Below are 426435 nucleotides of genomic sequence, written 5' to 3' on the forward strand. Positions count from 1 at the left end.
GATGTTGTCAAAGTCATTTGTGTTATGTAAATCATGAGAAAGCAGAATGTGTCTGTTGGAAAGAGTTATGTTTGTTTATTCATTTAAAATATCTGCCTGCTTAATGGTTTTTTTATGCCAAATTCCTTGCATTTCACTGTAGAACTTAATTATCTTTAGAAGGGAGTTGTTAAAAGTACTTAATCAGGCTGGCTACCTACAGCAATTCCTTATTAAAGTGAAAATAAACATCAACAATAAGCACTCTAATTTTTATACGTGGGCTGTCAGACAGTTAATTAGTACTTAGTGAAAGATAGGTTCCAGTTTGCTTCACAGTCTTTCAGACCTGCTTTTTTTAAACAATTCTATCCAGTCAAAACCAGCTGTGCAGGTGGCCTTAGAGGATTTTCATAGTCAGAGGGGATGTGGAAAAGGCAGCAGGTCCATCATGTCCTCAGCCCAGCCAGGTTCACACAAACACCGAGACAGACAACGTTTGGAAAACTGTTTGCTCTTTATTTTTGTGTGGACAAAAATCCTCCCAAGCTGGACTTCCACACGTCAGAATATCACATATGATTTTTTTTCCCCCAACTCTTTGGCTTGGACTCCACTTTGATGTTTGCTTTACCCGTGATGCAATTGTTTTTGCCTTCTGTCTCCTGTTGCTACAATGAGCCATTTCCCATCCATGTCATCTCCAAAGGGGAAAAGACCGCATGGAAACAGAACAAAGAGCACAGAACAAAAGAAAATCAGGGATTTTTCCAAAGGCCCATTTGATGTACAAGTATAAACAGGAAAAAGATGCCTGAGGAGGTAGGAGGCAGGAACTGTACCAGCAGACAGCTGTTAGCTTGTGCAGTGAGCAGCGCTCTGGGATCCTGAATGGTAAATAAATAAATGTCTCCAATGCACACAGTGAGGAAAAACTGCACTACCTTTCCTGTAATGTTTAAGTGTATTGCAAATGCTAACCCCAGAAAAGGCACAATCTCAAGGCAGAAGAAAACCCATTGTTTGCTGTGCTGAAGCAAGAGGGTCACGTTTTGTTTCCTGTAACGGAGCTCGGGGTAGAGGAATTGATGCACAGGGGAGCCTGATTTAGTGCCCTGGCCAGAGTAGGGGCAGGCAAGGCAGGATCGACATCCCAGAGCAGAAGGCAAAAGGCATGAGAGACAGGGAGATAATACACAACTGCAAAACAAATAGCATGGAAGTACATTCTCTCAAGAAGAGTAAATAAATGTACAAACTTTGATTTCCCTGCTGTTCCCTAGTCTACTTTTTTCATCCTAATTTCTGATATTTTCCTTCAGATTTTTGTTCCTTTTGTCGGAGCCCTTATTCCGTGTGTCTCCTCTCTTAGAACACCCCTTGCTGCATTCATGGAGCAGGTGTAGGACTTCTCCTGTCCCTGCCAGGGATGTGTTGTGTGCAGTCAGAGGCAGCTTTGGATTGTGTGCTCCTTGCTCACCCATCCCTGCAGCTCCTCCCTGCTCCTCCCAGCCCTGTTCTGTCACGCTGTGCCCTCTCTTCCTGCAGAGAAAACAGCCTCTTACTTACACCCCTGTGTAATGCTACACATTCCCCTGTGGAAATTGCCTGTACTCTATCAACTTGATACCTCCTGTTCATTTCTGCCCATTAAAAATTCAGATCAGGCCTAGCTGACATTTATTTTGTGTGCAAATCCTGCGTGAAGTGAGCAAGAAGTGATTTGGCAGAAGTTCTCAATAACAGCTGTATTAAACACATTATACAGACAGGAACAAGGCCTCCAGAAGTTAATACTGTAATTAGATTTGTGAACCATATTCAATGAATAATATTAAATTCTGTAGGATATCCTTTATTAGCTGTGTTTTTAACTAGCAGGAGGAGATGGAGAGTTAGTGTGTGGAGTGTGTTAGAGCCGAACAGTGTTTTGATTCCAATATGATATAGTGAAATGGGAGTGATTCAGGAGAGAGGCTAACAAGAATTCTGAATTTTAGATAGATTGATTTCAGCTCATTTAGCCACCCAGTTTTATCTAATTGTCTTTTCATTGGGAACCTTCCTGAATTATGCAGAGAATTTGGGTTATGTGATTTTGTGTTGGATTTAAAAATGTCACAGCTTAACTTTCTTCAAAATAGCGCAGAACTTTGTTCACAGTCAACGAAGTTCATTATTTTTTTGTTCAAAGCCCAGCTGCAGGCCTGGAGCATTTCTCATAAATATCAGGAAGTACCTGAAGCCACAGTCAGGATTAAAGACTTGATCTGAACCTCAGATCTCAGCTTTAAAGCTGTAATGTACAGTGAATTTGGTTTCATGGTGAAGGAAGTGGTAATTGCTGAAGTATGTTTTCTTAACTTGCAGAATCATTTTTGAAATGTTTTCATGGAAGCCTCTGTCAGTGCCGTGCGTGACAATGAGCGGCCCGGTGGTACTGGGGCTGTGCCTGGCCACAGGGCTGGGGTGTTGGTGACACTGACACTGACACAACACTGACACAACACTGTCACAACACTGTCACAACACTGACGCTAACACTGACACTGACACTGACACTGACACTGACACTGACACTGACAACACTGACACAACACTGTCACAACACTGACACTGACACTGACACTGACACAACACTGACACTGTCACTGACACTGACACTGTCACAACACTGCCACAACACTGTCACAACACTGTCACAACACTGACACTGACACAACACTGACACTGACACTGACACTGACACTGACACTGACACAACACTGACACAACACTGACACTGACACTGTCACAACACTGACACTGACAACACTGCCACAACACTGTCACAACACTGACACTGACACTGACACAACACTGACACAACACTGACACTGACACTGACAACACTGTCACAACACTGACACTGACACTGACACTGTCACAACACTGCCACAACACTGCCACAACACTGACACTGACACTGTCACTGACACTGACACTGACACTGACACAACACTGACACAACACTGACACAACACTGACACTGACACTGACACTGACACTGACACTGACACTGACACAACACTGACACAACACTGTCACAACACTGTCACAACACTGACACTGACACAACACTGACACAACACTGCCACAACACTGACACTGACACTGTCACTGACACTGACACAACACTGTCACAACACTGTCACAACACTGTCACAACACTGTCACTGACACTGTCACTGACACTGACACTGACACTGACACAACACTGACACAACACTGTCACAACACTGTCACAACACTGACACTGTCACTGACAACACTGACACTCACTGACAACACTGACACTGACACTGACACTGTCACTGACACTGACAACACTGACACAACACTGTCACAACACTGACACTGACACTGACACTGACACTGACAACACTGACACTGACACTGACACTGACACTGACAACACTGACACTGTCACTGACACTGACACTGACACTGACAACACTGACACTGACACTGACACTGTCACTGACACTGACAACACTGACACTGACACTGACACTGTCACTGACACTGACAACACTGACACTGACGCTGACACTGTCACTGACACTGTCACTGACACTGACAACACTGACACTGACACTGACACTGACACTGCTGCAGTGTCTCAAAGGCATTTAAAAGTTTCTTATTTCTTCCTCCTATATTTGTCTGTCAAGACTTGAAGTCATGTTTGTCACCTTGTACTGCCCTGAGCTGAGAACCAAGCTGCTGCTGGAATCTCCTGCTCAGATGCTCTCTGTTCTTGAAGGTGTTTAATTTCAAATGCCCTGAGCTGTTGGATTACAGATTTCCCCAGGCATGCCAAGGAACTCTTCTGTACTTTTCCTGCACAAAAACTGTCCTGACAAAACTCCTCAGGTCCTTTGCACCAGAGGCTGCTTAGGAGTCAGTCAGTCTGTCCAAGCTGGATGCATGTGGTCTCTGGGAACATCCAGGACAATGTGGGCAAGGTATGGAAAGAGCCATAAAGAGACAGAGTAACCAGGAATGAGTGGCAGCCACAATAAGCTGGAGTCATGGTTAAAATATTTGCCTGCAAGTTTTTGTACACTCTCAGATTTAGCCTAAGCAAAAGGTACGTGGACTACACATTATTCCAATAGGGGCAGTCTGATCTCAGCTATTCCTCATCTTGGACATCTTTTGAGTATGCAGTGCCTTATTTGCATGAATGACTTGTGCACTGAATGCACAGTGAGTCCAGTCAAGAAATCAGAAAGCAGGAGAGGGGCCGTGAGCATCAGCTCTGCCTTTGAAAAATCTGCATGACTTGGATGATCAAAAAGGATGGGCACCAGCGTTTGAAGACAAGAGCTGCAGGGCATTCGCTTGAGAGAGGGTTCAAGTGCAGTCCAAGTGGATGACAGCAGGCTCTTGATGCCCTGAATAAGGGCAGGAAATCATTTTGAGAGTGGTGGGGATGGGTCTGCAGCCTCCTGCAGGCTCAGGAGCTGCTGCTGCTCTGCTGAGCCTCCCTGGCAGTACCAGCCTGGATCCATCCAGGAGTGGGATGGGGCCAGAGGGATTCCAGTCCTGCAGGGTGTTCCACTGGCCAGTCTGGGACTCCTCCTGAGCCTCATTCCCTGTGCAGGGGAGCTCTGTGCAGTACCATGGTGTCTTTATTCCACTGACACCCTAAATTCGGCTGCAAAGTTTGCAGTACTTGGCTCCTTTCTGCTGCTAAGTGGGTTTCCTAAGCTGCTGGAAGTGGGTTTTTCTGTGACAGAAGAGTTGGACAGCAGCCAGAGCTGCAGGACCATCTCTGGGATGCTGTGGGAACCTGTGTAAGCAGCTCTGGAGGGCGCTGGGAATGCAGAAATCCCTCCCCCAGCTGGGAGAACAGAGACAGTTTTGCTGTGAGTTATGTACACACAGACAGGCAGTGCTCAGCTCCCAAAATGTAGGTCAGAAATGCCCACTGCATTCAGGCTTCTGTCTGATCACACCTCCTGAGCTGCAGCCGAGATTGCTGATGTTAAACTGTTTGTTCTCTGGGACCCATGAACAAAATCACACTGAAAAAAAATACAGACAGACAAAATTCCATTTTTCTTCCATTTTTCCTCTCTCCTGGCCTCTCTTTCCACCCTTCATCCCACGAAGGGACTGCCCAGGCCCTTGCTTTTGGAGCAGAGCTTACCTGGATGCTCCCTGGCCAATCCAAGCTGTATTGTTTGTTTCCCCAAGCTGTTTTGGCAGGTTGGTTTTGATGGCTGTATTGCCATGGCCTGACACCCTGTGTCATCACAGCCTGAACAAATGCTAATGCTCCATCTGATCCGGGACATCCATGGATTAGGGCAGATGCAATGGCTTTTTGGAACAAAGGACCTGCCCGGTGCTTTTGGAAGCAGACAGAGAAATAAGACATGTCACATTTCAGCCAAATAAAAAAACGCAAGTAGGGCATTAGTCCAACACTTCTGTATTGTGCATTTCAAAGTTTGCACCCAGTGGGTGGGGCGAAAATAAATCAGGGCCTCCTATAGTGAAAATGTATTTGGGATTCAAGCATCTAAAATGTGACCCCATCTTCTGCTCCCCCGGATTGTCAGCTGCCTCAGGGGTCATCTGATATAAACCTCCTTTTCTCACTTCTGAGAGTTTTGAGCTTGAAGCGTGTTTGAAAACACTTCAGAAAAAGGGTGGAAAACACAGAGTGCCTGCTTTGAAATACACTCCTTTGTTAAATTCCTTTCCCAAGGGTAAAGAGACTCTCAAACACCTGAGGGCAACAAATGACTCTATTCAGACCTCTTACAAATGACCTAATAAACTCCCAAAGGGTTACAATAGCTTATTTGTCATCATTTCTTGTCACCTATTTATAGCATCGATGTAAATTGAAGCAAAACAATAAATACCTGAGTTATTTTCTTTATTTTGAACATTCTGTAAAGCCCAAATGGTGCTTTACAATTCTAAACCTCCAATAATTAATTTTGCCATTGAGTTTAAATCATTCTCACACATTTTACATCGTGTTAAAGTTTGCTTTTGCCTACATGCAAAACATCTGTCATCTTTTCACTTGCTTCCCTTGGAATATTTGTGGTTACTGATTTAAAAAATCTGTTTTGTTTAACTTCCAAAACCCCCAATGCCTGGTGGCCCATGCTGCAGACGATGCTGCTGCCTGGGTTTGCAGCCCTGTCAGAAAGGGCCGTGGTTCCTGGTGCCAGTAACAGTGAGCTCAAGGTGTAAAAGCTGCATTTTATTTAGAATCTGTTCTGGCCTGAGTGCTGAGCCTGCTGCTCCCCTGGCATGTCCCAGGTGTGCTCTCAGGTGTGTGGAACATTGCAGGATATTTCTCCCCTCGAACACAGGATGTGCGTGGCTGCACTGACAGGACCCGTGAGGATGAGCCTGGCACCGGTGGCTTGGCCCCTGTCCCCAGGGCTCTGGGCAAAGCCTCTGCAGTGTCCCCGTGCTCTGCCACAGCTCAGTGACATCCCTGAGGGCTCCTCAGCTTCTCCCTGCATCTCCTGCAGGTCCCTTGCTCAGCCCCACTCGCTCAGGGACACACCGGGCTGCATTCAATACTGCCTGCTGCTGATTTGTGTTCTGCACAAAGACATCCCCTCTGCACGGCTCTGAATCATCATCATCATCATCATCATCTCATCATCATCATCCTCATCAACATCATCATCCTCATCATCATCATCCTCGTCATCAGCATCATCATCACCATCATCACCATCATCTCATCATCCTCATCATCATCATCATCATCATCCTCATCATCAGCATCAGCAGCAGCAGCAACATCCTCATCATCCTCAGCATCCTGACAGTAACAGCGAGCACACAGCACAGCCAGGCCCAGGAGCAGTGCCCAGGAGTGGTGCCCAGGAGCGGTGCCCAGGAGTGATGCCCAGGAGCAATGCCCAGGAGCGGTGCCCAGGAGTGATGCCCAGGAGCGATGCCCAGAAGCAATGCCCAGGAGCGGTGCCCAGGAGTGGTGCCCAGGAGCAGCTTTGCAGGACTCTGCTCAGAGCTGCTTTGGAGCCGGTGTTCCAAAGGCTGGGAGCAGTCCCGGTGGATGTTCCTGCAGTGCTGGGAACACAGACACAGCCCTGAATAAAGACGAGGCATCAGCACACCAGGGCAGCAGGAGGGGAGGGGATGGCACAATTGGGGCGTGCTGATAGAGCCAAGTGCCTCTGCAGGTGCCCCTTTAGGTGCTTCAATGATCTTTGCTTCAGACAATGCTGGGAGCGGGCAGGTACTGAGGTGGGATGGGCTGGGATGGGCTGGGATGGACAGGGATGAACAGGGATGGACAGGGATGGACAGGGATGGGCAGGGATGGGCTGGGATGGACAGGGATGGACAGGGACGGGCTGGGATGGACAGGACAGGGATGGACAGGGATGGACAGGGATGGACAGGGACGGACAGGACAGGGATGGACAGGGATGGGCTGGGATGGGCAGGACAGGGATGGACAGGGATGGACAGGGATGGACAGGGATGGGCTGGGATGGACAGGGACAGGACAGGGATGGACAGGGATGGGCTGGGATGGACAGGGATGGACAGGGATGGACAGGGATAGGCTGGGATGGACAGGGATGGACAGGACAGGGATGGACAGGGATGGACAGGGATGGACAGGGATGCTGGGAGCAGCGATGGGATGCTGGGAGCAGCGATTCGCTACTGGGAACGCTCAGGTTACCCCTTCAGGGGGGAAAAAGGAAAAGAAGAGGGGGAAAAAAAAGGGGGGAAAAGAAAGAAGTTGGTGAAAAGGAGAAATGAAAGCTGCTAAAAGCAGAGCTGCAGACTCTGGGGCTGAGCGGGAGAGGGGCAGGCTCCCCCCTGCCGGGGAAGTTGATGAATAATCCGCAGGGCTCAAGCTGAGCCCGGCGCTCCCAGCGCCTGCTATCCCACACCAACACTAATCAAGCGCTAGGAAACTGCCATTTTAAACGCAAATCAGGGGGGCCTTTTCAAAGGAGACCCAGCCAGGGGAGGGAGGGGGAGTTCAAAGCTCAAAATGGTTCTTTCTTTCTCTCTCTCTCTCTTTTTTCCTCCTCTAAAGAAGACAGAAATATGGTTGGTTATTATCTAAGTTATTGCTACAAAGAATTTTGAAATTAAAAGATAAGCTTTCAGAGGAAGCTCAGTAATTTTCATAAAGAAGGACTTAAAACAGATGTGCCCTCTTTAATCGGGGTGTGCTTGAAAAAATATAAATGCATTTTTAACATAGCAGGGGGAAAAATCATATGGTTACACATTTGTCTCCTGGGCAAAAATAATTTCTAAAAAGTCTCTGTGTGTTAAGTGTCTCACAAAGAGCCACCACTGGATCTTTCTTATCTAGCAAAAACTCAGCTGATTGATTAGTTAGTGTTTAGAAAGCAGAAAAATATCTTACGTTGTTTCCTCTTTTTTTCCCTTATTTTCCACTGTGCTTTTTTCCTATAACCACTGAAGTGAATTAACATCTTCACCAGGGTCAGTACATGGCTGTCAGTAAACCCCTAGAATTTACTGATTTAGTGATCTCCTTTCTTTTCAGTTCAATTTTTTAATATCATTTCTGTGTCCAATAGAGTGACGCAGCAAATAAACTTCCTCTCAAAACCTTGGGTTTTTTACTCTTTTTCTGACAATGTGGGACCGCCCTCACAGGGCAGAAAAAAGGTGTCACTTCCCCCAGAGAAGGTTTCACAGACTAAAGGTTAGGGAGGGAGATGTTAAGGTTCTGTGTTTTCTCCCTGTTCCTCCTGACCCCCCTGGCTTGGAGCGAGCTCTTCTGCCTTGTTTTCCCCAGCACCTGCTGCAGGAGGATGCTCCTGCAGGAGGGAGCTCTTGCTAGGATATGGGGTAGTGAGGAGCTAATTTGATTTTCTGGAATAAAGCAGCACAGCAATCCTCAGAACAATCCTCTCCCCCAGAAATGCAATGTCCTGAGTGTTTGCTGAGCAAGTGAGGCAGCTGCCACGGGAGAGGGTCAGTGCAGACACAAAGAGCTCCCAGCACCCAGCAGAGCCTGCAGCTGGGCTGGAGTGGCACGGAGCTGCAACCTCTTCCTTTCCTTTCCAAGGACACCTTTGGAGAGGCTGATCCCGAGATGCCAGCCTTCCCTTCCAGCCCTGGCTAGCACAGCACAGAGGTGTGCCACTGCAGCAGCTCCTGCAGCTGTGCTTTCCTCTGCCTGCTCTCCAGCTGGGCTCCCAACAGCCTTTGCAGATAACTTTTTCCAGTTTTTCTCGCTTTTTGGCAAGCTGTTCAGTTTTTCTGTGGGTTGCTGCATCAAATGCCTGCTGTGGTGGCTGGGAACCACAGAGGTCTCCTTTCCATGGGGCTTCTTTCTGATTCCGTGGATGGGGGAGGAAAAGGCAAGGCCCACTCCTGGCACTCAAATCCAAGCATTGAAGAGTGCACAGAGGCTGAGGTATTATTTTGCTGTGCACAGCTATGGCCTGAAACCTGATCCTGCAAACCTGAGGGCTGTAAATATGCCATGGATTTTGAAGGGAGTTGTCTGGTTATGAGGAATGTGGTCCTTCCATTCCGAGTTATGGCAGCTGGCAGCTGGACTCACCACTCAGTCACACAACAATAAACCAGCACCTAATTATCAGGGGGAGTCAGGCACAGAGGAGACCTGCTTTGACATTTGCCCATTTATGACTTAAATATTATGGCTCTCCAGCAGCAGGAGACATAAAAAGCACCTATTATCCCCTTTTCCTTTTCTATAAGCAAAATAATATTCTTGATACACAGTACAGCTCTTCTGATGAAAGAGTCACAGGAAATAAATTTGCTGAAGAAAAATGAGATGCCAAATGCAAATGTTTCTGTGTGTAGCACACAGGAATCACGAGGCTTGAGGTGAGTGGAGCCTTGAGAACTGCATTCATTTCTCCATGAACATGAATATTTCGGTTTGGATTTTTACTTGAATTTAATAGTAGCAGAAAAGCAATGTGAAGTTCCTTCTGTATTCGAAGGCCATTTTCCAGGCTGAGTGATGACTCTGAATCTCCAACACTTTGTGTGTTTACACAAACCCAGCCCACAAACTGTGTGTGGATCATCAGCTCCGGCTCCTCATGTCCCACATGAGAGCTCATTCATGAGCAGCAGCCTAAGGATGGAGCCAAATGAAAGATCCTGCACAGAAAGGGCAGGACTATTGATATTTGACTGTGCTCACCCTTTGGGTAAGCCAGGCAGAGAGGGGGAACTCTCTGAGTGCCACAAATGGGCTCTTGGCACTTCCCAGCCCCCTGCTTCTCTGCCCTGTCTGTACTTCCCTCACTAATAAAACATTAAAATGGTTCGAAATTGTGATGATAAATGCAAAGTCAGGGATTTTTTTTTGTTTTCTTTTTGGTTCAGGAGGCTTCCAGGTGTTTCTTTGAGCTTTGCACAACATTTCAGTGCACACCTTGCCTTGCTGCTGCAGTTGTGCTGCTCCTCACATTGAACATAAACACAGCTGCCCACGAGCCACAGCTGAGCCCTGGAACCTGCAAGAGCTCAGTTACTGATGGGCCTCCCCAGCAAGAATTACAGTGATGTTCTTGGATCATTTTAGTTATGCAAATTTATCATGTATAGACAGGAATTTACTACAGCTTTGCCCTCGCAGCCCATTGCAATATTTACTTTTTACCCTTGTGGAAGAAAGGCCAAGTCTCATTGCCACACTCCCATGGGATGAGTCAGAAAGTGAAGAGCATTTGGGCCAAAATCCAACGTACTTCAAAACCATCTGCTGTTATTGGTGTACCTGTCACATGTCTCTGCAATTCCTTTAATTGAAAATTCTTTTGGCTTCTTCAGCTTCTTCACAGTTAATCCTATAATAGGACAACATTCATTAAAATTAAGAAAATATTAGTTACACTGAAGCCGTAATTAAAACCAGTCCTTGATGTTATAAGAGCTGTACACTATTTTTAAGATGTAATTGATACCCATGATGATTTATTCAATCTATGCACAGATTTTGCTAAATCTTTTAAACACTTTACATTTCTCTTTTTAGGGAATAGATCATTAGAGTGGAGGGATTTCTGCAGCTTAGATTACACACATTTTATGATCAACTTCATTTCAAGTTCTATTATGCAGCACATTAAATGTCTCTTGATTGTGTTTATGCAGTAGTTGGAGCTGATATGAGCTGGAGGTTCGGAAGAGCCACAACAATAGTCTGGTACTTGCATGTCCTACATTTGTAAAATAAATCAGTGCTAAATTTAAATTTCAGCTGTTTGGGTTCCAGTCAGTGCAGTACTTGTAGTGTTAGCATTTTTGATCTGTCACATCAGTTGTAAAACAAAACAAGGATGAAGTCTCCTTCATGATTTGCTTTTAAAACATAATTGATTCCTACAGCCAAGTGCATTAATCATGGTTGGTTACTTAACAGAAGTTTCAGATTTGTGAAATACTTTTTGAAGTGAGTGTTACCCCCGTGTTTCCCCTAAGAATGATTATTTACAGCCAGCCTGGATGGGGCTACTGAAGCCCTGGGGTTTTATCCTCAAGCTAGAGAGAAGTGGCTCAGCTGGGCTCCTGATTCCTGCAGCCTCTGACACGCAGTCCCTGGAGAGGCCGAGCCACATCACAGCTCCCAGTCCTTACAGAAATTAATATATTACTTAAGGGTTGCTTACACCGAGTATTTTGCAATATCTCTGCACAAAAGCACGTCCTTTGGAATTTTACCCCTTCACAAATGATGCCACTGTAAAATCTTAGTTTAGACAGGGAAAAAGTAGTTTCTTTTTTTTTGTGTGTTTCAGCACTCAAGGAGAACCTCCTACTCCTGAGCCCAGGCTCATCTTATTCCCCTTGCCAACTCCACTGGAGATGTCACTGCTTCTGAGGTCTTCACTCCTTCCCCAGAGGGAAAACTCTCTCCTGGGTTAGGATTTAGCTGCAGAGAAGAAGTGTAAAGTGAAGGAACTAAGGAAAGGAATGGCAGCTTCATTTTAGTTGGATAAAAGGCTGAGACATACCTATCTCTCACATCAAGCAGAGATTAAACACAAAAGGCAACACGAAATAGGGATGAAATAATTTTTCACAGAGTGCTCTCTCAGCATAAAGGCATTGGAAGGAAATGATGTCTGTAGGATGCCATGGGACAGTGTCAGAGCTGTGCAGCTGTGGCAGAGGAAAGGCAGGGCTGGGTTCAGGGGAAGATTTGGGGGTACAGGGACAGAGTGGGGACACAGAGCTGTCTCCTCTGTGGCACAGGGCTGTGGGGGGGCAGGAGGAGCTCTGCAATGACCACAGCAGTGGCCAAACACACTCAGGTCAGGCTCATCAGGGTGGGGAACATCTGCAGCACTGCCGAGGGGAAGGACGGCTCTGCAACATTATCAACCTCAGCTCTGCCTAATGATGAAAACATTTGTTACTTAGAAATGCATTTTTACCTCTTGCATCAATGCTAATTTTTTTCAAGGAAACAAAACTCACTCACAACAAGCTTCTAAACACGGAAGGAATGATGATCATTTCCAAAAACATTCTTGTATTGCCGATTTTCCGAGCCCTGGGTCCCCTAGTGCCAAAACCCTGCACTGCTGTGTGCCTGTGGCCCTGATGCTTTATGTATGAGTAGGTAATGGAATGTGCTTCTAAAAGGAAAAAAAGGAACAATATTAAATTATTCTCCCACTTAATTAAAAGCAGAATTATTAAAGGAACGACTAGATGGAGAATCTAGACCGTGTGAGAAGAAAAGTTGCCGATGTTTTGCGTGTGCTCTGCTGGCTCAGACACGGGATCCTCGCTGAGCAGCGCTGCTGCTGCCCTGGAACCTGCGCCAGGTTACAGCAATAATTGCGAGCCCCCAGGAGCCCAGCTCAGAAATTTTTGTATGTTCTCAGGAGACAAAGATGAGTGATCATCAAAGGCAGAGGAACACAGCATGACTGTCATAAGCCTGAAGTTACAACTTAGACATGCAATAGAAAATATCACTGGTACCTCTCCAGTGCATAGCCTGTAGTAATTAAAAACTTGATCCCTGCTGTTTTATCATCTCATTAGCAATGGGGGCACAAGACTTTTATCCTTGTTTGTCAGGAATCAAACATACCAGAGGAACTCTGATTATAAATTGATGAAAGTAAAGTTAAACTTTTAAATAAGAGCAGTTTCAGTTCACAATGTTTTGAAAGCTGATTAAAGAGCTCTCATTTAGTAAAAAATAATAATACCCAAGTCCAGCACAGACAGTAGAGGTCAGTGCTGGGAACAGGACATGCAAGGACATTTGAAAAGGGTATGCACATGTCAAATGCACTGGGTGAGAGGGAAATACAAGCCCTTTCTGATAGTTTTGATAGAACAAGTTTGAAACTTTTGATGAATATTAACTCTTCAAGCATTTTACAATGTTCAGGCCTGTGCCAGTTTTCCTTGCACAGAGTTCCTGGGCAGAGGGAGCTCTTCCTGTGCCAGAGAATGCAGTGCTGCTGTGTTCCTGTCCATGATAAACTGTGTTAGAGTAGTGCTGCTGTGCTCCTGTCCATGATAAACTGTGTACAGCAGTGCTGCTGTGTTCCTGTCCATGATAAACTCTGTTAGAGCAGTGCTGCTGTGTTCCTGTCCATGATAAACTCAGTACAGCAGTGCTGCTGTGTTCCTGTCCATGATAAACTCAGTACAGCAGTGCTGCTGTGTTCCTGTCCATGATAAACTGTGTACAGCAGTGCTGCTGTGTTCCTGTCCATGATAAACTGTGTACAGCAGTGCTGCTGTGTTCCTGTCCATGATAAACTGTGTACAGCAGTGCTGCTGTGCTCCTGTCCATGACAAACTGTGTACAGCAGTGCTGCTGTGTTCCTGTCCATGATAAACTGTGTTAGAGCAGTGCTGCTGTGTTCCTGTCCATGATAAACTGTGTTAGAGCAGTGCTGCTGTGTTCCTGTCCATGATAAACTGTGTACAGCAGTGCTGCTGTGTTCCTGTCCATGATAAACTGTGTTAGAGCAGTGCTGCTGTGTTCCTGTCCATGACAAACTGTGTTAGAGCAGTGCTGCTGTGTTCCTGTCCATGATAAACTGTGTTAGAGCAGTGCTGGTGTGTTCCTGTCCATGATAAACTGTGTACAGCAGTGCTGCTGTGTTCCTGTCCATGATAAACTGTGTACAGCAGTGCTGCTGTGTTCCTGTCCATGATAAACTCTGTACAGCAGTGCTGCTGTGTTCCTGTCCATGACAAACTGTGTTAGAGCAGTGCTGCTGTGTTCCTGTCCATGATAAACTGTGTTAGAGCAGTGCTGGTGTGTTCCTGTCCATGATAAACTGTGTACAGCAGTGCTGCTGTGCTCCTGTCCATGACAAACTGTGTACAGCAGTGCTGCTGTGTTCCTGTCCATGATAAACTGTGTTAGAGCAGTGCTGCTGTGTTCCTGTCCATGATAAACTGTGTTAGAGCAGTGCTGCTGTGTTCCTGTCCATGATAAACTGTGTTAGAGCAGTGCTGCTGTGCTCCTGTCCATGATAAACTCTGTACAGCAGTGCTGCTGTGCTCCTGTCCATGACAAACTGTGTACAGCAGTGCTGCTGTGCTCCTGTCCATGACAAACTCTTTTCAGAGCAGCAGAACTGTTGGCTTCCCTCACACACCTTGCCACCAACCTGCTCAGCATTTGTTTCAACCCTGCATGGTTCTGGTGTAATTGAAAGCCTCTTGAAATCAATGCAGAAGATCCTGTTGGGTTTGAATCGGTCCCTTTAAGGAGAATTCTTCAAGTAGCTCCATGATGGCTCCATGTTTTCAGAAATATTTTCACTTTATTGCATTTTAATGAATCCCTGACCTGAGCAGTGCCCAGTATTGAACTGGGCAGAGGCAAATTTGGTGGGAGAGGACTGACGGTAACATTCTTTTCTTTTGCCTGATCCCATCTGAAATCACATTTCCCCCCCTTTTTTCCTCCCATAAATCTCTGTTTCTCCTTCCCTTTCTTCTTCTTCTTAAGATCTGTGACTCTGCTGTCGGAGGTCTAGCAGGGGAAGGCGTCTGAGCCACTGTGCTGATTTTATTAACAAGTTTTTTATCCCAATGAAAAAGCTGGACCTGTGTCTTTTCTTGGAGAGTGGGAAGCCACCCTTGATGTTTTGGGTCATTATAAGGAAGGCACCATTCATTATTCCAGAGCAATGGTGAATCAAAAGTAAAGAATCTGAATAATTTTTCAGCCTGGCAGAAGACAGGTCCTTTAAGCCAAGAGACTAATCAAGAACTCAAGGACTTTTTACAGGTGTAAAAGGCAAGCAATGAGAAACAAAGCAAAAATGGTGATATCATGAGCAATAAAGTTCATCAGATCCAGCAGAATTCATTATGTCTGAGCAAATGATCCATAAAATACAGAAGAGAGTTACATTTTCAACCAGCTTCTTTCACAGAAAATTGCATCTTTAAAATATTGTTTTTACAGCAGATAAATGAGATGCTTGCTTAAACAATCTCTCAGGAGTGTAAAAACTCAGACAAAGACCTAGCTAGACAATTTGCTGAAAAGCTGCAATGAAGGATTTATTTTTCTAGATGGAAAAAAATATACTTTAAATTTTGACCACTTAATTAAATCAAAATGGATCAAACAGAAAAGCAACAGAAATCTATTTCAGAACTGAGCAAAACTGACTTATTGAGGAAATTGCCACCATGCAAACCACAGGCAAGAACTCGATTGTTCTTTATGAAGAGACAGATAATTCACAAAAAGTTTGGTGAAATCACAATAGTTCTATTTTTTTTTATTTTTTTTTTCCAGGTTTTGAAGGGATGTGAAGCTTTCTACTTGAGGGCATAACTCAGGCTCCAGGTGGCTGGGGCAGAAATGTCTCTGTGGGCAGGTTCCCCTGGGTTGGGACGTGCAGAATTCCTTTCTCTTCCATCAGCATCTGCTGCCAGCGCTGCTGAGACAGCCCCAGCCTGTGAGAGTGGAACTCTGGCTAAATGGAAACAGAGCTCTGTGGAGAACACATCTCTGGGCAGTGGGAAATCCGTGCTCTGGAGGGAGCTTTAGTGAGAACTGCAGCCCCCAAATGGACAAACAAATAAGAGGAAACATATTATGAGAAAAAGAAAGCACTTCCACTGCTTCTGCACACACAGTGCCAGTGTGGGAACAGAGCTGGTGGCTGAGCTGCTGCAGGACCAGGCCAGGGCTGCTGTGGGAGGATTGGCACACTGTGAGTTTCTCTGCCTGTACCAGGGCTGCTATGTGAGGATTGGCACACTGTGAGTTTCTCTGCCTGTACCAGGGCTGCTGTGTGAAGTTTGGCACACTGTGAGTTTCTCTGCCTGTACCAGGGCTGCTGTTGAGGTTTGGCACACTGTGAGTTTCTCTGCCTGTACCAATGCTGCTGTTGAGGTTTGGCACACTGTGAGTTTCTCTGCCTGTACCAGGGCTGCTGTGTGAAGTTTGGCACACTGTGAGTTTCTCTGCCTGTACCAGGGCTGCCCACCCTGGCAGGGCCCAGCTCCTGTGGGCACAGGAGCCAGGGATGCTCCGAGGCACCCCCAGAACCCGGAGCAGCACCAGCCCCTGCCCATGGCAGAGCTGCTGCCCGAGGATTCAGTGAGAGCAGGGGTTCAGGGGCTCATTCTCTCTCCTGGGGAGATGCTGTGGGGCTCCAGGAGCCAGCACTTCCCAGGGCTCTTGCCCTTCCCAGCAGTTCTGTTTCTGCAGGGCCGCAGGAGGAGGCAGGAGCGGGATGTGAGGGTCTGGGCACGGGGATGCTGAGCTCCCCCCAGACATCAGCCCCAAACCCCAAACCCCAAACCCCAAACCCTGCAGGCTGCCAAGCTCTACCAAAACCCCGAAACCAGACAGATCTCCAAGAACACTGATCCCAAAGTTGGGTTTTGCCTTTCACTACTGGACAAGTGGTCCAGATTAAGGCTTGAGTGCTTCCTGCAACTACGGAATGCCTGCAAAAATAAAACCCATCTTAAACAGGGTGAAGGCTGGGTCAGGTCTATCTGCTGTAAGAACTGTTTGAGCTGAGCAGAAGGTAGAACAAAGTCTGGAGCACAGATCTCTTTCTATAAACAAACTATAAACATTGTCACAGAGAAACTGAAGCAGTCTCTTAAAATCATGTATGTACCAGCAACATATAAATCAGGTCTACTCTGCAGCAGGTAAAACAAATTCTATTATTACCTTTTATTTTCTTTTTTGGCACCACTATTATTTAAAATACATCTCTTCCTTCTGAGATGAGGAGAAACCCTTCATTCCCAGGCACAGAAGGAGAATTTCAGAGATAAATATGTTTCTGACTCACCCAAATCAAAGCTGACCCTGTGGTTGGTGATAAAAAAACGTAAAAAAGAGAAAAGAAAGTAAAAGAAAACTGTTCCCCTTCTCTATAAGCGGAAAAGAAACTTCAGCAGAGATAGAGTAAGAAAGGAAAGCAAGATTGCTCACCCCTGAGCAGCTCTTTTAGGATCTTATCATTAATGGAACATTTAACAGGCAGCTGTCTCTAGCTGAACCAGCCATTCCCCTCCTGAAAAGTCTTTTTGCTTTGCCAAGCTTAAACCCCTTCTTTTCAAGATAAACATTCCACAAAGTGAAGCATGAATGGAGTGAAAGTGACAGAGAAGCAGCCAGACACCAGAGGATGCTGAAATGCTCCGGCCAAGGGCTGATCCCGGAGCCAGCTGGGTGCTCCAGCCATCCCTCTGCGAGGGAAGTTTAACAAAGATTAAAATCAGAATAAATTCCCTGCTGATGGGGCTGGACAAACCCCACGTCCAGGAAGGACACCCAGGGCATGTCCTTATTTCTGCACCCTGCTCGGGGTCTGGCACAGACACTGCTGCAGAATTTGTTCCCTGTCCAGCTGGGAACTCCACCAGAAAGTTTGAGAGATGGAGCAAATCAACTTTTCAGGGAAGGAATTCCTTTTGTTATGTAGGAGCCATTCCACCTGAAACAGATGCAATTCACACAGCTGCTCAAATGAAAGAATTGCATTTTGGATTAGTTGCCATTTTTTATTACACACACAGAGGAACACATTAAAAGAAAATTATTCAGGTTGAACTCAGGCACTTAAAAGCAAGACAGTGGCAGGAGTTGGGATGCTGGTGGAGCAGCATTAGCTTCCTGCTGTTCATACATTATGGCATATTAATTACATAATTGCATTTTTTCCCAGAGAAGCCAGGCCTCCCTCAGTGGTTCAGGGCCTCCCAGTATCTCCAGTGCTCCCCGTGCTCCCCCCAGTTCTGGGACACACTGATGGGCTTTGAGGCAGGACCATCCCTCCCTGCAGCACTCACTCAAAGCAGAGCTCGAGCTCTCAGGCTCTGGGAACACAAATAACAGCATTTTTTGGATCATCTGAGTGGCAGAGATGCCTGAAGCAGTCAGCTGAGCTCGCCCATTCCAGGACACACAGACACAGCTGGGAGCAGCTCAAAGGTGGCTCGTAGCAGGGGGCACTGGGCAAGCTGCCTTGCCAACAGCACAACTGGCTCCAGTTGATGTTTTGTCAGGAAATGTGTGCTTCCTCTTGAAAAACACCCAAAAAGGAAAATGGTTGTGCCCTTTTCTCCTGCCCCAGAAATATATGGACTAGTTCAGACAAATAAAATACAGAGTTTTTTAGAAGTCAGGGGGACATTATCCATCACAGCAACAGTGTAATAGACTTCTCCTGAAAAGGGTTTTACAGGAGGAATTTAAGACATCTGTCATATTTGGCATATGCAAGAATGTATATACACCTTATGCAAACACTGGTGGATTACATGTAAATTTTGTGATGGATGTTGAATTTGGCCCAGGGGGAATAGTTGGGAGAGATAATGGATAGAAGCGTGACAGGGAGATGTTGGGTGAAATACACTCTGGGGAATGTAGCCAAATTTATTTGCAGTTGTTATGCCTGATGTAAGAAGGAAAAAAATCTTCCCAGGGACAAGTGGGATGTCTGTGTTTTATTTGGTAATACGGATTGGAAAGGGCAGATCCAGTAGTGCTGCCTCAGGGGACTAAATGACAAGGGATCAAATGAAGCAGATACCTCCAACTACCCCACTACTGTGTTTGTACAGTTTGCATTTTAAATATACCTGCTCTTTGTAGATGCACTCAGTGGTTCCCTGACAGAACTCCAGCTGCTCCTTTCTCCCAGCTAGGGCAGGGCCAGCAGGTGCAGGAGCTGCAGCCTGCGCTGGGAGCTGCAGGCAGCACCAGAGGCACTGCTGGGAAGGGCTGGGGCTGCAGGGCTCTGCCTGAGCAGGATCACAGCCCTGTGGGCCTGCAGCTCCTGCAGCTCCTGCAGCTCCTGCAGCTCCTGCAGAATGGAACCCTGCAGCATGGAACCATGCAGAATGGAACCCTGCAGTCCCTGCATCCCCTGCATCCCCTGCAGCCCAGAGCCCTGTGCAGCCCCTGCATCCCCTGCATCCCAGAGCCCTGTGCATCCCCTGCATCCCCTGCATCCCAGAGCCCTGTGCATCCCCTGCATCCCCTGCATCCCAGAGCCCTGTGCATCCCCTGCAGCCCAGAGCCCTGTGCATCCCCTGCAGCCCAGAGCCCTGTGCATCCCCTGCATCCCCTGCAGCCCAGAGCCCTGTGCATCCCCTGCATCCCCTGCAGCCCAGAGCCCTGTGCATCCCCTGCAGCCCAGAGCCCTGTGCAGCCCCTGCAGCCCCTGCAGCCCCTGCATCCCAGAGCCCTGTGCATCCCCTGCAGCCCCTGCATCCCAGAGCCCTGTGCATCCCCTGCAGCCCCTGCAGCCCCTGGCTGTCAGGGCACTGCCCAGCCCTGCCCAGCCCCAAGCACAGAGCGATGGCAGGCAGCAGCAGTTGGCTCTGTTTGCAATATTCACAGGCAGCGATGCAGACGGAGCAGCAGTAGCGCAGGGAGGCAGGGGAGGTGCTCTGTGCCCTGTGGGGCAGCTGGTATTTCTCTAGGGATGCATGAAGCCCATATTTCAGCAGGGCTATTGCAGGTCTGGCACATGGGCACAGGCAGAGATTTGTGTCTGAGCTGAGAGCACGGAGCACACAGGAGCAGTGTTGCACACTCCAGCCCCTGTGCACACACTGACACCATCTCCTGAGCAGCTTTTGCACGTCTGAAAATTGACACATTACTGGGAGCAGCACAAAAGGCCCCCCTTTCAATAGCTGCTCCTCAGCAATCAGTGTCCAACCCTTAATGTTTTCTTTTGTTGAAAAAAATTCAGAAAAACTAAAATAAACCACAATCTGGTTCTGTGCCAACAATATTAACCAGCTTCTCCTAGAGCCTTTGAAGCTAGCAGGGGGCATCCAATCTTGTGGTGCAAGTAAAGAATGATACTTTAAGCGATTCCTTTTCATCCCTTTAACTTAATGAAAGATTAATAGCCTTGTTATTTTTGTTTCTGCTTTATTTTTATATTCGAGGAGGGGGGAGAGTTTTTGGCACTTGTTGAAACTGAAATGTTGCCTATAATGATTTTATGGATCAGTGAAGCGCTGAGATTTTTGGGTGCTGGGTTTTTTCCCCCTGTCTGTGAATCCTGTTTAACAATGCAGGGCACAAACAAAGTTAGGTACTGTAAGTTAAAAAAACCAGCCCTGCATTTACTTTTGGGAAGAGGCTGGAAGGAAGATTTTGGAGAGCACAGACCTAAAGGAAAAAGCAGGGAGGGGGGGTTTAGCAAATCTCTTCAGCCAAAGAGCTGTGGATTAGCTATAAAATGTAATCCACTTGCTAGCTGGAGCAAGCAGCTCTGTGTGGCTGCTGCCTGTGCAGACACAATGTGAGCTTCAGCAGCAGCAGCGTTTGTGGGATCCCAGGCAGAGCCAGAGAGCAGCAAATCCTACATTCAGGTGTAGGACAGAAGCTTTTATTTTCTCTTTCTGTCTCCATGGCATGTCCCCTGGGGGCTGCAGGGGGACAGCAGGGCTCCCCAGTGTCCCTAAAGATGTGCCTGCAGGTCAGCTGAGCCTCTGACACATCCCAGAGCCTGCTCAGCATCAAATGTGCAAGGGCAGCTGCTGGGTTTGTGTTAGAGCTCAGAATTTGATTTTGAGCATGGGCAGGATGAACGCAGTGAGGACCATGACAACTGAGCATCATCTTAATAATAACAATAACAACAATAATAATAATAATTTTCTAGATAAAGCCATTCTATTCACCACGTACGGTGTGGTTGATAACTTAGGATCCCTCTACACACAATAAACCAAGGGCAGATTTTCACTTCCAGCTTCAGCAAACCAGAAGAAGAAAAGGAAAATGTATCTTTACTTTCATTTTATGAAAGCAAAGTCAATGGTGTTTCACCACCAGGGCTGAGGCAGATTTACCCTGAGTACACCTTTACCATTTTATATATATTTATATTATATAATATATATTTATATTTTATATATAAACACACACATATACACACACATATGTAAAATATAAATTGTAGCCAAAATGATAGGATATATATGCTTATGATATATTAAATGACTGCATTCAATAAATTACTCTCTCAGAACCACACAGAGCTTGGTGAGAGAGCCAAATCCCTGTCCCAGATTTCTCATCTCTGTAACCAGGATTTTATCCATTTATCTAGAATAAAGTCTCAGAATTTCAGAAAGTTAATGAGATCCCTGCAGCACCTTTTAGCCAACATTTACAACATTCCCAAGTTTTTGGTGATCTGCTTTTCTTCAGGTTTTGTGTTGAAGCTGACAGTAAATTTTGCAGCTGATGTCCCCTTGGGTTGTGGCAGCCCAGGTGGCAGTGCCAGCCCCTCCCTGGCACGGAGCCCTCTGCCAGGCACAGCCTGACACACTTCACAAGCTGTCTTCATCAGAATTCAGAGCAAAGATGGTCCCAATGTAGGGAATAAAACACATCACTGCTCTTGATAACTCGTCTGTTTCAAATGAGAAATCACAGTAGTGTAATGCTGGAAAAATTAGACAGAATTTTTCTGCTATTATACCAAACAGCCTGCTTAATAAATGGGTAATGAAAAAGAATAATTTATTACAGCTTGTGAATTTTGACAGTTCTAAAAAGATGTTCTTAGAGTTTCCCCAAAGGGAGAAGAAGAATGTTTCTTCCTTAACACACTGGTGTTAGATGTAATTTCTCTGTCTGTAGAATTTTGCTCCTGCCTGGTAGAAGGGATTAGATTTTTTTCTTACATCATAACCTATTTTAAGCAATTATAATCTATGGGTAATAAATCATTTTCATTCACCTCTCATGGGGAGAGAAAAGATGTGAGAAAGCGTTCTGGAGTTTTAATTTATATCAATGTTTGCATTACTATTAAATGAATTAAATGGGTTCTACAAGTGTTCTCTCATAGAACTGCAATAAATTATGGAGCATCTCAACCTAAGCCATTTAATTGTCTCTTTTACCAGCTTTTTGTTTTGTTTTGTTAATTTCCTAGCTGGGTAGCACAAACAGTTATAAAACACACTGAAAAGCTCTGAAGACTCCTGGGCATTGCAATATAGGACACAAGTTCTGCAAGCACAGCCCATCCCTGGAGCTGCAGGAGCTGCACAGGAGCTGCAGGAGCTGCACAGGAGCTGCACAGGAGCTGCAGGAGCTGCACAGGAGCTGCACACGAGCTCTGCAATCTCTGACGCCCCTGAGCCCTTCCCAGAGCCCATTCCCAAAGGAAACACCAGCCCTGCCAAAGGAACTGGCATTTTTCACCCAAGGATCGTTCCTGTTTTGTCTTCTGGCAGCATGGCATAATTATTGTGGTGGGAGACCTCTTAAATGGCAGGAGAGGAGAACTAAATTAATCAGACTAAACATGTGAAGGCAGAGCTGGGGCAAAACATACATTAATGGGAATAAATATTTGGATTTATGTTCCACACTTTCTTGCTGGGCCTTTGAAGGACCCTGGAGAGGCACCCACAGCCATGACTGCAAGAACTGTAGCAATTCTTGCTCCATGCCAGAATTTCTGTTTTCAATCTTTAATTGTATAGAACTTAAAGGTATAAATGCTATCACAGGAGTAAGGAAGACCTACACAAAATTCCCCAGGTTTAGGATGATTTTCAGAGCTGCAGTTGGCACACTGGGATGCAGCTGGTTTAGCAGGTTTACCTGAGGAAAGCCTGGGCACAGCTTTACCTGTGCCACAGCTCATGAAACAGCCTGGGGTGCCAGGAGGAGCCCCCCTCCAGGCCACAGCCCCTCCCTGCTTTGGGTCTCCTTCCAGCTTTTCTTTCCTACATCCCGCTCAGGGGGCCTGGATTTGTGAATGAGAGCTGGGAGCACAGCACAGAGGAGTAGCAGTGGATGGAGGACACAGGGACACAGCAGTGGATGGAGGACACAGCAGTGGATGGAGGACACAGGGACACAGCAGTGGATGGAGGACACAGGGACACAGCAGTGGATGAGGACACAGGGACACAGCAGTGGATGGAGGACACGGGGACACAGCAGTGGATGGAGGACACAGGGACACAGCAGTGGATGGAGGACACGGGGACACAGCAGTGGATGGAGGACACAGCAGTGGATGGAGGACACAGCAGTGGATGGAGGACACAGGGACACAGCAGTGGATGAGGACACAGGGACACAGCAGTGGATGGAGGACACGGGGACACAGCAGTGGATGGAGGACACAGCAGTGGATGGAGGACACAGCAGTGGATGGAGGACACAGGGACACAGCAGTGGATGGAGGACACAGGGACACAGCAGTGGATGGAGGACACAGGGACACAGCAGTGGATTGAGGACACAGGGACACAGCAGTGGATGAGGACACAGGGACACAGCAGTGGATGGAGGACACAGGGACACAGCAGTGGATGGAGGACACAGCAGTGGATGAGGACACAGCAGTGGATGAGGACACGGGGACACAGCAGTGGATGGAGGACACAGCAGTGGATGAGGACACAGCAGTGGATGAGGACACGGGGACACAGCAGTGGATGAGGACACAGGGACACAGCAGATCCTGAGCTCCACACCCAGCAGAGCCATGGAGCTGCCATCGGTGCTCTCTGTAACGCAGCTCCATCCAGGCTGGGCTGTTCCTGCAGCAGAGACTGCCCCCAGAGCATCTGCACGCCTTCATCTGCGTCCAGGGAATCGCCTAACAGCAGGGAAATGTGAACAGCTGAACGGGAACTGTGTGTTGTGTCATCTCTTCCTGAGTGGGGAGTCAGGCACAGGACGAGGCAGTGCTGGGGGTGACCCCGGGCTGGGGAGGAGAACACCTCGAGATCTCTGAGCTGGCCTGCCTGGCTCAAAACAAAGTTGGTTTTGTTTTTTGAGATGCTCATAGTGCTTCGGTTTTTATGATAAATGTTTGAAGGAGCAATTATGTTTTTGAAGGAAGGACATCCTTTTTCATTAAGAATAGAAATTTGACAATTCAATGGAAATTTTGCTCAAAAAGCCTGTCATATAAAGCACTGACAGTTCATTTGGAAATGAGGATCTGTACAGAGCTCATGGATGCCTACACTGTATTGTCAGAGAAAGCGAGAAGGATCTTTTGGGGCTGAGCTTTGCTGGTTAGCAGGAGCACTGTGGTGGCAGGAGCCAGGAATCAACACAGACACAAGAATTTCTGTAAGCTCAGCGCTGCTCCAGAGCCCTGCCTGAACTCCAAGGAACAGAACGAGGGGAAAACACCATTTGAAGCAATGCAGTGGTACTGGGAACTATTGATGAGGGCTGTGTTTGGCCACTCTGAGTCTTGCCTGTGGCAGGAGGATGCAGGAAGAGGAAAAATTGCAGCTCCTCGTTTGCTTGTCCCTGGCATTGATAGGAAAATTCTACACTCTGCATTCTGTATTCTGTCCTGCTGCCTACATTTCTGCCATGTGTCTTCAATTAGCACTAATTATGTATTCAAAGGAAGAGTAAGGATGTTCCTGTTTTTCTAGAGGGAGTGAAAATCATGTTTCTCTGAGCTTAGCTTTAATATCTCTGCATCCTCATTCTCTATTTCAAAAGCAAAGCTGATGCCATGAGGCACTGCAGGAATTTGGAAAATATGCTTTGCTTTTGAAACAGAAGCTTCAAATCCACTTTAAGTCCCATATAAAAGTTAGTCCAAGAAAGTCAATGAATGGATCATGATCAAAGTCTCTTTATTGAATTTTCTAACAACTTCCAACAAAATATATTTTAAAAGGAACTGGCTGCATCAAGTGCTTTCCAGTGAGCTGAAATGATAACTCAGCTCAGGATAGCTGAGAGAAGTGAGAGATGAAACATCAGTGTGGGTTGTTTTCTGTGAGCTGCCTGACAGTTCTGAATTCCAAAATATTTGGTGGGAATTTTATCACTTTAACTGTCACCTGTTGAATTTTGCAGATCCGGGTACAGTGACAGAATATCAGTTCCATGCTGTTTTTTCAGGCCTTGTTAGCAGGAAAAAAAATATTATTCCTGAAATTTTCCATGCAGAGAATTATCAGTTTGAACCAGTATCCAGGTCATGAAAGGCTCGTGGAGTCAAAGGCTTGTTTCCATTATTGTAGCTCCATGAGATTTATTTATTTAGTAGGCGACTTGCACCTGGCTGATTATACCAAAATTTCATTTTTACCTTTGCATTGCCAGAAGGGCCACAGTTCTGCACTTTGCAGAGAGCTTTGTTCCTGGCAGGAACAAGGCCAAACCCTTCTGTCTGCTGAGGGGTTTGTGCTGATGAGTGGAACTGGGGAAACAGAAACCCCAAAGGTGCTGTGAGCACAGCACAGGCAGCAGTTCCTCTTCTCTGAGCTGTACCACCCTCCTGAAGGTGTTTGGAGCATCCAACAGGCTGCTCCAGACCCTCACCAACAACAGCAGGGAGCTGTACCACCCTCCTGAAGGTGTTTGGAGCATCCAACAGGCTGCTCCAGACTCTCACCAACAACAGCAAGGCTGCCAGGACCCAGCTTTAATCTCCTGCTGAGTCACTGCTGGCTCAATAATTTACTACAGGGACAGAAAGCTGAGCAGTGATAGAAGGAATTTGCTGAATTATGATTTCTTGTCCCTTTCTGCAAGTCTCTGCCAATAAAATTTCTAATTGCTGAGTTAGACAAAGTTATGCTGAGTTTATTGTTTCAAGCCTGTTGTGCCCACAGCATTTTCTGCATTCAAATCTCAGTCTAGGAATGGTGCTGCACAACAAATCTCACAGTAAATGTTCACAAAAAGATCCACCATTATTCACCACTACATGTGAAACTCCCAGGTGTTTAAACCGTGGCTGTGGCTTCCCAGGGAGCTGAAAACATTCCTCAGCTCCTAACAGGCACTTGACATTTCTTGGTGTTCCCCAGTGGTGCCTCAGTTTCTCCGTTGCCTCTCTCTGCCTACAGACATCCCAAAGCCAGGTAATTCTATTTGTGAACTTCAGAATTGTGCTAAAATGGAAGATAGTGTGGAAATCTGAAATGCCTATGGAGAATTCAAGAGAGCTTGGTGTCAGTGCACAAGCAGGAGATCATGGCAGGGAGCAGAGAGAGAGGGAAAGGGACTGGTGTGGGGCAGGAATGGTGTTCCAGTGTAAATTCCACCCAGTATGGATATTCTTGACCACACTTCAAGCAAGTTTTAATTTGAGATTGTTTCAGCACTCCAGTTTACATTCCATTTAATTTTCTGTTTTCCCTTGATTTATATCCTCTCCTGTGTACAAGCATCTGTCCCTTGGATTTTGGAACTGCAACAAAATGTGATATAAAAAAATAATGTTTACTTTTAAAGCCTTTTCCATGCAGCCTCTTTTCTTCTGTGTATTTTGTGTCAGCTTCAATAGCTGGGCGCCCTGCGTTTTCAGCTATCACCTCACAGCCCTGACCTGCAGCTTTCCCCACATTGTGTGGAACCACAGAGAGGGCTGTGATGTTAAACACAAAAGAGGAATAGGAGTGTTGTAAGGTCATATGCTTCTTGCATAAGGGATTTCAAAGGCAGCAATTGTTTAAAGGACTTGAAGATGACAGAAAATAATCTGTGTAATCCAACAATCAAAACCTGTATTCATTAGCAGAGGGAACTTTGTTGGGTGCCTCAGAAAATGGAAAGGTGAGTAGTCAAACTGAGAGCAGGTCTTTAATTTTCCACATTTCAAGGTGCAAAGAATAGGCTCTGTGTGTTTGGACTATTGTAGTTTTGACTTTCATATTTCTAAACCTCAGGATTTAGATGTGAATCTTGAAAGCGATTCAGACTTTGGCCAGTTCTCCTGTCCTCAGCTGAAACACAATGTGGAGTTTTTCTGAAATAATTGTGCTGCTATGACCATTCCTTCAATCAGGCATTTCTACACGAGCAGGACGCTTTGAAGCGCGGAGCCGTGAGGATGGCGAGGCCAGAGGTGAAAGCTGTGCCACAGAAGTGAACATTGCAGTCAGAGGCAGGCTTGGAGGGGTGAAGGAATCAGTGCATTGATATTCAGAGCTTTGACCCGCTCACAATGGCCGTGGCACGGGGTGACAGCAGCGGCACATCCCCGCATTGTGGGGCACCCAGCGCCTCTGCCCCGCTCCCCTCTGCCTGTGCCATGGGGGGCAATGCTGGAACACAGCCCCAGTTCCCCAGCCTGCCCTCTGCTCCAGACACACACAGCCCCAGTTCCCCAGCCTGCCCTCTGCTCCAAACACACACAGCCCCAGTTCCCCAACCTGCCCTCTGCTCCAGACACAGCCCCAATTCCCCAGCCTGCCCTCTGCTCCAGACACAGCCCCAGTTCCCCAGCCTGCCCTCTGCTCCAAACACACACAGCCCCAGTTCCCCATCCTGCCCTCTGCTCCAGACACACACAGCCCCAGTTCCCCAGCCTGCCCTCTGCTCCAAACACACACAGCCCCAGTTCCCCATCCTGCCCTCTGCTCCAGACACACACAGCCCCAGTTCCCCAGCCTGCCCTCTGCTCCAGACACAGCCCCAGTTCCCCAGCCTGCCTTCTGCTCCAAACACAGCCCCAGTTCCCCATCCTGCCCTCTGCTCCAGACACAGCCCCAGTTCCCCATCCTGCCCTCTGCTCCAAACACACACAGCCCCAGTTCCCCAGCCTGCCCTCTGCTCCAGACACACACAGCCCCAGTTCCCCATCCTGCCCTCTGCTCCAAACACACACAGCCCCAGTTCCCCAGCCTGCCCTCTGCTCCAAACACACACAGCCCCAGTTCCCCAGCCTGCCCTCTGCTCCAGACACACACAGCCCCAGTTCCCCATCCTGCCCTCTGCTCCAAACACACACAGAGCCCCAGTTCCCCAGCCTGCTCTCTGCTCCAAACACACACAGCCCCAGTTCCCCAGCCTGCCTTCTGCTCCAGACACAGCCCCAGTTCCCCAGCCTGCCCTCTGCTCCAAACACACACAGCCCCAGTTCCCCATCCTGCCCTCTGCTCCAGACACACACAGCCCCAGTTCCCCAGCCTGCCCTCTGCTCCAGACACAGCCCCAGTTCCCCAGCCTGCCCTCTGCTCTAATCATCAGTGGGCTGCAGTGTGACGGGCATTTTTCAAGCCCTGGTGCTGGGAAGGAGAAAATAAATTAATGGGGTATTCTGTGCTGGATTTTAAAGGGCATATAGACTAAGGAAAGCAACTCCCTGCTGCTTTTTATCCCTTTAAGATAAAAAAAAAAAAAAATCTTCTTTTTCACTTTGAAAGTATTTTTTAAAAAAAATAATCAAAGCAACACCAACAATTTTTTTGACACCAGAGAATACTTTTCCCTTGGTATACAGCACATTTATAACACAGCTCAGCTAGCCCTGCGGGTAAAATTTTGTGCTGGGGATCTGCAATTTTCCCAACACAAACCCAACAAGATTTAGTCCATACAATGGCAAAGGCAGTTGACATTTAGCTGGCGAGGCACGCTGGGCTCTCCTCTGCCTCCAGCCTCCACCTCCACAAACGCCTCCCAAAGCTCTGCTCTTGTCTGCTGCTGTTTGTCACTGCCTTGGCAAGCACAGCCAGCCACCAGCACCGTGCACAGGGTGAAACAGTAAAATATTGTGTAAAATGAGGCGCAGTGAAGAGTTCAGGTTCTGTTTGTTCTTAGGCTGGCAAAATCCGGACACTTGGGGAACTTCATTACATCACCTCTCTGCTTCTGGCCAGTCTAGGACTGGTTTCAGGCTCTGGTCTGGCTTCTTTTTTATGAACTCAGACTGGAAACTTCCCTCCCCACAGCAGATGAGATGAATCTCGAGCTCAGAACCTGCCTCAGCTGCTGACCCCTCCTGCAGACCCCCAGTGCCCCAAGCCCGAGGTCAGTGGGGTGTGAGCTCCTCTCCTGCTCCTGCCCAGGGTGCCAGGAGTGCCAGCAGATCCCTGCCCTCTCATTCAGCCATGCTCTGCTGGATGCAAACCATACTCCAGCCCCAGGATTTCCAGAAGGACAGGAAAAAGGGCTTTCCACTTGGAAAAAAAGATGCCAACCATTTGGAAAACAAGGTTTAGCTCTGTGCTAGCTCCCGAGGAACGCTGGGGAGGTGAAGGCCTGCTGTTCCTGAAGAATAACAAGGCTCCTTTCTCTCCAGGAGCTGGCCAGAGATGAAGCAGGGACTCAGAGACCTGGTCAGTACTTTATCTGTGGACTCCATCTGCACTTTTTAAACTTGCTTCTCAACAAATATCTCAAAACTCCAGGCCAGAAAACTGTGCAGATTTCTGCCTAAAACATTCAAGAAGCAGCCTCATATTGGAGACACAAAGGACAGAGAGATCATTTTCATTTTCCACCACTGCTGTCAGAAGGTGTTTGAGCAGGAGCAGCCTTTGGTGTGGCTGCAGTTGCAGCTGAGGTGCCACCTGGGCAGGAACCTGCCTCATCTCTAACCCAAATCTCTCTGCAAAGCTCCTGTGAAGCCTCCTGCCAAGCAAACAGGAACCAATTACAGGTTTTCATTCCGAAAAGAGATTTGAATCCTGCCAGTGTTGACTTGAACCGTGCATTAAAATAAAGCAAGCCTTACAAGCCCCTCATTAATAATTCCTAAACATAACAGTGAGCAGAGCAATGTGCTGAGGCAGCAAAGTGTGAGCTGCTGGCATGGCTGGAGCGTTCAGCCCTGCTGTACGAGTGCTTTCCTTCAGCAGGGCACAAACCCTCCTTTCCATACCCACTCAGGGCACAAACCTCCCTTTCCATGCCCACTCAGGGCACAAACCCTCCTTTCCATACCCACTCAGGGCACAAACCTCCCTTTCCATGCCCACCCTGACATCACTGCCATCCCTTTCCATGCCCACCCTGACATCACTGCCATCCCTTTCCATGCCCACCCTGACATCACTGCCATCCCTTTCCATGCCCACCCTGACATCACTGCCATCCCTTTCCATACCCATCCTGACACTGCCTCTGTCCTTGCAGGGCTGCTGGCAGAGGGAGGCACCACAGGCTCCTCTCAGCCTGGCAGCTGTGGGAGCACTCACACACACCACAGGCCTTGCCCAGCGGAGCTTTTGGGTACTTTCCCCTGAGGTGAACTTCAGACAGGTAATTCAGGAGCAGAAACACTCCCCAGTTGTTTGGTTAGGACTCTGATGTGCCAAAGGCTATCTCCAGTCACTTAGGTAACCCTGCTTTACAAGAGACTAGAGCTGATTCAATTCAGGGTATCATTTTAAATGTCAAGCCTAATTACAGTTTTTTAATAGTTTTAATAATATATATGTATATATAATTATTATTTTAATAAACCCAAAGTAGACATTGTGGTCAGTATATTAGTTCTGGGTTTGTAGAAGCTGTATTCAAATTTCTTCTCTGCTCAAACCTCATGTGTAACCCTGGTAAGTCGTTTCACACCGCTCTGCCTCAGTTTCCCATTGGTGTAATGGCGATAAAATCAGTTCTAACTCCTGGGAGGGAGTGGAACAAGTCCATGAAGATGTGATGTCAGAATTCCACAGAGGGAGGGTTTATACAAAACATAAGAAAATGAGGGGCTTGGTCTCAGAGAGCGTCCATTTGAAATAAGAAATGGATGCAGACAGATGGGAGAGTCCAGCTAAATAATGAAACTATATTAATCATAATGGCAGGTTATAATCCTCAAAAACCAGCAGCCAAATAGTTAAAAATGAAAGTTTTCAGCAGTGCAAGGCTCTCCATGAACATTTAAGACATGCCTCTTTCAAGAATGAAGGCCAGTGTGGGAGGTAACAGAAAGGTGTTTGAAATTAAACAAATAGGTTGATTAGGTAAAGTGTAGATTTTTTTTTACATATGCAGAATAAAAAAGTAGCACAAGGTGGGAGCCAGTGAATGGAGCACTCCAGGTAAACGTGGCTCAGTGTGCAGGTAAATGTTCAGCTCTGCTCTCTCCCTTTCACTAAAGCTCGTGGCAGAGCTTTGGTGCAGAGCTGCTGTGGTGACACTGCCAGCACAGGCAGCTGATGGTGGCAGTCACATCTTTCTCTCAGCTGCCCCTCTTTTATTTCCCCCTCCCAAGCCTATACTGAATTTCTAGTGGTTTTCTTTAATTTCACATGTTGAAAAGACTGAGTGATCCTTTTCCTCAGATGGTCTTTCTAGAACCCCCAACAGAGTGTGAATAATTATTCCCACTCTGTTGGGGCTTTGATAAGACTCTTAGAGCTGCCTTTTGCTCAGCCTCTCAGCCTTTGTTCCTGCTAAAGTTATTTTCTTTCTTAGGGAATGAAAAAACAAGGTAAAAACTGTAACAAGATCAAGCAAAACTGCAATTTTAATAATAGTAATAAGAATTGAAATATTGACTGGAAAACTATAAATGCTTGGTCAAATCCCTCTGGTAAGTGCATAATCACCATGAGTCTTCCCCCAGTTTCCAAGGCAGGACAATTTACAAGAGGAATTGGCCAGAAAGGAGTTTGAGAGGTGTTTGAAGATGAGCTCTGCTCCTGTCTGGGAGCAGTGGCCTGGCCACCTCTTCCAGAGTGAATCCATCTGTGATATTCCATGGATGGCACAGCTTGCAAAGGTTCTGTGGCCTCGCAGGGAATACTGAGACAGCAGCATCCTGAGAGCTGTGGGTGACAGGGAGCCCCAGAGCCATGGAATCAAAGCCACCCTGACCCTGTGGGTGACAGGGAGCCCCAGAGCCATGGAATCAAAGCCACCCTGACCCTGTGGGTGACAGGGAGCCCCAGAGCCATGGAATCAAAGCCACCCTGGCCCTGTTCCTGACCTGTCCCTGCCCCTGTCCCTGTCCCTGTCCCTGTCCCTGGCCCTGGCCCTGTCCCTGGCCCTGGCCCTGGCCCTGGCCCTGGCCCTGGCCCTGGCCCTGTCCCTGTCCCTGTTTCTGTCCCTGTCCCTGTCCCTGTCCCTGTCCCTGTCCCTGTCCCTCTCCTGTCCCTGTCCCTGTCCCTGCCCTGTCCCTGTCCCTCTCCTGTCCCTGTCCCTCTCCTGTCCCTGTCCCTGCCCTGCCCCTGTCCCTGTCCTTGTCCCTGTCCCTGCCCTGCCCTGTCCCTGTCCCTCTCCTGTCCCTGCCCTGTCACCTGTGGCTCGTGCAGGTGTGATGTGAGCCCACAGCAGCAGCAGCAGAGCGAGAGGAGGGCAGCTCAAGAGCAGAGTTTATCCCAGTTCATCCCAAATCAGCCTGTCCCTGCTGCTGGGGTGCTGCTCAGGGAGCTGTACCTGCAGCCCCTGGGCTCCCACAGCCCCCTCATTCCGGGCACTGCAGAGCTGGGGAGCAGCAGGAGATCAAAGTAATGGCACACACAGATATATTGGCGTTTGGAGATTGGGAGATAAATAATTCATACATTGGAAATAGGGTTGGGTTGGGGATATTATAGATTAATTCCATCTCGCACTCTTTTTCCTCACTCCCACCTCCCCCTTTTTTTTTTTGCTAGTGGGAGACCTACTGCCCTTGTCCCTTTCTTCTGATTCCTGAATCTGCCACAGGCGCTGTTAGAATTACAGCAGTGATAAGAAAATATCAGGCGTGGGATTTGAATTAATGCTTTTAGACAAATCTCCATTCCATCTCTAATTCTAATGCTAATTACATTTGCAGATCAAAGCCTGTTCGTTAAAGTTTTGCTTTTGAATACATGTAAAGATTTTACTTTTTTGTTTGATTTTTTTCCCATTTTTTGAGAAATGTTTCTTCCAGTAGAGACCAGATGTTCCTAAAATATCCCTTTGGAGCAGCACAGCTTTGGTGCTCTGTTTTCCTTTCTTTGAGTCTTTTGTCTGCACTGGGTGCAGCATTGTTCTGTTACTGTATAGGCAATCCATCTTTCTGACTTACTTGGTTTCTGTTTAGAAAGTCAGTGATAACTTAATAAGTGAGTGCAAATAATCACAAACATGTTCAACTGCATGCTCAGCATTGCCAACTGCAGGTATGCAAAATTTGGATCAGCTTCAAGAAGATTATGAGATTATGGGGAAGAGATTTGAAATATATAGACAACTGAGTTATTTTTATTTTTCCCTCTGACTCTCAGATTTATATGATTTATACTTCCTCTCTGCTTCCACAACTAGGAGGACTCAAAACTATTGCTTGTCTTTTTGATTTTTTCCCCTGTGTGAAGCAGAATCTTTCTAACACGGGCTCCTTAAACTGGGATTTTCAGATTTTCAGAAACAGAAATATAAATATCGTGCAACTGTTGCTAAAGCCATAAAAACTGGCAGCACAGGCACGATCTCACTGCATCCAGCCTCAGCTTGGCGTGTCCATACACATCCCCAGGATCAGAGCCTATTTTACAAGTGTCAGGTAATGAAAGTCAGGGAAAGTCAGAAATTCTTAACTCCAAAAACACAAGTCAGAGATTTTTAGCACCAGAGCCTCAGGGGATGAAGCAAAAGAGTAGGAGCTCATTTGGGGAGGAAATAAAAAGAAGGGAAAAGAGAACAGTGGGATTGAAGTGTGGAAAGAGGGGATTAGGTGGTGAAAGGGGCTGGGGTACATGCAGGAGGCAGCAGAAAGGGTTCAGAAAAATCCAATTAGTGGAGTATAAATCTAAAAAAGTCAATTTCTGAAATAAAGAGGTGTTAACTTAAGGCAGCTAAGGAGAGGATTAGTCAAGGAAGTGACAGGGAGCAGTTTGGAAAGAGTGGGATTCCTAAAGCTGATCAGGGCTGAAAACAACATCAGATCCCCAAAGCATTCCCCAAAGGAGGCTGGGGCTGCTGAGGAGAGCAGGTCCCTGTGGGGCAGGCACAGGATGCTGACCCAGGGGCTGCTGACCCAGGGGCTGCTGAGGAGAGCAGGTCCCTGTGGGGCAGGCACAGGATGCTCTCCCAGCCCAGCTGCAGACCCAGGGGCTGCTGAGGGTCCCTGTGGGGCACACACCCCTCCCAGCCCAGCTGCAGACCCAGGAGCCGCTGCTGGAGCTCCAGCCAGGGCTCAGTGCAGAACTCTGTGGTCTCTGCAGCCACAGGGGAACAGTCACAGACAGGAATCATCACCTGGGCCAGGACAGAGCTGCACATCTGACAGCCACAGAGCACAGAGGTCCCTGCTCAGCCTCTGCTCCTTCCCCAAACCCCTGTGAGGGTTTCAGGCTCCATCCTGCTGCAGCAGCTAAAGCCCTCCTGCACGCAGCACAGGAACAGCATTTGAAATGCTTCGTGCCCCTCCAAAAAGCTTTGTGCTGCCAGCACTGAGAATCTTTCCTTGGGTGATTTTCTCCAGTGTGTATAAAGTTGAGCCCCTCGGTTCTGTGCCCTTGGCTGCCTCCCTGCTGCCTCTGCAGAAACCTGCAGCTCTCCACTCAGCCAGGGATGCTGCTCTTACACACCTGTGCAAGGGAAAGGAACAGTAACAAACAAACAAACAAACACTGCTCTCTGCTCATTTGATATGGTGCTTTTTTTGATTTCTGTTTTCAACTGAAAAATCAAATTCTGCTCACAGGCACCCACATGTATTTGCAACCAAGTCAGTAACTTCCAATGTTAGTCAATGCATGCAGAGAATTTTGGATATAAATTGGCATCCCTGAAAAAGTCTTTAGCAGAAGACTGTGTATTTGGCAGGAAGCTTGAGATTACCTGGGTGTCTAAGTGCTATCAGAAAAAGCTGCTTCCAGTACACACCTGGGTCTGCTGGAACTCAGTCCCCAGGAATTACAGTATTTATTTTTGAGCAGCATTTGCTGCTCTCTCATCTATTCCCTGGAAGTTCATACACACAGACCTAGAGATCCATCTTGCAGCTGTAGGGATTTCCTGCTGTCACAAGATTATTAGGAAATATCTAACTAGAAGAAATCCTCTTTCCTTTTGTCTTCTAAAATGCTGCAGGATGGAAGAAGACACATCAGGCAGATACAGAAAAGCTGCCATCCCAAAGCTGAGGGTTAGGAAGCATCTCCATGCAGTTGGGAATGCAGCTCCACATGGAAGAGAGAATAAAAATAAAAACACTGAATGTATCAGGCCAAGCTTTTGGCTGGGTAAATCAGCATTTCTCCCTTCAGCTCATGGAACTGTGCCTGTTTATATTGTCTAAGAATCTAGACAGTTATCTGCTCACTGTAGGGATAATCAAAGCTTTAGCCAATTAAATGTTCATTAGGGGCAAGACAGAAAGGAGACCAGGAGCCAAAACTCAGCACCAGTCAGCACTTCTGCTCCTGTTCTTCTATCACAGCAAACATTCCTGTCCTGTGGAACATCTCGTTCTGCACGGGTGACAGGAGCCCACGGAAAACACCGCTTGAGATCTGCTGGCAGCTCCTTATCTCAGAGCCTGGGGCTCCTTCCTGCTCCTGGTGTGTCAGGCTGCTGAGCACAGCACACTCCTCTCAGCACAGGAGCTGCTCACACTAATCACCGACTCACAGGAGCCAGAGCTGGGCTCTGGATACCTTCATGTGGAAAACCACTTCAGAATGGTCTCACAAAATCTCTACAGAATCACACGGCACGAGACCCAGCCTGCAGCCTACCTCTACCATTAATGCAGTGAACAGCTGGAAATCAGGACAGGAGCAGCTAGCCCAAAATGCCATTTCCCCAGAGACTGTCACTGACCCTGGTGCACAGAAATACCAAACACTCCCCTAGCAGGGATGCTCATTTCAGCCACTGCCAGACTCAGCCACCCCTGACTCATGCCCTGCATTAATGGGGGATCCCAGCCACAAGGAATACAAACCAACCCAGGCACCAAGTGGCAGCAACCCCCAGCATTCCCCCTTTGGTTGGATTTATCACTTGAGGGGACTCAAGGGTACAGGCTGTTCTTTCAGTGAGGGTGAGAGGGATCTCATCATCCTGAAGAAAACTCTTTCAAAAGGTGCAGCCAGAATGTGCTGCCTGGGCTGCACAAAGGTTTTAGGAAAGGTGACTGAGTAGTAAAAGGTAAGAACTGGACAAATGTCTTAAAAACAACCCCCTTTTAAGGCTGCTGCTATTTTTATTCATATTATGTCTGTTTTAGTGGTTGCTCAGCTTCTCCCGTGGCTGTGGCTCTGAAGTCTGGGGTTTTTTACATACAACCTTGTCTCCTGTGAGGATGGATATGGCAGGCTGCTCGTAACCCTGTGACTATTGTAGTCATCACCCTTAGGGGCCATGGCTCTCGTATTTACAATGTCTGTCCTAAAACATTTTTCACTTTCCTGGTACAAAGCTATTTTCACGATTTTCAACTGTTTCTGAGGAAGAGAGGAAGATTGTTTTTGTGAGCATCATTCTGCTAAAAGCAGGAAGGAGCTGAGCCAAAGGAAAAGCTATTCCAGCACTCTCAGAAGAGCTGTGAGCTGAGGAGAAGTTCTCTGCCTGAGGACTGAAGAAGGAAACCCAAGAGAACATGTCAGGCCTTTAAGTGGTTAACGTGTGTGGGTTCTCAGCCAACACTGCTCACGATCAGCACATTTGGGTCCAGCTCTGCAGTGTCCCAGCAGTGGTGACACAGGCTTGTGGAGCATTGCTGTGGTGATCCCAGCCCTGCTGCCCCACAGCAGGAGGTGCAGAACATCCTCCTGCCAGCTTTGCAGTCCTCACTCCAAAGAGCACAGTGTGGAGCGTTTCAAAGTGAAGATGAGCAGATTTCCCAGCAGGGATCACATCGGGGCCCATGTTGATCACCTTTCCAGTGGGTTGCAGTGCCCACGGTGCTGCCCTTGGATCCAGGGGGAATTGCATTCCTGGGAGCAGATCTGCAGCCTCCATCTGCACCTGGGCCTGCCACATCTTTGCATCTAGAGACCTTCTTCCCCTTTCAGTTTGCTGTCCCTTGACTTTGTAACCTGGCTGCAGCTTCCCTGAGCAACACCTGCCCCTTCCTCAGTGAGCTCTGATTAGCTCACGGCAGCTGTGGCAGAGAAAATCTTTGTCTTTTGAAGTGTCCATCCTTTGTGCTTTGCTCATTTTCCGCTGGCAGTAACTTCCTGCACCATTCGAGCTCCGAGTGACAAATGGCACAGCAAATCTGGCTCTGCACAAGGAGATTTCTCAAACACTGACCTGGGCGTTGGCAGCCGCTTGCAGAGACAGGCCAGGTGAGTCTCTGATCACGTATTAAACAAAAGCAATTATTTTAATCCACAGTGGTTTAAAGGAGAGAGGAAAAAAAGACTCCCTAATGAAGATTAAATAGCAGAATTCATATTAGAGGATTTCAGTGTGGACTTACGTTCACTAAGATGGAAAATGATTACATAAAATGTGCATGACAATTGAAGCTGCTCACAAACAAGGACAATTTACTGCTAACTTTCTGACTTTCAGCAATTAAGAAACAGTTTAAATGTTTGGGTATTCAGGAGAAGTGCCAGTTTATAAAGACTAGAAAAACAGGCCAAGGTGTAGTTCACAGCTGTAAAATGTGTTTGTATCTCCTAAAATAAAGCCAGGTTTATTGTTATTTATTATTATGCAGATTTGTGTGGGACTCTACACAATCACCAGCTTCTCTTTCAGGGAGGTTTGGAAGCGAAACCTGCAGCAGAATAAATACCAGTATATCTGCTGCAGATTTCCTCTATTTTCATGACTCCTTTCAACCTGCTACTCATTCAAAATACTGTAAAATCCAGAATGAAGTCTAAGTACATTCGTTTATAACATCATTGCAAAAGCACTGATTTCTGCAATATCAAAAATACGTACTGACCTCTACTGTCTTCTAAGCAAAATCCCATTTTCCTCATTGACCATTCTAATTCATAAAGTTCAGTGCTGCAAATGTGAGAATCTCTCAGCAGCCAAGTGCCTGCTTCTGTCTTTTCTAGCAGTGACATTTTGAACATTTTGAACCCGGACCAGGTTTCATCTCCATCCCTGCATTCCTGTAGGAGCAGGAGCTCTGTGGTGCAGGGGACAGAGCTGTTGCAGGGTGCAGGGATGGGGCAGCAGAGCTTGCAGGGAGCCCAGGGAGGGATGGGGCAGGGAGCCCAGGGAGGGATCCTTGCAGGGAGCCCAGGGAGGGATGTCTGCAGGGAGCCCAGGGAGGGATGGGGCAGGGAGCCCAGGGAGGGATGTCTGCAGGGAGCCCAGGGAGGGATGCTTGCAGGGAGCCCAGGGAGGGATGCTTGCAGGGAGCCCAGGGAGGGATCCTTGCAGGGAGCCCAGGGAGGGATGGGGCAGGGAGCCCAGGGAGGGATGGGGCAGGGAGCCCAGGGAGGGATGCTTGCAGGGAGCCCAGGGAGGGATGGGGCAGGGAGCCCAGGGAGGGATGCTTGCAGGGAGCCCAGGGAGGGATGCTTGCAGGGAGCCCAGGGAGGGATCCTTGCAGGGAGCCCAGGGAGGGATGTCTGCAGGGAGCCCAGGGAGGGATGGGGCAGGGAGCCCAGGGAGGGATCCTTGCAGGGAGCCCAGGGAGGGATGGGGCAGGGAGCCCAGGGAGGGATCCTTGCAGGGAGCCCAGGGAGGGATGCTTGCAGAGCTCCATCAGCAGTGCAAGTTCTGCACGTGTAGAGCAGGGACACAAACTCCAATTAATGTGTTTACAGAGGAAGAGGCTGCTTCCAGCGTGCTGCTCCAGCTGAGCTGAGAGTGACTTCCCAAGATAAGCCCCTGCTGTTCCTCAGCTCTGAAATCAGGTGAGTCAGGTGGGGCGGTGGGAGCTCAGGCAGCACAGGGAATTTGCCGTGGTGAATTTGAAGTGCTTACATTGCAGTCTGCAGTGCAGCCTTCACCTGCTTGCTGCCTGCTTTGTTATTTACTGTAAATTCCACAAACCTTGCCCTGTGTTGATAAGGAGTTTTAGTGCTCAGCTTAGTCCCCCAATTTCCCCTTTTCCCAAAAGCTCCTGTTATAAATGCAAAGGCAATTTCGGGTTATATAAAAGAGAAAATTTATTATCAAACAATAATAAATTCGAACAAAGAGAAAAAACCACAATAAAATAAGCAGCGCAGCGCTGGGTGGACAGGGTCTATACGCAAGGTATAGGTGCTCCCAAATCCACGCCTGAGAGTCCTTTGGCCTGGGTTTTTATAGGAAGTTTGTGTCCCGAGGCCAAATTCCAAGCAGGCACCCTTTGCTAAGAGGTTCTTGATTGTTCGAAGAATAGATTTCCTGGCACCGGAGAATAGAGTCAATAGACGTTGGGCAGAGGCTCCTCATATGTAAAGAGGTCCAGGATGTCTTTTTGATATCATTTTGGTCCGGGCCATTAGGGTGGAGCGGTGGCACCCATCCTGGAGCCGATGGCTATCTCGGCTGGCTCTTCTTCCTTTGTCTAGTTTCTCCATTTCTCCAGCACAGGTGGGCAGGGCGGAGATGCTCGGGCTCGGCGATATCTCGTCCGGGCCCGTTCTTTTGTTCGTTTGATGGCCCGTGTCCTGCCCATTCTTTCGGGGCTGATGTGCCTGCTTGCGATTGTTATCTGGGTGCTTGGCTGCAATCTGTTGCTTTGGAAGAGAAATCCTGCCTCGACTTGGAGGAGGATTTCTCATTCCATATTTTCATCATTTACAATCACATATACTTTATTTAAACCTTTTCTTTCGAATTTTTATTCATCCAATTCTTTATTACAGTCCCCCACTTAATAATTTGACTACATTAAAAATTCGTATTATTTTATTCAATCTTACAGAGGGATGAGTGTGAGATTAACCACATTCACTTTTCTCTCAGTCTGATATTTTGCTTTTAGGATTTAACTCGTCTTCATCTCTGGAGAAACAGAATACTTGGTCAAATTGTAAACATACTCGGTTAACTTCACTTTTTAACAAATCTAAAATTATTGGTTCATTATTGAAGGAAGCTTTTGTTTCATGTTTTAAATTTCTATCTTCTTAATACATTTTTTCACTTATAGTACACGTTTTCAAGTTCGCTTTATTGTAACATAGGATTGATTTTGAAATATGCTACAAAGGTGGATTGTCTTTTCCTTCTGATCTAGATGGTCTTATTACATTGACTATAAATTGAAATCGGAGGAATCCCTCCCACTTCTCTCTTGTACCTGAAGTGGGTAGTTTTGATCTTTTGTCTTTCAGGAGTTTGAAACTGCCCGTCTTTAAAACTTGCCTCTGAGCGGTAACATCAGACCTCCCCCTTTAATTTACAGATCTTATACTGAGTGCTGTTGGAAAAACACATCCCCTTTTGCAGTTCTGGAGGACAGTCAATCTTTCGTCCGGTTTCTGTGGCAATCTGACACTGCTCACACTTCTCTAGGGGACTCTCCCCCTGGAGGTACCTTGGGACTCATTCCCTCGGCTAAGCACACGGCTAGGTTCAGGACTATCAGGATTCCCCACCATTGCATCCCTCTGCCTTGCCCTTCGCCCGTATAGGAACATACGGCAGGGATTATCATCTTCTCGGCAGCAGGGACTGTCTTCAGGGGCCCTGGTAGTCCTTAAGGCGTGCCTTTTTTTTTTTTTTTTTTTTTTTTGAAAGTAGCTCACCGAGACGATTTAGTTGGGTCTGTCCTACACAGTACTTTAAACTTTAATTGTTTTTCGGCCCTCGATTTCTAAAGCCTTGGCTTTGGAATCTAACTGGCCTCTTAACCCCTTTTGGAACAATAGGAACCACTCAGGAGAGTTTAGTTCCAAGGACCCCGCCCGGGTGGCAAGTGTTAAGAAACGGCTAGTCTCCTCCTGTTCTTTCTCTAGACACTTTGTGCACAATCCTTTAGGTTTGTACCCTCTTAAACAGTGGGCTACCCAAATCTGTTTACAATAAGCACACTCGAAGTGGATAAATGGAAAACAATTACAATCAGGATTAATACAACTTATCTGGTCGTCACTTGTCATTTGTGATGACGCCGGCGTTTGATTTTCAGCTCTCTCGGAGGTGTGGTGACTTTCCTCTCGGAGGAGTTGTAATCTGTTACTTTTTTTCACTCGAGGTGAGTGTGTCCAGCTCCTTTCTGCAGTCCGGACAGCTGTGTCTGTGGTCAGGAGGACGAGAAACGGTCCTTCCTAGTGAGGGTTGAGGGGGAGCTCTTTCTAAGCTTTGATCAGGACTTTATCCCCAGGCTGCATTTGGTGTATGGCAAATCCCAGTGTTGTGCTTTGGGGAATCAGTCTTCTTTTCTGCAGATTGGTTAACAAAGCCGCTCGTTTTGCCTTTTTGTCTGCCAGGTTGTTACCTCGGGTGTGGAACTGCCATCCTGTTTGGTGTCCTTTTACATGGACAACTGATATTTCTTTTGGTTCTCTGACAGCCTGTAGAATTTGTCGAATGATTTCTCTATGGATTAACTCTTTTCTTTTCGTATTTATCAGACTTCTTTTTCTCAAATTTTCTTAAAAGTATGTACTACTTTAAAAGCATACCGCGAATTTGTATAGATGATCCCCCTCTTTCTTTTTAACCCCTGGAGGGCTCTCAGGAGAGCATAAAGCTCGCAAGCTTGTGCAGACCAGCTTGCTTTCAGGGGGCCTGATTTCACAATGCTTCCTGATATGCCATTCACTATAGCATATCCTGACTTTCTTTTTCTTTCAACAACTTTTGAGGATCCATCTATAAATTACTTTTCTCTTCTTTCTAACTCCTGATTTTCTAAATCTGGTCTAACTTTAGTTTGCAATTCCACAGTTCCAATGCAATTGTGTAATAGTTTCTCTGTTGGTTCTCCAAACAGGAACTGCGCAGGATTCTGCACAGTAGTGGTTCTTAATTCTAAACCAGGCGAGCTGATTAAGATGGCTTTATATTTCAGAAGCCTCAAATCAGTCAACCACTTTTCCGCTTTTTGTTGTAAGATATTTCTTACATCATGTAGACTATCAAGGGAGCTCCGAAAGTTACCCTTTTTTTTTTTTTTTTTTTTTTTTTTTTTTTTTCTTTTTCTTACTAATAAATCCACTGTCACAATTGCTTGCAAACAAGTAGGCCAACCCCAACTAACCGGGTCTAAAAATTTTGAGAGAAACCTTATGGGCTTCTTTTTTCTGCCCACTCTTGGGTCAGAACTCTTTGTGCTGCTTGTCTATTCACATCTACGAATAATTGAAATTCTTATTGGTATCCGGTAAAGTTAGTACGGGGGCAGTTATGAGTGCATCCTTTAATTTCTGAAAATTAAATTCATTTTGCTCAGTCTATTTCAACTTATCAGTGTTTAACCTTTCATACAGAAATTTTACTTTTTCACTAAATCCTTCAATTCATTGTTTGCAATATCCCAGGAGCCCCAAAAATTGTCTTATCTGTCTTTTTTGTTTTTGGGGCAGGGAGTGCAAGAATCCCTGCTACTCTCTCAGGGTCTAATTTCTTTTTCCCTTGAGATATCCAATGACCAAGGTATTTTACTTCGGGCTCTGTGAATTGCAATTTGGATTTAGATACTTTTAACCCCTTCTGTCTCAAGAAATTCAGTAAGGAAATCGTGCTTTTCTTCACCTTTTCTTCCGTCGTTCCGGCAATTAACAAGTCATCTACATATTGTAACAATTTTGTCCCCTCCTCTGGAATGAATTGGGTGAGTAGTTGTTCCAGAGCCTGTCCGAACAGATTTGGGGATTCTACAAACCCCTGTGGGAGGACGGTCCATCTCAGCTGTTGCTTTCGGTTTGTGTCCGGGTCCTCCCACTGAAAGGCGAAGAAATTTCTACTCTTTTCATCTACAGGGCAAGTTCAAAAGCATCTTTTAAATCGATTACACTATACCATACATCTTTAGGTGAGAGCCTGTTCAGTAAAGTGTAAGGACTGGCCACCACCGGGAATCTGGTTCGGGTTCTAACATTTACAGCTCTGAGGTCCTGAACTAATCGTAAACTGCTATCTGTTTTTCTTACAGCCAGGATGGGGGTGTTATGCTGAGACATACAGGGTTCCAGGGTACCCCCTTTAAGGAGGTCGTCAATTACTTGTTTTAATCCCCTTTTCCCTCCCATCGGGATGGGATATTGTTTGATCCTTATAGGGTCTTCAGGGTCCTCGTTTTCTATTTTAATAGGCTTGATATCTAATTTCCCTATTTTTCCTTTTGAGTGCCACACTCTAGGGTTAATTTCTTCTTCGTCTTTGGGAGTCAGTTTGAATATTTTACTACTAATTCAGAGTTTTTAACAACGATATTAATTCTTAATGCAACAATCATGTCTCTTCTTAATAAATTATAATCTGCTTTTTCTACAAGCAATAAATTTCTTAAACAAATTTTATTTTCCGATTCTATTCCTACATCTCTATTACAGATACTTTGAAAGGATCCCCCTTGATTCTAATTACAAAAACTTTTTCCTTGCTTGTCACACACCCCTCTGGCAATTTCTGCAGAGTACCTCTCTCTGTTCCAGTGTCCACTAAAAAGCTTACTTCCTGCCATTGGGGACTCACTTTTAATTTTATCAAGGGCTCCTTGGATGTTCTTGTCCTCAAATTAAAGAGCCTCTGACAGCCCTAATCTTCTTGAAAAATCTTTTCATTTTTTTTTTTTTTCTTTGCCTGCAATCCTGCTGAATGTGTCTTACTTTCTTACAGTAGTAACATTTGGGGAGCTCTCTCTGTGGGGTAGGGGCTGCCTTGTGAGTGCTTTTCTGTTTTCTAGGTAGTGTTTTAAACTTACCTTGTGTTTGTTCTTGCTTTTGGACTTCTTTGACCGCAGCTACCAAAACCTTAGCTTACAGTCTCTGTTTTTCATCTTCCTTTCTCATATATACTTTTTGAGCTTCCCTCAGAAGCTCTTGGAGGCTTTTATCTTGTTACCTGTCAATATTTTCTAATTTCTTCCTAATGTCTTCTCAGGATTTGGCAACAAATTGTGTTTTTAGTAAGACCTCTCCCACGGGAGAGTTCGGGTCAGTTCCAGAGTAGATCTGAAAACTTCGCCGTAACCTCTCTACTCATTCCGTGGGCGATTTCTCCCTCCCTTGGCATTCCCCGAACACTTTACTAATGTTTTTGACCTCGGGGAACTGCCTCTCTTATTCCCTGAACAATCATGTTTCTTAAATCCACCATGCTCTGCCTGCCCTCCTCCCTGGGCATTCCAGCTCGGGCTTACGCTAGGCCATTTCTGGTCACCTGGTGTCCCCTGTGGACTGCGTCGGTCCCAGTCTCTGATACCGGCTTGTTTAATCCTTTCTCTTTCCTCTTGATTAAAACAGGCGATCTCAGGATGGCCATAAGATCATCGTATGTGTAAATACTACTTCCTAAAAAGTTATCCAGCTTTTCAGCCACACCAAAGGATCGTCTAACAATCGCCCCATCTCCTTTTTAAACGCTCGCACATCCCCGGAGTTAAGAGGAACATTCACAAATCTAATCACTCCCGGGGCTGTCGGTACTTCCCTGAGAGGGAACAACCGGTGCTCATTCTCACTACTCTCTCCCCCCCTCCTCGCCCATCATTTTTGCTTTCAAACGAGTTCTACTTGCAGGAGGGGAACTGAGGTTTGTGGGGGTTTTCCCTTTTGTTGATTGTGGGAACTCCCCTGCCACCCGGTTACCGGTAGGGACCCCTTCAGTTAAGTGTGAGGGTCCCGGCTGTGGCGGCCGGACCGGCAAGGACGGATAGAGCTGTCTCCAGCCTTGTGCCGGAGAAACCTCTGAAGAGACTCCTGTGGCTGCGGTGTTTGCAGGCGGGGAAAGGGGAAGGGCTGCTGGCATCGCTGCCAGCACCGAGTCTCCCGCTTGAGACACATGCATCTCAGTGGGTTGGTCTCGGGGGCCCGAAGGTGCTGAAGGCACCACTTGATCTGGGGACGACGGCCCAGCCAGTCCATGGTACGGGGGAGGTAAGTGGTCAAGGGGTTCTCAAGATTCAGTTTTCGACTCACGTTTTTCTTTTTGTTTCATTGGGAACAGCTCTACTCTGGCGTTTAACCAGAGCTTAGCATATTCCTTCTCCTCGGGGTCCGAGGGGTCCTTGTTCTCCACATAGGAGAACAACTTATTACAGGTCTATTTTTTCAGATGTGCCTAACACTGGCTAAGTAAGGTGACTTCTCAACTCCTGTCTTCCCCAAACTTCTATACAATAATGTATTAATTTTTCTTTCGATTTCCCTTTCCTCAGGGGACAATCTTCCCAGTGTTTTAACATTTACTTCAAGGGACTTTCCAGCGGGATGTCTGGTGATCTCTCCTCCGGATTGGAGGGATTTTTCCCTGTGCTCTTCCTTTGTAGCTTACTTTTTCTCTGCTCTATACTTCGCAAATATACTCGTTACACGTCCACCTTTCAAATGTGCTCACCACAGGCTAAGTGAGGTGGTTTCTCAGTTCTTGCCCTCCCCAGACCTCGGCACAATACCAGATCATTTTTGCTTTAGATTTCTTTTTTTCTCTCAGGGCAATTTTCCCAATATTTTAACATCCATCCTAAGGGACTTTCCGGTGGGATGTCTAGTGATCCCTTCTCTCTCTCAGAGGGACCCTTTTCAATACCCTTTTTCTGTATCTTACTTTTTCTTTGTCTCATATTGAAAAATATCTTACTTTTCTTGCGTTGTGTTCGTTCCGCCTTTACCAGATGAATCAAAGTCTTTGCTAATACTCACCTCGCAGTTAGCTGTACTGGAGTCTCTTGTATTCAGCACTTCGATTCTCTCTTGGACTTTTGCCTAGGCCCGTTGACTGAAAGGGTTTACTAATTCCCGAGCTCGACAGGACGTCCTCTTCCCCTTTCAGCCTCCTGTGATCGGTCCCCCAGGACCTCCTTCGTCCCAGGTTTTTACAATCGTGTAAAGAGAGAACTTTCTCACACCGAATCGCTTCCTTCTTGGCCGGCCAATTCCCTCGCGGGAGGATGGAACCGCGACCTTGAAGTCCGCACTCGCTTCGTGATCAGATCACGTCTCACACAATCGCCCAATCACCAGCTCAACCTCACAATACTTACAGCTATTTTCCTGCGAGGGTGTCTTCGTGCACAGATGACTTTTTACGAGCTACCAAGCCGCGGCTTTCTCGAAGGCTCCTTGCCTTCCCGAGCTCTCTGGATCCTTTCTCCCTTTTTATTGTGGTTTTTCCTTAGCCTAAATTTGGTTCGGATATAGGAATGTGCTGCGGAGGTTCTCGGCTCACCAGGCCGCTAAAATCAGCGGGGGTACCCGTCCTGGGTAGCGAGATTCTCCTGCAATTTCTCCTATCCGAGTCACGGCACCAATCTGTTATAAATGCAAAGGCAATTTCGGGTTATATAAAAGAGAAAATTTATTATCAAACAATAATAAATTCGAACAAAGAGAAAAAACCACAATAAAATAAGCAGCGCAGCGCTGGGTGGACAGGGTCTATACACAAGGTATAGGTGCTCCCAAATCCACGCCTGAGAGTCCTTTGGCCTGGGTTTTTATAGGAAGTTTGTGTCCCGAGGCCAAATTCCAAGCAGGCACCCTTTGCTAAGAGGTTCTTGATTGTTCGAAGAATAGATTTCCTGGCACCGGAGAATAGAGTCAATAGACGTTGGGCAGAGGCTCCTCATATGTAAAGAGGTCCAGGATGTCTTTTTGATATCATTTTGGTCCGGGCCATTAGGGTGGAGCGGTGGCACCCATCCTGGAGCCGATGGCTATCTCGGCTGGCTCCTCTTCCTTTGTCTAGTTTCTCCATTTCTCCAGCACAGGTGGGCAGGGCGGAGATGCTCGGGCTCGGCGATATCTCGTCCGGGCCCGTTCTTTTGTTCGTTTGATGGCCCGTGTCCTGCCCATTCTTTCGGGGCTGATGTGCCTGCTTGCGATTGTTATCTGGGTGCTTGGCTGCAATCTGTTGCTTTGGAAGAGAAATCCTGCCTCGACTTGGAGGAGGATTTCTCATTCCATATTTTCATCATTTACAATCACATATACTTTATTTAAACCTTTTCTTTCGAATTTTTATTCATCCAATTCTTTATTACACTCCCCAGCTTTTCTAATGACACGTTTATTTTGGTGACTGCAGTGTTTTTGTGTGCCCTCACCCCGGCAGCAGCACACGTTAATTCATCATAAAATTACAACACAACAAAAAGAGTGCTGGCCCTGTACTGGTGTGTAATTAAAGCATGGTCATCCAGGGAAACCTGAGTTCCCTTTTGCAGGGAAACCTGTTGTAATTCAGAGCAGTTAAAGGCAGCAGTTATTCAGGCAGGGTGATTCTCTCTCCGTATCTCCTCTTAGATGGGAATCTTGGGGAGGATCTGTGATGTGGGCACACAGGAGGAGCTGCATCTATTCCACCTCAGGCTCTGATTTCACAAGCTTAACAAAACCGGATTGACTCCAGAACGGATCAACAGACTTCTAGCAAAAGCAACTTGTGCTACAGGAAATGTGGGGACATAACAGGTTCAGCTTGGTGCTGATCACACACCCTCACCAGAGGATTCACTGGTGCTTTCAGCAGGAAAGGCTGCTGCACTCTCTTCTGACTGGAGCTGTTTTGGGTTCTCCTCACCAAAATGGGTGAATTGATGCTGTGCCTGCTTTAAGCTTCCTTTGGCTGCCTTCAGGTGAACTCTCTCATTTCCCCCCTGGCTGCTGAATTTATTCAGCCATTGTGCCTCATCTGAAGCACAGAACAAGAGGTACATGAAATGGAATAAAGACTAAGAAGTTTAAGAACAAATTGAAATTTGTCTCCTTCTCTATTTCTAAAAGCAAATCTCATCATTCACCACAACAACAGAGAGGGACAGAGCCCTTCTTCCAGATGACAGTGAGCTGTGGGTGAAGGTGTTTGCAGCCAGCTCAGCTTGTTTATGAGATTCCCTTCATGTGCACAAGAGGCACAAAGGATGGATCCTGCTGAAATTCCAACATCCACGGTGTACGTGAAGGGCTTGTCCCAGCACGCTGCAAGAGAGGGAAAAGTCTGCAGGAGCTCTGTGCTGACAAGGCTCAGGAATTGAATGACTGATTAGAAATGGCTACTTGTTAATTCCATTTTTTCCAGGAACAAAAGCTCAGTTTTAACCTGATGGCAAGAGAATCCCATGGTATAAGGACTCTGCTGCTGCCAGCCTCTGCCCACCACCGTTCTGGCCCTATTCTCACAGGTCTGTGTTTGCTGACCACACTTACTGCTCTGCACAGGCCCCTACCAAGCTGTGCAGGCAAACAGAAGTGGTGCAATGCCACAAATCCTCCTTTGAGATGTGCCTGGAGACTGGGAAACAAATCAGACAAGGGAAAAACACTCCTTCCATTGCATTTCTCTTTTTTATATCTTAGTATGGCCTTTAATTGCTCAGTCACCTGGCTGGAGAGTTCACCTGGAAGGAATGCAGTGACTTGGGCTCACACCGGTGGAGCACCAGGTTGTAACAGTGAAGTTTCAAGGAGTAAAGAAAGGGGAGAATAGTTCATGGTGTATCAGATATTTTAGAAAAACAGGAACTTCCAAGAATGTCAGCACTGTTCCCTTTTCATTGCTCTGACTCTTCAAATTTTTCCTCTTGCACCAAAATAGACTATTTGTTTATTACAGCAGGAACTAATATTTTCCCTGTAGCCAGTTAAAAGAAATACATCCTCTTTGTGGCTTTGAAAATCCCTACAGGATTATGAATGAATACTTCAAGAGTGTATTATAAATTCAGACATGTCTATTGGGCTTTCAAGTATCACAGCGGGAGCTTCTTACTGAGGCAACCTGAGGGTAAAGGCTTTCCCACCTTTCCAAAGTGACTCCTCCCACAAAATTTTCTTGGGCTGAAGTTAAAAAAAAAAAACCACCACCCTACCTAGTTCAGCTTCTTAGAGCTACTTCATTCTGAGCAGAACTGAATGTAGATCTAATTTAGTAGAGTCCCGTCCCCAGCCGTCGCTCGCTTTTCCTGCCGCTCGCAGTACCTGCACACTCTTTAATGCAGCTTGTTGCTGGAAACCAGAGCTCTTCTCATTCCAAAGTCTGAGCAGGCTGGCTGAGGAGCTTGCCTGGCATCCCAGGCTGTCCTGGATGTGCCCTGAGCACCTGTCATTACCTGGCCCAAATTCTGCGAGCTCCGTTTGTTTTCCAGCCGGCAGAGCAGCATTAGCCACAGCCCATCCTGCATCCCCTGCTGTGAGTGCTGAAGCAGCAACTTTGCCATGTTTTGATCAGATGCACTCAGCACTGACATATAAATCAGGGACAGCGCTGAAGGGAGCGGGGAGGAATCGGCAACAAAGAGGCAAAATCAAGGGCAACTTGGAAGGGAAGGATGGGACTAAAGAGAGTTTTAAAAGCACATGGCTTTGAATCTATATGTACTTACTTCTAAGGGGGATGAGGGCTGTTGCTGCTTTTAAAAGAATTCACATTTTTTCAGGCTTTTGAATGCACATCGCCCCCAGAAAAAACCTGCAGTGGGCTGAGCCTCGGAATGAGCTCCAAGATGAAAATGAGTTTTAGCTGGAAACTGAAGGGCAGTTGTTAAAAACTCCTGTCAGGCCGTCTTTGAAATTAAAGAACCACCTGCAGCAACTGGTGTAGGTGGTACTTGTAACACTGTGCATGATGCTGACTCCATGGCTCAGCAGATGTGCATGGGTGTAGCTCCCTCAGACAGAAAGGCTCAGACATAAAAACACCTCTTTAGGGGTATCAGCGCAAAGGACAGCACCTTAGCAAGAAAAGCTCACAGAGGATGGGGATCTTCCGAGGATTTTACCTCACCTGTGAAACATCAGAGAAAAGCTGGTGCCAAGGTGCTCCAATATTGCAGCAATGGAGAATTAAACTGTTCTTAAAATATGCAGGACACAGAGCAAGGAGATGAGGAGAGCTGTGCTGTGTCTGGTCATGTCTAGTGCCCAGGTGTGTGCTCCTAACACTTGAGCAGCAGCTCTGTGGAAGTCACAGCCACTAAGGAAATCGTCTTTCAAAGAAAACTTCCAGAACAAGACGTACTTGTTCCTGCATTATGCTGCAATTACAGCGAAATCCAAGGATCTGTAGAAATTCTGACTGTCTGAACTCTCACTTTAAAACATAAAAGCCATTGGGTGCAGAAGCAAAACGTGCATGTGACAATACACACACACTTCCAAATTCTTGCACATACATTCTGTTTTAAACATGGACAGAATTCTCTCCAGTCTCTTCAAATACTGTTTAAATATTAAATGAATAATGTACAGGCACTTTGGCAGGACAGGGATCTGAGACAGCCTCTCCTCAAGCACTTCTCAGCACAATCTGGGCTGAACTTTGAGAAGGTGTAAGAGGGGGAACCTGCAAATCAATGACACGAGTCTATTTAAAATCAGCACAACAAATGACAAGAAAACCCTACAATTTCATCCAAGCTTGACTAGAAGGCAAAAGCCCGCTCTTAGTTCTTCCATTTTATAGTGAACTTCTTGGTCTGAGTCCAAGATTTCTGCATTTCCATTGATAAAACTGAAGACCAGCTTTGTCTGATGCTCTCTGTCTGGCTTATTAAACCTGCTAATTTGTACTTCTAACTATAAATATAGAGATCATAACCCAGGTCGAGCACTTTCTAAAATCCCCTGATGCAGACTCACACAGGACAATATAACCACTAGTTTTAGTTGGCAGAAACAAGGATGGAAGCAATAAGATCTTAAGCACTGGAAAAAACAAGATTGTTATCTCGGTTTTTCAATGCTATTAGGAGAGAAGTAGCCAGCAATATGTAGGTCATCGTCAGTAGCTGCTTTGGCAGTCTGTGAACAATTTAAAGGAAGGAAGAGGTTTCCCTTTGTGGCGGAATAAGTTACTCTATATCCATGGAGGAGCTGTGTCTCAGCCCAAAGGGAGCAGCATTATCAGCAGATGAATGAACAGGGCATTCTGTGTTATGCCAGGAGCGCTGTCTTTGGAAACAAGGGAGACAAGGAAAGTGGATTCAGGGTGGCTTTTATTTCCCTGTCTGCCATTGTAAGGCGGCTCCTCCATTAACTCATTCTTGTCAGGCTGAATGGAAAGTGACAGCGAATAGCTCAGCAGCATCTGCTCGCAGTCCTGCGGCAGCCCCGGGGCTCCGAGTGCCCGTGGGCACAGCCAGGGCTGGCAGCTCATCCCACGGAGCCACTCGGGACAGCTGGGGGAAGCAGGGATGTGCTCGGGGCCAGCTCCTCTTTGGGACACCTGGAATCTCCAGTTCCTACCCCTGCCCTGGTGAAGAATATGCTGAATAGAAATGTTCTGTTTCTGGCCAGCCTCAGCATCTGTTCACATCTGCACACCCCTGTAACACCCAAACAGCAGAAGCAAACCAGGCTGGGTCCTGCAGGTCGGGTTTGGTCCTGCCATCAGTTTTGGGGGACTCACTTTGCTCCCTCTGCCAGGCAGGACAAATCCTGCCTTCAATCACCCCAATGACCACTTCTGGCTGATGTGTCCCAGCATTGCCACAGTGATGCTCTCACAAACCTCCTGGATGAGTTTTCTTGTGTTGTCCTGGTGCCATTTTTTGTGCTGTGGCTCATCCTCACCTGTGCCCTTTTCTGAAAGGAGTACAAGGAAGAAAACCCTCAAAAGTGGGACATATTTTCCCAGTTATAATCTTCACTGTTTCCTTCCTTTTCTATCCCTCCCCTTTTTTCACTAGATTCTTTTGCAGTGGCCTAGATTTAACATCCTTTTACAGCTGATTCTTGTGGCTGCAAAGCCCTGCTAATATCACATTGTACTAGTCAGAAAAAAATATTTAGGGCAGGGAGAGTCTTTTGGTCTGTGTTAGCACACAGATGTCTCAAGACAGGACTGAAACTCAGAGGTGCTGCTACAACGTGAATGGCAGCAGGAGATTAAACATATTTATATCTGTGTATAGAGAATGGGGAAGGTAAATATGTCTAGAATGTCAAAGGGAAACTGCTTACTGCCTTTATTTCTGAGCCATAATCACCCCACTCCCCTTTATTTTTTCAGACATCACCTATTTCTTTACCTTCCCTTCTGTAACCCCTTTCCTCAGCCTTTCTGTACCCTTGATATTCCTCCTGCTGACTTATTGGTGCATTGTTCACAGCCACTCACCGGAGCAGAAGGTAACAATGGGAATGATCTCCCGAAACAATTCTTAAAATCATCACCGGAAAATTCTGCTGCTCCAAAGCAGCTGAAAGAGGACAATTCCCAAACAGGGCAGCACAAGGCCATGCATGCATCTGTATTTCTGTATTTCCACCGGCCACAAGTCCAGAGAGGTTCCTGGTTTCCCTTGAGCAGCCACTAATTTCTGTGTGCTCGTCACGGATCACCATCTGCTCCCTTCTGCTGATTCAGTGTTTGCATGGCTGAGCTCTGTTCCAGACCTTGCAGCAATTTGGAAAGCAAAACCCATGAAAAACAAACCTTGCTTCTACTTTTTTTCCCCCAGTTGCTATTTTTAAACCAGAAAATGTCACAGTTCTGCTTTGGGACACAACCAAAATAAAGCAGTGATTCAGAGGAAAATAATAAAAGGGCCAAGAATAAGGGAATGAGGATTTCTGCAATCTGTTCTAGCAGGACACAGAACCACAGGGTAAACCTTGCTTTGGAGAACTTGCAAGTGACTCAAGAGCTGCGGTTCCCTTCCCTCAGTGCAGGGACTGCAGAATCAAAGGGCTGTTTGCATCCACAGCATCCAACAAACCAGCGTGAGGGTCCCGGGAATTCAGAGAGCATCCTCCCCCAGGGCTTTGAGTGGGCCTGCTGCATGTGATGCTTTGTTCCCTGGCAGAGATCCTTGCTCTGCTCCAGAGGGGCTGTGTCAGGATGGGTGAGCTCAGCTCCCTGAGTGCCCTGCATTGTGTGGGCTGCTCATCCTCACAGGCTGATTGCATTTCTTCTGCTCTGCCACAGGCAGCCTGCAAGCAGCACGAACCAAACCAGAATGTGTTCTCAGGGCGACACAGGAACACACAGAGCTGCTCACAGCAAGGCTGAAGAGTTCACAGGTCCTGCTGTGGTGACACCAGGATCTGCCGACTTTTCCTGATTTAACTGGGAGGTTGAAGCACTGAGGTGTCTTTGCATTGATAACCTCATTTTAACTCCAGGGAAAGAACGAAATGAAGTCACACGTGCTAAGCCAGGCAGTAAAAGCAGCAGTTCTTACCTACAGGACTTGAGAAAGAGCTTGTTTCAACAGAGCTTGGCTCAGAACTGCCAGTGCACATCAGTGGCTCCACAAAGGCAGGGAAAGTTTCCTATGAATTGTCTCCTTGAACTGTTCCCTGCTCTGGTAAGTCAGTGGCTCTCCCTTGCCTATGGAGCTCTTTATTCAGGATGCTTCTCCTGCCACCCTGGAGGCTGCAGTGGCCACTCTCTGTCACAAGTTTATACCTTGAGAAATAAAATGCACCTGACTGTTAGTGCAGCTCTAGGTAAGTAAACAAAATCCTTTCTTTTGCTAAAGAGGTTTGGCTGTGCAATCAAAAGTAATTCAGTACCTGCTCAGCCTCAGCGCTGGCTAACAAAAGGCAGATTCCACGCCCCCATGGAAGAAAGATCAAAGGCTTTTTTTGGCATTAATGAATGTTAAGCAAAAACCCCAAATATTTAATCAAGAGGGAACAAAACCTTAAGACTCACACAGCTGTGAGCTTTTTTACAGGTTTTCATAGTTGATATTTGAATCATATCTAAGGGTTTGTTACCGTGTACGTGAGCAGGGTTAAAGTCCCGTGGCAAAGGGTAGGATTTTCAAAGGGTTTTTAAAACTCAGATTCCAATGGGGCCCAGGTTGGGACAATAGGGGAAGAGCTATTACAGGCTGTCACTTCTGAAAAAGCTTTTAATGTGATGGAGTGTGGTTATGACTCAGAAACACAACCAGTACTTTAGAGGGAGCCAAAAAGGAAAGGATGCACCTGACTGGTTTTGTAATGCTGGGTACAAGTGATACAATAATTCTTTCACAACCAAAGGGCAGACAGCTGATATCCTGAACCTGAAGATTTGATTGCCCAGCTTAAAAAACACAATGCACTTGTCACACAATCACACTAAAGAATTATAATGATGTATTCTTCTCACTGCAGTTGTGCTCGTGAGCCTTGGTGATGGATCAGAACCCACTTTGCAGTGAGCCAGCACATGAGAAACCCCGGGGGTTCTTTCCCCAGGGACTTTATGGAAGGTGATGGGCAGGAAAACCACACGAAGCCTGGCCACTGATACCAGCAGCAATCCCATTGCAGCAGGTGTTAAACTGAGGCTGCCTCTGTGCAGACACATGGGCACAGGAGAGGTTTTCCGAGTATTGCAGGGATCACACTGCAATTACTTAGGAGATGTTTCAGAGATGCTCCACCTGCTCACCCAGCTAACACAAACAAAGCCAAAGGGGCTTAGCTGAAAAATAATAATTAAGTGATAAAGGTGCCATCAAAAGGAGCAGTTGTGGATATGGCACCAGCTGGTGCATGAGAGGTGTTGGGTAACAGAACCCACAGGGCCTGGGGAGTGTTTGGAGCGGGGGAGAGGGGGCACCTGGCAAAGGAAGGACACAATCCAGCCCAGAAACAGGGAGATAATCCCTGCAGGAACGTGGTGCTGAGGAAACTGAGATAAAATGGAACTTGCTGGTGTGGGCACAAAGAGGTTTTACCCACCAAGACACAACATGAGGAGCCCACATTTCACCCCTGACCCAGGGCAGAAAAGAAGGATTTTAGCTGTGCTCTGTAAGCAGGGGAAGCTGTCACATTCAATTTGGATGTGATGATCCATGGAGAAAAACAAGGCAAAAATAAAATTCAGGTTTTTCACCCAAAGGTGAGGATGAAAGAAAAAGAAGCATCATCAAAGTTTCTAGGCAATCATCAGAAACCAATGTGGAGATTTCAGCTTGGATAGGAGGGGACCTTCCTTTTTAAGAGCTGAAAAGAAAAACCAACTGGAAAATTAACATTCTGGAAAAAGAAAGCAAAAACAGAAATGGAACCTGGTGATGATTTCTGTTTTAGCCACCCAGCCTAAGCAATACCAGAGCTGCCATCTTCCTGTCCATCACAGGACAATTATTTATGCTTATGCAAAATCATTAATTGCAAAAGAACCTTTCAAGTGCTGATGAGATCAAGTAATCCAGGGCTATGGCTGAAAGTACAATCTTGCACTGAGGCTTTAATTACAGTGATGATGCACGAAGTGGAGACAATTGTCCTGCTCACCTCTCACAGTCCCAGCTGCATGTGGAGAACTGGCAGCTAAAAAAACATTATTTATTTAACTGTGCAACTGCTGCATTTACTGTGGAAATCAGAGAGCCAGGGAAAAAACCCCAAAAGATTCTGTGCAATTTGTAAATGTCTACTTTCAAAGTAAACCACATGAAAAATTCATTTAAATGTTCTGGAGTGAAATGTTCAGGTGATGAAAACTGGGGAATCTCCTATAAAATCAATGAAGCTTTTCATCTGTTGAATATGCTTTGGTTACCTCTTTACCTTTCTCTCTTCTTTTTTTTTTTTCTCAATATAGTTGAAACCCAGTATTATTTATGTGGACTGCATAATGTCCCATTAATTGAGAAATCACCTGGCAGATGAAATATTAATGTAGATAAAACCAACAAAAAATTACCTGCTAGAAAAATCCTGTTTAACAAATACTTGTGTGAAGTGCTCAGCTTCTTAGAACATAGATGATGATGTTGAGAATTTTTATTATTCATTATTAAGAATGATGAAAAGAAAAGATATCGCTCTCTTAATCCATCAAAGCCCAAAAGGAATCTGTGTTTTACAGAAAGGGAATAGAAAACCGTCAGTCATGTTCCCTAGACTGAGGTCAATGTTCATTCTTGATCCAGAAACAGCACTTTGAAGCAGAATTGTGGGTGCAGAAGGAGGGAAAGTGTCAGGGAAGACAGGACATGTGCCAAGGTGTCAGCAGCACCTCAGGTGTCTGTGGGGCTGAACTCTGAGTGCAGCATTTTCAAAGAAAACAAACGGAAACATTCTCCCATCATCTCCAGAAGCTCCCATCTGAATTTGGAATTGCCCCAGTTACCAGCTAAATGATCTGCCTGCATAAGGAATCAGGGGATCTTTGTACCAAAGCTTGCATTTCTGTGGTGCTCTCCTGGTGGTGCAGCCCAGCCAGGAAATCTGAGCACAGAGGACCTGGAGCTTTCCTTGTGTTGGCTGGGTCACCTTTGGTGTCACCTTTGGTGTCACCTTTGGTGTCACAGAGGGGCAGGAAGGGAATTACAGATCCCACCTGGAAACTGCTCGTGAAGGGACAGACATTGCCACGTCTGCAGGTATCAGAGAGGAATCCTGGAGGTTTCTGCTGAAGGACAGAGCTCAGTGCTGCCTCAGCATCTCCACCCTCCCCATTACATTCTGTATCAGCTGAGTTTAAAGCCAGCAGATCCTATCTGCAAATCACCTCTTTGTAATCCAAGGAGAAACAGATCAATTGTTTGGTTTCATAGCAGTGAAATGATCAGTATTTGGCTCCAACAGCTGTCTCACAGGAGCTTTTCACTAGAAAAGAGTGTCAGAGGCACCAAATCCAAGGAGACCCCACAAAATTGCCATTCCCTACGTTCCCAGACACTTCCCAGTGCCACACAGGGAAGTTTGGGCCTGAGGGACACATGAGAGGGAATAGAAAAGATGAAGTCTGTTAGGAGTAATTTCTGCCTTTCCCAATCACTGTGTGTTGGATGACTCCAGCAAGTGTGTTGAACACACAGAGGGGAAAAATAAATCTAAAGAACTCTGCCAGTTTAACCAGAGAAAATTCCTGCTTTCCTGACCCCAAATCAGGCAATCAGCCTAACTCTGGGTGTGGGAGCAAGACTCATCAGCCAGGCATGTGCACATGCCAAATCCACCCTTGAGCTGTGGCCAACCTCCAGGGCTTCAGAAAGAGACAGAAAAGGGGGTTTAGAAAGATGCAAAAAGAAATTCTGGGCTTTCCATGGGGCTTAGTTGTGATGAACTAGAGACAGAGAAAGAAAATAAAAAGTAGAGTTCACCTTGTACACCCTGAGGATGACAATATTTGCACTCCACTCTGTCCTCAGAAAAAGGAAGGACCAGAGGTTTTAGGCAAACTGCTGTCAGAGAAATGTGATGAGATTTTAGTTTGGATAGGAGGGGAATTTCTTTTATAAGAGCTAAAAATCCCACCCAAAATAAAACAAAAAAAAACTAAAACAAAACAAAAAATACTTGTGGGTTTAAAATAGTCCAAATCAAAAAGTAATAATAACCAAACAATGTGTTTTTCAGTGAGTTTTGGAGCAAAGAAGTAGTCAAATTGTACATCAAAATGGAAAACATCCTTTCTGTCTCTTACAGCCAGTGAGAATCCACACACCATGATGTTTGTAAAAAATAAACTTTAAGTGAAGAAGAGTTCAAGCAGCTTTCCAAGCCCATTGGGGAGAGCTGTAAATCATAAAGCACCAGGTGAAAAGCCCACCTCAAGGTCCTGTCCTAAGCCATGGTCTCCTCCACACACCTACTGAACTTGTTTCATGTTACCTCTTCTTTTCTTCAGGATGGAAAACGCTCCCTGCTTCCAACTCAGCCCAGAGCAGCTGCCCCAGCTTTCCTCCCTGCACACACACCCAGCTCTCCTGGCTTTGCTCACCTGGGGCCTGCCCTCTATCCTCCCTACACAGCCAGCTGCTAACAGATCAGAATATCCATTAGAGCTGATAGTGATTAATTCAGGCACGTTTGATTAATGGACAGAGCAGTTATTACTGGGAGGAAAGTGGGAGGCTGTTTGAGCCACCATGGAAAGACAGCACAGGAGCCATGAGTGGGTGCAGGAAACCGAAGCTTGGGTGGAGCAAAAAGCAAGGGGAAGGGTGTGAGCTGAGCTGATGGTGAAGCTGCAGGCAAGGCTGACACATTCTGAACAGTTATTACAATGCTTTAATCACCCTCCAGCACTGCTGCCATGGGCGGGGGCTGCTGGGGGAAAGGGGCATCGCTCCCTCCTGCCCTTGTGCAATTCCATCACAGCAATAACTGAATCCTGGAGATGAGATCCTCTACTTATCCATTCTGAGCTGAGCTTTCTCTGGGTGTTCTGCACTGCCTGTGTCTATGAGAGCTCCTCAGACACTCTGGTTTCTGTAGTTATTCACATCACTGAGCCCAGCCTTTCTTGTCCATACTGTGCTCACCAAGGGTGTGTGGCCCAGTTCATAGGTGGAGCAGTTGAAAGGAAAAATAGAAACATGGGCCATTTTTTCCTTTTTCTCACTGACAGATTTCCTAACTGACAGGAAAAGATGATTTCCCAGTAATTGCATCAGCCCCATTTCTGCCTGGCACAGGCGCTCTCAAAGCACGGTGGCCAATCACAGACTGTGCCAAGGTCACAAACAAAAAGAGGGATTTTCTTTAAATCCCTCAAATAACCCACAGCATCTCAATAAAATAAACTGTGCTCACCCCATTTCCAATTGTTTTAAAGATTCCCTCTTGGGGAACAAGAGATAGAATAGAATTTGTAAAGTTTTCTTATAGTTTATTATTTTCTTTACGAGAATAATTTACTGTGCTGATGGTATCAGCTGCCTCAAATCTCTTTTGTAGTTGTCTGATTTTTAAGAGCTGGGCAGAGCACAGACTTAAATTCCTGAGGAAGATTTCTTAGATAACCTAAGGAAAATGCTAGATTTTGGCAGATGAATCAAACTCCTCCAGCAAAAAGGTGTGACTGTAATGCAGAATCTCTGGACTGTAGAGTAACTATACATTAGCAGAAGAAATGATTGACAAAGAGACGTTGCTCTGTAACATCTGAGGTGCAATAACTGTTCCATGAAATGCAAAACTGGGGTGTATGTTGCAATCCTATTGTCCCAGACAATATCTGTTATTTTTATTACCCATGATTTTGATTGCTCCCAAACCTCATCAAGACAGTTTTATGAATGATTATAAAGCAGAAAATAAAATTCTTATCACCCACTGACATGTTGTATTGTATAAAATATGAGAAGTCCATAAGTCACCAGGTATTCCCACATATTAAATATCTCAAGCTCCAGTCTCTTCCAGCACCTTCCATTCAACCTCCCCTCCAAAAGCCATGTCCCTCTGTTGCTCTGCCTTAGTTTTACTGCTCCATTTTAGACTGGTTATTCAAGGTTTTGCTCTCACCAGCTTTATGAAGATGAAAGAGCCAGCCCAGAGGTGAGATACAGTCTTGCTCTTTTACAAAAAAAGCTGGTTCCTCCAGCCACAGGAATCCAGGAAGATGTGGGAGCCCTGGTGAGATATCAGCTCTCTCCACGAGCACCAACGAGTCCAGCAGCTTCATGAATGTTCTGGCACTGGAGCACCCAGATCTGTCAGAGAGCTCCAGCTGCCTGCTGAGAGACAGGGACCAACCTCTCCTGCTGTGTGCCCAAAGCTCCTGAGGAACCTGGGCTCCTGCAGATCTGAGCTGCTGCTGCTGTCCCAGAGCTGTGCTGTATCCCAAATCCAGAGCTGTGCTGTATCCCAGAGCTGTGCTGTATCCCAAATCCCAGATCTGTGCTGTATCCCAAATCCCAGATCTGTGCTGTATCCCAAATCCCAGAGCTGTGCTGTATCCCAAATCCAGAGCTGTGCTGTATCCCAGAGCTGTGCTGTATCCCAAATCCAGAGCTGTGCTGTATCCCAAATCCCAGAGCTGTGCTGTATCCCAAATCCCAGAGCTGTGCTGTATCCCAAATCCCAGAGCTGTGCTGTATCCCAAATCCCAGAGCTGTGCTGTATCCCAAATCCCAGAGCTGTGCTGTATCCCAGATCTGTGCTGTATCCCAAATCCCAGAGCTGTGCTGTATCCCAGAGCTGTGCTGTATTCCAAATCCCAGAGCTGTGCTGTATCCCAGAGCTGTGCTGTATTCCAAATCCCAGAGCTGTGCTGTATCCCAAATCCAGAGCTGTGCTGTATCCCAGAGCTGTGCTGTATCCCAAATCCCAAATCTGTGGTGTATCCACACCTTCCTGTCTCCCCAGCTGGGAAGGGTTCTCCCCACCCTGGTGCCTTTCAGGTCTCCATCTGTGACAGGCTGGTAGAGCTGTGGTGCCAATATTTGGATTAACAATCCCACAGTTCCAGGGGATCAGGTATTGCACTGCCTGGAGCCATACAAAGGTCTAGGACAGCACACTCAAACCCATGAAACTGAGGGTTATTTGATTTCCTGATCCAGGGTTCTGTTCTGCTCTAGAGTGCCACAATATATTTTAAGGGATCACTCTACCACTTTCACTGTACTCAATTTATTTTTCATCAGAGGTCTGAGATACACCACTAACACATTAATCATGTGTCACTTGTCCCATGGGAACACAGAGAACAGACACCAGCCATTCCTCTCCTAACATGAACAGCTCTAATTAACACGGGAATTTGTTTTACTGGTTGTTTTTGTTGTCTTCAGACATTACTTCTGCAAATAACCAAAATGAAAAGGAGAGATCTTCCTTGTAAAAAAAAAAAAAACAAACACAAAACCCCCACCAAAACCTGACTACACAGTTTCTTGAAGTGCTGCTTGTACATTTAAAGTACAAATCTAAAAGATTAAGCGTGCCTTGAAATATGATTTACTGTTTGAAATATCAACGTGCTCAACATTCACACGGTGAGAGTTTCATGTATTGCCAGATTGTGATGATAGAAAAGGATACTTGTCATTTACATTTACACTACTCCCAGACTACAGCTCTTTGAGTCCTGTGTGCTTTTGAATAGATAAAATGAGAAAACAAGCCATGAAGCACTCATTGCAGTGACCCAGGGTTACTGTGGAGCTGTGGTGTGAATTGTACACTTCTACTTCAGTCACAAGCAGATTCTGTACTTGTTAAAATCAGCTGCAAAGCTGGCACTAGTGCTTCAAAAAGACTACTTTAGGAAAAAACAGATAATAGTGGAGCGCCTGCAGCTTGGGCTTTGGTTTTGGTCTGGTTTTTCAGACGTTGTGGAAGGAAGAAATCTCATTTACCGAAATGTTGCCTTTTGGTGTGTGTGTGGAACAAGAGGCTGAGCTCCAGAGCAGGCAGATCCTCTCCATCAGTGCCAGGAACAATCGGACATTTCAAAGGAGCCTCCTGCAAGGCCAAGGAGCTTTTTGTTATGTAAACGACCCCAACTTGTTTGTTTTTGTTGCTGTTTTTAAATGCCAAGTTGTAGATATGTCTGTTGTGTTAAAGACATCAAACGGGGAAGCAGAACATCAGTCTCCTGCATCCTGAGCTCTGCTGCAGACACGGGGAGTTTGCTTGGGGTTGCATTTCAAACAGCAGCTCTTGGATGTGTTAAATGCACATCCATGGAGTCCCCATGAACACGGGGGTCCTGCAGGACAGGGACATCCACAGCGGCTGCTGCACCTCTGAGACAGCTTCTGCCTCCAGGATCACTTCCAGAACACTGCCAGCACCTCTGAGACAGCTCCTGCCTCCAGGATCACTTCCAGAACACTGCCAGCACCTCTGAGACAGCTTCTGCCTCCAGGATCACTTCCAGAACACTGCCAGCACCTCTGAGACAGCTTCTGCCTCCAGGATCACTTCCAGAACACTGCCAGCACCTCTGAGAAAGCTTCTGCCTCCAGGATCACTTCCAGAACACTGCCAGCCCCAAAAACTCTCTGCCACCATAGATCTGTGAACCCTCCACTGCTTCTGGGTGTCAGCCCGTGTGAAGCCAAACTTGGGAGTTAAAATAAAGAGTAAAGGATGTGCCTTCTTCTGCCTTAAATCTGGTTTTATCATATCCTGCAAATGAAGGGCTTTGAGCTTTTAAAGCTGATCAAAGAGGTGTGTAATACACCCTTCACAGTCCAGACTCTGCGGGCTCCAAGGGTGGATTTTTCAAAGAAATATGCAGAAGAACCTGTTGCCCCAGATAAGCTAATTAACAAAACCAGTAATGGCTGGAATTCTGAATTTGATTATTCTTCAAACCTTCTCTTGCCACTGCATTGTGATTTGTTTCCAAAACCATACAGTGGCAACTTCAGTTTATCAAAAGTTGTCACACTGTGGTACTCTTCTAATTGTGTAAGATATTGTGCATAGATAATCAGATAATCAGATTCCACCCCAAATATTGATGCAGTTAGCCAGGATAACCAGGGAAGCGTGGAATCAAAACCCTGAATGCTTTTCTGTATCTGTGAGGAGAGCAGGGGTCAGAGCAGTGCAATGGAAACCAAACTGCTGGGCACCAGATCAGATTAATGTGCAAACATGAGCAGTTGAGTTTGTGCATCTCTGGCCTCGGGACTTAAACAAAGCCAACTCCCCTGAGGCCTTTTCTCCTTCCCCTCTCCTATGGCTCTGGTCCCAGTGTCTTTAGCCTGTTTACTACCTGTGCTCAATTTCCCTTCTCCCCTCTTTTCTGGAGGAGCTCACAGGTCGCAAAGTTTCCCCTCTCTCCATACAGACACAGTCAGTGTTTACTTTCCTGTGAAATTTTCTATCAAAGACAGCCCTACAGCATTCACGATTCAGGATTCTCTTTCCCACAGTTCTCCTTGTTAGATATGCAAAGGAGGTCCTTGAAGAGCTATTACAGAGTGTGAAAAGAAACATAAAATTTGGTGCACTCTTGGTGCTCCTGTGTCAGCACAGAGGAAAACAAAGCTCCCCTGCAGCAGTGGCCCCTGCTCTGGAGGCAGCTCCCAAGGGCTGAGCAGCAGAGCACTCTGCAGCATCCCTGGGGATGCTGGCAGCAGCAGCCACTGCACTTGTCAAGTCCTCTTGGTGAGTTTCAGAGATTTCAAGCATTGCAGGAGCTGCTCCAGATGAGCTAGGCTGAAACACAGGCTCACCCTGGCTGATGAAATGTGCTGGATGATTCTTTGGCTGTGACAGGACAAGATGTAACAAAACAGATCTGCTGCTCTGTTCCACAGCCCTGGAATGCAGAGCTCAGCTCTGAATGGCCTCATGTAAAGATTTAAAAGCAACAGGGGAAAGACAAGATAAATTCTAGAGAGACAAAAAACCCTGCCAGGAGCTGACTTCAAGTTGTGGGAGAAGGTTTTTGTCTGTTCCTTCTTAGCCATGATGGTGTTGGAAACAGCCACTCTGTTCAGAGTAACCTCACCCCACCGTAAGGAAGGCACAAAGCTGAGATAACCTGGGATTGGGTTGGGAATGAAACTCCAGCCTGAGCAGAAGTGCTGTTCCATAAATTGGCTGCACCTCTTGCCTGGGATTGCCATGAAGATCCACAATGGTCCTGCTGCACCCTGCTCATGGGGCTCGTGCTATGCTGCAACTCACCTGCAAATTGCTAACAGGGAAATTATTAAAAACACCTAAAAAGATTTGCAAGTGTAAAACAATCTAGAGTGATAATTGATCTTTCAAATCCCACAATTCAGATTTATTTGGTGCAGTGTTCCATCCTTAAAATTACCTTTGTAGTTATCACCATGCCTATACTTAACTAAATGGCATTTTTTGCCTGGTTTCAGATTGAATACATGAATTTAGCATAAAAAGTGTATGTAGATATGTAGCTTGGTTTTTATTCTCTACTAATTGTCAATGAATAACTTATGAAAATGTGACTAACATGCCTTATGTCAAACAAGAAAGGCTCACTGAAGAAACAAAAAGGCTGCATCAAGACTGTTGTAAAAGGATGAGAGGCCTAAGGAAACTGTCATATCTCATAGTTCAAATCAGGATCCTGAAGAACAGAAAGTTTTTTTATGTAATTTTAAAAAGAAAAAAAAGATGACATGATTAAAACCACCCCCAATACCTACAGGAATTAAAGGTGTAAAACCTCAATAGAAACCTGTCCTTTTAAAAATCCACTTACAAGACAAAACGCTGGCAATATGAAATAAAAATATTTTGACCGCTAAAATCTTAGAAAGAAGAGAAATGGCACAAGTGAGAGAGTACCCAAGGTCTGGATGTCAATGCCATGAATCCAGTGTTATTAAATGAGTGTGGGGATCACAGGCCAGGTTTGAGATCTGCTCCCAGAAGCAGAGCAGTCAGGATGATCTGGGGCTGGAGCAGGGCAGGAGATGAGGATCAGGCTCAGGACACCTGGAATGTTCTGTCACAGCAGCTGCCTAGAGCTGGGCAAAGCTCAGCAGCTTTCAGGTGAAAAGCTCTCCTCAGGCTGAAAGCTTTGGAGTGAAAGGTGGGGGCTTCTTTCCCCCTGTTTTATCAACTGATCAAATGTTCTTTGTCCCTTTCCTGTTTTTTATTTCTCACAGACATTAGTCTCAGATAAAGGAACTATAAAATAACAAATATACAAGACAGAACCAAACAATGGCTGTCTTCCACAAAAGAGCATTTTCAGGTTTAAGGCACCTGGCAGTCTCTTCTCGACAGTCTCCTGTGTTCCTCAGCACCTTTGGTAGCCCAGAACTTTGAACCTCTGCTTCTTAACACAGTCGTTACCCAAAAAAAGAAAGATAAAACACAAGTTTGAAATCTCTTTTGGTTTCTGTGGAACAAAAAGAGCTGAAAGCAGCGGCAGGTCCTGGCCAGTAGCACAGAGCTGTGTGTGGGCAGATTAGAGAGCGTGGGGAGGCATCACTCGAGAGGAGGGGAAGGGGAGCCAGGCACATGCAGATGATGAAAGGATGATGAGCAGCGGAGGAGAGGGGAAGGGGAATGGAGGTGCTGATCACTGAGGGGAGGAGGAACCCAGGGCCAGGGCTCCAGTCCAGATCTGCTCCTCGCTGGGAGCTGCAGCTCCGAGCCCCTCGGGAGAGGCACAGGCTGCAGCAGAGCTGGGAACTGCCTGCAGCATCCCTGGGGAGCTGCCTCAACCGCAGGAAATGCAGATTTATTCATGCTGAGCATTCTGCAATAAATGTGGGTGCTCAGAAAGCCAAAATGTACTAAAAAGATTTTTAAAAAGACAAAAATAATTCTTCATTCCAACATTATCGACATCCAGTATTTCTGAATTTCATTTTGAGATGTCAGGTGCTTTTGCAACATCCTGGGCTTTGTCCATTCTAACATAGCAGCACATTTTGAAAATATAATTGAAATGGCTTCATTCACTTCATTCACTTCGTTTTCCTATATAATGAGTTTATGTCACATCAGGATTTTCAAAAGATGCTCTGATGTGGGAAAAAGACCCCAAAATAATGACTTTTCCTGTAGCTCATGCTTTCCCTGAGATAGGAAGTTCGATTCAAAACATACACTGAATTTAGCTTGGCACCCATTGACTTCAGTGGAGCAGATCTGTGAGGAGATCTTGAAGAATGGAAGGAAAAAACTAATGACAACAAACTGAAGGAATTCCTCTTTAAACAATGCCCTAGAAACACACAGAAGGATCACTCCGTCCTGCCTTTGATGTACAACTCCCCAAAGCTTGCACTTTGCTGGCACAGGAAAAGCAGAGCTGGGCCCCCAGAGCAGCTGGGGGGGCCCAGAGTGTTCCCAGAGCCCTGGGACTGCCCCATCCCACCCTGCTGCCTGCAGGGAATTCACATCTGCCCTGCCAGGACCCTGCCCAGTCCTGCCTTACAACAGCGAATAACCACGGCACTCACTTCTGGCACTTGTCAGCCCTTGGTGGAGTGAAAGCCTGGCTGTGCTGTTTTCTGGAAATATCCATTGCACTTCCCAAGCAAGACCTACTTGGAGCTCAAACTGGAGCAATTTCCTGAGCTGCAAGTCGGTTCTGCACAGAGCTGATCCTGTGTCTCTGCTGGACAAACGTGGGAAGATACAGCAGGCTAGAGCTGAACACATCCAAGGGCAGCATGTACCATTGTCTGGACAGAAAAATAATGGGAACCAGGTTCATATTAGCACTCAGGCTGATTGTAACTTGTGGCTCCCTGAAAACAAAGCTTCTGTAGTGGGGATGCTGATACTTCCTTAACTGTTACACAAACACTGCCACTGAAACAGTTCAGAGCCAGCTCCATCAAGGAGTGTTTTGTAAATGAATAATGACTTTGCTTAAAGCTAATCAACATCAAGTGTGTTAAAAAAGATGAAATAGTGCTGGAAGGCAGTGGGAGGTAGAGGAGCCTCAAAGTGCAAACAGGTGCTGATCTCCCTTCAGGGGGGATTGAGTGGCACAGACCTTACAGGGCTGTCACTTCTGATCAAAGCAAGCTCCAAGACCACATAATCACCATCACCCACCTTTTAAAGGATGCCCTGATTTATCATCTGTCACTGTTAATAACTTGGCTACTCTGTCTGAAATACTTAAAAACATTACACGAGGATAACATTTCCAATTTTTTTTTTTAAGAAACGTGTAAATGTTTTAAACTCAAACGCACTGGAGCTCGTCCTTTGAGGCCATCTGTTGCTGGAGACCACCTGCCATCAAAAGCCCACCTGAGCAGGAATAGCCCATCATTACAGAGCCATCCCCTTGCAGCCAGCGGTGTCCAGGGCTGGGGGGAGCAGGGTGTGTGTCAGACACGGCTGTTCCTGGGCTGTTCCTGCTCTCTGCAGCCACAGGATGACAGCCAGATGTGAATAATGGCTGCATAATAACAGCCACATGAAATTCTGTTTGGGCAAAACCCGATAAGGGATCTGAACATTCCTGGGCTGAGCCCCTCACATCCTCTGAGCCGCGGTGCCTGCACTGCGCTGCTCGGAGTGTCCCAACACGTCAGCTCCAAACCCTGAACTGCTCAGCTTCATAGTTTTGCTGTTTATGAGAAGCATCAGCATTTCACTGAGAAACAAGACTGTTACCACCGTAATTAGAATTTTGTGGGGTTTTGCCCTGAGTCGCATTTTCCCCTGCTGATCTCATACTCTTACCTCATTAATCTCTCCTCAGTAAATCACCCTGTTCTACCAAGCTACCTTTGCCAGAAAAAGGAACTTTCTGCCTTTCTTTTACCTGTTCACAGGCCTGTGGCAAACATCTGGTTCTTGATTTAGTGCATGTACACACCAACAGAATGCATTTCTTGTAGAATTTTTATCTGATAAATGCCACTGGACATTTCTTCCTCAGCAACCTTCCTATGGAGTGCCTGGGTTGTTAAAATAACCACACACAGACACTTTTCCTAAAAAGTCTGAGATAAGCAAATACCTATTGGGCCTTGGAAGTAAAGAAAAATCCTATAAAATTCAACAAATAAAAATACAAACATGTTTTCACTGAAATTTAAAATCATTGTGAAAAATAAAGAAGTGCAATAATTTTGAGATATTGCCTTAATGACTTTTAGTATTATTATCATTTAACTAGTATGAAGCCTTCTAAGACAAGAATACAAATCTCTGCTAATTATTAATAACTATATTAAATTGTTTTGAAAATAAGTGTATCACTTTCCTTTAACAGTAATAAGCTTCCGATTCCTTAAGTAGCAACTTCAGTATTAAACTGTTAAGACTGTTAGGAGTTATGGGACATCCAGAAGTACAATTTCTGAGTTAATTAATTCTTAAGGTGTCCTCAAAGCCAGTCATTACATTCTGCTGCATTTACAGGGTGCTGGTCCTGATATAAAGAATTAGCATCATTATGTACTAGAGGAATCTCATTTGCTTACCAGTAACCCCCCCAAATAATTCCTGAATAACTGCAAGCATGAAATAAAATCTGAATACTTGGTTTACAGTTTAGCAAGGATCTGCTTGTGACACGAGGCCTCCAGCCAGGCATTATTTGTGGTTTTCATAGGAAAAGGTGCAGTTCTGCTCTGGTGGCAATGAAGGGCCCAAGCTGACAGGCAATAAATGCAGAATGGCAGCAGGAACTCAGCCACTGCTGAACATCTACCTTCACTCTTTTCCAGAATCCTGGCAGCAGGCTGTAAGAGCTCATCACCAACAATGAAAGCAAATCATGTTCTGAGCCCACAAAGATGGTGAGATGTTCACTTCAGTGACTGATGCACGTTGGAACGAGGCCTGGGACCCTTCTCTGAACAAACCTGTCCTGGGAAAGCCAGCACTGACCCTTCTGCCAGAAGGAATTCAGTGTGGGATGGAATCTCCACCAGAAGGATTCTCCACCATAAGCACGCACCTTCCTGGGAAGGTGACACACACACAGAACACTGAACAGACTGTGCTGCACTGCCTGCAGCAGTCTGCAACACACAGGTTATTTTCAAACTCTCTCAGGATGGAATGCCATCGATGCAGCCAGAGCCTGCACAGGTGCACAGGCATTAACTGAGCAGTTGCAGAAGTGCAATGTCCAGTGCAATGTCCAGTGCAATGTCCAGTGCAATGTCCAGTGCAATGTTCAGTGCAATGTCCAGTGCAATGTCCAGTGCAATGTCCAGTGCAATGTCCAGTGCAATGTTCAGTGCAATGTTCGGTGCAATGTTCAGTGCAATGTTCAGTGCAATGTCCAGTGCAATGTCCAGTGCAATGTCCTGCTCTGTGTCCCCTGACAGGATCAGCTCCCAGGGCACCTCAAAGCCCTGTGTCAAACAGTGGCACACTGGCACAAAAGAGCAAAGAGAGATTTTCCTCAAAAGATAAATTGGATATCAAAAGGTGCTTTATCTATGTGCACTTTAGACATGAAGATTATTGATAATACTGCAAGATCATTTCTGTCACTCAAGTTCCTCGTCACTGCTGGGAACACTTCAAGAGTACAAAAGGCAAGAATTTATCTGTCACACTGATAAAAAACCAGACCACCACTAAAGAAGCTTTTGTTGGAAAATTCCCAGCCACAACCTGACTGTCACGAGGATCCCCACTCTCCTGGAGTCCACTGAGACCTGTTCTTTCTGTGCTGAGATCCCTGACAAAGGCATTTCTGGAGCAGCCTGGGTGAGAGGGAGTTCTGTCCCTGCCTCAGCAGCCGAGCACCCTGCCCAGCCAGCGCCTGGAAAAGCTCAGGGAGAACTTCAGCTTCCAACAAAACCACACTCCACTGCAAACTTCACGGAAATGTACTGACAATTGGAGCTTCATCAGGGAGCCTCCCTGAAGCAGCATTCAAAGCCTGCATTGGCACTTCCCCCAAATGGTGATGCTCTGGGTGGCGTTGGAAAGGGGAGATCCCTGGAGGGTAGAGACTGAGCTGTGTTCCAGCTGTGAGAAGTGAGGCAGGATGTTTAACATGCTGAGCACAGCCCATGCAGGTTGGGAAGGGGTGTTAACCGAGGATCACTGCTGTAATCTCAGTGCTTTGTAAACACGGTCCTGCTCCACATCGCTGCAGCTTTTTGCATCGCTAAAGCCCATTCTGTTTTCCCAGTTGCAGAGGCTCGCAGAAGTGCTTCAAAATCCATTTATTTCACTGCACCTCGCAATTTCTTTCGAGTAAAGGACTGTTCTATTCATACTTGCAGGCAAGTATAACAACCATTATATTCAAAGTGTGCTTTTACCAAATGATCCAAGAAACAAGTTTATTAACTGCAAAGCACATCAGAGAAAGTTTAGAACACACATAATTATCAAACTAAAGAACATATTTTATTTTTAATAAAATAGTGGAGCATGAAAAATAATTGTATATTACAAATATATACAGCACAAAACTGTGCACCCCCAGCACAGTAAAGAGTATCACTCTATACAAAGCTTCCCTTTGCAGAATCTAGTGCTTCTTGATCTATTCATAGTGAGAATTTGTTTAACAATAGAAAGAGTCAATAAGCCCTTTGGGTCTCTTTGAATTGATCCCCCCCTTTTTTTTTTGCACAAATCAGTCCAAACGTGTATAACATTGGCTTGATTTCCATTAAAAAGCCACAAAATGTAACACTAAAGGGTTTCTGAGGACTAGACCTCTTAGTTCTTTTGTTAAGAGATTTCTTTTGTTGTCTTTATGTACAGCAAAATACTTGTTTCTCTTTTCACGTCACGGTAAGAAAAAAAAATGTATTGCACATTATTCTTATTCACAAAGTTTGTGTCTGGTGCAGGAAGTTTCTCTTTTGGTGAAAGAATATTGGTGAGCATTACAGATGGAGCCTGTTTTTAGGCACTCCAAAGCCTGGGCTGAGAGGAGTTGTGGAGGGTTTGAAAGTTAGCACAGGGGCTGTTTCCCAGAGAGCATCCTCGCTCAGGACAGGACCCCGTGTTCCTGCAGAGACAGCGCTCACTCGGGCACTCCTGAAATCAAACCATAGCTCCATAAAGCTCGGCTATACCTTGTTACTCACACAGCTGATGGAAACCCAGCACTGCTACATGAAAAAGTTAAAGAAGTGTTGGTTGTTGTGTTTGGTTTTGTTTTTATGTTGTTTTTTTTTAATCTGAGGGATGGATGTAATTCTTAACTACGCATTAGTAACAGAACAGACTTTTAATTCACAATATTTCACTGAAAACTTTTCCATGAGTACGTTTACCTTTTGTTTTTCACCAGGTCCTGAATTCAGCATGATACATTTTTGTGCCTTGAGATATTAAACTGTTCTGACAAAAAAAAAAAAAAAAAAAAAAAAAAGCACCATTCATTTTTTAATTTCTGACTGCTACTGTGGACATTTGTAAGTCTGTGAGGTGAGAGACAGTCTCTTCTAAAACCTGGTCACACGCACGTGGGTGGCTGTAATGCTGATTCGTATTTTGCCAGGTGAGCTTTCTGTGGATGTTGAGGTTTTTTGTAGATTCCACTACTCGTAATAACACTCGCGGGTTTTCTCCTGCTTCTCTTCTTTAATCTCCGACTACAAACATTTTGCCAGGACTGAAGAGTCTTGGAAGTCCAGATCCACATGCCGCTAGTAATGCCCACAACTAATAACATAAAAATTTTGACCATAAAAATTTCTACTGCTGGTATAGAGTTATTCATCATGCAGTCTAAATTTTTAGTCTGATTGTTCATCTTGCATTTCTGTTGAGTTGCCACAATCTTCCAATAATCCATGTTCAGCCTCTCGTAAAAATAGCAAGCTATCACACAAGTTGCAGGCACTGTATACAAGACTGAGAAGACACCAATCCTGACCATAAGCTTCTCCAGCTTGTCGGTGTTCTCTCCACCTGTTTTCATCACCCTCCTGATATGAAAAAGGGCCACAAACCCAGAAAGGATAAAGGAAGTGCCAATGATTAGATAACAGGCCAAAGGAATGAGCACAAAGCCCGTCAAGGCGTTCACATCCATGCTGCCAACGTAGCACAGCCCCGTCAGCTCGTCCCCAGCCACCCTCCTCATCACCAGGATCATGATGGTCTTCACGGCAGGGATGGCCCACGCTGCCAGGTGGAAGTAGCTGCTGTTGGCCTCGATGGCCTCGTGCCCCCACTTCTTCCCAGCCGCGAGAAACCACGTCAAGGTCAGGATCACCCACCACAGGGAGCTGGCCATGCCAAAGTAGTAGAGAACCAGGAAGACGATGGTGCAGCCAGTGCTCTCCAGCCCCTCCTGGATGACATAGAGCTGGCCGCTGTCCCTGTCGCAGGCAATGCTTTCGGCACCCGAGAAGAGGCGGATGATGTACCCCACCGAGTAGACACAGTAGCACATGGAGAGGAAGATAATGGGCCTCTCGGGGTACTTGAAACGCTGAGGATCTATGAGAAAAGTGAGCACAGTGAAAGCGCTGGAGAAGAAGCACAGGATGGACCAGATGGCAATCCAAATGACAGCGAACTGTTTGTCATCCCTGCTCCAGTAAACATCAACCCCTGGCGTGCAGAGCGGCGCGCAGGAAGCGCTCTTTTCCACATGGTGGAACTTGCCAGGGTTTTCACAGGACGCTCTGCTCAGGCTGTCCTTGTGCTGCTGCAGCTCGTGGCCGCTGCTGGGCCGCTGGGGACGGAACATGGGCGGCAGCATGCTGGAGCCCCTGGGCGGCTCATCCGAGCCGTTGTTGGGGGCTTCCATGCACAGGTAATTGGGGTCGTTCTTGTTGGGCAGTTTGCTGCAGTCCAAGGAGTCCGGCCACTTGAAATTGAACTGCTCCATAATCGGGGAGCACTTCAGCCTCGCCTGCTCGCACATCACCCTGCAGGCTGGGATCGGGGTAGAAACCTGCTCCGTGCACATCGGGGCATAGAGGGAGCACAGGAAAAATTTCAGATGGCTGTGGCACCCGTACTCCACCAAGGGGGCAAACTCGTGCAGCTGAATGGCAGCTTCCCTTTGGTTTTCGTGCCCCATCAGGTTCGGCATCCTCGTCATGTTGTAGCCGATATCCTTGCACATGGGGATCTCGATGGGCTGGCACCTCCCGTCGCCGGGGCGGTCGATGTCCATGGAGCTGATGGCAGCGCAGCAGGCGCTGAGCCAGCAGAGCAGCAGCGCGGTGCTGCCGGCCGCCGGCCCCATGCTGGCGGCTGCAGCGCGGCCGGGGCGCGCCCGGGGCCCGGGGCCGCTCCCCGCGGGGCTCAGAGCGGCGGCCGCCCGGGCCGTGCCCGCCGCAGCAGCGGCCCCGAGCGCGGCGGGGCCGCGGGGCCGGCCCGGCGGGGCAGCATCGCCCGGGCCCCGCGGGGAGCGCCCGCCCGGCGGCCGGCGGAAGGGAAAGCGGCCCAACTTACTGCGGGCGGCCCGGCAACTTTCCGCTCGCCGGGCTTCCACTTTGGCGATCCTGCCCGGTTCCCTTCCCCGCGCTCCCCGCAGCCGCTGCCCGCTGCCCGGGGCTCGCTGCCGGGGATGGCCGCGGCCCCTCGCACGCGTCCCGGGCGGCGATGGTGGCTCCGGGGATCCTCCTCGCTCCGGCGCCTCGCGGCTCCTCACTTTCTTGCCGAGAGCTGGGGATTGGTTTATCCGAGCGCGGAATAAAGGAGGAGGAGGGGGAGGAAATATCTAAGGCATTGAAGAGGGGGGCCTGGCAAGTGCCCCCTGGTCGCCTCGCTGTGCTCCGGGTCTGCGATAGGCCGGCTGTGCCGAGCGGGGCTGCAGTGTGCGAGCTGCCTGTGCCGGCCGCGCTGCCCCCGCCCCGCCGCCGCCGGGGGCCGCAGCAGCAGCTGCCGCTTCTGGGGGCGGCTGAATCCCAGGGTAAAATCAAGTAAAAAAAAAAAAAAAAAAAAAAAGCTAAACCCAAGAAGAAGAAGAAAAAAAACCTGTGCAGGATCCGCCTCGCATACGACATCCACTTTGCATGAGAAAGGTGAAGCTGACACGGTGATTACTTTCCAATCACTCGGAACGCCTTGAAACCTCCTTAAGGACCCCTACAGGTTCTCCTTGATCGGCACAGATTAGAAAAAAGCCCCATTTGTTTCTCTCTCCTTCTCTTTTTCCTTCCTTTCTGCTTTCCCTCCCGTTGCCCTCTCTTGAAAGTTTAACAAGATCTTTTCTGTAGAAGGCGTCAGCCTGCCCTCCCCGCTCAGGTAGGAAGCCAGGGAGAGCCAAGGCTTCAGACTTCGTGTCTCCTAATAAGAGGGTTGAAGGTGGTGCCTCCTTGACTGCCTTGATTGGAGGGGGGGCAAAGCTTTAGCAGGGAGGATGTGGGGAGGAGGATGCATTTTATGGCGAGTGCTGTAAACTCTTCGCTGCCAGGGTCATAAAATATGGTTGTTTTCAGCCTGGAGTCTCAGCTTTTTTCTAATGCGTGCTTTGTCTCGAATTCCTAAATGAACAGGACAGGCAGGATCGCTGGAAAAGTACCTGATTATGGTTTTAATCACAGTACGGCATCACTCGAAAAGTAGCTCGCTTTCTTTTTCCCTCTTCCTTAAATAAGAAATGCTTAGAGGACGAGAGACATACCCTTGGGGAAGTTTCTTCATCCACTAAAGACAAGATACTTAGAGATTTTTGGAGACGGGAATCTTTGTAAACCGAGTTGTGTTTACTTTCAAAGTTGGGCTTTGAGCTTTATTTTGGTTACTGGTCTCTCAGAGCTAGAGAAGGAGGGAGTTTAATCCCCAGCCAAACTACAGCTCGCACTTTCACAGACGGAAAAGGAGCGCAGCGAGCAGAAGTCAAAGACTAGCTCTGCTCCCCGCCCCCCTTCGAGCTCAGTTTTAGCGAACATATTAATGAAGAAGGAAAATCTCTCTTTCATTTCATTCATGCTCCTCTCCATTAGTGCCTGTTTCTTATCGAAAAGAGCACGGATTCTCCTGGAAACTCCCAAATCCCGCAGGGTCAGAGTTAATACCCCACCGGCTCTAGAAAGGAAACTGTTGGCTTCCTCAGCTGTGATAAGGGTGAAATGGATCCAAGCAAGGACAACAAACCAGGGCTAATGTTTGTCTCTGCAAGCCCCGAAGATGAGGCCAGCTCTTGCCAAGGAGTGAAAGGCATCATAAAAAGGTGCCTTGGAAAGCCAGGTCCTTTTTGTGGCTGTCCAGTGCACGGAGCAGATGATATTTATAAAGCACTGGTCTTGGGCACCGAGCTCCCCTTGGACACTTGCAGATTCCTCAGGGAATGTTTCAAAAGCCGGCAGTGTTATGAGCAGAAAAAGAGCTTTATTTATTTTAGTGTCTGTGTGTGTGAGAGAGAGGGTGTGCTGGGGCATTTCCATTCTTCATTAATCTAAGCCTGTTTTCTTAGTATTTGTATTCATCCTGATTCCTCTTCTGGAGAGCTCAGCTGGGGGTGGCAGGGAAGTGTGGGGAAAGCTTTTTCAGGGGACAAGTAAATTCTACTTTAAAAAGTAGAATTTAAATAATAATAAAAAAGTAGAATTTAAATAATGCATAACAGGCACATATTCAATGTTTGTTTTATCCAACTGGATTGTTTGGGAACTTGTTTTTCTTTCTTTTTTTTTTTTTTTCCAACAAGTATTTTTGTAAAGCATATTCTATCACTATTGACATTAAAGTAATCTAGAAAAAATACATGATATAAAACGTGGCCTTTTTCTTCTGTAACACTGATAGCAACCTTTTTCTTCTAAGAGGCAGAAAAGAAACACAAATGAAAGTGAGAAAAAAAAAAAACAAAACGGGGGGAACTTCCAACCTTTGTGGTTGTGTCTCTGTTAATTGATCTTTCATGTGCCAATTTAAATCAGCCTTGTTTTTCTAGCTATTATTTTAGCCAGTGCATCCTGCTTTAGATCATTTATTTTACTTTCTATATTTTTAAAGAGCTATCTACAAGTATCACCCGTTCAACGAGCCTGAGTCAGTGAGAGTAACAAACAGAACATTATTACAGAAAAACGAGAGCGCTGAGAAATCAGCAACTGGAAGATACCTCTGTAACTAATAAATGAAAAGAACCTTTTGAAGGCTCCAGCTGAAAAGATATTTTATTTTATTTTTTTCTCCTGTGTGTGGGATTTGAGATGTGTGATTCTATGGAGCAGCCAGGCACCCCTGCTGCTAGGCCCTGGCTAGGAGTTGGCCCCCCTCTGGCAAATGTTATGGAGAATTGGGAGGAATTTTATGGCTGTCTTTTCCCTCAGCTCTTTTTTCTTTTGTCTTCTTTGAAGAATGACTTTAGACATTTTATTTACATATTTAACCATGGATGAAAGAGGAAAAAGAAAGCATTTGGGCCGTTGTGGGAATAGTGATATGTTTAAATTAATGGAAATCTTATTAGGCTTCTAAAATTTTAAGCAAAAGATTTTTAATGAAACTTTATAATTAAACATGATTTCAAATAATGTGCCAACTCACAGGAAGGATGCATTTCTCCCTCTAGCTATCCATCTCCCCACCTCCCAAAAATGTGCAGAGGAATAATCTCTATCTTGAAGTCCAGCTCTTCTTCTGTCCCGTGAGGAAAATATTTTAAAACTGGAATATTTAATAAGGCACGCGATAATTCAAACCATAACTAAATATTTTGTAGGTAAAGCAAACCATAAACGAGCCAGGAAAAGAAACCCCACCAGCCCTCGTCCCTGCAATGGCAAAGTTTCATGCTGGATAATCTATTACAGTGGCAGTGGAATAAAACACTTTGATATGGCTGATGGTGAAAATCAAAGTTGCATCCATTCTATCCATGTTAGAGTCGTTGGAAATTACAGAGCCAGGCAAGGCTTTCTGAGATGGGATTAAAGAAGACCCAAATAATCCATTTGAGAGAAAATGTTCTGACACTTCAGCAGTAAAGAGAAATGAAACGAGCAGCTCGGGGAGTTGAAGAGTTAATTAGTACATTAAAGATTTTTAGTCTAAATGACTAATGAGGAACAATGGTGTGTCACGACAGAACGTGTACCGATACTGACAATCCTATATTTGAGAAGTTTGTAGCTATAACTGATTTTCAGGTTTAATATTTCTGGCCAGCCATTTATTACACAAAAAAATAGAGACCAGTTTAAGGTTAATCCCATTCAATAATCCTATTTTCATCTATATTTTTACACATTCATTCACTTTTTAACTCACACGTTTCATTCCAGCAATGAATTCTATTTATGTATTAAAAACACAGATATTAAATCATCTATATTAAAAAGCTGTTAGCCATACAGATAACAACTGTGAAAGCAAAGGATGCCACACACAAAAAGAAAGCTGATAGCTATTCTAGCTATGTTAGAAGCCTGTGTTTCTTACTGAATTTCCACTAGATATTAATAAAATTAAATGGCATGCAGAGAAATGTTTATTTTCTAAACCAAAAGGGTTTATTTTTTCCTAGCTACAGAATCTTTGTAGCGGTTTTCCTCCAAAATTTAAGTAAACACGTCTGCCTAATAGGACAGGCACACTGAGGAATATTCCCATGCAAGTGCGAATCTGCACAATGCACAAAAGTTTTAATTGCCTTAGAAAGCCACCACCACCAAGAGTTAAAAGAATTAAAAACAAAAACAAATCATAAATGGATGAGTGGGTTGTATAGTATTGCTCTAATACAATTTAGCTGGCTATTTTAAGGGCACTTCCCTTGAAATGTGGTTTGAAATATTACCAAAGGTTCGACGGGGTGCATTAGTGTGAATTGCAAATCAGAACATTTCTTTAATCCCCTTTTCATGGCCTGGCTTCGGATCAGTGGCATCTAAGGGACTCCCCACTGCTTCTGGCTCAGGAGGAACCATTCACTGGGGCAGCTTCCCTCCTCTATTCCCACAGTCCAGAAAACAACACCACAGACAGACACCCTCCAACTAAATTAGATTAAACTCCTTCTCTTCCACAGCACATTAGCCTTTTCACTGCCCAAGACTCATTATTCAGCTACTCCTAATTTAAAGATACAGTATTTTTCTGCTCTTAGGAACAAAAACAACGAACAAAAATAAAACCAAAGCAGGGAAAAAAGGGAAAATTCCTTGTCAGAAATAAACCTGATAATGCTAAAATTACGTAAAGGCAGGAGAATATCCTTTTCACTTATACTCTAATTTCTAGGAATATTATCATTTTAAAGCACAGGTCGCTGCAGAAAGTTCTACAGACATTAAAAACAAGAACAGGCTCAGTAGAAAAAGGAAATGAACTCAGATTTTTTCTTATAAACACCATTTGATAACCTTCATTCACCAGTCTTTCTGCATGTGCTGTTTGCAGCCTTGCAAGGGCATAAACACAGTGAAAACTGCAGATGATAGCAAGGATTAATTTGTTCTCTTGTCACTTCCTCCCTTATTTCCATCCACAACTTCTCCACTCCTCCTTGTCAAGGTAAAACCGGTGTTTTAAAGGCAGTGTCACTGGTGTCACTGGTGTCACTGGTGTCACTGGTGTCACTGGTGTCACTGGTGTCTGGGTCTGCAGGCGCTCAGCAGCACAAACCCCAGCAGCCGGGAGCTCTGCTGGCATCTCCGGCTGCCCTGGCAGCAAGTCCCACTGCTGGGCACCACTGCACACAGCCCACAGCACCTGGAGGAGCAAAAGGAGAGCCCTGATGCTCCCTGACCAGTCATGTTCTCTGATTTAGGAAGAAATGGCCCACTCTGCTACAGGAGAGTCTCTCCTCCTGCCAGCCGTGGGTGCCAGGAGGCCGAGGCACCGCGGTTTGTGCCAGCAGCAGGGCAGGGACTGTCCCTCGCTGCCACAGCCCAGAGCCCAGGCTCAGCTTTGGGCTCCTCAGCACAGGGAACACCCCGAGGGGCTGGAGCCTCACAGAGAGCACAAAGCTGGTGAGGAGCTCCTGTTGTGCCTCATCAGCTGCTCAGCACCATCACTTGGCATGCAGTAGATGTGTCAGTTCCCTTTATCCTTCCACACCCATTCCTTGCTTTGCTGACATTTCTGTGGTCTTTGTCACTTCAGAAGAATATTTACACTTCTACAGTGCCTCACTTGGTACTGTCTGTGGGTGTGTCCCATGAAGAAGAGAACAATTTGAGTTTTATCAGTAACTCCTAAGTCTCATGCAGGGAAAGCTGACAGAGTGGTGATTCTGCATTTGTTGGAATCATAGAATCCTGGATCATTGAGGTTGGCAAAGGCCTCTAAGATCATCAAGCCCAACCAATGGGTTTAAGATGATTTGGAACACAAACTAAAATTCCAGACCTGTCCACATGAAGCCTCATGTCTTCACACCCACACTAATTTATACTGCTGTCTTGAGGTAATTTTGATTTGTGTGGATTAATAATAGTTTCAATTTAAACCGTTAAGAATCCTTGACACAGTTAGATCTGAGCCAAAACGTAGCAGTTCAAAGATTCCCATATGTATATGACATCCCCCAGAGGAATATGTTCTTCCCCCATTATTTAGGGATATATTGAGGAAGTACCAATCCCACCAAGGCTTTATGTTCTACCCTCTGCCAGGGGGCCCTGGCAGAGACAGGATCTCCTGCTGGATGGGCTTCTGGCCTGACCTGCTGCCCCTTTTTACATTCTCAGGTAGCAGGAATGGATGATATGGGTTAATCATTGCAGTGAGGTGCCCTTGCACATTCTCCATCTGGCATTTGAATTTTAAGAGTGTGATGGCAATCACACGTTGTCTGAAGGAAGCATGAAAAGTGAGAAATTGAAATGCCGTTGTTTGGAATGCTATTTATTATTTCCAGATATGAAAAGGAGATGCTCTGTGTACGCTGCATGTGAGAGGCACAGGAGGGACTGAGGCAGCAGTGAAGGCAGGCATGGCACGTTCCTCAAAACCAGCACAAAGGTCACATATAAAAGTCAATTCTGTGGAAAAGTGGCTGGAGTGTTTCTAGTGCAGTCCTTCCCTCCCCTGATGACACAAAACCAAATTGCAGCCGGTGGCAGAACCTCCAAGCTCGGTGGCAGGCTGCAGGACAGGGACAGGCCCAGGCTGAGTCTGGGGCTGCTGGAGCCCCACATTCACTCACAGCCTAAACCACAACCCATGCCAATGTCCCCAAATGCAATCTCTTCTTTTATCCTGGACATCACCAGGCTGTACTTCCCACTCCAGAGCAGGAGTTTGATAGAAATGTTAAAGCCTTTGACAGAGAAACCATCTGGCTCCAACCCACAAACTGCCAGCGTGGGACAGAGTAAGGCACAGAAAATTTCCCTGAACAGAGGAGTTACACCAGTATGAAATATGGGGAGGAAGTGTTACATCTAGATCACTCTTAGATGTTCAGAGGTCTTTTTTCCTGTTTAAATTATTATTATATGGCAGTGATTAAAACACAGTGGGAGGAAAGACCTGCTCAGTCTGAAATACTTGTATCAGATAGGGAATGCACAGACAGCAGCATGGTAAAGAATAATGAGATATTAGTGCTGGAAATGTCTCTATGTCCTCTTGTCTAACTTTGTGTTTTCCCTGTCTTTAAATGATGAAGGTGAACGGGAAGTGCCTGGACCCAGCAGTGCTGGAATGCCCCATTACTCCACGAGGGAGTGATCAGAAAACTCAGACGTTTGGGAAGATACTGCCAGACCTTTCTGGATTCACTGCCAGTTCAGTACACATATATTTGAGTTTGGCAATCTCCCGTTCAAGAGCACAGGAACACTGTTACATGCTGCACACATTAGGCAACCATGTATACAGAATCAATTCAAAGCAGCTGTTGGAGACCAGAAATTTTAGGGGAGCTATAGGGTGAATTCCTCCATCCATGCATCTTTTTTTTTTTTTTGAAAGTGGGAATGCAAAGGAGGAGGGAATGAAAAATTGATACTGCTCTGTGCTCCAGATGAAAGAACAAACATAATTTTATTTTCTTTAATGACTGTACTGGATTCTGAAATTAAACCCAGCGGGTAAAAAGATCCTGTGCAGATTTCAAAAGAGATCATGTAGTCTGTCCATGTGCTAAGGCAGGCACATTTTTTAAGCCCTGCCATGTTCTGTAAAACTGAAAAAGAGTTATCCCTGTAAGCATTCTGCTTTTCAAAGCCATCTCTCTCCCTCCACCTACCCCAAGTCAGTGGATATTCCAAAGAAATGTCATCCTAACTTTAAATGTCATTTTGTGGTTCCTGCCTCTAAGTTTAGAGGGCGAATTGCTGTATACTCTGCATTAAATGTTATTAGACCTCAACATACAGACAGCACGCCCTTTTTTTTTATCCTCTCAGCAGAACCAGACAGAAAAAGAAGCCAAAAAAACAAACAAAAAACCCCCCAGCCATATAAATAACTGAATATAATCCCCAGTACAGATTTCAAACCAACTGAACTGAGAATAGCTCTGAACTCTCTCCAGCTGCAGGTTAATGCAGTTAATTGCAGAGCACCTGGTCTAAGCCTCAGGTGTATGAATCATCCCCGCAGCACCTCTCAATCCTTCATTCTCCTGTCGCGGCCCGGGCCGCAGCAAGCGCCCGTTCCTGGCCCCAGGGCTCCGGAGCATCCCCACTGTGTCCCTGCTGTGTCCCTGCTGTGTCCCCGCTGTGTCCCCGCTGTGTCCCTGCTCTGTCCCTGCTCTGTCCCCGCTGTGTCCCCGCTGTGTCCCTGCTGTGTCCCTGCTGTGTCCCTGCTGTGTCCCTGCTCTGTCCCTGCTCTGTCCCAGCTCTGGCCCTGCTCTGTCCCCGCTGTGTCCCTGTTGTGTCCCTGCTGTGTCCCTGCTGTGTCCCTGTTGTGTCCCTGCTGTGTCCCTGCTGTGTCCCTGCTCTGTCCCTGCTCTGTCCCAGCTCTGTCCCTGCTCTGTCCCCGCTGTGTCCCTGTTGTGTCCCTGTTGTGTCCCTGCTGTGTCCCTGCTGTGTCCCTGTTGTGTCCCTGCTGTGTCCCTGCTCTGTCCCTGCTCTGTCCCAGCTCTGTCCCAGCTCTGTCCCTGCTCTGTCCCTGCTCTGTCCCCGAAGGTTCTGCCTGCCCAGTTCACCGAGCCCGGCTCTGCCAAGTTCCGCAGGAGCCTCTGCCAGCTGTGCCAGCTGTGCCAGTCTATGCCAGCTGTGCCAGGTGAGCCAGCTGTGCCGGGCTGTCCCAGGTGAGCTGGGCTGTACCAGCTGTGCCAGCTGTACCGGCTGTGCCAGCTGTGCTGGTCTATGCCAGCTGTCCTGGGCTGTGCCAGCTGTGCCAGCTGTGCTGGTCTATGCCAGCTGTTTTGGGCTGTACCGGCTGTGCCAGCTGTGCTGGTCGATGCCAGCTGTTCTGGGCTGTGCCAGCTGTGCCAGCTGTGCTGGTCTATGCCAGCTGTTCTGGGCTGTGCCAGCTGTGCTGGTCTATGCCAGCTGTTCTGGGCTGTGCCAGCTGTGCCAGCTGTGCTGGTCTATGCCAGCTGTTCTGGGCTGTGCCAGCTGTGCCAGCTGTGCAGGGTGAGCCAGGCTGAGCAGGCCGGGTTGGCTCCCTCAGCTGCTCCGGGCCCTGCAGGCACTGAGCAATGGCCCGAGCGCTGTTGGCAGCCTCAGCACTGGGGGCAGAGCCAGGGCTGGTGCTGCTCCAAACGGGCCAGTGGGGATGCACAGGACAGCGTGTGACACCTGGGACAGCGTGTGACACCTGGGACAGCGTGTGACACCCAGACAGCGTGTGACACCTGGGACAGCATGTGACACCCGGACAGCGTGTGACACCTGGACAGCGTGTGACACCTGCACAGCGTGTGACACCCGGACAGTGTGTGACACCTGGACAGCGTGTGACACCTGCACAGTGTGTGACACCTGGGACAGCGTGTGACACCTGGACAGTGTGTGACACCTGCACAGCGTGTGACACCTGCACAGCGTGTGACACCTGGACAGCGTGTGACACCTGCACAGCGTGTGACACCCGGACAGCGTGTGACACCTGGACAGTGTGTGACACCTGGGACAGCGTGTGACACCTGGACAACGTGTGACACCCGCACAGCGTGTGACACCCGCACAGTGTGTGACACCTGGACAGCGTGTGACACCTGGGACAGCGTGTGACACCTGCACAGTGTGTGACACCCGGACAGTGTGTGACACCCGCACAGCGTGTGACACCTGGACAGCGTGTGACACCTGCACAGTGTGTGACACCTGGACAGTGTGTGACACCTGGACAGCGTGTGACACCTGGACAGTGTGTGACACCTGGGACAGCGTGTGACACCTGGACAGCGTGTGACACCTGGACAGCGCGTGACACCCGGACAGTGTGTGACACCCGGACAGTGTGTGACACCTGGACAGCGTGTGACACCTGGACAGTGTGTGACACCCGCACAGTGTGTGACACCCGGACAGTGTGTGACACCCGCACAGCGTGTGACACCCGGACAGTGTGTGACACCTGGGACAGCGTGTGACACCTGGACAGCGTGTGACACCTGCACAACGTGTGACACCCGGAGTGTGTGTGACACCTGGACAGCGTGTGACACCTGGACAGTGTGTGACACCCGCACAGTGTGTGACACCCGGACAGTGTGTGACACCTGGACAGCGTGTGACACCTGGACAGCGTGTGACACCTGCACAACGTGTGACACCCGGAGTGTGTGTGACACCTGGACAGCGTGTGACACCTGGACAGTGTGTGACACCCGCACAGTGTGTGACACCCGGACAGTGTGTGACACCTGGACAGCGTGTGACACCTGGACAGCGTGTGACACCTGCACAACGTGTGACACCCGGAGTGTGTGTGACACCTGGACAGCGTGTGACACCTGGACAGTGTGTGACACCCGCACAGTGTGTGACACCCGCACAGCGTGTGACACCTGCACAACGTGTGACACCCGGACAGTGTGTGACACCTGGACAGTGTGTGACACCCGCACAGCGTGTGACACCTGGACAGTGTGTGACACCCGCACAGGTGTGCTCAGGAACACTGCCCGTGTCTGTGCACACACTGCTCAGCCCTGCAAACACACGGCCTGGCCTCTCCAGCTCCTCTTTAACTCCCCAGGCGAGCTGCTCAGCTTTTGTCCATGGAAAGCCTGTTCTTGGATGCGGATTTGTTTATACATCAACAGCAAAAAGGCTAACTGAATGAACTGTTTACCTAAACACTGTAATGCAGATGCCTATAACATATGTACAGCCATGTGTGTTTTATAAATAAATACCTATGTGCACATGTGTCAGGCACAGAAATGCCTACGGGGCCTTTTGGTAAGGGTGAACTACTTGTAGATACTTGAAGTTCTTGCCAGTCTGGGATTGATTATATTGCGCTTATTAAAGTGGTTTGCAGCTTTAAACTGGTAAATATAAGTTTAAAAAAAGCAGGACAATGTTTTGAAAATAGTTGGTCACTACTTTGCACAGCCATGGCTCTGAAAGTGCAGTTTCATTTATCTCACCAAGCATTAACAGAGCTCCCTCTCTGTACAGGGGTGTGATAAATTGTGTCACATGGCATCCTTCAACTCCTGGTCATACACAGATAAAGAACATGAAACTAATGGATATCCAGGTTAGTGGAGAAAAGCTGTGAAGAGAAGGCAAATGGGCTGTATTGAACCTGTACTTTATACACAGAATTAATGGCTGTTTGTACAAAAATTGTGCTGTGAGAAGGACAGTCTGGAAATTAGAACCCTGCCCTCTTTGGCAACGCTGATTCCCTGTTCCTTTAATGCGTGTTAGCACACAAGATTAGGTTACTCCTCCAATTACACACAAATAACAATCAGACATTGTCACAACAATCTTGATGTTGTCATCTTTTCCATTGTAACATTCCAATGCACTGGGTGGCAAACTCAAAGCACTCACTCCCAATGAGTGATTTCAAGCTACTTATTTCCAGTCTGCCTGTGACTCTTGCTTTTTGCCTCTTGCTTCATTAAGTGTTCCCATATATAATGAGAAGGTTACGAGTGTAAAATACTCAATCTCTGATTTCATAGCATTTGATGTTTTCTTTGTCCAAGCATAATAAAGGAGCAGACCCAAGGGAAGTGTGAACTGAGCACTGCAAGCCCCATGAGCAGGAGCCCTCTGAGGAACTGGGATGCCTTTCAGAGAGAAAAGGCCAAATCTGCTGCCATGGCAGCCAGCATCAGAACTCTTGCTGACTTACACAGTCAGCACTTTGTAGCTGAGGTCATGTTCAAATGCAGCTTTGGAGCCTACAGTGTCACCACAGCTCAAGGGTGAGTGACAGATCCAGAAAAGCAGGGCATGCAGCTCCCCTGCCAGGCCACAGAAGAGTTCTAGACAGAAACAAGAATCTCTGTCTGTGATGCTTGGGTTAGGAGAGATGATTATCTCTGATAACCTGTAGGAAAAGTGGTGTCTCTACCCCAATCTATGGATAAGATATAAGGAATCCAAATAGTTCCCATAGTTGCTATCAGCCAGTAACCTGATCAATATTGAGATCAATAGCTGAGGTCATTAGGGTGTATCCTCCTCCTGTGTAACCAGTGTTGGTTGGTTCAGTTGGGTGGGACAGTTCAGGCTGTGCTGCAGTGACACAGATGTGCACCCATCCTAATGGGACACGGGAACCCAAGGCACAAAATTACCTAAAACTGTGTGCTGGAGGCCAGGCCTGACTCCTCCACTGTGAACTCACATCATCTCTCTGGAAAGGGCTTTTAAGTAATGCTAAAGTGATGCACAGTGGAGAATGTCACCTTAAGAAAAAAGGTCCCTGTTAATTTCTGCCTGTAAAACAGAATATCTTAAGGAGCAGCTATTCAAAGTCCATGACATAAATGGGAAGTTGCTCCAGCATTCCCAATTTTGTTCAGTTATGGACTTTAGAATTTGCTTTTAATGTTTTCAATATCCTTGGCTTTGGGTTTATTAAAAATTCAAGTTGAAATTCAATTAGATGATAGTTTATGTTATTGGAGTAAATACAGATTTAGCATCAGATTGGTTACTTAATTTCAGTTTTACTTTACCATGTCCAAGCAGTGAAATAATAATTACCATCACCTCCTCATTTCTACTTGCCCCAGGTCCTCCTGCAGAGTCTTTCTTTCAATTCTAGATCAAATGTTTATAAAATGCTCTGTCAAAGGTAAAGCAGAGGACAGACACATCCCTTCTTCACTCTTATGATGAATGTTTGCTGACATAGGTCATAAACTTTATAGCATTCATTCCAAACCAAAGCCTGCTATTACATACTGGGGGGTAACAGGGGAAGGAGGAATACTTGCTCTTGTTTCTACAGTTCACTTTGATTTCATTACTATTATATTACAGTCTTTGGGTTCTTTGGGGCTTCTTCTAGAGGGAAACAGAAGAAGCGTGGACTTAATTTTGTTTAGCTTCTAATCTCTTGCCAAATGAATGAGCTGGAAGCATTTTATCCCGACAAAATATGGTCTAAGCTGGCAGAGTTCTGACTCATCTGCTGCTGTCCGGTCTCCCTTGAGAAAGTTTTGTGTAGCCAGGGAAAGTTTCGGTCCGTGGAGTATCTTTAATCAGTTTCATTAGTGGGGATACTTTGAGGCTGGGATCCCCCTGCCCTGTGAAATGGTAGCACAGGAGAGCCCCGAGTTTCTGGGTGAGTCAGGTAATCAGTCAGTGCAAACAACAGGGCCCTGAGACAAGATTTAATAAGAGGAATGAATGGAGCCAGCTAAGCCCCCAGGGACAGATGAGCCCACTTCTCATTTTCTGTTTATTAAAGCCATTCATATCAATTTGTCATGTGGAAGCATTTAGTTCATTCAAGCACAAGTGTAATTTAAAAGTCTTATTAATAATACTTTAAATACAGATTGTCAGATTCCTTCCACACAGGTGATAAGAGAACCAGAGTGGCAGCTTAAGATGCCACTGCAGGATGTACTAAACAATGGCTCAAACTTACTTTTTCTGTAAATTCTCTGAAGCCAGAGTAGTTGCAGAAGGCATGAGTTTAGGAAAGCACTCCAAAGGCCACATATGAACCTCTCTGAAGTTGCCCTTTTTATATTTTTTATTAGTTTTCTGAGATTATTCCTTCTATGCCCTAATTGGCTGTGAACTGATTTCAAAACTTGTAAGAATTCCTGGAAAACCTGAAAAGTTTGTTGGATTTTTTCCTCAGCACCTTGCAAGCTCTTGCACTCGTGAAAGCAGAGGATAACTCCTGGCTAAGTGCACTCCAGGCTGTATTTCACACCCTCATGGCCAAGAGAAGGTCTCATATCCCTGGAGCTGCTGGGAGCCGGAGCACAGCCCTGCTTCTCCAGGCAGGACTGGGTCAGACACCGACAGCTGTGGGCATTGCTCGCGGGAGAATGCTCTTTTTGAGACATTTAACAGCAAAATTTATCCAAAAACAGGCAGTTGCTAGTCCTGTCAGGCTGGTTATCTGCACATGTTCTTGTGCAAATGTTATATCTTATGAAATTTGACTCAGTGTCCAACCTGTCTCTGTACTGGATCGTGCCTTTGGGCTTTGTCCAAAGCCTGCTGAAACAAGGGTCTTCCATTTCCTCGAACTGTCCACAGCTGAGAGCCTCTAAATGCCCCATTCAGGGTGTGACAAATGTCTGTTTGTGAGCTCTGGGAGTACAATTGCCAAAGAACAAGTTGGGATGCAGAAGGGAAGCTTTCCTGGTGTGGCCTTGGCTTTGCCTTGCCCTCTCTCATTCATCACCAGTAATCCAGACACTTAGCCCTGGCATAACATCCATCTTCACATATGTAATTAGTATCACACCTACAGGCTCTGTTTCTTTTAAATAATCCTTTGATGAATGCTGGAGATATTAAGCATGTTATTAGAAGGAGATGGTGCTTAGAAGAAGGAAAAAATTCTGTGCTTCCTGACTGCTTTGTTCTTTTGAATTATTACATGGTAGAAAAAGAAAACAAAACCTTTTCTCTCTTCCAAAAGAATATACAAAATGCTACTGTGGATTCATTGAACTTTTTCAGGTTCCAGTAGTTGCTAAAAATCTAAGGCAGAAAGGAAAGATAACCTCAAACTGTCCAGATCTTCATTAAACTCGTGGTCCAGGACTAGCTCAATACACAACAGCCTATAAACCTCAAGGCTGGGAATTGAAACAACCTCTTGGTATGAATGGCCAGACCAGACCTCCCTCCTTAAACTGAGCAACAACAGTACCTGGTAAAGTTTTATAGCCCTAACAAGATCTTAAACAAATTAAAGCCACTGGAACCAGGACTTTGTTCTTTCTTTTCAAGCTGCCCACTTTCCCATTCCTATCCAGAAATGGCACAGCCCAGCGGATGGTTTTAATTCAGGTCCCAGAATGGTACAAAGCTTAGTGTTCATACAATAAACCTTTCAAAGAAGAATTTAGGTTTACTGGAGCTGTTTAATTGTTGTAGAAGCTCTGTGGGAATAAATAAAGACTTCTGTCATTTTTGTATCTTTGTTATAATTGACTAAATCTATTAGAATATATTCATAACTGAGGGAAGACTGGGATCCCTGTGACTGCATTTATATTTGCATTATTTATGTAGCAACAAGAACTAGATAAGGCAGAGAAATAAGATCCTTGATCATCATCTCCTTTGATCATCCCCTTCCCCCGCTGCATGCACAGAGCACACCATGGAGGTATTCTGGTTCAGAGCTGGGGTTCCACAGGGCACTTCCAGGAACACCAAAATGCTGCGTTTGAGCTTTCCTGCGGGGTGATTTGTGGGCAGTGCCAGTGCCAGGTATGGGGTGATTTGTGGGCAGTGCCAGGTATCAGCCTGAGGGTGCAGTGTGAACCCTCCTGGGCTGCCCTCCAGCAGGCCCCCAGCCTGCAGTGCAAGCAGAAGGAAGCACAAATGATCACTCCAAGGTCACTCTAATCTGCTCAGGCAGAGGAGCTGAGGACCTGCCTCAGTTTCCCCTCACAGACAGCAGCTCTCAGCAGAGTCCAGCTTCTGTCTGCTCCTGCTCCCCCGAGGCAGAGATTCCTGGGCGGTGCTCCCCATAGTGCTGTGAGTGTTCAGGCATTTTGTCTCTTTCTTTGCTCTAAGAACCCTCTGTTTTCTGTAGATTTTCACTGTTTAAATTCAAAGAGAGATGCCCCCCAGAACAGCAGCAATGATCCAAGGGAGCCCCTTTGCACAGAACTGTGAGAAACACACAGCAAGGATTCTGCTTCCCTCTCAGTTTAGGTTTCAGCTGAAAATCACATTCCCCAAACTGCTTTCCCAGTCTGTTCAAGAAAGCTCTTGGGTTTAGTATGAAGCTACCAAAAAGTAGGAAATTGCTACCAAGACTTTGCATGCTTAAAGGAAAGGAAAAGCACATTCCCACCCATGTTAGGATGTAAACCATGGCAGTGAGCAGAAGGAAAATGCTGGGAAAATCCCTTCCCATTACATATACGGGATTTGGGTTTAGTTCTAGATAGTTTTTTGATTTCACTGTCAGGTTTGGCATGTGCCCTTCTGCTGCTTACACAAGAGCCTAAGAATCAAACAGGAATTCTGAGGATGTTGTGCTGGAAATCAGCCCCTGTTTGTCAGGGAGCTTTCATGGTCCAGGTGTAAAATCTCCAATAAACACTAGACATAGCTCAGATAGACAAAACCACCCTGCTCTGACAAGCTGTGAACCACAAGGCCACAAAGAACAAAGAAGCAGCTTCTGACATTGAGACACATGGTATTCTTAACTGACACCCATAAAACTGAAATTAGTTAAAACACATTCTTCACCAAGGCTTGGAGCTTGGAGCATTTAATGCACACTGAATAAAAATCCCCACAAAAGAGAAAACTTCAGCTGATGAGACTAAACTTTTGGTCTCCAGATCCAAAAGAATTGAATTCCTATCTTTAACATCTGTACCTCTTTGTCATAGGGAACAGACAGAATCTTGTAAAATAATTTTGTACAAGTACTTGGGCTTGGTTATTTTTAGCTCTGTAAAGCTGCAGTTGTACAGAAAAATCCCTATAAATATCTATTCCTGTATTCAGGGACCTGTTGATAATCAAGCCTCAGACAGTCCCAGAGCAGAACAATCCCATCAGGCTGGCTCTGTGTTCCTCACTGGCTGAGCAGAGGGGCAGGCATGGGCTGTGCACTCAGAACCACCTGAGCTTTGGGCTTGGTGCTCGTGCACGAGCTGCAAGGGCCAGGATGTGCCCACCCTGCACTGAGCAGCTGCTGCAGAGCCCAGAGCTGAGGTTCAAACAGAGCTGCTGATGCTCAGAGCCACCGCTCGCCTCGGTGCCTCGCACTGAGATCAAACCTTGTGACAGCAGCACGAGCTTTACAGCACTGAGAAAAAGGTATTCATTTTCCTACAAGCTCCCCTGATAGCAAATGTGGTCAGGCAGAAGCTGGAGGGGTGCAGCAGTGTGCCAGTAAAAGTTTGTTTTCTTCTGCCAAGCAAAGTGCTGTTTCCAAGGCAGAGCCAATTAAAGGCGGAGGATGTTACCTTGAGGAGCCACTTTGTTTACATTTCAAAGGCCCGGTCCTCTTGTTAGACTGATCCTGTATCATGCAGCTCCTTAATGAAAAGCATTTCTTTGGTATTATACCTCAACAGCAAATTAGATTCTCCCAGGCCCGTTTGGCTGTGTGAGAAAGCTTTTGTGACTGCCCAGACTTCTGTGGTGTCATCAGACAACGACCCTCACATCTGCTCTTCTCAGGGAAAACACAAAAATAACCACATCTATTACAAACTTACAGGATTTATCACCTCAGCTTGATTTACATAACTTATTTTCCCTCTAAGTTCCTGAACTCAACCTAGTACAGTACAGTACTGAACATTTTGGTAATTCTTCTTACCAATCTCTTTCTTTAAGCAATGTCCCTTCCAGCCACTGACAGTGTCTGACTGACCAACAGCTGTGGCAGCTTTTTTCAGAGGGCTTTGGAAGGGTTCTCACTACACCAAGAAAAGAATGGAAAAGTGACAAGGAAAATGACTGCAATCATGTTACATATTTCCTGTCTCTTGCTTCTCTTGTTTGATCATTTTTAAAAAAGGCACTCTCTGCCTCTACTGAATGGCTAGAAATTAAACTGACAAACCCCCTGTAAGTTACATTCAAAGAATTTTTGTGATAAGATCCAGAGAAAGCTACAAGAACTCCACTTACTTAGAGGAGCAAACTCCCCTGCAATGTAAAATAGCTATAAAATTGTTTTATATATAGATATAAAAGCTAGTGAGAAAGCATTTTAGTACCCATCACTTTGATGCCTAGAAAATAACTGTAATTTATTTGTTGAGAGATCTATACAGTCACTACTGCTCTGGAGTACAACCAATCAAAAACCCCTCCACCTAAACACTCTCTGGAATCTAAAAGCCATGCTGTTGTTGTTTTATTCCTGGCATGCTGCTGCAGCCTGGTTTGGAGTGCTTCCTGAGTGAAACGTGGAAGATCCATCCCAATACACCAAATGCATTTAGAAGGAAACCAAATAATTTAGATTTCTCTGTATTCCCATCTCAAACCCCTTCAGAAGTGTTTGTGACACGCAGAAACAGAGCCCTTGTGGGTCAGTTGCCAGCTCTACACTCGGTGGCTGGGCTGGCTGAACAGGGTGATTTTGGCTGTGCCAAACTAAGCTGGAAATGCTGTATCCTCAACCAGAAGAGCTTGAATGACAAGTGACTCATATTAGGAATTCCTTGTGCTCAATCAGCTCCCCTTGATGTGAGATAAAGAGACTTGATGGAAACAGACAGAACCCAGTTTCAGTCTCCTCTTGGGAGGAGTGAAGGCCTTTTTTACACAGGGACAGATTCATTGCTGGCATAAGGCTTTTTACTCCAGTGGCATTACAGCAGGGATGAAAACAGGTCATCTTGTTTTGTACTACATGCTTCACATCAGTGATGAAATCAACTGGGTCTCAAAGGAGAGGTGATAAAAAATCAGCCCGTGTGCTCTTCGTGATTTCTTTTAAACTATAAAACCTCCTAATGCTTGGTTTTTAAAATATCTTAGTTTGATTTATCATTGACTTATGCAACACCCTGTGCAATGACAACCAAAAGCTTTTTGTGGAAAATAAAACATGCTCTGAAATCATCCAGACCCAGCAAAGCATTTGCATCGTAGCTCTCACAAAGAAATCCAAAATCACCTGTTTTAAGCAGCCAACTGGAAGGAGAAAAAAAACCCAAAACAACAAACTCCAGCAAAGGCTTCTGATCATTCTTTGTCTCTCCCTTTTTGTGTGCTTGATTTGGGATGCTTTAATGAATCCTCATTCTCAAAGGAGTGCTGGGTACCTGTTCAGGGGGAATCAGGCACATCACAGCAGCCACCCAAAGGTGTTTAGGGGAATATTCAAGGACCTCAAGCACAGCTGAATATTTATTTTGTGATTCTATCCCGGTCTGAACTGTACTTTTGTAACCTGAATATCTCTTTTGTACTACTCTGAATATATTTACAGTACTCCATAGTAATGGTTGCAAATGCTGCAGTCACACTCTGATGCAGAGCGGCTGCATTGCTTTGATCATCCCATTATTTGGGTTATTTTACGACAGTTTTCAATGGCTGAGAACTGCACAGAGACGACTCAATTGTATCATTAGCCATGAACAGCAAGTCCATGTTAACAAGCCCTAACTACCCCTGAACAATGTAAACAGGAAGCCTGGTGCTGGAAATCCATTCTGATGATTTCCACTCTTCTTGCAGGTCACAAAGAGAGTCACAAATTAAAAAATGTCTTCACAAAGTGCCAGCTAGGAGTTTTAACTGTTGCTGGACCTAAAGGATAGATGTTTTCAGACATTCTGAAAGGTATTTTATGTCACCATTCACAACAGAATTATGTGAAAAGTGTCCCAGCATTTTAATTTAGTTATTGCACAAAAAGCTCCTGGTGATATGTCTGACATAATGCACAAGAATAAATAAATAAATATCAAAAAACCACTTCAAAATCTTTAGTACTTTCTTGAATGTGGTTATAAGCACAACAGCCTCGGTTCTACATTTCCATGAGTTCAGAGAGAAGTGACTGTGACTGAAATGCTGCCAGGAGATTCCTCTCCACTACCCAGTTTATTCAGCAGAGTAATTATGTGGCCTAAACTTCTATAATAAGGATATTCTGGAAAAAACCTAAATCTCAAATTCTGGCTATACATGCAGTGTTGTAAAATGCCATGTGTTTGCAGGGTTTGGGTGTTTGATTAATTTGGGGATTTTTTGTTTGTTTCTCTTGTTGCTGTTCTGATTAATCCCAAAAATCTTCCCAATAAGTTCCTGGGACAGGGACCTAAGGCAACATGAAAAACCCAATTTTCTACTGTACACCCCAGGCAGATGGATATAATCTATAGTGCAGAACAAATTGTGTCAATAATTATACTGGATTTTATGTAAAAGCAACCTCTGTAGAAACAACAAACCAAATGAAAACACGGTAACTGAACAAATGTTTTCAGTGCTACAAAGTGTAAGGTGAGCAAATCTCTGCCCTCAGGAGAAGGTGAAAATCCCCTTTCCAAAGCAAACTTGCTGCTCCTTTCCACCAAGGGGAAACATTTTGTCAGCACCTTTTTCTCTGAGGTTGCCTTGACGTTGTTTCCTTGCAGTGGGATCCTCTCAGGAGCTCTCAGCCCGTGCTGGGGCTCAGTTCTCCTGTGCCCATCAAAGGTGCTCAAACCACTCGGTAAATACTGATTTATTTTGCATATGGATCAAATGGGCTGTTTCTCAAAGGCACCAGTTCCAAACCCAGCAAGGTGGTCGGTCTTTAGGAGCCCCACAGAAGCTGCAGGTTTGCAGAAAGTGAAGGTTTTTCTCCCCAGGTAACTCATGCTTCGAAGCAGCAGAATTTGAGGACTTTTAAAAGAGCTTGGCATAATTGATTTCTTGAAGCTCACATTCAAATCAATAATGTAACTAGAAACACAATCCAGAAAATGTAAAATGCAGTGCTTTGTACCATGCAGGTTAACAGTGGCCAGCTGAGACAGACTGCAGATTTGTGTGTTGAGGACTGGCTCTGGTCTGGGTTTGTTAAGTGGGCTGAAAAACACAGCAAAGCACCACCAAAGCTTGTACCAAAGCTGTAGTTAGAATTTTTTTTTTGCTTTGATGAAGAAACTATTTCACTTTGATTTTAGACTTTCTTTATAGCTTTTGAGTGGCAGGCAGTCCTTTACATTATTAATAAATGTTTTGAATTTTAAGTCTTTAAACTAAAAAGTTTATTTCTGGGGGAGGAGCTTTGAAAAACCAAGAAATAAAGGAGCTCATCATAACACTTATGAGATAAAGCTGCTTTTTTCACACTGAACTTTGGTTTAATGTGTCAGAGTCATGATTTTAATCACAAATTCTATCTAATGTTGAAATAAATGCCAGGGATGATGACTAGAGGAGCTCTGTCTTTATAAATCTCCCATCAAATAAAGTGGGAAGGTGAAAGTCAGAAGTGTGTAAAGGAGGGATCTCCTCATCAGCACAGAACAAAACTCAGTCCTGTAGAGAGGCCAAGAGCAGACAGAGCCTGTGCCCTGGGCAGTGGAGAGGAAAAACCTGGTCCAGGGTCCTGCACCAGTGGAGAGGCTCTTCTGGAAGTGCACAGAAACAAATCAGTGTACAAGGATGTGGGATGCTCTTACTGGAGGTTTTACTCCTACAGCTAAAAGTCGGGGCTGGCAACAGTTGCTGCTGCTGCAGAGATCTCTCCTGCTCACTCTCTTCCCCAAATCAGCTCCTCCAGATCCACCTCGCCTAGCAGCTCCTTCGGTTGCAGCAAAAGAAATGGAAAGGAGGGAACAAATGGTGGTGGAGCAGCTGCTGTCCTCGTGCCCAGGGGAGCCAATCTGTCACCTGCATGTTCTGAATCTGCCTAGAGCACCCCCTGCACCCAGACAAGGATTCACTGGTGCATCATGCTGCATACCAGCATGATTTAAAGGTCAGGAGGGAGAGATTTTCAATAACTGTATGACAATAAAAACAGGGGTTATATCACCCATCAAACCTGCAGTGGACTTTGGAAGAGGACCTATATTTCCCAAATGCTCCAGGCCCACAGGAAAGGAATTCCCCATCACCCCTGCTCGTCACCTGCTGTGGCATCATACACCGTGAACTCATCAGTGAAGCACACTTCCAGTTTTCAGGGATTTCTACTTGAAAAACACCTGCCAGCTGTCATTCCCACTCGTGGGTTCCCTGGAAACCTCTTAGGGATGTGCAGCAAAGTTTTTAAGTCACTTGCATGGCAGCAGAATGTGAGCAGCAGCCAGAGGTCCCAGCCCACTGCAGAGCCCTTCAGGACTGCCAGTAAATGTCATGTTTCCTGATTTCACTCAAGCAACACGTGGCAGGAGCAGCACCATTCCTGTTAGAACCAGGGCTGGTGCTGGACACGCAGGAAGTTCACACTGTGGTAACATAAAATCTTAATGCATGGTAATAAATACCCTGGAAAGAATTTAATAATATGTTTTGTATCATCATAAATTGACAGGAAGCAGTGAATTATACAGCCCTCTCTAGGTCTTTTCACATGATAACTCTCTTAATAATTGCAGAGTATTTCACCTTTCACAACATAAGGGTTTTGTAAAGTACATTTTAACTTGAAAGAGCCTCAGTGTTTATGCAGGGTTTATACAGATTGATCTGCAGTAATCTATCTAGAGTTCTTTGCCTTGATGAGAGATATTTGAAGTGGTCCTTACTGTATTCTGAAGCTTCACCCATTGCATAAAGAGCTACTTCTGAAAAAGCCCATGATGTGCTGGGTAAAACATCAAGAGCAATTAGATTTAGCGAAATTATTCAGAAGAGGGCCAAGATCAAATAAACATTGCTTTTCCACAGCAGAGGGGAGCAGTCTCTCCCTTTTTGCCTAACAACAAGGTACTGAGAGCGGTGTTGGGAGCAGGATGGGGCCAGGCTTTGATCTCCACAGGGGGCTGGTGTTAACCAGCACTGCGAGCTGCCTGAAAGCCCACAGGTCAAGCAGGTATTTTTAGTTCTGTTTTCAAGACGTAGAAACATACTTTCTCCCATTTCAACAGCAGGGCTATTCATTTTGGGCTGGGGAAGGAGGGGGAACTGCAGACAGATATATTGTTGAGATAAATCAAAACAAAGGAGACATTTGATATTTATCCATCAAGAAAATGCAGAATACTTCCTGTGTGACAGAATGCCTCCCCCGCCCGTTTCAATGGCTATATCCCTCATAAAAGTTAACAGGGAAGAATTAAGGAACAACATTCCACACCGACAGTCCTAAACACCACGATAACACTTTAAATTAAACATTTTGGATGATTGTTGCAGGTCATTTCAGTGATCATTGAAAGAAATTAAACAGAATAATTCAAAATTTATAATACTGCCAGGATCAGAACAAGCTATTGTTTAATCCAGCATATAAAGATAAAATAAAAACATTAACAGACACATTAATTCTTGGTTTTTACTGTAGCTAAGTATGATTTGAGTTCATCAAGGCAACCTTAATGACCAAGCAGGAATGAATCCCAGCTCGTGTTCCCTGCTGCCTTTTCCCCACGGACACTGAGCAGGGGAGACTGAGGCTCCACCTGTTTCCTCCTTTCCGCCCGTGCAAAGGTCTGGGTTCAGGGGTTCTGGTGAAAGCTCTGCTGGAAATAGCCTGCCTGTGGTTGTGCCCCCAAGCCTGCAAAACTTGCAGACATGAGATTCCCACAGACTTGGATGGGAATTTTGTGCATAATCATTTCATTGTCTGACCACAAAAACCATAATTGGAATTAAAACATCAACTGAATTGTTAAAAATCCAGAACCTTGGCACCAAGATAATATGGTTTAACTTTAGACTGAATATATGACATTTGCATCTATACACTATTGTATGTGATCCCGGGCATTTTAGTAGATTTCATTTACTTCACAGAAAGAATAAATTAAAAGTTGCCCTAAATTATGTAGGAAGGATATTACAAACACATACCTTGAATCAAAGCAAATTGCCCCCCCAACACCCACTCACCCATGAAAATTATTTCTAAAAGTACAGTGCAAGCCACAACTCTTTCCTTGTATTTATTATAAAAGCTTTCTTTCCCTTAGTGTTTGATCTAACTATAAAAGACAAAAATGTTTTGCTAGTAAAGCTCAACCTTTGGCAGCCAGCAAAGTGACTGAATTTCCTACAAACAATTTCAGTTTCTCTTGTGTTTACCAGTGTTCTTGTTTCCCACAATCCCCCCGGGAGGAGATAATGTCCCTGTGCAGATGTTCAATGTTATAATTGGGCAGCATTCAGCAGAAATGTCATCAGTGACACAACACTTTAACAATAAAAGAAAATGAAACAGACATCACAGGGGACTCCCATTTCAAAGCAAACCTTCAAGGATCTGAACAGGAAGCATATTTTCCATATTACAAGTTCTCATTTAAATTACAAAAGTACATTGGCATTTATTTCCTTAACGGATGAGTTTATCACCAGTTTAGCAATGAGTATCAATGGCAACTGAAATTACAGCTCCTTTCATACTGAGCTTCTTTTGATAAGTCCTTTCCTTTGCTCACAGCCTCATACAGATTTCTTTTATTCTGACTGTAACATCCAACGTTTTGCATAAATATAAATGTTCATTTTATTAAGAAGAGATGCTGCCATAACACTTTTTATCCTTTGCAGGACAGCAAGAACAATCCATTTCAGGCTGGCCTTGTGCCAAGTGCCACTTTCCAGTCAGCTGTAGCTGAGTGCCTGCTCTCGTGGCCCAAGAGAGCAGAGGGGAAGGGCAGAAGTGGCTGCACAATTCCTGTGTTTGCTCCTGGCTACAGAAGCTGAGGTGACAATGTGACAAGTCCCAGGGCTGCAGCCCAGGCTCAGGGAACCTGTGCTGAGATGTCTTTCTGTGCCTGAATGGTTCTGTTCACTCAGCTAATAACAGTTGTTTCTTTCTAACCACTGTGAGCACCCCTCAGAAACCTCAGGCTCCCCAGCAATGACTGCTCTGAATCCTCTCACTGATAACCAGCCCTGTGGAGACCTGATGTGCTGGAAAAGCTGGGAAAAGCAATCCCACAAACTAATACTGGGGAGAAAGTCTAGAGGTATGTCTAAAACATCATGAATCCATGTTTTGTTCTCAGATACACATTGGGTAACTCTCACTACGTTCATTCACCTAAGAATTCCAAGAAATTCAGAAGCTGAGCAAAATTCAGCTCTATCCCATCAGCTTCATCCAGAAGACAAGTGAAAGTGATTTTTCTGTGTTCTTTCCCAGGACTGCAGTGGTGTTTATTACCAGGAGTGCATTTAGGTGGGCACCACGGGCAGGCTGCAGGGAAGCTCTGGGGCACACACTGCAGCTGAGGATGCTCCCACCATGGCCAGCATAATCCTGGGCCATTGGAGACTGGCAGGCTGCACTGATGAACTCGATATTGGTACAGTAATGCCCAGGTTTTGTCAGGTGCCAAGCAAACCCCGTGTATAACAACATCTACTGTGACTCACCTCTTATCCCCGTGTACAGCAGGGCACAATGTCAGAGTCCCAGCTCCAGAAGGATGAGCCTCAGTTCAACTTACCTCAGCTGGAGAAGGTTTTGCATTTGGCTGCAGAACAAACAAACAAATCTAGTTCAGTTCACAAAAGAAAACTTTGAAGTAACTTTCTAATGCAGTCTGAGGTACAATGTGCTAAAGGCTCAAATGAAGAATTGCAGGAGTCTGTACCTGAGGGGGAAAGGAGGGAACATAAACTGGAGCAAGGAATTCACACAGTACATTTCCCTTCAAAGCATCGTGTACATTTGCAAGCCTTGCAGCTGTCATTTGCATTTTTGTCATAAACATTTTGGTAACACAGTGGAGAAACTCTGGAGTATCCAGAGTGCATCCCAGGCTTGCTGCACCGTGTCTGTCACAGGGCCAGAGCCTGGTACCCTCCACAAGCCTCCAGCACAGCAAGGAGGGGTTTGGAGAATACTCTCACTAACTCAGTGCACCCCACAGTCACCACCACTCTGTGGGACTTTCAGCTGCTGTAACAATTTTCTCCAGAATCAGAAGAATTTTCTTAGAATTTCCCTGTTTTCCTGGCCCTGTCTATGCTTTGCCCCCCTGGAAGGGCACAACCAAGCAAATGCTGATAAAAATTACAAATTTATCAGACGATCAACATACATAGGAGGAAGAGCTCTTTCCATCTCCAGAACTACAATCACCAAACTGACAGCCTTCATGCTGCTGCACTCCTACAGAGTAACAACAGAACAAGGAAAATCGCTAAAGCAAACTCCTATCCTGTCTTTTCTGAGCAGAGTTTCGACCCTTCCAAAGGAGACATCCCTGAGATTTTATCAAGTCCAGCAAGAACTTGGTTTTGTTATTGATCTTATGTGGAAGTTGCACAAATGCTACCAGCCAAGGATGATGGTTTGAAAAAGCTGTGAGAGAAATGCCATCACATGCACACACATGACCTGTAATGACAGGGAAGGAATAAATACAGTGCTGCAGCCACCTCCTCTGCCCTCCTCAGCTCAAACCACCTGCAGACTGAGCTGCTTTCTTAAGCTCCTGCTGTTCTCACTGTGTCTTTGCCCACCTTCTCCAGTCCTTTCATTCAATTGCATTTTCCCCTGCACTAAAATCAAATACTTGTTCAAGGCTCTGTGTAGGTGAGGGCAAAATTCCATCTCTTACTTCATTTTTTCTTTGCTTCTGCAGTCTCTCTCCTGAAGGTTCCCTTAATCTCAGCTCAGGCTCCATGCCTTCTCTCCTGCTAAGTTCTTACACTGACAGTAAGGTCCGAGTTTTGTCATCCCTGATCCTCCTGCCTGTACAAAACCAATCTGCAGACTCTGCACTCATCTCCATATGCTGTGCCCGTATTTTCCCTTCCTTTTAACCACTGGCATAATTGTCATAATGTGCTTTAGTGCCACAGCCTGGTTCAGCACCAGCTGCAGGGTTCTGGCTCCTCCTGTTCAGACCAAACCCCACTAATTCAGTCCCTCTGGTGTGTGACATGTGTGTGACACTGGGACAGAGCTGGTGGCTCTGTGGATCCAAAATAAATCATACAAATCCTGAGAGAACAGGAAAGGGGGAAGAAAGGAAAATGGCAGTGGGAAAAGGTGAGAAATAATAAACAGGAGAAATTTTGTGTGGAGGTTCTGATCATAAGCAGATCCTACATCCTTTACCTACTCCTAAAAGAGCTGACCCTGACACTGAAAATCTTCACATTTTGAAATATAAAGTGATGGGAAGAGGGTAGGATAGGATAGGATAGGATAGGATAGGATAGGATAGGATAGGATAGGATAGGATAGGATAGGATAGGATAACACTTTCAGGAAAGCAGCTATAAATCAGTATTTTTCCCTGGATAGCACTATGAGATCCTGAGCTATACTCTGGATTTAACAGTGGAATTTCCATAATCAGTGAACACTTTCTAGAAGTTACATTGCAGTGCTTATATAATGAATCAGATCTCAGATTGCTGATACACTTCAGTATCTCAACAGCAACACAGCAGCTGGAAATAAGGAATTCAAGAGCCTCCCTGTCTGATTCTTCTGTCATGATCCACAAACTAAGATTTGGCATTTAGATCCTTTCAAATAAAACATCAAGGGCAGTGAAAGGGGTTGGGAACAGCTTCAGAAATGTGCCTTAAATCCTCTACCATACTACTATGCATGTACATCTGTGCTGGCTCCAACAGATCTTGGAAAGTTTGATTTTTTTTTTTTTTAAACTGAAAAAGAGACAACCAGGTCTCAAAGAGACCCTTTTTGATCTCACCTGGAAGGAAAGTTCTAATCTGGCCCTGAGAATCTCCACAGTTCAGGCTTAAAAGACAAAAGAGAGGAGAATGTGAAAAGAGCAGGAAGCAGCACATAAAGCAAATGGGCTTAGAAACGCAGCCTGGTTCCTGGGAATGGCACTGAGTGGAGTTATGTCCTTGGAAGGTTGGTTTTGGAAAAAAAAGCTGTCTCAGAGTTGTGCCAAAGCCTCTGCTTTTGCTTTGGGTGGCAGCAAATGGGACACGACAAGTGGAGCAGAGCAGAGCTGCTGCACTGCCCAGAGCAAAGGAAGTTCCACTTAGGGGAGAGCAGGAAAGGGAAAGGTTTGACCCCTGAAATTGCCCACCCACAACAGAGGATTTACAGAAAACAGTGCCTGGGAAGCTGCATTTTAGAGCACTTTAAGAACATTTATCCAAACACACACACACACACACACAATATATAAAAATTAGTGTCTCTCTGACTCTGTGTTTTTGTTTTTCTGCACACACAACAGAATTTTTTACATATTTATTGTAGTTTGTAGTCCTTGAATTGCAGTCAAAGGAAAATGTAAGAAATTAAGAGGTAGTGAAAGTCTGTAGTAGAAAATGACAGTAGCTGCTCTGCACTGGAATCTGTCCATAAATTCGATTGCTGTGTATAGAATGTTATCAACAGAACTTGTACTTGATGAATGAAATATGGAGTGACAGGGACTGTTTTCAGGTGGATATTTGCAATAGATTCGTGCAGTTAGCAGAAGTTCCTGTATTTACTTTTCGGTTTCCCCAAGCTCCTGTTAATGTTCCCTCTCCTCAGCAGGTCAGGAGCTGGGAGATGCCCTCAGGTGATGCCCAGAGGTCCCTGCTGAGCAGAACCCACGGCAGCTCCTCACACAGAACCGTCCTGCTCTGCCCTGGAGCAGCCTGTCAGGAAAGGACAGTGACACTGGCACAGTGAGCCTGTGCCCTGTGCAGGGGCACAGCAAAACAGACATTTGGGGTGTGTGGCCCAAAGGAAACGTTGCCAGCCCTGGCGTTGCACTGGTGCTGCTGGAACTGCGGCACCGCTCCTGCACACCCAGCCTGAAAGCATCCTCCTCAGCCCATGGATCAGGGAAGGAACTCCAAAAAGTGATCTTTTTTGAAGCTTTTTAGTCCTTTCTTCCTTTTTATTGAGGAGCTGATGGCCGTGGTACAGCAGTAAATCTCTCCACCTTTCAAAAGTAGGTTAGCAGCCTGAGCAGGAGTGGTTCCTCTCCAGCAATCCTGCCTCCTCCCCCAGCACACACCCTTTTTAATTGCACATTTTCTAAAATAGTCTGAGATCAAGATCAGTAAATGGTCTTTTTGGTGCCAGCACAGAAACAGGAATATGTCAAAATGCCCTGCACAAACTCGCATATCTGTGTGTATCACAGACGGCGTGTTTCTCTGCCTGCTTTTCAACAAACGTCTTTCCAAGCACACTTCCATGGCACAGCAAGCTGCTGAAGTCTTTACCACACAATGTTTTTTTTCTTTCTTTACTTTTTTTTTGAGGTGGGGTTTTTTGGGAGTTTCTTTTTTTGTGTGTCTGGTTTTGCTTTTGGATTGAAGTTACTTGGGTTTTTTTTCGCTCCTTATTAACAAAACAAATCCTGTTTTACTTGTTTACCCTCGAGGAATTCTGCTGTTATGGTGATTTTCATAATTTTAATTGTAGTGCAAATGTATGAAAGTTGTCTTTCTAAAAGACAAGCTGTCTCACAATAGCACAGTGGTCCATGCTGGGGACCTGTTGTATTATTATTTGCACAGTAGTTGGATTTCTCCTTGTGGAGTACTTGGATTACTCCATGTAAAATAAGCACTGCCAGAATATACAGTAAGTTTCATCTCAGAGGAGTCTGCCAGCTAAGTAAAACGTTAAAAAATTAAAATTAAAAAATTTCCTTGTTGTTCTGAGTGGTTCTGATACTCCAGGCACTGGATTGTCCTCCCAGCAGCTCGGTGCCTGTGATTCCCTCCTGGGCAATGGGGCTGCACGTGGACAGGCTGAATGCAGGGAATGTGGATTATGGCATGTGAAGGTACAGAGAAGAACTTCAGCAGTTTGCCAGGCTTTCCACAGCTTGCTTGTGGAAATTTTTGACACTTTTTCAGATCACAATCAAGATCCTTAAGCTTATTTAAAAAAATTAAATATATCTAACATATCAGTCTTAAATTATTGCTTCTGGCTACACTGAAAATTTAAGTTATGGAGTCATTAACTAAAGAAAGGCCTATCAGTTACATCAACATACATCGTATTTTTCTCACTAGAGGGAAAAGCTTTGTCATAAAAATATAAATCTTGCCATTTCACATGTGAAACAGAAGGCAAATTAAACTAGCAATACATGGAAGGTTTGCTATATGAATGAACTGAGAGGCATTAAATAAACAGTCTCTTGTTTGCCAAAATATTGTTTCAGTTAGTCAGATGTCAACACGAACCTTTGAACCACCTCTACACTGACCCCCTGTAGACAGGAAGAGAAATCTAATTTGCATCAGGATAGTAAACATTAAACTAATCTTTATTTCCAGAGACCAAATTTATATTTTTATTTTGATTTATTGGATATCAAGTGTCAGTGCAAAGTGAATGTCAAAGAACATGAGTTTTCAGACTCCTGAAAAGATGAAGAAAGGCCCTAGAGCAGTGAGCAGAACAGATCATGTTTCCTGTTCCAAGAGACTCTTGTTATAGAACTTTGATGGTAAAATAAAACTCTTTAATCTGGGGCATAATCCTGAAGATAGCATGCTAAAACTTGAAGGACACCAGCATGCAGATGTTCTGATGTTTTAAACCCTGGGCTACCTTGCTTGCCAAGAAAATTTAATCTCCTGACATGTACCTTCATGAAGAGTCTGCTGCTAATGGTGTCTGGGGGACAGCAAGGCTCCCTGCTGGCAGAGTCTGATCCCGGAGCTGCTGCTCAGAGATGGTGGAGAGGAGAGAACTGTGAATTTCACTGGGGATTTGCAAAGATTGGAACCTGGCTTGTGGAAGTTTTCTTAAAAACCTTTACTGAAAAACCTGCAGTCTCTCGTATGTTGAATAAACAAGCGAAGGAAATGTTTTAATTTGTGCACCTGCCATGCACTGAGCAGCTCTGAAACCAAGAGATGCCACTTGTAGAAGGATTTACAGAGCTGAAGCATATTAATAAAATCCTCACTTTTACCAAAACCTCCTGGGCTGTATGCAATCCTTCCTTTAAAACAAGTAAAAAATGTGAAAATGGGCTGTTAAGCAGAAAGCAAGTTATCATTAAATTAAGCAAACGTGCTTTTTAGAGTGATCATAGCACACATAAGCACGCCTGAAAACCCCACAGGAGGGGTGAACTGGGGAAGGATTTGTGCTGGCCACTGTGCTGAAGTTAGAAATAAAGAGTTTGTGTTTTCAGCTGGGTAAGAGCCACTGAGCCTTGCTCTCAGTGAGGCTGACTGGATCCTGGCAGGAAGGACAGGCAGCTCCAGGTCTGCACTGTCATTCCCTGGAGACATCAGAGCAGCTCTGAGCAGCCAGGAGCTGCGTGCAGGGCTGAGCTCAGCGTGGGAGAGCTGGAGGGATTCTCCACACAGCTCATTCCACAGGAGAGGATGGAGAGCCCAAGGAAAGCGAGGACAGCGATCCCATCAGCTGCACTTGCAGGCAGCTCATTTGATTAAAATCTCAGTTAAGCAAATGTAGTTTCCAGCATAATCCATAAATCCATCCATGGAGTTTTCAAACACCCAGAGAGAACGGAAGCAAAGCCAGTAAAAGGCTCTTACTCCATTCTAAAACGCTGGGAGGTGGCCACAGGACTCAGTCTGGATCCCACCCATTAGATCTGTACAGCCTGTCAGACCCAGCAGAGAATTTCCTGTAAAAGCCCAGCTTCCAGGGTTTCACCGTTTTCTGCTGGGGTGGTTTCCACTGTCCGTTGGAAGTTTCCTTTGGAAGGCCGTATTTCAGATTATTCCATACAGAGTGAGAAAGAGATGGGCTTTCTATGGATTTTTGGGAGGTAAATCTTCCAATGGTTACAGATCATAGCTACAACAATGAAGTCGGTCAGAAAGCCGAGCGCCGGAGATGCTCGAATTCCTCTGTAATTAGCACATCGGGAACATCCAGATGCCAAACCCTAGCAACCTCGAGGAGCGTGCAAAGAAGCTGAGGAACACAGCAAAGATGTGACATCAACGTGACCCTGGCTTTTTACACAATATCGGGCAGCTGGAAGACTGCTCCTCCTGGAGGGGGAGGAGTGGGGGAAAGGGAGCAAGAATAGCTCAAGTTATTGCTTGGGAATTTTAGTATTTTTATAACTGGGAATTTCTCAGGGTATTTTCACTTTTCACTTATTCTATACTCCAACAAAAAGTGGGCGTAAAATGCAGCCCATCAAGCGGTGTTACTCTCCTAGCTGATTTTCTGCTTCTGTGTTGTTCTAGGAAATTTAAAAGTAAGAACTATGTAAACTGCATAAATCCTTGTGGAATGCCAAATTAGAGAGGATGAGGAACACAAGAAGGATGCTGTACTCAAAGAAAAGTAAAAAATCGAGAACGTAGTAAAGTTGGGGTCAGGAATTGAGTTGGCCCGATTCTCTTCACAGGTATTTCTCTGTGTGTGTGTGTGTCTCTTGTCCTTCCACAATGGAGCAGCAATAATGTAACCCCTGCTTTGGCTCTGCAGAGCACCGAGGGATGCTCAGTAAATCAAACAGGTGTGAAGGGGGGGAAATCAGCCTAACCCTTGCTTTCCACATACAGAGGTTTTGTACAAAGAAACTGTGGCTGAAAAGAAATGTAGGTGTTTAAAATTAGATTTATTTTAGATACTGAAGGTAAAAAGCCCTCAAAGGATGTGAAGTATTTTCTACTAAGTCTAGATGTCACTGTCAGATTTCTCTGAATTAGAGGATTTCTTGAGGAATGTAGATACTGCTGTAAGAGTGCAGAAAAGCCAAACATGTATCTACACCATTCACAAGGCAGCCTCTGATTCCAATCAAAGCAAGCCAGGACCAACATAAATGGATGATATATAACAAATGGAGAAATCAAAAGGTGGCAAAGCTTCTTGCTCCTTCCCCTGGCTCTGTGTGGCTTGCCACAGGCATTGTGACACCTTAATGCCATTCAGCAGCTAGAGGTAAGTGATCTTCCTTTCCTGCAGGCTTGCTGTGCTCTGTGGTTCTGTAGTTTCTTCTCCATCTTTCACATATTATTGCAGTCTGGGGTTTTTTTTCCTCAAAAATACCATTTGATTTCTCTTTTGGTTGACCTTGTCTCAAATTAGATTCTGCAACTGTACTTTAGAAAACCACCTACTGCAAGGTGTCTAATCAGCAGTGTGTGCTGATCCCCAGCGAGGAGCTGCTGGGATTGATATCGGCACTGTGCATTGGCAGTAATCACTGAGCTGTGCCAGGGAGGCTGCATTAATCCAGGAGCATTCCTGAGCCCCAGTCTTATCAGTGCTAACTAGACACAGCTCAGTGACTGCCATTCAGCTTTGCAAATCAGAACCCTAATGCAGGTTCTGATTCATTCTACGCCTAAGTCTGGACTGATTTCCTGGTTTCAATTGTTCCTAGGGTTCTGAAAGATTTATACTTTAAAAGGGAAATGTTCTTACTGCAGATAAGCAGGGAGATTGTTCCCTGTTTGATATAATAGGATATAATTCCTAAATGCAGGGAAGATGGAGCTTGTGTTTTATAAGGAGAGAACACTTGTTTGTGTGTGGCTGAAACTGTTATTACACATCATTAGGACTTAGTGAAGCACAGATGCTGAATGGATGTGGGAGGATATTCTTATTAAAAATGGTTTCACATGCCCCAACCACAATAGCTGCAGCTCTGCCCGTGCTCTGAATTTCTGGCCCTCCTTTCTGCGCTAACAGCAGCCCAGGATCCATGTCCCTGCATTCCCTGACTCCTTTCCCTGCAGGGTTAGGGGCCCTGGCTCTGGCTGCTCCCAAACCGTGGGGCAGCCTGCTTGACAGGCAGGACAGAGCAGTGAGCTGCTGGGGCTGTTTGTACCATCAACGTGCAAACAAACATTAAAATACAGAGCAGCAAAACAGAGATAACATAAATGGATACTTGTAAACAGGCAGTGGTGTATCATGGCTTTCTCACAGACAAGTTCTTGCTGATTTGTTCCTGATTCTGCCCGAGCTGTAATCCCCAGGAGCCAGCACTGAACACAGGCTTTGCAGGGAGCAAATATCTGTGATTGGATCTGCTGACTAGAAAATACTATGGGCCCTGGTCCTTTCATCACTTCTGACAACAAAGCTGCTAAAACAGGTTTAACCTAATTATGATAATCAACCAGACAATTTAAAAGAAAAAAAGTAAGTCAGTGTGGAACAGAGAAAATGTCAGCAAAGAAAGAGGTGAAAGTTAAAGAAACTTTAAAAATCTGTCTAAAAAAAGCCAAACCATACCAAGTTCCTGTGTTCTTAAGAATGCCTGCCAACATTTCCATTAATTTTGCCATACCACATCTTCATTAAAGAGTAAAAAACCAACTTCAACTAAAAATCACCGATAAACCTTTCTCTTCAATTTGTCTCCCTCCTTTGTCTTTAGACTCACTGGTAAGTGCAATTGAACAAAAATAAAGTGTTATGATTTGTAGAACCCCCTCCTCCAGTTGATTTGCAGATACTTTTGTGGTGGAACCAACAAAAAAAGTACTCCCCTGCTATCATTTATTTTTTTAACAAAGCCAGTGGAAAATAACCTTTGATCTAAAATAATCATCACTGGAGGAACATTTGGCATAGAGGCTGTAGACAACAAAATGAGCTCCATCAAAGAAAGGACAGCAGGAAAAGGAACACGGGATGAGGGCAGGGAGCATCATTATAAATACAATTACATTAAACTCCACACTTTAGGGCAGAAGGGCTGATACAGCCGTGAGAGAACCAGCTGAACATGATAAGAACGTACCTTTTTAAAAGATCGTGCTATTAGTTTCTAAAAAGACAAGTGCTCCTAATCTGTGAGCTGGTCTATCAACACAAAATATGGATTAAAGACAGGCTTGGCTGGATTATTAAAAATCTAATTTACATCAGCTTTATCTGAAATCGTGTCCCTGACACCCCACAGGAGAGAAGAGTATTTGCAAATTCACGGATAGGAGATGGAGCTTTCACTTTTTAATTTATGCTGTACATTTTCACTTCCTGGGCTCTGCTTGGCATTTATATCCCTCAGTGCTGCGGCTTCGGGGTGCTGAGTGCTCTTGGATGGAATTCTCCAAGGAATGTTTAGCTCCTATAGATAGCAAGAAATGCAAGGAAAGGAAAAATTTTATATACATCTTTTAGTACTTGTTTTTAAATCAACCTTGCAAAAATCATCCGTGTGCCAGGAGCCAGGACGGGAGAAATGCTTCAGGGAATTGTGGGGATGCTCACAGTGCCCCTCCGAGGCCACAGCACGAGAAAAAGATGTTTGCACCAGCCCGGCTTCCTTCATTCCCAGCAAGGCAACAGCGAGTGAAAATCACTCGTTTACAGGTGATCACTGGAAACTAAAAGTAAACACTTCTAAAATACGTTCCTCTGTCTTCTCAAAAACATCGCAGGCCTTTTTAAAATCCTATTTCTCTGTTGAAACACTGAATACAAGGAAATACAGTCTCCATACAAATTTCTGAAAAGAAACACTTAATTTTGCAGCTTTCATATATACAGATGGAAGACTGGGAATATAGAGAAAATTACGACAAAACTCCTGGGTACAAAGAATGTTCAGTGCTCACGGAACATCAATTCCATCACTTCTGCAGATAAACGGCAAATAATTGCTGCTAATTCAGTATTTGTACTGGCAATGTATAAGCTTGTGGAACATCTCAAATTCACAAATGGCCACTGGAATGAGCAGAGAAATGTCTGTATTGTGCAGGATTGACCTGCAAATGCAAGTTTGATTATATCAGGAATGTTTAAAGACCTGAAAAGAATATGCACATTTGCAGAGGCTCTTCAGCTACAAGAATCCAAAGGGGTTTCTGGCAGTTTTGGAAATGCAAAGCTTTGGGTGTGTAACCCCTTTTCAGCTGATTGTACAATTTGCAGAGTGATTTTATTTACTCCCATTTCCCCGGCCGTTTTGAGGATTAAGGTTTTCCAGAGAAAGATAGCCAGTAGCAGATAGAAGGCTTTATTCTTCCGGAGAGTTCAGTGAGCTGGGCATTTCACTTGTCTCAAAATTTACCCTTCTTAGTTGCAACTTCAAAAAAAATCTTAATCTGCAGAAAAGGAATAATGGAAGTGCTCGACTTGAAAGAGGCACTGGGAAGATCTCTCCTCTGGGGACACGCTCGTGCTGCCTGACAAGAGCAAAGGAATAAAAATGAAGAGAGCAAAGCAGTGGAAATCCCCAGTGTTTGTGACATCCCTGACACGAGGCAGGGCAGGAGCACATTGCCCATGGCTCTGGTTGTTAGGGCAGGACACGGCAAGACGTGGACACCACCTGGACTGTATCTGATCTCAATTTCGGTGCAGGGGAGGCCAAAGGCTCCCACCCATGGCCAGAGGTGTTCTTGGGGGAAATATCCCCTTTGTGAATCCCAGACCTGCGGCCAGGAGCGTTTCCCCAGCGCAGCCTGCACCGAGGGGATGGAGGGGCAGGGAAAGGAGGAAGCTGACACATGTATCTGAGCTCCATGGAACAAATGAACGGCACAATGGGCTTCATGTGCTACAGCTAATTTACATTTCAATATCCCACAGATATCCCCTCTGCTGATTGTGCCCAAAGGATGTGCTTTCAACTTAGTTACAATCTCTTCTATTCTGCTACAGATTCAATTTCTATTAGTTTTTATATCTGCAGACTCCTATGTAACTTTCAGAATCAGGGAGGATTACCGCACTGCCGGGGGGTGCTCAGCTGAAATGGAGCATATGGCTATTAATATAATTATGAATCTGTTGCTTTAGGCTACGTTAGATTGCCTTTGGGTTCTGATTCTTGAGAAGAAAGGATTGAACTATAGTCACCCTTCTTTAGTGCGAAAGATCTGGAATAAATAATCACTTTTTCACTTTTTTTAAACAAAACTATTATTTGCATGCTTCATTGAGGTAACCTTCAACATAGCAAAAATTTAGACAGGGTCTTGACTCATCACATTATCTGTGGCACATTTAGCTTTAAGCATTTGTTTTTGTTTGCTTTTTTTTGTTAAATGGAAGTTCATAATACCTTTCTAAGGCTCAGTACGTTTAACTCATAATAATAAAATTCATATTTATCTCTAGAATTGCCTGCTTTTCTTCAGTTCTGTGTCTGGATGCATTAATGCCCTTTTGTGTCCTGTTACAGCAAAGGTGAATTACTTTCTTGAAATAACATATTTCAAACTATTGTATCTTGGGTAAGAACAAACTGAGAAGCACTGGTCTGCAAAGAGAAGCTAAATTAACATTTTATAAGCTGGGTAACTTGAATTGCTGAGAGCCAATTACATCAAGCATCAGTTGAAATCAAAGCTTCAACTTCTCTCTCCAACACACTAACTAGCCTGAATGTAAAGCATCAGATAAACGGGGCTGGAGATTTGCATGTGTGAATAAGAGCTGAATTAGAAACGAATCTGAAGGGTTCCAATGTACCGAAGATAAGCCCCAGATTTCCACCTGACACCTCCTGCGAGCTGGGGAACAGGACACAGAGTAACAAAATTGTGTCGGGGGTCTGGAAAGTGTCAAAGGGTTTTTAGGGCAAATGGAAAAGTGGTATTTAGAGGGGTAGATTTACACAGAACTACAGAACTGGGTTTTCTAACTTTTGTCTCCACTGACAATCCCCCTTTCTCTTCTCAGTAAAATGAGAATAAAGGAATTTTCAGGGAAAGGGGGAGAACTGAGATTGCTTAGTACTTTAAGTCCCACAGCATGAAAAAACAAACCCTGCTTTACAAGCGAGAGAGAAAAAGAGTATGAATGGAAAGATAGATTTACTAGAAGAAGAGCATGTAAGCAGATACTGAAGTTCTGGAGTGGTTCTGATTTACAAGGAATTAAAAAGATCTAAAAGGAAGAAGCTTTGGAGCTATTTTTTATTTAAGACTTCACATTATGATGATTACTCGATATCTTTCCTCAGATTAGAAAAACAACCTCGTGTGACTGAGCCTAATTGAGAGCCAGGAAGGGAAGGTGAGTGATGGTGTTGGAGTACGTAGTCACCTGAAAATGAACTGTCAGCAGATCCAGCTGACAAGAGAGAGATTAAAATCAAGCCTTATCTCGTACCTGGCCCTGTCCTCAGGGAACGGTGCTCCCATATGTGGGGTTTTTTTACAGTTTGGCAGTGCTCAGCATGGACTGAAACAACTGTGATATTATATAAACAACCCATTGACTCACACAGGGCTGAACATCCCAGGCAATAATACCCACTGAAAGTACAGAAGTCATCAGCTAATTGCAAACTGCAGAGCTGCGTGTCTGAGCAGGCCCTGCAGAGTGCTAATGTTAATCTGCAAGTACAGGGAATAATTCTGTACAATGAACTGGGCTGTCTCCTAAGGCAAGCTGTACATTTTGCAGGTACCAGTTTGCAAACTGAGAATCCAGGCACTACTATTTATAAATATCTCAGGTGTAACCTCATTGCAGAAGACCTGCAGAGAACCTTAGGTAGTTTATGGCACATCTTGCACAATATTTCACTCACATTTCTAAGGTCTCCTTCGAGCTGCCACAGCCTGAGCATCTTGCCCCACATACAGCAGATTTTAAAAGAAACGTTGATTCAAACCCATGATTTCCCCTCCCTCCCTCCCTCCTGAAACCAGAGGCACATTTTCCCTGGAAGCAACTCTTTCTCATAGAGATTTTATTTTGATATGTCTTTTTGTCCTGCAATGTTTCACCACCCAGCAGCGCTCTGCTCATCTGCACTTCAATGGCAGAATTCACCAGAGGTCCAGGTTTAAATAGCACATCTTGAGATGGGAACAATGAAGGCGGGGGAATGGCTCTGCAATAAATAAATAAATAAATAAAGTCCTATCACACACTTAAAGCCAAATGCCTGCTGGGACTTGGGTTCAAAAGCACATTTGGAAACTGATCCCTTGAGAAGATATGTTTGTTACGGTGTTTGGCCTCAGGATTTAAAAGGATTTGCTTTTAAGCTGTTACTTTGCTCCAAGTATGTGACTGGAGGCCTCAGGTGTGAAAGCCCTTTGATAAAAGGGACCCGTGTGTGCCAGATAGAGCAAGTGAAAAGCATTAACGGGAAGGGGAAGGATGGGACAAAGTACATCGAGTTTAAGGCAAGCAAATGCTTGGAATGCAAGAGGGATGAGAAATCACAAAAGCCCTTGAACTTCTTGCTTTGCATATGAAAGTGATTATGGAACAAACTCTCAAGGAACTGAACACCAAAGTTGCAAAAAGGGTCACTTCCAGTTAATCAGGTGAAACCCATCTGGAACCTGAGCACAAAACCCTCCATAAAATATGGCTGGAAGGAACCCCAGGGGTCATCCAGGCCCTTTGCTCCAGTGCAGGATCAGCCCTGCTTAGGTCACTCCAGACAGACAAATGTTTCTCTACCTGCACTTAAAGACCTTTAGCGGTGGAGACACTGCGGTCTCACCACAGGAAATGTGTTCCGGTGCTTATTCTATTTCCATCAGAAAGTGTTTCTTAATGTCTGACTTGGATGCTTTGTGCTGCAACCCACGCCTGTTGCTGCTCATGCTGTCTGTAGGGGATAGAGAGGAGCCTAATCCCTTTCTCTTTGCCAATCTTTCATGTATTTGATGATCCTCTGGTGTCTGAGCTATGTGGCCTCATCACGCTGCTCTGGTTCCACGGCAAAACTGCATCTGCTCTCTTATCAGAGAATCTGCAGCATTTGCATTTGAGAAGTCAGGTGCACCATTTTTCACTAGCCTCAAGATAATTCCACATTGTTCCTCAACCACTCCTATGTGTTCCCGGTAAGGTTTGGGGTGTCCCAGGCTGTGTTCCCTGTTAGGTTTGGGATGCTGTCCCAGGCTGTGTTCCCTGTTAGGTTTGGGATGCTGTCCCAGGCTGTGTTCCCTGTTAGGTTTGGGATGCTGTTCCAGGCTGTGTTCCCTGTTATGTTTGGGGTGTCCCAGGCTGTGATCCCGGTTAGGTTTGGGGTGTCCCAGGCTGTGATCCCGGTTAGGTTTGGGATGTTCCAGGCTGTGATCCCTGTTAGGTTTGGGATGCTGTTCCCGGCTGTGATCCCTGTTAGGTTTGGGATGTTCCAGGCTGTGATCCCTGTTAGGTTTGGGATGTTCCAGGCTGTGATCCCTGTTAGGTTTGGGATGCTGTTCCAGGCTGTGATCCCTGTTAGGTTTGGGATGCTGTTCCAGGCTGTGATCCCGGTTAGGTTTGGGATGCTGTTCCAGGCTGTGATCCCGGCTGGGTTTGGGATGCTGTTCCAGGCTGTGATCCCTGTTAGGTTTGGGATGTTCCAGGCTGTGATCCCTGTTAGGTTTGGGATGCTGTTCCAGGCTGTGATCCCGGTTAGGTTTGGGATGCTGTTCCAGGCTGTGTTCCCTGTTAGGTTTGGGATGTTCCAGGCTGTGATCCCTGTTAGGTTTGGGATGCTGTTCCAGGCTGTGATCCCGGTTAGGTTTGGGATGTTCCAGGCTGTGATCCCTGTTAGGTCTGGGATGCTGTTCCAGGCTGTGATCCCTGTTAGGTTTGGGATGTTCCAGGCTGTGATCCCTGCTAGGTTTGGGATGCTGTTCCAGGCTGTGTTCCCGGCTGGGTTTGGGATGCTGTTCCAGGCTGTGATCCCTGTTAGGTTTGGGATGCTGTTCCAGGCTGTGTTCCCTGTTAGGTCTGGGATGCTGTTTCAGGCTGTGTTCCCTGTTAGGTTTGGGATGCTGTTCCAGGCTGTGATCCCGGCTGGGTTTGGGATGCTGTTCCAGGCTGTGATCCCTGTTAGGTTTGGGATGCTGTTCCAGGCTGTGTTCCCTGTTAGGTCTGGGATGCTGTTCCAGGCTGTGATCCCGGCTGGGTTTGGGATGCTGTTCCAGGCTGTGATCCCTGTTAGGTTTGGGATGTTCCAGGCTGTGATCCCTGTTAGGTTTGGGATGCTGTTCCAGGCTGTGTTCCCTGTTAGGTTTGGGATGCTGTTCCAGGCTGTGTTCCCTGTTAGGTTTGGGATGCTGTTCCAGGCTGTGATCCCTGTTAGGTTTGGGATGTTCCAGGCTGTGATCCCTGTTAGGTTTGGGATGCTGTTCCAGGCTGTGTTCCCTGTTAGGTTTGGGATGCTGTTCCAGGCTGTGATCCCTGTTAGGTTTGGGATGCTGTTCCAGGCTGTGATCCCTGTTAGGTTTGGGATGCTGTTCCAGGCTGTGTTCCCTGTTAGGTTTGGGATGCTGTTCCATGCTGTGATCCCGGTTAGGTTTGGGATGTCCCAGGCTGTGTTCCCGGCTGGGTTTGGGATGTTCCAGGCTGTGATCCCTGTTAGGTTTGGGATGCTGTTCCAGGCTGTGTTCCCTGTTAGGTTTGGGATGCTGTTCCAGGCTGTGTTCCCTGTTAGGTTTGGGATGCTGTTCCAGGCTGTGTTCCCTGTTAGGTTTGGGATGCTGTTCCAGGCTGTGATCCCTGTTAGGTTTGGGATGCTGTTCCAGGCTGTGTTCCCTGTTAGGTTTGGGATGTTCCAGGCTGTGTTCCCTGTTAGGTTTGGGATGCTGTTCCAGGCTGTGTTCCCGGCTGGGTTTGGGATGCTGTTCCAGGCTGTGATCCCTGTTAGGTTTGGGATGCTGTTCCAGGCTGTGATCCCTGTTAGGTTTGGGATGCTGTTCCAGGCTGTGATCCCTGTTAGGTTTGGGATGCTGTTCCAGGCTGTGTTCCCGGCTGGGTTTGGGATGCTGTTCCAGGCTGTGTTCCCGGCTGGGTTTGGGATGCTGTTCCAGGCTGTGTTCCCGGCTGGGTTTGGGATGCTGTTCCAGGCTGTGATCCCTGTTAGGTTTGCGATGCTGTTCCCGCTCCAGCCGTTGTTTTAGCGCCGCCCTGTGGCCGCAGCCGCGCACTGCAGCGCTCTGGAAAGCCCTGGATCGATCCAAGTGTTCATCATCGATACTCGAGGGCTGCGCTTGGTTCTCAACCACCCCAAAAACACCCCAAAAGTATCAAACATCGATACTCGAGGGCCGGCTTTTTTGTCCTTACTTATCTCACTGCCTCATTTCACAGTCACTGCCAAACCCCAGGTTTTTATTGCAGCAGCAAGTTACTCCATTTATAGCAGGGAACAGGAGCACATACAGATCTCGCTGCTCAGAAACTGTCAGATTCCCATTAGGGTCTCAGACAATTCCCTGATGTCTGATATGGACTGTGCTGAACTTCATGGGGAAAAATGTAATGGGAACTTTCTTTTCAGTTCAAGAGAATGCTCCCACATCTGATCACTGACTGACTGTAATTGTGTAAAGCAGCTGCAGATCTTACTTGTTAGACAATTTGAATTCGATATTAGAGAACTGAAATAGCATTGAGCTACAGAGAAGACAGAGTTCATTTAGAAAACTTTTATGAATGCTGAAAATCCTGAACCACAAAATTTTCAGACCATCCTATTCCAACAATACAACATCATGGAGTATTTTGGAATTTCCAGACCTAGATTATTCACTATAACCAGTTTTAAATAAAAATGCAGTGCAGTTGCAGCTGGGATCCAAGCTGGAAAATCTGAAGTGATCTATGTAATCACACCAACAGAAACCATGACTCATTTTGCTTGAAGACAACACAGCAAACACTGCTCAAAGCTGGCAAACACAGGATCGCTGTAAGATGATGTGTCCCTGCTCTGAAACAGGGCACGGCAGAGCTGACTAAATTCTTTAAACATCAAGGAATACAGGTGGCTGATATCCCTTCAGACAGAGCAGCAACAGATCTAAAATCCTGGAAAAATTATATGATGAAAACTGAGGTAGAGGTGAAGTGCCTGATTTTTGTCACCTTTTGATCCTAAAACATTGAAGTATTTAATATTGAGAAAAGCAAGAGGTTTTTTCAGTTTTAGCTAGCTGAAGTCTTGCACACAACAACATTAAATGCAAAAGGGGGAATCTCAGCATTCTCAGTATTTCTTTTTTCCATTGATCTCTTTTCAAATAAGGAAATTAAACAGAGATAACACAAGTGATAGAATACAGATGAAGAAAACGCTTAATCACATCAGAAACAATTTTGAAATCAGCAGCCCATGCATGCCAGGAAACACAGGTTTATGTGGCATTTCAAATGCAGCACAATCTTTTGCCTTTCTCTATTTTAGGACACTTTTTAGATTTTTATTCATTAGATAGAAGTGCAAAGTACATCTCTAAAATGTGATTCAAATCAAATCAGCTCACTAAAACAACAAAATGGGGAAAGATAGTTGTGATATTTAGTTAGGGATGCTGCAACATAGAAAACCCTAAAGCATGATTCAATAGCTCACACCGAAGGTGCAGTAGCCCTGTCTGCTCACAGCCCCAGCAAAAGCACGAGGACAAGGCACGGAGATGTTGATGCTCCTCAGTCATCACCAGCTTCCACAGTTTTCTGACTCAGGATCTTTGAAAGCAGTGAAAGTGCTTGAATGGAACCGTTCTCGGCAGTTGTTCCCTGCATGATTTTGTACAGTTGCTTTTCAAGTGTAATCACTATTGGCTGCTAAAACACCAAATTCATATACTGCCAGGATTGCTTTTCAAAGGCACGGGCGTTCTCAGCATCCTTCTCTGAACTGGATTTCAAGGTTTTGCCTCAGTATCTTTAAACACAAGATCCAACAACTGGTCAGGGCTGACAGCTTTTAACGTGGTCTCTGTAGCACCATTCTGATTCTGCATAAAACAATTCAATGACCATTTACAGACTTTTCTACTGCATTCAGTTCAGATAGACAGCACATTAACGCTGCGAACTGACACGAAGGGGGAAGTATTTTCTTTTGCCGAGTGTTTAGATCACACGCTGTTAAGGTGAGTTACAAAGAGAAACGAGAATTATTGCACAAGCGGGCAGTACAGAGCTGCTGCAAGTGAGGAGTGGGCGCTGAAGGAGCAGCACTTTCAAAAGCAGGGCTTATTCCTGCTGAGACGCCGAAATCCTGGCTCCCCCCGACCAGCACTGCTGGAGCAGAGCTCAGGTGCCCAGTGCCGGTAGATGTCAGCAGCCGCCTCTCCGGCTCCCCCATCCCCTGCCCCGCTCTCCATCCCCTCTCCGGCTCTCCCATCCCCTCTCCGGCTCTCCCATCCCCTCTCCAGCTCTCCCATCCCCTCTCCAGCTCTCCCATCCCCTGCCCCGCTCTCCATCCCCTCTCCGGCTCCCCCATCCCCTCTCCCGGCTCCCCCATCCCCTCTCCGGCTCCCCCATCCCCTCTCCGGCTCCTCCATCCCCTCTCCGGCTCTCCCATCCCCTGCCCCGCTCTCCATCCCCTCTCCGGCTCCCCCATCCCCTCTCCCGGCTCCCCCATCCCCTCTCCGGCTCCTCCATCCCCTCTCCCGGCTCCCCCATCCCCTGCCCCGCTCTCCATCCCCTGCCCCGCTCTCCATCCCCTCTTCAGCTCTCCCATCCCCTCTCCAGCTCTCCCATCCCCTCTTCAGCTCCCCCATCCCCTCTCCAGCTCTCCCATCCCCTCTCCGGCTCCTCCATCCCCTCTCCCGGCTCCCCCATCCCCTGCCCCGCTCTCCCATCCCCTCTCCCGCTCTCCATCCCCTCTCCGGCTCTCCCATCCCCTGCCCCGCTCTCCATCCCCTCTCCAGCTCCCCCATCCCCTCTCCAGCTCTCCCATCCCCTCTCCGGCTCTCCCATCCCCTCTCCAGCTCTCCCATCCCCTCTCCAGCTCTCCCATCCCCTCTCCGGCTCTCCCATCCCCTCTCCGGCTCTCCCATCCCCTCTCCAGCTCTCCCATCCCCTCTCCGGCTCTCCCATTCCTCTTTCCGTCACCGGGACAGGGTGAGGATGCCACTCTGGAACGCTCTGGCTTTGCCCCAGTCCTGCCATCTCCACATCACCCTGTCCTAGCGAGGTATCAGTTTTGTTTGTGTGGGGAGCAGCTGTGCTCAGCTCGAGCCTTTGGGACAGGGAGATTAAACAGCTGCATTCTCACGAGGGGACAGGGCTGATTTAAGCAGTGCTTTCTCCTGGTGCTAACACCTTCAGCACTGTCCTGACACATTGTGACTCTCCTGAGAATGCCAGAGTTGGAAATATTTTTATATCTAGACTTCTTCTCATTTTTATTGAGAAAAATTCTGTAAAATTCAAGTCCCCTTGCTTCATCAGAGAAGAGGGAAACAGACAAACTGAATTAATGTGTGGTTTACATATTGACACTGTTCAGGCATCTCTGGCAGTGGCCAGAATTGAATTTCAGAGGGAATATACGGAACAGGATCTCTTCTCCAGCCTCCAAACTAACCTTCTGTTGTTCAAAGCATGAAGACTGACTTAAATGTGACACCCCTGGATATTATTATTACTCACAGAGATATCCAGTTCCTCAAAGTCTTTCCTTGCTATATTCCTTAACAAGGAAGCAGGATCCCTGTCCTAATTTTGACTCATTGCTGGACATCTGGGATTGTGTGCAACACAGGAGGGCTCTCAGATTTATTAACAATATTTCATGTGATCCCACACTAACGAGGCTATGGGAGCATTTGCCATTTTCATCAGAGCAAAGCTGTATTACTCCAACCTCTAACTGCCTTCCATAGGCAGCAGGTCAGGCCCCAAGACCTCAGGTTCTGTGGCAGAAACACACTCAGCTCAGCCAATGCCAAATGAGAAATTATCTCTGCAATTTGCACGAAAAGTGCTCCAGCCAGATATATCCTTTGCTGTTACGTTGTTCTATGTGGTATTTCAGAAATCATATTCATAGATCAATGAATTCTGTTACTTTAATTCTCTGGATTTTACACTGAGGCTGAACTCAAAATAGATAGGCAGATCGAGGCAAAACAAATTCCTGTATTCGACAAGCTATGAACATTATATCACATCACTTCATCATCAAAGGGCTGATTAATGATCCTGGCATTTCTGAACTTAGCAATTCCTCCTTGTTCAGATATCAGGCATTGCAGAAGCTGTGACAAGTGTCCAAAGTTCTGTCCATTTAATCTCATTAAATTATGGCCCATTCATTTATCTTTCAGCTGTGTTATTTAAGAAGGGCTGCATTTTCAGGCAGGAACCTGAGCAGTGACATCTTGGTAGGCTGGTGGGACATGCCTGAGTTATGGAGCATTTCCTCCCCAGATGACTGCAAGATAACCTTGCAGAAGGTGCCATCGCTTTTCCTGGTGCCACAGCTCTGCCAGTGCTGATTCTCGTTGTCCCCAGGGTCACCAAAGGGGCCTGGGAGGAATTGTGAGCCTTGTTTACATTGGATTTCCTGTTCCCATCCTGTTCTCCAGCACCAGAGCACTCCTGCAGCTCAGCCAGAGGCACTCCTGCATTACACAGGCCACTGGCACTCCACAGAAAGTTTTTGAATTTGGGCCATCTGCCATGTCCCATTAACTTCCACAAAGCCTAACTCCACCACGAGGCTTTGAAAACCCAAATCCTAACACTTGTTTCTTCTTGACCTCTTTTGGTCTCTTTTGTCCTGCCATTAGCTGTGAGTTCAGAACCACAGCCAGAACAATCATAGTTAAAATGACGGCAGTACTTCCTGAAAACGTAACAGAAAAGGGGTAAACATGGAAATTTCATTTGGCTGGCTTGAGTACAGCACAAACCCTCTGATACCCAGACATTTGGGCATTAGGATCTACACCTACATCCAGAACAAACAATTCTTATCAGAAATCGTGGGACAAAAAATTAAACTGGAAATTAAGTAATTCTTCTGCTGAACAAGTACAATTTGCTCAGAAAAGAAAAGCAGGATATAAGCATCAAGTTCTGTCTGGTGTTTTACACCCTGTAAAATCATTTTGTGCATATTGCTTTACAGGCAGATATTTAGAAAAAAAAATACTCTATTGTAACATTTACATCCTCAAAAGTGTCATGTTCAAAAACACAAAGTAAATGTACTTTGAAATGCCCTATCAAAAGGAAATACTCTTTTGCTTTTAATTAAAATCCAGTAATTAGACAAGATTTTACAGCATGTATGCTTTAAATTACAACCCATGTTGATTTCAGGCATGAAAATCTGAGTGATGGTGTGCATGTACATGTGCTTAGTGGATAGAATATTTGCTATTGAAGGTGGTAAAATAAGTGACGTACACAGGAGGTTCACCTTTCAAACTTAGGTGAATAAGTTTCATCTTTCAAACTTAGGTAACTTATTAGGTGTAATATCACATTACATACCTAAAAAAGGTAATGCTGCAAATGATAGCACGTGCATGGAAAACTCTGATTGCTACTGTTAAAATTCTCCATCTTCTTCACCTAACCTATCATAGCTTTTTGCTTCCATTCTGCCCATCCTTGTGATTTTTTTTTTTCATAGGGAAATTCTCACTGATTTTTATCAGTTCAGTACAGGTTTCCTCATGGCCAAGGCTGCAGTCATTCAGAAGGAATTACTCAGACACCAGAACAGCACTGTCCATAATGCTGCCACATTTGAATAGAGCCTGTAACATTTGAAAATATCCTGACCACAGAAACAATGATCTACAGCTCCTTTTTATTCTTTTTTTCCCAACTCACTGGTTTATTTGTTTCTACATCCCATAATCCTTTCACTCTTCCTTGGTATGTCCAATTTAGAGAAACCATCACTCTTCCTCTTCTCATTAAATATGCTCAGAACACTTTGTATAAAATAAATAAAAATACTGACTAGTTTGAAAAATGTATATTTTTGATGGGAGGAGGTTTAAAGCCAAGGCACTAATTAGCCAGCACAGATGCAGGAAGTTAGATTTTGATGATGTGATCAGATGTAAAAGAAGATAATACACAGTCAAAGAGGGGAAAATGATGCATTATACCCTCAAGAAAAGGATTTGATTTGTTTGGCTTTTAAAGTCAAGTGCTGAAGCCGAATGAGCTGAAACCCGATTTTAATGCATGGAAAGAAACATCTGTGATGGGGATGGTCCAGAATACGCAACATATGGAATGATCAGACAAAACCCCATCTCAACTTCAGAGAGAAAAACTCAACCCTCCCCTGCAAGTGCAGATCCTCCAGAAGATGCCGTGCAGGGAGGGTCAGTGGCAGGCAGCACACGGCGAGGTTTCAGATGTCAGGAACACACCTGGGGAACATCTGGAATCTCGGCCGGGGCCTGTGCTGAAGCTGCTCTTTTCCCTCTCAGCAGCAAAGCAGCCTCGTTTCCCCAGAGGAGCAGGGAAGGAGAAAGCCATAACTCCCCCCAGCAGAGCTGTGAAGGGACTCCTGACCTCTGCAATTCAGCCCTTTGCTGCCCAAGGCCTTTCTGCTGATGATGCTTTGTGTCACCAAGCTCTTGTAAGGCCCCATAATGGCAGGAGCCACTCGGGGGTTAGGCACTGCATCACCGCTCTGCAGACTCACCACACAGCTCTCAATCTTCTCACTTGCCCTTTTTACCTTTATTCCAGGAATTTATGTACTCAACACTACTCAAAGCCCTTCCATAATAACTTTGTTTTTAGCAAATATTCACCATAATCGTTCTATTTGTCTAGATTCTGTTAGGACTGAGAGACAGGCAAAAAGCAAATATCTGCTTCAGTCTTTTTCTCCTTTGCCTCCTCTGCTGCTGGACTTTGAAACTGCAAATCTCAGTGATGGCAGAAGTTTGCTAGAATCCATCTCTATATAAACTGATAAAGTGCAAGGCAACTTCATTTTTAGCAAGGATTTAGGGTGCTGCCAAAGCTTTGTGCTTCCCAGCAAAACGAGTGACAAATGTTGCATGCATAGTTGTTTGCTAATAATACAGTGTTCAAGCTTTTATCATGAATAGAAAAGAAAGCAGATATTTATTAGAAATCTAGAAGATTTTAAAGAGAATTAAATTTGTTTATTCAACCACCCAGCTGGTTTGGTAGAAAAAGCAAACATTTCTTGGAATTTCCAAAATATTGTTTACCATTAACAAGTTACTTCTGAAAGCACCATTAACAGGATTTTTACAAGGAGAAGAAGTGATAGGCAACATGATAGAGCCCAGATTTGTTTATTCTCTCTCCCAAAAGACCTCCTTAGGCTGAAGGTGAGAAATATCAGATTGCATTGGTTTTAGGCAAAGAGTTGGCAATCCAAATTCTGGTTTCCTGCATGTGGCATTTAAGCATGTGAAAAACATAAGACCATCTCCAAAAACTGTTAAATGAATATGTAAAGATTCTTTTGGTAAAAGAAACTCTTACCTTTCCACAGAAGTTTGTAAACATTTTTCCTTCACTTGTCTTGTACTTCTAAAAGTGGTTCTATGACAGAAAGAAGTTAAATATTAATACCTTCTTATGTTTCTAAGGTGATATTCAAGTAAATTTAATTTTCAGATCAGAGGAAGTAAATCTCCCATCATTCTTTTTTTTCCCCATGGTTTTTGAGGGACAGTTCTTTGGTTTCAGGGAGGTATCCTAGCTCCATATCTGGTTGATATTAAGAAATCTTTCAAAGCCTTGAATAGCACCCCTGCAAGGCAGGCCAGTATCATTACACCAGGTTTCCAGGTGCAGACTGACAAAACCCAAACTCCTGCTGGTTTTTTACCGTGTATATGTATACTCAGAATTTTTAAACACTGCCTCTTATGGGTCCTGCTCAAGGCTGCCCAGTATCAGGCACAAATTGAGTCTGGTTATTCTGATTTCCCAGTTTGTGATTAGGATTTTCCCCTTGGCAATAACACATTAATATAGCTATTTACTCCATTATGCTTTTTGGATACTGAAGCGACAAATATTTACTTTAGTGAACAGCTACCATTTGTTAATACTCCTTGTAAAGCAGTGCAAAACACTTGGAATTAGATGTCAGAGGCATCTTAAACCAGGGTGAGAGGCCTGCCAGGAGCTGGGAGGAGGCTCCCAGCCAGCAGGATTTACAGTTGCCATTTCCCACCACTAAGTGTGGAGCTCCCCTGCATTCCTGCCTTTCCTCAGCCTCTGATTCAGGAATATCCGGCTGTGGATGCAGCACGGTAAATCCGTGTCAGTCACTAATGCATGCACGTCTCCTCCCGTCCAAATGACACAGCAGCACTTAAGGCAGCTCTCACATGAAATATCCTTTCAAAGCTCTGAATATAGAACCAGGCAGTGCTGTAATGGCTGGAGTGGAAAATCATATCCCTGCATGTCAAAAACCAAAATAATTGCACCAGAAATGAAGGCAGACTCGGAAGGGCTATTAAGGAAAACAGAAAAGAAGCTTTCTTTTAATTACTGAAGTGAGATAGCCAAATTAATACAAGACTACATCTGTATAATTGAAAACTTTACCACATAATATAATGTCTGCTAAAATAAAAGGCAATAAAGCATTTAAGTTCGTGTGACATTTTAATCAGAAAGCCAAATAAATGCATTTGCATTAGTAATCAGAATTGACTTAGGCAATTGTTTTAGGTTTTAAAAATTAATTTGTTTACCATTACTTCATCCTTGAACTTGTACCATTAATATCAAACAGTGTTTTCCAGCATGTCCATGAGAATATTCCCAGGGTATTTGAAAGCAGCTGAGAGGTAAGTGCTTAGGAGATACACACTTATGAGAAATAAACTGCAACACTGCAGCATCAACTTGCACATGCAGTGAACAGGAGGGTATAAGAGCAGATTTTACAGCCTCTCTGTAGCACCCCAAGGTCTGTACCTTGTACTGGAACCTGAATTCCAGCTGTTGGAACCCCCAGAGAGCCATCCCAGCCCTCTCCTCACAGAGGGGAGGCTCCAGCTCCTCTCCTTGTGCAGCTGATGTTTGGATGGGAGGCAGGAGGGGCAGGGAACAGCAAGGTTTGCCTGACCCCCTTGCTGAGCTGTCATCTGCTGTTTGACACCCAGAGACCCTCACTTTCGGGTGACCCCAGATATCAGCTCAAAAGAACAGGTGCCACGTGGCTCTGACATCTCAAACATTGGATCTCTGCAGAAATTGGACAGAGCTTCTCCAGAGGGAAATCCCAGAGTAACTTTCTCTAAGTCCACTAAGCCCTCAGCTTTCCATACCAAGGAAATCAACTTAAGCTTTTGATTTACCAGACTTTGCTCTTCGGTGTAACTACTTACACCCACATAAATCCAATATAATGGGAGCATTTACCCCAAATTGTACAGTTCTGGTTTCTACAGAGCCTTTAGTGCTACTGTGAGAAGACTTGAGTTCTTACTTGAGTGCAGTTTATTAAAAATGAAAACATACATGCACACAAAAAGCAGAATGATGGATCACAAGTTTTATAGATCCTGCTCTGCAGGATGCAGCCAATTGTGAAAAATTCCATTATTTCCTGAAAGTTGCATGTGGGTATTTATCATTAATATCCCAACTATTTGTTTTCATCTGGAACTGCCTATTTGCAAGTTGGGACATACAAAAAATTGGTTCCTGACAACTGAGACTTAAAATTCTTGAAAAAAGTTGCTTGAATTTTATTAAATACAAAAAAATCATGGTCCATCTTGTGTGTTATGCAGGAGGCTCTCACTGCTCATATTCTATATGCTGATAACCTTGTATGTGAATTCAGCTTCCTCCTGTGCCTTGCACTGCTCAGTGATCACAGGGCAGCCCCAGCACTGCTTCCATTCATGTCCAAACAAAGGAAACTAAGATTGTATTTATTGCTTTCAGTGTTCCTCCTCCACTGGTCACACTACTCTTAGTTAATCAAGCAGTGTGCATCAACTTGCTTCCTGAAAAAACTGGAAAAACCTGCTGGAAACATTCCATTCCCTCACCAAATCCTTGCACTGCTCATATACTGATTAATTATTTATCCATTTTGAAATACACTATTGAGATAATCAATACTTACTAACTTGTAGTATTTGAAAGAAAGTGCACAGCTATTCTTAGGACATGAAGAACAAAACATTTACTGTTCCTGTATTTTTTTTCCCCTGGAGTCTTGTATGTCAAAAAATATTTCTTCAGACAAAGGAAAGCATTATTCTTAGAAGACATCTCTAGGAAAAGAAAAATTCCTGTTCTCAGACTTGGAGCTAAATTCCAAAAAGCCAGAATAGCTTAAAATGTCTGTTTTCATTATTTATTGAAGGGAAATTAGATCTCTAAATTCACCTACTGCCTGTCTTAGAGGTGCAGAGTAGGCAAGGTAAGAATACTTAATTTTCCTTTTAAAGATGATGTTAAACCTACTCCATGCAGATCTAGCAGGACTAAGCACAGGGCAAGAGCAAGAGGAGATAAATGCTTCATCTGTCCTACCCTAGAACAATACAATATTTCAGAACTGAGAGGTCAGTTAAGGAACAGATCTATTCTTTCTCTAAACAACTTTAAATCCCAAGATTTACGCTGACAGTCACCTTCCAAAACTACATGGACAAAAAATGAAGTCTCAGAAGCCAGGTCTATTTCTGGAAACCTTTGGTCAGTAAGAAAAAAATCCCCTTTTGTTCTGATCCAACAGAACCTGTTCTACAGCTGTTGTTCATCAGCTCAAGCACACTTTCATGACCCAAAATGCAGTATCAAAGTGTTTCATGGGTTTTAGAGAATGAGGCATTATTGACACTCCCATCTATTAGAAGCTGAGGGAAAACTGCATATTGATGATAGCAGAGTTGTTCCAGAAAAGAAGGAGTAAGAAACCATTTAAAGTTTTATTAGACATCTTCTGGATGTTGGATTACCCAACTTAAACACTGGCATAAGGAAAGCATTCCCTAGCTTTGGTATTTTCTGCCTTCCATTTACTGCAGGTGCACGTTTTACCAGACAAGATGGTTTGGCTGCTTTTACAGATGGTCAGCCACTTTCAAAACCTCTCCTGATGAAATCTTAAGCCCAAACAGATGAACAGCAAATCGTATCTCAGTTTCAATACAGATGGATTTAATTTTTGTTAACCTACTAGTCCTTTATTACCAAGCAGATATATAAAAATACATAAAGTAAACAAATCATCATAGGACTATAGAATTGTTTGGGTTGGAAGGGTTAAAGATCATCCAGTGCCACCCCTGTCATGGCAGGGACCCTTTCCATCGTCCCAGGCTGCTCCAAGCCCCGTCCTTGGGCACTGCCAGGGATCCAGGGACAGCCACAGCTGCTCTGGGCACCCTGTGCCAGGGCCTGCCCACTCTCACAGTAAAAATTCTTCCTAATATCTAATTTAAATCTACTCTCTTTCATGTTCTGTGTGATTTATTTCCCCAAAAGATAACTTTGCATTAACAAAATTAAAGCTGCTTTCCAATCACTACTGCTTCTTTTAAAATCAGGATTAAATGGCAATTACTTAGGAAGAAGCACTATGCTTAATTTGCTCATTTGCAGTGCTGCCAAGCAGCACACTAACTAGATAGTTATCAGCTGTAAAAACCTTATTGAGCAGAAATAGGAATTAATTAAGGTTGCAACTCTAGAATCAGAGGGTCAGCATCCCAAGGCTGTCTGAGGACTTTTGTTTGACCTACAGGTGATTGCACTCAGGGTGCTCTCAGGAGGTTCTCTCAGCAGGGAATGTTTTATTTACCACTTACAGACACCATATGACTAAATAGCACGATTGCAAATCAGGTTAAAATTGCTTATTTATTAGAAGACCTTAAGTTTTGAGTCCAGACTTTCCTGTTGTGTAATACATAAAAACTGTCTGTGATGCCAGCAGTCTAAAAACAAACACTAGGACAGCTGGAGCTTTTTATTTCTATTGTACTTGCACGTGCAGTACCAAGCTGGATCTGTAAGGGTTGTCTGTTAAGAGATCTCACAGAGTAGTAGTTACTCGCTTGAAGAAAAGAGAACAGCTTTGAAGTTTCACACCATTTTGACATCATCCACTCAAGTACAGACTTCTCTTCAAGAATGCTTACATTGTACCTTCTTACAAATATATTTCAGAACTTGCTAATTACCCAGCTACTCAGGAAGAAAGCCTTGCCATACCAGTAAGAAATGCTCATACCAGCAAGAACTACTCTTGCAATGTGAAAGTAGAAGGAAAACCACAGAAATCATAATTTAATTCCCATTTGAACTGAAATCTACTTTGGCAAAGAAGAAGTAGAACCAGTACCATAAAATGTGACTCTACCAACAGGCCAGAAGGATATTTTAAAGATAAACGAAGCCCACCCCTGACGGAGCCGTGAGCCGATTGCAATGTTTGGCCTCGCGGGGCAAGGTCAGACATGACCGGCCAATGGGCGCCATGTTGGGCTGTGCCTTCCCCGTCTCTCCTGTTCACTTGGCAGGCAAAACGTGACAGAAAACATTCCTTCCTGCTGCCCCCCCAGCACAGCAGAGCCATGGTTACCTGGTGAAGGTGAACTGGAGGGTCCTTCCCGCCATCCGGGGGTGCCTCGGCCGTGACCCCTCACACCCGTCAGGCCCTGGCTGGGCGTGGCTGCTGCCCCGGCCCCTCACGGCCCCTCACGGCTCCTCACGGCCCCTCATAGCCCCCCATCACGGCCCCTCACGGCCCCTCACAGCCCCTCACAGCCCCTCACGGCCCCTCACGGCTCCTCACAGCCCCTCACGGCCCCTCACGGCCCCTCACAGCCCCTCACGGCCCCTCGCGGCTCCTCACGGCCCCTCACGGCCCCTCACAGCCCCTCATAGCCCCCCGTCACGGCCCCTCACGGCCCCTCACAGCCTGTCACGGCCCCTCACGGCCCCTCACAGCCCCTCATGGCCCCTCACAGCCCCTCACAGCCCCTCACAGCCCCTCACAGCCCCTCACGGCTCCTCACGGCTCCTCATGGCCCCTCATAGCCCCCCGTCACAACCCGTCATGGCCTGTCACGGCCCCTCATAGCCCCTCACGGTCCGTCATGGCCCATCATGGCCCCTCACAGCCCCCCATCACGGCCCCTCATGGCTCCTCACGGACCTGGGCACCCAAGGGCAGTGCCAGGGGCTCGGGCAGGGCTGAGGAACCGTGCCAGGTGTGAGCTGAGCTCCCTGAGGGCCCTGCTCTCCTGGTGTACCTGGGCTGAGCCGCGGATCCATGAGGGGAGGCAGGAACATGGCGGGCTGCACAAGGACTTGGGCAGAGGCGTGAGGTGAGTTGGGATCTCCAGCAGGACGCTGGGCTGGGAGCTGCACACATCCCATTCCCTTGGGAGGAGCGGTGCAGGTGGGGCTGCCCCTCACACCTGTGTGGGAAGAGGGAGGGGGTCCTGGAGCAGGGATGGGGGTACCCCTGGGGCTACCTGTGCGTACCTGCCCACCTTGGCATTGGCATTTCCATCTATTAGAAGCTGAGGGAAAATTGAATATTGATGATAGCGGAGATGTTCCAGAAAAGAAGGAGTAAGAAACCATTTAAGATTTTATTAGATATGTTCTGGATGTTGAACTACCCGACTTTAACAATGACATAAGGAAAGCATTTCCTAGCTTTGGTATTTTCTGCCTGGCAGAAGAGGCTGCCAAGGTGAGTGACTGCGGGGCTGGGCAAGGAGCAGAGCTCAGAACAGTGAGCAGGCTTTGTAGAGAAGGAAAACAACACCAGGCTGCCAGAATCATCTGCTCTTTACAATGCTGAGCAAATTCCTCCACTCCTTCTGCGTGTGTATGGCTGTGCTTGCACTGGGGTTTGAACCTACACTGGGTTTGTTTGGGGCACATCCCTGAAAGCAACCAGCATTATACTGAATATCAGATTTATACCAATTCTGATTTTGTAGAGTTGTTTCTGTTTGCTGTTGGAGTAGTGTGCTAAAGAATAGCCATAGCACAACCTAAATGTATATTTCACTTACCTGTTTAACAGACCATGAAATAACACAGGCCACACCACGTAAGAATTTTGCTCATATTAGGCTAGACCTTTTGTGTCCTCATTACATGCTGTGGTAGATTTATCTATGGTGAAATACAAACTGTAATTTATTATAAATTTGTGAGGAAGTCTGTGAGGAGGATCCAACTCTATCACAAGGAAAGGGATGAAAGCAAGGGAGCCAATGCCTTGTGCTGAGGTGACGGAGGCTGAAAGGTACGAGTGCACACCAGCACTGCTGCCTTGTACACAGAGATCAGGAATGGCACATCTGTGCCTCACCCGTGGCACTGCTGGCCTCTCAAAAAGCCCTGCAGAGCTTAAAGGAAGGGGAGAGAGCTGGCTACAAGCCTTTGTTTCTTCATGGCCTTTTCTTCTGTTAGTTTGCCTATTATAGAATACTCTGTCCCACCCCTGGATTTTCTCTCTGCCTTCTTTCTTTTCATTTTAGTGCTTTTGCTGAAGTTAGCATTCACTTCAAATATCACACACAAAACTGACATTGATTTCTGACCAGCAGTGCATTAAAATTTAAATGAAGGTGAAAGAGCCTTGACTGGGAAGAGAAACCATGACATTTATCATGGATGCATAGAATAGTTTGGGCTGGAAGGGACCTCAAAGCCCATCCAGTGCCACCCCTGCCATGGCAGGGACACCTCCCACTGTCCCAGGCTGCTCCAAACCCATCCAGCCTGGCCTTGGGCACTGCCAGGGATCCAGGGGCAGCCACAGCTGCTTTGGGCACCTGTGCCAGGGCCTCACCTCCCTGCCAGGGAAGGATTTCTTCCTAACATCTAATTTAAATCTACCCTCTTTCAGTTTAAAACCATTACTCCTCACTTTGTCATTACCCCCATATTCTGAAAGACTGATTAGCTCCTCAGCCACAGTGGTTCTGATCCCTAGAAATCTATGATGTATTCTTCTGACACAAGGAATTAGATTTATCTGATCTCTGTTACAAAAATGTATGGGAAATTGGTTTTCTTTCAGCATGGTATTTTTTAGAAGTGTAACTGTTGACTGAGGCAAACCTTGCACCATAAAGAGAAAGATAAGAATTTGACTTCTTGGAGAGTAACAGACTTTTTTCACACCCCTAAACTGAACTATTTTACTGTTAAAATGAACTGTTTTGCTAATAATTTTTCTCCTAAAAATTCCAAGCACATTCAAAAAGGAGCAAATCCTCCACAGTGCATCAACTGTTGATCCTGCTTTTGTACTGGGGGATAGATTTGGAATATTTTTTTCTCCAGAAATTCATTGTGCTGGAATAGACTTCTGAGACGTAATTAAAGGTAATAACTTCAAATGCACTGAAACTCCTGAGTGTTTGCTGCCCACTCTCAGTTATCCATAATTGAATACGCAGTTAAGATTTTAGTCAATTTGTCTGGAAGTATTTCAGTTCATTGGCTTTACAAAATCTCCTGGGCTCATCAGGAAGTGCTGCACTCCTCCCCTCATCCCTTGCATTTTCTGGTTAATGCTCCAGCCTGTTTCCATGCAAAGGGCTGCTGCTTGAGACAGGAACAAAGTGCATCTTTGTTTACTTGCATACATTTACATCCCAATGAAAACCATCACGTTGGAAACATCTGAGTTAATTTTAGGCATCAAATTCAGCAGGAATATTCATATGAGTAAATATTTTCACAATTGCTTCTGTCCCAGAGGATAGACACAAATGAAATTTGAAGTTTAATATACTATTTTTTTTCTGTGAGTGTAAATTTCATAGGAGAACATTGGTTTTTTCACTCTTTGCTTTTAAAAGAATAGGTCAAATGATCAGATTTATTAAAGGGACTCTATCAAGGCTTAATTAAGGAACTGATGCAGTAACAATATAAAAAATAAAAATAGTAAAAAAATGAATCCATGCTTCCTTAGTGCTGTTAATCTATGGTTTTTTGTAAGACTGAAGTTGAGCCTGTGTAAAATATAGTTTTGCATTTGGATTTTTTTTCTTCTAATGAGCTGGAAAATTTAGCAATATTCTTTCTTACATGCCTCTAGTTTTTTTCTTCTAGCCCATAAGAGTTTTTTTGCATGTCTTGGGCTGAATGAATGTGTAGGTATTTCAAGTGAAAAAATATTGAATATTGGAGTATGCATATGGAGTAATACAAGTATTTGTGTTGATGCCTACTGTCTGTATTTTAAAAAACCAAAAATAACATTACAATAACTATATAACGTTAAAACCTGGCCTTGCAGCCCAGCCCCCTTCCCAGGCCTTTGTTACTTTGCCATCATGAGGGGGGAGTCACCTGCTTTCTGCAGCTTTTTGGTTGAAACGATCCTTTCATGTTAAATCAAATCAAAAGTATTCAACACTTAACTGTCGCTGCTGTTTTGTTACCTGAAGCATTTACCTGACAAAAAAAATAATCACTGCAATATCCCATAAGGTTTCCTCCATTATCAGATTGACAGTGGCGTGCTGTTTTCATTTAGATTAGTGGCTCATGATGGCTGCTCTTAAAACTTTTGCCTTCCCTAAAAACTCTTTTCCAACTAGTATTTTTTCTGAGAAGGTGAAGGAGCTGTTCCTTCACAGAAGTTACCCAATAACTTTGCAGTGAAGAACTCCTGTGTTTCAAAGACAGAATAATTCAAGAGAGCTGAATAAACCTTGCAAAATTAGGATGTATTTATTGACCTAAGAGGTTTCCTTCACTTGGCATAAAGCAACACAAGTGAAAAAGTGGTTCTGAAGCTGTCTGTGCTGCCAGCTGCAGGGAGTGTCCCCAGCACTGCTCCTGAGCTGGCTGTGCTCCTGCTGAGCTCTCTCCATCCTCCCCTGCACACATCCCATGGTGTGGAGTGTCCCCAGCACTGCTCCTGAGCTGGCTGTGCTCCTGCTGAGCTCCCTCCATCCTCCCCTGCACACATCCCACGGTGTGGAGTGTCCCCAGCACTGCTCCTGAGCTGGCTGTGCTCCTGCTGAGCACCATGCTCTGGCAGGCTTCCACCAAGGGAAGGGACAGCAACTGGGCAGAGCAGAGCTAAGCAGAAATGTGAATTATCACCTGCTTTTAGAGCTGAACGGAACAGAAATGTTCCCTGTTTCCGCTGTACTAGTAGGATTTGTTTCATACAATTAATGGAGCTGTGCTGATTTAGCACCCTGCTTATAGTGCAGCTATAATCTCAGAGCTTGATCGATTTCTCCAAACATTAAACAAAACAGAGGTGAAAACACTGCTTCAACTCTTACCTCAATTTATCATACTTTCAGCAAACATCAATTAAAAGAAATAAATTACACAGCATGGACTGAAATCATTGGCACAAAGATAAAATGGAAGCAAACACAAAGAAGTTGAGTGTCTTTTTCTGGTGACCAACATGGCAGTAGGGATAACACCCTGGAATTATTGTCCTGGGAGGCCACATGGCACTCTCCAAAGGCTCCAGCACTAGAGGACAACAAGAACATCTGCCAGGAATGACCTGTACGTCTTTCCTTGGAGAAGGTAGATATATTAGCCAACTTCTTTATCCTTATAATTTTAATATCCAGTAAGATCCTTGAGATTAATTAATAACAGATGTCAAGAAAGGGTTTATCTATGTGTTGAATTAATGGGGAAAACAACAGGAGAAAAATAGTTAATTTTTGTTTTATTCTTTATATTCTAACCAGCAACCATCTCCCCAGGCTAACCTAGAGCTCTTCAAAACAAAAGATTATCATATTACTTTTCAACAAAGTAGTTTCCCCATAGGCTTTTTATAAAATTCAGATCAGTCAAACTGCTGGAGCCTCCCCTTTGTTTAGTGCAGGTCTGAAGCCACTGCTCTGAGCATCCCCAGGGCAAGAACTGCAGCCATGTGTGTGCTCTAGTGCAGGTTTCGGTGTGAGGAGAGGGGAGCAGGGCTGGCTGCTGCAGCTCAGCAGAAATTCGCTGTGTGGGCTGACATCTGGGCTGCATTTTTGCTAAATGAGTGCTTTGGTAGGGTGATTGACAACAAAGGCAGCGGCTCTCTGGGTGCAGGAAGTGCTTGGGAAAGGATGCTCAGGTATTATGTGGCAGCAGGAGGACAACTAATTCCATCCAGTTACCTAATGGATCCCGGGACATGAGAACCAGGCTCTAAAAATTACTTAATAGGAATAAAATATTTATTTTTTCCTTGTATAATGGATGAGCTGCCTTAAAATAGTGCCATGTGAATAAACCCCTCTAGCTCAACAGCAAAATGCTCAAGTTGTCATCACGTCTGTGTGTATGAGACATGACTGAATCAGTCCTGCTTAATTCAACTGTGAAAACAAAATCATGAGGCCTGGGGATTTCAGGTACCCCCAGGAAGGGCAGCCCAGCATGTGTAGAACTATTCTCTGTGCAGGACACTCCACTTAGGCTGGAATTATTGCAGAGGTGTGATTTGGGCTGCAAAGACAGCCTCGAAATGCTTTTCTGGAGGATGTTTTTAGATGCTTTGTGTGAATAAATGAAAGGGACATTATATATTAGCACCTGGCAGTGGAACTGAGCAGCACCAAGTCTGGATGCTGTATTAATGTAAATAGTAATCAAAGATATGGCCTGAGCAATATTTCTAGTTACTCTTTTCAGTGAATATTTTGGCACCAAGATTAGAGAGGAAATTACTTCTTTTTAACTGTCCAGCAAGCTGAACAATTGAACAAAGAAGCAGTAAATTGTTATCAGCAACTCCCACTTAAAAAGATTTCTGATTTGCTAATTCTGAGGCCAAGGCCATCTCCTAATTTTTTTTTTCAATAAGCATTTCTAGTCAGGTTTTAGTCATCAAGAACTCAGTTCAGTTTAAGTTTATACCTGTCTTGCTTCCACAGTTTCCTTGACTTCTACTCAACTTGTGGGAATTCTGATTTAGAGACCAGTCCAAGAACTAAATATCAACAGTTGATGGGAAAATGCTTCCCTGTGCACTACATAAAGGCATCATAACTTACACCCCCTCATTCTTCATTAATATGCAGTTATAAAATTTATATACCACTTTAGTCATTAGCATATAAATTGCCACCAATATACTGCATTCCCAGAGCAAAAATAAACCAGTGTGAGGAAAGGAAAAGCTACCACAAAATGCCTGATATTTTTATATCTATAGCTGCTTCAGTGAATAATAACCCCAGAGAGTCAAACTGTTACACTTTGCTTCATTATGTGGAAATGTTGCTGTGATCACTTCCTCACCAGTCTCAATGCCTTACAATTTGAAATATCAAAATATTTTCCTGTTTGGAAAGCAAACAAGTATTTTTGTAGAATATTCTAAATAAAAATCTAAAATCAGGTTGATGTTGTTTTACAATGTCACTCAGGCTCCAGACTGGAAACCATTTTTTTCCCCACTCAGGGGAATGTGAAGTTTGTGACTGTCTTTATTAATGACCTGCTTGCTGATCTTGATGACTTGGGTTAACACAAAAGCAGCTTTGAGGGCAGGAGCCAGAAGTTGTGGCAACAGGACTGAAGGAAGAACCCTTTTGAGATGGTTTTCTGCAGAGACATCTGTGTGTGCAGGGAAGGCAGCTCCAGCAGGACAGGTTGAAATAGGTGGCAACTTTCTGTTAAAGTTTTGGGGTTTTAATCAGAGCAGGAGATGTTCCTGTGATTTGGGGATTCACAGTGGAAGATAATAGTGGAAATTCATGAATTTTATTTGACACTTTATTTGAATTGCAATGGACACCAGCTTGCATCCGTTTCTGGTTTAGAGATGCATTATCAGCTTCTCAAGATCACAGTTTCAGGTAGTTCAATTGTTCCTCAAGAACACTTTTTGTTTTACAAGAACAGAGCATTTTGACAGTCTTGTTCAAGACATAATTAGAACAATTAAGTCATTTTAGGTTAACTTCAGCAGCAAAGAACCCCATAGACTTTAACAGAAGGAAGACTGGCTTTGAACTAAGCTTAGGCATGATTTTTTTCTTACGCCTTTGAAGACACAAATAAAATAATCTCTCTCACATGGCTGGATTTGCTGGTTAATTATCCACAGCATCTGCAGCACAGAATCCAGTCTTGGGCCATTTTAGGTTTAGCAAGACAAATGTACATCTCTGCAGTCAGAAAACTGCATCCCTGCTAAAGGCATTGCCATCTGGAATTGCTGAGAGCCAGGGGCTGGCTGGAGTTAGTGGCTCTGCATGTAGGTAAAAATGTACTGCAAGGTGACTGCCCATTCATCACCATCCATGGCTGGGCTTCCCATTGCATTCTGGTTTTGAACACATCAAAAGTCTTTTATTTCTTGCCAGAGGTGGCATCCAATATCGTGAGAAAATGTGGAGGCTTTCCTACAATAAAATAGCAAAAATTCTTGTGCTTTTTATGGAGTGTGAATGGCAAAGTTCTCATTTGGAAATGTAACTCACCACAGTTTTAGGAGTGCTCAGAAATAAAATCAGTCTGTCCTGTAATAGAGGCTGTCACAATGTCTGTGTTAGATGAAGTGCAAAATGTAGGTATTTGTAACTGTGGTTATTTCCCTCTCTATGGACAGATCTTTTTTCACAATTACTTATGAATATACATAAAAGTGACAAGAACTTCTCGCTTCTGATCATCTCTGAGAGCTGGAAGGAAAACTCTGAGCATACCAAGTAATATCCCAGCCATGGTTTCCTTCTGAAATGGCTAAAATGAGCAATGCTTCTCTCTGATGAAATTTCTGTCTCATTTCCAGTATAAATATTGTCAACGATTGTTTGCCAGTCTCTAAATACTGTGAGTATTTTTCCCCCTGAAACTTTCTGATTCCTTGCCATCATTCCGAGTTGGAGCAGTGCTGCTGTGGCTGGGAACGCTGGGAGTGCAACAGGCGCCACTTTGCCAGAGTTATCTCTGCACTCCCGGTTTTGAGATGGAGGCTACTTGGAAAAGGAGGATATTTCTCACCATTTTGGGAAGTGTTACTGATCCCTGAGGAAATGCAAACATCCCACACTCAGTTACTTTATTCAAGTGTAATTTAAAACCAGCTCTCAAGCATAATGGGATGTTACAGCCAATATTTATTTTTCTTTCATTAGATAAATAGTATTAAATTGCAATCCTTGAGAAAATTGTACAGACTGTATCACATTTGAATGTGTTTGAGCTTGAGTCTCGCTCAGGCAAATTCTCATCACATTCAAATAACCATCATTATGCAAATAAGAACATCCTCATTGCCAAGCAAGTTTAAAATGGATGGTTGTTTTTTATCATGATGGATTATCTTCCTCCTGGTAGCAGCCACATGCACTTCAGAAGAGCTGTACAGGTCCTGGTTATTCTTCAGATTTCTTTTGCCAGTTGCAAGCTGCGTTTTTTTGCCAGCAAGGATGGATTTTGATTGTTCCTCTTCCCTTCTATGCTGCTTGAAAAACAGCAGAACCAAGCTTTTCTTACCACCAGGGGTTTTGGCTTCTTGGTTGGAATGAATTTTCATGTAACAAATAAAGTTATTCTGTGAGAGCCATTTTACTACATCAGTGCTGCCTCAAGGTAAAAGTTAATTATAATTCTGAAAACTGTAAATATAAGGCTGCAAAAGCCATCTTCGTCTTTTGTCTCTGATGTACGTGTTGTGCAAAAGGAACAGTAGCAGCAATAAGTTACAGAATTTAGCCCAAACATAGGCTCTCTGTTATCAAAGTCATTTTAAATACTCAAAAAGAAATGGATTGTTATGGAGATGACAGTGTCACACAGATCTATTACTCAATTTGTTAGACTTTTACCAGGTTCCTCTACAAGCTGTGCAGAAAATGGCTAATTTTCAGTCCAATTACAGACACTGCAGATGAAATGCACTGCATCAGTTTTTCATGACAAACAGAGGAGCACAGTGAAACATGACTCTACAACTAATATCTGTTGCAGGACAATTTTTGCAGATGATGTTCCATTTAATTTAAGAAACATGAGTTCTATGAAATCAAAGAAATAAATTCATTAGAGTGCCAACTTTTTCACATGCTACAGGAATCTCTACAAATTTACCAGTGCCATCTATATCTAAGCCTATAAACCTTGAATTCTCCACTCAAAGAAAATGTCTACAATCTACCACATGTTAAATTATTTTTCATTTTTGCTTCTATAATATTTAGAAGACAAAAGGTCTGCAGAAGAAATAATTCTTTCTGTCCCAACCTTACAAAGTTTGATTAATGCAATGAACAATAAATAACAAAACCAATTCCTCTCATATTTGGATTAACTGCAACCTTCCAGGCCCTTTCTGTTCTGTTCTCTTGGTTTTTCTGCCAAGCATACTGAGGATTAAGAATTCAAAATAAATATCTGGAAAATAAATGCTCCATGCTCTGCAGAGCCATGAGAGAATGTGTGAGTTACAGGCCAGGCAGGCTTGTTATGATAATAACATTGCTCTTATTTCTATTTACAGTTAATGTTATAACTTCTGTAAATTAAAAATGCCACCAAACGCCTTGAAAAGGAATTCAAATCTATAAATAGCTGCTTTATGCACACTGTAGAGTTTCCAGTTCTATTAAGCAAAAACATTTGCATCCTCTAGTCCAGCAGCTCATCCTGAGCGGTGATGTCTGCATGCAAGCATGTGCCACAGGCCAAAATCTGCTTCCATTTATGTCTTTCCTTTTAAGATCGCTATCTTAAAGAAGTGGAACAGGATATTTTCTATGACCAGATTCTATCCCTGGCCATTTGTGTGTAACCCTGAAATAACAATCAGTTCCTAATCATGGCTGATCATAAGCAGTTGTCAGTGTGGATTATTTATTAAAAGATTGATTTTTGTGCATTCTCTCAAGTACATTTTGATTTTTTGAAACTCATTCTTTCAGTAAAGTTAAATGCCCCTCAGATTTCTAAATGAATGGAAAGTTTGTTTTAGAGTAGGTCTTCAGAGACACATGAAATCATGAGATTGAAACTACTTTTCTAAGTGCTACGGGATAGGAGTTGACATTTTAGGCTTTTCATCTTTAAAATTAGAACAAAATACCTGTGATAGGAGGATTCTTGTAGATACCTACTGCCCGAGGGGAAGGCCTTGGCAAGGAATATTACATTTGTTGTAGCCTTTCCCAACAGCACCGACTTGGAGCTCCCATCAGCCATGGAGCAGATAATCAAATTTGTACTTGTAGTCTTCAGTCAGAGCTAAATCCTGGGGTGCTGAAAGTTGCTGTGTTTGAGAAGGATCAAAGACGTGATGTGTTTCTGTGTGCTGCACTTTGACTCAATCAGGAAAGAGGTGATCAGCCTTTACAGCACTCCAGGGGTCCTTGGATGGAGTTAATGAAGAGACAGAAGGGGCAATAAGCAGAACTCTGCTCTGAGTCACTGCTGTGACAGGGGCACGAGGGGAAGGAAAACACCTCCAGTCTGCCCCAAACCTTTATTGACATGCAGAGGGGAAAAGCCTCAGCAAATGCTCGCTGGGATGAAAATACACAGACTTAAAATTCATAATTCCTTGTCCCGGGCTGGAAAAAAGAACTTAATGACAACAAATTGTCGCAGTCTACATTTTCTTTTAAAAAGCACAGTTGTATTTTAAAAACATAAACAGAGTAGGATGCTGAGCAGTTGTGCTATAACTCCTGTTTATATCAAAGGAAACTTTCCATGAAACCAGGCACATCTAGCCCATCTTGCAGGAGAGGGGATGTGCATGTCATCATATTTCACATAAGGCAAGAATGTATTGGTACATTTAAAAAGGCAAAATGCCCCATATTGGGTAAATAATTTGGTTTTTTTTTTTTTTTTTTTAAGGAAGGAACATGGTATGGTATTGCAAGAACCCTCTGACAGTTTGGATTTTTTATTTGGTTGGTTTTTTAAGGCGCTGGCAATTATAGAAGCTTTGGGGTATTTTCTAAACACTAAGGAAGCTACACTGAAAAGCAATCCAGTTTTGTTTCCACAGCTGATGCTATTGGGGAATTGGTGGTGTTAAGGGAAAAAACCAACTGTTTTAGAAAATGTGGCTGCACCCCTTAGATGAAATAAATGAGCTATAGCCTCTTTGTCATTACAGAGTTGAATTCAGTTGGAAAATTCTGCATATTTCCCCTCTTTTACCAGCGTGTTGTATTTCACCAATAACTTTTTACAAAACAGGAATTGAGACACCTCTCATGCCATCATCTTTACCTCTAAAACAACTTCCTTGCACAGCCTGGGATTAAAATTATTTTTCCTTTGGCTAATACAAAGGTTGTTAATTCCTATAATGCAAGTGTTGTTTATCTAACACAGGCAAATAATTTACTTATTAACAATTAATTGAATGGCTTTGCTGCTCAGTGTGTGCAGAGCGAGTCGTTTGTGTCATTCTTAAATGACAAATAATTCCTTCTCTGCTGTCGATTTCCCTGGCTGGAATGGACGTGTCCTTAACTGCTTGTGCTGTTTGCTTTGTTTCATTTTTGGATAGGCCAATAACCCCCTTTGCTGAGAAGTGCATGGCTTTCTTTTCTACCACTAACTAGAGAGAAATCACTTTTTTCCCCCTGATCAGACCATCTGCAAAGCTTAGCTTAATCTAAACCACTCTGTTGTGCTCTAAAATTGAACCCAGTGATGTTTCTCCCAGTCCTGGTCCCCCAGGCTGTAATTTTGGCTGAGCACAGTGACTCTTCCTGTCCTGTTACAACAGCACCACAGAGCATTCTTCAGTTCAAATGTTGTGCCAAGCTTGCACAACAAATAAATGAAAATGAAATCAGCTGCTCTTAAATAAAATAAGAATTGCAGAAGGATGTAGCTTACCTTGTGAGCTCCATTTCATAATGACAGCCGGTTTATTACACCTTTTACACACCATGTGTTTAATCAATATAAAACTCTAATAATGTAACAAGATCCTGCAATGTTTTCTGACAAGTACTTGTAAATTTTTCTGGAATACTTCTTGTTAAACAAAGATTAAATGTGGCTATTAAAAGTGGGCAATAATGTTCCAGGAAGAGCTTTATTTCTATACATGAAATGGGTACTGGGAAAGGATTGTTAGGCTCTGTAAACTTTAAAAAATGAGGTAGTGAGAGAATAGCTATTACTTTATATAAATAGTCCCATAAGCAAAGCTGCACTTGCCTTGGACTACAAGTCTGTGAGATTCTCAGCAGTACAGAAAGCAACAAAAATTATGTTCATTCCTATATATCAGCACTTCAGGTAAAATAGTCTGAATTTCATCAATTCCATGGTATTAATTGATACTGTTTAATTAAATACCTCAACATGCATTGCTGAGGGTATGACTCACTCAGTAATGGCATCACTAACCTGGCAACCATCACTTTAATTTTCTGAGTACAACTTGATATGGTGCTGGACAAAAAAACTTGAAATGATACCGAACATAACAACTTGAAATGCTGCCGAACATAACTGAGGTTTTAATTTGCTGTCTGAATCAATGAGTGCCAGATCATGAACATCCTCACTCCCAGTGATGATCAGCGACACACGGAAAGTGCTGACCTGTTGTAACCCACGGTATGTGCCGATGTTCATCATAGAAGAAATCACAAGTTTCTGACCTTCCAACCACAGTTAGAAGGTTTCAGTGCTGCAGAATAACTCTTTAATCCTTAAATGCTAAAATTAAAATTTAATTTAATTTAATTTAATAAAATAATTAATTTAATAAAATAAAATTAAATTAAAATTAAAAAAATGCTAAGAGCATGCCCAAAGCTTTGATTTCTTTTAGGAAAGGAAGTGAAGCTGATGCCCATGAACAAGATCATCTGCGTGATAGAAATTGAGCATGTCAGCAGTTTGCAGTCAGCTGTTAACCTTGTGGGTGAAAAAGAATTCTGTGGGATAGAAAAAGCATTTCCCAGGTTTACCCAGACAGGTTTTATGGCTCAGGCCCCATAAAACCCATTTTGCTGAGCTTTGAGGGGTCTGACACCCACATCTGCTGCTTTTCCCCTTGAAGCTGAGTCATAACACAACAAAGAATGGAAAGCATTTGGGTCTGGAAGAAGGGAAAATAGAGCTGAACTGTCCTGTAGTGTTTGGACAACCTGAGAATCCTGCTTGTCTAGTTCTGGTGAGTGTTGAATATAAAATTGAGCTGGGAAAATCACTCCCTGTTCCCTCTCAGATGAATGTCTTCACCACTAGGTTCAGATGTCACTGCAGTGTCATACTCCTGACAGAGACCCCAACAGAAAAATGTAATTTTGCATTGCCATTGAAGATCATTCCTGATGTGCTCAGGAGAGAGCTGGATGTTTACTGCACTTTGCCAGTTATGTAATTCAGTGTTAAATCTACATTTATGTGACTCTGAGATAAAGATTGCATTTGCACTAATCCTGGGATAATCCTTGCTTATTTTTGGAAATCCTTGAAAACGAACTCTGCGACAAGATCTATCCATAGGTATTTTTAAAAACTTAAGATGATCAATTAACAGCAACTCTCTTTTTTGGCAATTCTCCTGGCCAAATAAAGTCTTTTGATGCTCATCCAAAGATGTAAGAGATAGCATTTTTCTCCTTGTGCAAATCACAAGCCAGACTTTTGAAGTTAATCATGGTTTAATGATATGTACCAATATGAGCTAGATGAGAATCAGGTGAAGTGCTTAAAACCAAGTAATAAAAGAATTCTCTCATAAAACCCCAATAACTAATTTCTTCATAATACTATTGAATAATGACTTTGGAAAATACAGTACTTCAGAAAGACAATATTTAATTTCTACTTCTTAGACTTTTCATCTAAAAATATTTGTAACAACTCCTAATGCCTCTCTTCCAAGTGTTCAGAGCTAGTGGCAAAAATTTTTAGGGTTTTTTTTTGTAGTTAGCATGACAGCAAAGGATACAGTTTTCAGACATCTGGAACAGCAGCCAAGTGTCAGAAGGGAATGTCAGAGCTGAGTCTGGGGCTGCATGAGCACTGCTCAGCCCAGGGAAGGAATATTCCCTGCTCTCTCTAATGCACTGCAGCTCAGTGGCTGCTGTGCAAGGCTTCTCCTTACAAACAACAGATCCATGGATTGATGTTTAACTGATCATTTGGAAGCATCGTGCTTCCATAGGAACAATTGTCTCTGGAACCTTTGTCCCGTGTGGTTTTGTGTCCTGGGGAATGCTGCAGGCAGACTGTTTCAGAGGACAGAGGTCGAGCTCCTTCCCTGACGCTGTGGTGTCACATTAATGTGTGTTCTTATTATCTCCCTTTATTTTTTCTTCCAGTTTTGCTAATGTACATTCACTGCAGGTTCTAATCCCTCAGCTTTCCAATTTTGCATGCAAATTTGTTTCTTTTTCACAGGCTCTTGTTTTCAGAGTTGTTGGTTTGGGGATTTTTTGGTCACACATTCACAGAGCTGGTGTAACTTTCCCCTGCCCCTTTCTTCTCCAGCAGCTCCAACTGCAAGGACAGCCAATGTTTATAGTGAGAAGGTTAAAATATTCTGGATATCTTCCGTTGCTTCCTCCCGTTTACTGACGCTGCAGTTTCAATATGAAATCTACTATAGTGTGGAAGCTGTTTGCAATATAGTGTAAGGGCTTCCTACCATATGCTCTCCCATCTGTGATAAGAATGAGGGCTTTGGAAAAAAAGCAAAATTTTCAGTGTGACTAGAGTTGAACTGCATGCAATTTCTGCCTGCTTTGAGGAAATCTTGAAAAGTAAATATGTGCATTATACATATCATGAATTCTTCTGCCTCCTGTTCATTTCCCATTGCTGATCAAGCATTTTCTGTGTAAAAACCAGTGGCTAGGATCCCTGGAGAACGAGTGGAAGTGGATAAAGCTCAGGAGCTTAGTTCAGTAATCAGTTTGCAGACGCTTTAATTGCTCTCAGTGACTTTAAGCCCTTGAGTGCTGATGGACACTTTGGAGAGGGCAGGTGTAGTTTTGCTGTACAGATGTTGAACTTACACACGAGTGTCCCTGTAACTCCTTTAAGACCTTTTGTGGAACCTGCCTGCCTTGGTTACCTCTGGTGTTTCCAATGTAAGTGAGGCCAGACAGGAAGAGCTCTATGGGCTGTACTAGACAGCTTAAACACCTCCCAAACAACCAAGAAACCCACAGAAGAAGGCAGAAAGATGAACTATGTAATTCAAAATGTCTTTATAGAAATTGCAAGCTTCTGTATTGCAAAGATCTTTCCTTTTAACATGTCTGATATCTCATCCCCCTGCCATGGAGTTTGCAAGTCTGGATTTGGAGGTAAAAGGATCACTGTCTTCTAGAGTAGGTTTGAATTTGGCTCTGTGTAACTACTCATTTTGCAATACTGGATCTTCCATTAATAAATATTTTATAAAGAGTCAATAAATTATTAATCTCTAATAGCATTACAACATGGATATAATAGCAAAAAATGTAATAATCACTTTACTGTTGGGTATTACCTATAAGCAAATAACAAATTTCATTAGACATAACAATCATTTATCCTCCATTAAAAATCGATTAGACTTACACTTTACTGACCAACCCTAAATACACAGTGTGATCTAAAACACACAGAATTTGGTATGCAGACAAAATATTGCAGAAAAACATTGCCAATATTTTTGGCAACAACAGTTCAGCAGCCAACAGAGATCCAAGAAGGCAATCAGATAAATATTTTCTGTATGGCTCCCTAATTTAAGTAAGCCCATTCTTCTGAAACCATATTAAGCAAGAGAATCAGTCAGCGTGCTCTAAGGGACTCAGCCAACTATCCTCTGATAGCTAGAAATGGAAAACTTTAAAAACGAAAAGTTTTGCTTTTTCTTCTAATGCTCTTGTTTTAGCGTTTCCTCAGGTCCTTTATTTCCCCGTATTTTGTACATTTATGAGCGCTGTGCAGTTCAGACAGCAATTGCTGTGTGATTTTGAGAGCCGATGGGCTGTCAGGGTGTCAGGAGCCTCAGTGAGTGCCTGCAGCACTAGGGGTCACTGGCGCTCCATCAGCAGCGAGTCTGGCGACAAGCGAGGCTGGCTCTTGTCGCAGCCACGAGCCCGCTTTCCTGGCCATTGCCGCACTTTGCTGTAAGGTCTAACGCGTGCACGGCAGTCGGCAATAAACGTGTTTATTCCCTGGCTCTTTGGGTTTCTCGTTCCTGTGAATTCTCGGGCTGCGCTGTTTCCGTGCGTTTGAGCCGAAGGCGCAGCCAGCTCTGAGCTGCTCCACCCGTGTTCCCCGCTCGGGAAACTCCAAACCTCTGGATCCAGGCACAGGAATCAGCCTGGAGCACTAAAATGCTCTCACTGCGATGTTTGTGCAGCACTGGCTCCTTTTTTCCGAGAGATCCTGAGCACAGAACATCAACTGGTTCTCAGAAAAAAAAAATCTAATCACTGAGGATTGGCCCTCACTCACGATACTGTGTTATAAATTATAATTAGTGTATATAATGACCCTTCCACTAAAAAATGTCACTTGATTAAGCATAAAAGTTACATTGTTAATCCTGTTAATAGAATTGCTGTATTTTCAGTATTTTTTCATATTGAAAAGGGAGGTCCAAGTGATGGATCTCTGTCTTGGTTTTCCAGAAGAGGAAGCTGGCAGTACACGCAGACAAATGTTTTCATATCTCCAGAGTAATTTTAAATTGGCTTTGCCTTCCTTGCTTGCATCACATCAGCTTGTCTTTGGCTACATCTCAGGTCAGGCAGGGTAACATCTTCTGTTCTGCTGTTCCACGTTACCTGCTCCTGCAAAGCAGTGAGTTTCCAACTGCTCCGCTGGGAATGTTATCACATTTCCAATTGGACACGCTGCCTGTGAGCACTGACATTCCATAGCTCTGCCCTGGTAACTTGGCACGTGTTGCTGCTTTTGTACCTGCTCATTTTCTCACAACATATAGATATTTCTTCTCATATTGACTTTTCCCTGAGGTGCACACATATTTTTTTGTTTATTTACTGAGTTTTCTCTGAGCTGGCCTCTGCATTTTATGTGATTTGGTCTTTATAAATCATTGCACTTTATTGTGATATGAGTACAGTAACTTGCAGCCAGAGCAGCTTTTAAAATCCTACTGCCAGATGAAGCAGGTTAATATATTAGTTCATTAATTCAAATCAAAATGCCTCCTTAGATAACACCTTTGCCTGTTAGGGTGCTGCTGGTTTGGCTGAGAAGAGCCTAGCTATGTTGTGATAAGGTCCCTTGTCACTTTTAGAATGACAAAGGAAATCATTTGGAGCCGAGATATTTCTGATTTTCATTGGAAACAAGTAAAGGAGAGTGGAAATGCTGGCATCATCTCCTTTGCCAGCGGTTGTGGACTGACTGCAAGGCCAGCAGCACAAAGCAGAGCTGTAGGAATGCTGCTCCCCACTGAGGCTGGTGCTTGATCACTCAGGGGATGGCACTCAAGGGGCACTGCCACGGACAGCAGAAATCCAGCTGGCAAAGAGCTCTTGCTTTCAGCCTGGCCAAGGCTTTCCAGTGACTCTGCTTTTCTCATAAAACAGAAGCGGTACAAGGAAACCGAGTGACTTCATCTTTTATTTCCCTATGTGGTTTGAGTGAACAGATGAAAATTAACAAAGATTTAATGCTTCATCCTGCTGTCACTGAAACAAAAATCTAAGCGCTAGTTAATGTCAAAAAAGCGTAAAATGCAGAAATTAAGAGGCAACTAAAGCGTGTGACTCAGTGTGGTCTTTGTGGCATTTCCCATTAAGCTGTTCTGATTTCCAGAGCATTTCTGTGGGAGCATCACAAAGACACTCAGCTGTGACTGTGGCACAGCTGGCCAAGATGTGGCATGCACGAGCACCCAAAGGAAGTCCCTTCCCCAAAGACTCTGTACCACACAAACAGGAGAGACCACAGGGAGATGTGATGAGGAAATATGAGATAGGAACATGAAATAATAATGGAACAACTTAGGCTGTGCAGTCACAGTACACCTGCTGCCTCATGGCTGCTAACGGTTTTGAAGACAACACATGAAATTGTATAAAATTGCTGGGAGGTCAAGCTGATCATGCTGATGCCTTTTCATCTTCTGAATCTCTGACTCTAATTGCTCCTCTCTTTGCATGTGGTGCTGTTGCAACCCAGACAATCCATCTCAATGCCCTCTGTGCAATCCCATGCAAAGGAGAAAAAAAATAGGAGTAAAAATCTGTCTCTGTAAAAATCAATGGCAAGACATGCACTGACTTCAGCTGCACCAGGATTTTCCCCTCAGAGTTTAATTGAAAGTGAAAAATATTTTTGGAGAAAAATATCTAGCTGCTCAAGTTAAAAGACCCAATAACATGCCCAGCTCTTCCAGGTCTGTGGGCACTGAGAGACAATTTTTAAATGCAACTGGCTTTTGGAATAAATTATTTGCTTTCAGATCACTAGGCATATTCTGTATTTCCATGTCTTTTTATCTATCTCTATAGATTTATTTATTGAGATATCTGTCTATCTATCTGTCTATCTAGATGTGAAATACTGAGCAGAGGAACATTTTTGCTCATGTACCTAGTTCCAGTTTTCCCTTGTGTGCAGTTCTTTGCCTTCTCAGTGGGCCTTTCCCCAGACCTGTGCTTTTAGAGTGTCAAAGAGGGAACATTACTGCTTAAAAAAACCCAACCTCAAACAAAAATGGGAATTGATAAACTGATCAGAACAATTAGCAATTTTAATGACGTTAAGTTAATGTATCTCACTGCAGATGAACCAAGAAGTCTCAGGGTGAGGATGGATCTTTTCATTACCTTGTTGGGTCTGAATTAATCAGTTTTTTACCTTTTCCATTAGGTTGTGGGTTTTCAGGTCTCCCCACTCTCTCCCTTGATTTCCTAGTGCCAGTTCTTCCTTCACAATTAGTGCTGTTAATCACCCAGAAAAGATGAGGCATTCTTGCCAAAATAACATATTGCTAATGAAACAGGAAGATGTTTTCTCATTCTGAGTTGTCTGAATTGCTGTGATTTCCATGAGCAGTGCTCAGGAAAGGTTTTCATCCCAGAAGCCGTGGCCTGGACAGAGTTTGCACAGCTGATGTGCTGTCACCTGCACTGGTGGGCACAAACTGCAACTGGAACACCCACTCTGCAGGGGGAACTTTGAGTGGCCTGACCTTCTGCTGGCACTTCAGCAAAATTCCCACCAAACCAAAAGTGACATTATTTCTGGGCAGGGCAAGAAACGGGTGCACTTGTCATCTCTGAAGGGACTGAACACAACAGTTCATTCAAAAGTCACTTGGCTTTGAGAGAGACTCGAGACCCAAATCTGGTTTGTGGGGATAATGGGATGGTGGAAGATGAGGAGGAGGATGTTGACAAAATATTAAGTGTCCATTACGACTTACTAAAAGTAAAAGTCTGCATAGTGCTCTGGAGGGGAAGGGTATTGATGCATAAAAGTTAATAATTAGTTAGTGACCTTTCAGAATTACTTTAAAAAACATTAAGGAAAAAGTAATAGATTAATTATTTTTTTTCTTCCCACAAGACCAAATTAAAAAATTAATCTATTCAGTGAGTAGCAGCATCCCAGATGAAGGATCCTAGGTTCCCTAGTTTCCATATTTGGGCTGAAAAATGAAATAAGTGCTTCCAAGTCTGTTGTTTCAACAATGATGTTGCATGTCCAGTATCTTTTTTTCTTTAATTACTTTGGTAACTAAACTGCCCACTACCTGTATCTGGAGAGAAAGCTCTTCCTTTGCACTTTTCATTCTTTGCAGAGACTTCTTTTTGAAGCTTGTTCACCAGAGCACAGATTAACTGGAATATTACCCTGGCACATTCCACCCTGACACTGAAGGAAGCTGGACACTGACTTCCTCCTCCAGAGCATGGCTGCTGTGTCTGGAATAGTGTTGTTAAAAATAATTCTTTTATGTTGTACAACACTGCAAGGTTTGGCCACCACATCTGTCAATAACAGTTATTTATCCTCTCTCAGGTAGAGGATATTCTGAGCTGGTACATTTCTGTTTGCAGCGCAGTGCCAGTTCTAGAGATGCGCTTCATTTCAGCTCTGGGGAGCCTCTCAGGAGCTGGGAATCCTTCCAAAGCTGACATGAACTTCTGAAATGAATTCACACCACCACACAAAATGCAGCCTTTTCTCACTGCATGGGTAATCGTGTACTTCTCAGTGTTGGCAAACAGAAAGTGTGCAAAGTTTATTTTGATAGACTATTTACAGCTTCAGTGTTGTGGATGTTGATATACAGACGTATGTTTTTATTGTTCCCAAACATGTACTCCAGGAAGGAAGAAAATGACTATAAATTCTTGTAGCTACTTTTTGGGGTTTTTTTTGTCTTGTTTTGTTTTGTTTTGGCTGCGGTAAATTGTATTTTACTGTAATTCTATCTGCCAAGGATAATATAAATCCCATTATTAAGCTTGACTAAATGTTTGGGTTAGTGTTGATACCTTCTGCAATGGAAAACCTGAGGTCAGTTATCTTCCCGCAGCATTTTTGGAGACTGTTTTAGACTTAATGTCAGTATTTTTGCTGCTGGTTTTGAACATGTATGAAGTATTCCATTACACACCCTTCACATTATTTCCCTATTCCACCTGTACCGCACTGGGTTTGGCTCACGACTGTTGCAGTGGCTTGGGGAGAGCTGAAAACACAACAAATTGGGATGAGGGAAGGAGCCAAAGCCTCACCACGTGCAGCAGCACGCTCAGGCCAGTGCGTCCCTCTTGGCAGCCACAGGGATGCGGTGTTTGGATGTGTGTCCGTGTCCCTGTCCATGTCCGTGTCCCTGTCCGTGTCCGTGTCCGTGTCCGTGTCCGTGTCCCTGTCCCTGTCCGTGTCCCTGTCCCTGTCCGTGTCCCTGTCCGTGTCCGTGTCCCTGTCCGTGTCCGTGTCCGTGTCCCTGTCCCTGTCCGTGTCCGTGTCCCTGTCCCTGTCCCTGTCCGTGTCCCTGTCCGTGTCCGTGTCCGTGTCCCTGTCCCTGTCCGTGTCCCTGTCCCTGTCCGTGTCCCTGTCCGTGTCCGTGTCCGTGTCCCTGTCCCTGTCCGTGTCCCTGTCCCTGTCCGTGTCCCTGTCCCTGTCCGTGTCCGTGTCCGTGTCCCTGTCCCTGTCCGTGTCCCTGTCCCTGTCCGTGTCCCTGTCCCTGTCCGTGTCCCTGTCCGTGTCCCTGTCCCTGTCCGTGTCCGTGTCCCTGTCCCTGTCCGTGTCCCTGTCCGTGTCCGTGTCCCTGTCCGTGTCCCTGTCCGTGTCCGTGTCCCTGTCCCTGTCCGTGTCCCTGTCCCTGTCCGTGTCCGTGTCCCTGTCCCTGTCCCTGTCCGTGTCCCTGTCCCTGTCCGTGTCCGTGTCCCTGTCCGTGTCCCTGTCCCTGTCCGTGTCCGTGTCCCTGTCCCTGTCCATGTCCCTGTCCCTGTCCGTGTCCCTGTCCCTGTCCGTGTCCCTGTCCGTGTCCGTGTCCGTGTCCGTGTCCGTGTCCGTGTCCCTGTCCGTGTCCGTGTCCCTGTCCGTGTCCGTGTCCGTGTCCGTGTCCCTGTCCCTGTCCCTGTCGGTGTCCGTGTCCCTGTCCGTGTCCCTGTCCGTGTCCGTGTCCGTGTCCGTGTCCGTGTCCCTGTCCCTGTCCGTGTCCGTGTCCCTGTCCGTGTCCCTGTCCCTGTCCGTGTCCGTGTCCGTGTCCGTGTCCGTGTCCGTGTCCCTGTCCCTGTCCGTGTCCGTGTCCCTGTCCGTGTCCCTGTCCGTGTCCCTGTCCCTGTCCGTGTCCCTGTCCCTGTCCGTGTCCGTGTCCCTGTCCGTGTCCGTGTCCCTGTCCGTGTCCCTGTCCGTGTCCGTGTCCCTGTCCGTGTCCGTGTCCGTGTCCCTGTCCGTGTCCGTGTCCGTGTCCCTGTCCCTGTCCGTGTCCCTGTCCGTGTCCCTGTCCCTGTCCGTGTCCGTGTCCGTGTCCGTGTCCCTGTCCCTGTCCGTGTCCCTGTCCGTGTCCCTGTCCCTGTCCGTGTCCGTGTCCGTGTCCGTGTCCGTGTCCGTGTCCGTGTCCGTCCGTGCGGGAGGCTCAGGGATGCTGCTGGAGCGGCCGCAGGGATGCTCTGCCTGCCCGTGCTCCCGGAGCCACCTCTGCCCTGTCCTGTGCCCTGTGTCCTGCCCTGTGTCCTGTCCCTGTGTCCTGCCCTGTGTCCTGTGCCCTGTGTCCTGTCCTGTGCCCTGTGTCCTGCCCTGTGTCCTGTCCCTGTGTCCTGCCCTGTCCCTGCCCTGTGCCCTGTGTCCTGCCCTGTGTCCTGTCCCTGTGTCCTGCCCTGTGTCCTGTCCCTGTGCCCTGTGTCCTGCCCTGTGTCCTGCCCTGTGTCCTGTCCCTGTGTCCTGTCCCTGTGCCCTGTGTCCTGTCCCTGTGCCTTGTGTCCTGTCCCTGTGTCCTGTCCCTGTGTCCTGCCCTGTGCCCTGCCCTGTGCCCTGCCCTGTGTCCTGTCCCTGTGTCCTGCCCTGTGTCCTGTCCCTGTGTCCTGTCCCTGTGTCCTGTCCCTGTGTCCTGTGTCCTGCCCTGTGTCCTGTCCCTGTGCCCTGTCCCTGTGTCCTGCCCTGTGTCCTGCCCTGTGCCCTGCCCTGTGCCCTGCCCTGTGTCCTGTCCCTGTGCCCTGTGTCCTGTCCCTGTGTCCTGTCCCTGTGTCCTGTCCCTGTGTCCTGTGTCCTGCCCTGTGTCCTGTCCCTGTGCCCTGTCCCTGTGTCCTGCCCTGTGTCCTGCCCTGTGCCCTGCCCTGTGTCCTGTCCCTGTGTCCTGTCCCTGTGTCCTGTGTCCTGCCCTGTGTCCTGCCCTGTGTCCTGTCCCTGTGTCCTGCCCTGTGTCCTGTCCCTGTGTCCTGCCCTGTGTCCTGCCCTGTGTCCTGCCCTGTTTCCTGTCCCTGTGTCCTGCCCTGTGTCCTGCCCTGTGTCCTGCCCTGTGTCCTGTCCCTGTGTCCTGCCCTGTGCCCTGCCCTGTGTCCTGCCCTGTGTCCTGTCCCTGTGTCCTGTCCCTGTGTCCTGTGTCCTGCCCTGTGTCCTGCCCTGTGTCCTGTCCCTGTGTCCTGCCCTGTGTCCTGCCCTGTGTCCTGTCCCTGTGTCCTGCCCTGTGTCCTGTCCCTGTGTCCTGTCCCTGTGTCCTGTCCCTGTGTCCTGCCCTGTGCCCTGCCCTGTGTCCTGTCCCTGTGTCCTGCCCTGTGTCCTGTCCCTGTGTCCTGTCCCTGTGTCCTGTGTCCTGCCCTGTGTCCTGCCCTGTGTCCTGTCCCTGTGTCCTGTCCCTGTGTCCTGCCCTGTGCCCTGCCCTGTGTCCTGTCCCTGTGTCCTGTCCCTGTGTCCTGTGTCCTGCCCTGTGTCCTGCCCTGTGTCCTGCCCTGTGTCCTGTCCCTGTGTCCTGCCCTGTGTCCTGTCCCTGTGTCCTGTCCCTGTGTCCTGTCCCTGTGTCCTGCCCTGTGTCCTGTGCCCTGTCCCTGTGTCCTGTCCCTGTGTCCTGCCCTGTGTCCTGTCCCTGTGTCCTGTCCCTGTGTCCTGCCCTGTGTCCTGCCCTGTGTCCTGTGCCCTGTCCCTGTGTCCTGCCCTGTGTCCTGCCCTGTGTCCTGTGCCCTGTCCCTGTGTCCTGCCCTGTGTCCTGTCCCTGTGTCCTGCCCTGTGTCCTGTGCCCTGCCCTGTGCCCTGCCCTGTGTCCTGTCCCTGTGTCCTGCCCTGTGTCCTGTCCCTGTGTCCTGTCCCTGTGTCCTGTCCCTGTGTCCTGCCCTGTGTCCTGTGCCCTGTCCCTGTGTCCTGTCCCTGTGTCCTGCCCTGTGTCCTGTCCCTGTGTCCTGTCCCTGTGTCCTGTCCCTGTGTCCTGCCCTGTGTCCTGCCCTGTGTCCTGTGCCCTGTCCCTGTGTCCTGCCCTGTGTCCTGCCCTGTGTCCTGCCCTGTGTCCTGTCCCTGTGTCCTGTCCCTGTGTCCTGTCCCTGTGTCCTGCCCTGTGTCCTGTCCCTGTGTCCTGCCCTGTGTCCTGTCCCTGTGTCCTGCCCTGTGTCCTGTGTCCTGCCCTGTGCCCTGCCCTGCCCGCAGAGGATGAGCCGGGTTCCAGCCCGGGGATCGGCGCCGCTGCCGCCACGCCCGGGGGGAGCGGGCAGGGGCTGGGCAGGGGCAGCGGGGGAAGCAGGCAGGAACCGGGCAGCAGGAACCGGGCAGAAGGAACCGGGCAGCGGGAACCGGGCAGGGGGGGGCCGGGCAGGGGGGGCCGGGCAGCAGGAACCGGGCAGCAGGAACCGGGCAGCGGGAACCGGGCAGCAGGAACCGGGCAGCGGGAACCGGGCAGCAGGAACCGGGCAGCGGGAACCGGGCAGCAGGAACCGGGCAGCGGGAACCGGGCAGCGGGAACCGGGCAGCAGGAACCGGGCAGGGGGTGCCGGGCAGCAGGAACCGGGCAGAAGGAACCGGGCAGGGGGGGCCGGGCAGCAGGAACCGGGCAGGGGGAACCGGGCAGCGGGAACCGGGCAGCGGGAACCGGGCAGCGGGAACCGGGCAGGGGGGGCCGGGCAGCAGGAACCGGGCAGGGGGAACCGGGCAGCAGGAACCGGGCAGCGGGAACCGGGCAGAAGGAACCGGGCAGCGGGAACCGGGCAGCAGGAACCGGGCAGAAGGAACCGGGCAGCGGGAACCGGGCAGCGGGAACCGGGCAGCAGGAACCGGGCAGAAGGAACCGGGCAGAAGGAACCGGGCAGCAGGAACCGGGCAGAAGGAACCGGGCAGCGGGAACCGGGCAGCGGGAACCGGGCAGCAGGAACCGGGCAGAAGGAACCGGGCAGGGGGAACCGGGCAGGGGGAACCGGGCAGCGGGGCCGTTCCGCGCATCCCCGGCCCGCCCCGCTCCGCCCGCTCCGCGCCCCGCTGCCCGGGGATTGGGGCTGCGGGGCCGGCGGGGCGAGGCGGGGCTTGGCTCGGCGGTGTGTATTTATTTGTTTGGCGGTGCTGGCGGGGCCGGGCAGCCCGCGGGATGCGGCGGGGCCGGCGCGGGCGGGCGGGCCGCGCCGCGGGGCGGGAGGTGCGCTCCGACCGCCGCCGGCCCCGGCAGCCCTGAGCGCCTCCCCGGCCGCTGCTGCCAGCTGCCTCCCGCGCGGAAAGTCGGGCAGGTCAATGAGGAAATCGAGGACTTGAGAGAAAACGAAAGAAAGAAAGAGCGCGCAGCACCGAGCCCCGCGTGTGTGGATGGTTTCGGGGCCGATCAGCATCACCTAGAGGGAAACTCGGGTGCCGGCCGGGGAGCGGCCGCTGGCCGTGTGAAGCGCATCCCGGCGGCTGCCCCCAGCCCTGCCCAGCGCCCCGCACCGACACCGCCCGCCTCGGGCAGCCGCGGCCCCGCGCCCGCATCTCAGTCCGAACTGACTCCTTTTCATTTCTGGCGAGGAGAGGGGTGTTCTTCCACAGCATCGTCTGTTTTGAAGAAAGGAGGGAGGAAAGGGGAGGGTTAATGCTAAAGAAGTAAATCTTCTCTGCGAAGGAGATGCCTTTTGCTCTTTCCAGACGATCGTTTCTGAAAATGTAGCCTCTCCAGCTGACCGCTTCTGATTTTGACTGCAAAGTGTGTGAAACTGATCCCTAAGTGCTCCACAAAGCGTAGGATGTCTGCTTCCGGGATTAGCAATATGGGGCATCTGTTGTCGCCTCTCCTCTTGAGCCTGGCAGCAGTTTTTTCCAAAGGTAAGTCTCCATCGCTTCTGTTTCCTCCCCTCTCTCTGTAATGCCTTGAGTGCCGATACCCACAGCTCCAGACGGAAGGACTTGGGGGAACCGTGTGCTAGTCAGAAACACAGAGGATGTGATGGGGAAGCCTGAGTGGAAGGATCTTCCCTTGGCTGACCGTGACAAACAGCCTGGCAGTTTCCTGGGGCATGTGTTCCTCCTTACTGTGCTTTCCATCGGGCAGAAGATGCTGCTGCTGAGCTTAGCTGGTAGCTCTGCTTTGGATTACGAAGGGTTTGTGATACAGAAATCTGAAATCCCCAGAGGTACAAGCTGTTGGAGTTGGCTGCCCCACCGTTATCTTCTGTGGCGTTTTCCAGATTAAAAATCCTGTATCTCAGACTGACTGCCAGTGTTTTACTGGACCAGAGAAACAGGTACATAGTGGAACATTTAAAGGCTTTGATGAGATGCTGTAGCAGGTGTCTGATATCTTGCATGCAGAATAGAGTTTGACTGTCCTGATGGCATCACTTCAGACAACTCAGTGATCTCTTCTTGGAGCCCTCGAGCTTGTTTACAGTTTGAATTCTGAAAAGCAGCATACAGACAGTGCACATAATTTGTATGCATTTAAAGCTTCCTCAGAACTTGAAAGTTTTCATCGATGGCCTCAGCCAAAAGGTGAATGCACTTTTGCAATACTTGATTTAGATGATTCTGAGCATTCCTGTGAAATACAAATTAGGAGATGTATACATTTCTTCGGAGCAGATACTGTGCACCAACAGTTACATTTTGGCAGGAGACAGAGTTTTCACGTGGTTAAATCTTCAGAGGGGAATCAGAGCATATGCATTTAATCTGTGATTTTGCAAACATACTGGCAAAGAGTTCTTCTTATAAATATCCCTGTTAAAAAATGGTATTAGTTATTCTTAACACCCTTTTACACTTCCCGAGATCAGCACTTTTCTTTTTCATGAAGTGAGTTATTTTTACTCACTGGATACAGTTTGTATCCAGACCTGAATTTACTGACAGAAGGCAGAATACATAGCTGTGTATTTCTGTGGTGGTTCCCTGTATCAAATTCCATTCTTCTCCTTTTTCCCTCAGAACAGGTAAAGAAAGAAAGGAACAAAATTGTAAATCTTCTCAAATGTTCCCTAAATGCAGTGCCTACATAAATCCTGTTCTAAAGTTGCAATTGGAAATGCATTAGCAGCAGGGATTAGAAGTCAGAATCTTTTCAAGAGATTGCTTCATTCACATTGCACACCAGTGGCTTGTGATTGCCCAGCTAGGTTGTAAATGATGTATTTTATTACAAGCAATAGCATCAGTACTTTGGATAGGCTCACAGGGCAGTGAAAGTATGAACTTCTTCATTCCCTGGCTTTTGCTGCGTTTCAGTTTGCTGCCCTACCACTGCATTAACATAGTGTTGGACTGAGATTGCAGTTTATTCCAGAACTGGAATAAATGGCATTTCAGTTTTACAGAATACAGCGTTTCTTTTATTGCCAACTCAGCAATTATAGCGTTCATGTGTGATTTCATTCTGAAATGTTATTTACATCTCTTCTGAAAGATGTGTTAGGAAAAATTGCTTCCTCAAAGGGGTGTCAAGCCCTGGCACAGCTGCCCAGGGAAGTGGTGGAGTCCCCATGGCTGGAGGGGATGCAGATGTGGTGCAGATGTGGTGCAGATGAGGTGCAGATGATGTGGTGCAGATGTGGTGCAGATGATGTGGTGCAGGTGTGGTGCAGATGTGGTGCAGATGATGTGGTGCAGATGATGTGGTGCAGATGATGTGGTGCAGGTGTGGTGCAGATGTGGTGCAGATGGTGGTGCAGATGATGCAGATGTGGTGCCTGGGGATGTGGTTGGGGTGAACAGGGCAGTGCTGGGTTAGAAGTGGCATTCGATGGTCTCGGGGTCTTTCCAGCCTGAAGAATCCTGGGATTCCATGAAAGCAGACACAAGAGATGCCAGCAGAATCCCTGGTGGTGGCTGTGCTGTTGATCTTGCACTTGAGGTATCCCAGAGCTGACTGCTGTGTGCGTGCCAGGGCTCTGCTGTTCACTAACACAGATATCTGTCTTTAATGCAATCGTGTATTTTTCCTTTGCTAGCAGACTCCATCTGCACTGTTACACCTTAATGCAGTGGAAAGCCCAGAGTGTTCCAGAGATTCATAGTATGAACTTCACAGTGCAAGAGGTTGATTCCCACCCCCCTCCACGTAGTAAGATGAGCGCACAAAAAATAAATCAGGCGTGATTACTACTACAGGGCATGTTTCTTTGATGCTTTTCTGTTGCTAATAGAAAAAGTCTCTCATTTATGACATGAAGACAAAGTTTTCCTAAAGAGATACAAAAGCTTTTAACATGCATCAGCAATCAGCTGTCTATTGTGTGTAGGGCTGCTGCTTATTACTCAGAACCATGGCAACACACCTTGTACTGCGCATTTTCCAAATCTTCCAGGTAATCATGTTGAAGACTTGAGAATACTATTGTGATTTTGCTTTGCTTTTATCTTGTAAAATGCAGAGCTCCAGCCTGAGAAATGAAATGCTGTTTTCAGTAATGAGCTAAAGATCCTACCAGGCCAGCTTGTCAGGGATGATATAATTCACGTGTCAGTCCATTGGACTGTCAGTCCATCCATAGATGGATGTGTAAGGGCAGGGGTGATTTGGTTCTGGAGCTGTAGTTCTGGGGCAGTTCCATCCCACTTCTGTCTTCAGCAGATTTTCCTTGAGTAAGTCCTAGGAGGCCAATGCTTGCCCTCAGATCAGCACTTTGCTGTTTGTTATCGGAGGCAAGAAGAAGTTCTAGGGAAATTTTCAGTCAGAAAATAAGCAGGTGCAGCTGATGTTATTGGAAACAGACTCTGCAACAGGCACAATAATGTGGGTGTTTTATTCTCTTGTTTAAATGGCAAGTCACCAGCTCCACTGGAGTACCATAAAAACTTCAATACTTTATTTGAGCTCCAGGTTCCATGCACAAGTCCAGGGGTAAGTCTGGAATGAAAACAGCATCTCCTATAAGATGCCAAACACTTTTGAGATCTATGTTGTGAGACTAAAGATTGAGGAGCCTTTTTCATTATGAATGTCTCCAGATAAAACCAGATTTCATTGATTCCAAATTTGAAGTTTAAACTGACTGTAAAAAAACAAGTGAATGTTTTAGTGACTTGTTCTGCTTATGTTCAGCTGAGCATTTTGTGTTCTTCTGTGTCATCCTGGGCAGAAATCTTCCTGCAGGTTGTTCTCTAATGATATCTCAGGCCATAGAGCTGCTGGCTTGATTTTCTCTCAATTTTATTGAAATGGAGGCTTGGCAAGTGTACTAGGCAGGATTTCCTTGTATCCCCTCAGGGTATTCCTCATAGCTAGAGATGTGCAGAGCACATGTGCAGTGATGCAAATCTCCTGCTACAGCAAGGTGAGCGTGGGGAAACAAGGAAAGCAAACCCCCAAATGTCTCCAGGAAAGTGGTTAGTAATATATTAGTAATGGAATATAATTCTGTTTGTGGGATTAAAATCAAAGATTGTTTTATTTGATTTATAAGATGTATTTTTTCCCTCTCCCTCTTGGTGGCAACTAGACAGGAGTTCAGGGTTGAATTACAGTTCATGTTGGCAGATTGTGATTGTGATGATGAGGGACAATCCTTTTTCTCCAAGTAACAGTGCTGGTGTTGCTTGTGACAGAGCCATCCCTGGCATCTGTTGCTCCAGCTGTGCACTTGATCTGCATGGCAAATGTGCTTGCTGCTTTCACGTGAGCATAAAGTACACGTGTGGCCAGTAGGAGCTTTTCCTGTGAGCTCTGCCAATGGGCAAAAAACCCAGAAGTTTTCTATAAAACCCCCAAAATAAATTAAATCTTTCCAGCTTTAGGTTCAAGCAGTTTCCTCAAACCCAAAGTTTTTGTGCTTTGTCCCAGCTGCATTGAACTTGAAGTTGTTTGAGACACTATAAAAGGGAACTTCCACTTTTTCACTCTTGCTGTGTTTCTTTCCACAGAGTACTTTTGGGAAAAGCCCCATTATGATTCCTTTTCTTTCAGTAAAAATAATAAATTCAGACTAAACAAAAAAATCCACAGCTAGACCCATGTTTTATTTGTCAGCTGCAATACTGGCTTAATGTGATTTGGTTTCTAATATTTCCCTGTAATGTTCTCATTTTTTACTTCAGTCTTTTCTTTTATTAGTTCCTTAGGACTGGCAGGCTCTGTGACACCAACCAATGTTTTAGATATTAATAAAAGCAGCTTTATTCAATAAAGATCAGTTTTATTTAATAAAGGAGAGAATCAAAAGATAATCTGATTTTTCATGCTGCATTCACATTAAATCAAGCTCCTGAGGTGGTTGTGGATGCCAAGTCTGGTGGCAGTCTGTCACGGGTCCTAGGATACATAAACATGACTGCAGACAGATTGATTGCAGGGAAGCTGAAGAGGCAGCTGAGATTCATCACAAGTTTGGTTTATAAAGTGGTACATTAAATTACTTGATTTTCACCAGTCTCTGTATTATTGTCTGCTGCATTATTAATGGCAGCTCCAAATGAAGTGGATTTTAAGTAGTTCCGAGACCCGTAGATAACACTAATTATCATGAGCAGTTTAAAGTACATATTTGAGGATGTTAGGCTACTTCACCCCGGGCTTGAAATGTGGGCACAGTTATTGTAGAATGAGATTGGCCTCTTCATGTCCCTGATTTCTTCTTTTATTGAATAGATTTAATTCCGGTGTAAGGAGTTGGTCTGATGGGGATTGAAAGGCTTCATCTTCCCAAGCACAGCCTGTGTGGTATCAGTGCAAACTTCCATAACTTCCTCCAGGAGTGTGGCTCTGGGATAGAGGGAGATACAGGCATCTATTGCTGCTGCAGTCAGGAGAGGGGATTTCAGTGCCTTCAGCAGGCTTCAATTCCGAGCAGACAGAGTTTTCTGGAGTGGTGTTTTTCAGCCGTAGCCCACACACCAGTGGTGATTCATAGAACATCTGAGCAGTGTTGTGAAACCAGTGCCAGAAACCTTCTGCGTGCAGGCGAGAAAAAACCGAGGGGAGGAAATGGAAGTAACAAGGCTGCTTTCAGGCTGCATCCCAATTTGTGTCTGCTTGTAAACAAAGACCTTTGTCACAATACCAAAACCAGGGCTCTGTGTGAGATGCTCTGGATCTCTTTCAGAAGGTCCCATGGCCCTTTTCCTTGAAAGGGCTGAGAAAAACCACTGTAGTGAGACTGGCTGTGGTAGTTGGAAGTGTTGGCTGTGAGCTGTTTGGTGTTGCCTCGCCGCTTCAGCCACAGCAGGCTCTGCTGCTGTGAGTGTTTGTGATCCTCTGCAGCAGAGGGTGGTTTAAATCACCACTGAGCAGGAGAACCCTGCCAGTCACTTATGGCATCTGCACTCTGGGGTCAATTAACTGCCTCAGAGCTTCTGCTCTGCACACAGAGGATGCTTGCTTGTGCTCTCACCCTCACTGCCAGGAGTTCTTAATCAAGGTTCCCAGAAAGGTTCCTTGAGGGAGTTTTCTGTGCTGCAGACAACTGTCTCCCTGGAAGTGGCTCAGCAAAATGCACTTGTTTCTCGTGTGAGCAGTGGATAAAAGGTTGGTAGTGGTCTCATCACCATTACCACATTTCCCCAGATTTACAAAACAGAAGGCTTCTTTCCTCCTCCTGTAGTCACTTCACCTTCTCACAGGCCCCTCTGGCTCTGTTTTTAAAGTTACCTTCAATTGGTTTGGTTTGTTTAGCTATTTGGGGTTTTATTTGCAAACAAAGACTTTGCCACAGGGATATTTTGGCTAAAGTGTTTCAGAAATTCGCTATGGTAATGGTTTGTAAGCAAAACAGACCCACATCTGAAAGTGACCATGTGGATTCTGAACTGTGGGAAGGGGAAGGATATTGAATAATGTAGGTATCACAAAAACAACAAAAGAAATCAGCTGGGTATGTATAAAAAATCTGCAGGGGTGATAACAGCAAGCACCACAAGCAGAGGTGGGGAAATATGTCAACACTCTTTACCCTGGAGGGACACAGCTTGGAGGTGGGCTAAGGAGCAACAGGAGCTCCTCTCCAGGTGAACCAGGATGCTCCACATCTTGTCTTGTGATGTGTTTGCTTTCAAGAGAGGCAGACTGTTGAGCAGACAGTCTGCAGATCTCTTGCTGAGGAGCAAGGCAGATGTCCAGATAATCACACAGATGACTCTGCATGTCCTGCATGCAAAAAAAATCCTCCAAGTCACGGAGTGTAGTCTCATCTAACACTGAATGGTCTCAAAACCCTGAATTTTGTGGGACCTCAACATCACTTGCTTTTTATTTATATTTTTTAAAAATGTAGTTTTAAGTCTTCAGTATGCATTATGTAAATTCACAGTGCAAGAGGAGGAACCCAAAGCTGGCAGAGGTAACTAATCTAATGGTGTCTCTCAATATTGATCTAACCCACAGTACAGGAAAGGAAACAATTCCAATTAGTCTTCAATCCACACATTTACCAAAGATTCTGGATTAACACATAATTGTATCCTCCATTTTCTGCTGAGCCATGGTGACTCATTCTGCTTGTCTTCATGAAAATAATGGTGACTTGCATCTGCTTATATTTGAAATATCTGTATCCTTTAGTGTTGCATCTCTGTCCTAATGTAATCAGCCTTGCTTGGTTAATTTTGATTTGCTGGTACACATGGGGTAGTTATCTTTCTTGTCTGTGTGTGTCAGATTCCTACATTTAACTTTCTGCTTTGCTGCTGGCAGAGGCGTACACTGCCAGCTTTTCCTGCCCTGAAGGAGGGCTTGGTGTTGTTTCTGTATTGTGTTTTGAGCTGCTGTTGGAAGAACTATGCAGCTCTGCAAAACTTCCCAGTGTGATAAATCTGTAAATACACCATGTACCTGCAGTTACACTCCTGTCATCCATACTTTGTTCTCAGAAATAAAAATAGCATTTAGTTTGCTGAGGGTCACAAGTCTGCAGCTCTAAGGATGAAGAAGGATCTCTTTATGTGGTCCACAATCCAGGACTTGGGGCAGAGCTGGGCAGCTGATTGTGCCCAGCAGAGCAAAGAGGTGCACACACACTGCAAGTTCACTGCCACACGTGCTGCAGAGTACAAGGAATACTTGTACACTCATTTTCCCAGTGTTTGTTCTGTTTAGGATCTGTTTAACCCAGAGTTAGGGGCTTTGTTATGTGCTGTGCCCACCTGCAGAATTAGCCCGTCATCTCAAAACACTGAACACACTTGTCCTTCCTTCTGTGGAAGAGTGGGAAAGGAACATGTGCAAAAGGAGCCTTGCAATGATCTGCTGTGTTAGTGCAGCCTGGTGTATGACTTACAAGTTTTGTCATGTTCCAGGACTGTCATGGCAAGGCCATTTCCAGATGTCACTGAAGAGTTTCTTTGTACCCACTCCCAGAATTCTACTGAGATTCCAACTGCCCAGCAACCCTGTGAGTCAGGGTGTGAAAGATGGGGGTCCAAAATGTAGTGGTCACTTCTCGAAATCTTATTTTAGTCTTTGAGTTGTGCTGTCCCTGCTAATGACAAAGGCTGGTTACCCCTCCAGTCAATAAAAGCAGTGTGCTGTTTTTAGAGCTGGAGCTGGCACAGATGTGCCCTTGCTCACGTGGGGTTCCCCGTTCCTGCTCCCTTGTTCCATCTCCTTTTCCAGATTGCTGGGTTCCTGACTTTGCAGAGCTGTGCTCTGTGCTCGGTGCCTGCCCGTGTCCCCTGCAGCACTGTCTGATAGGAGATGATTTCTTGCATACTGAACACTTGTGCACAGTGGGATTCTGTTCTCTGCTCCTGACTCTTTGACACCATCTGCCCAGCAAAGTGGTTTTAATGGGTTTCCACTGAGCCAGGCTGTACTACAGCTTGGATTTTAAAAAATAAACACAATCTCTTCAGACAAGGCTCACATGAACATTGGCATCTCCAGCAAAATTGAGGATTTCATACTGTTTGATATTTTGTGGAGCAGAAATATCTCTGTTTGATAGGCTCTAAAGTGGGAAAATGACTGATAGCTTGGAATGGCCTTCTAATAGTACTGGTTTATTTTTTTAAATGACCTTACAAAGCATTATTTTCCATCCCATTTTTTAAGTCAGGTATTATTATCCTTTTGCAAAAATGCAATCGTTTTACCTTGTTAAGAGTTCTTTTCTTTATGAGAGCAGGGGAATGTAGAGGTTCATGATGGTGATTTAGGAGTGAGGGTACCCATTGGCTTTCTGTAACCTTTGAAAAATCACTCCTGTTCCCTGCTTTCCCTTTTTTCAAACTGTCTTGTCTTCTCAGAATACAAGATATTCAGAGCAGGATCTGGTTTACTTGCAGCTATGCAGCATCTGCTGTACATTTTACCACATGAAAATAATTAATTCCTAGCATCTGTGTTAAACATGGCAATGTGACATTCTGATTGCTGGACACCATGAACTGCTCAGAGGCCTGTAAGAACAGAAAAAAAAAGAGTGGGGTAAGGAAAAAAATAAAGATATCATGAAAGCATCTGTGTGATTAAAATATTCAAAGAGATTGAGTAGATGTTCCCAAAGGGAACATAAAAAGCTTTTTTTTTTTTTTTGTAGATGTTATAAAGATGTTTTTGTATTTATTTCTATTGTAATCCATGTTAATAAGCTATTAAAGAAAATATTTTCAATGTCTGTATTAACAGTGCAACAAACCACTTATGAAAAAATAGGTTTTTTGACAGATGGTACAGATCTTAGAAATATTTCATCCCTTCTTTGCCCCTTCAAGTCTTTGAGGTTTATTTTAAGCTCCTTAGTTTGGTAAGTTGTGCACATAGTGGGCAGGGGTGGTAATGAGATGGTGAAAGAAACTGTTGGCTGGTCCCTGCGTTACTGATGGCACATGGAAATTGAAAGAGTCAAAATAAATGGATTCTTCTGACCTTCTGAGCTAACTTGTATGAACAGTCAGGGAATCAGACACAATCCTCTTTGTCTGCCTTTAGGTTCTTTTATTCTAAATCACGTGCAGTCTGACCTGGATCCAGTGTCAGGTTAGCAAAGATATAAAGAAATTCTCACTGTGAATTCCCTTGACAAAGAAGGTGGCATTTCCCAAACACTGTCCACCAGGCTGATGTTTTGAGTGGTATCTCAGTGCTCCTTTATTGTTGTTAATTATTCATTTGTGTCAAAATAACTAAGGTAAATACTTGAGATCTGTGATTTTCCACAGGTGTTTGCTGCTGCTGTTACCTTTTTCCCCATTTGTCCTGTCATAACTTTGGCTATTGCTGAAGATGTTCCCTGCTGTTTCAGCTGCAGCACTTTACAATACAAATATCAGCATCAACTGGGTCTTTGCTTGCCTTTTTATTTAGCCTCTTTATCTGAGCAGCAGTAGATCAGAGTAATGGTCCAATAATCACTGGTGAAGCATGTATTTGTTTGTTTGCGTTCTGTTTCTGTGCAGTCATGTGCTCCTTTCATCCTTCCATCTATTCCTATCAGAACTATGAGTTTGGTTTGGATCAGACCCTGAAGAAAGAGAAATGCTTGTAAGAGGAGAATACTAAATATAGCAGCCCTTTGTTCCTGTATTTATGGTTTGGTGCTTAGAATGTCTGTGTGTGCATTATAGGTTGTCATCAAATAATCAAATTGCATCAATAATAATAAAATGATGGTTCTTGAAGAGATTCTTTTCAACTGTTCTCCTTTCAGCAGCTGCAGAGAAGAAGGATGGCTCTGGCAGGCTGTGTGCACTGCTGCCAGCTCTGGGCTTCGGCAGCCCAAGTGAGGAGCCCTGAATCCACGTTAGGTGCAGAGGGGAGCATTCCCTTGTAGGATTTTAGCTGTTGCAGTAGGTCAGATGATCATTTCTCAGGTCATTAACTCTCCCAACCCTTAGGTAATTATGGCCTACAGCTTGTCTGGAAAATTTTGGGAGACAGTGCAGATCAAGGGATGAAGGAAAGTGCCCCCAAATGCTAGAGGAGTGCTGCAGGATGTTATTTGGTGTAACAGGGCTTTTCCAGTGCCTCAGTTCATCCTGAGAAGAGCTAAAGGCATCCTTTTGTTCATAACAAGTACACTCTCATTTGTTTTCTGCCTGAGAGGAGCAGCCCTCTAATCCTCACATCTGTGGTGACTGCACAGTTCCCTCGGCCCCTTCTGGGCCTCTCTTTGACTTGCTGCAGGTGTTTGCTGCCACTTTCATCAATTTGTCACAAGAAATACATGTTCTCCCCCTTGTTCCATCTTCTTCCTACAAACAGGCACTATCAAAATCTCCTCTGGAGCCTGTGCCATTGTTGTGGCACTTTCAGTTATCTTTTGTCCTCCTTTGACATCTGTATTAGGAAGAGCTGATGGTTGTATTCCTTCTAAATCTGACCGGGCCTCAGCAAATGGTATTCCCAGTACCTCGTCATTTTCTTCTCCAATTTCTGAATAAATGTTTCTTTCAGACACTCAGCAAGTGAAGCCCTCCATAATTCCTGCACTTTCTCTTGCCCCCCTATTTATAGGTCAGTGTTCTCCTTCCAATACCGAGTCTTGTTTGCAGCAATGGGTGAACAGAAGGAATCTCAGAGGAAAACAGACCACGTGTAATCTTAGATTTAGAGATGACATTGAACTTTAGAACTGACCTATACGAGTTACCAGAAAATAATTGAAACTCTAGGCTGGGAGCCCAGAAAATGAAGATTGAGGGCAGGTAAGAAGAAATTTATGGAAGTTGGAAGACAAGAAGAAATAAAGATCGAACCCTGTGTTGTGCAGAGTAAGAATTGAGAGTGAAGATGGGATTGTGAAAGTTGCATGCTAAGGAAAATCAGAATCAGTGCAGGGTGTGCACAGCCCCTCGCCAGAGCCATCCCGGGGGTCTGATGGCTTCAGTTACACAAACACTTATCCTATGAAACTTGTATTCCACCAAACTGCACTCACCCTCACATTAATTAAAGCAATTTAAATTAAGAAGACACAGTCCCTTCTCTACACTTCAGTTTCAGACTTAAGACAAATACTAAACTACCATAAATTTTCATGGAATATACAAATCTTAATTTTCCTGATGCTGAATGCAAGTTGCAGCAGCCAAGATCGAGTTTTGCTTATTTTCTCAATAATCTCATGTGAATTGATTTGTACTCTATTTCTCCTGCCTGAAAGGAAAATCACAATGTTCATTTATTCCTTTGCATTCAGTGGTTGAAAATAACTCCTTTTGCTTTTGCAGTAGAATATTCTCACATGCATGCAAGCTTCATCATTCTCACCTCTTTTTTCCAGCAGTAGTAAGAAGTGTCTCTGCACATTCCAGCCTTTGCACAATGGAAGCTCTCACACTTTCCAAATACTCTCAGTGTCTTCCCTTGACCTGCTGGCCAAGGATAATACCAGGAAGGTTTTTGTTTCATTCTCAGCTCATGGAACTTGCCTCCTGCCATGCACGAGTAGGCATCAGCTGGGAGCAGAGGAACGCTGCACTGTGTGCTCCTGGAGATGGCACACAGTGATGAAACCACACAGCATTGCTGGGAAAACCCTGCCAAGTGCTGGGCAAACACTGCTGGAAACAATGAGCCTTCAGGAGTCAAGGTCTAGCTTCACAGGAACAATGTTCAGAAGTTTTGTAATTTGGCTGCAGAAAATGGTTCTGCCAGACCTTTCCTGGAAATTAAAAACCCCACTTTGCAGGGATAGTGCAGGTGCAGTAGTTGACCAGTGGTGCTTTCCTGTGTTTTGTTGGATTTTGTTCACTTAACTCTAGACTGTAAGCTGTAAATAGAAAAAAAAAGATAATAATTCTTTACTGGATCTGATCTGAGAAGGAGCGTGGATGGTGGAGCTGCTCTGTAGCAGAGTCAGCCTCAGCCAGGGCTGCTGCAGTCTCTTTCCTGTGTGGCACTGGCATTTCTGCAGTTGAGTGATGAGCCATGCAGAGAGCTCGCAGGGAGAGCTGAAAACTAATATTTTTTCCTCATTTCTGGAGGTTGGGGTTTTTCTTTGCAGGCACCAGCTCCAGTAATGCTGCAGTTGCCTACTGAGGTGGTTGAGCTCCTTGCTCTGATGGAAAACTAACAGACCAAAAAGAAAAGCTTTCCAACAGAGATGTGACTGTGAATAATCTCACCCCGAGGCCACACACTCACCAGACCTCAGATGAGGAAGGGCTGAGTGCCTTTGTAGGCTGCAATTAATGCTTTCTTTTTGTAGCATCGAACTGTACATCCAGTAATCTGTTCTCAGGCCTCTTCATTCTCATTCCCTTGCAGAAAACATCATGGTTATAGAACCAGGTGGTGTTCAAGCACAGAAACCAGCCAAAATGGAAAAAAGCTTGACAGTGATCACTTGGTGTATTTATATTTGCCACTTTCAGCTGATAGGCCTCAGCAAACTGACATCCCATTGCAGCTATGAAACAGACACGTTTTAAACAAGAGAATGGTAATAATTTTAATAATAAGATAAAGCCATGAAAGGTAATTCTATATAACAAATGTTAATCAGTCCCATCTTCCTCATTAATTGCTTTTCATGGTATTGTTGAAGTTTTGATGGGGAGGGAGAGCCTCCCTCTGTCGCTGGTACTGTGGTGATCACTACACTTTATAGCTTTGGATGCAGCTGCAGTATTCCAAAGCCAAGTGGAATAACCCTACTGCTTACTGTAGTAGCACTACAGACTTGCTGTATGCTGAGCATTTTGGTGGGTGAGGTGAAAGATTTTGGAAATGATCTTTATATTCTTAATCCAGCCAAACTAATTCAGAGGAGCTGAATTCTGTAGCAGTGATGACAGAGGCTGCAGGGTGGAAGTGAAGATGGGAGACACAGGAGTTTCCTTCAGGTTTGTGTCCTTGGAGACACCGGAGTTTCCTTCAGGTTTGTGTCCTTGCCCCAGTCACAGAGCTGTGGTCACTTTCTGCCATCACCTGTGGCTGATGTTGCAACCATTTCCAAAAAGCTGAGCCTCCCTCTTTCATGGGGTTTGTGATTCCATGGTCGTGGATTCCATTCCAACCCTCTGTAAGATTCCCTAGCCATGGACCTGGCTCAGACTGGTGTTCTCTGCTTGGCTCTCAGCGCTGTGCCCAGCACTGCAGGCTGCCTGCACCCAGACACTTCCCAGTTCTTCATCACTGCCTTGTTTCCTCCTCGTGAGCTGGTGCTGTGTTAACTCCTAACTCATCATATCCTGTGTGGGCTTCCTGCTCCTCTCCAGCCCTGAACCACTCACTCACGAGCAGAGAATTCCAGGTGGAAATGCAGATCTGCCCCAGGCACCGCTGCTGTTCAGCACGGGTGCTGCAAGATGCAAGGACTCACACAAATGCTCACTGATCTGCATCAGAGTTACCTTTCTTGTCCATCTGGATTCTCAAACATTCAGCCTTCAGGTCAAACTGGGAGCTCACAGGAGGGTTTTATTCCATTACAGCGGAATGGTGAGACCAGCATGAGGGCAAGTGGCTGTTTGAGTCATGGCCCAACTCCTAATTACACCTGTGTGCTTCCTAATGGAATTCAAATAAATGATGTTGTTGTGTGAAAGCAGTGATATTGTATTTATTTCTAAATTCATTCGAAGATGTCAGCGTGTAGCCCTGGGGATGTGAAAGAAAGGCAGAGCTTGTCAGCCTCCCTGGCTGCTCTGAATTACCCCGAACCTATTGGAAATGAAAGGTTCAGAGAGCACAGATGGAATAGATTGAGGCTTTGAGTGAATTGAAAGGGCAAGTTTGCTGGCTAATCGTGATCTCTGTGGAGAGAAGGATAGCTAATAGATTGAAATTGTCAGACATTGTGAAGTCCTCCAAAAAACTGCTCAAGGCATTTCGCTTTCCAGTTCTGGCTTGTGTAGCTGCCTTCTCTTTAATTAAAAGAGCTTTTGTTTCCACATAATTAAAATAAAACATGGAAGCATATCATACTTCGTGAATAGGTGATGTAGGAATGTCCTTATCTTGGTTGGTTATTTTCCTGCTTTTAAGAGAACATTGCATTAATACATCTGTTTAGCAACACACTTCTTCCCTCTGTAGATGAGGGCTAGATTTTTAGAAGCATCTGGTTTGAAATTTAAGAACCAAAAGGCTCCCAGCTGAGTGGATAGAATCCTGTCTGGAGTTCAGGGATGCTGATGTGGTGTTAAAAACTGTTATTATTACAACAGAAATGGATTAAATTGATGAATTCAGAATTTCTGATCCCCTGTATATATTCAATTTCCCTGTGTTATCTTCTGATGCCTGAACTTCTTTGTCTTGAAATTCAAATTCAGTCACAAGTATCTGAAAGTTCATCGTTCACTCCAAACCCATGTCCACGATGCAGAATTTAAGATTCCTTTAAAACTATTTTGAAATAGTTTTACAGAGATCAGGTTCTTTTACATTTTTGTATGTTAGAGCCAAGCCTGAATATTGTTAAAAGAGCAAAGAAGCCCCATAAAATCCTAGGAAATCGTGGGAGTCCTGTGTGCAGCTGGAGTTTTGTGTCAGAAGGCTGAAACTGGCTTGGAGCATCAGGAATTTCAGGGCTCTGTGGAGAAGCAGCCAAAGCAGCCTAGCCTTTCCCTGAGGCAAATGAACATCAGCAGTCCTGATGTGCTTTCCAGAGATTCACATTGATTGGATTGTTGGTAAGATTTTTATTGATCACAGCATTGAGCTGCATTCTCCCTTCCCCAGGACTGCACAAAGGAGTGCTGTCTTGCAAGACAGTTTTTATCATTCCCAAATAATGCTTTCATGCTTCCTGTATGCACAGAACAATCCATACCTGCCTTCCAAAATTAAATTCCCCTTCCATTGTTTCAGAGTTGGATAATAACACAATATTCACTCTCCACAGCTGTTGGCCCCAGAAGATGATAGGCAGGGCATTCTGTTAAATCAGACATATTCCAAGCAGAACAAACTTCAGTTATTTTAGAAAACAATCCCTTTTCCCATACTAAGAAGTTTACATGCAGCTGGTTTTTCACATGTTCTCACAAGCTTCAGGCAGGTGAGCTGACACAGAGACATTGGCTACTGAGACTTGAGTTAAAGCATTGGAGTAATTCAATATTTATTTCCCTGGAGACTTCCCTTGGAATATCTGGTGGGCATTTTGTTCAGAGGCAGTTCTCCTTGGGAGGCTGCCTGTGTGAGGAGCTCCACAGTTACCATGACAAAGACCTCTTTTATTTACTCACCTGGGAGGAGAAGGCAGGAGCAGCCAAAGAGTAGAGAAGAATAATCCTGAGAGGTGAACTTGGCCATTGCTTTTGCAATAAACAGGAGCCCCTGGCAGGGTGTGCCTGGAGCTGGCTCTGCCTTCGCTGCTTCCTGCCTCAGTTTCCTGCCCTGGACACACACAGGGACCTGTCCAGAGTTCAGCTCTTAAAGCCACTAACCAAATTTACTGTTTTTACAGCCTGCAAGGGCCTCTAGCCTCTCCATTTGTAATGTCAAACATGCATTTAGACTTTATTCATCATTTCACCTTTGTAGTGAGTCTAGTATTGCACATTTAAAAAGGAGAATTCTCCTTATTTTGCTCACCTTTAAAAGGGCAAAGCTTGTTCCTATTGATTGTCACCTTGGTAATTAAAAGTTGTTGCTTTCCAATTTGAGTTTTCTGGTTTTCTGTTAAGCAGGTTCTATTTTACCTTGATAAGGGTCCCTCTCTGTTCAGGTTAAGGACATCTTTAGTGCCCACTACTGGGGCCTTTTTAATGTGCTGGAATCTGCTCCTGTCCCAGCCCTTGTGTGACACAGAAAAAAGGATTTGATAACCCTGTACAGCCCAGTGCCTCTTCTGGCCAGAGGCAGCTCTGCTGGAAACAGCTGTAACGTTGGTGGCTTTCCAATCACAGGGAAAAGTCAGATCTCAAGCCCTGGCTTTGGGGTTATGCAGCCACAGTCAAAGGCATAACGTGGCCCTCAGTTTGAGGGAACAGCAAATGTCTGGTTTTGTGTGGTTCCTGGGATCCTTTGGAATGGTATCCAGGTATCACAGCCTCAGCATCCTCCTGGTGCTCATCTGCTGAAAATGTCTCTGTGAGTAAGAGATGAGAGAGGTCTTGGCATAAAGGAGAATATTTAAAGGATCAGAAATTAAGTGCTTTAATAAAGCTTAGGTGAGACATTGGGATACTATTAGATTTTTGTTATTATTAATTCAAGGTGGGGGAAATACTGTAAAATTACCACAACCTCAGCTGAGGTTTATGGCTTTTTCAGAAAATGGTGTCTCAGAGGAGTAGTAGGACTCAGGCTTGATTAAACTGGGATTTCAGAAATTCTCTGCACTGAACAAAATAAAAAGGCATTCAATCAAATTAGATAGAATTGCGGAGGGAGAGGAGGAAGAGAGGTATTTCTGACCTATTGGCTTTTTATATGACCTTTAATCCATGGGATGTGTTTGTAGCTATTTTGGTAGATTTGCTTTTCTTCTCAAGGGAATTTGGCCTCGATTTGTAACCTTTTGATAACTTTGCTTAGAAAATCTGAGGAGAAAACCTTCTCATGGTCCTGCTAATATATGCAGACTTTCAGGAGGCCTGGTCTGTATTTTTTCCTGATGAAGATTCACATTTTGGCCTGTTCTGTTTCTGTTGGGTTAAATGGCTTTCCTGCATTTCCTGCATTTCTGGACTATGCATCTACTTTAAGGACTGTTAATCCTTATATACTTTTGAGGAGCTAATTGGTGCTCATTTGCAGTTGCTTATTAAGGCATGAGTATAAAAAGATGTAGAGATATGTTTAGAGATCGCTAACATAATGCTTTTTAAAATACATTACAGGCGCAGTTTTAGAAGTGCCAGATAATATTTTTGGAAAATCTCTACTACATTGTGAATGTCCTCAAGAAACAGAGGAAGATTGTAATTATGTGCTTTGAAATGGAATTAATCCTTGACCCTTTGGAGAAGCAAAATGCTGTTTGTGCTTAAAGACTGACACAGATTAATTTTGATCATTTACCAGTCATTTCAGTCTTTCCATCTGCTCATTTACTTCAAGTTATCAGGCTTCAAAATTCCCCCTGAACTCTGTGATAAACAGACCTACCAGGGAAATACTGTTCCCAGGGGAGAGATCAGGAGTGACCCAGTGACATTGCAGAACAGTTTCCAGTGCCAGTGTTCTTTGCCATTTCAGTGTAAATCTGTGTTCATGTAATCCCTGAAAGGCTGAGAAGCCAAAGATGTGCCTTTACTATCAAATTGCAATTTGTATGGACAGCTTGGCAATCAGTGAAAATACCAACTAATTAATAAATTAAATACTGCACTTTTGAGGTGAAACCTGCAGGGAAAGCGTTCTATAAAACATTGCCTAGGCAAGGAATTCCTGGTGCCGTGGTGTGTCACAGGTTAAACAAGTGTGAGTTCTGGGTCCTTTTCACAGCATTTTATTTCCAATATCCTTAAATTAGGACAGTTTCAGATCTGCAGCCTACAACAAAGCCAAAGTTCAAGACTGGAGTTGGATTTATGATTTATGATGGTTGCAGCTCGTGTTAAAGCTCATTTGCTGGTCTCATGTTTGCTGTTGTTCCATGGATGCTCGTGCTGAGCAGAGTTGTTGGAGAACACATCACAGCTCTTTGTGCTTCACTGCTTTGGTGTCTGGGAGAACCTGGAAGGAAGAAGTGAGTGCCCAGCTCATGCAGTGACTCTGGATTTACATCTTAGCCCTGGGGGCAGAATTTGCCTCTCTCAGAGGAATTCCACCATTCTTTTGCTCCTGAGGAGCCTGACCAAACCCCATTCAGTATGGATTCTTTTATTTCCAAAAGCGTGGAGGCTTATTTGAAAGTAAAAAGTCATGGTTGGGACTGCTTCCTGTTTTATTTGTGATCAGTTTGTGTGTACTAAGGATGGATAACAATTAAAACAATGAAATAATTGTCAAACTGCTCAAAAGCTTTGTGATTAATATGGAAACATGATGTTTTCCAGTATATAAAGCTTCCAGTTCTATTTGTTTCTTTTAAAATACTTGATTCTTTTATGTCTAAATATTTAGTTCCATCTATGTAACCAGTTACAGAAACCACAGCAGAACATTTAAAAATAAATATATTGTATTAATAAAAGAAGCATCTGTATCCCTGCATTAATAACAGCCCACGTAGTTCCTCCAAAATCCAATCCCTGCAGTGGCTTACACTGAGGATTTGGCCATAGCAATTTGTGTAATGGAGAAAACACCTGCTGCTGAGAAGTGGTGAATGACTGGATTTTATTGGTTCATAACAGAACTTGGAGGTTAATATCTTTGTTTTGTGGAACAGATGTTTAATTCTGAGCCTGGGCAATTGGCTCTTCGCTGTCTGAAGAGGGAAAAACACGGGATGTGTTGGATTACTGCAGACTCTGTAATTGAGTGTGACAGATGTATTAAATCAGCCTTTCCCAGAGCTTTTGGTGTTTGCCTCTCTGAACTGTAAATCTTACTCGTCTTTCTCCCTGCAGGTGGCATGGGAACATTCAGGGCATGTTTCATCTTCCTCTGACAGGACAAAACCTTCCAGGTTTGCTGCAAAGCCCCAGCCCCTTCCATGTGGGTAAAGACAAATTCCCTGGGATTTGTGCCTCAGACTGTGACGTGAGGATGAAGGGGAAGAGCCCTCAAAGGAAATCCTGCATGTGCTTTTTGTTTTCCCAAATGCAGACACAGAACCGTGTCCAGCCACACGTCCCAGGCTGTGCCCTGCCAGCACAGGGCACTCGGGGGGGTTCAGACTCTTGGAAAGGCTCATTAACATTATCATGTTATCATTATCATATCCCAGCCTTCATCCCAGCCCCTCCTCATCCTCTGCTGCCTAGAGCATGACCAACCTGTCATGCCAATGGCTCTGGCTGTAGGTAGCACTTGCAGGGCTTCATTTTAATCTCATTTTCAAGAACCCTGGCTAAATTCAGCTACTTGTTACCTTGATATAACAGTGGAGCAGTTTCTGGGGGATTACTCTGGATTTACTTTGCTTTACAGGCAACAGAATTTATCTCTTTAGATTTCAGCAGGAGAAGAAACTTTCTAATTAGAGTGATTTCTGCTTTCCCAGCACATATATTTGATACCTGTGCTTTCTCTGATCTTACTCCCTAATATAGCAAGCTGTTACGGGATCTTTAAAAATCAACATCTGTTTTGTTTTAAAAATAACCTTAAGAAAACTTTGCATTTGAACTCCTTGCTTCATGATTTACCTTTTTGGTGTATCAAAAAAGAGAAAGAATTTGAAATTTCTATTTGTGGGAAACTAGCTTTGTTGAGATAATGTATCTATGACTCATTAAAAAAAGCAAATATTAGAAAACTTGATTTTCAGGATATATATATATATATGAAGTAAATAACTGTGGCAGGTAACAAGCAGTTTAACTTGTACAGGTATCTTGTAACAGGAATATTCATTTTGTACTGTTCACTCAGCTGCCCTGTAAGCTGGCACAGTGTTCAAAGCAGAATTTTCTTTTGTGTGATCTTCTTACTCTTTAGAAAAGTTGAGATCAATTTGGATGCGTTTATTAATGGTTCCTTTAATTAGTTAGCTAATGGCTCTATTTACAAGACTGGCTGCTTAAGTCCTATTACCTGCTGATTAGAGTATAATACTTATTGATCTCTTCACATTGTACTGGGAAATGCATTGAGATCCCCCCTGAGCAGGGGCCAGCAGTCACTGTGAATTTTGGAAGGTGTTTGTGTGTTGCTGTTGGTGCTCTGGGGGTCCCAGCTGGAGCTGCAGGCAGAGTGAGGCAGAGCGAGGTTTGGGGTGCTGGGAAGCCTCCCTGGCTGTGCTGCAGGACCGAGCTCCTGTGGATGCCACAGCTGAGACAGCACACACAGCAGGGACTGTGGGGATGGGAATTCCTGGAGCTGGGGAAGGGATGGAGACACTCCCGGGGAGCCTGGCAGCAAGGACTGCTGAGCTGGACACTCAGGCCATTCTGAAATGGGATTTACTCTGCCACACTGAGCTTGCTCTGCTCTGTGGGGCTCAGAGACCCAGCAGAGCTCCGTGGGAGCTGGGATAATTTCCAGAGAGCTTCAGTGTGTGTGTGAGCTGCTCTGGTGGTGCAGTTTCTATTCCAGTGCCAGCCTCACACAGGGAAATGGTGACTTCCACAAGACCTTCCACTGGCTTCTTACATTTTGAATTGCCTAGGACATAATTTTAGAGTAAAGTCCTTTGTTTTTTTCATATAGGCTGGAGCCAGCAGCTGAAAATTACTCCTGGAAACTATTTTGAACTCAGTTCCACCAGAAGAAAAGTTTCAGTGTTCCTTTTTTGTTGTTGTTTTTTTTCCCCATGGACTCAACTGAGTTTTACAAGTGGCTGGGATTTCTCCCTAACTTTTATGAATTCTCTGTGTCACAGCACACACACAGCCCTGAGACCATTACTGAGTCCCAGCTCAGTGGGATCCATCCAGTGGGATGCTGGCTGTCCTTTGATAAATGCCTCGAGTCAGAGTGCCTGGCTTTCCTGGCAGCAGCTGAGCACAGGGCAGTGCCCTCTGGGGCACACAGCGCTCAGACACCACGGGGGGATGCTGGAGGATAGACTTTGGGAAACTGCAGAAATAACTCTGCACTTCTCAGACTGCAGAGACAGGAGAAAGGGAACACCTGTCTTTGTTTATAGGAATGGCATCCAGCTGCTCTCTGGGAGATGAAGGAAAAACCTTCCCCAAAGACATTTGATTAATCTCTTGTGGTTTTAAGAGTACGAGATACTCTGGAGAGAGTGGAGGTGGCAGTTTGGCTGTGTACTCTGACCCTTCTGACAAAGCAGCATTTCCTAAATGTTGGTGAATAATGCTCCTTTGAACTTCCTGATATGATGAACCTTCCTTAGCTGCCTTTCCTTCACAGGACAAGATAAATGTAAATTCCTCCTAGAGCCCCTCTGTACTTGTAGCAAGTGAGTGTTGTTGTATTGATCACTTAGTCCGAGGACAATGAGAAATTGAGCTCATGACTTTGATTAATACACAACACATCTTTTCTCTTCTCTAGATTAGCATAATCATTACAGGCTGGGAGTGTGTTTGCACTCACAGTATCCTTGGGTAGCGGTCAAGGAATTAATTACACCAAGAGAATTCTTTGCTAAGAATTTTGTAAGTTTGGTTGTTAAAGGAGCTCCAGCTGAGTCTTCACTAAAGCCTGGCCAAGTGGCAGGAGTAGATTTATGGATCAGTGACCTGAGCCCTGAAGAATGGTGCTCTTCCCCATTCTGACCTGGATTTCAGCTCTTTAAGGTGGAGGGGGCGCGGGAAGTGCAGGAGGGAACAGCCACGCTCTGTCCTGGCTCCTGGAAGTCTGTGCCTGGGCAGATTTGCTTCTTCCAAAGCACATTAAGGAACATCAGGACATGAGGAAACAGCCTCAGGCTGTGCCAGGGGAGGTTTAGGTTGGATATTAGGGAAATTCTCATCACCCAAATGTTGTCAAGCTCAGAGCAGGCTGCCCTGTACTTGCATGGTGACATCGGTGTCTCAGCAGTGACAAATACTCCCAGAACACAATAACAGCCAGAGAGGGGAAGCCAGGGATGAGCAAGAAGATACTTTTGAGCTCCTGACTCTGGGAGGTGAGGAACACCCTGGCCATGGTCACTCACCCTCTTGTGGGGGTCTCGTCACCTTCTATTGACCTCCTGCACTGCACAGAGCCTTGAAGCATAATGCTTTCAGAAAATACACCATGAAAAGCATGTTTGCTAAGAAAGGGAGAAATAACTGTCTGGTTTGCATCTGTAGGCTTCAGTCACAGGGAGGTGTCAGATTTTAGGGCTTGAGCAGCATTGGGGTAACGCTGTGATCCTGTGTGTCCCTCAGCCTGCTGTGCCATCGCTGCAGTCAGTGCCCACCACCATCGTGTGTCTGCTCTGAGCCTGGCTGGGACCCAGCCCTGCTCTGCCCTGCATCTTGCTGAGAGCAGATTGTCACACATTGATCATCAGCTAGCAGTTAACAAATGTGGCACACTTCTCCGTGACGATTGCCGTGGAGTCACGGAGGGATGTGGCGAACACCCGTACACACGTTTGTCTTTGTAGAAGTGTTCTGTTCCCATGTGTGTGTTTGTAAGGGAGGAGAAATTCCCTGTGACTCTCCTCTGGTAACTGCAGATCTGTTAGGAGAGGATTGTGAGGCAAAACCACAGCATTTCTTCCTTTCCAAAGGCTGTCATGAATCCCCCCTCTCGAAGCCCAGAAACTGCTGTGCATCGATAGCAGGAGTGAGGTTCAATGGATTCTGCATTGGAAGGGTTGCTGAGGGAGATTAATCACTCCCGTGGCATTTGATGCTTTTGAGAAGTTTGGAGGATTTAGCTATAAACCTCTCATTTATTACAAAAACTTCACATTTCTGTGGTTTTGGAGGAAACCTTGAACGTATTTAAGTCTTTAAGGTTTATATCTGAAGACAAATAAAAAGAAATCCATAAAATTTCTGTGCAAGTTATTGCAATTACTTCTTCCTGAGACACCAGAAAAACAGACTGAGACTACAGTTATGAGAAGCATTAACTCTTAATCCTGTAAGTGCAGGCTGAAAGATTAGAACTGCAATTGTTTTGTGTGTTGTTTTTTTCCTTTGGTGATTTGAGTGGAAGGAGAAATTCAAGCAGGGCAATGAAAATCTATGTTGTTTGTTTAAATCCTTGTTATTTATATTTTTGCAAAGTTTATTTGAATGATAATATTTACCATAATGCCTTCAGCATCCTTAAATAAGGAGTGTTACAAGAACACAAAGTCAGGTTACACTGGTTAGTTACTGACTTTATTTCTGGTCTGTGTAGAGAAGAAAACAGGTGAAATATAGCTGCAAACTTGAAATTACAGACATGTATGCATTTCCAGCTCAAGCTCAACTAATAAAGCTTCCCAGTATTTTTAGAATGCTCTGCTGCTGGTAAAGTCAACAAAATCTCTGGAGTCATGCTGGGGACTTGACCCTAATATCTTCCCTTCTGCTGCTTCCCTGAATTGGGGCTTTAGCTGCATTTGGATCGTTCCTCCATGGCTGCTGCAGATCTGAATAAACTGCATGACTCAAGTGAGCTGGGGGAGAATCGAGACCCACAGCTCTCATATTTCATATAGGTCTGGCACAAATGTGGCTCTCTCCTTCCTCCACAGAGCTTCAGTGGGAGGCCAGCCTGTCTCTGAAAAGCAGGCAGTGAATGCCCAAATCCATTGCATAAATGGATTTTAGACACAGCCTCCAAGTGCACTGCGTTGCAGTTGCTCAGTTACACTCACTGAAGTTTTCACTTCAGGCTCATTTCTTAATTCCACTCGTAGTTTTTAGCCTTTCTAAATGCAAAAGCATTTTATGACAGAATGGGGAAAATGTATTCTCTTGGTACCCATTTTTTTCCAAGGTTATGAAAAAATGATAAAACTGGAGTTTTCCCTCCTGAGAAAAGAGCTCCTGCACAGGGCTGATGGATGCTGGCTGGAGATGAGCTCTACAGCATTTCTGCAATGAACCTATTTTGCTCTTGAGTAACTTTATCTGGAAGACATCTTTCTCCAGAGCAAGGCATGGTTGGAGGAGTGATCTCTGAGACAGAAAGGCTGTTCCAGTCCTGCTGTGTTTTTTCTTACTTCATCTGAAGCACTGAGGCAATTTACCCAGCCTTCTTCAATGCATGTTGTTATAATCCATGGTTTCTGTGGAGTAAACCTCACCACAGATCTCTGTTCTCCTTTATAAGGCTGAGCCAAAAAATGCAGTATTGAAGAAGTCTGTAGAAGCCCAACACAAAAAGTAATTTTTCCATACCTGTGACTACTGAAAAACTGTTTTTTCTTTCTTTTTCCTTGAAATTATCCTCCACTCTTAATGGCAGTATATTCACCTTTGGGGAGAACTAGGGCAGGCACAAGTTCTTTATATTAACTGGAACTTAGAATGTTTCCCTTAGTCACCAAACTGAGTGCTCCAACATCACCTGGGCGGTGTGAGGAGTGATGAAGGGAAAAGTAACAACACATGAACCTGGCTGTACAAACAAAGCTGTGACATTGTGCCTGGAAAACAGGAAGGGAGGGAAGGTGCTCTAGTTTTCTCTGTTTCTCACTGTCCAAATCTATTTAAACTGCCAAGAAATTAAATTGTTTTCTCCCAACTGGAGTCTGTTTTCCTGGAGATGCTAATGAGAAAATGACCTCCCTGTGTTTATCTGAATCCATCTCGTTTTTTCCCCCATCCTGTTGAGAGGGTGTCTGGCAGCTGGTGGTGGTCAGCCCACCAGAGTCTGCAAGGCTATTTCTGTATCCTGGGGGAGATATCCATCATCCCAGAGCTGGGAGCAGGCTGGGATTTCATCTGGACCAAAGCTCTGCTCCTGTGAAGAGCCTGAGCTGATTTGCAGGCACAGGGGTCCTTGAGTGAACCCATGGGATTCTGGTAAAGCAGCAGGACTTGTCCAGAGCTGAATGTTGTCTCTGAGCTTGTGCTCGTCTGGGTAAATATTAACTGTTGTTAGCTCTCCATACATAACACTGCTAATTCAGGCTGAGCTTTGCAAACACAGATGAGGCATCTTCGGGAACTTGAGGGAGCTGCGGTTGGAATGAAACACGCAGGGTTAAAAACGAGTGCAGAAATTACGGGAGCACTGGCAAAAGGAAAGGGAGATGCTGAGGAGGAGTCAGAAGAAGAGTGGGAGTTGTGGCTAACAGCCTGTCAGCCCAGATTTGTGTGCAGAGTGGGAACAGCAGGATCAGCCCCCTGCTCTCAGCAGGTACAGAACGTCAGGGGAGAAGCTCTTGGAGAGAAAGGGAGAAATTACAGGGGTGCAAAAGAGCGATGGTGCTTCTGAATATCAGAGACAAACAGGGGTGTGCTCTCCTCTGAGTGCTCAGTGTTAATTTAGCTGTGCAAATGATGGCTGGGGCTTTGGGAAAAACACTTCAGGTACTTGGTTTTTGCTGTTGCTGTCTGGGTGAAGACACGTGAAACTTCAGTGTCATTCTGCAGCCTGTTTTCCCTCGTGCTTCCTGGAGGCCATACCTTGGCTTTCCAGATTTTTTTCATTCAATTTATTACTAATCCAGTTGTGATTTCAGCTTTTTAAGTGCTATAAATAAATGCAAAAATATCATCCTTTGTGGAGGGGGAGAATAAAAGGTTCTTTTCATTTACATGCTTATTTTTCATTCATTTTTTGACACGTCTCTCTTCTCTGTGTTTCTGGAGCACAGTGATTATGTACATGTCTGCACTGAGGCTGAAATTACTGATTTCTTTTACAGCTTCTCTGCAGTAGGTCCTGCAGACAGTTGGAGCTAATTTGATTGTGTCTTGCTGAGGACTCTCTCCAACGGCAGAGTGAAACGTAAAAGACATGAATGTCATCTGTATTAGGGGTGTAAAACATCCAGCTGGGAATGGGGATGGGAAAGCTGGAGTGAAACAGATACACTGAAGATTGTTAAAATGGAATCTGTGGCCTGGAAGTGACAGCTAACACAGAATCACTCCTCCAGACTTCCCCATGGGCTGGGCTTGCTCCAGGGCAGATGAAGGGATTGAGGGGCACAGAAAACTCTCCTTGGAAACAGCCTCGGGTCACGAGGCCGAGCAAGGTTTGACCCTTGCATTAGACAGAGATCTGCTCTGAGCCCCAGGAATTACCACACCCCATTCCTGGTTCATAACAGAGGTCCCTGCTTTGCCTCCTCATCTTAGAATGGATCTAAAACCTGCTGGTTTTGAGGAAACTGCTCCTGCCACAGCCTCTCAAATGCTTGATGTTAAGTGTTGTAATTCTGCAGAGTAACACCGTTGTACAGATCATTTCTGTGTTCTTTACTCCATCCGCTTCCTTAAGGCACTGAGTCTTCTTGTTAATAGTCTTGGTCAGGTGAAATATGGAGGAAATGCTGGATGTGACCCTTAATATTCAGTTCTCCAACGTTTTTATTGGCAAACTGAATTTCTAAAGGCTTGGAGCTACAATATTTTCTATACCTGAAGCAGCAATTTCCCTTCTACTGTATATTAACAGCCACATAGTAACTTTTTTTATTCTGTGCTAGGGGATAAAATGACTTGGACATTTTAATAACATCTGGCAAATCATTTTCATTTTTCCTCTTATATGATTAATAATGGTCTAGATAGATATGTAGATATACTCTTTACTTACTGTGTAGGTTCATGCATATATAATGTAATATGGAGATGGGATGGATATAGAAAATAAGCAACAGTATAATGGGTTATAGTCAAAAACTCTAATCTGGGCACTTAAAAAACTTTGAATGAAATATTCTGGGGTTGGAATGTGAGAACAGTTCTGACTGTTAGAGTTTCAGTTAATCACAGCACCAGGTCAGCTGAAGCACAGTCCCAGTGCCATGTCCAGGGCTTTCCTGAACACCCCAGGGGTGGGGGCTCCAGTCCTTGACAACCCTTCCACTGAAGGAATTCCTCCTCAGGTCCACCCTGGACCAGTGTGAGTCTTTTGAGACACAGGGCTGGGGCTTACAAAGGGTCACTGAATACTCACTTGACCAAGGGGAATTGATGTTTGTGCTCAATCAGATCTCTCCTGGGAATTTATACCCATCACATAAATACCCATCAGCAGAGCTGTAAAGCTGTGGTGGTTCAGGTTTGTGTAGTGCTCAGTGCCTCTGTACAGAATGCAGCCTGTTTTATGATGTGCTGATTTGTCTTGAAAATCTCCTTCAATAGATTTGCCTTACAGCACATTTCAGCATGGGATGATTTCCAGTGGTAATAACAGAATTATTACAGGTTTGTACGTCTGCATTTGGACCTTTTCATTCATTCCTGCTCCCACCTTTGCTCCTGTTTTTCCCAATGGCAACAGAACCTGTTTCACTTAATAGGATTTTTCTTAGAGCATGATTGCATGACTTGAAGCTACTTGTGTAGCAGTGGCTGATGGTTTGTCCCTAGACTGGAGCAGTTCAGTAACGAGTTCTCAGATGCTCCCACTCTCCTCTGACATTTGCATCTTGTTTTCCTCTCCTTCTTGGTGGTAGCTTTGTCCATAGTTCTTTGTCAAACTGCACCATTGTGATAAAATGGGGATCTCTGCTTCCACGTGGCAACAAGAGCAGCTCACAAAATGCTCTCCCCCTGGCCTGTGAAGGATTGTTTTCCAGTGCCAGTCTGCAAGAACAGCATTCCAAATGTACCCTGAGTCTCTGTTCATCACAGGTCTGCCAAATCCAAGATTTGAAATCAACTTGGTAAATATCAGTGCTTTGTTTTTACTCCTGACTGTGTTCCAAAGGCCAGCTGAGGAGTTCAGACTGCCTGCCTTCCCAGGCAGCCCTTCTCCAGTATTTATTTAGTGAAAGCTGCAGCCTGTACAGAGTAATCCCAGTGCAATATCAACTCGCAAACAATTTTCTAAAGCATCTTTAATGTACGGTGTTACTGTACCCAGAGGTGCAGGGGAGCAGTATTAATGCAGGCATGATAGTTCTGAGTGTTCATATGAGTCCTCCAGGAATAATAAACAGCTTGAAATAACAACCAACAAATTCTCCAGATGCTTTTTATCCATGTGTTGGCAACTGTGTTGATTCCAGATCAATGCAGGGTATTAAGACATTTATATGATTGAGCTAAAAAGCTGCCAGGTTGTACAAGCATCGGGCTCGTAAAAAATAGGAGAGCTGAGTAAAGGCAGTGCTGTTGTGCTGATAAACTGCAGGAATGGAGCTTCCTGATAACAGAACAGAGAGTGGCACTGGGAAGGTGTGGGGTTTCATTCAGCAGCTGTACAGGGAAACTCGGGCTGGGTGTAAATCACTTGATTACCTGATCCCAGTATTTGAATTGGTTGCTTTTATAAAATGAGGCTCCTGGTAGTCAGGCCCCAGCCACTCCTTAGGCAAAGCCACACAAAGCCTTTATTTCAGATGGAATCCCAGCAGAGCTCAGAGCTGGGGTTGTCTCTCTGGTTCCTGGAGCAGCAGAGCTCTGGGATTCTGATGGATGGCACAGCTGGGCACCACAGAACACCTCTGGGAATCAGAGAACACCCAGAGTGCTCCTGTGGCAGGGAGCTGCTGCCTGGGCTGGTGCCATGGCCCAAAATCTGCACAAATCAGCTGATCTGAAGATGATGAAGGCCTTGGGAGCCCTGAGTAATTGGCTGTGTGGAGATTTGGATCAAACTATCTTCTTTGATTGCATGAGTCAAAACCACATATGGTTGGATAAAATGAAAATACACCCAGTTTTCCTTTGAAGTCATTTGAGAATATGAAATTGCCATGGCAGTGTAAACCCAGAGAAGATGCTGATGCAAATTCCTGTGAAGTGAAATGGGTTCTGTTCAGCTCTTGTACCAACTTTTAATGCAATAAACTTTACACAGAAATGTTTTTGAAATGTTCCAGATACTGTTTTCCTGCAGATGGGTCTGTAGCTATGGGGCTTTAGAAGCTGAAAATCTTGGCTTTGGACCATTTGTTTTGGAAAATGTTTGTATTTATTTCATGGGCAGAACATCATGAACAACTGCAGGGGTTTTTTTTCTTTCTATTTGTATTTAGTCTTGCATGTATTCCAGAATATTCCAGAAACTCACACAAGTGCTGTCAGGTGTTTGAATTTCCTGTGTTTTGCTTCAAGGACTGCTTTGTCATCTATTCCACTTTTTAAAAAGTTTGTCAGCAAGTTAGGAGATCTAAAAGTATTTCTTTGATTTTATTGACCTAATTTCATTTTTAATTGCTTTTTCAATTGATATCCAAATGAGGTAATATTCATCAAATAGACAGAAAAACAAGCAAAAGAATAGAGACTCTACTTTTTGGCTTTTATGCTCGAATCATGATCAATATAAAATATTTTAAAAGTGGATATTAACTTCTTCAGAGCTCCCAGGCTTTCATGTCGTGTCAAACCATTTCTTCACAGAAATGCATTGCACAGTTTTAGCTGGATACTGCACAAAGAAAAGCTTTCTAAACATCATCACCTTTATGTCCCAGGGCTTATTTCTGCAGCCTTATTCCTGTGACAGATTTACTCACATGAGAAATCTCATTGGCTTAAATGGAATCCTGTCAGGAGTAACAACTGGGTGAGTAAACTAGTGATTAGTTTTATCCCTTCTTTTGAAAACTGTATTAGAATTCTTCCCTCTTAAATACCTTCCCAGTGTCTCTCGCATCTTTCAAGTCACAGAGCACTACATAAAATTCATTACAACTCAATTATAAGGCTCATTAGGTAGGTAGTGGCATTTTGCCTATCTTACCAAGTTGTGAAACACTCATTTATTATCCATGGTATTGTTAGAATCAGAATGGAACAATGAAACCAAACATAACATAAAAGATGGTTCAGAGCATAAAACCATGGATCTTTGCCAAGAAAAGGTTTTATGTAACCTGCTTTGAAATCTCCCTGTAGGACGTTCATGGCTGGAGCACCAGGGAGAGCTGTCCTTTGGAGGTGATAATGAACTCCGAGCACCTTTGACAGTGCCACTGCATGCTGGCTTGTGCTGGCTTTTGTCCTTTTCATCTCCTCAATTTATCCAGCAGGTAGAAAGTATATTTATCTACCTGTACATCTTTAAATACGATCCAGCTCTTGCTTTCTGTGTTAATTGGCCCTGGTTTCCACGGCAGAGTGCTAGCAACAGCAGAATCTGTGACAGGGACTCAAACTTCCTCAGCACCACACACAGCCAGCAGAGTAATTTGTCCTGTTTCAAGCAGCCAGGGACAGTGTCCCCAGCCAGGCTGGCATTTCCCAGCATCCAGGAGCTTTTTACTCACTGACTCATTAATGCCAGGGGCTGCTGATGGTTTTCAGCACTGAATCTACTGCTGCAAGGATGCTTCCAGGTGTGAGCTTCAACAGCCACCTTAGCTTCTGGATTGAGGTGTTCCTGTCTAGAAGTGGGTATTTCTCTTGGGTCTGTGGCTGCATGTGCTTGGGAACGTTCTGTGTGGTAGCACTGTGCAGATTTGTGCAGCTGACACGGACTCTGGCTTACCCTGGGGTGCCCATTTCATTGTGGTGTCACAGAACCGTGGAATGGGAGCTTAAAGATCACCCAGTTCAGGGAACCTTCCACTAGACAGGCTGCTCAGAGCCCCATCCAACCCGCCCTTGGTATCCCTTTGTAACCAGAAGAAACCTCACTTAAAGCTCTTTCCTTATCCTGGTGTTTCTTGAGTCAGGTTGGCCTGAATCCCACCCTTTAATTCAATGAAATTCAGTTATTTTATACCTCACTGTTATTTATTGAGTCCCAACATCAGGAAGTGGGAACTCCTTTAGGCTGTACCTCCTTTACACAGAGACTGTGTCTCAGTTTGTATTGTTTGTATCTTGATGAGTGTTCCTATCATAAAACAACAGATGGGAAGTGACAGCTTTGAAGTGTTCAGGAACAGGCACATCCCCAGTGATGATTGAAGGCCTCCTGAGAAATGTATCAGAGAGCCCTGACTCATGCTCCTGTTCCAAGGTGAAACCCACGCTGAGCTCCTCACAGGGGATTTTGTGTTGATTGCCCGTGACACGTGTGCTCCTGGGGCTGGGTGAGGACACACTTCATCCCCTTGCTCTGAGTGGAAAGGTTCCCAGTGCCCAGAGGAAAGCAAAATGCCACTGAACTGTGAAGAAACCAGAGGAGACTGGTCCTTTCCTTCTCAAGCAGCATCTCCTCCCAAAGCAGGGCTCTGGGAGTTCCCTCTCCTGGTACGGTGCTCACAGTCTGATTCCAGTTCAGGCCTGTCCTTCCAGCCTCAGGGATATGTGTGCTCAGCCCCAGCACAGCACAGCCTGGCATTCCCAGCCATTCCCAGCCTTTCCCAGCCATTCCCAGGCTTTCCCAGCCTTTCCCAGCCATTCCCAGGCTTTCCCAGCCATTCCCAGCCATTCCCAGGCTTTCCCAGGCTTTCCCAGCCATTCCCAGCCATTCCCAGGCTTTCCCAGCCATTCCCAGCCATTCCCAGGCTTTATTCCCAGCCATTCCCAGGCTTTATTCCCAGCCATTCCCAGGCTTTATTCCCAGCCATTCCCAGGCTTTGCTCACTCCCCTGCCCCGCTGCCAGCCCCAAATGAGCAGTGTGGTGTCTGTCCTTTGCTCGCTCCTCAGGCCAGGCCATGAATGTCCTGGCAGTGTCTGTGTCCCCTGCCCTGCTCAGACACTGAGCCAGAGAGATGGATCTGTGCAATGACAGGGTGAGAATGCAGCCAGGGTTTGCCCAAGTGGGCAGGGCAGCTCCTGGAGTTACACACCAGTTACACACCGCAGATCCTCCTGCAGCAGGACTTTGAACATGGCTTTTGATGTTTAAACTGGAGCCCTAGTCCCACAAATCTCGGATTAAGTGAAGTCTTTTCTTACATGGTCACTTCTTGTGCTTCCTATTTGAGAAGATAATGGACTCTGTAAATTCTGCTATAAGAGCACCTGTGTCAGTGAGAAACCATGCCCCAGAAAATGAAATTCTTCTGCTGTGTTAAGTGCTTGGGTTCCAAGCTAAAGAAACCTTCTGAATAAAAGCTACTCAGTGCACAGTTTCTCTATTAGCAAAGTGCTGTATACACTAAATTATATTGTGTGGCTGCCTCCAGTTTAGATAAGCACATAAATGAGATGTGCTGAATCTACTCTTTTCACAGGCAGCAGTTCAAACTGGGTGTTGCACTGCAGCTGAAACTGTAAAATGGACATTATTCATATGAATGGGAGTAGTTACCAGTTAATGCTCACACCTTGATCAGGAAAGTGGCTCTGTGAGAAAAGTCAAAATTCCAGCAGCCTCCTGAAATTTCTGGCTGAATTGAGTGATGCAAAGTTTTGAGAAAAGTATTAAAATAATACAAGGAGGACATTTATTATCTTTTCACCTAAGTGTAATACATTTACCTCCTTTAGCTCTCCTCATTGCAGTGTTACTGGCAGACAGAAAGGTGTGCTCTGCATCACTGAGTGCTGCTCTGCCTGTCCCAGGATCATTTGCACACCGGTGCCAGTGAGCACAGAGCTGTTTGTGTGGGTGGAAGTGACCTCTGGCCTGGCTTAGCCCTCACACAGGCTGATGGACACAGGAAAACAGCTTTACTTAAACCTGACCTCCCCATGGAACCACGATCAGCTGCTTGAGCTGCACCATAAAGACTGGAAATCTTTGGTACTTGGGGCAGTGATGTGAACTGAGCTGTATTTTGGTTAACAGGCACTAGCCACAAGACAAAGTCCTGACGGTTTGCAGTTTGATTTGGCTCTTGGTCTTCAGACATTGCTTTCTTTTAGTTCACTGACTTCATATGAATGCAAAACACTAATGCCAAGAGACCACCCTAGATACAGCTGCAGCAGAGAGTGTATGTATGTTGCTTAGGTGTTTGTTTCTGGATCTTGACTGTGCTTGGCCATAGTTCAAGGTTTGAGATTTTTAAAAAAAAGCAGATTTGGTTTGAGATTAAATTTCTTAGATTCTCTTGAGATGCTAAGATCAAACATGGACAATCCTAGAATAATTCCTTTGTTTGGAGCTGCACTTTAATCAGAACATATTAAAAAGTAGTTTAAGATGCAGAGGAATGGATTCTGAGTGTGACCATGAAGCCCTGTCAGCTCTAACGTTCTGCTTGCCTGATTTTGAGCTTCCCTTGTGCCAACTAAGCCTTAGTTTAGTGGATTCACTCTTGGCTTTCTTGGATTAATTTAACCACAGCCAAGCTGTGTGGCTCTGAAATCTCTTGTGACTGAAATCCCAGGCAGGACATGGAGCCTCAAAAGGTGTATAATTAAAGGAATTGTGCTTCGCTTTACTTTCAACACTGTTCGAACAAAAAGCAGATTTGCTATTCATGTAGGTAAGAGAATTATGGCAACAGGCTTGGATTTTTTTGTCTTGCATCTGCCCTGATGGAGCTGAACACCTTCCCCGTCCATAACAGAGCTTCAGCTCACACCAAATGGATCACTTTCTATTTTCAGACTGATCTCATGAAATCACAGAGACAGCTGAAAATCGTAATTAGTCTAGCACTTAGTTTGGGATTTAGCAAGCTACAGCTGAATCCAATCTTCAAAGGGCTTATTCTCTTCAAATGCTTGGAGAGTTGTTTCTTCATCCTGAGCTACTGCTCATGGAGCCAAATACTTCCTCTGGTGCTCTTCCTCTCACCAAGTTTATGAGATGTTTTAGTCTTTGCTTCTTTCTTTCGCTGCCTTAAGGAACCTTTCCTGCTCAGGTCTCAATCAGCCTGCACACCAATTAAGCTAATTGGCAACACATTTGAAACTCCCTAATTACAGCTGCAAAATTTTCAGAGAACAACCTTTTTGCAATTTTTCCTTCAATCAAAATATAAAGCAATAAACCCCCTGCAACTCTTAACTCTTCCCTAATAAGACTTAAAACACTCCAGAAGAGCTTGGTCAGGTGAGTCCTGGACCTTGTGGCTGCTCAGGGCTGGCTCCCAGTGAATTTCCTCTGAGGAAATGTCCCCATGAGGAGCTGTGGGCAGGCAGTGGTGTTTGGAGGGCACATGAACCCTCCTGAGAACAGAACAGCTGTGCAGGCTCCCCCAAACTGCTCCAACTGCCAACACCTGTGGCTTGGGCTGCCCCAATCAGCCAAATCATCCCCAGCTGAGCCTTGTGCTGAACCAGAGCTCCTCCCTCACCCCTCAGCTCCCTGTGCTGGGACAGCTTTGAGAGGACAGCGTGGTACACAAATGGTGAGGATCCTGCTTTTAAACAAAGTAAGTGGTTTGGGGTTTTTTTTTTTTTGTTTTTGTTTTTTTCCCTTTGGTTGTGTTTTAGTGGAGGAGAATTCCCTCTATCTGAATTGAGATGTTATTAGTAACTGATGGTATCTCACTTGCTGTTACAAAAAAGGCCAGGTTACTTTGGCCTGTAAGTGAGGCTGATTTCATCTTTTGCTGGCCTTTTTGATCCCAGCAGGGGAAGAAGGTGCATCTTCTCTTTTAGTTTCACATTTCCTGTAGCTTGTTTGTTTTATACATCACCCCTTTCCATCCTGCATTATTTCTACTGAGCTGCTGTGCCCTGTTTGCAGTCTCCAGAGCAGTTCCCAGTCTGCTCACAAAGGAGTGATTTGTTGCCTTGAGCCTCGTGGCTGAAGGGAGTGAGGCTTAAGTAGGGATGGCACATAGAGGGCACGACAATGACTCGTGGCACTCGTGAAATGTCAGCCTGTGACCTTTAAAAGGGCTGAAAGGAGCTGGGGGGCACGAGCCCTAAAGGGTGTTCTGTCTGGGCACAGGTGGGGCTGGGAGAACGGTGATGTTCTACAGCCTGGGGAATTGCCTGTTCCTGAGGGCACAGCTCCAGCCAGCACCAAATGGATGTTGGCTGATTTGGAGCTGTGAGAACAGGAATGTTCCAGCTTTTGGAATTGCCTGTTCCTGAGGGCACAGCTCCAGCCAGCACCAAATGGATGTTGGCTGATTTGGAGCTGTGAGAACAGTGATGTTCCAGCTTTTGGAATTGCCTGTTCCTGAGGGCACAGCTCCAGCCAGCACCAAATGGATGTTGGCTGATTTGGAGCTGGGGGAGCAGTGATGTTACAGCTTTTGGAATTGCCTGTTCCTAAGCACAGACCCCACTGTGCTCTGAGCAAACTCTTCACCTTTAGGTAAAGCAGGAGAGCAGCTGCCCTCTCTCAGTACCAAATCCATGCAGAGGGACAGGTCTGAGATCTGTCTCCCCTGGCAGGGAAGGGGTTTGTTTCACACCAGGTGCCCACACGGAGCAGGGAGGCGGCAGGGCTGTGGGGCACGGGGGGCTGTGGGGCACAGGGGGCTCTGCACAGCCTCAGCTCCGTTCCAGGGTGCACCACAGAACCAGCTGGGAGCAGGTTTTTGGGGGAGCAGCAGGCAGGGAAGGCTGATAAAAGCACAGGAGGTGTTAAACCCTGACTCCTCATGTTGGATAGAGGCAGCAGGATTGTGATGAGCACAGACCCCTGGCCCTGGAGGATGTGAGCCCCTGGCCCTGCTGGGCACGCAGTGCTCGTGCTGTTCCTCCCGGGCACTGTGAGTGCCTCACCTGATGAGCCTTCTCCTTGGAAAGCTCTTGCTGTGCCTTGTGATGGGGCTCTCCACCTGCTACAAGTGTTTCCTCCCAAGGTTTTGCCAGTGGATCTGCTCTGTCTTCCCTCTCCAGGTGGAATAGTCAGGTACCAAACCTCCTTCCCAAGTGTGCTGTTCCTCACTTTCACCCACTGTGGCATCAGCAGTGCTCCTGCTATTTGTACAATTTAAAGCGCTCAAGTCTTAAATTTTATATGTGGCACCTCTGTGAACCACATGCAATTTGGCAGAACACTTTTAATATGTCATTTTAATGCTTTTGCTTTCCTTCATTTTCAGTGGTTTGTCTTGGTTGATTTACTCCTGGATGTTTCCTGAAGTGCCAGGCAGTAAATGTCTGTACATTCTGTGATTTGTTCCATCGAGTCAAACCATTTTTCAGGGATGGGGAAAGGGGCTGAAGCACTTGCAGACTGTGTGCATGGATATGTAAAGAAGCTTATCTTAATTTGTAAAACAAGAGATAGTAATGTAAATTAGATTAAGTAATCAGTACTTTTCTGTTTGGTCTTAATTATATATTTGTTGTCTTCTAAATACAGGTTTAATCCTTCTCTTTGTTATGTAATAAAACAACAGTTGGTAGTGATTTGTGGATTATCATAACTAGGCATAGAAATACTTGCTGAACTGTTTATTCTATTTATGCAGTGATTTGAGTTTATCCAGCTAGGACAAATGAGAGGTGGCTGGTATGTTCAGGAGCAGCCATCCACAGGGAAGCAGTGTCAAGCTTTAAAGGAACTGTATTATTAATTATTATGAATATACTAAATTAATAAAATAAAAAATTCCAGTAGCTCTTACACATGCCAGTGTAGTAGAAAGGCTGTGGAATAAAATGGAGATGCAGAATAATTTTCCTGAGAAAGTAATTTTCAAAAAGTAAGATGGAACTTGAGAAGAAAGTTTGGAGGCTTTAAATTTTTTCTCTTAAATTTTTAAGGGGTAACATTATCCTTTCCCATGGTTTTATTAGGTTTTTTTTCCTTTCCTATGGTTTTATTAGTTTTTTTCCCTTTCCTTTTGTAGTGCTGGGGTGCTGAAAGGTGTTTCACTTTGGATTGACCTGAGAGAACTGTTTTCAGGTTGTGATTAGTTCAGCTTGGCAGCTGACAAATCAGTTACACAGAGAGCAGAACATAGCAGAATGCAGCAGCAGTTGTGTGAATGAACCCTGCTGAGCAAAATGCAGGTTCCAGGGGGAGCTGGGATGGGGTGGTGCCTCCCTGCTGGGCTGCTCAGACCCCACCATCCACCCTGCTCCAACTGCTCCTCATTCTGGAGACAGAATTCAATTAGAGAGCTTCAGCTTTCATCTGTTATTCACAAGTGTCAGTTCCACAGCTGCAGAATCAGTCTGGTGCACACTCAGTGCATGCACCTTCACATGTTTGTTTGCAGCAGGATTTGCACTCAGCTGCACACAGACAGCACCAGGAACTGTTTGAGATGTGCCCACGGATCCACACAGGCACATGGTGATCCAGTGGTGAGGAGAATGGGCTGGGATGTGCAGAGATGCAGCCTGTAAGGGCTGGCTGTGACAGGGATCTCTGTGAGGACCTGCCTGCCAGAAAGCGTATCTGTAATTTGCTTTAAATACACAGGAGTTGTTTCTGAGTGTCCCATCGTGTGTTTTTCACCACTGCTTCTGAATTCCTGATATTCCTGGCAAGTATCTCAGCTTTCTAATTTTGTGGGGCTTTTTTTTGTTTTGTTTGTGTGTTTGACTTTGTTTTGATCTTGAAATCTTTGAGCTCTTCGTTTATTGCTTCCTGTGCAAGCAGAGCCATCAGTGGGGGGAGGCAGAAATGGATTCCCAGAGTGTTGCTGTTGAAAGCCTCGAGTGCTTCAGTCTGTTGGACACAGCAGCTCTCACCTCACAGTACTTTTGCTGTTGGAGTTGTTGAGCTTGAAGTAGATCTCTCCTGTCCTGGTGCTTCTTGCAGTGCATTATTGTTTGATGTTGATGAAATCGGTGTCCCAGGGTTGCAGGAGGCACGGTGGGGAGCAGTGACAGGGGAGGGATGATGGCTCTCAGCTGGAACCTTCCCCCAAATCAGCTGCAGCTGCTGGGCTGGCCACAGCCCTGTGCCTGCCAGAATCATTTCCTCTCTCCCCAGCACCTCGGGTGGCTGTGAGCTGGGTTTATTTATTGCTTGCTTTTTTTTTTCATTTTTCTGATTTTTCTCTCTGTAAACTTTGTGGTGCCCATCACTGCTTTGCCCTTTCATGTTCAGGCTGACATCATTTTGTGAAACAGTGTCATATTCTTTTATCTAAATACTTTTCTCTGTAATTATTACTTTGCTGCCTTTTCAGGTGGGAGCTTGCCTTTGTTATATGATCTTTCTCTGATCATTTTTGTATCACTTGATAATATAAAGGTGTATGTGTTCCTCTGAGGCCTTTTTATTTAAATGATTTCTTTATCTGTCTGTCAGTGTGAATAATAAAACAGTTTCAGGATTGTTCATCTCTCTCCTAATGAATGATCAGGTGTCATCTATTCTAACATCAATGATTAATTTACAAAAGTTTCTTCAAACTTCAGTAAAATGTGATATTAACAGAAAATATTGTGTCATCAGAGCTGAGTGCTGTTGTCAGAGAGGCTCGATGTGCCTGATGATCAGGCCCTGGAGGCAGCAGGAGCTGCTGTGTCCATGGCAGGGACCCCGAGCTGGGCAGGGGAGGTGCAGGAGGAGATCCTGAGCTCCCCGAGCCTGGGGACGGGGTCTGTGTGTCAGGATCCTGCTCTCTGCACACATGGACATCCTTTGGTGCTGAGACTCGACTTCCACAATTACCCAGGGAGTTCCTGATGGTCAGGCTTGTGGAAAGGATGAATTTGTTTGGGTTTATTGCCCTTCTCTGGAAGCATTTGAGTGGCTCCTGCCAAGCCTTTGGATCATTCCTGCGGTGGGGCAGAGCTCCCTTTGCAGAACCCCTGTGAAGGCTGGTGTCAGTGGCTCAGGTGTGCTTTGTTGTGATGTTTCCCTTGCAAAGGCCTCTCTTTAAACACATCAGTACCTGACTTGTCTTGTGAGTTTCATGAAGCTGAAGCATCTTGGCTCAGAGCATTTCCTCCTTGCCTGACTCAACACTTACAAACTCTTGGTTTCTCACTGCAGTGGTGATGCTTGATAGCTTCCACAGAAAGAATGTGCAGTCCTTTTAGAAGTGATGGTACAGGTGATTTGTTGGCATCTCTCAAGTTTAATTTGCTTTATTCAGCATCTGCTGTTAAGTGTATGTTGCAGTCTGTAAAATACTCCAGCTTGTTTAAAATTCTCTTACAAGAAATGAGGAGTCACCTTTTCACCCAGAAGCTTTTCAGTGTGGTCTGCAGCCTTGATGTCCAAACCCTCTTTCCCTGACTTTCTAACAAGGTCTGCAGGGATGTGGGGCTGGAATGAGAGTTGTAATAACTGGGGGAAGAGGGAGAAGTTGGCAGGTTGGGATCAGCATTGCTCTTGGAGAAGAATGATAATTTCCCAAGGATGAAACGGTCACAGGGAGCATTATAAAGTGAAGCAGGCAGAGCAGTCTGAAATGCTAATGAGGAGAGGACTTAAAAAGAAATTGGTGATTTTGGGCCTTGAAGCCATTTCTCTTTTTAATTTGTTACAGATAAATGCATGACTCTTGGGTTGCAGGGTTCTGTTTTGCTTTCCTCTTTGTGACACATCGATTTGGCTTTATCACTGCTCTCTGGGTACTTGCCCTTTAGAATGCTGCTGGTTACCAAAAGCAAAGGGGTTTTTTTGGAAACTGTTCTTTAGTGGTGTGACAGCACAGGGGGAAGCTCAGGGTTCTTGCTGCAGATAGGCTGGAGTCTTTAATTTCTGATTATGCTGATTTTCCTCTTCCAAGCAAGTGACTGAATATTGGAGCACTGATTTCCCATCAATGTGAGCAGTGACAATTGATAGTGATCAATTGCTGCTTCAGCAACTGCACAGCTGTGTAGGGAATTCTGTGCCCACTGGAGACTGGACTTTCTTCCCAGTCTCTTTCATTCTGAGATGGCCACACTTATCTAGGGTGAGTTTGTTTTGGTTTGCTGCTGACTTTTAGGTGATTCTGTGGATTAGCTTCTTTTAAGAAGCCAGATACTTTTGCTTTTACAGCTAGAAAGCCTTTTGCTCCTTTTTTTAAACTTCAGTTTATTGTTTTGCATTGTGCCAGGGCCTGGAGGCTGTAAACAAGATCACAGCTTTGGGATTTTAGGTGCTGCTCCTACATAAATTGCAGGATAAATCTGTTATGTTTGCAGCCTACAGACAAAGGGGAAGGGGAAAGAAACAGTAGTACCCTATATTTTCTGGATATAGAAAAAATGTCTGAGGTTGGACAGAGTGGATTGCAGCACCTAAATGGAAGATTCATGGCTGGGAGTAACTGGACCACAGTACTCATGAGCAAATAAATATTTAGGTCAGATGCTAAACAAAAAAATAAAGACTATTAAAGCATTTGTGAATTAGAGCTTGAGAAACTGGGTTGTCTTTGAAAGCCATCTGTGGTAAGCCTTTGTCCCCCTTCTGCATAAGAGTAAGGATTTGAATTTGCTGTGGGGGGAAAAAAGGTAATTTATTTCATAATTAGGGTAGAAGATGTGAGCACAAAGGTCAGCTGTTCAAACAGGAAAGGTGAATACTGTATTTACATCTGTATTTTTTAAGTTTCTGTGTTTGTTCTTTGGGCCTGCCAGTTCCTAGAAAGGATGCAGAGCTTGTTCTGTGGCTGACAGCCTGCCTCAGGTAATTGCTGGCTGGCACAGTTAAAACAGGTGCCCTGCAGTGGGAGAGGCTCAGTGCCACTGGAAATGTTCTGTGTGTGCAGTGATGTACAGCCTCCAGGTAATGCAGCTGCATCAGGGCACGGTGGAGGGTTGGGCAGCAATGAACCCTGATGGTGATTTACAGAAATAAACCTCTATTGGTGGATAAAATGAAATAGAAAGGGCTGTAAATTGGATGCAAATACAGCTCCTTTTGAAATCCTCACCGGAGTGATGTAGAGGAGCTCATGTGTAAGTGGCTATTGTGCTAAATATTTTTAAAGTGAAATTCAGCCTTGTGCAGGAAACCATTTAGAGTCCATGTACTGCCTGAGAGTGCTGAGAAGGTTGGAGTGAACTCTGGGTGCTCCATTGGCAGCATTTGCTGTAAAATCATTGCCTTGGATCCCTGCACAGGTGGAGCTTGCTGTAATGGTCAGTGCTGAGATGTGTGGGTGCTAACTGGGTCGCTTTGGCTCTGATGATAAATGTTTATTGCAAGTGGAGAAGTGACCTCTGGCATGTGTAAACCTGCACAAGCTACTTCTTTTAATCTGCCTGTCATGCAGAACGTATCATAAAGCGTTGTTTTCCAAGCTGATCAGATAAATCATCATCTGCCCAGGCCACCTCTGCATGGACTGATGAGGTTTGCTGCCACTAATCCCAGCTGCAGCACTGCCAAGCCCCTCAGTAAAGTCAGAGAGGTTATATCACTGCATGACTTGAAGATCTGATCTTTGAAACTCTCCTTTCCTTCCAACAGTGACTGAGAGTCGAGGGATCCTGGAGAGCATTCAGAGGTTTTCTTTGCTGCCCACCTACCTGCCCGTCACCTATCGCATCCACAACGCAGATATTTCCTTCTTTCTTAAGGAAGCCAACCAGGACATCATGAGGAACTCCAGCCTGCAGTCCCGGGTGGAATCCTTTCTGATCTACAAATCCAAGAGTCCCCCCGTGTTGAACGCCAGCTATGGACCCTTTTCCATTGAGCAAGTAGTGCCCCAGGACTTAATGCTGTCCTCAAATCCCTTTGGATCTACTAACAAGTTCTCCTTTGACTGGAAGCTGAAGGCCTTCATCCTGAGCACCAAGATCTACCTGAGCAAGCCCAGGGTGCAGGTGCTGTTCTACATCGTGGGCAGGGACTGGGACGAGTACAGCCCCGCGGAGCGGCTGCCCTGCCTGCGCGTGTTCGCCTTCCGCGAGACGCGCGAGGTGCGCGGCAGCTGCCGGCTCAAGGGGGACCTGGGGCTGTGCGTGGCACAGCTGGAGCTGCTGCCCAGCTGGTTCAGCCCCCCCAGCGTGCTCACGGGCCGCAAGAAGCAGATGGACAGGTCTGAAGGGAGCCCCGTGGAGCTTTACTACTCCATCCAAGCAGGAGATGAGAGAGGGGAGTGCGCCAAGGAGGACGTCAGGAAAAGTAACGGGATCCGCTCAGGGCGCAATGACATCGATGAGTCGGGACCTCCCCTGCAGAGGATTGGAAGTGTTTTCCTTTACCAGACACATGCTGCCCCTTCTTTAACTGAAATGAGGTTGGATAATAATGTTGTCATCCAGTATGCACCAAAGACCGTCAAACAAGGGGACATTCTGACTTTCCTTGTATCTGTTGCTAAAAACTCCACAGAAGATCAGTTCACGCTGAGGTAAGGCTGCTTTTCTTTCTTTGGTACCTTACTTCTTGTTTCTCTGCTCTTGGAAGTCGCTTTCTCTGTGTAAACTTGACAGTCCATCAATTGCTGCTCTCCAAAACTTGTATTGCTTGGTTGACTCGCTGCTTCTCGTGGTGTTCAGTGTGATACTGAATTAACTGAGATGTGGTCTCTTGGATTGAGAGGCCTTTTCCTCAAGTTGTCCTTTGAGGAATGCTTACAAAAATTGAAATGGTAGAGCTGGGACATATCTATGTATTAGGAGGAGATAACATCTAAATTCTTGAGAGCTGGAGTTTGCAGTTCTCCTAATCTCTCACTGGACTCATGTTGAGATTAATGAAGCTTAAATCCGCAGAGTTATTTACAGGAAATGAGCAAGAATGGGCATTTAAGAGGATTCACGTGTTTCAGCATCTCTCCCCAGCTTGCTGTGAGCCTGGCTCTGCATTACAGGATGTTTGAGGTTCCTAAGTATTATTGATCTACCAAAACAACTTCTGAAAGCGAGGATCTGCCCGAGGGGGTGGTGGTTGGTGTCTGAATGTGACATCAAGTGCCTCATTCTGTCCAAGCACTGAGGTGTCCTGGGCAGCTCCTGTAAGCACCAGGACAGTCCCAGCCAGAGCAGCAGGGGCACAGGGCAGGTGAGTGGTGCCTGCCAGGGGACCTGTCCAGCTGTCTGTCTGTCTGTCACCTGTGTCCCAGCACTGTGTGAGGGTTGTGTGGCTGAGGAGTGGAAATCTGTGTCTGCAGAGATCGCTCCATTTCTTATCCCTTCGTAGTGACTCGTTCCTCAGCCCCCAGAGCTGAGGTAAATGTCACACTGGCTGGGGATGAGGCTGGTTTGTCTCAGGTTTGTCCTGGAGCTGGGGGGTGTTGCCAGAGCTGCCAGAAGGTTCCTCTGGAAGAGCAGGTGCATGGCAGGAGGGAGCAGTGACCTCCCTGCTCGTACAAATAGCACAGGCTGGCAGCTGTGCTCACAAACAGCTGGGCTGGGCACTGGAGGGGCTCTGGCACTGCCAGCCAGGCAATCACAGCCTGCTGGGCTTGAGATGAGGCTCCTCTCGTGGTGACACATCTCCTGTTCCAGGGCACAAATGGCTGAGGCTGGAAGTGGAACATGCAGGAGCTCATGTCTGCCCTGGCCTGGAGGAAGGAGTAACTCACATTTGGCACCACTGGCCTCAGCAGGAACAGCTCCACACAGGAATTCTTTTTCCCCTCCCCTTCCCCCAGGGAGATTTGTGGGGAAATGGTTTGCCCTAAAATCAGGACATTTTCCCTTTGCAGGTGTGTGATGTATAAACTGAATTACCACAGCCTTTGGTTGCTGACTCAAGGGCAATTATTTCTTTTTCACCTGGTGGAGGACAAACACCTCTCCTCACCATATCTGTTTCTCATCTTCTGAGTCAATCTAACATTTCAATTGTTTTGGAGTGCTGATTTCAAGCCAGACAATCCAAGTTCCTCATAGCAAGTGTCCAGGGATGTCTTTATTCTCTGTACTAACGACTTAAAAGGGATCACATCAGCAGACATGGAAACTTCTGCTACATTTGAAAATAGGTTTAACTGTAAACATTAAAAACAATTAATTAAGGTAAAAAATGTTTATTGTTTTTACTCTGTAGAGTCTTAGAAATCTCACTTCAAAGCATCTCTGTTTCCATGAGCTGTAATCCATTAAAAGTGGAGCTGGTTACAACCATGATAATTATGTTACATATAGGTTTATAAAATTTTCAAAAACCTTGCTTTGTTTAAATTAGGATGAAAACTCAGCACCTGAGCTTGTAAAGGAATGCTTCTAAAATGAATTTTCTGGAACAAAAAGGAAAAGATGCGTTTGAATTGTAGCTTTTTAGTCGGAGATCTAAGGTATCATAAAACAAAAAATAAGCTAAAAATAGGAAGCGAATATCAGTTCAAAATGAAAAGTGTGGCATTCTTGTCTTAAAAACAGCACCTGGGTGTTACCTTTAAAAAACAAACTTTTGTAACAGCTTGCTGTTGCTTTCTTGAGCTTTGATTTCTCTTGCCCTGCTTTTGTGAGAGTTCCTGGCGCTGAGGCTGGGAGCTCTGCGGTGCCAGAGCATTGTGACACGCTTTGTGCCCCTGTGGGGAGCCAGTCCTCTCTCTGATCTGCCCACAGCATCTCCAGGGGCTTTTTCCTGGGGTTTTTGGGTTCGAATTGTGGTTCCTGTGTTCATCCCTCCCAGATGTGTTCTCCATCTATCCGGTCTCCTCTCATTCTGATCTCCTCTCATTCTCTCTCCTCTCTTTCCCTCCCTCCTCCAGTGTAACTCTTTCATGAGAAACTGCATTCATTTTTATTTTGAACCTGTCCATTGTTTTTTGAAGTTCTGTCTTGAGTGGCAGCAAGATTTGGAACTATATTCATGAAGTGAGGCCAAGGGCTGCTGGCAAAATGCTCTTACCATTGCTTTTGCTCCAGTGGACTGGAAACTGTGGCTTGAACAGATGGAAAATATAGGATATACAGGTCAAAAATGAAGAAACAGACATGCAAAACAGCCAAAAGTGAAAAAAAATCACTACTGAATTCTGTTTCAGAACTATTGTGCTTAGAGTAAACCCTATCCCCTTTCTAATAGGAAATCGTCTTCAAGGGGAGCCCTCTGCAAACTTGTGAATACTGAAAGATTTAGGGAAAGGTACCTTTGGTTTTTATCTTGTGCTGTTCTGCACAAGGGAAGATTTAGAGGAGTGAACGTGGAACTGATGGACTGTTTTTAATTTGAGAAGGAGTTGGACCACAGGAGCCAGGGCCTAGGTTTTGTTTTTTAATGAGCTAGGGAAATTAAAAATATTTGTCTTGGCTCTGTATGAGCATGAGAGATTAGAGGAAAGGAAGGAGATGAAATACAGATGATGGATAAATACGGAATATTGCTTGACTGGGCCTTAGAAAACTGAGGGGTTTCTCAGTTTGATTCAACACTCGCTTCCCCTCGTTCCCCTTCTTTTCACCTTCTCACTGCTGCTGGCCAGGCAAGGCTGGAGGCTCCTCTTCCTCTCCATCGTGGGTGCTGGAGGTCCCCTGGTGTCCATGGAAAATATCCCAGTCTGCCTTGTTCTGCTGTTTCTCTGCAATTCAAGGTACACGTGCTGGGGGCTGAAACTGAAGTGAGATCTTCATTTGAAGTGTTTTTGCTGAGAAAGGAAAACATGAAATATAATTTCATGTCAGTCCTTCCAAATGCTTTCAGCAATTAAAGCCCCAAAGCTCTGGTGTTGCACAATTCCAATTTCTGTTTGCCACAAGCCCCAGTTCCTGCTGGAATGAGCTCAGGGCTGTTAAACTGCAGTCGATATGTGCAGGGATGCCAGAGTCTCCCAGAGTTGGGAACAGGACTTTTCTCAACCCACGCTGTACATACAGCTCTTTATTAGCTTTCTTCTGGTTTGCTGGACCTGAGAAACACAACCTTGTGTTTTGTTTCAAAGTCAACAGGATTGATACTTGCAACCTTTTAAATTTGTTTTCCTATTTCTGGAGATGAATCAGCAAAGAAATTAGAGCGCTGGAATTGCCGTGAGCTACCGAGTGTCAGGCCTGGATACATTCAGGAGTGAAAAAAGCAGCAGCTTGGTTTTGTTTTACAGTTATTCAATTTCTAATTATATTTACTGAATCCTGTGTGAGGGAATGACTGAAGGTTGTAATGGAAAGTCATAAACCTCCAGTGTTAGGAGAAAACTAAGTTTTTTTATAAGCTATGAATGCTATTTGCGCATTTGTAAACCCAAGTTGGGGGCTGGACATCTGCAGGTACCAGTTTCATAAACTATTGAGAGGCTTTGTGGTTTCCCTGTGGCATTTTTAATGATGGTGATTGTGGGAATGCAGGGACTCCTGTGAAATCTTGGTGTTGAACAAGCAGTGCTTATTGATAATTGGGAAGATGTTCCCCAAAAGGCCCAAAGAGTTTGTTCCATGAGCAAACATGAGTTTGTTCTTATTCTCCCTTTTTATCTAACAATCAATCGATAATAATCCAGCAGACATGAAAAGGGCTGCATAAATCCGTGAGGGGAGCAGAGTGGAGATCATTAGCACTCAATTTATACAGCAAGAAAATTTGAACAAGACTGGCATTTTATCAAATTGCTTGTGTGTTCTTCTAGTGCTGGGCTAAATCAAATCTTATTCTTTGTGCTGAACTGAATCATATTTAAATAGCAGAAACAATCAGGGGTAAGTGGTGATCAGGAAGGTTACCAGGCACATAAAACTCTGATGAGATGGGCTTTTCTCTAGGCCTTAGATTATGTGGCTATTTCATGGTACCCAGCCCTGAGTTTGTACCTCCTGTGCCAGACTGAAAAGAATCCTATTGTACATTTTTTACTCTTCCTTCCATAGCTCTGGTTCAGACAGTTAAAACATCCCCTTCCACATTCTGCTTTAAACAGCTTCTCAAATCTGAATTTTTTCCCTCTCTTATAACTGTGAACAAAAGGGAATTAAACAAAAAACCCAACAAACCAAAATGATCTTTTCTTTTGAAATACCACCTCTGCATTTGTCTTTTTCACGGCTCAGTCCTGATGTTAAGATGAGGCTGGGGTAGGCAGGAGTGCCCTGGGAAGGAGAGTCCCTTGCTGTGTGATGGAGGAGCTGCTGCTTGCCCAGGTGAGCTGGTGCAGAGGTGTTTCTGCAGCAGGGCTGGGTGAAATCTCCCTCTGCTGCTGCTCCAGCTCCCAGACCTTCTGCTCAGGGAGGAATTAACTTGCACAGCATGTTTATGAGCTACTCAAGCAAATATCGTTTTCTCCATCTTCTGGATGGCAAAATAGCATCCTGCACTGCTAAGTGACTTGCTAATGGCCCAAAATTGTCCACGGCACTGTGGAGACAAGTGCTTAAGAACTATTGACTTGTAGGGCACTCTATTACCTCCTGTTGCACTTGCAGATTCTGTTAAGAAAATAGTTCCTTCTGTTGAAATTATTCCAGTTAACATCCTCTGCCTTGAGGATGAGCTCCCATTGCCTGAGCAGGTGTCAGAAAGCAGAGACAGATCCTGCAAACCATTACCCACACGAGTGGCCCTGCAGCCGGTGGCTGTTCCAGGTTTGTCTGTTCTCCTCCTCCCAAAGCCATCCCAGCCCGTGCTTGGAGCAGCCAGGCATTTAATCCCTGTGAGCAGTGTGTGGATGCTCTGCTGGCCAGCCCTGGGCTGCAGCCTCGCTGTCCCAGCCTCGCTGCACAGCTTTATTTTGCTTGTCCTGCTGAAAGGGCTCTGCCTCCTCTCCTGATCACTTGGAACAAACATCAGGGAGCTCTTTGGGTTTGGGACTGCACTACTGCCCTGCTGATCCACACTTCAGAATTACTGTCTGCTGCTTCTGGAGACACTGTGAGATTTGGCTAGGGAAAACTAGTTTTCCAATATAACTAATTAATTTAGGGAGCTGAAAAACATTAGCAGAGATCAAGTTAACTTGATTATCATTGGGGAATACAGGTTTGGGTTGGTTTTGTTGGTGGTTTGTGTAAAGAAGGGGAGGTTTGGGGTATTACAAATGCCCCAGTTGGTGGATTTGATGTCAGAAGTGTTATTTTCTTCCCCCAGAACTGCTTAGCTCTCAGTGGAGAATGCATTAGGGGCTCCTTTGTGGTCAGAAATGAGCCAGTATGAAAGGTGCTGTCGGGGCTGTGCTGCTGAGGGCAGACAGATGGAGAGGGGCAGTGCCAGGGTTTGCAGGTGCTGCTGCTGCCATCCCTCTCACCTGGGGACGTGTCAGAGGGATGTGCCCTGGCTGAGGGCAGTGGTGGGAGCTGTGTGGGCACAGGCTGCAGGAGGAGGTGACACCAGGGCTCTGCTGTACTGCTCCATCCTCCATCAGCACTGGGGATCACACACCCAGCACCTGAACATCCCCATTCCAGCTCTGATGCTTCCCTGGTTACTGCTCACGAGTCTAGCAGCTCGCTTTTTATCTGTATTTTGGTGTCTGAATACACAGAACATTCTTGTAAAACTTTGGGTCAAAGAACTCTTCCTCTAATATTCTAGTAAAATGTGAAATCTCAGCCAGGTGAGGATTTTTGCTATTTCCAAAGTAGTTTTAAAAATAAAAGCTAAGTACACTGAGGAATAAGACATTTCATGGGAGGGAAAGTAATCTTTGATTTGAAATTACTGGAATAGTTTGACTTTTCAGTGTTGCTTTTGCATTTTTTAAGGGTAACATTTATCCAGGCTTCGCACACTCATGTAATGCATCAGGCAAGCTCAAAGTGCATTTTTGATCACAAAAAAATTGGAACATTAGTTTTCTACTTCTAATGGCAAATCTGAGCCCTTTTAGATTTTTAAGGTTATTACTTAAACATATCTGCCAGATCCTTGTAACATCTGTGTGAAGCCATGGTAATGAATTGCCTTGTCACTTTATGAGATGTGCCTGCACCAGTCCCTTCCCTGACGTTTCCTCTCTCCTGGCTCCCTGCTCTGCTCCCCTCCGTGCTGGGTGAGTTCTGCTGCTGTTTCCCAGCTCACTGCTCTGTGTTTGCTCCATCTCTAACCCCCTTCCCTGGAATTCCAGTGGGAATGGAGGGAAGGGAGCTGCTGTTCCAGGATCAGTGTTTGTGCTGGTTGATCTCTCCAGCCCCATCACAAAGAATACCAATGGTAATAGCCCGGGGTAGATAGCTCATTGCACAAAATAATTGATCTGTGTTATAGCAGATGGAATCTGATCTAAATCCAGAGTTCAAATGGTGAAACAAAGGCTGGCTGTCAGGCTTTGCCTTTGGGATATCAGAGCTGCACAGCCTGCGATGCTGGGCACCCCTGGGATGTCTCCAGGAGCTCCATTCCTGGAGCACAGGATTACTGAGGCTTCTTGACCCTTTTGTTAGAGGGAATGTATTGTTAAAGACTCCCAAAGTGAGATACCTGCAGAGAAAAGCTCTATGCATGGCTTTGAGATCTTGTAATAATTAGGTGGATAAAACAATTTGGAATGCCTGAAAAATCTCATTATTTAGGTAGAGATGTTTAAGCTTTCTTTATCACCTGGAGTTGGTGATACTTTTCAGCTGTGAGAGAAGATAGGAAGTGCTTGGCTGTGCACTTTTTGGAAAACAGACTTCAAATCTCAGTTTGGGAAGGTTTTAAAATAGTAAGCTGCTCACCACGGGCTTGCAAATGGCTGAACTAGGACCAAACTGAATAAATAAAGGTGGCTGCAGGGAAAAAACTGAAAGAGGGAAAGGAGGAGGGAAGAAAGAAGGGCATTCCCCAAGATAAATTAACATCTGTGAAATAAGACACTTCTAAATGTATGCTAATGGCCTAAATGTTTCCATATTCAATTATGTAATAAGTCCCGAGTTGGCAAGATCATCCCAAAACATTCATTTACCAAGAGAAGGCTCTGCTGGGACAGCACAGGCACCATAATGAACTGATGTGGGCAGTAAGACATGATAATGCCTACTTCAGAGGGAATTACCACTTTCATTATGTAATTTACAACAAGAATTTACTTGTTAGAAGAGTTTTTTCCCTCTTCATTATGACAGTGTAATTATGACTCCAGTGGCTCGGAATAATTTTGAGAGGAGTGAGTTACCAAAGCTTTTGTACTGAGTGTTCTCAGGCCCTTTGAATAGAGGAGCAAGGGCTGTTCTCTGATCATTAATAATCACGGTGAAGTTCACACAGGCCAGCAGCTGATCTCATCCTCCTTCACCGTGTCCCACCTACCATGCACTTAGAGTGGTTTTCTTTCTTGCTGTGTACTATTATTTATCAGCTTGATTTTAGAAGATCAGCCCAGCTGAACGCTCAGGAGCTGTGCTGCAGTGTTCCAGATGTTGATTTGCAGCTGCAGGGAGCAGCCAGTGTCCCCTGGAGCCTGGCCAGTGTGGCACTGGCTGTGTCCCTCTGAGTGCAGTGCTGGCCCCTGGGAGCACCCTGGGGATTCACAGCCGCCTCTTCAGAGCACTGGAATTCCTTCCAGAACTCCATGGACATGGGGGACACTTCCAGTGCCTACTCAAAGCCACAAGCAATTTATAAAGTCATTGTCTAGCTGACAGTCTTTGGCTTCAGCCTCTGAACTGGGAGGAGTGCATTTGAGTGTGGAAATAATCCTTGGTGTTCTGTGCCCCCTCTGCTTGTGTTGAGGTTTTTGTCTGTGTTTTCAGACCAGCCAGGCACTACTGGAGTAAGTGCTGTGAATAGAGTCAATGTTTGTTTGTTTTTCTTCTTCCATTCTCTTAGGAAAAGCTTGCAGAGATTGCTCTGGCCTTGTCAGACAGCAAGTGCCTGGCTGTAATGTGCTTTTTCATTTCTCTGAGAGGCACCAAGAGACTGACTGTACATTTGTTACTTAAGATGGTATTGGCAAAATCTTTTTCAATTATGGCAGACTTCTCATCTTCGCAGCGTGGCAGATGTGGCTGTGCCTGGAGGCTGAGCTGGATGTGCTGGAGCCTGGGAAGGTGGCTCAGCTGAACCAGGGCTCAGCTCTGGTGGGACACTGCTTTCCATCTCCAGCAGAGCAGGGCCCTGCTCTGCTGCCCTGCAGGACCAGGGCTCAGGAATCTGTGCACATCACTCTGTGTGTCCATGGGTGTCTGCAGTGCCACAGTTCCAGGGCTCAGGAATCTGTGCACATCACTCTGTGTGTCTGCAGTGCCACAGTTCCAGGGCTCAGGAATCCGTGCACATCACTCTGTGTGTCTGCAGTGCCACAGTTCCAGGGCTCAGGAATCTGTGCACATCACTCTGTGTGTCTGCAGTGCCACAGTTCCAGGGCTCAGGAATCCGTGCACATCACTCTGTGTGTCTGCAGTGCCACAGTTCCAGGGCTCAGGAATCCGTGCACATCACCCTGTGTGTCCATGGGTGGCTGCAGTTCCACAGTTCCAGGGCTCAGGAATCCGTGCACATCACTCTGTGTGTCCATGGGTGGCTGCAGTTCCACAGGGACCAGGGCCAGCTCCTGTGCCTCTGCCTGAAAAACAACCCCAAACCAAACAAACTGCGTGTAGGAAGGGTAGAATTCATTCATAGAGGTGCTGAGAAGAAATTTCAGCAGTTGAAGACAATGTTCTTTGGAGGACTGTATGAATATGCTGCTAAATGTGCCAGGAAACTTTGGAAAAACTAGAAATTAATAGTATGTGGTTATCTGATGATTTGTATTCCTTAAAACTGAGTAAATGCTGAGGCAGAAAACATAGATAAAAAGGACTTCTGCGCTTAAGAGATTGATTTTATCTTTAGGTTTCTTAGTCTTTTACAAAATATCTGTCTGATTTTGCAGTCAGAGGAGCTGAAGCAGGAAAGTGAGGCTGGGTTTCGCAGTGTCCAGGAGAGCTGATGGTTTCCCTCCAGTGGCAGCAGGGTTAGCTCAGCCCTGGCTGGATGAACACTGCCAGCTCCTGACACAGGGCACACACTACAGGGAAGCAGAAAGGAGTTTTTTCTCCTTTTGTCATTTAATAGACTCTCTGCTCTGTTTGCCCTCTGAGGGAGCCAACAGATTTAATATCCAATTTCTCTCATCTGCTATCAGAATGCAAATGTGATGGCAGATGAATATACTTTCAAGAATACTTAACCTAATGGGCATGTAAAGGCTGGTAATTATCACTTGTTTGTCTGCTGGTGTGTAATGGCTTTCAGTGCCAGGCTCGACACACGCTGGGATCCTGGCAGGGCCAGGCCAGATTCCAGAGGAAACCAACACAAAGAGCAACATCCTCATTGCTTTTGTTCCATTTCCAGTGCCCTGCGAGCACCTACAGGAATAACAGGTTAATAATCGAAATTAGCATTTATCCCACCTTCAACGTGTAGCAACACTGACAGGTTTTTATCCACTCTCTGTGTATATATATTATATATACATACATATATTTATATACAAAAATATATTTAAATATATATCCATACATAAATATCTATCTATATATATAGATATATTTAGATATCTATATATTTAGATGTATTTATTTATATTTTTATAAAAATATATATATTTAGATACATTTATGTATCTATATATATTTAGATAGATTTTTATATTTAGATACATATCTTTATATAAATATTTTTGTTATATATATTTATATATATTATACAGTGCCACCCAGGCAGGAGTGCTGGCAGAGCAGAGAGAGGGGATTCCAGCTGCAGCCTCTGCCCCTCCCAAGCTCCATCTTGTATGGAAAAGAAGCAAACAAGAAAAATCACTCAAAGCTCGTTACCCTTGAATTTGACAATGATGATAAAAGAAGCTCATGAGCCATGGACAGAGAAAATAGAAGCTGTGCCATTTGCTCCCTCCCTGTGGCACACTGAAGGCAGTGGGAGCAATAAACTCTGCTGGCCTGAGCTGGACTGGGAGCGAGCACAGTCTGGGCTGGATTTCACAATGTGTGCTCTCATTTAGAGCATGGAGACACTTCTGGGGTCTGCAGTGTCCTACCCAGGGCTCAGTGAGTCTGAGAGCCCAGAAATTCCTCCCTGCCCTGGAAAAAACAAAAGTGAGAGCCATCAGTGCAGGGGAGCCTTGGCAGTGGGGTGTCCCAGGAATGATCCTCAGTGCTGCAGGAGCCCCCTGAGCTCCAGCTGGGGCTTTCTGTGCACTGCAAGGGGGATTCACCTTGTCTAAAAGGAGCTACAGAGTCTAACTGAGCCCAGAAATGGAACTCCCCATCACCCTGTTCAAAGTTAGGAGCAGTAATCATGGATTTTTCAACTGAGCAATGTGAAGTTAAAAATGCACTGCAAAATGTGTTTTAAAGGCTCTATTTTCTAAGTGATTAGCTCTCGTTAAATCTGTGTGGCACCATGTGATCAGTAACAAGCCCAGCTCTATTAGAATACTCTTATTTATGACTGACCAATATAGACTCAGCTGTCATCACTTCTCTCTTACAATCTGTTTTCTAAATAAAATCACAACTTAACCATATGCTTGACAGAATTATGTAGCAGCTTTAGTGTGTTTATTTTTCACTCTGCTGTATACATGAGTCCACACTGGGTTTAAAGTCTGTTCTTTATTGCTGTTGTAAACTCAGCTGGGCCATTCATGCCCCGTGGGTATTTGGAGAAGAGACACTCAGAGTCACATTTGTCCAAGGATGCTGCAGGGGAGGCAGCATTCAAAATCCTTGAGAGATGCATTGCCCTTCCTTCACAACAATTACACTTTAAAGGGTTGAGATTTAGAGAAGATTGTTTGATGTACCTGTCTCTTTTCCCTCCTCTTATTGGCAATCAATATTTCTTACAGGATGAAACAGAAACAAGCCAACCAAGTTGGGCTTTGGTTTGGCCAGCATAGAAACAGAGGCTGGGTCCCTGTGCCACAGTCATTTAATCTGTGGAGAATGTTATCAGGGATTGGGGCAATTAAAACCTGGCCAGTTTCCCTACAGAGCTCAGCAAGCGACCAGTAACTCTTGGTGCTTCCTAGGGAAAGGATGGCTTGCACTCAAAAACCAGATATAAACAGAGAGGAGATAAATGTGTATATTTCAGTGGCATTAGCTGGGCCTTCAGCACATGTCAGAGTTGCTCTGTGCTCCTTTGGAGCTGAACACTGGAGCTGTGAAGCCAAAAGAAGCGATGGGCTCAAGCGCAGTCGGGGAGGGGCAGGTGGGGAATGGCACTGGGTGTGTGCCAGGTGTGCACACCTTGCACATCAGCAGCTGAGCACAGGCCACAGGCACAGTGATGGGGCTGGGTGCAGTTTGTTTGCACTGGGGCTTGTGGTTGGTTTTTTCTCTCTAATTCACAGCTGATGCTTCCAGAGTGTTCTCCAGCTCCTCCTGCTCTGCAGCCAGATCCAGCTGTGCACGGTGCTGTGTTCTCTGCGTGGAGAGCAGCTCCTGGAGCTGCTTCTCAGTGAAGGGGCCACGAGCTGATTGCATCTGTAGGAACTGGATACCCACAGCCTTTTCTTCTCACTATGTCAATATGTCTTTTTAAAATGAGAAGTATTTTCAAGTATTTCAAAATGATTTAGAAAAATGTATGAGTGTGTACCCTACTGCTTGACAGAGACAACTTGGGAAGTGTCACCCACAATAGCACTCTTCTCAGAATTACAGTCTGCAATATGAACCTCAACAACAAATCAGGCTAAGTTGATAAAATCCATCCCAGTAGCACAAATAAACACGGTACCAGAAATCCTTGGAATCCCCAAAAGCACCTACTTCTGTGTCAGAATTCAATTAGTCACATTGCTGCTGTTTCTATTCTGATATTAATACATGGGGTCTTTGAAGCACAACTCTAGAGTTCTACTCAGTGATAGGGAATTTAAGAACAGGTGTATGAAGGGAAAGATTAATTTGGTGAAGTGACAATAATTCCAGAATAATAAAATGCTTATCCATAATAGATGGAGTGCCATCTCCTCTGTTCCTTTGTGTACACTGCCTTTTATCTTATGTAAATGACGAAGCACCTTGTGCTGTCAGAAGTTGTACTTATCGTTACTGAGCACTAATTAGTAACTACATGGCCAAGTGCTGTTAATAATGATCTGGTAACAAGGCAGGCAGGATTGGACAAGGGTTGGAACAGGTTCAGCTGCAGCAGCACAGGGAAACCCCAGAGCACCCTGTGCCCCAGGAGAGGGAACTGCAGGGGATGGGGCAGCTGTGTGAGCAGGAGAGCTCAGCTACAGCAAAACACAGCTTTGGGTTCCTGCAGAGAATTCTGGGCACCTCTAGTCCCTTGAGAAGGGCAACGGGTGTGGTGCCTCCTTTATATATTTATATGTATTTATATATATTTATATATATAATTTCCTTGGGAAATTTTTAAGATCAATTATAAACCTCTGGTTTTAAGAAGATTTATTAAATTGTTCAGAAGTTTTATGAAAACAAAGTATGTTCTGGAAATAATATGGCTTATTTTGAGGTCTATTATGGATGCTAAAAGTGTTCCCAACCTTGAATAAATCAGTTCACATCTTTTTTAACTACCTGTCTAGGAATCCTGAACTGAGAAATAGACAGAATAAATAATTTATTGTGCAGACCAGGAGCAAATATGCATATTACACCCTTTGATTAACAAACACATCGTGCTGAGTAAAGCCACCAGTTTAAAACAGCTTTGCAATATTCCCCTGTGTCTCAAAATCAACTTCTGAGCGAGGCACCTGAGCTGTCCTGAGTGAAATGCAGGGGCAGCTTTGGGATCCAGCGCTCTACAGTCCTGTTCTTCCAGTCCTGGAGCTGATTTGGGGGGGTGCTGTTCTCACATCAGCTCCCAGGTGTTTGAAGAAGCTCCCATTTGTGTCAGTGGCAACAGCCAAAATCTCTGATAGGAATCCTAAGTAGAGAGAAATTGATGGACTGAGAAAGCCTTTGGTTATAAATAAATGTCTTTGTTGGGTGAATGCTAAGAGGAAAAGAGCAGGAAGGAGAGACAGATGATGATGAAGGACTGGAGACAGAGTGGGGAGCTCCTCAGGAACAGAAATGAGAATGAGGCTTGCAGATTTCTGGGCAGGGAAGAACACGCAAAAGTGGGAATTTTCTGTGTTTAGGGAGATGGGATTTGGATAGTCCCTGAAAAACTACAAAGGAATGCATTACAAACTTGAGGATTGGTATAAAATGGAATAAACCTCATGGGAGCAGGGATCCCACCTAATCCAAGGCTTTTGTGTGTTGGGATGAGAGACCTGCAGGTAGCCAATCTGCTCCTGGGCATGGCCTCACCCAGACCTCTGGGATTGCTTTTCCAGGGTGGCACAGATCATTTCTTCTTTCTGCAAATACTCCTTCTCAGGAAGCAGCACAGACGTGTCCTTTTCCCCAGAGCCTGCCTGGCACCCTGCTCTCCATCCCTGTCACTTCCTCAGCACGGAACGTGACAAAGTGATGCCAGCTCCTCTCCTGCTCTCCCAAAAGCGAGTGCTGGCTCCAGGAGCAGGGCACACTGCTCTCCTCCTGTTCCAGCTGAGGGAAGCTCTCTGCTGCCGTGCCATCAACACCATCAGGAGAGCAGGGTGAGGTGCAGGAATTCCAGCACTCTCAAACCTTCTCCCTGTAACTGTTGGCTTAGTGAGAGCTCATCCGTGACCTTTGGAAATTCAGGATCCTGAAGCGTCTTTGCTTTCAAAGTGGCTTCACAGAACATGAAACTTGTAAGAAGAACATTTAAAGTATCTTGCTGGAATTAATTCTGAGCTGACTTATTCCCAATTTCATTCAAATCAGACAGTGCAGATGAGAGCTGGCAATTTGCATAGACACAGTAATTTGGAGAGGGCATGCAGAAGAGCTTTTTCAAATCCACGTGGAGTTTGTGTCCTCAGTCTGAGCATGGGTAAAATCTAGGAAATTCTGAATTCTAAGTATTCTTCTTTTTTTCCCTTCTGACTCTCTTGTTTGCTCAAGTCCAATTTTTCAGAACCAAAATATCCTATTATGTCATGGGCTAAATAGGCACTTTGCAGCTGTGGTGGGAAATAAATGAACATTTGAAAATGTCACTCTCCCATATTGTCATTAGTTTGAGTATGTGCTGCAAATAACATTTTGTAGACCAGGTTTCCTTTTGACTTTGAAAGAGACAAATGAATTATTGAAATAATGAGCTAAAGTCTTATTTTCAATTGCATTCTGTTTCTTGAAGTGGTATTTTGCTATAAATTTCAGTTTTGTCTAATGTTGCATTTAGCCATCTTTGGTTTTCAGCAGGTAATGGGCTTCTCTTAGATCAGCACTATCAGTAGCAGCTTCAGGTTTAATTAATTCCCTGTTCTGAGCAGAGCACATCTCAAGGCAGTGCCATGGCCCTGATCAGTCAGTGCAGAAGCAGATCTGATGATGCCTCTGATGAGCAGTCTCACACGCCCTGACCCACTTTGAGACTTCAGGCTAACTTTGCTTCAAGGACAAACTTAATGAACATTTGACTTCAGGTAATTCATTCCAACTGCACCCACCAGAGCTGCTGATTCAGGCAGGATTCCCTACCAGCCCTGCCTGGTGTTGGATTCTCCAGTGCTGTCCATGGCTTCTCCTCCCTTCAGAGAGGATTTCCAGGGCAGGTGGGATGAAAGTTAATCAGTGCAGAGCATGTACAGTGATGGCTCTGTCAGAAACCCAGCTTCCTACAGGGAAGGTCTTCAAATTACCCTTCAGGAGGGCCTGTCACATTCATTTTTTTCTACTTTTCTTTTTCAGTGTGTACCATTTCAGTAAATCTCCTCTAGCAGTCACTCCCAGACTGCCAGGCGGATATTTTCGGAAGAGGAAAAATTTCTTTATTTAGCAGAAAACCTTGGGGCTGATTTATTGCCCTTTGTACCTCCAGCCCTGCTGATGCTGCAGATAACCCTTCATGGCTCTGTCCTGTGTAGGGGATGGTGCTGTGTGCTGGGTCTGGCCCAGGTGTGCCAGGTCTGACCCAGATGTGCCAGGTTTGTCCCAGGTGTGCCAGGTCTGGTCCAGGTGTGCCAGGTCTGACCCAGGTGTGCCAGGTCTGACCCAGATGTGTGTGCCAGGTTTGTCCCAGGCGTGCCAGGTCTGGCCCAGGTGTGCCAGGTCTGACCCAGGTGTGCCCAGCCTGGCCCAGGTGTGCTCCTCTGCTCTCACCCCCAGAGCAAGGGGCTCCCAAAACACAGGTGGCAGGAAAAGCCTCTCCAACGAAGCTGCTCCCACATTCCCCATCCCTGTGGACTGAACACAGTAGGATGTGAGTGCTGGATTTAGCTGGTTTTCCCCAAATTAGCCCCCTTAGAACAAGTAGCTCTCAAAGATGTTTTCAATATTGGCAAATAGGGATTCCTAAAACACATTAGGAGGTTTTTGTCACTGAGACACGGCTGAATTAGAAGCTTTGCCATGGATTTTATACAATCCTAATGGACTGTAATCCTTGTAATACGACAGGTTTGTGACTGAGATTACTAAAATATTTATCCCTGGCATCTTTTCTTTTTAATACATTTGTTTTCTCTCTCTTAAGTGAAAGCAATACATTGACAGCAAACTAGAGGTATTTCACCAGTCTCTTATCAGCAGCCAACAAGAAAGGTTGGGGGTTTTGAATAACATTTATTACACTGTGTTTCCTGTATTTCCTGACAAAGACAGTTCCAGGAGAACCTTTGTAGCCACACAGAGGAGGCTGACACTTGTTTTTTCCAGTTTAGAACAGCCTGTGCTTAAACATCTTTGTTCCCCCAGCCCCACACTGACTTCTGCAGCTCTGCATTGTCACCCCGGGGTCCCCAGCCCGGGGCTGTTTGTCCCCACCCCAGCATGCTGATGAAGAACAGATTTCAGTCTAGATTTAAACACTCCAGTGAGTTGTCAGTCCCTCCCCCAGCCCCTTCCAGGGCTGCTGGTTTTTGTGGCTGGTTTTGCTCTTTGCTGGGAGCACGTGTGACATGTCACCAGCAGTTTGCTGGCATGGGGCTGTGATGACAGGGGCTGTTGTTTAATTAGTGTCTCTCTAAAGTGCCTGGAGCTGGGGCTGCTGTTCAAAGGGCTCTGATGCACACAGAGCCCCCTTTGGAGTGGGGCTTCAAAGGGAGCTCCCATGGAAAGCATCAGCGTGCAAAGCACTCCAAAGTGCTCATTTCACTGAGAACTGTGAAACAAACACACATTTCACTGAGAACCGTGGGCTGAGCTCTTCCCTGCCCTGTTTGTTGATTCATCCTGTCCCTCTCTGCGCTTTGGGAATGAAACAGCGATTTTCAGAGCGAGAGCACAGTGTGCACATTTTGTGCAGGAGATGTTCCTGCTCCAGCTGGGAAAATGTTCTTTGTGAGGCAAATGTCTGCCCTTTCCCCTGTCTTAAACTCATTAAAAACCCCAAACCCACTCAGTCTGAAGGTGAGAGTGCTGTCAGTGACCACATCAGTGCACTGTGAGCTTCTGTGCTATCAGAAAGCTCAGCTCAGCTTTGTGGGTTTTTCAGTACCATGAGTTTTAACCCAGTTATCAAAATCCCAGCAGGTTTGTGTTGTGCCAGCCCCAACAGCCTGTGATGTGGCTCTGGGTCACAGGAATGGGCTGGGGCTTCTGCAGGGGCTGATGAGAGCAGAGACTTTGTGTCTCAAAGCTGTGAAGACCAATCCTCAGCCCCACCATGGCTCAGAAGGGCATTCCCAGAGCTCTCTGCTGCTGCTGGCATCTCATTTGGGTTTTAATGGGTGATGCTCAGTCACACCCAGGGCTTGCTGGGGGATTTTTCTCTCTTAAGCATTCCCAGTATCCCTGGAATGCAAACACCGGTGCTCAGGGGGGCTCTGCTCTGCCCTCTCTGCTTCAGCTCCTGGCTCAGAGCACTCAGCTCTGATGGGTTCATTCCCAGTTAAGCTAAAGCAGAAGCTGTGCTCCCTGAGCGCCCTTGGGCAGCTAAAGGAGCAGAGCCAAGGGCTGAAATGCTGAAATGCAGGGTCTTTTTGAGCACAGATTCTGGCCATCAGTCTCTCAGACCCCCGTGAGCAGCTTGGAGTTTGTGAGAGCACATCCACTTGGCCAGGGCACAGTTCATCAACCAGGGCAGCTCTGAGCCAGCAGCTGCTGGCATTTCTCTGGGTCTCAGTGATGCCTTAATCCCTGGGGAGGTTCAGTTCCTCCTTCCATACCCATCCAGGTCTCCCAAGCTGTAAAATCCTGACTGTAACAGGAGCACAGGCATTCCTGAAACCGTGGCTCACTTGGAATGTGATGTGTGTCAGTGTTTGATAAATTCACTATTTAAGTTCTTTTTTTCTGGGCTTCTTTTCTGCAGTTTTTCTCTCCCCATCGTGGTTTCTTCAGCCTCATGTTTCATCACTTCATCTTCCAGCCATTGTGGTGATGTTTCAGCTGCCTGCTAAAACAGCTTTTATTCTCTAGTGGATTTTGTCCTACCAGCTGGCAGCCAGGGATACAACCTTTTTCCTCTCAAAAAAAAGCTGTCTAGTGGTCACTTCTTCCTGGGGAATTTTAAAAAGCAGCAAATGATTTAGAGTGTTAATGTTTTTGGCTGATTGCTACTGGGCTTTTGCTGCAGGAGTAAAAAAATGTCAGTCCTTGCCACAAGTAACATTCCTCATGTCTGCTCATTAAAACTTTTAAAACCCTCTGTTTTCAATAGAACAAATTGCTGCCTAAAATTTTGATGCATTAAAGCTGGTGTCCAAGGCTACAAGGTTTTAATACAAAAGAACAGAAGAATTCATGTGCACTTGCATTGATGCTCAGTCCATGTTTCAAGTTCCCAATTCTGTTTTGTGGTGTTCACTGAGCACTGAGGGAGGACAGGGGGGATTCTCTCACCCCTCTGAGTCCCACAGGAGGGTCCTCAGAACAATTGTGTGCTGGACTCCTCATCCTCCTCACACTGAAATGCACAAACAGAATAAAGCAGTCCAAGGATATGCATGGAGCTGGAGGCTGAGAGGAGATGGAGTTATTGTTTTTTCAGGATTTATATGTGGAGAGGATTACTGGTTGTCTTTGTGTTCCTGCACAGTGGCTGTGTCTGGGAGAGTGATCAACAGAGAGGGTTTTGTGCTACTCCAAGTGATCTCTTCTGCTTGTTTGGATCAGCCAAGCCTTTTCCTATGGCTCTTCCAAGATTAAAATCATAACCATAACTGCTCTGCCCTGCACTGGAGTTAACTGCTGCAGCTGGATGCTGACAACACTGCGTGTGCCCTACATTGAGGGCACAGGATAATTGTGAGCAGTGTCATTTTTGTATTAATTGAACTCCCTTCTGCATCAGTGGCTTCACTCAGCTGCTGGGCTTTGCCTGCAGCAGAACTCCTTGCTGCTGTTTAGCAAATGTTGCTTTGGTGGCCACTCGTGCAGATGACAGAGAGGTGGTTAAATGTGGCACTGTAGAGCTATAGCACTCAGCCTGGATTTTATGTATAGAACAAAAATTCCCATTTGAATTGCTCAGTGAATATCTGTTCCATGCCAACAGCAGCTCTTTGGAGCAATGCAGGCTTTTTTCTCCATTGAAGAATCTGTAGCCTTTATTTATCCACTTCCTTTCCCTTCTCTTTGCTGAGGTGCTGTAAACCTGAAGTAATGTCATCAGGAATCAGTGGAGCTGCTCCCAGGAGGGAGCAAATGCCTTTGCAGAAAAGGCCTTGCAGGATTTTTACAGCAGACTGTTCCATGGATTTCTGTCTCTCAGATGTTTGAACATCTGACATGCATGTCATTGAGTGAAGGACAGGCACAGCACACGGGGATTTTTACAGGGTTTTTACAGTTTTGGCCAAGCTAATGGAATGGTCCAACGTCTGTCAGTGGCTCCTGTGTCACCTCCTGGAGGGAGCTGCTCACAGCAGTGGATGAGAGAATTCCTGTGAGAGAGAACTAAGCGTTCACAATTTCTGTGATGTCCAGAAGATGGTTTTATCTGCAGCTGTGAGAAGTTGCTAGGGAACAGAGCTAGCCCGTTTTTGCTGATGGCTCCTCGTTAGTGCTGTGGAGCAATGTTCCTCCTGCTCTCAGTGATGCTGCTGCCTCATTCTGCATTGGGATGTGACTTGGAAATACCTCAGAGCTGTCCTGCTGCTGGAGTTTGAAATGAACTTTTAGTAAAGAAGGTTTTTCAGGTCACCAGCAGTGCTGGGAGTTCCTGGGGTCACCATGTGGGGGGCTGAGCCTATCCTGGGAGGAACATTGTGCTCACAGGGCATGTGATGGCTTCAGTCCCTCCAGCAGAGAACAGGAACGCTTTTGGAGGTTCTCGGTGTTGTCTGTGGCTGCTGATAGGGTTTAGGCTCAGCTAGAAGCACTTGCTTTAAGATGCACACTCCTCACTGAGATCAGGCAGCTGGGGGACTTGGGGTGGTGGCTGCTTGATGAGTCAAAATTCCTCTAGTTTTAATTGCTAGCAACATCCCTCCTTCCAGTCTTGTGGAAAGGTCATTGGGCAGGTGATGGCTCTGAAGGAGCATCTGCATCCCTCAGAAAACTGCCTTTCTGTGTGACCTCAAAACAACAGGCCCTGTTCCAGGCACTGCTTTTCAGGTAAAACCAAAGGCTTGCTTTGACCAGCCCCATTGCTTCTTGGTCCATATAGAGAACACAAAGGTCTATTCCTATTCCTGCAGCTTTTTGGAAGACTTGTGGTGCACAATTCACCAGTTTTTTTCTTCCTTTTTCTGTGCTCAATGTTCTCAGCCAATTCAAGTGTGTTACAAGAATTCCCCCACTTGTTGCTTTCCCTCTCAGCAGAGATGTATGTATGTACACATAAACACAGAGAAGTGTCCTACAGCTCTTGGGAAATGTTCTGTTATTGAGGACTGGGTAATCCATCAGTGCTCTCCTCTCGTGGGCTGCAGGCTTCTCTGGGGCTGTCCAACACCAGCTTCACTCCCTGCTGGCTGTGCTGTGCTGGCTGTTTCAGAATGTGTTTTTCACCTGTGAGATGGGGCAGATGGCACTTTGTTTTCCCTGCACAGAGTGCCCAGTACTGTGCTTTGTTTTTCCTGTCTTTTCTTAAATCTAAGTCTAATTTAAAAAAATTGCTGGTTGCACAAGCTGTGCTGTTAGCAGCTTTGCTGCTGTTTGGCCAGCAATAAAAGGGATGTGCTGCATTGTTTGCTTTCTTACAAGCAATTTAGAAAGATTTCAGACCCTACATAATATTTTTTGCATTTATTTTGGAAACTGTGCTTTGAAGCAGTCCACGGGGCTCCCAACCACTTTAAATCAGCAGGCAGCACTATTTATCTTTGCCTCTCATTTTTGTAAGCAAACACCTTCCTGCACAGCCTTGAATGCAGAAATGGTTTGCTGTGCTCTGGTTGTCTGTGGTGCCCAGAGCTCTGTCCTGCAGGGGAAGGTGCTGGGGGGAGCATCTCCCTCCTCTCCCTCCTCCTCCTCCTCCTGCCTGGGGCACCCTGAGCAGCCCAGGGGTGCAGGAGGGGCCCTGGCCAGGCTGTGGGTTTGTAGAAAACCTGTTCCTGACTTTCCTGGCACCTTGGGAGTGCCAGGATGGCTCTGCTGGGTCCCTGGGGGCACAGGGTGCTATTCAGGAGCTCTGCTTCCTGAGCTGCAATCTAATTCAGGGTCTTTCTGAACAAAGATGGAATTCTGGATGTGGCCCCCTCATGCCTTGTGTGCTGAGTAAATAGAGGTCAGAGCTGCCGACTCTGTATTTGTTTCTGCTTTAAATTGATTTGTATGCATCCTTTCCATCTGGCTCTCCAGAGACTTGTGTGTTTTACATCTTGCAGAACATGTTTTTAACAAGGGCTCTGTTTGAAAGGCACAGGAGTAAAATCTGAATGTATTTCATGTGTGCAGCTATCTGTACCTGTGTGTATGCACACAAACTTCAACCACAACAATTTTTGGCAGCCCATGAGAAACACATGACAGACAAATCTATTTTATTTTACTCCTGGTATGCACAATTCAACTTCTGAAGCATAAATAGGTCTTGTGCCCTTTCACTAATTAAATTTCATTATAAATCCACCTGGGCTATGTTTGGTAATATCTCTGTTTGAATGACAGTGGCTTGGTGTCTGTGTGGAATGGGTTTTCCTCCTGAAATGTTAATTAGGTGGAGAATGTGTTATGCTTTGGAAAAGCTGCATTGCAAACCCATAGATAAACAGATTGATTTAATTTTAATCTGCTTTCATGGTGATGCATAATGATAACTGGTTTCTGTCTCACAGGGCTGAAAACCACAGACCTTAATAAGAGTTTGTGGGTATATCATACAGCTTTAAATAGCTTCTGTTGTGCTAGACCGCTCTCCATAAATTATTCTAACTCCATCAGCATCTCAGGGACTCCCCATTCTCTTCTGCTGTGGATTTTCAATCAGTGGAACTATTAGTGTAATCTGAAGAAACTTGGAGGTATCTTCTCTGAAAACAACTGACAACACTGGTTTGTACATCAAGTATTCAGTGGGGAGAGCAGAACCAAAAACAGCCTTGCAGAAGCCAGCTCTGCAGATTAAATCACAGCACCCAAATCCTACCTTTCATAAGCCATGCCAAAATTAATTATGGAATTAAAGGCAGACATTCAGATGGTTGGTATGAAGTGTCTTACTGCATGGCCTGGTTTTTGTGATCTGCCTTTCCTGCTGAACTGAGGAGGGTGCAATTCACTTCAGCCAGCTCTAGAACACTTGGTTTAAATGGGCCCTTCTCAAATACTGCTTCCATTGAGAGAGTTTCAACTTTAAAGGTTTGTTCCTGATGGGGAAATAATTTTGGGGTTTAATGGTATAAGTTTCTTCAGGGGTTGGTGGTGGATACTGATGCAGAAAGCCTCTGTACTCTTGGTTTGCATGTGCTCACAGCACATATGCCTTAATTCTGGCAAAATGGGCTGAGTTGTGCCTGTGTTCTCAATGACAGACACGTTGTATTTTTGACTGATGTTCAAAGAGCCTCTTTCAGGCTCAAATTCTGTCCTGTATTAGCTTCAGCTGTAAAAAGCAATGAAACTGCAGAGGGAGGCAAAAGAAGAGTGTGACCTTAGAGTGCATAAATTTAGCATCTCCCTAATGCTGTACATAAAACTGGAAATGGAAATGCTGGGAACACAAACTCCAGGCAGCCCTCCTCGTGCTGTGGAATGGGTAATTTGTTCTGATCCACTGAGGGCTTCTCAAATGGGAATGGATTTTGGCCCCAGGATGGGTTTTGAGGGGGACTGGAAGCACAAAGGGCTGGCTGTGCACTGCATTACCTCTGGTTTTTGTTTTCACTGTGGTTCTTGGCTTCACCCTCTCACTGTTGTGCAGTCTGGTGAGCTCTGACATTCCTCATTCCCATTCCAGTGCTGCTCATGAGCTTACCAGCTTCTCTGGCAATCAAACCTGCCTATCCCATATTGCCTCCAGTTCTGGTACTCCACAGTTCAGGAGAAACTCTGTCCTGAAGTAAAGCCAGAACATTTGTTGGTGTTTTCCACTGTTGGTGATATTTTTGTGCATTTGAATAAGATCCTTTGAGCAGAGAGGCCTCAGGGAGGGGAGGAGGTGTGTGCAGGCAGTGAAACATCAGGACGTAAATGTCAGAGCCAAGCGTTCTGGTATCACAACGGCCTCATTTAAGCAACATCCAGCTCCAGAGTGACCTCAGATCCTGCAGAGATGTCTGCATTTAATGTACTCCCAGCGTTAGCAGGGATCATTCTGCACTTACTTGCCAGCAAGAGGCGGCTCCCAGGGAATTCCGTGCGTGCATCCACAGCTTAGTCATACCACAATTGCTGTCTTCATTTTGTGTCCCACGGTAGCATCTGGCCTCACACCACCTGATTTTCAAGCATGACATTTAATTCTGGTCTTCAGAAGGACCCTGGGGAGGTTTGCCAGCTCCTGCTTGGTGCCTGGAGGGTGGCTGGTTTTGCCCTTCAGCCCTTCAGGCTCAGGGAGTACAGACAAGATGTTTCCAGCTCCAATTTGCCCTTGGATCAAGAGGGGATGTCAGTGGAAGGAGCCTGTGTGAGGCTTGTCCTCAGCAGAAATGGGCTCAGGGCAGTGAGAGATGCTGGGCATTTTCAGGGGAGGGCTGGCAATGCCTGCAGGGATTTGTGCAGGGACTCCTATCAGTGCGTTTGACTTTCCAGAGAGTAAGAATTGGCCTGATTGCTTTGTTTTGTGCAAAGAAGCTGTGGTCAGCTCCATTTCTGCTCACATTTTGCTTGTCTCTGGTTTGAAATGGGGTGGTGGGGGGAGCCAGAAGGAGGTGGATATTGGCAAAGGGAAGGCTGCCACCCTGACTGCTCTGCTCGCTCTCCATCGCTGGCTTCAGCTCAGGCTCTGGGCAGGAAGATAAACAGAAATAGAAGCCCCTTCTGGTTATTTGTGAAATGCTTTGGGGAGATGATGCAGTGACAAGGCAAACTCAGAGGCCACTGTGATGTCTGGAAGGTGCTGAGGAGCTCTAAATGCCCCCTCTGCACACAATTTCTCTGCCACCTTCTCGTCGCCACTGGTGACAAGATGACAAGCAGCGGTAGCAGGGTGTTAACAGCCTCCCTTTTCTTTCTCTCCTTTGATGTTGAAAGTAGCTCTTTCTCAGAAGGACCATGAAAGGTTCCCACAGATCTGTGCCCGGAGCACTTACAGTAATGAAAAACTAACTTCAATGTCACGGGTCTAAAGCATCTTTATTTAGAGCTGTTTAGGGGTCGGATTGCCTGTTTCTTTGCACTCTGCTGGAAAGGGGGGTGTGTGATACTTGTGTGCTGCAGGCAGGGCATGGGGGCAGCGACAAGCGGAGAAACCTGGGCAGGGTGTCCAGCCTGGGCAGGGTGTCCAGCCTGGGCAGGGTGTCCAGCCTGGGCAGGGTGTCCTGTGTCCTGTGTCCAGCCTGGGCAGGGTGTCCAGCCTGGGCAGGGTGTCCAGCCTGGGCAGGGTGTCCAGCCTGGGCAGGGTGTCCTGTGTCCTGTGTCCAGCCTGGGCAGGGTGTCCAGCCTGGGCAGGGTGTCCTGTGTCCAGCCTGGGCAGGGTGTCCAGCCTGGGCAGGGTGTCCAGCCTGGGCAGGGTGTCCAGCCTGGGAAGGGTGTGCTGTGTCCTGTGTCCAGCCTGGGCAGGGTGTCCTGTGTCCAGCCTGGGCAGGGTGTCCAGCCTGAGCAGGGTGTCCTGTGTCCAGCCTGGGCAGGGTGTCCAGCCTGGGCAGGGTGTCCAGCCTGGGAAGGGTGTCCAGCCTGGGCAGGGTGTCCAGCCTGGGCAGGGTGTGCTGTGTCCTGTGTCCAGCCTGGGCAGGGTGTCCAGCCTGGGCAGGGTGTCCAGCCTGGGCAGGGTGTGCTGTGTCCTGCACATCCCTGGCTCTAATGTCCAGCCTGGGCAGGGCTGTTTGTGTGTGACCTGTGCCTGTCCCCAGGGTTGTGTGTGACCTGTGCCTGTCCCCAGGGCTGTGTGACCTGTGCCTGTCCCCAGGGTTTTCCAGCAGGCAGCTGTTGCAGTTTCCCAGCCCTGTAGTGACAATTTCTCAGGGATTTGCAGCCCCAGTAAGGGCCCAGCTGAAAGCTAAGCACTAACTGGCTGTAAACTGCAGAGACAGGGAGATGCTAAACCAGACACCTTGATAAATGAGAGGGGATGTTGCCTGCATTTTAATTGGAGTCGCAGCCTCTTCCATCACTAGAGTAAACACAGTGTTTAGTGGGTCATGGGCTAGAATTGGGAATCGCTATCTTTATGCACTTAGGTAATGCATTTCCTTGATTCCAGTTGTGATGTATTGATTCTGGGAGTTCCTTCTGTGGTTTTTTTTTTGCTTCTCCCTTCTCTCGATTTGCACCCTGTCAGCACTGAGGAGTTTTCATGGATTGTGGACTCCCAGGGGCTTTGCTTGCCGTGATTGATTTGGTGTGAGGGGTGAGTGATGTGGGAGCAGTGATCCAGAGGTAAATACCAGCCAGCAAGGTGTTCAGCTGGATGGGCTCCTTGTTAGAAAAGAAACAACAACCCCAAACCAGCCACCACTCAAATGTTTCTGACCTTCCTTTCCTCCTGTCCACAAAACAAACTGCCCAAAGTGATGGGCACAGGACACTCCAAGGACTGAGGGAAAATAGATGGGAAAGCTTTGCCATGCAGGGTTTTGGTGTGCTGCAGCTGAGAGATGCTGGCTGAGGGAAGGGAGAGGCTGACTGAAGGGAGATGCTGGGCTGAAGGGAGAGGCTGGGCTGAAGGAAGATGCTGACTGAAGGGAGAGGCTGACTGAAGGGAGAGGCTGACTGAAGGGAGATGCTGGCTGAAGGGAGAGGCTGGGCTGAAGGGAGATGCTGGCTGAAGGGAGAGGCTGGGCTGAAGGGAGAGGCTGGGCTGAAGGGAGAGGCTGGGCTGAAGGGAGAGGCTGGGCTGAAGGGAGAGGCTGGGCTGAAGGGAGAGGCTGGGCTGAAGGAAGGGAGATGCTGGCTGAAGGGAGATGCTGGCTGAAGGGAGATGCTGGCTGAAGGGAGATGCTGGCTGAAGGGAGATGCTGACTGAAGGGGATGCTGGCTGAAGGGAGATGCTGGCTGAAGGGAGAGGCTGGGCTGAAGGGAGATGCTGGCTGAAGGGAGATGCTGGCTGAAGGGAGAGGCTGGGCTGAAGGGAGATGCTGACTGAAGGGGATGCTGGCTGAAGGGAGATGCTGGCTGAAGGGAGAGGCTGGGCTGAAGGGGATGCTGGGCTGAAGGGAGAGGCTGGGCTGAAGGGAGAGGCTGGGCTGAAGGGAGAGGCTGGGCTGAAGGGAGATGCTGGGCTGAAGGGAGATGCTGACTGAAGGGAGATGCTGGGCTGAAGGGGATGCTGGCTGAAGGAAGGGAGAGATTGGGCTGAAGGGAGATGCTGGCTGAAGGGAGATGCTGACTGAAGGGAGATGCTGGCTGAAGGGAGAGGCTGACTGAGGGAAGATAGATGGAAAAGCTTTGCCATGCAGGTTTTGGTGTGCTGCAGCTGAGAGATGCTGGGCTCAAGAACAGGCTGCCTGGGGAGCAGCTCAGAGTCCATCCCTGTGTCCCTGGGCCAGCAGGGAGGCAAGAGAGCCCCAGTGCTCTCAACTCAGGTGTCTTCAGCTTCATCTGTTGGCAGAAAGCACCTTCTGTGGTTAGCAGCCTCCTTTCAGCAGCCTCCTGTCACCCAGGTCATTCCTTGGTAATTGCAAAGTGCTGCTGTCAACGGAGGGAGGAAATTGCTGCAATTGCCCAACAGTGGAAAGCACAGCACTGAGACTTACTGGGGAAAACATTTCCTGGGATTGAGGAATTGAACTTTCTATGCTAATTATAGAAGTATATTAATCTGATTTCTAAAAACGAGTTCCTAACCTCTAACTGTGTAGAAAACAGCAAACTCGTGTTACTGTTTTCAGTAAAACGGGATTGGAGCATTCACAGGTGACTAAATGAGACCTTATCTCTTCAGAGAAATCCACAGACTGCATTTACCCCAAGGATCTGCATTTGTTTTGAAGCATTAAAAATCAGTACAGGATGGCAGTTTGTCGTTGGATAAAGTTTGTCAAGGATAAACAAACTCAGCTTGTCCTACTGGTTCTGTGTCCATTTTTCTGGCTTAACCTCCTCTCCCTGCTATTCAAAGGAGTCCAGATAGAAAATAAGAGGATGGCATCAGCTTTGTGCTTGTACACTTATTTTACTACAGTTTTTAAAGCTTTTTGGCTTTAACTGACTGAGAAATTTAAATACAAGTGAGAATTGTTTTCGATTTTCAGTGTGTATCTGTTTGCTGAGAGTCCTGAGACCCTGCCCAGCTTTGAATTGCAGTACAGCTGCTGCAGTGTGCCAGCTGAGCAAGGTAGACCCTGCTATGGTCTAAGGCAGTTTTTCTTGATTCCACACCGGTTTTGTTAATAAAATGTGTAAAAGCTGAGCTGCAGTAGTCAACACAATGCATTGGTCCAGAGCTGGGCCAAGCAGACAGCTCCAGGCTGTGGGAGATGAAAGCAGCTCCTCACTCGTGGCTGGCAGCAGCTCGGGCTGGAGCTGGAGATCAGCTGCATCCAGGCTGGGACTGCATCCCACAGGGACAGCTCCAGCCTGGGACTGCATCCCACAGGGACAGCTCCAGCCTGGGACTGCATCCCACAGGGACAGCTCCAGGCTGGGGATGAGCTCCTCAGCATCAGCCAGGTGAATTCATGGGACCCAGCCTCCTGAGCCTCCCTGTGTCCCTGGGCTGAGCTGGGGGCCAGCAGTTCCCCTTCCCTGGGGAGGAGCAGGGAGGCAGGAGCAGGTGCCAGTCCCCAGGAATGGCTAAAGACATGTGCTGAGAAATGTCTCACCCCGATTGTGTGGCCTTTCTGTACCTCCTTTCTGTACCTCCCTCTCTGAGACATCAGGAACATTGTTCAATTCCCTCTCCTTTGCCCACTGATCTCTTGTCCTGAGGGATGTCTGCTCCAGCAGCAGTGTCTGCACCTGCTTAAAATTCATTTTGTGAAATTAGCATAGGAGAATTTGCACAAAAATTGGCAGGCTCGTGTATTTATTCTTCCAGGTGTGCTGAGGAAATTGCAGCCACTGCTATTGAATTAGTGCTGGAAGAAAGGAGAGATAATCCTTTTTGTTCAAGACAATTGAAGGAATCCTTTGGCTTTTTATTTTGAAAACATCTGTGTGGATCTTGTCCTTCAAAGATTTCCTGAGCAATTTCATGCGGGGGCAGAGCTGTTTCAGTGCTGTTTGCATCTCTGTGTGGCAGCAGCTGCTCACACAAAAACCTCACGTACCTTTTTGGGGTTTCTGCCCAGAACTCAGAACTTGCCGTGGCACTGAATGCATTTTGTGTATGAGATTTTAAGCAAATATAATGAAACTGTCATTTCCTGACACCTCACAGATGAGCCTTGACCACAGTGGACTTCTTGTAAACACATTCAGGAACCAGCAGTTAACATCACCCAGGACTGCTGGTTCAGTCATTTGGCCAACATTAGATTTATACCCGTGGGGTAATTCAGTAGTGCCCTGAGGTACAGATTCATGGAGAGACAGAATTCAAGAATTCCACACCTGAAAAGAGGAATTAAAACAGATATTTGAGAGATATATGCATCTCTCTCCATGTAAAGTCCCTCTTCTCCACTTGTGGTTAATAACTTCTAGTTTTAATTCTGGTTATTCTTGTAACATGCAGCTCCAGAAGTATCATACTAGCACTTGAGGGTTAGAAGGGACCTCTCAACAGGAGCCAGTCTAGTTTGCTTTTCCTGTTGTTTAACCTCTCATCCATGGAAACAGCTCCAGAGAAATCTGTTGCTTCAGGAAAAAATACGAATTTTTAAAAATAGCCATTTTTAAGTTCAGAGCTGACAGGACAATTAAGCCCAACAGCATTAAAAGAAAATGTTGTGGGCTCAAAAAGATGATGAAAATAAGAGCAAAGATAAGGACTGTCATCTTTGAGTAATCCAGAGAGGGAGGAGAGAAAGGGTAGATTTTGCTTGTAATAAGGCCTAGGAATGGCTCTTGACTGCAGCACCCAACTGCCTTTGTTTTACACCAGAAATGGTACTTTGTGCTCCAGTGCAATAACTGGGAGCCAGGAGAGAGCATTACCTGGCCAGTGGTGCCCACAGTGTGGGAAGGGAAGAGAGGAGCGAGGAGCCTGCTCCAGAACACACCTACCCTTCAATGGAGCTATGACTAAAGCTGTAATTACCATTAGTTCAATCACATTTCTGTCTTGATAGAATTCCTTCAAAATCTGAAAGTCTTAATTAATTCTCTCATCTCCTTCCCTTGTCCTGCTGTTGAACTCCTAACGAGTTTTCTGTGGGGCAGCACTGAGAACACGATGAAGAAACAAGGAATAAATGGAGCTGACATTTGCTGTCTAATTGGGGCAATATCTTCTTGCTCTCCTAGGGCGAAGGTGAAGAGAGGTGTGAACGTTTTCAGCGTGAGAGCCAGCAGCCCCTACCTGTGGGACATCAGGGAGAGTGTGGATTATACTGGGAAATCCACACCAGCTGTTGTGCTTTGCCAGAGGAAATCTGCTGCTGAGAACAGGTAGGTCACATCCAGCAGCCTTGCTGGTCAGAACTAACGGCTGTTTGTCCACTGCAAAGCATTTTAATGGTTTGAATGCATTTTCCTGTAGTGCTTGAGGAAATGCCTTTGGAAAAGCTGTGGCTCTTTGTTTTGTGCTGCATTACTGCATTTTGTACTGCATTACTCAGTCCTAGTGCTCAGAGGAAGTAAAAACTAGCAGGAAATACTGCACTCACAAATTATTTAGAAGAACTTGTTTCCTGTCTTTGAAGTTGATTGTGGCTACTTTAACTTTCTTCAAATTATTTGGTGCCAGACATTTCAGTAGGGGGGTCTTTATCTGGCTGTTTGTGGTGGATTTTTTTGGTTTGGTTTATTAATTGGGGTTTTCTTGGTGGGTTGGGTCCTTTTCCTTTGTTTGTTTCTTGGTTTTGTTTTGGTCATTTGTGACTGGATGATGATGATGATGTTGATGGTGAGATTTATATGAAGTTTTGATCTGTGGAAGGAAATAGATTTTCTGTTTTCCATTCCCATACTAAATCATTGATCTGTCTTAAAATGCCTTCATCTAGCAGGTAAATGTTCCTTTTTTAATCACAGCTATTTGTTTCATGAATACATTTTTATATAACGTGCTGCTCATTTATTGCTTCTGGAACTGCACATTTATAAGGACCTGACTGCATTTGCTTTGTGATTGGCATTGCTGTTAGAAAACTTCCCACATTACACGTGGGATTCACGTGGGAAATTTCAAAATCTAAAAGGACTTGGGGGATTTATTATGTGGTTTATAGTATTTAAGTAAATACCTTCTGAACCTAATAATTAGGAAGTTTTATCTCCTTGCAATCTGCATGTGTGGGAAAAAAAGAGGAAGGGAAGAACTTGTCTGTGTAATCATGGCAGGAATCACTTTCTGCAATAACAGCTCAGGTTCTACACGGTTCCTTTGCCACAGTGTGCTGAATTTTCCTCACCTGAAGCAGGTACTGTCGTGTATCTGCCTGAATGTCACTGGGCAAAGCAGGAGGGTGTGTGCATGCTGAGCTGGGAGCTTCCCGTGCCTGGCAGAGTCCTTAAAACCCCCCTCCAAGCTGCTGCAGGGAAATGTGAATATTTCCATTGACTGAAATGGGCACTGGAGCAAAATCAGAGATTACTTCAGCCGTGAGTTTTCCATCACGCTTTATCTTGTTGGGGCCATAGAGTGCATTTGCCTGATTCCTCTTCCTCAGCAGGAAAATATAAAGCAGCCTCATGGGGAAATTGAATCTTGGCAACTTAACTTCCCTTCACTATTCATCATCCGGTGGCAATCCTTTAAAATGACCCCTGGTACACAAAAAATAAATTATTATGTCATCTTTCAGGCAGTGCTTGTGGATTGCACATGCTGAGTATAAACATTGCTGGATGTTTATTAAAAGAAATCTGAGCTCATACACAGATTTTACTGGGAAGAAAATCCAGGGAGAACAAGGTTACACGTATACCTCTCCTGTAACTGCTGTTTGATTTGTTCCATCGAGTTCCCAGCTGAGATTTTCTGGTTTTCTCACTTCTGAGAACTTCTACCTCCTTCTTTGTAAATGAGTGCAAAATATTTGCAATTCATTACCTGGTGTACTGTTTTCTTCATTAAATTTAGTGGGATCTGTTTAGCTGTGCATTTTAAGAAGCAAGATGAAGCATTACATGGGGAAAGAGAGTGGAGTGTGCTCTCCAGTTTTAGGGAAATAATTTTATCCTTACCTAGAAATGTTTGATGTCACCAAATAGGCACAAGGGGTAAATATTAAATCAAGTTAAATATTGATGTCCCTTACCAAATTTTTTCCTTCATAGTTCATTTAGAACTTACACAAACTCTGTTTGCATATTCTTTAATTTCTCCTAAAAGGCAGAGGTCTGATCACATGGATGCAAAGGTGGCAGTGTTAATTAACTGCAGATTCAGTACCTTTGTGTTCCTGATAGTTTTACATGGATCAGAAAATAGTGTTAATAAAGCTAACTCAGTGTGACAAGTGTAATTTCACGGCTTAGGGAGGCACTTGTGCAAGTGACAAACCCGAGCAGAACGCCAGAGCGTTTCCTTATCGGGGTTTGAAATATATCCGTCATTTTGTTTGGAGAGGTTCTGGCACTGGCAGCTTATCCTAACAGGATTAACATATAAATATTATCACAGCCAGCAGGGTGTTTTCAGATGAATATTAACAGCAAATATTATGATTCTGTCTAAGAATAACTAATTAAGCCCATCTGTCAAATATGATTTGAAGCTCTGGCGCCTTGCTTATTACGGCTTGTGACAGTGTTCCAGGTTAATGGTGAAGCAATTAGAAAGTTCTCCCCAATTCTTCTGATTTCATTCTCAGGCAGTAATAATTTGGTAACGCTCTAAATCCTGACCCAGGAGATCATTAGACGGGTTTACTACTTGTAGCATCTGTAGAGCACTGCTGTTCTTCATGGGAAGCATCGATCTTCCCCCTCTCCTGACAAGCAGGTGACCAAGCAAGCAAAGAGAAAACGGGGTGGGAATTAAAGAGTGACCAGAAATGGGGCTGGGGAAAGCCTCCAGTCACTGACTGAGCCAGGGACACGCATCCTCATCTGTGCCATCCTTTCCTTCTGGCCTTTGGAAGTTGGCTGATTTCATTTCTGTTAATTCCTCGTGCAGTGAGGTGAGTGGAACAGGAGAGTGAGGTTAAGGACTCCTGCATTTCCTGAAGATTGTCTTGGGGCTGTTTCTCACCATACCTGAAAGGGGTTCTCTCTGCTGTGCCAGTGAGGGTTGAGATGAGGAGCAGGCAGAAGGTAAAATGTGGATTGCTGCCTGTTCTTCCCCCTGGTTGCTGCTGGGCTGGCGGCGTGCCAGGCAGGGTGGGCCTGGAAAATCACTGGGGTGGCTGGAGATGGAGATTTATTGGGTTTTTCTCATCTGCAGAGCAGGGCTGACAGCACTTCCCTCTGCCCACAGCTGCTGTGGAGACATCAGGCAAATGTTGTGATGTGATACTAATGGGTACCGTGATCCTCTTGCAGTGTTCTATTCGTGTTTGTACTTTTGGGTATAAATGTTTGTTATTCCCATTCTGTTACTGTTCTCTGTGCCTGTGGCAGGAGTGAAGCCACCAATTCAATCAAATACAAAATAATTACAGGCAAAGCTTGGCCATCTCTGAGTAGAACCTTAATGACCATTTCCTGCCTTATCACCAGAAGTATTTCAATTGTATAACAGATCAGCTTTGCCCAGCAATTCCCTTTTGCAGGAAATGTAACAAGGACAGCATTTGTTTTGATATTTTTCCTCCTCAGTTCTGTAGCACTGAGGGAGTTGCTGGTTTGTGCTGCCTGAAACCAGATGCTGCTGTCAGAGAAACTGATTTTCAGTTTGAACTATGAGTGGCTAAATCTGTGAGAACGTGGACACAGTGAGAGACAGAAACAGCATTTTCTAGGCTATATCCTTCATTTATTCCTGCAGGTCTCACTTGTTCATGGTACTGTATTTCAGTGCTTAATTTTCTTAACAATTTTATAATTGAAGAAATTAACTTGATATTAAATAATAACAGGGGTCAGGAAAAGGCATAGCAACCTTGCCTTTGATTTTGCTACACGATATTTTCTTTCTATTGCATTTATGGCGTTGTCCTTGGTGCCCTGTTTCTCTCATTTTCACATGCAGTTATTAAACATTTTCATGTTGTAAATGCAGTGAGCTCTTGCCTCTCTCTCTACTTGTTGCTCATGCCAGTACATTTGATGGACTCCCAGGAGTAGTCCTGAAACGCTTCTGAAGCCAACAAGAGCAACAAATTTAACATAAATAACAGCCTAATGGCCACAATAATTACACTCTCTCTTGCTGCTCTTCATCAAAATGCTTCATAAAAGTAGTTTAATGCTTTAGATCACCATTAAATTTTTTCCTTGCTCCCATGTGTTCATGTGACTTTGTCACCTAGAAATGGATTATTGCTTGGAAAGAGAAATTTCTACTCTAAAATGAGAGAAAAGAAGGTGTGATGTAGTAAAAAAATCCTCTTGTATTTTGTCACATCCCATCCTGTGGGAATCACGTGAACTTCGCTTTGTCACAGTGAAATAAAAGCGAGAAAGAGACTGCAGCAATCAGACTTTGAGCATGGAATAAACTCCCGTGGTGCTTCCAGAGCAGGGCAGGACCAGTGGGTGAAGGGCTGGCCCAGGCTGGATGTTTGGGGATTTTGGTGGCAACCTAATGCATTATTGATGTGAATTCTGAGCAAAAAAGATTTCTCCCATTCATTTTTTTAATGCTGGTTTTATTATGGAGGGAAACAGGAGGGAAGGGAGAAAGGTGACACTTTTATGTGATTCCAAAATTATTTTCCGAGAATAATTACTCAGCCCTAAAAATCTGTCTGTTCACTCAGCATTGTTGGTGCTGATGTAATAGGTTAAGATATCTCTTGCTGGGCAGACAGAATATGTTCATTTAATTGTGACACAGCAGAGTTTAACTCCATTTCCACTTCTGAGACATGTGGGTAATGATCAGCTGTAAATGTATATACCCTGGGTGCTGTTAGAGTTTTGGGCTTTTCTGATCCTTCCTGTGTTATTGGAAACCTCCAGGCTTCCAAGAGTTTGTCTGTTGTGATAATGTGAAAGTGCTGAACATCTCAGAAGTCATGTTTACATTCCTGTGTTTGAAGGCAATTAGTCACAAACCTCTATTACTCATTTCAAAGCTTAAATGTGCCCACAGAGATAGAGCCCCTCGAGATGTTGAGGCAAAATAAATTTGTCTGAACCAAGCCTCAGTGCATTATTATTTTACACACTGACCCACTTTTTCCATTTTTTTAAAAAAGAGAACTATTTTATTTAGCAAGAAATGCCGAATCTTTCTTGAAATCGTTCTACTCAGTGCTAATGCACTAGAAAAAAAATGTTTACGGTTATCATCTTGAATCAAATCAAAAGCAAAGAGATGAGATAATAACCAATTATTAGATAAAGGCATTATTATTATAACTTTTTCACCTGTTGGACTGAGACTCATTCATTTAAAAACAAAAATTGCAGAAAGATGTGAAAGGCTTGGGATGGCCTTTGGCAGCTTCGAGGGGAACTCCTGTCTCGGTGACATTCACATGGAGGAGATAACACAGGGAACTTCTGCTCAAAGGGCAGAGACAATTCCCTTTAATCTCAGCTGAATCTCGGGCTCTCCTCAGAGAGCAAGGCTATTCCTGGGCCTTTGGTTTTTGCTGGAAGTGGGAAAGGTGAGAATCAGCTCTTTTGAAGCTGTTAAAGGAAATAAATCCCCTCATTCAGGGATGATCCTTTTGAAATAGTAACGTAGCACTTCCGAGGTGTCCCAAAACCTGCGGGTTCCAGCACTGGAGCTCCTGGGGCAGAGCTGGGGTCAGTGTCAGAGCTGTGCCAGGGTCAGTGCTGGCTCCCCACACAGCCTGGCAGAGCTGGGGTCAGTGTCAGAGCTGTGCCAGGGTCAGTGCTGGCTCCCCACACAGCCTGGCAGAGCTGGAGCTGCAGCTGGCAATAATGTGTGTGGGAATAGTGACACTGCTCATGGGTAAATGCAATAAAGCAGTAGAGATGTTCCTTCCAGAGGGGTTTGCAGTAGGTCTCAGTTCTCTTGGTCATTCTTAGGTCTGGCTCTGCTTTTGTGACAGTGTGTTCCAGGGGGAATAAAGCCAGGGACAGACAGTGGGGACTGGTGGCCTCTGAGCCTCTCTGGTCACAGGCCAGTGGCCATTCCCTGGCTGGCCACCACCTCCACACAGCCCTGGAGTCCTCCTGTGTTCACCCAGAATCCCTGGGAGGAGATTGTGTATTCTCTGCAGTGTCACAGCTGAAGACATCCTGCAGAAGTGTTCCCAAATCGGAGCTGGAGCAGTTCCATGTTCCCATCAGGAAACATGTGGCCCTGGGGCACAGCTGGGAACAGAAACACTTCTGGCTGCTTGTGGGGAGGGTGGATTTCATTTCCTGGCCTAGTTCATCTGAAGCATGCTGTCCCCTTTGTGTTTCTGGATTAAATCTTACTGGCTTTTACTTTACATATGAAAATAGCCCTGGAAAGCAGGGACCCACAGGTACTTCATGGATGGGGCTCTGAAATGATACAAAAATTGAACACAGAACAGGTGCTCAGAACTCCCTTGTTTGTGGACTCAGCTGGGAATGAAGAGAAGGTGTGCTGGCTTCAGCAGCAGTCACTGTGCTGGCTCAGAGGTGGAGCTGTGGCTGAACCTGAGGAGGCCTGGGAGGAATCCTGATCATTCCTGTGCTCACATAATGAGAGAGCATTTTCTAATGCTCACGTGGGAGTAGTCAGAGTTTCATTTTTGGCATTTCAATAGGTTCTCAAGACACAGAGCTGTGATGTGCTGGTAATCAGGCTTGCTCCTGCAGTTATCCAGGCAGCACTGTGGGTAAAAGGAGGTTCTGTGGCACAGTGCTCAGCATGAAAGCTAAAAGGGATTGTCAGGGAGTCTTGTGAAGGCACTGCAGCTCTGCAATCAGCTGATGCACAAACAGTAAATAATGTCAAGGGCTCAATCCCCTTTCACTGAGAGTTCTTGGCATGAAGAGCTGGGAACCAAATAATTTGAGGGAAACGAGCTCAGGGGAAGCAGTTTGCTGACAGAAGTCAGTTGCAGAAAGGGCAGGTAATCCATGGATGTGCTGGGAATTTTGTCCTCTCTTCCTGGGTGATGTGCAGGGGCCCTGGGGGTATTTCTGTCACCTCCCCTGTAGAGCACAGGCCCTCCTTTCTGTCGGGTGTTGAAGTAGCTAAAGGATATTTCCAGTGCTCTGGATAACCTCATTCATATTTAGTGTCTGTATTTTTACCCTGCTGTTACACAGTTTAATAAACACAATTTTAAACTTGAGAAAGAATTATTTCCCTTAAGAACCTTCAGGATTCATCATCGTTATGCTTGCTTTGTGTTTGTGGTACTTAGCACTGTAGTTCTTAAACCTTTAGTAGCCCAGAGGCTCAAAATAACAATTCCAGTGGGACAAAACCAGTTTGCTTTCTATTACAAAAGAGACAGCAAGTGAGTAATCTCCTGTCTATTAAAAATCTAATATTAAATGCAAAAGTGTGTCTTATGAAAATATCTCTAATGGTGCTGTTGATTTTTTTTTTCCCTCGGAGGAAATCTTGTAAGAAGTAATACTAATTACTGAGAGAGTTGGAAAGTTGAGTGGATGACTTAAAATATGAGCTGAGGCTAAAAATACGCCTGTTGCTCTTGAGATAAGGGAATTCCCATGTTTAGGGTGAAAAAACCAATCTGTCACATCCAAATCACAACAAAGTGTGGGCCAGAAGGTTAAGGGAATTATGTAACGCAGTGTGGCATCCTTCTAAATGCCAAAACCCATCCTAAATAAATTCCAACTGCCAGTACAAGGCTGAGTTCACTGGACATTTGCATTATTTTATGGCTCCCATGTTTACTGTGCAGGTACATCGATGGCATGGTTCTTTGGAATTGCTGGGGTGTCTCAATCTCCTTTTGGAGTTTCTGTTGGCTTCCGTGGCAGTGGAAGACTTTGGGTGTTGAGGCTGCCTTGTCTGTGGGTGTCCCTGAGTCTGACAGAGATGTGTGTGTGTAGGAACTGGGAAAGGACAGGAATGGGAGCTGTGGGGTTTGCAGAGCTGGGTGTGTGTTCCCTGGATGTTCTGGGAGCCATGGAGGGAGGGAGTCATTCCCCTGATGGGAATGTGCAGCTCTACAGCACACTGCAGCCGTTCTGGAGCATCACCTGGGGCTGTGAAACGTTCAATTCCCTTTGCATTTGCATCTCTGTCAGAGATCTCAGTTTGAAATCCACGCCCGTTGTGTAAATGATGAATCCTGTCCTGTGTACGGGAGTTTGACACCAAATCTGAGCAGAGGAATGCACAGAAAAGGCGTAGTAGGAAGTGAGACCAAAGTACATTTTGGAGTGAGTAGGAGTGGGGATTCAGGCTGTGCCTGTGGCAGATAAACCAGCCTGGAAGGGATGAGCAGCCTGTTGCATGATTCCTTGGAAAAGTACAGGAGTTACTACAGCCCGTGTTCCCTCTGTTACTGAGGAGCCCGCAGAGTTCTTCGTGTTAGGTCAGGAGTTGGACTTGATGATGTCCAAGGTTATTTGTGTGATTCTCCTGCTCTGTGGGGTGAAGGCACAGCCCATGGGAATGTGGCCCCTGGGTGCACCCACTGCTGTCTCTGTTCCTGGAGGATCCAGCCCAGATCCCTGCCAGGGAGGGATCACCTGCACTTCCAGATGTGCTCGTGTTATTCTTAGTTCAGGGCTCACCTGAAGCGAATATTCAAATGTGCAGTTAGCTGGATGGATGGCTACTCTCACCAGGCATTCCTGAGAGAGATTTTCCCTGGCCTGTTGCAGGAATGCCTGCCTGCCTTTTTCCCAGCTTTAGCTGAAATACTTGAAAATCCCTTCAATTTTGACAAGATACCATCTCTTCTGGAAGTCTTACCCGTGACCCAGAGCAAGTCCTTGGTCACAGGATGAGCAGAATCCTTGAACTGGAGCAGCACTGTGAGCTTGTGAAGTGCTGAGTGGAACTTCTTCATTTTCCATTTATTAGACTCTTCCATTTAATCTCATACGAGAGAGAAAATAATTAGCTTGAATAATTTTCAATCCAATTAATCTATTCCTGAGTGGCAAATATTGTACCTGGAAACAGATCGATCGTGAAGTGTTTCCTCTGAGATGCATTTTCCTGTTAATTGTTGAAGCAATTAATTTTCTCACAGACATATGCAGGCCTTTGTGAGAAGTAGTGAAGGCAAGGAAAACAAAAGGCCTGGAAGAGAAGGAGAGATGAGTGTAAAGAATGAGCACAGAATGGTGAAATGCAATGTATGTAGAGCACATTATCCATGCTGTCCATACATTATGCACTTGCCAGCATCCATAGCGGAGGAGCTTGCAGGAGTTGCAGAAATGAGGACACAGAATTGTGCTGCAGAAATGAGTTGGAGGGGAATCTTTGCTGCATATTCATGAGGAACAGTCTCACATGAACACATGGCACTCGTTCCACAGGACCATGGGCACAGAGGAGTTTGGCAGACGAGCTCTGACAAGTCTGGGTATGACGTGGGTTTCAAAATAACGTCTCCCTCCTGTCCTGAGAGCCAGTCTGGAAAAATCTGGGGAGATTTCTAAAAGGAAAACAAATTTCTGTTCTGCATTTTGGATACAAAATCCAAAATTTATCCAAATTGTGTCCCTTGCCAGTCTTTGAGTCCTTGTTTGGATGCGTAAGAAACTTCATAACTTCTATTTTTGAGTGTTGCTTTGCAATTCTAAACATATTTTAATAGAAACAGACAATGCTGTTCTCCTAAATTCCACTGCTCATGGCAAAATGGCTACAATTTAACTTGGTTTTCCCAAAAGCTGGATACACCTCTGACATGGAAATTTGTAGCTTCATTTTACAGCTTCATTTTTTTGCCAAGTTGTCAACTACTGAATGGAGAATTTTGCAATTCCAAATAATTTTGAATTGTCTTAATTATTTTTGTAGCTTTCAAATCCACATTGTATTCCCATGATCTCACCAATATCTCTGTTTTATGTTAGAAAAGCGTTTTCACATTCAGTGCATTCCTATTGTCTACATTGCAATTGTTTTTATGTTCTGATAGATTGAATCAGGTTGGATTTTATGCACATTCAATACCAAGAATGCTGAGGAAGAGAGGGGGGGGTTGTGGGTTTATTCTACATTTGTTTTCTGCATTTGAGGAAGATAAACCTCTGACTTAGTCCTTAAGAGTCTCAAAGAGAATTACAATGTCTTGATGAAAAATTACTATTTGTTCAAAAATCAAGACTTTGTTCTCATAAAGGACATGAAAATAAATCTTATTTGCAGTGGTTGAGCAGCAAAGGATCAGGAATTCAGCTGTCTCCAGAGTTTTGGGATAAATGACAGTTTTAGAAATGCAGCCTTATGATCAAATCTCTGAGATGGTGGCAATCAGCAGCTGTTTTGTAAAAGCTGTATTTTTTGCTCATTACTTTAGGTTTGTGGTTTTGGCACTCTCATCATTACGTAAGTCTCTAGGAAAATATCTCTTGTTCAGTGGTTTAAGGGATTAATCCTGTTTATGAAAAGAAATGCTGCTTCTGCTTCTTGGATAAACCACAAATAAAGATTTTTTACTCTTCAGTTGTAATCAGGACATGTAAACACCCCCAAAAGTCCTAATGAACTGCTAATGATCATCCAGGTGCTTCCATGGGCAGCACAAACTGCCCAGTTTCATTCTATGGAAATGCACAATTACCTGGGAGCTGAAAACAGAATTGCTGTCAAACACAGCCCTGTGTCCACACACCTCTGGCCAGCTCTCATCCCCCTTTCACTTCCCAGACTTAACGTTTCATTTTCCATCCCCAAAAAGATGCAATAAATGGAACATTTTAATGTGGAAAAGGAAGAGCTGTGCCAGGGGCAGAGCAGAGAAAGCAAATATTTAGATGTGGTCTACAAGGAAAAGGAGAATGTATATTTATGAAGGTCCTTACAGTGCAAACACAGGAAGGAGTAAATTACAGCACTTCATTTGTACCCCCAACCTTGTTTTAATGTTGTAATGTAGGGTGAGCAGGGCTGCTTCAAACTGGCACATCCCCAGGAAGGAGCAATTTGGGCATTGTTGTTTAAACATCTGGCTGTGGGGCAGCATTCCCAAATACCATTTTTCATGGCAAGCTTTTGAAGTCCCTCAGGTGCTGTGGTTTTTCAGAGCATAAATCTGTATTTAGATCCATCAGGAAAGGAGCATTTTTGGTCTGTGCCTGTGCAGAAGTCTCCTGCTCTAAAATTAGAAAGTCAATTTGTCTGTTAAGGCAGGGGAAGAAGCAGCTCTACATGGCCTCTGAAATTAGCAATGAAACAAGCTGTATTGAACTCATCTGGAGCTTTACACCTCGGGGCAGCCACAGCATCCAAGACACACAATATTTCTGCAGGCTGGCACAGCTACTTTACAGGGAAAGGAGGAGGGGAGCAGGGAGTTGCTTTAGTCTGATCTCCAAATGAAATAAGCAGCTGAACTTTTAAAATCGTGCAGAAGATTAAAGGACACTTCAAACAGTCTGCTGTGTCAATTTATTCTGCTGAATATTTCTTCCTTAATTGTCACCAAAGAAGGCATTAAAGTTAACAGAGCCAGGTGCTGTGTTAGAGGGGGCTGCTGCTGTAGAGAAAGGAGGAGAGGAGGAATGCAGAGGGAGGTCCTTCATGTAGTACAGACCTGGGAAAAAAGGGAAATAAGGCAACAATTGGGATGTGATTTGCTATGGATAGCACTTGGGAAGGATTTACCATTATTGCTGTGCAAGGGTCTGTGTGTCCTGTTGGAGATAATCAGCCATTGCAGGGGCTGCTCTGACAGCTGCTCAGCACGAGTCAAGGCACTGGCCATAAGCTGCTTCAATCCCCACAGGCTTCTACAAAACTTGAGCCTGGAGAGGCTCAAGGATTTGGAAAAGTCCAGGAGCTTTCAAGGAAAAAATGGGATGGAGGTGCAAAGAAGTGCACACAGCTTTTGCTGCTTTTCCCCCCTCAAAGACCTGGGCAGAAATAAGAAATAAATTGGTGCAGCCTCATATCAGGCCTTAAGAACAATCTCCATGACTAATAATTCAAATTAAGTTACGTACACGTCTGTGATGTTAGGCAATTGCATTTTCAATATATTGTAGATTAAATTCACCTGATACTGATGCCATGCGAGCCACATCTCAAAGAATGTGCACAAAGACGTCAAGGCAATTTCTCAAGCTGTTTCCTCCTAAAAGATGAGATTTTTTTTTTCCTGTATCTACATTAGCTCTTAATTTCCATATTGTTTCTGCGCTCTGTGGATATTACTTTCTTTTTTGTTTGTACATCGCCAATATTCATGCTTTCTATTTTTAACATTATAATATTCCTCCTATTTCAGAGAGGTGTCAACAGGCGAGTGGATATATTCAAGTGCTGTAGTGCAGATCTCTCGCTAATAATAGGTGTAGAGTGTTTTATTTCAAAGGAAAGAACTTGTGCTTATTTCTGTCATAAATACAGCCAGCAGTGCTACACACGTGCTAACTCCAGAATACATTTGTCATTTTTAATGAAGGAAATAAAACAAGTAACTACAGCTAGGTCAATTTTTCATTAATTTCATTGGGTTTTTTTCCCTTTGGAGAAAAAAAGGGATTTTAGGCGGGTTTTGTGAGCAGATGAGTCTCACACTGCCTGTGCATGTGTGCCTTAGATTTGACAGCAGCAAAGCTGACTCAGAGATGGTTATTTCTTATCTGTGTCATGAAAATACACAGAGCAGAGGAAAAACATAATAGAGAGTCTCCAGGCAGCTGAATTCTTATCAATAGGCAATTATGGAAAAATCTTAAATAAGAGCTTGTAGTTTTTTGGACACAAGAGCCAATCAAGCATGAGCCAGAGCTCTGGAAGAAAGTGGCTTTTTTCTTGCTCCATCCTCACGGAGCCTCTTCTCTTCCATCCTTAAGTGACTGCCAGAAGATCTTGGCTGTGTAGTGCAGCCCCGGCTGTGGTGTTTAATTATCAGCATGTGGTGCTGGGGAGAGGCTGGAGCTGAGCTCTGGGAGGGAGGTGAGAGCTGTCTCCCTCCAGGGAAAGCCTGCTGGGCCCCTCTGTGCTGGAGACGGGGCTGGAGGGAGAGCACGAGTGCTCTGCTTGGTGCTGCCAGGGCTCGCTCTACCTGTGCTTGGCCAGGAGCTGCAGCCTGGGCTGGCAGCTGTAAATCTGCTCTGCCCTTTGCATCCTCCCTCGTCCTTTCAGCAGCTCATGTACCAGTGTGGCTCCTTGCAGCTCACTCAGCGCTGGCAGCTGCCAGAGCTCGCTCTGGTTTAATGGGAAATGGGAAATGCAGGGCTCAGTTCCTCCTGCAGAGCCTGTAGGAATGGGCCCAGTCCCTGCAGACAGCCCCAGGTGCAGAGGTGCAGGCAGAGGAGTTGTGCAGGGTTTGGACAGTGGCAATTGCCAGCCTGGCTCTGTGGGGTGAGGAGCATCCCATGCACCCCTCCTCCAGGGAATCTCTGCTCTTCCCTCCCTCCCCAGCAGCATGGACAGCACAGCTGCTGCAATGCTGCTTGGCTCTGCCAGCTGGGCTGGGCTCTGCCTTCCAGACAGGACCTGCTGAGGCAGCAGAGGTGGATTTTGTGTGCAGCCTGCAGTGGCACCTGAGCTGGGATGGGGTGAGCAGCGCTCCTGTGAGCAGCACACAAACATCAGCAGGACAGGGAGCACACCTTGCTGCCCTGCTGGACTCCAAATGTAAAAGATCTCAGAGGGAAGGGTCTTAGCAGGGAAAATGGAACTCAGAATCTACAAGGTTAAAAAGTTCTGTCTAACCTTTCATATTATTGCTCAGAAGAATTATTTTTTGAAGTTAATAAACCATGTGCATTCACCTCATATGGCGATTTCCCTCCCCAAACAAATTGCTTTTATTGTCAGAACTACAAATTTGGGCATTGTGATCGATCCCATCGTTTTATGAGCTGTCAGCAGAGGGACTTGAAGATGCAGCTTTGCTTGATTGTGTAGGAATAAAGATTGATCAGCCCTGTTGCTGCTCCCGTATAGATCCTGGGCTGATTCACAGCTGGTGTACAAAGCAAAGCACCATCCCCTCATCCCTCTTCAAAATCACACACTCGATGCCTTTTCCTCTGTGCTTCTCTGCAGGCTCTTGCAAGTGCAACCCCAGTTCATGTCTCAAGGAGGGCACAGAGGAGGAACATGTTTTGGTGTTGGGGGTCTCCCCCTCACAGGAAAATGTGATTTTAATTCCAAGCTTTTCCTGGTTCATTTTGCAAAAGGTACTGAGCCAAGACTGTTTGCTGTGACTCTTTCATGTTTTCTGTTGCTGTTTGTTAAGGGAAGGGAAGGATGCAAGGTGAGAACAGCGAGCTGCTGGGGCTGAGTGTCACACAAAGGGAAATGGTGAAGTCTGCTGCTGCCAGAGTTGCTGAATGTAATTATTTCCAGTGGAAAAAGGGGGATATTGGCTGAGGTGTTTTCATTGCCTGTATTCATTTACCATAAGTGTTGCTGGATTTATAGCACAGGTGTCCTAACAGACTTGTGCATGGAGCAGCTTGTGCTGTGCCCATAGCCTGGCCTTGATTAGACCTGAGTAAGTCATGAATCACAGTGCTCAGCTGCAGGTCTGCTCAGGAATCAATCACACTGCTCAGGTTAGCTTAGGTTTGTTCAGGAATCACCCTGCTCAGGTTTGCTCAGGAATCACACTGCTCAGGTTTGCTCAGGAATCACACTGCTCAGGTTAGCTTAGGTTTGTTCAGGAATCACACTGCTCAGGTTTGCTCAGGTTTGTTCAGGAATCACACTGCTCAGGTTTGCTCAGGAATCAATCACACTGCTCAGGTTAGCTTAGGTTTGTTCAGGAATCACACTGCTCAGGTTTGTTCCGGAATCACACTGCCCAGGTTTGTTCAGGTTTGCTCAGGAATCACACTGCCCAGGTTTGTTCAGGTTTGTTCAGGTTTGCTCAGGAATCATGTTCCTCAGCTGCAGGTTTGTTCAGGAATCACAGTGCTCAGGTTTGTTCAGGAATCATGTTCCTCAGCTGCAGGTTTGTTCAGGAATCACACTGTTCAGGTTTGTTCAGGAATCATGTTCCTCAGCTGCAGGTTTGTTCAGAAATCACGTTCCTCAGCTGCAGGTTTGTTCAGGAATCACGTTCCTCAGCTGCAGGTTTGTTCAGGAATCACGTTCCTCAGCTGCAGGTTTGTTCAGGAATCACGTTCCTCAGCTGCAGGTTTGTGCCTGCTGAGAGGGAAGCACCTTCCATCCCTTGCTGTGTCTGTTTTGTGTGGCAGGGAGCTGCTGGGGCATCAGTGCCAGGAACCAGCCCTGCCAGATCTTGTGCTGTGCCCAGAGCAGGTCCCTGAGCGTCCCTGGTGAGTGCCAGGGCAGGGAAGCAGCTGCAGCAGGAGGAGTGGACACAGGAGGGCTGGGAAGCCACGGCTCCAGCAGCACCTTTGGTGTGACCTCACACCAGGGATGATCCATTCATGGTTTGGGTTTCACATGACCAGGGGGAACATCAGAATGTCTGGGCCCAACACTGAGGGATGATAATAAGCATTATATCCTTATTGCCTATAAAAGCTTTTGAAAATTTTGGATAGAAGGTTTATAAAACAAATCTAGAGATACAGTGGATGTCATTCCATGGCAAGTCCTGCACTTACTTAAGGCTGGTTCCACTGGATCTTCTCCTGAGGTGTGGAACTTTGCTTTTACAGTCTCATCAGAGGCCCTGTATGGAGCTCTCCCTGTTCAAGGTTCACTGCCCTATAATCCCCCTGAAATGGAGTGGAAAGCCCATGAAAACTGCACTGCATTTGCACTCAAGTGACATATGGCCATGGTGTTAATTAAAAAAAAGTGATGGTCCTGTAGTCTCCATGGAGACTGAGCATGCTGGAAGAGGTGGGAGTATAAAATGTTTTCAATTTTAGGTTGAAAGGCAGGGATCAAAAGTTGTTCTGGTTAAAATGCTGGTGGGTGTCAACATGCCCAGTTGAATGATAAGGAATTTTGCACAAATGCTTTGTAAAATGTTTTCAAAATGAGATTTTAAAGCAGGTTTCCTGCAGTATTTTTAGTGGGTTTCTGGAATAGATGTGGATGTGTGGTGTCTGTGCCTTTGTCAGATTCCTACCAGAGTGCAGGAGCCAGGAAGTGAAATACCCATCCTGGCAACAAGGAATCCTTTTTTACAAGTTAGCATTCAGAGTCTTTTAAAGGATCATAAAAAGTAAATGAAAGAAGACCCAGCAGAGATGGAGCCATTCCATGTGATTAAGATGTCTGGCTGTCAAAGGAGCCAATAAAAAAAAGCTTTTGTTGCTTTGGGGAGGAAAAGGCAAGAAATCTCCACGGGAAGTATTTGGCAAAAGGAACCAATAAGGCTGTGTTTGGTACTGGTAAATTCGGTTGAGTGCTGTTCTTCAGGCACTGGAGAACTGGAAAGTGCTGCTGAGAAAGTGTTCCTGGGGGAAAATCACCTTACTGGTTAAATGCAAAATGGAGAGCAGGAAAGGATGTGCTCTGCAACTTTTCATTCCCTGGTGACCACAGAAATAACATTGCTGCCATCCAAAACCCAGGGCTTGTGAGTTCTGAGATTGCAAAATCCCTGATTTGATGGTTTCCATCTTAAATAATCGTGTTCAGGGTGGGGCTGACAGGTAAAGGGACAGATAATTCACCTCTGTAAGATGATTTCTGTGGGGAACACAGTTCAAAAAAAGCAGAACTGGCAATTCTGGCTATTCTTGGTGCTTTTGCTGAGGAAAGTTTATTGAGTCCCCAGTGGCTGATAATGGCCAATACCTGTTTATTTTAATTTTTGACATGTATGGATCTGTTGCTAAAAGCCCAGGGTGTCTACAGATTGAGCAGACGAAGGAGGGGGGAGAAAAAGGAGCAGCAGAATTGAGAGGGGAAGGTGGATGAGGCTTTGTGCAGCCAACTCCTGCTGCTGTTGGTGTCCCCTGGAGTCCTCAGCTCTCAGCTCACACAGGGGGCACTTGCAGACAAAGGCTGAGGCTCTCCTGTGCTTTCTGGGGCTGAATGTGAATTTGCTTGAGCAGGGATTGTGAGCTTGGATCTTATTATTTTGGGATGGAGTTCTGCCAATGATAGAATCACAAGATTTCTTTATTAAAGTACTTTTTAAGTATTATTTAAAGAAAAAGGCCCTGCCCTTTTCCCCTCTTTAGATCAAGTACATAATCTGGGGAAGACACAAAGGAAAAAACCATACATGAAATGGAAAAATAGAATCAGTTCTGTGCCACTGTCTGCCTTGGAATGGGTTTCCTCTGAACAGATGGAAAAGGTCTGAAACAAAGGGAAAACATCACCTAACAAAAATGTTTGGTGCTTGTTTCCTGGAGAGGAGGCATCTGAATTTCAGCAAAGAGATGAGAGCTTGGATTGCAGCGTAAGGAAAGATGAGTTGTAACAAATTCTGGCTGTGGAGTTTTGCTTTAGGAAATGTGGAGATCCTGAAGTGAGAGGATGTTTTATGCTTTGGGTGCTGGTACCACCAAGAGCAGCAGTGGCTCTGGTAGCTGTGAAATGGCTCAGCAGCCAGGGCAGGGTTTTCCTCATGGTGTTCAGTGTGGGAAACTCAACCACTGCCCTGCTTTGCCCTGCCTGCAGCCAAAACCCAGCAGGTGATTCCCTGCACTTCTCCATTTGCAGGAGTAGTTCAGTAACAAGAATATTTGTCTGTCATGGATCCCATTCTGTATTTTTTTGACCCTGTAATAGACTGACATCAAATTATGGCTTAAATTTAGGCAGCAGGTTTTGGAAGCAGCACTTTGGACAGCAATTCTTTATTTCTCAGAGGCTGGAAAATTACACCTATTTTTAAATAGCTTTGATTCATTAGTATGTTTATATTGAATCTGTTTATTCTTCCCTAACTCCCTCTAATGTAAATTAGACATGTAATTTAATAACAGCACCTGGGTCAAAGAAATTATTTCATGCCACCTCTCAGTTAATAGGAATGAAGATATTTTATTCTGAAGGCTATTGTGTATGCAGAAATTTTCCATTTCAAAAAGAATAATTAGCAGTATTGTTAAGTTAACTGGGTTTGTCTTTGGTCAGCTTTACTCTCCAGAAAGACTGAAGAAACAGAACAGTTTGAATGTTTTCTTTGCTGTTCAGTTCTGGCATGGCACATGTGATGTCCTTGGATCAGTTTTCCAAGCCTAACTTGGAAATGGAAACAGCTTCTGGTGTGCACCTGGAAAAATGTGTGTGCCCAGGTCCTGGGGTGGCTTTCATCATACAGCCAATTTGTACTAACTTAATTTAAATGTTAAGTGTTGGTGCAGGTGGGGCTGAGTCAAATGGAATGTACAGCTGGAACCCTCTGCTACTGCAATTATTTTCTTTAAAATTCTGATTTCAGGATAGGAGAATGTTGTCCTTCTCTCCCCAAAATCCAACTAAGCCCCTTTTGTCTGTGTAGCTCAAACACAAAGCTCTTAAAAAACACTTCACTCTGTTCACTTGTAACATTTATTCGTTTGCCAAGGCTCTGAGTGGGTGTTTAATTTTATTTAAAGGACAGTGTGAATAGCCTCTGGGGCTTAATTTAGAATTTATACGATTTCCCACTTCCCTTAGATAAATCCTAGCGAAGGAAACATCTTTCATATGTAAAGTTGTGATTTCCACCCCATTTAAAGTCATGTTTTATTTAGACCATTCTATTTCCTCTTCTCTTGGGGCAGGATCTGAATTCCTTGTCAGGTCATTAACTATATTAGATGCATTAGATGAAAACATTTGAACATTTTTTGGTCAGAGAAACAACATTTAATGAATTAATGCTGTGTACATATTCTCAGTGGGAGCTTTGTGCTCTTTTCCTGCCCGTCCAAAATTGCAGGAGATTTTGTCTTAATGGAGCTGTGCTGCTGGAGTGGGCACTTGAGTGGGCACATCCCTCTGTGTGCTGAAGCTCTTCAGGGGCTCTGCTTTTAAATCCTGCCCATTTTCCTGCTCGCTGCCTGGGTCAGAGAGCTCAGCAGGGAAGGAGCTGCAGGAGATGTCATTTTGCAGGAGGATGTGAAGCCTGTGCTGTGTGGAGCTCCCAGCCCCGTCCTGCAGCAGCAGCTCCTGGCCAGGGGCTCCACAGGAGGAACCAGCTGCTGCTGTGCTCTGGGAAATGCTCCAACACACCTCAGCCACGCAGGATCTTCAGTCTGAGGGGCACCTGGGGCTCTCTGGGCACACCAGGAACCAGCAGGAGCAGCGGGAGCTGTCACTGCCTTGGTGCCTGGAGCAGGGTGAGATTCCATAAGGGCTGAGGTGCTGCTGGCATTCCTTCCCCTGCAGCGTGTCCTGCACCTTGGTGCCCAGAGCAAGGTGAGGTTCTGGGTAGGAGCTGAGCACAAACACTCTGGGCACCAGGAATCCTCAGGCTGGGGCTGTGGGATGCTCCAGTGACAACAGGGAGGAGCTGTCATCACCAAACCAAACAGCCACAGTGGAAATGAGGAGCAGGAGTTACAGCAGCGACCTCTTCCTTGGAAATGGGCACTCGTTCATTGCTCACACCTGAAGGGAAATTTCAAACTTGCTTTGACTGGTTTGTTATATTCCTATTGATTTTACAGTTTTCCTTACAATTAACAGATAAGGTGCTTTTCTACCTCCACTCAGCATGTTATTTATCCTTCCTAGACAAGGGTTATTACATGCTGTCTCCTTTTCAGGCAAAATCCAATAAATTCTCTGCTCTGTGCTGTAAAGCTGGGGTAAACGGATAGTGCAGAGGAGTCATCTGTCATGATTCCTCCTTAGTGTCTCGCAGGAAATGAGCAGCCAGGAGAATCCACTGAGGCTGAGAGTTGGCGTTTCCTTCTTTTAGCTCAACCCCAAGGAGCCCAGCCTCAAACAATGGAGTTCCTACAAAATCCTCAACTTATTCTTTCTGCCCCTGTTGTTTTGTTCTGAAGGACCTGAAAGCCTCACAAGCTGTTGAGCTTTCTGTTCTGGTTTTTTGAGATGTTTATTGGATCTTTGGCTGGAAAACTGGATCCCTTCAGTGAGCACCATTTGTTCAGCTGCACTTCATTAATATGCACATACTTAACCTGCTCTTGATTGCTCTTGCTGCCACACCAGAGGTGGGGGAGCAGCCAGTGGAACCAATATCCAGCTTTTGGCAGGAGATAAAACTGTGGGAGAGCTAAAAAGCAGGAGTGATTGCTGTTCACAGAGCATCCCAGACTGGTGTGCTCAGCCAAGGAGAGACAGCAGTGAGACAATTGATACCTGAGTTTAGAGGTGTGGGTTTTGCATAATGACTGTCCTGCAGTCTTCACTTCTTGGCAGCCCAGCTCTGTGAGGCTGCCCTGGGGCAAAGCTTCCATCCTTGCTCCTGAGTCCCTCAAGTGTTTCAGTCTAACCTGAAATCTTACTGGCATCAGTAGGATTTGAACACTTATTTGAATTTTAGTACCTGTATTTTCTTGAACCATTTATTGGCAATGAATTCATTGGATGTGCAGCCTTGGAGCAGGGGAATAATGTGGGCTCTCACAGTAAACATGAGAAATTCTAGGGGGCTGGAGGATTTTGGATGCATCAAACTTGAATTTTTCAAATTAAAAACTGAACTGAGACCTGCCTTTCAGAAATGCTGGAGTACTGAGGAGAGGAGTGCAGAGCTCAGTCTTGTGTCCCAGGCAGGCAGGTACATTATTATTGGTTTCAGTAACAACCCTGACCAAGTGGAATTGAAATCCTTCTCCCTTTTTCCACTCTTGCTTCATTTCTCCTTTCGCTGCTGCTCAGCAGAGCTGACACAGAACACAGAAAGTTCTCCCTGTTTCTTACCTGCTTCCAGAGTGCCCAACACGACATAAACCCAGCAAGTCTAAGGTCAGACTGTAGTGGCAGACTGACTTTCTCCCTGAGGCATTAATGTCCCTGGGATCAGAGCTGGGAGGGGACAGCTCCCTGAGGTGGCACTGGGCAGGTGACCCCAGCTGGGAGGGGACAGCTCCCTCAGCCTGAGGTGGCACTGGGCAGGTGACCCCAGCTGGGAGGGGACAGCTCCCTCAGCCTGAGGTGGCACTGGGCAGGTGACCCCAGCTGGGGAGGCAGCAGGGGACAGGGATGTGGAATGTTCCAGCGTGGAAGGGGAGGAGGAACCCTGCCCACGGTGCCTTAAAGAGCAAGAAGAGAGCGTGAGTGGGGAAGGTGAGCAGCCCTGGCTGGAGCCTCTGACAGCCCTGGCTCTCCAGCCCTGGGGGTTAACATGTTCTGCATTCACACTGATAGCCAGATAATGCTGTGTTCAATGCTTTGGAGGTATTTGCACTATTTTAATAGTAAGCTAAATAGAATAGGCATTTATTTCATAAAGACAGTTTGTGCCAGTCTGGTCTAACAGCAAAATGAGCTGATTAAAGTTTGGCAGACCCTATTGACATTTCTAATAAAGAAATCACTACCACAGCATTTTTCTCTACTTAAAGCAACAAGAGCAAGGATGGTGAAGAAATAAAACCTTTGAGAGAAAGACGCCGTTGACAGCACCTTTTAACTTCCTCCATTTAATCACAAGTGCTCAGCTTTTGCCACCACTAGAGCACATAAAACAGTAATACTGCAATATATTCATTGCTCATCATCCTCTGGAGTGCCTGGGAGTGAGGAGTGTGCAGGGGCTGACTCACAGTGGGGAAAGAAGAGCCTGCAGAGTCTGTGGAGAGGCCACAGTCACCGTAAAATAATCCTGTGGCACTTTTATTCTGGAGCTGCTAATGAGCTCATTGACTTGGATCTGCCACTTTGATTCACGTTGCAGATTTCCCAGGGAGAGCTTCATCATTTGGGTCCTTGGTGTGTGAGTCCCTCTCCAAACCCTCCCCAGTGTGGCTGAGCACAGCCCAAGGCAGGCTGGCTCCCCAAATCCTGCCCTCACAGCTGGCTGCAGCTGGGAGCAGCCAGAGTCCGGCAGGGGGAAATGCAAAGGCAAGATGTGAGCACTGAGATGATTTTCACAGCCCACTAACTAAAGGATCCTTTATGTCCATACCTTCAGGCAAATTAGACACTGGGGATTGTTTAGTTAATCCTTATCACAGTGCTAACTAGATTATTAATTACACAACAACATTAATGGGGTAGTACTGGTAAGAGCTAAATGAGAGTTTGAAAAGATATTCCCACACCTGTGTCTGCCCCTCTGGACTTTGGGATAACCATTGCTGTGTTTATCTGGCCAATGAGGCCATCTCAGTGTGACCTCTCACATATTTAGGAGCTGCTTATTTTGGTTTTCTCTTAGATTTTTCTTCAGTTTCTAAACAAATTCTGGGGACTATCACCAAGCCATACCTTTATCCTCCTTAAAGGCCCATTTTGAAGTGTCCAAGCTGAGGGTAGCTGATGTAACTCGTGGGAGCTGCGTTCCCCTGCCCTGTGTGCTCCTGCTGGGGGTCAGGAGCCGTGTGCTGGGCTGTGTGAGGTTCCTGGGCAGTGTTCTGGGTGTCCTGTGCTGCAAGCACCAATAAAGAGCTCTGTGTGCCTGCAGTGGGGCAGAACTGAGCCCTCTCTGCTGCCTGGGTGTTGTCCTGGGAGCTGAGAGAAAACTGCTGTGAGCAGGGATCAGCAGAGCTCTGCACTGCTCCTCACCCTGCTCCAGTGAATGGCAGCACTGCTGTTCATTTGAGCTTGGTTTTATCATCTGCACCTTTCACTTCATCGTATTTATCCATCACTTGCCAGCCCATTACTCACCCTAATATAAGTACCAGGGAAAAAAGGACAAAGGAGGGTTGTAAATGACAGCAACATTTTCCATCCCGTGTGTCCATCTTTGCTATCCTCTGAAGGAACCAAGGAAATGTGGAAAATAGCAATAAACTCTCCAAAACTCTACATCCCCCATGATACTCACTGCTTCCCAGGCAAGCCCTTGGCTGGCCCTGCTGCTGTATATTTATGATCAAAGAGTGCTTCAGTCATTCCTGGATAACTCCATAAAACACTTGCACTGTGCAAGCACCCTGTCCTGCACAAAGGTTCACCTGCCTCACGTGTGTGCAGCCAGCAGAAGAACCCTGAACACCTTGCCATTCCAATGTGAACCTTTTGGCAAATACCTGTAGCAGCAAACCTCAAAGCACTGGCAAATCTTTAATTTAAATTATCTTTGCATCCCCAGGGAGATGTTTTGTGTGCTGATGTTATCTTCCTTCCCAGGAGCTTCTGTGCACGTGCTGTGACAGTTTACATGGAAGAGGCATCCTTAATGTGCACAGTTTAGCATCCTCCAACACAGTCCTAGCTTGGAAATTGACTGTGTACAAAAGATGCAAAAATCAAATCTAAGAATATATCCAAGTGTCAGACTGAATTAAAATTCATGCTTCATTAAGTGGGTGCAGTACAACTAAAAGAAGTCTTGGTAGAAGCAAAACTGTTCAGCTTTTTAGCCAGCTGGGGCTAAATCTCCTTAGAAATGGCCATGGTATTGAGTTAATGGTGTTGAGCACTTGTTTATTCCTAGTTTGCCAGAATATCTGATTGTGTCTTTCCAGCAGTTGTCATGGCACATCTTCAGAGTGAATTTAGGCTTTACACATTGCCTTTGTTTGATCAGCCACCTTCTTGCTGTGAGTTAAAATACCTGCCAGATGCTGCAGCACACCTGTGAGTTACAAACTGCTACTGGTGTGTGAAATATAAAATATCCCTTTGGTCAGCCAGTGGGTGCTGTGTGAGCAAACACAGCCTGTGCAGCTGCTGTGGCTGCGAGGATTCTGTGCAAACACAGAGCCCTGGAAAACAAATATATATATATATATATATATATATATGTGTGTGTGTGTGTGTGTCTGGGCTGGTTTCTCTTACCCTTTCATGTTCAGCACTCAGCCTGGCTTTAAAGAGGGATTTCAGAGAAAGAGCTTTTCTGTATCAAATGCTGAGAGTCTCAGGCTGGGGCTCTTTGCCGTGGTCCCACCAGGTTCCTGAGCCCCAGAGCAGAAGTGCTGTAGCTGAATGTTGCACGTGGTTAATTTTGTGCTGTTTCAGCAGTGGAGATAGCAGATCTCAGTACATCCCTGAGCAAGAGCTTCCTTCAGAGTACAGAATCCAGCTGAGAGCTTTTTGAAATAGGCAAGTTGACTTCTGACACAGAAGCATTGATTTCCTCCCTGTCCTTTGAGTTCACGTTTTTACATTTCTTTGACTTCTGCCATTTTGCAGATTTTTGCAAATGGATGTGATGATAGACAGGAATAAACTTAATTGTGAGAGCCAAAGATGAAGCAGAGAGGAAAGCCAAGCAGGTCAGGAAAGGAAAAGGTGACATAAGGGACATCCCTGCCAGATGACACAGGAGGCATTTCCATCCCCTCCTCTATTGCTCATTAACCTTCACAACCCCAAGCAAAGTCCTCTGGTGTCTTTCCTTGGAGGCAGGGGTTTGGATCACACCTGGAACAGGCTCAACTGGACAAGCTCCCAGCCCAGCAGTGGAACATCCCCTCCTCTGGGGAGGGTGTCCTGGCTCTGCAAGGATTGCCTGGAAAACCTGGGAAAATCAGGCAGAGGCTCTGAGTGCTGAAAGCAAATTCCACCCCAGTGCACAGGAGGACAATGCTGGAGAACCTTCCTGTTTAACAGCAGCTCCAACTCCTCATTTTATTGCTCTGGTGAATTCCAATAAGCATTGCCACTGTGTTCTCTGAAATGCTGCAACTCTCCGAGGCCAGGGCAGGTTTTCCACAGAAAATGATAATGTTCCCCTTCCTTTATTTTAATTGGTATTTCAGTGGAGGTGAGGAATTTGCTGATTTATGTAATTCTTTAAAAGAGGGCAGGGCAGCAAACTTCAGAGTGATTTATTTTTTGACATATATATTGCAGTGGTTTCAAAGACTTTTGCAGCAGTTTGCAATCCTTTTCTGCAGAGCAAAATATTCACCTCAGACAGTGGAATTTCATGAGGTCATCACTGATTCATGCATTTCATGGTTATTTGCTATTTTTGCAGCCTCATCTGTGTATTTTTACTCCATGGCATCCTGCAGGCATGTTCATTTCTATCTGCTGTGCTGAAGTATTTATGCAGATTGTTTTAAGAATATGTTTTCAAGCAGTTCAAGAAAAACAAACTCTTTATTTTAAATAATTGCAGTTATCAGTGAATATTTTTCTGTATGTGCAAATAAGGAACAAAAAAAGATATAACTTGGCTTTTAGCAACCAAATATGAATGTAATTTAGTTGATGAGATAACCATTTCTAGAGGCTATAAGTATTTTCCCTCTTTCCAATGTTTATTCCCAAACTGCAGTTGTGGTCATCTCAGCATGGCTGGCACAACTCTGAAGAATCACAGGAACTCTCAGGAGAAGGGGTGCTGATGGGGATGATTTCATAGAAATGCCATAAAAATCAAGTCTTTTCTCAACATCACATTGCTCTGCTGAGAAAAGAGTGGTTTCTCTTGTAGATTCTGCATCTGTGGCTGTTGTTCCTGCGTAGAGAAAAACCAAAACCAACAAAAAATGCTCCATAAACAAACAGCAAACCCCAGTGTAATTCATGGAGGAAAGTAAAAACAAATTAAAAATACCTCTGCAACTTCAAGGCTTGTGGCTGGCAGCCATTAACCTCATCTGTAGCTCTTGAGAAGGAATCTGGGCTTGCAATTACCTGTCTTAATATTCCACCTGGTAGTAGGTACCGATGTGTAAGCACAGCATCCACTGGGGCTGGGAACTGGGCACAGCATCCACTGGGAGCTGGGATCCATCCACTGGGAGCTGGGATCCATCCACTGGGAACTGGGATGGCACAGCATCCACTGGGAGCTGGGCACAGCATCCACTGGGAGCTGGATCCATCCCCTGGGAGCTGGGATCCATCCACTGGGGCTGTGGGAGCTGGGATGGCACAGCTGTGCCCGCAGGGAGGGGTTTGGAAGGGATGCTGCTGATGGCCCTGTGTGCCCAGGACTGCCTCAGAAGGGGGGTCCAGCACAAGGCTTTGCTCTGCAGGGAGCTCCTGCCTGCTCCAGGGATCCCAGGGGGCATCACTGGCAGGATTGGGGGGGGCAGGTTCCCTTGCCAGCCAGCAGCAATGCCTGGGTGAATTCTGCAGGTGTCTGTGCCTTCTCCCCCACCCTGGGGCAGCTCCTGCTGCAGCCCCTGCACAGGTTCCCCAATTGCAGAGCCTTCATCCCATTCCTGCCGTGATCCATCTCCAGCCTGCTCAGGGAGGGAAGGCAGAGCTCTCACGTTGTTTAGCTGCTGGCACAAAATGACCAGCAATTGTCAGAAAGCATTCCTTTTTCTTGCTTGACATTTTCTCCTAGCAACACGTAGGATATACATTTCCTATAAATTATAAGGCTTTTTTCCCTTCTCCAGTGTTTGGTGAGTCAAGAGCAAAGCCTTGGGTACAGGCAGAGAGCACACAGGCACAGAGCAGGCGTGTGGCCTCCAAGGCCCGCAGCAGAATTCCCCCTGTGAACCCCAAGCAATGTTTTCAAGGCATTGGGATTTAACTCCCAGCTGTTCCAGCAGCTCAGAAGGAGATTAAAAAGCCTCCAAGAGTTTTGCAATAGCTCTTGAGGAGCTGAGAGCACACAAAACTCAACCGAAACAAAATAACATTTCTTATACCTGAATGGGTTTACAATTGGTGTCATTTACAAGAGAAAAATAGAAAAGCGAAGGCAAGGATGTTAATAAATTCCACAGTACTCCTGAGCACTGAATGGTATGAAAATGTGAAGTCAAGGATGTGTGTGTGTTCATATGTGAATGTGAATTTATTTAAGCTTCAGTGTGCCACTGGTGCTGGATAATGAGATGATGACGTTTCACCTTAAGGTCATAATTTACAATAAATTCCAGAGATTGTTATTTACTTCCTTAGGTAATTTTAAAATGTTCCATAAGCATGTCACAGACTGAAATTTAGACAGGGAACTGAAGAGTGGGAAAGGACAGGATTGGGACAGAGTTTATTTATGCAAGACAAGCCATAATGTTTCACCTGGGAGGAAATCTCTGGGAAAGGTTTTGCTGAAGCCAGGGAGGGTCAGTACAGATCAGAGCTCTGGGATGAACTTGCTTTGTGGTTTAGCTACACCAGGCCCTGCAGCAGAAATGACTTGGAGATGGTTTTTGTTTTGTCAGGACAAATCTTTGAGGTGGGCAGGGGACAGGAGATTTAATAAAGCTGCATCCCAACTCCATCCACATCTCCTGGCTCTCAGTGCCACTGGAAACCTGAGCAGCTTTTCCAGCATGAACACAGCGTGCTGCTGCCCCCCCAGTGCCAGGGAACCCCCTGAGTGCTCTCCTGGCCACTTCTGGAACATTCTGGCCCTCTGCAGCAACACCTGGCCCTGGGTCCTGCATCAGACATGAGAACCACTGCAGCTCTGGTACAGGATTCATCCTTTTTTAGCCCCATTTCTTTTTCACCCTCACCTCTGAATGCGCTGTTTCTTCTGACATCTCAGGTCAGGGGTAACCTTTTCCCATTCCAGAAGAATCCAGGGTATCTTTAGGCTTCTGAGCAATGGTTTGCTAGTTTATGTAGAATGAATAAAGAGCAGAAATCTCAGCAATCCTGCTGTGGATCAGCTCTGAGGATGAAGCAGCAGCTGGAGGGCTTGGGGCAGGAGCTGCCCCTGGTGAGCAGGCAGAAACAGGGGCTGACAACTCGGCCAGGGTTCATGTTCAAAATCCAAAAGACACAGATACAAATTGAAAATACTGTAATAATAATGCTGACCCTTACAATATTTCACCCAAACATTTACAAACATCTTGTTCTAAGTGTTTGGATCCCTAATGCTGTTTTATTTCCTTTTTTCACATATGGATAAGCGATAGTTGCCTGACACTTGTTTAACAGTTTCATCTCGCACTGTACCAGACTCAAAATGAAGCAAATTGCTCTTTAAAATTGAAGTTGTGAGAGGTTGTGAGTTGCCCTCTGAGGTCAGGCAGCTCCTCAGCTCAGGTTGTGTATTTTATTGTGTGTTCCTGGTGCTGAACACAGCAGGATGGACATCTCCTGCTGGAGCTGGTGTCTTTGGCTAAATCTGTGCCCAAATACCAACACTTCCTGCTGCATTATGGCCTTTTCATCATCCCCATGTTTCTTTTAATCTTCTTTTAATAATCCACTTTGTCAACATATCAAAGTTTATTTACTTCATAATTTATTTATATTAATTTCAAATCAATATTATCCAGTGCTGACTGGATTTACCAGAGGTCAGGGGCTCCAAGGAGGTTTCTGATTATCCATTCTTCCTCTTGGAGGAAAACTTGCTGCATAATCTTAGAAATCTTTCTGATAGAAAAGACATCTGGAAAGGAGGGAAGAGTTAGTGGCAGGGAAAGGATAATGTTAGGTGTAATTCACCTGGGTTTTATTCAGCTCTGTGCCAGAATCTCTCTGCTCACCTCCACAGAGCCCTCCTGCCCTCAGCCAGGCTGCAGGGATGCATTTGTGTGTGTGGAGAGCTGGGAGCCTTCTGCACAGCCATGGTTAGTTACCTGTGGAGGATGAGGAGAGGACAGAGAGGTGAGACCTGGAGCTGTGGTTCTGGGGTCAGGGTGGAGAGCTGGGGTGCAGTGCTGGAGCCATCCTGCTCCTCTGATCTGCACAAAGGCTTTGGGATTCCTGCAGGAATTCCTGCAGCCTCAGGGGGATTATTGCAGCTACCAAAATGTGCTCTCAAAGAAATGATTCTAACTCCCATGCCAGGGTTCCAGACATGGGGTAGAACCTCAGTTGTCTGCTTTATGGCTAGCTTGGTTTTCCCCCCTCATTCTCTGTTCCCTTTCAGTGTTTGAAATGAGAATTGCCTGTGCAGCATTCAGGGATGAGGCTGGATGAAGATCTCTGCTCCCACAGTGGGCTGGGTAATTGACAGTAATGTCTGTAAAATCCAGAGCTCAGGGGCTGTTGCTTTGGTTTTCTTCTTCCCAAGCCATCCCTCTGGAAAAAGAGTTTGATCAATGGCTGAGCATTTCACACTTCTATTAATAAATGCAGAACGTTAAAGAGCCACTTTAGGAATAAATAATCTAATTCAGTTCATAAACCTAACAGTTGTTTAAAAAGAAATAAGAGTAATAACAAAAACAAATTACCCTTTATTTAAATATGAATCTTTGATGGTAATTGTGGCTGAATAAATATTTCAGTTGCACAGAGTGGTTTGCATTGTCAGAGGCTGTGAATCCGGTGTCCTGTGCTGGTGGCTGGTCGGACAGAGCCGCTGCTCTGGAGCTCTGTGCTGCTCTGTGCTGTCACTGTGCATCAGCAGCAGCTCCCTGAGTGATGGAGCCCCGCTGAAACAGGCCAAGGACGTCACTTTGGCACAGACTCCTCGCTGGGCTTGCTCCAGTCACATCACAATGATGGATAGATAGAGATATACTCATAAAAACCAGCAGCGTTCACAGCACTGGGGCTTTGTGTCTAGGAGTGCAAAGCACAGCTCAAAATCCACTCTGCTGTAGCTTTAGGAGGAGCTGCTGTAGCTGGTGCTCTCAGTTCATGCTTCTCACCTAATCCACTTGTAACAGATGCACCACTGAGCTTTTCTTCTTAAAACAGGACTTGGATCTCTGCTCAAATAAAAAACCTGCGTTATCAGCTACTGCTTTTATTTTTCTTCATTTCTCTTTCTCTCTGAACTTTGTGGAATGCCAGAGCTCTGGTGCAGACCAGAATTACCACCCAAAGAATCCCCAGGGTTGAAAGGCTTCAAAACAAACTAATGGGGAACTTAACAGCTGTATTTTAAAGACTGTCAAGAAGGCACATGTTGCAGTGGCCTAGTGCAGATTGAAGTGCAGCAGTGGCATAATCTAGCTAGAAAAGAGCTCAGCTTCTGAGATCTGACTCCTCCATTCTGGGCTGCCAAGAGCTTTGCAGCTCAGGGATCAGAAGGTGTGGGACAGACCTGGCCAGGGCTGGTGGACACGCTGCAAACCAGCCTGATCCTTCCGTGGCAAAGAGCTCCTGCTCTTGTAGGACCTCAGTGATCAGCATTTGTCTCTTTGAAAATCTTAACTGAGCCCTGAACTCTTCCCTTTGGCCTTCACTGACAAATGTGGGAGTCCTGAACCATTCTCAGGGTGTCAGGAGCGTGCAGAGCTGCGTGGGGAGGGGGCACAGGGTCACTGAGCAGGGCAGGGACAGGCACAGCTCCTGTGCTCCCAGCTCAGGGTTCACAGCAGCTCTGCACGGCTGTGTGGCTGCTCTGCTGTGTTCCTGCTTGGAAATGGACCCAGTGCTGTGCTAGCCCTGATCCCAGTCCTGACCCTGGCATTCACTGGAGCTCCAGCAGTGTGTAGGGTTAGTGGAAGTTTCTGCCCCCTGTGGTTGTATTTTATGAGACAGATGAATCACAAAGAACAAAGGATCATCGTGTTTGCAACGTGGGACCTTCTGAGAGCAGGAGCACACTTTAATTTGTGATTCACGTTCATCAGTCCTGGTGCAGATGTCACATTTTGTACCCATGGGAGAAATGGCTGCTCTGGGGCCACTCCCTGCTCCAACACTCTTCATTTCTCTTTCTTACACAAACAGCTTCCAAGGTGCTTCTATTTCATCTTTTCTCCACACAATTCATCTGCCCACTTCTCACATTCATGCAAAAACTTCGGCACCAATCCTTGCCCGTTTGATGTTTTAGATTACTTTGCTCCTAAGCATTGGAAAAGTCTGCACCAGTAATTCAGATATGATTTTGTTACTTCTTGTTTTGCATCCCCACAAATTCTGCAGAACACAATGTTTCTTTTATGAACAAAGACTGAGAGTTCTAAATTATTAAACACAGAAATAAGAGACGTATTTTGTAGCCCTTTTCTTTTGGAATTGTCAAATAAAAGTTTGATTCATTCATGTTATTGCATGTTTTTACCATGAAAACAGAGTTATTCCTTTACCTTCCTTCAGTTTTGGAGTTACTGCTGTTCACTGTGGATCCAGAAGATAATCATATTGCATTTTAAATTTCCATTAGCTGTGCAGCCCAGCAGACACCGAGGAGCAGCTCTGTGCTGAGCAGCTTCCCAGGGAGAGGGAGCAGCAGCAAACGAGGCTGACACTGTGAGCTTGGCTTTGCTGCTGTCCTCACTCAGCCAGGCTGGCTGGGAGCAGAAATCAGGCTCTTCATCAGTGGGACACCTGATTCCATGTCCTGTGTCCCTGCAGGGCTCATTCCCACGCAGCAGGGGCAGGAATGGTTCTCTCCAGGGATGAATTGGGTGGGTTTCCCTGCAGGTTTGAAGTGAGAGCCCAGCCCAGCAGGCTGCTGAGGTTCACTGCTGTTCAGTCTCGGTGCTGCTGAGCAGGGTCAGCTCTGGGGCTGCAGGGAAGGGCAGGAGCCACGGAATGTAGGGAATATTCAACCAGCAGCCTGGTTCCTGTGTTCTGCTGGGGAACAAGGGCTCTCAGGGAGTGCTCTGCATCTGTTCTCACACAGGCACCACTCATCCATCCCCTCCTGCTTCCAAACATTTCATCATTCTTAACCTCTACCCTGCTCTCTAATTCTGGTGGAACTGCTCTAGTGTACTGCAGGAATGACAGACACTCAGATGGACTGGTTGCATAATCCTCACTTTATTAAGGAGCGTGGAAGAAGAAAAACAAACCCCACACCAGCTTGTTATAGACACCTATACCACTGCAAAAATGATTTCTTTCTAAGCATTTTATCCTATCTACTTTTAAACCTTCCCAGATATTGTGTTTGCCATTTCTTTCTGAGACTTTTCCACTGTCCTTTTGCTTTGAATTTGCTCTGTATGTCCCGTTGTTTCTAATTATACTCTCCTGCCTACCTGCTCGAGCAATTTTCTCTCCTTGACGCTTAAATCCTTGAAATATTTGTGGAAAGTTAGCACTTTCTCCTTCTTCTGCTTTTTAAGCCTCACCTACTGATTTTTTTTTCAGAAAATCACCAACCTACCTTCTGCTCCACTTGATGTTCCTTCAAGTAGTGCACATTCAGGCCCTCTGGAAATCTGGCAGATTATTTCTTCCACCGTTTTTCTAAAAAACCCTGTCCATTTCCTGCAGTCCTTGTGGCTGTTGTTTGTACCTTATCCTGCTGTGCAGTGACAGCAGAACTAAAGTCAAGCAGCTTGAGCAAAGCAAATGGAAAACCATGCCTAAACCCCCATTTGTATTCACAGACTGCAGTGATAATTCTGGCAGCGCTGTGTTTTAATTCTTCACATCGTTTGGTTGCTTTTAATGCCCATAACAGCTGCCCATTGGATTTCTCCACACAAATTCCAAGAACCATGCTAGTTAGGAGGTTTGGAGGAAGTTCCCCATCCAGATTTTCCATTTTGCTTGCTTGGAGCAGATATTTCAAGCCCACAATTTTGGTGATTTTGTGTCCCAGCTCGTACCCCTCGAGGATTTTCAATGCAGTGAAAGATGAGCAGAGTCTATATTTGCCAAGGTTCCGTGTTAGCCTTGCAAAGAAAGAGAGTTTACATTCAATTAAGTCATTAAAGACTCATAATTGGACTAAGAAACTCTGGGGCAGTAGCAGTAAGAGTGTAAATGAAATAAGAGTGAGTATTTGAAGTAGTCCCATGTTTAGGTGTGTGCTGTGAAATGTTCCTGGAGCAGACATTGATCTTCACTTGCTGCTTCTCCCCCTTACGTGAATGATTTATGAACCTGTTGAAACTGTTAATGATTGCTAACATTACTGAATTCATAATTATAACAATTAGGGTGTCTCTTCCCCTGCCTCCAGCCCCATAAAATCAATATGTCTTTTGCAAGGGCTGGATGTGCATCTTTCCACTGTCAATTGCAGAGGTTCCTGAGATTCCCAAAGCTCTGCTGAAGCGCAGGCCACATTCTATGGTTGTTTCCCTCAGAATCCACTGCTCAGGTCCAAGATTAGAACCTGCAAACTGAGCTCTGAAAGTGCCTTTAAAGCCCAAATTCCACCAGCTGGAAGCTGGCCACGCAGGAAAGTTGTGTGATGTGTTCTGTGCCTCCCCCAGCTCCTCACCTCAGCTGATATTCCCTATTCACAGGGACACATTTCCTGAGTATTCCATGGACCATTTCATGCCATGGCTGTTCCTCTGTCTCCTCCACTTTTCTACTTATTAGTCTGATCATGGTATTATTTTTACTGAAAGAGTAATTTCCTTTTGGAAATGGCAAACAACTGCAGCCACGTTGTGACAGAGCATATTGAGATAAGGTGCTGAGATGCCACCGTTTCTCAGGCTGCCTCCTTAGATCAGTGAATATTTAAAGTCATTTCAGTTTATCTGCAGTAATGGTTTTGTTTACAGCCGTACTGGGGAAGGGAAGGAGCAGTCTGGCTGGAGGTGATTTGAGGACACAGAAACTTGGAAGGAATAATTCTGGATGAGGGAGCTATTATCAGCCATTGCATGTTTCCAGAAGCTCTGCAGAGTTATTTAATGTTCGACTGAGAGCTCTTGCAGGAGGAGCAGCTGCATTTGCCCATTTTCCCTTGCATGTCTGGGGTGGGATGGGCTCTTGGAAGACTTCAGCTCCAGCAGAACCAAATCATCACCTGCCATATCATTCTTTTATTCTTATTGATAATAACAATCCCAGTTTTGGTCACTCCTGTGGCTGCCAGACCCAGCAGGGCAGCAGCATCCCCCTACACCCGAGCACCTGAGCTCAGGTGCTGCTCAGCCTCAGAGGGGGAACATCAGCTGCAGCAAGACCCAAAAGGATTGACTCCAGCAGTTCATGCTGACAAGAACATGAGTTCTGTGAGCTTTTGAACTCACCCAATTTTTAATGTCACAAATACATTCAAACTGTGATTTGATTTGACAGGACCTAGGAGTCAGCTGCAGACCTGGCCCATCATCCTGTCTCTGTGATTTCCTCATGGCCATCAGCTTATCCCAAGGTGTGTGGAGGGGAAACATCTGCTCCAGTAAAAACGTGCCACAGCTGGAGCAGGGACAGGGATCTCACCCTGATTGGTACAGACAGAATCATTTACTGAGAAATAATTTACCTTGAGAAAGGTGTTAGACCAGATGGCTTTCAAAGGTCGCTCCTAACCAAGACTGCCCTGTAATTCTGTGATTTAAAATATATTCCAGCCTAAAGCTCTTTCAAAAGCCTGGGTTTGGAGGGGAGGCAAGATGTATCTTCCCTCTTCACTTTATTTTTCACATTATTGCTTAAAAACAAGAAACAAGTGGGATTCTGGAAGCTTTTGTTTTAAGAAAGCTGGAAAGTGTTTCCTTTTTTAATTCTAGTTTTGGCAAACACTGAACAATTATGTAAAGAAAAGTCCTTTAAAAAATTTTATTTCAGTTGAAAGGAACTTTTCAGTTTTGGAAGATGTGTGAGTTCAGCAGAAATACTTGCTGAATAGTTCACAGCAGAGGAAATTCCTGTAGCTGAGGGTACTCATCTCACATATTGGATGTGCCTTGGCAGGTGTCTCCAAATAAGTCACTAATGAAATATACTGAGAGCTTGAGTCTTGTGGAATGTAATGCTGCTGTTATATATAATTGCATTTGTTGAACCAGTGTGGACACTAATAAGCAAGGCATAAAAAGGATGTGTTCTAGATCTCACTGTGGAGACGTGGCTGGAAGTAAATGTTAAGAAATCAGATTTTCCACTCTGGATTTAATACCACAATTAAAGCTTAAAAAAATGAGTAGGGGACATAATCTCAAAATCATTCTGAAGCCCAGAGTCTAACCCCACATACGTTTATGCACAAGTGTAAATTTTCTGGCCGTGTCTAAGAGGGGTTTTTAGGTGGATAAGTATTTGTAGGATGAGGGGTGAGTTTTGCTGCGGGGTTGAGTGCTGAGCACAGCCCTTGATCTCGTGCTTTGGTGTGCTGGGATTCCCCAGCAGTCAATATTTGCAGTGCTGGCTCTGGAGTGTTTCAGCATGAAGATCCTGGGTCTCATTTCCCTCTGAGCTGCCATTCAGAAAAAGCTTCCTTTCATCTCCAGGAGCTGTGACGGTGTTAGCAGTGTGCCAAAGTGAAATGGGAGTGAAATACCCAAAGCTTGTGTTAGGAGTGCTCGGGAGTGGTTCTGAGCCAGGCTCAGGGCTGGGGTCACTGTGAGTCCCCAGAGCTCTGGGCAAACTCCTGCCCTGCCCGTGGGCTCAGCTGCTCTCTGAGCCAGCCCTTTGCACCTGCCTTTGCTCCCCAGAAAACAACAACTGGGGTTTGTTTTTCCCATTTTCCCCTTGTTAACCATCCCTGCGTTCCCTGGCTGTGCTGTGCAGGTCTGAGCCTGGGCTGGGCACCGCAGGAACGTCACCAGTCAGTTGTGAACACTTGTGCTTTCCTGTCCTGCAGTCTTATCCCACTCACAAGTGACTTATCCAACATTTCCTGGTATTTCTGTGCCGAGGACAGTAAAACAGCAGGTGGAGAAAGCCGGCTCGAGTGTATTTGCAGGGTTTTATTGGAGCCTGCACTGGCAGGAAAAGCATTTTTGTAGCCCTTCAGCTCTGCTCGTGCCTTGTGCCGGGGCTGCAGCAGAAGAACCTGATGTGCCCTGACTGCTGGGGGATCATTTACTGCAGGATTATCAGGTGGGATGAATAAAGTCAGCGCTGGTTTTCCCTCCCCTTGGCACAGTGTGTGAATGATCCCTGCGTGCACCACCTCGAGGGATGCTCAGAACCCTGGCTCTGAGCTGAAATGCTGACTCGCTGGGTAATTATGTCTTAAATTGATAGGATTTTAAGAGGTTTGCTAAATTTTGCTTACTTTTGAATTGAGTTATTTGGGAAAAGTGCTATCAACAGCTGGAAAATCATATTGTGAATAATTTATTTGACAATAGCAAAAAAAAAAAAAGTCAAATAAATAATTCAGGAAATATTTCTCAGCCAACACTACTGATGTCAAGCTCCAGAGAGATGGATCAATTTTTAAAAATAACTCTATTACATGATTAGCAGGCTCATTTCTTGGTGATTTTTCTTGCTAGTTGGTTCACTTCATACAGCGATTCCCATAGAAAAATGACTTTTCAGCCTACCTATCCTGAATTTTTAATAGTAAGATGACAATGAATAAAATTAGATTTTAATGTAGTGCTGTATGTATCACCTTCTCTTGATACATCAATGGTGAATGGTGATCTTTGCTGCAGCACAGTGCTCCAGGTTCTACAGATATTGGGTTTTAGAATGTCCTCCCTGACCTCAGGCTGAGCCCCAAGCCTCACTTTCTTGTCTAAAGTATTTCAGTTGTTGTTTGTGTGGATTGTGAGATGATTCCTCGCCATGGGGCAGGAATTGCAGCCTCCTGCTGCCTCTGGGTTAATGGAATCGCAGTTTTGGGGTAAAGGCAGCCCCGTTGTGGTTAATGTGTGTCCCAGGGAGGGCAGGGGCTGGGGCTGGGGCTGGGGCTGGGCTCACCCTGCACTGAGCTCTGGACCCTGCAGCCACTGCCGTGCTCCTTTCAGCCCCTGCACTGTTTGGGGTTTTTACCTTAAAAAACACCCCAGGACAATCTGCAGCTGTGACCCAGTACAAAAGCTTTCTCCAAAAACAAACTGCAGCACACTCGTGGACTGCGCTGTAGCTGGGAAACCGGAGGGAAAAGCCAACTGGATTGATTAAAATGAGATGGATAATTCTGAATAAAGCTCCAGGGATCCCCTGTGTGTTCTGGAGCCAGAGCTGTGGTGTTTGGGGTTCCTTTCCTGGCTCTCCCTCGTTGTGTCCCTGCAGCCAGCAGGGTTTCTCTGCATGGCAAGGAGCTGTTTGTCCAGCAGGGATGTGATCCCTGGCTCCCAGCAATCGAGGACAGGGATGCCAATGTCCCTCCTGCCACAGCCCTTGGGCTCGCATGTAAAGGCTCCTTAAAACAAACAAAATACCCTCTGAAATAAAAGGATTCTCTCTCCTGAGACCAGAGTTGTAGATGTTTCTTAAGAATTCAGCAAAGACAAGCTAAAAGATTATCAGGATTCTCTCCTGACTACTTTAAATATAGATGGATATATATATATATAAATATATAATAAAATATATTCCTTCTGGTACAGGAGATTTTTCACTCAGTGATTTCTCTTAATATCTTCTAGTTTCCTCCTCCTTTCCCCCCCCCCAAAATCTGTTTAGGTGTGAAGACAGTTTGTTGCTGGGCTGCATGTTCCCAGGAGCACTGCAAAAATATGGATAAAATCCACTTTATTTAAAGACTTTGGCAGTGCTGGGGATCTGCTGCTGCAGGGGAGGTAAATGCAATGCCCATGTGCTCTAGGGAGCCCCAGGGCTGGGGAGGGAAGGGAAAGAGGTACCAAAAAGCAAATATTCCAAAGGAAGGGCTGGTTCTCAGTGATCCTTTGATTTCCTTTCCCTCTCCTCGTGCTTGGTTAGGAAACAAGCGATGTTTTATGGTGATATCAGGAGTAATGGCTTCAAATTCCAGAAGAGAGGAGCAGAGAAGGTTTCTAAAATCCTTTTAGTCAAATTGTTTACATTCTGGAGAAAATGCCGTAGGAAAAGGCTTCATTTTTATTTAGAATCTATATCAGAAATGAAATGTTTTAAATAAATCTATGGAGCTCTGCTACAACATGGCAACGCTTTGGCTTTTTAGGCATTTATCCTACATCTGCTATGGGTTGATGTTGTTTCCTCCCACACAGAGGAGGAAACTTGGTGGTTTTGTCTGTCTGACAACATAGCATGTAACCTTAATTTACCCAGAAACTTCCCTTCTTTCTGAAATACCACATTTTTCTACTTTGTGCATAAATCATTCCATCCCCACTTTTTATGGGAAAGTAATTTTCAGTTTAATTTTCTCTCCTGTGAAAGGGGAGTGATGGTATTCACAAAGCCCTTCAGGCCTCCTGGGGTCAGCTGTGCTGCTGCCACCCTTCTCTCCTGCTGGGAAGTTTTCCCAGTTATCCCTGGGAACATTTCTTCCTTTTCTGAGCCCTGCTCTTGCCCTGGCCCGTGCAGCATTCCAGGCCAGAGGCTCTTGCAGTCCCTGCAGGGGATGTGCTGGATGTTTGTGGAGGTGGGAGAGGATAAAATTACCTTTTCTCTCCTCTCCCGTGGGCTCTGCCATTCATTTTCCTGTGATAGTTCCTGCTTGGCATATCCATATCTCCTGTCCATTCCAGCCTCCACTTCTCTCTCCCCATCTTTTCCACTGCCTTTCACTCCCTCCTTTGTTTTACTCTGTCCTCATCACTTCTCCTAATCTCCATCCTGCCTGGAGAAGATCTAGGGCTTTGTCTTCTTCTGAGAGTGGTTGGGTGGCCCCAAGGCTTGGCACTGTCACCTGTGGCCTCAGTGTCCCTGTGTCCTCAGTGTCCCTGTCCCCTCAGTGTCCCTGTCCCCTCAGTGTCCCTGTCCCCTCAGTGTCCCTGTGCCCTCAGTGTCCCTGTCCCCTCAGTGTCCCTGTGCCCTCAGTGTCCCTGTCCCCTCAGTGTCCCTGTGCCCTCAGTGTCCCTGTGCCCTCAGTGTCCCTGTGCCCTCAGTGTCCCTGTCCCTGTCCCCTCAGTGTCCCTGTGCCCTCAGTGTCCCTGTCCCCTCAGTGTCCCTGTCCCCTCAGTGTCCCTGTGTCCTCAGTGTCCCTGTCCCCTCAGTGTCCCTGTGTCCTCAGTGTCCCTGTGTCCTCAGTGTCCCTGTCCCCTCAGTGTCCCTGTGTCCTCAGTGTCCCTGTCCCCTCAGTGTCAGCAGCGCTGGGCACAGGGAGCATCAGCCACCGCGGCAGTGCCAGACACCCTGAGCAGAATGGCAGCCCCAGGTTCAGAGTGTGGAGATTCAATCAGCTCTTCAAGCACAGCAGCTGGGCTGGCACACCCTGTCCAACCCAGGCTCTGTGCCTGGGCAGTGCTGCTCCTGCTCTCCCAGTGAAGGGACTGGGGGTCAACAGGCACCGTGCACAGAGCAGCTTCTGGTCCCACCCAGGTCAGCATGAAACGAGGCTGCATCCAGCTCTGGGGCACAAATCCTGCTCTGCTCTTCATGACACAAAGAAATGAGAAATTGAGCCCTCTGTGTTTCATTTTGGAAACAGAGAGGCTCGCTTTAAATTCCATCCAGGAGAGAAAGAACACGGTGCATCCACTGAAATACAAACCTGAAGGATAATCAGATCAGCCTCTTCAAGAAGTGGCGTTGGGTAAAGCTCTGAATTTAGTCAGCACAGTGGAAATCTCTGAGGATCTTGGGAGGATTCCCAGCTGGGGCTGTTGTCATAACTGGTCTTCATAAAAGTGTATCTTTAGCTTTAGCTCTTTTCCCACATCAGCTGGGAAACCTGCCGGGGTTTGGGTGCATTTTGGGACTCTAATCAGATCCTGAAATGTTCCTTTTTTTCCTAGTTGCATTCTCCAGCAGAAATGGCTTGTGACACTTCAGTGCTGTGCCAGTCTTCCTCTCCTTGAGGATTATTCCACAGGAAGAAATTCTGCTCTTTCCTTTCCGCTCCACACAAACCCTGAAGCAGTTCAGGGCTTCAGGACTGAAAGCATTCTCGGTGTCCCCTGGATTTGTGCACTGCAGAGAAACCCCACATTCCTCTACAGCTTTACAGGAACTTGAGTCTTTTCTTGTCTCTCTGGGTGCCACTGGCCTAAGGAGCTCACCTTTCCAGGACTGGAATCCTCACTACCTTCCCATGCAGTAGCTGCATTTATAACAAACTTCGCAGGAATTGCATCAATTCCCTTTCCACCTTTGCATTTCTGCTGCATGGATCCCTCTGAGCCGAACATGGAGCCCAGGAAGGGGGTTCCAAAATCCAGCCTGGCTTTGGGGAGCTGCCCCCAGTGCCCCCAGTGCTGCCCCAGCATCACTCCCAGCAAGGCTTTGCTCTTCCCTGGGGCTTTTCTCTCAACCATCCTGGCAGGACTGGCTGATATTAAACTGCTCAGTTTTGTACCTCTCTCACAACAAGCTCGATTATCTGTAATTCCTGGTTTGGCAAAGGACAAAAGGAGCTTCCCACTGGCACTCACAGCAAGGTAGCAGTATAACCAAAAATTAATTCAGAGTTTTCCAGTCCTCTGCTCCCTGCTGCCCTTGTTCATGGACCCCATGGCGAGCTTTGACCTTGCTTCCATGCCTGTCTTTTTAATACACAGAAAATACTCTGGATGCAGTGGTTTCCCCTTCCAAGGAGTGATTCCCTTAGATTTGTTCATGTGCTGCTTTAGCAGGGGGGAAACAGAATGTGCTGGTTAAAGGGAGGGGCTGGGAGCAGCCTCTCCTTTGCCTCTGATCTCGTTTCTCCCCCCATGCAATGGAGCAGTGCACAGTGATCCATGTCACAAAATGTTCCTGAGCCACTTGAATTGCTGGGAAATACACTGAAATCTTAAGACAAGTGCAAATGATTAATTCATTATTAAATCCATCATCCCACCAAATCCTCTCTTTGAAGGAGCCTTAATCCAAGGTTTTATTAATATAAAAGCAATTATATTCCTGGCCTATCAGTCATGTGAATGAACATTTCTTTCCCTTTCTTTGCTGCAGTGCGGAGGGTCCCTCCTCTGAAATCATGCAGATTGATTTTGAAATTGAGGACCTGACTGACCTACCTGAGACCCAGCTCATCACCTGGCAGGTGGAATATCCTGGAGACACCACATCTGACCTGGCAATCTCCAAGATCTACGTGAGCCAGAAGGAGCTGGTGGGAGTTCTGCCTTTGGCCATGGTGAGCAGCTCTTTGGCATTCTGCAGGTTTTGGTTATTTCAGAACTTTACATCTCCAGTGTCTGGCAGGGGGAATCAGCTGAGAGGGGCGGGAGGGACAGAAGGAAACACGTGAGGGACACATCCTGCCTTGGCAGCTTCCCTGGGCAGGCCAAGTCCTGCTCTCTTGGGCTGATTTTTGGGGGCAGAAGCTGAGTTTGAGGCATTTCCATTGCTCAGAGCCGTGGATGCAGCACGAGGTGTGCTTGGACACTCAGAGCATCGTGGTTCAGGGCTGACCTGAATCCAGAGTGCCCTTCCACTGCTCTAGACTTCCTGAGTGGCAGTTTTCCCAGATTTTGACTTCTGACTCCACATCCATTTGAGAGTGAGAAAAGAAATGAAAGGAATGGCATGAGCTCTGAGTGATTTTCAGTGAGCTGGGGAGCTCAGAACGCAGTATGCAGCCAACTCCTCTGCAGAAAGGCATTCCAACAGGTTCCCCCATGGTGAAAACTACAGGGCTTGAACCTTGCCTGCTCCTTCAGCCTCGTTCTTACCCAGACAATGCCTGGCAGATACCCAAATTTCAGATACAGTCAGAAATTTGTGCGTTTCCTCCTGTCTCCCTTTCACATTTCTTTGTTGTTAGGGATGAAGTTTGCTTGTGTAAGGTCTGGCTGTGCCACATTTCTGTTCTTAGACAACCTGGTAGAAAATACCAACACATTTTTATTTAGTGGTGAAAGAAAAGCAAAAATCAATCGTAAAGCATTTAAAAAAATGGAACCTGGATGTTTGCCTGGTGATAGCAACTTAATTATGCCATTACTGAAGACTGAAGGTGTTTTCTGAGCTTTCAGACTCACAGAACTGGCTGTTCTTGTTATTTATATTTACCAGCTTCCAAACTACACAGATGTTTTGATTCTTTATTTTATGAGAAACCATGTTTTTCTCTTGTGGTGGCTCGTGCTTTCATTGCCAAGGTGTGTCCCACAGCTGAAATTGGGGCTGGCTCAGAGATGAGAGCTGTGTAACCCCTCTGCATGGCTCTGTCTTGGCAGGGGAGGAGAATCTTTCACAGAATATTCTGGCTGGGGACAGCCAGGCCAGCTCTGCAGGCACAGGGCTCTGGGCTGCTGGGGGTTAAGGCTGGAGAGTGATCACATTTACGTAATCTGAGATGTTGGGGTTTCTGTTCTCTCCATCCATAATTGAAAAGAGAAAAGGTTTCTTCCCCAGTGGTTGCAGTGGTGGCAGAAAACCACAGCTCTGCTCACGTGTGCCCAGCACCCCTGATGGCTTTATTATCCAGTGATAAAGTGGCAAAACCTAGCTCCTGAGAGCAAAAATAGATTCTGCTGGCAGTGGCTGCAGATCAGCTCACTCTCTTAATTTCCATTAAAGATGAAGAAAAGCCCATTTTGCAGCAGCACAGAGCTGTGAGCTCAAAGGTCACATGCAGCCTATAAAGTGATCAGGAGATGGCATTTGCAAGGCAACAGGTGTGGGGATAATGGGGAAGAGAGAAATGGCAGCAGTCCCTGCATCCCTGACAGACTGGGAATAGTTGAACCTTCCTGGCATTCACTGCAGTGTCAGGGAAGGAGCTCCAGGGTATTTCAAACCTCCAGGTCTTTGTCATGCTTCACCGTGTGCTGAGGAAATGATGGTTCAGGTGCAGCCCCCTGGAGGCATCCAACTTTGATTAGTTTGATACTTCAGTGTTCCCTGTGGTCCTTGCAAAGATGGCTTGCAATTTGCTAATTTAAAATGAAATTTAAAAGAATAATTTCTCCTCTTCCATTTAGAAAGAAGCACAATGAAAGGAATGTGTTCTGTTGTTCCTCTGCTTTTGGAGGCAGGGGTAATTTGGGGGAGGTTTTTTACTGGTCTTAGCAGAACATGTAATTTCATGTATAGAAGCACCAAACAGAAATGCTCTTGAATATTTCCATTACCAGTTAATCTTTCAAAAGAACAATTTTATTGCTTTTACATTAGGCAGAACTTTGTTTTTTATAAAAGACTGTTGTGTGCCACCTCTGCACCAGCTTTGCATCCCATAGTCCTTTCTGCTCACTCTCAGGGATTTGTAAATTGAAAAGAGGAAGATTGGCCAGGTTTGATGTTCCTGATTTCTCGAGTTACAAAACGCTGCAATGAAAATATTTCAATGTATACATTGTCCTCAGGGGGCAGGGCCAGTGCTGCTGCTGCAGCTCTTGGGGCTCTTGCTGCACTCACCCTGCTTTTCTCCAGTGCTTTTTCATTCCTGTGGCATCCCAGCTCCTGATGGCCCTGCCAGAATGGCAGTGCAGGATGAGATGCTGGTGCCAGGCTTGGTAAACCCATTGTCAGAGCAGTGAGTTTACTTTGCTTTCTCCTGTAATACAGGAAGAAGCGATGCTCGGTGTCCCTTCAGAAATTTATTTGAAAGGTTGAAGGTTCACAACCTTCAGTTTTTGATACATTGCTCTCCACATACATCTTTTATATTTCCAATTCAGCAAGTTAATACTAGAGTATATTGTATATTATATATTATATTATATATAGTGGATGGGATTTGAGAGTTAATTAATGGCCCAGTGGTGAGGCTGAGTCTGCTTGGCAGAGGCAAGAGCTCCAAAGACAGCTTTCCATGGCTGCCAGGCGTTTCAGCAGGCTCAGGTGGATGGTGAGCAGTGGATTACAGCTTGTTGCAGCTGCTCAGCTCCCACTGGCCCTGGGCTTGGCCCAGTGTTTATCGTCCTCAAACACAACATCGGCCTCCGAGACACTCGGTGAGGGTTGAGGCAGGGGCAGGTTCACATCAGAGGTAGAAAAAGCTGAGCAGAGAGGCTTTAGCAGGGTCAGTGCCCCCAGCCAGCCCATCTCTGGCAGCACACAGGGGGCACAGTGGCACAGTCACCCAGCCTGGGTGGCTGTCCCCTGCTCAGAAACGCTGAACTGTTTGGAACCTGCTGGTCAGGGGGGTTAAACAGACCTGGGAGAGCTGCTGGGGTCCCCTGCAGCTCCTGCAGGTCAGGACATCCAGGGAAGGCTGGTGGTGGTGGAGCAGAACCTTTGCCACCAGTGCCAGCATTTCTGCAGTGCCACCCCAGCTGGGACTGTGTGAAACACTGGGGGAACACCTGTTTGATAAGGTCAGCTTCATCAGCTAGCTGTAAAGAGAAAAGGTCTCTTCTTGTTGAACAGAAATCTGTTGTAATGCACAGCATGTAACAGACTTCATGTTTAAAAAGATTATTTGGTTAAAAGCTCAGTTTTGTATGTCCTAGCAATTATCAAAGTAGGGCTGACCCTGAACCCGTTCTCCTCTTGCCAAGGAACTTGTTCCTGTCCTCAGACACATTAGACACATCTTGGCTTCTGAGAAGTCCTATTTCTGGCAGTCATATTGAATAAATTGTATCCAAAACCTCAACACCAATTTAACATTATTCCTTCTAGATAATTCATTGTTTCAACCTGCTCCTGATGTTCTCTTTAAAATTTAAACAAATATGTTGACAGGAAGTAAACTGTTCTACTTACCATCAGCATCAGAAGCTGTATAAGCAGACCAAGTAAATAAATAAAATCAATCCTGGCAGTAAAGAGGCTATTTATTATAAAGGAAACTTCTTTTGTATTACAATTATTTCTAATAATTACAGGGATCAGCTGTCATGGCAGTGGCTGATGGATTTTATAAACACCCAGGGTATTAATGCCCTTATAAATGCATGTAGCTGACACATTTCATTGTTAAATAATGCTGTCCATGTTCTGGTAGAGACTGGGTATCAGCTCAGCTCCAGCATTCCCAGTGGGCTGCTGGAATGGGATACTGGGAGCTGTTGCAGCCTCTTCTCCCCATCCACCCTCTGACCTGACAACCAGGCTGCTTTTGGGTGAAACCAGTGCTTTTCTGAAAGGTGGATCTCGCCCCTTGTGGGGGCTGTAGAGGAACAGGTTGATTTCAGGGGGATCTGCTCTTGGCTGGGAGCAGCCTGAGTTCTGCTGGAAGTGCAGGATGTGTCAGCCAGAGCCCCCTGTCCTGCTCAAACTCCACGAGGGAATATTCCTAAAGACTTCCACTGACAGCTTTATGAGAAAGAAAAAGATGTCTGGAGAGTAGATAAAAGCTTTTACCTTCCTAATTCATAGCTTTTAAATTGCAATTACAGTATTCGGCAAGTTTTCAAATATTTAATTAAAATGTTACCCAGTGCTGAAAGGAAGCCTTTTTAAATCAAAATGATGAGTGAATCACAGATGAAACCTACTCCTAAGAAAGGGAGAAACCTTTGGATCATTGTGATATTGCCAGCAACCATTTTCTTTTCAGAAATACATCCTATTCCTGAAATTAGACAGGTCAAGGACTTAAAATTTCACACCATGAAACAGACTTGCCATTCCCCCAGTAATGTCTCAGCACCCACCAGTTCTGATTTTGAGCCACCTTTCCTGAAATCAGACATCCCAGGAGGTGTCAGAATACCAGGTAATGTCTCTTGCCATTGCTGTCCCAGTGTTTGTGCCCTGGAAATGTTTTGTTCTGTGTCTCAGGAGATGCAGGCCAGGGTTTGGTTGTTTGCTGGGGTTTTTGTTGAGTTGGGCAGGGTTGTTCTCTGCAATGGCACATATTTATCCTGTGGCTCAATGTCACATCCAGGTCTTTCTGTTGCTATCTTGTTTCAGACTGGGGACCTCTTCCCTGATGGCTGAAATTCTGGCTGGAGGTCCCCATGATTAAACTGTGACTGCATTTCATTCCATTTCTTTTTTCTGAACCCTTGGGTTTATCTCTTGCTTCTATTTAATAGTTTAAACTCCTGTGTTGACAGTGCCTTCCCAGCTGATATCATCAATTTGAGTAGTGGTCTGTTCCAGGGTCAGTATTGACAGCACTAAACCCCAGATTTCCCCTGGGTTATTTCTGGGCTGTTGTATCAGTGTGCTTCTGGAATATTGCAGTGGCAGAGAACACATTGTGTGTTCTCAGTGTTCTCAGTGTGTTCTGGAATATTGCTGTGGCAGAGAACACATTGTGTGTTCTCAGTGTTCTCAGTGTGTTCTGGAATATTGCAGTGGCAGAGAACACATTGTGTGTTCTCAGTGTGTTCTGGAATATTGCAGTGGCAGAGAACACATTGTGTGTTCTCAGTGTGTTCTGGAACACTGCTGTGGCAGAGAACACATTGTGTGTTCTCAGTGTTCTCAGTGTGTTCTGGAATATTGCAGTGGCAGAGAACACATTGTGTGTTCTCAGTGTGTTCTGGAATATTGCAGTGGCAGAGAACACATTGTGTGTTCTCAGTGTGTTCTGGAATATTGCAGTGGCAGAGAACACATTGTGTGTTCTCAGTGTTCTCAGTGTGTTCTGGAACACTGCTGTGGCAGAGAACACCTCGTGTCACCGACTGTGGCTCTCCCAGCTTTGCCTGGATCCAGAATCCTCCCCTGGGGATCAGTTCTGGTGCTCAGGCAGCTCCCCTGGCAGGGCTTTGTACTGCAGAGCTGTTATCAATCTGTGTGAGCCAGATCAGATCCTGTCCCACATCCTGGAGACTGCAGCCAGCCGAGGGAAGAAGGTGTTTCATGAACATGGAAGAATCTGTGGTGCTCCAGGAATTAACTGGCTCACAGGGCGTTGTTCCATGTGTAGGTGTCAGTGACTGAGGCTTTTCCAGAGCTGGTGGGGTTGGCAGCTCTCTGTCCCCAGGTGCTGGGCCAGGCTCCTGGCAGTGTCCTGGGGTGTCAGAGCTGCTGTCCCCACGAGCCTGTGCTCACCAGGGATCATCCTTGCCCTGGGGCTGATCTTCAGGGCTCCTTTCCAGCTGGAACCATCTGGAAACGTGGCTTGGTTTGGTTTTGCTGTTGTTGCTGCTGTTCCCCGAGCTGTGGCCCTGCTGTGGCAGGCTCGTGCCGTGCCCTGTGGACATGGGGACAGCTGTGTGACAGCAAGGCTGTGTTTGTGGCACAGGACAAGGGAATAATGCGGGCACTTGGCAGTGGAGCACGCCCCAGAATCCAACAAATGTTCTTTGGGTTCTTCCTTCCAGAATTAATGAGCACCCTGGGGTCCTTAACATTTGAAATGCCAAGCAGTAGTGTTTTCCTGCCCAGTGAGACACGTGTGGAGCGTGCAGTGATGGAATAACTGTGTTCATGGCAGCTCCACACACCCCTTTGGCTCCCTGAACCCCCAAACCCTGGCAACCATCAGGCACATCTTGTTCGATCCAGTCCTCTCTGCCCTGCTCTTGCCACAGGCTGATGGAAAGGGATCTCCACCAGGCTGCTGCTGGTTGAGCTGCCCCACACGAGCAGCAACAAGCACAGGGGTGATTCTCTTACAAATTAAAGCCTAAGAAAAACGGCTTTGCCTAAGAGCTGCTGTTCTTTCCGAGCTGGGAGTTACATGTGTTTTCTTGGCTTAGACACGTGGTGGAACTGGGTTTGAGACAAGCCCAATCCTTCACCCTGACAATCTCTGTGTTGCTCTGCAGCTACAAAATGTGGAAGGAGCAGGAAAACACAGCAGATCTCAATTTAAAGCAGGTTTCAGCAGAACTTGTTCTTCCTTTATGGAAACAGACACAAGATTTAGAGGTGCTGGCCTGTTTTCCCACTGCTGTAAAACCACTGTTATTACAAATGTTCTGAGTTTAAAACAGAAAATAAATAAATAAAATAAAATAAAATAAATAAATAAATAAAACAGAAATCATTTGTTGGTGAATTGAGAATTTTCAGAATGATGCTCTTGTAATTATTTTGTAATTTGATCATTTTTGTGGAGACGATTTCAGTCAGCTCATTTTCAGTAGAAAAGTGCTCTGAATGATTTTCAAGTCAGGATGTCTTGAGAAGTCTCACACTTAGTGCCCAGAATGACCAGTATTCACTGGAAATATTTGAATTTGAATAATTTGAATTGTTTTTTCCAACACCTTTATATCTTTATGATAATCAGACTCAAGGAAATTTCAAAAGGGGTTTTTCTTTGCTGTTGTTGAAAAAAAGGCAAACCAGGGATGGTGTTTATTTACTTTCATTGAACTACAGTCAGATTGGGTTTATAAAAAGCAGATTTCTGCCTTCTGTTCCTCTTTTGTTTGGTGCCTGGTTTCACTCACACAGCACTGCCATAGTCTGTAACTCTGCTGTGGTGTTTTCAGTGAGATACAGAAGATCACAGAAGGTTTTCTTCTCGGGTTTGGCACATGAGGATCCAGAATCTGCATTGATTTAGGAACATCCCTTCCTACAGATATTTCCTGAAGTGAGGATTTCCTGTGTTCCCACCTGGGCCTCTCAACCAGACAACCTGGGAGCGATGCCTTGGGATGGCTCCCCAGGACAGAGGCTGGACAAGGTGGAGAATAACGAGGGTATTTATTAAAATTTGTTGAATATTTATTCAATGGATACACCTTGGCCAGTCAGAGCCTCCCAGAGGTTACACCCAAGCTGGACGATGCTCACGAGTTTTTCACACAATTATAAGTTTGGTTCATTTACATGTCAGGGGTTAATTCTCCAATTACAGCTGCAGGTAATGAGGTCATTCAGTCCAAGTTTGTCCCCTCAGTTCCCTGTTTCCATCTCCCAGGCCTGGGGCAGTGAGGTGTCCTTGATTCCCCGGCCTGGAGAGGAATTGTGTCTGGATGAAACAGGAGAACAGCAGCCATGGAGTTTGGAGTTATCCACTAGAGCAGGATCTGAAGGACAGAAAAGAATCTCTGTAGGAGCTAAAAGCTGAGGCATGGGGACAGTGTGGCTGGTCCTGCTGTGTCCTGAGAGCTCCAGCCCTGCTGAGGCTCTGGGAGCTGCCTGGCCTGGCCAGTGACCGTCCCCTGCCCTGGAAAGGATTCCTCCCTTTTGCCTTAATGAAGGGGATGCTGCCTTAATTGGTTCCCTTCAGATTAGTGATTGGAATAAGGCATTGCTGAAAAAGCAGCAGAGGATTTCTCCCAGCTGAAATAGATCATCACCGCTGTGGTGCTGCTGGAGCAGAGCACGCTGGATTCTCTTTTCAGCTTCTTGACATTATTTTTAGATGTGTTTCCTCATTTTGAGGTTCCCTTTGGGGGCTGGGGGCTTCCCTTTTTTCTTTCTTTCCTTTTTTTTTTTTTTCATTCTGGGGATTTAAGGTTTTGAAATTATTTATTTACAAGCCATGAAAATCTCCCCAAAATGGATTTTAACAAGTGTGTAATTGGATAATTTGACAACTGGTAAGCTGAAGCCCCAGAGATCAGGAATTATACTTCACCACAGAATAGTGGTTCTTCATGTAGAATTAATTAGATTTCCTCTAGATTACAAGTAGTAAGAAGAGTAGTCAATTAAGAGAATTATTCCCTAACTTTTCCATCCTTCTTCCAGCCAGTGGTTTTAAGAATTCCCTTTCCTGGGTGAGATGCCCTCAGAGGCAGGCTGCAGCCAGAGGGGCAGTGGGGTGAGGATGAGCAGGAGCCAGGAGCAGTGACAGCAGTGACACCTTGTGAGGGGCAGATAATCCCCAGAGCTGGGGGGGACCTGGCAGGACACAGGGACAGGACACAGGGACAGGGCACAGGGACAGGACACAGGGACAGGGACACAGGGACAGGGCACAGGGACAGAGCACAGGGACAGGGACACAGGGACAGGGACACAGGGACAGGGCACAGGGACAGAGCACAGGGACAGGGCACAGGGACAGAGCACAGGGACAGGACACAGGGACAGAGCACAGGGACAGGGCACAGGGACAGGACACAGGGACAGGGCACAGGGACAGGACACAGGGACAGGGACACAGGGACAGGGACACAGGGACAGGGACACAGGGACAGGACACAGGGACAGGGACAGGGCACAGGGACAGGGACACAGGGACAGGACACAGGGACAGGGACACAGGGACAGGGACACAGGGACAGGGCACAGGGACAGAGCACAGGGACAGGGCACAGGGACAGAGCACAGGGACAGGACACAGGGACAGAGCACAGGGACAGGGCACAGGGACAGGACACAGGGACAGGGCACAGGGACAGGACACAGGGACAGGGCACAGGGACAGGACACAGGGACAGGGACACAGGGACAGGGACACAGGGACAGGGACACAGGGACAGGACACAGGGACAGGGACAGGGCACAGGGACAGGACACAGGGACAGGGACACAGGGACAGAGCACAGGGACAGGGACACAGGGACAGAGCACAGGGACAGGGACACAGGGACAGGACACAGGGACAGGGACACAGGGACACAGGGACAGGGCACAGGGACAGAGCACAGGGACAGGACACAGGGACAGAGCACAGGGACAGGGCACAGGGACAGGACACAGGGACAGGGCACAGGGACAGGGACACAGGGACAGGACACAGGGACAGGGACACAGGGACAGGGACACAGGGACAGGACACAGGGACAGGGACACAGGGCAGGGCACAGGGACAGGGACAGCTCTGGGGACAATTCTGCAGGAACCTGAAAGATCCATGGGACAGAGCATGAAGAGCGTGGAAAACAGCTTGGGAATGTGGGAATGTGGGAATATGGGAATGTGGGAATGTGGGACTGTGGGAATGTGGGAATGAAGCCCCCACTCTGGCCAGCACCCCAGGCTCTGCAGGGCTGGGGTCACCACAGTGGCTCTGTGCTGCCAGGGGATGTGCCAGGGGATGTGCCAGGGGATGTGCCAGGGGATGTGCCAGGGGATGTACCAGGGGATGTGCCAGGGGATGTGCCAGGGGATGTACCAGGGGATGTGCCAGGGGATGTGCCAGGGGATGTGCCAGGGGATGTGCCAGGGGATGTGCCAGGGGATGTGTCAGGGGATGTGCCAGGGGATGTGCCAGGGGATGTGCCAGGGGATGTGCCAGGGGTATTTTGGGTGCTCCCAGGTGGTGTCAGGAGCAGCAGCACAAACCCAGGGCCTCCAGAGCAGGGTCCTGCTCACCTGGGAGAGGGGGCAGCACAGGTGTGCCCAAAGGGAGATGCCATGGACCCAAACCACCCAGAGTGAAGATCTCAGAATTTAATGCTTCCAGAATGCAGAGAAAATAGAAAATAGATTTTGTAACAGCACATCTGTTTGGCTTTTATTGTGACCTTCAAGAAGGGATGAGGAAAAAGTAAAGCAGGAAATCTGTACAGCTGAGATTTTGGAATACCTAACGTTGTTTTATAATCACTGATGTCATTTCTAATTGTGAGGAGAATACAAAAAAACCCAACAACATCAAAATGTGAAAGTGCTCATTTAAAAAACCTTGACATTTAAAGAGACTAAATTATAGGCATATAAGAAATGTAAATGTTAAATAAAAAAAGTCTAGTTCTTTTTCATACCACTTACCCGTAGCTCTATCATAAAATAACAGAATCACTACCCTGGAGTGGGATTCTGCAAAATTACTCCCCTGGAGACACAGTAGATACAGTTCAAAGTGACTTTTTCTTGCAATGCTAAACTTCCATTTCCTAAACCCATCAGCTCCAAACAGAGGGAATGTCACTATTTAAACCACTCTATATCTGGCCTGAAAGTCAGTCCTGACAATTTGAAAATAACTTGCTGGACTTTCCATCTGGCTGTAGAGCCCACTAATTGTTAAATTCTAAAGAAATATGAAACGTGCATAGTTTCATAAAGAAAGGCAATACGGTGATGAGACTTTTCATTGTAATTCAGGGTAAAAATTCCAAATTCTGGTTGGAATATTTGTGAGGCAAACCAGCTTTGAATTTAAAAATAATTCTCCTTGTTTCAGTGGAATGAAGGTGTGTTGTTTTCACATGTGTATTTTCTCTTTGATCTTAAAAAGATATCAGAAAGCAGAGTTAAGTTTCCTTGTCAGAGCTGGGTATATCTCATAGATGTATACAGCTCTTGGCTGATAAGGTGATAACAGGAACCACTAAAAAAAGTGAAAAGCTTAGACATGAGGGGGAAAACAAAGCATTTCAACACTTAAAACAGAGAGGAAAAAAGCTGAACATATGTAAAAATATGTAAAAGTATACATCTAATTTTGTGCTAAACAGGAGCAGAAAAGCAGAGTTCTGGCACCCAAGAGAGCACAGCTCTCCTGCTTGGGGGACCTGCCCCAGCAGATGCAGTAAAGGCTGCTGGCAAATGTTGTAGTTTATGGGTGTGGGTTTTGTTCTGTGCTCTGTCAAATGCTTTATGAATTTCTTATTGGAAAAAAAAATTAAATTTTTTAGACTTGGCTTTCTGAAGCGATTCTGAGCTTTGTCCCTCAGCTTCTGTAGCATGAGTGGGTCTTCAGGAGGAAGCTGAAGACCAGTTCCAGATTTCCTCATTTCTGATTTCCCCTTTCCTTTTTTCTTTCATTTCCTTTTCTTGCACAAAAAATTTCCCCTTAATTTCCACACATGCCAGTAATCCAGATTAACAGTCTAGGAGGAAGCATGGTCAGGGATCTCTCAGGAGATGGAGGAGGCAGGTGTCACTGCCCTGTCCACGTCTCTAATGGTTTCTCATAGTCCAGAAAAGCACCAAAAGTGAGATAAGAGGCTGTGTTCTTGTGTTTCCCCTGAGAACATTGCGCAGGGATATCGGTGAAGAACACAGTCTGTGCAGAAACACAGAACATTCTCTAGTAAAGGAAGAGCTGCAGCTGGTGTTCCTGCCTTTGCCATTTACCAGGGGCACTGAGGCTCCTCTCTGGAGCTCTCTCACCTTTCCTGCCCTGCCACGAATAGAGGCTGAACGCAGCAGAAGCCAGAGCTGCTCCAGGACCTTGAGAGCTGACCCGATTCCATCACTGGAGTCCTTCCCCCTGGGCACTGCACAGCCTGAGAGCCAGGCTCCTTCTGCCCTGGCACTGCCAGCCAGCCCCTGGGCTGTTCTGTGCCCCCAGGGCTGCTGTGTGACCCCCCACAGCTGGCCACTGCCACCTCTGCAACATCTGGCTGCCCATGACCTGCCCTGTCCTTGGCGAGCTGGCTGGGAGCCAGATCAGCCCCTTGGCCATCCCCAGGGCACAGCAGGTGCTGCTGCTCTGCTCCTGTGTTTGTTTCTATTTCTGCCCTTTCCACATTTATACAATTTCTTGTTGCTTTCTGGAGAGGCCAGCGAGGAGGCACTTTAAACTTCAGTGACTTTTTAATAATGGTCTGCTTCTCCTTCCTGTAAGAACTTTGTTATGCAGATTTTAATTGCAAAAATTGCTGCTGCTGCTGCCTGAGAGCAGTTAGCAAACACAAATCTGGGGAAAGAAAGGCTTAGCAACGAGGCAAGCTGTCAGTAAACCACAGTGTGGTAAATGTCTGGGGCTGTTTGTGCTGTGAGTGCTTGCAGATCGCGCAGGTGAAGCTCCCTGTGCTGTTCCCCAGGTGAGGAGGCAGCTCGGTCACTAAAAAGCATTTTGGCTGTACAAACACAGAGCTCTGCTGGTGGAGCTGCTCTGGGATTGTTTTGTTACTTTTCCTGCTGTTGGCTGAAGGATGTTGTGCAGGTCCCTACATCCTAATCCCCACCCTGGACAGTCTTAGAAAAGAACAAATTTATTCTTGAAATACCCAGGGTGTTTATATGTAGCCATAACAATGCTGTGACATTTAAAACCCAGATTGCAAGTGGGGATTTCATGGTGTAAAAAAAGCATTTGCTGTCTCTGAGAAACTGCCTGACAGTTTGGTCATCACAGGTTCTAGACAAGACCAATTACATAACTTCAAACATGGCAGAGGAAAGCCCTGATATGGAAACACATCTTGGGAACATTAGGTACAGAGTCAGGAGAAGGGATTTGTAATTCCTCCTCTCACACTGGTTTCTACATGTGCCTGAGTAATTCTGGCACAAGAAAGGGAATTTAAACCCAGCTGACCCTTCTGTACCTCCTCACTCGTGTCAGGACACCATGGGGGCTGGTTCCTCTCCTGAAGCAGGGCAGCTTTTACTCAAATAAAACAGCTCCAGTAGGAATTTCACAGAGGCTGAAAACAGGAGAAGAATTTGGATACTCTGATAAAGCCAACACACTAATTGTCTTAACTTCATACCTGTCTTCCCAGTGCCCTCTGCTGGGAAACTTCTCCAGCCTTCCCCTGGATGGAATTTCATCACACTTCAGTCTTTGCCCTACACCTCTGAACACCTTCAAGGTCACTTTGATCTGGTTTGCAGCGTCCCTGACAGAGGAAAGGATGCCCAGTCATGCCCTTTCAAAAGTCACTGCTTCCACTAGAAAATGTGTAGCTGTAAAATTCCTTTAGTGATGGTAACTGGTGCACAGAAAGGCCATGGGGTGGTAGGAGGGAAAAGGAAGGGTGGGAATGCAGCAGCAGCTACAGTGTGTTCTGTTAGCAGGTGACATTTAGAAATACCTGCCACTGGACTCTTATCTCCTCTCATTCCTTCTTTTTTATCTTAAATGGATTCAACCAAGAGCTATGTCATGAACAAACAGCTCCAAGGAAGCGTTTAACTTATTTCCTGTTTTAAAAAGGAAGCATGGAAGAAGAATTGCATAAGTGCTGAGAGGAGCTTAGAGTGTGATGTTGAATTTACCTCCAGCCTGGGACTGCTCACCCTCCCTCCCAATCCCCGCTGTGGGAGGGCCTGCAGTGAGTTCCACATCCCTCTTTCCTATCAACACTTCCAAAACCTGTCCCTGATTTGCTGCTGGATGTCGGTGGAAGGAGCTTTCTGTGATTTCTGGGGAACATCTGGACCTTGCTTAGAGCAGGCTGGTGACCCCAGAGCCATGGAAGGGGTTTGACACCAGCAGCTTCGCTTTGGGCTGTGGTTTGATGTTTCACTGCAGGCATTTGACAAATAACTTCAAATGTCAGCCTACAAAAAACCCCTGTGGAAAACAAGTGTTAGTCCAGCTGCACCCAAAGTGAGGATTTTACCTGTCACCATGGCCCTGAAGGCAGTGAGAGAAAACTCTGTTAATGGGCTCTGGTTGGTTTTATTTAAAGAAAGACTGATCCCTCTGTGGCCAAAGAGCAGCTTTTGTTTTGTTCCTTTCTGGTCTGATTCTCTTTCCACATCTGTTCTCTGCCTTTTGCTTGGGACTCGGGAGAGAAAGGCAAAGTGAACCTTTCCCACCTTGCTTGCATAAACAGTTCAGATTTGTTGGAGAAGTCCTCCCCACTGAGCAAATGGAATTATTTATGGCAGAAGAGGTGCACAGGCCTATGTGACCACAATTTTTTATCACTGCAGGAATCACTTGCAGCTGCCCTCGTGTACTCTGTTCACAAGGCATTCGACAAAAGGATTGATTTTGAGAATTCTCTGGAAAGAAATGAAAATAAGCTTATTAATAAAGGTATCAGTGGAAGAGCTGTGAGTCACAGGCCTATTGAGTGGCTGTTCCTGAGCAGGCTCACGGGCAGATCATCAGCTCACTCTTGGAACCACTTGAGACAGAATCATTCCCATTTCAAAGGTGTTCATGTGAACAGACTGATGCCCTACTTCTGCCCTGTGTAGAATCTGTGTAGAAGTGTATGAAAAGATCATCAGGTGATCTTCAAAATGATTGTAAAGGGTTGAAGTTGGTTGTTTTTCTTCATGTGGGAGTGTCATTTATATTGTTTCTTGTTAAGGGCCTTCCATAGGAAAACATGAACTGAGCTTCAAAGGTGTCTGTAGATTTGCTGTTTTATTTACTCTTTCTAGGACTAAAGCAGCAGGATTTAATATTTCCCTGAATGTCTGCAAAGCACAAAACCTTTAATGCAACCTTGGCTTGTGAAAGATTTCCTTCTGGGTCACATGTAAAGGGGGAAGGGAGGGTGAGGAGGGGAGAGGGAGGGCCAAGGAAAGAAAGGCATTTGTCACCTGTTAGTTTAATGCAGGTGTATTTAGAGAAAAGGGAATAAAGAGAAACTCATGCCTCTGTACATTTGAGTTATCTCTTGTAGCTCTGTGTGTAATTGCCCAGCAGAGGCAGGGCTGGGGCATTGTTGGTGAAATGCAGATTCTCTGTTCTCCAGTGCAGGCTTTGATGCACCCACAGGAGATTGAGTTTTACTGCTCTTGCCTCAGCAAAGAGGCAAGCTAAATATCTCAGCTTGTGCATATTACTATTGATTTGTAGCCTATTTCTTCTAATTTTCTTAAAAATGTGGGTTGCCATGTGTATTTTCAGTTGCAGAGCAGATCCTCCTGCACATGGAATTGCTGTCATCAGCCTCAGTTCTGCTCTCAGTGCTGGCAATGGTTCTCAGCCTGGTGGGGACGAGGTTCCTGCAGCAGCACCTTGGGGTGGCCCTGGAACCCTCCACCTGCTTGGGATAAATCTGAATAAGCACTGGGAGTACAGGAATTAAGTGGTAGGGGTTTTTTACCAGTCTTTAATTCTAAACTCCAGAGAGAAGCTTCATTTCCCAGATCACTGAAATGTCTTTTTTTTTCCTGTCAATCTGACAAAGTGACTTACATATTCTGACATATGTATTATAGATTCCAATTGTTTTTTCAAGATTTCTCAGTTTACATTTCCTCAAATTCTAGCATTGCTCTGAATATGAAAACCTCTGTCTCTCTAATGCTTCTTTTGACCAGTAATCTTATATTTAGACAAAACATGAAGAGCAGAATCCATAAGATGATATGGTTTCCATAGCTATCAACACTATTTAAGCATTATTGCAGTTATCTCTGGCTGGGTGTGATGGGCAGGGCTGAGCCCAGGCACCTACAGACCTCTTCAGTCTCTCTCCCTGCACCTTTATTTGATAAAGCAGAGGTGAGGGTGGGCAGTGCTGCCCTGGAGGGTGGCTGGGGGATGGAGGGGAGCAGGCAGAGCTCTGTGCTGTCCATGGCAGGGTGGCAGTGCAGACCCTGTCCCTGTGACAGGGGAAACTCAGCATCCTTTGGAAATTTATCCCTTTGGACCAAATTCTGTCCCTGAACATGCAGAGTGAATTTCCACTGCCGTTGGTAGGCTGTGCATGAATACACTGGATAGAAGAATTTCATCCTTAGATTTTCCTTCCTTTTCTGCAGCTTCCTGCAGGTTTTTGTTTTCCTTTGGTTTAACTAACCGAAGCATTCCTGCATTGCTGCACTAAAATGAGTTTTCTTGAGACCATTTACTGCTTAGTTTAAAATGATTATTCTTGAAAATCAATTAAATGAGTATACCATAATAAAATACAAATTTTTATGTTATTCACCGTGTATTTGGCACGTGGCTGATACAGCAGTTCAGAAACTGTGCCGTGTGTAGTTCCAAGTGAATGAACTTTCACAGAGCACAGACATGGAGCACAGATCATCTGCCTAAAATCTGTAACAATAAAGAGGAGTTCCATATGTTAATTTGAGCATCGACCTTTTGTCTTTGTTGAGCAGAGGATCTGCAAATTAAATACCCATCAGTAATGAGAAATAGCCTGGTATTTGAGCAAAACCAATCAGCTGCAGCCTGGCTAGACTAAGAGAGATTGATTTTATTTTTAAAGCCACTGACTGCCACTGTTGAGAGCAGAGGCCTTCCCCAGGACAGAGAGGGTTGTGAAGGATGTTTTCCATCCTGGTTTTGGCTAATATTTTAATACTTCTGTTGAATTTCTACCTTTGCCCATCCAGGCTGACTCATAAAAACAGCCTTTGCTTTGCTTTCTTTTCTGCCCAGGTAAAGTTTTCTTTTAACCTCAGCTTTTCCCGCGTCTCTCGTGTCTGCTCTTGGCACAGCTGAGCTCTGCTCTCAGCTCAGACAGGGATGGAAATTCAGTGGCATTGCCAAGGCCTTGCCTTTGCCTGCTGTGGGTAACACAGATTTTGCCTGGCAGCTCTGCTTTTCCTCCACATCTGAAGCCAGTTTAGAATCCAGATGTCCCTTGGTGTGGGATTTAATGCAGGGCAAAGTCCCATTCCATGGAATCTTCCTCCCCCTTTAGGAAAATGGTCATTTCCTACAGGTGTCAGTGTTGGGTGTTCTGCCTGTTTCCCACAATAAAACCTTCAGCATGGGATGGATGTTTGTGTGCCCACCTGCTCCTCAGAGTGTTCATGCTGGAATAACCTGCAAGCCAAGCTCCAGCCATACAAGGCTCTTCCTAGCAGAGCATTAGGAAAGAAGATTGTTTGTGTCAATTATGATAAGTCAATCAAAAAAAGAAATAAATAAAAAATCCATGCTGTACAGCAAGTATGGAAATACCTCATTTATTTGTTGGAGTCAGGTATTCAGGGGATACCAACACTGTCTTGCTGCCATCATTACAAATCCTCAGCTGGGAATAATCAGAGTATCTCCCTCTCCATGACAATTTTTTGGAAAGCAGCTTGTGACAGACTATTTAATGAAGCAGAAAGTGGAGTTGGGTTTGCATTATAGAATACTGAAATGAAATCTCATTCTAAAAGGGAAAAAAAAAACCCAACCAACTTTCTAGCTCCTCTTCTTCAGATGTCTTCATTTAAATGCAAATAGCAGCTTCATCCACAATGAAATTAAAAAAGCCTCTTTTTTTCCCTGGGAAACAATAATGAGGGTAAATTTAAGTCATTTCAGTTTTGTAATAAGATAATCCTTTTCAATGCTTGTGGTAATATTATGATAAAGGTTGATTTTTAAATTATTATTTTTGAATAAGGGAATGTATTTTTGGCTTTTGTAGAAGCCAGGAATTCTGAATTCACTTTAACTCTGCCCAGATGCTCCTGGGGTCAGGAAGTTCAGGGGTCTGATCTGGATTCCATTGAGCCCAGTGGGCAGATAATCCACAATATTATCTGCAACTAAATCTTGTTCTACCTACGCTTTATTTGGCTGATGGAAATGAGGGTTTGGTACTTGTGGGATTTCCTTGTGGGATTTGTGCACAAGCAGCTTTCAGCAGCCCAGGTCTGGGTGCACTTCCCTAATTTAGTGCCCTTAGAGACAGGAGAGGGCATGACAAGCTGATCATGAGCTCCTTGAACAACTGGTTTATCACATATTTATTTATCACATATATCATATTTCCCTTCAGCATCTCACAGATCCTGGCCCAGGCTGTACCAAGGGTGTCCAGCTCAGGGAATGTTGGCTGGTGTGCTGTGTTTACCCCTGAAATCCCGTGTCCTGTGTGTTCTCTGATGCCCTGACAGGCAGTGATTACAGCCTGAGGAACTGCAGGAGCTTCACCTGCCAGCACTTGTGGTAACTTTATCTGCAGCTCTCCTCCAGACATTACTCCAATCTTTCTGCATCTCCCCAAACTCTCAGCAGCTTCAGAGCTCTTCTTTTAGAAAATCCCCGGCAGAAGTGTTTCATCTCAATGGACTGAGGTCCAGGATAGATAACATGTGTGCAGAAAAGAAGTTAGAGGCTGTAGGTAAGAGAAATAAGAATTTCCTATGACAGCTTTATATCCAGAGCTGAAAATCTTGCTATTTAGCCATGGAAGGTCCAAAGGCAGTGGGATAGCATGGAATATAGATTAAAAAGTACAGCAAGGCGTTTCCAGCACTCCAGAGAGCAAAATATACTTTTATTAATGAATCCTGTGTTTCTCAGAACTCCAGTGATGAAGGGAGCTGCTTACAGATGTCAGGACACCTGTTGATACAGGTCCTGAAAGAGAATCCCTGATTTCCAGGGATGGCTCAGATGTATCCAGATGCCTTCAGTCTTCTGGGGGCATTTTCTGTGTAAGAATAAGCAAATGTCATTTCTTCACCACGCTGAGATTGAATAGAAACGAGTGGGAAGGTTTTTAAATCAGCAAGGACCATTTTCTGCAAGTGTTATTTATGGGCAGGATTAGTTCTAATAGCACTATCTGCAATGTGTGTAATGTTTTCTTGACTAAATCATGTCTTCCAGGATATTTCATGTTCATATCAGTAATTCCTGGCTGATTCTTCAGATTACTGGGTTCTGTCATGCATTTTGAAGTCTCTCTCAGCTCAGCAAGAGGGCAGTGGCACGGATTGTGTCCAAGATGGTCATTGCAATATAATACAGATATACATTACCTGCATTTTGGTTTTCTTTCTATCGTGGATTTTTCCATTGTTAGACTTTAATTTGCACATTAAACACATAGTTTCCCTTTATGAAGCCAGAAGGGTTTTCTTTGCAGTGAAAATGAGTGGCTCAATTACCCTCCTACTAATGGATAAAATGTAATTAACATTGTCTTGAGGCTAATTTTCATTTATGCTGCCATTCTGCGTAAGCTGAACATCATTCTCCAGAAAAAGTCAATGTGTCACTTTTATTAGCCCAGTTTGCACTCTAACACCAAGGAAATTAATTCAAGATACATTAACGCAGTTAACTTGCAGTGCAGTGAGATGATGTGAGGACAGAGGGTGAAGTGAAGTCACTTTGAGGTGTTTGATAAACGGGCTCTGGTTCAGGTGTGCCCTTGGCCAAAGGGGCAGAGAGCAAAGGGCAGCCCCCAGCCAGCTGCTGCTCCTGGGCTCACTGAGGTTTCACCTTTCATGTGTGAGTGGCCACAAAACCTTCTCTGGGTGCACCTTGTTCCCACAGCTTGTCCTCCAGGGCTAAAGCTGTGCAGTTGTGGTGAAGTTTTCAGGCCTGAGAAATGCTGACCACAGGTGTTGCATCCCTGTAGCACAATTTACATTTTGGGGCGTATTTTAGTCTTAGAAGCCTGTAAGGAAAACCATTTCAGAAATGCAGGCAGTGGGGCAGAGCCTTCAGTGATTTTTATTATTCTGTATGCTTTTAAATGTCTGGTCCATGCTGACACGAGTGAGACAAGCAGGAGCTTTGTGCTCCTGCTGGGATTTTAGTCAGCTGTTTGTTAGGACACAGTTCTCCACATTTAGTTTGTATTTTCCTTTAATCCCAAAGCTGCTGCTTGTACTCCTCTCTGGGCTCCCCAACACCACCTCTTTTCCTCCCTTTGTTGGGTAAGACTCGTTCCCTGCTCTGGGAATGCTGTAAATACAGATTTACCTCTCTTGAGTGACTGTCCCAGAGTTTTTCTGGCAGTGACTCTGCTGCTGCTGCTGTGCTTCAGCTCCCCCCAGGCAGCTGTTGGACCTGTTCCCCCAGTGGTGCTGCAAGGAGAGCCCACCCAGGAGCCCCCTCCCAAACCAGAGTGGCCAGCTCACCCCTGAAATCTCCCTCTTCTCCAAAGTGGCTCCTTGATGCCTGATTTTTCTGTTCTGGTTGCAAAAGCAGCAACCTGACTCTTAAACGTGTGTGGAAGTCAAGTGTTCTGCTCTTGTTTTTCAGTTCTTACACATCCCCCCGTGGACAGGCATTCAGAATTGAAACAATAATAACCCCAGTGATGAAGAGAGACTGTGTTGTGATTGCAGTTTTGCTTTGCTCTCTATTGGGAGCACTTTTCATAGCAGTAACCTCTGTTGGAGCACTGTAAAAATAAGTGGGATATGATGAAGGCGTGCCAGGTGTGCAGAGGGAGATAAACCCAAATAGTTGTGTGTTATGACAGCAGAATAGACTGCTCCTCTTGCAAAACATGCCTTTAAAAGAGGCTGGATGTTAACACAGTGAAAAGCTCAGCAGTTTTAGCTGTGAGGAGTGTGAGGCAGGGTCCTGAGTGCTCACCTTCCCCAGGGCTGGGTCTCCCAGAGCTCCCCCACCGAAGGAATGACTCTTGCTCCTTGGGAAAAAAGGCAATTTGGGGCTTTGGCATTTTTTAGGTACCCAAGAGCAGAGTCTGCCACTAGATCCTGCAGTATTCAGAGTGAAATTCCAACATGGCTTTGAATTTAGGAGTCGTTTCCATCCATCACTTGTCTCTAGGGTGGGAAAACCAGTAACAATCACAGATCTATCCTGAATGCAAACAGTAGCTATTAGTGATAAACTTCTCCTGCTCTGCCTGTTTCCAAGCCTGTTCCCAGAGGCCCAGGTACCAATCCCCGTGCTCTGGAGGAGATGAAATCTCCCTGGCTGCTGTCACTGTGTGGAAGGAGAACTCCTGTAGGTTGAGGAGCAGGGAAAGCTCCCAGGCACTGCTGTCTCCATCTGCTTCCCAGCCCAGCCTTTCCAGTGGCACCTGCACACGCTGGTGGCTTTTTGGGAGCTGGGAGGGGTAAAGCCACAGCCCTGCTGCCATCCCAGCCAGTGAGCCAGAAACTTCTTTGTTGCATTTTGGCAGAAGGCACGGTGGGCACTGGGTGTGTGGCACAGTGAGGCTCTGGCACAGCTCCCTCCTTGCAGCACATTTTCAGGGTTTCCAGCTCTTTAGGCTGAGCATGTGGGTTAATGGTTTTAGGTCCAAGTGCATCAAATTTAAGAAGAAAAAGAGCAAAAGCACTAAATCCAGAGATAAGGAGTGGTTTGCACCAAAGCAACAGATTTCTTCCTCTTTTCTGGATTTGAATGTAGTTAAAAAAGGAATATGTTCCAAAGGAAATCCAAATGCTCTGGCATGAAATAGAAATATATATATGTGTGTGTGTGTGTTGGTGACAAGGCTGTAAAAGGCCTGGCTGACAAAGGGAACATGAAAAGCCACTTTTTGTCTGTAATTCCCAGCTGGGTCCTGTGTACAGATTATGTGAAGAGGCAGCTTCCAAGGGCACGTTCTCCTGCCCAGGGTCTGATCTCGGCAGGAACACTCAGCCCACCTGCCCATTATTGTGCTCATTAAATCCCTGTGCCCAATCCCAGCTTATTTCAGGGCCTGTCAGCATTTCCATTTCATACCCATCTCGTGTAACACCTTGGTCCCCTCCTTTGTGCTGCACAGAGGTTATCAGTATGCTGTGGACACTATTGTATTTTACAATATATTTAAGAAGCAACAGGATTTTAAATTTGCTGGAACAGTTTTGTCTGAGGTGGTGGATTAGCATTTCAAATACTTTTTTTGTGCTAACCTCTTGGGTAAACCCTAATTATTTAAAAGTAAAAGCTTTCAGAAATAGATGACGTTGCTAATTGAAACAGTCACAAATGAAAAACGAATGTAAATGCTGTTAGTTCACCCAAACAATTTGTCTGTCTATAGGGAGCATTACAGCAATCAGGGGTAGATTAACTATGGGGAGGAGCAGAGGGAAACAGGGAGTCTGTAGCAACATTTACTAACTAGGAGCCAAAACTCATTTCTTACAAAAGCCACATAGCCTCAGTCCTTCTGTTCTCTGATGCTGTGAATTATCAGTGTACATTATGGGTGCCTTGCATCATTTCAGAGCAGTATTAATAAAAAATTGCATTTTATTTACCTGTTAGGGAAAAAAACAAAAACCAAAACCAACCAAAAACCAGGAGACAATAAGAATCAAAAGAAAAGTATTACCTTTGGACACTAAAACTCTGCCTAGTGCTTTCAAGAAGATTCATTATTTTGAAGCAGTCTTTCAAGCTGAAGTTTTTGGTTTTTCTTTTTTTCCCAGTAAACATGCAGGGTCCCAGTGGTTTTAGACAGCTCATTTAATCTGCAGCTTGGATACAAACCATAATTCCTGCATTACCTGGCAGCCAGAGCCAGGAGGGATCTATCTCACTACAGTTTGTGCTGCCACGTGAGCTGGGAGGTTTTTCCTCTGTCTCTGATCCCATTACTAAAGGTTTTCTCCTGACTCAAGGAGATGTGGGCAGCACTGACAGGGGAGACCAGAATGGTTGTGCATCCCAGGAGCCTGAGCTGCCCTGCCCGTGGTTTGTGAAGCCAGGGCAGGTGAGCCCTGCTCTGCCCTGCTGATCCTGGCTGCCAGCCCCAGGGCCCCATGGATGCAGCTCCTCCAGCAGCTGCAGCCTGGGGTTCCCAGGAAGGGCAGCTCAGCCTCAGCATCCTCTCCTTGCAGCCTGGGGTTCCCAGGAATCCTCTCCCTGCACCCTGGGGTTCCCAGGAATCCTCTCCCTGCACCCTGGGGTTCCCAGGAATCCTCTCCCTGCACCATGGGGTTCCCAGGAATCCTCTCCCTGCAGCCTGGGGTTCCCAGGAATCCTCTCCTTGCAGCCTGGGGTTCCCAGGAATCCTCTCCCTGCACCCTGGGGTTCCCAGGAAGGGCAGCTCAGCCTCAGCATCCTCTCCCTGCACCCTGGGGTTCCCAGGAATCCTCTCCCTGCACCCTGGGGTTCCCAGGAATCCTCTCCCTGCACCCCTGGGGTTCCCAGGAAGGGAATCTGGGAATTCACTCACACTCCCAACAGGGAATTCAGCCACCCCAGCCCCTGCTGCTCTCAGTGCACAAAGCAGAGGGCTGATGAAATCTCGTATCCAAAGGCCAGGCTCCAGTTTATTCATCTCTTTCCCTCTGTAAGGACACTTTCCTCTGCTCAGAACCCCTTTACCCTCTTGCTGACCTCGTTGCAGCCCTGGCTCTGGGGGTGCAATGTCCAGGCACAAGCCAAGGCCTCAGGAATGGGAGCAGAGCCAATGTTTATCAATGTTTATCAATGTTTATCAATGTTTATCAATGCTTATCAGATTGCCTCAAGTTCCAAAGCCCTTCCCACCGAGCAGCAAGCCAGCACTGACACCTCTGCATTTCAGAACTCAGGCTGAATTCTTCACAGGGCTGGGGATATTAAGACTTGTTCAGAGATAAGAGAAAAAAACATCCTGGGCTGTACTACTGGGTTCTATCCATCCTAATACAGTTTCAGAGCAAATCCCTCCATGTCATGTAAGCAGAGCATTAAAGGAAACAGCACTCAAGATGATGCTGTAAAATGTGCTTTAATACCACAATCATTTATTATGCTCATGTTGTAGCTTTCATAATAATAATAAATCTGAAAGCAAGTGTTTATGCAACATAAACCTAGCTTAAGGCAGACCTCAGAGTTTAGAAAGCTCCAAAAGCTGTTCAGAATCTCTCACAGGCTCTTAAAAAACTTAAATTCTCAGTGTAGGATTTTTTCAGTGAAAGCTTTTCCTCCTGGTGGACAGTCTTTCCCTGAGGTGGATGAGAGGGATATTTTTATGTCTCAAAGCTTTGCTTTTGGATCTGTCTGAAATCTCTGGGTTTCACCCAGAACTTCTCTGTCCAGCCAGCCCCTTGCTGTATTCACAGTGCTCTGGTCCTTACTCTGGCAAGGCAGAAACCTTCCCTGGCACTGTCCTCTGAGGCCAGCCCTGCCATCTCTGGAGCACTCTGGGTTCTAAAGGAGCAGTTTTACACATTTTTCTGTGTAAATTTAAACACTCACGTGCTGCTTCCAGCTCCACTCACCTTGCAGGTGCTTCAGCAAGATCCCCGTGGTGCTGGAGAGAGGTGAGGACAGAGAAGTCTCCCTGCAGTCACATCCTGCAGGCTGATGTGGGGTCCCTGTCACCACAAAGCCACAGTGACACTTAGCAATGCCTCTCCCACACCCAGTCCTGTTCAATGGATTAGGTTTTGTATAATGAGGCATGATCTAGCCCAAGTATTTAGCATAATGGAAGAACAATAAATCATTCTGGAGCTGTCAGCACAAGATTTGGATGCTTTACATGACGTAAATAAACAGTGCCTCATTATAGGCAGGAGTTTGTGTGAAATCAGGAGGCAGGAATTGTATTACTTCGTTTCCAATGGGTGATAATTATTTTAAACCATTGGAGTGAATAGGTTGTAATTCATTTGTACCTCCCTTTTGTCTGCTGCTGAGGAAGACTTGAGGAATTGCCGTGCTTGTAAGCAGTGCTGTGTGTCTGGCACTGATAAATGTATCAAACTCCAGCACAGCTTTATCTGGGAAACAGATTTTGATAGCTTGCTAGGATTTAGGTCATTGGATAATTCAGTGCAAACTGCAAATCTTAATGCTATTGACAGAAGACAGAGCACAAATAGGCAGCACTTTCTATAAATCCCAGACCTGTAAGTAGCTCTTCTTTCACAGATTTATGGTAAATGTCCTTGAAAGCTGTTCAGGAAAATGAGCTCGCTGGCTCTGGATTGACAGGTTGGCTTTTCAGATTCATGGCACCCATGTGTGCCCTGCAAGATGTGTTGTAACAGATCTGCTTTATCATGGGACGTGGATCTGTGCAGAATACAGACTTTGCAGGATATACAAACTTCCTGGGATGCAGATCTGACATCCTCCAGTGCACAGGGAGAACTCCTCTGGAATCACTGGGGCCACATGGCTGCCAGCCTCATTTATCTGGGACTGCAGGAAGCTCCTCCTGCTCAGCTTTTTCAGTGTTAAAATTCTAAACCCAGAGACTGAGACACTGAAACACCCAGGAGCGTGGTTTGTGTGGAGGAAAGCAGTCAGAGAAACTTTGAACATCTAAAGGAAGGGTAACACTAGGTGAAAAGATTCACAATTTTCTGATACATTATTTGGTTTTATTTAGCTCTAATGAAAACAACCCCCCAAAACAACAACAAATTATCCTTCAAGCACAGAAAAAGTCGGGTGTGTCTGTGTGAACAATGACTTTGAGTCTTTCTTTCAGAGGCTGGTCATCTCCGTGCTAGGAATAAATCTGACATGACATGTATGATTACAAAGTTTCTTTTTTTTCTTCAAAACTTCACATCTAGCCTAGCATGAAACGCTGTGTGACAACAGTGAAGTGACATATGTCACACCTCAAGGAGAGTGGTGACAGACCCTGGGCTCAGCCTGAGCTGAATCCCTCTTTCTGACGTGCTTCAGCTCCTTCAATCCAGCTGTGGAACACAGAGGGGGAAAAGCCTTTGCCAAGCTCAGCACCTTCTCCAGCAGCTGTAAAGATTCCCGGCACGGATGTGGTGTGTTCTGTCACTGACACATCCCTGGGGCTTCAGTGTCACTGCAGTGAAAGCCAAGGGAATGAGCTGGCGTTCCCTGCCAGCCCTGGGCTTGCAGAGCTGTGCTCCCACCTCAGCAGAGAGGGGAGTTTGGACACAGGAATTAAAACACCCTTGGGGTGCATTAGCACAGCACTGCTCCCTTTCAGCAGTAACTTTGTCTTCACACATCTGGAACTGCTGCAATTGCTGAAATATTTTGACAGATGGAGAAATCTGGGGGTGTAAGTATTGGTATTAAGCATTTGTCAGATTTAAAATTGATTAACGCCTGTTTTCTGCTTTTTCTGCGATGGTGGAAGTTTCCTGATGTGAGATGCATGTTTCAGAACTGCTCACTTCCCAGGAAAAATCAGAATAAGATTAGCAGGCATGCAGTGTGTGCATTATCTGTGATAGCTGTGCTCCCTGTGATCAAAGGCAGAACTTTTCAATATGCACTTGCACAGTATCACGATCAAGAGCTGGCAAGAATAATCTCATCAGATCTGAGTAGGCAGGGTGATAACAAGTTGTTTATGGAAATTAATAGTGTGAGTGTAAATTTTTAAGATTTTCCCGTGAGTGTGCTTGACCTTTTCTTCTTCAAACGCTGTCATTTGATTTTCTGAGATTCTTCAGTTCTTCATCACTTACTTAGAGCCTGAAGGCAGAGTTCAGGTGTCACCTCTTGGCCAGGTGTAACTATGGTAACAAGGCAGGAATCAAGGCTTGTGGTCTTCAATGCACATTTTGCCTGGGGTTAATAATGACCCCAATACTGGCAGCATTTACTATCCCCAAGCAATTACAGAAGGAACTGAAGGAAAATGAATGAGGATATCGATATTGGTAATTCTGGGCATTAAGGAGCAGCTGGGAAGGAAATGAAGGTTCTGTGCTAGCTGGGGAAAGCAGAAGATCAGAGATGGACAGACATGGCCCGGCCCCTTTTTCCTGCTCCCACCTCAGCCCCTTCAGCTGGAAGCTGCTGGGAGATGGACACGTGCTGGGCTGGTGGTGAGCACTGGAGAGAACACCTCAGTTCCCAGGTGTCCTTCCCAGTTCTCCAGTTAAAGCTTTAGGTCAGGAACCTCCACCCCATCCTGGCTGATGGCTCAGCACTCAGCAGACCCCGAGCTGAGCCATTTCAGCTGCCCCAGCAGAAAAGGGACCCCCAGTGTTGTTGGGTGTCTGTGGGCTCAGCAGGACCCAGGGGAGCTGGGGGTGGCAGAGGGGCAGGGCTGGGGCAGCCAGGCTTGGTTCCTCTGCTCTTCCTGCTCCACAGCCCCGACACGAGGCTCTGATGCTGCTGCAGCTCCTGCAGGGTCAGGGCTCCCTCCCTCCCTCCCAGCTTGGCTCTCATTTCTCCTTTTCCCAGCAGGATTCACATCTTCTTGGCTAAGTCCCAAGGGTTTGATCCCTCCCTCCTCGGGGCTGCTTTGAGCAGCTCTGCCTGCGAGGAGCTCGGATGTGCTGCCCTGCAGCTGGCCCAGAGCTGTCACCAGTGTGAGGAGACTCAAAATGCTTTTCCCTGGTATTTAATGAGTGTGGATGGTCTCAGCTCACTGCCACGAGCTCCTGCCACCGCTCTGTGTGTTTGCTGTGGCCAGGGCAGGGGGCTGAGCAGAGCAGCTGGGCCTGAAGCTGTGCTCCAGCAGCCAGAAATGCCTGCTCTGCCTCAGTCCCTGCACCCCAGCCACGTGTGGCCTGCTGATGAATATGGATTAAATTGTGCTTTAAGTATTACCTCTCTGATTGCAATTTCTGCTCCTCCTCATGAAATGGTTCGTCTGCTTTGTGTTATCAATGGGAATGCTTTGAAAATTGCTTTGGTGCTGAGGAGAGCAGGAGGAAAACATTGCTTCACGGTGAGCATTTTGAAAGAGTGTTTATACCCAGAGCATCAAATTAATTTCCCCAAAGAACAGGTTGAGCTGATCAAAACCAAAAATGATCATTGGTTTTGCACATGGTTGAATACAAATAATTTCATTTCAAAAAGTCTGTTAAATGCAGCAGCTCATGGTCATTTCCATATTTCCTCAAGCACAACATAATTATTTTCTTAGAGTCCATTTTCTTGGTCTGAGCCATGGAATGAGCTTTTCTCCTCCTGTGCTCTGGGATGCAGGCAGGTGTAACTCAGTGGCTGGGCACAGCCCTGATGTTCCTGAGCTCAGTTCCTTGGGGTGCCTGCCAGGGGAGCTGCAGCAGCAGCACATCATTCCTGTCTTTGCATTTTTCATGTCTCTCTGCAAAGCTTTTTGATTCTCAGTTGAACTCCGCTGAGAATCCTAATGGAAAATAGTTGAAAGCTTTAAAATATCTAGAAATTCTGCCAGATCTTTGTAGGTTCTCAGAAATCCTGTAGCATTTGTGAGAATTGACAATCAGCAGCACTCACATACTTAGTTTTTAATACATATATATTTACATTTAATTTATATGTATATCTAATACATATATATTTATATTTTTTATATGTGCCTCATCACAGTAGTGAGTGAATTGCATTCCAGCTGCCCAGTGCCCTGCAGGCTGGAGGATTCTGATCTTTTGTTAAGCACAGAGAAGCTTAGTCAGGGCTCAGAGCTGTTCTCCAGCCCTTTCAGGGTGTTTGAGGCTGGAGCAGGAGGCAGTGTCGAGGTCAGCTCTCCTTCCTCTCCGAGTCCTTTGCTCCCACACTTGGTAATTGCTGCCCTATTCCTTAAACTTGTTCTGAACCTCATCTCTGAGAGGGCAGGGGTCACAAACAGCAAAACGGACTGAAAAATGCCAGGATGTGACTTGGATTACCAAAGTCTGAATTTGTCCTCCCTAAAACCAAAGGTATTTAATATAAGAAGGGCGAGAAGGCCTCCAGTGTAAAGCTGCTCTTCTGAAGGGTTTAAGGAGGAGGATGGAAAAGCTCCCAGAGGAGGGAGAGCTGATGCAACAAGCACGAGAGATGAGGTTGCACTTGGGTGATTTGCTCTGCACAGCTGCATTGAGCTAACAGGTCAAACAGGCCAGTGTTCTAACATATAACATATTCTAACATATAACATATTCTAACAATAACCTTTGTGAAAACATTAGAGCAAAAACAAACTGTTTAATTTGCTTATGGGAGCTTTGCCAATCACCTCCATTAAGCCAGGCACTACCTGGAGGTTGTGTCTCTTTCTGAGCCCCCACAGGTGTGTGGACCTGCCAAAAAGACTGACACAAGCCTCTCTCCGTGGCTAAATGTGAATGTAATTACGAGGAATTACAAAGGACATTGTCAAAGCAAGGACCAGATTCTGACATGAATGGTTCAAGGGTGACACCCAAACTCACATCCAGACTCTGAAATTCAAGGATCACTGAAATTGCTCAGCAGGCAATTCCCAGGCAGCTCACTTTTATTGGATTTTAATGGAGTAAATTCACTTAATTACATCTGTAAAGAAGAATTTAGGCGAGTAAAGGCGCCCAGGTTTGAAAACGTTGTGTTTTGACTTTTTGTGCAGCCTGGGATAGTGGGAGGGGTCCCTGCCCATGGCAGGGGGTGCATTTGGGGTCCCTTCCAACCCAAACCAGCCTGGGATTCTGGGATGAGGGGGGCAGAGAGCAGTGCTGTAAGGAACGGGGGTACTTGGCAGACAGCAGTGCTCAGGATACCAGAAACAATATTTTCCTAGATAATTATGTAGAATAAATAAGCCTCGTACAGAATCTGTTCACACAGTTGTGGAAAAGCAGATTTTAATTTCTCAGCATAGAGTTTAATGTGAGCAGAATCCCTAAACAGAGAGTTGACATTGTTAACAAAGGTAATATTAGATTTGAATGAGAAACTTTGTATGGTTAATTAAAAATCAAAGGCACAGTTATAACAGAAGTAATTATCCAGGAGTATTAAATCAGTTGCAAGTCCGAGCCCATAAAAGAATTAATCAGGAATAATTTAATATTTGATATTGAGGGCTTATATTTTCCACTAATGCCAAAATCCATTCCATTAACCAGTACAATTCTTCAAGTCTGTCTGCAGCGTGGGTCCCTAGAAGCAGGGCAGTAGAGGAGCAGCTCACTGGGAGCTGTAATTCCTCTCTCCAGGGACTGCAGGGTGTTTCTGTGAGAGAATCCCCGTGCCCCAGGCCAGGGGTTGTCCTGTGTCCCCAGCAGGGCTGAGAGCAGGAATGATGGAACGATGTGAGAGAGAAGGAAGCTGCATCCCAGCTGTGCAGGCTTTGCCATCTAAGGGTGGGATCCAGTTCTTTCTGCCATTAATTAGTTTGATTTCCCTTTGAACTGCAATGGAGATCAATCCATGTAAGCATTCCCGTTTGCTGTAGCCGTGGATTTCCTGATGCAGCGACATTGTTTGGAAAAACACAGTCTTGTCTTTGTTTTGAGCCCAGCCAACTGATAATTTTCCCTTTTCACTTGTCATGGAAGACCTTGAATCTCTGCTCCTGGTTCTGTTTCACCAGGCCCCTGATCCTCTTGGGAATTCCTCTTGCAGCCTCCCTCACTCATTGCTTTTTTCTTGCCTCACTTTTTGGCCTGTTGTCCTGGACATGCCCAGGAAATAATCCAGGCAGGTTAGAAGAGGAAATCAGAAGGGATGATTTGCTTTTTGTGACGAGGGAGTTGGAATGCTGGGGGCATTGGGGAAATTCCTGAAGTGGGAAGCAGGAAGACACAAAACCAGCACTGAGTGATGGGGAGATTGTGATCAGCCTCTCCTGAGTCACTGCTCAGCTCAGGCTGGGTCTCACTGGAGTCACAGAGCCACCCCAGGTTCTGGGAGACTGATTTTGGAGGAGGCAAAGCTCTCCTTTGCCAAGGTAGCTCAGGAGCTTGGTGCAGACCTTGGCTGCAGGGCCTCGAGCTTGCAGTAAATTCTGAACCAACAGGAAAACCTGACCAAGAAAAAGCAGAAGTCAGATTATGTTTGTCTGATGTGTCTGGCAGTATCTTACAGAAGCATTCATTATTGCCATTTAAAGACTTTGGTCTTCCTTTTGAACCCAATAAACAAGCTTGTCACACAGCAGTCCCATTTGTCAGCTGGCTTTGCCAGAGCTGGTGTCTGGGCAGGCTGGAGCAGGAGATGGATGGGCACAGCAGGCCACTCTGAGGCACTTATTGATCACAGCAAGTGCTTTATCAACTATCAATGAAAGGCTCCTCACCTTCCCCTTCCTTCCTAGCTGTAAACTCAGCCCCACATAACTCACCTGGGAAAAAACATTCCTCAAGCAGGTATTTCTTAACTTCCAGAATTCTCAATAACCCCCCAGAAGACCCTGAGGTGCTCCCAGCTGGGTTTGTTTCAGCTGGTGGGCTCTGTAAAAGCAGCTGAGGTGTGGCTGAGCTGGTCCCTGCTGGGTTCTGTCCTCCCCTGCAGCATCCAGCAGCAATCCTGCATTTGTCAGGGGCAGTGCTGCAGCCTGGGGCTGCTCAGCTTCACACCATGGACTCAGCAGTCCTGGACACAGGGCTTTACCCACAGGGCTTTCTCCTCATCTTTTAAATGAGAAGAAGTTGGAGGAGGAGAATGGAACTGTTCCTCTTGCACTGACATCAGAATTATTGGGTGTACAGATCTCTGCATACACCAGATTAGCAAAATACTTCAGATGTCCTGGGTACAAAATGCATAATTTGATGTCAAATCCAGATTTATTTCCTTGAGGACATTGGGCTGATGCCAACACAAGTTCTCTACCAATCGTTCCAGAAGGATTAGACATAAAACAACATTCACAGAACACACAACAGGGTCTTAAAGGCATTGAATCTGAAGCAAGCATGTTCCCCAGGACATTACTACAAGACTCTTCATGTCTTTTTTCTAATGGCTTTTTGGATTCTCTGCTTTCAGCCTGCCACAAGCAGCTTTACAAGTGTCCAACCTCTCTTTTTCTCTGTTATTAATTTTTTTTTTCCTATTGTAAAGCATCTGTCTGTCTAACTTCTTCTTAAGTTTATTGCTAGCAGCTCTGCGGTGCTGTTGGGGATTTTATTTCCCATTTGGTATTACTTTTTAACTACTCATGTAAATCTGTATCAGCTCAGATTCATGCAGAAAAAACAATTTGTCACAAATCTACAAGGCTAAGTGATCAAAGCAGAGCTTGCAGGCTCACTGCTTTCTCAGCCTACTTCTGGACCAAGAAATATTTGATCTTCATTCAGATTCTGACGCTGCCCTTTCCCAGAGCCTTTATCAGGGGAATCAAGAGTTGGGTCACTTCCTTGGCACATCTGCCAAATCAGCAAAGATCTGCACCCATTTATGTCCTGGCACTTGTCACTGGCCCATCACACAGCAAAAGCTCAAAGCAAGTTGTGCTGCTGAAGTCCAGGCACAAAACCACCTCTTTGGGCCTGGAATTTGTAACTAGGGATATAGTTAGAAATAAAACCTTGGTTTCTGTGTTCCATCAAAAAATAATAAATTCCTGCCCAAGACCAAATGCAAAGAGCTGAAGTTTTTGGCTCCTCAGGTGCGGGGATGGCAGCATTAGGACCAAGGTACAGGGGATAAATGGTTTTTGTGCCTAGAAATGGGGTGTGGATCCCCTCTCAGCACAGCAGTTTAGCCACAGTGGCAGGAGGGTGCAGCCTTCCTTGTCCTTGGGCTCTTTTTCTGTGTGTGTGAAGGACGTGTGTGACCCAAATCCTGTCGTGGCCACCACGCTGTCCTCACCAAGGTCATGGTCACATGTCTCAGAGCAGACTTTGGCCCCATTTGCCATATGGGAGCTGGAACATCATCTTTTTCCCGAATGTGCCCTTTGTTTATTGTTGTGTTTCTGTTTAAAGCTCAGCTGAGGAGCTAATTACGAAGCAGCAGAGCCCGCTGGCTGCAGGCTGCCCCGCTGCTCTGCCCTCAGTCTGCTCATGAATGAATTGTTGGGTTGCAGGCAGCTTTCCAGGGCCCTGGGATGGTCCCAATTTAGCTCAGGCTGCTTCTTGCCTGACATTCCTAAATATGAATGTGCTACACAAACTGCCAGGCCAGTCTGGAGGGGAATTTGGAACAGTTCAGTCACTTCTCCTCTGCACGGTGACCTGCAGAACACGAGTTCTCTTTTCCTTACAACCCTTTTTCTTCTCTTTGGAAACGTGAAGAGCTGGTTTGCTCCTTGCTCTGTGGCTCTGCCACGGGAGTTTGCAGTGCCCACATTTGGGCAGATTTCATCCTCACCAATCTCCTGTTTTCTCATGGTCACTGATCATTTTCTCCTTGTCTTGCCACCACGTTTGCTACGTGCTGGATGCTGCAGGATTTTCCACGTGCAGCAGGGAAATGGCACAGCAGAGCTGCAGGGGCTTGGGCAGCTCGTAACCTCACTGCTTCCCAGCTTTCCCCTCTGGAACGCTGCAGGAGCAGCAGCAGAACTTCTGAAGTGAAGGGAAAATCACGTCAGAGTTGATAAATGCGTTGATAAATCGATTTCTTCATCTTAGAGGTCTCTTTCAACCTTTCTGGCTCTGTGTGCACCTTGATTTTCCTGCTTTACTGATGGCTCTTCTTAACCCCAGGGAGCTGAACAAAGCTCTGGGAGATGGCAGGAGAGAGCAAACGTGGCTGCTGGAGATCTGCAGCATCCTGCACTCGCTGTCAATTGTAAAGAGGGCTGTAAAGCAGCTCTGCAGGTGTCACAGGGAAAATCAGGGTGTGCTGAGGTGGCTTTTGGGCATTAAAAGCTGGGAAAATGCTAGGAGATCATGGAGCAGCTTGGGAGGAGGGGGCAGGACGAGGTGGCAGTGAGACAGTGGCATCCTCCCCAAATACATTTGTTTGTTGCTTTCAAGAGCAGACTTGTTGATGATCAGCTAAAGCAGCTTGTCTGGAGACCAGAATCAAGTATGCACACACAGCTTGGTGGAGTTACAGTTTGGGGCCTGTGAATTAATTAGCAATTTCTCTGCAGAAGCACAGCCTGACAGCTCTGAGGCTTCCTGGGTCTGACTTTGATAAGCAGGGGAGGTACCTGACAGCTCCCTGGGACCGTGGTAGCCTGCTTAGCACTGCAAGCCTCCCAAACAGCAAAGGATGGCCCCCCAGAAGGATGCTAACACATCCTAAATGTTACACATCAAAGGGACTTTGTCGTTTTAAACCTGAGACAAATTCAATTTACATTGCCTCTACAGCTAGGAAGAAGTGAGTTCCCAAGGGAGGCTTTGATTCCCCAGCTCTCAGGGGTGAAGGAGACCCAGGGCAGCCGGGTGGCCTCACTGGTGCCAGTCTGTGCTGAGCACTGGTGCCAGTCTGTGCTGTGTGCTCCAGAAACACAGCAACCCCCACTTTAAAGTTAACTGGTGCTTGGGAGAGTCACTCCTGGGGACCCAAAATCCTTGGGTGCCTTTATCCCAGAGCTGTTATAGCAGGGAACCCCAATTCCAGGGAGCCCCAATTCCAGTGAACCCCAATTCCAGTGAATCCCAATTCCAGTGATCCCCAATTCCAATGATCCCAAATCCCAGTGATCCCCAATCCCAGTGATCCCAAATCCCAGTGATCCCCAATTCCAGTGAATCCCAATTCCAGTGAATCCCAATTCCAGTGAATCCCAATTCCAGGGACCCCCAATTCCAGTGATCCCCAATTCCAGTGAATCCCAATTCCAGGGATCCCCAATTCCAGTGAATCCCAATTCCAGTGAATCCCAATTCCAGGGAACCCCAATTCCAGTGAATCCCAATTCCAGGGATCCCCAATTCCAGTGAATCCCAATTCCAGTGAATCCCAATTCCAGGGAACCCCAATTCCAGTGATCTCCAATTCCAGTGATCCCCAATTCCAGTGATCCCCAATTCCAGTGATCCCAAATCCCAGTGATCCCCAATTCCAGTGATCCCCAATTCCAGTGAACCCCAATTCCAGGGATCCCCAATTCCAGGGATCCCCAATTCCAGGGATCCCCACAGAGAAGGGAGGCAGCAGCCCTCCCCAGGGCTTGTCTCTCGCATTTGCTGTGTTTGCCCTGCCAGGGAGCTGCTGCCTGTTGTTGGCTGCTTCACAGCCTGGGCTGGGCTCTGAGCTGGGGCTGGACACTGCACAAACACAAAACAAATCAAAGATCCCCGTTTGGAGCCATTCCAGCTGAGCCACACGACACACACACAGGGAAGGAGAAGGGACACAACAGGCAAATGTGTTTTTCTCTCCCTGGGAGCGAGGTGATTTATTTCCTGGCTTTTTCCATCACTTACAAATGTGGAATTGCATCCTGCAATCATAGGCAGTGTCCACAGTGGGGATTGCCTGTCCTCACTGCACCCCCAGCAGAAACAAGGAATCTCCAGCCTGGGCAGCAGCTGCTCCATGGGGCAGCTACAGCAGCACCTGCATTTCCCTGCTGAGATGCATTTCCTTCCTTCTGGGGCTTTTTGCTGAACATCACAGGCTGTGTGATGAGAATCCTCTCACTGCTGGTCATCTCCTAATGATCCCCCTTTTCCTCTGCACCACCTGCCTGCCATTCTGCTCCTTCTCTCTCCATTTCCTACACCCAGCACTGTCTCACATCTTCAGCTTCTCTTCCCCACCCCCTCCTCCAGCCTCGGTGATAGATTCCATCTACACCGAGATGAAAGTTCGTTAGGGAGAATATCAAATAGCTTAAAGGCTTTGCAAAAGTTAAGTCTGAGATGAAATATAATGAGGTATTTTTGCTGCATGCCTCGTGTGTGACAGTAGGAGGGGCAGACAGGCTCTGATTATCCCGTGTTGCTTTTTCCCTGCAGCACAGCCCAGCCATTGGCTGCTCTCTGTTTTTTAACTGGAAAATTGTGATTGCTGAGCTTTGGGTGTGTTTGGGGTTTTGTTCCACTGCTCGTCCTTGCCACATCTGCTCCCTGCATTGATTGTGCCCCCGAGAGGAGTGAGAGCGTGGCTGGAGGTGTCACCCCCACCACATGGACACAAAATCATTCAAGGAATCACAGGAAGAAAGGGTGAAAAATATATTGAAGCATTGATTCTGCCACCCACTCCTTTCTAAACAATGGTTCACAATCACATTTTACCCTTCAAAAAATTCCATTTTCTCCTCTCCAGGAGCTGTGGGGAAGAGTGGGAGGCAGCAGGTGGATGTGGCCAGAGAAACGTGCAGTTGGATTTCTGTGGCTGCTCCTTTTTAACCCTGTGTCAGCACATCTCACTCTGGGGCTCTCCTGCCTGTACTGGGGAAAAGGAAACTGATTAAGTAGCAAGTGCTTAAATGAAATGTGATTAATTTTCTTATAATATCCCCCTCCTCTCTATTCCCAGAGACTTCAGGTTTCATTCTGCGTGATGAAAGGTGCTCACGTTAAACCAAACATTTAACCTTGAAGTTCATGTCAGTCTTTTCACATTTTCTCATTCAGGTTTCACCATCATTTCCCATACTTGCATATTTCAACTTGTACTTTCAACTCTTCTGTTTATGTTAAAGGGCTCACAAATTAATTTGGGTTATTTCTGGTCACTGCTCCTTTATTCCTTGGGACACAGAAGAATTGCAGCTGATTTTTCAATAATTTTTCCAGTGCATCCTAAAGAATCTGGAAACAGCAAGGGAAATAAGGAAATCCGAACTATATTTTATATTTTTCAAGCTGTTTGCAAGCTCAGAGCTGACAATAATGTACTACAGGCGAGGAAATCTGCTTTGGAGCAATTTTGGTTTCTCTGCAGCACCTTGTATCTGGCCCCAGCAGCTGCCTCTAAAACTTGTACTTCAGCTGCCATAATCTTATCATTAAAGGTGGATTTAGGTTTTAAGAGGCGATGAACAAACCCTTTTTCCTTGCAGCCAGGGGCTGGGAGATGACTCTGCATTTCAGGTGCAAGCTCAGCTTTACTGCAGCTCAGAGCTAATCCCCAATAACCGAGGGTTGGTGCCCCGGACCTGCAGCAGCTCCTGTGGGGGGATGCAGCTCTTGGCTTTTTGTTCAGCTGCTGCTCCCTGACTTCCCAAATCCCCTCTCTGTGGCTGCTTTTGTTTCCTACCCTTGCAGTGGTAACAGGAGAAAAAAAGCTGAGTTTGACCACATCCATGAGAATGTCAAGCATTTAGACTTTATTGGTTTAGAAGCTTACTAAATTTAAACAGAAGCATTAACATGGCCTTAGGCTCTCTTGACAGTTATAAACTCTTCCTTGGGGGGATTTCTGTAATGCTTTCTAATCAGCTTAAGGAGTTAATTAAACAGCTGTCACTTAGCTGCTTAATTCTGAGACTTGATGCTAAATAAGATTTGAAATTAGTTATGCACGACAGAGGCGTGGATCCTCTGATATGAGCAGGATGGCTGAGCAGGAGGCAAATCCAGCTCTTCTTTAACTGAAGAGTGGAAAGATTCAAGGTGGGGCCCTGGATTAATGCTCTACATGCTGATTAGTAGAAAATACATGAGAAAGAAGAAAATAGAGAATGCTAAGGAATGGCAAAGGGGAGGGATTTGCAGGCAGCTTTTCATTCTTTGTGGCGTGCTCTGGACTTCAGGAGACTGCAGGGATCAGTTTATTCTCCTGATTGCACTCTGGACATAACCCAAAAGCCAAAATACCTCTTGAAATCCCAGAGGAATGCTCTTGGTTTTTGAAATTAGAACTTTAGCCTGTAAAGATACATTCCACTGCTCTAATGAAGATTGTCTCTGGAGATCTGCTGTGCTTCCAGAGCAGGAATTACGGTGCCATGGGGAGTTTTGAGTCTTCTTTTCCCTGTGTATTGCAGAAGGATGAGCACTTCTGCTGAGGATGGAGTGGCTGGGATGATGCAGGAGAGGAGCAGGGATGCATTGTTGGTGGCTCAGGCAGGGTGCAGGTGCTTTGGGAGGGCTCAGCAGCGTTTACAGACAGGCTCAGAGCACCCCCAGGGGCTCAGGGGGGACCCCTCTGTCCTGAACTGAGAGGGGAGTTCAGCTGCAGCCAGCTCAAAGCCAAGCAGGAGCTGGCCATGCTTTTATTTCTTTAGGAAGTTACACACACACACACAAACACTGGGAAATTCTGTGTATGCACACACTGCTGGGGGCAGAAACAGAAATTCAGAAAGATTTATAAAGATATTGTTAGGGTCCTTTTTTTTCACCCTAGGAAAGATGAGGCAAAAGATGTCTGAAGGGAAATTAAATTTCAGGGAAGCTACCTATTAAAATTGAAAAAAACTAATAGGTATTCACTTCTGCATTTCAACTTAAATTGACGCTTACTGTGTACATCTTCTGAACACGTTCCTGCTGGAGGGCTTAATATGCTCACTTATTTAATATGAATCTCTTCAGTAAGCAAAGAACACTCACTCCAGCATCTGCTTTAAAGTATTACTACTTATTTACCATGGTAGCAATTTCAGAATAAAGATTACCTGCTCTTCCATTTCTAATGCATGAAGAGCCATGTTTTTCTCTGATTATTTCATTTTATTATTGGTGGGCTCGGTGTAAGTAAGATAATCAAGTAAGCACATTGCTTGGGCTGGAGATGTCCCTGCTGCCACAGCCAGGGTGGAGATGTCCCTGCTGTCACATCCAGGGTGGAGATGTCCCTGCTGTCACATCCAGGCTGGAGATGTCCCTGCTGCCACAGCCAGGCTGGAGATGTCCCTGCTGTCACATCCAGGCTGGAGATGTCCCTGCTGCCACAGCCAGGCTGGAGATGTCCCTGCTGCCACAGCCAGGCTGGAGATGTCCCTGCTGCCACATCCAGGCTGGAGATGTCCCTGCTGCCACAGCCAGGCTGGAGATGTCCCTGCTGTCACATCCAGGCTGGAGATGTCCCTGCTGTCACATCCAGGCTGGAGATGTCCCTGCTGTCACAGCCAGGCTGGAGATGTCCCTGCTGCCACAGCCAGGCTGGAGATGTCCCTGCTGCCACATCCAGGGTGGAGATGTCCCTGCTGCCACAGCCAGGGTGGAGATGTCCCTGCTGCCACAGCCAGGCTGGAGATGTCCCTGCTGCCACAGCCAGGGTGGAGATGTCCCTGCTGCCACAGCCAGGCTGGAGATGTCCCTGCTGCCACATCCAGGCTGGAGATGTCCCTGCTGCCACAGCCAGGCTGGAGATGTCCCTGCTGTCACAGCCAGGTGCTTTTGCTCATGTGGTGCAGGGTCACTCCCTCTGCTGCTCTGCCCTGGGTGAACACTCAAGGGACAGGGCATGACAAATGTCTCAGCAGCCCTGAGACAGCAGCCAGGGCATGACAAATGTCTCAGCAGAATCACACCTGGGAGTTTGGTTCAGCACCAGAGGGAGGAAACCTCTCTTTCCTGCCTGCTGCACTTGGAACAGCTCTTGCCATGAGGGACTGAAGTAAAGCTGAGTCTAGGTGGTACCAATGAATTAATAGCAGTATATATTAAGTGGCCTTTTGTTTTCTTGTCTCCCAGGAAGCAGAGATCCTGAACACAGCTATTCTCACTGGGAAAACAGTGGCTGTCCCTGTCAAGGTGGTTTCTGTGGAAGATGATGGCACTGTGACTGACCTGGTGGAGTCTGTGGAATGCAGATCATCGGATGAAGATGTCATTAAGGTAGGCTCAGACTGCTCCTTCCAGGGGGGCACAGGCCCTGCAGAACAGTGCTGCTCCCTCATGGAACAAGTTCTTTCATTTTTTATTATTTATAAAAATTATTATATTTAATATGTAATGTATATATTTATATAAATTTATCGCTATTATTCATTAACATATTAATACATTTATAAATATATTAATATTAAACAGAATAATATATTATTAATATAATTATATTTAATATATCATATATATTATATGTTATATTTATATATGATATATTAATATAATTATAATTATAAATGATTATAATTATATTATATTTAATATAATTAATATGTTAAATATATATATAAATATATTAATATATTTATATTGATTTATTGCTGGGATTTATTATTGCTGTTATTGCTGGGGAGCTCACTGCAGTGAAGCAGCAGAGCAAACACAAAATGCCAGATTTCCATCCTGCTCAGGACTGGCTGACACTTGTTTGAAAAGAGCTTTTCCAGCCCTGACTCCCCCCTGCCCTCCTGGTTCCAGGGGCTGCAGGAATGTTGGGCTGTGCTTTCCTGGCCACAGCGAGCTCAGAGCTCACAGGAACAGCCCCAGCTTCCTTTTGGTTCCTGAAATGGGACTGGAGCCTCTTGGGAGCGTTAGGGTGTTTCTGAAGTACCAATATTACCACTAAAATCCCGGGAATTTCCATCTGCTTGATGAATGATTAAGTGCAAGGAGCTGCTCAGCAGTGGTGATGGTGGCAGATAAAAAGTTGCTTTATCTACAGCTGCTTTTATCTTTACACAAACTCGGGGCAGAAGAAGTAAAGGACAGAGCTGGGCAGAGGTGGAAATGGTTTTTCCTGAGCTATATTTTCTGACCAAAAAAATTGCAATTTCTGTGCTCATTGGACTTGTTTTAAATAATTGCTTCATGGTAATTTCTCATGCATGAGATGGACCCCAGCAATTTCAAAGTTTAGTATTTTTTATGCTTTCCTTTTAGAATCTCCTCGGTGTTCCTATTTACCTGATTAGCCACCATGTTGGTACATTTTGATTAAATGTGTCTTTCTGGCTGTATTATTAGGAGTCTTTGGGGTTATGGGGCTTTCTTCTTCTATGAAGCCCTTTTGGATCCAGTAAATTGCCAAATATAGCAAATTGTTGCACTTAATTCAGATTTAAAAACAAGAAGGAAATTATTTGTCCTTATGTTGTGGGAGTTAATGCACTAAGCCCTTACTAACTCACTCATCTTCTATTTAATTCTTTTGGTGAATTAGGAAAAATAAGATTTTGAAAGCAAATCTATCATTTGGCAAACATATAAAACTCAGTTTTGCTTTCTGAAGTTTCAGTCATTGCCTGTAAGGACACGAATGCAGCAATCAGTGCTCGTGTGTTCAGAATTATTCATGTACACACAGCATTAAGAGCCCGGTGTCAGGGCAGGCTGTCACCATCAGGGACCATCAGGGACCTCCTGGGCTCCTGCAGCAGCACACAGCTTTCTGCACAGCTCAGAGGAGCTGCCAGTTTAAAGCAAGCTCTTCATTGAAAATGTGGCTGCAGTTTGCAGTTTACCTGCTCTGCTTCAGAGCAAGCCTTGTTCACAGGCATCTAATGAAGATAAAGATATATAATTACTGGCCAGCCTTCAGCATGCAGCAGTAATTAGAGTTTCTGTTCTCTGGGCATTAGAGTAGGGAATAGAAAATGGAAGAAAAATCTGCTTAAGATGCCCATTGAAACAGAAAGATTAAGATTACATTTCTTTGGGTCTTTACTGTTGCTGTTTTTCAATGCATCTGTCAAGTAGCATCTAACAGATTGATTATGTCTGCGTGGCTTAGCTTTTATTCCTGGCTTTTTGGTGTTGATTAATGATGAGGTTAAGCTCAATTTCCTTGCAGAATGAGGATACCTCATTCTTCTTTTTGTTTCAGGGTCCACATTTATTACTCATTTCTTTCATCTGAGCCTTCAAAGAACTTTGAAGAGCTGGTCCAAACTCTGCACTGACTCATTTTGTCCCAAACTGCACCTACCTGAACTTGGTTGAATAGTCAGAGCAGAATTTAGTCCACTGAAACAATATTTTTATTGACAAATGATTGCCAGAAATTGTTTGGTCCAGCATGACAGGATAAGCACACCAAAGATTGGAGGTGTGTGACAGACTCTGTCCTCTGTGAGGACTGTGAGCCACAGAAAAGTTAAGGTGTAAAGTTCAAAGTGCTCTGAAGTACTGACCATTGGTAGAGAGTAAAACTCCTACTGAGCTAATGGAAAGAAAAGAAAGATTTTTGAGCAGACTTTATTTTTGCTGAGTTATTACTAAGGAACAAGCGCTCAATATTTTTATTTTGATTTTAATCAAGAATAAGGAGATAAGAAAAACCAGCTTCTTTCAGTCTTTCATTTTGAAAAGACATTTCTGTTTCCAAATGGCCATTTTTTTCAAGGCTCAACAAAGCCTAGAAGTTTCCAAAGCACCATTTTCCAGTGCTCTGGGTTTCCAGTTTGACGAGTTAATTGAAAATCTGCATTTGGGTTATCCTGAAACAAAAACTCCAGCTTGTTCATTCTGTTAGATCAGACACCTGAAAGTTGCCAGAAGCCACAGAGTGTTGGTGCCAGCACTGGGAACAGGATCCAGTTCCTGGGCCCCAGTTTTGTGTTGTACTGTGCATTTCCTAGAGGACTCCACTGGCAATCCGTGTGATCCAAACCCGAGTGCTTTTCCTATAAACCCCTCCAGCTGGTTCCCTGCTGCTGCTGGGGCTGTGCTGGGGCTGTGGGAGCTGTACTGGGAGCTCTGGGAGCTGTGGGAGCTGTACTGGGAGCTGTGGGAGCTGTTGGGGCTGTGCTGGGTGTCAGGAGCTGCTGGGGCTGTGCTGGGTGTCAGGAGCTGCTGGGGCTGTGCTGGGTGCTGGAGCTGCTGGGGCTGTGCTGGGTGCTGGAGCTGCTGGGGCTGTGCTGGGTGCTGGAGCTGTTGGGGCTGTGCTGGGTGCTGGAGCTGCTGGGGCTGTGCTGGGTGTCAGGAGCTGCTGGGGCTGTGCTGGGTGTCAGGAGCTGCTGGGGCTGTGCTGGGTGCTGGAGCTGCTGGGGCTGTGCTGGGTGTCAGGAGCTGCTGGGGCTGTGCTGGGTGCTGGAGCTGCTGGGGCTGTGCTGGGTGCTGGAGCTGCTGGGGCTGTGCTGGGTGCTGGAGCTGTTGGGGCTGTGCTGGGTGCTGGAGCTGCTGGGGCTGTGCTGGGTGCTGGAGCTGCTGGGGCTGTGCTGGGTGTCAGGAGCTGCTGGGGCTGTGCTGGGAGCTGTGGGAGCTGCTGGGGCTGTGCTGGGTGTCAGGAGCTGTTGGGGCTGTGCTGGGTGTCAGGAGCTGCTGGGGCTGTGCTGGGTGCTGGAGCTGCTGGGGCTGTGCTGGGTGTCAGGAGCTGCTGGGGCTGTGCTGGTACAGGAGCTGTTGGGGCTGTGCTGGGTGCTGGAGCTGCTGGGGCTGTGCTGGGTGCTGGAGCTGCTGGGGCTGTGCTGGGTGCTGGAGCTGCTGGGGCTGTGCTGGTACAGGAGCTGCTGGGGCTGTGCTGGGTGCTGGAGCTGCTGGGGCTGTGCTGGGTGCTGGAGCTGCTGGGGCTGTGCTGGGTGTCAGGAGCTGCTGGGGCTGTGCTGGAGCTGCTGGGGCTGTGCTGGGTGTCAGGAGCTGTGGGAGCTGTACTGGGAGCTGTGGGAGCTGCTGGGGCTGTGCTGGAGCTGCTGGGGCTCAGGGAGTGCAGGGGGCTGTTGTTGCTGCAGCCATCCTTTGCACAGCCTGGGAGTGATCCCAGAGCCCAGCGTGGCCTCTCTCAGAACTCCCTCTGCACACAATCACAGGATCACTGGGTTGGAAGAGACCTTCAAGAACATCAAGTCCAGCCCCAGCAGCTCCCCTAAACCACAGCACCGAGTGCCACACCCAGGGATGCTGACTCCCCTTCCCCAGGCAGACCACTCCAGAACTTCATCACCCTTTCAGCAATACTTTTTCCAATGTCCAGCCTGTATCTCCCTTTGCTTTCCCCGAGCTCCCCAGCCCGTTCTGGGGGCTCTGCTGTGTCAGGGATGCTCAGAGCTCGGGATGGGCACTCCTGCTCCAGGGAGGGACTGGCAGCTCTGCTCTGACACTTTGGAGTGGCTCAGAGGGGAGAGCAGCACGCTTGGCAATTTGTGAAATATTACTGCGGGCTAATAAATCTTTCACTAACACTTAGTGTGGTTTTACCAGTGGCAAAATAACATCTTTTTAATCATGTGACAGACTTTACCGAAGCTGGAGTGTCAGAGCATTTAAAGTAGCCCGAAGCAGACAGTGTTTTAAAGCATGAAACTTTTAACAGCTGTTCCTTTTCTTCCTTACACTTGTGCACTTCAGGGAGAAGTTGAATTCTTCCAAAGTCACTGGAGTGGCAGAGTAAAAGGAAGAAAGGGAGCAAATAAGGGAGTGCAGGGTTTTCTGTGCTGCTGAGCTGGGCTCTGGTGCTGCAGAGCTGCAGATCTGTGCCCCAGGGCAGCCCGGGGATGCTGCCCTGCTCTCCTGGACAGTGTCACACACGTCTGGGAGCTCCTGCACAGGCACTGCACAGACACACAAAACCTCCAGAGCATGAGGGGGAGGAATCCCAGTTTCCCAGTGCTCTGTCAAGGGCAAGGCAAGCTGAAAGTGAATTATGGCTCGTTGAGTCTAAAATCAGAGGCAGGGGGAAGGCAGAGCTCAGGCTGTGCTCGCTGCAGGGATCAGTGCAGGGAGGAGGACGGGACCCAGGGCATCATCCTGCCCTGGGGACAGGGCAAAGGGGCAGCCAGGAGAGCAGGCCCTTGTTTGAGAAGCAGTGATCTGTTAAAGTGGCCAGCCAGAATGTGCCACACTTGATATCCATAATATAGAACATAACTGATAAATCTGGGCCTTGAGAGTGCAGTGAAGATCAAGCTCATGCCATGATTTTCCATAATACAATGGGATTGTTCTCACCAGCTGAACTGCCTTATTCCATTCCCAAAATGTTTGATCCATCTTGTAAACAATCTGGATCTAAGTCAGCAAATGTATGCTTTTATTTTCTGCAATGTCTAAACATTTCATTTTGATAGGAAATGATGAAATCATGTCCTGTCATTTCAACTCAGTTTCAGTATTCCTGACATCAGAATCTATCTGACCTTTTCACCTTAGCATGGAGCAACTTCAGAAATGAAAATGCTTTTTCTGCTCTGCTCTGGGAGTCAGGATGCAGGAAAAACTCAGGAAAATGCACTGTCAAAACTGAGAGTTGTAATAAGAACTGTAGAGTCCAGTTCATGTGCTGCTGGTGCTGGTTGGAAAGGGAGAAAGCACAATTTTCATCTCTCTCTGGTATGAAAAACAGACGTGGCAAAGATGAATTCTGAATTTAGAACCAATAGAACAGACTTGCATCTCCCAGGAATTGTCTGAGACTCACCTAAAGCTGTTGAAGTTACTGGATTTGTCTCTTTCATATCCTGCCAGTTGATCATTGTGATGTGAATCGTGGGAAGTAACGAGGTTTCTGTGGTGTTATTTGCCTTTTTGTAATCATCCATACTGAAAACCCCAGTGGGACCTCGACAGCCACTGGTGCCTGCACTTCCTTTATATTTTTGAAGGGCTATAAGCTTGTAAGATAAAAAACTCCTCTGTAATGGAAAAAAAAATAATCCAAATAATTTCTGAGTTGAGGCTTCTTCAAAATTCTACAGAAGATAACCCAGGAATCTGGGGGTTTTGTGCTTCATGGGAAAAAATACGTGTTCTTGTAGAGCCAGGGATAATAATCTCTTTCTGTGGGTATTTCTCTTCCTTTATAGGGAGGAATATGTCTGTAGCCATAAAATAAATGAGGCAAAATCTAAAGAACATGTGGACAGTAATGCCAAGGGGGATCCCAGTGAGCAAATCCAGTCATTTGCTGAGCCCAGCAGGGGCTGGTGAATGTCCCCAGAGTGCTGAGGTGCAGTTCTGTGGCTGCTGGAGGCTCACACGGAGCTGGCTCTGCTGGGTGGAAATGAATGCATTTGTGTTTTTGGTGAGTGAGCTGTGTGCCTGGTTTGGGGTGCTCCCAGTGGCAGCACGGGACAGGAGTGACTCTGGAGCAGGGATCAGAGGGTGAGAGGTGGCCAGCAGTGCCTCTTGCTGGTGTGTTTGTTGGAATGACAGCCAGGCTTTCCCTGGCTGCCACACCGTTATCCTGAGCCCATCCCTGCAAAAGGCTGATCCCATGAAGGTGCTCAGCAGGGAGGTGAAGGTCTGGCAGGTGCCCCAGCACATCTGTGCAGTGGAGACAGCCCTGGGGGAATGTCCAAAGCCCCAGGACTTGCTGAGGGCAGTCAGGGGTTTTCAGCTGCTTTCCAACCCCACCTGACTGTGTGCTGAACCCTGCTTTTGGGAGACGCTCCATCATCTCCGTGAGAAGGGGTTTGGGGTTTATCTCTAGAGAAAACGTGCTGGGGGAAGGAGCAGACAAGGCAGAGGGAGATGAGTTCCCTGCTCCCTTCCCCTGCGCTGGGGCAGCAGAGCAGCACTGGCAGCAGGTGATGTTACCCTGAGAGGAGCAGAGCTGTCCTGGCCTCCCAGCATCCACTGACACCTGTCTCCAGAGCAGGAGCTTGAATCAGGATCAGGAACTGCCAGGCTTCCCCTGAGAGCATCCCCAGTGTGCTCAGCAGCTCCAGTGACCTTCTGCCACTCTTCCTGACGGGCTGAGGCATTTCCAGCTGCTGGTGCCAGCTCTGAGCATCTCCAGGTCCTGGCACTGAGCTCTGTGCTGCTTTGTCACCACGCTGTAAAGAGCTACACAGTGCCATGTAAATGACTGCCTGCTCAGCCCAGTTTGGGATTTTTCACAGCCACAAAGTGACTTCTGCTTATCATGGCTTATCATTAGCAGGACTGTCCAGATAAGGGGCTGCTCTTGCTAAAATAAAAGAGCATGTGCCAAGATATGTTTGGCTGATGTCCAGGGGCTGTCAGTACTAGCTGAGGGGGAGGCTCACACTCTGGAGCTACTGGAGAAGCGCTGGTCAGAGCTGAAGTCTCCTGAACATCAGCTGTGCAGAGCTCCTCGAGCTCACAGTGACAGTCAGAGGAGCAAGGGCTGGTTCTGGACATGCATCTGTGCAGAAAAGGGGAGGCTGCCTGGGTCAGGAGGGCTGGGCTCCAAAGGCCATAATGAACCTGAATTTTTAATGCTGTTCTAATGAAGGAAGGAATCCTGCTCTAATGGTTGAGCCTGCGATGGGATTTTAGGTGCTGCAGACTCTAATAAGGGCTCAGCCTGCACACAGCCTGTGACACTTGATTTTCATTTCTTCCTTAATAAGATGGGATAACAATTGGATAACATCCCCTGGGATGGTTTGTGAGGTGCTGTGCTGAAATGTGATAGTGTGGGCTCTGGCATGTGCTTTCAGCTGTGACAGGCTGTGCCATTGTGGGCCCTGGCACTGCTTTATTTGATCTGTCTCAGCAGAGATGCACACAAAAGGTGTGGAATGCTGCTGGATTTCCTTGGCAGATACAGAGCATTAATGCTAAACCCCCGAAGAACACTTTGAGACATAAAATGTATAAGCATCGTCATTAGGGCTGTTATTAACATACATAACCCTGGCTGGGACAGAGCACAGGCTCTCCAGAAATCACTCCTGTTAAATTGCACTTAATCACAGCCCGTACAAAATTCTGTCATGAGAAATATCAGTGGCTGAGTAAGGAAGGATTTAGAAATATTTTCAGATTTCTTACATAACAGAGTCTGTGCAGGTTGGTTGGATGAAGATTTCTCTTCATTCACTGTCTGCACCATTTTGCATTCCCTTTGGGATGGTGACTTTTGGCTACCCATGTACTTTTTCTCTTTGCAGTTATATAAAAAAAATTACGCAGTACTTAAGGATTTCAAGGGAAAAGAAGGTAAAGCAGTCAAACAGATCTGAAAAGTGCTGGAGATGCCAGAATCCCAGGAGTTTCCTGGCTGCAGTTTATTTCCAGAAATGAGTATCTGTAGCAGTTCTCGTGCTCTGCACGGGTGACAGCCTCTGCTCTCCTGCCTCTTCTGACACCGTGGCCACTGGCTTCCCCCATCAGCTGCACACAGAAATGCTGAACAACTTCCCTGTTTCAGCCTTGGCTTGCAGCATCGTCCTCTTTAACTGGTTATTGGATGATAAGCCTGATTTCTGAATCAATTTAGGCATTCAAATCCAATTAATTTAATTGCAAATTAGAAGCCTAAGCACCTACAAAAAGTGGCTTTAATGGCTCTTCAATTTTAACTAAAAGTGTAACTGTGTATTTAGAGCAGGTGGGTATTATACAAAGCTGATATTTTCTCCCCACTTAAATAATCGGTTCATATTAAAAATAATGTGATTATTTGCAAGCAGGTAATTATTTTGCAGCTGTAAAGGGGTTTTGTTTGAGTAAATTTAGGGCATCTTCTTTAGACTTGGGGATTTGAGTGCCCTCAGCAATTTCTTTGAGCGTTTGTGAGCATGTGAAAAGCTGTTGTAGTGGTTGAGATTTTGTGCAGACCTGGAGCTGATACCAGAATGAAATCTATGAATATGACGTTCCATTACATGCTCCATTTCATTCCACTAAAAGGCAGAGAGGGAGAAGTGAAACTTCAGTAATGAGGGGAAGTATCCTTTGCCCTGGTGAGGAGGCTTCTAAAGGCACCATGGATGGTACTAAAGTCTATTTGATGCATTGTCTGTGAGCATTATATTAATTGCACTTGCTGTCACTGCAGGAAAGTCAGGCTCACGTGCAGCACACACAACTCCTGTTAACGCCTGGATCTCATTTCTGCCACTGCAAATGCAGATTTCACCCGGTGTGGCTAATGGGCTTGCTCTGCACGTTATGAGATGAGGAGGAGAGAAGTGTGCTCCTCTCTGGGAAGCTGTTTGTGTCTGAGCACAGCTCGGGCTGTCACGGGCTGCGTTCGTCTGGCGCTGAACGCAAAGATCAGCCAGAGCCAATTGCAGCTGTTCCACTGCCACTGCCATGAGGCAGCCCGTGTTTCCTTGAGAGTTCTTCACACATTTTGATGATGCTGAGCTGAGTCTGAGGCTTGTAACAAATCTTGAAAGCCAGTGTTTCCCGAGGCTCAGAGGATTCCTCAGGGCCCTGGGACGGGAGGAGCAGCAGCCCCTCTGGCAGAACGTGTGTGTGCTGTGCTAATTCCTGAAGACACCTTGACAAGCAGATTCCCCAGCCGTGCCCTTTGTTCCCAGGCTGAACAATGTGTGTGTCCAATCTCATCTGGAGCTCTCTGTTCCCGCAGCAGATTCAGCTGGACAGCACCCATTGATGCTCACTCTGTGAGGCTGTGTGCAGGTGTGATTAACCTCACCCCGGACTCTTCAGTGCCACAGCTGACAGGTATCATCTCATCTCCAGCAGGGCTAATTACTGACAAGAGCTTCCTTCAGAGGCTGGGTGTTCTGTTGCTGTTGAGTGGATAAAATGAGACGTTGAGTACCACAAAGTGTGCTCAGCACAGGAAAACTGCAGAAAAGAAATTGCTGGGGACGAAGGAGGAATGGGATGGTCCCAGAATGTCACTGTGTGGGAGAGCAGCTCCTTCCCTGGGCAGCCCAGGAGGCAGCGAGGGCAGGAGCTGGTGCTGGAGGAGCCCAGGGTGCCCTGGGGCCGCTGCCAGTCTGTGCTGGCACATCCCTGCAGGGCTGCCATGGCTTTTCACGAGCTTTAATCACAGAACCATAATGAGGCCATCACCCAGCCAGGCTCTGCTGGAGTTTGGTGTTTTCCTGAGCCCAGCCTGGCCCCTCAGCCAGGAGCAGTGCCAGTGCAGCAGCACCTGTGGCTCCTTCTCAGCAGGACAGGAGTGCAGGTGGCCCAGAGCAGGGACAGGACTGACCACAGCATCTCTGAGATGGAACTCTGAGACGTTCCATGCTCCCTGGAGAAAGAAAATAAGGTTTTTACCTTGCTGAAAACAGCCTGATTGTGTCTGCATGGGTATCATGGCAAAACAGAGGCAAACTGCTGGGGGTGATTTTCTTACAGAGATGTAAAATGAATGCAAGCTTCCCGTGGAATGGACCCAGCACCAGGATCTGCCACTGCACAATTGTCTGCTCCACTGAAACTTACCCAGCCAGGGGCTCCTGGGGCTTGCATCAAGTCTTGCATTTGTTGGAGGCATCTTTTACCCTTCCACGTGAAATGTAGACTGAAATACAGAAAAGAGCAGTTCCTAATTAAACTCCTGCCTAAATCCTTTATAGTTTCTGTAGCCATTGAGACAGGGAGATGAAAAGAACTTTAATGATCCCAATATGTAAATAGAGATGTAAAAGTTTGTTTGGAGGAATGAAGGTTAGAGGCCAGATAGGAAACCAAACATAAAGCCTCTTGGTAGAAATTGAATCACTGCATTAGTTATCATGGATTTTCATAAAAATAAAGTAATAATGCACATTCAAGTTTCAGTTCGTAAATATGAAGTGACAGCCTCTGAGTAAGCCATTGAAATTATATTATAGACCTAAAAAAGAATAATAGAGGAAATTGAGAAAGCATAAGAGAGAGTTGTAATAGAATTGGGCATTGGTATAAATACAAATCATGAAAGGGAGATTGATTTAGTGAATGCTGTGAAGCTCAGAAACTCGAGGTGTTAAGAAGATCATCTGCTCATCTGATAAAGAACGCCCAAGGCTGCACAACTTTCAGCTGAAACAGCCAGATTTGCTTAAGGTAGATGAACTTTAAAATTGTGTGAAGAATAATGGATTGCAAGGGAGCTTGCTTCTGCAGGACACAGTCACTGTATTGAGAAAATTACCTTTTCTCATGAATTTAGTCAGAAGTTTTCCAAGGAGTTATGGGAATAAGGAGTTGCTGTAATCCAGGGAGCCTGAGCAGTGCCATTCCCTGCCAGCCAGCAGTGGGGATTTGGAAGGAACACTCCTGGTGAAATGACTTGTCCAGGCCACTCTGTGGAGGGTTTTTGTCATGCTGACTGGCACACTTGTCTCATGAAGTGTCCAGAATTTGCCTAAGCTGTAAATAGGAGTTTTCTGGAAAAGATCCAGCTACTGAGTACACAGACCCACAGCTGCTCATTCCTGCAGCTTCCACACCCTGGTGGAACCTGAAATCCAGCTTCAGGTGAAATCCAGCTTCAGGTGAAATCCAGCTTCAGGTGAAATCCAGCTTCAGGTGAAATCCAGCTTCAGGTGAAATCCAGCTTCACATGTAATCCAGCTTCAGGGGAAATCCAGCTTCACCTGAAATCCAGCTTCACCTAAAATCCAGCTTCAGGGGAAATCCAGCTTCACATGTAATCCAGCTTCACCTGAAATCCAGCTTCAGGTGAAATCCAGCTTCAGGTGAAATCCAGCTTCACCTAAAATCCAGCTTCACCTGAAATCCAGCTTCAGGTGAAATCCAGCTTCAGGTGAAATCCAGCTTCACTGAGGCTTCTTGATCAGCCATGAGACTTTGCTATTAGCAACATCAATTCCTAACCACAGAACGTGCAGGATGTGTCATTACAGCAGGGCACGTTGTGCTCGATGGAGCCTCTTTTCTAGTCTGGCCATTCTCTCCTCTTGGCTGTTTGAAGACAGCTCAGATATCAAGCTTCAGGCCTCACCTCAATTTCCCAGTAAATAGATCCGAGGTGCAGTGCTTGTCAGGGTGGAAGGAGTGTGAAAGCATTTGGAAGATCAAAGCAGCATGACTCCCAGCAGAGTCAATAGGGAACAAGCAGGTAAAATCTTACAAAACGCTTTCAGATTATCCTCCGCCTTCGATTCCCTCCCCTCGCTGAAACCAGCTCCTGCAATATTTTATTGACTGTGTTCCTCTTGTCATTTCTGTGGAGGAAAGAGGAGCTTGCAGGAGCTGTGGGCTCAGGCTGGCAGTGATGCTGTCCCCTGGCTGCCCTGCTGTGCCTCCCCCGGGAGCTGGGCCCCACTGGCCTTTGCTGCCTGCTCATGGGGAGGTGAGCTGATGTTTTTGTGCTCTGCACTGCCCCTGGACGTGTTCAGAGAGCTCCCTTTGCCCTGGGGCTGTTGGAGGAAAGCCCCAGAGCCCCGGTGCTGTGTGGTGGGAGCTGCAGGGCTCGCTCTGCTCCTGCACCTGCAGCATCTCCCAGCAGCACCGAGCCCCAGAGCCCGTCCTGTGACACCAACAGCCAGGAATAAAACATTCAGCAATAAACACAGCACAAAAAACACCTTTTATGAGCTCAAAAGGCAGAGACAAAACAGAAACCACATCTCTTCAGTCCTCACCTGGACTTCCACCCATTCCACAAGTGTGGGCTTGTTGAATTATTTTTTCTAGACTATGTGAGAGGAAATGTTTCTGGCCTGGCTTTCCTATTGGTGCTAAATGTATCTGTTTTCATTGTTTGGCTGATTATTCTGCAACGTCACAGTAATGAGACTTCATGTCTCATCCCAGGGAGCATTTGCAGATAACATTCCCCAGCTCTCTGTGGCCATGGGAAACCTTTAAACAGTTAATTCCTTCATTCCCACAATGAGGGTAATGATATCTGTACTACATAAATAGGTATTTGCATGAAAAACTGCACGCAGAGACACACATTCATGTCAGAAGCACTGAGCCCTCACTGTGATGTGCTTTACAAAGTGTTGTCAGGAGGGTTTTTTTGCAAAATGCTGAAATGCTGTTAGAGAATGGGAATAGTTCAAACATGAAATGTTCATCAGCAGCACCATTGTTGTCATTATTTCACCTGACTGTGTGAAGAGACACAGAAATGAAGCAGTATTGATCCACAGTGATTTCACTGGTCCTAAACCAGGCTTTTGTTTAGCTGTCTGAGGAAAACAGGATGCCTTTTCTTCCATCTTTTTAATACCTTTTTTCCCATGAATCTTCTTGATTTAACAAAGTGTGATCAATTTTCAGGCAGTGGTTTGTCTTGCACATCAGAATGCTTCACATCTAATGCTATAAATACAGGTGAGAGTAATATCCTCAGCATTTTCTCACATCTAGTAGGGAAAGAAGGAAGTTCGAAGCAATGTTTACTTTGTGCACTGCAAACTTCTTTAATTGCATCCCAGCAGCATAAATTGCTCCACATTAGTGCACTGAGGTGGTCAGGAAAGGGTGTGAGTGTGCTCTGTCCTCCTGGAGGCTGAGAGGAGGGGGGATTTCACAGGGCTGTGTTCCCTGTGAAATGCATTTCCCACAACAGGACCTGCTTCTGGGATCAATGCTGAAGCTGAGGAACAAAGATGAAATACTTGTGTCAAACCATTTCTTGTAGATGACCTGCATGGACTGCAGACAGGAAAAGTTGTGCGTGCCTTATCTCACTGTAAAGCACAAAAATCACTGGAATTTTCCAGCTGAGATGAAAGGAACATTTCCAGCTATGGAAAGCATTCTTGAAAGTAATTTGTCTAAGCAGATCTGAAATGTTACTGCAGTTGTTAATTATCGTGCTCCAGTCCTCAGTGGTCCCTGGAGTGGGAGAGTTTCCAGTCAGATCCTCTCTAGTTCAAATCCTTTTCTCCACTGATGTCACCAGGCCAATCTTCCCCATCCTGCACTTAATTGTTTCTATCCAGCTTTGCACTTTGCCCTTACCTTTCTTCAATCTCATCTATTTATTTCAGACCGTTTTCTACACTACAAAGATCATTTTGAATTCTAAGCTTGTTCTCCAGAGGACTTCTAACCCCTCCCAGCTTGGCATCATCTGCAAATTTAATGAAATTAATTAAATGAAAATTAAATGAAAGGCTCACATTGACTTCAAGGGGCATTGGAGTGAACCCAAACTGTCTTACATCTTTCAGAAGTGCTTCAAGTGAAATACACTTATTGCTTCCCGGGCCATTTTTGTAAGGGAAAAAGACAGATGCCTGTTGAATAATTCAGGGTGCTCGTTGCTGACTGTGAGAGATTTAACTGATTTGTCAAAACCATGACCTCTGTTCGGAGCGAGAGGGTGTGGATGGTTTCCGTCCCTGGGAGATGCTGGGCTGGCTCAGCCCCTCTCCAGGGCTGGCTGAGGGGTGTGCTCAGGGTGGGAGCAGTGCTGGAAGGGCTCTGGGAGCTCCCCTCCAGCCTGGCAGGAGCAGAGCTGTGTGCCAGGGCAGCACTGAGTGCCCCCAGCCCGCTCACAGCTCGCTGCTGCCCTGCTGGAGCCCCAGCCTGAGCTCAGCTTGGGCTGGTGGCTCAGGAGAGGACAGGAACCCCTCCCTGCCCAGAGAAAGGGCTCCCTCCCATTCCAGTGCAGCCTCTGCAGTCGCTTTCACAGCAAGGGAGGTTTGGAGAACATTCTCTGGCTCTCCAGCCTGTCCGTGTGGGCTGGTGGCACCTGGCACCTGTGGCTGCTGCTCTGCTCTTGGGGCACAGGCCTGCTCAGATATGCTTCTCTGCAAGTCATCCTTGCTTTAAAAAGGCATGGGACTCTTTAGGACTCTTTCAGAAAGATTTCATGCTTTGCTGTTGCATTATCTTTCCCCTTCAAAGTGTTGGCCAACTTTCCAGAGCCTGCCTGCATGCATGAGTCAATGTATATTGCAATGGGTTTTTCCTTTTCTTCCCTAAATTGTGATGTTGGATATCTGAACACTTGCCAGAGGAGTAGAACTAGACTTTTCCTGGGCAAACTCTGTGGCAGAAGGAGGATCCTTAAAACCCTTTGAAGTCTCCTGTTACCAAGATGGAAATCTCTTTGTCCCTGTGGCTCTAAAGTCTGCCATTGCTGAGCACATTTCATCTCCTTTTGGCTGTGTGGAAGTGACTGACACGCAGTGCCCTTGCTGGGGCGGTGTCTGAGCTCCACAGGTGAGCTCAGGAGCATTTGGCCATTGTTCTGTTCAGTGCCAGCTGAGAAGTGGCTCAGCTCAGGTTGGTGCCTGCAGATCTGGGCTTGTGGGACACAGAAGTCTGAGTGCCCCGAGGAGTTCAAACCCCTCTCCTTTCATCCTGGCGTTCTCTGCTCACTGCAGGGGCTTTTCAGTCGCTTCTCCTGTGCAGCTCTCATCTCCTTTCAGTCTGGGGAGGTCTGGTCTCGTGCTTGGCTCGGGTCACATCAGTCCTCAGTGGTGTCCCTAATTAAAATCTCTGTCCAAGCCATTGGTGACAGAAGTTAAAAACACAGATGTGCCCGTCTGGGGCAGGATCAAAGCGAACCAGGGGCTGTCCCCCCCTGAGGGATGGAATTTGGCTCTCCTCAGGACTGCATCCCTGAGCAGCCAGTCCAGCTTGTGGCTGTGCCCTGCCCGTGGTGTGTCCTGCTGTGGCACAGAGATGTCCAGGCTGTGGTGTCTGGGGGCAGATGTGCAGCTGAATTACCTGAATTACCTGAAGTACCTGAATTACCTGGGCACAGCTCACACCTCCTAACCTGGAGCTTTTAGCTGGCTCTGGGTGCTGTAAACCTGCCCAGAGCTGGGGCACCCTGAGCCCAGGTGTCCCTTGCAGGTGAGTTTGGGGAGGCTGGCAGAGGGGCCACCAGCAGCAGCAGCAGCAGCAGCAGCAGCAGCAGCAGCAGCAGCAGCAGCAGCAGCAGCTCTCCTGCTCCACACCTTCCCCCTCCTGCCCGCCCTCCCGTGCTGCCCTGGCAGGACCAGGCTCTGGCATCCCTTTGCAAAAGGGGAAATGTTGTTTCTGAGCCCTTGGTAACCACCTGTTGCTGCAGCACGAGCTGCATAATTAGAACTGACAATCCCTGTCTAGAGATTTCTTGGAAGCTGGAAAAATGAGAATGTTGTCAAAAAAAATAGCGATGCTTCCAGTCTGCCGTGCAGTGATGGAGATGAAAGATGAGTGAATCCAAGGAGGCAGAGAATACATCAGCCCAGTGCTTCTTTCTAACTCATTTAGAAGTCCAGAATGGTCTGGAAGAATTTACATTTCTCTTACAGCCTTAAAGAAAAAGCATTTGAAGCCAGCTTCTCTATTTCTTTTTCTTTACAAAGAAAACCAACAGCTGTTGGTTTGTTGGACCGAAGTTTAATAGCAGTCATGAGTAAAACTACAATAAAGGTGGTAATTTCTTTTTTCATCTGTTGATGCAGAAGAATTTTTATATTTTATTTGGTTTGAAGCAATTTTCCATAAGGTTATGAAAACCCTTTAAAGGAGGATCTCACTTTTTCCAACAGGGAAAAAATAAATTGCAGAGGGTGTGTGGAGGGGCTGCAGTCCATGGTGCACCCTGCACCCCAAATCTGCACCCCCAAATCTGCATCCCAAATGTGCATCCCCCAAATCTGCACCCCAAATCTGCATCCTAAATCTGCATCCCAAATCTGCATCCCCCAAATCTGCATCCTAAATCTGCATCCCAAATCTGCATCCCAAATCTGCACCCCAAATCTGCATCCTAAATCTGCATCCCAAATCTGCATCCCAAATGTGCATCCCCCAAATCTGCACCCCAAATCTGCACCCCCAAATCTGCATCCCAAATCTGCATCCCAAATCTGCATCCCCCAAATCTGCATCCTAATTCTGCATCCCAAATCTGCATCCCAAATCTGCACCCCAAATCTGCACCCCCAAATCTGCATCCTAAATCTGCATCCCAAATCTGCATCCCAAATCTGCACCCCCAAATCTGCATCCCCAAATCTGCATCCCAAATCCCAAATCAGAAATTTGAATCAACAGGAAGATGCAGTTGTGTAACTCCAGCACCTGAACTCTTCCTTGTTTCTTACAGATCAGGCTTCACAAAATCCCTGTAAAACAAGGGGATGGGAGCCTTATTTTACAAATGCATCAAAGGGAGATTAAAGGCCGGATTCTTAGAGAGGTTTAAGCACCAAACTCCTCCAGAGTTCAGTGGGAGTTTAGCACTTCAGTATCCGTCAGGGTATTGATCTCAATAAATTCCCCACAGGCAGCTGTAAGTGTGTGAGGGAGCTGGGAATTGTTCCCAGGCCTGTGGGAATGTTGTTCTGTGCCTTTTCAACCCTCCCTGCACTGGGAATAGCTCTGTTCACTGTGCCAAAGGTACCACGGAGTCCATGGGATTGGAGTTTAATTGAGAACAGTTCCATTGTGATGATTTTGTTGTGATTTGTGGCCCCAGATGATTAAGGCTTATTGGGGAAAATTTGGCAGGGTTTATTCAGTCAGAATGTGTAGTCCTGTAAGGCAGCTTCGTGAAATGATGCTAATTTCCTTGGAATTTCATCTCTGACGGAAGGAAAAAAAGAAGCAAAGGATGCTACCAGCTTCTTGTTGTGTCAAGGAAACAACTTGTTTTGACATTTCCAAAATGAAATGTTTTGATTTTTTTCATTTTAAAATAACTTTTCCCTTGATGTTGTGGTATTTTTACATAATTTTAATCATTTGAAATTGAAATGGAACTGAATTTCGTGACCCAAAAATGAAAGCAGATGTAGGTGTCTGGTGAGAAGCAGCACTCATCCTCCAGCGCCGTGGGGAGGGGACACAGCAGCGGGGACACCTCGGGGGTCAGGGGGGCCAAGCTCCTCAAAGGCAGCCCATGGGCACAAATAAATCACAGGTGAGCACACAGAGACCTCAAAACCTGCTCACAAAGGGCTGGGCAGAAGCTGCTCCTCTCTCACTATAACCCCAGTAAATGCAGAAGATCTGTGCAAATCCGCAGCGCAGAGAGGAGCTGCCCGTGGAACCAGGGGCAAAGGAAACACGGGAAGGAAAAACCCGCGGGGCTTTTATCCGCCAAGCCTCGGTTTTAAAAAGCAAAAGGTGATTCCTGAGGAGAGACTGTTAATGAGGGGATTTGGCAGTCGGTGACACGGACACACAGCGGACGCTGTGTCAGATCACAGAGGAGCTATTAAACTCGCAGTGCAGCTGGATGTTTGCCCAGAATTGAGTCCTTTTAAAATGTCCCATTGCATGTTTCACTCGGGTGTGTTCGGCTGAACGTGATGGACTGGTGTTTGCCACAAAGCTGCACAACAAACCAGAATATTTCTTAGGGATTAATTGATACCGGAGTTCTCTTAATCAGTGTGCTCTGTGAGATGCTTGAGGTGGATTAGTGGAATGGAAAACATTTCTCATGTGCACAGGTCTGTGCTAGCACCTGTTCACAGCAGCGCTAGGTGGGCCTGCATGGGGGCACTGTGGGAAGCCTGGCAGCAAACACCACCCTGCAAAACCAGGGGAGATGTTTGTCTCTGGTGGAAAAAGCAGACACAGCTGTGGATGCAGTGGTTTTTGGTGTGGTGCTGCAATAGGAAAACCTCTGCAGAGCGGTGTTGGTGTTTGAAGGGGGCAGTTCCCAAATTCAGAGCAGCCTGTGGTTTGTCCGAATGTGCAGAGTTCCTGAGTGTCACCTGAGAGCTGCTCTAGTGAGCTCCTTCTGCACAGAGCAGAGAGCTGGGGAGGATGGTGGGCTGAGAGGTCTTGAGGCTCATGCTTTCATAGGATGGTTTGGGTTGGGAGGGACATCAGCAAGGTCCCCCCTGCCATGGCAGGGACACCTCCCACCATCCCAGGAGCTCCCAGCCCCATCCAGCCTGGCCTGGGGCACTGCCAGGGGTCCAGGGGCAGCCCCAGCTGCTCTGGGCACCCCATGGTAAAGGGAAGAGTTTCTTCACAATATCTAACATCATGCCATCTTTCAGTTTAAAACCATTCCCCCTTCTGTCATCCATCACCTTTGAATGGGGATTTTCAGATTTTGGCAGATACTTCAACCCCCACAATTAAAATTCAAAATATTTTAAATTAAGAAGACCTTATTCAGTGTAAATCCCACCAACTGGGGAAAGCTTGGTTAAAGCAGGTTAAAGCCTGTCTGGAATCGGTGAGCAGGGTCAGGCCGTGCTTTCAGGAGCTGCCCTGGGATGCAGTGTGGGATGTTTGTCCTGCTGGACCTGCAGGAGGAGCATCCCTAAACTCGGTCCCGTTTGCATTCAGTGTTTCTGGCCGGGGAAGGGAATGCAGCGTTTCCTCTGCAGCACGGGATGCTGAGATTACCCCGAGCCCAGCAGCAGCCGGCTGCTGTTACAGATGTGCTGCTGCCATCGCCTCTGGTGATTCCCTCAGCTCGGCTCCCCAGCAGGGCCCTTCAGGAGGGGGCTGAGATCAGAGTTCCCATCTCAGCCCGCATCCTTTGGGCTGGGCTCGGTTATCTCAGAGCATCTCCCTCGGGTGATGAAAGGCGACTCCGCCTCCCCCGAGTCATTTGTAAGTGACTTATAGAGCTAATAATGGCCTCATCCTTTTCTACCTCGGTACACAGCTTGTGTTCTGAAGTCTTTTATAGCTCAAATGAGCTGCTTTTGCTTATTTATTTCCCTCCTCATTCATTTTTAATGGTTAGCAGAGGCTCCCCCACTCTTCTTCTGACAGCAGTGATTTAGGCAGGGCTCATTATCATAACTTAGGTTACTAAATATCCCCATTTGTGCTGGTAGAGCAAGGGAAATGTGTGCAGTGCTAAACCAGAGGAGATGGCAGGAGCTTGCCCCGGTGGCAGGGCTGTGTTTGAAGCGTGTGCTATGTACAGAGTGCTCGAAGGGGGAAGGATCATTTACAGCAGCATGGATGGGCACAGAGTCACAGACTGACTCCAAAATACAGATTTCTGTGTGGAAATACCACAGGCTTTCCTTCCCAACTGGCCACCCTTGACATGCATAGACCTGAACTGCTCAAAATACATTTTATTTTCAAAGATTTATTAGCTGTGACTTCCTCAGAGTTCCAACCGAATTACTGTTGCAGAAAAGCAGTTCCTGTGAGGCTTTACTGTTATCCCATGGGAATTTAATCATGATAATGAGGTGGGGAAAGGCTGTTAGAGTTATTTCTGAGAGCTAACAGTGAGATGCTGGGCTCCTCTTCTGGGAGTTCCGACGTACATTCCCCTTTCCCTCCTGTTATGTCTTTGGATTCTGCTCAGCCCAGGGCTGACACAGGGTTTATGGGACCAAAGGAATTCCAGCCACACATTCACATCTCCCACAGACAGCCTGCACACCAGGGGAGCAGGAACAGCAGTAAAATCCCTTCAGGAAAGGGATGGGAACAGCGCTCACTGGGTGTGACAGGGCTGGGTGGGATTTGTGAGAGGCTTGACTGCTCCTTCCCACGTTCTGCCTAAAGTCCTGCTGCAGGCCTTCCGAGGGTTGAGTGTGTTCTTCCACAGATAATGAGAAATAAAAGATGAGGAATTAGTAAACAGCTCATTTCTCTGGTTTGTGATCACAGCCCAAGAGCGTACAGAAGGTGGGGAGGACAAGATGATCCCTTTTCAAACAACACAAACAGGCTTTGGAATACACGTAAGGAAGAGGTGCCTTGGAGCAGCAATGCCCTGGCAGTGTTTGTCTGTGCTGGGGTGGCCCAGCAGCCTCCCCTGCAGGGCTGCAGGGATGCAGGGATGCAGGAACACAGGGCTGCAGGGATGCAGGAACACAGGGCTGCAGGGCTGCAGGAACACAGGGATGCAGGGGATGCAGGGATACAGGGATGCAGGAGATACAGGGATGCAGGAGATACAGGGATGCAGGGACACAGGAACACAGGGCTGCAGGGATGCAGGGATGCAGGGACACAGGGCTGCAGAGATACAGGGATGCAGGAGATACAGGGATGCAGGGACACAGGGATGCAGGGATGCAGGGATGCAGGGATGCAGGAGATACAGGGATGCAGGAGATACAGGGATGCAGGGATGCAGGAACACAGGGCTGCAGGGATGCAGGGATGCAGGAGATACAGGGATGCAGGGACACAGGGATGCAGGGATGCAGGGATGCAGGAGATGCAGGGATGCAGGGATGCAGGGATGCAGGAGATGCAGGGACGCAGGGATGCAGGGATGCAGGGATGCAGGGATGCAGGGACGCAGGGATGCAGGAGATGCAGGGATACAGGGCTGCAGGGATGCAGGGACACAGGGATGCAGGAGATACAGGGATGCAGGGATGCAGGGACACAGGGATGCAGGGATACAGGGATGCAGGGATACAGGGATGCAGGGATGCAGGGACACAGGGACACAGGGATACAGGGATGCAGGGACGCAGGAGATGCAGGGATACAGGGCTGCAGGGATGCAGGGACACAGGGATGCAGGAGATGCAGGGCTGCCAGCTGTGCTGTGGGCTCAGTCTGGCACCCAGAGCTGCCCAGCTGTGGGGCTGGACACCACCTGCTCCCAGCGAGGATCACAGCAGTGACTTCAGTCCCTTTTGGGGGTGTGAATTCACTGAGCACCCCTGCAATGTTCCCTCTGCACCTTCTGCAGCGCTGATGATTGCACTCCACACCCTCCTCGCCAGGAGCTGCGTGTTGGGGACGGACACGGTGGCCTTGGGAATGTCACTCGTGAGCCTGTGCTGTGCTGGCAGTGAGGGACAGACCTCTGCCCTCATCAGATCTGTGTGTGTGTGACTCGCAGGAAGCTGTCTTAGCTGTTCACTCATGGAAGAAAAAGAGGGGGACCTGCAGGAGCCAAAAGAAACCCAAAGCACTTTTATAACCTACCAAGTTCATGGCCAAAAAAGCCATTCAAAGCTCAGTCCCTCAAGAGATAAAAGCCCCCTGTACTGAGAGAATTTCTGGAGCGTCTTGTGAACGCTAGGTACAGTCTCCCTTAATTAATGGAAGTTAGCTGAGTGTAGTTGAGTGAAAAGCTCCAGTGACACAAAGCCTAGAAAAGCTTCAGCAAGGGAGAACAGCACCAGAAGGGTTTAATGGCATTATAATGTCCTTGAATTGCAGTGGCCACAACACAGAGATGTATTCCAGCAGTGCATTAGCAGTAAAAGAAAATCTACTCTTTCTCTCTTGAGCCCTTGTCACCTTCACTGAGAGCTAGATCTGCTGTCCCTGAGAAATCAGGGCTCAAAGGCAGGGGAAGGGGAAATGAGAGATGGGAGGGAGTCCCTGGATCTTGGGAAGAAAACAGATTGTTTCCCCCACAAATCACACACCCTGCTCAGTCCCCTTGCGGCTCCTGTTGGGTTTGAGGAGGTGTTGGCTGGCTCTGGGGGTGGCTGCTGCATGGCTGGGGGCTGCACCCTGCAGTGCCTGGCTGCTGGGGCTGGGTCAGACCGAGCTGCGGGCACTGCTGGTCCCCAGGGCCCGTCTGGGGCTCCATGTGCTGCTCTGGGATGAGCACATCCCCTGCCCAGACAGCCCTTCCTCCTGCCCCTCTCCATCCTGCCAGGCCCAGCAAACTCACTGCACGGGACCCCCCTCTGTCCCAGTCAGCAGCAGGGAAATCACCCCCAGGAGAGACCCCAGCCTCGCATTTCCTGCTCCCCCCAGCTCTCCTTCCCCTGTGCTGGAAGATGAACGGCTGGGATGTGCCTGCAGGAGCAGGGGCACGGCCAATCTGTCTATTGATGACCTGTTTGTGAATGTGCTGGCCTGATTTATGAAAATGTCCTGTACTTTGCCCCGTGTTTTGATGTTGCTGGGTTGGGACTGCATGCAAACTGCAGCAGAACAGTGATGCTTATTCATTCAAGCACTGAAGGGCTGGCTGGGAACTCAGTGAGCTCACAGCTGCTGCTGACTGCACTCTCAGCCAGGGAAACAGGCACAAGCAGCTATCCCAAGCCTGGGCATTTCTTTCCTCACCATCAGTTTGTTCTAGAAATCATAATCTTGAAGGCACAAGGTCATGGTATTTATTTAATCATTCATACAGTAGTTTTTTAGGGATGGATTCTTTTCTTTTAACTCTTTCTGTGCAGTAATAATAACAACTTTTCCCTGATAAAGCTGGAATTGAGGTCTCTGCCTGCAAATTTTCTTTCTCTTGTTATTGCTGGAGCATTAATGAATTTAAAATCAGAGAGTCTGATTGCCATCTCTGACCAGCACAATTCAGCAGTCACCTCTGTGGCCTGGGGGAGTCTGGGTTGAGTTCCAGCATTATAGATATTATATATATGATATATTATATATAGATATAATATAGATATATTATACATATACAGTTCCAGCTGTGGCTGAGCTGCTCTTCACGTGTTCACAGACTAATAAATACAACAGCCCCATCAGAAGGCAGTGCTCAGAGAGCAAGAGAGCAGAGCCTTACCCAGGCAGGAGGAGGTTTGGCAGGTGCCCTGGTGAGTGCAGAGCAGGGGACACAGGGGCCACAGGGGCCACAGGGGCCACACAGGGGACACAGGGGGACATGCAGGGTCCTGGCTCTCCGACACCCTGGGGCTGCCCTGCCTTCAGCTTTTGCTGTTTCCTGCCAGGGGCATCAGCTCTTGGAGGCTCTGCCCAGTTCCCTTCTCACCGGTGTCTCAGGGGAAGGAGGGGAGGCAGAAAGCAGCAGACAGAGCTCATCAGCACATGGGAGACTTGGCTGGGGTGAGAACAGCACTTAGAACACAACAAGACAACAGGGACAAGCACAGCAAGCAGCAGATTCCCACTTCCAGAAGCAAGGTGGGAGAAGGAGCAGCTGTGCCAGGCACTGCCTGAAGGGTTTCTCTGCTGGCAGCCCCTGCAGCGAGGGAGCAGCAGCTGGATCCTGCCCTGAGAGCAGGAATCTGGAATGTGCTGTTCCTGCAGCCTGGGAGCAGCTTTGGGGGGCAGAGGATGTACCCAGTGCCAGTCCCCAGCCCTGGCTGTGCTCAGCCCCCTACTCTGAGCTCCTGCCCTCGTGGCTGGGGGGCTTTTGACAGCAGCTGGATTTCCCTGCTGCACAACAATGAGACAGGCTCCTGACAGGAGCTGCTGGGAGCTGGTGTAAAACAGGTTTACAGGAGACAATCCCAAAAGCCATAAATCTGCCTGAAAACAAACTCCTTCCTTTGCTGCCAAAACCTCGAGAGTCTGCCCTTAAAAGCCTTGGCTTGGAAGGGAGGCATTGCAAGAGCCCTGGTCACCTTTCTTGGTGAGTTACCTGGGCTCAGACAATGGTAACAGGATGGAAATGCATCTGTCTGTGAGGGCATTGTTGTTGTTTAAAGATAATAACATTAGGAATGCCAATTATCCTACAGAAGCTGGTGATATTTAAATATGATTTCAATTCATTCAGCCTTTAAACAGGAAAGTAGAAAATGGCATTAAATTTAGAGAAGGATGAGACTATACATTCCAGAGTGAGAAATATTAAATACATTGATGGAATGGAATGGAAGGTCTGGCTGGTAATGGATTGTGAAAAGAGTTCAGGGTTCTAATAGATCATTCCTTCAGATCATCAGCACGGTAAAGTGGTAGTTAATAAATTATTTGACGTGTACATTTACTCATATATTTTAACTAAGTGTAATGAACAGGTTCTGTCAGCTCACCTAGATCCTTGCAGCAACTGCTAAATTGCTTGAGTGAGATTTACTAACTCTCTGCAATATTGATGTCCAGAGCTGCAGGTGATAAATAAAGTGCCACCAGCACTGGCCTGAGCTCGTGCTGCAGTGCTGTGCAGCCCCTGCCAGGCTGGCAGCAGCCCTGGCCACCAGGGAGCTCTTCCCTGGCATCACTTCTGCTTGGCACCAGTCCCTGTGCCGTGGTGGGGCTCTTGAGGAGCTCTGTCCCGTTCTGGGCTGGGTTAGAGAGCTCTGTCCCCTCTCAGTTGTTTCTGTAGCTGTTCTGTGCCTGTGATGGGGCTCTTGAGGAGCTCTGTCCCCTCTCAGCTGTTCCTCCCCAGGGGATGGGGTTCCTTGTGCTGCACACAGCAGAGAGCAGCACTGGGGAGTCTGGCTGAGCTCTCCCTGCCTTTATCCTTTATCCTAGCTCTGTCCTGCTGGGGATTAAGGACCAAGAAAAAGCTGTTCCCTTATCTTAGATTTTACTGGAAGTGTTTATAGCAGGAAAACCAGCCTGTTAAAATGATGCTGAATTATACAGGCTATTAAGGGCACACCAGGCACCTTTCTTGTTATTCCTAGCTGTCCTCTGAACCTGGAGCTAGTATAAACCTAGATCCTTTCTCTTCCTCCCACTCACTTACCCAGCATGTGCTGAACTTTATAATTAGTGAAGACACTCATTAATTTATGTTTTTTTCCCCTTCTCCTTTTTTCAGGTTTCTGACAGATGTGACTATGTCTTTGTCAACGGGAAGGAAATGAAAGGCAAAGTGAATGTCATAGTTAATTTTACTTACCAGCATCTGAGTGCCCCTTTAGAAATGACAGTGTGGATTCCTCGTCTCCCGCTGCAGATAGAGGTCTCTGACACAGAACTAAATCAGATCAAGGGGTGGAGAGTCCCCATCATCTCTAATAAGAGGTAGGTTTCATTAGAGGATGTTCATTCTGGGCTGTGCACTTGCCAGGGACCTGTCAGGGCCAGTGGATCTGAACATGCTCATTTGGCCTTAATGCAATTCTGCTGTAAATTTGAAGGTCACCAGACATTTATTCAATAGGCTCCTGCACTGGACTTGGAAGGGAAATGGAAGCTGCAGGTTGCATGAATCTAGATTGGAAATCAATTTCCTTTTGTAGCACTAATGACTGAGATGGGAAGAGCTAATTGGTCAAGTTAGGCAGGCTCAGCCACGAGGCAGCAAGGAGACATCAGCAAGAGCCAGCCCTGGCAGGGCTGGTCGGTCTCCAGCCTGTTCACAGGTCCTGGCAGCTCACGGGGCCACTGCCAGTGGTCACAGTTAGCACACAGCTGTTCCACACCCCTGCCAGGCTCAGTGGCACTGCTCAGTGTCCCAAAGTCAGGACACAGAGCTTTCAGACACTGTCAGTGCCCGCGGGACAGAGGATGGGTGAAGCAGGGCAGAACTGTCTGCATCTGCTGTCAGTGTCACCAAGAGGAACAAAGTGATAAAGTAGGTACTTGGTATTCCCAGCTGCAAATGAAGACATTCATTACAGGTTTCTGTTAGCATCAAAGACGTTTTGGTGGAGATGTGATTTCAAATCGTACTGTACGGAGAGGGATGTGTGTGTAGGTGCAGAGCAGATTTCCATGGCAACACAAAGATGTTTATGGGAAGATCCAGAAAGAAAAGAAGTGTGAAGGTCCTGAAAGCAAGGACTTGACATGGAAAACAATGGAAGATGTTTGGGGAGGGCAGTGTGGTAGCAGAGCTGGGAGGTCTCAAGCGCTGTGTTAGAGTTATGGAGACGGGAAACAGGGTAAAAGTGGGAGAAGCTGCAGGAAGGCAGGAGCAGGCTGCAGACAGCCCAGCAGCAGCAGCAGCTCTCCTGCTGCAGCTCCCAGCACAGCTGAACGTTTCCCGTTGTTGTGCAGGCCGGCCAGGGACAGCGATGACGAGGACGAGGACGAGCGCAGGGGCAGGGGCTGCACCCTGCAGTACCAGCACGCCATGGTCAGGGTGCTGACCCAGTTCGTGGCCGAGCCCCCCGAGCCTGGGGCTCAGCTCAGCTTCCTGCTGGGCTCCGACTGGCAGCTGGACATCACCGACCTGGTCAGGGACTTCATGCAGGTGGAGGAGCCCAGGATCGCCAGGCTGCAGGATGGGCAGGTCCTGGTTGGGCTGGAGCTCGGAATGACAACCATCCAGGTAGGGCAACGTGTCCCTGTCCTCCCCTGGGTCACCCCTGGGGCTGGGGGAGCCAGCACCGACAGCACCAGCTGCAGCCAGCAGCTTCTGAATGGAACGGAATTGAAGAGAGAAGACATGGAAGGGACGGTTTTCTCTCCTTGTCTGGTGCCCCAAAGTGTAGATGATGGCAGTTTTATTTCATGTAACCCAACCTGAGTATTGGGAGGCTTTTTCTAAGTCTGCTTTTGAACCTGGAGCCAGGATTTGGGTTATCACAAGGCATATGCAGCTGCTGGAACAGCTCAGCCTCCTCCCAGCCTGCACTGACAGAGCAGAGGGTAAAGTGAAAATTAACCAGTGCTGGTTAAGGAAGTGAGACTGAAATGTTAATCCAAATATTAATTAAAAGAAAAGGAAAAGGAGATGGGGAGAGAGATTATTTCAGTGAAACTGAAGTAGAAAACATGTTAACAAACAGTAGAACTGGGAGAAAAATCTCTCTCCAAACAAGCTTATCATCCCAAACTGTCCAAGCAGAACACAACCACCACACCTGTGGATAACGAGGCTGTCAAGGCTGGAGAAATGAGACTTGAGATTTTTGTCTTTCTGCAAAATCTGCAGAGATTTTCTGAATGCCTTTCTAAAGCTCTGTTACTTCCAGTGCTCCAACCAATGCACATAAAACTTTGGAAAGAAAAATCCAAGGGTAAAAAGCTGAGAGCAAGTTGTGTTTAAAGAATATCTCTTATAAGCTGCTTCAAAAATGCTCTGTACCCTGTATGGATCATTAAATTCAACTCGCTTGCTAATGAGCATCTTGGATGTCATGTATCACTGCACTGACCTCTGTGTGTATTTTCTTAACCAAAACAAATCCTCTCTGTCAATTTTGCATTCAGTACCAGGAGAGGTTATTGTAGAAATACATTACCCTTCCTTTCCACAGGATAGAAATAAATACCATTTAGTCAGTGGATTTTATACAAAAATAAAAACTGCATTCTATTTTTGCCACCTCAGAACATGAGGATTAATTGAATACTTATATTTCACATGAAGTTTACATTTACAACTGGTCCTACATGTGAGGCAGGTGTGGTTATTCCATTTACAATTTCCACATCTGAAGCAGATGTGCTGGCACATTGCAGAGGGGAAGGGCACAGCTGATTACAGCAGGTAAAGGTGTTACAAGGCCTCTGTTATTGCACAAGAGTTACAAAATGTGAGGAGCCCTTTTTAATCACAATTTAATAGTGTCTGCTGTGAGAAATTCCTCCCATTAGCATAAACACCCCTCATCTGTGTCCCAGTTCTGTGTGGTTATTTTACGTGTGGTTATTTTACGTGTGGTTATTTTACGTGTGGTTATTTTACGTGTGGTTATTTTACGTGTGGTTATTTTACATGTGGTTATTTTACGTGTGCTGTACAAACAGCTGTCACTAACCTCAGTTTTTCCTTCCAGATACTGTCCCCCCTCTCAGATGCCATCTTGGCTGAGAAGACAGTGACAGTGCTGGACGAGAAGGTGACAATAACTGACCTGGGGGTGCAGCTGGTGACGGGACTGTCGCTGTCCCTGCAGCTCAGCCCGGGGAGCAACAGGGCCATCTTCGCTACGGCAGTGGCACAGGAGCTGCTGCAGTCCCCAAAGCAGGTATGGGCTGGGCTGTGTGCAGGGAGCTGCTCTGGCTCACTGCCTCTGACATTTCCAGCTGCTGCCATCGAGCACACTTTTACTAACAGTGTGCTGATGAAACATTCTGCTTATGGGACTTTCCTGAAGGCCACCAAGGGCTCTAAACAGAAAAACAAAGATCTCACCAAAAGGGCACTGTGTTTTAACAGCCCCAGGCACCAAACAGCCCATAAATAACAGGCAGTGAGGTGTCAGAGTGGAGCAGCAGTGGTGCACACACACACACACACACACACCCCTTTTGTGCCCCATCCAGCACCCCTGGATCCCAGCACATCCTGCCATGTTCAGCCTCCCACCACAGGTATCCAAATCAAGCCTTTAGTGCCACATTTACATCACAAAGTGTCTCGTGTTGTGCCAAACTCTTCTTCCTTTAGTGACTTCCTGTGAGCACTTGAAGAAGTCAGGGAACATCCCTTTCATTCTGATTCATTACTAGAATATGAATCAGCATCACTGACTCATTTCCTGATTCATGATTTCATAAACCATTTTTTTCCCCTTATTACTGTTAGTTCCTTTTTAGGGAGCCAGCAGTTACCAAGGGCTTTTGGACTTTGCCGTGTCCTCATACCTCTGCTTGCTCTTTGTCCTTGTGCTTCTGTACACATTTGAAATTTAAACTTGTTTTTTCAAACCAAATCCATCAGTCTGGGACTTTCATCAAGGATGCACTGGGCTGTTAGCACTTAAGCATGTTCTGAGCTTTAAAGGCAAATGATCATGGCATGCACATTTGAAGTCTGGCCAACTGCTGAGGTACTTTAATTCATCATGGGGTCTTATCCTTGGGATGCAGGATGAGAAATAATGCAGAGCTGCTGTCTTTATAGGGTGATAAAATCAGGCTCTCACAGTGTTCCAGGAGTCAAGAAATGGATGCCAGGCAGGCTGAAGGAAGGCCAGTGAGCTGATCCATGACACGGGAGTTGAACAAAGTGCCCTGAGCCAGGCAGGAGCAGGGTTGGTGCCAGGCAGGAGCAGGGTTGGTGCCAGGCAGGAGCAGGGTTGGTGCCAGGCAGTCCCACTGTGTGCCCAGCTCTGGAATCTCAGTTCCCAGCAGTGGAGTCAGGACAGGTCATTCCTGCATCTTCTCTGGATCCACACAAACCCAGAGAGGGGACTGTGCCCTCCAGCCTGACTCTGTTTGAAAGGCAGCCGGGTCCCTCCATTGCTCAGGACATGATTTCAGAGCACAGTCCCTGTAAGAAAAGCAGTGCAAAGTTATTAAATGATTATGCAGGTTTAAGCAACACAGTGGGAGGATGAGAGCTGATGACATAAATTCTATGCAGCCTTCAAGAAACATCCAAAGATTAATAAACACAAAGCTGGGATTTATGACAGTGTCAGCAAAGTCTTAGGGCTCTGTCCTGAAATACAGACAGAAACAAATCTCCCATTGAAGCAGGGGGAGCTTTGTGGATTTCGGAATCAGGCCAGGAGATTCTGCACCATTCAATCCCAAAGACTGGAAGCTTATTCTCCACGCTCTGCACAGGTGAATGACTTTGTGCTATGAGCAGTTTAGAGGATAACCATGTGTGTTTATTCTCTGTATATGTGTGGAGTTAGAACGTAAATACTGTATGGAAAACTGCTTATTTAAAGAAACAGGACTTTTCACAGTTTTCACAAGTTCATTTGTTGGTTGGGTGTCTGTCTGTCTGTGATCCCAGCTCTGACCAGACAAAGGCTCAGACAGCAGAGACTGCACTGCTGGAGCCAGGTGTGTCTGGTGGGGATGCTCCAGTGCAGGTATCCCAACCAGGACAAGTCCAACCATCAGAAGCAACAATGAGATTCCAGGACAGCAACCTGAATTTTGTCTGTAAATGATCAATTGATGAATACAAAGATTTTTTTTCAGGTGGCACAACAATTTTCAATTGCCATTTGAGAGTCCTTAGAGGACCAGATTTTCAGAAATGGGTGAGCGCATGTTTTCTGAAATTTAAAAATACTTTCAAATGTTTCAAGTGAGAAGCCCAAAGTCAAGGACCCAGAAGTGCTGCAGCATTAGGCACGTTCTCAGTACCCAGGTTGGATTCATTTGCATTTGGTGAAAGCCACCACGCACACTGGAGTACACAATCTGCATTGCTGTGACACAAGATTAAACTTTATTATTGTCTTGCTTTTAATTGCTAACAAGCGTAAAAATTACCCTGGCCATTTCCTAAAGAAGCAACTGATTGTTTTCCTCTGCTTATATGACCTGCTAATGTAATTTGAGGACAGAAATGAAGGAGTGAAGGTATGGAGTCATGTGTGGACCTGTTGGCTGTATTAGCTGTCTTTTAACATGTGCTTTGTGTGATAAGAGGAGACTTTGTATTTTAAGCAGTTTAGAAATAATGTTGGGGTTTTTTTTTAATTTAAATATACAATATTAAATGATCTCAGTCACTGGTAATGCTTCCTGACATGCAATTTATTCTGGTGCTGAAGTGGATTCTGCAGAGCCCAGGGGATACGGCTCCTTTAAGCACCTTTGTGGAAACAAATCTTGTTATCAACGAGTGTTTTAGACTAGTATTGCTCTTCACGTCTTGGCAAGATATGAATTCCACTGCTCTCCCTATTTATTTGTGTTTGATCACTAATGGTGTGTGGATCTGGTGAGGAGGAGGGAACAGAGCAGAACACAGCACGTCTCCCTGGACGATCACTCTGAGTGAGCGTGTGTTTTATATATTACAGGAAGCAGCCATCAGCTGCTGGATCCAGTTCAGTGATGGATCTGTCATGCCCCTGGATATTTATGACTCCAAAGACTTCTCCTTGTCAGCCACCTCCCTGGATGAGAAGGTGGTGTCCATCCACCATGACCCCAAGTTCAAGTGGCCTGTGATTGCTGCTGAGACCGAGGGCCAGGGGACCCTGGTGAAGGTGGAGATGGTGATCAGTGAATCCTGCCAGAAATCCAAAAGGAAGAGCATCCTGGCTGTTGGGAGTGGCAGCATCAAGGTCAAGTTTGGGCAGAGCGACGCCAACCCCAACATCAGTGACAGCAAGCACAGGGGCGCCGGCGTCCACCTGGAAAACCACGGCAGCGACCGGCGCCAAAAAACCAGCTGGCAGGAGAGAGGAGGGGATGGGCAGTACTACAGCTCCTCCATGGGCCACGAGCTGGGCAGGGGCACCACCACCCACAGGTCCATTCTGAGCAGGAAGGAGGACAGGGAGAGCCTCCTGGATGATGACAGCCAGAACCTGCCCATAGACTTCACCAGCTTCCCCGCCCAGGTGGACCTGCCGAGGGACAGCGGGGACTCGGAGGAGAACGAGCTGGTGCAGTCCCCCCGGGGCCTCAGCGACCTGGAGATCGGCATGTACGCCCTGCTGGGCGTCTTCTGCCTCGCCATCCTGGTGTTCCTCATCAACTGCGTCACGTTCGCTCTCAAGTACAGGAACAAACAAGTTCCCTTTGAGGAGCAGGAGGGCATGAGCCACTCTCATGACTGGGTTGGGCTGAGCAACAGGACAGAGCTCCTGGAGAACCACATCAACTTCTCATCCCAGCAGGATGAACGAATCACAGCCATTGACAGGGGAGTGGACTACGAGGAGAGCAAGTATCTGCTCAACACAACTGCCACCACCAATATCAATGGACAATCTTTCAGGTCTCCTGAGTCCCCGTTCAGTGAGGGGAAAGAACAGAAAAGTGAACCAACCACTTCTCCTACCTCTAAGAGGAAACGGGTTAAATTCACCACCTTTACCACCATCTCCTCCGATGATGGGTGTCCAACTGTCAACTCCATCCTGATGAGCAATGAGGATGACATTAAATGGGTCTGCCAGGATATGGACCTGGGGGAGTGCAAAGAGCTTAAAAACTACATGGAGAGATTGCATGAAAATGCGTAATGAGACACAAAAGACTTTTTTTGCTTTGGTTTGTTCGTTTGTTTGTTTTTTCACTCACCTTCTGCCTTTAATTTTGGGTAGTGGGGCAAAATGTTGTATTCTAACAAGAATCAGCTGGTGGATAATAACACAATGGAGCCCCAAGAAGCCACCCAAAAGCAGCTGGGAGAGCAGAGATCCTGGACAGCTCTTAAAATTCAAGTCTTCTCTGTGCTCAGAGATGGAAGTGAGAGATGTGTGTGGTTTTTTGATACACAGTAACATGAAAAAAAAAATTAGAAAAATAATACGGTCTCATTCTCTGTGCTTTCCCAGGAAATCAATAAATATAACAAACTCCAGTACAGTTTGGATATTACAAAGCTCACACAGCTCTACTGTTCCATATTGCAAGCTTTGGTTAAAAAATTGCTCTCAGAATAAATAGATCCATGCAAAGAGCGTGTGGCTCGAGCCGCGTGCAGAGAATATCCATCCAGGAACATTCATTTAAAGCTGACAAAAACCAACAGCGTGAAGGAAGCAGCTCCCAGAGCTGAGGAGTCGTGGGTTTCCAAAGAGTCTGGAGGGGATAAAGGCGTAACTGGGCTGTTTACAAACCAGCATGTTTGCCTCCCAAGCACTGACAGTGGATACACAGATACAGTTCAAACTGAAACTCTCTTTTTAAGTAGATGCCAAGGTAATAAACTTTGCCAGCCAATTTTTGGTATTTCTTAATTTGTAAAATAGGAGAAGATATAATCTATACTCAGAATATCACTCATATTAATGAAGGTCTGTTTTAGAAAGTTTGAGAGAATGAGCTATTTTTAAAAGCCCACTTTATCTGATTGTCCTGTTTTGAATTTGTATTCCCAGCCCTTTCCCTGGAGCTCCCCATCTGGTATCCTGAGGGCACTTCCCAGATCAGTCAGCCTTGGAAGCTGTGGTCCCTTTTCCTTTTCCTTTTCCTTTTCCTTTTCCTTTTCCTTTTCCTTTTCCTTTTCCTTTTCCTTTTCCTTTTCCTTTTCCTTTTCCTTTTCCTTTTCCTTTTCCTTTTCCTTTTCCTTTTCCTTTTCCTTTTCCTTTTCCTTCCCCTTTCCCCTTTCCCCTTTCCCCTTCCCTCCCCTCCTGGCTGCTCCTGCCCAGCCCAGCCCTGCTGGTTCCAGTCTGTCCTGCCTTTCCAGGCTGTCCCTTCCCAAGCTGGCCGGGTCCCTGGGCTCAGAGCCACTTGTGCTGCGCTGGCCACCAGCAGCTGTCCCCTGTCCTGTGCCCAGCTGTCCCCTGCCCCATGCCCTGCTGTCCCCTGTCCTGTGCCCAGCTGTCCCCTGCCCCGTGCCCTGCTGTCCCCTGCCCCATGCCCAGCTGTCCCCTGTCCCGTGCCCTGCTGTCCCCTGCCCCGTGCCCTGCTGTCCCCTGTCCTGTGCCCTGCTGTCCCCTGCCCCATGCCCTGCTGTCCCCTGTCCCGTGCCCAGCTGTCCCCTGCCCCGTGCCCTGCTGTCCCCTGTCCCGTGCCCTGCTCTGGGGGTGCTCAGGTCCCCCCTCCTGGCCCGGCAGGTTCAGAGGTCGCAGGGCAGAGCTGCACCCCCAGCACCGAGCCCTGCACAGCTGAACCCAGCAGATAACACTGCTTTCTCCCAGGGGTGATAATATCTTCTGTTTGCTTCTGATCACAATGTACATACAGTAGGATTTCACTGATCACCCTTCCAGCCCTCAAACCAGGACATTTCTCATGGGGTCCAGCAGCAGCCCCCAAAGGCCAGAGCAAAGTGCCAAAGCACTAACTAAAATCCAGATGGTGGATTTTATATATAAAAATATTTCAAGTTCCCCTTTATTTTCTGGAGTAAGTCCTTGCCCCCTTTTTGTTCAGTCTTCCATCATTAAATCTAGGTTGCTCAGTTCAATACACACCCGCCCTCCCACAAACACTTAGATTGAATCCCTCTATATTTAGAATGTACTGTAGATTGTAAGAATGTAATATATATATATTTATAAACATGCCAACTGTGAATAAAATTTGCATTTTAGTGGCTTCATCTTTTTTCCCTACTCTGAACGCCTCTTTCCTTTCACTGTCAGAGCATTTACCCTGAGAGAGCCTGGCAGCAGTACAGAGATGTGTCCTGTGATGGATCCAGGGAGGCTCATGGCACAATCCACTCACAGAATTTTACACTCTGCAGTGCTGGGGCAGAACATGCAGCACCAACAACGTGTTATGCTGCAAATGTAGGTGCACCAAGCCACCCTTCCAAGATTTGAAACTGTTTGCAATAAATCCACATGCTTTATTTCTAGCCTGAAAGCCCAATACATGAGTTTCTGGGTTTTGGGTTTTCTTCTCTTGGGAAGGTCCACATTCAGCTGAACACCTTGTAAGGCGATTTTAGTGAGTAAATAGAGAAATGTGTCCAATGCTTTGGAGATCAGATGGTCTTTGATTTCTTTCAGCACCTCTGCTCAAGTGTTGATGATCCAGTGCAGGACGAGTGCAGCAGTGCAGCACAAGTGCAGCAGTGCAGGAGAAGTGCAGCAGTGCAGCACAAGTGCAGCAGTGCAGGACAAGTGCAGCAGTTCCAGGACAAGTGCAGCAGTGCAGGATGAGTGCAGCAGTGCAGGACAAGTGCAGCAGTGCAGGATGAGTGCAGCAGTTCCAGCACGAGTGCAGCAGTGCAGGAAAGTGCAGCAGTTCCAGCACGAGTGCAGCAGTTCCAGCATGAGTGCAGCAGTGCAGGACAAGTGCAGCACTGAGGACAGCACAGTGCAGGCTCCAGACAAGCTGTGGCTGAGCTCTCAGGTGAGGGAAGCAGCCTTGGTGCCTTGTGTGCAGCTCTGGGGATATTTTGGGTGCTTTGGTGTCTGCAGGGAGGCAGGCAGGGTGAGGGTGCCCCGGGCACAGCAGAGTGTGAGTGCAGGGCTGCCTGTGCAGGTGTCCCTCGCTGGGAGCAGCAGGTACAGTCAGTGCTGGGTACAGTCGGTGCCAGGAGCAGCAGGTACAGTCGGTGCTGGGTACAGTCGGCGCTGGGTACAGTCGGTGCTGGGAGCAGCAGGTACAGTCAGTGCTGGGTACAGTCGGTGCCAGGAGCAGCAGGTACAGTCGGTGCTGGGTACAGTCGGCGCTGGGTACAGTCGGTGCTGGGAGCAGCAGGTACAGTCAGTGCTGGGTACAGTCGGTGCTGGCACAGTCGGTGCTGGCACAGTCGGTGCTGGGTACAGTCGGTGCTGGCACAGTCGGTGCCGGGTACAGTCGGTGCTGGGTACAGTCGGTGCTGGGTACAGTCGGTGCCGGGTACAGTCGGTGCTGGGTACAGTCGGTGCTGGCACAGTCGGTGCTGGGTACAGTCGGTGCTGGGTACAGTCGGTGCTGGCACAGTCGGTGCTGGCACAGTCAGTGCCGGGTACAGTCGGTGCTGGGTACAGTCGGTGCTGGCACAGTCGGTGCTGGCACAGTCAGTGCTGGGTACAGTCGGTGCCAGGAGCAGCTGGCACAGCTGCCCTGCCACACCCAGCTCCTGCACAGCTGCTCTGGGCAGCAGCAGGCACTGACAGCAGGCACTGACAGCAGGCACTGACAGCAGGCACTGACAGCAGGCACTGACAGCAGGCTCCTGTGCTGGCACAAGGCACAGGGATGCTCTCTGAGGACAAACAGCCTCCAGCTGCAGCACTGAGGATCCTGACACGCAGATCCTGCCTGTGTGCTTGCTCAGGGGTCCCTGTGTGTCCTGCAGCTGGAAATGCCTACCAGCCACAAGGCAGTGCTCCAGATAATGCAAAGGGTCCAGGGTGCTCTTTTCCCGTGGATCTCACGGTGCCTGAGCAAGGTGTGCTCCTTACTGACATGGGGAACCCCAAGCCAGGGGATTTGCCCAGAGTCACTGCAAATCTGTGACAAAACCCCACTGTGCAGGACCCTGAGAGTGAACTGTGGCCACCTGTGTGCAAGCAAACACTCTAATTAATCTGCTAATGGCAGAATAAATCAACTTCCTATAGAGATTTGGGCAGGTATGTATCTGTTGGGAGGGGGTGTTTGTGTGCACTCCCTTTTTGTGCTGCTCAGGGCCCTTTTTTTGTTTCTAAACAAAACCCTCTGCACCTTGGAGCATCCCAGGGGAAGAATTCTGTGTTTCAGATCCCACCTGGCAAACGTGGAGCCTAAATCCTGTTCCCCACCATCAAAGCAGTGATGGTGCTCAGGTGCTGCAAACACACAATGTTTTGCAGCTGTGGCTCCCACTGGCAATCCCTTGAACCTGATAAAGAGCCCTGCTGACAGCAAGCACTCTCCTGTGAGAGTTATTAATTACTTTATTGTTTTCTTCTTTGCAGTTGCCTCTTACTGTCATGTTTGAGTCTTTCTTCCTGTGAGTAGACTGATTGAGGCATGTTTTTTAAAAAAAGAAGAACATTTATCTGATAGTTTGGTTCTTTTTAGGGACTTTATGCATGAATACAACCAGGAGTAGAAACTTGATGGTCCTATAAATCAGGTAAGCTGGTTCTTTACTCTCTTCTTTCATTTTAAAAGCTTCCCCTTCAGCAGAGTTAAATATATGGTGGTTCAGACCCAGCTGCATTAATACACCCATGAATTCAAAGTCTGAGCAGTGCAGCTAAATAATTGGTTTGAAACAAGACTTCTCTGGAGGTAAGTGACTTGAAAAACCAGAATAGGTATTAAATCCATGTGCAGCCTGCACCGAGTAGCTCTGGAAACTGCTTTCACACCTCGTTTCCATAATGAATGGGATGTAAATGAAACGAGCACCCTGGAGACACTTCAGTTCAGCTCTGTGCATGTTCAGGCTCTCCAGGAGTGCCAGCTCTCAGTCTCCCGTGCCCCAGGGGCTGCTGTGCTGTGGAAGATGCTTGGTGAGAGCTGAAGGACTCGTGTAGAGCAGCTTGGGAGAGCCTTGCAGATGTGGCACTGAGGAGAGAGAGCTGGCTGGACTCGCTATTGATCACAGTCCAGCAAGCATCACTGAGGAATTAGCTCGGGGAAGGAGCTATCACTGCCAAATGGTGCGTTTAGAAAACGCCTCAAGCGTTTAAAAAAACTCCCAGAGATGAATTTATTTAGTGCTGAATGCCCAGGAACTCTGTCACGTATTTCTACATGTTCATTGTGCCAGAGCCCATCCCTGCACAGCCCTGCAGCCACACATCACTGCCCGCAGTACAAAGCCAGCACAGATCTGAGCTGTCCTGGTGCCAGCCGTCCCCAGAGCGATGCCCAGGGCAGGACAGGTGTGTCCTGCAGGACAGGGACAAGGTGCCAGCCCCAGCTCCCCACTCTGCCCTGTGTGGCTGCAGCTCGAGGCCAAGAGAGCTCTGAACCAGGTGAGGCCATCACCTTCAGAGTGCTGAGGACACACAATCTGCTCCCAGTTCATTTCTGTTTGACAGCCCCCAGGTGGGCTCTGCTCATGCCCTTCCCCAGCCCTGTGCTTCAGCACCTTCCTCGTACAGGAATACTGCTCCTTCCCTGTGGAGTGAGTGATGTGCTGCTTGGCTTCCTGGTGAAAGCCTGAGCAGGTGGAGTTGAAAACTGGCAGCGTTAATGGCCAGAGCCCTGCTCATCCTCGGGAGCAGCACAAGGACCAAGGTTACTCCAGTCCAGCAAGCGTGCCTGGAACAGGATCATTTTCTACCTTCCTGCTGATGTGATATGAAGACCTCTGTCAACAAATCCTTCATTATGCAGGCTCCCTGCTCCAGCTCCGTGAGGAGCAGCAAATTAAGCAGCCCACGAATGCAATATTAATGGCTGGAGAAGCAGCAGCGCTCCTGTGTTTGTGTGTACTGCCAGTGCTCATTAGGAAATCCCCACCACGCTGCCAAGGTGGCTGCTGGATTACACACGACAAGTTCTGCCACATCCCCTCCAGGCAGCCCAGGGAGCCTGCAGGGACACGAATGCCCCGAGTCACGTTGGTTCACAGCAGCCCTGAGCTCCTGTGCTGCTCCCTCCTGCAGCCACAGACCCTGCTCTGCTCCGTGCTGGGCCTGCATCCTGCAGCTCTGCTCTGTGCTGGGTACCAGCTCTGCCCTGCATCCTGCAGCTCTGCCCTGTGCTGGGCCTGCATCCTGCAGCTCTGTTCTGTGCTGGGCCTGCATCCTGCAGCTCTGCTCCGTGCTGGGTACCAGCTCTGCCCTGCATCCTGCAGCTCTGCCCTGTGCTGGGTACCAGCTCTGTGCCTGCATCCTGCAGCTCTGTTCTGTGCTGGGTACCAGCTCTGCCCTGTGCTGTGCCTGCATCCTGGAGCTCTGTTCTGTGCTGGGTACCAGCTCTCTGTGCCTGCATCCTGCAGCTCTGTTCTGTGCTGGGCCTGCATCCTGCATCTCTGTTCTGTGCTGGGTACCAGCTCTGCCCAGTGCTGTGTCCCAGCTCTCTCTGGCACCTGGCAGAGCCCAGATGGGTGTCCCCAGCACCAAAATGCTGCAGCTTTGAATTCTAACAGGGACTGTGCTTATTCATGTTCAGGCCCATGTTCCTAATAATTAAATTAGAGCTTCCTACAGTCAGTTAATGCACTAATGACATAAAAAGCAATCCAAGGAGCCTCACTACTCAGCCCTGATAATACGAGGCTGCAGAGATGACTGAGTCCCATTTTCAGCTGAGCTCAGTAAGTGCAGATGGGCAGAGTGGAGCAGAAATAAGGACAGAAGAAAGGGGGCTGTCCTTCCATGTCCCTGAGCCCTGCCTAGGTCAGCACTCTCTGGCTGTGCCCAGCCCAGGATGATCTGTATCCACGAAGATCCTCTACTTGTATCTCATGCCTCCCTATTTCTTCAGCAAATCCTTTGTCTGATGACTGTGGACACACATTTTCCATCCTCTTGTCATCAAGCCAAACCCCTAAATCGCTGTGCTCCTCTTGACCATTAATAACTTTACAGCTTTCTTCCATCAGTCCCCTCTCTCAGGCCTAATCAATAGCTTTGCTCTTAGCATTTGGCATTCCCTCCTGTCCTGCCCGTCAGGATACCAAGGTCAAACCGGTCCCTCTTGTGTTTCTTCCTTAAATAAGTGGTATGAGCCTGCAAAGTATTTTGCAATAGTGAAAAATCCCATGTATTGATCAGGTCTTGCTCTGTACCCAGCTCTCCACACAGCCTGACTTTCACAGAGTGCTCAGTAATTGTCTTTGGCAGCACCAGTCCCTGCAGCTGGAGAGGAATTTTGGGCAGGCTGCAAGTGCAAGCTCACAAGGATTTTTTTTCATTGCACTGCACATGCACAGCCCTTGCACAATCACCCCAGCCCCAGAGGATTTTAATCATCTCTTCTAATCCATAATTATTAATTGTAATTAATTGTAAAGCATAATTGTTCTGTCCCCTCATCCCCTGCAGAGCTGGTGTCCCCCACTCCAGCTGCACCCTGAGGAGGTGCAGGGGGTGCTCTTTTAACCCAGCTGTAATGTGATTATTGCTGGGGAAGACAAAGAGGGAGGGCAGGCAGACACACTGAGCATTGTGACTCAAATCAGGCCTTAAACCAGGGGAAATTTCCAGGGTTTAGAGCAAGAGTCAGGCCAGACTACTGAAAAAATTTGCAAGCAGCTAAATTTTGCCACTCTGATGCTCCTAAAGAAAATAACATCATCTCCTCCTTCGGAGTCACACCCTTACATCTTGAAAGCCTGGTTCAGCTTCTCACCCTCCCCTGCAGTGACCTGGGCTATAAACAGCCTCTCCTCCCTTTGGGGTGTAGCTTGGCAGCTCTGCAGGGGATCAAAAAGGGAAAGCAGCAGAGGGGGGAGAAAGGAGCAAAAGGGGACAGGGACAGCCAGGCTGGGACTCGGGGGCAGCCTGCCCTGTTGGGGATGAGCAGCAGGACACACACAGGGATGGATCTCTGGGATCTGTGGGGTGCACTCAGCACTGGTGCCACCTCCAGCAGGGTTTGTGGTGAGCCCAGTGTCCCCAGCTCGGCCTGGACCGTGCCCTCCCTGGCTCCCAAACCCAGAATCCATGGCCTGGGTGGGATTCTGGGGCTTCCCTGGATTAACCTGGAGCTCCAGGTGGAACACAGAGCACAGATCTCCAAGGGAAATGCCTCTCACGCTCATTAGTGTCACCAGCTGCTGTGGCTTTGGACGGAGGCAGAGGGTGGGAGATGATGATTTTCTATTCCAAGGCAGCAGGAGGCCTTAAAAAATTCATATTCATGTGTTTCTGTGGATGTATATACAAATATGGGTGCCATAGGTGTATCCAGAGTCACCTGTCCTCGTTTCTAACTCATCATTTACTTACTACAGCTTCCCCATCCCCTTTTATAATATTTTCACTTACTGTACTTTAAAGAGACAGAAATAGCTTGTCAGATTGAGACAGCTCTTGAGAAGTTTAATTTCCCTAATGCTTGTTGGAAATCCCCTTTCTGAATCTGCAGGAATATTAAGGTTCTTAGCATGAGCTGTGCAGAGAGGGAATTTGCAAGTGAAGCTGTCAGGGAATTGCAGTTGGGTTGGGAGAGGTTTGATGGGCAGCAGGATGGGTGCAGGATTGGGTGCAGGATGGGTGTGCAGGGAGGGGACCCTCCCAACCTCCAAAGGCAATTTGGTAAACTGATTGACATCTAAATATTTGGTGTGGAAGAGAAAGAAAGAACATTTCACTGGCTGCAGCACTAACCGGGTTTGGAGTCATTCATGGTCTTTATGTAGAAGTCAATGAAAGATTTACTGGGAAGAACAGCTTGTGTGACAAAACCTGCTCCTGTTGCACACAGCTTCCCCTCGATGTCACCACTGAGGAATATTCCACAGAGCTTTCCCTGGGTGACAGTTATTTGAATTATTCAAGTGACAGATGAATCCTTGTCACATTTCCAGCACGAGCACCGTTACTCCTCAGCAGCACCTGGGGTTTGAAAGCCTCGTGAGCCGCGGTGGCTCTGCTCTGCACTGGAGCCTGGCAGCCAGGTGAGAGCCTGGGGACAGGGAACAGAGCCTGGGGACAGGGGCCAGAGCCCTGGGGACAGGGGCCAGAGCCCTGGGGACAGGGAACAGAGCCCTGGGGACAGGGAACAGAGCCTGGCAGCCAGGTGAGAGCCTGGGGACAGGGGACAGAGCCCTGGGGACAGGGAACAGAGCCTGGGGACAGGGGACAGAGCCTGGGGACAGGGGACAGAGCCCTGGGGACAGCAGAGCCTGCCCAGGCAGGGGACAGGGGCTGCTGGCACCTCCCTGCAGCTCTTGCTCCGATTCCTCTTGGAATTGCATCTCCCTTTCCATCTCAGGGCCCCTGGATTTGGGGAAAGCTCTGTTTCAGTTATGATGAGAAGGGCAACACATTGCACTGGACTCCTGCCCGGCAAACATTAGCTAATTATTGTCTGTCTTTTTCTCTAATTACTTTTAATTAATTTTTTTAATGACTTCCACAATGGTTGCTTGTTTAGTCCTTTTCTCCCTTTTGAAGCTGTAGCTCTCCTCATGTTATCAGAACTCCCTAGCTCCAGGCTGACATCCACAATGAAAATTGGCTTTTGTTACCATATCTTTGTGATAAGTTTGGGTTTAGTCGAGTTGGCATGAGGTGTTGAGAGCAGAGTTCAGCTTGTGGAACAGATGTAGAGGGGCTCTGAGAGCCCTGTGCTGCAGAGCTGTGGCACAGGGCCCTGATTTCCACTGCAATTCCCCTCTGAGGTTGCTAAGGGGAATTTGGTAATTCCTGTATTTGGTAAGGGGAATTTGGTAATTCCTGTGTTTGGTAAGGGTGGTTTACTGCCTGCCTGTTGCACATCTGAAACCTCTGTGGCCTAAAACCGAGCACCCCACTCTAAATACTGCTCAGCAACTGAGGATTTAAATGTTCCAGCTCTTTAGCTCCCCAGCATTTCTCAGGCCAACAGAAAATTCAGAGAAATCCAGGTTTTGCAGGAAAAAGTAATTTTTTTTTAATGACAACACTCAGCAGGTAACCCCAGAGCAAAAATCTCCATTTGGCCTTGGACACCCATCCATGGCTGATACAAAACCTGCAATCCCATCCCCAGAGGAAGCAGATTAGCACCCTAAGCCACCAAATAATTCCCATTGTGTGTTATGTGCAACTGCACGAGCAAAATGTTTTGCTGCACATTATGCTCCATTATTTTGGAATACAATGGTTCCCTTGGCATTAGTGCCAAATGAATGGAGAGTTCATTTCGTCTGAAAGACTAAACAAACACACGCTGACAATGAGGATAAATCAGATTGCTGCAGCACTTTCAAGGAGCTGGTAAAAATAATATTTTAATCAAATAACTCAGCTGTAACTAGCATGAACTACTGGGAAGGTTAAGGCTGTGGCTCAGTGTTCTACTGAGAAAACACAGAATTATTCCAAACACGCCGTTCCATCAGGTTAAAAGCAGAGGATGCAAAGCAGTTTCCAGCCCTAACAGCAAACTGAAGCCACCAAAAAATGCCAGAACACACCAGGGCTTTTCAGAGCCTGCCATCTCCTGCTGTTCTGCACTTCCCAAATCTCAGCTCAAGGTCTAAGCCATTAAAGTCCTTCCAACACGGCTTTGAAAGGCTTTTTAATTTTAATAATGTTTGCTTCTTTTGCATTTCTTGACAAGATCCTGCCACTTGACGTATGTTGTTGAAAAGGTGCTTTTCACCTCCTGTGAATATGGATACTCAGTCACACATTAACCTTATTGCAATTTAATTTTCACATTTGACTTTTCTTATTTTAGGTAAAACCTCACTTATTTCTGACTTCTGGCCAGAGTAATTCTAACCCTGGCCTGTGGGGAAAAATGAAAATAAACAAAGGGAAAGCATCAGCAGCACATCCTCATTATTGCGTTTATGTTAAGGGGCTCTGTTTTCCTCCCTCCCAACAGATGAAGCAACGAGATTTTATTTCAAATAAGTTTCTCTTGCTCAGTCCTTAATGGCTTGAAGTTAATGCCCTGAGGAATAATCTGACTTATTTTCTCTAATTTTCTACAGCAGAACTGCTGCACAAATCCTTCCCATCAGCACAGCCAGATTCCCCAGTCTTGCCCTGGAAAGTGTGTGCTCCAGTTTGCTTTTTAAGCCTCCCAAGCACACAGGAGGGGTGCACCTGAGCCTCCTGTGCTTCTTGCACAGGAAATTGTGGTGCTCTGGGGCACTCCTGGCCTTGCCAGCAGTAGCTGGGAGGAGGCAAACTGCATTTCCAGGCACCACGAGGAGGGGGAAAACAGCATCTCTGTGAAGTGTCAGCTTCTGGAAGAGCATCACAGAAGTGCCAGCTTCATCTCCAGGCTTCCTTTTTTACATTTTACATTCCTTTTTTACATTTTTCTTTTTCTTTTTTCTTTTTTTCTGCCCATGATTCAATTTCTGTCTTCCCAGCAGTGTTCCCATGGGGGGCACAGGAGTGGGATGTGTTTGCTCGCTCTGAGCAGGGCTTGTTTCAGTGTCCTCACCTGCAGAGCCAGGGCTGCTCCTGTGCCTGCAAAGGGCAGCCCAGAGCTGAGCTGGGGCTGAGGAGGGAGAAAATCCCTTTTTCCTGCTGAAATGGCAGCCTGGGAGCAGCAGAAAGGGCAGCAGAGCTCAGTGTGGGCAGCGTTACCTGAGCTGCTCTGCCTGGAGCCCTCCCCTCTGAGAGCCCGAGCTGTCCTGATGTTTTATTCAAATGATGCCATAGAGAACAAATGTCTGAAGTGTGGGAGGGACAGAAAAGTTCTCTCATTTAGCTCCAGCACAGCCACTAGAAAAGGATGGAGGCTGCAGCAGGCAACAGACACACTCCAGGGATAGCTGGGAGCATCCCCCAGGGCTTTGTGATGAGAGATGTCATCAACAGCAGGCAGCCCGAGCTGCAGGCCCTGGGAAAGGCTTCAAACCTGCTCAGAGCAGAACCATTGCTGGGGTCACACTGAGAGGAACAGGAGAGAGGAGTGGTGTTAAAAAGATGATGAATATTCAGAACATGTAACACTGATGTTCTCCTGTTCCAGAAAATGGTAATTAAATTTGTCCATCGCCTCTTCCCTCGCTGTCACACAGAAGAGGATGCTGCAGCTCGTGAAATAATGCAGGGCCAAGCCAGCCTTGGTTCAGCCCTGCTCCCGAGTGTGGGGCAGCCTGGCTCAGCTGTGAACGCTTGCACAAGCAGGGATTTATGGAAGTTTCGTATAAAAAAATGATTTCAGGTGAATTCCTACTTACCTAAACCTATTTTTAAAAGAAAAAAAAAAACCCAAAAAAACCTGGGAAGAAGCTGTGAGGGATGGCAAAGGCCACACTCAGGGATAAGAGCTTTTGATGCATTGCTCAAGTGAAATTAAAGCTTTGGTAACTCAGTTCACTTTGGTAAAATAACAGTGTGACTTTTCAATGGCAGGGATTAATTTTTGAAGCCGTAGAGGAGCATTTAGTTTCAATGAATGATGAAGCTTGACTGAATCAGACAAATGAAATAATTGCCCTCTGTCTGGCAAGGTTATACTTGTGGCTGGACTTATTTCTTAAGCAGATTTGCAGTGCACAGAAATGGGAATTGCAGGTTGGAAGCTCATAAAAATATCCTGAGAGGGGAGCCAGCCCTTTTTCTGGAGCAGGAAGGGTTAAAGGGTGAATGCTCTTTCAGGTCAGGTGTCCACAGCTCTGATTTCTCAGTAACCACATGTCCTCTGCTGGTCTAATTAAAATGTTTTGTTTAATTTCAAACAAATGTTTTAAATTAGCTCGATGGCGATGCTCTAGGGAAAATGAATTTCTAGTCATTTTTTCAGGCACTGGGCAAAACAAATGCTGGCCTACATTTTTCAGAAAGGATGTGAGATTTCAAGTGCCCTCAATATCTGATACCTAAAATAGATGTCACAGGAATGACACGGAATAATTACTTGATGAAAAATGCTTCATTTAGAGAGAATTAAATTGCAGATGATTATCCACCCCTTTGGAAAAATGAAGACTGTTTCTCAAAAAATTCGGAATCCTGGTTTTGACTACGGTTTGCTTTTATATTGGTGACTTTTTGGATTAATAAGTGGCTCCTTTCCTTTAAAATTCTCGGTGCAATTAAGGCCCTGGGAGATGAAGGTTTGGCTTTGTCTGTGTCAGGCAGAATTAGAGGCACTGAGGAACACTGGGACAGGTACAAGGCTGTAGGGACCTGCTCTTACATGAGGTTTAAGCTTTAAACATTAAAGGAATGTTTAAAACTCTGGGACCAAGCAGACAGAGGAGGGTGGAAGTGAAATAAATTCTGGAATGATGAGATTACTTTGGACAACTTAATGAAAAAAAAACGCTCAGGTCCCACTGAGCCATTAAATGACTGAATTCCACATGGAAGCACCCATCTCCTCTGACAAGCCTTGGACAAAACTGCTCCTTTATTTTCATGGGGAATGATTCCTGACCTAAAGATTAAAAAGACTGGGGGGAGAGAGGGACAGAAGGAGGTATGAGCCCAAGAGACAGGAGGAAATCCATTGAAAATGGAAACCAAAGTGCTCGTGCATTTATTAAACCCAAAGGGTGCAGTTGCAGATGTTTGGGTTGGTTAATTGATGGTAAATGATTTGCAGAAGAAGCACAAATTCTTTTAAATCTTCCCAGTATCCATTTGAATGTTTTTCTTTCATGTTTCATGAAGTCCTGATATGGTTACAGCAAACCTTCAAAGCCTGTTGCCAGGCTGGAGCTCTGGGGCTCTGTAAATGCAAACCCCAATGGTCAGCACCCCAAAAAATGGGAAAAGTTAACCCAGCATGAATGTTCTGAGGGCAGACTGGTCAGGAAAGTCCAGAAACTAACCCTGGAAATGGGAACTGTGTGTTCTGGGGATGATTCAAATGAAGTCCTAATTGAGGAATCTGCCATTCCACAGGGCTGGCTTTGTCACACGCCACCAGTTCTGGGGTGGTTGTGCCAAGGAAGGGAACGGCCTCCTGGTACCCATGGCCCATGGCTTCAGTGGCAGAGCTAACTGCAAAATAAAATGCATGTAATTGGATTAATTAACAGTACATTTCAAGGTCCTGAAATACAGCAGTAGCCGTGGGGTAGGTGCACAATGGAGGTTTGTTCCTGCAAACAGAACAAGTGCTATTTTTGGAGCTGTATCTGCAGCTCATCGAGGTGTGCTTTGCTTAAAAAGCTGCTTGGGTAGGAGTGGGGCTTTGAAGGGGAAGATAAATACTGTAATTAGGGCTGCAGGACAACAAAAGGATTATTCTTACCTATAAAATCATTTGAGTGAAGTTGCTGCAAGGATAATTATACCCAAAACTGCCTGCATGGGTCTCATATTTCCCTTACAAGGACTTACAAGACTCATTGAATATTTATAGGCCTGGAACTTAAGACGGGATGAAATGTAAAACATAAATCCAGGCGCAGTTTATGCTGATGAAACGTCCTGCAGTTGGTGCCCCAACCTTTCAGCCTTCAGGGCTGTGATGGATGAGCCCAGAGCTGGCCACCCTTGATGGATGAGCGCTGCCTGCTCCGGGGCTGGGCTCTTCTCCTGCTTTTCCTCATGCACAAGTGTTGTTTGTGCTTCTGCCACTGTTAGCACATGCAAATGAGTGTGCTGCTTCCCAGATGCAGGTTTCATATTTATAGATTAAATACAGCCTGAAAAATCATATGTTAATTACATTCTGAGGGTGTAGCAGAATTTCTCACTTGCACATATTTTGTTTTGCTGGGAATAGCACAAATTCCAGATCAATATATTTATAGTTGAAGCTTAGTAATAAATGTATCAGGCTGCAGAAAAAGCTTTCTAATCGTTACTATTACTAATCTCTTCCCATTAGCTCAGTGCTCAGGCTTCTGTCCCACCTTGTGTATTTGTTTCTTTGCTTTTAAAAACCTGTTGTTCTCAGAAAACAAGGGGAGGGGAGCTGGCAAAGGATCAAAGCCAATCAAACAGGTGAGCAGAAATAAGCTGGCAGGCTGAGAGGTTTTGAGAGGAACAGGACACCCTGAAGTTGGCTCAGTTAGTCAGAAAAACCCTTTTTTATTCCCTCTGAAGGTCCCCTGGCCCATCTGTGAGGCTGTAAATGCAGCCTGCAGCAGCTCCTCCCTCAGTGCCTGGTCTGCAGAGGCCAAGGGGAGCTCCCTGTCCCTGCTGGGGCTGCACAGCTGCACTCTGGGGCTGCAGGGGAGCTGCACAGCTGCACTCTGGGGCTGCAGGGGAGCTCCCAGTCCCTGCTGGGGCTGCAGGGGAGCTCCCTGTCCCTGCTGGGGCTGCAGGGGAGCAGCACAGCTGCACTCCTGGGGCTGCAGGGCAGCACAGCTGCACTCCTGGGGCTGCAGGGGAGCTCCCTGTCCCTGCTGGGGCAGCACAGCTGCACTCCCACCCCAGCCTGGCAAATGCACACCAGGAATATGGGGCAGAAATGGGCTCAGAGGGGGGTGCAGCAATGCTGGGATTTTAAATCAGGCTGGTTTTGCCCTTGGGGATTGTGTTATTGAAGGAAAAGCTGAGCAACCCCAACACAAAACAAGGAGGGAAATTTGGGAGAAATCAATACACAACATTCAAACTGCTTTCTTGTTTACTGTACCAGAACCTTGCAAAACATCAAAAATAGAGAGGAAAGCTTAAAGTACACAGTGAACATTATTACAAAGAAAAGTCTGACACAACAGCCACTGAAGTCAACAGAAAACATTGCACAGGCTCTCCTTGGGGCAGGATCGAGATAGACAAAGCAAACAGCTTCCTAATAACAAACACTTAGAAATGTGCCTCTCATCTTTTTTCTCTCTAGATGCAAGTCCTTTGATGAGCAGTTACAGACTCAGAGCTATGCCCATAATCCCTGGGATGACTGGTGTGGACTTTAGGCAGAGATCAGCCTCACTTTAGGACCAGCCTGCTGCATTATATAAAACACAGAGTAAACAGAAAACACCTCCACTCCCCCCACATCCCTTTTTATAGGTCTCATAAATCTTTTAATAAACAAGTAAATGACAGAGGTGCCAAAGGAACTGGCAAACCCAGAGGTAGTTTCTTGTTTTTAGCCAGGCATCTCTGGCACAGCCCTGGCACTGGTCCAGGGCCACAGATGCAGGGCCACAAATGCAGGGCCACAGATGCAGGGCCACAGATGCAGGGCCACAGATGCAGGCACAGCAGCTGCTGGGGAAGGGCTGCAGGGGCAGCACAGAACTGACCCTGTGCTCCTCCCTTTCCCCAGTGCCCCTGGAGCTGCAGCAGAGCCTGGCTGAGGGAAGATGCGTTGATAACTCTGCTCCTCTGCTGTGCTGGGGGTTTTGCAGCAGCTGTGGGAGGGTGCCTGGCTGGCTGCAGAGGTGCCAGGGCAGCTGCAGCTGCTGCAGGGGGCTGGGATTGCACCAGGGCAGAGCATTTGTGTGTGCAGGGAATGCTCTGCCCTCGGAGGCCTCAGGAGAGCAAACACCTGGCAGCTGCTGCAGGGCTGATCCAAAGGGAGCTGCACAGGGCTGAGCTGCACAGGGCTGAGCTGCACAGCTGGCACAGGGCTGCACATCTGGGACAGAGCTGCACAGGGCTGAGCTGCACAGCTGGCACAGGGCTGAGCTGCACAGGGCTGAGCTGCACAGTTGGCACAGAGCTGCACATCTGGGACAGAGCTGCACAGGGCTGAGCTGCACAGCTGGCACAGGGCTGAGCTGCACAGCTAGGACAGAGCTGCACATGGCTGAGCTGCACAGCTGGCAGGCTCTGGGTGCTCTGGGTGCTCTGGGTATGTGCCAGCACAGTAACACTGCCCCTCTGCCCAGCCCTCTGAACAGGAGGCAAGAGAAAGCCAAACCCAGTGACATTTCCATCATTAGAGAGCTGCAGTGGCTGCCAGCTGGAGTCTTGCAAAGTCACTGGAGTCTCAGCACCAGAGTCTGGTAGGTTTCCCTTTCACCTTCCCAGGAATGATGTTTCTTCACGTAGTCTTTGGCCCGTGTTGTAATTTCCTTTTCCATAATGGGGTCGTTCATTAAACTCTTGGACAGCATGACAAACTCCTAAAAGAGATGAAGAAAAGAATCAGGTAAAATTTCTTTGAAGAAGTCCTAATGATACTGAAACAGCTGGTACCTGTCCAGCTGTGAGCCAATATATGAGGCTGTCCTAGGTCATTTTTCATGGTCAGGTACCATACTTTATTTATAAACAGTGATCAATAAAGAATAATTTTATTACTTTATACAGCCCACCAACTAAGACATTAAAAATCAAAGACATTTCCAAGAGTGTTAAGACCAACAAGCAACACAGTTAATGACACAAATATTTCCTGCCTCTCCAATTGCTGGAAGCCCAGGCTGGTTATAAATTAATTGCCTGCTCTGCATGGAGGACAGCTGGAATCAGGTGTTTGATCTCAGCTCAGTTAAACTTTTATCTCATTGCTACTGCGACACCTTCAGTGAATTTCATGGTAAGACTAAAAAAGTCCCAACACAAACAAGGTGTCAAGGTAAGAGCAGGTATAGAGCAGGGTTAGCTCAACAAACACCAAAAAAAGGCAGATATTCCCTTTAACTTCACTGGCCAAAACAGCAGAGCTCAAAGATCACAACTGCTCCTCTGCCTGCTCCTCGGCCTCTCTCATTTACTTCTAGGCAAAAGAAATTGCGGACTTCAAACATGTGAAAGGAGATTTGATGTCTGAACTAATCTATTCTGAGCAGCTGGTCTAATTTTCTATCAAGAGACGACTTCCAATGCTTGAGCTTGATTACAAATGCGCTCAGAGCTGTGCAGAACAGCGCCCTGGCTCAGCTTAGACGAGCAGGCAGCTCTGGTGGCACAGGAAAATTGAGATAATGTGTTAGCACACAGCTGGCAGTGAGGATCAGTGCACAGGGGACAAAGAGGATGGGAGGAGGAGACACATTATTGACACAGGCTGTGAGCTGGGGAAGGAAATAGCACAGATGAGAGCAGAGCTCAGACCAGCACTGGGTGAAGAAGACAACTGGAGCTGGAAATGGAAGTACACAGAGTGTCTGAATGTCCTCACAGATATGGAATCCACACTCAGCACAGGATGGGCTGAGCACAGCACAGCCTGTGACTGACCCCTGGGACACAAATTCACTGCCTGGACTGTCCTGGCAGGATAAAGCAGCAGGAAAATGAAGCAGCCAGACACACAGGTCACTTCTGTCTGCAGGCAGGGGAGAGAAAAAGGACATTTCCATACCCACAAGTGAACAATAATCTGAGCTCTGGACACCAGTTCTGTGTCCTGCTCCCCTCCCACAGCTGCCTGGGGCTGATTTAGCTGGGATTTCAGCCCCTTCCCTCTGAGATTCCTGGAGCAGGAGTGGGAGCACCCGGGCTGTGTCTGCCAGAGCCAACCCCAGCTCCAGACAACACAGGGAAGGTGGGAAATCTCACCTGACTTCTGCTGCCTTCATCCAATTGCCTGGAAAATCACAGTAATAAATACTGCTCACACTGAGCTACATCCCCAACTTTAATTTTATGCTCCTGTGGAGGATTTTATTCAAAGTAATGTTTAAAAATAATTTATGTAAATTACCTAAGAGCAGAAGCAGCGATGTAACATTTCTTGACAGGTAGTCCTATTAGCATTCTTTTAAAATGTGGATATGGGGGACAAAAACTTGGAAACATGTAAATGATAGAAGAAATGAGATCCTTATTCACAGTAACAATACTTAAGGCTGAGGATAATTTCAGGAAAAAATGCCAAACTGAGTCCAAAGCATAAAATTCGAGAAAATGCAGGAGAGAGAGAAAGCAAATGGAAAAATGCCAGGAGATGGAGAGCAAGGACTTCTCAGCTTTATCCTGCTGCTTCCCCTAATCCAGTGTGACCACCCACAAGTCACTTGCAATCCCCCTGGAAGCCAGTGGGGAGATTCACTGTGACTTATCTGGGTTTTGCCTCGTGGCCTCGGAGCAGCTGGCTGTGCTTGTTTTCAGGTTGGGATGCTCAGCTTTAGATAGCAATAACTTCATTTTTCAGGTGTCTCCCCTAACTACAAGTGACTTGCATTTCAGCTGTGGTTTTGTGGTGAGTCTGGGCTTGCAGCATGCAGACACTCAGAGCTCAGCTCGTTCAGAAAATCCAGCATTTCATTTGGCTGTTCCAGAAGCCTGTGGTGATATATAAAGTAATTACAGGGAGGTTACACCTCTCCAGAAGCTGTTCTGCCCTATTTGTGTGAGTGATATTTGCACAAATTTATATTATTTATATATATATATTATACAGATTTATATATATTATTTGTATTATTTATGCACTCCCATATTTTGTTGTAGATGGGAAGTAAGCTCCAGTTTTGGTGAAAGAGAGGTCAAATTCACAAGTTGCCTTCCAATTATAAAACCTAAGGGTGTGACTTTCAGCAGCCCAAATGAGGGAGGTGATCTAAATGCTGCCTCACAGCTCAGGGCCATCCCTGTTTCTAATAAACCTTTATTCCCTCACAGGAGTGGGTATAATTAATTTACAGGTGGCAGCAGAACACAGTGAAAAAGTTGAGGCTCAGCAGTCACGACCCAGAAAAATTGGAGAAGATCATCCAGAAGCACTCTCACATCTGCCCTTTCCATGGGAAGGACTCCACCACAAACACAGGCATTTTCCTACTGCAACATCCATAATACAGTTTTCTCCTGGTAAATTGACCAATCATCCTTAAAGAAAATGTCAACTCCTCTGTATAGTACTGAAAATAAATCCTGTAGAATATTTTACAGAGCCACAGGAACACAGGTATCCAGGAGATAAAGCTGGAAAATGAGTGCACTGAGTAAAAAAAGAATGAATAATTCCTCAATTACCACGAGAGCTGCACTGGTGCCGCAGCTCACACATAATGAAAATAAGATGCATGGCTAATCTATTATTTATATAATGAAAGTAAGCCTGCAATTAAAGCATTTCACAGCAGCTTCAGCAGACAGAACGTGATTCTAAAGGAACAGCAGTGACCCCAGGGGGGAAAGGCCAGGTGTGGAGGCAGTGCCAGGTACCTGAGACAGAGCCCAGCTGGCCCTGTGAGCTCCCAGTGCTGCTGGGGACTGAACTGGGGTGCTGGGGACTGAACTGGGGGTGCTGGGCTCTGAACTGGGGGTGATGGGGACTGAACTGGGGGTGCTCAGCTGGCCCTGTGAGCTCCCAGTGCTGCTGGGCTCTGAACTGGGCTGCTGGCACTCCACAGGCTCAGAACTGCTCTGCCCAGGGATGCTCAGAGCCCTGGGCTGTCCCTGTGGTGGGGAGGAAGGCTCTGCATGGCACAGCAGTGCTGCCCAGCCGGGCTCCCACCCCTCCAGACACTCCAGGGGCTGCCCAGCTCAGCTCCCTCCACCTCTGTCCCTCTCTTAATGCCTTTGGGGTTTATTTATCGCTTTCTCTTTATTTAGGTCCTTCTGTGAGCTTTTGAAGGTACAATTTTCAAACTCAGCCTGCTGAATAACTCTTTGTGTCTTCCCTTTCAACACAGTTTTGCATTATTTATTGCCCCGTTTTTATCTCTTACTTTTTTTACTTCAGGTCCCATTAACTCAGTGTCAAATATTCCATAAACTTGCAAATTCAAGCAGCAGGATCAACCCATGATTTAAAAGTAATGTGCACAGTAATGTGCACAAATGATGGAGTGTCTGGAACAAAACGTTCCAGGGCTTTCACTCCCACATTAACCATTTCCATGGGGCTGCTGGCTCCAGGGACTGGCAGGGCTTTGGCTATTCCCAGCCAAGTGCAAACGGTGAAGGATGGCTACAATTAAACACAACATTTCCCACTTTCCTGGAAGCCACACAAGCTCACTTCCAGCAAGAATGAAAGAAGAAAGCCAACAGCCCTCACCATTTAAAACAATTCTCATTGCATAATGGTCAATTAATATCCCTCTAATTGGGCTTTCAAAGGACAGCAGGCACAACTGTCCAAGGTGCTGCAAAGCTTTCCCTGCTCAGATCAGAACGAAAATGAGAAATGCTTTCTCCTCCAGCCAGGATCCTCCAAACCCAGCAAGGAAAACTCCTTTTCTCACCCACCAAACTTTCCTCATCTCTGGTGGTCCAGATTCTTCCAGCCAGAGACAGATTTTCCCAAGCACCTAGACACAGTTCTAATCTTTTTGTAGATTAAAGGCATTTTCCTCCCTAACCTGATGCACAGCAGAAAAGTTATTTAAGATGTTGAAGTAATCAAAGTAAAAAAAAACCCAACAAATTTCTTACCAGAACGTGTTTTCCAGAAACACAACAGGATGCATTAATCACACAGTGCACAAGGTAAATAAATAAAATACGTTCTCTACTTTGCAAAATTATCAAATGGTGTATTTTAGTATGTGTTTTTAATCTTGAGTTGGGTAAAACTCTGAGGGAATCTTTTTCTGAGTCATTTTCCACGGCAGACATGCATATGTAACAGCAAAGCCCTAAGGCAGGAAAATCTGCTGAAATTAAATTTTCCAGCATTTAAATATGGGTAGTGTTCCCTCTCTCCCCACTCTTATTTAACTTCTATGAGACTTCATCCTAACACTTCACTTAATTTAATCATTAATTTCTCTGACTGAGCAATATCTTGCATCTAAAAATACTCCACATTAACACTGCTAGAAATTACAGAAAATGTGTCATCTGCAACTTGAGGCTGACTCTCTTTTGGTGAGCCACAGCTTGTCTAACACAAGTTCCTATTTCAGTTATCACTTGAAGGGAAATCTGACACATCCAGAGCATCTCCTGCAGGGTTTGGTGATGGAACCTTCGAGCCCCAGTGCAACAAGTGGCTGTGAGCAGAAACATTCAGCAAGGCTGACACCTAGTACGAGCTCCCTGAACTGCAAATGCAGCTCCAGGAAGGGAGAGCCAAGGGCCCAGAGACAGACACAAGCCTGGGACAGAAAATGAACCTCAAGGTCTGTGCCTTTCTTACCTGGGGAGTTGAAAATAGCAGTCCTGTTTCCTTGTGTTTTATTATTGCTGCATTCCCAGGAATGTTCCTTGCCAGCACTGGAATATCTAAATCCATTGCCTAGAGGAATGCAAAAAAGGGGAACAGCACTTTCTAAGGATTCATGGATTCAGGAATCTAAGGATTCATGGATTTCTGAGGTGCTAACAATGACAATTTGAACAAGAAAAGCAGAAACAACAGCCCAAACTTCTTTCCCACCCCTCCAGTTTTTTAATTGAAAAACACATTCCCCAGAGAGCTCTGCCAAGGCACTTCCCAAAACAGAGCTTCAGCTCTGAGGTGTGCAAACCCTGGGCTCTCACATGTCCTGATCTGGAGCTTTAATTACTACTGATGAATTGGGAAGTCTGGAGATGCACTGACTGTAAAACCAGAAATATTCCTATTGTGCAATTATCCCAGCGAGGAAGAAATTCACTCCCCCAAATCTTCAATCTGTTTCATACTGATTCCCTGTCACTCCAGAGTCAATGCATTTTTAATTGCTGTCATTACAATCCTGCATGAGGAGCAATTTTGCTTCAGTTCACATGGCAAGGAAACAAAATTCCAAGGAGAAAACCATGATTTTTTATAATTTGGACAAAACTGAAGATACAAATACCTGGGCTGATAATGGACAGGACCAATCATATTTTGAACAGGAAAGGACTGCTGGGACTTAGCAACATGTTTTAATAATTTAAAATACCCAAGAAAAGCACAGTTCAAATCATGCAGGAGTATTAGTGTGACCACTGCATTTCCATAGCCCTGGCACACATCTGCTTTGCAGAGCTGAAAATAACAACCCTTGTGACAGAACCTGTCCTACACTTTGGATCAGAAACTGCCAGATTATCTGGGGTAATTCACACAGATTAATGAAGTGAACACAAACCAGAATAAATTAGAAATATAGAAACTACAGACTAGACTTCTGCATTTGTCTAAGCTGATGAGAGAGAGCTTTTTTAGAAGAAGTTTTTAAAAAGTCACTTTGGTGAAATAAAACAGTCTTTGGTCACCCACAGATCGTTGTGTCACTTGCTGTGACCTCACTCAAACCTGTTTTCCAAAGGAAGAGCTCCAGAAGGATGATGAGGGTCTGTCCCATCAGTACAGACAGAACTTCATCTCTCATCCCCCTGCCAGCCCCTGCAGCCCCAGGGAGCTGCTCTGGGCTCCACTCACCCCACCAGTCAAGCACCAAGTTCATATTTCATTTTCTGCCATTTCCAAACTTTAAATGAAAAGAAATTTGTTCTGCCTCAGACTTGGAGGGCAGGAGCTGCTACAGAAAATCTTCAGCCCCCCAAAGGCATAGGTACCACTGAATTATAGCTGCTGAAAGACACACCAGATGGCCAAATGCTTCAGATGCAGGGCTGCTGTTATTCCACTGGCCTTAAACAAATGGATTGGGCTGTAAATAATTACTGCACAAAGTGCCTCTGAATTTAATTTAGATACTTAGTCTATTTTCAAGCAGTAAAAAGAATCATTTGCGTTGTTGAAAATATGTATAATTTACTGACCCAGGTTCCAGGAATAATAGCATAAAACAACATTTCAGTCCATTGGCCATCTGTTTTGTTACATTATTTTGACTGCAAATGTGTTTTACTGCTATTACAGGAGGATGCAGGGTGGAAATTGAAGCTGTGGGAACGTTACCCAATAACATCCCTACCCAGCAATACAGGGCTGAGAGAGCAAATGCAGGCTTTATTTACCACTCTGTCTTCTGGATTGTCCCTCATCTTCTTCCTTCTTCTAACCCATGCATCTTCTTGGTGCCTCTTCAATTTTATTGCTTTACAACATCCCTTCATCTTAATTTATTTTTTATTTTTATATTTGCTATGGCTTTTATTCCCAACTGCTAGGCCTGTGTTGGCCAAGACTGGATTGTGCCTCACGGCACAGAAGAGTCTGTCCAACTTCCTTTCCTACAATTTTTGTTTTTAATTGGCTTCTTTTTGGTAAAAGCCTAAGAATGTAATGATTTTCACAGCTGGGACATTCCTGAGAGCACAGAAAAAGGGCTGCAATGAGATGGTGCTGTCCAAACCTTGTTTTTAGGGACAGAGGGAACACAGAAACCTTTCCAGTGGTGCCTTTCCCACCATCACGTGCCCAGCAACGTGCAGAGCTCCTGAGCTCTCAGAGGAAGAGATGCATTTTTAATGTTTGCTGGAATGTTTTGTTTTCTCTTCTTCAAATGCCAAACACAAACAGATCAGTTACAGTCAGATCTGAGATCTCAGAACCAGTGACACAGTCATTAGTGATGGCTCCCAGCTCTCCCCTACCTTGAGGCAGGTTCAACTAGATGTGATTATATATTTATCTCAATTATCTATTGTGTATTTATCTCACTCTGAAATGCTGTTTACAGATTCATGACCTTGTTAAATGTGGAACTTTGAGGACAGTGAGAGCTGCATTTCCAAACTCAAGTGTGTTTTCTCCAGCCTGGAAGCAGAAGGTTTTTATGCACATTTTTCTGCCGTACTGTGGAAGAAGATCTCAGCAGATTGCCCTTCCTGCTGCTGGCCGTGCCAGGAAAGAACCTCCCTGTCCTGGGCTGCCCTTCCTGGGAGGGAGAGGGGTTTTGGATCAAATCTCACTGTGCAAACACAGCCCCCAAACCCTGGGGAATCCACACTGACTGTCCTGTCAGCCCCGAGCCTGCACACCTGTCTGAGCAGGGACACCCACCTGAGCCTGCACACCTGAGCTTGCACACCTGAGCCTGCACACCTGAGCCTGCACACCTGTCTGAGCAGGGACACCCACCTGAGCTTACACACCTGAGCCTGCACACCAGAGACTGCACACCAGAGACTGCACACCAGAGACTGCACACCTGTCTGAGCCTGCACACCTGTCTGAGCAGGGACACCCACCTGAGCTTACACACCTGAGCCTGCACACCAGAGACTGCACACCTGTCTGAGCAGGGACACCCACCTGAGCTTACACACCTGAGCCTGCACACCAGAGACTGCACACCTGTCTGAGCAGGGACACCCACCTGAGCTTACACACCTGAGCCTGCACACCTGAGCTTACACACCTGATCCTGCACACCCACCTGAGCCTGCACACAGACACTGCTGCTGCAGGTGCTGGGTCTCCTCAGAGCCCTCCTGCTTTGCTCCTGTCTCTCACTCCCTGACACCCCAGGAAATCAATCAGGTTGATTTTTGGCCAGCTGTTCTGTAGCAGCCCTGAGGGGACCGTGCAGGTGACAGAAAGCTCCCCCTGAGGCAGTGTCCTGCACACTCCATCCCCAGGCTGACACAGCCCCACTTTGGGAATGTCACAGTCAGGAACTGCTGGAGCAGTGATGCTGCTGTGGAGGAGCAGCTGCCTCCCCCTCTGGGCAGTGGATCTGGGGATGGAAACACACTTCTGCTGTCTCACCATCCTCTGCCCTTCCCAGCTCTCCTCATGCTCACTGAGTCCTTGCTCCTGAGGACTTTGAGATGTGTGGAAATGCTGGAAATGCAACTCATTAGAAACAGAAGTGGGAGGTTCATTAATACAAATGGTGGAAATAATTTCTGTGATCTTCTGAGATCACAAACCAACATTCAGCACCCCCCAAAACAAATGGAATCATGAAAGGCATTTCCCCAGAAAACTTCCACTTCAAGCACACTTATTTTTTCCTGAGAAAGTGCTTGATATTACGCAGTGCCCTACTTTGACAGGTATGAAATAAAACTGGTTATTAATTTTCAATACTGATGGGAAAAGGATTAACTGAGCATGTCATTCTTTCATTAATCATTTCAGAATTAAATAACCAAATACAGCTCTTAGATTGCTTTTTGAAAGGATGTAAAAATAAATGAAAGTCCATTCTAGCAACATTATAAGGAAGTGGGTGTTGAATCAAGCCTAGTGACAACCCCAGTAAATCAGAATGATTTCTACATCTCAGGTCTACCATTCTATCCTTTAAAAATAAATAGAGAAAGCATAAAAACCTGTCAGTTCAAGGGAAGGAAACCTTAATTGCTAACACTTGCAAAAAGAAGTATTTTAGTTTTGTCTTCAGTAGCTTTGAAACAGAGTGTTTGCACCCATTCCTGAAGGTGATTTCAGATTGGGGGTGACCCCTCTGAATAAGCTCCCTGGGAGCTGGAATTACCTCCAGGATGGCAGCAGACATCCCCTCTGAGATGGAGCTGTTCACCACGGCAAAGCTTCTCCTGACAGCGGCGTGCAGCTCCTGCTGGGGCAGCTCCTGCAGCACGTGCACCCCAGGGAGCCTGGAGAGAAATGCAACAGAACACTCCTGAACCAGCATGGAAGGAGGGACAGGCCCCAGAAGAACTGATGGGACTCTTCCCTCTGCAGGGGAGGCACTGGAACTGCCCAGAGCTGCTCTGGATGTTCCGTCCCTGGCCATGTCTGAGTTGGACGGGGCTTGGAGCTGTCCCTGCCCATGGCTGGGAGGGTGGAACTCCCCAAAAAAACCCTTCCACAATTCTGTGAGTAATAAATCGAAATCAGAGTAAATCAGATGTGATTTAGCACAGAGCATGAACATACTGGTTATTCTGACATTTTAAATGTTTGGAGTACCTAGTCTGGGACTGCTCCATGCCAGATAATCCCAACAGATTTGTCAGTCCCACCGAGCTGTGCAGGGACACTCCTTTGTACAGACACCGTTCTACAAGGGGCAGCCAGCTGCTTTCATTCAGCAGACAGAAGCTTGAACATCAACTTCTTACCTTTTAACCTTCTCCTTAACTTCACTGCTAAAAAGGGGATCAACCTAGAAATGAGCACACACAGAGCTTCAGCACTGAGCTTATGTTTGAAACACACAGAAATAAAAGTTTAGCACATTTTTTAGCTGAAATACTTGAAATGCTGAGCTTTAAGATCATAGCACAGATCTGTTAGTTGAAATACTTGAAATGCTGAGCTTTAAGATGATAGCACAGATCTGTTAGTTGGCTGTCTCAAAGCTGGTGTGACTCCTGAGTGAGGGGCAGGGCACTGAGCTACCCAGGGACTGTCCCTTTATTGGAGTAAAATGTGCCTCAGTGAGCTCAGGAAGAAACCTGCACAGAAACTGAGACACTCACATGGATGCTGGGCTCTGGCAGAAAGAGCTGTTGGAAATCCAATAAACAAAATTCCCAACCCCAGTAAATCATAAACATAGAATTCTCAATCCCAGTAAATCATAAACACAAAATTCCCAACCTCAGCAAATAATAAATACAAAATTCCTAACTCCAGTAAATAATAAACACAGAATTCCCAGCCCCAGTAAATAACAAACACAAAATTTCCAACTCCAGTAAATTATAAACACGAAATTCCCAACCTCAGTAAATAATAACACAGAATCCACAACTTGAGTAAATAACAAACACAGAATTCCCAGCTCAGGTCAATAACAAACACAGAATTCCCAATCCCAGTAAATAACAAACACAGAATTCCCAACCCCAGTAAATACAGCATTCCCAACCCCAGTAAATAAAGCCAGAATTCCCAGCCCCAGTAAATAAAGCCAGAATTCCCAGCCCCAGTAACTGCCATGCCCACGTGCAGGCAGGCTGCAGTTATTAAATGCTGTCTAAGCTGGGTGATTTACTCCAGTAGGTTTATTTACAAAGCTCAGCTCTCTCTGCTCTTTTCATTTAGCATGATTAAAAGAACTTGAAAATCCTTAGCTAGACATGAAGAACAGAACTCAACTTTTCTTATTAAGGCTGACTGGTTATATTAGATTGATACATGATACCTTGCAGGGAATAACGTGATTTTTTAGTGTATATTAATATTTTGGGTTTGGTTGCTGGGTTTTGTTTCAGATTATGAAACAGAGAACACTCCCAAATTGTTTTAGAAAACACTTTTGGTAAAAAGTCAGGATTTATTTTGTAACTATGGCTGTATGCCTTGAACACAAAATTGATTATTTTATGAAAACTGGGCTTCATAAATGGAAATATTCAGGTGAATCACTCTTGTACTAAGGAATGAATTCCTACTGAATACAAAAAATAAAAGCCTTGCTTAACTGCTTAAAAAAAGTATTTTTGCTATTTTATAACGAACTTCCAATTGCCATTTCTATATAAATACATTTTCAGCTTCTTCCCCAAAGTTGTATTTTGATGCTGTGTTCCTCTCATGAGGAGCCACCTCTGTTTCCATTAAAATCCATGGAGTTCTTGCAAGTGATTTAATGAGCAGTGGGACAAGGTGTTGTGCTCTTGTCCCTTTAGAAGGATCAGAATTACATCCTGTGGCTCCTCACATTGGTCAGATGTTCATTCCTGTCCCTCTGCTCCACTGGAATCCAGGCAGTCCCATCAGCCTCAGAACCAGCTTTGGGCTGTGTCCTTCTGCTGTCAATGGTCCAAGAATCCTGCTCTGAAACTGAGAACTGAGCTACAATATTGGTGCCAGGGTGGGGATGGAGGGGTGAAGGCCCTGAGCCGTGTTTGGGGTCTGGGATCAGGCTCAGTCCTGCAGGAGCTGCAGCCAGCAGGAGCTGCTCTCCGAGCTGGGAACCTGCTGGGACCGTGGGAGAGCTCCCAAAGCCTCTGCCTCTGGCAGGGGGCTGAGCACAGGCACCCAAAACCATCCTGACAACAATGTTCTCACAGCCAGGCACCCAAAACCATCCTGAAAACAATGTTCTTCTACCCAGGTACCCAAACCCATCCTGAAAACAATGTTCTTCTACCCAGGTACCCAAAACCATCCCCAAAACAACATTCTTCTACCCAGGCACCCAAAACCATCCCAAAAACAACATTCTTCTACCCAGGCACCCAAAACCATCCTGACAACAATGTTCTCACAGCCAGGCACCCAAAACCATCCCAAAAACAACATTTTCACATGCAGGCACCCAAAACCATCCTAAAAACAATGCTCTGAAATAATGGTCTGGGAACATCTTTATAGTGCTGAGGCTCCAGACTTTGTAGGGGAAAACAGGTCTCAGTACATTTAAAATCCTGTCAGAGTGTCACCAGAGTGCTACAAGTGAAAAGGCTGAGGGATCTGCAGAGATATTCAGTGTGGAGAGGGAGAACTTGCTCATTTTCTCAGGTTTCTGAGGTTTTGGCAGCACAAAACCAAAGAATCCCCTTTACTCACAGCAGCAGGTGACCCCACACCCCAGTGCTTGTCTCTGATGGGGCAGTGTTCTGTGCTGCCCACTATTATTTATTATTTATTATCTATTATCTATTATTTATTAATTTTTATTATTTATTATTGATTATTTAGCCCAATAATGGCTAAAAACACCCCAAGATGATCTGGGAGAGCTCACCCAGAAGCTGAAAGCTTTAAACAAAACTTGAAAGTTTTGTGGCCTTAACTTTTTTTTAAAGTTTCATAAGCTCCTATTCTGGGAATATGGAGCTGCTGAAAATTAGCTGCTGTTCCAAATTTCATTATAGAAATGAACAAAAGGAAAACTCTTAGTGGAGACAAATGGTGAAAGTTTTACATAACACAGGCCTCAACCCTGCAACATTACCTCGATTGCACCATTTGAGACAATCGTGCAGAGAAAATATATAATATAATAATAATAATAATATATAATCTTATGGCAGCAAATAGATCATCTCATGGAGGTAAAGCAGAAAATAGAGTGTGGGCCTTTGTTCTTCCTCTTCTTAATTAATATACTCTTACTGCACGGGCTTTTAATATTCACAATAAAAATTACATGCTTCATAGGTGGTGGCACTGATTTTCTTAAGATTTCTGTGCTTTGAGAAGCAACATGAATAAGAGGAGTACAGCTAAATACCAATAGAGCTGAGATGTATTTTTTTTTTAATTTAGCAATATTTTAGTTCCATGAGAGAAATATGCTTTAAGATGTTTTAAGGAGGTTCAGCCCCTGATCCAGCCTGGGTGCTGCCACGGGGTTATTTCTGCTCTGTAAAGACATTAGCTTATAAAAAAGTGAAGCAAATTTAAGAGGATGACTAAAATGTTTAAAATCCTCACTGGAGGCAGCGAGTGCATCTTTGGATTCCAAGGCACAGCTTCATTCCACCTGCTCTAGATTTGCCTTGCACACCAGTTCACTTCCAAATCATTTTGTGTATTAGTGTGGAAAAAAACCCAAATAAAATAAAAAAACGTAAAAAAACCAGCTTTTAACAAAAAAATCCTATGTCCCAAAATTTACAAAGAATAAAACTGAATGAGAAAAGAGAGAAATTGTTATTTTCCTGTTGAGAGTCTATTTGGTTTTTGTATAAAGCAAGTTTTCAGGCTGGTGTGGGGATGAATCCGAGATGGGACTGACACAGAGGGATCACATTGCCCAGATGGAACAGGGCAGCTTTTAGTCCCCTTCAAGCAGCAGTGAGAGTTTATTTCACATCACCCAGCTGCCTCCTCACTGCTTGAACCGAGGCTCCAGGCTGCCTTTCCCAGCCCTGTGCTGCAGGATCCACATGCAGAACACGGATTTGCACTGAGTTCTGTAGCTTTAGCTGCACAGGCAGCACACAGAAGCAGAGGAATCGGGACAGAGGGACCAACTTGAAGATTATTCTGAGATGGGGATGGATAAAAAACCTGTTTATCCAGGCTTTGGTGCACTGAGGCTCTGTGTGGAAAAGGAGCTGGGCTGGTTTTGTCAGCTGGAGCTGTGTCCTTGCTGCCAGGTGTCAGACAGAGCCTGAACATCATTTGGCACCTGCTGGCAGCTGCTAATTGTGCAGAAAGCCAGGACTGAGCCCAGACTCCCAGGAATGGCATCAAAGCCCAGATGGAATGGAACAAGGACCCAGGGCTCCACGGGAACCAAAGATGTAAGGACAGGGATAATGAGCATCTGAGGCACCTTCACAGCATTCAAAATCCTCATTAGCAATGCCTGTGCAAGAACATTCTCCTGCCTTTCAAAACATTTGATGGGCTCATTTCTAAGTCTTCCCTATCGAAACAGGCATTGCTAAAAGTTCACCTTCGAGGAGTTTGTGAGCATCTAACACCCCACAGGTGTAACAGCAGTAGCCAGGAGTAGAATCCAAGTATTTTGATAGTTTTTGATGGCTTTTGATGATTTTTCTCCTCAGAAGTCCTTTCTGGAGTGGGAGGAAGTGAGGGAACAGAGCTGGGCTGCCCTTGGAGCTGCTCCCCCTGCAGTGCAGGAGCCCTTCCATGGACAGTTCTCAACTTGGGAACTCTGGAATCACTCCCACACTTCAGTGGGAGCTGGGAACAGCCTTTACAGGCTCTAGGTTTGTACCTTGTCTCCTTAACAGAAATCCCCTGACCTAGGTGCAGTTTGGAGCAGAGCAGTGGTATCTCAGATGCACGTAAATGGAAATGTTTAAAAATAAAAATTACTTACTGCAGGTCCAATAATGCCCAGATGGACACTGGGATCCTTTCTGTGCCAATCTGAAACAGAAGAGGAACAACTATTTTATTAATAAAAACTATTAAATTTTAAAATCAGTATAAACAGCCCCATGATTAAAGAAGAATCAGACAAATATTGTATTGCTACTTAAAAGACTGAACATGCACCAGATTCCATGCTCAGCCCTCTCATTACCCCTCAGAATTCAAATATTAGCATATCTGAAAGTTAGCATTTAGCCTTTCTGATTCCTGCAATCTCTTCTGACTCAGGGGTTATTTAACTAAGCTCAGATATTAATTTTGAATCACTCAAGAGAACAATGCTCTGTATAATGCAGTGACTCTGGCCACTAAGCCAAAATTGAATATTTTCCTGTGTAAAGGAACACGTGGAAAGCCAAAATTGAATATTTCCATGTGTAAAGGAACACGTGGAAGTGACTGCAGCCATCACAATCATTGCTCAGTAAAATGCACAAGAGACACCTGCTGCTCTGAATCCCAGCAGGCAACAATGCAGTCCTGCATTTGTCACCCAGCATCACAGGGTTTAAAGGGTTAAAAAAGTCAGTGAAATCCTGCTAAACCTCCAGAATGCTTGAGCCTTTCACAGACACAAACAGAGCCTGACAAAATATTCCCTTCTGTGACTGTGAGGAAACCTCAGCCCAGCCTGAGCACCCAGCCAGAACAATGGCTGGTAAAATCTGTTTGCAGCTTCAATGGCATTAATTAGCACACATGCAAATCAACCCAACAGCCACGGGACAGCAAGATAAAAAAGTTATTTTGAAGTGAGTGATCTTTTCTTTTGTCTTCCATCAATATTGCATGTAACAGCAAAACAGTTTTCTCAGCAAGTGAAACCATCAAATGTTGCTTTGATTGGAATGCTCTGTTATTCCCAGCAGGAATAATGTGTTGAGCAGATCAGTGGTTACGTAAGAACTTCTTTTTTCAAACGTAAATATTCAGTGACGTTTCCTGCAATGAATAAAAGAGCTCCTGCCAAACTTGGAGATGTTAAAAGAATGCACTGAGAGTGGCAAAACGAGAATATTCAAATGGCCACTCCTTACCTGAGAAAACTTCTGCTAAATACAGAGGGTCCTTGACTCTTCGGAGCCCACACACCAGAAGAAACAGATGTAAAGTGTCTGTGTCTGTGGGAATATCTGCAACAAATAATTGTAAATAATAAATTTGTAATTCATTAATGCTGATGAAAAAGCTGAACAGAAGCAGCTGAACAGGTTCTGTGAATGAGCATGTACAGTGGTAAAAGCAGGAAAAGAGTGGATTATGAAAAATTGTCATTATTCCTTGTTTCTTGCTCTTGCATCAATCCTCAGGCTGAGGATTTAAATCATTTTATATTTATGTTTATTTCCAGAGGCAGTGAATGTGCAGGACTTGCAGTAAACTCTGGTGTTCTTGGACACCAGAACCAGGTGTGAGGGCCCTGAGCAGCTCTGGGTGGCTCTCAGAGGTTTTAATCCTAAAAAGAATAACTTTGCATCCATCTAATAACTCCCCCCCCTATTTCCAGGTGTGGGATTTGGTTATTCAGGCTTAGAGCTCTGACACTTTCTGTAAAGATCAGGAAATGTCCCATATTCTCAATCCCTGTGTGCCAGCACTGCTACAGAATAAAATACAAGTTCAATTATTTATTTTACACTTATTGCTAAAACACAGATGAAAAATAACTCGGGGGGGAGAAAAAGGGGGGAAAAGCCTCAGCATGGGAACTTTTGAAAATCTCTTCCACATACACAGCAACAACTCCTGTCTGCAGGCTTCCATGGGAAAAGGAGGATGCTGCATTCCCCTGGGCTCTGTGGCAGGACCATCAGCTCAGGACATTCTGTTCAGGGCTCACCTCGAGATGAGCTTTGCTAAAACCTGCTTGTGATAAAACACAACCCAAACAACAATGTCAGTTAATAAACACTGGAGGGCTTGGAGTGCTCACATTTGATTTGCTGCACTGAACCAATCGCTTTGGTGTCCTTCAGTTCAGCCCCTTCTGCAGCTCCTGCATTACCCAACACTGCTCTGCTGCAGGGTCAGAAATGTGCTTTTAAAGTTTAAAAGCAGCTCAGGAACGTTTAAATTCTCCCTGTCACAGGGTTCATTACTGAGTCTGTTTCATTCAACTTAAAACAACCCTGAGTTGTCACAAGGGGCTGCAGCAGATATGGTAAATAACATTTCACTGCTTATTGGACCAAGAAATAATTGGCAGTTTATAATACACAAACATTGGGGTTGGAAAAGCCATTCTTGTGGTGCAGTGGGCCATTAACACTGCGTGGTCTCAGACGTGCAGCAGTGCTCTGCACACAAAACAAACTATTAAAAAGTGTTACCAAAACTCAGACTTCACTGCTGCTGTCCCATGGGGCACAAACTCCCATTTGGAATTATGGACTCCCCCTTACTGATGCTGAGCTCTGGCTATTTGGGAACAAAACGTGGAGTTAGTGCTGAAAGTCACACAGGAGGAGGAAACCAGGTTTTCCTCTTCTCACATGGAGACCATAGAATTACTGCACTCTCAAAATAACTGCCCTTTTTAATGTTTTACCAGCTTTTTGTTTCTATCTTACAGCTTTCAGTCTTTTATTAGGTGAGGGTTTAAAGCCCTAACAGTCCAGTTCTGTGCAGCCCTGGCTGCCATTCTGCTCCCTGAGCCCGAAGAGAAAGAGGGAGCTGCTCCCACAGCCATTCAGACTTTCCCATTCTAAGGCACCTGTCCCAGGAATCTCATCAGTTACAGCCCAATTGCTACCGTGGAATGACCTAAAGTAATTCTCATTAATGCAAACAGCTCACTCAGCTGAGCTGTGTCACTTTGGAAAGCCATTTCTCACAGCAGGCTCTGCCCCTGGTGCAGCTCGCAGAGCCCACCTGGCTGAGGATGCTCTGTGCTCTCGGAGCCAGCAGCTGTGGCTGCAGCCTGCATCCCACATGGATCTAACCTTGGCAGGAAGGGCTGCTCCAACAGCATTTGTCTCTGTGCAGTGGATGAGGATCTGCTGTAGATTTATTTCATTTATTTATTGCAGTGGCTCTCAGCCATCCCTCAGCTCATTTTCACAGGCAGCCTTTCCCCCTGGATCCACCCAGAGCTCTGTGTGCCCAGGAGAGACCGAGCTCCAGCAGCACCTGTGTGCCCTGCTCACCTTCTGCCCAGCCCTGAAATGCTGAAATTCCCTCCTGGTGCTCTCTGCAGCCCTGCTGGGAAAATCCCACCCGACAAACACCACTTGTCCCTGCAAGCAACAATTTCAGGAGGCTCTGTGCTCTCTGAGAGCATCTGAAGAGCAAAGGCTGCCCTCCCAGCCACAGCCACAGAGCTGCCCTTTGGAAAAGACATTTTTTCTTTTTCCTTCAGCTCGAACAAGACTTTAGTATGTGAGTTTTTGCTATCGTTCTGCCTTTTGCAGATGTAATAAGATGCTACCAGCTCGTGTGATTGTGAAATGGAAACACATCAGCGTGGCACAATCGAGTGATTTTCTCTTTCAGTACATTCCCTGTGCCACTATCTTGTTTGAATGAAGGCAAACACCCAAATAACAAAAAAATCCTTCAGTCCCTTTCTCCCCATTTCTGCTAGTGATACAAAAGCAAAGATTTCCAGCAGCATGCTGTGCTTTCATTATCTCTCCCCTCATGTATCTTCCTGTTTGCCTGACAAAGAAACACAAAATGGAAAGATTTGTACATAAACCCTGGCAATTAAAAAATAAAATTAAATAAAGACTGCATGGCACGTGTTTTCCAGCAATCCCTCAAGATCCACTCTACACTGAACACAAGTGAAGCCCAGGCACTGTAACCAACATCCCTGTCAGTGTCAGAAGAATTGTTTGGAGTCAGAGTGTGAACAAAAGCTGCCAGGGTTTGTCTGTGGCCCTGCTCTGCTCTCTCAGCTTTCCTTGGGACAAACAGCTGGCACAGCCAGGATGGACAGGAGTGAGAGTGGTCACTGCTGTGTCCCCAGGAGCAGGGATGGACAGGGAATGGTCACTGCTGTGTCCCCAGAGCAGGGATGGACAGGGAATGGTCACTGTTGTGTCCCCAGAGCAGGGATGGACAGGGAATGGTCACTGCTGTGTCCCCAGAGCAGGGATGGACAGGGAATGGTCACTGCTGTGTCCCCAGAGCAGGGATGGACAGGGAATGGTCACTGCTGTGTCCCCAGAGCAGGGATGGACAGGGAATGGTCACTGCTGTGTCCCCAGAGCAGAGATGGACAAGGAATGGTCACTGCTGTGTCCCCAGAGCAGGGATGGACAGGGAATGGTCACTGCTGTGTCCCCAGAGCAGGGATGGACAGGGAATGGTCACTGCTGTGTCCCCAGAGCAGGGATGGACAGGAGTGAGAGTGGTCACTGCTGTGTCCCCAGAGCAGGGATGGACAGGGAATGGTCACTGCTGTGTCCCCAGGAGCAGGGATGGACACAGATGAGCTGCAGGAGCTGGGGCACAGCCCTGCCAAGCTGAGGGATACTGCAGTGCAAAACAGGAGGGCATTGCCACAGGAGAACTGGCATTGCCACAGGAGAACTGCTCATCACATCAACAATTTCACTGCTGCCACAGGAGCACAACCATGGGAGCACTCGGGGAGGAAAAGCCCTCCAAGGTCCCAGGTCCAGCCATCACCTCACAGCCACCAGCCACATCTGCACATCCTTCCAATCCCTCAGGGTGCAGAAATTCTCCCAATTTCCAATCTAACCCTGCCCTGGCACCACCTGAGGCCATTTCCTCCTCACTGGAGAGAGCAGGGCCGTGGCACACTGAGAGTTTACACCTGGGCCATTATAAAATAAAATCCTGCACAGCACCACACCAACACAGACAGCAAACACAAAAGCCTGAATAATTTCTGAAGCTTCAGCAGGGACCTCGTTTTTCTAAGAAAGGCAGGAATAAGTACAAGTGTTATCTAAAGAGATTTTGAAAGTGTAGATTCATTTAACTCCATCCCTCCAGGTACTATCAGGAAAAAAAAAATGTAGCAGTCTTAGGTGCACAATAAAAATAAATGTATTACTGCAAATCTTTAATCTTACTGAAAGCTGCAGGCCTGGAAGTGAATGAGTAATACCAAGCATTAGCTTGCTCAGAGGTAAAGAAGAAGATTTAAAAATTAATTTTCCAACCCCTGATTTCAAGTTCACTGTTGTGCTCTACAGACCTTTAGAGAACAACACCAAGTCCAAATTATTTGGGCTTATTCGTCCATTTCTGGTTTTGTTCAGAAACAAAATGTAAGCCACGATGAGATGGGGAGGGGAAATCACCTTCTTTTCTTTTCTGGTCACTTTGAACCACAGCAGGTCTTTTCATTTATCCATTTCTATTCCATTTATCCACCTCCTGAGCACCTGAAAGCATTGACTGCTCTCCCCAAGAGGGACATCCATAGGTTTATAGATGAGATTTCAGTCTTTTAAGACAACGATTTTATTTTCTTGAGCATGAAAATGGATAAATTTGTCCAACTGCAGCACAAACCTTTGACACTCCAAATCTTTCGATTCATAGCTTTTCTTGAGTTCTCCTCCCTGCACACTGAGGAAATGCCTTCCCTTGGCCCCTGTGGTCCCTTGGCACTGGAGTTTGGGTTTGTGTCTGTGCTGGCTCAGCCCAAGGTGCTCAGCCTGGGGTGGGGGGGTCCTGCTGCAGCTCCCCTGCTCATCCTGACTCCAAACAGGGCTCAAATCCCTGCTGACACACAAGTGCCATCAGAGACCCAACCAGCCTTGATTTCACAATGCACCTGCAGATCTCAAACATTTCTGTATGAAAGGTTCTGCATTTCCCTTCACAAAGCAGCTGTTTGCTCACCAGGGGCAGTGCAGGCAGTAACTTTACCCCAAGTGCTCACACCCAGCAGGGAGGATCTGCTGATTTTGTGGAGGCAGAGAAGGTCAATGAACCTGGAAACTTCCAGGGACAGGCCACTAATACAGGAAAACCAGACTGCAAAATTCTCAATCAATTCTTCTCCCATTTCTCATTATTTTTTAACAAATCAAACAACAATAAAGCTCTGTGTTTTCAGATCAGTTTGGGAACTCAGTTTATCGCTGCCATCATACAATTTTTGCCATGGGCAACTGTCTGAGTGCACAAACTTTTCCTGCTTAGTTTTTCTTATCCAGGTCCCTCTTTCCAGCTGAGCTTTAGGAAAATCTAATGCCTCTGTAAAACCCTGCCTGTGTCATGACAGGTTATGTAAACTTCTCAAGCTCAGAGAACAGCCCTGCTATGAAGCAGAAATTACATGAGAGCTGAAAAATCAAACTACAAAAGCATCCAGCATCTTTTGGTGTGCAATAAGCACGTGAGCCTGTGGTTGCAGGCCACCTCCCAGGAAAGCAGCTCTGAGTCCTGTCTGCTGGCTGAACACACATTTCTCAGTGAATCATGCAGCCTTTGTTAGTTATCTACATCTTCTCATCACATGGTGTTTATTGGGGGCTGTATCTCCCGAGCTCCAGCCCCATTCCAGTGAAATCAAAAGGAGCTTTGTATCCTGCAATGATGGCATCGAGTCTGTGATCACAAACAGCTCTGCCCCAGCCCTGAGCTCTTAGAGGAGATCAGTCTCAGGTTTCTCATTTATTTAAACTGTCTTGTCATTTTCTGTCAGTCAATTCACAGCAAAGGCTGAACCCTCGCTGACTCTCTCAAGTCTATAGATAGGGCTTCTAAAATTGCTTTAACCAAGCTGATTGTGCTCTGTATAGATCCCTGCAATGTAAGGTCAGGGAAAAACAGTTTGATCATCTGGTCTGATCTCCAGGCTGACACAGGCAGCAAAGCTTCCTGAAATAGGCTGGGTTACCCAACAGGCTGAAAATGTTGTGTTCCTGGAGCCTGTGCTGAGCTCTGCACTCGCTTCAGCCTTTTGGTTTGGCTGCTGCTGCTCACAGTCTCTCATGCACAGAAGGCAAACTGTGAAGTTGACTGTTAACCACAATGCAGAAGAACTCTAAAAGGCCCCTGGTTTTTAAGATTTAGCCAGTGAATGCTGGTTAGCCAGCCCCTGGAGCTACTGCAGCTACAGCAACAACCCCACGCCATCCCCTCCACAACTCTCAGCTCTGCTGCTGAGACTAAGAAAAAACACTAATTCCAGGATTTTTGCACTGAGGTTGTACTGCACCCATAATAATAACAACAAAAACCTTTCACAGCACTGCTTCCATTTGTGTTATTCGATTTATTACTATTACATTCTATTCCTGTGTAATTCTATTTACATTAGCACCCAAGCTATCAAATGGAACGTACAAAAAAAGCTGGGATTCCTTAGTTTGGTTTAGTACCAATCAAATTTGGGGGCTGGAAGTCTCCCACCATAAAATGCATTTGGTGCATTCTGCCACTCACTTAAAGCTCCCATTAAATTCTTTTTGAAGCTGTTACATTGATTTAAAGAGGCTGTTTATGTACTGGTGTCATATTCAAAGTGAGCAAATGTTTCCTCTGACCAAAAAGAAAATCAGTACAAAGAATATTGGTAGGAAGTCTGTTCTGTGGGAGAAAGTCAGGAAGCATTCTGAAGGTTCTGTTTCACTGAGAGGATAAGCTGACACCCTGACCACTGAGGGTGTGTGACAGCAACGCCTCGAGTGCATTAAAACCTGCACTGCAGGGCGTGGCTCCTCCTGTGCAGCCTGAATTTATCCAACATTCAGGGGTTCTGCTAAAAACACAGCCAGGGCTTAACTGGAGAAATATTTCTCCGCAGAAAATAATTAATGCCTTCAGACATGGAACAGAGCTTAGTGAAAAAAGCCTTAAAGAGAAGATGAGAAATGCCAGGAGCTGAAGGAGGCTGGGCAGCTTGGTCTGCATTACAGCTCAGGCTCTTTCCAAGCACACATCGTGCAAGGCCACGCTGCCAAAACCTTCTGAGCAAAACTGCCTCCTGCTTCTCACAGTTTCCTTCTCATTGCTCCACACTCAGGAGAATTTTAAACACTTTGGAACTGCAAATGCCCAGGAAAAAAAAGCAATTCGCTGGGAACTCCTAATTAGTCCCTGGACAGCACAAAGGTACAGCCAAAAACCTGACTCCATGTGCAGCACTGAAAGAAGTGGAAATTGTAGGCTGCCACCAGAGATGGACATAGGCACAGGGAAGAGAAGGCAAATGAGATGAAACAGTCATAAAAACAATACTGAATAATCTGGTGCCAGTTTTCAAGTTATTATTTAATAAGGCACAGATGTTAGAGTCACATTTTAGTTTGCTTTTCGTGTACATTATGAATTATTTTGCACTTTTGCATTAGCACACATTAGGCAAAAAACTGTTTCTAATATACTAGAAATTCACTTTAGGGGGAGCTTCCCCCTCCTCAATCTGTTGACTACTCATTTAATCACAAAATGGTTGGACAAGAGATCAAATCAACACTCAGGCTGTGCTAGCAAGTGACAAATCATTTCACTTCAGAAAATTATTAATCTTAGTGGCACTGTGCTTGTGGGCTGTGATTTACTGAGAACAAAATAACCTCACAATGCTCAATTTAAAATTGACACTGGCTTTGACTAATGGCACGCATTTCCTGATGTGATAATGCCATTGACTGCTGAGGATTCATTTGCAGCAGAGGGAACAGCTGTAGTATCAGAGATCAGGCTGATGGATGTAGAACTGAACCGTTTTTACCAGGGTAAAACGCCTATAAATCATTCTTTTGGGAGAGATGAAGTGATGGCAGCGTTGCCACGATCAGGTGACTGGGAATTGGGTCACCTGCCCTACCTGCCACAGGTGCCAGCAGGGACAGGCTCTGGCTCATCAGCAGATCATCCAGCAGCAGCACACGGATCTGCTCAGCAGGAGGAATCTGTCCTCTCCTCCTGCTCCCCTCTGCAGGCAGCCTGGTTTGTGTCACCCACAGCGTGCTCAGGGCTGCTGCTGTGCCCTGAACGAACCTCTGGGGACACTGGGGACACCCTGGGGACACCCTGGGGACACTCAGGGACACCCTGGGGACACTCTGGGGACACTCTGGGGACACCCTGGGGACACTGCCCCACGGGCTGGGATCACCTCTGCTGCAGCCAGGCCAGGAACCAGTCTGGGCACTTGGTGAGCCAGACTCATCTGACTGACATTCTGCCATCTTCCATATCATTAAAACACTTTTTTACATAATTAATTAAACTCTGATTCTGTGTTTCTTTCATCCTTGCCACCTATTAGGAATAAACACAGGGGAAAAAAATGAGTTTTACCTGCATTTTGTAGAAATCTGTACCAGTCAAATGTTTCGCTGGGTGTAGTCTTAATTCCTGTGTAAAAAAATAAAAGAGACTCCCATGTTTAATGTCCCCTGGATGGCTGAGCTGTGCTTCCTGAAGGAATAAAATAAAAATAAAATAAAATAAAAATAAAATAAAAATAAAATTAAAATTAAAATAAAATAAAAATAAAAATAAAATTAAAATAAAATAAAATTAAAATAAAATTAAAATTAAATTAAAATAAATTAAAAAGAAAATAAAAAGAAAATAAAAAGAAAAATAAAATAAAAAATAAAAGAAAATAATAAAATAAATAAAATATAAAATAAAATTTAAAAATAAAATAAAAAATAAAATAAAATAAAAATAAAATAAATAAAATAAAATCTCCACACACAGCTACCAACACGTGAAACACAGAAATCAAATGTCTTCATCACTGTTTCAAAGCTCTCACCTTGACTCTGGACATATATTTTCTTCCTAGCATCTGGCTTTAAAGAGAAAGAGAAGGAAAATAACTTTCAGAGTTCAACATAAAAATATTGATCTTCCAAAAAAAAAAACCACCACAATAAAGAGTAACAAAACACATCAGTGTGATTTTCTTTTGACTATTAAAAATCAAAACAAGCTACTAGCTACATTAAGTAACTCCAGAAGCCAACAATGTAATTTACATTTCTTATGTCCATTTACAGTACCAATGAATCAATTTTGCAATTAACACAATTACCAAGTTAGTACAATTAACCTTTTTTAGTTTGTCTCTGTAACCTTTCTCATGACCATTATCCTATTTTCCTGGAATAAAACAAATTTCAACTGTCTAGCTGAAAATCAGCTCTAGTTCCCAAAAAGCTGTTGGTGTTGAAAGACTGGTTTTGAAAATCCACTTTACATTTATCCATAATACAATTTATAAATGTACCAGTTTCAGAAACTGCTGTCAAATATATAGACTTGCCTAGACAGGAAAACTGGTGCCTGGTAGTTATTGCAGAACATTCCCAAATAAAAATTGCAAAATAAATTACTTTAAAATAGCTGCAGTAAAAGAGGTAATTACTACACTTCCAAAATCACTCCTGAAGTGCTGCTCTGCTAGTTATTTAATTTGGGTGATTAAAGAAGCAATTTCCTATTTCAATATCTTTCTATTGCTCCAACTGTGGATTTGTGGAACACTTTTTTTTTTTTAAATTAAAAGAAAATCAATTCAGAAACAAACTTCCAAGCTTGAACCAGTCAGCTCAGAAAATAGGAAGCCACAGAAGTGTTTTTATTTTTTTCTAACTTGCAGAGATTTTGGTTTTCCCCCTCGTTCTTTTGTGGCTGCCCCTCAGTCCCCTGCCCCAGCGCCGCAGTTACTAAAAATGAGCTGGGAAAAGAAACTGGAAGAAAAGAGGTGACTTGAAAAGTCATCTCCAAGCAGCTCACAGATGGGAAGGAGGTGGTTTGTGAGAATCAGAGTGAACAATGTCACCAAAACGACCCCAAAAAAGCAGCAAATCCCCATGGGAATGAGCTGGGGGAGAAGCAGCCGTGCGCTCCAGCAGGAGCCTGAGCACATTCCATGAAGTTCATCTTCCTTGGGCTCTTGTGTTCAAAGGATTTAAAACCAATAAAAATGGTTGAATGCATCGTTACATTATTCCATCACACTTCCCTGACCAACATTTTGAATTACACAAAGCATGGACCCCCAAAGGGCTCAGGGGGGCCAATCCAACCCTGGCAGGGCTGGGATCATCAGGGAGGAAACAGGAACACTGGGGGACACAGATGTACTCACACTCTAGATCCATTTTCTCTTCTTTCTGCCTGATTTTAAATGGGCTTGAGCAGAATGGCAAATGGAATTGCTGCTGCCAACACTGGCTTGGGTAATTCTTCTGCACTGGTTTTAAATAAAACACTGACCACGAGCACAAGATCTTTTACAGGGCTTCAAACTCGGGTGGAACACAGAACACAAGGGCTGGACTACATGTTTGATAATTCAGGGTAGTTTATCCAATGTAATAGAAAAGAATTTGTTGGAAGAGGCAGCCTTTGAGTACAGTGCAACTGCTTACATGTTTGTAATTTAAATTCTTAACTGACTATCTTAACTAACTACATCAGAGGAATAAGGCAGCTCCAGCAGTGTGAGCTAATGGGTAAAAATCATTAATATCCCACGAGCTGTGTGAGGGAGGATGAGCTCGTGCTCCTCACTGCTTGGAACCAAATTTGTGACATTGGCTCTCAACCTTTACACAGAGACCCAGCAGAACAGGAACTCCAACCCTCAGCATTTCAGCAGGTGGGATTCCAGTTTAGGATGTGACAGATTTGCCTCCAATTCCCTGTCTGCCACAGACCTCCAAAACACTGAATTGGTCTCACAGGCCCTGAGCACAAAGGTGTTTAAATAAAGTCAGAGTCTGGTACTTTAAAGCATTTGAGGTGCTGATTTTAAAATGATTTCAAAGCTCAATTTTGTTTCTTCTCCTTACACTCTGTCACTTTTGTCCTTTTTTTTTGCTTAATATCCCTGACAGAAGCTGTGCCCTTTCACATTTACCCATTGTGAAGTTCATTGTAGTAACTCTTAAAATCAAATTACATTTGTAAAATAAAATATCAAATCCCATGTCTGCTCATGTATCCTTTTAATGCAAATAGATTTGAAAAATCAATTTATGTTGAAATAAGGTATTGTATATCCTACTGCTGTGTTGTGCAAGCTCCACTCTCAGTGATTATTTTTTAGGCAAGAGTGCATTAATGATTATACCTTGATGCAGATCAGAACTGAAGGGGTACCAAGCATTTTGTTCCACCTTGCATTAATTGTTCAGCTCCAGCTGATTTTCCTGGGGTGAGTGGAGCCAACAGCTCACTGCAAGAGGAGCTCCTGCTTTGCTGCTTTCATCCCAAATGCTTCCTGCTCACCCCTCCCTGCATTTCAGCAAATCCAATTCACCTCAGGAAGTTCATTCTGTTTCCAGAGCTGACAAAACAAGTATTTTCAAATTACACTTCCAGATTCTTTATTATAACTAATGCTGTCTGGAGGAATTTTGTAAATGTGAAGTTTAGTAAGTGATGCAAAAAGAAACAATTTGGCATCGGGGGAGACTGGGTAATAAGGAATGATTTGTTTTAAATGTGACAGAGAAATATTTCCTAAACTGTTCTGCTCTCTCTTCAAATGCTGAGCAGCTTTCAGTGCCAGACTGAAGCCCACCAACACAAAAAAGGAAAAGCAGGACTGGTCAGAGTGAAGGTTACTGCAATTCTCCAGCCCTGTTTGGGATCTGCTCCCTGCACAAAACCTACCCACTCTGCTGCTGCCAGCTCCTTCATTTCCACCGAGAAAGCCACTGCAAACCTGGGGAAACCGACAAAAATAGTTGGGATCATCTGCTTAAAGTGTTTTAACATAAAAAAAAATGTACTTCAGATAAAATCTTGATAAGAACTAAGATCAGAGGCTTATAAACCTGATCCCAGATGAAAGACAGAAAGCTGGCTTTCCTCTTGCTTCAGCAGAAAATCGTGCTTAAACCCACGGCAGCTCCCCAGGCTTTGCAACTCCGAGCTCCTGGGAAGGTGAAGTGAGGATTTGTCTGAGCAAGAGAAACCCCAAATAACGGGGACAGCTCAGCCAGGTTAATGCACACAGCTGCAGCAGGAATCCTGAGCTCCTGCCCCACTGCAGAGCCCTTCTGACACCACAACACAGCCCAGGAGGGAGCTGAGCTGCTCTCCTTCCATGCTCTGACAATCCCAGTGCCACTGCCTGCAACACAGCTCAGTGCAAATGAAGATTTTAAACCTTTCCCCATGTCCTCCCCTTGTTTCTCACAGCTGTCAGGGAGTAACAGAGCTGGGACTCTTGGGGTAATGTGTCCAGGACTGTCCCTGTGCAGAGCACAGAGAGGAACAGTTCCAGTTCTGGGAGTCCCATCACAGCCAACAAAAGGAACAGTTCCAGCTCTGGGAGTGCCATCACAGCACCAAAAGGAACAGTTCCAGCTCTGGGAGTCCCATCACAGCCAACAAAAGGAACAATTTCCAGTTCTGGGAGTCCCATCACAGCCAACAAAAGGAACAGTTCCAGCTCTGGGAGTCCCATCACAGCACCAAAAGGAACAGTTCCAGTTCTGGGAGTCCCATCACAGCCACAAAAGGAACAGTTCCAGCTCTGGGAGTCCCATCACAGCACCAAAAGGCTGACTTCTACACACAGCTGATAAAGGAGTTATTCCAGCTGGGACCTTGGTGTAAGAGCAGGAAGGCTGTGAGATGTTTTCATCACTTAATAAAGATCCCCTGTTCAGAGGGGATCTCAAGGACAGCCTGGATTTTAATGTGGCTTTTAAGTTGTAATGGAACACAACAAAAATGTGCTTTGGATGCTCTCAAATGGAACTTCAGTGTTGGCTGGACCCTCAAATGGGGCCATTTCTGGAGACCCTCAGTCTGTGGAAAAGGATGTTTGGATGCCTCCTTCACTCTGCCTGGCCAAACTCCTTTCTTTAATTCCTTCTGGAGACACTGAATGTAAAACAGAGTCCATCACACATTGCACTGATGATTCAGTGCTGCCTTTTCATGTAATTTCTGAAGTGTTTCTGTCCTGGGCTGACCCTCTGACACCTTAAAGGCTCGAGATAAAGCACCACAGCCACAACCAGGACAGAGCTTCTCCACTGGAGGGGTTATGTCCTAATTTGGGGGCATGAAATCACAATAATTCATTAGAATTCCCATAAATTATAATTATAACCCCTACTTTTGTTTGCCAAACAAACTGTATTCCCCTACATTTGTTTTGTGGGATCTGTTTTATGGCACTCCAATGAATTTCATACACACAACTTGACAGCTTTAAGGTTATTAAAGCCTTTGCAAATGCTTGTTTTGTCAAGTTGCACATGCTCCCTTCCCAGATTTTGTAATTATCCTTTCAATACATCACATTAACAAGCATAAAAAGATGTTGCTTCTAAGTCTACAAAATACTGTTCAATTGGAAAAAAAAAAAATACCCTAGAGGAGTACAAGCACCATTTAGAGGAATTTGATTAAAAATGAAACACTCATAAAGCTAGAAAGTGTTCAATAGTTTGTTTTATGGAATGTGGTGGGATATTGTACTGGACAAGTAATCTACAATTCATGATGCTTTCTGCTTAGAGCCCTGCAATCAATAAAGAAAAGAAAAAAAAAATCAATGTTTCTTTTAATAACTCTGCAATGAATAACAGCAGTGATGCTGCTGGAGAAGAGGCACTTTCAGGATAACTTCTGGAAAACTGAGACACTTTTCCTGTAGCAGAGAAAATATTGTAAACTGCATAAGGATGGAGTGATACATTGTGAAATACCACAGATAATTCAAGCTGTTAAGGTATACTTCAGGTTCCCAACTCAATATCATTAAAAAGCATTCAGCAAAGCACAGTTTTTGTGTTAGCTGTATTTGTGACAGACGATATTTTAAACAGAGATGGATCAAATGGACACACTCAGAGATTGTTTTTATGTATTTCTCACTTTGCCCAGTGCTGAAATTTATCTGACACATTAGATAGCTTCTTGTTTTCCTTCAGACCTGTTTAAAGAATAAATTCTGATTATTTGATAACAAAAGTAAACAAGTACATGAATTTTACCCTGAGTGGGACCCTTAAGCTGCTTTCAACTCCGAGTCCCACTGAGACAGGAGAACATGCCCTAATGATTTTCCAATGAGCAGTGATTAAGAGCTGTCTTTAAAACCTGTTGGCTTCCCACATTTTATAGGGGATTACAGACAGAGCAGCACAGCTCTGCCAGTGTTCAGTGAGCCAATAACAGCTGGAAAACAGAGTAGTGTCAGCAAGGGTGAAACAGGAGGGAGATTCTGCTGCAGATTCTGCCTGAGCCAAAACCCACCCTGCTCCTTGCAACAAGAATCCTCCCCCAGCATGGCCCCAAACACTGCTCCAGTCAACAAACCTTTGGATCAGGCAGGAGAAAACCTCTTTTCAAAACTATGAAAAATGCTCAGAAGTCTTTTGGGCAATTTCCTCTGGTTTGTGATCAGTTCTACGTTTGATATCTGTCATTAAAACTTTCCAGACTTTAAAACACCCTGAAAATTCTCCCTTGTCATTTCACCTAAACACTGAGAGAATTTGCTTAAAGGCTTTGTTTCAGTCTCTGCCTCTCTGCTCATGGATCCAGGGAAAGGACCACAATAGGGGGAGAAAAAATAAAAGGAAAAAAAAATCTGTTTGTACTTGAGGGATGTGCTTTTCAGCCAGGCACTCTGTCCATGAGCTGTGTGAGGAACAGAGCAAACACAACACAGACTGCACACAGACTGTTTCCTGATCCAACTGAATCTGATCCCCATCACTGAATCACAAACTAATCACAAACTAATCACAAACTAATCACAAAAAATATGTAAAGATCACGAGGATTTCAACAACTCCTCTGCTGCCCTACACATCTTCCAGTGATTCCAAGTGTGTCTGGAAAACTTCCTAAAAGATCTGCCACACAAAAATACAATTTCCTGTGATAAATCTTTCCCCCGTGCTCTTACCTGGCTTCCTGCAGCACTGCTCCCATTACCTGGCACTTCTCTCTGCATTTGATATCTTCATTGACATCTGTCCCACCAAAGATGATTCCAAAAGGAATTCTGCTCCCTGCAAAGCAGTGGCTGCAATGAGAATTTTCCCAGCGTGTCCACGTGAAAAAGCACACTGATAATACTGAATCACCTCTGTGAGCAGAACTCTTTGAAAAGGAAACCTGGAGAAACTTGAATTTTTATTTTTTTTAGCACTGAAACCCTCCCAGAGTAACTCTGAACTTTCACAGGACACCAAACCAAATGGGAAACAAATGTTGATAAGGATAGAACACCTACCATAGATTTTACATTTGCATTTGAAAGTTAAGTGAGCTGTAAGATCAGGATTTATTAGCATTGCTAATTTCCTCATTACTAAATGAGAGAGCAAGCAAAAAGAACGAAAGATTAATTACCATGCTGGCTACTTGGAGAATTTCCTTGGCAGTTGTTGATATTCCACTCTAATGTTTGCAGGTGAAGGGAATTAATGTGCACTATCAAAACACCACTGCCTCTAATCTTCAAGAGACAGGCTGTCTGTAATACATTATAAAATATGTATCACCTCTTTAATAAATTTAAAAAGTAAATAATTCTTGTGTCATCCTTTACGTGTGTTGATCATGTAAACAGAATTTCCAGGATGAGGCCAAACAGATCAATAGTGTGGCAGCAATGGCAGTGTGAGGGTAATCATTAAATTCCTAAATCTCCCAGGAGCCAGGAATCACTCTGAATCCTCTCAAACACTTCTTTCCTCCCAAAAGTCTGCTGAGATGATCACAGTCAAAGAGTAAAAGCTATTGCAATCTTACTGTTACTGTCTTGGCTTTCAGATTTTGGTTTATTTTTCTTTCAGTTACTGCAGATACTTTTTAGAACAGTGTAACTGATTTATATAAATATTTATTTAAATATTTAAATCAGTGTAACTGATTTATTTAAATGCCTGAGCTTTTGTAAAGTTTTCAGGTCGCTTGAAAAGCTACAGCAGCAGCATTTAGGCATTGCCATTCAAGTTCAACTCAAAATTTCACTCCAATAAATAGTTAAAATTCAACTTTAACTTTTGTTCCTCAGGAAAAATCCCCAAAAAACAAAAAAAGATGGTTCTCAGACTTTCCATAAAGCTCTTCCAAAACAATCCAAGGTCTTGTCAAGAAACCAACCATCTCTCTATTCCAACAAGCCTTAATTGATATGTTAGCAGAGCTCATTTTGCAGACTAACTCCAGACTTGTATTCTAGGTCCCTGCTGAAATCAGAGCCCCTTTGGAACAAAGGAAACCCAGGCAGAGCAGACATGATAATTCAGGCTTTCTGCAAAGCCACCACAACAAACTGAAGTCTCCAAAGCAGCACAGCAGAGCTCACCCTGAGACCCGAGGGAAATATGGAATTATGTCTTTGTTGCAGTGGATGGATTTATACAACACAGAGGTGCTCTCAGAAAGGATGCACACTTGCAATTTCAGTAGGTGACAGTGGCTGTAATTCTGAGAGCCAGTGCTGCTGCTATGTCATTAATGGCAGGCTAAAATTTTGTTCTACGTGGCTAGAGAGAATAGAAAATTTTATTATTTGTCTGATAACATCCTGTCTCCTATAGTTTAGCTGACAGGAATGTTATTTCATGTCGAAAAACCCTGACTCATTTTAGAGCAAAAAAAAAAATCAAATTAGCCTCCCTGCTTTCTTCCATTTGACCCCAGCTCTACTTAGCCAAGCCATTTTCCTCTGAAAGAACACATTTGCTGAAAGGATCCTGATGTTAAGGTAATGCTCTTATCCTGATGTACTTAAAGTACTTAATTATCAAAAGCACTATGTGGTTTAAAAGTACATTTATGTAGTTCTCTCCGTATCAGATCTCCCACTGAGAGAGATTTTTAGCATTTCTGAACATTTGCTGAAGTGGATAAACAGAATGAGGATATTCTGTGTGGGTTTATGCATTTACAGCCATTTATAACAGCTAGGATTCGTTCTCTTCCCTTGCAGGACTTCTTTAAGAGGTATTTTTATCACAAGCAGAAGGAGGATTACCTTGCAGCAGTCTGCCTGCTTTATAGAGGTGAATGGCCAGGGCTGCATCAAACTCATCTGTGGAGGTCAGATTTGCTATTTCAGCTGGACTCCCATACATGAAAGCATCTTTCAGAACACAGGTGTGACCTGCAGCATGGAGATGATCCCTTCATTATTGGAAAAAACAGAAGAAGAATGCAGAAGTCACTACTCATGTCAAAGGCACACCAGCAGATGAAGTAAATTAATCAAAATATTTTCCCTTAAACTTTGCTCTGATTTTCAACTTGATGCCATTTTTGTTCAAGCAGCCAGGAGCTTTTGCCAAGGCTGGGTTTTTTCCTGGAAGGTTTTTGTCACCTGTGGAGCCACAGGCATGGCCCCAAGCCTGGAAATCAGAATTAATGAAGGATTAATTAATTAACCCAGGACCCTGAGTGCAATTTCTGATGCTGAAACCCTCCTTTAGCAGTGAGTGTGTCACACTTTGCTCTCAGAGATTCTCAGACCTTCCCTTCTGCAGAAAGGACACCCAAGTGAAGAAAGCACAAATATGTCCAGCTGCTCAATGCTACAAAAATACAGAAAATAAAAACTGATGCATCAAGAAGGGCAGAGTTGAATGTTTCCCCTTCCTGTTTGATCATGGTATTAATTGCTTCTTGCCTTAGCTCACCCATTTATAAAACAAAGGATAACTGAAATATAAGCAAGAAACTACACAGAAGTAATTACACAAATACCTTCACAGCCTGCTTTAAAAATCTCAGCTCCAAAAAGAAAAATCAACAAATCCAAGGACAGGTTGGTAAATCAGCTTACCCATTCATCTTTGGAAAGAGTGCTTCCTCAAATTAAAACATTGTGCAAAGACTGTCAAAGCCAAGAAACTGATTGATTTAATAAACTTAAATTTTTAATTTTAATTTAATTTAAATGAAAGACAGCTTTACTCCTCTCCCTGAAACCAGTATCAGTTATCAATGTTCCCAAGAACATCAGCCAAAACACATCCAGGAGGAAATCTGTGCCTGCCCACCCTGAGTCTTTGCACTGCAGTGTCATAAAAACACCACGAGAATGTTCCCTGCTAATTCCAGATCATCACAGCTGATTTATTTCTCATCGTGTATTAATTGTTCTGGCATTAAAATCCTGCTAATTCACTGACTTCCTGGATAATGCTGGCTTTCATTTCCTGATCATTTCATAGCCTCCCAAGAAATGTCATTTTCTGTCCTGCAGAAGTTAGTCATTACTGCAGAAATTGCTGCTAAAAGTGCTGTAAAATGTCTGGAGGACATTTAGGATTAGCACCACATCAGCTAGAGCTCCACTGGCACAACATATGGTGCTAGATTTCTTCCTCATCCCAAAAAGAAACTCCTTTTAACTCCGCTGTTTGGAACAAGAGCAATAAATTGTGAGAAATACCAATAAATAATAGAACACAGCCCCATTTTAAGCTCCTTATTTACACTGCTGAGCAATTATTACCACCAGCAGCCCCATGAACTGGCTCTCAAAAGAGGTTCTCAATTTGTATCTAAATAATGATGCCCAAATGTCCCAGCTGTGGAGAGAAAATCTCCTGGGCAAACTCGTGCATGCATCCCAGAATTTCACAGGTGCTCATTAAACAGTCTAAAAGGGTTTTTTTTCCCATCAGTATTCCAATTACCATAAATCACTATCATGTACAAGCAATATGTTTGCATATTACAATTAATTTGAAAATAACTCTCTCAGGACATCAGGAATGGAGAAACTCAGCATGGAATTCCAATGAAAAGTGGTTATTTTTTTTTTAATGTACCAAGGATGACTTCTCCTCCACGCTTCCCACCTCTCCCAATCCCCCTGGGGAATGACAACTGTTTCAGCACTAAATAGAGAGGGACTCCCTCAAGTGTTCCAAGGCTCAGAAATTATGCATTACCTCTAGTATTTATTTGGGTTTTTTTTCTTTTACAGATTTTTATTCTACTCAGGAGCGCATAAAAAAATCTGCATGCATCTTTAGAAGGAAAAATAAGCAAATATTCCCAGAATAATTGAAATTCACAGGCTTAAAGGGGCCTTGATCCCCTAAACATTCCACTGAGTTTGGTATCATTAATCACAAGCTTCACATTATGCATATATGGAAATACCAGGGTGTAGAAGCTGAGTTACCAGGTATTTCAGTTCTGAAATTTACAACGTTATTTTCTTTTCTGAGTGGCTTTTCACCTCTATAACCAAAAGAAGCAGACTGTGATTTTCACACACACATGCTGCTACCAAGGAGCACGATGAGAAGTTCTTGCAGATGGTTTTTTAAAGACTGCTGTGTCCATGAAGTCCCAGATGTCCCTGAGTGCAGCCAGCACAGAGGAGACACATCATCCCTATCTCTTCTCCTCCAGGAAAACGCCTTGTCACATTGTTCTGCCATTCCATAAACAAATATTTTCTGAATGAGAAATAAAAATCAGCCCAGCTCCTGCTGCCTGGGAATTAAAGACAATGCTGAAGTGCCCAGTCTCAAGGCTCTGTTTCTATCCCAGCTCCAGCACAGGAGATAAATTCCCACCTGTCCAAACAAACAGTGATTATTCCTTGGATTGAGAATGTGCCTTGCCCCATTTCTCCCTTCTGCTGAAACTCTCATGGAAGCCAATGCCACAACTTGGGGAAAATAAGATTTCTAAAATGGAGCAGAGCTGTCAGATCCCAGATTTGGGGTGTTTTTCTAGGCAGAAAGCATCAGGGAGAACTTCAGCCACTCAGTAAATGTGAAAGAGCATTTTTAGAAGTACATGATGCTGCTCACTGCTTACACTGTAATATTTATACACACCTGAATATTGGACAAATATCCTCATTTTAGCATTCAGGAAATTAATTTCCCTTTTGTTTGGTACATTTTTTATATTCTTTGGAAGTCACAAAGCTTGTTAGTGGAATTTCTAAGCGTGTTTTCTGGCTCTGTGCTGTGTGCAGGGAGATCCTGCTGAAAGGTACAGCCCTTTTCTCTTTCCACTCTGAGATTCCCATCCAAAAAACATTTTTCTCTAACACATCTATGAAATACCAATCAATGTTTTACAATGTTTCATTTTCTATTCCCTACAAAACTGATCACCACTGCTCACTTTTCCTGGCCAGCATTCCTCCCTCCCTCAGCAGGAATCTGCAGTTCACAGGTTTTCATGAGGAAACAGAGTTCCAAACACAGCCTGGCTGAGGAGAAGGCACAGGAGTTAAAATTGTGATTATTCCTAAGGTACTATGGCTGTGAAAGTTGCTCAGTTTTCTGTGATGTCTTCCTTTCAGAAACATTTATGTTCTAAATTCCAACTGACACCGATCTAATGGAATTACTTGCAGACAAAGAATGTTTGATTTCCAAAAAGTTCCTGGTAGGTGGATACACTGACACTTCTTGAATGGCACAAAATAGGCTTCATCCAAAAATATTAATTATCTCTTTCCCTCAGCTGTCTGCTCTGCACAGCAGCTGTGCACAACTCCTGTTATATTATATATATTTAACTATACTGTTAAACGTACATGGCACAATTCAGAGCCATAAGTGAGCAGAGTTCATTCCACTGCCTGTGAGACACCCAGCCACACCTGGATACTCACAATTCCCACTGAAGCTCTGAGCTGAAACCCTGCTTCATTTGCTGTTCTATTCATAAATTATCTTCTGCTTTTCCTAATTGTTAAAACAACACAACCTTCATTTTATTTCCCTCTCAAGCTTCTCCTTGAAGCAACACAGACAAATTGCATTGGTGTGAGTCAACTGTGACTAAAATTCACTGTGAATCACAGAAGTTAAAGATGTGAGCCAAGATGGGGACCAGCTCCTCCTGTCTCTGCTCTCAATTCTGCAGCTGAGCTCCAAGGACCAAAGAACTCTGCAAAGTTTAAACCTGTGCTAAAAATACAGATTGTTGTACTGTTGTGGCTGCAGATGAACACCTGTCCTGCAGGTTCCTGCTCTGGGAATGGCCCTGCAGAGCCAGCAGGGACCTCCAGAACCTGAGAAGGGACCTCCAGAACCTGAACAGGGACCTCCAGAACCTGAACAGGGACCTCCAGAACCTGAACAGGGACCTCCAGAACCTCCAGCACCCCAGCAGGAGCAGCAGGGAGCTGCAGGAGCTCCCACACCTGCCCTGAGGACAGGAGGACCCCTGCCCTGGGAGTGCTCTCCTGTGGGATGGAGCACTGGCACTCAGGGCAAGGTGAAGCAGCAGAAATGTCTGGATCACTGAATTACTGCAGTAAATGTCTCAGCTCAAACCCAGCTGTCCAGAGGAATGATAAGTGCCGCTGAATTTGTGGTTTTAATTCTCTCACAGTTGATTTCCTGGAGATTTACAGAAAGGCTGTCTCAACTGGCCAGTTAACGAGAGGCAAAACAATCTCTCCCTCTCCAGAAAACATTTACATATTGGCAAAACAGTTAATCTAAATCTTTCTAATTAACCTATTAATTCCAGATTTCTATTCCTCCTCACTGCATGAAAGATCAACAAAACATTTCAAGGGGCAGGGAAGAAAAATTTATTTTCCTCCTTGACATCCTCTTTGATCTCATTTCTGAGGCTGAACAAAGACTTTTGCTTAGTGCTGTATTCTTTATTCACTGCTCCTGTTTTTTAAGGTGATTAAAGATTATGCACACCAATAGGAGTAAAGCCCACAGCACATTTCTTACACCACTTGTTCTAGCAAGTTGATTTTTAGCCAAATTGGATCCTGGTGCCTTTGTCACCACTCACTTTAAACTCAGGAAATGAATATCTTATTTATGAAAAGATGAAGCAGTTATTGGAAGAGTTGTAATATCATAAACAGAGTATACTCTGTGATATTAAGCCATAAAATTAATCCATGCTGGCAGGTGTTCAACCCAGAGACAACATCACTGTTTCATTTATATTTAACCAAAAGTTCAGTATTTAGAAAAACTGAATAAATAACTTCCTAAGCACATGCACAGATACAACTGAAGGCAAATGTTAACTGCAATATGTATTTTATGTGTATTAACACACATGATCCAGAGTTTGCCACGTGCACACAACCTCAGTATGGCAGATTGGTGTTAAAAGTGACACAGCCACACACAAAGGTTTTGGGGTGACTTTTAATGGTATAAAGTCTTAAAAAAATCAGTATGGGATAGAAATAGCTGCACAGGATGGTTTTAGTGATGACCTAGCCTTTTAGTCAGGAATATGGACTTATATTATTAAATATAATTAATAGTATTGTTTATAGTATATTAATATTATTATTAATATCACAATCAATATTTTATTATGCTATATTATTAATTATTATTAATAATATAATATAATAAAATAATATTAATAATATAACAATATAATGTAACAATATAATATATACTATAATAATATTAATAATATAATATAATAATATAATAATAGTAATAGTATATTACTATTATATTATTAAAATTAACATTATATTATAATTAATATATTTATTATGCTATATTATTATTATTATTGATATTATTGTCTATAGTATATTAATATTATTAATATAATACTATAATTAATATTTTTATTATGTTATATTATTAATTAATATTAATATTAATATTATTGGTTTGAAATACCAAAACCTTCATCTTTCTCTGCTCTGGGTATCTTCAGAGCCTGGGTGAGCTACAGGACCAGCAGATATGTTCTGCCAGCGCCTTTCACAGCAGAGCAGCCCTGCAGAACTCTGAGGCTGCCCTTGGTATGGCACAAACTGTGGAAACTTCAATTTGTGAGGATGTTTCCATGCATAACATTACACGGGAGATAATACCCAGCTCAAGGGCAGGGAAAACTCGGCATAGCAGAATATCCCAGGAGATTCATCCGAAGAAAAACAACTAAACTGCGGACGACTTTTAGATAAGATGAAACCAAATCGTTATTTCGGGCCTCAAGAGAACGAAACCATTGGGAAATTAATTCATTTTTATAGCGACTTTTTTTTGATAGCTGACACGCGCAGGGAAGCCCCAGCAGCAGCGCTCCCAGCCAGCATCCTTTTCCCACATCCCAGGGAGCGCTCAAAGGGGACATGGGGAGCATTTCTGAGGCTGCTAGGAGCATTTCTGAGGCTGCTAGGAGCATTTCCGAGGCTCCTAGGAGCATTTCCGAGGCTGCTAGGGGCATTTCCGAGGCTGCTAGGGGCATTTCCGAGGCTCCTAGGAGCATTTCTGAGGCTGCTAGGAGCATTTCCGAGGCTCCTAGGAGCATTTCCGAGGCTCCTAGCCCGGGCCATTGCCAGCGCTGCGGCCGCGGGAGCTCCGCGCTGCCCGGTGCCTGTGGAGCCGGGATCAGCCGTGCCGGGCATCGCCTGTGGAGCCGGGATCGGCCGTGCCGGGCATCGCCTGTGGAGCCGGGATCGGCCGTGCCGGGCATCGCCTGTGGGGCCGGGACTAGCCCTGCCCTGCCCGGGAGCGGCTCCGGAGCCGGGCTCAGCCCTGCCGGGAGGAGCGGTCCCGGAGCCGAGCTCAGCCCTGCCCGGGGAACGGGATCAGCCCTGCCGGGAGCGGCCCCGCCGTGCCCCGGCCCTCACACACCCCCGGCCGGCCGGAGCCGCCCCCGTGGCGGGCGCCCGCCGGGCCCCGGGCCCTGCCCGCCGGGGCAGCCTCCCCACACGGAGCGCACCCTTCCTTCCCCCCGGCACTGACCGGATCCTGGCGGCCGTGGTGGCGTTGCCGGTGCGTGCCCGCAGACACGCCAGCAGCAGCAGCCTCATCGCGGCCGCTCCCTCCGCTCCGCCCGCCTCACCTGCCCCGGGCCCGGAAAGCGCGGCCCCGGCCCCGCGCGGGGCTGGGCCGGCCCTGCCACCCCGGCCACAGGACACCTGGCTACCGAGCCCGGAGCTCTGCGTGCCTTCCCACACCTCTAGACAGCGCTGTGTGTTCTCGTTACTCAGCCATAGAGATGATGCGCTCACACGGTGGCCAGGGAAACATTAATTCAGAGGCCTCCGAGGAGAGCATCGCAGCCTCCGGCTGTCACCGTGTGCCTCCCGTGAGCTGCCCCGGGAATACCGGTGGGAAAAACCTACATGTGGGTAAGATGCCAACCCCCAGAACAGCCAGAGGAATGTGCCAGTCCGAAGAACAAAGCAGTGGGATGGTCAAAGACCATCCAACATCAGGAAGGCCATAACGAAGCTGAGCCAAAGGTGTGTGAGAGCAAGGGGAAGGTCTGGCAAGAAACCACAGCAGCAGACAGAATCCAAAAATGCAACGAAACAGGGAAGAGAAAAAGAACAAACCTGAACTCTGGATGAAGCAAAACATCTCCCGAAGCAGCAAGGCAGTGTTTGGGATCAGAGGGGTGCACCCCAATGAGAGTGAGGAACACAGGAGAGCTGAGAGGGGCAGCAGGCAGGAAGGTGAGGGGCAGTTAGGGAGTGCCTTGGGACATTAACAAGAAACAGGTGGCTGATGGCAGATACACCTGAACGTGTTCCAACAGCTTGTAACGCTATTGAGAACAGGTGTGGGACATTGGTGGTGATGAGAAGGGGGCTGGCTGGACAGAAAACTCACTTTTTTGCTTATTGTCTAATTTGATTGCATGATGTAATTCACCCCAGGGTCACACAGATGCCAGCTTCCCCAAAGGCTGGAGAAGACAGGAAAAAGTGATCTTCAAAAACTGCAGTGCCTTGTTATTATAGCCTAAATGACTCTTCAAATTTCAGTGTCAGGTAGACAGAGAAAAAAAAAAATATGTAGAAAAATATGCCATGGGCAGAGGAATATTGAATTTAAACATTTTTGAAACAATACTTCTTCTAATAATTTGTGTGGCTTTCTGAGGCTAACAGGTGTTTTGGAATTGAGGCTTTAGAAGTGGTAAAAACACACACTGGAGTGGGTTCTGTAAACATTTTGGTGGGCAGGCTCATGTTTTGCTAACGAAAACTGCAAAGTGCTGCAAAGCTGCATCTCACTGAGTTCTCACTTAGATTCAGCACAACGTTATTTAGACCATTTCAAACTCCACTGGAACTAAAAATTTTGGCTACAACCTGGAAAGAGCAATAATGTTCTTCCAATAATGTTCAAGCAATCTTGCAGAAATGCTAGAAATAGGGTAAATGCTAATCTAAGGGCAGGCAGAACCCAACCAGTTTTGTTCTAGGAAGTGTTCCTGGCACGAAATCCCCCTGGAGTTGAGATGTGCGGGGCTCTTGTGAGTCTGGCCAGGGTTGCAGCCTTGGAGCAGCTGATGTGAAGCACATTTGGGTGTCTGAGGCTGGCACTGCTCCCACCTGCAGGTGTCACACAGGCCCAGCCCCTGCCACACTCCTGCTCCCCTGCACACAACACGGGTCTGGCAGCACACCCACAACAGCCTGGGCAGGCAGAAACGGAGATTCTCCAGGCAGGATGTGTGACTGTGGCTCAGAGAAACATGTTTTGGGTTAGCTAAAGCTCTCCAACTCATTTAGTGTGCAACACAAAGAAGACAAAAATGCAAACGTCAAAATAAGACAAAGCCTGCTCCATGAGGAATGAGGAAACTCAACCAGTCGTCTGAGAAATAAAGAGGAGATAAAGGAAACATTCCAAGAGATCTTACCATTTTATCACTATTTATGGTAACTCTGGCTTTGACTGAAAAAAATAACCTGGAAAGGTGCAGCATTGTATCTTGAAAATATGGACATGCATTAATGTATTCCTCTACAGACACAGCTGCATCCACTGTGGTCAGAGAAAGGATGGTGGATGTATCAGAAAGAAGTTTTAAACACACTGTAGCAAAGTGTTGTTGGGAGGAAAATTAAAAGCTCCTTCCTGAGCTGCTGCACTGCCAGAGAGAATGTTTGGGTTCTAACTTGTGAATTTCAGTGAGAGTACCCACAGCTCTGCAGCTGAAAACATTTTAATGTACATTCCAGCCACTGCCCAGCATTTTTAGGTGTTTGTACCAGCTGTGGGATAGCTCAACATAGAGATCTCACCTCACCAAGGTAAATGATGAAGAGCATAAAACATGAAAACAAGACACAGCAATTCAAAGTGTGCTTCATTACTTTGAGTCTCCAGAAAATACTACTAATACTCAAAGTGCAATCACTTTACTGTATTAATCACAATACTGTATTAAGCTAGGAAAAGATGAAATGTAACTTTATTACAGAATCAGTCACATTACAGTAGTCCACAGACATGTCTGTGCAGCTGGTTCCTTTTTCCTCATTGTCCTTTGTCATGAAATTCGTTAACTACTTTAGAGAGCAAATATATTTAATGAGTCATTTTTATGGCATATGCTATTTACAAAGGCCCATTATTAAATGAATATATTTACTTTTACAAGCATCACTTGCTCCACTACCAACACTGCCCCAAAGTAAGTCATGCCCAAATGTTTGGTGTGTAACTATATGTCAATTTAACTTTCTCACTGAAAACACAGAACCACCAGGGTCTTACCCACTTTGTTCCAGCCAAAAATAAGACTTCAAGATCTGCTGCTGAAGACTGTTTCATACATTCACAACCTTTGCCTCAACAGGTGTGATGGTGGAACTGCAGCACATCTTAGGGCTCTAATCTTACAAGTGCTAATTGATGCTTTCCCATTTGGAGCACGTGCTTTGTCCCACTGGAATCAGAGTGGTCATTCTCCATGTGTACCTGGATAATTCCTGCATGCCTTCCCACCCGAGTCACCAGGCACACCCTGGTGCTGGGCCAGGCCCACTGCTTCCAAACACACATAAAAACACACACAAACACACACACACAAACGCACACACACACAAACGCACACACACACACAAACACATATATGCATGTTCCACAGTGCACATTACCACCTTTTCCTGCTGAAAGGCCTTGTTGTGAAACAATTTTAAATTATAGCATTCAATAACCCTAAAAAAGCCCAAAGAGGATCTGGGGTCTGGAGCATCTCTCTTTTGAGGGAACGTGGGAGCTGGGCCTGTTCAGTCTCGAGAGACTGAGCAGGGATCTCTTTAAGGCACAGAAATATCTCCGAGTGGCTGCCAAGGAATCGGTGCCAGGCTCTTTTCAGCAGTGCCCAGCACCGGCATGAGCAGCAGCGCCCATAAACTAAAGCACCACAATTGCACCTCTCCATCAAGAACTTATTTTCACCAGGGATGGCAGAGCAGGGGAAAGCTGCCCAGGGAGGCCGTGGGTTCTCGCTCTGAGGACATTCCAAACCCACCCGGACACGTTCCTGCGCCAGCGGGGCTTGGCCTGGGCCTTCTCCAGAGGTCCCTTCCAAGAGAACCGCTCCCGGGATTCTGCGGACACCCATTTCCCTGCTGCAGCCGATTCACAGCGGGGAGAGGCACCGCACAGCCCGGCGTGCCCAGCTCGGGCCGGGCCCTGCCGGACACCCTCCGGACACCCTGCGGGCCCTCCCCGCCCCGTTCGGGCTCCGCCAGACACCCCGCGGCCCTGCCCGGCCCACCGCTCTCCCGCCGGGGTTCCCTCACGGCCAGCCCCGCCCCGCCGCTTCCGCCTCGCCGCGCCCCACTCGGCCATGTGACGGCGCAGTGGGAGGGGAGATCGCGCCCTCGGCCAATAGCGCAGCGCCGCTGCCGGGGGCGGGGCCTGACGCGAGCGGAGTGACAGCGGCCTCAGCCAATGGCGCGGCGCCGGTGGCGGTGCCGGGCCCGGCGGTGGGCGCGGGTCCCGTAGGACGGGCCGGGAGCGCGGCGGGGCCGCGGGCGGCGGGGCCGGGGGGACGCGGGGCCATGGACGAGGCCGAGCCGAACGAGCGCAGCCCTTTGCTGAGCAGCGGCGAGCGCGGGCGGGCGGCGAGCAGCGCCTTCCAGGGCCGGCGGCTGGCCTGCGCGGCCGTGCTGCTGGCCGAGCTGCTGGAGCGAGTGGCCTTCTACGGCATCACCTCCAACCTGGTGCTGTTCCTCAACGGGCCGCCCTATAACTGGGAGGGCACCCAGGCCAGCCAGGCGCTGCTGCTCTTCATGGGCATCACCTACCTGGTGTCGCCGTTCGGGGGCTGGCTGGCCGACGCCCTGCTGGGCAAGTTCGGCACCATCCTGCTCAGCATGGCGCTCTACCTGCTGGGCATGCTGGCCTTCCCCGTGGTCGCCGCGCCGCACACCCGCCAGGGCCTGTGCGGGGACATCCCCCTGTTCCCCGTGGAGAACTGCTCCTCGCCGGCCGCCAACGCCACCCCGGCGCCCTGCTCCCAGCTCGGAGCCACCCGCTACTGTGCCACCGCCACCTTCGTGGGACTGGTCCTCGTGGGGCTGGGCGTCGGCTCGCTCAAGGCCAACATCACCCCGTTCGGGGCAGACCAGGTCGAGTATTGTCCGCTGGTGTCCGGCAGCTCGTGGGTGCCCCAGGGGGGGCAGAGGGGCTTGCCTGGCTGGGCTGGACAGCCCGACGCCTCTGCAGGTGTCCAGCCTTGCAGGGAATCGCATCATCCGGCTCTGGTCCCTCGTGGAACGCAAGGTGTGGAGTTGTGCCCTGGCTGATGGAGCTTTGGTGCGTGTGGGCTGCCAGATCCCTTTTGCTTTCCTGGTAACCCTGCCTTAGCTGTGCTAACTGAGTTGGCTGAGCCGGCACCTTCTTGAGGACATGGCTGAATACTCCATGGCCATTGTGGACTGTTAATTATCCTCCCTGGTGGGTTTGTACCCAGTTGCTTTGACCCCAGAGCTCATCAGATGAAGTACAGGATACACATTTTAACTTTGACAAGGCTGACAGGGGCCTTCTGAGGCAGTGTCAGAGGCCTTTACCATCCTGTGATAAGGGAAGGCTTCAGAACAAACAGTTTTTATGCTTTAGGTATTTGTGCACTGCATTGCCCTTGAGTGGTATTTTTGTGCAGGCTCATGCTGCATCACATGATGGGGGGAAGCTGCTCTGAGCGTGGTAAACATCACCTGGGCCGTTCCCATATGGACACATCCTGTTTAATGCCTCACCCAGACCTGCTACAGGGGTATCATTCATTGGGGCATCGCTGCAGAACCCGGTGTTCCACAGAAAACACTGCACAGGCAGCTTGGAGTCCAGCAACAACTGGAATGCTCTGTTGTATGTGCTTCTTTTACAGCCCTCTGCTGAGGCAGTGTGCTGGCTGTGGATGTAGAAATGTCGTTTCTGCTTTAAATGGAGAATTTCAGTATGCTCAGGCAGTACTGAGCAGCTTTTCTAACCAGACTGAAAGTGCAGTTGCATGTGTGTTTACTGGCTCCCTGAGCTCTGGTTAGAGCAGGTATCAGAAATGCCATGAATTCTTTGTAAGAGTGAGGATCCACCACAGAAACATTGCCAAACACACCTCTGTTCTCTCTTGTGCAGTTTGCATTTGTCATTCTTTGGCATTTTATGTATTCTAAATTCTGGAGTCCTGGGTGAAAGCCAGTATATAAATGTAAAACATTATTATAGCCCAGGATTGTGTGTCCCCAGTGCATTTGTTCTTCTTAAGCCAGCCTGAGCCCATCAAGTGAAATAGCTTTAATATGACTTTATCTTGTAAGGTGTTTTTCAAAACTGACTGCTTATCCCCAGAACGCTTCATGAAAGTTAAACATGGGAGATAAATAATGGCAGGAACAGAGCAAAAGAAGAGCCATTGCCAATGGAAGTGTGGCTGGGTTTTGTAAAGGCTTTTCCCCCAGGATTTTGAGGAAAGCACTTTTTGGCCAGGTTTGCAGATAATTTGCAGTGATTTATGTAGGGTGAAGCAAAAGAAACACTCCTTTCTGGGCTATAATAATCAGTGGAGCTCTGCCGAGGATGGAATTTTCCCCTTCTCTCTTTTTCTGGCTTATCTCTTGTTAAATATATTACAGCATGCCACTAACCTTGGAGTGCAGTTTGGGGCCCTCTTGGGTGCCTTCTCCCTGCACAGAAATGTAGAAAACTGCTGGGGAGATGTGTATATATCTATATAACTCTATATCTACAGCAATCTATCTATCTGGGAATAAAGTCTGTCTCCCAGAGCCACATTCTTGGGAGGCCAGAGCACATTGCACACAAGTTTTGGCTGGATGTGTGCTGATAAGATTTGTCCTCTTTCCCCTAAGTACAGAAGGAAAGGATGAACTGGATATCATGTACTTTAGTTGGCACAATCACCTTTCAGAACATTAATTGCACTTGACTGCAGATCTCTTAAAAACTACCGTGTGAATTTCCAGCTTTAATGTGTGTACAGAATTTGGGTGGAGAGCTCTTATATAATGAGAGGGTTTCTATTTAGCAGAATCACTTTGTGGAAAATCAGAAACGGAATTCAATGCTTGTTTTTCTCTGAAGCTGGAAGATGTGGTTTCTAACTAACTCTGTTAAATGTGTGCTTTCAGAGTGCTGTTAGAGTGGAGTAACTTGCACCAGTCAGCTTGGCAAAATAAGTTCCTGCAAAGCTGGGACAGACCAGCCTTTCTCAACTGTGTTGATAAATGTTTTTCTAGAAGCTGCAGACGGATCCATCGTGCTGCTCTAAATCTGAGCTGCTGGTTCTCAGAAGTTTCTCATCATGTGATCCTATAACCTGGCACTTTCCAGTTCCCCTTTCAAGTGTTTTGCTGTCACTTCCTGTTCCATGGAGCAGTTTGTGACTTTCTGCAGTTAGGAAACAATTGCACTGTTGGTCATTATTGTGAAAGCTGCTTCAGCACTGGAGCCAGAACAGTGGCAGACTCCTAATCTGGTATCAGCCATAATCATTCTAATTATAGCTGGATCTCCTTCAGGGTCACAGCGATTAGAGAGGCCACGTTTCACCTACCCTGAGCCCTCCCTCTCAGCTGCCTTCAGAGCCAATAAACCCATCAGGCCATAACTGCCAGACATCTTCCAGCTCTGCTAGAATCCTTGTTTTACAATTGCTGTTGGAAATTGCTGCTGTAAAGATGGCTTTAGAGTGATTTTCAGCCTTTATTTATTTGTAGAGCATAGATTTTCCAGCCTCTGGATAAGGAAGGGGAACCACGTGTAAGGATTTGAAGGTCCCTAACTGCAACTTATTTTGCTGTTGCTGCTGTCAAACTTCTTATGAGCCTGTGGAGCTGGAAGGCTCTGCAGAGAACAAGTTTGAAACAAGTTGTGGCATTCACAAGGCCAGTAATAACAGATGGGAGAGAAAGCAGACTTTACATGTGAACCTGCTGAATTTTAGTATTAAACTTGGAAATGATGTAGCAGCTGAGCTCTGGCAGATGATCTCAAAGAATGAGCAGTTGTCTGCAGAGATGGGTTAGAGGCTCAGGATTCTGTAAATTTGACTGCACAGAACTCCTGTCACTGTACCTTCGTGGCAGGCTAAGGACAGGGCTCTCTGTTTCATCCTTGCTCGGTTGTGTGGCTGCTCTCAGAGTTGGCTGGGACGAGTTTGGGGTGTTTGGTACATTTGTCACTTGTGACTGTCACTTGATTGCAGGAACAAATGAAAACTGCAGCTTTTAGGAATTTTTGAATGATCTTGTTCTTTCATGTGGGGTTTTGACAAGACATCTTCACAGCTCTTTGAGAAGATATTCCACCCGGTTGTTCAGTGGGACTTTTATTCAGTTATTAATGTTTGCCAGTTTAATGCCTTAGTGGCATTTCAGACGTGGCTGTGATGTGATTTTTAGTGCAAATCTCTTTGATAGAGAAGGAGAAAATGGATCCTTTGCACTGTAAGTCTGTGGGGTGTCTGTCCTTTGAGCACTGCCTTCTTTTTGGTCACTCTGTCCCCAAAGGAACACTGGAGATGGTGAAGGAAGTTTCTGGGAAGGGCACAGACACTGTCAGTAGTTTCCAGATTCAAGGAGTGACGGATCATAAATTTCCTCCCTCTGGAAAAAGAAATGTGACAGGGTTAGTGGCAGCAGCAGGCAGGGGACAGAGGCAGCAGAGGAGCAGGGCTGGGATGGAGCTCAGCTGTCCCTGTGGCCTCTGGAGCAAGGTGAAGGCAGCGAGGCTCGGACAGGGCGGCGAGTGGAGGCAGTCCTTCCCACCAGGTAATGAATCACCTGTGGAGCTCTCTGCCACGGGATGTGACGGCTCTGAAAGCTGCCCTGGGCTCTGAGGCAGGTTACAGAGCTCACAGAGAGGAGAGCTGCTGCCTTGACTCAGCAAGAGGAGCCATCCTTGGTTCAGGAAGTTTCTCAGCAGCTGATGGTTGGAGGCTGGAATAATGCTTGACAGAAGCCTCATGCTGTGCTTCCCTGTTCTTACCTGCATCAAAGTTGGCTTTCTTCTCCCAGCTTTCCTTTGTCCAGATGTCAGCAAGGTCATGTGCAAGAGGGAGGATGAGAAGTCATCTTCCTTGCAGAAATAAGAGAACTGAGACTTTGTGATGAAGAAATGGAAACTTCATCAAACGGATTGCTATCGCTTTACACAAGTCGGAGCACCGTGTTCCGTGTAATTGTTTGCTAATATCCTGCTGCTCATTGGGCTTCAGAAGGAATTCCTACATTGATACACTGAAAGTTATGAATTCAGTACCAGGTTGAAGCTGGAGAGGGAGAATTTTTTGGGTTTAGTCTCCAGGATTGAATTTGATGTGCTGACAGATGCACCTGACAGTGCTATTAACTGTGCACAGGGATAAATACTTTAATATTTCCTTTGTTGGGCTTGGCTAAATGCTGCAGATGGGTTTGTGCACCACTGGGAAACCTGAAGCTGTTAGTCAGAACTGACAGTGTTAAAACTCATTTTAAGACACAGCTTGCTTTTCATATTGCAAACTAAATATGGATCTGTAGAAAATGTGGCAGATGAGGAGGGGAAATCTGCAGTAAGAAATGAAAAATAACTGACTCAGCAAGGCTGGTGCATGGCATTGACTTGCCAGTCACTGTTAATGGCCTTTCAGTCATCAACCACTGACAAATACAGTATTATGGATTCTTCTGAAGACTACTTGGTCTTTTTAATGTATTTCAAATTTTAATTTCCATAATTTCCCTTACATCACCTCTTATCAGTGATGCAGTGTTGCTGGGATTTAATTACAAGATGTGGGGTAACTTACAGTAGGAAATAATAAAGAGGGATGGTGGAAACTGTACAGGATAGTTCTGTAAACCAGGGATGCCTTTACTTTCACTGGAGAGACACTGAGAGCTTCCAGCAGAAAAATAACACTATGGAAAGCACTGACTTAGAGGATAAATATTTACTGGGGCCTTGTGATCCTCAGGCAACCCAAATTTAATTAATTTTTTTTAAAGGTCAGAATGACAAGTCCTCAATTTGTGTTCTGATCAGAGGCATTAAGACTGTGTTGAAATTTAAATTTGTTGTTTCATTACCAAGTATTCATCTGAGGCTTAGAAAATGGAATAGTGCTGTTATGTAAATACAGTCAGAAGAAGCAATTGTGGCAATATGTAAATTTTTAGGTAGCTTAACTCTTTGTCACCAAAGAATAGTTACTTAAACTCCTGTGGACTCTGGGATGTTAATTTTTGTAGAGAAATGACGCAGTGAGAGTCAGTAGAAATAATAATGGCCTTTCTGGGAAGCTGTGTCTCAGCAGTGTGGCTTTCCTGTCCCTGTGCTGAGCTAGAAGGTTGCTCACATAATGGGGCAGCTCACTGAGATGCCATTTCATCAAATGCCATGTAACACTTCCATCATTTCAGTGGGACTCTAAATGAAACCTGAACTCTCCAGTGTACTGAGCTTGTCTGATTTCTAATTCAAAGATTCCAATTCTGTTTAGCCTTATTTTCTTCAGAAACTGAAGGGCTTGCTTCTAATCTTTTCCAGGTGAAAGACCGGGGTCCAGAAGCCACAAGAAGATTTTTTAATTGGTTTTATTGGAGCATTAATTTGGGAGCCATCCTGTCTCTGGGAGGCATTGCATACATCCAGCAGAACGTCAGCTTTGTCATCGGATACAGCATCCCAGCAGTTTGCATTGGGATTTCATTCATGGTTTTCTTATGTGGGCAGAGCTTCTTCATCACCAAACCTCCTGATGGCAGTGCCTTCACAGACATGTTCAAAATTCTCACATACTCCTGTTGCTCCAAGAAGAGCCCCGGGGAACATTCAGCAAACAGGTTTGTGAGAGCTCTTCCGTACAGCCTCCGCTCAGGACTGCAGGAGAGCAAGCAGCTTTGCTCTCAGGGCTGGAGAATTGGAGTCCTGGAGATTGTTTCTGGGAGCTGAGGGGTGGAAGAGAGGCCACAGAGACCCCTGGGTCTCCCTGAGCCAGGTGACGGGGCCAGCTGAGCTCTGTGTGCTGCCAGCTCCGAGCTCCTGGCAGTGCCATGGAGCCTCGCTGTGCTGCTCTCAGTTACCTTTCCTCTCTGGTACAGATGTTTGTGGATGCCTTCTGATTTGAAAAGCCCTGTCATCTGCATTGAATGCTCTAAGTAGCTTGATGGGGAGCCAGGTTTTTTCCACTCTTAAGAGCTGCCCATGGAATAGTGGTGGTTGGATTGAGTCACTGGTAAGAGATGTCAGGTGTCCCCTCTGCAGGGGGAGTTTTGTGTGTTCAGATTGCCAAACAGTTCAATAACTTGAACTGCAGTATCACAAAATGCAAGTTACTCGAAGTTCTGCCACTTCTTTAGGGCTGGGCTATGTGGGGAGGATGGGAAATAAGGAAACTTCATAGCAGAAAGTTTCCTCTCGTGTTTGCACCTGCTGGGGATCCATTCTGGCCTGGCTGTGTTGCTGTAACTTACATGAATTACTTACTTTGGGAATGCATTAGCTTTTTCTAAGGAAGACAAGATTGCCAGTGATGTTTAACTAAACATTTCCAATCCTTTTCCAAAGTGAAGTTCAGGGAGTGCTGCACCCGCCCCGCAAGCAAAGCCTCTTCGAGATGGCCAAGCTGTCTCGGGGGGGCCCCTTCAGGGAAGATAAAGTAGAAGATGTAAAAGCTCTTGTCAAGATTATCCCTGTCTTTCTGGCTTTAATACCTTACTGGACAGTGTATTTTCAAGTGAGTAGTTCCAAATGGTTACAGTTCTATTTTACATCATTTCTAATTTAACGTTTTTTGGGGTGTTCTCTCATAAATAGGAAACTTACCTTGAAGCTGAGAGGTGAAAAACAACTCCTAAGGAATACTCTCCAATAATATTTTGACCTAATAATAGAAAAAAAAAAAAATAAAATCATTTCAGTTACAGTTAAGACTCACAGTTGTAGAAATTCACATATCTTAAATACTGTGCTTTGTTTCATTTTGCAGTTGTTTCACACAGGTTAGGGTAAGTGGTCTAGACCTCATTGTAATCTTCAGATTCTCTCTTCTGGAGATGATTTGAGATATCAAATACATTTTTTGCAAAAAAAAAAAAGCAGGAATTGTTTTCAAATACCAATGATTCTTTGTGGTTTTAACACAAATAACTATAGGGTTAAAAAATCTTGTAATGTTCTGACCATAATTCTTTTCAGTTTGCTGTGCTAGCATTTCACCTCTGGTTTAATCTTTGTTCATTGCTATAAAATGAAAAATCCCTTGCTCTCAGCACTCCCTGTCCAAGTAATGCCAGCTCCTGTTTCCTGATGCTAGATGCAGACAACATACGTCCTGCAGAGCCTCCACCTGAAAATTCCCGAGATTTCCAACGACACCAACTCCATCCATACGGTGAGCAGAGCAGAGCAAGCACAGAGCAGCTTCCTGCAGCAGAAATGCAGATTAGATCAGCGTTGTGCAGCAGCTCAGCTGCTGCCTTTGGGGATCAGTGGCCTCAGGATTTGGGGATTCAGGAGCACCATGCACGTGCCAGGTTTTGGCACAGCGAGAGTCTGCTCACACCCAGCTGTTCTGGAGGCATTCAGGGAACTCCCACTGCTTTCATCAGGAGTTTCTTCATCCTTCAGTGCCAGGGTCTGGCCTTTGAAGAAAAAGCTGATCAAGCTCCGTGCCCTGAGTTTTCATACCAGGACAGAAGCATTTCTGCAAGCCCAGTAGGAATGAACACCCATCCTTGAGTGATACATTAGCATTTGGGATGTGAGACACATTTATTACTTTAGACTGATCAATAATCACTTTACCTGTAGCATATTGAAAGAAGCTGTTCAGTCAATATTTTCCAAGAAAGGCTGGCATCATGTGATTGCAGAAATGGCACAGAGAAATAAAACCATAGCATTTACAGGATGCATGTGTTGCACCACCCTCTCTATTCATTTGACAAGTGTAACTTGATTTTAATTGAATTTTTCATTTACATTAGGAAGACTCTGTTTCTACTGTTCTGTGGCATATTTCTGATAGTTCTAAGTTTGGTAGGAGATAAACAGGGCTTGGCTATTTAATACTTTTCATGGCTGAATTAGGTAAAAAGTTTGATTCTGTCAGATGAGAAACTGAGCTTACAGAAAACCTGAAAAGCTGAATATTTTCTTCAGCTTTTAAACACTCTTATTTGACTTTTCACAATATCTGTCAGTGCATTGTTGTTTATTTTGGATCAAAGTGTTCAATCAAAATCTGTTTTTGTTAAATAATAGTAAAAAGCAGCTCCTAAGTGTGAAATTGCCAACCTGAGTCATCTCTCCTTTCAGTTTCCAGCAGCCTGGCTGACCATGTTTGATGCAGTGCTAATCCTGATCCTCATACCCTTAAAAGACAAACTGGTGGACCCCATTTTGAAGAGGAATGGCTTGCTGCCATCCTCACTGAAGAGGATTGCAGTTGGAATGTTCTTTGTGATGTGCTCTGCCTTTGCTGCAGGTGAGGAAACGGGCTGGACAGCTCCTGACACGGTGAATTGTTCAGCTCACTGCAACAGCGTTTTTAAAAAGTGTTAAATTCACTGTGTGAATATTTCATTCAGCATTATTCAGATCTCTTTTCACAGGATGGTTGGAATGTGCCTTCATGGATGCATTTCCCTCAATAAATCCAAATTTTTGTATCCAAAAATTTACTAAAGTGTTTTGAGCACTTGCAATAAAATTGGACCATTTTTCCTGCCTGAAGTAGACTTTGCATTTACCCTTTAAAAATGTTTCTTCATACATCCTGACTTCCAAGTATAAAAAAAGCTGAAATTTTACCTAAAATCCTTTCCCCTGATCTGAAACAATAAACTTAGGTTATGGCTGAGCAAGAGTTTCCTCCCACTTTGGTTTTTCTCTGCCCTACCTTCCCGTTCCTTAACATTTGGGAATTAGTGTAGTGTAAAATAGCTCAGCTGAAAGGGAAAAGATGGCAACTCTGCTGGCCCCATAAATCAGCTGCTTTTGAGGTGATTTCAAGTTGTTAAGTGCTGCTGATGTGGAACTGAACATCTCTGAGCAATGCTTCACAGAATCCATAGCCCTCACCAGCAGCACCGTAATGAATATATTGATAAAGCATTACAGCATTAAATAAATTCATTGCAGCACTTGGGATCTCCTATATTTTAGGGAGAGGGACACTTTATATGGTTATTATGATTTCTTTCAATGAGAGAGGTAATTATTAGGCCAAGGTCACTTTGTGGGCAAGGAAAGTTCTTAAAGCAAAGTCATTTAAAGTTAAGACAGAAGTGTTTCTCTTATTCCGTGTTTCTTAGGACGCTGCTGCTGGAGAAGAGGATGATGTAAAACATTTAAATGTCAGCTCTTGAAATAGAACCTGTGGGCTCACATATAAGGGAATGCAAACCCAGCAATGTCTGTCTTTATTCCTAGTGGGGAAGAGCACATCGAGCTGTGATAGCTGAGTTGGGGAATGGAAACTTGAAATTCCTTCAAGTTCCAAATGATTTTTTTCAATTCACCTGCAGATGTAACACGTGATTTTGTTGGTTTGATCCTCCCCAGCTCTTCCCCAGTAGAAACTGAAAAGGTGAATTCTTTGGGTGGTTATTTGCATCTGTTTGGAAATGACAGTAATTTATATAAAAAATAATTTAATATATATTTATACAATAATAATTTAGCCTTTTGGAGTAACTGAACATCTCTTCATCATAACAGGAATTTAAGAGCTTCAGTTTGTGACAAATTTGGTGCTTAGGAAACTGTTCCTTCCTAGCAAGGTGTTGGTTTATGTGTTTCATTCAATTTTTATTTTCTCCTTAAGTGATATTTATAGCTGCCATATTTTAACATTCTTAAAATACACTATTGCTTCCAACCATTGCTGCCTTCAAGAGGGACACTGAATAAAATCTAAAACAATCGAAAATGTCAAGAATTTGCAGTCATGGCAATATCTTAATGATTTGTTTGTGCCATATTTCCATTTTGACTTGCTTATCTAACAGCCATTAGTTGTGGACACTACTCAGGCTGCCTGTTAGATTGGTTAGATTATTTAAAATATTTTATAAACTGTGTTAAAATACAACTGATTAGATTTAATGAACATCTGCTGTGCTTCATGCATCTCATGGTGAATTCTGAGCAGCAATGTTCAGGGTTATTCAACTGGAAAATCTACTTCATTTATAGAGTTTAAACCATTATAGCAAGAAGTTCAGATTATTTTAACTATTATGAGTGTAAAATTAAACGTGAAACTCATCTATCAAAGTCTTAACAGAAGAATCAATGGATTCCACATTCTGAATTACTTTGAAGATGAATTTATGGCAAAGTTTGGTGTATTGTATGTGCTCCTAGGTGGCTCAATGCTTATTTTGTAAGAGTATAAACACATTAAGATCATTTGATGTTTTGAGCTGCAACAAGTCAGTGTTGAGTGTAAATATATGAAATTATGTCTGAGCTCTTGGATGACTCTGCTGCTTTGTTTACATTTTAATTAAGTTCCACTCTGAAATGTTTGGCAGCTATATTAAAATGAAAACATCAAGAAATCCAGTTTTCTTTTAATTACAGCAGCTCTTCATAGTTCAGAGGGCACTGAGGGAGCTAAAGAAAAATACATAAAAATAAGGTGGCTCACCTAGAAAGAAGTGAGGAATGTAGAGAAAATGACATGAAGGAGTCATAAATTCAGAACAATCTTTACCTCAGAGCCAGATGTTGGTAAGAAATTTGGCATTTAGCACAGGGCTGGGGCGTGGCTGGTCCCTGAGGGTTTGGTGTCACAGATTTGGGGACAGAGGGATCACCTTGTCCATGGGGAATTGTGTGGGCAGCCTTGGTGGCTCCAGGAGAGGGAGGCAGCAGCTGTGATCTTGGTGTGCTGTCCATGGAGCAGCACAGCCGAGGCTCTGTTTGTTCCTTTGGGACAGGAGGGGATGTTTCTGTATTTTTATTCCTGATTTGGGGTATTTTGTGTGCCCAGATGGGGTCAGGTGTTGGCTGGGGGAGCAGAAAGAGCCCCTGGGAGTGTAACCCACAGCACAGGGAGCAGTGTCGGTGCCTCAGCCCTGCTCCTCTCTACTGTGAGGAATAAATTCACCTCATTTCCAAGGATAAGAGACCAGAGCTCCTTTACAGAGGTCTCTTTTGGGTGAAGCAGGGAGTTTTATTAACTGCTAGCTGTTCTGTGTATTTTGTGTAACTGCGAGTCAATCGTTTAATCTGGGCAACTTCAACAAAACCTGACAGCATTATTTGATATTCACTTTCTACTCTAAACTGTTGTGCTGAGCAAGCTAAAAATGCTTATATTTTACACTATCATGTCTCTTTTTCATTCCATATGAAGTGCTTTCTATGCAATGTATTGCTTGTAAATCAAGCTCTAATGAGCTCTCGGATCTCTTTGGATGAAAAGTACCAAATAAATGTCATAATCATATTCATAGAGGGTTTTCATGGCCCTACAGGACTGGTGTAGGCATTTCCATAAGCAAAAGGGTTTCTAATTTATGAATGCTCTGCTGGCAGTTGAAATGGTTCAACACTGCAAAGTAGTAGTTTGTGAAAATTGGATTGTCTTTAAAAAAACCCCAGCGCAGTGTCCGTGAGAGCTCTGAGCTGATCCATCCAGAAATGGGCTGTTTGTATAATTATTGCTACTGAATGAGAATATAACCACTAATCCTACAGCAGAACAACTCTGTGTCTTGAAATAGCAATAGCAAAAGTAGTCTGAAATGCTTTATGTCAGGAAATAAATACATATTCCTATTGTATCATTTCTAATTATAATGCAGGGCTGAATCCTAATTTAATTCTTAATAAAGAGAAACAATGTTTGCATCTTAGGTCAATCTTTTTTTCCTTCCCTTTCACACAGGAATTCTGGAAAGCAACAGACTGAAAATTGTGAAGGTTAAAACAATTAACCAGACAATTGGGAATGTTACATACCATGCTGCAGATTTGCCAATCTGGTGGCAGATTCCTCAGTATGTGCTGATTGGATTCAGTGAAATATTTGCAAGTATAGCAGGTAAGAGTCTTTGTGTGCTTTAAATCTGCTTTTGTATTTATCATAAACAATGGGATCTTGCAAATAAATACTTCTCAAATCATTACAAGTAAGCTCTGATGTTCCCCAATACATTTTTGTACAATATTGCTCAATTTAAGTGGGAAAGCTCAACATTGTCCTGCACATTTCAAACCTGGCTGTGTAAGACTGTCCTTTCAAAACTGAATTTCAAGCAGAGTAACCCCTTAAATATTTGTGTGGGATCCAGTTAGTGCTGGATATTTGCAAGCCATAATGGAAAACAATGTACTCTTTCAATATTGTATCTTAATGCAGTTTTGTGTCCTCTGAATTTTCCTCTGTGTGGGAAATACAATTTGTGCTTTGTGATTTTCTTTTTTTTGGTCTCATAAACTAAGCTCACAACTCCTTCAGTGCAACTGTGGAGCTCCTGGTGCAATCCATCCCAGCTCCTCCCGTGTAAAACCATTGTGTTCCTGCCTGACTGCAGTTACTTATTAAAGTGCTGAAATTCTCTTTGCAAATGCTGCACTCTGAGGCTCATCCTGGCACTACCTGCAGCCCTTTTCCTGGGATTCCTTGTGACAGAAGCTCCTGTTTCATTTCCCCCTGGGAGTTTCTCTCATTCCTGGGCAATCACAGCGTGCTGGAGTGAGCTCCTCTGGTTCTGGGAGCTCTTGCTGGCCCCAGCTGTCACATGAAGCATTTGTTCCCCTCTCAGTGGAACACACAACTTCTGTTCCAACAGCTCTCTGCTTGCTCGTGTTCTGCTGTCACCACAGTTGTTAGGAAATAAAATAAGCTGCTTGGGTTGCTTGGCAAGGAGAACAAAAGTGGGGTTTGTTATTTTTTCCCATCTACTCATCTGCTGTCCATTTCACTGTGTGTGTGGTACCTGTCACAAATGCTAACACACAAAAACCTGACGATAAAATCTTGCCTGATTTAGTTACTAACTAAAACTAAGGCTGTATTTAGCATTTTTATCCAAAGAATAAAATTAATCACTTGTAGGCAGCTTAGTGAGTGTGCCACTTAAGGATAAAGAGGTGACTTACCAGAAATAAAAGTGTTCTTGGAAAATTAAACCCATTTCTTCCCTCTTACACAATCTTGTTCCTCTGTCAGGTACTATTAATAGTTTTATAGGTGTTTGCAGGGGAAAAATAGCAAACCTGTGTGCAGGCAGTGGGAAAGTCTCAAAGCATTCTCTGTTTGCTGAACTCTGAGGTGAGAGGACTTCAGTGGAGCTCTTTGTGAGAAGTCTTTAAGGCTTACACAACTCTTATGTGAATATTCTGCTGTTCTGCACTGCTGGGTCTGTACCAACAGCGTTCTAACTTCAAAAAGTCTTGGTCAGTGTTTGAAAAAAATACCAGAAATTCTGTGCAGAGCTCAATTGCTTTGTGGAGTGCACTTTCATTGGAATTTTTTTTTTTTTTACAAAGGCTCTTTCCTGCCTTCTGATTGTTATCTGAACATAATTCTTAATATTTTAAAGAAGACCTCTCAAGACTCAGAGTGTACTTTACCAGTTCAGTATTAAACTTGATAAAGGCATCTATTGTGCTATGAAATTCAAGCTTAAAATAAGCAAAGTGTTAATGGTTACAAATCCATAACCATGTGGAAATGTTTGTTGTGAGCAAAAAGAGACTAAATAGCACAAGAGCTGAAACATACCTCTGTTTTCCTGTTTACTGTAAAACTAAGCATATTCTTATTAAGCCACATTAGTTACACTTGAGGTACCTTTAAAAAGATGGCACACATTGCATTAATCTTTTGTATTATTCTGTCAATCCTCCTAAAGCAGCCTTGTTTAACTGGGAATTGTAATCTCACATGACAACACCAGCGAGGGGCTTTAATTTCAGAAGTGCTTGTTTGCAGGAGCATGAAATCATTATCAATGGCTGCCAGCAGCCAAAGGAGCTCTGGAGGCAAAGAGAAGATTTTATATTCTTTATGCCAGATTAAATGTTGGCACTGCTGCAAAAGTTAGTCAGATTTAGAATTGTACCTTATTTTGTTGCAAGAAGTCCAGGGTTACACTCATTTTGGTTTTTGTTCTGAGTCTTGAGGTCTTTTTCCAGCTGGAACAGTCAGACCCAGTGTAGCTGTAAAATGAACAAGAAAAGAAACAGTCTAGATCCTTTCACATGTTACACCTGAGCTTCACTTCCACAGAACATTCACTCATCTGGTGCCCAAGATGAGGCTCAGGAGACCTGTGGCAGCTCTCACAATAAATCACAAACAAGCTGCTGTGCCCTCAGAGCTTATTTTTCCTCAAAGTGTGATCAGGCAGATAAATACACCTTGGAAAATGGGAATTATCTTGGTGGCAGAGCCTAGGAACCAAAGGCACTTCTACTTCTGGACATAAATCTGCTTTTTGGCCCTTTGCAGCTGTGTGTGTGCAGGACTCTGGCTACGGTTTGAGTTTAGGGAAGCCCCACAGCTGAGCTGGGTGAGGATGTTTCAGTTCCCTGCTGGCCCATCCTGCCCAGCAGAGCAGGGTGATGGCCACAGGGTGCCTCAGGTGCCAGGAGAGCACCCAGCCCTGCTCCTTTCCCGAAAACAAAGTTCCTCCCTGGCAGCAGCCAGGTTGGGCTGTCTGCCTTCCAGTGTTAATCCTTTTTTTTTGGAAAGAAATGCCACTGGATTGCTATTAAACCCTGGCTGGAGTAGTCAAATAGCAGTGGTGGTGTAAATAAAGCGTGCCTTTATTATGCCAGACATGAGAGAGATGCAATTTCAGGTCTGTAATGCTCTCCTTGCAAAGAAAAATGTTAGATGAGGTAGCATTAATTCTCAGTACGAGCAGACTGTTTTGAAACAAGCATTTCACCTGTCAGAAAAAGCTCTGCAAGGAATGTATTTGATTGTCTCTTGTGAATAATCCCATTTGATTTTTGACAGGAGTATTATTCTAAAAAGGAGAGTTAATCATGGGCATTAATCTTGGCAGAGCCTACCCCAGCGTGTGCTTGGTGCACAAATTCACTAGCACACATCTGCAGTGGTCACTGCTACGTCTTGCTTGGGTTTGTTGGTTGAAACTGGAGTAAAGACAGCTGAAAGTTCAAGCCCTCTATCTCCAAATCTTAAAAAGAATTGCTTGCTAGCAAGCAATGAACTCACAGAGTTTGAGATCAAAAGTGAATTAAATTAAAATAATTGCTGCCTTTCCAGTTAATTTCTGTCTGCACGTTCAGAGACAGAGGCACTGAGAAATAAATAAGAAATAAATGTTCATGGCCAATGCAAGAGTGACTTTTTTTCATTGTCCTGCATGACAGACAGGGAACAGGGAATCCAGGGAGATGGGAAATGTGGAATTACCAATGTTGAGTCCATTTCAAACATTTCTTTGAGGATCATTTCAGACAGAAGAATGAATATGTTGGTTCAGAAGATTGCTTGATTTTACCCATGGAATATAAATAAGATGAAAGTCTGTGTCTCAAACGTTGTCCATTGAATGGGTTGATACATTTCTGACCTTTAAGAGGATTCATAAAGCAGTTTAAGGACCTGGGAACTGCCAGGGATTAATTCTAGAACAATCTCCTCTCATCTCTTGCATATTCCAATATAATAATATAATATATATTATTATATTATCCAATATAATAATAATAATAATAATAATAATATAAAATGTTTTTTTTATCTTTTAATACAGGTCTAGAATTTGCATATTCAGCTGCTCCCAAATCTATGCAGAGTGCAATTATGGGGCTGTTCTTTTTCTTTTCGGGGATTGGATCCTTTGTTGGCTCTGGATTGTTGGCACTGGTGTCTATTAAAGAAATTGGCTGGATGAGTAATCACACAGATTTTGGTAAGTGTATTTTTCAGTGGTCTGGAAAGCAGAAGTTTCACTAAAGCATCAAGGACATGGCACTGTTGAGGTTTAACACAGTTATTATTTTCAAAATATTAATTTGTCTACCGCTCTGTTAAAGTTTCATTTTGCATCTAAGTACGAAATAATGTGACTGTGCAAAATAATTCAGTGTGCTCATGAAAGCACGAGGAACAGCTCTGTGGAGCCTCAGCTACCTGCTCAGCTGTTACTGCATTTCATCACTAGGAATTACAAACATTTTCATTTCAGTAAAAAATATTTAAATTACGTGCAGCAGAAGAATAAATTTGGTATCAAGTACTGAAATTGCTTTCTGTGGTTATGGGAAGGAAAATGTACCCATCTCTCTCCAAGAGATTATTCAGCTTCCTCATTTCAAGTGACTTCATTGAAATTACCATGAGTTAATTCTGCTTTTCTGTCTGCTAGCTATTTATACTCCTAAAGTTCAACAAATCACCTGCTTGCAGTTGCCAGTGGAGGTTAAAAATAATTATTGGCACCAGTAGGTGGCACCTTGGGAATTTCAGAGAAACCTCCCATCCTCAGTGGGCTAATTAGTTCAACCAGGAGGAGTGTGAACAGTTCTTAAAATGTCTGCTAGACCTGCTGGGTGTGCCTGGCCTGAAAGTGCAGCCTAAACTTTAAATTTGGTCTAAGAGAATTTGCCCTTTCTACTGGATTTGCACTAGAAAGTGTCTGATTCCTACACATTCCACAAGTTGGCACCTGTGGCTTAGAAGCTGTTCTTTAAAAACTGCAGAAGATAACAAATAGCCTGAACCTTATGGAAGTGTCCTCCCCAAATGAATATTTCATTCCACTGAGACTTCTTTTCCCCAGGCAGTTTCTAAATTCAAAAAGGAACCTTTTCTGCAGCTCCACACAGAGGTCACTCAGCCAAGGGCTCAGGAGGGGTAAGAATTTCACACAAATGATGAGGGTGGTTCTCAGCCCCTTGCCTTTGTTCCCTGAAGCAGCTGCCAGATCTTCTCCCTGTGAAATATTGGGGCTGTGCTGAAGCTACCCAAGAGGGTCAGAACTGGAAGGTGCTGCCTTGCCTGAGCCATTCATCCTTTTGAAGGGGCTGCTCAGCTGGGTGTTTGTGCTTTTTAACCCTTGGGAACTTGGTAACTCCAGTTTTGTTTGGTGTAGCACTACTGAAAGTTAGCACATTGAGATCTGAACTTGGCCTGGGTTTTCCAGGGTAGGAATTGCAAGGAGGAGTCAGTCAGTGAATGATTTGGGGCTTTTTCATGAGATGCAGTCTAATGACTATCAGCACATGGCCCAATTTCTGCTATTTCTGCCAACTCATGACATCACTGGGAGTGCCTCCAAAGCCTCCTGAGGAAATCTCCTCTCTGCCAGCACTTCAAGGGTGGTTGCTGCCATTGAATTGACTTGTTTCTCCCACCAAAACTAAGATTTCATGGGTTTAATATCCCATCTCATAAAGGATAATTACTACTCTTTAAACACATCTGCTCTTGAAATGGAGATTCACATGTATATTGTATTTTAAATGTCAAGGAAAGGCTCAGTTTAATTTTATTGCATTTTATTATAAGTTCATTTAATTGAATCTTAAGTTTCAGTGATTAAAGGAATTTAATCTGAGCATTTATAGGCTTGCAGCAGGAACAGCTGGTTTGGGTCCATGCACATGTCACTGTTTTAGTCTCTGCAACCTGTTTGATCATTGTAATGGTCCAGTTGGCTGTGGTGTGTTGGAAGTGAGCCACGATGTATTGTTCTTGGAAGTGTAGCAAGATGTTTCCTAACAGAGGAATGATGTTTTAGCAATGAGCTTTCCTCATTTAACATTGTTCAATGTCCAGAGCACTAATTTGTGACAACTTCGAGGGAGCATCAAAGGCGAACTGAACCACAAAGAAGTCACCTATGTTTTCATGAACTCTAAACTTTGTCCCCAAAAAAGGCTGAGAAACCATTGCAGTAATGGCTTTTTTTATATCTGTGGAGTTGCCGACTTCTTCCCTTACAGCATTCAATTTTGGTTTTTTATTTTCTTTTGACTTGGTCTAAGGATTGGAGAACAAAAGAAAACATTCTGTATCCTGTGCACATCTTCCTCAGCAGTGCCAGCCTTTGCTCTGGATAATTAAAAATGAACTGTGCTGTGGGATTGGCTTTGGTTCTGGGGAAAGGTCTTCACCACTTAAACTTGACCAGATTCCTGTTTTTATTTGTATCACCTCAGTTTTTTGGTTTCTTTTTTCTTTCTAGGTAATATTAATGGCTGCCAATTAAACTATTACTTCTTTCTGCTGGCTGCTATCCAGGGAGCCACCCTCCTGCTTTTCCTGATCGTGTCTGTCAAGTACGAGCACCACAAGTCCAAGGGGAGCGAGGTGTCCAACGGGAGGCTGTGAGCGCTGGCACCGCCGTGAGCAGCGGCAGCGGGGACGGGGCAGTGCCCGGGAGGGGCTCTCCTGCCCTGGGGACTCTGCAGCACCAGGAGGGGCTCTCCTGTCCCTGGGGACTCTGCAACCCCATCCTGGGCTCTCCTGCCCCGGGGGACTCTGCAGCCCCAGCCTGGGGGACTCTTTAGCCCTGGTCAGGGGCTCTCCTGCACCCCATGGGACTCTGCAGCACTGGGAGGGGGACTCTGCAAACCAGCCTGGGCTTTCCTGCCCTCCCTGGGACTCTGCAGCCCCAGGAGGGGCTCTCCTGTCCCTCTGCATCCCCAGCCTCTCCTGCCCTCCCTGGGACTCTGCAGCCCAGCCCAGCCCAGCCCAGCCCAGCCCAGCCCAGCCCAGCCCAGCCCGGGCTCTCCTGCCCCGCTGCAGCCCGGGCAGGGATGGGGAAGTGCCTTATGGCAGGGGCTGTTTCCTGCACTGTGTCCTGGCTCAGGACAGCACAGCCTGAGCTCTCTGCAGGCATGGAGCTGCTCTCTGGCCATGGGAGATGTTTACTGAGCCCACAGCTGGCACCCTGGGCAGGGGAGAGCCGGGATCAGGGGATGCTCTGACCCGAACTGAGCGCTGCAGCCACAGGAACACCCAGCAGGTCCAGCCTGCCCTGAGGACAGGGAAAGAAATGTTTGATAGGAGCCTCAAGCAGTGCGTGGATTTTCAGTGCTGGGACTCATTTTGGGGGCAGAAACAGGGAGAAATTAAATTATGAATTAGCCACATTAAAAAGCAATAGAATTTTATAATTGACCTCTTACTGACAGCGTATCAAGGATTCAAATCCAGACTTGCAGTCAGGAGTTTCCAAGGCTGAGGACTGAATCCTAAATCCCAGCAGCTTGTCAGGCAGCTGCTGCAGACCTTGGTGCACAATTAACACTTGTTGGGGTTGAAATTGTTTGACTGCAGCGATGTTTTTATTTTTGAGCCTGCATTAGATGCATTAGGACAGCAGCCACCTTTGGACAAGGCCCTGTTCAGTCTAACACTGTTCCTCCCCTATTCCAGATATCAGCAGGAAGCCAAGTGAGCTGGAATTCAGAGCAGATCAATGCACAGTAACCATTTAGCAGCCTTTAGCCAGGTCCTCCAGGCTTGTCTTACTTTTAGTTAATGTGCTCCAGGGTTTGGATCTTTCAGCAACACATTCCTCCAGCAGAGCAAATGGCTTTATGTTCAGCCTCCTGAATTGTAATGATTGTCAGAGTGTGTGCAGACTGGTGTGGGAGGTGCAAGGAATTGTGCAGAAAGAAAACAAAACCTTTTTATTAATGTGTTGAATTTTTATAGTTTCCTTTGTCTGCAGTTCTGTTGTTTAAAATGTCCTTATTTTGTACATGGACATATTTTTAATGAGTTTACAAAATAAAATGAACCTCCATGCTGTGACTTCTGACCCTTTGTTTCTAGGGGAATAAAATGATACAACTGTTTTGTTCTTTAGGCTTCATTTCCTGAAGACTCAGTGGAATGCTGTTGGGTTTCTGAATGTCCACAGGTACCCCATTAATTCTGTCAGACACTGGAGCAGTGTCCTGCCCTTGCCCAGAGGAATCAGTGAAAACTCTTCAGCTGTTGCATTCCTTAGGATGACTTAAACTGGAGTGACTAAAGAGTGATGTCTCTATGAGGAAAAACTAATTTCCTTTTCTAACTCTGTTTCAGAAGCACCATATGCTGTCTTTCTGGAATATCCCATTTATAACCAGCCAAAAAAGCCTAATATTGAGAGAGTGGAAGCTGCCTAAGGGACAGAACAGGGACCAAATAATTTTTCCCCTTTTGGGTGCTGTTCCAAAAAACCAAACCTGTGGTGTTTCATGTCTGCACCATCGATTCCCAAAGCTCCCACAGGCCAGGAGAGAGCAGGGCTGGGCCTCCTTTGTTCTGCTGGGGATTTGGCTTTCAGAGGCATTCCTTGCCCTGCAGGACTGGCACCATGGGCAGAACCTGCCAGAGGAGCACTGATTCTGCCCCTTCCTCATCAGTGACCTTCACTAAATGCACCATTTCCCCCCAGGAACTCAGTTTTATCAGCAACATTCACAGATTTCCCATCTGACAAAGGCTAGTTAAAGCTGAGTTTAATGTCAGGAGAATGATGTGCAGGTTCCCAAAGCAGTCTGACAGTGTGGGAGGCTGTGAGGCACACTGCAGTAAAATTCTCCTTTAGGGGAAGGGACAGTCCCTGCAGGCTCAGCCTGGCCCAATTTCAGGCAGAATCTGTCCCTGGTACCAGAGAGGCTCTGCAGGACCCTGCTGCTCCACCACTGGAGGTGAGGCTGAGCACACAGCCCATTGTATAATTTAATTCTTATTTGGGATGCCTTGGCTCAGCTCCAGGCACAAGTAATTATGACCATTTATGAATGTTAATCTGACACTTCTCATCAAAGGGATGAGGCCTTGTAGTGACTCAAAGGCTCAGCTGATTCTTCCTCCCCATCTCATCTTTCTGTGGTTCCTCTCAGCCACAGAAATAAGACCAACCAATTAACTTTATGATTGAGCACTGCACCTCATTAATGAAATACCTTGAAGATTTGGAGTTTGAATTTTACATTCACTTTAGCTTGTTCCAGTGCAAGGGAAAGATCTGACAGGAGTTATCCTGATGGATGCTTTTAAGCCTCTGTCTTTCCAGGTGCCTTCAATTCAAAGCACGAGGTAGAAAAGCACTTGTTCAACATGAGAGGAGGCCTCTGAGTAAAGTTTGGTACTTCAGACTTGTAAAGAATTGTAGAAAGAATTAGCATGGAGCTTACAGTGCCTCCCCAGGCTATAAGGGATGAAGGAGGGGTGCCTGTGTTTTATTTGAGATTGGAAAGTGGGTGCTGATATGATCATGGATATTTCCTGAGTTCAGCAAAACCTGTTTTTTCCTGCCTTTGTGTCTACACTGAATATCCCTCCTCAAAAAAGGGGAGATTTTTCATTTATTCTGTTTATGTGAACCTCCAGCATGAGTTTAATTACAGCAGTTTAGACATCCATCACCATTTCCCTCAAAAGTCTGCAGCCACCTCTGAGCTGGTTTTATTGGTGTATTTTTGGTGTTAACAGGAGATGCTCAGGGCTGACATGAGACAGTAAACTGCTGCTGGAAGCTGCACAGAGTTCTTCATTTTCAAAAAGCAATTTCAAACACCAAATCTTATCCCAGCCATTTGTTTATATGCAGAGCAGGTGATGCCAGTGCAGCAGAGCCCTTGGGGGAAGCAGATCAGAACATTTTCCATTTGGGCAGCCACTGGCTTGAGCCAGATTCGTTCTGAGCAAGCAGAGAATTTGTAAACCAGCCCTGCTGGTTCCTGAGAGCTGGCACCTGCTGGCCCCGGGGCTAGGACCAGCCTGCAGGGAAAGGAGGGACATGAGAACCCAGGCAAGAACCCTTTAAACAAAAATTCCATTCTTTGCTTATTTTTCTACTTCATGATTCTATTTTTCATTGAAGTGCTGCCTTTATCAGAACGTTCTCCCCCAGTGTTCTGTTCCAAACATGCACAGAGCACTCGGGGATGTCCCTTGGAGCAGGGAATTGTGTCCCTGGCTGGGCTGGAGCCAGCCTGGATGGAGGAGCCACAGCCCAGGCTCCACAGCCCTGCCTGCCCCTGCTGCTGCCAGCAGTGACCAGCAGTGACCAGCAGTGACCATCCCTGTCCCAGCAGTGGCCATCCCTGTCCCAGCAGTTACCAGCCTTGTCCCAGATACTGTCCCCAGCCCTGTCCCCAGCCCTGTCCCCAGCCCTGTCCCCAGCCCATCCCAGCCTGTCCCCAGCCTGTCCCCAGCCCTGTCCCCAGCCCTGTCCCCAGCCCATCCCCAGCCTGTCCCCAGCCCTGTCCCCAGCCCATCCCCAGCCCTGTCCCCAGCCCTGTCCCCAGCCTGTCCCCAGCCTGTCCCCAGCCCTGTCCCCAGCCCTGTCCCCAGCCCTGTCCCCAGCCCTGTCCCCAGCCTGTCCCCAGCCCTGTCCCCAGCCCATCCCAGCCCATCCCAGCCCATCCCCAGCCCATCCCCAGCCTGTCCCCAGCCTGTCCCCAGCCCATCCCAGCCTGCAGCTCCCTGGGGCCAGCACAGACCCCCAGCTCCACCCCACAGCCGTGCAGGGAGTGTTGATCTCTGAGACAGGAGCCCACCCACGGCCTCTGCCAGGGAGCAGAGCGCTCCCACAGACACGGGGAAATGGGAAATCCTGCCCAGGGTTGGAAGGTGGGACCTCACACAGATAAAGCATGCTCTGGAAGCCGAGAGATGCACGGGATTGTCCCCAGTGCCACCCTGGGACAGGCTGGGGTCTCGGGATTGTCCCCAGTGCCACCCTGGGACAGGCTGGGGTCTCAGGATTGTCCCAGTGCCACCCTGGGACAGGCTGGGGTCTCAGGATTGTCCCCAGTGCCACCCTGGGACAGGCTGGGGTCTCGGGATTGTCCCCAATGCCACCCTGGGACAGGCTGGGGTCTCGGGATTGTCCCAGTGCCACCCTGGGACAGGCTGGGGTCTCAGGATTGTCCCCAGTGCCACCCTGGGACAGGCTGGGGTCTCGGGATTGTCCCCAATGCCAGCCCTGGGACAGGCTGGGGTCTCGGGATTGTCCCAGTGCCACCCTGGGACAGGCTGGGGTCTCAGGATTGTCCCCAGTGCCACCCTGGGACAGGCTGGGGTCTCGGGATTGTCCCCAGTGCCACCCTGGGACAGGCTGGGGTCTCTCTGTGCCTGTGCCGCTGCTCTTGGGGCCCTGGCCTTGGCAGGGCCCTGCTGAGCCTGGTCCTGACCCATCCCTGCTCAGAGCAATCCCCTCCTGGCTGTGATGGCAGCAGAGCCCAAGGCCCGGCCTGTTCTGCTGTAGCCATGGAAACCGGTTAATGCCGCGTGCAGGGACTGTGCCACATCTCAGTTATAATAATTAACAACTCCATCCTAATGACAAATGGCTTCAGTGTCGGGCAGGAGGCTCCAAAGGGCAGCTCTGCAAGCTGAACATCTGTGAGGAACAGTGCTCTGCTCAGCTGCTGGAGATGCTCAGGGCTGGGGTCGCTCCCAGGCGGGCACGGAAATCATTAAAATGTGGGACAGGGTTCCCAGTAACTGAGTGCACATTTCAGAACTTTGCCAAACACACTGAAAGTTTAGAGGTGCCCTAATTCCTGTTTCAAGAGACTTGGGTCTCGCTGGTTCAGCCTGTACACCTTCCTCCTTTACTGTCCCCCAGAGAGCTGAGCACAGCCTGGCGCTGATGCTACTGCAGCCTGTCAAAAGTTTAATAATTCCAAAAATTATATTACACATGTGCACAATCCTCATCATTTCTAAATTCCAGCTCATCAAATTGATGAGCTTTAACGTGGTGAAATCGTTCTGTGATACAAAACTGTCCAAATTCAAGTCCTTGTAAAAGCACCAAGCGCTAGGATAATTTAAAGTGGGATTTTCAAAGCGCTCTCGTGCTGCTGGAGCACTTCAAATATTTTTACAAGGATGTCAAAGCAGAATACGGTCAAATAGCCTTTTGAAGTAAAAGCAGTAGACATCAAAACATACTCCCCAGACTGAGAAAAACACTTGGAGTGTCTTGAAAAGTAATAATCCCAGCTCATCTGCAGCTTGCAGCCTCCCAGAGCAGAAGAGTGTTTGCAGAAGGAGTTAAAAGCAGGTTTGTCCCCTGTGGGTGCAGGAGCAGGGTTCAGCTCCTGTAAATGTCCCCACTGCAGCAGCAGGGGCTGCCAGCAGAGCAGCTCTGAGATGTTCACAGCATTTCCCACAGTGGATAATGCTGCCTCCAGCAGCCTGAGCCTCGTGGTTTTCAGAGGAGATGGAGAATTTGGGGTACAAATTCGTTTTGTTTGGTTTTGCAGATACGAGTAAGACTTGACAGGGGCAGCTTCCAATGAAAGTTGTGCTACAGAACCACAGAATGTGGTAGGAAAATTGCCACGATAACATCCCCCTTCAATTTCCTCTTTAATTTTTGGTACAATAGCTGGATTTTCTCCTGCCTTCTACAGAAGAGACTAATGCATCCCTGAAGTTAATAAAATGATATGGGGTCATTTTTATTGAAAGAAAGTTAAACATCTGCTGTGTCTATTGCAGTATATTAAACAATATTTTATTATTCTCACTTCCCTGACGTGATTCACGTCCCTGGCAGGCACAGAGCCCTATTGTTTGCTTTTCATATACATGTAGCAATTTAAAATGTGCCTGTGAAATAAACCTGGAGATAAAGCCCAGCTGCAGACACAAAGCAGTCAAGGACAGGGGTGCTGATGTCCCTGGCTGTGCCTGCAGGGACAGAGAGCCCTGGCAGAGCTCATTCGCTTTCCCCTCAGCCCTGGGGAGATGTGCAGCACTTCTGGGAACGCTCCCCATCCGCCCTGGGGAGCCCACGGGAAAAAGGGAGGCAGAAATGTGTTTGGGTCATTTTCCATCCAGTTCTGATGGAGGCTGGCAGTGTGGAAGTGCTCCACATGGAAGGAAAGGGCTCCATGTGGAAGGAAAGGGCTCCACGTGGAAGGAAAGGGCTCTATGTGGAAGGAAAGGGCTCCATGTGGAAGGAAAGGGCTCCACGTGGAAGGAAAGGGCTCCACGTGGAAGGAAAGGGCTCCATGTGGAAGGAAAGGGCTCCACGTGGAAGGAAAGGGCTCCACATGGAAGGAAAGTGCTCCATGTGGAAGGAAAGTGCTCCACGTGGAAGGAAAGGGCTCCATGTGGAAGGAAAGGGCTCCATGTGGAAGGAAAGGGCTCCACGTGGAAGGAAAGGGCTCCACGTGGAAGGAAAGGGCTCCACACGAGGAGCCAGGGCTGGGCTCCAGTGCCCAGGCAGAGCAGGAACAGCCTGGCCCAGGCTCCAGATGTTTTAGAGATGTTTGCCTCCAGCTGCCAGCATTTAGAATAGCTGTGTTTGCAGTGAGGGGGTGAAGTGACAGAACACTGACAGGCTGACAGCACAACTGAGCCATCAGCTGCTGCCAGGGGCTGAGGTTCAGACAGACAGCGAGTTCAAACCCTGCCACAGGATTCCCCTGTGTCCCACAGCTGCTTCTGCTTACCTGGAATCACCTTCTAGGAGATCAGCAGGACTTCTGCCCATGAGCTGAAACACTGCAGCACCTGCTCAGGCCCACACCTTGCTCTTGGCTCACCATGGACACCTCACTAGCCCAGAGACCTCCTGTGCCTGCTCTGCTCATCCCAGCCTGCAGCTGGGATTCACAGCAGCTCTGTGACCCCACACACCTCACCTACAGCCAGCGCCTCCAGCTCTCCCAAAAACCTGCCCTGCTGATTGCAGGACCTCCCTGACCCTCATTCAAACCCCTGAGCGAGCAGCAGCTGCCTCAGCAGGCCAGAGAGGATCAGGGGAGGGCAGTGCAGCTGCTCTGAGCTGCCCCTGGGGAAATCAATCCTTCCTTTGAGGGGAGGGGACCCAGCTTTCCCCCCGTGCTCACAGTTAATGCCAGCCCTGCAGCTGCAGTCCTGCCCCAGAGCTCTGCCCCTGCAGCACTCCAGCTCCTGTCCCACGCTGGGTAAAATTCCAGAAGAAAGGCAAGAGCTATCAGTCCCCTGCCTGGACATCAGGGAGCATCTGAAGGAAACACATTCTCCCTCCCCCTGCTGTTTCCACCTAAACCCTTCACTAACATCAGAGTGAAATTTTCCAGCTGGGAAATCAAACCTGCTTTCCCCCAGGGCAGCTCAGGTGATAACTGCTTAGCCACTGGCAAATTTTATTATACCGAGAGCCCTTCTCCTTTTGTTTTCCATCAAACTGATTTCCCAGCTCTGCTCTGTATCAGTCAAAGCGTTTGCTTCTCTATTTCTTGCTTGTCAGCCACGCAGGGCTGTGAAGTGCTGCTGTCACCTGGAGGGACACACAGAGGCGAGGGAGACATGAAAATGCATGTCCTGAAATATTAAAAATCAGCTGGGCTCAGGGTGTGCTTTCAGAGTTTCTGGTCATCCACAGGCAGCGATGCATTAAATTGGAAAGAGACTTTAGTGAATAATATTGGAAAGGTTGCTTGCAAAAAAAACAAAGGATGGAGACTCTTGAGCTCCACCAGTGGCATAAATCCAGCTCAGCCAATTCATTAACTCCCAGCACCCTGGGATTTTTATCTGAATCAAGTGGGTAAGAGAGAGGTGTGAACGTTCCTCAAGCAGCTAAAACAAAGCCAAGGCTTCGCCCACTCCCGCTGCACTGGGATCCAGCCCAGGAAAAGAGGGGAAAGTGCCTGGTCAGGGATTCCTGCAGGGCACAGGACATTCCTCCCCTGCCAGCCATCCCCCAGGAACAGGAGCTCCTGTGGGGAAGGAATGAATGGGAACATCCCAAAGGATCCTCCTGTACCCACGGGATCCCCCTGTGCCCAAAGGATCCTCCTGTGCCCAAAGGATCCCCCTGTGCCCAAAGGATCCCCCTCCTGTGCCCAAAGGATCCTCCTGTGCCCAAAGGATCCCCCTCCTGTGCCCAAAGGATCCCCCTCCTGTGCCCAAAGGATCCTCCTGTGCCCAAAGGATCCTCCTGTGCCCAAAGGATCCCCCTGTGCCCAAAGGATCCCTCCTGTGCCCAAAGGATCCCCCTCCTGTGCCCAAAGGATCCTCCTGTGCCCAAAGGATCCCCCTGTGCCCAAAGGATCCCCCTCCTGTGCCCAAAGGATCCCCCTCCTGTGCCCAAAGGATCCCCCTCCTGTGCCCAAAGGATCCTCCTGTGCCCAAAGGATCCCCCTCCTGTGCCCAAAGGATCCCCCTCCTGTGCCCAAAGGATCCTCCTGTGCCCAAAGGATCCTCCTGTGCCCAAAGGATCCTCCTGTGCCCAAAGGATCCCTCCTGTGCCCAAAGGATCCCCCTCCTGTGCCCAAAGGATCCTCCTGTGCCCAAAGGATCCTCCTGTGCCCAAAGGATCCCCCTCCTGTGCCCAAAGGATCCCCCTCCTGTGCCCACAGGATCCTCCTGTGCCCAAAGGATCCCCCTCCTGTGCCCAAAGGATCCCCCTGTGCCCAAAGGATCCCCCTGTGCCCAAAGGATCCCCCTGTGCCCAAAGGATCCCCCTCCTGTGCCCAAAGGATCCCCCTCCTGTGCCCAAAGGATCCCCCTCCTGTGCCCATGGGATCCCCCTCCTGTGCCCAAAGGATCCCCCTGTGCCCAAAGGATCCCCCTGTGCCCAAAGGATCCCCCTGTGCCCAAAGGATCCCCCTCCTGTGCCCAAAGGATCCTCCTGTGCCCAAAGGATCCCCCTCCTGTGCCCAAAGGATCCCCCTCCTGTGCCCAAAGGATCCCCCTCCTGTGCCCAAAGGATCCCCCTGTGCCCAAAGGATCCCCCTGTGCCCAAAGGATCCCCCTGTGCCCATGGGATCCCCCTCCTGTGCCCAAAGGATCCCCCTCCTGTGCCCAAAGGATCCCCCTCCTGTGCCCAAAGGATCCCCCTGTGCCCATGGGATCCCCCTCCTGTGCCCAAAGGATCCCCCTCCTGTGCCCAAAGGATCCCCCTCCTGTGCCCAAAGGATCCCCCTGTGCCCATGGGATCCCCCTCCTGTGCCCAAAGGATCCCCCTCCTGTGCCCAAAGGATCCCCCTCCTGTGCCCAAAGGATCCCCCTCCTGTGCCCAAAGGATCCCCCTCCTGTGCCCAAAGGATCCCCCTGTGCCCAAAGGATCCCCCTCCTGTGCCCAAAGGATCCCCCTCCTGTGCCCAAAGGATCCCCCTGTGCCCAAAGGATCCCCCTCCTGTGCCCAAAGGATCCTCCTGTGCCCAAAGGATCCCTCCTGTGCCCAAAGGATCCCCCTCCTGTGCCCAAAGGATCCCCCTCCTGTGCCCAAAGGATCCCCCTGTGCCCAAAGGATCCCCCTCCTGTGCCCAAAGGATCCCCCTGTGCCCAAGGGATCCCCCTCCTGTGCCCACACCTGAGCAGCTCTGCCCTTCGCCCTCCCAGCACCCCCAGGACTACTCTGCCAGGATTTGGATTTGTCCCCCCAAGGAGCTGAAGCCTGGCAGAGCTGGGCATTTTCAGGAGGTTTCCTTGACAATGGGACTGCCCCAGCCAAGGAGAATCCTGGCCAGGAGCAGCCCAGGAGCCCCTCGGGTGCTGAGCCCAGCTCCCGCCTCTCTCAGGGTATTTCTGCTAACTAAAACAAGAGTTTTGAAGAAAACTTCAAGGCAAAGCAGGAATTCTTGCTGCTTCTCAGGCTCTCTGAGCCCTTCCCTCTGCCATAATGAGCAGTGGGAGAAGTGAAATAAAATGGATAACGAAGAACAGGAAGATTAATAAGGAATGTGAGAGTGAATGAGGGAAATAACTCTTCCATTGTTAGAGTGGTGCTAGTGGCAGCTTTAGAGCAACTTATCATTTCTATTTAAAGCCTGGTTTGGGGGCTCTCATCTCTCAGCTGTTTTCTGTACCATCTGGCTGAAATTTAGCATAAAATTTGTTATCTCAGAGGTAAATTAATTCTTTTCCCTTTGTCAAAATTGCTGGATTGGGGCAAAACTACCCCAAGATATAGAGAGCAGCATTTAGGAGTGTTTCTATCAGCTGAGATCCATCTTTGCTTTAAGAGCAGCCCGTGGAGATGATGTGGCCATGGGGACACACCCGGGGTGTTTGTCACATCCCCCACACAGGGCACAGGGACCCCTGGCTGCTCCTGAGCCCCAGGCACAGCTCAGAAAGGGGCAGGGGCTTCTCCCAGCCCTGTCCCCATCTCCTAACCCAAATAAAAGCAGCCCTGAGCACCTTCCCTGTGCCCCACCGAGTGCCAGAGCTGCTCGTCCCCATTTCACAGCTAAAGCTCCCTTTTCCTGTGAAAGGCCAGACTTCTCCACTCATTTCCCATTAACCTCATTATTTCAGTGCTGCTTCACTCCAGCCTCATCTGCAGCCACACTTGGAGTTAAAGGTGCACAGCTCTATCTGCTGAAAGAATTCTTCATTTTCCACTCTGGACTTGCACTGTGCAGGAAATATGGAAGTTTGCTGGAGCAATTTGTATTTTTTTTTGTACAAACTGATAATAAAAATTTAGCTCCTTGATGTATTTTTCTCCCTTAAACTCTAGCTACGTTTCCTTGAACAGACAAATGCAAGATAAATTCAATTACAGCATAATTCCTCCTGGGGTGAATAACCTTTAAATCAGCTCTGATCTCAAAACACATTATGAGATAACACACTGTCCATTACATTGTTGAAACTGGGGCTACGGCAGTGCCTAGGCTTGTCAGTATGAATATCAAATTATTTATGTTCCTCTTTGCATCCCTGAATGCCGAATAAGGCGGGGGAGCAGGGGAGCAGCGTGAGGGCTGATGTTCCGTGGGGGGCAGAGGTGTTTGCTGAGCTGCAGAGCCCACCCAGGACAGGTTCAGCCCCCTGGGCCCCCCAATCTCAGCCCATCCAGGACAGGTTCAGCCCCCTGGGCCCCCCAATCTCAGCCCATCCAGGACAGGTTCAGCCCCCCTGGGCCCCCCAATTTCAGCCCATCCAGGACAGGTTCAGCCCCCCCTGGGCCCCCCAGTTCTGCAGTGAATCTCAGCCCAGCCTCCCCTCCTGGGGCTGCATCCCTGGAAGGGCAGAGCAGCCCCCTGGCTCCCCTTGGAGGGGAGAATTTGGGACTGAGCAGCCCAGGAGCCTCTCCCAGAACAAGATTTAGGAGTTCTCTCCACGCTCCCTTGCCCTGAGTGTTTAACACGGCTGGGGGATGCTGTTATATATATATATATATATATTTTTGTTTTATAAATGTGCACACATGGAAGCCCTGCCCGAGGCTCCCTGGTGGCTCTGGGCCGTGTCCTGTGCCATGGAAATGCCTCCCTGCCCAGGAACCTGCGGGAACAGCTCCCAGAGCAGGCAGGGCACACCTGGGACAGCTCTGCACTGCCTGGGCTTCCCTCTGTTCCTTGGGATTCCCTGGGATTCCATGGGATTCCCTGGGGTTCCATGGAGTTCCCTCTGTTCCCTGGGGTTCCCTGGGGTTCCCTCTGTTCCCTGGGGTTCCCTGGGATTCCCTGGGATTCCCTGGGGTTCCCTCTGTTTCTTGGGATTCCTGCATTCCCTGGGGTCCCCGCATTCCCTGGGGTTCCCTGGGGTTCCCGAATTCCCTGGGGTTCCCTGGGGTTCCCTGGGGTTCCACGGGATTCCTGCATTCCCTGGGGTTCCCTGGGGTCCCCGCATTCCCGGAGCCCATCGGGGTTCCTCTGTGCCCTGCAGTCTCTCTCACTCCCCAGCTCAACATTTCCCTACAGATAAAAACCAAACCCTGAAAGCATTTCCTGCCCCA

The 426435-nt window shown here is 46.0% G+C and overlaps 4 protein-coding genes and 4 long non-coding RNA genes across 24 annotated transcripts; 3 read left to right on the forward strand and 5 right to left on the reverse strand.

The window, feature by feature from the left end:
* Positions 1–36369: 36369 nt before the first annotated feature.
* On the reverse strand, positions 36370–51187 carry LOC147649864 (uncharacterized). Its single transcript, XR_015277862.1, has 3 exons — positions 47249–51187; positions 38854–39227; positions 36370–38730 (listed from the first exon to the last, which is right to left on the reverse strand). It is a non-coding gene; the product is annotated as an uncharacterized LOC147649864 (long non-coding RNA).
* A 9433-nt stretch (positions 51188–60620) lies between these two features.
* LOC147649865 (uncharacterized) lies at positions 60621–63510 on the reverse strand. The gene is made up of 2 exons (XR_015277864.1): positions 61880–63510; positions 60621–61728 (listed from the first exon to the last, which is right to left on the reverse strand). It is a non-coding gene; the product is annotated as an uncharacterized LOC147649865 (long non-coding RNA).
* A 5975-nt stretch (positions 63511–69485) lies between these two features.
* FZD10 (frizzled class receptor 10) lies at positions 69486–72499 on the reverse strand. Its single transcript, XM_023937206.2, has one exon. It carries the CDS (start codon positions 72497–72499, stop codon positions 70751–70753), a length of 1749 nt encoding a protein of 582 aa, XP_023792974.1. The 3' UTR covers positions 69486–70750.
* Positions 72500–93388: 20889 nt separating this feature from the next.
* On the reverse strand, positions 93389–127298 carry LOC147649866 (uncharacterized). 2 transcript variants are annotated; one of them, XR_015277861.1, is made up of 3 exons: positions 127221–127298; positions 121462–121521; positions 93389–97864 (listed from the first exon to the last, which is right to left on the reverse strand). It is a non-coding gene; the product is annotated as an uncharacterized LOC147649866 (long non-coding RNA). The 2 variants fall into 2 exon arrangements; XR_015277860.1 differs by lacking the exon at positions 127221–127298 and adding an exon at positions 126548–126786.
* TMEM132D (transmembrane protein 132D) lies at positions 126419–351269 on the forward strand. Of its 10 annotated transcripts, XR_015277856.1 has the most exons (13): positions 126419–127295; positions 193335–194223; positions 223592–223735; positions 263925–264108; positions 303111–303254; positions 328285–328490; positions 329469–329742; positions 331196–331387; positions 334136–335990; positions 337414–337532; positions 337751–338096; positions 339738–339792; positions 351039–351269. XR_015277856.1 is itself a non-coding variant. In XM_086856461.1 (10 exons), the coding sequence occupies exons 2-10, from the start codon at positions 152538–152540 to the stop codon at positions 335306–335308; spliced, it is 3285 nt and encodes a 1094-aa protein (XP_086712587.1). In that variant the 5' UTR covers positions 126629–127295; positions 152440–152537; the 3' UTR covers positions 335309–337335. The 10 variants fall into 10 exon arrangements, 9 of the variants coding, with proteins under 9 accessions (XP_086712590.1, XP_086712587.1, XP_086712594.1 ...); XM_086856461.1 differs by lacking the exons at positions 337414–337532; positions 337751–338096; positions 339738–339792; positions 351039–351269 and adding an exon at positions 152440–152616 and having other exon boundaries at positions 126629–127295; positions 334136–337335; XM_086856464.1 differs by lacking the exons at positions 337414–337532; positions 337751–338096; positions 339738–339792; positions 351039–351269 and having other exon boundaries at positions 334136–337335.
* Positions 311156–317202, forward strand: LOC147649867 (uncharacterized). Its single transcript, XR_015277863.1, has 2 exons — positions 311156–314469; positions 314640–317202. It is a non-coding gene; the product is annotated as an uncharacterized LOC147649867 (long non-coding RNA).
* On the reverse strand, positions 350805–392019 carry GLT1D1 (glycosyltransferase 1 domain containing 1). 7 transcript variants are annotated; one of them, XR_015277859.1, is made up of 13 exons: positions 391268–391424; positions 384565–384713; positions 382483–382588; positions 379221–379272; positions 376351–376387; positions 375885–375941; positions 367682–367777; positions 366589–366638; positions 361961–362004; positions 361372–361492; positions 357186–357284; positions 353799–354379; positions 350805–352272 (listed from the first exon to the last, which is right to left on the reverse strand). XR_015277859.1 is itself a non-coding variant. In XM_086856483.1 (12 exons), exons 2-12 carry the CDS (start codon positions 384662–384664, stop codon positions 352126–352128), a joined length of 909 nt encoding a protein of 302 aa, XP_086712609.1. In that variant the 5' UTR covers positions 384665–384713; positions 391864–392019; the 3' UTR covers positions 350805–352125. The 7 variants fall into 7 exon arrangements, 6 of the variants coding, with proteins under 6 accessions (XP_086712609.1, XP_086712610.1, XP_086712613.1 ...); XM_086856483.1 differs by lacking the exons at positions 353799–354379; positions 391268–391424 and adding an exon at positions 391864–392019; XM_086856484.1 differs by lacking the exons at positions 353799–354379; positions 391268–391424 and adding an exon at positions 391483–391631.
* Positions 392020–395282: 3263 nt separating this feature from the next.
* SLC15A4 (solute carrier family 15 member 4) lies at positions 395283–415550 on the forward strand. The gene is made up of 8 exons (XM_023937822.2): positions 395283–395904; positions 401333–401628; positions 402353–402521; positions 403101–403178; positions 404105–404273; positions 407688–407843; positions 411538–411696; positions 413974–415550. The coding sequence occupies exons 1-8, from the start codon at positions 395335–395337 to the stop codon at positions 414117–414119; spliced, it is 1743 nt and encodes a 580-aa protein (XP_023793590.2). The 5' UTR covers positions 395283–395334; the 3' UTR covers positions 414120–415550.
* The last annotated feature ends 10885 nt before the right edge of the window (positions 415551–426435 follow it).

Source organism: Cyanistes caeruleus, chromosome 18, assembly GCF_971803275.1.
Source record: "Cyanistes caeruleus chromosome 18, bCyaCae1.hap1.1, whole genome shotgun sequence".
In the NCBI taxonomy this organism is placed as follows: Eukaryota; Metazoa; Chordata; class Aves; order Passeriformes; family Paridae; genus Cyanistes; species Cyanistes caeruleus.

Excerpts from the sequence above, each read along its gene's own strand:
- SLC15A4 (XM_023937822.2), top strand. The coding sequence starts at position 395,335 with ATGGACGAGGCCGAGCCGAACGAGCGCAGCCCTTTGCTGAGCAGCGGC. Across the intron at positions 402,522-403,100 it reads ACTGGACAGTGTATTTTCAA|ATGCAGACAACATACGTCCT; the intron begins GTGAGTAGTTCC and ends TCCTGATGCTAG. Across the intron at positions 404,274-407,687 it reads GTGCTCTGCCTTTGCTGCAG|GAATTCTGGAAAGCAACAGA; the intron begins GTGAGGAAACGG and ends CCTTTCACACAG.
- TMEM132D (XM_086856461.1), top strand. The coding sequence starts at position 152,538 with ATGTCTGCTTCCGGGATTAGCAATATGGGGCATCTGTTGTCGCCTCTC. Across the intron at positions 329,743-331,195 it reads TCGGAATGACAACCATCCAG|ATACTGTCCCCCCTCTCAGA; the intron begins GTAGGGCAACGT and ends TTTTCCTTCCAG. Across the intron at positions 331,388-334,135 it reads TGCTGCAGTCCCCAAAGCAG|GAAGCAGCCATCAGCTGCTG; the intron begins GTATGGGCTGGG and ends TATATATTACAG.
- GLT1D1 (XM_086856487.1), bottom strand. The coding sequence starts at position 391,335 with ATGAGGCTGCTGCTGCTGGCGTGTCTGCGGGCACGCACCGGCAACGCC. Across the intron at positions 376,388-379,220 it reads AGCTGGCAGCAGCAGAGTGG|CCAGATGCTAGGAAGAAAAT; the intron begins GTAGGTTTTGTG and ends TTCTCTTTAAAG. Across the intron at positions 362,005-366,588 it reads TGGGCATTATTGGACCTGCA|GTTGATCCCCTTTTTAGCAG; the intron begins GTAAGTAATTTT and ends GCTCATTTCTAG.
- FZD10 (XM_023937206.2), bottom strand. The coding sequence starts at position 72,499 with ATGGGGCCGGCGGCCGGCAGCACCGCGCTGCTGCTCTGCTGGCTCAGC.